We start from the raw sequence: 576,716 nt of genomic DNA, 5'->3' as shown, positions 1-576,716 counted from the left end.
AATAATAATTTATATCATGCAAGCAATATGCAATTTACATTACATTTTTATGAAATTATTTTTATCTTCGGTGCTACATTGACGGTTTCGCATCTAGCGCTGAAAGACGGTTTTGCTGTTGCAGACGAGATGCTGTCATGTTAACCTTCAAGAAGCTTCGATGTGATCACTGCTCAGTCAGTTTTCTTTTAATTCCTATTCTTGTACAGGTTTGGGAAAAATTTATATTAAAATGAACAAAAGTGGCTACCAGGCCGCAATGTATGTCATATGCTTTTGGAACGTTTGCTGAGCGACAGTGTTTTTTTATGTAAAGACTCCTTTCATGTGTGTAGTACGCTGACGACAGGCTGCTGCAGCATCTACCTTCTGCGTTCTTTCATTTCGGGGTTGCACTCATCACGAAATCCGCGAGAAACAGCGCGAAACTAGGCAAAAGCCGCCCGCCGCCGCTGAAGCAGACGCGGAGCGAACAGTGAGCAGGTCGCGCTCCTTGCGGCGGCGGAGAGCGTAACTGAAGGAGAAAAGTTCCCATTGTTCCCGCGGCGATTGAGAAGGCCGTAAGAAAGAGCGCGCGCTCTCCCTCGAGACCGGCCGTGCTAGACTCACGGCCGGTTGACAGTTGACAGCCGTGTGGTGCGGACGCGTGTTCCATCGCTCCTCCGATGGCACGTGGCTACCGGAAACGGACGGACTGGCGACAGCGGGAGTTTCCGAAGCGTCAAACAGATGAGTTCTTTCTTTTATTAACTTTATTTCGCTTTCAGCTAGTTAGATTAGGTGCAGCCTAAAGAATAGATTTCAGCTCTTTGTCCTAGCGGCCTGGTTTTTCGTGCTGGCAGCTAGGTTTTCTCGGCGTTCATTTTTTAACTATTGTGTTTAGATAAATAATTTTTTTCTAGGCTATTGGCTTTCGCAAAATTGATTTTATCGCGTATTTTTTTTTCCTAGCCGTTTCTTGTGTCTTCTTTTGACAGTTTGTATATTCTGAGAATTCGTAATAGATATAGTTCAGTCGATACATGCTTAAGATGTGCAATCAAAAGAAGGTAAAGTGTACTCAGTGTGAGGCGCAGGTTAATCTCAAGGAAACGCGTTTTGACTCTGTAGGTGAAGCGAAAGGCAGCGACGTTTTGTGTCGGTGTTGCGTGCTGAGTGCGCGCTTAGAAAGATTTGATCAAGAAAGGGGTAGTTTAGTGTCTCGTGTGAATGATTTAGAAAATGAAGTACGTTTGTTAAGGGCAGAGAATCATAAACTGCTTGGACAGCTTTCTCAAATGGAAGAAAAAAGGCCGACTTTATCCTTGGAACCAACGAGGACGAACATTCCAGTGCGGGCAACGTGGCAGGGACCAAAACTGGCATGGAAGGCATAAGAAACGTATGTCAGGCGGATCCGAACCGACACAGCTATTTAGAAGTAGCTACTAAGAAGCCGAAAAAAAAAAGAAAGACGTAAGGAAGAATGAAAATCCCAGAGAGTGACACAGATAACCGAAAGCAGGAGCCAACAGTTGGTTGAGAGAGAGAGAAGTCCCAGATGCTTATCGCCGGAGATTCTAACATGAGCAGGTGCAAGCGAGATATCTTGGAATGTGTAAAGGGTGATCAGTGAGTGTTAGTTGGAGCCTTCCCAGGGAGCACAATGAGGGCAGTGCTGAAAGAGAGTAAACATAGGCTGTTGAAAAATTCCGCAGAGCGCAGTATGGCGATAGCAGCCGCGGGGCTAAACGATGTCCTAAATGTAGACACTGCAGGAGTGGTGGAAAGTTTAGCTAAGGGAGTTGACGAGATCAGGGAGATAGCACAGCAGACGCAGATAGTTGTATGCACAGTACCAGAGGTGCTAGGATTGAACGGAAAGCTGGAAAAGGACGTGGTGACAGTTAACCAGGACATAAAAAAGTTAAGCCTGGAGATGCCTTTCGAAGTGGTTGAGGTAAACAGGGAGGTGCATAAAGCAGGTTTTGGTAGGGCTTTACAGCGAGATGGCATTCATTTAAACAGAAGGGTGGGAGCAGAGATCGGCTGGCACCTGGCAGGCAGCGCTGTAACTTTTTTAGGGGGTCCGCGAGGACTCCGTGCCCAGAGGTAGCTAGAAGTGAAGCAGAAGGGAGCGCAATAACGGAGGCTGAGCCACAAAAAATGGCAAGAGGTCGAGATGTAAAAGTACAAAAAAAGAAATTTACACTAGGATCAGCTACATAAACATGCAAGGAGGTAGAAAAAGAGCGAAATGGCTAGAGATAGAACAGCAGTTGAAGGATGACAAAATAGGTGTGTACGCCCTTTGCGAGACTCATCTCAGGGATCTATAAGATCCGCCGTTTATAGAAGGCTACGTCTGGGAAGGGTGCAACAAAACGAGAACGGAAAAAAAGGGTGGAGGGGTAGGTATGTTGATACACCAGGGAAAAAATTGGCAAAGAATTAAATCATCTTGTAAAGAACATATCTGGGTTTCAGGAACAGTTGCCGGCATAAGGACATGGCTAGGGGTAGTTTATTTAAGAACAGGACATCAATGCAGGTAAGAAAACAAGGATCTTATTGAATGTCTCAGTGACGATATAAGAAAGTTTGGAAACGGAGCCAATATTATTCTGCTGGGGGACTTGAACGGCCACATCGACGATCTGGATGGATACACGGATTGTACGGGAAGCTAATGCTAGATTTCTGCGAGAGACACGATCTAGTTATAGTAAATAAAGCAACAAAATGTGAAGGCCAAATCACGTGGGAATTCCGCAACAGGCAGACGACCTTTGACTACTGTCTAACGTCGCAGGAAATTTATAGAGGGGTCACAAAAATTAAAATAGACGAAGAAGGGGAATGTAGTCTGGGAAGTGATCATAAACGTATTATACTGCAGATGGGGCCCTTGATGAAAAGAGAAATGGAACTTAGACAAAACGTAAACGCAAAATTAAACGACGATCGCAGATAGCAGCAGACATAGACGAAGCAATAGAGAAAAGCCCCATGGAAGACTGGGATTATGAACAGGTAGAATTACTCATAAGGAGGAAAATTATGGAGGTTAAAGTAGCAAACGGCTGGAATGGAAAGAGGAAGCCACGGAGCTGGTGGAATAAGGAAATCAGGGAAGCTATTGAACAACGACGGGCTGCTTCAAGGGAACACCGAGTGGCAAAGAAAGCATAGGTATCTCAGGAGGGAATCGACCAAAAATGGGAATCATATCGACAGAAGAAACCTGAGGTACAGGCCCTCGTCCAATGTAAAATAAGGCATTCCACCGATCACTGGATGGCTGACATACACGATGCCTCACGAGGCCGAGCAAGAAAATTCTGGAACCATATAAGCTGGCTAGGGAAGAAGAATCAAACAAAGCAGGATGGGATTCAAGATAATGAGTGAAATTGTCTAAAGGGAGACAACGCAGTGAACTACTTTACATTAGTTATAGCCGAGTCATTTAAAAGCGACCATAGAGTAATCTCCGCAAATCAGGAAGCAACACAAGGTAGCAGAATACAAAGCAGCTTAGAACTGACCAATCTAAACTGGAAAAAGGCAGAAGAAAATATTCCTAAAACACATCTACAGGAATAGATGGAATTCCGATCAAGCTGATTAATGGACTCGGTCCAAAAAGTAAGGAGACGTTGTTAAAAGCTCTGGAAACAGTCATAACGAATAAGCAAATTCCGGACAGCTGGCGGCAGAGTAAAATGAATTTGATTTTAAAGGGAAAGGAGACAGGATGCACATAAAATCCTACAGGCCGATTACCATAACATCTATTATGTACAGGTTAGTCATGCAGGCGGTGAAATTAAAGGTGCAAGCATGGGTTGAAAGTAACAAGATACTCGGAGAACTTCAGAACGGCTTTAGAAATGGCAGGCGCTTAGATGATAGCCTGTTCGTGCTTACCCAATGCATCGAAATATCTAGAGGGGAAAATAGACCGTTGTATTTGGCCTTCCTGGACATAAACGGGGCGTACGGCAACGTATTCAGGGAACTTCTGTGGAACATATTAAAAGAAGAAGGCATCGGCTATGAGATAACAGAGCTCCTACAGGAAATATACCGGGATAACAAAGCAGAAATTACGTGGGAAGGGATAAGAAGTACGGAAGATGTCAAAGTATGCAAAGGATTAAGACAAGGCTGTCCTCTATCACCGCTGCTGTTCATGCTTTATATGATAAACATGGAACGGAGGATACAAGACAGTAACCTATGTTTTAACCTGTCATATAGATTAGGTGGAAAGGCGGTAGAGCAGCGCCTCCCGTGTTTTATGTATGCAGACGATATTATGCTGCTAGTTGAGAGTCTGAAGAATTGCAAACTCTAGTTAAGTATTGCAGAGACGAAGTGGACGCTCTAGGCTTCAGTTTTAGCGCAGTTAAGTCGGGTCTGATGATTTTCAAATGCTCAACTGATCAGGGTCTTAAAATACAAGGCCATGACAAATACCCAGAATCATCATCATCATCATCATCATCAGCCTGATTATACCCACTGCAGGGCGAAGGCCTCTCCCATATTTCTCCACTTAACCCGGTTCTGTGCTAGCTGCATCCACTTGACCCCTGCGAACTTTTTAATCTCATCCGCCCACCTAACTTTCTGCCTCCCCCTGCTACGCTTTCCTTCCCTTGGAATCCAGTTTGTTACCCTAAGCGACCATCGGTTATCCTCTCTTCGCACTACATGTCCTGCCCATGTCCATTTCTTCTTCTTAATTTCCACTAGAATGTCGGTAACTTGAGTTATTTCTCTGACCCACTCTGCACGCTTTCTATCTCTTAATGTTACCCCTACCATTTTTCGTTCCATAGCCCTCTGGGTTGTCCTCAACTTAAGTAGAACTCTCTTGCTTAGCCTCCACGTTTCAGCCCCATAGGTGAGTACAGGCAAGATGCAACTGTTGTATACTTTCCTCTTGAGCGATACTGGTAAGCTGCTAGTCATAATCTGCGAGTGCTTGCCAAATGCGGTCCATCCCAATCGTATTCTTCTTGTTATTTCCTTTTCGTGGTACGGATCTGCGGTTACTACCTGTCCTAAGTAGACATATTCGCCTACTACTTCCAGTATTTCGCTGCCTAATGTAAACTGCTGTTCCTTCCCGAGGCTGTTGAACATTACCTTAGTCTTCTGCATATTGATTTTCAAGCCTACCTTTCTACTTTTTCTGTCTAGGTCATCAATCATTATTTGCAGTTCATCCCCCGAGTTGCTTAGCAAGGCAATGTCATCAGCAAATCGCAGATTACTGAGGTATTCTCCATCTACCCTTATCCCTAACTGCTCCCATTCCAAGTCTCTGAATACTTCCTCTAAACAAGCTGTGAATAGTACTGGGGAGATTGTGTCTCCTTGCCTAACACCTTTCTTTATGGGAATTTTGTTGCTTTCTTTATGTAGAACTATGGTTGCTGTGCAGCCACTATATATATCTTCCAGCACTTTCACGTACGGCTCGTCTACCCCCTGATTTCCCAGAATACCCAGAATAGCAGAATATAAATATCTGGGGGTATGGGTAAACGAAGGATTGGCATACATTGGAAAGCATGAGCAATCACTTAAGGCCAAAGGGCGAAGGAATGCCGGGATAATGAAGCATAGGGCATTGTGGGGATACAACAGGTATGAGGTTTTGAGGGGTATTTGGGAAGGAATTATGGTGCCCGGACTTACTTTCGGAAATGCGGTTTCGTGCCTAAAATCAGAGGTACAGTCGGCATTAGAAATAAATCAGAGAGCCGTTGGACGATTAGCACTAGGTGCCCACGGCAAAACCACAAATGAGGCGGTATAGAGAGATATGGGCTGGGAATATTTGGAAGCACGGGAAGCTCAGAGTAAAATATTATATGAGGAACGCCTGAGGAAATTGGACAGTAACAGCTGGGCAGCTAAAGTATTTAAATACCGGTACTTAAAAAGCGTTGACTCACAATGGAGGAAGAGAACTAGGAACCTAACTAGTAAGTACGCTAGTCAGAAGGACGGAGAAATAAAGGGCATCAAGCAGCAGGTGAAAACACAGAAGTTAAAAATTGGATACATTCGATGGAGAAGAAGCAGAGTGCGGAATTATACCGAAGGTGGAAAATGCAGATCAGGAAGGAAGCTTTCTTTGATAACTCAAGAGGCAGTGCACTACTTTTTGAAGCTAGATCAGGGTGCCTTAGAACACGCAGCTACAAAAAGAAATTTAACAATGAAGATGACGCATGTGCTGTATGTGGAAACTCCAGTGAAACAATTGACCATATTATACTCGAATGTAATGGTATCCATCCGGAAGCTGATGGAGGCGCAGTAACTGTTCCTGAAGCTCTGGGGTTTAAAGATACCAGTGGCCGGGTGAATAAACCGGCGGTGGAAACTAGCAAAAAACGACTGGAAGATTGGTGGCTTAAAAGCAGAGAAGTGACATAAGGTTAGTAATGTAGAAACAAAAATTTAATAAATAGAATGATGGTTTAGTTAACCAATCTAAATCAATAAGTAAGATATAGGGAGAAAAATGAGCATGATAGCTACTGCTACCACCCCGTTTCAAAGGGGACGCTCCTATATTCCATCCATCCATCCATCGCTCCGCGTCAGCGGCAGCGGGTGGCTTTTGCCTGTTTCGCGCTGTCGCTGGCGGATGCGGTGGTGAGTGCAACCCCGAAATGAAAGAACACAGAAGGTAGATGCTGCGCGGCATGTCGTCAGCGTACTACGCACGTGAACGGAGTCTTTATATATTAAAACACTGTCGCTCAGCAAATGTTCGACAAGCGTGTGACAGGCATTGTGGCATGGTAGCCACTTTTGTCCATTTTAATACGAATTTTTCCCAAGCCTGTACAAGAATAGGAATAAAAAAAAACTGACTGAGCAGTGATCACATCGAAGCTTCTTGAAGGCTAACATGACAGCATCTCGTCTTCAACAGCAAAACCGTCTTTCAGCGCTAGATGCGAAACCATACATGTAACACCGAAGATGAAAATAATTTCATAAAAATGTAAAGTAAATTGCAAAATTTTTTCATGATATAAAGTATTAGTATAACGGTCAAAGTAAACGTTGTAGGGTTGTGTTGTAAATGTTATTAAAATTCATATATTAGCCAATGTATTGTGTTATAAACATTATTTTAATTTTGCAAATAAACTTTGTTTTGCTAAAATTTTTACGTCATTTTAGGCCTATTATGAAAACAATAAAAAATGGTTTGATATTCATGACACCACTTGTGCTGGAAGTGGTAAAAAGAGGCCACTAAATGATACAGATGAATGCAGTGAGTTACAAATGAGTTCACCTGCTATATCGAAAGTATGCAAGAAACTTCTAAAGCGTTAAAGAAGGACACTCTCACTGAAGACACATTTCAAGCCCAATATAGCGACCCATTGAGGCTCTCTTCGGGAAAGTAAGGCTAATGTGCGGAAGGGAATAACATATGCTAGATGCGAGGGCCGTAACAGCTAGCGGCACATGACTACATGGACGTTTCCTCTGAGAGCAAAATCAAGGCACCTTGCGTCGGTGCAAAAAAAAAATCATTTCTGCTATGCACAAATCAGTAACGGAAGTACTGAAGGAAGTGATGGTCTCTCCTGCCATCCCATTTCCCACTGTCACATATTCCGGTTTAGCGTACGTCGATGAATATATTGTTAATCAACTTGCTTAATTGTTGCGACGCTTGCGCTATTCGTCTTGAAACTAGCGAAGGAAGCAGCCCCATGTAAGCATACACTCTTCTACGAGGACGATATTCTAGTGGACTGCATTATTTGAAACCAGAGCTTGTCGCCCTATTGGACAAGCTTTGTTTTTGTTTTTTTTTTTTTGAAAAGCTACCGTACACCTACTACACAAAAATGTTCTCGAATCTGCTTAATTCTTTATGCCCATTTCCTTGATTAAAAGTAGTCGCGAGACGACATATACATCTGTCTTTCAACATTTGTTTTGAACGAAGCTGGAATAGCCCACTCCACTAGGCAAGTGAAATTTTACCAAATATGAGTAAATTTTTGTTCTTTACTCTGGATCTGAGACGCGTCATGAATTTTCGCCGGTGCCTCTTTTGATGTGAACGAAAACGGTAGCGGTTGACAGAATCTCCACCCAACAGTTCACCATGCAGTACCGTCAACTCGCTCTACACCTGCTTACCACATTCAAATGCACATTGCATAGCCTGGTAAATTTATTTTTGTACAAAACTTAAGGCCCGTTCACACTTGCGACTAGCAGCGGTCGCGCGACCGTTTTGGTCGAAAAGCGACAGTCGCAAATGGTCGCATCGGTCGAAAAGCGACTGCCGCGGGCCGATCGGGCACTGCTCGAATTTCTAGTCGCGCGACTACTAGTCGCAAACCACTTCTCCAATCAGCGAGGTCCCGGAGTACTAGATCGAGCACCTTCTCAATGCAATTAAAGAATACCCCTACCTTTTCAACAAACGGCATCCGGAATTCAAAGGCAGGGAGAAGGATATGGCCTCGGAGGAGATAGGAAAGATATTCGGAGGACTATACGGTAAGTACTATGAACTTTGGAGAAATGGGTTTTTCACGCAGGCGCAACATTTTATATTCACACCGTCTATTCGTCGTCGGCGTTCTCGCCTGAAAAAGCTGAAGTGTCTGGCAAGCGGCTGCTACCGACGTTCGCTGTCATCGCCCTGCAGCTTTCCTACTCCCAACTCGTTTTTCGAGAAGGCGACAGTCGCAAGTGTGAACATAGCTCCTCTCCTCTGGTCGAAAGTGTGAATAGACCTTTAGGGGGAAAAATGTTGAAGTGTACCCGAAGTTTCATTCGACCGTGCACGGCCGCACTGACGAAGGCGCGCTTGTGGGCGGATTGTTGACTGTATTTTATTCCTCGTACGCGATAAACGTTCGATGCTGATTACGGCCTTTGTATAAACCATAAGGGGCGAAATGTCATGGCCTGCCTGTAGCAACTGACGCGGACAGAGCTAAAAGCGAGCGCGCGTTTCCCTGGCGCGTGACCGGCTGTAGCGGAGGAGCAGCAGTGGGGCGGTGGCGACCCCGCGAAGGCGCGGCGGGCGGTGGAAACAGACCCCATTGGAGAGGCCGTTAGAAAAGAGAAGCGCGCTCCCCCTCGAGACCGGCCGTGCTAGACTAAGCTGGCCTCACCAGCGCCGACAGAGGGCACTACACTCCCACAAGCGCTTGGCTTCAGTGTACGTGTCGCTTCCGATAATGCAAAACAATTCAAAGAGGTGGCCAAGACCAAGTGCCGCTTGAGAGAGTGGGGGAAGCAAGTGCGACCAAAATAGTAGCTGAAATTGTTAACGTGTATCTATGTACTTGTAAGTGTTCGTGAGCAGTAGGCGAGTGAGCCAGGCCAGGATAACGTTCTAATGTAATATCCATCCGTTACAAAGGGGAAGGCCACAACATCCATCCGTCCATCTATGCTCGGCGTTCGGTGGCACCGCGCATGGAAAATACTTTTCTTATAGAAATATTCCTTGTAAGTTTTCAAATTTTTTCATTCCCATTTTATAAAACATTTGCGTATATTTGAGCAAAATATTAGCCCTTTAGATTGAGTAATTTTTAAAATACCAGCGATGTCTTACATTTCGTTGTTGCTGCAGGCTATGGTGGCTAGAAAGGTTAGGTGACGTGAGCGGGCCGAGAGCGCCGCTCCTACGTTTCATGCCTCGCGTAGGTGGCGCTGCTCTCAGCACTTCGATGCGTGCTCGGCTCGCGCTGGGGTAAACTTCGCTGCGGTTGCAGCGCAGTCATACCAACAAAATGTTAAAATTATTGTTACCACTTGAAATATTTTAACCAGGTAAGCAAAATAGGCAAGTCAGGAGTGACATCGACTGCTAATATGTTCTTTGGCACCATGAAAGCGGGAGATGCGGTTGTGCCGGTTGTTTTGCTTGTCGCGCTACTAAATTCTGCTTAAATGACGAAGTTTTGGTCTGAAGACGCATTACATACCCTTCCCGATGGGCACAGTGGTCGCAGTTATAAAGCTAATTATTTTGGTTTGGTATTGTGAGTTTTAAAAAGCCAAAGTGACTCGGGCTTAGGGGCGTTGCAGTCGAAGATTACAGAGAATGCAGATGACATGCGATTATTTAACGTGCGGTTACGTCACACAGTACGCAGGCAACGCAGGCACCATGCTAATTTGTATTCTTTGTTGTCTGCGAATTTCCGGTGCGTCTAAAGTGGGAAAGTGCAATTTTTAGCCAGATGATAGCCAGAACGTGCAACACGCGATGTGAAACGGTATTTAGGTACAGAAGGATTAAATTACAGTTTTATTCACAAAAACACTCATGGATAAGCAAAGTTGTGTTTATTGCACTTAAGGGCAAGAATAATATCACAATGTTGAGGTTGCTGTTGAAGGCCTCAAATATACATATAATACAGGTAGAATAAACACAATTTCCAGACATAACTGCTCTCAACCAAATAGCAAATTAAACAACCCACCTCAGTTTCAATAGTTTCATTCTCCATTGCCTTTCCTTTGGAAATGAATTCTGCGTCTTCAGGTGTAGTCTGCTAACAACATAGAACTTGATGACTTTGTTTGTCACAAGTGTAATATATCCGTGACAACCAACCAGCTGCAGTTTTGTCATTTGGAGAATGGATACCAAGTCAATAATTAGGCTGTCTCTTCGGATTTCACGCGCACTAAAACAGCGAGTAAAGGTGTTTTCATGGGGTGTCACAGGGGCGTTTAGATTGGTTGATGGAAACACAAGACCGCCTCTGTCAACTGCACTGGTAATTAACTAGAAGGCATGTTGGTTATGCATCTTGAGGTAACAGCGCGGAACGTGGACGGGAGCACAAGATTAGAAGACGACACAACGGGCGCTGACTTTCAACTGGTAATTAAGACACGCTGCATCTGGAGCAGTTCCGTTCTTGAGACTGAGGAGTTGTCTGCATCATTCTTCCCATTTTGTGCCAGCGGTGCATTTCTTCGCCACATATCCAGCGATATAAAATATCAGCCTTGAATCACTGGCCTGAGTGATGACAGATGTGTGTTCGATGCCACAGTCTTTGAGAACTTCATTTGCCTCACTCAGGTCTCCCACATAAGAAGCTGGTCATGGATGATGCTTTCACTATTTTTTTAGCAATTGACTGTTATTTTGCTGATAACGATGCTTTCATTATTTTTTTAGCAATTGACTGACCTTTTGCCTGACAACGGTGCTTTCATAAATATTTTTTTTAGCAATTGACTGGCCTTTTGCCTGACAACAATGCTTTCATTAATTTTTTTTACAATTGACTGGCCTTTTGCCTGACAATGATGCTTTCATTAAATTTTTTAGTAATTGATTGGCATTTTGCCTGACAACGGTGCTTTCATTAATTTGTTTTAGCAATTGACTGGCCTTCTGCTTGACAACGATGCTTTAATTTTTTTTTAGAATTGACTGGCCTTTTGCCTGACGATACTTTCATTACATTTTTTAGCACTTGACTGGCCTTTTGCCTGACAACGATGCTTTCATTAATATTTTTTACAATTGACTGGCCTTTTGCCTGACAACGATGCTCTCATTAATTTTTTTTAACCATTGACTGGCCTTTTGCCTGACAACAATGCTTTCATTAATTTTTTTAGTAATTGATTGGCATTTTGCCAGACAACGGTGCTTTCATTAATTTGTTTTAGCAATTGACTGGCCTTTTGCTTGACAACGATGCTTTAATTAATTTTTTTTTACAATTGACTGGCCTTTTGCTTGACAACGACACTTTCATTATCTTTTTTTAGCAGTTGACTGGCCTTTTGCCTGACAACGATGCTTTCATTAATATTTTTTACAACTGACTGGCCGTTTGCCTGACAACGATGCTTTCACTAATTTTTTTTTTTTGGAATTGACTGGCCTTTTGCCTGACAACAATGCTTTCATTACTTTTTAGCAATTGACTGGCCTATTGCCTGACAACGATGCTTTCATTAATTTTTTTGTTGAGCAATTGAAGGTAATTTTGCCGGACAACGGTTCTTTCACTTTTTTTTTAGCCGGGGGTTTCTAAACGCAAGAGAAACAGAAAAGTACGCACATGTACTACATACTCGCACTAGCACCTCAGCAAGAAAAACTATATAGGCACCAAACAAAACAGGATAAACTGAGCTAGGGCAAAGCTTATTGTAAAATAGCAGCACAGCTCAAGCAGCAAATTTTTACTTTTTTTTTACAATTGACTGGCCTTTTGCCTGACAACGATGTTTTCATTAATGTTTTTTAGCAATTGCATGGCCTTTTGCCTGACAACGATGCTTTTACAGATTTTGTTTAGGTGGGGGTTTCTAAACGCAAGAGAAACAGAAAAGTACGCACATGTACTACACACTCGCACTAGCACCTCAGCAAGAAAAACTATATAGGCACCAAACAAAACAGGATAAACTGAGCTAGGGCAAAGCTTATTGTAAAATAGCAGCACAGCTCAAGCAGCAAATTTTTACATTTTTTTTTACAATTGACTGGCCTTTTACCTGACAACGATGTTTTCATTAATGTTTTTTAGCAATTGAATGGCCTTTTGCCTGACAACGATGCTTTTACAGATTTTGTTTAGGTGGGGGTTTCTAAACGCAAGAGAAACAGAAAAGTACGCACATGTACTACACACTCGCACTAGCATCTCAGCAAGAAAAACTATATAGGCACCAAACAAAACAGGATAAACTGAGCTAGGGCAAAGCTTATTGTAAAATAGCAGCACAGCTCAAGCAGCAAATTTTTACATTTTTTTTGCAATTGACTGGCCTTTTGCCTGACAACGATGTTTTCATTAATGTTTTTTAGCAATTGAATGGCCTTTTGCCTGACAACGATGCTTTTACAGATTTTGTTTAGGTGGGGGTTTCTAAACGCAAGAGAAACAGAAAAGTACGCACATGTACTACACACTCGCACTAGCACCTCAGCAAGAAAAACTATACAGGCAACAAACAAAACAGGATAAACTGAGCTAGGACAAAGCTTATTGTAAAATAGCAGCACAGCTCAAGCAGCAAATTTTTACATTTTTTTTTACAATTGACTGGCCTTTTGCCTGACAACGATGTTTTCATTAATGTTTTTTAGCATTTGAATGGCCTTTTGCCTGACAACGATGCTTTTACAGATTTTGTTTAGGTGGGGGTTTCTAAACACAAGAGAAACAGAAAAGTACGCACATGTACTACACACTCGCACTAGCACCTCAGCAAGAAAAACTATATAGGCACCAAACAAAACAGGATAAACTGAGCTAGGGCAAAGCTTATTGTAAAATAGCAGCACAGCTCAAGCAGCAAATTTTTACATTTTTTTTTTACAATTGACTGGTCTTTTGCCTGACAACGATGTTTTCATTAATGTTTTTTAGCAATTGAATGGCCTTTTGCCTGACAACGATGCTTTTACAGATTTTGTTTAGGTGGGGGTTTCTAAACGCAAGAGAAACAGAAAACTACGCACATGTACTACACACTCGCACTAGCACCTCAGCAAGAAAAACTATATAGGCAACAAACAAAACAGGATAAACTGAGCTAGGACAAAGCTTATTGTAAAATAGCAGCACAGCTCAAGCAGCAAATTTTTACATTTTTTTTTTACAATTGACCGGCCTTTTGCCTGACAACGATGTTTTCATTAATGTTTTTTAGCAATTGAATGGCCTTTTGCCTGACAACGATGCTTTTACAGATTTTGTTTAGGTGGGGGTTTCTAAACGCAAGAGAAACAGAAAAGTACGCACATGTACTACACACTCGCACTAGCACCTCAGCAAGAAAAACTATATAGGCAACAAACAAAACAGGATAAACTGAGCTAGGACAAAGCTTATTGTAAAATAGCAGCACAGCTCAAGCAGCAAATTTTTACATTTTTTTTTTACAATTGACTGGCCTTTTGCCTGACAACGATGTTTTCATTAATGTTTTTTAGCAATTGAATGGCCTTTTGCCTGACAACGATGCTTTTACAGATTTTGTTTAGGTGGGGGTTTCTAAACGCAAGAGAAACAGAAAAGTACGCACATGTACTACACACTCGCACTAGCACCTCAGCAAGAAAAACTATATAGGCACCAAACAAAACAGGGTAAACTGAGCTAGGACAAAGCTTATTGTAAAATAGCAGCACAGCTCAAGCAGCAAATTTTTACATTTTTTTTTACAATTGACTGGCCTTTTGCCTGACAACGATGTTTTCATTAATGTTTTTTAGCAATTGAATGGCCTTTTGCCTGACAACGATGCTTTTACAGATTTTGTTTAGGTGGGGGTTTCTAAACGCAAGAGAAACAGAAAAGTACGCACATGTACTACACACTCGCACTAGCACCTCAGCAAGAAAAACTATATAGGCACCAAACAAAACAGGATAAACTGAGCTAGGGCAAAGCTTATTGTAAAATAGCAGCACAGCTCAAGCAGCAAATTTTTACATTTTTTTTTTACAATTGACTGGCCTTTTGCCTGACAACGATGTTTTCATTAATGTTTTTTAGCAATTGAATGGCCTTTTGCCTGACAACGATGCTTTTACAGATTTTGTTTAGGTGGGGGTTTCTAAACGCAAGAGAAACAGAAAAGTACGCACATGTACTACACACTCGTACTAGCACCTCAGCAAGAAAAACTATATAGGCAACAAACAAAACAGGATAAACTGAGCTAGGACAAAGCTTATTGTAAAATAGCAGCACAGCTCAAGCAGCAAATTTTTGCATTTTTTTTTACAATTGACTGGCCTTTTGCCTGACAACGATGTTTTCATTAATGTTTTTTAGCAATTGAATGGCCTTTTGCCTGACAACGATGCTTTTACAGATTTTGTTTAGGTGGGGGTTTCTAAATGCAAGAGAAACCGAAAAGTACGCACATGTACTACACACTCGCACTAGCACCTCAGCAAGAAAAACTATATAGGCAACAAACAAAACAGGATAAACTGAGCTAGGACAAAGCTTATTGTAAAATAGCAGCACAGCTCAAGCAGCAAATTTTTACATTTTTTTTTTACAATTGACTGGCCTTTTGCCTGACAACGATGTTTTCATTAATGTTTTTTAGCAATTGAATGGCCTTTTGCCTGACAACGATGCTTTTACAGATTTTGTTTAGGTGGGGGTTTCTAAACGCAAGAGAAACAGAAAAGTACGCACATGTACTACACACTCGCACTAGCACCTCAGCAAGAAAAACTATATAGGCAACAAACAAAACAGGATAAACTGAGCTAGGACAAAGCTTATTGTAAAATAGCAGCACAGCTCAAGCAGCAAATTTTTACATTTTTTTTTTACAATTGACCGGCCTTTTGCCTGACAACGATGTTTTCATTAATGTTTTTTAGCAATTGAATGGCCTTTTGCCTGACAACGATGCTTTTACAGATTTTGTTTAGGTGGGGGTTTCTAAACGCAAGAGAAACAGAAAAGTACGCACATGTACTACACACTCGCACTAGCACCTCAGCAAGAAAAACTATATAGGCAACAAACAAAACAGGATAAACTGAGCTAGGACAAAGCTTATTGTAAAATAGCAGCACAGCTCAAGCAGCAAATTTTTACATTTTTTTTTTACAATTGACTGGCCTTTTGCCTGACAACGATGTTTTCATTAATGTTTTTTAGCAATTGAATGGCCTTTTGCCTGACAACGATGCTTTTACAGATTTTGTTTAGGTGGGGGTTTCTAAACGCAAGAGAAACAGAAAAGTACGCACATGTACTACACACTCGCACTAGCACCTCAGCAAGAAAAACTATATAGGCACCAAACAAAACAGGATAAACTGAGCTAGGACAAAGCTTATTGTAAAATAGCAGCACAGCTCAAGCAGCAAATTTTTACATTTTTTTTTACAATTGACTGGCCTTTTGCCTGACAACGATGTTTTCATTAATGTTTTTTAGCAATTGAATGGCCTTTTGCCTGACAACGATGCTTTTACAGATTTTGTTTAGGTGGGGGTTTCTAAACGCAAGAGAAACAGAAAAGTACGCACATGTACTACACACTCGCACTAGCACCTCAGCAAGAAAAACTATATAGGCACCAAACAAAACAGGATAAACTGAGCTAGGGCAAAGCTTATTGTAAAATAGCAGCCCAGCTCAAGCAGCAAATTTTTACATTTTTTTTTTACAATTGACTGGCCTTTTGCCTGACAACGATGTTTTCATTAATGTTTTTTAGCAATTGAATGGCCTTTTGCCTGACAACGATGCTTTTACAGATTTTGTTTAGGTGGGGGTTTCTAAATGCAAGAGAAACAGAAAAGTACGCACATGTACTACACACTCGCACTAGCACCTCAGCAAGAAAAACTATATAGGCAACAAACAAAACAGGATAAACTGAGCTAGGACAAAGCTTATTGTAAAATAGCAGCACAGCTCAAGCAGCAAATTTTTACATTTTTTTTTACAATTGACTGGCCTTTTGCCTGACAACGATGTTTTCATTAATGTTTTTTAGCAATTGAATGGCCTTTTGCCTGACAACGATGCTTTTACAGATTTTGTTTAGGTGGGGGTTTCTAAACGCAAGAGAAACAGAAAAGTACGCACATGTACTACACACTCGCACTAGCACCTCAGCAAGAAAAACTATATAGGCAACAAACAAAACAGGATAAACTGAGCTAGGACAAAGCTTATTGTAAAATAGCAGCACAGCTCAAGCAGCAAATTTTTACATTTTTTTTTTACAATTGACTGGCCTTTTGCCTGACAACGATGTTTTCATTAATGTTTTTTAGCAATTGAATGGCCTTTTGCCTGACAACGATGCTTTTACAGATTTTGTTTAGGTGGGGGTTTCTAAACGCAAGAGAAACAGAAAAGTACGCACATGTACTACACACTCGCACTAGCACCTCAGCAAGAAAAACTATATAGGCACCAAACAAAACAGGATAAACTGAGCTAGGACAAAGCTTATTGTAAAATAGCAGCACAGCTCAAGCAGCAAATTTTTACATTTTTTTTTACAATTGACTGGCCTTTTGCCTGACAACGATGTTTTCATTAATGTTTTTTAGCAATTGAATGGCCTTTTGCCTGACAACGATGCTTTTACAGATTTTGTTTAGGTGGGGGTTTCTAAACGCAAGAGAAACAGAAAAGTACGCACATGTACTACACACTCGCACTAGCACCTCAGCAAGAAAAACTATATAGGCACCAAACAAAACAGGATAAACTGAGCTAGGGCAAAGCTTATTGTAAAATAGCAGCACAGCTCAAGCAGCAAATTTTTACATTTTTTTTTACAATTGACTGGCCTTTTGCCTGACAACGATGTTTTCATTAATGTTTTTTAGCAATTGAATGGCCTTTTGCCTGACAACGATGCTTTTACAGATTTTGTTTAGGTGGGGGTTTCTAAACGCAAGAGAAACAGAAAAGTACGCACATGTACTACACACTCGCACTAGCACCTCAGCAAGAAAAACTATACAGGCAACAAACAAAACAGGATAAACTGAGCTAGGACAAAGCTTATTGTAAAATAGCAGCACAGCTCAAGCAGCAAATTTTTACATTTTTTTTTACAATTGACTGGCCTTTTGCCTGACAACGATGTTTTCATTAATGTTTTTTAGCAATTGAATGGCCTTTTGCCTGACAACGATGCTTTTACAGATTTTGTTTAGGTGGGGGTTTCTAAACGCAAGAGAAACAGAAAAGTACGCACATGTACTACACACTCGCACTAGCACCTCAGCAAGAAAAACTATATAGGCACCAAACAAAACAGGATAAACTGAGCTAGGGCAAAGCTTATTGTAAAATAGCAGCACAGCTCAAGCAGCAAATTTTTACATTTTTTTTTACAATTGACTGGTCTTTTGCCTGACAACGATGTTTTCATTAATGTTTTTTAGCAATTGAATGGCCTTTTGCCTGACAACGATGCTTTTACAGATTTTGTTTAGGTGGGGGTTTCTAAACGCAAGAGAAACAGAAAAGTACGCACATGTACTACACACTCGCACTAGCACCTCAGCAAGAAAAACTATATAGGCAACAAACAAAACAGGATAAACTGAGCTAGGACAAAGCTTATTGTAAAATAGCAGCACAGCTCAAGCAGCAAATTTTTACATTTTTTTTTTACAATTGACCGGCCTTTTGCCTGACAACGATGTTTTCATTAATGTTTTTTAGCAATTGAATGGCCTTTTGCCTGACAACGATGCTTTTACAGATTTTGTTTAGGTGGGGGTTTCTAAACGCAAGAGAAACAGAAAAGTACGCACATGTACTACACACTCGCACTAGCACCTCAGCAAGAAAAACTATATAGGCAACAAACAAAACAGGATAAACTGAGCTAGGACAAAGCTTATTGTAAAATAGCAGCACAGCTCAAGCAGCAAATTTTTACATTTTTTTTTTACAATTGACTGGCCTTTTGCCTGACAACGATGTTTTCATTAATGTTTTTTAGCAATTGAATGGCCTTTTGCCTGACAACGATGCTTTTACAGATTTTGTTTAGGTGGGGGTTTCTAAACGCAAGAGAAACAGAAAAGTACGCACATGTACTACACACTCGCACTAGCACCTCAGCAAGAAAAACTATATAGGCACCAAACAAAACAGGATAAACTGAGCTAGGACAAAGCTTATTGTAAAATAGCAGCACAGCTCAAGCAGCAAATTTTTACATTTTTTTTTACAATTGACTGGCCTTTTGCCTGACAACGATGTTTTCATTAATGTTTTTTAGCAATTGAATGGCCTTTTGCCTGACAACGATGCTTTTACAGATTTTGTTTAGGTGGGGGTTTCTAAACGCAAGAGAAACAGAAAAGTACGCACATGTACTACACACTCGCACTAGCACCTCAGCAAGAAAAACTATATAGGCACCAAACAAAACAGGATAAACTGAGCTAGGGCAAAGCTTATTGTAAAATAGCAGCACAGCTCGAGCAGCATCTACAGGCAAACAAGAACGAACGCGCCGGCGTGCGCCGGAGAGAGTACATCGAAGAGCTGACAGCAGCGCCACAGCGGCGACCAGTGGCGGCGGCATGAACCGAAGGCGCGTTTTCTCCAAGCGGCGGAATGCGCGGTCGCGCCACCTCTCCCTTCTAGCCACCATACTGCAGGCTGCGCAAGCCATGTGCTAGGGAGATTTGTCTTCTTTTAGCATCTTTATTGCCTTGTCAACTTTTCAAAAGTGGTTCTCAAGTGTGCGCGACTTGATGTCGATCATTTTGCAGCTTATTTCAAGTCCAAAAATTTACTGTTTTGCTGCAACAGATGTTTGGTTTGGGCTAGTTGGTAGCAGTTTCTTGAAGACATAGCGCAAAAAAGACGGGGACAACACAGATGTAGACGGGACAGGCGCTAACTGACAACTTTATTTTCGAGGAAAACCGCAGCACAATTTATGTCAGAAATCACGTGACAATCAAGGGGCCTTATACTACGACCGAACACAGTTTAACAAAGGGCGGCCGACAATCTTGACCCGGAAAAACGATAAAAGAAACAAGGAGGAGGTACGGAAAGCATTATCAACAGATTTCATAAAAAAACTCATTGTGAACTTATTACAACATTGTGGCCAAGGGGCGGTGCCAACCACAGCAACGAGCCAGCCTAAAAGGGCCCAAAACAAGGGAAGTAAAAGCAGAGTGATAGGTCAAAACCAGAGAAAACGTGCTAGGCAAAAGTAGAGTCATAGCTAAAAACAGATAAAACGTGCGAAGCAAAAGCAGAGTCAAATCTAAAAGCAGACAATCTGTACGAAGCAAAAGCAGAGTCATGAACTAAAAAAACACCAAACGTGCGAAGCAAAAGCAGTCAAAAACGAAAGACAAAAAAAAAGTGCGAAGCAAAAGCGGAGTCATAAGCTAAGGCAGACGATCCGTGGGAAGCAACAGCAAGTCAAACTAAAATCAGACTCAGGAGTGCTGGGCTCCCCGCTAAAACAATGAAGTGCAAAACAAGAGTAATCAGGATGGGCGAGTGGAAGAACAATTATGATGAATGAGAAAATCAAGGGAGGGGAAGGAATAAAAGACATACTACAGACGATAACTCGTTTCATATCAGTCAATAACCGGTTGCTTGTAGTAATAAAGCAAAAAGGGATAAAACACCTACAGGTGGCCATCAAGGAATTCATATTTGCTTTCAAGAAGATTGATAGAAGGTACGCTGACGCAATCCTGACTGGCCTTTCTAATGAAGTATGCCTTACATGACTTCGCACTCAGTTTTTTCTTTGGCTGATCTTAAGAAATCTGTGCTATCTAAGAGCGGATAGCACGCGTTATTTGGATCTGTTTTACAAGCTTTACAATGTTCGGCAAGGTTAGTACCCAATTTGTTGCGTACGCATAGTCTGTGTTCTCTCGCCCTCTCGTTGAAACATCTTCCAGTTTGTCCGATGTACTGATTGGAATTCTCTACACGACATTCTCCTTGCATTCCGTGAACTTAGTTTGACGTTTCTTCGTGCATGCTACTTGCTCTTTCATCTTTCTAGTGCATACTTTCGACACTTTGCATGGTGCAGAGAAAATAATTTTGACATTACAATTTTTGAAGTTATGTGAAAACCTATGGACTGGCATCTTACTCTTGCTTACTTCGTTTCCCTGCTTACTACGTTGACTGTTTGAGGCTTTTAGGTTTTTCAGAAGGCTTTCACACACCGCTAAAATAACGTCAGGGGGGAAACATGCGTCTTGCAGGCGCCTGAATTGCTCACTCATGCTAGCCGCCATGTTGTGGCACCGTGAAGACAGGAAAACACGATGCCACGCTTCACAACCTTGGAGTGCGAGCTATCAAAACATAACAGGCGCTTTTTATCTAAAAACTGAATGAGGCCATTTGTAGGCGATTCCCATGCGAACTTTAAACCTGCACCGTGATCATAAAAGATGCTGAGCACCCCCTTGACAACATCACCTTGTCTAGCATGACATTTGTTAAAAATGATCAAAAAGTCATCAACGTATCTGACCTCTTTTTTAACTCGAAGGATTGAAAGGTTAGCTTGAATACGTTTGTCAACTGCAGATAAAAATATATCACACAGCACAGGAGCGACCGACGAACCGATGCAGATGCCTCTTTTCTTGATATAGAGTTGGTTGGTTGGTTGGTTGGTTTGTTTTTGGGGTTTACCGTCCAAAAACAACTTAGGCTATGAGAGATGCCGTAGTGGAGGACTCCGGAAATTTCGACCACCTGGGGTTCTTTAACGTGCACTGACATCGCACAGCACACGGACGCCTTGCTTTTAGCCTCCATCGAAAAGCTGCCGCCGAGGCCGGGATTCGATCCCGCGTCCTTGGGCACAGTGGTCGAGACCCCTAACCACTGCGCCACTGGAATTGTCCGTCTGAGCTAATAGCTGTTGAATCAAGGAAGTATTCTAGCAGAGAAAGGAAAGAATCGCTCCTGGTTCCTGCGCTGTTCTGGAATGCAACTTCCCCGCTTTCCGAGATCGAATCGCGGAGCACCGTGAGCAGATCTTCATGAGAAGCGGAGTAATAAAGGTCTTCTATGTCAACAAAGAAAAACACTCACTGCGCAGTACGAATTTTGTTCAAGAATGCCGACCATTTCTTTGGAACTTGGAATGATGAAGGGGTCTTCCAGCTTCAAGGTTTTAAGACACCGTTGCAGGTATGAACTCACTAGCTTTTGCCATGTGCCGTTCTCAGACACTGAAAGGGCATTCAGGTTTATGTGTTTTAGCGGTATACAGTACTTCTAAACATCCGCTCTTCGCTTTGTCCACTTCTCTCCTCAGGGTTTCAAGGCCTAGATCTTCCAGTAGCTGAATGGCTACTTGACTTTTAAAATTCTTCTCAATGGCGGTTATGGCTTTTTCATGAAACATGCCAGCTAGTAAGATCCCAGGCGCATCTTCACACTTTTAAGGATAACAAAATGAATCATGATCGAACCATACCATACCTGACCATTTACACCAGCGCCAGTTATAACTGCTTCTTTTGTCCCTTAAAAAATGCATGTCGGGTGTTATAGAAATTCGGACCAGATATGTCAGCATACGCTGTTGAAACTCTATCGATAATCATCGACATGTTTGAAGGCGCCGTGTTGACCACATGTTGAGCTCTTTTGGAATAGTGGACCATGTGTTTCTTAAGAGCTTTTCGAATACGCACCGCTGAAATGCTGTTGATTTCAGGCTCAACTGCTTCAGAAACTCTGCAAGTGATGTTTTTTTTATTTTCTGCTACCTTTCCACTCCTGAACAACAGAAAATAGTACACGACCATCGGTTTGCCAGGAGCAGACACGAGGTGAATTTCATTATTGCAAAAGTAGTACAGTATATCCCCTAGCTGCGATAAGTCACACACATTCTATGCTCTGCCCGACCAATCAACAATCCTGTCAGATCAATGCTGGTTAATGATAAGCAGAGTGAGGCGTAACAAAACAAAACAGATCTTGATCTTTTAAGCCGCATTATATTGCCTTGAGTGAGGCAAGGCTGCATACTGTCGCCCTGCCTATTTAACCTATATGCAGAGTGCATCATGAGGAAGGCTGGTCTGGACGAGTCTTCAGCTGGAGTGAAGATTGCTGGAAAACGTATCAACAACCTTAGATATGCGGATGATACCACTTTAATGGCAGAAAGTGAAGCGGAACTCAAGAGACTTCTGATGCGCGTACAAGAATAGAGTGAGAAGTTTGGGCTTAAACTGAACATTAAAAAGACAAAGATCATGGCGTCTTGCCCTATCAAGTCCTGGAGCATCAAGGGACAAGAAGTGGAAGCTGTGACAGATTTTCTCTTCTTGGGCTCCAAGATTACCTCGGAAGGAGACTGCAGCCATGAAATTAGGAGACGCCTGCTTCTGGGAAAGAGAGCAATGGTTAGCCTTGACCGCCTAGTAAAGGGCAGAGACATTAGTCTGCCAACCAAGATCCGTATAAGTCGTGCTATGGTCTTTCCAGTTGTGATGTATGGATGCGAGAGTTGGACTGTGAAAAAGGCTGACCGCCGAAGAATTGACGCGTTTGAATTGTGGTGCTGGCGAAGACTCTTGAGAGTTCCTTGGACTGCCAGAAGATCAAATCAGTCAATATTGTCGACCATAAACCCTGACTGCTCACTGGAGGGTCAAATTCTAAAGTTAAAGCTCAGCTACTTTGGTCATCTGATGAGAAGAGAGGAGTCGCTGGAGAAAGATTTGATGTTGGGAAAGGTTGAGGGTCGCCGGAGAAGGGGTAGGCAGCGAACGCGATGGTTAGATGGCATCCTCGAGGCACTGCAGATGAAGTTATGTGATGTTAGGAAGATAGTGAGAGACCGGAAAGCGTGGCGTGACATGGTCAATAGGGTCACGAAGAGTCGGACACGACTGAACGACTGAACTGAACTGATATTTACTCACTCATTAACCTACACTGACCTGACAAAATTGTTGATTGGTCGAGCAGAACAGAATGTGTTGACTGACCGCAGCAAGGATGTGTGCTGTGCTACTTTTGCATTAATGTAAACTACCTCGTGCCTGCTTCTGGCTAACCGTTGACCACACACCATTTTCTGTTGTTCCACAGCAGAAAGGGAACACTGAATTAAAATGCGCGTTAATGAGAAAGAAAAATAAGGATTGCATCTTTGATGAGCCCATAACATGAGCTGGGTTGTTTATTCGCTTTATTTCAATTCATGGGCATAGTATGACGCCAGCTGTTCTTTGTGTAAAACGCTGAAATAAACAATGGAAATCAAAATTAAGTTGCGGTATATACTAACCTAAACAGAAAGCAAAGGCATTTGTGCGCGGCTCCCCGTCACAGCTCAAAAAATTGTATTTCTTGTATAAAATAAGTTGTTACTGTCTTTCACTGCTTAGATGACATTGACCGCTGTCTCCACAACTCGGCAGCACTACCATATCGTTCATTTCTCCATGATAATCAATATATGCTGCCGCAAAAGATCCAATAGTGAATATAAATGGCAAAGCGCAGGTCACAAACATTACTACTCAGAAAATGTCAAGCAAAATTACAAACTATAGGCACTGAAATATATAGAAATAAAAAAAATACTGCAAAATTGATGGAGCTGCACAGATTCAGATAATCCACAATGTGTGACAGAGGCATATTATGATCTCGAGAATGTGTCCATCTCAGCGCGAGTATCGTATCGAAAGAGTGCCGAACAACCCATCAAAAACGGTCACCGGTTAAAAGAAAGAAACTTTCGCCACCCCAACTGACGTTCCATCTACCCCAGCGTCCGCGTTAAAGACAAGCCTCGTTCTCTCTCTCTTTCTCCCTCTTTTTTTCCGACGAGGCTGGCTTGCCTGCTAGAAATATTTACATGCGCGCTTCACCTTGTAGCACACACTGCACAAGACTGGCGCAAACACTAAAAGGAAAAAGCAACACTCACCAAAGTGCAGACGCTCCACCCGCGCCGGCTTTTCACCTTGAATCCAAAACGCCTGTTGAACGTCCTCCTCGAGCAGAAGCTGCCTCCCAACAGCCGAAGACTTCAATGCTTACGTTCGCGCTCCCATTTGGGCCAAACGATCTTCGTGATAATCACCAGCGAAGAACCTACATTCGCTCACAAGATGCGACAACGGTGGCGGGAAAACGTCAACTGAACTGGCCCACCGCCGCACTCGGCGTACCCGCGTCTGCGTGCAAAGAAAACGGGGCGCAGAAAAAGAGCTTCGGTGAAAAGGGGAAGCCGACCGCCGCGCGAGTCCGGCCGGCCATGCTGAAGCCAGTGGGGAGCCCCCTTTTTACCCCCAGCCGACAGGAAGTGACCCTCAACCCCTCCCGACATTCTGGCGCCGTCCGCGGGGCAAGAGGGGGAGGGGTAGGGACAGGAGCAAGGCGGCGGCCGAATGCGTGTTTGAAAACAAGAGTCGCCGAAAGAAGACACGTGCAATCCTGTTGTTTTTTTTTTTTCATACGCGAAAGTTTTTGCCATTCTTGTTAATTCCATAGCATCCGTGGGATCAATCCGTGATTATGAGAACCCCCAATTATTTTAGCAGAGTTTCCACTTTAAGAAAGGAAAGAAAACAAAAAATGACCGCAAAACTCTCCAAAGACGCACAGAGCGGTGGAGGATTTCAATACATGCACCTTATTTTGCGGCAATAAGCTACGGGAAAAAGCACCTAGGCTTGGGCAGAATGACTCTGAAGCATATAGTGAACTTTGCAACTGGCTTAAGAAAGCTCTGTCCTGCCCTACATAGTAATTTCAATCTAGGATCCTGTTTGTTAGTATGATGACTCACTGAACTTGTTTTATGATAAATATAAAATATGTCCTACCACTAAAGTTACCTTCTGCGACATACAGAAGCTGATCCATTACGGATTCTGATTGACATTCAAAGATGTATTTGCATTGTTAGTGGAGCCTTTGCCATCATTAATTTTTAGGGCATATTTTCACTGGTTGTTGCGAAGCCTCAGCTAGGTGTGCACCGTTAATTCTAAAAACTGTCCATGCACTTTTATACAACATGAGCGAGCACGCAACTGCATGCTGCTGTTATATTTCCCTTTCCAGAATCTGGCCAATAGTTGATTACAAGTAAGATCAAAAAGCATAACGAAATTGTTACATCATGTTCTTCTCATTGGTGCCTAAATCTACTTAAAAACATGGGTCAGCATGAACAGTATACGCTAATTCTTCGTGAATGTTGAAAATTGACAACAAAAAGCATACGGAAGCAATAGTACAGAAAGTCTATTGGGTAGACCACAATGAAAATTCTGTTGGCCCTGTAAAGATTGCACTCAGTTGGGGTTGAATGTCTATCGAAATTCTGTAGATTCAAAAGGTGGTCAATAGTCCGACAAAAGAGTTTCAAAACCCATTTTTGTAAGGCGTCCCTGCACTGTTCTTGCTTAAAAACAAATGTACCACAATCTCGAAAAGAAATGCAAATTAGGGGGCGGTTCTACAATATACTTTCCGTGCAGCCATAAGAGAAGAGTTACAGCGTAAGTCAGGTTCAAAAATACCGGATCTAAAAACACTCTTGAGATGATGACTTGCAGACACGAATAGAAAAGCGCTCAGTAATAATCACCTGCTTTATTGTCACACGTATGGCAGCAATGCATGGGAAACATGGTGAGAGGATAAGTGAACCATCACGTGACATCACAATAAATGCGAGCTTTTTTGGGAGCCAACAACGGTTGGCTAAAGCCCGTAGATGTTTATGCCGTCTTTATATAAACAATTAGTTGCGTCATAGCTAAGAAATCCTTCTCTCCAAAATGGCCAGCGAATTTGGTTTTCAGCGTCCCAAATCAACTCAGGCTGTGAGAGATGCCGTAGCGGAGGGCTTCAGGAATTTCGACCGCCTGGAGTTACTTGGCGTGCACTGTTCCTGTGGCATGAACGTCGGGCTGTCCCCACCTGGGAACGCTATTTTGACATCACTTCGCTGATGCCCTGGTGCGAAGTTTATATGAGAATTATCTCATGACACATTTTTAGGTTTTATGGAGCGCGTAAACGTTTGCTCCACCGATTGTTTGCATCTTCGGCTTTCAGGTTGCGCATGCCGAAATTCTGAGCTTTTGCCGCCACTTACTGCATCCCAAAAGAATTTGGCTCTCACCGTGCACCTTTATGTCTGGTTCTGTACCAGAGAGGTTATATAGTATAGCCCAAAGTAACCAGAACGAAGAAAGGAGCAAAGATATGCATACAGAACCGCCAACTGCTACCATAGATGGCCGCGTTATACAAGTGTGCACCCCTCTGCAATTTTTTACAACTAAAGATCTATATAATGGCCAAAACTGGAAAAGCCGGCCATTTTGTGAAGCCTGGTCGTTATCGTTGTGAGCCTAGCAATGTGTACTTTCGTGTTAAGCTAAAGTGCAGTCAGGGACCGCTATCCACCATGCTGCTCATAACCTTTGACCGTTGGTCAAACCCAAACTCAAAACACTGCGGGCCAAAATTCTAGTGACCAGCATAGAATTTAACGCGCTTTTTCGCGAGTTAACGCTGTAGCCACCGATGTAATTTTTTACCCTTATTGCTCACAAAAGCTTGGTATTCAGCTAGACTTCAGTTCAGTTCAGGCGTTCAGTCGTGTCCGACTCTTCGTGACCCTATTGACCATGTCACGCCACGCTTTCCGGTCTCTCACTATCTTCTTAACATCACATAGCTTCATCTGCAATGCCTCGAGGATGCCATCTAACCATCGCGTTCGCTGCCTACCCCTTCTCCGGCGACCCTCAACCTTTCCCAACATCAAATCTTTCTCCAGCGACTCCTCTCTTTTCATCAGATGACCAAAGTAGCTGAGCTTTAACTTTAGAATTTCACCTTCCAATGAGCAGTCAGGGTTTATGGTCGACAATATCGACTGATTTGCTAGACTAGTATGATTGAAATTAAAATTGCTAACTCGATAACGGCAAAAATAAATTATTCATCAAGGTATCGTCAGGTTTGGCCCATTCTTTTTCTGACGCAGTGCGCAAGGAGAACGAGGTGATGTTCCGCATTCCGACGCCCCCGTCAGGGCTGCTGCCTTCGCCGAGCTCGGCGGCCACAGCACTACCGGACAACGCTACAGCAGCCGGTCTCACGGACACCGGATGACGCTGTCTCCTACTGAGCCTAGCCTTTTCGCTGCCTGGGCCGGCAGGCTTAGGGGCCGCGGCCCTGGGCTCCATCTGCCGGGCAAGCCTCGCTGCCGTCCACGATTGGCGCTGATATGCCAACGGTTGCGGTGGCAGACTTTTCACAACTGGAAGAGGTCTATTATCGATGGGCCTGCTGTCGAAACAGAGTGCCAGAGATAGCGTGCTTACAGCAATGTTTTTTTTTTAATTTTCACATGGTGCTAGCTCGCTCAACTAGCCACTTTGATAACGCTCTTCCAATCCACTGAGAAGAAGTGCATTAGGGGTGCAGCCACGTTTGAGCTCTTTTAACAGCGACTCGGGTGAGTCCATAGTGGCAACCCATTTCAGCCGGAAAGACTTGCTCATAACTTCAGCAAGTGTACCGCCTAAGTATCGTTAGACATGCTGGACGTTCAGAACACAGGCGGTCTGAGGCGTTTGTCCGCCGTTTTTTTTTTTCGCATGTTGCCGTGAGAACAATCTTGCTGTCATGTCTAGAGGTAGTGAATGTAATACACTATTTCTTTCCTAGAGGCAAGCAGCGATGCCCTAGTGATAGTATGACAATGAGCGGTTTGAGCTTTGATACAACGTTCCACGAGTGCCAATCAACGAAAATCGAAAATTTCGCCAACAAAACAACTGCTGCCTATGGCGCTATAGGGGCAGTGTACCAGTCGTTACAGCCCGAGCGCAACATCATTCTGTTCATGCTAAGGTCATGGCGTACAAAGTTTACATGCATATCAAGCATTAAGTATGTCTTCATCTTTGTGATAGTTGGCGACTTCCTTTTCTCATAAGATGTCGAACACGTGACAACAAGCAGATGCTTCCTCTTGTGCACGTTTTTTCATGTAGAATTATCGGATGTGTAATATCATATATTTTGTGAGGTGGCATAGCACCGAATTTGGGCTCGGCTTGCGCGGGGGGCATTCCGCTAAACATTTTCAGCAAGAATAGTTTATGGCAAACGTTTGTGCCGAGGAAAGTGTATTACATAATAATATCTAGACATTTCATCACGACCTGTATTTGGTGGGCGTGGTAGTCTTCACGCCTTTGCATTCATATTGTGTCAAAGTGTGTATAATCCAGCAGTACTTTGCGATGTGTTGACTTATGTGCAGTTTTACTGAAGCATTAAGAATCTCTGGCAAGAAGCGAAGATTGCAATTTCAAGCTGTGGAGCGTTTGCGATCAGATCTACAGACAGTCAGTCGCACCAAATAAAATGATGCCTGAAGTGATGAATGCAAAACGTTAACGCTTATGCAAGGACGACCTTGTCATTCGTTGCATTTTCATTGTACAATAACTATCACAAACTGATAATCGAACCAACAAGTGCGTTACACAGTTGAGGATGATAAAAACTTTAAGGGCGCTTGGCCAGCAACTACAGCAGCCCTGTTTATATCAATCGGCGCCCCTTCTAATGAAGACAAGAGCCCAATCCAGGATAGCTGCCCCTATTCTGAGCGCGTGCGATGGTAGTAATTTCGCGCTTAAAAATTTCCTATTATATTTGGAGGGTGCGGCGCAAAGATAACTTTTTACAACAAAAACGGCGATTTTACGGTTCTTTTCATGTTTGTCTACTTTCAACATGAGACATCTGTTTGTAGTTGTTCTCAAGTAAGGAATTAGCAGCTCAGCTTTCTTCATGCATTCCAAATTTATTCGAAGCTTTACGCGACGAAAGTTGGAAGAAATATGCATTTTTACAAGGGGAACTATAAAACCCACAATGCGTGAATCATTAGGAGTGAAGCTATCAGAAAGGCCTTTTGATTTTCTCCAATTTAGGCAGGGAGGAAAGTAAGTTTGCACGATTACTGGCTAGCAGAACATCTTCGCAGAGTCTGAGCGCACTCGTGTAATTTACCAACACTGAACTATGGCCACAAGTTGCCCACGCTATTTGCAGCGAAACAAATAACCCTTATATCTCTATTCATTATCTTAGTAGCATTCAGTATCTTAGACAACAACCACTTAGTTTGCCCTAAGAATGCAAAATTTTTAGCTTCGGCACCACTCTGAGACTGATAAATTAATTGGGTTTAAAGTGTAACCGGTTGTGCATAGTGTGCATCAGATTAGCGTTTCAATGTTCTTAAAAAGAAGATACAGGCCAAGTTGAGATAGTGTGCATCAGGTTAACGTTTCAATGTTCTTAAAAAGAAGATACAGGCCAAGTTGAGATAGTGTGCATCAGGTTAACGTTTCAATGTTCTTAAAAAGAAGATACAAGCCGAGTTGAGATAGCGTGCATCAGGTTAACGTTTCAATGTTTTTAAAAAGAAGATACAAGCCGAGTTGAGATAGCGTGCATCAGGTTAACGTTTCAATGTTCTTAAAAAGAAGATACAAGCCAAGTTAAGCCTATAAAAAAAAAGACAACCGTTATAATAAACACATTACTTTCTTTTCCGAGCCCATTGGCTTTACACTGTATCGCTAAAAAACAGCGACTGAATTCACATATTTGCTCATTTCACTTCAATTCGCTTTGTTCGTAATATTCACAACGATCACACCAATCTTGGCTTTGTAGACAAAAGCAGTAAATGCTCCCAATATGTAATAACGCAGGTATGGTTGAAACCTTTTTTGTTAGTTATTTGCTGTTTTTCAACATAGCGAGACATCAGGATTATGGACGAAGGCAAGCAATAAAGTTAACACGGACGTGATCAATGAGATTGTCATGTTTTATTTAGATGAAATCATCGAAAAAACTTGACGCACAACTTTCCACGTGCTACATTGTTTCATTCAAACAAATCTTGACACTGCCTGGATATCGTTCATCAAACATGCATCCCTGCGCCAAATGGATTTCAGCAAACGCAACACTTCACCAAAATGCCTCAACAACTCGTATTCGCTCTGTACACGAGACGCGTCTATGGCTACCTTTATCCTCTTCAGAACTGCCTTCACAGTTCGAGATGCCTCTAAACTTCGAGGAAATATGCACAACAGCTATCAGTTGTCGTGCGAAACAAAAATATATAACACAAAACTAGCTGCGCAAAAAAAAAATTTCAGGGCGCACGTGGCCTCCCATGCGCGGAGAATTTGTAAGCATGCCAATCATCATAGTAAATTAGGTTGGACGACACGTTTTGGAGGAGGGCAATTAAGGAGCAAAGTTCTGAAACGAGAACGTAAATTTCTATATTGCCACAGGCGGCCACATTAAAATTAGGGACAGACACGAATTGTGGCCATTTCTGAAGAAATCAAATTTTACGGATAAAGAGAACCACATTTTGGGAAACACCAATAAAATTGTAAAGGAAACGACTGAATTGGCAAAGCGGTTGCACTTTATTTCGGTCGAATTGTGACATGGCGAACTTGGTGGTCACATTCGGGGGTTCTCCACCAAATGTTGAGCTATATTGAGTGGGCAATTAGTGTACAACCTGATGCTTGCATAGCCTACTCAGTGAAGACATCCATATTTACATGGCCCGCTTCCAAAGGCTGTTTCCAGGCCACCAAAAATTTGATTTCGTCTTGATTTACCCAAAATTAGTCGCCAGAATAATTTCAACATGACAATTAAGCCTAAAGCGAAGACATTCTCTTCCTAAAGCCATGGAGCACGACACCAATTCTCAGGCGATGCTTCCTCCGGTAGAGGGTGCTGGTTTTCTGAAGGCTTTTCTGCTTACCTTCGTGGACAACCAAACGACCCTTCGACCTGATGAACCGCTTAAAGATACCTTCGCCTTCAAGCGGTATTCACACGATGGACGCCGGATAAACTCTCCTGAACTGGCACGGGTGACGGACTCTTTCAAGCCGCATGCCGGCGGATGGGAACGGAGAAAGCCATTTCCGACAGTTTCTTTGCAAAGCAGCCAGTTCAGTGAAAAAAGCTCGCAAAATAAAATAAACAAATTCGTCCGAAAGGAGACGCCCGCGCAAGAATATTCAGATACAAAAGGCCGGGGTGGGGTAGGTCTTATTTCTTCGGACCCCACCGCGTGTTTTATTTTCCCTCTCAGGATCCCTCGGGGAGCATTTCTGCGCCTGCCGACTCAGAAGTTCCCCTCGCCGGCAGCCGAGAGCGACAAACCAGAAGCAGCGACACCCAGCAGCCTGTCCAAGGCGTGACGTGAGCACAGTCACCCTCGCTTAGAGATGTATTCCAGCACCCGTCTGAATACCACTTCAAACACGTCACCAGTATCGCGGCCTGGGCGCGCAGTATTTAACCTGCGCATCACGCCATGCCGCTGTGGCACGACGTCGATTAACACACGACTCCGTTAGTGGCTTTCCAGGTAATGTACTGCTGGGCTTCTGCTAGCTTCCAGACTATCCTGGCCAGCCTAAACATACTAGAATGACCTTTCATATCAAGGACCACCCCTTCGGAACCTTCGCATGGAAACAACAGCCTTCGTCACCAGTGAAGTGGCGAGCAGTATTTACCATGCAATATCATCACGCTGTGGCGCGACACCGACCTCTATACTATGCTTACTCCGGCAGTGTCTTTTCAGGTGCTCAATTGCTGGCTTTGTGCTGACACGTGCACTAGCCTGGACCCCTGTTCGGCTCCACACTAATGAACCCCACACTAATGAACAGCCACAACTTCGTGGACACACTAATGAACTTTATCGCTCAATAATACATTCGCCTCGAAACCACTGCCTTCATGTTCGTCACCAGTCACGTGGTTGGGCGAACAGTATTTAACCTGCGCAGCATTGTGGCACGACACCAATTCGCACGCGATACATCCTTACAACGGTAGTGGCTATCCATGTGTTGTACTGCTGGCTTTCTGCTGACACGTGCCCTTGCCTGGACCCCTGTTCGTCTCACAGACGTTCCAGCCTCAACTTTGTGGATGCCCTAATGATCCTCGTAGAACAGACTGTACCTGACGAGCCAAATTTAACGCTCAACGACACATTTATTTATTTATTTATTTATTTATTGCATACTGCCAGCCTGAATGTCAGGCTTTAGGCAGGAGTGGGGGGTACAGAAGAATACAATTCACGAGAATACATTCAGTCTTGCGAATGACGACAACGAAAGAAAAAGGCATATCACTTGGACAGAGCAAAAAGCACGAAAAACTATGACAATGTGAAATCTATCATGGAATGCACTCAGAAAAGAAGACAACACTCAACCACATTTGCAGGTAGGTCGTTCCAAGTACCGATAGTTTTAGGAAAAATGAGACTTTGAACACATTTGTTCTGCACAAAAAATCGCTCACTTTCTTAGAATGAAAAGAACGGGTTTGTCGTTGGGTAACTGAATGAAAGTATCTATGCCAAGCTGGTTGTGGTAGATCAAATAAAACATTTTTAATCTTTCTTTGTATCGTCTTGCCTGCAGGGTTTCTAAATTAGCTGTTTATAAGAGTGCTGTTGGGGATGTTTTCCAGCTATAACAATTGTATATGAACCTGACACATTTACGCTGGACATTTTCAAGTTTGGTGACATTGATCTTTGTGTGCGGATCCCAAACAACTGCCGCATGTTCTAAAACCGGTCTAATGAAAGATTTGTAGGCAAGAAGTCTGCTGGGGATTTAGCAAGGGTTCTCCTCAAATAGCTTTATTTACAGTGTACGTTATGTGGTCATTCCATTTTAAATCTGACGTGATTATAACTCCTAGATATTTTTAATTATTTACCCGAGATAACGTGTTGTTATCGATGTTGTAGCAGAACTTCAGCGGATTGACTTTTCGCGTCACAGTCATAGCTACTGTTTTCTTGTTGTTTATGCACATTTGCCAAGTTTTGCACCAGACCTGAATTTTACTAAAGGACGTATTTAACAGAGCTGATCAATCTGGCTGTAAATCTCGTGATAAAGTATACAATCATCGGCGAACAGGCGTATTTTAATCGATATGTCGGAAGCAATGGCGTTTATAAAAAGCAAAAAAAAGTAATGGTCCAAGGACGCAATCCTGAGGAATGCCGGACTCAACAGGCGTGGAATCCGAACTGATTCCGTCAATGGATACAGTCTGACGCCGGAATGAAAGATATGCCGCTAGCCATGAGAGCAATGAATCATATTTAAGGATAGGTTTCAATTTTAAAAGCAGTTTTTGATGGCAGACGCGATCAAACGCTTTCTCAAAATCTAGAAATATTATGTCTACTTGACTACCGCTATCTAATGCTGCTGCGAGATCATGGACAGTTTCTAGTAGTTGTGTTACCGTTGAATGTTTTCGACGGAAGCCATGCTGTCGGCTATCAATAATGCCGTTCTGCTCAGCAAAAGTAGAAATGTGTGCAAATATAATGTGTTCAAATGCCTTTATACAAGTACATAGCAAGAAAATGGGCCTATATGATGAAACAAGAAGCCGGTCCTCTGCTTTCGGTATCGGAGTAATTTTTGCATGTTTCCAATCGTTTGGAAGTTCTGCGCGTGACAATGATTTTTCAAATATCAGACATAAGTACTTAGCGGACCATTAAGCGTAACGGAAAAGAAAGGAAGCAGGAATGCCGTCAATCCCCGGCGACTTTTTAACATCTAGATTGAGCAGAAGTGTTAGTACTCCTTCTTCACTGATAGCTGGAATATTTATCGGAGGAATTTCGGCAAAAGCGTTGAACTGTGGAGTAATGCCATCGTCCTTGGTAAAAACAGAACTGAAATAAAGGTTTAAGGCATCAGCTACTTCCCCTTGATCCGTTACGACATTACCATTGATCAACAGATTCGAAACTGATTGCTTCTTTAGCGACAAGTGACGCCAAAACTTTTGCGGGGACTCGGTAAGAAACTGTTTTTGACGTACACTTTGATAATGGTCTTTGCTCATTTTTATTGCATTCTTCAGAAACAGACGCAGTTCTGATAAGTGGTGTGCGCCCGCAGGAGAAGGGCGCTGTAGATATTTCTTTCTTGCTTTTTTAACCTTTCGCCCTGCATGGGCTATTTCTTTTGTCATCCAAGGTTTAGAAGTGCGTTTTATGACCTTTCTCTGGGGAATGAAGTGCTTTATGTAGTGCTTAACTAGACCTTTGAAGAATAACCATAACACATCAACGGATATGCTACTACATTCATGTTTGGCAACAAAAGAAGAGAACGAATTGTCCAATGCATCAAGTACATTCACATCACTAGCACGAGAAAAATCGAGTACAACCGTTTCCCTCTGTTTCAGCTTAAAAACATTCTTCAATTTCAAGGTAAGAGACACTATTTTATGGTCAGAAATCCCTTCAAAAATATGCACACTTGGATTCATATGTATGACCTTCTCATTCACGAGAAATAAATCTAATGTCGACACACTTCCGCCGTGAACACGGGTAGGTAGTTTCACTAATTGCGTTAAATTGTGCATTCGAAGTACGTCAACAAAGAGTTCACCAGAATGAGAGCGCGCTTTTGGGAACTCATTAGCCCAATCGACATCCGGTACATTAAAGTCTCCTGACAAATGAATGCTGCAAGATTGGTTGCTATGTCTGCATAGAAATTCATTCAGGTTTTCAAAAAATGCAGGACTAGAGTTAGGAGGATGATAAAATCCACCAATTAGAAGATGGAAACCATCCAATACAATCTTGACGATGACGCACTCCATTCCAATAGGGTCAGGTAGTCTGGACGCACTCAAGCACTCCTTAAAAAGTATGGCTACTCCGCCACCTCGGGAATCTCTGTCGTTACGGTAAATTCCGTAACCTGCTGGAGTGATTTCAGCATCGCTTATATCTGGATGTAACCATGTTTATGTAATGACTATTATTTGCGGGCTATGGACCATAACAATACTTTCCAGATCTGTTATCTTGTTAACTATACTGCGTGCATTCACATTGAGGCAACAGACATGGTATCTTTTCAGACACGAGTGAAGTTTCAACGATAGGCACTATCTTCCTCTGGGCGCTGTCCCATTTAAACATTTTTTTGTCAATTCTAACTTTGTCGTAGATCAACTTTACCTTTCCTCCCTGCCTTCTAATATCAGCCGTGTTGTCCCATAAGCATTTTCTGATTTGCCTTGTGGCTGCCGAGAAGTCTTCGCTAACGGCTATATTCTTTTCCTTTTCTATCTTGTAGCAGTTTTGAATAACGTTCACTTTTTCTCGGTGATCAATAAGTTTAAGAATTACTGGTCTTGGCTTCCCTACTTTCTTTTTTCCTAGTCTGTGTATCCTTTCTAAAGAAGATACCTGTACGCCGAGTGTACTTTGAAACAAGTCATCCACCACATCTTCCATAAGTGATGAATACATTTCATCGGTGCGCTGAGGAATGCCAAACACAATGAGTTTATTTCGCCTACTTCTGTCTTCGAAATCAACTAACTTTTTTCCAGTGTTTTAATTGTATTTTCCATATCAGTGATCTTCATACCAACCTCCTTTACTATCGCTGCTGATTCTTCCACCTGTTTAATCTTTGCTTCGATTGTGTCCAGTCTTTCCTTAATACTTTTTTGACCATCCAAAAGTTTCAGCAGTAGCTCCTGATTGTTTGGTCCGGGATTAACCTCGACATCACCACAAAGCATCAGCAATTAAAGCAGAATATCCTGTGCGTATAGGTACACCGCACAAACACCATTGGGGCACGCCAGCAAGACCAGACAATGGTTGCTAGTTTTTATGGTGGAAGAATTATTACTGACCTGCACAAAAAGCAGGAACGGGTTTGTCATGGCCCACTGTATTCACCTGTAAACCAGTGCCTCCAACTTCGTCACCAGTCACGTGGCAAGCAGGTTTTCGCCTGCGCAGCAACACCATCCCGCTGTGGCAAGACACCGATTCCCGCACGAGGCTTACTCCAGCAGTGGCTTTCCTGGTGCTGGCTTTCAGCTGGCAGGTGCCCTTGTCTGGATCCCTCCTCGTCTCACAGAGCTTCAACTTCGTGGATACCTGTAGGACACGTTGTATCTTTGGCAGGAACTGACGAGCCATATTTAACTATCGACACCTTCGCCAGAAAGCCACTGCTTTCACCTACGTCACCGGACACGTGGCCTGGCCGTGCAGCATTTATTCTGCACAACAGAGCCATCCCGCTGTAGCAGGAAACCGATTCCCACATGATGCTTACTCCTCCAGTTTCTGCTTGCACGTGTCCTGCCAGATGTTTCTGCCCAGACTCAACTTCGTGGAAACGCGAACGATCCTTCGTAGCACAAACCGTACCTGACGAGCAAATTTTATCGGTCAACGGCGCCTTCGCGTGGAAGCCATCTCATTCAACTACATCCCCTGTCACGTGGCCTAAGCGAGCAGCAGCAACATCCCGCTATGACGGGCACCAATTCCCAGATGATGCTTTTATATATATACTCCGACAGTGGCATTCCAGGGGCTGTACTTCTGGCTTTCTGCTAGCACGTGCCATTGTTTGAACCTTGTTCGTCTCCCAGACAATCCTGCCCAGGCACAACTTCGCGGACGCACTAACGGAGTTCCCAGCACAGATTGCACCTGGCGAGCCAAATTTAAAGTTGAACGGCACCTTCGCCTGCAACCCACTGCCTTCAACTACGTCACCAGGCAAGTGGCCTAGGCGAGAGTATTTAGCCTACGCAGCAACGCCATCCCGCTGTGGCGCGAAACCGATTCCCACACTATGCTATCTCTAAACGTGGTTTTCTAGGTGCTGTCATCACCATCATCATCAGCCGTCTATACCCACTGCAGGCCGAAAGCTTCTGCCTCCAATTAACCCGGTTCTGTGGGAGCTGCGTCCACTTGCCTCCTGCGAACTTCTTAACCTCATCCGCCCACCTAAAATATTGCCTCCCGTGCTATGCTTTCGTTCCCTTGGAATCCAGTTTGTTGCCCAAAGCGACCATCGGTTATCCTCTCTCCGCACTAAATGCCCATCCTGCCCATGCCCATTTCTTCTTGATTTCCCCTAGTATGTCAGTAACAGGAGTTTATTCTGCGTCCCACTCTGCACGTTTTCTATCTCTTAATGTTACAACTACCATTTTTCGTTCCACAGCCCTCTGCGTTCTCAAATTAAATAGAACCCTCTCTATTAGCCTCTACGTGGCGGCCCCATAGGTGAGTACAGGTAAGATGGAACTGTTGTATACTTTCCTTTGAGCAGTACCGGTTAGCTGCTAATTATAATCTGCGAGTGCTTCCTAAATGCACTCCATCCCAATCTTATTCTCCTTGTTATTTCACTTTCATGGTCCAGTTCTGCGGTTACTACCTCTCCTAAGTAGACATATTTGCCAACTGCTTCCAGTGCTTCGCTACCTAATGTAAACTGCAGTTCTTTCCTTAGGCTGCTGAACATTACCTTCGTCTTCTGCATATTGATTTTCAAGCCCACCTTTCTACTTTTCCTGTCTAAGTCATCAACCATTATTCGCTGTTAATCTGAGCTACCAAGCAAGGCAATGTCATCAGCAAATCGCAGATTACTGAGGTACCCTTACCCCTAACTGCTCCCACTCCAAGTCTCTGAACACATCTAAGCATGCTGTGAATAGTACTGGGGAGATCTCGTCTCCTTGCCTAACACCTTTCTTTATAGAAATTTTGTTACTTTCTTTATGCAGAAAGGAATGCCATTAGCGCGAAAAAAGTAGGAAACGGACGAGGACAGAATACAAGACACGAAAAGAGCGCTTTACAGCGTCCGTTTCCAACTTGTTGCGCTAAAAGTAATCCTTTTCAACGATGAACCAATTCGCCGAGCAGAACCTTTATTGAACTTCACTATATATATATTCTAGAACTTTGACGTACGGCTCATCTACATCCTGATTTCGCAATGCTTCCATGGCCGCCGAGGTTTCTACTGAGTCAAATGCTTTCATGTAATCAGTGAAGGATATATGTATAATGGTGTTTATGACCTCTATGACCTGGCTGATGGTATGAAATACGATAATCGAGTACCCTTTCCGATAAAGCCTGCTTGATATTTTGCTTAGTTGCAGTCGTTTGGCTTGATTATATTAGAGATTATCTTGGTAAATAATCTATACGCAACAGACAGTAAGCTGATTTGTCTGCGATTTTTCAATCTTTAGCGTACCCTTTCTTATGAATTAAGATAACGTTTGCGTTTTACATGGTTTCGGTACCGTTGATTACATCAGGCATTGCTTATACAGGGTGTCTCACGGTTTCTTTCTACCGCCAATCTCGTTATTGTCCTGATTTCTTTGGCTACTGTAGATATCAGTATTGAATTCCTCGGCTTCTTCGACTATCTTTTCCATATTCGCGATCAAATTGCCGGCCTTCTCCCTTAGGGCATACATCTGATTTTTCCCTACGCCCAATTTCTTCTTCACTGCTTTAGGCCTTCCCACGTTCTTTCCAGCATCCTTACGTTTTAATTAACAACAATAATAATTGGTTCACAGAAAAGGAAAGGCGCTGTATCTGTCACACGTGCTCTGTGGACACCTGACCGCGCCAGAAAGGAAGGTGCGAGTGAAAGTGAGAAAGGGGAACCGTAGTGGAGGGCTACGGAGTAATTTCGACCACCTGGGGATCTTTACGTGCGCTTACATCTTGGTGCGCTGGTACTCCCCTGATGGGGCTGGGACAGGGGGGCCTGCCACAGAATTTTTGTCTGTTGCGGGCCGTCATTGCGGCCGCCACTGTTTCGGTGGTGGACAGTGGCTGCTGTTGCGGCGCTCGTCTTTCTCTCCCTGTCCCTTTTCTTCTCTATTTTCTCGTCTGTCTGCACGAGGCAGCGGAGGTGGCTCAGCTACAGAGCCAGTAGCAGGCCCGCGCACTTTGTTTTTCATCTTCTTACAGCCACAAAAATATCAACAGCTCACATCGCACAGCACACGGACGCCACTTCGTTCGCCTCCATCGAAACGCAGCCGCTGCGATCGGGATCGAACCCGGGAACTCCGGCCGGCAAAATGGTATATATCCTGGTATCGGCCAACTTCGAGCTTATTGTTTAACTTTGATATCTCTACCAATAATATCTAGTCTATTGGTTTGCAAGGTTTCATACTTTCACGTTTCTTAATCTAATATTTCATCTCCTTAGACAGCTTACCGCTATCAAATGCATATAGCTGTTTGTGCAATTCATTGGGAAAATGCACTGGAATGCAACCAGAAATATGTATTGTGAATTAGATTTAATTATTTAGCAATAAAGAGTTGTGAGCGGTACCAGGCTCACTGGAAGGCACAGTGGCGATGGAGTAGCATCTGTATTTAGGTCGCTGGTGAAATTTCCGAATGGTGGTGCCGGTATTGTCCAAGAAAATTAATGCAATGTTAGTAATGTAGAAACGAAAATTAAATACATAGAATGTGGTATAGTTAACTGATCTAAAACAATATTTAAGATATAGCGCAAAAAACGAACATGTTAGCAACTTCTACCACCCCGTTTCAAAGGGGACGCTCCTATATTCCATCCATCCATCCAACAGGGCAAGGGAAGGGAATGGTGGGGAGTTCCAGATGTCGCCTGAAAGTACTCAACTAGATGTCTCCTTCAGCCTCTACCGTGGTAGATTGCTCTGGGAATCCATCTGATGATGAGCACCTCTATTTCAGCGATGATAGTGTTGTCCTTGTAATATATATAGCAACTGCGGAAACAGAGAAAATCAAAACAAATATATATACTGTTAGCGCGGCTGCCCACTCGCAGTTATTGTGTGTCATAGCACCGTCGGAAAGATTTCAGCAGCAGCCTACCTATTACAACTTTGCAGGACGGGTAATATATGCTTAATAATTTTCTTTTGCAGCGAAGTTTCTAAGTTTATAGTCACACTACGAGGTTCTGTCTTTTTTGCGTTTTGTATTTATAAGTCAGCAGTGCACGGAACAATTATTGAGATATTGGAAGCTAGTTGTACAATATGAATCAAAGAAAGCACATTTCTTGAAAAAAAATAACAATTACCTCTTGCTCTGCAGAATAAAGTCATGCGAATTTAGTAAACATGTGGCAGGTTATATTCCTGCTTTATTTTCGCTAATGCAAAAAGCAGAGCGAGTCATATCGAACGTCGAGCAACCGCTGGCAAAGTTCGCAACGGAATTTACCATAAAGCACGGAGGTCCATGAATTATGGCGTGGTTTCATGGACAGCTCGACTGCTAAGAGGCATTGGACACCTGTTATGCTTTATAGAAGTGCTAATGGAAGGAACTAAGCGCTGATCAATAAAATAGTCTGTTATAAGCTGAAGTGGAGTATAAAAAGCATCACCTGCTACCGCTCCACACAACTTCAAAATGCCTAAATGCTTGCTTTCTTTCTCTCCATGCAAGCAAAGAGAAATGAAACCCTCATGCAGAAACGGATCAGCCTAAAAATCTCTGGCCATAAAAAAATCAAGTTTGAGCTAGGAGCATTTTATGCGTACATCAAATACTGATTGATCAAGAGTGCCAAGCATCACCGCTTATATGTACACTCTGAGTTTGATTAGAATAGTAAGAGTAATTTTCTTTTGCAAAACAGACGTGAAAACAAAGGTCGTACAGAACAGCTTTGAGGCTGGGAAATTCTCGCCACACTACAGCATTTTATTCCAGAAAACCATAATGTTCACTTAATAACATCTGCGCATTTTTGGAGCTGAATGCATCGTCAAGAATTCAAAGTAATAACAAACAATACTATTGTGTACAGCAAATAGAGCCCTAATTTTGGCATCAAAAGTGAAATCCTCCGAACTTAAGTCGGCTGAGGCTGAGCGAAAAGTGTCGACCATCGTTAGCGATTACCTTTACGGTAATGGCGTAAAAAAGAAAAACTACTCCATGTTAATATAGGAGCGCTTGCTTTTGTATGCGGCTCCACGGTGTGGAGCGTGGAGCACGAAAATTTAGTGGAAGAAAATATATATGAGGGTCTTCCCTGCGAAAATTTCAGCTATTTCAGCTTAAGAGCATAACTACGCGTACATGGAAACAAAAAGTTAGGATATGTTTAGGATCTCAAAAAAATAAAATAAAAATCTGTCCCAATCAGGCAAAGAGCTTGATAAAAAGCCAAACTAAATAGATAGAAGTGAGAATTTCAGCTGCTGAAATAATAAGTGAACTTTTTGGTAGCCTTGTAGACTAAGCAGGGATAAATTATTATTTTTTATTTCGTTCTGCAGCTCGCAAAACTTTATGCCATGAATGTGGGTACAAAATATAACTTTTGCAACAGAATATACCCACTCGGTAGCTAGTGCTGATGGAATGGAATGTAAAAATTGGGCTTAGAGAGGAAAGTCTCGGGTCGAAAAGGCACATCCGTCCATTTTTTTCGGTCGACCGCGGCGTGCACGAGTGCTGGCGCGGGGCACAGTGGGAGCGTGGGGATTGTTCATAGAAGATGAGAGGAGCAGTAAACCATCGAGCGAGGCAGGCGCGTTCCGTGAGCAGTAACGTGGACAAACGAGTGGGAGCCCGTGCTTCATTGCTTCATCACTCAACCGCTTAGGCGTTTCAAAATCTCATCAACAGGGAGGCGCTGCCATTGCAGCTCCTGCTGCGACCTCTGATCCGTTCAGGCCTCCTCAGTCTCCTCAGCTGCACCAGATGTTCCTAACTTCTGTTGCACCCTTCGACAACGTTGGCAGTGGCGGCTCAAGGCGAACATCGATCTAGAACTTGACTGAAGATAAAGCGCACGGGAAGACACACACAGGAGAAGAAGACACAGGACACGCGCTAACTCACATCTGGTTTATTTGCCGCAATAACAGCAAATATATGCTGAAAAGGGGTCATGCGCAGTACATAACAATCACATAAAGACAGAGAAAAAAATATAATGAATATTACAAAACATGATCAAGGAATATCCCAAAACCCGATCAAGAAAACTGATCTCTGCCTTCCAGAGCCGCACCGACGTATCGCTGACACACCTATCTCCCCTTTTCCCGATATGGAATGCCTCCAAAAGCTCACGCGCTATCTTATCACGGCCTCTGCCCAGAATCTTAATGTCAGCCAGTCGCGGCTCGCACGCAGTGCAATTCGCGCAATGCGCTGCCAAATTTGTCCCTCCACTCCTTAAAGCCCGCAAATGATCCCCTGCTCGATCATTAATACAGCGCCCGGTCTGGCCAATGTAGGCCTTCCCACAGGTCAGCGGGATCTCATATACGACCCCCATGCAGCAGTCGACAAACCGCTTAGCATGTTTTTTCTCACAACCGCTCGGTTTTCCAACACGCGAAATGCGTGAGCAAATCTCCGCCATCTTCTTCGGAGCGGAGAACACCACCGGCATGCCATGTCTGTTCGCCACTTTTTTTACGTGGTGCGCAACCTTATGCATATACGGTACCACAACAGGTTTAGCCGTATTTCTCACCGGAGCAGTTTTCTTCCCAAACATGGCTCGCTTGGTTTTCCGGAGCAGGGCTTCCGTCACCGACATAATGACCGCGCAGGGGTAACCAGCAGACAGCAACCGCTGTATTTGCCTATTAAAACTCGACTGCACAGCATGCGGGCACGACTTCGTGATGGCAGATCCTAAGCATTGGCTAGCGATAGCTCTTTTAACAGTTTTAGAATGTGCCGAAGAGTAGGGCAAATGTTGTTTCTGTGCCCGCGGAGCGTACAACCAACAAACATGAGCCATTCCCTAAAGTAATGTTAATATCTAAAAACTGCAATGAACCCTGGGAAGGAAGTTCATGAGTGAAAACCAGACCTCTCTCATTCTGCCGAAAGTTGTCGAAAATCCCACCCACCGCGTCAGTGTACGTCGAGTTTGGTAGCTTGTTAAGAACAATCAGAAAATCATCCACGTACCGAAATACCTTTAGCACACCTTTCCCATTAAAGCTCTGCTCAAGGGCGCGGTCAACAAAAGCTAAAAACACATTACAAAGAACCGGGGCAACACAAGAACCAATACATATCCCTTGTTTCTGGCGATAAAATCTGTTCTCAAAAGAGATAAACGTAACACCAATATAAAACTCAAGCACACGTATAAAATTATCCACTGTTAGACCACTAGAGTTCTGAAATTGCACAACCCCACTTTCTTCAATAGCATCTCTCACAGCAACGAACAGGGCAGCATGAGGCACCGAATAATATAAATCTTCCACGTCTACAGAGAATACATAGCCAATCGACGTATTTTCCTCGAGAAAGCTCACCACTTCATTTGAATTTTTCGTTAAAAAGGTGTCTTGAAACTGCAGTGAATTTAAATGCTTCTGAAGGTATTTGCTTAATATTTGCTGTCAAGTACCATTTTCACTAACAACAGACCAAAAAGGCAAATTCAGCTTATGTGTTTTAGCCGTAAAAAAAACACTGAGAGGGCATTGCACCTAGTACTAACAATATCATTTGCTAACCTGTCGAGAACCAAGTCTTTGCACAAGGCAGCCGCTTTACCCTTCACTCTAGTGGCGCTGGACTTTACTTCCTCGAAATTCTTGGCGATCGCATCTTGCGCTCTCTTGTGGTATTCCTCTTCAGTCAACACCACGAAGCCTCCTTCCTTGTCCGACTGAAGCAGTCGTAACTTATTGTGCTGGAAGAAGGATACAACCTTCCCCCACCCATCCTTGGAACGGCCCGCGGAGGTCCTAACAGTTTTCATCAGCGCGTCCACACCATCAAGTAGGCATTTTTCTTGGTATTCTCCTGCAGCCTTCGCAGCTATTGGCCGATGAAGCGCGAGCGATTCATGGCCCGGTACACTTGGTTCCTGACAAAATTTGGGACCCTTGCTTAAAATATTGGAAATGTCCACCGGCAACACCGCATCACCAACCACTGCCACATCAGTAGCCCGACGATCACAGCTCTGCCTGCCCTCAGTCGAATGCAAGGCTTGGTTCAAGGTCTGGGCCCAGAGGAATTCCGTCAGATTAGCCGCATGGCGTCTAGTGGCACGTAGCTTGATCTCGGCTAACCAACCAGGGTCTAACGCATAACACAGGGCTCGCAAATGGTCTTGACATCTTCGCACTTGTCGCCACAGCTCGGACTTCAACAATTTAAAAAAACTCATCAAAAAGTATCCAGGCGGTCTCCGAAAACCCAGAAAGGCACTCACGTCAATCGGAACAGACCCTTCCGAAGGCAGAAATCAATGAATCTTGCACGGCAGGTTAAGACGGCAATGAAGGAAACACACATGTTGACTTGTGACGGAGAATTAGAAGAACCACATATAAAAGAACCCTCATTGCTTGAAAAGTAGTTTAACAAAACTTGAAGTTGGGCTAGACGGTGCATTGTACCTTGACTGAAGATAAAGCGCACGGGAAGACACACACAAGAGAAGACACAGGAGAAGCGCTAACTCACATCTGGTTTATTTGCAGCAATAACAGCAAATATATGCTGAAAAGGGGTCATGCGCAGTACATAACAATCACATAAAGACAGAGAAAAAAATATAAGGAATATTACAAAACATGATCAAGGAATATCACAAAACCCGATCAAGAAAACTGATCTCTGCCTTCCAGAGCCGCACCGACGTATCGCTGACACACCTATCTCCCCTTTTCCCGATATGGAATGCCTCCAAAAGCTCACGCGCTATCTTATCACGGCCTCTGCCCAGAATCTTAATGTCAGCCAGTCGCGGCTCGCACGCAGTGCAGTTCGCGCAATGCTCTGCCAAATTTGTCCCTCCACTCCTTAAAGCCCACAAATCTAGAAGCTGAGGGAATCGGAGCTGTTACCCTCAGGGCCTCTCGTCGCGCCCTGACGGTTACCTCCAGAGACCCTGAGGACCTCGACCGTCGCAAGTCCGCCATCTCACGGATCGAGGCAACGCGGAACTCCGTGAACGTCCGAATCCCCAAGCAGCGGAATCCGCACGTTCGACCGACCGAGAGGAGCTCATCGCGGCACTCAATCATCGGAACCACGCTCTTCATCCGGACCCTTCTTCCTCTAAGGTCAGGCTCTCTTTTGCTCAGCGCTCCGGACAGTTTGCTCATGTTATTGAAACTGACCCACCCGCTTTTGCTCGTCTCTGTGCGGCGCGTCGTGTAACCATCGGTTGGACTTCCGCCGAAATCCGTGAGGACCTGCACGTCCCCTGCGCACTTTTTGTGCGCAGTATGGCCACTCTTTGAAGAAGTGCAAGCTCAAGAATGATCCTTCGAAGGTGTGTTGTACCCGTTGTGCGGGGTCACATGCCTTGGTGGCTTGCCCTCGCTCCGTCCGGGACCCCAACGTTAAGTGTGCCCCCTGTGCTGCCGCCGGTCGCCCGTCGAATCATCATGCAGGACATGAGTCATGCTCTGTTTTGCACGAACGTTCGGACAAAATCCGCGCTCGAACTCAGTATGGGCCTTAGCAGTCAGGTGGCCTCGCGTCCCTTACCCGTTCGCACCCCACACCGTAGCCCAAACATCGAACACATAGAAATCTGGCAATGGAACTGTAGGGGTTTCAGACGAAAACAGTTTTTGCTGAAACAATACCTCTGCACCCCCCTCATCAGACGTGACATTATCTGTTTGTAAGAGGTAGGAGCCGACAGGTCACCGACGCTAGACGGCTGCTACACTGTCCGCCAACCCCACATGCCGTGGCAATCATCGTCGCAAACGCCATTGCGGTAATCGAGCACTCCTTATCCGTACCGGACGTTGCGCACGTAGAGATAGAAACAGTGCCTAACAAACGGGGCCGAAAAACTGCATTCGTCGTCAACATGTACAAGCCGCCACGACCCGCAAAGGCCGACTTTACCAACCTCCTTTCCGAAACCACCCACCTGACGCAAGCAAATCAGCTTATCGTGGTCGGGGACTTCAACGCGCCCCACCGGGACTGGGGGTAACAGTCAAACTCAGCCAGAGGAGTGACAGTTGCGCGAGCAATAGAAGCCCTCGGCTTCGAACTCTCACCGACCCTCTATATCTCACAAAGGAAGGCAACAGCGTCACCCGTGACTCCTGCCCGGACCTCACCCTGATCAAGAACGTTGCTGAGGCTACATGGGACGAACCTAGAAGAAACCCTGGGAAGCGACCACTGCTTGCTAAGCGCATCCATGTCATCTACCAAAATCCGGAGGGATCTGGGCGCTGCCTACATCATCGATTGGCCCAAATTCCTGCAACGGATACGTCCCATCAGGTCCAATCCAATCCATACAGGACTGGAGCGAAGACATCAGACAAGCACACAAGAAAGCCACCGAAATAATAAAACGCACACTGGAAGCCCCAGAGGTAGACCGCCATCTTCTCAAGCTATGGCAGAAGCGCAGCCACCTTGTGAGGCGATGTACAAGACAACGCCTAAATAGATTTCTCCGTCTGCGGATTGCGCAGCTCACGGAGGAAGCCCAGACATACGCCACCAACCTAGCACAACAAAATTGGCAACAGTTTTACGAGTCATTGAGAGGAACGCTGGGAACGTCCCGTACTTGGGCAATTCTGCGGAACCTCATTGACCCCTCTAAATCAAAATCCACATCTACACTGTCCCTGCAGCGTATTGCTCACCTTTTTCCAGGGGACGACGCCACGCTGCTTCAGGCTCTTAATGACAAATACATCGGCAACAGCCCAGCTCCACCTTGTTCTTTGACCCACCAGGGCGAGGAAAATCCGGCCCTCGATGCTCCGATTTCTGAAGCCGAGGTGTATGCTGCAGTTCGGTCATGCACCCGCAACACGGCGGCGGGAACGGACAAGATCAGCAACGCCATGATCCGCAACTTCAGCAAGGCACAAATCAGAGACCTCACCAAGTATCTGAACGACTAGTGTGGGAGAAGAATGGAAGTCCCTCTTAGTGGAAGCGCTCGGAGATAATCGTAATTCCAAAACCAGGCAAGGAGCCGGTGGTCGAAACGCTGTGACCCATATCACTCACCTCGTGCCTGGGCAAGCTCTACGAGCGAGTCATCCATTCTCGACTTCAACACTACATAGAAGATAACATCCTCTTCAATCCCTCCATGATCGGCTTCAGATCGGGCCTGTCCACGCAAGGCGCTTTTCTCCTCAAGGAGAAGGTACTTTCCAACATTCCGAGAGGAGGCGAGCAGCTCATTATGGCGCTAGATCTAAAAGGCGCGTTTGATAACGTCTCTTACGAGGCAATCCTCTACGAGCTCAATAACCTAAACTGCGGTGAACGAGCCTTCCGATGCGTCAAGAATTTTTTTGTCCAACCAAACGGCAACGATAGGAATGGGTGACATGAGATCGGATCTTCAAGACATGCCAAACAAGGGCACGCCACAGCGATCGGTCATCTCCCCGCTCCTCTTCAACATCGCTATGATTAGAGTCGCAAGGGCTCTGCAACAGGTTTCGAACATTGAATACACCCTGTATGCTGATGACATTACTATCTGGACAACCACCGGCTCTCTAGGTCAGAAAGACGAAACACTTCAAGCAGCAGCAACCTGCGTGGAAACAGGCCTTTTGATGTGGGCTCCAATGCTCCCCAGATACATCTGAAGTCATCCGCATACGTGGGTACCACTATACATCACCAGGCAATCTTAGCATCCTCCTGCATGGGGTCCCAATCCGGGAAGTGCCACTCATACGAATCCTGGGTCTCTGGCTCCAAAGCGGCAGAAAAGTTGACCACGTGCTCCATCTCCTCAAGAATACAACACAGCAGATCTCTAAAATGATCCGCCGAGTGGCCAGAAACAGAAAAGGCATGCGGGAAGAAGACACGATCCGTCTGGTGCAGGCGCTGGTCATCAGGCGCCTCTCCTATGGACTACCTTACCTCACCCTGCTCCGAAGAAATATCAACAGAGTAAATGCAATGATACGTGCAGCTTACAGGAACGCGTTAGGCTTCCCACCATATACCTCCAACGTCAAATTGTAAGCTCTTGGACTGCACAACACATCTGAAGAGATTCAAGAGGCTGTCCTGTCCCAAAGGGAACGCCTTCTGTCAACTGAGACAGGCCGGCTCATTCTGGAGCGCGTTGGATATCCTTCGGACGTACAAGTTATCCAGTCAACGACTAACATTCCTGTTCCGTACCGGGCAAGAGTATATGTGGCTCCGTTCCCAAAGAACATTTCTCCAGTCCACAATGAAGGCAGAAGACACGCCCGAGGGAATTATCTTAAGCGTGCAGTGGAACGCAGTCCGAAAAGTGTCTATGTGGATGCCGCTCTATACGAGCATACATCGAACGCAGCAGCAGCCGTGGTGGTGGGCTCTTCGTACACAGAAGTCTCCAGCATGTCCATCCCGCACTGTACTATTACAGAAGCGGAAGTGGCAGCGATCGTGCTAACCATTACCTACGGAGACACGACCAATCGAGAGCTTCACGTAATCACCGACTCACAAGCGGCGTGTCGACTCCTTCTTGCAGGCAGAATACCTACAAAAATAGCTCGCTTCACAACTAACCCATTGTCTACAAACTCACTGCTCAAACATCAGATCACTTGGGTTCCGGGGCACTCTGGATTGGAAGGTAATAAGGTCGCGGATAGGCTAGCTCGAGGGCACACAAACCGAGCGGCCACCAATCCCGATCTAACCAGCATTCCTGTCCCAGCGACTTACGGCGGGCGACTTAAGTAACTACGAGAACAACGTAGGATTTATCCCCCTCCACACAAGGGACTAAATGCACAAGAAACGCGGGAATGGAGACAGCTCCAAACCAACACTTACCCTAACCTGCATCAATGCAACATAATGTTGCTAGAACAATACACAGACATATGCCCTCGGTGCAACGACCAGCCCACCGCCTACCACGTCACACGGGGGTGCACAGGCTCCAAACATCGACACATAAACATGCACCCATTCGGAGGCGCAGTGGGAGGCCACTTTGCTATGCTATGATCTAGAGACCCAGCGTAGGCTGGTAACTCAGGCAAGAGTGGCAGCCCAGGCCATTGGGGTCTTGAAAGGGAGACTCCACTCCACTGCCCCCCCCCCCCCCCTTTTTTTCTTTTTTTTTCCGTTTCTTTTTTTTCTTTTCGAAATAAAGTTTTCTCTCTCTCTCAAGATATAGAGGGGGGGGGGGGGCAGAGAAAGCAGAGGTGTCCATCGCGCGTTGGCGGCGAGAGCATTATTTGCAAGCAGTCCTTCCTAAGAATTGGCGCGAAGATTATTCGTGTTGCTTTCCACTGCATGCGTCTTGACGGATAGCTTCTGCTGGAGATGACCAGCCCAGCGCTCCAAGAACCGGGCAAGCTTCTTAATCAAACTGCGTCTACGAAGGAAATCATTATCATCATCATCATCAGCCTGACTGTACCCCCTGCAGGGCGAAGGCCTCAGCACATGCAAAAATATCCTCCCGTAGTAGACGAGCTCAGACATGCGCATGCGCGAGAGGAAAGAAGGTAGCCGAGGAGGATCTGTTTGTATTCTGGCGGATGTGACGTAAGGGATCGCCCATTCTTGTTTTTTTTTGTTTTTGCTTGCGTGTACTCTCGGACCCAGAAGCATTTTTTATCATGGACTCCGCAGCCGCAGGTGCTTTTTTTTTTTCCTTTAGAATTTTGGCGCGCAGTGGCAGAAGCAAGCGGGAGGCTTGTTCGCGCAGCGTTGTTTCAGATTGACCGGACTGGAATGTATTCTGCAGAATAGACTGGGCGGCGCCCATCCTAGCAGGTTTCTTCAGACTTTCGTAAGTGCTGCGAAAATGCAGCGCAAAACACGGCGGCATCCCGCACTTTCCTCGCCAACTTAGGAGAGCTTACAGCTTGTCTGGAAAGCTTTTCTGCATCGATGCGCTATTGCTAAGTGAGTCGGTGGCTTCGTAGAGGATCTACGCAGCTCTTTTCTGTGCGCCAGGAAGCAGTCCCTTCAATACCCATGCTTCGATCGGTCGCCTCCGTTTTGCTCCCGAATAGCCCTGTCTTAGCAAAAGCAACCATTTCTATTTTTTTTGTTTCAGTGTGTGCCGGAATAATCTTGCTGCACAGCGATTTTGGGATCTTGGCTACGTCGCTCATAGGCTCTCCTGCACCATGAATGCCTTGTGGCTCTTGAAAGGTGGGTACAAAATGCGTGCTGGCAAAACAGGTTGCTCCACAAGACCGCTACTATATGAAACCGAAGTGACCATATTTATGGAGCTGGCATTGGGCATGCATTTCGGTCAGCACCGTCACAGCCAAAGCAATAAAAAAGGGGGTGGAGGGGGGTGCCAGTACATATCTACCGGATTGTTCTAACCACTAGATAGGACGAACCCGCTCATACGACTACAGTTGTTTTATAACATTTTGATGATGTTAATGTTCACATTTTTGCATCAACTCTAGGTGAATTAAAATTATGTTTCTAGTTATGACTATATGTTGTCTTGAGTACCACACAAGGTAATTGCTGTTCATGGGCACGGTATATAAATAAGTGTTTCAATGTTCACCAGTAAATCTACTCAGTGACAGTGCTATCTCTGTGGCCATTATATAGATCCTTTTTGTATTCCTGATTAGAGCGGGTGAAATCGCTTCTTTCAGCTGTAGCGCGTTAACAAAACAAATGCTGGTGCATATTTTCCAGTAGCTGTCAAATACAGTGAGAGGGCATTCAGGTGCACAAGGTGGGACAAGGCTGGGCCAGTCTGTTCCATATGGAGCGCCCACGCAGGCCTGTCATGGTACGAAATAGATTTGTATAATCGCTCGAAGAGCTTTCCAGTAGCATGTTTTGATGGGCTAGCTGGCACACCGTTGCAGTGTGGTTTGGCTGTGCGAACAGGCCAAGGACGGAAGGAACGCGCATGGAAATGCCAAGTTTATTTTATCCATTGTTCATCTCCGTGCTTCTTCGGTTTACACTGCCAAATCATATTGTCAAGTGGTGGTGACTAGGGTCGATGACACAAATGAAGAGTCGGTGATTGCACTGAAGAAACTCTTTATTGGGCTGACTTGCGCCCGTAAAATAACTAAGCAACTCGGCGGCGGCGATAGCAACAAACGTGCTCGTCGATCGTCGAACAAAGAATGCCCGTCACACTCGTCAACGCTCAATTTAAAGGCTGCTCAGAACAATCTAGATAACGTCGCAAACTGCTACCAGCACAAACTGGAACATAGTAGAAAGACACACGAGTGGCCGGAATCTTCGAGACAGATCTCGGTGCGTCTTGCGCTACAACGGAAGTGATAAAGGTGCGACTCGCGGCATCGAGCATTAGCGAACAAAGAATACAGAACTGATATGCGATCCAGAATCAGAGTGATAAGGCCGTATGCCGGCGGCTGTTAAAAAGTAACAAATACAGTTTTGAAGGTTTCGCGGCAATATTTATTATCTTGCAAGCAGCAAATGCACTGCTGACACTAGGGGCAAATTTTATGTGCTTTTTATGGTTGTGGCCAATTTATTTTACTGATAGAACATTAAAAATTTCCATGTGAGTGCCAAGTGACAGCTACTAGCATTATACTTTCCTTCTGTGTTGCAGCATAATCATTCACGTCTTACCTTTCCCAGAAGCCGGCATTTATTGCATTGTTCTGATTTCCAGGCCCTTCCCTGTCTGGTGCGTGTGCTGAAACAGGAATCTCTTGGAGACAATTTGCAGCTTTTGTCCATCCTCTTGATTCCGTCTCCACATAGGTAATAGCCACCGCAATGGCTCAGGATTAGGGTGCTCAATTGTTAAACCCAAGGACACATGATGAAATCCTGGTTGCGGCAGTCCCCTTACAATGGAGGCGAAAAGCAATGCCGTGAACTGTGCGATGTTGGCACACATTTAAAGACAAGGTTGTTGAAATTTCTGGAGGCCTTCACTAAAGTATGAATTTATGTCCCATTAATATGGAAACACTCTGTCCGGGCAATGGACAGGGAGAAAATCCAATGAGGTCTTGAGAGCATATTTACCACGGTAGCAGAGGCGGATCCAGGTGCCTACTCTGTTGGGGGGGGGGGGGGGGGGGCAACATATTTGTAGTGCTTCCTGATATATATTTTTTTACATAGTGGCCATGCAGACCAGTTGGTGCAAACCTAACTTGCTGGACATGGACGTGGGAAGCCAAGGATATGGGAACTCAATACAAAGAAGTACATGGGACAACACTGTTTGGTCTAAGACCCATTTCCAAAGCATTTCACCCCAAAAGAGCCAAGCATCAGGTCAGGGAAAATCCTGTACCAGTTGGAAAACTGTTGGGTACCTGGAATCGAACCTGGTACCTCCCGAATGCGCAATAGACATTGTTCCTTATATTTCTTGTTCTTGTGTTCCCGTGTCTTTGGCTGGTCCAATATGTTAGATTTGTGTTTAGTACAATACCCCAAGAAAACAAAAATGACAAAATATTTTTGGTCAGTACATAATCAAATTGCCCACTGTTCTTTTAGGTTTCATGCCATTGTTTGTCTATAAAATATAATTCCATGAAATTTGTTGCCGCTCAACTAAATTTTGTGTAGAGCTAAACACAAAATTTCACCGATCCAGTTTGTTTTTGTGTGTGTGTGTGTGTGTGTGCGTATGTGTGTGCAGGTAAAGACTATCAAGACTATCAACATATTTGACAAAAGCTAAGTTTCAGAAATAAAAAGCACAACTATGAGGTTCCTGAAAATGTTCAGACAGCTCGTCCCAGTCTATATTATTTTCTTTTTAGAACATTGTGAGTGCGCTGAGCACTGATGTCTTCTTCCAATGAAATTTTTTTAGCTTGGTCAGTTCTCTCAAGACCAAACTTGTTATTATCCTTTAAGCTTATTCATCACGGAATGACACGAATGTGGTGTGTGAATCCACCCTAAGTGCTCTGTAAAAGGAGAGGCGAAAATGTACTGCATACACCAGCGCACCTTTGACCAAGGCCTTTCTGAATTCATGAACGTCATTAAGTTCTTTTTAGATCTTCCAAAGCCACGTTGAACACTATTAGAACGAGAACTTGAACAAAGACTACTACCCCACCAAGACATGATGGCCTTGCGACAGAGAATCTGCCTTACATTCAGGAGGTACCAGTTTCGGTCCTGGTGCTTGTGGATACAAGATTTCTCCCGGCCTTGTTCTCGGCTCTTCTGGGGTAAGATGCTTGGAAAGGGTATTCTAGTTCACTACAGGAAAAGGGTCATCAACCAAATTCGCGATTCGTTCCACCATTAGACAACCCTAAGTCCGCTTCGTGCAGCAGAAGCCCGTATGCAGTTCCTTTTTTTTTCTTTAATTCCTAAGCCATGAGCCCTGGTAAGCCAAGCACCAGGCTGGGCCGTAGCTTGTACACATTTGCCCACCACATTGCTGTAATGTGGAATGATGCTGAGATAAGGAAATAGTGAGCCGGCACAATTACTAACCATTCAAGAAAGACTACTGATTACTCACACTGTGGTTCATTAAAGGGATGCACTCAAGGGTGCAAGAGCTCAAATAAGATTTGTAGCGATTTTTGGAGGAGCAGAATTTTTGTTTTAGAGCAGTAAAATGCATATTTGGAGCAGCTCACAAGAAAAGAAAAATTTAATTCAAATTTTGGAGCTGTTAAACAGAGAAGAAACTTTACTTTTGGCACAAAAGAATGAAGAGGTGTGAATATCGGACTGTATGAATGTGATCCAAAGGAAATCTAGCAAAGGCCACCTATCACCGATGCTGCGTGTGTACTTATTTTTGTAAATAAGCTTTCTGTACTGCTAAGCATGCTATCACAAAAAAAAAAACAACTACGTGAGCCATAAGATTGAAGAAGCTAAATAAAAAGATAGAGAATATGCTTTTCTTTTCATTTACCGTGGTTTGACAATCTTAATCATAGGATCTTATGTTGCTTGCAAAATAAGGCTCAAAAAACAATGTTTTACTCTCTGCGAAATCCACAGCTTGTGTCGTGCGGGGGCAGCTCCAAAAGAGCTTAATTCGAAGCCGGTACTGCGATCAGCCTGTGTCCAGAAGCGAGCGCAGTCCAAAGAAAAAATGTTGATTAAAAAGCAAATACGGAAACAGACAAGAAGAAACGCCGATCAAAAGGCGAAATGGCAAATGCCGAAAGCAAGTTATAAGCAAAGAAAACTGACGAGCGAGGACATCTTCGGCTCGTGAATTATGCTTCTTGTGGACTGGCGGTGGTTTTGACACAATATTTTGATTAAGGAGAGGTGGACGATTATTAGGGTATGTATTTCATGCACAAAGCATACTTTATAGTATTTCAATGTTGCAGCACGCATAAATATTAATTTTGACAGTCTTGAGCTCCACTATGGCATTATGAAATTCAATAGCTAGGCTGCTGTGAGTTTCTCGACCTGCTGAAGTTCGAAATAAATTTCACATGTTCCACCTCCAGTTGTATTAGCACAAACACAGAAGCCATAACTGACGCACCTCCTAGACTATCTGATGATGGGAAAGTGAGTCTATCGACAAGACAGTATAAAAACAACCTTGCTGTACATGAATGGCGCAACAGGATATTGAAAACTTCCATGAGCCGCATAAAAAACTAGATACATCCAATAAAAGCATGCGGCACTTAAAACACAGTGTTGAAGTATTGCTCCAAAATCACTAGTACCACCATGGAAGCAATAGCAGTGGTGCTTTGTCACAAACAGCCCATCTGCGTTATGGGGTTCCTTCAGCGCACAGACAGTGACCGAACTGGAAAGCGGAGAAAGCACATGGATGCAGAGAAAAATATGAGTAGGCGTTAAAATGCCATGACGCCATCTCAAAATAAAACTAAAAGGCCAGTGACGCATGTTACAGAGTCTGTAGCATCGTGACTGGCCATATCACGGCCGCAGAAAGTTGACCCTGAGTATGGCAAACGTTTGCGGATAGTTGGGGCATTTTGGCACAGCTTGGCGCAGTAATATGTAGCCGTATCAAAATGTGCAATTAGTGCAGCAAGCCACTTATGCTCTGTGAGGCCTGGGAGAGGTCTGTTGTCTTTGCCTTCTTAACAGCTTGGAGCACGACATATTTTATTAACCCTATTCACAGTATGCCAACTCTTTTAATCTTTCAATTAATAACCTGGTAAGCAGATTTAGGGCGTGTCTCTGGCAGGCGCACCTCCTGCATATCCTTCAAAACCTTAGCATTCTCTCCACTGCTTTGTAGCTCCGTCCGATCGATGGCCTTCGTCCTGTGAAGCTCCCTAGAAACCAAATACTGAGATTGTTGCACTAAGTCTTTGCACTATGTGTGGGAAGTCACGTCACTCACACGAAAGAAAAAGTAAGGGGAACAAAGGACTCCTTCGCGGCATGACGGAGTTCTGTATTTTTTCTTCATTGTGCATGATCATCCTTTGTGGCATCGCTGTCAAACCTGCTTAAGTGCTTCCGCACAAACTTGGGTCGGGGAGACCACTGTTTCTACGAAGAAGCAGTTTGTTCACTGGCCCTTTTGCTACTCTTCACGACGTCTGTTATGGATGCCGCTATAGATTGGAATAAGTGAGCAAGCTGTCACAAGTGCTTGAAAGTCATACTATTAAGATGGCATGGCACGGAGAAGGCAGAAACATGCCCATCTGAGTACACTGCAGAGTGCGCATGAACAAACATGGATTTACCATGGCAGTTAGCATCAAATCAAATAAGGTCGGTAAATTTGATTCACGCAGACTATTCAATCAACTAACTATTCAGTTAGTACCTATAATAATGTTAGTCAGTCACACTGGACATAAACTTTCCATTGATATAAAAATTGTGGGCTCATCGGTCAAGTGCTGCTACGCATTAAAACATTGTGTCGGCAAACGTTATTTTCTGCTAAGAAACTTTTTTTTTTATTTACAAAGCTGTGATAACCCTCAAAAAAGCCTTTATGTTCATAATCAGCTAATGTTCATAACATGGCAGCCCACCAAGCCTGACTGCCGTTTTTAGCCAAAACAGGCAACCCTGGCATGAGATGTCACCACCCTAAGCTGGTCGTCGCGGCGCAACAGGTAGGCTCCTTATCCTCAGTTAAAGTCCCTTGATAAAGTATCAAGGGGCTTTATCCTCAGTGTGAATTCGGCGCCATCTATTAGCTTTGCGAGAAAGCGTCTGCCACCCCACATCGCCTCCGAGATCATCCCCACGCGCACGGGGGTGATCTCTGAGGCCATGCCTCCCGCCCTTCCTCGAAAACATCTCCTCGCCTTCGACTATCTTTTGAGCTGCTCTTTCAAAAGAGCGAGAATGAGCTGCAAATCACTGAGCCGCCACTCTTTTGGAGAGCCGCTGGTTCAGTGAGCCATCGGGAACATGAGCACCGTTTCTTTTGGAGTGCCGTTAGGAACCATTCTGCCAGAGTTAGGTTTTCTGCTTGCTGCGACTTCAGCGCCATCTTTTAGCAGTACGAGAAAGCAACTCCAGTGGGCAGGCACAGGTGGATTCAGGGCCTCAGGTCATCCTCATGAATAAAGGTTTATGAATGAATGAATGCACAGGTGGATTGGGCCGGCATATAAAGAAAAGAAAAAAGTCTGCTGTCTGCACAATCCTTCGCGCGTCGTCGGTCGGCTGCTTCGGCGCCGTGTCGAGGCTCCGCGCCGGCGACCTGGCAGCCGCAATGTGTGTGTATGCTTCGGGTGGTCCCCGCTGTTTTCGTGCGTCTTTTGTTTTGCTTTCAATGATTACTATGCATAGTTTTCTCAAGCTGCATTACAACAGGGCGAATGTGGAATGCATAGCCCCTTCCGCAGCCAGCCCAGCAGAAAAAATACCTGATTCAGTCACGAACAAACAGCACCGACTGCAGCGCGTCGTGTGCTCTAAACGGGAACAGATGCCTTGAGAAAATTAAAACCACACTTCACAGTATGAATGGCAAGCGATGCGGCTTGAAGTAGACAAAAATGAATGAATGAAGTACGGTCGGCGTATATATGTGGCGGCAAAAACAGGAAAATTGAACAAGTTTGGGTTAGGAGACTGGGCCAGAAACCTGTTGCCAGGAGTAAAGGAAGTAATTGGAGAAGCCGGGGGGCGAAGAGCTGTGGGCCTTGTGAAAAGCTCTCGCAAAGTTGATCAACAGGGTTATAAGAATATACGAAAAACCAATCAAGTAGAGAAAACATGGCGGGCGGGGGGGGGGGCAAATTTAGAAAGTGAAAAAGGACTAACGCGGACTCTAGCTAAAAAGCGCACACTGCATTAATAAAAAGTGACGCATTTACATTATAGTTCAGGTTTCCCCTGAATTCGCTGTTTCCGGGAACATAAGAGGGACCTCTAATCAGGTAATCTGCTCTCTCTATATTTATAATTCACTATCCATATCTGTCTACATCATCACTATCAATATTTATTAACACTCAGTCCACACGAGATTTGAAGCTAGAGATTGATGGCCCCAAGTATTTATTAAGGATAATTCTCAGTGTGGTGAATGATGGCCAATGTTATTCAGATATTTTGAAACGATAGGGTACCAAAAAAACGAAATCCTCTCTTGGGGAATGGGTGCACTTCCAATAAATATAATGGACTTAAAGAGAAAGAATCGCGTCTAAAAAAGTGCGGATTTTGCTGTTTACTGGGATTTTGTAGTCAATCATGAGGGGAGATAGGATGGACACAATATTTCCACGCTTTCGTTTAGTTTCGGGGGGTCGAACAGGTGCAGATCAGTGAACGAGAGAGAGGAAGAATCATCTTTCTCTCTCTCCAATAGACCACTGCGACTCAGGCTTAAGTGAGCCGGTGCACCCTTCAAATGAGCCGGCTCACTTCAGTGAGCTGAGCCGTTCTGAGCCCCTCACTAAAGTGAGCCGCTTTGCCTATCTCTAGGTCGTCGTCTCTTTAGCTCACTGTTCCTGAGTCTGCGTCGTTTGGATGGTAGTCATTGGAAGATACTTGGAAGGTGGAAGCCATTGGAAAGTGGCAAACCTGCCACACGGCGGCTGCGACGAGTTACTGGCGAATCCAGGATGTTTTCACCCAGCACCTCCACTAAATGTAGCGGATGAAATGGGTTTAATACAGGTGAACGTTTGAATAATGAAGGCTGATTGCAAACGGCCCAAAGCCCAGATCAGTCTGCACGCATCTCTCTCTTCCTCAAACTCCTCAGTGCGCACTTCCTCATTTGAAAGTAAAAATGGGGTATTGCACATATAAATCTCTCTGGCACCTATTGCACTGACTTATGATTTAGTCAGCAGACCGTAATGGTTGCGGAGCACTGCATTTTCAACCCTGTCAAAATGTAGAACACATGCAGTCGAACCCCCGCAATAAAAGAAAAAAACATTTTGCAAACGATCTTTTTTTGTTCCCGCGAGAATTTCACTCTTGCAAAAGTTGACAAATAAGTAAATATTAGCAATTAGCAAATAAGCTGTAAGTTGGGATGGCCCAAAAAGTGAGCATGAAAACGGCGAATTCACAACCACGTCGTAATATTGAAGGCGCGGTAAACTGCACGCAGGTAGTTCTCGTTATCTATATACTTATTGTTGGCTGTGTTCGCATACATCAATGATCGATGTATGCGAACACAGCCGGCAGGTCTCTCGTGACCTTAGCAATGAACTGCTGAAAAGTTTGAACTTGGTTGTGGAGTCCAAAGGGCGTCCACACATACTCGAACAGCCCAAACGCAGTTGTGATTGTTGTTTTAGATATACTGGCAAACACAGTGGGTATCTGGTGATGTGCCTAACCTGGTCCACTTTGATAAAAACGGTGCAGCCATTCAGATGTGATGTTAAATCTTGGATGTGAAGCATTGGATAGCTGTCGTGGAGATTGGAACATTCAACACTTTATAGTCACCGCATGGACGCCAGTCACTTGGATCTTTTTTAGATATGAGATGAAGTGACAAAGCCCATGTGCTGGATGATGGGTGTATAATGTCGAACTGCATCATGATTGAACTCCCGTTTAGCAGGTGACCACCGAACAAGTGGTGTAATCGTGCTGCTGGTGATGGTCGCACCATATGCTTTGGCGGCTGGGTGAGATTGCAACGCTTCGCCAGTTACTGAAATCACATCAGGATGTTCTCAAAGGAGGTGAAGGCATCAGCATACCGATGCCAGTGGGGACAAGGTTAGACTAGACGCCAGATATAGGTAGCCGAGTGAATCTGTCTGTCGGGCTGCATGCTGAATGAAGCCCAACTCAAAGTACGAAAGAAAATCTGCGCGGATGATTGGGTCAACGTCAGCGATGCCGAACACTCATCAAAAGTGTGGCAGGGTACCAAGTTCAGGGTGAGGGAGCGAAGTCTGTACGTCACTATGGTCGAAGAGATGGTAGCCCATTGCGATTGCCCCGCCAGCTAGGCATGATCGCCTTTTGTTGAAGTATCACACTGACCTCTTGTGGAAAACCAGTTTCCTCCCCATTCGCCGCGACCGGTCACCACCACTCCGGCGAGCGTCTTGGCAGCGCCGGCTGGGAGAGGAGGTAAATGCCTCCCCTTGGGGGAAGGAGAATCAACCATGGATGCGCCACCGAGACGTCTACGCGGGTTCCCGCGAGAAGACGAGAGGGAGCTTCTGGATCTAGCCGACATCGAGAGCGGTCGTCTCCCGCTGCCTCTCCCGGCAAATGCCGGGGGATAGCGGGCACGGAGTACGCTGCGCACACGGGAGGACCCGTCGTGCACGACCGCCCATCTTCTGGTTCCCAACGGCGAAGCGACCGGTAAATACCGCACGCTCTCGCCGCCTCCCGCGGCAAACGCCGTGGTATGGCTTCGTCCGAAGAATGCGGCGCGCACGGGAGATCCCGGCCGCCATATTCACGGCACGTTCAAATGTCCGCCGCCGAAGTCTCACCCCCATTTCCCAGACGGTGAGTCAAAAGTCCTTTTTACGTAGCCTTGCCCTTCCAAGGAAAACCTTGTTGATGTATAGCTAGCCGGCATGCTCTGTATTATTTGCAAGTGCAATAAATAGCATTCGAGTATTAACACTGTGTCGTCCCCGTCCTTTGTCCCTTTGTTTCCCTCCGCGGGTCGCTAGCGAGAACGTTGCACCTGCGGAGTAGGAGCGGGGCGGAAGACCGTCCCCCTTTAAACCCCCACAATGGCGCCTCAACGTGGTTCTCTCGTGCAGCACTTGAGCTAGTTACCCCTCCCTAGGGACAAAGGACGATAGTCAGTTCGCGGCGTGGAGTGCCTGCCCGTACTTTGAACATTAGGCCTGAACCGACATGGCTATGCTAGCAAAGCTAATATGCTTTCTTGACAGCGAGGTGAGAGGAGTTGTAGCGAGAAGAGATGGTCGTGCATGTATTTGTGTGTGTAGAGCATTTTTATTCGTGTGTGTGTGTGTGTGCGTGCGTTTGTGTGCCGAGACCTTCGAGAGGTGCAGCCACGAGGTCCGTACATGGAGCGCGAGACCGAGCCGGCCACGAGAACAGCACGCCGGAAGCGAGTGAGTGCCTCAGCCGGGACGTTGGCCCTACTTTTCTTGTATATAGTTGTAACTTGTAAATATTCCCTCTTCTGTCTCTTTGGCTCTGGGAGCCAGGTGCCGCAATCGGCTGACTGGTATTGCAGCCGTGATTTCCGGGAAGCACCGGGGCGCTCCGACAGCGCTGGACGCGGTGGGCGCCGTTCGCTCAGAAGTTGCCTTTGGATGGCAGCGAGCGAGTAGGACCACCCTGGGCTCTTTGGCGGAGACGCACATCCTCGCGGCGTTGCGTTCTAGCTATTTTCCTTAGCGCTAGAGCGAGTAGGCTTAAGGCTCTTTTTGGGAGCTGCCTGTCCTACATCGCAGGACAGTCTAACCGTGGCATACAGCATACGCAAATGCGTTTTGCTTGTTATATATTAACCTCGCTGTAGCCGAACATCTGGCTGAACTAGAGAAAGCTAACTTCGTTCAAATGAACTTGGTATTTTTGGGCTGAGAAGGCAAAGCGGAAATTTCGTGGAACCAGATTATCATGCCGGCAAACGAACCACGGATGCCCGTGCTTCGTTCGGATTAACGGAACGTAGTGCGGTGCCGGATAAAATTGTTTAGCACTCGCATTGGCCCGCATTTTACCAAATGGTCATTTTGCTCAATTTATTCAACCTTTTTGGAGATCCGGAGGGTTGTGCAGATATCACGTGAAGCCGCCTGGGCCTGCTGCCATTGTTTACGTTCCTGCCTGCTGCCCAGCGGCCGTGAGTCACCGAAGCTCGGAGTCTCACAGAACCAGTCCGGCTTGACGGGAGAGGATGCCAACCCCCACCTGCCAACAAAGGCGCGCCAGCGGTAACAACACCCTTTCGTCACTCTGGCGTCTGGGACCTGCCGATGGACAGCGGGGGAACCTTCACCTTGCTGCTCGTCCGATGGCACCAACGTTTGGATCACCCTGCTAAGCCTGGTGTTTACCCCGCGGACGGCATCTAAGGAGCAGCTCTTGACAACCATAGGTGAACATTTAAGGAGGGAGGGATGTGGAAAACCAGTTTCCTCCCCCTTCGCCGCGACCGGTCACCACCACCCCGGCGAGCATCGTGGCAGTGCCGGCTGGGAGAGGAGGTAAATACCTCCCCTTGGGGGAAGGAGAATCAACTATGGATGCGCCGAGACGAAGAGAGAGAGATTCTGGATCCAGCCGGCAACGAGAGCGGTCGTCTCCCGCCGCCTCTCCCTGCAAATGCCTGGGGATAGCTGGCACGAAGTACGCAGCGCACACGGGAGAACCCGTCGTGCACGACCGCCCATCTTCTGGTTCCCAACGGCGAAGCGACCGGTAAATACCGCACGCTCTCGCCGCCTCCCGCGGCAAACGCCGTGGTATGGCTTCGTCCGAAGAATGCGGCGCGCACGGGAGATCCCGGCCGCCATATTCACGGCGCGTGCAAATGTCCGCCGCCGAAGTCGCACCTCCATTTCCCAGCCGGTGAGTCAAAGGTCCTTCTTACGTAGCCTTGCTCTTCCAAGGAAAACCTTGTTGATGTATAGCTAGCCGGCATGCTCTGTATTATTTGCAAGTGCAATAAATAGCATTGGAGTATGAACTATGTGTCTTCCGCGTCCTTTGTCCCCTTTGTTCCCTCCGCGGGTCGCCAGCGAGGACGTTGCACCTGCGGAGTAGGAGCGGGGCGGAAGACCGTTCCCCCTTTAAACCCCCACACTCTGCACCATTGTTGACAAGGAACGGCGTACTACCGGTCTTGTCAGTTACCACAAAAGGTGGCCGCATTGGGGAGCCACGAGCTGCCATTAATGGTCTTGAGGGGATTTTCCAAACCAGATACGTGCACTTCATGGCAGGAAGTAGCAATTGCCAGTCATACCAGCAGTGTTTAGTTATGGCTCTTTGTGCGCAATGGAAAGTCGTGACTGGAATATGGTGAATGGTCTCTCGGGACCAGCTCCTGAGTGTGTCAACTGAGGTAGTAAGCTCATCAGTACAGGCCTAAAGGCAGGAAATTGCTGAGTCTGCCAGTGGTGAGACAACTGTACCTAGCTGGAAGGCCACCTCATGAACCGGTTGGTCAGCTCCATGGTTTTATCACTGGCCACTGGGAAGGCAAGATGCATATGCTTGGGCATCTACCAAGAGCTGAAGAAGAGTTCTCAAAGCAGCCGAACATGGGTGGTGAGTCCTCACCGAAGAGCTGCCAAATCCGGTGAAGCAGTTGTGAAGGGCGACAGTCGCCAAGGTCCACCAGTAAGGAGCTGCTGTAGGTGAGAGCATTCTTACGCCATAGTTCTCTCGGGTACTTTGGTATTGAGAGTTCTCTTGGGTACTTCGGTCTTGAGGTGCTGTTGAGGGAATCTCCCATGAGTTCATAAGAATATCCTACAGGTCACTGATCATGTAAGGATAGAGCTTAGATATGACATGATTTTACTAAATCATCTTGTGAGGTGATGCGGTCAGTAGAGATGTGCACGGGCGGCAATTCTGAGCCCGAGCTAGCTTGGAATCTGTGTTACAGACCCGAGTCTGGCATGGCAACGTGTTCAGACTTAAAGGGCCCACGAAGAGCTATTTACGAAAACTAGAAAACGCACTCTAGATATAGGTGTCCTATCAGCCCTCTTTGCAACGCGCAGATGTTTACGCTGGTGTCAGTAATACTGAAAATATTGGCGATTGAAAATGGCGCTCGACTTCTGCAAGCTTAACCCGACGCATGTCGTCACGGAAGAAAAAAAAATGAAAACAAGCTGCGACGGCACCCCACCATGTTGCATTCCGCCCTGGTCACTTGGGAGCATTCAGTGAGCGCGCACAACGAGCAAGCCCCGATGACATCATTTGGGAGGTTTGCGCGAGAGAACATATCGCCCTAATCAGTTGCGTGCTTTAACCAGGAGCACGTTTAAAAATTAGTTGAAACTTCGGCGGTGATGCAGGCGTTGCGAAACCAGGGGGCAGACGAGCCGTACGTGAAAGTGCTGGAAGATATGTGTAGTGGCTGCACAGCAACCATAGTTCTGCATAAAGAAAGTAACAAAATATTCATAAAGAAAGGTGTTAGGCAAGGAGACACGATCTCCCCAGTAATATTCACAGCTTACTTAGAGGAAGTATTCAGAGACTTGGAATGGGAGGAGTTAGGGATAAGGGTAGATGGAGAGTACCTCGATCAGTAATCTGCGATTTGCTGATGACATCGCCTTGCTAAGTAACTCGGGAGATGAACTGCAAATAATGATTGATACCCTAGACAGGAAAAGTAGAAAGGTAGGCTTAAAAATCAATATGCAGAAGACTAAGGTATTGTTCAACAATCTCGGGAAGGAACAGCAGTTTACGTTAGGTAGCGAAGCACTGGAGGTAGTAGGCGAATATGTCTACTTAGGACAGGTAGTAACCGCAGATCCGGACCATGAAAAGGAAATAACAAGAATAAGATTGGGATGGAGCGCATTTGGCAAGCACTCGCAGATTATGACTAGCAGCTTACCGGTATCTCTATAGAGGAAAGTATATAACAGTTGCATCCTACCTGTACTCACCTATGGGGCTGAAACGTGGAGGCTAACCAAGAGAGTTCTACTTAGGTTGAGGACAACCCAGAGGGCCATGGAACGAATAATGGTAGTGGTAACATTAAGAGATAGGAAGCATGCAGAGTGGGTTAGAGAAATAACTCAAGTTACTGACATTCTGGTCGAAAGTAAAAAGAAGAAATGGGCATAGGCAGGACATGTAGTGCGAAAAAATGATAACCGATAATCGCTTAGGGTAACAAATTGGATTCCAAGGGAAGGAAAGCGTAGCAGGGGGCGGCAGAAAGTTAGGCGGGCGAATGAGGTTAAAAAGTTCGCAGGGGTCAAGTGGATGCAGCTATCACAGAACCGGGTTAATTGGAGAAATATGGGAGAAGCCTTCGCCCTGCAGTGGGTATAGTCAGGTTGATGATGAGGATGATATCTCCACGTAGTGTTTAAATTTGACTCGAATACTCACAAAGACCATCTCTATGGATTTCGTGCACTAGAGTATTAGAGCAAATATCGTTTTAATGGCAGTTAAGGCTCTGGTCTGGCCCAGAATGATACAGAAAGAAATAATGTCCAAATAATGAGTTGACCTTAAAAGACCTTGAAATATTCAGTCGTCGCGTTTAAGATTTGAATTTGTAGAATATATAGAGACACAGCCCAGCATAGAATTATTTTTAATATTATTATGCACGAACAATTTATGCATTGATGAATGCTTAAGACATTTGTGGCACTCCTGGATTGTGAAACCAGCAACGCTTAAGTTCTTTTCCCTGCTGTAACTTGTGGCTGCAGTGAATAATGTGTTCTTAGCAAGAAAGGCAAGATTTGGGTACATGGTTTCTTCACTTCAGCAAAAGCACGCTGCCTCTTAACTCAGAGCAAGGGGTTGATTCTGTGGCCAATACTCGGTAAGCTTATCTTACTCACTGGGTGCCTTTCATGGAACCGACAAGGCCGTGGACCGCAGATGCTTTGACTAGGTGTTACGGCCCATTTCGACTGAGGCTTGTCAAGGCCTGGCACAACACAGACGTGGAAGATCTGACAACATACCGCGAATCTGGAAACTGATAACTAAACATCTGCCGAAGAGAAGAAAAAAAAGTCAAAATTCAATAGCCCAAAAGCAGCCCTTCAGCTTGGTCATTGACAGCTAGCAAAGATCTGTTCATGCCAGGGGTGTGTGGTGTAAAGGTGCATAAACATCTGTATAGAGAATTCAGACACTCTTGTGTGGAAAGGATGCTGCAAAACACTGCTGTATTGTGACTACTAGCACACCACAACCATATTCGTGCCTTTAAAAAAAGGTGTGAATACTCGGGATAGGTGTGTCCGGCCTGGCCCCGCCCAAGCTTGAGGCACAGCGCTTGTGAGCGGCCAGAGTACGAGCTTTTGGGCCAAACCGTGTCCGCGTACACCTCTAGCGGCGACGGCTGAATTGTGCTTTAATCTGGAGAAACTACACTTGCGGCTTCTGGGGTCAGAAGGGTGAAAGGCAAAGTTGCAATGATGAAACATTCTGCGAGAGTGAGGGCGGCTCTGTAGAGCGGGTGCCGGCTTCAGTCATCCTCTAGTCCTAGGTAATCAGTTGTGGATACGGTGCTCTAGGCCGCAAGGAAAATTAAGCTTCCCACACATTTTTAGGCATAACTAAACCACTGAGCTGTGGCAGCACGTGCCTCCGGCCCAGTGCATTCTTTGTTGTCCTCCTCTTGTGCAGCCGCACTTTAGGCACAGCCAAAGAAGGATGCTGCAAGGGTAGTTTTTCTAACCAATTGTTCCAGTTTGTTTTTTCTGATATTTTATGTTGAGCTTCTGTACTCTCTGTGAGCAGGGGGCGGCAGAAAGTTAGGTGGGCGGATGAGATTAAGAAGTTCGCAGGGGTCAAGTGGATGCAGCTAGCACAGAACCGGGTTAAGTGGAGAAATATGGGAGAGGCCTTCGCCCTGCAGTGGGTATAATCAGGCTGATGATGATGATGATGATGATGATGACTCTCTGTGAAATTTCCGGAACTAAGCGGAGAGTACTATAACTGTTGCAGCATTCAACACATTTTTTTATTACAGTTCTGTATTCTCTGCATGAACGAGATAAATTTATATATAAAAAAAGGAAATTAATACATAACTCCTCAGGGCTGTTTCTTGGACTAGTTAGTGGGGTTTACTCATTTTGGTGAGGCCTGAAGTGCAAAACAGACAGTGACGTGAAAGAGACACTGGACAAAGCGCTAACTTGCAAATGAATTTTATTTGGAGCGAATAAACATTGCCACGTGCCTAGCGCCGCGCGCCTGCCGTACTTCTCCATTGACCTCAGGAGTGCTTATTGGCAAATTGAAGTTGACGAGAGGGACCGTGAGAAAACTGCCTTCGTGACACGAGATGGGCTCTATGAATTCCGCGTCCTTAAATTCGGGCTCTGCTGTGATCCTGCCACCTTCCAGCGGATGATGGACACTGTGCTCACAGTCTTAAGTGGCAGACTTGCCTTCTTTATCTCGACAATGTGACAATCTTTTCGTCGACATTCACGGAACACCTGCGCCGCCTGATGACTGTTCTCGAAGCCGTCCGGTCTGCCAACCTTTCTCTCAAGCCTCAAAGTGCGACTTCGGGTTCACCGAATTGAAGTTTCTTGGGCACATCGTGAGTGCTGATGGCATCCGAGCTGACCCTGAGAAACTTGCTGCCGTTGCTGCCTTTCCCGTCCCTGCCCATATAAAAGCAGTCCGACGGTTTTTGGTGCTGTGCTCCTATTATCACCGCTTTATCAAAAACTTTGTACAGATGGCCAGCCCTCTGACACTCCTGACTCGAGATGATGCATCATTTTCCTGGGGCGCCGAGCAGCAGATGGCTTTCGACGAGTTACGACTCCGGCTCCAGTCACCCCCGATCCTGGCACATTTCGACGATGATGCGAGCAACGTCGGCCTTGGTGCCGTTCTAGTTCAGCACCAAGACAGGGTCGAGAAAGTAATTGCCTACGCCAGCCGTGCACTTTCCCGTGCTGAGTGCAACTATTCCACCACTGAAAAAGAATGTTTTGCGGTAGTATGGGCAGCTGCCAAGTTCCGCCCGTACCTTTATGGCCCACCGTTTCGTGTCATCACTGACCATCACTCGTTGTGTTGGCTGAAAAACCTAAAGGATCTCTGTGGCCGCTTAGCACGTTGGACATTGCGCCTGCAGGAGCTCAATTTCGACGTTATAAGTCCGGACGAAAGCACACCGATGCTGATAGCCTGTCCCGCGCGCCCGTCGACCCTCCTTCGTCAGATGCCACCGACGATGATAGCTTCCTTGGAGCAGTCACTACGTCCGACCTCGTTTCCAAACAGCGTGCCGACGCCGAGCTGCGACTGATAATCGACCATCTTGAAGGTGGGCACCCTACAATACCCCGGTATCTTGCTCGGGGGCTGTCTTCATATTGCCTCACAATGGGGTGCTTTATAAGAATTATACTTCGACTGCAAAAACATACCTGCTAGTCATACCGGCTGGTCTAAGGGACGAAATCTTCCTGGCCTGCCACGACGAACCAACTTCCAGTCATCTTGGCTTCACACGCACCCTAAACCGAGTCCGGCAGAACTTTTACTGGCCACATCTTTCTCCGAGCGTTAAACGTTACGTACAGACCTGTCGACATTGCCAGCGGCGAAAAAAACCCGCGCTCAAGCCATCCGGCATGTTAAAATCTATCAAGCCACCCCTCACATCGTTCGAGCATGTGGGCATGGACCTTTTAGGCCCATTTCCTTTATCCTCGAACGGACACAAGTGGATCGTAGTTGGCACAGACTACTTAACACGCTAAGCTGAAACGAAGGCCCTTGCCCGAGGTACTGCCGGCGACGTTGCTCGATTCTTTATGAACGACTTTTTACTGAGACACGGTGCACCGTCGACCATCATTACTGACCGAGGAAAGGCGTTCACAGCTCGGCTACTGCGGGACACCTTGACTCTCAGCCATACCGAGCATCGCACAACAACAGCGTATCACCCTCAGACAAATGGCCTAACGGAACGACTTTACAAAACCTTGGCGGACATGATCTCAATGTACATCGACGTTGAACACAAAATGTGGGACGAGATCCTGCCGTATGTCACCTTCGCTACAATACGGCGCCGCAGGAAACCACGAACTTTACGTCATTCCTTCTCGTATATGGCACGATGTTGGACGCGATGCTCCCGTGCGGGGATGAAGCGGTCGAACCCGATGCCGCCCATTTCGCGGAACAGGCTGAGCAAGCCCGTCAGCTGGCCCGCTTGCACATCAAGAAGCAGCTTGCCACCGAAGCTCGACAGGGAAGTCCACTACGGGGACCAAGTGTGGGTGTGGACCCCAGTGCGCCACAAAGGCTTGTGCGAGAAACTGCTCCACCGGTATTTCAGACCCCATAAAGTCCTGCGCCGCTTAAACAGCGTTAATTTCGAAGTTATTCCAGATGGAGCTGTGACCGTCAGTGTTCGGCGTCAGCGGCCTGAAATTGTGCACGTGGTGTGCTTAAAGCCGTACTTTTCGCGTGACTGAGCGCTGTGTCAACGTCGTGTTTCGTAACATTGACGCTTCCTGTAAGTGATACCTTGAGTTATGGTACAGTTCACCTCACACCTAATTTTTTTCTCCTCTCACCTTGTCATCGGGGCGATGCTTTTCTTTTACGGGAAGGGGAGGGGGGAGGGATAATGCCACGTGCCTAGCGGCGCGCGACTGCCGTGCTTGGTGCCGACGACGACGAAGTGGTGGTTGGCTCGAGAGGCGCACTGGTGCTGGACTCTGTTATCGGAACTAGAGGCCGACCTTATTCTCGGGTTCTCGTCTACGTGTACCTTCACGGCACCCTGTGGCGTGAGTCGTGACAATATATATAGAGGAGAGCACTAAAAAAAATAAGGCGAGGAACGTTTGATTCTTAAGAATGCAGCTGTATGCGTTAATTGGTACTTCATCAGTGACTCTCTCAGAAAACGAAATTGGATTCCTCGATGGTCATGGCATGAGCATGCGATGAGTCTCATCTTATTTTTATTTTTGTAGTGCTTTCCTCTCTATACGCTTCTGGGCTCCAAATAAAATTCATTTGCAAGTTAGCGCTGTGTGTCTCTCACGCCGCCCTCTTTTTTTTTGCGCTTCATGCTTCGCCAAAATGAGCATAACTCCTGTTGGCAGCCGCGCAGCTCAGCAGCCGTTCGAATTTTTTTCCAGACTTATGCTCCTAAGAACAGCCACCAGTGTGTGTTATGTCTACTGCCAAGTTCCTGCTGATATGGATTCCTTGAGTGGGGAACCATGTAGCATGAGCCATGTTATCTTTTTTATTATCAGAAAGGGTGCTGCCATGTCTCTTTCACAGAATTTAATGCTAGTGAAATTCTTGAACATTAAACAAATCTTCACAATACTGAGCTCACAAAAATGTTGAGGTGAGGGGCGGGGGGCCCGCTTAACACGCGAGATAATGGAGGCCTACCACGTGAGGAAAAAACTTAGGTTGTGTGTTAGTAAGCCACCAATTTATCTACATGAAAGTGAGATTGTGTGCCTGCATCCCACGTAGCATCACGTGTTTATTCTTTTTTCCATATATTGTGTTCCCTCTTTAATAAACTTTCAGTTGTGAATCAGCTCTCGTCTTGTGTTTCTTTGCTATCGTGTTCGTCTGTCGCGCTGTTTTTCCATTCAACACACATGGTTTTTCCCAAAAATGAGAGATAAGACAAGAAATTGTATAATATCATCATTGGGCAATTCAAAAGTAAAGTTCAAACCATGACCACTTTCTTTGAAAACCTTTAAAATATTAACGACTGAATAATTGAACCGATTGGAAGGGAGAACTAAATAATCATCAACGTAACGGAAAATATTCAATGATAGGCCATCTAGATTCTTTTGAATAGCTTTGTCTATTTGGCCAAGAAAAATGTCTGAAAGAACAGGCGCTACACGCGCCAGTTCTTTCTAAATATCAGTTGTGAGTAAGCGCTCGTGTGTGTATTCCTCATTTTGTCCTTGTCTTCTTTGCGCTTCGTTTCCTAACATGGTTCTAGGAATAGCAGGGAGGATTTACTAGTTGAGCTTGTAGAGCGCAATAACTTACGAATCATGAATACCTTCTTCAGCAAACGAAAGAACCGGAAATGGACATAGAAAAGTCCTAACGGGGCGACTAAAAATGAAATTGACTTCATACTGTGTTCAACCCCCGCCATTATGCAAGATGTAGAGGTAATCGGGAAAGTGCGATGCTGTGATCACATGATGGTGAGGTCCCAAATTAGCCTAATCTGAAGAAGGAACGCAACAGATTAGTAAAAAGGAAACCCATCAACGAATTAGCGGTGAGGGGCAGGGCAGAAGAGTTAAAACAGAAGCTTGGGCATGTTGGTAATCTATTGTGTAGAACAGCGCGAAAAAAAAACAAGACGAGCGCTGACTTTCAACTGACAAGTTTATTGCATGCCTTCATTCATATATATGAACACGTTCACACAATAAAAGAAACAAGAACAACTAAACAAACACCGGAAAGTGTAAGAATGCATTCGAACCATGTGTCATCCAGAATTTCACAATGCATCATTTTCTCGTGTTCATGAATCTTACTTCACGTTCCGATAAAGCTATAGACGGGCTGCTGATACAAGTTTCCTTTATCCTGTTGATTTCTTTTGCTTCTAAAATCTCCCGAACTGTCTGGTCATTATGCTGATTGATTATTTTTGCTTCCTCTAGAAATGGCTGGCAAGCGTCGCTTTTACAGTCCCTGCAGTGTATGCCCATACCAAAAACATTATTGTGATGCTCCATTAGTCTTTCGTTAATACAACGCCCCGTCTGTCCGATATAATGTTTTCCACAAGACAGTGGAACAGAGTATACAACCCCCTTCTGGCAAACCACATAAGGGTCTTTGTGGTTTATGGTACAGCCCTGACCTATGCCTCTCGTACCATTAACTTTTTTGCACATTTTCCGTAATTTATCGGGAGCCGAAAGGACAACTTTAACACCTGCCCGATTTCCTATACGTTTTAGTCTATGCGAGAGGTTATGAATATACGGAATGACCGCTATCTTTTCTTTCGTCCGCTGGTACGTGGATAAGCTCTCCAGGCGCGCCTAAGAAGATTTTATACTTGATAAAATAGTCTCCGCTACCGATACCAGCAGCTGCTTGGGATATCCTGCGTTTTGAAGCCGTCGAGTTTGATACATGAAGCTATCATTAATAAAATGGATGCATGATTTTCTTAAAGCATTAATATAGCATGATTTCACTACGCTACGTTTCACTAATTTCGAATGTGAAGATTCGAAGGAAAGCAACGGCTTGCTGGCGCGTGGCTCATATGTCCAACACGTGTGATTAGGCTCAATTTTTAGTTTAAGATCTAGAAACCTGATCATATTGTCCTGCGGCCATTCACTGGTTAATTTTAGTGGATTCAATACTTCGCGAAATTTTCTTTCTACATCTGACTTAACGGTTGCGAAGTTATCACTATCAGGGTCTAACAGGACTAAAAAATCATCTACATACCGAAAGCATCCTAAAACATTCGAGTCACCCAAAGTTCGTTTTAGCGTTCGATCTTTTTCCGCCAGTAATAGATTGCTTAACACAGGAGCTATGCATGACCCTATGCAAACCCCTTGTTTTTGCAGGTAGGTGTCACCGTCCCAAGTGGCGAAGGTAGACGTTAAATACATACGCAAAAATTCTAAGAAGCCCCCCACCGACAAACCTGTCTCATTCTGAAATGCTACCACCCCTGGCCTGTCTATGCAATCTTCTATGCACGAAAACAATTCCTCATGTGGCAGGGAATAGTAAAGATCTTTTACATCGAACGAACAAGCCATGACTGTTTTGTTTCTATGGGTTTCTAAAAATTGGATTACTTCTACTGAACTTTTAGTGTAGTACGGATCATCCAGGGTAAGCCTGTTTAGGATTCCTTTCAAATACGTTGATACACATTTTTGCTACGTACCATTTTCAGAGATAATAACTCTGAACGGACAATCTGGTTTGTGGGTTTTGGCACTAAAGAACAGCTGTAAACCCAGGCCCTTGCTTTTCTCGATAGATTTGCTTAGTGTTTCCAGATTAAGTTTTTTACAAAATTTTTTAGCTTCCGCTTTCACCTTCTTTAGAGAAATGTTTGTCGCAATACTAAATGAGGAGCGGACTGCTTCGTGGCCTTTAGTTACATACAGATGTGAAGGTAACACCATAAATCCCCCTTCCTTGTCGGCCGGGAGCAAGCACAAAGAATTCTGTCTTAAGTATGAAACAGTTTTCCCCACTGGAAGGGTGTTCACCGGACCTTGGTAGCGAAGCACGGCGTCAACTCCCTCGGAAACACACCGGTCACTCTCATCCTCAGGTGCCATTCTGGAGACTAGTCTGGCCATCCCTAGAAGTTAGGAAATATAGAAACGCATAGGAAATCGGGCAGGTGTGAAAGTTGTCCTTTCGGCTCCCGATAAATTAGGGAAAATGTGCAAAAAAGGTAATGGTACAAGAGGCATAGGTCAGGGCTGTACCATAAAACACAAAGACCCTTATGTGGTTTGCCAGAAGGGGGCTGTATACTCTGTTCCACTGTCTTGTGGAAAACATTATATCGGACAGACGGGGCGTTGTATTAACGAAAGACTAATGGAGCATCACATTAATGTTTTTGGTACGGTAAAAGAAACTATGGGCATACACTGCAGGGACTGTAAAAGCGACGCTTGCCAGCCATTTCTAGAGGAAGCAAAAATAATCAATCGGCATAATGACCAGACAGTTCGGGAGATTTTAGAAGCAAAAGAAATCAACAGGATAAAGGAAACTTGTATCAGCAGCCCGTCTATAGCTTTATCGGAACGTGAAGTAAGATTTATGAACACGAGAAAATGATGCGTTGTGAAATTCTGGATGACACATGGTTCCAATGCATTCTTACACTTTCCGGTGTTTGTTTAGTTGTTCTTGTTTCTTTTATTGTGTGAACGTGTTAATATATATGGATGCAGGCATGCAATAAACTTGTCAGTTGAAAGTGAGACCATCAACCCTGGGACCTCCATCGCCCAACTCACGTCATTCGGCAAGTACCTGGGATCATTCTGACTACTCATGTGCTGAACTTGATAGCTGTTTGGCTAAGAACCGACCATATATAGGTTCCAATGATGCCCGAGGCTCGCTAAGCCTTGCCACGGATCTCGATTGTGTTACCATGGCAACGGCACCGCCGCCGCCACGTGCCGTCGATGAATTTCCTGGAGAAACACGTGCCCACGCTGCCGAAGCACGCGCCAATGCCTCAGACGCCAGAGAAGAACGCGCTCATACCTCTGAAGATTTCGATGCGTCTGACTGGATTACCCCAAAGAGGAAAGGCAAACCAAAGATTCCGGCGACATATTTCTCAACGCTGAAAACTGTCGTAATCAGGGCACCAAGTACGCTCAATGTCTCCCAGGTTAAACCCTACGAAATTCTTCAAGAAATTTCCTCAGCAGCAGACTTGGCGCCACATGAGCGACAGGCTCTGACTCTAAAAATCAAATACCACCAGAATGTCATCCTTCTGAAGACCACCAACGAATTGACCGCCCGAAAGGTAGCAGCACTTTCCTCGTTATCGATCCGAACCAAAACTCATAACATCCAATCTTACATGACGGCCCCGGTGGCATCGTGCCGGGGCGTAATTCATGGAATCGAGAAAGGTCTTTCAGAAGCCGAACTTTTAGAAAGCCTTGAATCGTGGCATGCGACGGTCCTGTCCGCTCGTATGATGGGACAGACCGAGTCTGTATTAATAACTTTTGAAGGCACCCATGTACCTCGACAAATTCTGTTCCGCCGCGTCTTGTACAGATGCAAACCTGAAAGACCAAGTGCTTTGAAGTGCAGCAGGTGCCGTGAATATGGTCATCGGCTGCTGAACTGCCCTCACCCTCCGACATATCAACGCTGCCCCACCTGCTCAGCTCAGCTCAGCCAACAAGATGAACCACATCGTTGCTCCGCCTATTGCTTCCACTGCGGTGGAACCCACCCAACGTTTGACCTCACCTGCCCTGTACAGAAACAACAAGACCAAAAGAGCCACAAGGCTGCATATGACCGAAGGAAGAGTCTCAGGGAACAGCTGGAACCTTCTGTCCAAGAACAGAAAAAGCCATCTAATTCCCAGCGTCCCACTACAAAGCGACTATTGACTACACGACAAAAAATGTCTGGTCACCCTGGCAAGAAGAATACGCCACCCCATCATCCTCCGACTCGCGAGGACTTCCCCCCTCTGTCACATGCAAATCAAGAGACGGCACCACCCCCTCGGACCAATGTCTGGCATCAAGAAGTTCAAGAACTGCCAGCTGCCCCACGTCCGCTTCTCAAGCCAGCTACGCTCCCACCACCGGGTAAGCCGAGCCCGCCACTTCTCATTTCCCCTCCCAAACCTTTCTCTTATACATCTTCCGATTCCACACCAGTTATCACATCTGAGAATTATATGCGCCACATAAAAGATCGAAATGATCCTATTATCTGGTACCTTGCAGAAGAAATTTCCGCCATTCGCCAAGCATTCGAACTCATGCATACCCTCCTTAGCAATCTCCTGCAGGATGACGAACGCATGGATTTCCTAAATCATTCTCTTAAACGGCCCCGTCCATCTACATCCCCTGAAGCAACTGCTGCATCCTCTTCTGTCCCTCCCGAGAAGCGCGCTAACATAGCTTAAGAATGGCAGGGAACAATCACATACACATTGTACAGTGGAATAGCAGAAACCTGCGTACCAATCGAACACTCTTTATCCTATGGCTCCTGACTTTACCCTCGCAGCCCCACGTCATTCTCATTCAAGAATCGCGTGCTCTTAAAGGTATTCCGGGCTACCGTGCCTTGCATGCAGCGCATGACAGCGACTGTGCCCCATTAGTGAGCACTTATATTCGTCGGGACATCCGCTTTGAGGCCATTGAAGTCCCCAGTCGTCTTGAACGTCACCTTATTGCATTTACACTGTATTCTGATCATTTATTTCGCCCTTTATCCATTCTAAATTTTTATAACCCTCCTACAGAGTACACGCTTTTCAAACCGCTAATGCACTTTACTTCAAGATTGTTTCGAGACTCCGACTTCTTATAGGTGGGGATTTTAATGCCCCGCACGTTATCTGGGGTTACCCACACACCTTCCGACCTGGCCGTATACTCAACGACGCATTAAACGGAGCTCAATTAACTGTTTATAACACCCCAAACTCCATTACCCGGGAAGATTACAGGAACCAACAATCCACCATGCCAGACCTCACAGTGGGCCGCGGACTGCGAGCGGTCACCTGGCAAGTTACAGATGAAAAATTGCTCAGCGACCATTACATTATTAACATCACTGTCCCTAGCCGTACCCGTCCGCGTAAACATAAAATTTCCCACACAAACTGGAATACCTTTCGCACTATACGCGACACCTCTCATACTACTGGCGGTCTTCAGAGCTGGACAAAAGCACTCAAACATGCTCAGAAACAAGCTACGCAGGAGAGTTCCACTTCAGCCCCGTCAGATAATCCGGACCCTTACCTTGTACGCATCTGGAAGAGGCGGAAACGACTCTTGCGCACTCTTCGCACTCAGCCCAACAATGCTCGCCTCTCTGACCGAGTCACCGAATTGACGCGACAGGTTAAAGAACACTGCGTTACACTTGACACCAATGAATGGAACAAAATTTGTAACACCATTAACGGCACACTAAATCAGAAAAGAACCTGGCAGTTACTCAGAGAACTACTCGAGCCTCAACCGGCGCCTGTTCCCACTCTCGAGGAGCACTATTCTCAACTAGGCGCGGATGCCTTAACAGCCCAACTCCGCGATCTCTACATTCCTCCTCCCCTACCCAGCCTTTATACTCCGTACACTGGTGCTACAAATGTAGAACCCTTTGAGATCTCGACTGGGCGCTAGAACAGCTAAAGCGGAAGTCAGTCCCAGGTGAAGACCAGGTTACATACTCACTCATTCGAAATCTCTCTGACAAGGACAAAGAACATTTTCTGAGCATTATAAACTTACATTAGGAAGAAAGCACACTCCCAGCATCTTGGAAACAATCACTTATAACCCTACTTCCAAAGCCAGGCAAAAAACCTGCGCTTCAAAACCTCCGCCCAGTTTCTTTAACATCATGCCTGGGAAAAACCACGGAGCGGATGGTGCTCAATCGGCTCGAGACTCATCTTGAATCCATAGATTTCTTTCCCCCTCAACAAATTGGCTTCCGAAAAGGTGTGTCTACTCAGGACATATTTTTTCTCCTCATGCACGAATTTGACCCTCCGCCCACTTCCCAGATCCAAGCCATAGTAGCCCTTGATGTGCGAAAAGCTTTTGATAACCTTGCCCACGATCCTCTATTAAACATCCTTGCCTCTACTGGCTGTGGTCCAAAGATGTATGGCTACCTCACAGCCTTTCTCCGCGACCGTACGGCCAAGTTCCGTCTCCCCGATTCGATATCTGATCCTTTCCCCCTCACACGTGGTACTGCTCAGGGCGCTATTCTGTCACCCACCCTTTTTAACCTTGCAACGGCTCCCCTATCTCGTACTTTAGCGTCTATCCCAAACCTAAAATACACATTCTATGCAGACGACCTTACTCTTTGGTGCACTTCTGGGTCTCCTGGAGCAGTAGAGGAGACCCTACAGAAAGGTATCGATGCAGTCGTTAGTTACCTTGATAACGTAGGGCTATCTCCAGCACCTGAAAAATCCGAATTGCTGCTGATTGCAAAAACTCGCTATCAACGCCAACATAACCAGCTGATCAATCTCACAATGGCAGGTCACCCCATCCCTCGTGTATCATCCTGCCGGATCCTCGGACTTCATATCCATGAGTCAACCAATCAGGGCAATGTATCTACAACCGTTAAAGTTTGCAATCAGCTTACGCATCTAGTTCGCCGCATAGTCAATAAGCACGCCGGGCTACGCGAGGGTCAAGTCAGGCAGCTTGACCATGCATTAGCACTTAGCAAAATTTTATATACGATTCCTTACCTTACACTAACTTGTCGCCAAAGACATCAGATTGAGATTGCGCTTCACATATTGTACAAGGCCACCCTTAACGTCCCTGTACATACGTCCATGGAGCGCCTATACTCTACGGGGCTGTTCTTGCCCCTGGGAGACCTCATACAACAACATCGCGACCGGCAAATGGCACGTCTTTCTAGCACCAAACAAGGACATTGGATACCACAGCAGGTTGCACTCAAACCAATAGACCTCCCTATAATTACCCTTCCTTCTTCGCTCCCGGATAACCTAGAATAATCCCCATTCCAAAAAACGTTGCACCCGACACTAACACAGGCAGACATTCCGCTCGCGTTTCCAACCATGTTCACCCAACAGATTCCACGATCATCTACACAGATGCATCACGAACTAACGTCGGAGCGGCTGCTTACTCAGTTCAGAGCTGTAGCGATGTAGTGACGCATACCCTCGGTCCTTACATAGATCCTCCTCCTACAGCGACTCTCGAGACCCTACCAGTAGTTACCAGTCTTCAAGACCTCGCACAAGCACCCCCTAACCCTTCAGGATATACCATATACACTGATTCAATACAAGCTATACGCGCCATTCACACGGGTCGCATTCCTGAAGAACTACACGATGATCTACACAGAGCTCTTACCAAACTACGTCCCCACACTGTAACACTGAGGTGGATTCCTGGTCACGCTGGAATCCCAGGCAATGAGGTAGTGAATCGCCTCGCCCACGAACTTCAACACCGGGCGCCTGGGATTCCCTGGCCTTATCCACCAACGTGGGACACTACTCTTCACTACAAAAAAGAAATCAACGTTCACTACGACAACATTAGAGAAACTCTCCGTACACTTCCTCTTCCTGGTAAATCTCTCACTACCACGCAAATCCGCATTCTTAGACGCATACAACTAAATACACTGCTTACTCCTGCCCGATCTTTTTTATACAGAATCATACATTCCCCTGCATGGCCAAATTGCCCAGAACACTATGCAAACTTGGAGCATTGCATCTTTTCATGCCCTGTCGCCCTCCAATCTCCTCACTTTCCACACCCTCCTCCCGCAACGTGGCGGGCTTGGTTAGCCTCGGACCACCTGCAAGATCAGTTGGCCTTGGTGACCCTGGCCCAGGACATTCATAACGCTCAATGTAATGCGTTAAATAAAGTTGTTTCCTCCTCCTCCTCCTCCTCAGTTGAAAGTCAGCGCTCGTCTTGTTGTCTTCCTTCGTCCCTGTCGTTTTTTTTCGCGCTGTTCTACACAGCAGAGGAGTTCAGGATTTCGCTACAGAATAGATATTCAGCTCTAACCGAGGATGTCGACAATACCCTAGAAGCAATGAACAATAATTTCAGAGATATCATTACTGAGTGCCCTGTAGAAGTAAACGGTAGGATAGTTAGAGAGGATACCGGTAAGCTGTCTAAGGAGACGAAAGATTTTGTTAAGAAACGCCAGAGTACGAAAGCTTCCAATTCAACCGACCAGATAGAATTGGCCGTGATATCAAAGCTAATCAATAAGCGCAAGGTGGCCAATATAAGGAAGTATAACATGGAGAAAATCGAGCATGCTGTAAAGAACGGGGGAAGCCTTAAAGCGGTAAAGAAGCAATTGGGCATAGGCACAGACCAGATGCATGCGATAAGGGACAAGGCGGGCAACGTCATCACCAATATGGACAAGATAGTCAAAGTAGCCGAGGAGTTCATACTGATCTCTACAGCAGCCAAAGTAGTCAGGACCGTAACGAAATTGGCGGCAGGGAAAAACAGTCAGACGTTCCACCAGTCACGAAGGACGAGGTCAAGAAAGCATTAGAAACTATGAAAAGGGGGAAATCAGCTGGAGAGGATCAGATAACTACAGATTTGCTGAAGGACGGGGGGGATATCGTGCTAGAAAAACTGGCCACCCTGTATACGCAGTGCCTGGTGTCATCGACGGTACCGGAACCATGGAAGAATGCAAACATTATCCTCATTCACAAGAAAGGGGACTCTAAGGACCTTAAAAATTACAGACCAATCAGCTTACTGTCTGTTACGTATAAGGTATTTACTAAGGTAATCGCTAATAGAATCAGGACAACCTTAGACTGCAATCAAGCAAAGGATCAAGCAGGTTTTCGGAGACGGTACTCTACTATCGATCATATCCATGCCATCAACCAGGTGATAGAAAAATGCTCGGAATATAACCAGCCCTTATGCCTAGCATTCATTGATTACGAAAAAGCATTTGACTCAGTTGAAACCTCAGCGCTGATGCAGGCATTGTGAAATCAGGGGGTAGACGAGCTCTACGTGAAAGTGCTGGAAGATATATATAGTGGCTGCAGAGGAACCATAGTTCTGTATAAAGAAAGTAACACAATTCCCATAAAGAAAGGAGTTAGGCAAGGAGACACAATTTCCCAAGTACTATTCACAGCTTGCTTAGAGGAAGTGTTCAGAGACTTGGAATGAGAGCAGTTAGGGATAAGAGTAGATGGAGAATACCTCAGTAATCTGCTAGTTGCTGATGGCATTGCCTTGCTAAGCAACTCGGGGGATGAACTGCAAATAATGATTGATGACCTAGACAGGAAAAGTAGAAAGGTAGGCTTGAAAATGAATATGCAGAAGACTAAGGTAATGTTCAACAGCCTCGGGAAGGAACAGCAGTTTACACTAGGTAGCGAAGTACTAGAAGCAGTAGCTGAATATGTCTACTTAGAACAGTTAGTAACCGCAGATCCGGACCATGAAAAGGAAATAACAAGAAGAATAAGATTGGTATGGAGCGCATTTGGCAAGCACTCACAGATTATGACTAGCAGCGTACCGGTATTGCTCAAGAGGAAAGTATACAAGAGTTGCATCTTACCTGTACTCACCTATGGGGCTGAAGCGTGGAGGCTAACCAAGAGGGTTATACTTAAGTTGAGGACAACCCAGAGGGCTATGAAACGAAAAATGGTAGGGGTAACATTAAGAGATAGGAAGCGTGCAGAGTGGGCAGAGAAATAACTCAAGTTACCGACATTCTAGCGGACATTAAGAAGAAATGGACATGGACAGGACATGTAGTGCGAAGAGAGGATAAGCGATGGTCGCTTAGGGTAACAAACTGGATTCCATGGGAAGGAAGGCGTAGCAGAGGGCGGCAGAAAGTTAGGTGGGCGGATGAGGTTAAGAAGTTCGCAGGGTTCAAGTGGATGCAGCTAGCACAGAACCGGGTTAATTGGAGAAATATGGGAGAGGCCTTCGCCCTGCTGTGGGTATAGTCAAGTGATGATGATGATGACCCTCAAAGTTTGACTTCGTCAGATTTGGACCAAAACCGACGTTCAGGCTAATTCGGCTATCTCAAGCATCATGGTGACTTCTAAATTTAGTCCAGGCCACTCTCTGCTGAAGCTGGATTCAGTTCAGCATAGTCGAATAGAGTCGATTTTTTTATTGATAGGCCTACTGGACAGCACTCAGAATTTTGTTATGTCGCCAGTGAGATCATGGATGTAACAATACAATAAAACAAGGTGAGCGCTTGCCAAAGAACAGAGAACGCGTGCGATTAAAAAAATCATTGACACTGTCACGAGACGTGGTTACGTGGTTACATGGATGATGACAGTGTTTCACCGCAAGAGATCCCTTCAGTCGCTTTTATGCAATTTGAGCCAAATTAAAATAAATCCTCGATTCTTGGATATTCTAGTGCTCGGTCTGTACTAAATGAGGCATCATTTTTTTCATTTACACCATAATTTAATTTAGTACATATTGTTACATTTTGGTCCGTGTTTTGTCCCTATACAGGTCCGACGGGCAGATTCAAGTGCAAGGCCCTTAGTAACAATAGTGCAACCCTAGTGGCATGTAGCTGTGCACTGTGCACCGTCTGTTGAATATTCCGTATGCCGCCTCCGCTACTGCAGTCTTCACGGCACGACATCTGGGCCATCCCATTGACTCCGGGGGATGGACGTATACGCACTGGAATCGCCTGTTCTTCCCCGAGGGGTACGGCTGTGTGCGCGTGTCTTGTGTGTTGTGGTTGGTGGGTGGCGCGCGAGCGGGATGCTCGTGCTCCCTTCAAGGGGAAGAAAGACACTCAGCGTTTCCGGAGCAGGGCGGTTGTTCATTGAGACGCTCTCCAGCCAGTGTCATAGTGAGTGTAGTTTGGACTATTAAGCGTTATGTTGTTGTTCTAAATTTCTCCCTAACGTCATTCAATAACGAACACCGTCAGACATAAAGGGCCAGTTCTTGAAGGCCTTTTTGGTGTCCATGGGATCGAAGCATATGCTATAGTTCTGTGCGTTGCTGATAAATTCAGCCTAGCCCCACCATCCACTGGTTGCCCTAGTTAGATGAGTTGGTAGACAAACTGCCCCACATGAGCAACGGTCCAGGGTTCACTCGTTGGACTGTATGGCTGCACGTATGTGGGTGCTAAGAGTAATAAGCCTCTATTTGAAGTCTACTTTACTTTAAGTGTTTCCACTAAGTATACATTTGACTGATCCAGCAGCCAATGCGTGGTACTGCTTTCTTTGATACACGTCGCATAACTCGGCACTCTGCCCAAGACGAGCAGTGCACCTGCTGCTAATCTTATTGTTACGTATATGCCACCGAAAAGGACGACGATAGAAAATAGAGTGAGAGATGACGAAGATGAAGAAACCGTTGGGGCTTGCCTGAACACCTGCTGTGTTCTGCTCTGCTGTGCTGTGAACACTTGCTCATCACCTGCTGTTGTTTCCTGTGCTAGCCTTCTGCCCCGTATCATCTTGGTGGAGGTCAATCAAGGTCCCAGTACGCACCGATTAGCCCATTTACACTGCAAAAAGCTGGATTTGCGCAGCGGCCGCCACCTACCTGGGATCCCAACGACGCCACAAACAGCTACGATGACCTCTGAAGCAACCCCTACCACCACGGGAACATCGCCTCAGCCAGTGGTACTCACACAAATTCGCCACCCTCCCATATTTAATGGCGACGACCACCCAGACGTTGACGACTGGCTGGACGAATACGAGCGATGCAGCAGGAACAATCAATGGGACGCGACCATCATGCTGGACAATCTGATTTTCTATTTGGCGGGCACTGCTCGCACGTGGTTCCGAAATCACGAGGGAAATTTGCAAGCAAAAGCTTCACGACTTGTTCGGTAAGCCCATTGGACGGGCCCTCGCAGCTAAAACCGAACTTTCCTCTTGCGCCCAATCTACCACGGGGTCCTATCTTGCTTACATACAAGACGTGCTCGCGTTGTGTCGCAAGGCGAACAGCTCCATGCTGGAAAGTGAAAAGGTAGGGCACATCCTAAAGGGCATCGCAGATGACGCGTTCAACATCCTCTTCTGCATGGATTGCTCTACAGTCGAGTCGGTGCTTCAAGTTTGCCGAAGATTCGAGCAGGCTAAACAACGACGCCTGGTACACCGCTTTGAGCGCCTTCACAACACGGCAGCTACATCATCCTGCGATGATCTGGCTCCTCTGCAACAGCCTTCCCAGTCCACTACCATGACTCGGATCGTCAGGCGAGAACTCGAAGCCTTAGCTCCTGCACCACTCCCACCTCCACTGCCCGACACCGTGGCCATGATACAGGCTGTTGACCACCAGGAACTTGCCAAAGTCGGTCTTTAATCCAACCCCGTACCGCCCTCGTCACCATCGCATCCTGTTCCTGTAGTGGCGGCTGCAACCACTAGCCAAGCTAACGTCACTATGTTAGTCGCAATCCTGCAGAGTGGCGCACCTGAGAAGAAAGGCCAATTTGTTTTATTTGCTGTCGAGCCGGCCACACTTCACGATATTGCCGCACTCGTACCTTCCCCACCCCTCGTCCTTATTACAACGCTGACCGTCAGTACTACTACGAACCTCGACGCTTCCATGCCCAACCTGAACAACTCCGCCCCGCATATGATGGACCTGGAAACTTCCCTTCTCACCCAGATGAACCTCACACCGAAGCCGTCTCAAGGATCCGTCACTCCAGCCGATCTCCATCTCCGCGGTCTCGTCGATCCCGTTCACCGGTGCCTCCTCGCAACTCCTCCCCATCATACACCGGCACCTACTCGGGAAACTAGCGAGTGCAGCGCCCGGGAGTGACGCTGCATTACCGACCCGGACTGTCAACTCGGAACTGACCCTCGCACCCAGACGTAACCTCATTGAAATTTTTGTGGACGGAGTCTCAGTTTCTGCTCTCATTGACACTGGCGCCCACATTTCCGTCCTCAGTGCCTCGCTCCGTCAACGCCTCAACAAAGTCCTCACACCCGCTCCCTCATCTACCGTTCGTGTTGCTGATGGCAACCCAGCTACTGTGGTTGGTATGTGTACTGCGAGAATTACCATTGCCACGGCCGCTCGATGGAAGCGCACTAGGTGCGGCCTGCTACGTCGCCCGAAACCGGCGGGAGGCGCCTACTTCCAGTCGCCACCGCCGCGGCGCCACCGTTCGGGGACAGCCGCGCGCGGAGAGCTGCGCCTGGCTGCGCTTTGAAGGAGGCGTCGGTGTGGTAGAAGCCTTTTATTTTAAGGATATGAGAGCTCCGCTTCACAGAATTTGGTAACAAGAATTAGTATATACTGTCATGTCTAGTGTGACCATGTCAGCACTTAGCGCTTGCTCGGCAAGGATGTATACTGGGGTGTACCCCTAAAAACTTATAGTGACGCTGGTTCAAGGCCACTCGATTGGAGAGCTCGCATTACCGTGATGTTGCATTCGGATCCAGTTGTTCGTCACATTCAAATGTGACCTGGCTGTTAACAATTCGAAGCTGTTCAGCTGCCATGGTAGCCTAATGCATAACCAGTTAATTAACTATGCCGCGAATTCCGTGTGTCATTTTCATACAATTTACTAATTCCTGTATACAGCCAGCGCTATCCAATAAAAAAATGTCCTACTTTGAGCAACCTCTGTGAAAATGCGACATGTAACCAATCTTTCTATCTCATTATGACAAATTTTACGGTGGAAATATGAAGATGTTTATTAGGTTAAATCTAGATGATAACCTGGGATCTTCTACTCAGTTGGAGACCTTAAACTTTGTACGCCAGAACGCTATCCGTCATGGCTTCCCGCATTTTGCATGACCGGACAAAGTAAGCGCGCTTGATAGAGCCGGTCTGCCTCAAGCTGCTACGTATATGCGCCGAAAGTTTTCATTAATATTTTTATTGGCTGCTCGCAAACCCATACAATTTTGCTAGTTCGTAATTTTCCTAATGCCGAAAGTTGGGCGAGTTGGTTAACATTCATGATGGAAAATAGCGCGAAAGTACACGAAGGACGGAAGGAAATAAGACACGGACAAGCCCTAAATTTCACTAATTTAGCGCACTAATTTTCAATGGAAGAACGCGCATCGAGTGTTGCTGTTGTGAAACTCTTAGCTGTGATCACAAGAATGTTCACGCGTCAGAGCGCAACTGCAGCCGAGATTCAGCGAGCAGCCGAGTACGCTTATTTAATGGCCACACACAAAAAAAGGAAGAAAATTACCAATCGCAGACGGAAAACCTTTCTTGAGAGAGGTTTATGCCATAGCCATACAGATCGCTCCACTGTTGAGTTATTTCCAGCCCAGCTCGCTATCAATGGGTGCAGCAACTTAACGATATCTTGCATAGCGCCTTAGCATGGGCATGATCATTGTTTTTATAGATTAGCTGCAGGTACTGTGTACAGTGAGAAAACAATGATTAAACCAAAAGTTTACACAGCTTGCTACTTCACCGGACCTCTTCAGCCTTCATCATCCTGTAATTAAGGTGCTCGTAAGCTGACAAAGCTTGATTACTTCCTTTGCGGGGTACATCAAGCCTCCATTGTCCTTGGCTTTCATTAACCTGTAACTGTTCCAGCTGACTATATTTCCTGCAACAGGCACTTGCTCGACTGACATGTCGCCTCAAAACCATTACCAAATACCGCTTAAATTAAGCAACCACCTGGTAGTGAAAAAACTTGGGTTCTTAAGTCTCCTTGAGGAGCCTCGTTAGAGTGTCCGCACTTTGCTATCTGCATAATCACGTATCCCGTAATTGCTGCCTCTGTCGCATATCATTAGAATGCAGCCTTAAGTCACCGCATTATATGATATAGCACCCTACACATAGCTATATAAAGCCCCTCTTTACCGAAGCCGTACGAACGTGCCCTATAGGAGTATAGTGTGCCTGACTTGGGATCTAAGGGTCCCGCTTTCAATAATTCCCATTTCACCCTTACATCTTATTGTCTCTCTCTGGTTTGGCAGCTCCTGCCACATTGAGCATGTCATGTGTTCTCATTGCGCCAAAGGTGTCTGGCCGTATCACCAACTGAAGTGTCTCTTACCAGAGAGGTTTTTTTCCGACTTTAAGCCGACAGAGCGGGCGCCGGATTTTCTGTGGAACGCGGCTCTTCATTTTATCGCATCGGCTCAAACAGTCTCAACAGTATAAACAAATGCTGTATTCACAGGCTCCTTTACTTGCAAGGCCACTCATATTTGTGCAGCAAAATTTATAACATTGCATGTTTATATAAAAAAAATCTTCGTAGCTTTTTCTGATATGCCCTCGCAACATAACCTGCGAGAGAAGCTTCTGGTGCTATCTCATCGTGTTCATCTGCTTCACAACATATCGTAAAAATCCTAGTTCACTGGCCAACTCCCTGGGAACTAAATAGGTTCAACAACGTGACGGGAACACAGGAAATGAGGACGACAAAACTAGCGCGGTTGCGTCTTTTTCTCCTGTGTTCCTGTCACGTTGTTTGCACGGTTAACCTATAATTAATCACCAACAAGTCCAATCTGCTGTCCCTTGTAGCAAATTCAATGGCAGCTGATAGGGCATTATGTTTCAGCATCTGGACTTTTTAACCTCAGCGCCGCTTTCATTTCAGAGGAAGCGAGTGCATTTCCGCTCATCGCTGCTGTCTTTGCCTGAAGCGAGCTCAGCAGATAAAATTAAAGAGTCTCTTAGATGTCTCTTAAGCGTAGGACGGCGAAAGCCTACCCTTCTCCTATCATTTGCCTCTCATCGTTTGCCACAGTTCATTTTAAGTCGTCGTTTGACATATTGGTCGTTTCTCAGTCATGGTGAGTCTGCCTGCGTAGTCATTTTAGCCCTTATCGCTCATAACTAAGCAGGTTACTCATTTAGAATCAGCAGTGGTCATTACATGTCGTCGTTTCACATATTGGTCATTTCGTCATTATTAACCATTATTAGTCATTAGCATTAGTCATTACCTCTATCAATGTCTATTTATAACTTTTATTGATTACCTATCACCCTCAATCATTTTCATTCTTAATCTCCCTCCTTGCACGTCCGCTTTTGCTACTGGCACATCAGTGCACAGATGCGACGCACAGAAAACAGGCACAGCTTCTGCAAATAGATTTTCGCTCCATGAGCCTAGAACGGCTTTCGCCCTAAAAACAAACGCATCCGCTATCAACGTTAACGTGCTTGCACACGCGCACACAAAAAAGTTTGCGTTTACCACGCAGACGCGAGGCGAACACGCCCAGAAAGGAAGCAAACCGCGCGCTCAGAGTCGGCGACCCCGGCGGCGACGTGTCCCCGAACAGTGGCGCCCTCAGCAGAAATAGCGGGCGCAATTGTAAACTCCACAAGGACGCGCTTGCCCATTGACGGCGGCGCGACGCAGCAGGCCGCACCTAGTGCGCTTCCATCGAGCGGCCGTGCCATTGCCGACCGCCATATCCCTGTGCTATTTACAGTCCTCACCAGTTGCCTTCAGGACGTTATATTAGGACTCGACTTTTTAACTGCTCATTCCGTGCTCATTGACTGTTCGTCTGGACTGCTTCATCTGGACCTGCCACTGTGTCCTGACAAACAGGCCTCTGATACTTCAACGCTCCGTCTGCGCTCCTCAACATTTACTCGTCTGCCACCAGAAGCTGCAGTGTATGTGCCAATGTCGCCTTTCCCCTCGGTTTCTGATGGCGACTGCGTGGTTTGCCCCATCACCGACGTGACACTGGAGCGTAGGATCGCTCTCCCTCATAACATCATGCACGTAGAAAATAACAACGCTTATATTCCAGTCTTGAACTTCGGCCTTTTTGTGCACGTTCTTCCTGAGGGCATTACTCTCGCCGAACTGATCCCACTGTCTGACGTCACAGTTGCCGCTCTTTTACCTGACCTTACTGCTAAAGTGTCGACACGACCTGCATCGTCCCCACCTTCGGAGGCCCGCATATCAGGAATGGTTGCACCTAACTTGCGCCCTGACCGATCTACAGCACTTACGAGTCTTCTGACTTCGTACAGTGATATTTTCGATTTTGGTGACCGCCCTTTAGGACAAACGTCCCTCGTTACACATCGTATTGATACCGGAGACGCCCGGCCAATTCACAGAAGACCTTATCGAGTCGCCATTTCTGAACGACGCGTCATACAAGGTGAAGTGGACAAGATGTTAGAAAAAAACATTATAGAGCCTTCGAGCAGTCCCTGGGCGTCGCCTGTCGTGCTTGTTAAAAAGAAGGACGATACCTGGAGATTCTGCGTTGACTACCGACACCTCAACAAAATTACAAAGAAAGACGTTTACCCGCTCCCCAGGATAGATGATGCCCTCGACTGCTTGGACGGTGCCAGCTATTTCTCTTCCATTGATCTTCGTTCCGGTCATTAGCAGATCGCAGTCGACGAACGAGATCGAGAGAAGACTGCCTTCGTCACTCCCGATGGCCTGTATCAATTCAAGGTGATGCCTTTCGGCTTGTGTAATGCGCCCGCAACATTCGAGCGCATGATGGATTCTCTCCTGCGCGGCTTGAAATGGACGACGTGCTTGTGCTATCTCGATGACGTCATTGTATTTTCTTCTACATTCGAGAGCCATCTCCATCGCTTTGATACCATTCTTGGCGTCTTCCGAAGAGCTGGCCTTCAGCTGAACTCGAAGAAATGTAGCTTCGGCCGACGTGAACTCAAGGTGCTCGGTCACGTGGTCGACGCCCGTGGCGTTCAACCCGATCCAGACAAAATACGTGCTGTAAGTGCCTTTCCTACACCCCGTTGTACCAGTGACGTGCGTAGTTTTCTTGGGCTTTGCTCCTATTTTCGGCGGTTTGTACCAAACTTTGCGGACACGGCTCGTCCACTCACCAATCTTTTGAAGAACGACGCTCCATTTTGTTGGCACCAAGAACAATCCCAAGTATTTTCTGCGCTCATTGCAGCCCTCACCAACCCGCCCGTCCTGGCACACTTCAATCCCTCGGCATCAACGGAGGTACGCACCGACGCCAGTGGTCACGGTATTGGTGCCATACTCGCCCAACAGCAGATGGGACGCCCTCGCGTCATTGCTTATGCCAGTCGGCTCCTTTCAGCGGCGGCTGAGCGGAATTATTCGATCACAGAACGTGAGTGTTTAGCCCTCGTGTGGGCCATTACAAAATTTCGCCCTTACTTGTTTGGCCGCCCGGTCTCCGTCATCACCGACCACCACGCCGTATGTTGGCTTTCTACGCTGAAGGACCCTACTGGTCGCCTGGGCCGTTGGGCCCTCCGACTTCAGGAATACACTTTTTCTGTCGTCCACAAGTCTGGCCGTCTGCACGCTGACGCCGATTGCCTGTCCCGCAACCCGGTAGATCCGCCACCTGCGAGTGACTGCGACGATGACAAATATGTGTTGGCCGTCTCTGACCTTTCAAGCATTCGCCATGAGCAGCGCTTAGATCCCAAGCTTTGCAGCATTATTAATCGCCTCAGCATGGATCACCTTGATGCTACCCTTGCTATCTTTGTGCTCCACAACGGCACCTTATACCGACGAAATATGAGACCAGATGGCGCCGAGCTTCTGCTCGTAGTCCCCGAACACTTGCGTACCACCGTTCTTCAACAGCTGCATGACGCACCCACAGCGGGTCATCTTGACGTGTCTCGTACGTACGATAGCGTCCGCCGCCGCTTCTTTTGGCTAGGCCTCTATCGCTCTGTTCGTCGTTACGTGGCTTCTTGTGACTGGTGCCAGCGACGGAAGAAGCCCTCGGTTATGCCTGCTGGATCCCTGCAGCCGATCGACATCCCAGTAGACCCGTCTTCCCGAGTTGGCCTTGACCTTCTCGGGCCTTTCCCACTTTCTGCGTCGGGGAATAAATGGATTGCGGTGGCCACAGATTATACTACACGCTACGCTGTCACTCGAGCGATACCCACCAGCTGTGCAACTGACGCGGCTGCGTTTCTTCTCCGTGACGTCATCCTGCTCCATGGTGCTCCACACCAGCTGCTCACTGACCGTGGCCGTTGCTTTCTTGCTCAAGTAGTCGACGAAATTCTTCGGTACTGCTCCATTAAGCACTATTTTACCACCGCTTACCATCCACAAACGAACGGCCTCACCGAACGCCTCAACCGCACGCTCACGGACATGCTGTCAATGTATGTCTCGGATGATCACCGTGATTGGGATATCACATTGCCGTTTGTAACGTTCGCGTACAATTCCTCTGGTCACGACACAATGGGCTACTCACCGTTTTATCTTCTATACGGCCGCGACCTTCATCTTCCGTTTGACAGCGTACTGCCTCCCACCGCTAACGCCAGTTGCTACGTTCGTGACGCCATCTCCCGAGCTGACGCCGCCCGTGTTATTGCTCGTCGCCGACTGGCCTCCTCCCAAAATTCTCAAAAAAGACGCCATGATTCTCGCCACCGGGATGTCCACTACTCTCCGGGCTCTCTCGTCTTGCTCTGGACTCCCGCTCGTAAAGTTGGGCTGTGTGAGAAGCTCTTGCCACGCTACACAGGACCCTACCGTGTTTTACGGCCAGTCACTCCTGTGACATACGAGGTCGCCCCTGTACATCCGCCGCGACAGTCCTCTATGCCACGCACCGAGATTGTTCGTGTCGCCAGAATGAAGCCGTACTACCCCTGCAGTAGTTTGTCCTAGTGCGCACCGGGACTGTGCTTTTCGTGGCGGGGTAATGTTACGTATATGCCACCGAAGAGGACGACGATAGAAAATAGAGACAACGAAGCAGAAGAAACCGTTGAGCTTGCCTGAACACCTGCTGTGTTCTGCTCTGCTGTGAGCACTTGCTCATCACCTGCTGTGGTTTCCTGTGGTAGCCTTCTGCCCCGTATCAATATTGCTGTAACGCATGTAGCTCAGCCAGAATGTTCTCCTCAGTTAAGCAAACCAACCGTTTCCTAGTCAGAGAATTTCAACAATAAAAAAAAATTAGTGGACAACACACTTTGAAACAAAATTTTCTGCATTATTTCAATCAGTAAGCTACTATCATTTGCTTACCATGCATAAAACATTTTGTAGATTTTGAACTGTATACTTGCAAGATGAGTTGAAACGGTTCCGACTGATAACAGCTACAAGTGAATGGCAGCCATCCTTCCACCAGTGCTCTTGTTATCTGCAAAGAGCAGGGCTCCAGAAGTGAAAGCTGCATGGGCCACAATCTCCACACGAAGTCTTGTATCAAGGCATTTCTAGAACAAAAGAGTTTATTCTAGTAATGTTGATAGGCAGTTCATTGAAAGGTTTTGCAGACACAGCTGCTTCTAGCCAAGAAGGAGCTTCAGTTTCTTGAGGTGTATTACCATTTTGTTTTCGCTCATGAACGTGCCACAGAATACATATCTTTATCTGCCAATGGAACCCCCCCCCCCTTTTTTTTTGTGTACTTCGTTCTTTTCAAGGCTGAAGTAGTACAGGAAAGATAAGGGCTGCAAAACAGATTGATTCTTGTGGTAAAGTATGTGAAGTAAATGGAATAGGCTTCTGCCACAGCAAAAACCCTCCACCTAGTAAACAATCTATTTCACTCCGGCAATGTAGTTATATGAAAGCAATTGCGACCGCCTTTAGTGGCAGTAATATGTGTGGGTCTCGGAACGGTTAGGCGTACAGTACTACAGTTTGCAGCAGTTTGGAGTTTTATGGAGCAAACTTTTTGAACCCGCAAAACCGCAATATAAATTCGCCTCAAGCAACCTGGTGCGCTGTTCCCCTTCAAGTCAGCTGAACAGTGCAAAGAAAGATTGTTGGTAAGAGTGTGACATGGACACTCTATGACTAACGATTTTTTTTGCAGTTTTCCGAAGTACATAGGCAAAAATCTAGAACTAAAGACACGAATTAAAAACAAATACAACCCACAAAACAATCCGTGCTTTAGGTTGGGCACAGATGCAAAGAGCGAGGTGTCAAAGAACGCAAACTAAAGAAAACTAAGCGCTGTTAAAGCTGATCACACCATCGATCACTTCAAGTCTTGCGTGCACGTTTCTGTACGGTCCTGCAGTCTTTCAGATAATAACCGGCACTTTTTAAATCGGACACAATAAATTACTGAAGGACCCTACTGCTTTCTTGCTCAAGTAGTCGACGAAATTCTTCGGTACTGCTCCATTAAGCACTATTTTACCACCGCTTACCATCCACAAACGAACGGTGTAAGGTCCGGCGCGTTGCCGTTTGTATTTTTGAGCATCCTTGACTGGGAAGGAATGTCTCGGCGGGGTGCCGTGGTGCGAACTGCGCGTCTGGTCTGTTTTCAAACACTTCCTAGAAGGAGACCATTAGTTCAGGAATCAAGAGCGCAGGCTCCTCGTTCGGACCCCGCCACACGTGTCCCTTTGTTACGGGAGACGGGAGAGACCCTCCGCTTCCCTCGAGCCGGACCTCATTAACGCGGCCCCCCGTGGTCCCGTCGCCCGAGTGAGAACGGCCGGGGGCCATAAATCCAGCGAGAGGGGTCTGGCTTTCGTCCCGCTGCATAACGTGTAGCTTGCTAGTACACGACTGTCAGTAAGCGAAACGGTCGGACAGGCTGCGACGAGTGGCCCACATACGCGGGGAAGAGCTACAGTTACTGTGTTTTTATATTTTTACGTGTGGAAAGGGGCGCGCTCTCGGCTCACCTCTGGAGCGCGGGACGGGCCCCGAGTGTCTTTTGCTGGAGCTACTCCTTGCGTTAGGACGCTCGCGCTGGCGAGCGCCTGGAGTAGCTAGTGGTTGCATTGGAGCTGGGGCAAGAGGCGCCAGCTCAACTGCGGGGACGCGGAGTCCCTTGTCGCTCTGTTTAGCGGTCGGCGCGGCCGACCACGGCTAGTTTTCCTTTGTGAATATAACTCTTGTACCTCTCATTCTTTTGTATAAAGTTCTCCGGTTGTTTAACAAGTTGCTCCACCAACTTACTGGCTTGCTCCACCATCCAGTCACCCATCAACATCCGAACCAAAAAAACTTTACTGGCGCAGTCGCGACAGGATTGGTGTGCTGCAGCTCAACCGAGAGACAAGGTGCGTGAAGCATCGGGCGTCGTTACGCCGAAGACTACGAGCAGGTACAAGAGGGTGCGTCAAGCATCGGGCGTCAAGGCGCCAAAGACGAGGACGTCAACGAGCAGCGATACGAGCGACACAGAAGCTTGCAAGCGCAAGTGGACGCGTCCGTCGACGGACGCGAGCGGAGCCCTCGAGTAGCAACAACAGCGGACGACTTCAAGCGGCGCCACTTTGTCGGTCGACGCCATTCCAGTCCGAAAAGAGGACCCGGCGGGCAGCACAGAGTGAGTTCCCTGGTCCCTTTGTTTTCTTGGCGTTCACTGTTTGATGTGGCTGGTGTAGTTAATGCTGACCAGATTTAGGTATCTTAACCCCAACAAGGCACTGACAATGGATAGTGACGGTGACGGGGGAGACGGTGGCGACAAGGGCAGCACTGAGGCGCCGAGACCTCAGTGTGGCCGAAACATTGAAAAGGAGTTAGAGTTGTATGAAAAGAAGATAAGGGCTTTAGAGCTCCAGATGCAACTCATGCTGGCTAACGGGCAAAGTGCGGCGCCTTCGGAGAACGATCGTCTGAGGCAGTACGCCAAGCTACTCGCCGGCGCGTTCCCCAAATTACCAGCGGATGGCGAAGTGCCGGTCTGGTTTGAGTCGGTGGAATGCTCGCTCGAGGCTTACAGCGTTCCGAAGGAACACTGGGCGCAGCTCGTGTTCCCGATGCTGGCCGAGCGAGTGACCTACTTGTCAACTCGGTTCACCGCCGAGCAGCACCGGGACTACGACAAGCTGAAGGCGGTGGTCCTAGAGGAGCTAAAACTTTCAGCCGCTGAGTACAAAAGGCGGTTTTCTGGGGCCACCAAGCGCCGCGAAGAAACCTGGAAGGCATTTGTCACCCGCCTCCAGAGTTATCTAAATTTTTATTTAAAGTCTCGATGCGTGTCATCCTTCGATGAACTTGTAAGGCTATTGGTAGCCGATCAGCTCAAGGCGGGGCTCTCAGAGGAAGCCAACAAATATGTAAAGCTGCGCGAAGGAGAGAAGTGGCTGAATGCGGACGAGATAGCCGCGCTGCTACAAACATATGAGGAAGCCGCTGGAAAGGGCAGCGCTCAGAGGAAAGACGACAGCTTTAAATCCCCTGACACGCGTCCAAGGGCCAGAACCGATTCCGCACCTTTGCAGAATTCAGGGTCGGAGCGAGCAGAGAGAACTGGAGGCAGGACAGGAGGAGAAAGGAAAAGGCCATTGCGATCGAGTGGCTGTTTGCGATGCGGGAGCTGGAGACATTTTGTTGCGAATTGTCCATACAGTGGCGAGAACCCAGCCGACAAGCGAGATGATCCGCCACGCGAGGATAAGTTAACGGCACGCGTGTCGACCCACGATGAGCAAACCACGCGTCCTGCGCTCAGGGACATTAAACTCAGCTGTCGGGAAGCTGTTATCAGCGCCATGGTAGACACTGGCGCTGACATCACTGTCTTGCGTGAGAGCATGGTGCCTGAGGAGTTTGTAACCGCACAGGGGACAATCGATCTCATTTCTGCTTTCGGAGAGAGGGTAGAGGCGAAGCTGGCCATCGTCCCGTTGAGTTTGTATCGTGGTAATTCGTTAATCGAAGCCGGGGAATATTCAACATCGGTGAAGTGCGCGCTCACCGACAAGCTCACGCATACGGATTGCCTAATCTCCGCAGATGCCTGGGAACAGCTGCAGGACTCGGGCGAAATTGGCAGCGAGAGTCGCGTGCAGGCAGTGGTAACGGTGCCGACACCGGAGGAAATACCAGATGAATCTGGGCTAGATGCTGGCGCGGAGCCCGTCTTGGTGTCAGAGAATGAAATGCTGCCGGATCAGACAGTCGTCATTATTGCGGTGGAGAAATCACAAGATGACAACGTGATTACTGAGCGTAGCGGGGTGCAGAGGTTTCGGGAGGAGCAGCACGAGGATGAGACTCTGCGTCAGGCCTGGCAGAATGCTAGGCAAGAGAAGGCTGGCATGTCAATTGTAGAGGGAGTCTTGTATCATAGAGACCAGGTGTTAGGTCAGGGGGTGCAGCAGTTAGTACTGCCAAAATCCCGACGCGAGGCCGCACTGAGCCTGGCAGTTGATTCCTATTGGGACGGACACATTGGCTTTCGGAAAACTAAAGCTCGCCTAAAGTTAAGTTTCGATTGGCCGGGCATGGAGGCGGACATCCGCAAACACTGCGACAGCTGCCACAGTTGTAAAGTTCGGTCCGACGGCCGGCAAACCGACAGGGTACCGATAGCGCCTCCCCCACGCAAACAGACCTTGACAGGAGATATTGGGGAACCTGGGGAGCTAGCGGAGGCCCCCTATGACTACTTGAAAAACCTTAAACCGCAGCTCGAGATCACGGCCGACATCGCGGAGCTAAGGAGCAGCAAACAGCAAGAGGCGCACGCGTTTCACTACAACAGGCACGCGATGGTGAAAACCTTTCGTGAAGGTGAGGCGGTTCTCGTCTTTGATGACAAGAGACCAAGGAAATTGTACCCGAAGTGGCTCGAGCCGGCGGTAGTGAAAAAGAGATACCGCGAGCACTCGTACTATGTACAAATGAGTGACGGTCGCCGCATGCTAGTGCATGCAAATAAGTTATGTCCCTACATCGGCAGGGTAGACTCAGTGCGAGTCATATTTCAGGATGACAGCGACTTTGGTGAAGTCGAGTATACTCCGCAGGGGTATGTTCTCGATTTTGCAGATATCGCTCTGCCACTGACACGCCTAACGGGGAAAGGCTCACCGAATAAGATACCGTGGCCAGATGATGCGGACAAAGGCTTCAGCGCCTTAAAGAGGGCCCTATGCGAGGCTGTTTTGTTGACTACTCCGGACCCGCGAAAGCCGTATCTGCTTTTAACGGACGCGTCGGCAGTGGCTGCCGGTGCCTGTTTGGCGCAGTTTCTGACGACGACACGGAGGCGCCCATAGCCTTCGCCAGACACACGTCAGTTCTAATGCGATGGGCTGCAATCAAAAGGGAGGTTTACGCCGTAATATGGGCGGTAAAGAAATTTGAGACGTGGGTGTTTGCTGCCACCGTAACCGTTGTCACCGATAGCATCTTCTCTCATTCCTTGCGAGTAGTATGCCCCAAAGCGCGAAGCTTACTCGCAGATGCCTTGTCTGAAACCCCCAACGCTTGTTGGAACAGGCCACCGGCTGACATCCCGCAGTGACCGCTGGGGACAGTGGGCCAGGGAATGGTGCGCGAGCAACAAACTGGAATCATTGGATTCGAAGTGTGCACGCCAAAGCCAAACTCAGTAATCCTGTGGACCATCTGTGTGTGTGTATGTTTTTTTTCTCGCATCATGTGTTTGTGGATGTATGTGATGAAGGGTCGCGCAGCCGTGCTCACCGGCTTCCATAGCTGGCGTGAGCTGCAGGACTCAACCGCCACTTGCCGAACCTTTTTCTTGTTGTTTTGTCTCGGCTTATCTTTCAATAGATTACCCGAGTCTTGGGGGGAAGGTGTAAGGTCCGGCGCGTTGCCGTTTGTATTTTTGAGCATCCTTGACTGGGAAGGAATGTCTCGGCGGGGTGCCGTGGTGCGAACTGCGCGTCTGGTCTGTTTTCAAACACTTCCTAGAAGGAGACCATTAGTTCAGGAATCAAGAGCGCAGGCTCCTCGTTCGGACCCCGCCACACGTGTCCCTTTGTTACGGGAGACGGGAGAGACCCTCCGCTTCCCTCGAGCCGGACCTCATTAACGCGGCCCCCCGTGGTCCCGTCGCCCGAGTGAGAACGGCCGGGGGCCATAAATCCAGCGAGAGGGGTCTGGCTTTCGTCCCGCTGCATAACGTGTAGCTTGCTAGTACACGACTGTCAGTAAGCGAAACGGTCGGACAGGCTGCGACGAGTGGCCCACATACGCGGGGAAGAGCTACAGTTACTGTATTTTTATATTTTTACGTGTGGAAAGGGGCGCGCTCTCGGCTCACCTCTGGAGCGCGGGACGGGCCCCGAGTGTCTTTTGCTGGAGCTACTCCTTGCGTTAGGACGCTCGCGCTGGCGAGCGCCTGGAGTAGCTAGTGGTTGCATTGGAGCTGGGGCAAGAGGCGCCAGCTCGACTGCGGGGACGCGGAGTCCCTTGTCGCTCTGTTTAGCGGTCGGCGCGGCCGACCACGGCTAGTTTTCCTTTGTGAATATAACTCTTGTACCTCTCATTCTTTTGTATAAAGTTCTCCGGTTGTTTAACAAGTTGCTCCACCAACTTACTGGCTTGCTCCACCATCCAGTCACCCATCAACATCCGAACCAAAAAAACTTTACTAACGGCCTCACCGAACGCCTCAACCGCACGCTCACGGACATGCTGTCAATGTATGTCTCGGATGATCACCGTGATTGGGATATCACATTGCCGTTTGTAACGTTCGCGTACAATTCCTCTGGTCACGACACGATGGGCTACTCACCGTTTTATCTTCTATACGGCCGCAACCTTCATCTTCCGTTTGACAGCGTACTGCCTCCCACCGCTAACGCCAGTTGCTACGTTCGTGACGCCATCTCCCGAGCTGACGCCGCCCGTGTTATTGCTCGTCGCCGACTGGCCTCCTCCCAAAATTCTCAAAAAAGACGCCATGATTCTCGCCACCGGGATGTCCACTACTCTCCGGGCTCTCTCGTCTTGCTCTGGACTCCCGCTCGTAAAGTTGGGCTGTGTGAGAAGCTCTTGCCACGCTACACAGGACCCTACCGTGTTTTACGGCCAGTCACTCCTGTGACATACGAGGTCGCCCCTGTACATCCGCCGCGACAGTCCTCTATGCCACGCACCGAGATTGTTCGTGTCGCCAGAATGAAGCCGTACTACCTCTGCAGTAGTTTGTCCTAGTGCGCACCGGGACTGTGCTTTTCGTGGCGGGGTAATGTTACGTATATGCCACCGAAGAGGACGACGATAGAAAATAGAGACAACGAAGCAGAAGAAACCGTTGAGCTTGCCTGAACACCTGCTGTGTTCTGCTCTGCTGTGAGCACTTGCTCATCACCTGCTGTGGTTTCCTGTGGTAGCCTTCTGCCCCGTATCAATATTGCTGTAACGCATGTAGCTCAGCCAGAATGTTCTCCTCAGTTAAGCAAACCAACCGTTTCCTAGTCAGAGAATTTCAACAATAAAAAAAAATTAGTGGACAACACACTTTGAAACAAAATTTTCTGCATTATTTCAATCAGTAAGCTACTATCATTTGCTTACCATGCATAAAACATTTTGTAGATTTTGAACTGTATACTTGCAAGATGAGTTGAAACGGTTCCGACTGATAACAGCTACAAGTGAATGGCAGCCATCCTTCCACCAGTGCTCTTGTTATCTGCAAAGAGCAGGGCTCCAGAAGTGAAAGCTGCATGGGCCACAATCTCCACACGAAGTCTTGTATCAAGGCATTTCTAGAACAAAAGAGTTTATTCTAGTAATGTTGATAGGCAGTTCATTGAAAGGTTTTGCAGACACAGCTGCTTCTAGCCAAGAAGGAGCTTCAGTTTCTTGAGGTGTATTACCATTTTGTTTTCGCTCATGAACGTGCCACAGAATACATATCTTTATCTGCCAATGGAACCCCCCCCCCCCCCCCTTTTTTTTTGTGTACTTCGTTCTTTTCAAGGCTGAAGTAGTACAGGAAAGATAAGGGCTGCAAAACAGATTGATTCTTGTGGTAAAGTATGTGAAGTAAATGGAATAGGCTTCTGCCACAGCAAAAACCCTCCACCTAGTAAACAATCTATTTCACTCCGGCAATGTAGTTATATGAAAGCAATTGCGACCGCCTTTAGTGGCAGTAATATGTGTGGGTCTCGGAACGGTTAGGCGTACAGTACTACAGTTTGCAGCAGTTTGGAGTTTTATGGAGCAAACTTTTTGAACCCGCAAAACCGCAATATAAATTCGCCTCAAGCAACCTGGTGCGCTGTTCCCCTTCAAGTCAGCTGAACAGTGCAAAGAAAGATTGTTGGTAAGAGTGTGACATGGACACTCTATGACTAACGATTTTTTTTGCAGTTTTCCGAAGTACATAGGCAAAAATATAGAACTAAAGACACGAATTAAAAACAAATACAACCCACAAAACAATCCGTGCTTTAGGTTGGGCACAGATGCAAAGAGCGAGGTGTCAAAGAACGCAAACTAAAGAAAACTAAGCGCTGTTAAAGCTGATCACACCATCGATCACTTCAAGTCTTGCGTGCACGTTTCTGTACGGTCCTGCAGTCTTTCAGATAATAACCGGCACTTTTTAAATCGGAAACAATAAATTACTAACTTTCTTCTTGCCGATACATTCCGAACATGCGTTTAGTGCGCTCGCCCAAGTTCTGTACTTGCCCCCACGTATTCACATTATAAATGGCACTGAACCATTTTAACCTCGCAGAAGCCGCTGAAATCATTGTAGCCTCCTAAGCTCGTTTCCGATGCACGGACATTTCAAATAGGAGCGAACTTACCAAGATGAGGTGAATTGCGCGTATCGGTGGTCTCGGTTCGCCGACGTTGCAAGTGTACGACAACAATGTTTTAGCACAGCGTTTAAGGGTCTGGTTTCCGACTTATAAAAACTTGGAAAGCATATGACAACCACAGCGGTAAAGAGGAAATGTAGCAGCTGAAATGTGAATTTAATAGTTGGTTCGAACGTCTAGCGCTGCCAGTATTTCGGGCACAGCAGGGTCGAATTGCCAGCCGCAGGGCACAGCTTCACCGCGAGAGATGGGCGCCGGAGACAAGCGATGGTGATACCGCAGCGTTTTCTGTTCTTTGTCTTCCTTACACAGCATAATAACAGCACATATTTCTGCCTCTATGCTGCACGCACGGTGCCATGAAGAAAAATGCAAAAGCGAATGCAGTGCCTCTACTGGAAATTACAACTACACGGCAATTATCGATAACAAAAACAGAAAAGTTCCCTTCTGAATGACATCTAACAACATGACTTCAACATTTAGAACTGTACTCTTGATGAGAAAGCTTAGTTTGTTGCATCCTAAAGAGAAAAAAAAACATGATTCGTAAAAATTTGGTAAGTGCCGCCACCTGCACCGCTCGCAATTGCAGATTTGGTGGCCTATTTGAAATGCAATTTTAAACGAGCGCATGATGGCACAGATAGACCTCGCAAGTTGACAGATGACAGCCGTGTGGTGCGGACGCGTGTTCCATCGCTCCTCCGATTGCACGTGGCTTCCGGAAACGGACGGACTGGCGACAGCGGGAGCTTCCGAAGCGTCAAATAGATGAGTTCTTTCTTTTATTAACTTTATTTCGTTTTCAGCTAGTTAGGTTAGGTGCAGCCTAAAGAATAGATTTCAGCTCTTGGTCCTGGCGGCCTGGTTTTTCGTGCCGGCAGCTAGGTTTTCTTGGCGTTCGTTATTTACCTATCTTGTTTAGATAAATATTTTTTTTTTCTGGGCTATTGGCATTCGCAGAAATGGTTTTCAACGCGTGTTTGCTAGTCGTTTCTTGTGTCTTCTTTTGGCAATTTGTATATTCTGAGAATGCGTAATAGATATAGTTGATCAGTCGATACATGCTTAAGATGTGCAATCAAAAGAAGGTAAAGTGTACTCAGTGTGAGGCGCAGGTTAATCTCAAGGAAACGCGTTTTGACTCTGTAGGTGAATCGGAAGGCAGCGACTTTTTGCGTTGGTGTTGCGTACTGAGTGCGCGTCTAGATAGATTTGATCAAGAAAGGGGCAGTTTAGTGTCTCGTGTGGATGATTTAGAAAATAAAGTACGTTTGTTAAGAGCAGAAAATCAGAAACTGCTTGGACAGCTTACTCAAATTGAAAAAAAAAAGGGGGCCGACTTTATCCTTGGAACCAACGAGGACGAACATTCCAATGCGGGCCACGTGGCTGGGGCCAGCACTGGCATGGAAGGCATAAGCAAAGTAGGTCAGGCGGATCCGAACCGTCAGAGCTATTTAGAAGCAACTAAGACGCCGGAAAAAAAGAAAAAGTAAGGAAGAATGAAAATCCCAGAGATAAGGACACAGATAGCCGAAAGCAGGAGCCAACAGTTGGGAGAGGGATAGAGAAGGCCCTGCTTATCGCCGGAGATTCTAACATGAACAGGTGCAAGCGAGATACCTTGGAACGTGTAAGGGGTGATAAGAGAGTATTGGTTGGAGCCTTCCCAGGGAGAACAATGAGGGCAGTGCTAAAAGAGAGTAAAAATAGGCTGTTGAAGAATTCCGCAGAGCGCAGTATAGTAATAGTAGCCGCGAGGCTAAACGATGTCCTAAATGGTGACCCTGCAGGAGTGGTGGAAAGTTTAGCTAAGGCAGTTGACGAGATCAGGGAGATAGCACAGCAGACGCAGATAGTTGTATGCACAGCACCAGAGGTGCTAGGATTGAACGGAAAGATGGAAAAGGACATGGTGACAGTTAATCAGGACATAAGAGAGTTAAGCCCGGAGAAGCGTTTCGAAGTGGTTGAGGTAAACAGGGAGGTACATAAAGCAGATTTTGGTAGGGCTTTTCAGCGAAATGGCATTCATTTTAGCAAAAGGGTGGGAGCAGAGATCGGCTGGCGCCTGGCAGGCAGGGCTGTAGCTTTTTTAGGGGGTCCGCGAGGACTCCGTGCACAGAGGTAGTTAGAAGTGAAGCAGAAGAAAGTGTAATAATGGAGGCTGAGCCCTCAAAAACGGCAAAGAGTAGGTCGATAAAGAAAAGTACAAAAAAGAAATTTAACACTAGGATCAGCTACATAAACATGCAAGGAGGTAGAAAAAGAGCGAAACGGCTAGAGATAGAACAGTAGTTGAAGGATGACAAAATAGGTGTGTACGCTCTTTGCGAGACTCATCTCAGGGATCTAGAAGATCCGCCGTTTATAGAAGGCTACGTCTGGGAAGAGTGCAACAGAACGAGAACGAAAAAAAAAGGGTGGAGGAGTAGGTATGTTGATACACCAGGGAAAAAATTGGCAAAGAATTAAATCATCTTGTAAACATATCTGGGTTTCAGGAACAATTGCCAGCATAAGGACATGGCTAGGGGTAGTTTATTTAGGAACAGGACATTAATGCAGGCAAGAAAACAGGGATCTTGTTGAATGTCTCAGTGACGATATAAGCCAGTTTGAAAACGGGGCCAATATTATTCTACTGGGGGACATGAACGGCCACATCGACGATCTGTATGGATACACGGATTGTAACGGCAAGCTAATGCTAGATTTCTGTGAGCGACACGATCTAGTTATAGGAAATAGAGGCCAAATCACATGGGAATTCCGCAACAGGCAGACGACCATTGACTATTGTCTAATGTCGCAGGAAATATATAGCAAGGTCACAAAAATGGAAATAGACGAAGAAGGGGAGTGTAATCTGGGAAGTGATCAAAAATGTATTAGTCTGCAGATGGGGCCCTTGATGACAAGAGAAATGGAACTTAGACAAAATGTAAACGCAAAATTAAACGACAATCAAATAGCGCAGATAGCAGCAGACATAGACGAAGCAATAGAGAAAAGCCCCATGGAAGACTGGAAGACCATGAACAGGTAGAACTAAATTGGAAAATTGAGGAGGTTAAAGTAGCAAACCGCTGGAATTGAAAGAGGAAGCCACGGAGCTGGTGGAATAAGGAAATCAGGGAAGCTATTGAAAAACGACGGGCTGCTTCAAGGGAACACCGAATGGCAAAGAAAGCACTGGTATCTCAGGTGGAAATCGACCAAAAATGAGAATCATATCGACAAAAAAAAGCTTCAAGTGCAGGCCCTCGTCCAAAGTAAAATAAGACAGTCCACCGATCGCTGGATGGCTGATATACGCGATGCCTCTAGAGGCGGAGCAAGAAAATTCTGGAACCATATAAGCTGGCTAGGGAAGAAGAATCAAAGGAATCAGGATTGGATTCAAGATAATGAGGGAAATTGTTTAAAGGGAGATAACGCAGTGCACTACATTACATCAGTTATAGCCGAGTCATTTAAGAGCGACGATAGGGTAATCTCCGCAAATCAGGAAGCAACACAAGGTAGCAGAATACAAAGCAGCTTAGAACTGACCAATCTAAACTGGAAAAAGGCAGAAAAAAATATTCCTAAAACACATCTACAGGAATAGATGAAATTCCGATCAAGCTGATTAATGATCTCGGTCCAAAAAGTAAGGAAACGTTGTTAAAAGCTCTGGAAACAGTCATAAAGAATAAGCAAATTCCGGACAGCTGGCGGCAGAGTAAAATGAATTCGATTTGTAATGGTAAAGGAGACAGGATGCACATAAAATCCTACAGGCCGATTACTATAACATCTGTTATGTACAGGTTAGCCAGGCAGGCGGTGAAATTAAAGGTGCAAGCATGTGTTGAAAGTAACAAGATACTGGGAGAACTTCAGAACGGCTTTAGAAATGTAGGCGCTTAGATGATAGCCGGTTCGTGCTTACCCAATGCATCGAAATATCTAGAGTGGAAAATAGACCTCTGTATTTGGCCTTCCTGGACATAAACGGGGCGTACGACAACGTAAGCAGGGAACTCCTGTGGAATATATTAAAAGAAGAAGGTATCGGTTATGAGATAATAGAGTTCCTACAGGAAATATACCAGGATAACAAAGTAGAAATTACGTGGGAAGGGATAAGAAGCACGGATGATGTCAAAGTATACAAAGGATTAAGACAAGGCTGTCCTCTATCACCGGTGCTGTTCATGCTTTATATGATAAACCTGGAACGGAGGATACGAGACAGTAACCTAGGTTTTAACCTGTCATATAGATTAGGTGGAAAGGCGGTAGAGCAGCGCCTCCCCGGTTTGATGTATGCAGACGATATTGTGCTGCTAGCTGAGAGTCTGGAAGAATTGCAAACTGTAGTTAAGTATTGCGGAGACGAAGGGGATGCTCCAGGCTTCAGTTTCAGCGCAGTTAAGTCGGGTCTGATGATTTTCAACGGCTCAACTGATCAGGGTCTTAAAATACAAGGCCTTGAAATACCTAGAGTAGCAGAATATAAATATCTGGGGGTATGGGTAAACGAAGAATTGGCATACATTGGAAAGCATGAGCAATCACTTAAGGCCAAAGGGCGGAGGAATGCCGGGATAATGAAACATAAGGCATTGTGGGGATACAATATGTATGAGGTTTTGAGGGGTATTTGGAAAGGAATTATGGTGCCCGGACTTGCTTTCGGAAATGCGGTTTTGTGCCTAAAATCAGAGGTACAGTCGACATTAGAAATAAATCATAGATCCGTTGGGCGATTGGCACTAGGTGCCCACGGCAAAACTACAAATGAGGCGGTACAGGGAGATATGGGCTGGGCATCTTTCGAAGTACGGGAAGCTCAGAGTAAAATATTATATGAGGAACGCCTGACGAAATTGGACAGTAATAGATGGGCAGCTAAAGTATTTAAATACCTGTACCTAAAAAGCGTTGACTCACAATGGAGGAAAAGAACTAGGAAACTAACTAGTAAGTATGCTAGTCAGAAGGATGGAGAAATAAAGAGCTTTAAGCAACAGGTGAAAAAATACAGAAGGTAAACATTGGATAAATTTGGTGGAGAAGAAACAGAGTGCGGAATTATACCGAAAGTGGAAAATGCAGATCAGGAAGGAAGATTTCTTTGATAACTCAAGAGGCAGTGCCCTACTTTTTGAAGCTAGATCAGGGTGCCTTAGAACACGCAGTTACAAAAAGAAATTTAACAATGGAGATGACGCATGTGGTGTATGTGGAAACTCCAGTGAATCAATTGACCATATTATACTCGAATGTAATGGTATACATCCGGAAGTTGGTGCAGGCGCAATCACTGTTGCTGAAGCTCTGGGATTTAGAGATAAGAGTGGCCGGGTGAATAAACCGGCGGTGGAAACTAGCAAAAAACGACTGGATGATTGGTGGCTTAAAAGCAGAGAAGTGACATAATGTTAGTAATGTAGGAACAAAATTTAATAAATAGAATGCTGGTTTAGTTAACCATTCTGAATCAATAATTAAGATATAAGGAGAAAAATGAGCATGATAGCTACTGCTACCACCCCGCTTCAATATTCCATCAATCCAGGGCTGCTTTGCTCTATAGAGACATTTGACGCACTACATGCAGCAAGGCACATCCGCGCAGACCTGTGAGGAACCCAGTACAAGACATTTCCTTGCTCCTTTTTCTTCTCGCAAGCAATATTTCAAGCACAATTAGAAGTGACTGAAAAGTCCGATTACGAACCAACCTGATTGACATGTTGGAAAACGAGTGGCTGATTTGAGCCTGGCAGGTTTGTTGATGTGTTCAACTGACAGCAAGCAGCCTAACTACTGGCATCAACCAGAGCGCAACTCACCCGTGATTTTTTTTTTTTCACTTTCTACAGTGACTCAAGCTATACAGATATTTTATAAGTGCACTAAACAAAGCGGCCCAAGCATAGAAACAAGCGATAGTTTGTTTTGTCTCGCACTCATATTTTTTCCTTCATGCATGAGCGTTCACACACACTAGGAGGATAAAAATCCTGATATGAACGAGGAATGACCAATGATGCAGCATTTGTCCAAATAAAGGCACATAATGCTCTTGGTGAGCATATAGAAACTCTCAAATTGAAATAATCTTTTACTACAACTCTTCTTTTCTTCTGGGTGAAGTCAATGCTAATAAAATATGTTCGCAAAATATGGTCTGTAGTGCAAGAAACTTTCCTGGCATCAGCAGGACATCCGCAGCTATGCATCTAAAACTTGCCGCCACTGTGAGGAAGTAATATGAAATGCAGCAGTAAGATGCAATGGTTTGATCTAGCAACCTGTTCCGCCTCAAATGAGAATTCAGGGCACTCACCACGCTTAGTATTACAAGTTCCTTACTACCCATCCTGTTAGCCCCTGAATTTACATCTCCAAAATGATAGGGCATGCGCTGCACTTACCATATTTGCTAAATACGCACTCGGGCACAACAGAACACAGTGCCTTTCAGGTTTTGCAGGCATGTGCTATGTTCATCTGTAAAGAAATGTCTAAAAACGTGCGTGTCTATAGTTAGAAACAAACCCCTATTTGACAAAAACTGGGGTGACTAAAAAATGTTAGGAACTCACACAAACCGCATAGTTTTATGCTCGCAGAATAGCAGCTATGTTCTTCTACCAAACACATATATGCCCAACTGCTTATTTCTGTTATTTGAAACTGCTTTCCCAACGAAACCTTGGCGCTTCAGTAAAACGTGCCATCATGTCAAAAAAGAAAGAAATGAAGCACCATACAACACTTCCTGGCTGCACCATAGAACTGAGCAGTGTCCATTTTTATTTTTTTTTTGTAAAGTTGTTTTTCTATTTTAGATATGAATGGACCCCTTGCAAAAATCGTTAAGTAGGCTTTCCCACGCTGCTTCTTTCCCCAAACATGGCGTCACTGGCCGCCAGAAAAATGGCGATATAGACCTGAAATCGCATGTTGCTTTTGCACAGATGCATGTAGTGGTAATAGAGCAATTATGCGAGTATGTTCTGATGCATAAATGATATGAATTATGGCCATAATATAATGTTTCAATACATTGCTGTTCCGCCATTAGAGGGGAATGCAGCATAGAGGTGAAGCTGACTTAACATTTACGAAAGGGGTCTATTGGCTGCGCTATTCGAAGTGTGATATTATGTCCCCTCCTATCTTCGTCCAGGTTGGATCGATAGTATGTATAATTAATTAAAAAAATAAAAAATGAGGCTAGTGTGACTTGATGAAAATAATGCTCAGCACTTTCTGCACATTGGCAAGTACAAAACACTAGCCATGCAACAATGACTAGCATCTCACAACAAGCAGGTTTCCATGGATATTGTGTACGTTTTTATGTGGGGGTATCTTGCGCTTTTTTAGGTAGAAGAGAATGCAATAGTGTGCAACAGCAAATAAAAAAAATGCAAGAGCATAGCCGAACAGGTTTATCATCATAACCAGCCTGACTACGAACACTGCAGGATAAAAGTCTCCTTTATTGCTCTTGTAAGGAAGAATATTAGTATGCAGGGAGCTCAATGTCGGCAGCCACAGCCAGTTTGCTCAAAGTGGGAGACAAATCATCAATGTGCGTGGGAGAAGTTGTGATTAGGCATTAACGCAGATGATGATGATGATGATGGTGCCATGGTCAGAGAGAAAGTCAAAACCTGAAATGGTGTCACAGGAGCACGACGAGAGAACAAATTCTATGGTACATAATGAGCTGTGAAGGGTGACCCTGGCCGTGCAGTGGTCAAAGGCGAAAGACACTGCGCATCAAATAAGATAATGGTGTCCTCACTTTTATTAGCTTGTGCAGTTTCCTAGACATCACAGATACAGTAGCACCAGTATCAACAAGCAACGGCCCTCCACCACTTCAAGTACATTTGTAGTAACAATACGAGGCCCTACATATGTTGACATATTATCAGTTCTTGCCTCAGGCAGTACTAGTTTTCCTGGGGCAAAGGAGAAGTTGTAATTAGGCATTAACGCAGATGATGATGATGATGATGATGATGATATGGTCAGAGAGATAGTCGAAACCTGAAATGGTGTCACAGGAGCACGACGAGAGAACAAATTCTATGGTACATAATGAGCTGTGAAGGGTGACCCTGGCCGTGCAGTGGTCAAAGGCGAAGGACACTGCGCATCAAATAAGATAATGGTGTCCTCACTTTTATTAGCTTGTGCAGTTTCCTAGACATCACAGATACAGTAGCACCAGTATCAACAAGCAACGGCCCTCCACCACTTCAAGTACATTTGTAGTAACAATACGAGGCCCTACATATGTTGACATATTATCAGTTCTTGCCTCAGGCAGTACTAGTTTTCCTGGGGCAAAGGAGAAGTTGTAATTAGGCATTAACGCAGATGATGATGATGATGATGATGATGATGATGATATGGTCAGAGAGATAGTCGAAACCTGAAATGGTGTCACAGGAGCACGACGAGAGAACAAATTCTATGGTACATAATGAGCTGTGAAGGGTGACCCTGGCCGTGCAGTGGTCAAAGGCGAAAGACACTGCGTATCAAATAAGATAATGGTGTCCTAACTTTTATTAGCTTGTGCAGTTTCCTACACATCACAGATACAGTAGCACCAGTATCAACAAGCAACGGCCCTCCACCACTTCAAGTACATTTGTAATAACAATACGAGGCCCTACATATGTTGACATATTTGCAGTTCTTGCCTCAGGCAGTACTAGTTTTCCTGGGGCAAAGAGACAAAGGGGCAAAGGAGAAGTTGTAATTAGGCATTAACGCAGATGATGATGATGATGGTGCCATGGTCAGAGAGAAAGTCGAAACCTGAAATGGTGTCACAGGAGCACGACGAGAGAACAAATTCTATGGTACATAATGAGCTGTGAAGGGTGACCCTGGCCGTGCAGCGGTCAAAGGCGAAAGACACTGCGCATCAAATCAGATAATGGTGTCCTCACTTTTATTAGCTTGTGCAGTTTCCTACACATCACAGATACAGTAGCACCAGTATCAACAAGCAACGGCCCTCCACCACTTCAAGTACATTTGTAGGAACAATACGAGGCCCTACATATGTTGACATATTTGCAGTTCTTGCCTCAGGCAGTACTAGTTTTCCTGGGGCAAAGGTGCAGCAAAGAAACCGAGTGGCATTATGAGGATGGAGGATGGTGGCGAGCAGGGAGGTGGTGAGTGGAGGTGTCAAAGTTGTCTGCAGGACAGACGTGGCCGGGGCTCAGGAGGAGCTTAAAGGTAGGCACATCTGCAGGCGGCGACAGTGACGCACAATGTGACCAGAAACTGTGCACTGATAAATACATACTGAAGATTTTTTTCTTTTTTATCTCACTTCATGACCCACTTTCTTCTCACCCATGCTCTCCTCCCCACTCCTTCACACCTACTTTCTTTGCACCCACGTTCCCCTCCCCAGCTTTTCTTTTTTGAAAGCAAAAGCGTATTTAAACTCCTGCCAGTGATGATCGCTAAGCCCAGACGAAGACAAGTCCACTTGTCGAAACGTTGGCTCATCTTCGAACTGAGGCGTTTCCCATTTACCCTCGTTCAGTTCTTCTTCATACGGTGCAAACCATCTTCTTCCTTTCGTTCTACTTAAATAAGAAGGTTGTCATACGTGCGCCAGGAGTCCACGTGGGAATGAAGGCGGCAGGCTCAGTTGAAGACGGAACGGGATAAACATGTCTGACCAGATCTGACGTTGCCATACATGGGCGTTACCGCAGCAGGAACCTGCAGATGAAGGGATGGCAGCACTCCAGACACTTGCTCGCAAATCAGCCTGAAGGGTCACGGCTAGGCTAGATGGAGGTCCCCGAATGTCCTTAATTAGGAGCAGCTGTTATGCCACCTCCCAATTGCAGTTTTTAAATTGGTCCAGCAGCAAGCTGCTGACGGAACCTCTTTCTGCCTGTCCAATATATTTCTTTACACAATGCATTGTGGAAGGAAATATATTGGACAGACAGGAATATGCTGACGGAACTAAGATGGAAAGTGAAGGGCTGAACCAGAATGCGCTGCTTTGACTCTGGCAAAGCATGAATATATTGGCAACAGGCGGACAACGTCTGGACTGCGTCAGCCTCGACGTTGTTGAGAATGTACTTTATGCGATCCATCTCTGGATGGAGACTCCTACATGTGTACATAGATTCACAATGTCTTCAGTATAACTGGTGAAGGATCCTTGTAGCTGGGTTTAGAGCCACAAGTAATGTTCTGAACGCAGCTTTGGTATGCAAGGGCGGCCAAAGATCTAAGAAAATCTAAGAAAAAGCGCGTTTAAAAGCAGACTAGGTGGTGAAGTTTGCTTTGTGGTTTCTGCACTACAACCTGGCACTGCCTGTCACGTAAAACACCATGTTGTTCAGCTTCACAACGTCGTCTACCTGGTTGTGGACGCTCAACCGCTCGTAAGAGGCAAGCCAATCCTATGTACCTTGGTCACTGAACCCATTGAAAATGGCCAGGTCCAATTATCGACATCAAAGTCCCTACATGCCTATCTTCCTGTTTAGCCAGATGTGGGAACCTAATCCTTGAAAACATCTCATTCACACACTTCATTTTCTGCTGCCCCTTGCTACACGAAGTCAAGAATGTAGCGCAAAAATAAAGAACAATGGACGAAAAAGGACACATAAGACGATTCACTAGCGCTAGTCAGTCGTTTTATATGTTCTTCTTTGTCCGTTGTTCTTTATTTTTGCGCTTAATTCTTGACTTCATGAATCATCAACTAGCCCGGCAGCACTCTACACAAACTAACATGAATAAATTAGAGAAAGTTCTAAAGAGGGCGGCACAATACATATATAACAATTACCGGCGTATATCAGTAACACACCTTTTAATTAAAGCTGGCCTTCCGACAATACCTGAGCGAAATCGTTGTGCACGACTTAAATGTCTGTACCAATTAATTAAAAAATACTGCAGATCAGAACTCACCGATTTGCTTGTATTTTTGTCCGGATACGCAACCCGACAACGACACCAGCTAACTTTAACTCCTTTTCGCGTTCGAAATAACTGCTTTAAATACTCATTCCTTCCACGAACTATTTTCGATTGGAATAACCTCACTAACAATGAAGTGCTGCAGCCATCACTGATGTTGTTTCTGCAACATATCACCTAGTTTCTTTTTATTGCATTTGTTATTTCACGGCTGTGTTGTATATGTTTGGTTCCATCCTTAATTGTGCAGAAGAGCTTCAACTTGCACTGTAATTATTGTTTATTTTTGCCTGTTTTGTTAAACTGCTTAGTTTGTATTCCCACCCTGCTAAAATCCCAACACTAGGATTGCAGTATATATAAATAAATAAATAAATAAATAAATAAATAAATAAATAAATAAATAAATAAATAAATAAATAAATAAATAAATAAATAAATAAATAAAAAGCTCGGAAATGTTAAAGATGCATCTGTCCTGCACCTAAATATGCGCTCGGTTATTAATACAATAGGTGACATACATGAATGTTTCGGATAGTTTTCTTTCAAATACAACTCAGGTAGCACACTTAACCGGCCCGATATAGCAAATATGCTGACAACACCCGGCCCTAGGGCGACACATTGTTGCCAGTATGTTTCTAATATTGGCTGTGCCATTTTATAATAGGTTACAACGGGTCATGTATGCCATTGCTTGCTGACATTGGTACTGTAGAAACCAGTGGTAACTATTGTCCAGCTATACGTGTGGCTCGCGAATATTTCGCATATGCCGGTGTGAGCTCGGCAAAAAAGTATGAGATCGATCTGTCTTCCAACATTTCACATACGTTGGTATGCGTTGGCAAATATTGATCGCTCGTCTAGATTGGAACGCGAACATTTGATATACGTTGGTGTAGTTTGCAAATATTGTTTGCTCATCTGGATATGACTGCCAACATCTGATATACATTTATATATGCTGGCTAATGTTGTTCGCTCATCAAGATCGCGCTGCCAACATGAGGTATATCTTATTATATATTGATTAACTTTATCTGGTTATATAGCCAGACTGCTAGCGAGAGTTTGTCAACATTTTCCCCTTAGACTGCCAACACCTCACGTATTTCGGAATGCACTTGTTGACAACACTGTTGGTTAAGATATGGCTTTTAGGAATTAGATTTTCCTCTTCGGTATTCCAAATGGGCGTTTACAGCTTTTCGGTAAACAATAAGCATTGAACTTGTTCATGTGTTATGCAACGAGGCGTACACAAATTGCAGAAATAATTCCCGTCCGCCTTATCTGAGACCGGTTCGTGAACATTCAGGCAACATTAGCTACCGGGAAAACTAGAAGCAGTCGCATCACTAGGCTACCGATTGCACTTTCAGTGCGGTTTTTGAGACATACGCCCCGGACTTTACCATTATATTCATGCACACAAGACAGACACTCCATAAAAACATCCTTGACGATGCGGACGTTTTTTCAAATTTGGCATCCAAAAGCGAAAGGTATGACAGTGACACACGGAATGTCGTAAAACATCTCATCACAGCTGATGCGGTTTAGACGGCCATCGTGACACGCATGAATACAAGAACCTAAATTGAATATTTAGAGCTGAATCTCTGGTAACACAAGCGCTCTAGAAAACTTCTATGGAATTGGAGCTACCCAGAAATCTGACAGTTTCATACCAATTATGAGAGTGTGAATATTTTATTACTGCATCGTATTGGGCTTACAACAGCAAAATACTCTTATTTTTCTGTCCGCCTGTTCTCATAGCGTACCTACGAAACAGCTCTGATGTACTTGCGATCATTTATTCTTAAAAAATCTGCAAAATGTTAGATGAGTCTCGCCAAACTATTTCACTCATTGATTTGTATATTGTTTTATGCTCGAAACCACAGCAGCATGCATTTTACGACGCACTTTTCAAGAATGGCGCTGGACCACACACGGAAAAAAATAACACAATGGACGTAGTTCAAAACAGAAGGAAAGATGACAATGGGAAAGTGTTTTTTCTAAAATTTAAGACAAGCATCCCTGCACACAATAAAAACTTTATGTAGAAGGAGGACACGCTGGTGTGATTAGCGCCGCCAGTTCGTCTCGAACAAGCACACACGTGAAGTCACTCTGATTAAATCCAGCAGTAGCATTTCAGCTGCATATTGTTACGACCGTGCATCATCCGCACTTGCGCGCTCTATTGTTCGCCTGTAGGCATGGATAAGTGCTGTGGATATGTGGTGTTGGTACAATGGCTCTAAGTGAGCCTGTTTCCAGGAATCCTGTTTTGTAAGCCTGTTTTGCTTTGTGGACACCCTGCAAATGCCAAATTGACCCTGTCAAGAGAACGTCTAGAAAAACACAAAGAAATGTCCCCCTGCGGGAGATAGCCGGAAGTGCTTTCGTTCAATTGTTCACCCTTCCCGTCGAGAAGCGCTATGGTCAAGTAAGGAATGCCTATTGTCCAAACGAGGCGACAGAGTGACACGTCCGCTGACGTACAGGACAAGAAAGGAGCAAGATGATTACGGCCATTAGAGGATTTCCTGGGAATGCCGGACAAGAAAGGAGCATGACGCATACGGCCATTAAATGATTTCCCGGGAAAGCAGGAAAGATTTGCAATTGTCGAAAGGGTACAATGCTGGGAGCCGTATGCGGCGCGCACGTGTGCTTGGGTTTCTGAGAAGGAAACCCACTTGTCAGAACCAGCCTATGGTTTCTTTGCTGAAGAATAGAAATGTACCTCCTCTCCTCGCCGTTCCCAAGCTTTTCCCGCCAACAAGTGATCACGCCTAACGAATTAATGCCGGACCAGTCAGTGCCTCACGACCATCAGTGCAGTGATGTGTTCGATTGGATGCCGCTATCTGAGGGGCGTGCCCTGGAACTGATTGGTCAGCATCTTCAGAGGGGGGGGGGGGGGGGGGGGCTGGACATAGGGGGTTTTAAGGACAGTGCAGAGCCCGAAAAAAGGGCTCTGAGCCCTGGGTAAACGGCTCATCCAGTCGCTTCTCGCTATGAACTCTTAACGCTTGCCATTTTGCTGATGTACCCTTCTTTTTCGTGTAAATAATCTTGTAAATAAGTTTCTCAAAGTGCCATTAAACCTGCTTGTACATATTTCACCAACTTCGAAGATTCAATCCTACTTCAACCCCGAGTCTCTGCACGCTACCAAGTGAAGGCCGGGTCGACGTAGCCCCAGCGTCACGACAATATCATAAAGAGAAGCGACGCCATGGTTCTTTCCGGGCACATTTCGCTGCGCGCTATACCGCTTTTTTTCTTTAGCTTACAAGAAATACAAATTACAAATATTGCTAGCCATATCCATATAACTGGGCTGGACACATGATCAAAATTCAGCATATATGTTTATATTTCATCATCATCATCAGCCTGATTATACCCACTGCAGGGCGAAGGCCTCTCCCATATTTCTCCACATAACCCAGTTCTGTGCTAGCTGCATCCACTCGACCCCGCGAACTTCTTAATCTCATCCGTCCAACTAACTTTCTGCCGCCCCCTGCTATGCTTTCCTTCCCTTGGAATCCCGTTTGGTACCCTCAGCGACCATCGGTTATCCTCTCTTCGCAATACATGTCTTGCTCATGTCCATTTCTTCTTCTTATATTCCACTAGACTGTCGGTAACGAGTTACTTCTCTGACCCACTCTGCATGCTTTCTATCTCTTAATGTTACCCCTACCATTTTTCGTTCCATAGCCATCTGGGTTGTTCTCAACTTAAGCAGAACTCTCTTGGTTAGCCTCTACGTTCCAGCCCCATAGGTGAGTACAGGCAAGATGCAACTGTTGCATACCTTCCTTATGAGCGATACCGGTAAGCTGCTAGTCATAATCTGCGAGTGCTTGCCAAATGCGCTCCATCCCAATCTTATTCTTCTTGTTATTTTATTTTCATGGTTCGGATCTGTGGCTACTACCTGTCCTAAGTACACATATTCGCCTTCTACTTCCAGTATTTCGCTACGTAATGTAAACTGCTGTTAATTCCCGAGGCTGTTGAACATTACCTTAGTCTTTTGCATATTGATTTTCAAGTCTACCTTTCTACGTTTCCTGTCTAGGTCATCAATCATTATCTGCAGTTCATCCCCCGAGTTGCTTAGCAAGGCAATGTCATCAGCAAATCGCCCATTACTGAGGTATTCTCCATCTACCCTTATCCCTAACTGCTCCCATTCCAAGTCTCTGAATACTTCCGCTAAACAAGCTGTGAATAGTACTGGGGAGATTGTGTCTCCTTGCCTAACACATTTCTTTATGGGAATTTTGTTACTTTCTTTATGCAGAACAATGGTTGCTGTGCAGCCACTCTATATATCTTCCAGCACATTGGCGTACGGCTCGTCTACTCCCTGATTTCGCAATGGCTGCATCACCGCCGAGGTGTCAACTGAGTCAAATGGTTTTTCGTAATCATTGAATGCTATGTATAAGGGATGGTTATATTCCGAGCATTTTTCTATCATCTGATTGATATTATGTATATGATCAATGGTAGAGTACCGTTTCCGAAACCCTGCTTGTTCCTTTGCTTGATTGCAGTCTAAGGTTTTCCTGATTCTATTAGCGATTGCCTTAGGAAATACCTTATACGTAACAGACAGTAAGCTGATTGGTCTGTAATTTTTATGGTCCTTAGAGTCCCCTTTCTTGTGAATGAGGATAATGTTTGCATTCTTCCATGGTTCCGGTACCGTCGATGACACCAGGCACTGCGTGTACAGGGTGGCCAGTTTTTCTAGCACGATATCCCCCCCCCCCCCGTCCTTCAGCAAATCTGTAGTTATCTGATCCTCTCCAGCTGATTTCCCCCTTCTCATGTTTTCAGTGCTTTCTTGACCTCGTCCTTCCTCACTGGTGGAACGTCTGACTGTTTTTCCCTACCGCCAATCTCATTACGGTCCTGACTACTTTGGCTACTGTAGAGATCTGTATAGAACTCCTCGGCTACTTTGACAATCTTGTCCATATTAGTGATTACGTTGCCCGCCTTGTCCCTTATCGCATAAATCTGGTTTTTGCCTAAGCCCAATTTCTTCTTTACCGCTTTAAGGCTTCCCCCGTTCTTTACAGCATGCTCAATTTTCTCCATGTTATACTTCCTTATATCGGCCACCTTGCGCTTATTGATTAGCTTTGATATCTCGGTCAATTCGATCTGGTCTGTTGGATTTGAAGCTTTTATACTCTGGCGTTTCTTAATCAAATCTTTCGTCTGCTTAGACAGCTTACCGGTATCCTCTCTAACTATCCTACCGCCTACTTCTACCGCGCACTCAGCAATGATATCTCTGAAATTATTTTTCCTTGCCTCTAGGGTAATGTCGCCATCCTCAGAGCTGAATACCTATTCTGTAGCGAGATCCTGAACTCTTCTGCCCTCCTCCTCACCGCTAATTCGTTGATGGATTTCTTTCTTACTAATCTGTTGCGTTCCTTCTTCAGATTTAGGTTAATTCGGGACCTCATCATCCTGTGGTCACTGCATCGCACTTTCCCGATTACCGCTACATCTTGCATAATGGCGGCGGTTGAACACATTATGAAGTCGATTTCATTTTTAGTCTGTCCGTTAGGACTTTTCCATGTCCATTTCCGGTTCTTCCGTTTGCTGAAGAAGGTATTCATGATTCGTAAGTTATTGCGCTCTGCAAACTCAACTATTAACTCCCCCCCTGCTATTCCTAGAACCAATGCCATAGTCACCTACAGCCTTGTCTCCTGCTTGCTTTTTCCCTACCTTGGCATTGATGTCGCCCATTAGTATAGTATACTGCGTCTTTACTTTTCGCATTGCCGATTCTACATCTTCATAGAAGCTTTCAACTGCCTGGTCATCATTACTACATGTAGGTGCATAGGGCTGTACAACCTTCAGTTTATACCGCTTATTAAGCCTAATTACGATGCCTGCAACCCTCTCATTAATACTATAGGTGTAGTAATCCCGATCGCCATCAGCTCGCGCGCCAACCCGAAGAGGTAGACGAAGTGGAGCCGGAGCCTTGTTGGCACTGCACTGTTGATTCAAGCGCTACCCCCGTCGCTTTGGTTTGCGGACGTTGCTTACGGCCTTGGTGCTCCAATAAACACCTTACACTTGGTGGAGGTGTCTCGGTCGTCGCCCCAGTCCTCCTCGCATATTTCACCCTGGAACTTCGGAACCGCACGCTACCGCCTTTGGTCACAACCATGCAAGGACGCTCCCAGCTAACCATCGGCGCCCGTCCCTGCTACTCCTGCCACCATCTTCTGTCCCGGGGCACAACGCCCCCGTGACCCACCTTTCTTCAGTGGTACCGACGATCATGATGTTGACGACTGGCTGGCCTCTTTCGAGCGCGTCAGCACTTACAACCGCTGGGACGATTCCATAAAACTGAACAACGTCCTCTTCTACCTCACGGACGTGGCGAATCTGAGGTTTCGAAAAAACGAAGCCGATCTTCCGACGTGGTCTGTCTTCAAGAAGAACTTCGCGGATGTCTTCGGCCGTCCTTCGGTACGTAAACTCCGCGCCGAATAGCGCCTCCATGCATGGCTTCAACTTCCCGAGGAAACGTTTACCAGCTACATTGAGTACGTGGTTGACCTCTGCAAGCGGGACAATCCGTCCATGCCCGAGCCCGAAAGAGTCACACATCTTCTAAAAGGTGTCACTGATGATGCGTACTATATGATGTCGGCCAGTGACCCTACTTCCGTATCCGACATTATAACCCTGTGCCAGAGGTTTGACGAGCTACGAAAGCAACGCGCTTCTACGCGGCGTGCTGCCGCACCTGCCGGCATTGCTGGCTTGGCACTCTACGCCGTCTGCAGGACAGTCTCAATTTATGCAGAATATCCAAGACTTCATCCGCGAAGAAGTTGCACGACAGCTGTCCCTCCTCCATCCAGTTCAGCCGACCGTCTGCACTTCGCAATTAGCGCCGGCCAACGCGCTATCCATCTCGCCGGCTATCCGCCAAGTTATCGAGGAGAAAGTCGCCGAAGCGCTGCTTTCTAGTGTTCCCATCGCTCCTGTGCAAGCCCCACTCACTTACGGTCAACTAACCGCTGGAACGCGTGGTCCGCTTCCTACATCGTCTTACCAGAACGGCCCTACATTTTATGCTCCACCTCGTTTCATGGCCCCTCAGTCTCCAATCCCTCGACCGCGACGCCTCATTACGAACCCATGGCGAACCGCCGACAATCGCCCAATTTGCTATGCTTACGGGCTCCCGGGTCACGTCGCTCGCCTTTGCCGTCAGCGCCCGCTTCATCCTGAGAACACAGTCCGTAAGCACCACTACGATCCCGAGCCGCCCTTGAGCAATGTCTCTTCTGGATCGTCTCCACCTCGGGCTCAGTACTCGACACGCCGTTCGCCTTCGCCTCGCCGACGTTCCATTTCGCCAATGCTCCGGCGACAGGGCCCTACGCAAGGGGAAAACTAAATGCCGCAGTTCCGGAGGCAAGAACTGCGCGTTTGACGAACTCGTTAAGTCCTCCGCCTTCTCCCGCCAACGTCATTGAAGTGTTCGTAGAAGGTTTTCCCGTTCTTGCGCTGGTGGATACAGGTGCTGCCGTTTTCGTAATTAGTGACGCCCTTCGCCGCAAAATTTGCAAGTTTATGATGCCGCTTTCTGCCTTTTCGCTTCGTACGGCCAGTTCAGAGCGCATCACCCCTGTGGCAGCTTGCACGGTACGAGTTTTCATCAGACATTACGTATCTCGTCGAGATGGTGCTTTATGAGTAGTTAGAGCGCCCGTCTCGGCTGCGGGAGGTGGTTAGTTCGAAACCCACCGCCGGACACCCACCGGTAAAAAGCGTCCCCCGGCCTGGCGCTCGGCTTTTCCAGGGGTGTGCGTTTGGGAGAAGCTCCGTAAACTCCGCTGCGCGCCCCTCCTCCGCAGTGGGCCCAAACCCAGTTTCGAACCTCGCAGCCTGCAAAGGTGGTTCTGTTTGTCTTTCAAAGGTACTTCCTTTGACCCTCACCTGAAGTTCTCCCTTAGAGCCTCAGCTGCAGCAGTCCTGAAAAAAAAACGAAAAAAAAAGGCCACATAATGGGCTGTTGCCGCGCAAGGCGGACTTATTGTTGTCCGATGGCGGAACGAATCACTGCCACATCGGCGCAACTATTTGGGCCGTGACCCCTTTTCCCAAGCATTTCACCCCAGAAGAGCCGAGCACCAGGCCGGGGGAAAGCTTGTACCCATTTTAAAAACCGGTGGGTAACCGGCGGCACCAGGGATCGAACCCGGTACCTCCCGAATGCGAGGCGGATGCTCTACCACAAGGCCACCGCTTCGGTAAAAAAAAGGGCCACATAATGGGCTGTTGCCGCGCAAGGCGGACTTATTGTTGTCCGATGGCGGAACGAATCACTGCCACATCGGCGCAACTATTTGGGCCGTGACCCCATTTCCCAAGCATTTCACCCCAGAAGAGCCGAGCACCAGGCCGGGGGAAAGCTGTACCCATTTAAAAACCGGTGGGTAACCGGCGGCACCAGGGATCGAACCCGGTACCTCCCGAATGCGAGGCGGATGCTCTACCACAAGGCCATCCTCTTTTTTTTTCTTTATTGCCTGTTTTGAGTTCACATCAATTCAAAAAAGATCCACAATAATGGTAAAACTCGCAACAACCAGACTTCGGCTGTCACGAAAGGTTTAAAATTTTTTGAGGACAGCCAGTTCATCGAGCACACTGATCCAGTCAGGTGGATCAGAAAGCACCCGATACGTTTCTCTAAGGAGCAGCACACTCTTGATAAAGTTCTCGCGTACAGAACGCGTGTTGACATCTGCATGTTGCACTTGCATCCTTGTTTTCCACAGGCTGTGGAGGCCCAAGACCATGACTAAATCCAAAGGAATACCCTCACTTTCGACTGGAAGGAACCGTATGCCATACGGATCTAACGGAAGGTCTTTCTTTAGTGTTCTCTGGAGAACATCCCAGTGAAAGACTGGGTCCCAGCAATCCAGAAAGACGTGCTCGATTGTCTCTGGTTTTTTGCAAAGGAGACAGTCTGTTGTCCAGGGAACGAATAAGCCTCTTTCATGTAACCAGGTTTTAACAGGTAATGTGTTGGAATGTAGCTTAAAGAAGAACGTTTTAACTGAAGGCCTAACTGGCATCTTTTTCACACGCTTTAAGACATCCTGTCCGGGGCCTCCACGGTGTGGTGCACGGTAAATCGGCGATCACCACAAGGCCATCCTCGGCTACGACGTTCTGTCGACTCACAGTGCTGTGATTGATTGTGCCCGTGCTGAAGTTGAGCTTTCCCCTGTGTGTAATGTTTCCCTGTGTGACCCGCCTGTGCGCCCTGCTAAACTCCTTGTAGCTGCAGACACCGACATTCCTCCCTTTTCTTCTGTTCTCGTTCCCCTTATTTCGACAGCTGCCCTCCCTTGTCCTGTTCTCTTTACGCCCAAACTCGCCTCCGCCCACCATAACCGCCTCCTTCTTCCTTTCGCCGTTCTAACGGTTTCTGATGGCAGCTGTGTCATCTACGCTTCCAACCCTTTTCCCCGCCCAACGGCTCTTCTTCGCGGGGAGTGCCTCGGCTACATTGAAGAGCTGGACCCTGATCGCACTTGCATGTTCTCCGAACCTGAAGTTTTTTCTCACGTCGCTGCTCTGACGTCTTGTGCTGCTACGAGTGATGAGCTTCCTGTCGACGCCCTTCATCGAGCTATCGCAACCGACCTTCCGTCCGCCCACCGGGACCAAATAGTCGCCCTCCTTCAGCGCTTCAGTGCATCTTTTGACGTGTCTCAGCCTTCCTTGGGCCGCGCCTTGACCGTTTCTCTTGCAATCGACACTGGTCCTCATGCTCCCCTGCGGCAACGACCATATCGCTTGTCGCCCACTCAGCGCCGCGTCATTCGTGACAATGTCGCCGATATGCTTCAACGGGGCATCATACGACCATCTCATAGCCCTTGGGCCTCCCCCGTAGTGTTGGTGACGAAGAAAGATTGCACGATCTGCTTCTGTGTGGACTACCGGCGTCTGAATAAGATAACCCGCAAAGATGTTTACCCACTACCACGAATTGACGACGCGCTAGATTTTTTGCAAGGAGCGGAGTTCTTTTCGTCGCTGGATTTGCGCTCTGGCTATTGGCAAGTACCGATGGCTCCACTGACCGCCCAAAAACAGCCTTCATGACTCCCGATGGCTTGTATGAGTTCAATGTGATGCCGTTCGGACTGTGCAACGCCCCCGCCAGCTTCGAGAGAATGATGGATAACATTCTCAGTGGGCTCAAATGGGAAACGAAGTCTTTGTTATCTAGATGACATTGTCGTTTTCTCGAAAGATTTCCCTTCCCAAATTCTGCGCCTTCAGCGTGTCCTTACGTGCCTTACTGAAGCCGGCCTACAGCTCAACTTGAAGAAATGTCACTTTGCCGCTACTAAGCTCACAATACTTGGTCATGTCATATCCAAGGATGGCGTTACCGGATCCTACCAAACTTCGTGCCGTCGCAGACTTCCCCAAGCCCACAACCTTGAAAGAACTTCGCAGTTTTATCGGTCTATGTTCGTATTTCTGCCGTTTTATCTGCAACTTCGCCAGTATCATCGCCCCTTTAACGCAACTTTTCGCCGGAGGCCCGAACCTCTCCTCTTGGTCACCAGCCTGGGATGCTGCGTTCAGTACGCTACGCCGTCTACTGGTCTCTCCCCCTATACTCCGCCATTTTGACCCTGCCTGCTCGACCGAAATACACACTGATGCAAGCGGCGTAGGTCTGGGCGCTGTTCTTGCTCAACGGAAACCTGGATATTCAGAGTATGTCGTCGCGTACGCTAGTCGTACCCTCACGAAAGCGGAATCGAACTATTCTGTGACCGAAAAGGAGTGTCTGGCCATCATATGGGCCATTACTAAGTTTCGTCCTTATATTTACGGTCGCCCATTCTACGTTGTTACCGACCACTATCCTCCCTCAAAGACTCCTCCGGCCGCCTCGCCCGCTGGGCGTTATGTCTTCAGGAGTACGATATTCACATCATCTATCGATCTGAACGCAAGCACACCGACGCTGATGCCCTTTCCTGTCCACCGCTTCCTAACGACTCGATGGCTGGCTTCGTTTGTGCCTGCGATATGTCGCCGCTCAACATTACCAACATAAAATCTGAGCAGCAGAAAGATCCATGGATATCCTCCCTCTTAACATTCCTGCCCGTAGAGCTGTCTCCGTCACGTGCACTTCGTCGTCAGGCCTACCACTTCGCCACTCGTGATGGAGTTTTATACCGCCGCAATTACCATCCTACAGGGCGAAAGTGGCTTCTCGTGATTCCGCGACATCTCTGGGCTGAAATCTGCGCCTCTTTCCACGCCGATCCCCAATGCGGCCATGCAGGTGTCATGAAAACCTATTCTCGACTGCGTATTAGATATTACTGGCGCGGCATGTACCGCTTCATTCGTCAGTACATCCGATCCTGTACCGCCTGCCAACGTCGCAAGAATCCATCCTCTCAGCCAGCCGCTCCGTTGCAGCCATTGCCTTGCCCCAGCCGCCCTTTTGACCGTGTCGGTATCGATCTGTATGGCCCGCTTCCGACCACGTCGGCTAACAACCGCTGGGTCATCGTAACCGTTGACCACCTAACCCGTTACGTGGAAACTTCGGCCTTGCAGTCTGCCACCGCACGGTATGTTGCTTCGTTCATTCTGCATCGCCTCGTTCTTCGTCACGGCGCACCGAAAGAATTGATCAGTGACCGCGGATGTGCGTTTCTTTCCCACACTGTCGAAGCCCTCCTCAAACAGTGCCAGGTCATTCACCGGAGCACCACAGCGTATCACCCCCCAAACGAACGGCATGACTGAGCGATTTAATCGCACTCTTAGTGACATGCTAGCCATGTACGTTGATAGCGCTCACATTAATTGGGACCAAGTGCTGCCTTTCGTAACGTACGCCTACAATACGGCTACGCAGACTACGACTGGGTTCTCCCCCTTCTTTCTTTTATATGGTCGTGAACCCACGTCCACCCCTGCCCTACCACCCCGACGCTTCAGAGACCACTCTATAGTCTGAAGCGCACACATTTGTCGAAGAATGCCGACAATTAGCGCGCTCCTTCACAACGGAGAACCAGGCTCAACAAAAGCATAACCGGGACCCTACAAATCAGCGCCTTCATATCCCTCAGGTGTCCTCGTTTGGCTCTGGGTGCCTTCCTCTGCACCCGGCCTCTCATCCAAACGCCTATCGCGCTATCATGGACCTTACCGCATTCTCGAGCAATCTCCTCCCGTCAATTACGTAGTAGAGCCCTTGAACCCATCTCCAGATCATCGTCGCCGCGGCCGAGAAACTGTACATGTCGACCGCCTCAAGCCGTATTATGATCATCCTACTCTTTCCTCACCATGAGTCGCCAGGATGGCTCCTTTTCCGCCGGGGCGTATTGTAGTAATCCCGATCGCCATCAGCTCGCGCGCCAACCCGAAGAGGTAGACGAAGTGGAGCCGGAGCCTTGTTGGCACTGCACTGTTGATTCGAATGCTACACCCGTCGCTTTGGTTTGCGGATGTTGCTTACGGTCTTGGTGCTGCAATAAACACCTTACATAGAATTCATCTATGTTACCCGCTATATACTTATTGACAAGAAAACCTACACCTAGTTGTCACCTCTCTGGAAAACTTCGATAACACAGTACATGCCCGTCCTTCAGTACAGTATATGCTTCATTCGGCCTCCTAACCTCACTAAGCCCTATGGCATCCCTTTTCATGCCCTCTAGTTCCTCAACAGCACTGCTAAACTAGCTTCACTAGCTAGGGTTCTAGCATTAAACGTTGTCAGGGTCAGTTTCCTATGGCGGCCTGTCCAGCGGAGCCAGGCATTCTTAGCACCCCTGCTGCGTCACAGGTCTGACCACCGCCGTGGTCAGCTGTTCCGCAGCAGCTGGTGACTGAGGGCCGGGGTTTTATGGAGCTTATCATAGGAGGTTGCGGCCAATTACTGCACCAGGGTGGCCAACTCCTGTTCTGGTGAGGGAGTGCGTTGCCGGAGGTGTTCACCGGCATCAGGTCGCACCCCAAACCTGTTTTATGCAATTCCATCGACACGTGAATTATTTTTTTTTCATCCGGTGGAGAATTGCGCAGCACCGTGGTTTGAACCTCGGTCCTCTTGCATGCGAGGTGGATGTTCTACCGCTACGCCACCGCTGCACCCTACATATACCAAACACTAATCATTCAGTGTAGCAGTGGAAGAAAGTGCACGGCACGCTTTAACACAATTCAAAAGTGACCACTTTAAGGCCACCTATGTGAACTAAACTGCTGTGAAGCAGTATATTTTTGCAACGATACCGCAACAAATGGATAAGCTTATCTAGCCAAAGGATTCCCCTACCCTACACAGTCATGCTTGCTGGTCCCAGTGAATAGGAAGATCATTGTTTTGTTTGTGGCCCTTTTCTAATTTTAATTGCTAATTTAAAGTTTTGCTAGATTGCTAAACTTTAATCTAATTTTTAATTGCTCATTGCTTCAGCCAAGAGCGCAGATAAGGATAAGCCCATTCGCGGGAATTATATCAGAGAACTTATTTCTCATTTATTTATGCCTCACAAGTTCGCGGAAGTTATATCTGAGCGCATGTTTTTTTTTTTCATTCTTTTAAGGCTCATAAGTTCGCAGAAATTATTCTGAGTGCAAATGCTTCTAAGTTAACTGAATGCGCTCTACACCGGTGGTGTAACAGCTTCTCAAGGTCTACAATTATTTTGTTAAATATATTTTCTTCGCAAAAAACAAGCAAAGAGGGTTCTACTTAAGTTGAGGACAACGAAGAGAGCTATGGAAAGAAGGTGGGTTGCAGAAACCTAGAAATCAGCTTCTTTGCAGAGTAAAAACCCCTTCACCATGGCAGCCAAACCTGTTTTGGGGGCAGAAGTTGGGTGCAGCGCAGAATACATCTATGTCCCGCCTAATGTCATGCACAAACCTGTTGAGCAGAATTCCTTCACTATTGAGAGCCTGGAGGGGGTAGGGGCGGGGGAGGCGTTATGAATGGCACTCACAAACGGAGGGGTTCTCAATCCCATAATTGCGATAACAAGAAGATGTGTGCAGGAAATGGGCGTGGCCATTATTGCCACATTAGACGTCTCCTGCACTGCACCTAATTTCTGCCCCCAAAACAGGTTTGGCCGCCATGGTGATGGGGTTTTTGCTCTGCAGAGATGCTGACTTCCTAGGTTTCTGCAACCCACCTATAACGTTAAGAGATACGAACGCGCTGAGTAGGTAGGAGAAATAGCTCAAGTCACTGATATTCTAATGGAAATCATGGGCAGGACACGTAGCGCAAAGAAAGGATAACCGATGGTCGCTTAGGGCAACAAACTGGATTGCAAGGGAAGGAAAGCGTAGCAGGGGGGGGCAGAAAATTAGATGGGCGGATGAGGTTAAGAAATTCACAGGGGTCAAGTGGATGCAACTCGCACAGGACCGGAATAATTGGACGAAACGCGCAATCACGTGACACAAAAGTACCGTAGAGCTACGTCACTTCTGCGTGTCCTGTCGATGTTTTCTTTTTGTCTTGTTTTTTTCTTTAATTCTATTGGGGTAGTGAGAAAAGCGCTTGACCGTCGGAGCGCGGCCAAGGCCCATTGGCGCGGCTTCGAGCTGGAGAAGGGAGAGCCTCTAGCCGTCCGCACCAAGAAGGATATAAAAAAACTGCTAGAGTGGAAGTCCCCTATACCGACCAATGGGCTGGGGTGAAGCCTGCGACCATCTTGTGGTGGGCAAGAATTGGCCTGCCAAGTGCTTGGAAGCGCTGTTCGCGGGCGTTGCCAGTGTGTTTCAAGTGCTTAAAGGATTTTTAAGTTCTAATGCAATGCTGTGGACTACCAGCTGAGCAAATCTTAATTAATTGCAAATCTTAATTGAACATGGTGAATAATTTACTGCTAATTAACTTTAGATTTTACACATCATCGAGTCATATGTTGTTAGATAGCATATGCCGAGTATAAGTGCACTGACTTGATTTATTCCTAATTAATTATGCTAATTAGATAATTGTCCATATTGTTAAAATACATGCATTGGCTACAAGTCATATATCGTTGGATACCTTATGCCAAGTAAAAGTGCTCTAGACTAACTGCACGTCTTAATAAATTACCGCTAATTAGTCAATTGTGATTAAGCCTAAATTGAATGCCATCCTTTCAAGTCATATATCGTGGTGTACCTTATAATCAGTACAGTTGTACTAAACTAATAACACTGCAATTAGCAGTAATTAATTAGAGCAGTTTGCGGCAAATAATTAAAACGTGCAGCTAGTCCACTTCTGTTGGACTTGGCATAACCTATCCAACATTGTACGACTTGTAGCTGTAGCATTTATTTTAATATTTATTCACAATTTCGCAATTATCTGTAATTAATTAGCGCAAAATGCTACTAATATGCTCAGGAACCATTTATGACGCCATACACCAACATTATTCCAAGCGGCGTTGCCATGCAGTAAAGAAATATCCGTAAAGAGGCCGCGCGCTTGACTATGGCTGCTGCCGTGAATGTGGCCGCCTGTATGTTTTCCGCTCCCAAGATGGCGGCACGCTGGCGTCACTTTTTGGACGTCACCGCCACTCCAGAAGTTTTTATATATCCTCCTTGGTCCGCACTCAACAGCACGCACGCTTTCTTCTGTAGTTGTTTTCCCCTATTAGTGGGGAAAGGTTGAAAAGAGGGGCGGGCAGGCTAGCCAAAGTAAACAGCCTGGTTTCAAACGAGTGACGGCTTGGAGCTGCCCTCGGCAAAGCAGTGTGCAGGCTTGCTTCCTTTCTTCCTTTTTTTTTCCCCTAGCTGCGAATTATGGGAGAATGTTTTTGCAGACGTAGCCTGCACGTCCCGTACGCGTATCTCGCGGAGTCTTTTTCTTTTTTTTTTTCCTTGCAAGGGGAACCGCTCGCGGCAGTTTGTTTTGTCCACGCCATGGCTCCTCCTCCAACACAGTCTTCTCCCCTCCCCCATGGCTCCAAGCAGTGCTGACATGACTATGGGCAGCAGAAAAATAGAATTTTCCTCCCATTGGGGGAACGAGTGAGCACAGATTCTGTGCGTTCGCAGTCTTTTGCTTTCGTTCTCTTTCTTCAGGTGGTCTGGCGGGGTTAGAGCTGGTATTCGAAGCGACGCAGGGATTTCGAGTCGCGAGTCTGCTTCTTCGCAGCATGCTGCAGGGATATATATATATAGAATATATATATATATATATATATATATATATATATATATATATATATATATATATATATATATATGCAGATCAATCAAGGGGAAATGAGGGTGCTCGTTATAATGCATGAAGGAAAGAAGCCAACAGTCGGCGAGGCCAAGGAAAGCGTTGGGGATGGTAATTTATGTCTTTTTTTTTTTAATGTTTACTTGGATAATCCCAGAAATTAGTAATGTAATCTATTTAAGGGGAAAGATAATTAGACACAAAGTAGAAGAAAAAACAACGTGCCGATGGTGGGATCCGAACCCACGACCTCCGAATAACGCGTCCGGTGCTCTTCCAACTGAGCTACATCGGCCGCTGTCCCCCCTGCTACTTTCTTGGGTATTTATGTTGTCTGTATACGAACCTTGAGAGTGTTCACCAGCGCCACCCTCAGCCATAGCGGCGGACGTGGGACGTCCTTTGTTACCGCCAGCGTCACGTAGAACGTGATCAAGAGCGAGAGCGAAAGCTGTGCTAGAACCCTCTTACGCTACCTATGGCTTCAAGACTGCCAGAACCGAGACCCCCTTAAGCTACAAGCAGATCAATCAAGGGGAAATGAGGGTGCTCGTTATAATACATGAAGGAAAGAAGCCAACAGTCGGCGAGGCCAAGGAAAGCGTTGGGGATGGTAATTTATGTCTTTTTTTTTTTAATGTTTACTTGGATAATCCCAGAAATTAGTAATGTAATCTATTTAAGGGGAAAGATAATTAGACACAAAGTAGAAGAAAAAACAACGTGCCGATGGTGGGATCCGAACCCACGACCTCCGAATAACGCGTCCGGTGCTCTTCCAACTGAGCTACATCGGCCGCTGTCCCCCCTGCTACTTTCTTGGGTATATATATATATATATATATATATATATATGTGTGTGTGTGTGTGTGTGTGTGTGTGTGTGTGTGTGTGTGTGTGTGTGTGTGTGTGTGTGTGTGTGTGTGTGTGTGTGTGTGTGTGTGTGTGTGTGTGTGTGTGTGTGTAGTGACGGAAAATGTGTTGTCCATAAGTACCGTCTTGTATAATTTCACAGCTCAATTCCAAACATCAACGTTTACACGCAAGATGCCCTCATGCAGTTATTTGCTTTTTGGCACTACAGAACTGCATGTTTGTGGGCGCGCGTCTGTGCAAATATCTCATATGCAGGTACACACACACACACACACACACACACACACACACACACACACACACATATATATATATATATATATATATATATATATATATATATATATATATATATATATATTGACACGCGCCTTCGTAGAACGTCGACGGAAGATGAAGAAGAGCGGTCGGGTAGGTGACGAAGAAAGAAGAGCAAGGGCAGAGGAACGTTTGTACGCTTCGCCGCAGTCCTGTTTGTACCGATCCCTGTAAATAAACCCCCCGTGCGTACAAAGCACGTAACATCTTGGTGAGAGGTGCTTGGGTAGCGACCACGGAGCGTTTCATCTACCGAAGAAGCCGTAGACTTGCTGGCCTACCACCAATGCCATCAGACATGGCTGAAGACGGCAGTACCGAGCAGCCAGGACCATCCACGGCGAACAACTGACCCCATTATCGAGAGCCGCGTACTTTTTCCGGAAAACCTGAGGAGGACGTTGATGAGTGGCTGAAGCACTACGAAAGAGTGAGTAAATACAATCTCTGGACCGCCGCTACTAAGCTGGCTAATGTGGTGTTCTTCCTTGCCGCCGCTGCCTTTGACTGGTTCGATAATCACGAGGATTCATTAAGTACATGGGCTATCTTTACAAGCGAAATCAAGAAAAATTTTGGGGATGAACCTGCAAAGAAGAAGCGCGCTGAACAAACTTTGTTTCACCGGGCGCAAGTACCCGGAGAAACTTGTACTGCATATATCGAAGCCATCTTAAAGCTATGCAAACTCGTCATCCCCACTATGCTTGAAGAAGACAAAGTCGGTCACCTCCTCAAAGGAATAGCGGAAGACGTTTATAATTTTCTTATTAGCAAAGAGAACCTGAGCACCACCGCTGATGTTATAAAGCATTGTAGAACATTCGAGGCTCTGAAGCTGCGACGAATTACACCTAAATTCGGAAGACTGGCCATTGTCACCTCTGTAGCCAGTGTTGAAGCCTGTCCTTCAGTTTCCATGGCTGATAAGATACGAGAGATTGTACGCGAGGAATTGTCAAGATCTAGGAACGCCATCTGTAGTGAAGAATATGTGCGGCAGAGTTGTGCACCGCAGGCAAATGTTGCAACCCTGTCCACTCCGTGGGTTCAACCTAGCGGCGCTTCGCATATGGACGATCAGCGCAGCTGTACTCAACGTTATGACCACCAGCCGATGGAAAAGAGGCCCGCCTACTCTGAAAATGTGGTTCGTCAGCAGCGAGAGCCTCACTACAGCCAACGTCGCGACTTTGTTAGTGAGGACTCTTATGCTGATCGCTGGCGCCCTCAACCTGTGTGCTGCAGGTGTGGCATTGCGGGGCATATCGCTAGATACTGCCGCCGTCATTTTCCAACTGTTCAAGATTACCGACCCCACGCGAACATTCACGGACGGCTGCACACCGAACAACAGCGATCCCCGACTATGCCTACTGGGGACTCACACCATTCAACATATTTGCGGAATTCATCTCCTGCATCTGATCGTAGTGTGACGCCGCCACCCCAGCGCACGCGCAGGTCACCTTCCCCTCGACGTCGTTCTATCCCTCCGCCTCAGGGAAACTAGGGGGCACGGCCGATGGAGGTAAGGCCGCCGGCGAGTCGGTGACGTCCATACCTCTGCCCGTGTTTATGTTAAAGAACAAATTGGAAATGTTTGTTGATGGTGTGAAAACAATGGCTCTTGTGGACACTGGTGCTACAGTATCTGTTATGAGTTTGAGTTTTAAGAACCGTTTAGGTCGAAAAGTAATGTTCAGTGGTGACCGTGCAGTGTTATTCCGTGGTGTCGGTGGTGAACCTTTAGTTCCTCTTGGTGTGTGTGCTTCGGATGTTGTTATTGGCGGCCTCAAGTTTAGAGTAGAATTTGCAGTACTGCCTCGGTCTACGCATGATGTGATTCTTGGGATTGATTTTCTGCAAGAGTGTGGTGCAACTTTAGACTGTGGTACGGGAGAGATTGCTTTGAATCCTTCACTACTTTCGGTTCTTGTGGATGACTCGACACCTGAATTTGGAGCATTTGCTGTGGAAGAAGACACAATTGTGCCAGCGTTATATCCAGCATTCGTGCGGGTTTTCTCTATTCGGAACCAGTGCGAATCTTTTGAGGCTATAGTAGAACCTACGAGATTCACCTGCTCTAAGAAGAGTATCCTTGTGCCTCGTTGCGTCATTCCCGTGACTAGAGGCCGCACTGAGCTATGGACCGTGAACCACTCCGAAGAGCCAACTGTGTTGCCTCGGGGCCTAAAACTCGCCCGTTTCGAGGAAGGCATATCCGGTTCCGTCGCGGCGTTAAACAGCTCTGTCACTGAGCAGCAGGTGCGACCAGGCATGGAGACCCAGGTTACGGCTAGGATTAGTAAGTCTCTTTCTACAACTGAGCGTCGTATTCTAGTGGAACTACTATGAAACACGTGACAGAGTTCGACTTTGCCAAGGATGACTCAATGCCACTGCCTACCAGTCGTATTCATCACACGATCAACACTGGGTCCGCCCCTCCAATACGTCAGAAGCCCTATCGAGTCTCAGCAACTGAACGTAAGGTAATAGATGAGCAAGTTCAAGACATGCTAAAGTGCGGCATTATTCGAGAGTCCTGTAGTCCTTGGGCAGCTCCAGTTATCCTTGTTAGAAAGATGTCACATGGAGGTTTTGTGTTGACTGCCGCCGTTTAAATTCAGTCACGAAGAAAGATGTCTACCCGCTTCCACGCATAGATGACGCAATTGACTGTCTGCACTCAGCTTCATACTTTTCTTCTATTGACTTGAGATTCGATTACTGGCAAATCCCCATTCACATTGCAGATAAAGAAAAAACGGCATTCGTAACACCAGACGGACTTTGCGAATTCAACGTTATGCCTTTTGGATTATGTAATGCACCTGCCACATTCGAGCGGTTCATGGATACAATTCTACGTGGACTAAAGTGGCAAATTTGTTTATGTTATTTGGACGACGTAGTAATTTTTGGCAAAACATTTAGTGAGCACAACAGCCGTCTGGATATCGTACTTAATTGCATGGAACGAGCTGGTCTTGTATTGAATGCAAAGAAATGTCATTTTGGCGATCGTGAAACAATTGTCCTCGGTCACTTAGTTGACAAAGAAGGTGTTCGACCAGATCCCAAGAAAATTGAAGCCGTCGAAAGTTTTACCGTGCCCAAATCAGTAAAAGAGCTGCAGAGCTTTTTGGGGCTATGCTCGTACTTTCGACGCTTTATACCAAGGTTTGCAGACATCGCTTACCCACTTACGAGTCTACTGCAGAAAGATACACCGTTCAATTGGACCAGCGAATGTGACTCAGCTTTCCGTCATCTGAAGTTTCTTTTGACCTCGGGCCCAAACCTCCGCCACTTCTGCCCATCAGCTCCAATTGAAGTACACACTGACGCAAGTGGTATCGGTATCGGCGCTGTATACTTATACAACGCCATGGACGCGATCAGCACCTGATAGCGTATGCCAGCCGCTCGTTGAGTAAATGTGAAAGAAATTACACGGTTACGGAGCAAGAATGTCTAGCCGTTGTTTTCGCTGTACAGCGCTTTCGTTCCTATCTGTACGGGAATGCTTTCACGATTGTGACCGACCACCATTCCCTTTGCTGGCTCGTGAGTCTTCGTGACCCCTGTGGGCGGCTCGCTCGATGAGCTTTACGCCTACAAGAGTTTAATTTTACTGTGGTGCATAAAAGCGGCCATAAATACTCAGATTCTGACTGTCTTTTGCGTTTGCCGCTTCAAACGACTGATAATGACTCAGACAATTTTGATGAATATTTGGCTCCAATTTCACAAACCTTCCCCGATCTCCGAGTTTTCCGAACCGAGCAACGCAAAGACAAAACATTAACTTCACTGTTTGATTCCGCCAACGATCCTATGAAGAACACATTTAGCATTCGTGAAGGAGCGCTTTACAAGAAATATTCCGCCTCTGGGGGAGCACGTATGCTTCTTGTCGTTCCGGAAAGCCTACGTATCACAGTTCTAGAAATGACGCATGATGACGCCACGTCTGGTCACCTGGGAGTGGCCCGAACACTTCACCGCACACACCAGCGATTTTACTGGCCGAAGATGCGTTCAACGATCAAGCGATATGTAGCCAGCTGTGTTCAATGCCAGTGCTTTAAGCTGTCGACTTTAAGCCTTAGGAGAGTTTCAAATTGGGCTAGTTGGTGGTTGTTATTCCTGTGCATTGTTGCGCTTACTGGGACACAATCGGAGACGACACAGAACAGATGTGCGCAAACTATCAACTGCAGGTTTATTTCTGAGTGCATGTATGTATAGGCATTATCAAAACAAAAAACAAAATTAAAAACAAAAAACAAAATTCCGCGATCACATCGTCAAGGCAACATATCTTTTAACGTTCTGTCCAGCATTAAAGAACATGCCTTATCCTTCTGACTTGGCTGCTTGTTATTATATTTCCAAAAATTCTTTTTCTTGATTAGAAAGCTCGATAGAAGGTACGCTTACACATGGCCCTTCTTTTCCTGATTGTATGCAGTATGCTTCCCACAGTTCTCTGATTAGTTACTGCTCAGTTCAAGGGAGAAACTAATCAGAGAACTGTGGCAAGCATACTGCATACAATCAGGAAAAGAAGGGCTATGTGTAAGCGTACCTTCTATCGAGCTTTCTAATCAAGAAAAAGAATTTTTGGAAATATAATAACAAGCAGCCAAGTCAGAAGGATAAGGCATGTTCTTTAATGCTGGACAGAACGTTAAAAGATGTGTTGCCTTGACGATGTGATCGCGGAATTTTGTTTTTTGTTTTGATAATGCCTATACATACATGCACTCAGAAATAAACCTGCAGTTGATAGTTTGCGCACATCTGTTCTGTGTCGTCTCCGATTGTGTCCCAGTAAGCGCAAAAATGCACAGGACTTTAAGCCCACATGGAAAACTGCAGCCAGTCACACCTCCAACAGCCCCGTTTGAGGAAGTTGGCATTGACCTTCTTGGACCTTTCCCACGGTCCTCTAAAGGAAACCGATGGGTTCTTGTGTGCGTTGATTATTTAACCCGCTACTGTGAGACAGCCGCGGTACCATCGCTACTGCGTCTGAAGTATCACATTTCTTTGAAGTAAAATGTGATGTTGGGCTAGTCGGTTCATGTCGTAAGGAAATACAAAGCTGCGCAAAAAAGACGGGACAAGAAGAACAGAGAGGCACACACGAAGCGCAGAACTTCCAACTGAATTTATTTTTAAGAATCAAGGCACTTATAAAGGCGCTAAACAAGATAATACAAGGATCAAGACGCAAAAACTGCGTAGGTCAGGAACACCGCGTACACGAGTGGTTTAGGGCTCATGAGAAGGAATGATATGGCCATCTAAGAACTGTATCTCCTTGTTTGAAAGTGATCAAGAAGGTGAGCTGACGCAACTCCCGCCCTTTTTGGAAATTAAAAAGGCCTCGATAACTTCTCTTTCTGTTTTTGTTCTTGCTTTTGATAGGAATTTTGTCCGCTCGAGGTAAGGCACACAGCTTTTGCTGTCGCAGCTCTTGCAATGTATGGGTAGGTTACTGCCCGTGCCTGTACGCAGGGATCGTCTGTGCTCCAGGGCGCGCTCATTGAAACAACGTCCAGTTTGTCCTATGTAGGACCGCCCGCACGATAGTGGTATCTCATAGATGACACCTGAGATGCATTTGGTGAACTTGTACAGGTGGTTGATCTTGCATGTGTTCGGATCCCTTTTTTTCTTTTTGTTTTGTCAACAGTGCAAAGACTTTTTTCAGTTTGCAGGGCGCCGAAAAAATAACACGGATCCCATACCTTTGTGCTATCTTCTTGATGTTAAGGGAAAGGTATTGAATATATGGCATAACAAAAGGCAGTTTTTCGACGGAGCGTTGCTCTTTTTTCCCGGAAGTTTTTAGCCTTTGCAGCAGGCTTTCGCAAGTGCTGAGAATAAAATGATGAGGGTAGCCAGCAGACAAAAGTCGCTCAATCTGACATTGAAAACTAGATGACATGGAATGTTCACAAGACTTCTGTAGAGCAGCAAGACAACTAGACATAATGATGCCACGTTTCACTAGTTTTGAGTGTGCACTCTTGTAAGGCAATAAACTTTTGTTAGATCTTGGGTTATACGCCCAACAAACGTGGTTATCAGAGAACTGTAAGTTTAGGTCTAAAAACTGGATGTGGTTGTCCGTTGTCAATTCGTGAGTGAAATTCAAACCTTGACCCTCAGAGGAGAAGGTGTTAAGAATATTAGTGACAACACTGTCAGGGTCATTATTTAAAGACTTATCTAAAATCAATAAAAAGTCGTCGACATAGCGGAACACATGTAAAACAGGTTGCTTTGAAAGCTGTTTCGGCAAGCGTCTGTCTAAAAAAGCCATAAAAATGTCACACAACACAGGCGCAACAGAGGAGCCGATGCAAATCCCAGATTTCTGGACGCAAAAGCGCTAATCGTGAAAGGTGGCTGTGGATCCTAAATAAAACATCAAACCGCTCGTGTACGCGGTGTTCCTGACCTACGCAGTTTTTTCGTCTTGATCCTTGTATTATCTTGTTTAGCGCCTTTATAAGTGCCTTGATTCTTAAAAATAAATTCAGTTGGAAGTTCAGCGCTTCCTGCGTGCCTCTCTGTTTTCTTGTCCCGTCTTTTTTGCGCAGTTTTGTATTTCCTTACGACATGAACCGACTAGCCCAACATCACATTTTACTTCAGTACATCCCTTCTACCCTGGGCCCTACTTTATGTATCAAGAACAAGGAACAAGCTGCAATCGCCTACGTGAACCAGATCGCCCTGTCAACGTGCCAGTCAAGATTCTTGAGCTACTGCCTCATGCGAAAGCTTGTACCTCCTGACATCCAGAGGCTTTTCGGCGTCCCGGGCCCCTCTTGGGGGCATGCTCGCAGAATTTGTAAAATAATGAAATCGGAAGCTTGGAGGAGAGTGAGACACTACACGGACTGGCTGAAGGTTGTCGTCTCCGAAGGCGCCGATGAATGGCTCGCGGCGAGGCGTCTGCAAGACTACCTACGGCTTTCAGCGCAAACCACGGAGTTTCTTTGGCGAAGAACGCTGCTCACCCCTCCGGCCACACAACGAACGTCCACGTCGGGGAGTGCTGTAACAGTCCTTGGAGATGTGAACCTCCCGCGGGCTGTTAAAGAGACGCTGCAAAAGGGGCCGAAGTTCTGCTTCGAACCCCCGACTGGCCGTTCGGAGCTTCTGGCTACTGTGCGGCGCGTTGGGTCGCTCGCCTCTGATCAGTCCAGGGAACGCGCCATGAGTGACACTGTGGACTGCCTTCTACGGAATGTAAGTCACCTTTCTTCTGTGAAGGCCCCGGTCAAGGAAACAGCTTCCTATCTTAAGAAAAACGGACTCTCCATTATAGAGGCGGACAAAGAGGGCGGCTTCGTTGTCATGCCGCAAGGCATGTTTGAAGAAAAGGCCCGAGAAGCTGTTGCCAAGAACTTCGAACCGGTTGATTTCCGCGCCAAAGTCCAAAAGAAAAAAGCTGTCAAGCTGCTGAAGAAGATGAATCTAGACGCGGTTGCAAATTCGGTCTCCAAAGCCGATAGAGATTCCTTTGCAAATTTTCTTTACTGGCAAAACACACAAGCTGGATTGCCCGCTTCGTGCCATTATTTCAGAGCGAAACACCTGGCAGCATGCCGTAGGTTCTTTCCTGAAGATCCACCTAAACCATGTTTTGGGACACGATCCGTACCTTATCCGCAGCTCTAAGGACCTGGTGCGGGCTCTGGAGAAGGGAATGCCCTCTGCTTCTACGGCTTTTTCTGTGGACGTAGAGGACCTTTTCTATTCGATTCCACACGAAGGGTTGTTTAAAGCTGTAAGAGAAAGTGTTGAGGAGCACGGCGAAATTGCTTCTAATAATACAGCTGGCATTAACACAGAGCATTTTTTGGAACTTTTGATGTTTTATTTAGGATCCACAGCCACCTTTCACGATGGGCGCTTTTGCGTCCAGAAATCTGGGATTTGCATCGGCTCCTCTGTTGCGCCTGTGTTGTGTGACATTTTTATGGCTTTTTTAGACAGACGCTTGCAGAAACAACTTTCAAAGCAACCTGTTTTACATGTGTTCCGCTATGTCGACGACTTTTTATTGAATTTAGATAAGTCTTTAAATAATGACCCTGACAGTGTTGTCACTAATATTCTTAACACCTTCTTCTCTGAGGGTCAAGGTTTGGATTTCACTCACGAATTGACAACGGACAACCACATCCAGTTTTTAGACCTAAACTTACAGTTCTCTGATAACCACGTTTGTTGGGCGTGTAACCCAAGATCTAACAAAAGTTTATTGCCTTACAAGAGTGCACACTCAAAACTAGTGAAACGTGGCATCATTATGTCTAGTTGTCTTGCTGCTCTACAGAAGTCTTGTGAACATTCCATGTCATCTAGTTTTCAGTGTCAGATTGAGCGACTTTTGTCTGCTGGCTACCCTCATCATTTTATTCTCAGCACTTGCGAAAGCCTGCTGCAAAGGCTAAAAACTTCGAGGAAAAAAAAGAGCAACGCTCCGTCGAAAAACCGCCTTTTGTTATGCCATATATTCAATGCCTTTCCCTTAACATCAAGAAGATAGCACAAAGGTATGGGATCCGCGTTATTTTTTTGGCGCCCTGCAAACTGAAAAAAGTCTGTTCACTGTTGACAAAACAAAAAGAAAAAAGGGATCCGAACACATGCAAGATCAACCACCTGTACAAGTTCACCAAATGCATCTCAGGTGTCATCTATGAGATACCACTATCGTGCGGGCGGTCCTACATAGGACAAACTGGACGTTGTTTCAATGAGCGCGCCCTGGAGCACAGACGATCCCTGTGTACAGGCACGGGCAGTAACCTACCCATACATTGCAAGAGCTGCGACAGCAAAAGCTGTGTGCCTTACCTCGAGTGGACAAAATTCCTATCAAAAGCAAGAACAAAAACAGAAAGAGAAGTTATCGAGGCCTTTTTAATTTCCAAAAAGGGCGGGAGTTGCGTCAGCTCACCTTCTTTATCACTTTCAAACAAGGAGATACAGTTCTTAGATGGCCATATCATTCCTTCTCATCAGCCCTAAATCACTCGTGTACGCGGTGTTCCTGACCTACGCAGTTTTTGCGTCTTGATCCTTGTATTATCTTGTTTAGCGCCTTTATAAGTGCCTTGATTCTTAAAAATAAATTCAGTTTGAAGTTCTGCGCTTCGTGTGTGCCTCTCTGTTCTTCTTGTCCCGTCTTTTTTGCGCAGTTTTGTATTTCCTTACCACATTTCTTTCTTCGACTCGTCATTCTTCGGCACGGCCCTCCTGCAGTCATCATTAGTGACCGTGGACGCCAATTCACAGCGGACATTGTCCAAGAACTTCTTCGCCTCAGCGCCTCCAGTTTTCGCCACTCCACGCCATATCATCCCCAAACGAACGGTGTGGTAGAACGAACTAATAGGACGCTTACCACCATGTTGGCTATATACGTCGCTGCAGACCATAAGGACTGGGATGGCGTTCTACCGTTCATTACGCATGCATATAACAGCGCAACATGAGACAAGAGGCTACAGTCCCTTCTACCTTCTCTATGCTCGCACGCCTCGCTGTGCCCTCGACACCGTACTATAGTGCTCTAGAAGATTGGGCAGTGTGTCGACCGCGCCGCGAAATGCATGGGAGCGAGGGGCCGCTTTTACGATGACGGAGGCGCCGCAGCGCAGAGGGCGCCACCAGCAACTGGTGTGTCAGCCGTCTGGGCGCCCGCGTATGCGCGCTGTGCGGCGGGGCGGATACCGCGCGGACTGTGTACGTTCTTGTTTGCTTGTGCGTCGTCTCGAGCTGTTCGCGACAAGATTTTACAAATACGCCGGTTAACGGTGCTCAGTACTGTTAGCAATCACCTAATTTATTTTCCATTTTGGCCGTCGGCAACACCTCGGGGAAGTAACATGACAGGAGTTGCAGCAGGACTTTTTGACGGGTTAGTTGGTACATGATCTTGATTCTTATAGCGCTGACGAAACACCGCAGGAAGAAAGACACAAAAGGACAGAAGCGCTTCTGTCCTTTTGTGTCTTTCTTCCTGTGGTGTTTCTTCAGCGCTATAAGAATCAAGACAGGAGTTGGCTCCGAAGAAAACAGCTTGGAGAGGGCCGGCGTACGACTCGCACAGCACGCTTCACTCGCCGTACAGCTTGCTTTAGCATTCCTAAAGCACCTAATTCACGTCCAGAAATGTAGTCGTTTTGAAAAGAGGGCAGTGTGAAAGCAGGATGTATGAAGAAGCGAAACATACAACACGTGCGTTCGAGCACTGACTAAAACTGGTCACAGTAGCCCCATTATCAAAACAGTCCAAAATGGTATATTCCGTTGTTTCAAGCGCAGACTATGCCGACTACAGTAAGTCACTGAAGCCACAAGAGAAGTCGGCATTCAGTTGGAATGAATTAAATGTGGACTACCCCGCATGGAGGTAGAGATGACCTAATTGTTCAAGAAAATGTTTGCATTCTAGGGTACGCAAGCCACCGGTAATATATGCAAGTCATTGCCTCCAGAAGATCGCTCTAGTCCTGTTTTATGTACATACAAAATAAAAAAAAACGAAAGGCTTTGAAAAAGAAATAACGACAGAAAATAGAGGACGCAGAGGCTATAGGGTATACGCTTATTCGCTTCCGCTAGATCATCCTTCTGCGAAAGAGAGGTTGTGAGGCCGGCACGGTTGCTCACCACGAACAAAAGTAGCGCTATAGGTTCGAAGCTAGGTCGCAATTTACTCAAAAATTTGGCTCGATGCACTGTCCTCTTTGCACTGCTTTGCACTTCAGATTTTGCGACTTTCTGTAAAATGTGAAGGTTCAAAACGTTTACCTACTTGGAGCACAAGAAAAGCTCCCACTTGAAGCAATGAAATTTATAGTGTTTTCGCGGCTTCGCTCTTTGCGAAGTAAGCGAATCACGACAAGAGTTCCCAAAGGGAAAATAATTAAATTCCCTTGGAAGTATTTCACGTGTAATATCAACCTTGTTAACAATTATAGTCTGGTTAGTAATGCAAAGAGCACCCGCGGCAAAAAGCCCGATTATATATAGTCCGGTAAGCAGTAGTTGCAAGTATATCCAGTCGATTACTCATATTTCATACACACACTCAAAGAATAAACACGTATTATGTCCGCATTTGATTTCGGCATTATTTTAATTGCTTGCGTGTTCGTCATCTTGTGTTCATCTTTTTCGCATTTTTCCGCTTTCTCTCGGTGCGCGCCAAGAACTGCATCATACCTGCCAATTCGACGCGCAATTATCAGTGCTTTTATTTTTGTTTGTTTGCTCTGTACCATTTGCTGCCAGTAAAGCGTCCGCACTCAAGTGCCCACTATGAACGTATTACGTATGTGACAGGTTTAATTTTTGACATTTTATTTGAAGTAATGCCGTAGCTGCACTTAACTTTTTTTTTTCATCTAAACAGCTGGCTCCCCCTTTGGTTAGTGGCACGCAAACAAATGCCCGTGATATACGTATATGTTAATCACGAACAAAGAATAAATGCTTGAGTCGCGTATACCTTGTTTATTTTTTTTTTGCCGGTAAATACCACAGTGCTTTATATTAGTACGGTAGTGAATAAATGTGTTTTGCTCGCACACTATTTGTTTTTTATATAAGCGGTGATTAGGGCACATAAAGAACACCGATTAAAGAGATATATTACAGATGACTGACGATTTAAGATAAACGTTGTTATGTATGAATAAGCGCAAACTGCAAAATGTAAGCAGGTGTTCGTAAATATGGTTTGTAAAAAATAAGTGTTCCTAAGGAGGCCTTACGAAGCACAAGCTTCGATTCGCATGTACACTGTTTTTCTCCGCGTGTTAATAGCGCTCCTGGGCAATAGCCTTTATTCCCTTACGGGAAAAACGAATGCAAAACACCACGCTTCGTTGCAAACATTAAGTAGAAATTGCTCATCTGGACGATTTGTAACTGTCCGCAGGAAGAAATGTTGAGAGTTTCAGATAGCGATTCAAACATAGCGCGCTGCTCTGAAGGACTACCCAAGCGTGCACAATGTCTCCAGATAGACGTAAAAGAACGGCAGGGATCAGTTTAAGCACCTGGAATAAGTCGCCTCTTTATTAATTATCACACTAATTGCGTAGCGTCTGAAAATCGCTTCAAAGAGAACCGCACCGCTCCTCTGTACCCCCGCTATCCCGCGGCCGCTACGCGCCGAGCGGCGAACGTGGCACCCTTGTTGCACGTCGCGCCCTCTCGCGGGAGTCGGTTCTTGTCATCGCAAAAGCGGCCCGCTCTCCGGCGCCGGTCGTCACACTGCCCAATATTCTAGAGCACTATAACCGTACTGCCATTTTTCATTCATGACGAACCTTCTCTTGCTACCACACTCTGCAGAGCTGAAGAAGCCCGCCAGCTGGCCAGAGTTCGAATTTTATCTTCACAAGAACGTTCTAAGAACCGCTACGACGCCCGACACCAACAAGTTTCCTATGCTCCTGGTGACTATGTGTGGTTGTGGACACCTCTCCGTAAGCGTGGTCTTTATCAAAAACTGCTGTCACACTACATCGGACCGTTTGTTGTGTTAGAACGCATCAATGACCCGAATTACGTCATAGCACGCATAATGGCGAATGGTCCACGGTCACAGCAGTCGCAGGTAGTGCATGTAGCCCGCCTCAAGCGATTTCATTCGAGAGGATCTCTGTAACTCTCCCCACGGGCTTCGTCTGCGAGGAGGGAAATGTCACGCGCCTTCGTAGAACGTCGACGGAAGATGAAGAAGAGCGGTCGGGTAGATCGGTGAAGAAGAAAGAAGAGCAAGGGCAGAGGAACGTTTGTACGCTTCGCCGCAGTCCTGTTTGTACCGATCCCTGTAAATAAACCCCCCGTGCGTACAAAGCACGTAACAATATATATTGTTACGCCGCGTAGCGGCGCATGAGAAGCAACAGAAAGACAAGAAGAAGTAGGGGAAGCGAGCCGCGCGCACACTGATCTGGGTTTTCTGAGTCGTCTGCGTCCGTCCTTCATACAACGATCACCTGTATTAAAACCATTTCTTCCTTTACATTTGGTGCTAGGCGATGGGTAAAAACGTTCTGGATCCGCCAGTACCTCGTCGCTGCTGTCGTGTAGCAGGTTTGCCACCTTTACCTCCTCAACAGTACACTTCAATGGCTACCACCCGCACGACGCAGACTCATGAACAGCGTCCTGAAGAGACGACGACCTTTCCCCACCAGCGAGAGCCGCGTACGTTCCACGGTGATGACGTTGAAGAATGACTCCGACATTATGAAAGATGCAGCAAGTACAACCGCTGGAATTCAATCGCACGTCTGTACAATGTTGTTTTCTTCCTCGCTGGCACGGCTCTGACGTGGTTTGATAACCACGAAGAAATCCTAACGACCTGGGACCGATTCGTTGAAGAAATTACGAAGTCCGTTGGGGATACCCTTGCTATGAAGGAACGCGCTGAGCATCAACTTTCCCAGAGAGCCCAGCTTCCCGGTGAAACATGCACACGTTACATCGAGGAAATATTGAAACTTTGTCGCATTGTAAACCGGCAGATGTCAGAAGAAGACAAGGCAGGGCACCTTCTCAAGGGGATTGCTGAGGATGTGTACAACTTCCTTATTTCGCGGGACATCCTTGCCACAGTTCAGTTCAGTTCAGTCGTTCAGTCGTGTCCGACTCTTCGTGACCCTATTGACCATGTCACGCCACGCTTTCCGGTCTCTCACTATCTTCCTAACATCACATAACTTCATCTGCAGTGCCTCGAGGATGCCATCTAACTATTGCGTTCGCTGCCTACCCCTTTTCCGCAACCCTCAACCTTTCCCAACATCAAATCTTTCTCCGGCGACTCCTCTCTTCTCATCAGATGACCAAAGTAGCTGAGCTTTAACTTTAGAATTTGACCCTCCAATGAGCAGTCAGGGTTTATGGTCGACAATATTGACTTATTTGATCTTCTGGCAGTCCAAGGAACTCTCAAAAGTCTTCGCCAGCACCACAATTCAAACGCGTCAATTCTTCGGCGGTCAGCCTTTTTCACAGTCCAACTCTCGCATCCATACATCACAACTGGAAAGACCATACCACGAGTTATACGGATCTTGGTTGGCAGACTAATGTCTCTGCTCTTTACTAGGCGGTCAAGGCTAACCATTGCTCTCTTTCCCAGAAGCAGGCGTCTCCTAATTTCATGGCTGCAGTCTCCTTCCGAGGTAATCTTGGAGCCCAAGATTACTCACAGTAGCAGATGTCATCAAGCAGTGCCGGGCATTTGAGGCGTTAAAGGCACGTCGGATAGCACCCAAATTTGGCCGTCTTTCTAATGTCACAACTGTTGCCGGTAGCGACATTCCGGAGGCTGCAGACATCGCTTCTATAATCAGGAGCATTATACGCGAGGAGCTGGATATTCAGCCGCAACGTATAAATTTCGATGTACCTTACCACCGGACATCGAGGTCCGTATCATCATGGGAACAACGCACGCCATGGGCTGCACAAAATAACTGCGAACCAGCTTACAACAACGGCGTGGAGCGGACCCTGCAACCAACATCGCACCCTTATTTCCAGCAGCGTCCAGCCCATCCGGATGAAGTGCCTTGTGGTGCTCCTCGTCGCGCTTCTGTCGCCCCATCTCGGCCTCCAAGGGATCCTGAAGTGAACTACCAGAGCCGCCAGCCACCTGTATGTTACGGCTGTGGGGGCAGCGGACATATATTTCGCTTTTGCCCGCATCGTCAAATTTCCCGACCCGCTGTCCAACGACCACCATGCTTCACTAATGGTGCCCAGTGGGAGCAGCAGACACCCGGTACCTTCTAACAGCCCTCTTCGCCTCAACGCCATGCACAGAATGACTCCCCTGTGTCCGATCACAACATCACTCCCCCGCCGCAGCGACAACCCCGTTCACCATCCCCACGTCGCCACTTTATTTCTCCACCGCTGGGAAACTAGGTGGTGCGACCGATGGAGGTAAGGTCGCCGGACGGTCAATTTCACGCATAACCTCTGCCTATCGTCATGCTAAAGAACAAAGTGTCAGTGGGTTGTCGTGACGCTGGGACTAAGTCGACCCGGCCTTCACTTGGTAGCGTGCAGAGACTCGGGGTTGATGAAGGATTGAATCTTCGAAGTTGGTGAAATATATACAAGCAGGTTTAATGGCACTTTGAGAAAACTTATTTACATGATTATTTACATGAAAAAGAAGGGTATATTAACAAAATGGCACGCGTAAAGAGTTCATAGCGAGAAGCGTCTTGGATGAGCCGTTTACCCAGGGCTCAGAGCGACATTTCGTGCTCTGCAGCATCCTTAAAACCCCCTATGTCCAGCCCCTCTCTGAAGATGCTGACCAACCAAATCCAGGGCACGCCCCTCAGATATCGGCATCCAATCGAACACATCACTGCACTGATGGTCTGAAGCACTGACTGGCCCGGCATTGTTTCGTTGGGCCTGGTCACTTGTTGGCGGGAAAAGCTTGGGAACGGCGAGGAGGTACATTTCTATTCTTCAGCCAAGAATCGATAGGCTGGTTCCGGCAAGTGGATTTACTTCTCAGAAACCCAAGTGCACGTGCGCGCCGCATACGGCTCCCAGCATTGTCCCTTTCCAACAATTGCAAATCTTTCCTGCATTCCCAGGAAATCCTCTAATGGCCGTAATCACCTTGCTCCTTTCTTGTCCTGTACGTCAGCGGACGTGTCACTCTGTCGCTTCCTTTGGACAATAGGCATTCCTTACTTGACCATAGCGCTTCTCGACGGGAAGGGTGAACAATTGAAAGAAAGCACTTCCGGCTATTTCCCGCAGGGGGACATTTCTTTGTGTTTTTCTAGACGTTCTCTTGACAGGGTCAATTTGGCATTTGCAGGGTGTCCACAAAGCAAAACAGGCTTACAAAACAGGATTCCTGGAAACAGGCTCAGTTAGAGCCATTGTACCAACACCACATATCCACAGCACTTATCCATGCCCACAGGCGAACAATAGAGCGCGCAAGTGCGGATGATGCACGGTCGTAACAGCCTCCTCCCCCGCCAGAAGAGTCTCGGAGGGCAGCAGTCGCAGCTGTTGCATGAAGAGACGACTTAATGGCCTGCACATGAACGCTTGAAGCTCGCTGTTGCTTGTCGCGTTGTCTTGATTGTCGTAGGCCAAATTGCTCGAGCTGTCTGAAACTCAACCACATGTCGAAGCAAGCACTCGGCTCCCGTCTGAAGAGACCAGGTTAAAAGAAAACTGCCTTTGTTGTTCGAGAAAAGCCCACTCTCAAGACGTTCAGGACCCACGTATTCCTAGAAAACCAAACGTGCTGCTTTACATAGTCACACATATACAAGCGCACGAAAAAAAATAACCTGATTATCAATTTGGATACATGGTGAGGAACATCTCGGACCGCTTAGAAAGAGCGGCTAAGCGCGTCCGCATTCCCATTTAACTTCCCCTTTTTGTATCTTATTTCAAAATTGTACTGCTGTAAAATCAAGCTCCACCTAAGAAGGCGACTGTTCTTCGATGTCGCAGTTTGCAGCCAAGCCAGGGGACAATGGTCCGTCTCTACGGTGAATTTGGCCCCTCCAAGATAGCACTGCAATTTTTGAATGGCCCATATAATGCAAGCGCACTCTTTCTCTGACGCGCAATAAGCCCTCTCTCTAGAACTCAGTTTTCTGCTCAGGTAGAGCACGGGGTGCTCATTACCGTCGTCATCTCTCTGGCAGAGAACAGCACCTAACCCTCGATCACTGGCATCACACTGGACCGTGAATTCTCGGCCATAGTCTGGAGCTCGCAATACCGGACGGCTAATCAGCACAGCCTTCAGGTTTACGAAGGAGGCTTCCTTTTGTTCGTCCCAGAGTACATTTGTCGGTTCTGTCTTGCGGAGAGCGTCGGTCAGAGGGCTGGCCAAAGCTGAATAGTTAGGGATGTAGTGATTCTAGTACCCAGTCAGACCCAGGAATGCTCGAATTTTCGTCTTCGTGCTCGGCCGCGGGTAGTCTGCTACCGCAGAAATCTTAATCTCGCTGGGTTTCCTGAAACCTTGACCTACATTATGACCCAAGTAGTCCACGGTCGCCCTTGCCAAGCAACATTTCTCGGCCTTTACGGTTAGTCCAGCTTGACGCAAAAGGCTCAGTACGGCTCTTAGATGTACCATATGGTCCGCCCATGAGTCGGAAAAAACCGCAATGTCGTCTAAATAAGGCACCGCGAATGTTTCACACCCCTTTAAAACCCTATCCATGAGTCGGGAAAAACAAAATGGAGCATTTTTAAGCCCGAAACTCATCATTGTTGGCTGGTAGCTGCCCGTCGGAGTGACGAAAGCCGCGTATCTGCTGGCGCGTTCAGTGAGCGGTACTTGCCAGTATCCTCGAGTAAGGTCCAGCGTAGTCACATATGCCGCTCTACTGACCTGTTCTACTCTCTCCTCAATATTCGGAATAGGATACACTTGATCCCTGGTGAGAGAATTTAGCTTTCGGTAGTCTACCACAGGCCTAGGGTCTGTACCTGGAGCTTCTGCTAATATCATAGGCGAAGCATAATCGCTTTCCGATGGTTTTATTACTCCCAATTCCAGCATGCGAGTTACTTCCCTATCCAGAATTTTTCTTTGCCTTGGAGAAAATCGGTAGCACCTTGATCGCACTGGCACGTCTGAAGTCAGCTCAATATCTTGCTCAGTCAAATCAGTCCTGCCTGGCCTGTCCACGAAGCAGGCTTCAAACTCTGTTATTAGCTCGCCCAGATCGCACAGCTGAGATTTCTTTAGTTCTCCTATCTGCTCCGTCTTTTTGAGAAGCTCCTGTATCGTGGGATCATTGGCTTGCTCCATAGCTAACTCCTCTCGGGTTCCACTTACAAGTCTCGTGAGATTACTAGACACTGGCGGCAAGAGGTTACTCTCAAGAACGTCCTCCTTCCGTGTCTTATCAAGCTCACTTTCATGTTGACTTATCTGAAATGCCTCGCTCTCAAAGTTTTCTGACCCGCTATCTTCCACATCGACCACTGTTTTAACTGCCGTTTCCTCCGCTGTGGATTTTTCTGGAATGAGCAGTGTAGCTAGTTCTCGCGCCTTTGAACGTGTTAGGGCTTGCACAACTCTGTCTCCGAAAAGGATGCCCTTCTTTCGCAGTAGCATGTCCGATTTGTTGGAGAACAAATACGGATAGCACTTAGGAAGCTTTCCTGAAACGGCAGCCTCGGTTGTTAACTTGCCGAAAGGGCCCTCGATGACCACGTTCGCGATTGGCAAGCACACACTCTGTTCCTCCACTACCTGGCGGATCCATGCACACTGTCCTGTATAGTCGGAAGGCGACACATACGCCGGATGGACAACATCCACCGTTGCGGCCGAATCGCGCAGTACCTTGCAAGGCTTCCCGTTGACTACTAGGTTATGCAGATAGGGTTCCAAAAGCTGCATATTTTCATCGCAGTCACTGACATACGAGAAAGCAATCTTTTCTTTCCGGCAGTTGACGGCAATGTGACCCTGCTCATTACACCTAAAGCAAGCTTGCAAGCAAGCAAGCAAGCAAGCCCCAAGCTTGTTCTTTGTGTTCTGCGCGTTGGTCACTTCCCCACTTTTCTCACTGCCGTCCTTTCTAGGGCGTTTGCCTGAAGAAGCCTTCCTTTCTTCGTCTGCAAATCTAGCAAAGTGCCTTTTCTGACGGTTATTCACCCTCAACTTGGGATTGCGGGGCCTATCCACTGCTGGGTTGCTGAATTGTCGGCGAGAAGCATACTCCTCAATGAGTTCGGCAGCTTCAGTTGCCGACTTAATGGCGCCTCGGTCCTGTAACCAATTTCTTTCTTTTTCTGGGAGGCAGTTATAAAACTGCTCCAAAAGAATTCGCTCGACTACAGCGTCCCTATCACTGTAGGAATGAGTGCTCTTTAGCCACTCGCCCAAATTAACTCTTAAATTGTATAGGAATTCAGGGTAACTCTCGTCCCTGGACTTAGTAGCGTTCCGAAAACGTTGTCTGAACGCCTCGGCGCTAAGCCTATACTTTCTCAGAAGGCAAGCTTTGACCTTCTCGTAGTTGTCCGCGTCCTCCTTGCTTAGCCGCGCGACAACCTCCGCTGCCTCGCAGGGCAGAACCGTCAATAATCTCTGAGACCAAGTGTCTCGCTGGAAGGAGAGTTTTTCGCAGGTTCGCTCAAAGTTAGCCAGATACAGACCGATATCCCCTGATATCACATATGGCTGCATGTACTTTGACATCTTGAAATCTGCCTCCTTGTTGAGAAGGGGTACCGCTAGCTGGGGACAATTGCCCGACCTCTTGCTCAACTCTAGTTCTAATTTCCGGAGCTCAATTTCTAGCTCCAGCCTTTTTGCTTCTCTTTCAATTTCACGCTTCTTTTCCTCTTTTTCCCTCTCAAGTTCACGCGCCTTTTCCTCTTTTTCCCTCTGAAGTTCGCGAGCCTTTTCCTCTTTTTCCCGCTCTTTCTGCTGTCTGAGCTGTTCCTTTTTTTGACCAATGAGGTTCCATGCTTCACTGAGCTCCTCATCATCGGTTCCCAGATCAGTGATTGCCTTTATAATCAAGGGTTTTCGTGCCAAACCACTTGTATCAATTCCCAATTCCTCACACAATTGCAACAGTTCCGGTTTCTGCAGCTTTTGTAGGTCCATGATCGCTCCGAGTGTCGGCTACTTCCAAAACAATAGTGCAAACTACCAAACCTAAAGGCGTTTCAACACTTTTTACCAGTTCTAAAATCTAACCCTGTTCTAGAACCTGGTCCACATCAGAAGAAAAGCCAAGCACTCACCCACACATGCAATCGATGTTCCGAGCTGCTTTCTTGTTGGCCGATGGTTGCTCCTGCTTGTTGCTTGAGATGCCACCTCCGATCACACGATGTTGTGGCTTGTAGCTTCAGATCCACCTCTAATCACCAGATGTTGTGGCTTGTAGATTCAGATCCCACCGCTGCCACCAGTTGTCGTGACGCTGGGACTAAGTCGACCCGGCCTTCACTTGGTAGCGTGCAGACTCGGGGTTGAAGAAGGATTGAATCTTCGAAGTCGGTGAAATATATACAAGCAGGTTTAATGGCACTTTGAGAAAACTTATTTACATGATTATTTACATGAAAAAGAAGGGTATATTAACAAAATGGCAAGCGTAAAGAGTTCATAGCGAGAAGCGTCTTGGATGAGCCGTTTACCCAGGGCTCAGAGCGACATTTCGTGCTCTGCAGCGTCCTTAAAACCCTCTATGTCCAGCCCCTCTCTGAAGATGCTGACCAACCAAATCCAGGGCACGCCCCTCAGATATCGGCATCCAATCGAACACATCACTGCACTGATGGTCTGAAGCACTGACTGGCCCGGCATTGTTTCGTTGGGCCTGGTCACTTGTTGGCGGGAAAAGCTTGGGAACGGCGAGGAGGTACATTTCTATTCTTCAGCCAAGAATCGATAGGCTGGTTCCGGCAAGTGGATTTACTTCTCAGAAACCCAAGTGCACGTGCGGCCGCATACGGCTCCCAGCATTGTCCCTTTCCAACAATTGCAAATCTTTCCTGCATTCCCAGGAAATCATTTAATGGCCGTATGCGTCATGCTCCTTTCTTGTCCTGCACGTCAGCGGACGTGTCACTCTGTCGTCTCCTTTGTACAGTAGGCATTCCTCACTGGACGATAGGGCTTCTCGACGGGAAGGGTGAACAATTGAACGAAAGCACTTCCGGCTATTTCCCGCAGGGGGACATTTCTTCGTGTTTTTCTAGACGTTCTCTTGACAGGGTCAATTTGGCATTTGCAGGGTGTCCACAAAGCAAAACAGGCTTACAAAACAGGATTCCTGGAAACAGGCTCACTTAGAGCCATTGTACCAACACCACATATCCACAGCACTTATCCATGCCCACAGGCGAACAATAGAGCGCGCAAGTGCGGATGATGCACGGTCGTAATAGTGTGTAGACAATGTTAAAAGGGATGCTTCGGTTGACGCTGGTGCCGCTGTGTCAGTTATGAGCCTTTCTTTTAAGAACCGCCTTCGACAGAAAGTTATGCTTGTGTGGGACAAAAACTCTACGTTTTGTGGAGCTGGGGGTGAAACGTTAGTTCCGGTTGGCCGGTGCACTGTTTCAGTTGTCATTGGTGACGAGTGCTATAGGACAGAATTCGTTGTATTCAGACGTGCCACGCATGACGTTATCTTGGGTGCTGACTTTTTGCGCGAGTGTGGTGCGACTTTAGACTTTAGTGCCGGTGAAATTTATTTGCAGCCGAACATTATCCGCGCATTAGTAGATAACACGTCTCAGAGTCATCAAGGAAGATAAAGCCCTGAAGGAAGATGTGCTGCTGCCTGCAATGACGGCGACGTTTCACCCCGTGAAGTGATCTGAATCCTTCAGGGGTAAGCATTCAATAGTCGTCGAGCCAGATGTCTCGAATGGAGCGACAAAAAATATTTTGGTACCACGCTCCGGTCGTGGAGGCGGAGGATGGTCGCGCATACCTCTGGGCTGTGAACGTGTCAGAAGAGCCTGTCCGTCTTCCTTCTGGTTTGACACTCGCGAGATTTGAGAATTATGTGACTCATACCGTTGGAATTATTTCCGATTGCACAGGAGCCGCGAAAGACAAGACTGAATATTGTGCTGAGTGTGAGGGCATGGTCAACAAATCGCTCCCATCTAGTGAACGTCGTATGCTGCAAGACATTTTGACAGCGCATGCCCAAGTGTTCGACTTTTCCTCGAACGGATCGGGTAGCCATTTCCCAGCTTCTCGGCTACAGCCCAAAATTAACACAGGAAACGCACCCCCTATTCGCCAAAAACCTTACAGAGTCTGCTGCACAAAGGAATCATCCAAGAATCTTCCAGTCCATGGGCCGCACCTGTGATCCTAGTGCGAAAAAAAAAGACAATTCTTGGCGATTTTGTGTACCGTCGTTTGAATGCGGTAACAAAGAAAGACGTATACCCATTACCTCGCATTGATGACGCTGTCGATTGTCTGCATTCGGCGTCATATTTCTCCTCTGTTGATTTGCGATCTGGCTATTGGCAAATTCCTCTACACCCATCCGACCGTGAGAAAACTGCTTCTGTAACACCAGATGGTTTATACGAATTTAATGTAATGCCCTTTGGATTATGCAACGCTCCCGCGACGTTTGAGCGATTTATGGACACTATTCTTCGTGGTCTCAAATGGGAAATATGCATGTGTTACCTTGATGACGTTATATTTGGAAAGACCATCCAAGAGCACAATGAGAGGCTCCATAATTTTCTTGAATGCATTGGCAAAGCGGGCCTCATTTTGAACTCGAAGAAGTGCCATTTTGGAGAGCGACAAACTTTAGTTCTTGGGTTCCTCGTCAACGAGGATGGTATCAGACCGGATCCACAGAAGATTGCTGCAGTACGCGACTTCAAAACTCCACGCACCCTGAAAAGTCTTCGGAGCTTTCTTGGCCTCTCTTCTTATTTTCGTCGCCTCATTGCTGGTTTTGCGCAACTTGCCCACCCCCTTACTTCTCTACTGCACAAGGATTCGCAATTTGTGTGGACCCCAGAGTGCGAATCCTCTTTCAATCTGCTCAAGTCTTCCCTAACTTCAGCACCACTGCTGCTCCACTTCGACCTTTCTGCTGTGACGGAGGTTCACACTGACGCCAGTGGTATCGGTCTTGGGGCGGTGCTTGCGCAGCTGCATAGTGGGGATGAGAACGTTGTTGCATATGCCAGCCGCACGTTGACAAAATTGAACGGAACTACACAGTTGCCGAATTGGAGTGCCTTGCAGTTGTTTTCGCTGTGCACAAGTTTCGACCATACATATATGGACGCTACTTCACCATAGTTACTGACCACCGTTCGCTATGCTGGCTCATCGGACTTCGCGATCCATCTGGTCGTCTGGCGCGCTGGGCATTGCGCCTACAATAATACAACTTTGGTGTCGCGTACAAGAGTGGACTTCATCACAGTGATGTAGACTGCTTGTCACGGCACCTATTGCTGACTGCTGTTAGCGATGAAGATGGCTTCGACGGGTGTTTAGCCTCAATCGCGTCGACGTTTCCTAGTATGGCGACCTTTACGCGAGAACAACGCAACGACCGGTCACTACAACCTCTTATACAAGAGGCAGAAGGAAGAGCAGTGTCAACGCAGTTTACTATTGAAGACGGTGTTTTGTTCAAGAACTACTCAGATGACGGTGCTTCCCTCCTTTTGGTCGTCCCAAAAAGTCTCCGTGCACAAGTTTTGCATGCCATGCACGATGACATTACCTCTGGACATCTAGGCATCTGTCGTACCCTGCACCGAATTCGCCAGAATTTTTATTGGCCACAAATTTAAAAGATAACCAAGCAATATGTTGCGACGTGTCAACAATGCAAGCGACTTCAGGCACGCACCACCACGCTGGCCGGACCTTTACAACCCGTCACGCCACCTACCTCACCTTTTGAAAAGATTGGAATTGACCTGCTCGGTCCATTTCCAAAGACTGTAGAGGGCTGCCGCTGGGTTATCGTCTGCGTTGACTATCTTGCCAGATATGCGGAGACCGCTGCTTTCGCTACCGCAAAGGTTGCTGATGTTTCGTCGTTTCTTTTGCGTTCCGTTATTCTTCACCATGGCGCACCCCGTGTTATTATAAGTGATCGTGGTCGGCAATTCACTGCTGGTGTCGTGGAAGAAATGCTCCGACTTTGTGGTTCACACTACCGACACTCGACCCCGTATCAACCGCAGACCAACGGTCTCACCGAGCGCACCAGCCACACCTTGACAACCATGCTGTCCATGTACGTCTCGTCTGACCATCGCAACTGGGATGCAGTGCTACCGTATGTGACGTACGCTTATAACACTGCAAATTATCAGGTTACCGGCTATTATCCTTTCTATTTACTCTATGCAAGAACTCCCCACGTTTTCCTTGACACCATCTTCCCATTTTGCCCCAACGACGATGCATCTGTTTCCCAGAAATTATGCCGTGCCGAAGAAGCCCGTCGTATAGCCCGTTTACGCACACTGGCTTCTCAAAGCCGCTCGAAAGAATACTACGATCTGCATCATCGTGCAGTTACTTACTCCCCTGGAGACTACGTCTGGCTTTGTACGCCCATTCGCAAGCGAGGACTATATGAGAAGTTTCTCTGCAAGTACGATGACCCTTCGTCGTGTTGGACCAACTGAATTACGTGAATTACGTTATCGCCAAAATCACGACGGATAACCGCCGATCCCGCAAGACACAAGTTGTTCCCGTGGCTCGCCTGAAGCGCTGCCATCTTCGATCTGCCTAATTTTCTCGAGGACGAGAATCGTTTGACCGGGGGGAATTGTTACGCCACGTAGCGGCGCATGAGAAGCAACAGAAAGAGAAGAAGAAGCAGGGGAAGCGAGCCACGCACAGACTGATCTGGGTTTTCTGAGCCGTGTGCGTCCGTCCTTCATACAACGTTCACCTGTATTAAAACCATTTCATCCGTTACAATATATATATACAGCAAATCTTCAGCACTCCCTCCGCTATAGTGCTCCCCTCTGCTGCCGCTCAGGCCAAACCAGCCCATACCTCAAGGGAGGATATTCTTGCAGGTCGTGAACGCGAAATCACGTGACAGAAAATTGACGTAGAGCTACGTTACTTCTGTGTGTCCTGACGATGTTTTTTTTTTATTCTACTGGGGCAGTGAGAAAAGCGCTTGGCCGTTGGAGCGCGGCTTCGAGCTGGCGGAGGGAGACCACCTAGCCGTCCGCAATCAACAGCACGAACGCTTCTGTATTTTTCCCCTATTAGTGGGGAGAAGTTGAAAGGCGGGGCGGGTAAAGCACCTCAATAAAGGGGCTTTAGGGGCGAGCAGGCTAGCCAACGTAGACAGTGTGGTTTCAAACGAGTCACTGCTTGGAGCTCCCCTCGGTAAAGCAGTATGCACGCTTGCTTCCTCTCTTCTGGTTATGCTTGAGCGTTAGCGAAGGGAGTGCTGAAGATTTTTTGTGCCGTTTACTTGGCTCAATCAGCTGGTTTTGCACCTTAAACGTTACGCCTGAATTATGTACATACAACAACTATAATTTTATTATATTGTTACGGTGAAATAGAAAAGGGATGTTCATTTACAGTGATATGGCAGTGGGGCAGCGTTGGTGCCCCCAGGCACCAACGCTTCTTCCTCTTCTTCTCTCAGACCAGCACAATTCTTCCTCAACGTCAGTGGCGTGACATTTCCCCCCTACTCAGCCTAAGCCCTCTGGGCGTGTTCGTGAGTCGTACGAGGCTGACATGGCTTCAAGCGGGCAACATGACATAGTTCGGTTTTGGCAGACCGACGACCCGATGCTGTCAGGCGGGCTATTGCATAAGTTAAATCGCTGATGCGTTTGACAACCACATATGGGCCGTCACGTGGGCCAAGAGTTTTTGATGTAGGCCACGGCGCCGAATTGGACGCCACAGCCAGACTAAATCACCTAAAGAGTACGTGACCCGCCGGTGACTGGCATCGTATCGCACTTTAGAACGTTCTTGTGAAGCACCAGACCGTAATCGGGCGATTCTCCGAGCTTCTTCGGCGAGACAGCGGGTCTCAGCCAGGCAAGGGTCTTCACGGCTTGTGAAGGGCAGGATAGTATCCAGGGCGTAGCGTGGCGGTCTGGCATAGAGCAGGAAAAATGGACTGTACCCAGTCGTCTCATGCGTGGTGGTATTAAACGCATACGTGATGAAGGGTAGTATGGTGTCCCAGTTCTTATGCCCTGCGTCCACATACATGGCTAGCATGTTGATAAGCGTTCTGTTGACGCGCTCAGTCAAGCCATTTTTCTGGGGATGGTATGGCGTCGAGTGTCGGAAAGTTACGGCGCATAAACGCATCAGCTCTTCAACAACATCAGCAGTGAATTGTCGGCCCCGATCTGTGATGACAATTCGTGGCGGCCCGTGTCATAAGATGACTGAGTGCAGCAAGAAAAGCGACACCTGATGCGCCGTAGCAGATGTAAGAGCGGCGGTTTCACAGTAACGTGTGAGATAGTACACGCAGATTACAATCCAGCGATTTCCATCCACGGACTTCGGAAACGGACCTACGAGGTCAATGCCTACTTGATCAAACGGAGCTGTCGGGGTGTTCACAGGGTGCAGCAAGCCAGATGGAGTTGCAGTTGGACGTTTGTGGCGTTGACATCGCTTGCAACTGGCAACGTATTGTTCAATCGTCGAGCGCATTCTGGGCCAGTAAAATCTTTGTTGAGCACGGTGGAGTGCTCGAACCGATCGGGTGCGACTGAGTCTGTGATGAGTAATCAGTTTAGGCGCTTGTTGGGACGCAAAGTGATGTTTGAATATTACCGTGCTTCAACGTTTTGTGGCGTGAGTGGAGAGGCGTTGCGGCCACTGGGTGTGTGTAGTGCGCAAGTGACTGTGCGTGGTGCAATTTTTCAAGCCGAATTCGTAGTCTTACCCCGCACCTCCACCTAGTTGTTACGGTGAAATAGAAAAGGGGTGTTTATTTACAGTGATATGGCAGTGGGATAAGGTGAAGCCTACTAGCCCCCAGGCACCAACACTTTTTCCTCTTCTTCTCCCAGACCAGCACAATTCTTCCTCGTCGTCAGTGGCGCGACTATATGTAGTGACGAATCCGTAAGCTAAGTAACATCTTGTATAATTTCATAGCCTAAAAACATAAACGTTCGCGCGCAAGATGCTCTCATGCAGTTAGTTATTTGCCTTTTGCCACTACAAAACGTCATGTTTGTGGGCGCGTGTCCCAGATAACACACCAACTCCCAGGGACGTGCCGTTTAAATCCCTACCTCTCACATCCTAACAGGGTAATCCACAGGACGTCCCTGTGAGCTCCATTCTGGGCGATGTTCAAACCTCCAAAGAAGGATCTCCATGGGACGTTCCATTTACTTGTCCTTTTATAATACCATGCTAAATACATTCCGGGGCAGTTGTAAGAGATCATGAACCCTGTGGCACGAAAGCGAGCGAACAAGAACTACACAAATTCGCTTGAAATGTCAAAAACAAAACATGCTGGTCATCAGTATATTTCAGAAGCGCTTTGAGTCTATGTTGGGGGGTTGCAACTGATTGTTCATTGTGGTTTTTGAGAGCATATGAGCAGCGAATGTATAAGCTCTAACTGCAATTGTTTATGCATGGGATGTGGCTCCTTTGGAAAATATATAAAGGAGGTCACGAAATATGCTGCATTACATGCAGCCTACCATAATATGAGAGATAAGGTTCAATGTGAATCTTGTTCGCAAAAAAGGGCACATGCAATTGCAACAGTTAAACGTGGCGGCACCCAACTAGCACGTGGCGCCCGACTTTATCGAAGAATAACAATCAGCTCTAACTAATGGCTTTATTTTTATGTCGACAAAGAAATAAAGAGGCTCAACTAGGAGAATGGAGCATGTGACCTTGGTTAATTGTACTGCTAATATATATATATATATATATATATATATATATATATATATATATATATATATATATATATATATATATATATATATATATATATATATATATACATATATATATATATATATATATATATATATATATATATATAACTATTCAAAAGGTTATTTTATATAGCTTTGCACATATGCGCTCTATTGCATGCCCATATCAGGACACCCTTGTTGTGGAGTATATATAGAAGTGCTTGAGAAGTGCGGTGATCTCAAAATTGTGACTCCTGTATTCTTTGTAAAATGTGAGTACGTGCGTCAGTTCTGTGTGTGTAATTTGTCAAGAACCTCAAAGTTTCCCCTGTGTGTTTATTATGCGTTGTATGCGACACCCGGAATATAGGCATATGCAGAGAACGTGTATAGTAGAGACTGTAGTGCTCCACGCCCCCGAATATTGCTTTGCACATTGGTTACGTATACTGTTTTTAGCGAAATATTAATAAATATGTTTTGAATCGTAAGTTCAACACAAAATAACTATAACTAGAAATGTTGAGACTTGTCAACTACACCATAGTGGCCTTTCCCGTTGAAATTCAACTCTGCCTCCAATTCTTCCCGTAATCATCCCTGCCCTAATTGTCCCAATACAAATTAAAGATATGACAACTTGAGTCTGCTCATAACACCAACATGAGCTGAGATTTATTTTGAGAACTGGAAACAAACAATGTTTGGAAGACAACATATAATTTCATGCTACTTACGAGGCCTCTGCAAGACAGGGCCTAGAATAACAAGAAGAGGAAAATCTCCTAAACAATGTCCCAATATGCTCCTAAAATACCCCGAACATGTCCCACCTCGGTATTGTTTGGAACGTCCTGAGCAAGTTACTTCTTGTTTCATTTGGGATGTTTGGGGATTTTAGTGGGATTTCTCCGGACTTCCCTAAGACATCCGACTCTCTCATATGCGGTATACCTGGGATGTCCCTGGTACTTATGTGTGTTGTCTGGGGTGTATGCAAATAACTCATGCGCAGGTACTCAATATATTTGCGGCCCCGCATAAGGTCAGTACTCTTGCACGTTTTCATTGTAGTGAGGAAGCAAACTCACAATCCGTACAGCGCGCTGCGAATAAATCGAAGTCCCTGCATCGCTTAGAATACCAGCTCAAAACCCGCCAGACCACCTGAAGAAAGAGAAGGAAAGCAAAAGGCTGCGAACGCACAGAATCTGCACTCACTCATTCCCCCGGGGTAGGAAAATTTTGTTTTTCTGCTGCCCATAGTCATGTCAGCGCTGCTTGGGGCCGTGGGGGAGGGGAGAAGACTGTTGGAGGAGAAGCCATGGCGTGGACAAAAAAAAACTGCCGCGAGCGCTTCCTCTCGCAAGGGAAAAAAAAAACAAAAACAAAAAGACTCCGCGAGATACTTGTACGTGACGTGTAGGCTACGTGACCCATGTGTCACGTGATTGCGCATCGACGACCTGCAAAAACATTCTCCCCTCCGACGTCGCGTCGGCGCAGTATGGCTAGGGTCCCTAGAAATATTGCTAGTCTGTCGTCCGCCGGCCGCGGCGGGGGCTGCCGCTGAATGATCGCCGCGGTGGCGCTGCGGTGAACTGGAGTGCGCCAGTGCTGACGGAGCAGACGACGCGCGCGCCCGTGCCCTTCGAAATGCATTCGCTGCATGCTCATTGTGAGGTGCCATGTACATGCGATGCCGCTCTTTAGTCTTTGATTTCAGTTTAGTCGTAATATTGAATTTGCAGCCGAGTTGTTGGCATAACCACGGATGCGACTTTTTTTTCGTGAGCGAAGTTTTGCGCGCATGCCCCTGAGCCGATGTAGAAACGAAGCTGCTTTTTATACCCTATTATCCTGCTGAAGCTACCGCCGTGCCGTATTGTAATGAAGACATCTGAGGATTTTGTGCAAACAATTGCGCTTGCATGGAGAACTATACTAGACGCACATTCTAGGCTCCAAGGACATGTGTGCGAGCAACAGAGCGCTGTTGCCGGCGTTTTCATTCACGCTATAGTTTCATCTTAATTAACATTTCTTTTTGGGCGAGTTGGTTCATTTTTGGAAAACTTTGAAAGAGCGCAAACACACACGACCACTAAGGACAAGAGACGAGACGCTCTTTCAAAGTTTTCATCTTAACTTCTTCGGACGTTTAGCTAATTTGTAACACGTATGTAGAACTAAAACTTTCGGATGCATGCACAATTAAAGCACGCAAGATGGGAACCCGAACCCTTCAAATCGCACCGCGCTTCAGGCAAACTGCTGATAGGCATTCTTTGGTACTTAAGAAGCCTAGTAGCCACTCATCAGAATATGCCATCACTTTTGTTGACTTCCGTTTTGCAACCTCTAAAACATATTTTAACAGCCAGCTGTTAGTTGAGAGGAAGGGCACTAACACTTCTTTCAAACTCTGTCCTTGAAGGTGTTCATTTTCATTTTTCATTTCACCGAGAGCTTTTACCAGCTTTGCCACCTTGTCTTTCGTACGACAAACTGCTCGAGACATAGAAGTCTGTTTCTTAATTTTTTCTTCTTCTTGACAGGGTGTTCCGAGTTAACTTTCGCAAGTACTTGCAGGCTATATGCATGTTGCATCAGAAATAATGGTACAGTTCGTCGCAAATTAAGCAACGCCCATTGTAGGTGGGAAAGGTCTTGGTAATAGGCTTCAATCCGCTGCCAGGACACAAGCTGAGTTTCGCAATGTCCTGAATAAGATTAGTTACCTCTTCTGTCGACTTTACAGCTATCTCCTTTACTTTGTTTCCTCGAATGCACACAGCAGCATTCATGGCAGCTTCACCACTGTGATGGAACAGAACTCGCCGATGGCAATTGCCTCCGGAGATTCGTCCTCGCTTGAGTGGCACTATGCGAATGTTCATTGTTCAACATCAGAAAGATCGGCATTTGTCCCCAGTGGCGGTGGCATGCAGCTTTCTGCATTCCTGGAGCAAGCTCACGTCACACGATCCACCACCGCTGTATTCTTCAACTGGCTCCACTAATGCTTCAGGATCAGTGCACTTTTTTTGTTTCTCTGCAGGTCTCCCTGCTGGCTGTTTTTGCTCGTACAAGTTGCGCTCCTTTCTCTTGAGAGGCAGGGGTTTCAACAAGTATTTTGGAGTGTCAGGAAACAGCGTTGAGATGGCATCCTTCGTGAGTTGCGTAACATCCCGTGGAATCTCAATTACATTTACCTGTCTTAAAACTTCGCTCAATAAAGCAGGGTTTGAAGTGTCGCTCACAAACGTCGACACTAGCTTATTCGTGTTACAGTAATGTAGGGGCAACCCCGATCCGGATCATCCGATATTTATATATACCGATATTTACATCAACGTCCAGGATTTCCTGTCTGCAACTCACAAAATAATGAGGAAGATATTCACCACTTGTGGGTTTGCCCGCCACTGAAGCCGACAATATCGGCACCTGACAGCAGTGGGCCTTTCACCGAGCAACCCATCTTCGTACATTGCTTGCACGCAAGGGCCTTATCATCGTTCTCTCTTGAATTTTATTAGGACACAGCCAGTCTATTTTCTTTCATTTATTACGCCTTTTAATTTTCGTTTTGCATATTCCTTTAAGTCCTAGCTGAGACAATAAACAATGTTATTGCCTTTGCAGCCGCGCTTGATGTTGCGCTCCCACTCTTGCCTCTTCCCTGCGTCTTTCGGTGTCCTGAAGAGAGAACATTTCACCTTGCACGAGCGCTCCGGTCTTGCACCCGGGCAAGAAACACGTGCTATCACGCTTACCCCGTTTTCTGGACATGACGCGATCACATATCCATAAAAAAGGCACACTTGCACACATGCTAGCTAATTTGCGCGCATTCCGGCTCGCGAGCGAATAAAAGTGCACGTGGTGCACGAGCCTTGTCACGGCACCAACGGATCAGCGCGGCGCAGATTCGCAGTACGGTACAACCGCCACAGCACCACGTACACAACGCGACCACGCTCCGAATGCGTACAGCGCCCCCTGCGCTTTCATCCGGGAAGCGGCCAACCGGTTCCATAGGGAACCCCGCTCGGACAGCAGACTAGCAAATACTTCTAGGGACTCTAGTAGGGCAGTGGGTAGGGTGCCTACAGTGGGTGTAATGTCTCTTAGTTTACTGGCGTGGTTTTGCTGCAGCGGAGGTAGTGCGGACTCAACATTAAACCATTCAACTGCAAAAGTCCGACGTTCGATTCGTGCGTACCGAGCAAATTTGCGATGTCTGCATCAACGATCTGCCATCTGCCGTCGTCTCTCAGGTAAGCCATTGGTCATTGCTGTTGTTTTTTGACATAGTGTGCCAAGTGCAGCGGTAGGTGAGCGGCTGTATAGGTGCGCATATTCGGTGTCCATTTTTGTCCACGAAATCAATGCGAGAGGTGTCATTCAGCAGTGAATTAAACTAAACAGCATCCTGTTTTTTGTTTTTGAGCTTGCAGATATGACAGATCGAAATTAGTGTGCAATTTGTCAATTACTTATATCTCTGTGGCATGCATGCCGCCTTTTAGCTTTGGAAAGCAATCTGGAAACGGTGCGTGTTCAGAACATGTATCGATAAGCAGTGTAGCAAAATCGCTTTGGAAGGAATGCAATTTTTGCCAACAAAGCTTTGAGCAAATACATTTTCTTTCTATCAGGAACTTGCGGCAGCGCTGCACGACAACGTAGGAACTAGGTGTAATGTGTCAGCTTGTTTACATTTCAGCGGTCTGCTTATCTGCTTTTAAGATGATTAGCATTAGCAGCATTTGTTGTTTTAGTGGTTATTTTATTATATATACAAAAGGAGGGAAAAATATGTTTGCAAAACCCCTGTATCTGCTATCTGATATTCGAAGCACCTGAACTGAGGCGACGGAATTAAAGGGATAGCGAGGAAGGGGTAGAGGAAATCAAAGAGGTGAACGATAGGGAGAAAGGAAAGGGTAGGTAAAATTAAAAAGAAATATATACACTATGACACAATATACAGTAGTTTGCTTGAGGCACAGAGTAGGGAATGCAGCGAGGTGCCAAAATGTGGCCAGGAAGGTACATGGTTAATTTAAACAGCGCAAACAGGAAGACATAGGACAAGATAAAAGAATGCCGCAGTACAAGCGCTGACTCACAACTCAGCCTAAGCCTTTACTCCAAGGCCCAGATAAAAACAAATATGACGAAAACGAAGCAATCACGTGAAACAACCCCTGGGTTCACCTGCTACACAAAATGTCATTCAAATAGACATCTCTTTGGTTGAAAGAGCAAGTTGCTAACACACTTATTGTCCCTTGAAATAAAATGTGCTTCAACTATCTCTCTCGTCAACTTTTCTTTGTGGCAATACAAAATCCTAACCTGGTCAAACAAGGGAGTACACTTCTTCTTCTCCTTCTTTATTGTTTCACAGGAATGGCAATGTGTTACCAAAAAAAGGACGTGTGTTATCAGAAAGGACAAAAGGAGAAAAGAGAAAGGTCGCTTAGATGGTCCCTAAGCGACCATCGGTTATCCTTTCTTCGCACAACATGTCCTGCCCATGCCCATTTCTTCTTAATTTACACTGGAATATCGGTAACTTGAGTTATTTCTCTGACCCGCTCTGCACGCTTTCTATCTCTTAATGTTACCCCTACCATTTTTCGTTCCATAGCCCTCTGGGTTGTCCTCAACTTAAGTAGAACTCTCTTGGTTAGCCTCCACGTTTCAGCCCCATAGGTGAGTACAGGTAAGATGCAACTGTTGTATACTTTCCTCTTGAGCGATACTGGTAAGCTGCTAGTCAAAATCTGCGAGTGCTTGCCAAATGCGCTCCATCCCAATCTTATTCTTCTTGTTATTTCATTTTCATGATCCGGATCTGCGGTTGCTACCTGTCCTAAGTAGACATATTCGACTAGTACTTCCAGTACATCGCTACCAAATGTAAACTTCTGTTTCTTCCCGAGGCTGTTGAACGTTTCCTTATTCTTCTGCATATTGATTTTCAAGCCTACCTTTCTACTTTTCCCGTCTAGGTCATCCCTCATTATTTGCAGTTCATTCCACGCGTTGCTTAGCAAGGCAATGTCATCAGCAAATCGCAGATTACTGAGGTACCCTTATCCCTAACTGCTCCCATTTCAAGTCTCTGAACACATCTAAGCAAGCTGTGAATAGTACTGGGGAGATTGTGTCTTCTTGCCTAACACCTTTCTTTGTGGGAATTTTGTTACTTTCTTTATGCAGAACTATGATTGCTGTGCAGCCTCTATACATATGTTCCAGCGCTTTCACGTACGGCTCGTTGCAGCGGTGGCGTTACGGTAGAACATCCGCCTCGCATGCAAGAGGACTGGGGTTCAAATCCCGGTCCCGCGCAATTCTCCACCGGATTAAAAAAAAACGCGTGTGGATGGAATTGCATAAACAGGTTTAGGGTGCGACCTGATGCCGGTGAACACCTCAGTCAACGCACTCCCTCACCAGAACATGAGTTGGCCACCCTGGTGCAGCAATTGGCCGCAACGTCTCATAATAAGCTCCAAGAAACCCCGGCCCTCAGTCACCAGCGGCTGCGGAACAACTGACCACGGTGGCGGTCAGACCTGTGACGCAGCAGGGGGTGCTAAGAATTCCTATAGCTCCGCTGAACAGGCCGCCATTGGAAACTGACCCTGGCAATATTTAACGCTAGAACCCTAGCTAGTGAAGCTAGCTTAGTAGTGCTGTTAGAGGAACTATAGAGAATGAAATGGGATGTAATAGGGCTTAGTGAGGTTAGGAGGCCGAATGAGGCATATACTGTACTGAAGGATGGGCATGTACTGTGTTATCGAGGTTTACCGGAGAGCCGACTACTAGGAGTAAGTTTCTTTGTCAATAAGTATTTGGCGGGCAATATAGATGAATTCTATAGTATTAATGAGAAGGTGGCAGGCATCGTAATTAGGCCTAATAATCGCTGTAAACTGAAGGCTCTACAGCCCTATGCACCTACATGTAGTTATGATGACCAGGCAGTTGAAAGCTTCTACGAAGATGTAGAATCGGCAATGCGAAAAGTAAAGACGCAGTATACTGTACTAATGGGCGACTTCAATGCTAAGGTAGGGAAAAAGCAGGCAGGAGACCAGGCAGTAGGTGACTATGGCATTGGTTCTAGGAATAGCAGGGGGGAGTAACTAGTTGAGTTTGCAGAGCGCAATAGCGTAAGAATCATAAATACCTTCATCAGCAAACGGAAGAGCCAGAAATGGATATGAAAAGTCCTATTGGTGAGACTAAAATTTTTCCACACTATAAGCTTGTGCTAATATCGTATATGCAATGCTTCTTGGCAGAGCACACACTTCATTTCAGTGTTTACATGTGTCTGTGTCATTCTTTGTTTTTACTGTCAGCAGTCTTGGAGACGCAGCCGCTCGTTTATTCAGGACAACTGTCGCATCTTGGCTCCCTACATGTACAGTGATATAGCCTCCATTATACACTAAAAAAGGGGGCTATGACAGTACCTGTACCTGAATATATGTGCAATATATTCAGTGTTTTCATTCTATTTTTCAGTGCATGAGTATTGTTTCTGCTATGGATAGCAATTTGTTAAGTGACTGAAAAACATTTATAGCAATAATTAAAACATATCAGTGTCAATCTGTGAGGCCCCATTGTGGCCAGTGTCATTGGTATCGTCTGAACATGCCACACCCTATACCCAATGAATTACCTGTATTGTCATTCCACCAAACTGAAAGTAAACCTGGGTTGGAATACCCACTTATGCACTATAATACCCCAGCACTCAACCCAACACTACGTCTCGTAACTGCCACTTATTGGCTGATTACCGCACCGAGCTACTCCAGCACTTACTGTTAAGACTGCACACCCATATTTTTTTACTTATTTATTTATTTATTTCAAGTACCCTAAGGTCCTTTGCGGGCATTAAATAAGGGAAGGGGAGGGGGATTCATCAAATAAACACAAGTAATTTACAATACAAGCAAATAAAAAGGTGTAAGCAGATATAGGTGCACAAAAAACCATGAAAAATTTATGCAGTGACATCTCGATGCTTAAATTAGCATCACCTTATGGTATAGACATCCGCTCACTTGTCTTTGTCCATGGCTTAGGCTTGCAACCTCCGACTGCCTTCACACCCCTGTCGTGCATGGCGTGAGTGTCGTAGATAAAAACCAGTGCCCTTCAATGTTCTGACTTCACCCAGTATTATTGAGCACTAGACTGGCTTGCGCATTTTGCGCCGCCCTAGCTTAAGCATCTGTTGCGAAATTAAATATTAGCAGCCACATTCTCCTGATGTTCGACATCAGTATACAGAACAACAGAATGATGATGGGAAATCGTATTTCCAGAGATACAACACAAATAGAGTTTTAGGCCTCAGGAAAGCTTTAGATAAATATTTAACTTGATCTCAAACAGTTCAGGCCTGCCATAGTCAAGCCCCCACTTCGCTAAAAAAAGAAAAGCAAACAAACAGCAACTGCACTCTAAAATGCAAATGCATATGGATACATTGACGTCATTTGAGAGGCTACACATTTCAGATGCATGCGACGCAATTGTGTGCAGCCACTGTCACTTCCTTGATACTACATGTCCAGAACTGTGCCTCCTCATTGTGCCTTACGTTCCCTATTCCTCTGAACTGTTTCAAAGCTTTCTCCTTGTCAGCGGCTTGTGTCACCTTCTTCTCACGCTTACAGCCACTTTTGCCCTTGCATGCAACATGCTTGATTCCGTGATCTTGAAAAGGCTATAACAAGTTCCTGCATGCATATGGAACCAAATTTGTAAATATGTTGTAAGGCACAATGCTTTGGTGTTGGTTTATAGCTACATGTCTGGGTGAGTTCTGTTATGTCTTATTTTCTTTTTTTTTTGCCCTACTGTTATATGTGGAGAGCTCTGCTGTCATATTCCTGTATTGGTTTTTCCATAACCACTTCTCTGTATGTCATACGACCCGAGATGCTTGGGGCATTAAACCCCATTAAACAAGTTACTAAACAACCGTCTCTTGGCACTAGGCTGATTTCTTTTATTCCACAATTTTTTGATGCCACGAAAGCATGCTGTCGTCAGTCTCTCCTTCCTCCATCCTTTTGATCGCCTTGGGGTTATTTCTTTCCCTGTATCATATGAGGGGAACACTCTCCTATGTATACATACATCCGCAACCGTGCGATACCCGCTTATTGCAACATTCTTAGCAAAACGTATTCACTACAGCTTAAATGTGGTGTTGTCATTATATCATAAGCAGAACAGGCATCTCGGCACCCCTGCTCCTGACCTGAAGCTCCGGCTTCTACACGGCCTACCCCGACGTGAAGCAACTTTTCTGTGCCGCCTATGGGTTGGTGTAGCGTTCACAAATTTTCATTAGTTTGTGATAGGTATGGCTAATAGCCCTGCATGTGGGTCTGACGAGACTATAGACCACATTATTTGCGAGTGCACCTCATACAGTGCGGAAAGACTGTCTCTGCCCTGCACTGGAGCGTCTATATGGACACCCGCTGCAATTGCCTGCGGTGAAGACCTCCCAGGCACTGCTCTGCTTCATGAAAACCACGGGCCTGATCGGTAGACTGTGATTTTGCTGCGATGCGACGCGATATGGCTGTGATGTGACAGTACTGACTTCATATTTCTGTAACTTTCTTTTACCCGTCACTTTTATATCCACTTACCCCGTCCCCGCAGTGCAGAGTAGCAAACCGGTTTCGTCTTTGGTTAACCTCCCTGCCTTTGCTCCTCTTCCAACACCCGAACTCGCCTGTGCAATGAACTTAAACCTGAAGTTGCAAACCAAGATGAGGTGAAAAGCAACATAAAGTACTGCAGTTGATGGTCAAGACTTTATAGAGACTCCAGTTTTACAGTTTGATTCAACGGCAAGCATCCGATGGATGTTTGCTAAGCAGCACGCACGGTGCGGATGTTCTTGATTGCATACAGCTTCCAATTGTATTAAACGGTCACCACATAGAAACGAAAGAATGCGTCATTTCAAGCATTTAGTCGAGTATCGAGCACACTGTGATATGTTCATGTTCTCCTTCTTTCCCCTGGCGGTCCGCGAATGGAATGGTTTAGCCGATGAAGTGGTTAATTGTTTATCACTAGATGGGTTCAGTCCACGGCTGGCAATTGTTCCTTGAGCACCCTATACATGTGTAGCCTGACCTCTGTACAAATATAGTGAAGCATTTGTATTCAGTGTCATTATATTTTATCATATCCTTCTTTTCCATTTCTTGTTCCAGACTGCCATATAGAATTATATAAAAATTAGACAAGTATGGATTGTCAGTTCTCCTGTCATTTGCTGTTTCTATATTATGCCCAAAACCTGCAACAGCCTCCAAAAGGAAGCTAGCAGTATGTATGAAATAAAATAAACCAGTTTAGAAAGCTTGTGCCTTTCCTTGCTTTTTGGACGGAACACAAGTTCTCGGGCCATACAGGATCTGCAACAGCTACGGAGAGTCACACGGACAAGCTAGGCGTTGCCCGATCAGTTCATGTTTCATTGTCAGCATATTTTATGTATATACTAAAAGGTACCTTTTTTTTGTCACTGTGGCCAAGGCCAGACAGGAAAGGGAAGATGATGGACCATGGTCCTCTTGCCTTATGGAAGGCCAGGGGACGGGTGAAAGGGATAAATTGAAGAGAGAGTGTAAGGTCACTAAGGATGAGTTGGCTCCTTTTCCACAGCTAGGGAACAGTGGCCTGTCTTACCTTTTCTGCCTAGCCTTGGCCATACTGCCCTAACAAGTTGTCTCAGAGCGTAATTGAACTCGAAAATGACAATTATTGGGATTTATTTTTATGGCGTAAAATCTTTTCGTAGCCAAATTGAACCTCTCTTTCGCGCCTGGCGTCTGCCTATATAACTCGTGGAATTTGCGCCTAATTTAAGCAAAAAACGCTACCCTTCTGCGCAAATTGAACTTTCAAAATTCGTGGTCATTATCAGCATTATCGTTTTTGTAAAGTCTCGCGCCATCTGTCGTGTACTTACACCAAAAAGAGAGAAAAACATTCAAGATGACTGCCTCCATGTTTTGCGCTGGGACGCGTAAGTGACCGTCGTTTTTGAAGATTTCTTGTCCTGAATATTTACCCATAACAAAATTTCACGGTCCTCGCTAATATAGAACGCGTCCCGCATCCAAGGTGCTGCTTTTTTTTTTTTTTTTTTGCAGGTAAGGAAATAAGACGTAAAAGGGCCGCCGCACGTCCCCGCGATGGCGCGATTGTTCGCGCTATAGGAGATGTTGCGTTTTGTAGCGCCGGTTGTTTTGTGCTTTATGAAAGTATATCTTTGTGCTTAGGTTCAGAAGTGTGCACCAAGGAACGGATGACGCCGGGACTGAGAAGGTTGAATCAGGACAGAAAATGTAGGCTTTTCTCTCGCTGTCCAAACTCGATTCTGATCTGCTTACCGCTGTTTTTGTCCCAATTCCATCGATTTTAATATAATTTATTAACCGTTTTTTCTTGCCCGGCACATTGATGACCACTTCGGCTACGTAGGGCCCATCGCGCGGTATTCGAGGGAACTGCTCCTGATAGTAGAGTATGCCACCACGGTAGGGGAGGAAGGTTTCTCCTTCGACTACTACTCATGTCTGCTCCCCTCGCTCTGTTGACGACATTCGAAACGGCACCGCATTTTCATTTACCTCTTGGAATGAAAAATTCAAGCGGTTTAACTACTACCTAGGCACATTTTGTGCGACTTATATGCTTCTGAGTGTTCTTTGCTAGAAGCTCTCCGGCACCGATGCTTGCTGCTAGTGCTAGTGGAACGGTAGAAGTGGTGGCGTTCACGGTTTGCATTGCTTGAAAGCAATTTGTCTAGTGAACACTTCGCAATCTTGTGTCAGCAATACGGCTATTTAATGCAGCAAAAGAGGAAAGTACTAATGCCTTTGCCATGAGGCGAGCCCAAGACTACAATTTTAATGCACCATTAGCCCTTTTTTAAGGATGGAATCTAGTGGTTGCATAGCGTTTGACCCAACAGTCAGACAGACGACTCCACAGGCTGAGGATATTTAGCCAACCATTTCCTTGCCTGTCCTGTGTACGTACATATCCTCTCTCCATTTTGCAATGTTGGTAATTTCCTACACCAGAATAAAGCATCTAGTGTTCTAACCTGTGAACCGTTTAACAACTCCTATTCTAGACCTGCTCAGCACGAGTGCGAATACTTTTTTGTGGATAGTGCACCAATCAGGCCAGCAGAATACTTTACTGCCAAATAGTGTCATAAGCTTGAGCTTATTGAAGGCACTGTGCAGCTGAAGAAAGGCCATTTAGCAATCTCCATTCCTTGCAACTTTCAGGTTCTAGGGTGTTTCCGAAATAAAAATTTATTGAAGAACCCTGGCTAGTTTTGCATGCATTGCTTCAGGCTTGGTTGCGGGCTAGAGTGCAGCATTTTAAATGATGCACATTAGCCATTTTGCAAGCTTGCACTGCAATAATTTGCACAATGCTAAAGAATTACCATATATTGCCGATTATAAGTCGACTCCCCAACTCGCGACCCCCTTTGGGCAAAAAAAAAAAGTTATACTCCGAATTTAGGTCTACGCTGCCGCACTCTGCGGTCCTAGCTCGCCCAAAAAGTATTTCAGAAGGCCGAGTCATAAAGAAACATTTATTCGTTCACGAGACATCTGTGGTCGCTTGTGAGCGATCATCGTACTGCTGTCGCTGGTCGTCGGAAGCGGTGCCGATATGCCGCACGTGGAGAACGCCGCAGAGACCATGTCTGTTGGTAGCCCAGGCATCATTGAGCCACTTCGCCCAAAGAAGCTCGCTTCAGTTGGCGTCTTTGGGTTTTCCTGCTGGAACCACTCACCGATGCGGTCTTTGAATGCTTTGTTCAACGCCACATCCAGTGGCTGAAGAATAGGTGTCAATCCGCCCGGAATGATGACTAGGTCGCATCCCGCGTCCGCCTTTTTCACACGGCCGCAGAAAGAGTCCAGGATGAGCATGCTGCGGGGCTTCAGCAGTGCCCCCGGACGCCTGCACCACACGAGACGAAACCATTCGAGGACCATTTCATCATTAAAAAATCCCTTCTCATTCACCCGCACGATAACTGTTGGCGGGAAATTTTCCTTCGTCGGGATCGTCTTCCTCTTGAACAGAAGGAATGGTTCCCATCTGGCGTACAGCATAACATGACCGTGAAACGGTTGTGCGTTCTCCCCGTTGTCAGCAGGCGGACCTGGCGCTCCCCTTTTGCGGGCACGGTCCTATTGCTAGGCATATCAAACCAGACTGGACCTCAGTAGCAGGGTACAAGTGAACATGGCTGAAAACAGATCCACGGCATGAAACCGCCGTAAATTCAGGTGCAGAAACATTTTCTACAAAATTTTGCCTTGCAAACAAGCAACATTTGTGCACAATCTGTACTGTGTGCAAGGAGGTTGCAGTCAAAAAGCTGGTTAAAACGAAGGTTGGTCACCGTTGCCTATCTGCCCAAGCAAGAATGAATGTGCTGCCCGCAGGTCACTCACGTAGCGCAAAAAGTCGCTCCGTTTTTCTTCGTACGCTTCGGGCAATCTTTGGCATACAGTCGTTCGTCACCTTAGGCTTAGTCCGTTCCTCTTCATGAAATTCGTCCCCCATTTCTTAGACACTTTAAACTCGGTACGCGGGATGCACATCTCCTCCGCGACAGCGCGTGCCTTTGTTTCAATGTCATTGTCGCAAACACTCAGGCTCTTGCTTCTCTGGTCGTGAACCCAATCTGGAACCGCCTCCTCAACTGCATGCAGGGTATTGTCCGTACTTCAGTCCGCGAAAGGAACGGCGTGTAGCAGCACACGCAAAAAGCTTACTTGTTTGTTTTCTCCAGCCTCTCACGCACTTTTCTGAGACAGCCAACTTCCTCCCTTTTCCGACTCGGCGTAAAGGATGATTTGTCGCTTGAAAGCAGCGCTGTACTGTTGCCGAGGTTGCGGCGGCATCTTGCAAGGCATCCGTCGAGTGACACAAATCACATACACCGCTCTTAGCTGTCGGCTAGAGTCCAGGTGGCGTGACGAGAACAAATGGCGAAATGCACACAACGTTGCACAGCACGCGAAAATGCTTCTTGGCTCATGTGACTGTTTTGGATTTGTTGGTTTTGTAGCTGTCCCATTTGTATCAAACATTGCCAGCCCGCCCGGCTTTGGCCGTTTTTCGGTAGAACGCCCACGGTTTGTCGATCACAAGTTGTTATCGCATTAAAACAAACCTCTTGTGCAAATCTCGATTAAAAATTTTTTTTTAAGCAGATCCACTTTCGAATTGTGTCTGACAACTTTTATGGAATTACGAGCGCACGGGGTGTGATATTATCCGCGACTCAGTCGAAATTACTTTTGACCCCGCATATAAGCCGACCTTAAGACTCCGCATATAGTCGACCCCGATTATAAGTCGACCCCCCAACTTTTGGAAGACATTTTAAAAAAAAAAAGGTCGACTTATACGCGGCAATATACGGTAGGTGTACGTAAAGAAGGGGATTTGTCTTGTACACCCTTTTAATGCTAAACAGCCCAAAAGCTTGAAGCATGCAATAAAAATGGATTTCTCACAGCAAAGCGAGGTGCGAAAGTTTTGATTTTCGGTATTCAGATGGACAGCTTATGCACAACAGCTGTGCAGGAAACCTGGATTTCAGGTTTGGCGAAAAAAATTTCGGCTTGGTACATATCTTTGAATGAAGCTGAGCTTTGGACTTTTCAAAATGCATCATTTCATTTTTTACATGTGCCGCTTAGTGGTCAAGCTTTACCTTAGTTTTGAAAAGAGGTGCCGGCTTTACTGCAGCCTCCTTGCACACAGCGCAGGTTGCGCACAAATGTTGCTTGATTGCAAGGCAAAATTTTGTAGAAAATGTTTCTTCACCTGACCTTATGCCTACAGGTACACCATCTGCGAAAACTTTTCAAGCCGTGGATCTGTTTTCAGCCATGTTCACTTGTACCCTGCTACTGAGGATCAGTGATGAGAGCTTGATTGCTGATCCCAAGGATACAGGTTTACTCTCAGCCGCTGTGGCAGCTGATGGAGGTGAAATGCAAGGCGGCTTTTTACTGTGCGATGTCAGTGCGCATAAAAATCCCCACATGGTCAGAATTTTCTGGAGCTGTCCACTACAGCATCCCTCATAGCCAATGTCGCTTTCGGACATTAAACCCCATAAACCGAACAGCGCACTTGTCAACAGAACACTACCTATGCAGCTCAAAAGTGTATCGCGATGTCTGTCGCGCTAAGGATAGAGGCAACTACATGGTTGCAGGAACAAGAAGGGTTTATTAGCACGCGATGAAGGGGGGCGGGGCAGTAGCAGTGCCAAGCGTACAGTTTGCGGTAGCACTGATAAGACTGCGCTGACACGATAAGGCAGACAGCGCATATGCCCGATACAAAAAGCAGGCCCTGTGGCTGCAGACGGTCACCAAAATGTACATGTGAAATTAATTACAAAATAAAGTACAACCCCTTTGTGCAAGTTACATAAAGCATTGCAATCCAAGGCAAGCACAGATGATGGAGGTAGGTGCAGCCTATGTTGTCTAGTTATCAAAAGGCAGTATTTCTGTGTATACCAGCAAAGTATATGAGATTTTATTTCCAGGCTACAGGAGGGCCACAGTTTTAGCCACTTGGGAACCTTTATTGTGCACTAATAACACTCATGCATATCATATGGGCATTTTCGCATATTGTCTCTATTGAAGCTGCATCACTTTTCTAGGTAAAAGTGAATATTCTGGTTTCTCATCAGAAATCATTGTGAAAATGTTCACAATCTTTCAAACGTCTCTGAAAAGCTTAACTAGACTAAATACACACAGCTTTCCGCATCCAAAAAACTATATGCTGGCTTAGTCCTTTAGCTCAGAGCTTCATTTGTCATTGGCAATTGTGCCAGTATTGCCAGTGACAAGTCGCACTTGTATGACCTGCTGTTTACATTGCTTGCACTGCCAGAGACAAGTAATAGATTTGGAAAATCCATTGATTGCATTTTCAACTCTACAGAAAAAAATGCGCATTTCAGTCATTAGCACACATTTTTGGCATGACAAAAGTCATTTTATTATAGTGCGCCCCACACAAAGAGTGCCGGTAGCGGTGATACCTCAAAAAAAAGAGCTCCTTCTATAAGACAGCAGCTTCGCTGACAATCTAGAATTTGTACCTAACAGTTACTCTGACCCCGTTTGCGACGTGCATACACTGGTAAAAAAACAATGGCGAAGTGACAGCATGCTTTACTAATGAAGGAAACTTTTTAGAATTAGAATGGCATGAAAAACATTACGACTAAATCTGGCGACGTTAGTATGTTTTTCGAGAGGTAATTTGACGGTTACGGAGTTAACGTGAAGCAATACTTCACATAATTAGCATCAAATAAATGCTGTGTATCTTGGGAACCATCATTAACAATGTCATGCATGTGAGCCATCACATGTTTGAGTTCATTAAACATACAAAATACGTAGGCACCTTTTATTCAGATAGCATGTTTATAGAAAATCAAAACCACCATGGCAATGTCAGAAGCAGCTTAGGCATATAGGCACAGCATATTTTGAACATAATGTGGAGCAGGTTCCTTAGCCCTCATATTTTTCAAAGTCCGCTAACAAGCAGATGTGCATTTGAAAAAACCTGCATGGTATGCAGATCAGTTCAGTTCAGTCGTTTAGTCGTGTCCGACTCTTCGTGACCCTATCGACCATGTCACGCCACGCTTTCCGGTCTCTCACTATATCCCCCTAACATCACATAACTTCATCTGCAGTGCCTCGAGGATGCCATCTAACCATCGCGTTCGCTGCCTACCCCTTCGCCGGCGACCCTCAACCTTTCCCAACATCAAATCTTTCTCCAGCGGCTCCTCTCTTCTCATCAGATGACCAAAGTAGCTGAGCTTTAACTTTAGAATTTGACCCTCCAATGAGCAGTCAGGGTTTATGGTCGACAATATCGACTGTTTTGATCTTCTGGCAGTCCAAGGAACTCTCAAGAGTCTTCGCCAGCACCACAATTCAAACGCGTCAATTCTGCGGCGGTCAGCCTTTTTCACAGTCCAACTCTCGCATCCATACATCACAACTGGAAAGACCATAGCACGAGTTATACGGATCTTGGTTGGCAGACTAATGTCTCTGCCCTTTACTAGGCGGTCAAGGCTAGCCATTGCTCTCTTTCCCAGAAGCAGGCGTCTCCTAATTTCATGGCTGCAGTCTCCTTCCGAGGTAATCTTGGCGCCCAAGAACAGAAAATCTGTCACAGCTTCCACTTCTTGTCCATTGATGCTCCAGGACTTGACAGGGCAAGACGCAATGATCTTTGTCTTTTTAATGTTTTTAATGTTGTTTTTTAAGTATGCAGATGCAATTTCTAAATTACTGAGGAGAATTCTGATGCTATTCTTTGTAGTAACTACAGTTTTTACCTTGATACACTGCGCATATCCTGCCGCTGTAGAATAAATAGTGACGGTCATACTTTATACTGCTTTGTAATTTTCAGTTACACTGAACGCCTGAACTGTCAGGCGTTCAGTCGTGTCCGACTCTTCGTGACCCTATGGACCATGTCACGCCACGCTTTCCGGTCTCTCACTATCTTCTTAACATCACATAACTTCATCTGCAGTGCCTCGAGGATGCCATCTAACCATCGCGTTCGCTGCCTACCCCTTCTCCGGCGACCCTCAACCTTTCCCAACATCAAATCTTTCTCCAGCGACTCCTCTCTTCTCATCAGATGACCAAAGTAGCTGAGCTTTAACTTTAGAATTTGACCCTCCAATGAGCAGTCAGGGTTTATGGTCGACAATATCGACTGATTTGATCTTCTGGCAGTCCAAGGAACTCTCAAGAGTCTTCGCCAGCACCACAATTCAAACGCGTCAATTCTTCGGCGGTCAGCCTTTTTCACAGTCCAACTCTCGCATCCATACATCACAACTGGAAAGACCATAGCACGAGTTATACGGATCTTGGTTGGCAGACTAATGTCTCTGCTCTTTACTAGGCGGTCAAGGCTAACCATTGCTCTCTTTCCCAGAAGTAGGCGTCTCCTAATTTCATGGCTGCCGTCTCCTTCCGAGGTAATCTTGGAGCCCAAGAAGAGAAAATCTGTCACAGCTTCCACTTCTTGTCCATTGATGCTCCAGGACTTGATAGGGCAAGACGCCATGATCTTTGTCTTTTTAATGTTCAGTTTAAGCCCAAACTTCTCACTCTCTTCTTGTACGCGCATCAGAAGTCTCTTGAGTTCCACTTCACTTTCTGCCATTAAAGTGGTATCATCCGCATATCTAAGGTTGTTGATACGTTTTCCAGCAATCTTCACTCCAGCTGAAGACTCGTCCAGACCGGCCTTCCTCATGGTGCACTCTGCATATAGGTTAAATAGGCAGGGCGACAGCATGCAGCCTTGCCTCACTCCTTTCTCAATTGGAAACCAATCAGTAAGACCATGCCCAGTTCTGACTGTGGCCTCTTGCCCTTCATACAGGTTCCTGAGTAGACAGATGAGGTGAATTGGAACTCGCATCTCTTGGAGAGCTTGCCACAATCTGCTGTGATCTACGCAGTCAAACGCTTTCGCATAATCAATAAAGCAGAAGTAAATGGGTTTCTGGAACTCTCTTACTTTTTCCATGATCCAGCGAAGGTTGGCAATTTGATCTCTAGTTCCTCTGCCCTTGCGAAACCCAGCTTGCACGTCCGGAAGCTCCCGATCCACATACTACTGCAGCCTACCTTGGAGGATTTTCAACATCACCTTGCTAGCGTGCGAAATAAGCGCGATCGTGCGGTAGTTGGAACAATCTTTGGCACTGCCTTTCTTTGGAATGGGGATGTAAACTGACCTCCTCCAATCCTGTGGCCACTGCAGGGTTGTCCAAATCTTCTGACATAATGTATGCAGAGTGTTAACAGCGTCGTGGTTGAGGTTTTGAAGCAACTCAGCTGGAATACCATCAATTCCGCTAGATTTGTTCTTAGCAAGGCTGGCTAAGGCCCATTCAACTTCACTCTTCAGGATGCCCGGCTCGAGATCAGTAATCACAACCCTCTTATGTTGGGTTTGCACATCCGGGTCCTTCTTGTACAGTTCTTCTGTGTATTCCTGCCACCTCTTCTTTATCTCTGAGGCTTCAGTGAGGTCCTTGCCTCGTTTGTCCTTTATCACGCCCAGCTTGGCACAGAAGCTTCCTTTGATATCTTTGATTGTCTTATACAGAGCTCTTGTGTTCCTTAATTTTACATCTAACAAAATCCCCCTTCACCTTTCTCACTGTAATGCAATAGCAAGGACACTTAGCCATTCCTGGTGTTGGATGCTTTGGCCGCCACTAACAAAATGAGCCACCTCACAGATTTCCATATGGTCCTTCCAGGCTTTGAACTCTGCAAAAAAAAAAACAAAACAGATTTTCCAAGTTTTCAAAAGTGAGTCTGAAAACAAGACAGCAAGAAACAAACCTCTTGTAAGCTGGAATATACAAAAAAGTACAGGTGTTGCCAACACCAGCGTAATACCCAGAAATGTGGCGCAACAAACACAAACACATGCGAAGAGACACAACACACGCGCACCAGCCTGTAGCGCAGCAAAACCCCCTTCTTTGTCCGTTTGAAGTAATCGAATATTATTCCTTTCAAAAAACGTCACCACTTCTGCAGTACATTCCTTCCAAGACGTCCTCAGGATACCATCCAGTAAGCATCGGTCCCGATCTTTATCTGCTATCTTTCTGTTCAAAGACAGAAGCTCACAAGCTGGAATCTTGGGCGGTACACTATATTACGGGCCCTTCTTTAGGGTATCAGCAACTTTTTCTGGAATAGAGATATCCCCCAAAACAAACAGCTGTCTAGGCTTTGCATTATGCCTTTTCATTTTTCTTGGCAACAAAGCCACATAACGTAGCCACAAAAACTCTGTTGTCTGGGTCACTAGACGCTATGTCTCCTTCAATTTTCTTTCCGCAACCCACGCAGGGTGTAATGCGTAACATATAACACGAATTCAGTCCATAAAAATCCGAATTTGCTTTCTGTGCTTAAAAAAAGGTGCTCCATAAAAACACCTTTTTTTTAAGGAGAAAAGATCGGATTCGGTGAGTTCGTATGTTTTTTTTTTATTTATTTATTCAAGACAATAATACAGAACTTTTGTCTTAGGGGGCCCCGCCGGGGTAGTGCAGTGGTAAGACGCCCGACTACTGTCCGGAGCCCCCGAGTTCGAACCCGACCACGGCGGTTGCATTTCGATGGAGGCGAAACGAGTGGCGTCCGTGTGGTGTGAGATGTCAGCGCACGTTAAAGATCCCCAGGTGGTCGAAATTACTCCGTAACCCTCCACTACGGCGCCCCTTTCTCTCTTTCCACTTTCACTCCCACCTTCATCCCTTCCCTTACGGCGCGGTTCAGGTGTCCACAGAGCAAGTGTAACAGATACTGCGCCTTTCTCTTCCTGTAAACCAATTATTGTCTTAGGGGGACGTGACTAAAGGCAGGGAAAAAACTGCCTGACTAGGTCACGCCACCCTGAGGCAAGCAGCGATCTACACTCAAGCACAGGTCGAAGACAGATAAAATTTGTTCTTTTACAGGACAGAAGTTTCTACATGCACACAAATGTTGAGTAAACAAGTTTACAGCCAACCGACATGGATATGAAAACACACTAAAGAAAAAACATACATATATAAAGGAGGAAAAAAAATTACGGCACTATGAGAGCAGATTTGTCACTTATAAAACGGTATTATTCCTTTAAGAACAATGATTTCATCTTTTTCTTAAAATTTTTAGTGAACGGAAGTCGGTTAATAGATCCAGAATGATTGGATAGCAGTTCAATGAATCCGGTATCTGGTAGCTTAATCTTTGATATCCCTAGTTGGTCCGGGGCTTTACTATAAAGTTTTTTCTTAAATCATATGCACTTGTTTTTTCGTGGTATTTTGTTCGAAAGCCTGTTTTATCGAACCGGTATTGGCGAAAGACTTCAAGACTTAGTCTGTATGTATATAGCTTACGAACTTCGAGTATTCCATACAATTTAAAGTAGGGCGCACAACTATCGGACAACTCCGAGTTACCGATAGCACGTATTGCTCTTTTTTGCATTGATAATAGGGCATTTGTATTTGTTTTAGTCGTGGTTTGTCACACAAGAAGCAATAGCTAAGGCTTGAATGTATAAGAGAGTAATACACCTGTCCTTTCAGGGCAACTGGAAGATAACTTCTTAGCCTATTTAAGATCCCTATGGCTGGAGCAAGAGCGGTTTTGAGTGCATCGATGTGCGCATTCCATAGTAAATTTTCGTGAAAAGTAACACCTAGGAATTTGGTAGCAGAAGTCTGTTCTATATTTACTCCTTGAAATTCCAAAGAGGTAATTTGTGTGCATTATTGTACCTTTAGAGCGGAATACAACATACTTCGTCTTCTTTATATTCAGTTGGAGGCGGTTACTTTGTAGCCATGTCGTCAAGCCTTGCATCCAATCGTTTGCCTTACTAAGCAATGTATCTCAATCAGGTCCCAAAAAAAACTTATTACTATCATCTGCGTATAAAACTAAGCACCCGGTATATTAACAATATCGTTAATGTATATCAGGAATAAAACTGGCCCGAGTATGGACCCTTGTGGTACTCCGTAGGATACATTGCTAGTGTCAGAACATACACCATTGATTTGAGTATACTGCGCGCGGGACATTAAATAGCTACTAAGGAGGGTTAAAGCTTTACCTCGGATTCCATAATGTGGAAGTTTTCTTAAGAGTATATCATGCTGTACGCTATCGAACGCTTTCCTGAAGTAGAGGAATATACCCAGAGTGAATGATTTATTTTCGATATTGTGCACAATTTCTTCCTTAATTCCAAGTAGTGCTGTTTCTGGACTTTTTTTTTTGAAAGCCAAACTGTTCCCCTGCTATGATATTTTGCGAGGTAAGAAATCCAACAAGCCTTTTGTTAACGATATGTTCGGCTATTTTGGCAAATATTGAGAGCACAGAAATCGGCCTATAGTTATTTAGGTCATCAAATGGGAGCCTCCCTTATGAATAGCCGTGGCACGAGCCAGTTTCATTTTGGCAGGGAAAACTCCCGCATAAATTATAAGATTGCAGATTTGTGCAATGGGAGCGCTCACTATTTGACTCACTGCCTTAAAGGGAGGCTTCACCGGTTTTAGAATTTGATGCGCTTCAGAGGGTCGAATCTGCAGGGTTTGTATGTTAAGTATACGAAATATTTTGGCTTTCGAAATAGTGACGTAATCATCGATTAAATTTGCTACCGCGTTCAGGCTTCTCCGCAGTGCACAGCGCTGGAGGGGGGATGTCAGTAGCAGACGACAGGCGGTAGTGACGTCAAGGACGGCGTCTACCTCTCTTCCGCTTCTATTGCCCGAGCAGGCCGTGCATCACCTGTCGCTTGCAGGCTACGCAGTGCAACCTTTTTCTTGTCTCGCGCTTGTTTTCTTCTTGCGAACGTTATCGCAAGCTTTTTATTTATTTATTTATTTATTTGTTTATTTATTTATTTATTTATTTATTTATTTATTTATTTATTTATTTATTTATTTATTTATTTATTTATTTATTTATTTATTTATTTATTTATTTATTTATTTATTATTTACATTGCCCCTCGGAGTGGTAAATACACAAAAAATGAAGAGAGTACAGTATGTACATGAATGTCAAATAGCACCTGAGTATACAATGTTAGCTAGAGCTACGCGGAACTGCTCATGGTTAGTAATGCCAACAATTTCTGCGGGAAGGTGGTTCCAGTCTCGTGAGGTTCGCGGTAGGAAAGATAGCGTGAAGCATTTCGTTTTACATGATAAAATTCCAACTTTGTGTTGATGGTCAATGCGATGGGATACATAAATTGGACGGGGAATGAGGCGATCACGAAGAGCGGGATGATGGTACAACTTGTGGAACAGGGTTATGCGGAAAACTTTTTCTGCGCGATGTCAGTAGAGGGAGGCACAAATTAGTCTTCATGGCTGTTATACTGGCTGTTCGGTTGTAGTTAGCAAGAATAAAACGTACAGAGTTATTTTGGACCATCTCGAGATCAGTAATTCAGTTCACATGAGTAGGGTCCCATACCGGTGAAGCATACTCGAGTTTCGATCTTAATAACGTTTTGTATAGTATCAGTTTCAAGTGAGAAGGAAGATTATAAAAGTTGCGACGTTAGTAGCCTAGCATGCGATTAGCGTTTTTAATTATGTTCTCGGTATGGAGGGACCAGTCGAGGTTACTAGTAATGTGGACGCCGAGGTATTTGTATGACGGAACTGATTCCAAGGAAATGTTATCGAGGTAGTAGTGGGGTGGGGAGGAAGTTTTTCTAGATACGCGCATGACTTTGCATTTGTTAATATTTGGCTGCATTAGCCAATCCTTGCGCCATTTACCAATAGCAGAAAGGTCTGACTGAAGTAAGGTAATGTCGTTAGCATAGGTTATTTCTCTATAAATGACACAATCATCGGCGAAAAGGTGAATTTGAGAATTTACAAGAGAGGCAAGATCGTTAATGTAAATCAGAAACAAAAGAGGACCAAGAACGGAACCTTGTGGAACTCCAGAACACACCTCAGTAAAGCTAGAATTATAACCATTAGCAGAGACAAATTGTGAGCGATTAAGTAAAAAACATTCAATCCATTTCAATAAGTTACAGTCAATGTTCAGATTTGATAGTTTCTGAAGTAGTAGTTTGTGACAGACCTTGTCGAACGCTTTAGAAAAATCTAAGAATATGCAGTCAGCTAGTGATGAGATGTCTAGAATCTGATGCAGAGTATGTGTAAATGATATTGCATCTTGCACCGTTCTTCACGAAAAGAACGACCATGCCGTGGTTCTGCGCAGCCTATGGCGGAACGAACACTGGCGGCCGAGAGGATGTCGCGTTTCATAAATTCCCAAAGGAGCGCAAGCTATCGGCGCTTTGGGTTGCCGCGGTCAAGAGGAAGGATTTCAAGCCTACAAAATCGTCGGTGATCTGCTCAGATCATTTTCGCGACAGTGACTATCACCAAAGCTTGTCGTTGATGCGATCTTTTGGGATACCGATCAAATCTGCGCGATTGAAAACCGGTGCTGTGCCTTCTGTCTTCGCACACAAGAGCACCTCTCCGCCGCCAAGAGCTGCTTTCGTAAAAAGAAGAAAACTCGAGGTAAGAGGTCCAATACATCATATTGCTCTTCTGTTCTGTTTGTGTTTTTGTTGTGGGTGGCCGGGCAGATGAATACACAGGTGAAAGTAAAACTATTCAGCATTGGCGCCCGCTGACGCGGCTGGAAAACTGTGAGAGAGTGGTACTTTTTTTTTTCATGTTTAGGCTATCGGTGCGATCCGGAAAGAGTCATCACACTGCTGAATCGATGAATGGAAAGGCAGCCCTTATTTGCTCATGAAAAGTTTTGTTCAGGAAAACGAGCAGTTTTGGACCTCTATACATTTTGCACTTGGCGATCCGATTCTGCTTGCACATGCCAAGTATGAACCTTTTAAAATGAAAGTCAGAAACCTATGTCATAAAAGAGAACGCACATCCTAAACTCGCCTCTGCTTTGTTAAATTAAGTTTCTTATGTCATGTTTATGTCTTATGCCATTTTCTTATTTTCAGGTTAGTGATGTTAAGTTCGTGTTCGGCAGGTAGAGAAGCAGAAGACGATGATCTGATGATGGTCAGGAGGAGATATATATTTACAGAAAGAAATTAGATCATCGTCTTCTGCTTCTCTACTTGCCGAACACGAACTTAACATCACTGGCGCAGTACGACAGGGTTCGGCACCCTACCACAAAGAAGCAAGCAACAAGGCCTCGGGCAGCAGCAGCGGCAGCCAAAGGACGACTGCAAGCTACCTGCCGAGGACGACCAGCCAAGGCGTGACTCCCGGGCTGTGTGCTACTACCCGCAGCGACGCTGGTGACGGGTGAGTGGGATTTCTTGCGTCTGGTCGAGGTTGGCTTTGCTTGTGCTAGGGAAAGTGAGGTACTAGGCAGTAAGGACGCCAGATATGATTGAAAGCAAGGCTTAGGCATATCCCCTGACGGAGGAAGAGCGTCTGGTAATTCGGCAACTTGAATTGGATTTTGAGCGAAAAAAAAAACAGGAAATTCTGAGAGAGGAAGAGAGATTGATGAGAGCGCTGATACGTGAGCATGCCGGCGGCGGAAAGGCTAAAACTTGGTCCGAAGCAACGGAGCAGCAACAGTTAGACCTTGGCCCCGTGGCAGAAAGCATTAGTGCAGTTGAGAGCTGCCCCTCCCGGCATTCGACGAATGCAGATAGCCTGGACGAGCGAAGCGTTGCTAGCTCAGGGCAGGGAGCGGCGGAAACTGCTAGTGCAGCCCCACAGGCGCAGCTAGAGGAGCTAGCGTTAGGGGGCGAGACGAACTACCCGAGAAGTGTCGTGGCGCGATTGGAAATGTGCGAAAAAACGGACGAGCCGTTAGCAGGATTGGAGCAACGACAGTTAGACGTTGGCCCCGTGACAGATAGCACTTGTTTAGTTGAGAGCTGCCCCTCCCGGCATTCGACGAATGCAGATAACCAGGACGAGCAAAGAGTTGCTAGCACAGAGCAGGGAGCGGAGGAAACTGATAGTGCAACCCCGCAGGCGCAGCTAGAGGAGCTACCGTTAGGCGGCGAAACAAACTGCCCGAGCAGTCTCGTGGTGCGGATAGAAATTCGCGAAGATGCTGACGAGCCCTTGTCAGTATCAGCTATGGCTAAGTCTTGTGAGTCCGTTCGAAACGCCGTCGACACGGAGCTAACCCAAATGAACGAGGACCAGCGGAAGTTACTATCTGAAGACTTAGCATATCGCTCGGTGCAGCATAGCGACAATCGGCCGTCGGAGCCCGACAGCAGCGGCGCGGATTCCGCGCAAAGAAATTTCACTTCCGAAGTGCGAGCTGATCAGCCGACGGAGTGCGCCCCGTGTGTTAATCTACGCGCAACAGGTGTCGAGGCTGAGCTTACGGGGAGGGCGCCCGCTCCGTTTGAAACAGAGGGTGCAGTAACGGATTCTGGCCAGTTCGATATCTCTGGTCAAGAGAGCGAACGCGCCAAGCTACAGCAGAGTAGTGGCGAGGAGCACGCAGGTGGACCTCTCAAAGTTCACGCAAGCATGACAGCAATACAAGTGGAGGCCGCCAGAGGTAAGGTGCGGTGACGTGCCAGTTGTAACCAACAATTTGACAGTGAGAGGATCTCAAGAGGGCCGCGAGAGGTGACAACGGTGCACCGCAGGCGCTGAAAGCTCCTAATGCACGACAACGCGAGCGCCGAGGCGCGCACGAGATCGTACCGGCTTCGAATGATAGCAGCGGGCGCCTGCCCAACTCACTTCGTCAGCGCAGGAAACTGCATGGGCTAGCCTCGTCATCTTGCGCAAAGTACAGAGACGAAGAAAGCCTCACTGTCCAATTTTGTATCTGGCTATTTGGCATAGCCATGCTAGCCTCACCAGGCGCGAAGGTTCCTGCTCACCCAACGGGTGGCGTGCACGGAACTGTTTGGCAACACCAAGCAGTGGTGTAGGGACAGTTGCATGACGGAGCGGGAACTGTGCAGTGGCGTGAGTGTTCCCGTCACCCGCCGTGTTATGTGATGTGTGACGCGTGCTACAGCCGTGCGCCACGGAGGAGTGCTTTTGTGCTGACACTCGGGCTATGGCGAACTCTGTGTAGCCTACACGCGCTCTTGTATTGCATTTTTTTTTTTCGTATGTCTTTACATGTGCCTCATGTATAGCAAATTATAGGGCACACTGCTGTGCGCAATGCAGGATGTGGCGGACTGCCATGAAGAACTTTCGTGTCTTCAGTGCCGTTGTTTGTATTGGTTTTATTTCCCGACTTCGAGTGTACGGTTTTTCCTCAGTGGGGACGGATTTAGGTGCGCTGTTGCCTGGCGAAATGGTCGCCTGAGGGGGAATGTTGCGGCCTGTGTTTTTGTTTTGTGTAAATGAGCGGATTCCAAGCTCATTTACCCTCTTAGGAGGGACGTGCAAGGCCGCAGTGAAAAGCGACTCGCACGTGGAGTCGAGATCGAGGCTCCGTGCTTAGCACGAACTTAACATCACTACGCGCCAGTGATGTTAAGTTCGTGTTCGGCAGGTAGAGAAGCAGAAGACGATGATCTGATGATGGTCAGGGGGAGATATATATTTACAGAAAGAAATTAGTTTACATTGGCACGCTGTAAATTACAGTAACAAGTCACACAGACAACTGTAACTTAAAACAAAACAGACTCTCACACAGAGAAGTCACTCTACAAGCCCTTACTTTTCTACCGAGCCTTTCGGTTAAAGCCTAGGGACTGTAAATACGTGCTAAGCGCGGAGCCTCGATCTCGACTCCACGTGCGAGTCGCTTTTCACTGCGGCCTTACAAGGTTCTTGGAGAGCTCCTGGGAATTCAACTATCCCAATTAAGAAAAGAAATCGGGGCAGCATGATGTCTGTGGTCGAAGTCGCTATGTTAAGCGCAGCTAAATGAAGTGTGCTAAACTCGCGACATGGCAGCGCGTGACTAGCGATAGCTGTCCTAGCGTTTCGGTATTTTTACCGGTGTTCTAAATGGGATTACGCGCGCGCAGCAAGGTAGCGGCCTGGCTTCTCGTCGATACCGCGCTCCCGCGTTAATTTGCTAAATCCCCCCAGAATAAAATGTATACGTACTCGAGGTTGCGGGTGCTGAGAGCGTGACTTTTGCTGCTCTTGCTGACATATAAATGACTAAATTCACGCAACAAAACTGGGGCGACGGCTCGTCTGGATTAGTTCATTTGTTTACAATCGTCACATCAAGCGCATTGACGTGACACTGCTTCGTTCAAGTATGGTAGGAGATTTAGGGCACGAGTAACGCTGATATGTTCGATTGAGAGCGGATCACAGGCGCACACAGCAGTGCAGCGCAGCGGTACGTACCAGTGTGAATTTCCCATGCGGGAAAAGGTTAGCGCTGTCTCCTCGCTCGTCATGTCGCCGCTGCCTCCAGTGTCACCTTGTTCCGAAGCCGCCGCTGGTTCGAACAAGTACGGCTCAATATCATATTCCCCTGAGCAGCGTGATCGTTGCATGTTCAGCAGCATACGTCCACAGAAAAGCACGTGCGTGCATGTACAATCGCTTGGACCGCCGCTACCACTAAATGGCACGCCGTCATTGACGTCACGGCGCGCTTGACCAGTCACAGGCAAGAGCGCCACTTTCAAAACGCCCCACGGCGTTGGTGCACGTTTTTCTGATTAAAAAGTAGTTTGCGGTCACTTATGACAAAATTTAACATCGTATTCGTGTTCAGGGGGTCGTAAACTGTATATATGTATTCCGAACTCTTTCTTTTTAAAAAGTGATGCAGCTGCCCTTTAAGTGGTTTCGCTATGACTTCATCACTGCCAGAAGCGCACCCGTCCTTTAATGACATTATATCTTGAATTCCCTATGATCTGTGGGGGATAAATAGAGAGTATTCTGATTGTTTGAATGGATAAAATGCTCGCAAGGTACAGCAGAAGATCTATCGATCGCATCATTAGGAGGAAAATGTTCGTTGAATAAGTTTGCTATCTCTACTTCTGATAGATCAGCGTTCTGAAATTTCATTTTGTTTCTTCATTCTTGTAGATTATTTCTCTCACAGTTTGCCATACCTGATGCGTATTGCCATCCATTTGCACAAATTTATTCGTATAGTATACACGTTTTGCTTTTTTCAAATCTGAATTTAGCAGATTACGTACCCTCTTAAATGCACGGAAATCATGTTCATCTCTTGTTACCAAAAATGTTTGAAAGAGTCTGATTTTTTGTTTAATTCTTTCGAACATGCGCACTTTTTTGTGCCTTTTACGGGGCTTGAGGGGAAAACATGTCACATAGGCAGATACAAAGCGTGAAACAAAAACATCGCTAGCAGCACTGGAGTCCGATAACTCTAATACTCTAACATTCATCATCATGTCCCTAAATTTGTTTACATAGTGCTCAGAGTAGTCTCTGATTAGTATTTCGTTTTCTGGGGAGAATCGGTGCTCGTAGGGTAACACACACATTATTGGTAAGTGGTCGCTTGGACTGCAGACCAGTGTACCCGATTCTACTGTTTCGGGAGGAAAGCTTGTGATGCACAAGTCAAGAATGCTTTGTGAAGTTGGTGTTATTCTAGTTGGCACAGTGATTACATTAGAGCAACCATAGGACTCATATAGCTCTTGGAACCGTAAGCAAGCTTGGTTTTCAGGTGAAGCGTTTAGATTGAAATCCCCTACCAGAACATTTCAAATTTGGATTTAACGCCCAGTTCAAGTATCTTTTCAGTAAATTGCATGAAATCGTCTAGTGAGCCACAAGGAGGGCGATACATAACAGAGAAAATTGTTACAGCACTTTACAGTTAAACATTCGATACTGTCATTAATAATCCTGAACTGCGGATGTACCTTATAGTTAAGCTTTGAACGGATGTATATAGCGATACCACCACCGCGCTTTCTAGGCCGACACAGAGACATCATATCCGGAAAGTAAGAAACACTCATCATCACAGGAAAACCAAGTCTCCGTAAAACAAACGATGTCATAAGAATGACCAGGTTCGGACAAAAAATAAATTGCTTCGTTATATTTCTTGCGTAAACTTCTGGCGTTAAGGTGGAAGAGGGAAAGTTTAGATGGATGTTTCATTGCGGGAGAAAATAATTAGGGGAACAACAAAAAGGCATGTCAAGACAGTCAGCATGCAATGGTCGTCAAGATCCTGTGCCGTACGAATGACAACGGCATTATCACCGCTCTTCTTCCGAACTAGCACTTTTCCACTCGCATGCCATACAAATGTGTATCCTGCGTTTTTCGCCCAATCCTTTGCTGCAGATAACAGGGGGGGGGGGGGAATTCTGTAACGCTCTCAATTTCACTCTCAAGTTGTAGAGCGTGACGTCAAATTGGCGCGGCTTTCACGTGACCTTAAGACGTCAATCGTGACGGATTACGAAATCGACCAGTGACTCGGCCAGTGACTCGTACGCCGCCCCTGAGGTCCCCGTTCCGCGGTCGTGCCTGCTGCTACACATTTGTCGCAACGCTAGCCGAGGCCGAAGAGGGACCGTCTCCTAAGTTTTTGTGAAACGGCGCAGTTAATACGCAGTAAATAAAATTAATAAATATTTATTCTGCTGAGGAACTGTATTTACAACTAACTAACATGAAGCATAAGGAGATACGTTTTAGGCTTCGCAATTAAATTTGCTCCTCAGTAACTTTTTGTCTCCGCGAGGGCACGCTGACGGTGTTAGAGTGCACATGGCGGCTTGCCAGAAAACAGCTGATTCCTCGGCTAGTTGCTATTTTCCGTGCGTCGCCTGAAATCGAGGTCGTCTGCGGATGTCGTGAGCAGCTGGAAAAATTCGATTGAAAACAACGAAGGCTACGAACCTGCAGTGATCAGCGTGGGGAAAGCGTTTGGCACGAAAATCGACTAAGTGATCAGCTTACTGAAGAGTGTCAGCGTTGTCAAACTGCTTACTATCGATGGCAAGAGCGACGAGTGGGAGGTGTGTGGTCTGCTGTTCTGTTTGTTTAAAAGCAAATACAAGAAGATAATGAAGGCTACACTACTGTGTCTGCCGACAGAGGAAAGTTTGCACTTGCAGTAAGGCAGATGGCAGCTACTATGCCAGAGCTGGCAATTGCAGTGCGGGAAACGAGATCCGACACACGACCCTCCACTACGGACTCCTCGTGCAAGCCACGGTGACAGTCACTCCTGTGCATCGCAGCCAGTTGACTTCGGCCACATCGGACTCCGTTCCTGATATTCCGTTGATGCTTTGATGTTGACTGTTCAGTCTCTATAAGGTACATAAACTGTGATGTTAATGCTTCCTTTGGTGTGTTCAGAGAAAGAAAATACTTTATTCAGAAATTTATTATAGTGACCGAGGAGAGGACGAGCTTGTTCAACAGGTCTGGACAGGGATGTGTAGTATGTTGTATTTCGCGCAGCAGGCAGTGTGTGTTAGTGGCACATTGCTGGAACGTTGTCAGTGTCTGTTCATGTTGCACGGTATCCCCCCCCCCCCCTTTTCGACGGGAAAGGCAAACACATGACGCAAGTTTGGTGTGCGATGCCGGAGGCGAGCTGGTGAATCTGCTTAATTTCCGTAGTCTTAATATAAGCAAGGGGCCCACCAGTGAGGTGTGCAGATTACCTCGAAGGCGAAGAATATGTGTTAGTTTTGAAGTGCCATCATGGAGGCTGTGTAGTGTTTCAAAAAGATGTTCATTTTACACACATTCCTCATTCTATTACCTTTCCATGTTGGGTGCATTATGTACAAACCATTTCAATGTAAAGGCCAGTTTGCGCGAAAGATCCTTTTTCTGATTATTTGTTGAAAACGACTTGGAAAATAAATTCCAAGGTCAAAAGTAGGTGACAATTATGTAAAGGTGTACTTATCACATGTTTATGGTGTATGCAAGAGCGCTGAACAAGGGTTGAGGGGGAGCCTCAGCTTGCAAGCCGAGCCCACATTTCGATTTTGGCTTGCAAACCAAGGTTCCTCCTCAAGCCTTGTTTAGTGCTGTTTTGTATTGAGTAGCCATGTTATTTCTCTCGTTCTACCATGTTTATGGTGTAAAACATTTTTGAATGGCTACCTCTACTGTCTTCAAGCTGCTCAGCAGTCCGCTTGAAGTTTTACACGTTTTATTAGTGCACATAACATCTGTTCACACATTGCCTTAACAATGCATGTGTGATGCTTAGTTATTTTATTGTCACTAGAATTTTGTAATCATTCAGCAATCATTGTGGGCACTGCAGCCTAGTATTTGTACACCATTCTCCTAACAGCTGTTACAGTATTTAGCACTGCGAGCAAGATCTCTAGTAGTATACCATCCAGCTGGCATTTTTACCTCTATGTAAGCGTTTTGCACACTGCACCATGCATACAGTACCTATTTGTATAAATAGCTTCAATATGTTGAAAGGGAGCGGCTTCTTTGAGCCCAATAATTATTCTGCAATATACATGTCAATTTTGTATGGATTGTACATCAAGGTAAGTGTGCTGGTATGTATGATGTCTCTTTCTCAATAAAAACACTCGAGTGAAATACAGCGGCCAAGAAATAAGTGCTTCTACTGAGTATATGTGGCAGTAAAAAATCTTTGGTGCCATTTTCTGATTCCAATAAGCGTCAGGACATGTGTTACCTTGCTGTAACGCTACGCTTTTCGGTTTAAACATGTTTACCACACAGCTAGTGACCACAGCTAACTGTGCCAGGCTGCAAGGTGATAGCAGAGAAGGGACAGCAAGTTGGGTCTGGGATGACTTGGCATTGGTGTAAGCAGCCAAGACTCCAGTGGGTAGTCACTGTCTCCTGCATAACCAAACAATGACATCCACTTAAGTCCACCTTTTGCATGTTCTAGTAAACAAGTCAAGTCATCTTTATTTATTTCAACATCATAAGGATGCTAGGGGCGCAGCCAAAAAGCCTATTAATGGCTTGACGAGGGGCTGCGCCCCTTACAAAAACTTGGTAACTTCGGCGTATGAGTTGACTATGCAATGAAATATAATTTTAACAGAAACAACAGGGCGAAAGGGCACTTTCATATAATGTTTAACAAAATACTGTAGGAAAGGTGACATACGATTGCGGCAAGGAATACAATACCAACTAGCCCACAGTGAGGTGGTAATAATAATAGGAATGTTGGCAACGTGTCACAGGGCTATTCAAGCAAGCATAATTGTAAGGACAGCCTTGTAGCTTCACAGTGATATAAACAAAAATGTGTTAAGATTACCTGCACAACACAAACGCTACGGTTTCTTAGGCAGTAAAGAGATTTCAAACATTGAATATTTGGTTGCTGCTTCCATAACACTAAATTTGTACTTTAACAAGCATTCATATGCATAATAGCAAAAGGTAAAAGACTTGCGCAAAAAGTAGATGAAGAAAGAGACGTGACAACAAGACAGAGCGCAAACTTCCAACTGGTTTTATTTAGGAAACGGTACCTACTTATATAGACAAGTGAAATCATATCATATCGATCAAGAGTAAACACGTGAGCACACAACCAGCGAAGATCATCTACCAAGCAGGGCAAAAATGACTTAAATCTCATCAGATTATCACTGAGGCCAAAAAAATTGTTTGCAGTGTAAGAAGGCTGAATGATGTATGCAAGGTATACCAGCAAACGCAGACAGATACACACACATGCAAGACTGCGCGCGCGCAAACAACACACACACACGCACACACAGAGATACACACACAAACAGACAAGCACACGTAAAATCGTAACAGCACATTTCTATGGCTAAGCCAAGTCAGACCTAAAAACAAAGTAAAACAGGCAGTCGCAAACTAAAACCGATAAAACAGCCAAATGGCTGAAAACCTAAGTGAATAAAATCAATTTTCTAGGCAAAAGCCGCGTCAGTCATAAAAATCATCAACAAACAAGAAGCAGTGTAGCAGCAAGTAACACAGCAATCAACAACAATTCTCCTTGTTTGTTGTTGATTTTTATGACTGACGCGGCTTTTGCCTAGAAAATTGATTTTATTCACTTAGGTTTTCAGCCATTTGGCTGTTTTATCGGTTTTAGTTTGCGACTGCCTGTTTTACTTTATTTTAGGTCTGACTTGGCTTAGCCATAGAAATGTGCTGTTACGATTTTACGTGTGCTTGTCTGTTTGTGTGTGTATCTCTGTGTGTGCGTGTGTGTGTGTGTGTGTGTGTGTTGTTTGCGCGCGCGCAGTCTTGCATGTGTGTGTATCTGTCTGCGTTTGCTGGTATACCTTGCATACATCATTCAGCCTTCTTACACTGCAAACAATTTTTTTGGCCTCAGTGATAATCTCATGAGATTTAAGTCATTTTTGCCCTGCTTGGTAGATGATCTTCGCTGGTTGTGTGCTCACGTGTTTACTCTTGATCGATATGATATGATTTCCCTTGTCTATATAAGTAGGTACCGTTTCCTAAATAAAACCAGTTGGAAGTTTGCGCTCTGTCTTGTTGTCACGTCTCTTTCTTCATCTACTTTTTGCGCAAGTCTTTTACCTTTTGCTAATATGAACCAACTCGCCCAGAAGAAAGTACTTATTGAATTCATATGCATAACTAGCCCGTCTTATGCATGCAGCTTCAGCGAATTCAGACAATCTATCACTCGCCGGAATACAAGTCACTTTCTCTGTAAGGCTCGTAATCCAACCAAAAGGTCTCGTTATCACACAACACTCTTCTAGTTCTTGCTGAAACGAATAGAAGCAGGCGCTTTTTGCAGCGTACTCACACTCTCGAGTAGCGAACGTGTCGTAGGGAGGGAGCGTAACGAATGGGGGCAAGGCACTACAATCCCTAGTCCCTTCGTCCTGTATTTTGAGGTATATACGGCTATGAACTTTCATCAGGTCTCGCTGGGTAATCTCGAAGAAAAGAGAACTTTCTTCTGTTCGTTTCTTAGCATTGCGAGAGGGGGAACGAGTCATTTTGGTTAGAAAACAGGACTTGCAGAGAAGCCAACTTACAGCAAGTGGTCGATTGTACATATCAATGCATATAATCAAGGTCGTTCGATAACCGACGTGGGTATTTCACAGCTTACCCAAGAAAAAGTCGCAGGCGTTCAGCAGGCCCGTTGTTTGGAGGCCTTGGATCCCCCGGGGCAGCGAGGGTCAAACGTGCGTATGTTCGCGTCGCAGATCTGTAATAAAATAGGCACAATACAAGTTTACAATGACGTTCCGAACACACGCAGTCAAAACCAAAATCTACTCACTACTGTGATGTTCATAACGTAGAACCCCTTACCTAGCTACTTCTTTCCATATCGCACCGCGGCGCCTTGACGACAATCAGCGTTCCGCCCGATGGCTTCCGCTATCAGCGCACGCACCATGGCGGAAGTAGAATGGTGGCGAAGGCTGGGCCCAAAAGCGGTTCAGCGGCACCGCAGCATAGCCACAGGTCGGGGGCTCAGATTAAGACATTCTGCTACTACAAATTAAAAAGTATCAATCAACATAAAAAGAATAGACATTTTGATAACTTCGTTTGTGCATGAGGTAAGGTATTTTATGAATACATTCTTAAATAAAAAAAAAAAACAATCTTGCAACACACTTATCACCCCAACCCCGTGTTTCTGCATCGGGTCAGGAGGCGCTGCCAGAGGTAACCAAGGCAACGGAGATAGCGAGGCTGACGAAGCACGAAACGGTTTCTTATCACTTTCTGCATGCTGCTGGTCTGCTGTGGTGCGGGTCTTGGTGCGCCCTGGGGGGGAATTCTATAACGCTCTCAATACAAAACCAGTCTCAAACCGCTCAACTTGCCCTGCTCCTATTGGTCGGCGGCCATATTGAAATTTTGCGTCATCGCTGATCTCACCGGTGACTGTGGGTACGTCATCAACAAGACTAAAGTGGTGACGTTGCCCATGAGCTGAATATTGACTGAAATTGTGAGCGAAACGAGGTAACCCCAAAACCAGTCAACTGAGTAGAGCGAAAATGGCGGCAGTCTATTTCGCCATACGCCGGCTGAGACAGTTGGGCCATCGCGAGCACCGGCGTCGGAAAGTGCACGAAGACGCGTTTGAATTGCCGGACGATCAGTTTCGACGACTGTTTCGATTAGAGAAGAATACTGCTGTGTGGTTGTGCGACGAACTTGCTGATGAACTAGGAGGATTGCGAGCGAGCGCGGTGTCAGTGCGGCGGCAGGTGTTGTGCGCATTGCGTTTTTTGCTACCGGCGGTTTTCAAGCAGCCATCGGCAACGAGGTCTACATTGGGCTGTCCCAGCCACAAGTTAGCCGTTGTGTGCATCGGGTGGCGGAGGCGATAGTGAAGATTGGCACTGAGCGCGGCTGGGTGGGATTCCCCCCAGGTAACGCAAAACATTGCCTAAACGTTGCCTGTATGTATGAACTTCCACACAACGTTATGTGACAAAATCTCACATTGCTGCGACGTTGCAAGACATACGTTGCCCTGACGTTTAGAGATCACGTCATCATAACGTTTATAGGCATACACAGCACTGACGTTGGGTGTACACATCTCACCAACGTTTTGATAACATTGCTATTGCAACATTTATAAACAGGCTGAGTTAGATATTACTGGCGAAGCTAATAAAGCTGCAAAAGTGAAATGCGAAATTCCTGGTTGGACAAGAATATATTCTCAAGTGATAAATGGCAGCTTTATAACATGGAAACAATTTTAGATAGTAATTATTTTCCAACAAATCATCAGATCACAAGGTCAAAAATATCACAAACTATACTTTTATTAATTTACAATACTGTTGAGAGCCCAACAGACAGTGAAAATTATATCATGGACATGAGTGCAAACAAACACCGTGTTGTGGGAATGGTTTTGTCATTGTCAGAGAGTACCAAGCAAAGGTATGGTTTTTACAATGGGAGCGCACAAAAAATAGCATCTGCATTTTTCTTGACCGGTAAGCACGCACATTTTGTACCAATTTCATTGATGCTCCACGTATTCAGACCCCGTGAAAGTCCTCGGGCTCTGTAAACACCTATGTCAACAGACCACAGCGTTGCATCATAAAAATTAAAGTTACTAACATCGGCATAGTGCTGCCTGCAAATAAGGACGTCACCTTCAGCTGCTATAAAATTTCTTATTAGGACAAAATTTCCACCCGTTATCCTCACACAGCTGTCTCTCGGCTTTGTAGAAAACACTTTTTTGCCAATCGTAGTCTTACTGAATCGCTGCCCCCGGAATGTTTCAGGGACTGGTCCATTTATGTGAATATTGTACAGCTTGATGGCATCACTTCTAGGAGTCACTGGTTGCTTGAACTGCTTTAGTTCAGCTGCTCGCATAAAAATTTGTTCCGTAGGAAGGGCATGGCCTCTGGCCAGTCTCTTCAGCTTTCCTAGAAAAGCTTCAAAAGAAAAGGCTGAAAATAGGGCAATGTGGCAAAACCATCGCACATCATCTTCCAGATGCGAGAGGCTATGTATGCTAACATTTTAGATGCCACTGCCATAAAGCTTACCTGCCTCTGTAACGAAGCTAAGCAGCAGCTGCTCAGCATATTCACACAAAGTCATACAAAGATCGAGTGAGGCCAGTATTGTGATGGTACAACTTAGCTTCAAAAAGTACGTGTAAAATGGATGAGCAAGGTGTTGCTTCAGAACAATGGGGCCAAAGTAAACAAGAAAGTTTCTATACTCGGATGCCTTCCAAAATTCTAGAACACGCAGGGTCCTTGGAATGCGCTGAAGCTCCTGTGGAGTGTTGACAGCCAAAGTCACTAAGTTCTCAGAAATGGCCCTACGTGCACTCAAAGGCAGCATTGACGCTGATGGGGCAGTTGATGTCCAATACTGCACTAGAAGTCTTTTCATAACTCTTAAGCAAACCAAACGCATATAGTCTAGTGGGAACCAGTCCGATGCCCAGCTTGAGCAATGGTGATGTGCAATTGTGATGATCAGGCTGTGTCATGTTGGTGAAGTTTTCACCTGTACGCGGAGGGGCCAACACATCAGGAAATATAACTTTCCTATGCTCTACAGAGTACATGCCTTTTTGCATGTACTTTTCACATGCATAGTATGCTGCATGTCTCTTGGTACATTTAAGGAATGCCCGCGCAGGGATGTCGCAAACAAATGCATGAACAATCACTAGGGAACACAGCTTCACCATGGTGCAGTCCAAGCTCTAAAAGTGAACACACTCGGGTTTTGAGTCCCCCATGTAGAGAGCTGCAAGGAAAGGTTCATTTCGCGAGCTTTCTTCGGCCCGCACAACCACAGGCCAGAACTGTTTCGACGAACTCCTAGATAAGGGCGTGCACCATCGACGTTCATCGTCAGGGAAATCACTGAAGCGCTCACTGATATGGCTCCACTTTCTAGTTGCTGAATGAGGTTTCCAGCGACGCCAAAAAAGCAGTAAGTGCCACTTCCCATGCTGGTGACTACTGGCATGAGGCGTCCGCAGCAGTGTTCTGGCATCAAAAGGGAGGTCTGGGTGGTGCGGCTGCAGAATTTTCAGAAGCTTAGTGATGTGGGCGGCAAAAATGTTATCTACAGCCCATGAACGAAGTGGGTCGTGCAAAGCCGGAGCTAAATCCACCTCACTCTCGCTTGACGAAAAATCGCGGAGCTCACTGCTGCATGAATACTGCTGTAGAATTTGTTCTTGAGACTCGGCAACTTCGCCAGTTGGCGGTGGATCAACGGGGCACAATAGAGAAACCAATTCTTCATCGTCATTGCTATAACTAGCACTGGACTCACTGCTGTGAAACACCACCCTCTCAAAATGTTCCTCGGCAGTAGCTAAGTTTCAGCTTGTAAGGGACTGCTGTACAGTAGGGCTATCAGATTGGCAAAGTGCTGCTATTTTGGTTGCCCTGCGTCAGAATTTCTGTCTTCTTCCAACATCAATGATACACCACTATGTCCTCTCCATCGCTGGTAGACACAGCTTTACTTGCAAACACTTGGGTACGCATCATGGTGCACTGAAGGTCATCGACGAATGAGCAGTATGATCACTTGCTTCAGCTACGCACAAGTATTGGGGTTATAACAGCGCAAAGCTGATACAACATGATAAGGCGTGTTCAGGAGAAAAAGCCACTTTTCCGCACTGCTACACAAGCATTATGTGAACACAGTAGCAGTAGGTCGTGATGTGAACGCACACTGGCTGGGCTTGAGCTTGGCTCGACTACACCTCGTTTGTGTGCCATACATTGCGTGTCTTGGCCAACGAAAGCGTTTATGTAATAAATAACCATAAATAAACAATTTTTTTTGCAAATAAAAGAACTTTCACGCAGTAAATTACTAAGCTTAAACATTAGCATAAATTAATAAATATTTATTTCATATTATTTTGCTGCATTCAGGCGGCACCACATTCAATATGGCGGGACAAAAGAAACACGACGACATGGCTCTTGTGGGGCTTTATGGAGCTTTTTCGCACGTTATGCCTTGTCTTGCCACTTGCCTGTGCTCGTGCATTTTGACTTTGAGTGCCTTCGTGCCGACTTCGCAGCCGCATTTCACGTGCGAATTCAATCTTCCGACTGCATGCACTGTTCATCGCTCACAGGTGAGTTGCTATTGCTTTGGTGACCTCCCTTTTAGCTTGTAGGCATATCTCAGACTGCCGCATCTGGAACCACATTGGATGCGCCACGCGTTTTCTGTTTATTCCTTGCTGCTTTGTTAATCATGAATTTCTTTGTCATTAACGACTGGCCATGCATTTTCGCAGCAGAACAGTGCTGCGCTGCCCCGCATCACAGATGTTTAGCAGAGCTGCTTGTGTTCTGATAAGGAGACAAATGCTGAAATTATTTTGCCTCTTTGGCGGTGTGGTCACCGTGACAGTGTCACGCTAACGCCTAAGTTGTCACGCCCATGGCAAGAGCCGCATCATTAGGTCTGTGTGACCGATTAGTGTCATTAATGGTTTGCTCGAAGTGTGACTGAAAATTCGTCTAGTTTGATAGCCCACAGGCCGCCGGTTGGGGCCACCAGCCAGCCATCTCGCTAACGTGCTCAGTGTATGTGTGCGCCCTTTGCCATTCCGGTTTAGCATTTTGGCGCTGTGTGTGTGTGTGTGTGTGTGTGTGTGTGTGTGTGTGTGTGTGTGTGTGTGTGTGTGTGTGTGTGTGTGTGTGTGTGTGTGTGTGTGTGTGTGTGTGTGTGTGTGTGTGTGTGTGTGTGTGTGTGTGTGTGTGTGTGTGTGTGTGTGTGTGTGTGTGTGTGTGTGTGTGCGTGTGTGTGTGTGTGTGTGTGTGTGTCATCTGCGTGGACTGAAAATAGTTGGAAGTTAAGTATGCTGAAATTCTTCGCCACGACTGTGTTGCGCTGTTTTTACTTTAGAAATCAGCAGTAAACTTTTTGTTGATGAAAATTTCTAGCACATGCCAAGTAGGAGATAGTGTTTGCAGCGATTTAATTTCCTGAAACGCCAGCAGTAAGTGTGCAAAGAAAACTAGTTTCAATGACATGCATCTCGCTCAGCTGCTGGCAAAATACACACTGACCATAAATTGACCCTCATTGATTGGAAACTTGAGCAGTGAAGTGCAACTCAGTAGTGTCTCTTCAACAGAGGCACTTAGAAAATAATGCCTTTGGCTTGGCACTAGTGCTTGTTGTTATGCTAACTGCGCTATATTCTCGCAGGATGTTCTACATCGTCGAATTCAGCAGTGCGGACGGAGTTGCTGCTGTCCCCAAAATTCTGGGTGCAGAATGGGGAAACATTATGGCCGCCATACCGAACCCCGTCTCGTTGCCCAAGCGCTATAAAAGACTGCGAGGAGCCTGGAGAAGAATGGATTGCACACAAATGCCGAATCTTAGGCGAGGCTAGTACGTCATTTTTTTTTTTGTCACAAGATAGTATTGTGATTATAGGGTACTGTTGGAGCTTTAGGTTCTTGGTTGCGGCAGTGTACAAAGGCAACGATGCACATAAGTTAAGCACTGCCAGAGGGGAGAAATTTTGAGCCAAAATGGTGAAATAATCACACATCATCTTAATTTAATGACTCTTATCAGTAATCGTGTTTGTTGCTCATTGACTCAAGGTTCCTGTTATAGTGATATTGTTATGCTCTTATTCCAATAATATTGTTGCTAAGCAGTTGTGAACGTTGCCTTTTCACGGGTCTGCTTACTATTTTCATTGTTTCCCTTTAGCCGTGTCATTCAATCTTTCTACACTGAACTCTTTTTTTGCAGCAATATATGCTGACACAAAAAGAAGAGAGAAGAAAGCTGAACAGGTGTCAGATTTGACAACTGATGAGGAACGGCTGACAAAAAGGCCAAGAAAGCCCACCAAGAAGGCGTTGTATGGAAGTATGAGTCCAGTTTTGCTGCTAAAATGTTTTTGCCTGATATGTTTACACTTTCTATATTAATCATGCATATTCCATTTGCTTTGCTGCTATATTTGTGAATGTTACTTTAGCAAGCCACTGTTGAAATAACTGAATTGAAACATTTTTAACTGCAGTGTCGGATGAAGACGGCAGCAACGTCCCAACAAAAAAAAAAAAAAAGGAAACAGAAGGCTCTTTTTGTTTGTGAGGAAAGTGAAAGCGATGAAAGCTGTGATAATCATCGCCTACCATCTACAGTTCCTACACAACAAGCCAAGCAGCTACCATTTGTTGGCCGTCCTCCACCGAGACCAGCACAAGTATCAGTGAGCCCAGCAGCACAAGCAGAAAGCGGCATCCAAGGTAAAAACTTGCCTTGTGCCTGTAGTGGGTGTTGTAAGCAACATTTTACTGTGCAGTGCACATTATAGCTCTATATTTGTGGTTTTATTCTGGCACATATATATATTTGGCTAGTTTTTAAATTCTGGCCAGCAGTCCATTTTTGCTGCTGCGTTCTAATGTATTTTCTAATTTTTTTTTCTTTTGCTCATTTCAGGGCTTCTGAAGAACGTTGTGCAAATGGTGTGGATTCATTGAGTCGTACAGTAGATTGAGATGCACAATTCAATATATGCATAAGCGTGTTCACAGTTCATAACAGAAGTAATGGGTTTTGTTAATTTGTAGTAAATATCAGTGTCTAGGTTTACTGCCCTAAGTCTGTGATATTGTTTTGTTTGCGCAGTGGCCCTCCGGCAGTCTTGCCTGTTGGGCAAGGAAGTGGACATGAGACATGACATTGGCGACCATTTTCGCCACGTACCAGCACGCCGCAAAAAACGGTAGGTCTGTTATGCTGTGTACGGAAGCTGGACTATCATTTAGTCTACTTGTGCATCAAGCTGTGCAAAAACTGGACTTGTCACAGTCACTTAGCTTTCCAGCATATCATATGGAACAGCATAGGCAAAACCTATGGGACATAAAAGTAAACTTCTAGGATATAGTGTAAGGCCATCAATGTTGCATCAGCTGTAATTTTGATGGTTTTAAAAGCGGAAATTCAGTGGGTGTCCTGGTGTTCTTTATTTTTGTACTATCTGTCCAATAAATATTGGCATATTGGCACGCTCCACACACAAGTAATTCTGGTCCTGCAAATTTAGTTTTAGATGTCTGATTACTTTGTAAGTGCTGTCTTGAATTTTGGCTGAATAATAATCTTTTTTTGTGTGTTTTTGTTCTTTTAATTTAGTGGCCTAATTCATGGAATGGATGACCTGGCAGCTATGTGATTGCTCGTCTCTTCATGGAATTGCTGACTCAACAGATGTACAATCATGCCAAATAAATTGTGTAAATGATCTCACATGTGCACCTGACGTAATTTTTGCACTGGTTGTGTCATTCAAGTGACCGGTCAGCAGTCAGCAGACCACGATTACTGCGTAACTGCCTTTTGGTCGGTGCCTTGTCGACATATAAGCGTACATTAGTCACTTCGGGAAGGCAGAACGCACTCATGCACGATTCATCAGCTATGGCTGTACCTTGTCTAGTAGGAACAGATGGTGCGGGTTATGTAGCTTTTGCCTAGAAGCTCCTTGAGGAAGGTACCGCATGCATTGTTTAGGATACGTTAAAGTAATGTACAGGCAACGTTTCTTTCATCATTTTTTGTTGGTATAACGTTGAAATAACATAACGTCAACGTTTTCAGAACGTTGTAGAAACATTAGTGCATAACGTTATCTGGTGATCAAAAATAGTGACATTAGCAACAATCAGGCAACGTTGCTCTCTGACATTTGTGGCCATTCAGATAACGTTCCAGTGACATTTTGCGTTACCTGGGCCACAAGGCCCCCAAGAGAAGGCGGCGGCGAAAGAGGGCTACCTTCGCCTTGGCAGTATCCCCGGCGTCGTTGGGTGTGTTGACGGCACGCTCGTTGCCATCGCGGCGCCGCGGGGTAATGCTGGTCACAAGGCAGCTTTCTGGAGCCGCAAGGGCTACTACGCTGTGAACGCCATGATTGTGAGTATCCTACTACTTTGTTATTGACCGCAATTTGACAGCGGATGTTCACAAGTAATATTGTGGCTTACCTGTTTTCTCTCAGGTCTGCGATGCCAACATGCGTATCCTCGCCATCGACACACGCTGCCCCGGCTCGTGCCACGACGCTTTTGTGTGGCGGTATGGCTGGCTCCACCAGGACATTGAAGATGGCCTGCTGGACGGAGGGGAATTTCTCCTCGGTAAGCAGTAACAACCATTATCGGCCATTAGGTTACACCTGTACATCGAGCCAAATCACTGTGCACCGGCCGTAATGTACTACGGGTACGTGAATGACTCGTGGTAGTAATGAAGGCTCGTTATAGTAGAATACACTCGCCTCGTGTATTTTGCCTTCTTTGCTTTTGTTACTGCAGCATGAACACACACATAGCGTACAAAACATTGTTGAAATGCATGTTAATCACTTACCGAGAAATCTAGACAACAGACCTGTGTGCGGCGCTTATGTTGAGTATGAAATACCAAACTATTCACAATAGTAGTGTAACGTTTGGTTCCCGCATGGAACAGGGGAATGCGAGCAAGCCAACTGCCGCACACACCCCAGTGACAAATGTAATTTATTCTCGGCCGGCATCCAGACATAGGGCAGTGTCGGTGTCTGTTGATGTCTTGACACAACTATGACAGAAAGAAGTTCCTACGCTTACATTACTGTGGGTCTCGTTTAAACTTGGCAGCCAGGCATTGCTTCCATGTCCTTAAATGTCATGGTTGACATAGCCTGGCTTTGGGCTACTTAGTAAGAACCTGAATAATTAAGGCATGCTGAGAGCATGGCTAACTAAGCTACTTTGTTATGCAGGAGACAGCGGCTACCCGCTAGAGCCATGGCTGCTCACCCCAGTGGCAGGTCACCCAAGCGCAACCTCGGCAGAGGGCATGTACAATGCTGCACACGCTTCTATGCGATCTGTGGTGGAGCGCTGCATTGGCGTGCTCAAGAGCCGCTTCCGGTGCCTGCAAAGGTACCGGACGCTCCATTACCAGCCGGAGCGTGCAGCCTTCATCATTGGAGCGTGTGTCGCACTGCACAACCTCTGCCTGGGGGCCCCCCTGCCAGCAGACGAGGACGCCACTGGGTACGACAGCAATGGTCGGCCGCTACCCGATGGTTACCTGCCAGGACCTGGCGCCCGGCTGACCTACGTGCAGGGGCAAGCTGTGAGAAGAGACATCATAGAACTATTCCGAAGGCCACAGCACCACCGTCGGCAGCTTCGGCGTCTCCAACAGCGAGCCATACCCATGTAGACCACTGGACCATCTTTGCGTGCCTGCTAGCTTCTGAAGCAAATGCTCACACCAGCTACCACTGCACTGACAACGCACTCATTTGCAAGCCTCCCAGTTCATAAGCAAGTTTTTCACACAGCCACACAGCAGTATCCTTCTCTAATCGAAACAGTCGTCGAAACTGGTCGTCCGGCAATTCAAACACGTCTTCGTGCACTCTCCGACGCCGATGCTCGCGATGACCCACCTGGCTCGCCAGCCGTGTGTTCTACGATGTGTGCACATGGATGCGTGTGTGTGTGTCCATGCCAAGTTTATGGATAAAACAGTTACAAAAGGGCAGCAGATGTTTGTAACACTCATTTTAATCAAAGTACCGATGAAGCATTTCATAGAGCTTCACTGTACTGCAGTACAAATTTATTTTATCGCAGCATTTATGACCACATATGTCATACGACGACACCGGAAACAAATTACAAAGATCCTCTGTCATGCAGAAACATAAAAAAAAATATGACAAGACTAAACCCAATATAATATTTAGGACAGCTTGAGGCAGTGTTATAGAAATTTTATAACTCATACATATTGAAATGTGGTATTCGAACATTCAATATGTTTACCTCATTTCATTACATATCTCTGTGTTAAGGGAAGTTGAGTGCGGTTCAGCACTGTACATGTCCATACACACTTTCTAAAACCTACATACCCTGTTTCCACGCAGCAGAGAGGAACTCCCCTCGAATGCTGTGCTAAGTAGCGTCCTTTAACAAAGAAATCGTCTTCATTAGGTTTTCATTGTCTACAATAGATTTCGTAAAGCTTGAAAACCTGCACAAAGTATAAAATGTGTAAATATCACAGATAAAGACATCAATATGCTGTCATGTGACAAAGTTTTCGTGAATGGTAAACAGCATAGCAATTCAATGATATTGCTGCTAAACAATGCATAACATATGACGAGTTGTAGTGCGCAGTCAGTGTAGCGTGGTTAGAAGTCATCAGTTATACAAATGAGTAAACATCACAGATAGTATGTGAGTAGATGCTATCACGAGAAAGCAAAGCATATAACATAGCCATGAACATTGGTATGCACTACACAGAACGCCCCATTGACGTGGCTAAGCAGCTACATTCGCTTGCATAGCTGGTGGACCCCTGTCCATTCGTGGTCGTTTTTGATACAGGCAAAACAAGAAAGACGCTTGTTCACTCTGTGACGTCAGGACACGCTGAAGAAGAGCTTGGTACAAAAATACTCCACAGTTAAAAATGACGACATGCCAAGGAAGTAAGCATGGAGTACACAGCAAACATTCTGCATCCCGCAGAAAAGGAAAAGAAAACACTGCAGACCTTGTGCACTCCACACAGGGGGAAAACAACTGTGTACACCTTCTGTGTCCTGCAGAGCAAACAAGAAACAATATAAATACGACATGCTCCTTGCAGGAGAAAGCCAAAACAAAACTGTTCTTCCACGGTAGTGCAGTGCTGACGGAGCTTGTCCGCTGCGGCCAAGCATGTGGGATCAAATGCCCTTCTTGATGGAGGCGAAAAACAAGACGGCAGTGTGCTGTGCGATGTGAGTGCACGTTAAAGAACCCCAGCTGGTCGAAATTACTTCGTAGCCCTCCACTACGGCGCTTATTATTGCACAAATTGCTGTGAGACGTTAAACACCACAAACCAAACAGAAAAACTTCACGTTAAACAGAGGGAAAAAATTACTACTAAAAAAACACACCTTGAGTGCACTCCAAAAGGGGGAAAAAAAACAATAAATAAAAACTACACAACAAATTAGGCTGGTGGCTGCGGCTGGTTGCGCAGCAGCACGAGGACGGACGTCATAAGCTGAACGAGTAATTCGTTCTGGCGTATGACATCCGCCCTCCATTCCCGCACAGCAGCCTCGACGTCTCGAATGGCGGCCCCGATGTCCTGCATGTCGGAGCTGAGCCCCTGAACTGCAGCGAGCAGGCGTCCCCGGTCAGCAGCTGCAGCAGCTTCGTTCTGCATGTAAAGGGTGCTTTTCTTGCAAACTTCTACATTAAGTATATATGCAGGAATCACTTCACTTTCACATTTATAAATATTACATACACTAACTACATCACGTTCGACAAGACACAGTCATAAAGAGGTAAGCTATGGTGTGGAACGGAGAATGCACTTGTGTTACAGTGCATACAGCAAGTAGCTTATGACAGGTGAAATTTGGTAGGCTCAGTCCAAACTTACCTCTTGGACCTGTGCATAAAACGCCGCCTGCTGCTGGTTCTGCGTCTCTTGAGCGACACGCGAGAGCCGCGTCTCCAGCAGCAGTTCGTGCACCTCGTCCAGCTGCTGCTGCCTGGATGGTTGCCTGCTTGCTTGAGATGGCGGACGAGACCCAGCGGGTGCACCAGGTGGAGGGACGGAAGGGCCAGGCACCTATGAAAGCAAAAAAGGCTGAATGTAGACTCACCATACGATGCAGTACGCTGTGCAAGAAAGTGGTGAAATTCCTATAGGACTTATTAATGTAATGATTATTAATGTACACAGGCGCATTACCACATAGAAGGACTCATAGTAAGCTATATGACGATTGAAAAATTGCTGCAGTATATGCAATGTAGGACATTAAGCAAATCATAAGGAGACATCACTGGCCTTGTAGCAAGATTAACAAAAAATTTCAAAAAACATGCCATAACGGCAAACATGAATAGAACTGTTGTCACCAATGTGAAATGATTGCTTCAGTATGGATGTTCTTGCAAATACTATTATTTCCAAGCATTTCGCAAACCATGCACCCTGGAGCCTCTATATTAGCAGACAAACTCACACTCTGTGTAGCTTCAGCTGCTGCTTCCGCCTCTTCTCCCACCTCTATCTCTGCTCCTATGGTAACGTCTTGAGGATTCGGCTCTGAGTAGGGCTCAAGGAGCTCCTCCTCAGACAGCAGTGCCTCGGAACTGTCATCTGCATTAAGTAATCAGTGGCGACACAGGTGTTTAGTGGATAATTTCAGTAAAGTACATACTGTTCCATGGTAAAGAGAATGTCTAGTCTGTACTAAGGAATAATACAGACAGAAGAGACACCAACAAAAATTTAGGAACACATGCAGAACTTCAGGTTACTTTTGCAGTAATTACAATATGCAATATGCATCCATACAAAAAAACTGAACATGAAGAAGATGCCCAACCGGACATTGGTGCACATTAACTCGTGCCAACGTGTATTCAAACTAAACTATATACACACAGATGAACTTATATCTGGTACAGGAGCAAACCCACACTGTAATAGAGTGTAAAAAAATAATAGTAATACTCATAAAAAAATGCACATCAAGACTGCGCGACCTCTCACTATTCTGATGTGTTGCTGTGTATGAGTGGTATTGCTATTTGTTTACACAGTCCACAAAGCAGCAGAGGGTACGAAACACTACACTAGGATGAGGTCAGTAGTACACACAAGTTCCCAAGTATACGTCAAACATCAAACGGTTAAATAGTCCACCTACCGCCAGGCGAACTTGTCTCAGCAGGCAGGCCGCTCGTCCCTGGCTGGCTGCCTACCGACATACGAGGTGGTGGCCGAGGCTGCTTCTGCAAGAAAGAATGGCGCCGCAGGCGCTAACATGAAGGTCATCCTGTGGGTGTTACACAGCGCATTACTCAAGTATCAGCAAGCAGTAAACTTTTCACTTGTCAGAAACGGCACTATGGCTATCAAGTACAGCAGTGACACATCTCTGTTATGCAGAGTTATTTATTTATGCTTGACATACCTCTTTATAGAGATATGTATAGATGTGCATAGGATATCACTGACTTGACTTTCCCAATTGGGAATGTTTCCTTTGGACCAATTAGAACCAATGGGAAGGCCAATTTGTTTTCACTCCCAATTTGGAAGCCCAATTACCTTCGTGACTCCAAACTGGGAGTGAATTATGGGCATCCCTATTGGGAGTGAAGAAACCAACTGGGGATCCCAAGTGCAATTGAAGAAATCTATTGGGGTTCCCAATTGGGAGTGAATAAACCAGTTGGATTGAACACGATCCATTGGACAAACCATTTGGAATTGGCAGAACCAATTTAATCTGACTGGTCGTCCCAATTAAACCTCCATTTTTATTTATTTATTTATTTTTTTTAATATATAAATGGCAGTTTACGCACCTGCTTCCGAAACATTGTTGGTCCAGTGCCTGTCGCACTGACGACGCCGACCAGCGACAGCACACGGCCGCCCAGGCCCGGGAGCTCGCCGCCACCGGTGCCACTGCAATAGAATACGCAAAAGAAAGTTAAGCGGCACACACACTCACAGAGCGATGTTGACAGGCTCACCCGCACGCTTGACGGAGCCGTGCCGCCTCAGATCGTCGCCGGCTCGCCAGCACGTGCCAGGTGTGTCGCCACTGGTCCGGTGTCTTAACAACCGGACCCTCGTTGTTCAGAGCAGTGGCGATCACCTCCCATAGCTCGCGCCGGTGAGCCGCCGTCAAACTTGGCGTCAGCTCAGATGCTGCGCGCGCCAACGCCGGCTGCTGCTCCAGCATCTCCACAAGCATCTCTTCCTGCTTGTATGACATGCGTGGCTTCTTCTTTGCACTCGCCATTTCGAATGATAATAATATAAAACGGATTTTCCCTGGTCGATATTTTCATAGCGACCAGGGAATTTCTTTATACAGTCGAGGAATAGTAGGGAATCTCCACCTCTCGTTCAGTTTACCCAATGTGCACCGCATATACATGCGGGTTCAGCGCAGCGCAACAAATTACAGCACATATTAAGAACTAGACGTCTGCTCGTCCTTCTTCCCGCGATCTTTATCCTAGTAAAATGTAGTAAAATGTGATGTTGGGCTAGTCGGTTCATGTCGTAAGGAAATACAAAACTGCGCAAAAAAGACGGGACAAGAAGAACAGAGAGGCACACACGACACATGTATTTCCTTTATCCTAGCAAACCTGTAATTTATGTGCCTCAACTGCATACGAAGACGATCATGCAGCCAGAGAACTTTACCTTTTCCTGCATTATGTGCTTGCCGGTCATATTGTGTTTCCCATAGAAAAGTAAACATAATCCCAAACTGCGCGACAGTCGAGTGTCAACCGTTCACCGCTAATACCATTGATGGTAAGCGCCGAACGACAACACGCACTTACCTTAGCATGCTATTTCCGTTGAGTTTCAGCCCAAAGCTACTTGCAAGTTGACCGATACAGGCCCACTGCCTTCACTGCCTTCACTGCCTTCAATCTAATTCCTGCGGCTAGAAACGGCATCCGCGCAGGACCTCGATTTTAGACGAAACGTGAAAAGAAACAACCAGCCGGAGAATCAGCTGTTTTCTACCATGCCGCCATGTGCACTCTTTGACACCGTCAGCGTGCCCTCGCGGAGACAAAAAGTTACTGAAGAGCAAATTTAATTGCGAAGCTTAAAACGTATCTCCTTATGCTTCATGTTAGTTAGTTGTAAATACAGTTCCTCAGCAGAATAAATATTTATTAATTTTATTTACTGCGTATTAACTGCGCCGTTTCAAAAAAACTTAGGAGACGGTCCCTCGTCGGCCTCGGCTAGCGTTGCGACAAATGTGTAGCAGTAGGCACGACCGCGGAACGGAGACCTCAGGGGCGGAGTCATGCTACGAGTCACTGGCAATTGGTCGATTCCGTAATCCGTCACGATCGACGTCTAAAGGTCACGTGAAAGCCGCGTCAATTTGACGTCACGCTCTACAACTTGAGAGCGAAATTGAGAGCGTTATAGAATTCCCCCCCTGGAAAGCGTAATTTAGTTCGCAAGTCTGAAAATGTCCCTTTTGCGAAGATTTCAACGTCCTTGCTGGTCGCTGCTCTGTCGCCGTTTGGTGAGATTTAATATCCTCTGCAGCCGAGTTTTTTTGGTTTCGTCCCCTTCGTCGTGCGGGCAGTGCGAAGTCTTTTTTGCAGCATTGTATTGCGCTTAGCGTTTTACCGCAAGATGAGCCCGCACAAAGTGAGAAAGCGATGCTGTGTGGCACGTTGCGACAGCTTGGACTCAACCGTCGGTGTCTTACCGCTTCCCGGCTGTGTTTCACCGGTGAGCAGATCTGGAGGTTGCACACAGACTCAATGTATGCTCTAATGCTCCTGTAGTAAGCACGTTTGTTGATGCTAAAGCTGTCCGGACTGGGGCAACCTTGAAACTGCCTTGAAAACTGCTGTATACTTTCTGCCGAAGAATTTAAATTTGAAGAGTGATCCCAGTGCTCTATGCTCCACGTATGTTTTGATGCACCTACAAATTCATGACATTTTGTATTTCAATTGCAGCTGTCATAGCTTTGCATGCATGTTTCTTATCTGGTGATGTTTTGTGGCAGGCATTTCAAGCCTTTTCCATGCCTCGGTTGTGATCATTGAGATGATTAGCCCGCTTAAACAGCGCTACTGTCTGTGCTGTCTGCGACATGCATTTTCTATTATTGTGCTTTTTGCTGTATTTGCTTGTTTGATGCAATAAACCATGAATATAAAAACCATAATTGTTCACTTGGTACACTCTGTTGCGAACTGGGCACGACTGCCCCGTTGCACCAGTGTTGCTGGACCGCACCTTACTGTGCTGAGGGACAAAGTAAATGGCCAAAGTACTTGCATGACTTGCAGCATTATTTGTATTATGAATTTGCATGCGTGGTCTCTATTTGGAAGTGTTGCTGCCTTTCTATGCCGCCACCTTTGCAAACCACTTTCATTTTGCTGGAGCAACTCCTTATAAAAAAGGGCGTAAATAACAGAAACTCGAGTTCTTTTAGATGGCAAAGGTTGGCGCGCGCTGAAAGGCAACAACCTTCAAAAGATGCAGGCTCGTCAATGCAACGCGGCGTTTTTTTTAAACTTCTTTATAATTCGCGCCAAAGTGAATGTATGCGTGACGTCATTCGACGTCATGGCCCCCCAATTTTTATTGGTCGCTGGAGCCCATGAGCCGCCATGTTTTGTACGTATGGGCGTCTATGGAGCCTTCGCTACCATAGTACATATACCTTGCACGCACCTGCTGATCGATGCCTATGCGATGCAAACGATGTTACGTTCCCGACGCAAGTTGGCAGCCCCCGATAGCAAAAAAGCGCGGTGCGCATGCAGCCGCAGTGACTGCGCACTCGCCCGTCAGCCCCCGTTCGTAGATGTTCGTCGGCAATCGCCGCACAGTAACTCCACTTTCTGCTGGTTTCCGAGTTGAACAGAGTTGGAACAACTAGTCCGGTACGTCAAACGCGTCTTCGTGCTCCCTCCTAAGCCGTGGATCGCACCGACACAACTGTCACACAGCCAGCGCATCGCTAGGAACACAGCCGCCATTATCGCTCTACTCAAGTTGACTGGTTTTGGGGTTACCTCGTTTCGCTCACAATTTCAGTCAATATTCAACGCATGGGCAACGTCACCACTTTAGTCTTGTTGATGACGTAACCGCAGTCACCGCTGAGATCAGTGATGACGCAAAACTTCAATATGGCCGCCGACCAATAGGAGCGGGGCAAGTTGAGCGGTTTGAGACTGGTTTTGTATTGACAGCGTTACAGAATTCCCCCTGGCAGGTCGCGAGAATGCCGCGTCATATTTTCGGACATGAACGTCTCTCCGGGTTCATTCTTGAAAGCATGTCGCTTTGCCCACCAGGCATCGCGAAGCTCATGACTGGCGAAGCGGGCAATGATGCCCCGTGTTTTGCCTGGTAGTGCGGTGATATCTTGCTGCGTCAGAGGCTGAATTTCAAGTTCAGGCGTAACTCGTTGACCTTCTCTAGCAAGTTCTCATTCTGAGCTTCTAGAATGCCGTGAAATTCAAGGTTGAAGCGACGGCTACGCCACTCCAGGTTATCAACATCTTGCTTTATCTGTGGCAGTTCGCTGGACGAATCAGCCTTTTCTATCCTATCGACCCGCTTGACCAGTTTTTTTGTCGTTTTTCTTGGTTTCGAAGACGGTCACTAAATTAATCGAACTTGTCTGACAGGAACCTCACGCGAGAGTCAAGTTCATCTACCATCTTTGGCCGGTTTAGGAGAGAATCGAGTTTAGCTTCAATTGCTAACAGGTGCGTTGCTAAGGCGCTCTCCGTGCTTGCTTTTGAGTCCTCATCATTACGCGGGCCCTTCCTGCATCGGTCACACTTCCAGAATTTTTTAAACGAGTCACGTTTGGCCTGCCATATTTCATCACTTATAACAGAACACGCACCCAGATGAAGGTCAAATATACGCGGAACGCTGTCGGGAATAGAAAATCGGCATGCACAACAACGCGCCATCGGCAAAGCCTGTACAGAAACGATCAAGGAAAAATTAGCAACTTTGGCAGCAGCGGCATACAGACGGTAACGGAACAGAATGCTGATAATTTCAAACCAACCTGTAAATACACAGAATAGAGGCTCAGAAACCACACTTGAGGGTCGATGCCGCCGCTGCCAAATGAAGAACGACGCCCCTCGGGACGCTTGGCTGTCACAATTGGCGCAGCTGCAACGGCGATGGGTATTCCTGAATTTGCCAAGCGGTCACGGTGAAAAAACTTGTTGGGTTGAAATTGAACGGAATGAAAATTCGGTGCGGGCTGCCCGGAGCTCTACACTTGTCCCTCAGTTTCCAGGGCACCGGGTCGGAGAAAACTGTGAATACACAGAAGAGAGGCTCAGAAACCACACTTGAGGGTCGATGCCGCCGCTGCCAAATGAAGAACGACGCCCCTCGGGACGCTTGGCTGTCACAATTGGCGCAGCTGCAACGGCGATGGGTATTCCTGAATTTGCCAAGCGGTCACGGTGAAAAAACTTGTTGGGTTGAAATTGAACGGAATGAAAATTCGGTGCGGGCTGCCCGGAGCTCTACACTTGTCCCTCAGTTTCCAGGGCACCGGGTCGGAGAAAACTGTGAATACACACAAGAGAGGCTCAGAAACCACACTTGAGGGTCGATGCCGCCGCTGCCAAATGGAGAACGACGCCCCTCGGGACGCTTGGCTGTCACAATTGGCGCAGCTGCAACGGCGATGGGTATTCCTGAATTTGCCAAGCGGTCACGGTGAAAAAACTTGTTGGGTTGAAATTGAACGGAATGAAAATTCGGTGCGGGCTGCCCGGAGCTCTACACTTGTCCCTCAGTTTCCAGGGCACCGGGTCGGAGAAAACTGTGAATACACACAAGAGAGGCTCAGAAACCACACTTGAGGGTCGATGCCGCCGCTGCCAAATGAAGAACGACGCCCCTCGGGACGCTTGGCTGTCACAATTGGCGCAGCTGCAACGGCGATGGGTATTCCTGAATTTGCCAAGCGGTCACGGTGAAAAAACTTGTTGGGTTGAAATTGAACGGAATGAAAATTCGGTGCGGGCTGCCCGGAGCTCTACACTTGTCCCTCAGTTTCCAGGGCACCGGGTCGGAGAAAACTGTGAATACACAGAAGAGAGGCTCAGAAACCACACTTGAGGGTCGATGCCGCCGCTGCCAAATGAAGAACGACGCCCCTCGGGACGCTTGGCTGTCACAATTGGCGCAGCTGCAACGGCGATGGGTATTCCTGAATTTGCCAAGCGGTCACGGTGAAAAAACTTGTTGGGTTGAAATTGAACGGAATGAAAATTCGGTGCGGGCTGCCCGGAGCTCTACACTTGTCCCTCAGTTTCCAGGGCACCGGGTCGGAGAAAACTGTGAATACACAGAAGAGGCTCAGAAACCACACTTGAGGGTCGATGCCGCCGCTGCCAAATGAAGAACGACGCCCCTCGCGACGCTTGGCTGTCACAATTGGCGCAGCTGCAACGGCGATGGGTATTCCTGAATTTGCCAAGCGGTCACGGGGAAAAAACTTGTTGGGTTGAAATTGAACGGAATGAAAATTCGGTGCGGGCTGCCCGGAGCTCTACACTTGTCCCTCAGTTTCCAGGGCACCGGGTCGGAGAAAACTGTGAATACACAGAAGAGAGGCTCAGAAACCACACTTGAGGGTCGATGCCGCCGCTGCCAAATGAAGAACGACGCCCCTCGGGACGCTTGGCTGTCACAATTGGCGCAGCTGCAACGGCGATGGGTATTCCTGAATTTGCCAAGCGGTCACGGTGAAAAAACTTGTTGGGTTGAAATTGAACGGAATGAAAATTCGGTGCGGGCTGCCCGGAGCTCTACACTTGTCCCTCAGTTTCCAGGGCACCGGGTCGGAGAAAACTGTGAATACACACAAGAGAGGCTCAGAAACCACACTTGAGGGTCGATGCCGCCGCTGCCAAATGAAGAACGACGCCCCTCGGGACGCTTGGCTGTCACAATTGGCGCAGCTGCAACGGCGATGGGTATTCCTGAATTTGCCAAGCGGTCACGGTGAAAAAACTTGTTGGGTTGAAATTGAACGGAATGAAAATTCGGTGCGGGCTGCCCGGAGCTCTACACTTGTCCCTCAGTTTCCAGGGCACCGGGTCGGAGAAAACTGTGAATACACAGAAGAGAGGCTCAGAAACCACACTTGAGGGTCGATGCCGCCGCTGCCAAATGAAGAACGACGCCCCTCGGGACGCTTGGCTGTCACAATTGGCGCAGCTGCAACGGCGATGGGTATTCCTGAATTTGCCAAGCGGTCACGGTGAAAAAACTTGTTGGGTTGAAATTGAACGGAATGAAAATTCGGTGCGGGCTGCCCGGAGCTCTACACTTGTCCCTCAGTTTCCAGGGCACCGGGTCGGAGAAAACTGTGAATACACACAAGAGAGGCTCAGAAACCACACTTGAGGGTCGATGCCGCCGCTGCCAAATGAAGAACGACGCCCCTCGGGACGCTTGGCTGTCACAATTGGCGCAGCTGCAACGGCGATGGGTATTCCTGAATTTGCCAAGCGGTCACGGTGAAAAAACTTGTTGGGTTGAAATTGAACGGAATGAAAATTCGGTGCGGGCTGCCCGGAGCTCTACACTTGTCCCTCAGTTTCCAGGGCACCGGGTCGGAGAAAACTGTGAATACACAGAAGAGAGGCTCAGAAACCACACTTGAGGGTCGATGCCGCCGCTGCCAAATGAAGAACGACGCCCCTCGGGACGCTTGGCTGTCACAATTGGCGCAGCTGCAACGGCGATGGGTATTCCTGAATTTGCCAAGCGGTCACGGTGAAAAAACTTGTTGGGTTGAAATTGAACGGAATGAAAATTCGGTGCGGGCTGCCCGGAGCTCTACACTTGTCCCTCAGTTTCCAGGGCACCGGGTCGGAGAAAACTGTGAATACACACAAGAGAGGCTCAGAAACCACACTTGAGGGTCGATGCCGCCGCTGCCAAATGAAGAACGACGCCCCTCGGGACGCTTGGCTGTCACAATTGGCGCAGCTGCAACGGCGATGGGTATTCCTGAATTTGCCAAGCGGTCACGGTGAAAAAACTTGTTGGGTTGAAATTGAACGGAATGAAAATTCGGTGCGGGCTGCCCGGAGCTCTACACTTGTCCCTCAGTTTCCAGGGCACCGGGTCGGAGAAAACTGTGAATACACAGAAGAGAGGCTCAGAAACCACACTTGAGGGTCGATGCCGCCGCTGCCAAATGAAGAACGACGCCCCTCGGGACGCTTGGCTGTCACAATTGGCGCAGCTGCAACGGCGATGGGTATTCCTGAATTTGCCAAGCGGTCACGGTGAAAAAACTTGTTGGGTTGAAATTGAACGGAATGAAAATTCGGTGCGGGCTGCCCGGAGCTCTACACTTGTCCCTCAGTTTCCAGGGCACCGGGTCGGAGAAAACTGTGAATACACACAAGAGAGGCTCAGAAACCACACTTGAGGGTCGATGCCGCCGCTGCCAAATGAAGAACGACGCCCCTCGGGACGCTTGGCTGTCACAATTGGCGCAGCTGCAACGGCGATGGGTATTCCTGAATTTGCCAAGCGGTCATGGTGAAAAAACTTGTTGGGTTGAAATTGAACGGAATGAAAATTCGGCGCGGGCTGCCCGGAGCTCTACACTTGTCCCTCAGTTTCCAGGGCACCGGGTCGGAGAAAACTGTGAATACACAGAAGAGAGGCTCAGAAACCACACTTGAGGGTCGATGCCGCCGCTGCCAAATGAAGAACGACGCCCCTCGGGACGCTTGGCTGTCACAATTGGCGCAGCTGCAACGGCGATGGGTATTCCTGAATTTGCCAAGCGGTCACGGTGAAAAAACTTGTTGGGTTGAAATTGAACGGAATGAAAATTCGGTGCGGGCTGCCCGGAGCTCTACACTTGTCCCTCAGTTTCCAGGGCACCGGGTCGGAGAAAACTGTGAATACACAGAAGAGAGGCTCAGAAACCACACTTGAGGGTCGATGCCGCCGCTGCCAAATGAAGAACGACGCCCCTCGGGACGCTTGGCTGTCACAATTGGCGCAGCTGCAACGGCGATGGGTATTCCTGAATTTGCCAAGCGGTCACGGTGGAAAAACTTGTTGGGTTGAAATTGAACGGAATGAAAATTCGGTGTGGGCTGCCCGGAGCTCTACACTTGTCCCTCAGTTTCCAGGGCACCGGGTCGGAGAAAACTGTGAATACACAGAAGAGAGGCTCAGAAACCACACTTGAGGGTCGATGCCGCCGCTGCCAAATGAAGAACGACGCCCCTCGGGACGCTTGGCTGTCACAATTGGCGCAGCTGCAACGGCGATGGGTATTCCTGAATTTGCCAAGCGGTCACGGTGAAAAAACTTGTTGGGTTGAAATTGAACGGAATGAAAATTCGGTGCGGGCTGCCCGGAGCTCTACACTTGTCCCTCAGTTTCCAGGGCACCGGGTCGGAGAAAACTGTGAATACACACAAGAGAGGCTCAGAAACCACACTTGAGGGTCGATGCCGCCGCTGCCAAATGAAGAACGACGCCCCTCGGGACGCTTGGCTGTCACAATTGGCGCAGCTGCAACGGCGATGGGTATTCCTGAATTTGCCAAGCGGTCACGGTGAAAAAACTTGTTGGGTTGAAATTGAACGGAATGAAAATTCGGTGCGGGCTGCCCGGAGCTCTACACTTGTCCCTCAGTTTCCAGGGCACCGGGTCGGAGAAAACTGTGAATACACACAAGAGAGGCTCAGAAACCACACTTGAGGGTCGATGCCGCCGCTGCCAAATGAAGAACGACGCCCCTCGGGACGCTTGGCTGTCACGATTGGCGCAGCTGCAACGGCGATGGGTATTCCTGAATTTGCCAAGCGGTCACGGTGAAAAAACTTGTTGGGTTGAAATTGAACGGAATGAAAATTCGGTGCGGGCTGCCCGGAGCTCTACACTTGTCCCTCAGTTTCCAGGGCACCGGGTCGGAGAAAACTGTGAATACACAGAAGAGAGGCTCAGAAACCACACTTGAGGGTCGATGCCGCCGCTGCCAAATGAAGAACGACGCCCCTCGGGACGCTTGGCTGTCACAATTGGCGCAGCTGCAACGGCGATGGGTATTCCTGAATTTGCCAAGCGGTCACGGTGAAAAAACTTGTTGGGTTGAAATTGAACGGAATGAAAATTCGGTGCGGGCTGCCCGGAGCTCTACACTTGTCCCTCAGTTTCCAGGGCACCGGGTCGGAGAAAACTGTGAATACACACAAGAGAGGCTCAGAAACCACACTTGAGGGTCGATGCCGCCGCTGCCAAATGAAGAACGACGCCCCTCGGGACGCTTGGCTGTCACAATTGGCGCAGCTGCAACGGCGATGGGTATTCCTGAATTTGCCAAGCGGTCACGGTGAAAAAACTTGTTGGGTTGAAATTGAACGGAATGAAAATTCGGTGCGGGCTGCCCGGAGCTCTACACTTGTCCCTCAGTTTCCAGGGCACCGGGTCGGAGAAAACTGTGAATACACAGAAGAGAGGCTCAGAAACCACACTTGAGGGTCGATGCCGCCGCTGCCAAATGAAGAACGACGCCCCTCGGGACGCTTGGCTGTCACAATTGGCGCAGCTGCAACGGCGATGGGTATTCCTGAATTTGCCAAGCGGTCACGGTGAAAAAACTTGTTGGGTTGAAATTGAACGGAATGAAAATTCGGTGCGGGCTGCCCGGAGCTCTACACTTGTCCCTCAGTTTCCAGGGCACCGGGTCGGAGAAAACTGTGAATACACACAAGAGAGGCTCAGAAACCACACTTGAGGGTCGATGCCGCCGCTGCCAAATGAAGAACGACGCCCCTCGGGACGCTTGGCTGTCACAATTGGCGCAGCTGCAACGGCGATGGGTATTCCGGAATTTGCCAAGCGGTCACGGTGAAAAAACTTGTTGGGTTGAAATTGAACGGTATGAAAATTCGGTGCGGGCTGCCCAGAGCTCTACACTTGTCCCTCAGTTTCCAGGGCACCGGGTCGGAGAAAACTGTGAATACACAGAAGAGAGGCTCAGAAACCACACTTGAGGGTCGATGCCGCCGCTGCCAAATGAAGAACGACGCCCCTCGGGACGCTTGGCTGTCACAATTGGCGCAGCTGCAACGGCGATGGGTATTCCGGAATTTGCCAAGCGGTCACGGTGAAAAAACTTGTTGGGTTGAAATTGAAGGGTATGAAAATTCGGTGCGGGCTGCCCGGAGCTCTACACTTGTCCCTCAGTTTCCAGGGCACCGGGTCGGAGAAAACTGTGAATACACAGAAGAGAGGCTCAGAAACCACACTTGAGGGTCGATGCCGCCGCTGCCAAATGAAGAACGACGCCCCTCGGGACGCTTGGCTGTCACAATTGGCGCAGCTGCAACGGCGATAGGTATTCCAGAATTTGCCAAGCGGTCACGGTGAAAAAACTTGTTGGGTTGAAATTGAACGGTATGAAAATTCGGTGCGGGCTGCCCGGAGCTCTACACTTGTCCCTCAGTTTCCAGGGCACCGGTTTGGAGAAAACTGTGAATACACAGAAGAGAGGCTCAGAAACCACACTTGAGGGTCGATGCCGCCGCTGCCAAATGAAGAACGACGCCCCTCGGGACGCTTGGCTGTCACAATTGGCGCAGCTGCAACGGCGATGGGTATTCCTGAATTTGCCAAGCGGTCACGGTGAAAAAACTTGTTGGGTTGAAATTGAACGGAATGAAAATTCGGTGCGGGCTGCCCGGAGCTCTACACTTGTCCCTCAGTTTCCAGGGCACCGGGTCGGAGAAAACTGTGAATACACAGAAGAGAGGCTCAGAAACCACACTTGAGGGTCGATGCCGCCGCTGCCAAATGAAGAACGACGCCCCTCGGGACGCTTGGCTGTCACAATTGGCGCAGCTGCAACGGCGATGGGTATTCCTGAATTTGCCAAGCGGTCACGGTGAAAAAACTTGTTGGGTTGAAATTGAACGGAATGAAAATTCGGTGCGGGCTGCCCGGAGCTCTACACTTGTCCCTCAGTTTCCAGGGCACCGGGTCGGAGAAAACTGTGAATACACACAAGAGAGGCTCAGAAACCACACTTGAGGGTCGATGCCGCCGCTGCCAAATGAAGAACGACGCCCCTCGGGACGCTTGGCTGTCACAATTGGCGCAGCTGCAACGGCGATGGGTATTCCTGAATTTGCCAAGCGGTCATGGTGAAAAAACTTGTTGGGTTGAAATTGAACGGAATGAAAATTCGGTGCGGGCTGCCCGGAGCTCTACACTTGTCCCTCAGTTTCCAGGGCACCGGGTCGGAGAAAACTGTGAATACACAGAAGAGAGGCTCAGAAACCACACTTGAGGGTCGATGCCGCCGCTGCCAAATGAAGAACGACGCCCCTCGGGACGCTTGGCTGTCACAATTGGCGCAGCTGCAACGGCGATGGGTATTCCTGAATTTGCCAAGCGGTCACGGTGAAAAAACTTGTTGGGTTGAAATTGAACGGAATGAAAATTCGGTGCGGGCTGCCCGGAGCTCTACACTTGTCCCTCAGTTTCCAGGGCACCGGGTCGGAGAAAACTGTGAATACACAGAAGAGAGGCTCAGAAACCACACTTGAGGGTCGATGCCGCCGCTGCCAAATGAAGAACGACGCCCCTCGGGACGCTTGGCTGTCACAATTGGCGCAGCTGCAACGGCGATGGGTATTCCTGAATTTGCCAAGCGGTCACGGTGGAAAAACTTGTTGGGTTGAAATTGAACGGAATGAAAATTCGGTGTGGGCTGCCCGGAGCTCTACACTTGTCCCTCAGTTTCCAGGGCACCGGGTCGGAGAAAACTGTGAATACACAGAAGAGAGGCTCAGAAACCACACTTGAGGGTCGATGCCGCCGCTGCCAAATGAAGAACGACGCCCCTCGGGACGCTTGGCTGTCACAATTGGCGCAGCTGCAACGGCGATGGGTATTCCTGAATTTGCCAAGCGGTCACGGTGAAAAAACTTGTTGGGTTGAAATTGAACGGAATGAAAATTCGGTGCGGGCTGCCCGGAGCTCTACACTTGTCCCTCAGTTTCCAGGGCACCGGGTCGGAGAAAACTGTGAATACACACAAGAGAGGCTCAGAAACCACACTTGAGGGTCGATGCCGCCGCTGCCAAATGAAGAACGACGCCCCTCGGGACGCTTGGCTGTCACAATTGGCGCAGCTGCAACGGCGATGGGTATTCCTGAATTTGCCAAGCGGTCACGGTGAAAAAACTTGTTGGGTTGAAATTGAACGGAATGAAAATTCGGTGCGGGCTGCCCGGAGCTCTACACTTGTCCCTCAGTTTCCAGGGCACCGGGTCGGAGAAAACTGTGAATACACACAAGAGAGGCTCAGAAACCACACTTGAGGGTCGATGCCGCCGCTGCCAAATGAAGAACGACGCCCCTCGGGACGCTTGGCTGTCACGATTGGCGCAGCTGCAACGGCGATGGGTATTCCTGAATTTGCCAAGCGGTCACGGTGAAAAAACTTGTTGGGTTGAAATTGAACGGAATGAAAATTCGGTGCGGGCTGCCCGGAGCTCTACACTTGTCCCTCAGTTTCCAGGGCACCGGGTCGGAGAAAACTGTGAATACACAGAAGAGAGGCTCAGAAACCACACTTGAGGGTCGATGCCGCCGCTGCCAAATGAAGAACGACGCCCCTCGGGACGCTTGGCTGTCACAATTGGCGCAGCTGCAACGGCGATGGGTATTCCTGAATTTGCCAAGCGGTCACGGTGAAAAAACTTGTTGGGTTGAAATTGAACGGAATGAAAATTCGGTGCGGGCTGCCCGGAGCTCTACACTTGTCCCTCAGTTTCCAGGGCACCGGGTCGGAGAAAACTGTGAATACACACAAGAGAGGCTCAGAAACCACACTTGAGGGTCGATGCCGCCGCTGCCAAATGAAGAACGACGCCCCTCGGGACGCTTGGCTGTCACAATTGGCGCAGCTGCAACGGCGATGGGTATTCCTGAATTTGCCAAGCGGTCACGGTGAAAAAACTTGTTGGGTTGAAATTGAACGGAATGAAAATTCGGTGCGGGCTGCCCGGAGCTCTACACTTGTCCCTCAGTTTCCAGGGCACCGGGTCGGAGAAAACTGTGAATACACAGAAGAGAGGCTCAGAAACCACACTTGAGGGTCGATGCCGCCGCTGCCAAATGAAGAACGACGCCCCTCGGGACGCTTGGCTGTCACAATTGGCGCAGCTGCAACGGCGATGGGTATTCCTGAATTTGCCAAGCGGTCACGGTGAAAAAACTTGTTGGGTTGAAATTGAACGGAATGAAAATTCGGTGCGGGCTGCCCGGAGCTCTACACTTGTCCCTCAGTTTCCAGGGCACCGGGTCGGAGAAAACTGTGAATACACACAAGAGAGGCTCAGAAACCACACTTGAGGGTCGATGCCGCCGCTGCCAAATGAAGAACGACGCCCCTCGGGACGCTTGGCTGTCACAATTGGCGCAGCTGCAACGGCGATGGGTATTCCGGAATTTGCCAAGCGGTCACGGTGAAAAAACTTGTTGGGTTGAAATTGAACGGTATGAAAATTCGGTGCGGGCTGCCCAGAGCTCTACACTTGTCCCTCAGTTTCCAGGGCACCGGGTCGGAGAAAACTGTGAATACACAGAAGAGAGGCTCAGAAACCACACTTGAGGGTCGATGCCGCCGCTGCCAAATGAAGAACGACGCCCCTCGGGACGCTTGGCTGTCACAATTGGCGCAGCTGCAACGGCGATGGGTATTCCGGAATTTGCCAAGCGGTCACGGTGAAAAAACTTGTTGGGTTGAAATTGAAGGGTATGAAAATTCGGTGCGGGCTGCCCGGAGCTCTACACTTGTCCCTCAGTTTCCAGGGCACCGGGTCGGAGAAAACTGTGAATACACAGAAGAGAGGCTCAGAAACCACACTTGAGGGTCGATGCCGCCGCTGCCAAATGAAGAACGACGCCCCTCGGGACGCTTGGCTGTCACAATTGGCGCAGCTGCAACGGCGATAGGTATTCCAGAATTTGCCAAGCGGTCACGGTGAAAAAACTTGTTGGGTTGAAATTGAACGGTATGAAAATTCGGTGCGGGCTGCCCGGAGCTCTACACTTGTCCCTCAGTTTCCAGGGCACCGGGTCGGAGAAAACTGTGAATACACAGAAGAGAGGCTCAGAAACCACACTTGAGGGTCGATGCCGCCGCTGCCAAATGAAGAACGACGCCGCTCAGGACGCTTGGCTGTCACAATTGGCGCAGCTGCAACGGCGATGGGTATTCCGGAATTTGCCAAGCGGTCACGGTGAAAAAACTTGTTGGGTTGAAATTGAACGGTATGAAAATTCGGTGCGGGCTGCCCGGAGCTCTACACTTGTCCCTCAGTTTCCAGGGCACCGGGTCGGAGAAAACTGTGAATACACAGAAGAGAGGCTCAGAAACCACACTTGAGGGTCGATGCCGCCGCTGCCAAATGAAGAACGACGCCCCTCGGGACGCTTGGCTGTCACAATTGGCGCAGCTGCAACGGCGATGGGTATTCCGGAATTTGCCAAGCGGTCACGGTGAAAAAACTTGTTGGGTTGAAATTGAACGGTATGAAAATTCGGTGCGGGCTGCCCGGAGCTCTACACTTGTCCCTCAGTTTCCAGGGCACCGGGTCGGAGAAAACTGTGAATACACAGAAGAGAGGCTCAGAAACCACACTTGAGGGTCGATGCCGCCGCTGCCAAATGAAGAACGACGCCCCTCGGGACGCTTGGCTGTCACAATTGGCGCAGCTGCAACGGCGATGGGTATTCCTGAATTTGCCAAGCGGTCACGGTGAAAAAACTTGTTGGGTTGAAATTGAACGGTATGAAAATTCGGTGCGGGCTGCCCGGAGCTCTACACTTGTCCCTCAGTTTCCAGGGCACCGGGTCGGAGAAAACTGTGAATACACAGAAGAGAGGCTCAGAAACCACACTTGAGGGTCGATGCCGCCGCTGCCAAATGAAGAACGACGCCCCTCGGGACGCTTGGCTGTCACAATTGGCGCAGCTGCAACGGCGATGGGTATTCCAGAATTTGCCAAGCGGTCACGGTGAAAAAACTTGTTGGGTTGAAATTGAAGGGTATGAAAATTCGGTGCGGGCTGCCCGGAGCTCTACACTTGTCCCTCAGTTTCCAGGGCACCGGGTCGGAGAAAACTGTGAATACACAGAAGAGAAGGCTCAGAAAACAACCTTTAGGGTCGATGCCGCCGCTGCCAAATGAAGAACGACGCCCCTCGGGACGCTTGGCTGTCACAATTGGCGCAGCTGCAACGGCGATGGGTATTCCGGAATTTGCCGAGCGGTCACGGTGAAAAAACTTGTTGGGTTGAAATTGAACGGTATGAAAATTCGGTGCGGGCTGCCCGGAGCTCTACACTTGTCCCTCAGTTTCCAGGGCACCGGGTCGGAGAAAACTGTGAATACACAGAAGAGAGGCTCAGAAGCCACACTTGAGGGTCGATGCCGCCGCTGCCAAATGAAGAACGACGCCCCTCGGGACGCTTGGCTGTCACAATTGGCGCAGCTGCAACGGCGATGGGTATTCCGGAATTTGCCAAGCGGTCACGGTGAAAAAACTTGTTGGGTTGAAATTGAACGGTATGAAAATTCGGTGCGGGCTCCCCAGAGCTCTACACTTGTCCCTCAGTTTCCAGGGCACCGGGTCGGAGAAAACTGTGAATACACAGAAGAGAGGCTCAGAAACCACACTTGAGGGTCGATGCCGCCGCTGCCAAATGAAGAACGACGCCCCTCGGGACGCTTGGCTGTCACAATTGGCGCAGCTGCAACGGCGATGGGTATTCCGGAATTTGCCAAGCGGTCACGGTGAAAAAACTTGTTGGGTTGAAATTGAACGGTATGAAAATTCGGTGCTGGCTGCCCGGAGCTCTACACTTGTCCCTCAGTTTCCAGGGCACCGGGTCGGAGAAAACTGTAAATACACAGAAGAGAGGCTCAGAAACCACACTTGAGGGTCGATGCCGCCGCTGCCAATTTCGTTCGTGTCGCGTTTTCGCTGCCCCGCAATCCAGCCAACGCAGCGATCTCTATTGCCTTTTCGAAGCGGATTTTTTCTATAAGATCCGCACTGCGAAGATGTCCAGGCACGCGAAGCAAGTTATTGCAAACGTGTATGCTCGGAATAGAGCCCGTTTTCGCAGAAACCACTCGGCCACGAAACGAGCGCGTAGTGATACGCTTCTTTTTCCTTTCTTGCGGACTACTTGCTTAGCTTTCGCTGCGTTGCACCTGATGTTTGAAAAGGAGTATAGAAATGGTACCTCATGCCCTCGTGCACAGCAAGCCTGACAGCTGACTCTGCGACATCCTTAGCAATGGCCCGCATTGACTTCCATGGGTTATCACTCACAATGACTTGCAGCCTCTGAAGAAAATCAGGTGGTCTGACCGCTGACAGTGCTTTTTCTTTTCGCCACAGATAACACGTCACCATCACAGCACATCAGTTCTGTCCGCACCTTATTAACGAAAGACTTCGCTACATTCAGATAGTTGGCAATTTCCAAGTCGCTGTGGCGCGCGGCCAGTGCGATGAGGACTGCATGGCGTTTCATTTCCTGTTTCAACTTGTACGCTTCCATTTTCCAACAAACTGCGCAGCAAAAATGATAAGGGGTCAACAAACAAGACGCTGCATGCCTATATACATATGCTGAGCCTGCTGGTGTCTATGGCGATAAGGTGTCATCATCATCATCATCAGCCTGATTATACCCACTGCAGGGCGAAGGCCTCTCCCATATCTCTCCACTTAACCCGGTTCTGTGCTAGCTGCATCCACTTGACCCCTGCGAACTTCTTAATCTCATCCGCCCACCTAACTTTCTGCCGCCCCCTGCTACGCTTTCCTTCCCTTGGAATCCAGTTTGTTATCCTCAGCGACCATCGGTTATCCTCTTTTCGCACTACATAACCTGCCCATGTCCATTTGTTCTTCTTAATTTCCACTAGAATGTCGTTAACATGAGTTATTTCTCTGACCTGCTCTGCACGCTTTCTATCTCTTAATGTTACCCCTACCATTTTTCGTTCCATAGCCCTCTGGGTTGTCCTCAACTTAAGTAGAACTCTCTCGGTTAGCCTCCACGTTTCAGCCCCATAGGTGAGTACAGGCAAGATGCAACTGTTGTATACTTTCCTCTTGAGCGATACCGGTAAGCTGCTAGTCATAATCTGCGAGTGCTTGCCAAATGCGCTCCATCCCAATCTTATTCTTCTTGTTATTTCCTTTTCATGGTCCGGATCTGCGGTTACTACCTGTCCTAAGTAGATATATTCGCCTACTACTTCCAGTATTTCGCTACCTAATGTAAACTCCTGTTCCTTCCCGAGGCTGTTGAACATTACCTTAGTCTTCTGCATATTGATTTTCAAGCCTACCTGTCTACTTTTCCTGTCTAGGTCATCAATCATTAATTGCAGTTCATCTCCCGAGTTGCTTAGCAAGGCAATGTCATCAGCAAATCGCAGATTACTGAGGTATTCTCCATCTACCCTTATCCCTAACTGCTCCCATTCCAAGTCTCTGAATACTTCCTCTAAACAAGCTGTAAATAGTACTGGGGAGATTGTGTCTCCTTGCCTAACACCTTTCTTTATGGGAATTTTGTTACTTTCTTTATGCAGAACTATGGTTGCTGTGCAGCCACTATATATATCTTCCAGCACTTTCACGTACGGCTCGTCTACCCCCTGCTTTCGCAATGCCTGCATCACCGCCGAGGTTTCAACTGAGTCAAATGCTTTTTCGTAATCAATGAATGCTATGTATAAGGGCTGGTTATATTCCGAGCATTTTTCTATCACCTGATTGATGGTATGGATATGATCGATAGTAGAGTACCGTTTCCGAAACCCTGCTTGATCCTTTGCTTGATTGCAGTCTAAGGTTGTCCTGATTCTATTAGCGATTACCTTAGTAAATACCTTATACGTAACAGACGGTAAGCTGATTGGTCTGTAATTTTTAAGGTCCTTAGAGTCCCCTTTCTTGTGAATGAGGATAATGTTTGCATTCTTCTATGCTTCCGGTACCGTCGATGACACCAGGCACTGCGTATACAGGGTGGCCAGTTTTTCTAGCACGATATCCCCCCCCCCCCCCCCCGTCCTTCAGCAAATCTGTAGTTATCTGATCCTCTCCAGCTGATTTCCCCCTTTTCATAGTTTCTAGTGCTTTCTTGACCTCGTCCTTCGTCACTGGTGGAACGTCTGACTGTTTTTCCCTACCGCCAATCTCATTACGGTCCTGACTACTTTGGCTACTGTAGAGATCTGTATAGAACTCCTCGGCTACTTTGACTATCTTATCCATATTAGTGATGACGTTGCCCGCCTTGTCCCTTATCGCATACATCTGGTTTTTGCCTATGCCCAATTTCTTCTTTACCGCTTTAAGGCATCCCCCGTTCTTTACAGCATGCTCAATTTTCTCCATGTTATACTTCCTTATATCGGCCACCTTGCGCTTATTTATTAGCTTTGATATCTCGGCCAATTCGATCTGGTCTGTTGGATTGGAAGCTTTCATACCCTGCTGTTTCTTAACCAAATCTTTCGTCTCCTCAAACAGCTTACCGGTATCCTCTCTAACTATCCTACCGCCTACTTCTACCGCGCACTCAGTAAAGATATTTCTGAAATTATTGTTCCTTGCCTCTAGGGTAATGTCGCCATCCTCAGTTAGAGCTGAATACCTATTCTGTAGCCAGATCCTGAACTCTTCTGCCCTCCCCCTCACCGCTAATTCGTTGATGGGTTTCTTTCTTACTAATCTATTGCGTTCCTTCTTAGATTTAGGCTAATTCGGGACCTCACCATCCTGTGGTCACTACATCGAACTTTCCCGATTACCTCTACATCCTGCACAATGGCGGGGGTTGAACACATTATGAAGTCGATTTCATTTTTAGTCTCTCCGTTAGGACTTTTCCATGTCCATGTTCGGTTCTTCCGTTTGCTGAAGAAGGTATTCATGATTCGTAAGTTATTGCGCTCTGCAAACTCAACTAGTAACTCCCCCCTGCTATTCCTAGAACCAATGCCATAGTCACCTACTGCCTTGCCTCCTGCCTGTTTTTTCCCTACCTTGGCATTGAAGTCGCCCATTAGTACAGTATACTGCGTCTTTACTTTTCGCATTGCCGATTCTACATCTTCATAGAAGCTTTCAACTGCCTGGTCATCATAACTACATGTAGGTGCATAGGCCTGTACAACCTTCAGTTTATACCGCTTATTAAGCCTACTTACGATGCCTGCCACCCTCTCATTAATACTATAGAATTCACCTATATTACCCGCTATATACTTATTGACAAGGAAACCTACTCCTAGTTGTCGCCCCTCTGGTAAACCTCGATTACACAGTACCTGCCCATCCCTCAGTACAGTATATGCCTCATTCGACCTCCTAACCTCACTAAGCCCTATGACATCCCATTTCATGCCCTCTAGTTCCTCAAACAGCACTGCTAAACTAGCTTCACTAGCTAGAGTTCTAGCATTAAACGTAGCCAGGGTCAGTTTCCAATGGCGGCCTGTCCAGCGGAGCCAGGCTTTCTTAGCACCCCCTGCTGCGTCACAGGTCTGACCGCCGCCGTGGTCAGTTGTTCCGCAGCCGCTGGTGACTGAGGGCCGGGGTTTTATGGAGCTTATCATAGGAGGTTGCGGCCAATTACTGCACCAGGGTGGCCAACTCCTGTTCTGGTGAGGGAGGGCGTTGCCGGAGGTGTTCACCGGCATCAGGTCACACCCCAAACCTGTATATGCAATTCCATCGACAGGCGGATTTTTTTTTTTTGTCATCCGGTAGAGAATTGCGCGGCACCGGGATTTGAACCCCGGTCCTCTTGCATGCGAGGCGGATGTTCTACCGCTACGCCACCGCTGCACCTCTCCACCGACACCGATGTGGTCACTACACCTTATCGGTGTAGTGACCTCAAATACCTCGTGCACCCAGTAATAAAACATAACAGAAGTGGTTCTGCTCTAGCCAATACAAACTGCTCTGGTTGCTATTCAACCATGGTTTCAACTCCACTAAGAAATGCCCTGTTGGCTTTTTATTTATTTTTCGTCTCAGTAGCGACATTCACAAGTTTGTTAGAAACGATGCCACCCTTTGACAAACAAGCAAAAAATTCCGAGTGATATTTCTGCTGATGATGTTTTATAGTTTTGGCTGCTTCTAGCACCTTGGTACTAGGCTGGCTACATTCACGATATCGCGGCGATTTTTGTTTTACTTAAGTTCGTGTAGTGTCACTTTTTCCGGAGTTGGGAATCGCTAGTTGCGGTGCCACGTCACATCACGATGGCACTTTGCAATCGTGCAAAAGCAGTTCGCAAATATAAGAAAGTTGCGATGTGTGTTCGGTGTGTGGTGGTCCATCAATGAAATGCAGTATGTATATGAAAGCGATAATAGCTAAAGGATATACATTTCATTTCTGCGCATTTTACCTGTAGGATGCATAGGTCGAAGTAAGCTCTGGTTAGAAAAATACCCTGCTTATAAGGGCCTTTGATATTGGAGATAAAACCTGCTCCCCGGTGCGCGTACCTTAAAAAAGGGTTTTAACTGTAGATGTAAGATTTGCAAAAAGAGTCTCCAGGAGGTTGAGAAGTGGTACACCCCGGGAAAGAAGGGCGCAGTGACACACAGTGTCCCATGTCTCTCCACGCAGGGCCGTATAGTTTCGCTGTGTAACACCAACTAGCCCAAAGCGCCACCTTAGTAAACTTAGATTTACACCCGTTATAAGAAGCCAAATTAAAGTTTATAAAAATATTTACGCAGTCAATGATGCTGAAAGCAGGGATACCGGGTGTTTGGAGAAGCATCTTTAGTGAAGGCAATGAGGGCGGCTAACGGACCAATCTCAAAAATCATTCAGGGGAGCTCCATGTTGCCGCTAAGATTCTATAACTGCTTTCGCCTGCCTTTGCTGCGGCTGAGTGACCTAGCAGTTTTATCGACGTAATGCTAGTACGAGTTTCGTGTCCGGAACTTATCTGATATGAACCAACCATCACGGATAGCTGCGCTCTTCACGAATTTTGTGACGGGAGTGAGGCGCTCCGGTACAAGCTGAGGAAACAACGTTTTGTTAGACAACGTCTCTCGGTTTGTGCACGCTGAGCGTTCGTGAAATGAGCGGCCAGCAGTGAAGAAAGAACCTTCTGTGGTGGAAACACGATCTTTAAGTTTAATTACTCAGGTCCCGGAATTGCCGACCGATCAGAGTAAGGATAATCCCCCCATAGACACCACCACCACTGCTCTCGCAAAAAGCTGCTAAGAGCACCAGTAGGATTATTTCTTGGTTCTTTACATAGTTGTCAAACAGATGCATGTATCATTGCTTGAGTTCGATTGTTCAATTTTAATTTAACTGCCCCAACGAAACATAAGCATGTAAACTTAATTCAGTATTCCCGTACGACAGACATTACGTCGTTACTCTGTTCCGCTGAAACAAAACATGTCGTGTGTTTAAAATATAAGCAGCACTTTTCATAACTCCAGTGGTGTGTAGTCTTAATTTTACAATACAAAGTTCTTCTGAAGTTAACCGCAATGCTGCGTGGTGCTAGAAGTAACTTTTGCACTATGTCGCCTAGTGCCGTCCACGGGTCCCTCGGTTGAGGGAAAAGTAGGGAAGCAACTGGGGTTGGAGTACAAATGTCTTTCCTTCCGAGCGCGCAGTCTTTCTTCCCTTTTTCTGTGTTTGCGAGCATCTCATCCCTGCCGAGTCTGTCTGCAAATGTTCCGGCCTTGAGCGCGAGAAGCATCCAACAAAGGGGCCGAACAGAAAAAAAAATAGACGAAAACCTGCGAGCAGCGTTTCTGAACGTACGCTCGCTGGCAAGTGCTAGTTTGTTTTCTCGCGGATCCTAACTGTTGGGCGTAAGCCTGGTGGTTCAGTAAAACACGTTGTTGGGCTAGTTGGTGCATTGCATGAAGTAAGACTAAGTAAGCCTCTTTCTTTCTGTGTCGATTTTTCCTGTGTGCGTCTTCTTGGCCGGTTAGTCTTACTTCAAGCCTGGTGGGATGAGGGTTAGTGTTTTCGTAGTTTTACTTTTGTCCTTTTTTCTAAAGTGGAGTCCCACACTTCAGCGGGTTCAGAGTGGACAGTGAATTGAAGTAGGATGGACAGTTGGGCGAGTCGGTACAATTGCATAGTGGGTGGAACAGCGCGAAAAGACGAAACACAAGAAGAGACGCACAACAGACGAGCGCTGACTCGCAACTAATTTTTTATTAGGAAGAAAGCGGATTCTTATACAAAAAAAATATGTCACATGATGTTGCAAAGAACGAAACCCTTGACCAAGCAAAATTCAAGAGATATCTTCTTCCTTCAACAGCCACGTGGAAAGCACCTATCAAGCAAGACCAAACATACAAGCCCCACCCCATCCTCCCCAAGGGCCCGTTTTACAAATGATAAATTATCACCAAACATTATCCAGAAAAGAAACCTCTTTTTCGATAAGCACCAATGAAGGCTGGCTGACACACTGCGACTGCTTCTTGCTGATGTAATATGCCTCAGTAATTTCTCTCGAGGACCTCACTGAGGACCTCACTGAAGCCTCAGAGATAAAGAGGAGGTGGCAGGAATACACAGAAGAACTGTACAAGAAGGACCCGAATGTACAAACCCAACATAAGACGGTTGGGATTACTGATCTCGAGCCGGGCATCCTGAAGAGTGAAGTTGAATGGGCCTTAGCCAGCCTTGCTAAGAATAAAGCTAACGGAATTGATGGCATTCCAGCTGAGTTGCTTCAAAACCTCAACCATGACGCTGTTAACATTCTGCATACATTATGTCAAAATATTTGGACAACCCTGCGGTGGCCACAGGATTGGAGGAGGTCAGTTTACATCCCCATTCCAAAGAAAGGCAGTGCCAAAGATTGTTCCAACTACCGCACAATCGCGCTTATTTCGCATGCTAGCAAGGTGATGTTGAAATTCATCCAAGGTAGGCTGCAGCAGTATGTGGATCGGGAGCTTCCGAACGTGCAAACTGGGTTTCGCAAGGACAGAGGAACTAGAGACCAAATTGCCAACCTTCGCTGGATCATGGAAAAAGTAAGAGAGTTCCAGAAACCCATCTACTTCTGCTTTATTGATTATGCGAAAGCGTTTGACTGCGTTGATCACAGCAAATTGTGGCAAGCTCTCCAAGAGATGGGAGCTCCAATTGACCTCATCTGTCTCCTCAGGAACCTGTATGAAGGGCAAGAGGCCACAGTCAGAACTGGGCATGGTCTTACTGATTGGTTTCCAATTGAGAAAGGAGTGAGGCAAGGCTGCATGCTGTCGCCCTGCCTATTTAACCTATATGCAGAGTGCACCATGAGGAAGGCCGGTCTGGACGAGTCTTCAGCTGGAGTGAAGATTGCTGGAAAACGTATCAACAACCTTAGATATGCGGATGATACCACTTTAATGGCAGAAAGTGAAATGGAACTCAAGAGACTTCTGATGCGCGTACAAGAAGAGAGTGAGAAATTTGGGCTTAAACTGAACATTAAAAAGAAAAAGATCATGGCGTCTTGCCCTTTCAAGTCCTGGAGCATCAATGGACAAGAAGTGGAAGCTGTGACAGATTTTCTCTTCTTGGGCTCGAAGATTACCTTGGAAGGAGACTGCAGCCATGTAATTAGGAGACGCCTGCTTCTGGGAAAGAGAGCAATGGTTAGCCTTGACCGCCTAGTAAAGAGCAGAGACATTAGTCTGCCAACCAAGATCCGTATAACTCGTGCTATGGTCTTTCCAGTTGTGATGTATGGATGCGAGAGTTGGACTGTGAAAAAGGCTGACCACCGAAGAATTGACGCGTTTGAATTGTGGTGCTGGCGAAGACTCTTGAGAGTTCCTTGGACTGCCAGAAGATCAAATCAGTCGATATTGTCGACCATAAACCCTTACTGCTCATTGGAGGGTCAAATTCTAAAGTTAAAGCTCCGCTACTTTGGTCATCTGATGAGAAGAGAGGAGTCGCTGGAGAAAGATTTGATGTTGGGAAAGGTTGAGGGTCGCCGGCGAAGGGGTAGGCAGCGAACGCGATGGTTAGATGGCATCCTCGAGGCACTGCAGATGAAGTTATGTGATGTTAGGAAGATAGTGAGAAACCGGAAAACGTGGCGTGACATGGTCCATAGGGTCACGAAGAGTCGGACACGACTGAACGACTGAACTGAACTGAATTTCTCTCGTAGTAAATTTGTCCCTATGGCGAAACAAAATCTGTTTTTGAAACGAAGGGGCGACAACTTTTGTTTTTTTGCTTTCTTTCTTTCCCACAAGCCCTACAATGATCTTTCAAGTGAGAATATCGTATGTCCGACAGCGAATTGAGGTGTTCACGCAGACGAATATTTATGCACCGACTCATTTGACCTATGTATACCTTATTGCATGACAGTGGAATTTCGTAGACGACAGCGCAGGCGCAATCTACTTATCTCGACCTATGCGAAACCTGGCATTCAAACGGGTTATTCTTCTTTAGCTTTTCCTGGCGGTTCCTGATAGCGCAGCAGAGCCCGCCTAACTTATGCGGCGCCTAAGTCTTTTCGGGCTGTTCCACCCACTATGCACGGTGAATTGACTTCTATTTTCATTATTTAGAATCTTGTTTGAATATTGTTTGTTATGGCTGTCAATGGTCTCAGTGCCTGTTTGCCTCAGGGTTTGCGCACGTGCTCCGGGGTATGTATTGCGTTCTGGGCGAGGTTGGTGCAATAGCTGTACTGCGTGGCCGAGAACGATTCCGTCACATATATATCGTAGCGCCGACGAACTGTTCTTGAGCTTTGAAGTTGGTCACCTTTCATGAGCTTCTGGCTTTGTGCGAGTCCGACAGTATACAAGCTTGAATTTGGCTTTGCAAGTACGAGTTGGAATGCTATGTTCTTGGTTTCGATGCACAGGGTCCTATTTTGAGTAATTGCTGTCGTGTTATCATTATATTGGCAACGTTGTAAAGCTTAAAGTGATGTAAAGCGTAGTGTTTTCTGAACGTTAGTCGAAGTAAATGTCAAGCGGGTGTCATCGAGAACGGGAATATAGGCAAGGCGGCAAAGCTCATTGTTGCATCTAGTGTAGTGAGTGTTGTGCTGCCTTTAACGAATCTTAGTGTTCCCGTAGACTGTGATGTGATGCGATTGATTAGATTGGGCGAGACACTGATGAAGCGAGCCTGTTAAGCCGCCATGTTTTCCATAGTGGCCAACAGTATGGTAACATTCGGCTAGATGCCGATTACAAACACTACACTATCCTCCTTGGGGAAAGTTAAATGGATGTGCACACACTGTCACAGACCACTGTAGAAAGGCCTCTCACTGGCAAACAATCACAAAATCAGGTCTCAAAGTCAGAAAGATGACGTGGAGTTTTCTGTTCCTCTGTGGATAGCCCCGTGTTGGAGAACTTTGGTGCAATGCAGGTGGTGTAGGTGGGTGCAATATAAGAGGTGCAGGCTGGTTCACTACAGGTGGTGGATATATGATGTCATCGCGGTCGAGTGGTGTTGTGGCTGAAGCTTGTTTGAGTCCAGAGACATCCTTGAAAAAAACTTGAGTTGCGCGTTATTACTCTTTTTTCTCTCGATGCCTTGATTTGTGATCCATGAATGCTTACAATAATATAAAGGTCTGTATCATAGTATGGAGTGAACTTGTCGCGTCTCTCTTGCTTGCACGGGACTCGTTGATCGATAGAGAAGCGATGTAGTTGAGTATGTCTTCGTGTGTCAGCATGATGTTTGTTGTATGCCTTTTTCTCGAACGCGGTTGTTTTCAACCTTGTTAAGTCTTCACTGTGCGAAGGAGCTTCAGGGTAGCACGGCAGAAGATTCCTCATTGGTCTGCCAAACAGCAGTTCATATGGTGATCTTCCTTTTGTAAGGTGTTTGGAAGATCTGTATGACATTAGGAAAGTGTCAAGCTCTACTTTCCAATATGTGTTCTCAAGCTGACTTGTGTGAACATGCTTTTTCATTGTTCTCATGAACCGTTCAGCTTCACCATTAGCTTGAGGCCACAAAGGTGTGATTCGATGGTGTCGAAATCCTAACTCTTTCGAGAGTGACGCAAACTCTCTGCCTTGAAATGGTGGTCCATTGTCAGTTTTTATCTCTGCAGGGATTCCGAACTGGCAAAACACTCGTCGCAGCAAGGGGAGCACATTGTTCGCACTCGTGGATTGTGTGACTTGTACTACTGGGTATCGCGAGAAGTGATCTATTACCACCATAGCGTACTTTCCATCTGAGAACGGACCGCAAAAGTCAACCGAAACTTCCTCCCAGGGACCATTGGGTGGTTCAGTGATGGCAAGTGGTCCTTGCTTTGCTTGGGGAACGACTGCTTGACATGGTAGGCAGATTTTAATCAAAGTGTGTACTAGTTTCTCCATTCCTGGAAACCAAACTTTTTATCTCAGCATTTGTTTTGTTTTGACAATCCCTTGACCGTTGTGGGCGAGCAGCGCTGCTTGCTTCTGCAGGCTAGTGGGAAGAACTAGGCGCATTCCTCGAAGGATCATGCCCTCAGGTGTTGTTGTTAGTTCAGTCTTTATGGGGGCAAACGGCTTCAGTTCAACTGAGACCAAGCTGCTAGGTGTGGGGTGCTGGATAGCACTGACAAGTAATTGTAGCTGCTGGTCTGCTTTAGTTTCTTCAGCAACTTCTTGAACTGAGAAGGCATTTGGGATGCTGTGGCACTGGATGAAGTTACGTACTTGTTGGGTACTTTGTCGATGCAGGCATGTATATTCATCGCAGGAACCGGATGCCTGGAAAGGTAATCGGAAGGGTTGCTACTTCCTGCAGTGTGCTGTACATCAAACTTGTACTGTTGAATGCGTAGAACGAGGCGCAGATGGTGATAACCTTGGGTTTCCCAGTATGCTCACTAAAGGCTTGTGATCAGTCAGCAAAAGAAAGTGAATTCCACAAAGATAAAGGCAAAAGTATTCCACTGCCCATAGAGCTGCGAGCATTTCACGTTCTATTTGGGAATAGCGGCTTTCAACAGGTGTGAGCGCTCTACTAGCATAGGCTATCACTGCAATGTGTTCACTGACACGTTGTGGGAGGATAGCACCCAGTCCATGTGGACTTGCATCTACTACCAGTTCTGTCGGCTTGGATGGGTCAAAGTAAGCAAGGGTAGATGCATCAGACATAGCTTGCTTTAAGCTCTCAAAAGCATTCTGCTGTCGTTCTGTCCACTCCCATGCAACGTAATGGCTGTGTGAGGTCGGCTAGATTTCTTAGGAATCTGCCTGAATAGTTGATCATGCCTAGCAGGCTCTTTACTTCTTGCGGTGACTCTGGTGTTTTGATTTGTAGGAAGGCTGCTACCTTCTTGGGATCAGGACGAACACCGTCAGCTGAGAAAATAAGTTCAAAGATGTTCAGTTCTCGTTGATGAAAGTGACTTTTTTTTTCCGTTGAGTGTCAGTTCAGCTTCTTGGAGTCGCTGCAGAACTGCTTTCAATGAGGCGTCATGCTCCGGTTTTGTTTGTCCAAAAACAAGGATGTCGTCACTAGCATTCAAGACATTGGGGATGCCATTGAGCACTTGGCGGATGGTGTTTTGAAAGATTTCAGTCGCACTGCTGATGCCAAAGGTGAGACGTTTGTAGCGAAACAAGCCAACATGTGTCAAGAAAGTTGTGAGCTGCCTTGAAAAAGTGTCGAGTTCCAACTGGTGATATCCCTTCTTTAGGTCAAGGTTGGAGAATACTGTTGCTCCATTAAGGCAACAATGATGTCACTAAACTATCAGACACAAATGTCGTTCACGTTGAATGGCACTGTTCACAACGCGCATGTCAATGCAGATTCGAATTTCATGAGGCTGATGTGGTTTGGGCACAATAACCACAGGGGACACCCACGGTGTAGGTCCGATGGCTGGCTCTATGATGTCTTCTGACAGGAGGCGTTCAAGTTCTTTTTTTCTGTGGCATCAAATAAGGCAAACGGAATACGTCTGTGTGGTTGTGCAATTGGTGGGACTGAGCCGTTCACAAAAAGGTGGATGTGCTGGTTTTTGTGTTTTCCATCTCCACTAAACAATTTGGGGAATGCTTCCACAACTGATTTGTCACCTGGATTGTCTGAAACTTAATACGTGATCTGGACAAGCCCCAGGTTGGTTGCTGCTGTGAAGCTTAAGAGTAGTGCACAGTTTAATGGAATGACAAAAATGTCTTCTTCGGTGCACTTATCTTTGTATCTCATTGTAACAGAAACTTTGTCCAAAAGTTCAGGTGGAGACGCTGATTAGTATGGGAACACTCTGATGAATGTTTCTTGGAGATTCACATTTAGGCGACAACTCTTGAAGTCATATTCGCCAACAATTGACACTGTAGCACCCGTGTCGATTACGAAAGTGACTGGACCATTGTTGAGAGTGACAATAGCCTTTGGAGATGAACTGCTTGTCATGGCAACAAAAACGTACTCGTCGTTGCTTGGACTGGTGTCACAGATGGCTGCAGGCTCTCTAGTACTTGAACTCTTCTTACTGCAGACTAACTGTGTGTCTGAGTCATTGTCACAGTCCACTGCGTGTACTGTTCTCCTGGCTGAGCGACAGAATCGTGCAAAATGACCAACCTTGTTACATGCCTTGCAAGTCTTGCCTCATGCAGCACAACTGGATCGACCGCCCTGGTGAGGCCACTTGCCGCCACAGTTGCGACAATCTGCTGACGAGACACAAGGTCGCTGCGGTGTGTAGGCCTGCCGTGGCATTTGTCGTTCATTTCTTGGGTGTTGGCCATGGTGTTGTCCTTCCTTGTGTACTGCGAACACAGCCGCATTGTTATTGACGTGCTTAAAAAAGGGTATGTATGACCGACTAGCCCAACAACGTGGTCTCTTAAGTTATTGACGTGCTTTTCGATTTCGGACACATCCCGTTCGACCTCCTCGAGCATTCTTCCTTGCTCTCTTAAGTTATTGACGTGCTTTACGATTTCGGACACATCCTGTTCGACCTCCTCGAGCATTCTTCCTGGCTTAAGTAAGCCCGGTAACGTGAGGAAATGAAGCATGGCATACTTTCAAAGGCGAGACGACGTTGTGGCGAGAATGATTTGGTTCTTGACTTCAGAGTCGACGTTTTCGAAGTTATAGTGGCGAGAAAGCTGCCGGAGGCGCGCGTAGAAGGCGTCCAGTTACTCACCAACGTTTTGCTAAGTTTGACGAAATTTACAGATAGTAAATGTTGAGTTCACTCGCGGCGCAAAACATGCATTCAGTTTCGCTCGAGCGGCATCGTATTCTGGCGTCGATGTACTTTGCGTAGTTTGGGTCGCGCTTGTAGCTGTCGCACCTTGCGCAGCACTCTCGGGGAGCGAGCGATATATGTCGTAGACTTCTTCACCGACATAGTGCAGGAGGAGCACTTTTTTGCGTGCATCTGCCAAGATATCGCAAGCTAAAAGAAAGTTTTCGAACCTTTCTATCCACTTCGTCCATTTGTGACCAATATTGTTGTCGTCGGTAGAGCGCAGGTTAAAACTTGGCAAGGCAGCGAGCACATGTGCCATGGCTACGATTGCCGGTAGCCGCTTGTTGCTGATGAGTGATTGAACGGACTGACTCTTGATGTATTCACATGAGATAATCGAGCACTTCTGACACCATCTTATTGTTCCCGGAGACTGTGATGGGGTCCGATTGATTAGATTGGGCGAGACACTGATGAAGCCAGCCTGTTAGTTAAGCTGCCATGTTTTATTCCATAGGGGCCAACAGAGTGGTAACATTCGGCTAGATGCCGATTGCAAACACTACAGTCTTGAACCGTGGTTTAACTTGAGAGTCTAGATTGTTGAAGCAGGACAGCTCGATCCTATATTGAAATGGGTCGCACTTCATGTTAAATAAATGCGGCGCGCGATAACTGTAAATTAGCATCTTTCGCAGTATCTGCATTCCGCGTTCGGTAGCTGCCCGTACGGTTCATTCATTGTGTGTTTGTGTGCACAGTTACCATTGCGATTATAAAATATAATTGAAGATACATGTATCGTGAAAGATATAACAGATACATCTTCACTGCGGAAGTGGAGCGCAGTCCTTTGCAGTTACCCCGTTACCCCGGCCGCTAGTGCTGTTTCCAACTGCTGCCGCTATGTCAAACGGATAGTATACGGTTTGCTGGTGAGGTCAAACATACCACAAATAGCACCAAGGTGTCGAATAGCTTTCACAACCACCGCGAAACAGCACTTTTACACTGCCGCACCGCAGCATCAACCCGCACAGCACAGCCCAAGATGGCGTCAAGAGGAGCCGGAGCGGACGTTCCCAGTTTGGCTCATACGAAGCACCACCATCAAACTAAGATGGCTGCACCCAGGCATCGAAACTAAAAAGGTCTATAGCATGCAGTACCTAAAACAGTAAATGCTGCACAACTTCATTTGCAGACAAAGCACCTATATCTTGACAAAGTGGTGGCAGAGTTGGATGATCGATTTAAAGCTCTTTCTCAAAGATGAGTTGGGGTGGTGGGAGGTTGCGGTTGCATTGGCACCGCACCGAAACTGGCACAACGCCTGCAGCGTCCTCAACGCCGCAACTGTTACCACCGCGAAAGAGGTTGCCATCGCGTTCGCCCTGACTGACCCCTCCACCAAAGTAGTCGTTAGCGATTCCCAACAGGCAATTCGTAACTTCGATGCAGGTCGTATATCCCGACAGGCGCACACTATCCTCCGATCTCTCCCCTTACCGTCTACACCTCGTCTTCTCATATGGGCCCCAGCTCATGAGGCGCTCAGCGGGAACGCACAGGCGCATGCTCTAGCCCGAGAACTCAGCTACCGGGCGGAGCACCCTCCTCAGCCTGCCGCTTCCTCTGACACTCCCCACGGCACTCATTCACGCCTTGTTACATACACGGACATCCTCCAGCATTATCGGCTCGAACGGTGTCTATACCCCCCTGCACACCGGGAACTATCCCGGCGCGAGGCCGTCAATTGGCGCAAAATACAAACAGAAACCTTTCCCAACCCATGGCTATATAGCAAAATTTTCCCAAATCTTATTGCACCTAGCTGCAAACACTGCTCACAACCGGCCACATTCATTCACATAGAGTGGACATGTATACGACACAACGCAGACAATACAGCTACAAGGGATGCGTGGGAGTCCCTCCTGCGTACCACCGAGCTCGCCCAACAGCGCCAGCTCATTTTGCGCGCATTGGAGGCCGCAGAGTCCCAAGGGATCCCTGCTGACCTTCTCTAAGCAGTTCAACCAGTATTTTGGCTGGTTCCTCTTCTTTGGGAGTAAATAAAGAGTTTATCATCATCATCATCAAAGATGAGTGTGGCCACAGTGTGTAACGCTATTGAGCACAAACTCGTAAAATCAAATGAGCTCAGAATATCAGTAGACAGGCCCCAGAATTTAAAAAAAAGAGTATGGTAGGGGAATGTGTCTGAGGTTCGGGGTTTTCATTGCAGGAAGAAAATAAAAGGGCTGATGCTAAACTGCCCTGGTAGATTTTATGCCGAGCTCTGCATTAAATCAAAAGCGATTTTAGAAGCCGCAGAACATATCTTGTCCTCTTGAAGCGAAGAGATTTCTTTATTCTACTGAGGAACCTCTCAAGCCTTAAAGTATGTATTCCGAAGCTTAAATCCATCTACGAAAAGCTGTCTGATAGACCACATTTCATCGAAATTCCTTGGCTGAGGAGACACCTCAAATTAAAGTGGCAAGCATTGGACTCAAAGAGGCCAACAGTTGGGCAGCATTGGAGTTCCCCGGATTGAGATTTTCTAGAGCCTCTCCCCAGCCTGCAGCTATTCCTAATATAGTGGTGTCTGTTGTATCCTGTGAGAGGGGGAGGTTGCATCCTGTGAGGAGGAGGACCTATGACGCTTTCAGATCTTGCATTATCATCTCTCGAAGGTGAGCTGGCAGAAAACATTGATTCTGATGAACCGAGTAGCAGCTTTGAAGCCTTAAAGACCGGAAAATGAAAATTTTGGCATTTTGGGTTGTAGTGATTCCCACTTTTTTACACAAGCGATTTCTTTATTGATTAATGAATCGATCGAGGCGTATGCTTATTTCGTTTCTGCAGCAGACTTAATTATGCGCTCGTCCCTCTGCAAACTGTTTTTTACAACGTAGTCGTTCAAGGCCTTAATTATGACTGCTTGTTTGTTTTTGTAACTTCAGTTCTTTTCTGTGTGTTCGAGTTGTCCTTTCGCTCTTAGCATGCTTACATCTCAAATGGCATTTCTATGCCATATTTGCATGTAAACGCTAAGTCTAACATTCTAGCTGGTTCATATTTACTTTATTCTTTGTCACTGTGGCCGATGTAAGTGCAGTTGTCTTGTGCGTGTTCAAAGCTTTCAACAGTCCTTATGAAGAGTTTGTGGAAGCATAAAAAATATGAACTGCAATACAGCACATTGGCCAGTTCTCGAGGTTTTTGCTGGCACTGCGCTATGCTTGACGTAAACGAAATATTTCACAATGGCACCATGTTATAATCCTGGTCGCATTTGCCAATTTGCCACTTTTTAGTTACTGTGCGTGTTACCAATCATTTCTACATGCTCAAAGTTTGCAATTCTTGTGGTTTTAAATGCACTTTTATTTGTGTGGTCCCAATCTAGACATTCATCTGTCAAAAATCTCTATTTCGTTCTTCACAAATGCGCCTTTCTCAAGAAAAGAAAAAATATAGCATGCCCCTCGTAATATAGCTTATTATCAGTTGTGGGGTATGCTTGTTAGGTTGAAGTCTTAAAAAGAAATTAAGGAAAAAAATGCCTCGGCTTGCACCATATTGTGCGATATGAAAATCAAACTTTTCCCATCGAAGAAAGCCTTGAGGACAAAGTAGGTGATGGTATTGCGCTCAGGTGTGTGGGGTGCCCCGCGTTACTGCGCCGCATTTCGCAGACCTACGCCATTGGGGTTAGAAATGGAGGGCTTTACAGAGGAACGAATACAACCTGTCATGAAGACTGGAAATGCCTTATCTGCACTTGTGCCCTCGTTTTTGTGTTCTTTCTGAGTTTAAACCATCAACAAGGCTCGCATGCACCGGGTACCTTATATTGATCCCAATTGGGGATCCATTGTTATCCAACTGGTATGAACTGGAAGTTTGTTCCTTCAACCAGTTACACCAGTTAGGATTTTCGCCTGGGTTGTTTCAAAGTAATTTAGAAATGTTGTCAGTGTTGTTCAAGTTACTGCCTATGAAGCAACACAATTTTACAAAAAAACAATGGTTGTGAGCAGCCTCATGAATTTATTTTTTCATTTTGAAAATGTTTCAAGCTACAATAATTGCCATGTCGCTTTGCATAAAAGAAGCTATAGCTTTCTTGCAGGAATGGTTTTAGAGTGTGCTAAAGAAAGAAAGATGGAATTGTGACATATGGCCTATGCATGATGTTTTTGTGCCGCACATGAAGTGAAAAATTATCTCTGATAGTTAACGGCTTTGCAATCAGTGGATTAGTTATGCAGTGTTGCATGACAGACCACCGAAGGACCGATACATCCTACAAACGACTAAAAATGAGAAAACATGACGATGAAGCTGAAGGCCCATGATCTGCCAGGAAACAATGGGGTGGCTCTGAGAAGGACTTTTATATTGGCAGTAGTAAGGATGGCAGTCCTCTGCTTTGTGGCTCTTCACTTCGCAGTAACAACACTGGTGTATACTGCACTAAAAGCTACTGTAGTTTTGCCCATGCTGTCAGTTATTCTGAGAGCTGCGGCGGTGAGCATCAGCCAGTGCTCTAAGTTTCAAGTGTTCATTTGTAAAAGATGTGTTCTAGATCCTGCTAAAGAGTCTTGTATTATCCAATTGGGTTTCCAGAAATTACGCTTTCTCTAGAAGCCCTCATTCCATTTAGGCATCTTTTCATTATTTCCAATTAGAATTTTCAGTCCTAATTGAATTTCCATAATCAAATGTCTTCCAGTTTCCAGATGACCTCCCAGCTGGAATAAGTACTTAGACCCAACTGCATAGTTTTAACTCTCTGTAAACAAGCAATTTATTTTTATTATGGGCTGCTAAGTTATGGTCATCTTACAGGTTAGAATTGTTATTCCTAATGAACATCCAACCTGAATGGACAATTGTTATGCATGGTGAAACTGGAATTCAAACTACATTTCAATGATGCATTGTGTGTGTGCTGGCTAAGATGTTAAAGGAAGCTGGTACATTTCGCTCCCTAGTAAAAATACACCCAAACATGTTAGATTTCAATAGGATTTGCAGTTAAAAATTTTGCAATTAATTTCAAAGTCCAATCTGGAGTCAATGATTTCAATTCGAGCATATTAGATAGTCTTGAGAGCTAAATTAAATGTTTCAGAAAGCAACTCATGCACTTAGGTCCTGGATCCATTTACAAAGGAGCAGCAGACGTTAGCTGCAGAGTAAGATAAAAAAAGTTACACATTATTTTTAAAAAGTGCAAGAATTAGAGACCATGTGTCTAGAAGATCTATTAATGCGAAACTATTACTTCGCTATGTTCACAGATTTCTGTCCGCAGACCGCGTCCGCACACCGCATCCGCAGAACGTGTCTGCAAAATCATGTCCGCAGCAGTTGTGAGTAATTGAGAAGTGGCAGAGGTTAATGAGTGGTGTCAATCGATGGAGGGTGACGTAATGTTGAAGCAGCATCCGTTCTTTTGCATTGCTCCAATGCAGATTCTGCAGCGCTCTTTAACTTTTGTAACATTTCTGATTTTACAACCCTAAAAAGTATTCATAGCTGTTTTAAGAATTTCAGGAATACCTGTTTAAGTTCATTCAGTGAGACCATTAGATCTTGTTTTATTGATTGCAGGTTACACCAAGTGTGAAAGTGCGGGAGAGACCAGAGGTCGGAGTTTTGAGTTAAAAACGGAGTGGCTCTAAATTGCAGCAGTGCCATCGAGTAAAGAAAGCTTTTACTGTCCTGCCAAGAAAAATAGGAAACATGCAACAAATGGCACTCATAGTTAAAGATAATTATACTGTATTCTGCAAGGGGGCGTCATGTCATGAACCGGCGGTCAATATCGGTTATGTATGAAACACACATTTAATTTACTGAGAATTATCATTTTATTGATATTTGCTCTTGTGGTGCTTGCCCACATAAAACTGCAATACCTTATTTGTGGGGACTTGCATAATTAAAGGCAAGGACAATACCACATCAAAGTAAAGATCACGCATTGAAGAAATCTTTTTTTTTATTTGCAGTGTTGTTTATATGAATTTCCTATCTCAAATGAAAAACATTCACACTAAGATTTATGCGAGTTTCTACAAGGTCACTATTTTTATTATAGATCGGTAGCCATCTCTTACATCATTTTCTTATTTCAGACTCAAAACAAAATAGTTTTTCTGTGTTTATTTCTTCATGAAATTGGACCAGGAAAACGATTTTTCAAGTAAATAATTTCAATGTAAAACAGTCTCATTGAGATCAAAGCCAGTAATAAACACACCATTATCAGCATACATAATGAGCTGAACACTGTTGTCAATATGAATTATGTCATTTATGTACAAATTCAGCAAACGTGTGCCTAATACTCTTCATTGAGGTACTAAACAAAATATATGAAGGATGATTTGTTTTTGTTATTGTTCACCTGATTCCTTGAATGGGACTTGATTCAATTATTTCCAATACCTTTTCGAGTGCTGGTCATTCAAAAAATTATCTCTACGAACGTGTGCTCCATGCTCGAGCAGATTTCATAGAGTTCCCCGATAGAATATTAAGCTTTTATATTAGCATTGCATGACATGTTAATTAGATGTGAAGCATGTTTGTTTGATGTTCACAAATGCATGCCATTTCCTTAATTTCGACTCCCTTAATTGTACAAAATGTTGGCACAGAGCTGAACTGTTGTCATTTAATTGGACTCCAAATTGTTGACTGGAGGCCAATATCCAAGTTGGAAATGGTCATTTCCGATTTTGATTTGGCCTCAACTGTTTTGTTAAACTTGGAACAAAGCCATACTGCCGCGGTGCAATCCATCGCTACGTACGTGGCTCGCCTAGAGCAGCTCTTTAGACACAGGGACCTATGACAATTTTTATTTAAGAAACAGCCAACAAAAGTGAACTGAAAACATGGCAACCGCTCACACCATACATGGTTACTATACAAAGGCACACTGCACTTGAACCTTGTCTAGGACGCCTAGCGCGTCTGATGCTTTCGTAAAAGAAAAAGAAAAAAAAAAAGAAAAACACGGCGTTGCACATGGCATCGAATCCAGGTCCGTATACTTCTGCCTTTTCCCGTGCTCTCGAGTTAAGTAATCCTTGGATGGTGACTATAACCTTCGAAATGTGATGCATTTATAAAAAAAATACACAGCGGCACAAAGCCGCGGTGTATATTGTAGCCTATCGCGAGGCCTAAAGTTTGTCGTCACTGCAGCACTGGAGAGAACGACGCTGGCCACGTGCTAGCTATGGAATGCACGAGGTAAGTGAGAATTAAGCAGTACAGTACTTTATGAAGCAAAATTCAAGACGATTATGCAGTTGCATATAAAATGTCGATACTTCCATTAACATCGCTGAACAAAGCCGCACCACACTGAGAATACTCTAGCTGTTAACCCTGTTGTATGGACTTAGCGTTCGTCGCGGCAGCAGAGTGACGCTTGCCACGTGTTCTGCAGCTGCTGCACGAAGACTCGGAAGAATGCGAGAGGGAAGCAGGTAATAAGCACTGTAGCACTTTATTAAATCAAATTTGACACGATTACGCATGCGTGTATTTACGTATAGCCTGGTAAAGCGCGCAAGTTATTTTGGTGGCCGCGGCGATTGATACGAAGCCACGTGCAACATAGAGAGGGAAGAGGAGTACGGGCTGCAGGAAGCATTAGGGCGGCCCTGAAAAGGGCCGTTTGGATGCGCAGCAACGTGATGGCGTGGCGAACACAACGCCCTGCACTCGTCCGTGGCCCGTCAACAGTGGTGCACTACGTCGTACACAGTGCCTGCTGCCCTGGATGCTGTAGCGATGCTTCCACTGTAGACATTTACGAGGGTTGCGGCGATGATCTTGGAGAGCTGATCGATGCCGCGATCCCTGACATAGGCTGCTGCGTACAAAGAAAATCCTCGTCCTCTTCGCAGCATACAGGAAACGGTGCTGTAAAAGAGTAGAAAAAAGTTGCATTATGAACATAGCGATTTGATGAATGCGCAACATATTACAAAACCTTCGACAAAGAAATCTGCGTTCTTGTACCTCAATCAGGGTTGAGAATGCGCACGGCAGACGTGCGCCTCAGCATAGCAGTCAGGCAGCGGTTAGTTGCCGACGGCGGATGTTTCGTGGAAGTCTCCATAGCCGTGGCCGATTTTTTTTTTTTTTTTTTTGAACACGAGGAGCGTCCATGCCACGAGCTGCTGCTGCACGAGGTCCTGGAAGCACGTGGGGAGAGACAAGCGACACAGCACTTATAAATAAGCAAAATGCGAGACAATTTTGCGCAATTTATACTTACCTTGACGGTGCTTGCGATCTCCCGCAGGTCGTCGCCATTATCAACGTCATTCCGCCCAACGTACAACTCGGATTGGCGTGCCGAAAGCGCATTCTCGTAAACGCGCAGAACCGCCATCGTCGAGCACCTCGGTGACCGAACGCGCCGCAGCAACGCAGCAGCGAGATCCACGAACCGAATGCCGGAATCGCGCGCGTTTCCAGAGCAGGCGGGCACCTAGCGATTCCCTAGAGCCTCTAGGGACAAAAAAAAAACAAGCAAACCAGTTTTAAACTACGTCACGTCCGGTTAAGCATCGAGCCAGACGCAAAAAACGTCATGCCAGGCCGCGGCGTGTCCACCAATCAGCGTTTCCAGCCGAGCTAACCGCGGACACTCGGCGAAAACTGGCCCCAGGAAATGACGCGCGACAATGTTGCGCTGCCGCCGATTGATGGATGGCGGCACCAGCGTGGACATGCGCGGACGCGCGCGCAACGGCACTCGCTGCAGCGGTAGCCCGCCGGAGCATACGACAGAAAGTTGTCGAAGAGAGCGAGCGGTTTTACGCTCGTGCCTCGCCGCGCTTGTGCGGCACAGACCGCATATTTTAACGCGGTAGCGTTACGGAGCTCGTGTCGCAGAAAAGCCGGTGTCGTCGGCGGCGTTGGCCGTGAGCGATAAATCCCGGCATGCACTTCATAAATAAAAAGCAACTTTCAAGATGGGCTGGGTGGGAATCGAACCAGGGTCTCCGGAGTGTGAGACGGAGACGCTACCACTCAGCCACGAGTTCTTTTTCTTTTTTTCTTCATTGCCTGACTTCAGCACAATACACAAAACCACTTACAGGGCACAATGAGCATTCATTAATACAACAATCATCCACGTGGGTTGTGGCGTCGTCTTGCTAAAATTCTCTTAGGGTCACTAATGGCTCCAATCTTCCGAGCCACTCGGGAGCTTGAGGAGCAAGTTTCTGAATTTCAATATATCTATTCATGGATTCCCGAAAATAGATCCGTGCTGGCCGTGCGTCAGGATCGCAATGGTATCCTGCCATTCTCGAGCGCCAAATACAGTGGAGGGCCATTAGCATAATAAGGTCAAATGGCACCCCATCCTCATTCTCTGCTGGCAAGTACCTAATACCATGCGAGTCTAATGGAAATTCCTTTTTTAAAGTCCTTTGTAAAATGTCCCAAAAGTACACCCCTTCCCAACAATGCAGGAAAACGTGGTCTATAGTTTCTGGCTGTTTCGATGCTTGAAAGAGGTACAAAAGCGCTTCTAGTGAATGCGGTGTTGCCTTAGAAACGTGCCGTAGAACGTTATACTGCGGTGTATATCGGTAATTATGAGCATGTTACTTACAGAAGTCGCAGTTACACGAATACCGAAGTACGTTTCCGCTACATTTCTTCTGCGCTCTGCGCACATGCAACCCATCTTGCGGCAAACACAGAAGAACCCCTCCTCACAATGTGCGGCGCTGCCCCGACACGTGGCACGCCACCTGACGTTTCGCCGTGCACCCTCACGGGTTGTAGAATCAAGCGTCTTTCCTTTCTTTAGATCACTATCTTCGCTTACCCGCTTCTTCCCTTCGGGCCGCGCGGGTACCGGTGCGAGGATGCCCCAATACCCTTGCGTTTAATAAGTTTTCTCGACGAGGGGCAATAACGCTATCGCGTTCCACTCTTGAAGGCGAAGCTTAAGCGTCCTCCAAATTTTTTTATCTCTCGTGGGCTGCTACGCGGAACAACTGTGGTTTGGAACGACGGCAAGGTGAGCAACGTTTTTTACTGAACTACGCTGCATTTCAAGCAGTTTACGCTTACCAACGCAGCTCGTGAACAGGCGCGCCGAATGTTCAGGCGCAGTTCGTGACGCTCCTGCCGTTTCCAACCGCGGCGAGGTTTAATATGTTGTGTTCCTGCGAAACTGAGCTGCATTTCGAACAGTTTATCTCAGCACACTGGACAAAGTGGCATGTGAAGGCACCAAGGCACGCCGTTGCGCCAACATGGCCTATTAGCCGGCCGGTGCGGCCAGGCCTACGCGGTTTGCCGAACGGCTAGTTTTCCTAAGTGTCACGTTTAACAGGGCGACGGTAAGGCGAGCAATGTTGCATTCTTGACTTTCTTGTCAAACTGCGCAGTATTTCAGACAGTTTAGCTCAGTACGGCGACGACTGCGCTTCACAAAGTCGCGCGTGAAGGGCAAGATAACAGGCATGACAAGGCGTGCTGGCCGCAGTGACGTGCCATGGCGTGAGGCGGTTTTTTTATTTTAATTTTTTTCATTTTTATTGCCTTTATTTTCATAAACATACAATTTATGGGGGATTTAAGGAAAAAGTTGCACACGGCAACTTGGCGGGCCTTAAACCCAGTCTGAGGGCAGCGGCAGCGGACACAGCACTGATTCAGGAAAAACAAAAGAAACAATACATAATAAAAAAAAAATAAGAAATAAGAGGTTTTGCGAGGTGTCGCGTTTAACAGGGCAACCAGTGAGAAATGTTTCATTCTTGTCGATAACTGCGAGGCATTTCGGGCAATTTAGCTCAGCACGGCGGTCTGCGCTTCACAAAGTCGCGTATGAAGGGCAAGCCAACGTGGCGTACTCGCTGGCCGCGGTGAGGCCAGGCCGCGGTTTTGCCAACCGCTAGTTTTGCGTGCTGTCGCGTTGCATTTAACGGGACAACGTTAAAGTGAGAACTGTTTTATTACGCTCCAAGCTTCATTGCTTCAGCTGTTCAGTGCCCTTGAGGAATATTGTTAGTTTAGTGGCTGTTATTTCACTCACTGTAGAAATGCATTTTCAGACAGGTTCGCTTAGCCTGCATTTCCTGTCCTCTACGTTGCAAAGTAGCTTTTGTATCAATTTTACAAATGACAGCTTTTCTGTTCTGGAGCATAACTACTGTTCACCAAGTCTTCAGTACGCACCCACATGCACAGATGTGTGCGCGGTGCAGTGACCTTACATTTCATTGCAGCCTTCTGCATCATGTTCATTCTTTTTCCAACAGCACTGCATGGACCCACGGGCTGCAGCCGAAGCACGGCAGATGCGACGAGTGAACGGTGTGGCCTTCCCCCAATCGTCAGTACTCCTCTCTGCCCTGAACAATACAAGTTACCCTTGCTAAGGTAGCCGCGACTGGGACTGTGTAGTTTATGTATAATGCCTGTTTTGTTACATATCATTTGCCATAATTCGGAAATTTGCCATAATTCTCTATTTTGTCTCTACCTATGTGCTGTTTCTCGCTTTGTGTATTTTTATTTTTCTGTATTTTGCACATCGCCTAATGTGTGCCAAGTTTTGTCAATGCATCCGTCTACATCTGTTGCGTCTCTTGTGTGTTTTATATGCAGCAAAATAAATGTTCATTTCACAAAGCACTTGGCGTCTTTTCTGCAATACTGTTTTGCAAAGGCAGTGGCGCAGCTTCGTTGATTGCTAGTTTAGAGAACTGGGAATCTATTTTTCATGTTGTTATGCATGCTGAAAATAAATAGAAACGCTAATAGACCATACCATGTAAAACCAAAATAATGCGCCAAAAGGGCAGGGAAGGAGGAGGAGGAGGTAAACTTTATTTGAAGAAGAGGTTGTAGGCGCGGGGTGGGTTGACGTTCCCGTCCCCGCGGTGGGCTCCTCTTCTAGGCCGGACGCCAGGTGGCCGACCGACGATGTCGTTCGGCGACCTCTTCAGCCCGCTCCGTGACTCGGAGTTGAACCTCCGGGTCGGAGCTGAGCAGCGCGGCCTCCTACTGAGATTGGGTAGAGAGCTGCAAACTCTGTGATGGCTTGTCTTGATTACATGAGTATAGGATGTGTGGTGTCTCTGCCTTTTGATGTCCACAGAGAGAACAGACAGGGCTGAACTGCTCTGGGAACCATATGGAGTACATGTACGGATTAAAGAAAGTGTCTGTTTGAAGCTGCCGCCAGGTGACTTGTTGTGTTTTACTTAGAGATCGATGTGGTTCTGGGAAGATTTGTCTTTCTTTCTTGAAGGGGGTAGTAATTTCTTTGTAGGTTGTCATCCGCTCCCTGGCCAACCTGAGCTCAGGGCAGCGCACCTCCCGGTTAACTACGAATCCTCGGGCAAATTGGTGCGCTGCCTCGTTCCCAGGATGGTCCGAATGGGCAGGGACCCAGATCAATGTGATAAGGCGGGTATGGGAGATTTTTTGTAAGATTTTGATGGCTGCGGAGTGGGCCCTTCCTTTTGCAAAATTTCGAATTGCGGTTTTAGAGTCGCTAAGGATGTATTTGGCAGTGGTGGAGGTAGTGGCTCAAGCTATGGCAGCCTCTTCGGCCTCCTCCGGAAATTTTGTTTTATTGATTGTCGCCGATGCGAGGGGAGAACCTCGATGATCGACAACTGCCAGGGAAAAGGCATCTCTGTCCGCATGTTCTGCCACGTCCACGTGCGCCGTGTCTTTCTGTGCTGAAAATCTTTCGTGTAATTTTTGTGCCCTAGCTACGGTGGCTAGAATGGCCACCGTAGAATTCTAGCCACCGTACCCTAGCCCTTCTGCTGTCCGTATCGTATTCTGGATGGATGTTTTTAGGCAGAGGACGGACAATTAATTGCTCGCGCACATGTCTTGGAATCGGCAAAGTGTGGGCCCGGCTCCCTTCATATTGTATTCCTGCCTTTTTTAGGATGAAACGTCCCGTTTCAGTGCTTGATAATCGTTCGTATTGTGCGGTGAGGTGTGCTTCCATCATTTCCGCTAAGGTGTTATGAATTCCTAACTTTAGTAGTGTTTCATTTGGGATATGACGAGGGAGGTTAAGCGCAATTTTATAGGACTGCCTAATTAGTGAATCCAGGTCGTCTCTTTCTCTAACTGTGAGGGTGACGTATGGTGTAGAGTAGATAACTCTGCTAAGAACGAAGGCTTCTACTAGTTTCCTGGTCTCAGCTTCTTTAACTCCTCCACGCCTATTCGCGATTCGTCTGAGGAGGAGGGAAATTTGGTTGACGGTGTTTTTCAGTTTCTTAATTAGTGTGTCGTTTTTTTGGTTTGACTGTATGAGCATTCCCAAGATTCTTAGTGTTTCCACTTCTTGGATGGCTGCACCTTCCGCGTAGATTTTGATCGCAGGCGCTTTATTCTTTCTTTGACGCTTTGGGTGTAGAATGAGTAATTCAGATTTCTGGGGGGAACACGCGAGTCCCGCTGCTTGCGCCTCCTCTACGACTACGTCTACCGCTTGTTGTAGCGTATCTTGTATCGTGCCAATACTCCCCTTGGTGGTCCAAAGGGTGATATCGTCCGCGTACAAAAAGTGTTCTAGGTCTGGGATTCTTGCGAGTTCGTGTGCCATTTTGATTAGGGTTATACTGAATAAAAAGGGGGAGAGGACCGATCCTTGCGGAGTTCCTCTATCTCCTAAAGTGAAGGTGTCGGATTTGATAGTGCCAATTTGAATTTTAGCCGTCCTATCGGAGAGGAAGTCCTTGATGTAGTTAAACGTTCTTGCGCCTACATTCAGCAGTGAAAGAGATTCTAGGATTGCTTTGTGTTTAACATTATCAAAGGCTTTGGTTAAATCTAGGGCTAGGATTGCCCTGGTACTCATTTCTTGCTCATGAGATAGAACTTTGTTTGCTAGTCTTAGCATCGTATCTTGGGTTGATAAATGTGGTCTAAAGCCGACCATATTGTTTGGATATAAATTCTCTTTTTGCATGTGGGACTGGAGTCTGTCTAGTATGACGTGCTCTATCAGTTTTCCTATGCAAGAAGTCAGCGAAATAGGTCTGAGGTTTTCGAGCGCGAGCTTTTTGCCAGGTTTTGGGATGAATTTAACGATGGCATGTTTCCAAGACGCTGGGAGTTTTCCCTCCCTCCAACACTCGTTCGCAAAGTCAGCGAGGGCTGTGATAGAAGCGTCGTCTAGATTTCTGAGTGTCTTATTGTTAATGCCGTCCTCTCCTGGGGCGGATGTTGTACGTACCTTAAAGAGGGCTGCTCTTATTTCCGCCATTGTTATGTCAGCATCCAGGATGGAGTTACGCTCTCCTTTATAATCGGGCAGGGACTTCGTCTCACGGGTTGTGCAGAAGTATTTCTGCGCAGCGCGTGCTAGCATTCAAATCGCGCGCCTTTTTCAGCAAGACCGGAAGCAGTTGCCGCCGGCCGCTTGGTGCGCTACAGTCAAATGGGCCGCTGGGCCCTATGGGTACAGTGCTCTAGAAGTCCGAGCCGGGGAACAATAGAGGAGCGAGGTCGCCGCCGCGATGAAAGCGCGCGTGACACCCAGGGGGCGCTGCCAGTAACAGGTGTGCCAAGGGGTGCGGTGCGCCGAGCCGAGCCAAGGTCAATGTACAACTGGTCGCGCAACTCGGAAGAAAACGCGTGCAGCTGCCTACTGCCAGCGGCATCAACTCGATGATGAGGGCTCCTGCGAACTGTGAGGCAAATTACTAACGCACAGAAAATAAGATCTGCCAGAACTCCAAAGAACTAGAAAGTAAACATAATATTCGCGCTCAGGAATGAATGCAGTTTTTCTTTCTTGCGTAAGAAAAAACGTGTCACGTTTTTAATAATATTTTAACTTGTTTCTAACGGCCTCTCTCGGCCACTTATTATCCGCTGCGTAGTTGCCCAAAGCTCAGATAAGCTTTTTTTCATCCGCGTAATGGGTGTGTCGTCGGCTGCGGTTCAACGTTCATCGTTGCGTGCTGCGTACAGAGTGGGTTATCTGTAACAAACAGTCAGTATTTCATTCTGCTGGTTTTGGTAGAGCTTTACTGCAAGGCGAAGACTGTCTGTGCTCGATGAGAAACTGATTGCCGCTGCATGTGCGCATTTCCGGACGATGGGACAATGCTGCGTTACAGCTCGGCGGCTCGGCTCGGCCTCCCAGGCACGTCGCAAAAGTGGTGGCTTGTTTTACGGATACACGTCTGCATGAGCGGCGTATCGCTGCATGTTTTAATTGAGCGGTGAAGGTGAGATTTTATTGCCCCCAAGAAGCGTGTCGCATTGCTCAAAGCCTTCCGTTCCGCTCCCCTTGCTGCGTGTTTTGCTTACTGCGTCGTATTACCGCACCAACGTTCGCTGAACGTGCTTTAGCTGTTATTACAGTGATGTTCCTATTGTCAATGGGATCTTTCTCATGAACATGTTAAATGCTTAAGTTGTAAATTTGTAACCTCACATTGACTCCTTTCAGTGGCAAATGAAGCGCGAGTAAAATATGGGAATCATGAACAGGGCAAGATTTATTGGAGCGAAGCTATATCGTAGATATTTTCACTTCTCAGACGCATTAACTTCTAAATACTAGCAATCCCAATTTGAATTGCTTACCTAAGCTCTTACAGGTTGGCGTTCTAGCGCTAGCGTTAGTTATTCCGTTCGTTTGTTTTTGTTCTTTGACGCTGATATGTATACTTTGTTAGCAAGATCTTTTACCCTTTTATAATCTCACCGCGTCTCGTTTGGAGACCTACGCTCAGGTCATTTTGTTATCACGAGGATTTCATGAAGACCGTGACGAATGAGCGGTGGTCGCTCTCCTACACTTAGATTTCATTGTCGTGAAGCGTCTATGTAAGTAATCGTGAATTAATAAAGCCTGGCTTTCTGTGCAGCGCAGCTTCACTCATTTATGCCCTTAGTGAAATGCCTCAAGCCATGTTGTTCTGTCCATGTGCTTGCCGAATTCACTTGAAGGCCCTTGTTCACAAACGTGCCCGAAGAAATAAGCCCCAGAATGCGTTTACATGACGCGCGACGAAAGGCTAGGCTAACGACGACGGAGGCAGAACGATGCTATGATAAGGTGGTTAGATGCCGTAACATTTCAGTTAACGTAAAACTTGACAGTAGAAATCAAATCCATGTCAAGTAAAGTTGGCTGAACAGTTACGGTGTCCATTTTTCTGCCTTATCCGAGCATCGTTCTGCCTCCGTCGTTGTTGGCCTTGTTTTTCGTTCATAAGTTAAAAGACAATCAAATTCCCCGCCAAAAGTACATCACTGTGACGTCACAAGCAACGTCACGTGTTTGTTGTGCCACACAGTTCGCAGGGGGCGCTGGGAAACTAAAGCCTCGCTCAGAGTCGACACGCAGGCTTCTATGGGAGTTACGCTACCATTTGTTCTTCTACCATGGCCGAGCTCCATTCGCTTGCAAATACGAGCGCAGACCGTCTTCGCGCTTTTATTTGAGGAATTCGTGTTTCGTTGTTCTGCATGTTCTTCGCCGTTTGTTGCGCTTTCTTGGTGTGTTGTTGAAACCTCGTCTGTGCTCTCCACTTGGAACATCTAAGCAATGCGTGCACGACGACGGAAAGACGACGCGACACAAGGGACAGTGCCGGGCTGCAACAGCGGTTACAGCTTGTGCAAGGAAGTTCCTCTCTCTTCCGTGTATCCATCGACGCCGATCGCTGTGATTTGATCACAGAACATCAAGAAAGCAGACAGAGGGCTGAAAGAAGCAAACGTTGTGTGCGAGCGCCATTTTGAACAAGTTTTAATTCAGCGCACGTATAAAACAATCAGCGGTGAACTAGAGTAGAGGCCGGTCACATATACTTACTGATGACGCCGTTCCAACCATATTTCCGGACGCACCAAAATATGTTTCAAAGTCGCTGCCAAAGAAAATGAAAGTCGGGAACATCTGTGAACAGACAATTCATGCAGCGAAGCGGAGACGGTGTTTACAAGCTAGCTCATGAAGAGCAGCCGACATCTGACGGCGACAGTCCCGAGGAGCCCAACAGGGGAGATTCTGCCAAGGAAAACGAATGTGCCGTCTTTACCAAAAGTAACTAGGCTGCATGTTTTGCTTCTCACTTGTATTAAAATCCAATGAGGATTTCCACTTTATCAAAAACTAGTTAAGAAGTGAGGACAGGTGCTCCTTTACATTTGAGATTTAGAGCTTCAGAAGTTTAGTATGAATCCACTACTACATGGCTGAAAGGCAGATCCTGCAGCCTGGTTACCAAAACACCCGAAATGGAAACACGAGATGCACTCATAACACACGCGAAGTGCGACCTAAGTGTATTTAGCTCGTCTAATAGCGCGCACCGCACCAATATTACAGTGAAATATTCTAGTTCACTGTACCAATATCGTCGCTGGCATTGCAGCGCCATACAGCCGCGCAGACCATGGAACAATGCATTATGGTTGAAATGTTAAAATTCTTAAGCAAGTAGGCGATCACCAAGCATTAAATGTCGAATTAAGTGCACCACGCAGTGCAGGTACGATGAGCCGACGCTCACGGCAGCGCAGCCAGCGGACGGCTCGCTGCGCACACCTGTTACACGAAGCGCCCCCTGGCCTATGGCGCAGCAGTCATCGCAAAAAGAGCCCATGTTCCGCCCTCGCTGCCCAATATTCTAGAGCACTGTACTATGGGAGTGTCCGCTCTTTACCAATCTCTTTCTCTATGACGCTTCTCCGGGAGACACCGGCATGGGCGACCGTGCCAAGCAGAGCGAAAACGGGCGCCATCACCTGATGTATAAATAAACAGTTTTTCTTGTTATACCGGCTACATCTACCACATGGTGGCAGCAGCGGAATAACCAACGCAGTGTGACACCCAGAAGGACAGCGAGCCCAACGTAAGCGACCGCAGCGTCATGCCAGACACTCGCGGCGCGAACGAAGAGCGCGCGAGCGGCACTCCGAGAATGACGTTCAACCCGCTCGCCGTGGAACTGCCGACAAAGCTCGATTTCCGCAAGCCCTAACCCAAGCATCCTTGGCCGACCATTTACGTGTGGCCGACGTTCGGAAAATGGTCGGGAGCCTACTTAGTCGGCTAGTAAACCACGGCAAGCGGTCGGCCCGGAGGTAGCCGCTAGCCATTTCGGCAAGTAGTTCGCAGCGGGCTTTGGCCCGACTTTTTGGCCGAACTAAATGCCGGGCACGGCGCCAGGTTAATGGCAAGAGTGCGGCAATGCGTCGGCCCGACTGTTGAGGCGGTACATTGAAAAAAGGTTATGAAGAGCATATGACTGCTACTTTTTTTTTTAAATTTGCCTGTTACTCGGCTTTGGTTTTTCGCGATGTTATGTAATTTGCGCTTAGTATGGAACAAAATGATACATGCTATTTATTGTAAATGTTTTGTTACATTAATTAATGCTATTGTTTGTTTAACTTGTCGCTCACATTTTTAGTGAACCTTATAGCTGTTAGTAAAATTATTTACCGAGTTCTGATAAACAGCACGCCACAAGGTGACCGCGATTTCATGTGTAGATCATGTCATTATACATTATACTGTTTGCTTATTACGAAGCGCAGCTGTAGGTGATGTAACATCAGTTATATTTTTGGCGCACAAGCTCCCGTACACCCCATTTAGCCCGTATCACTCACTGAAATTCGCTATATGGCAGCTGGGCACTTGAGTAGACGCAACTTCGCATTGTAAGGGAGGAGAAGGCTATTGTGTAAAATAAAAGAAGCGGACAGAAGAGAAAAAGCACACGGGGGGCAGAAATTATGCGTAGGGCACTGGCAAGCCTTGGCCGCGGCGAACGCTCCAGCAGGCAAGCAGAGACAAATTCTAAAAACACTACTTCGCAGCAGGAGAAGAGAAATGCGTACACGGAGGGAGACTCGGACGAAACAAAACCGACCTCACGCTCGGACGTTTCGAAGGAAGGGCGGAAAAGAGGGGGAAAATGGGAAGGGCGGGGCAACTGTGTCACCCCCGCAGCTCGAAAGTTGGTGGCGAGCGTTCCTGACTGGGCGAGAGAAGAAATGTATACACGCCGACTTTGAAGAGAGCATGCAGTTTTGTGGTATTTGTATACTATTTTTGAAGGAGCTCTTTTCGAACAAAGTTGTCTTACGATCAAATACATGAAGAAAAAAAAACGAAGGAAAATGATTATTGTCCAGGTTATTAATCGCATACTGTTTTTCTCAAAACAGTCTGGTAAAGCTAAGAGCAGCGAGAAAACAGGCCAGCGTCCTTGTCATTTGGTTTTGTTTCTTTGCGTGTGGCCCATTCATCCTCTTTTACGACCTGCCGGGGTGGGACGGGCGGCTCTTTTCATTTTTTTTTTTTTCGGAAGTCGGAAGGGCGCATTTTCGCAGCGAGCGGTCCGATTCTACACCGGAAACTAACCCCCTCTCCTCCCCCGCTTCTTGTCAACAGTTCTTGGAAGACTCGGCAGCTTGTGCTCGTGGGTGCGTGCGTGCTTTCAAGTTCGTTGCAGAAGTGTAGAGCGCGACCAAGAGACGATCTCGAGCGCGCGAGGACGCTGTACGTGCGAACGAAATGTTGGAAATGCAAGCGCGTTTTCCAAAGTTGCGCGTTATTAGTTAAAATTACAAGACAGTCAACTTTGTTACCTTCAATAACTAGGCGCTGGACAACCAGACCTCTCTTTCATTCGCATTTATATATTGTCAGGACAAGTGACTGTAATAGTTTTCAACCGCTGTATCCTTTCAGTAACTCCGCCAAGCCATCCTGAAGTAACGCGCTCCTCCGGCGCGTTTGGACAAAAAAAAATCGAAGATGCTCCGCTTTTTCTGTTTTTCTGTTTGTTTGTTTTTTCCTTTTTTCTTTTTGCTCAATAATGGGAGTGTGGTTTCATAGGAACGATACAGTTGATTTTTATTTATTTTATTAGTATTTCGCTTTTGTTTTACAGATTGTTTTGAATTATGGCTTCTATATTTTCTTGCTTGTTACTGTCCACTCCTGGTCCGCGAGAGACATATTTTCTCAACGCATCCTGCATATCAATATGAGTTTGAGACCCCTATGTTATACAGAGTGATTGAAAATTAATAATATTTATTGAGAGCTACACGAGGTACGCGCAATAAAAGAAGCTAATTGAAAAGAATTCTTTCCTGAAGCAGCTGCCGCAATTTCGGGTTTTTGTTGTGGCTTCAGACTAATAATATGGAGAACTTTTAGTTTTAAGGCGTGAACATGTATCGGAAGGGATTAAAGCGAATTATCTGTCGTACGTACTAAGCCGAGAGATCGCTTGTAGAATAGCCCTGCATGTGGAAGGAATGCTGCATAGGTCCAGAAACTTAAGACTTCTGCTTGAAAAGTACCGGGATAAGAGAGTAGAAACGATCATGACGTCATAGGCGTGAACTTCAACCATTTACTTAGCAGGGAACCAAAGAAATCTTATTGATAAACATGGAAATAGCAAAGCACACTGGGACAATAAATAATGTTTCAGTAAAACAGCAAACAGTACCGAACATATAAGGTAGCGGCAAGAAATATATAATGCAGTGAGTTTCTGGTCACACGTTGTATATCAATAATGCGCAGCTGCAACAGGACTCCCTCGGGAGCTCTGACCACCTAACAAATTTCCAGACAGTCGATTGCTCGATCCTTTGTGCTCACACATATACGCGTGAGCCGCAGGCTTGCGTCTTTCAAGACAAGAACCGAGTTCAAATCACTTCGATGTACAAGTGACCTTCCTGAGTTTGATGTGCCGCGTCAACAACCTCCGGATAAAGCTTTGCTCTCCAAGAGCTAACAGATGGCTATATCTAGGTGAGACGCACTAGCATGAGGAACAGTAGACAACGGGGTCACCGAAAGAATACGATCGACCGCGTTCCTATTCTGCCAAATGATCAATCCCACGGACTTCACTACACGTTGTTCGAACGCTTCGCGCGGCCTTCCACTGTGCGACGAAAAAGCTCACGGCGCTAGGCAGCGGAATGTCCAAGCTGCGACACAGTCCTTAAGGACACGTGTGTGAGACTCGACCTGACCAAAGTTGATACAGTGCAGATCAATATGCCAGCTGTAAAGCCTGTTTAATTTGGTGGGGATCGAATACGCCACACTCAGTGCGCCACCGAAAGTCTCTTACAGCATGCGGGAGATTGGGTGCAACAGGCGTCTCCCACTTCGCATACCTTTGGCACATATGTGTAGGGGCGCAGAATAGCAGAGCGCTTCGCAGAGATTAGATACTGCTATGGCTATCCATGCTCCGTCTACGAACATCTCCTCTAACTATGCGAACACGTGCGCCTGCTTCCCCTGACCATGCACTACAAATATCTGCCTTCTACTTCCAAGCCAGTATAAAAGTTAAGGCCGCCCAGCGTAACCTATGTGATCCACTAACTCGGATACCCAATAGCGCACAACAAAGGGCATAATGAAGACAAGGCGGAACCCAAATAGGCGCCACCACCTAGCTATAGTGAAAATATAATCAAAGTAGATTGACTTTGCAAGAGGAATACACAAGAAAACACGTGCTAAGCCATGCAGGGTCGTATCATTGGGAGGCTGGATCAATAAACAATCAAGGAACACAGATGTGGGAAAGTTGGCACCTGTGTGCACTAGGCTTTATCAGAAGTATCGCGCATACGTTAATTAGCTATAACTTTAGGATGAACAAGATGTCCGAGATTATTGAGTTAATATCTATCCCTAGTGTGACTATTGTGACTCATGCACGTACGCACGCACGCACTTACGCACGTCTGCAGTCGCACAGAGTAAATTGTTCCACGACCTTACACAGTGGTACGATGGAATAGTTAATAATAATTGAAAGAAGGAAATAAAAATTAGGGGGACGCTCAAGCTTCCCCTTAACGTTTGACGGGATACAACGCCTTCTCATTCTTCTCTCTATCTCTCTATTTCGGTGGACAACCGCAGTTAATTGCAAATTGGTTATAGGAAAGTAAAGGCGCAGCATCTGTCACAGATCCCGGTGGGAACCTGGACCGCATCTGCATATTTACTACCACATTCCGAATATTTCAGACAAAACTCGACGATACTCAAGCGAAAACCGGGTTAGCGAGGTGGCTTTTGGACCAAATGAGCTGTAGCGCTTCGCATATATACATATATGCTGCACTCTCGATAGACGAAACTCGGGTATATTGCCGACATGAGGGTAAATGGAACAGCTTGGGACAAATATTTGCCCGCCTCAGCTAAAACACGGGGATTAGGAAAGCTTTATTCCTGATATATCAATATGCCGAGGCCGACTGTGTTTATCCAGAACACAAATGTGGTCCTGATAGTTTTCAAATAAAAATGAAAGGCACGCAAAGAGCCGATCGCCCGGACGATTCGCCTGTCGAACGTAACTTCCTGCGAACACAAGCATTGTGCAAAAAGTAACATTTGGTTCTTTTGAGAAAATTCAAAGGGATTGCGTTTTGAGAATCCCGCGCAACATGACGAGGATCGATCGGCTCCTGCACCAGTGGCGGTCTACATTGTTAAATTCTTCAACGTCAGCCTCACACGCAGAAATATGGTATGAAATGCCAGAATATATATAAAGTTCCTCGAATCCCCTTTTCCCCAGCCGCGTATTCACTGCTGCTATAATATATCATTAAATAACATTGTCCATATCAAAGTAAAGTCTCCTGCAATACCGCAGGTTTCCCCTCTACATTCCATGAGGCAGTCGGCTTAGCAGGAGAAAAGTGGAAAATTCGTATCATTGAAACAGCTATTTTTATGCAACATTGAGTTATACCGCGTGCATGATATATATTGACACTATATCATTTGAGCCTGCTGATAGAAATATACATTGCGCAACAGGAGGTGAAATTAACTGTTATTTATACATATTTTGAAATAACGCTTTAACCGCGCGCTAATTGAGCCGCGGCGGGTATGGTACACTCTGTGGTTGATCGCGAGTTGTCATGAACTTATGCTTGAATTTGTGAACTGGTAGGCGCTGATTGTCTGTTTGAAGCATACTTAGTATTAAGTGCCTAAGATTTGCGCGGTAACTGCTATGAACCTACGAATGTAATTGTCCATTTTTTTTATGGTTAAATGGTAACCTCTGAATTTAAACAACCTCATCATAAAGTTAACCTATAACATAACTCTAAGCAAACCCACGGTAAACCGAAGAGATCACGTGCCTTTAAGGTTTATATGTTAACCGTCAATTACTTTTGCCAGTGCCCTCGAAACCTATCAATCCTAAACGCCCTTAAATTCGTTTCGCAGCCTCCGTGAGTTTACATTTCGTACGGGGTCAAGAAAAGAGGCGGTGAGCTTTTATGAGCTTTCATCCGGATCCGGTGCACTTCGCCCTGCGACCTTCTACTGATTTTCATGCATCCCTAGAACAAATGGACAAAATATATTTTTGTCAGAAACTTGCAGCAGTTACTATGTGATTCAATCGTTATTTACCAGCTTGAGCTCGAAGTCACGGGCTTTAGTCGAGCTGCAGAAGCCGCATTATGATGGAAACCAAACGCGAAAACGGAAATGTGGTTTGCGATTAATATGACAGCCCGAGGGACTCTAAATAACCCACGTACTGCTTTGGGAAGTATAAATCCGCATGGACTATGTAATCTCTGCAAAAGCACTCATAATATACAGTGTTCTGCAACTTAACCGTCTTGGAAAAGTTTCCAAGACGGTTCCGATAAAGTTACTGAACACTATATACGTAGCCAGGTCTTGCTGTTTTGGCTAAATGAAGCTGCAGGTGTTCTACTGCCCCACACTTGGTTTATGTGGAAGATATTCGGTTAAAAGAACATTACATACATTCACTCCAAGCCATATTTTTTTCATGCAAAGAACTACAGCCGCTGGTATCAGGACGGGGGTTCTACAGAAGCCGTAGAAAAAAGAAAAGAAAAGAAAAGAAACTACCTCGACGCTTCTTGAACGACGAGGGAGGGGGGGGGGGGGGGAGGGGGAGTACGTGAAAAAGAAAGAAAACTGCTTCTCGCTGCGCGGGACCCGCTGCCCCCCATCGGCCCATCTCTTTTCCTTGCGGCAAAGCGGAAAGAACCACGGGGAGGCGAAAGGCATCGAGGCACCCTACCGCGGGGGGCGACAGGAATGCCGAAGCAGAGAGAGATAGCGCGAAAAAAAAAAAAAAAGAATTGCATGCACCGCACACAGGGAGATTCTCGCTGCTTTTTGCAGCTTCTCTCCCCCCCTCCTCCCTTCTTGAGGTCACATGTCCAAATGGCGGGAAAACACATCCCGCGCGAGCTAAGATGCGCGGCCGCGGCGTCACTCAGTCGACGGCCAGCCTCCGTGTGGGCGCGATGCGTACTGCCTAATCTTATCGTCCGCTTTTATTTCGCGCAAATTCAATCTGTCTCAACCTCCTGGTGCAGTCAGCGTTTGAAAAGAACAGCCCATATATGCAGCTGATGATTGCAGCCGCTTGTACAGATTCTTCGTGCCGAAGTTCACCAAAACATGCGTAAGTACATGATCTTTCGGTCTTGATCAGAGGAGCTTTTTGCTAGATTCGATATTATACTGAACATAATAATGTATTGTTTTGGAGCATATGTTCGTCTTGTTATATACCCCTTGCATCTTTCTTCATATATATATATAATTGGTGTGGGCGCTGATCGCGCAGGAAGACTTGCTGAGCCGTTTGGAAACAAGGCTGCGGCTGGCTGCGGTGGCAGAATTGGCTCATTTTGCAGTCTGGGTCCTTCGGTATCTCCTGCCCCAAAATGCTCGCCTTTTAACATGGAGGGACACTCACTATACCGATCAGGTAAGTCCAATTAGCACATATTTTGTTCGATACGACAATATACTGCAACTGTTTCTGGAGCGCGTATATATATGCGCATCTTGTTACTACGTGCATTTTTTTTTTTTTTTTTTTTATAATCGATGTGTGCGCATTTCGCTCTGATTGCGCAGGAAGACGTGCTGAGCCGACTTGGAAACGATGCTGTGGCGGTGGAATTAGCTCTTTTCGCTGCAGTCCGAGGTCCGATCTCCTCTGCCCCAAAACGCCCGTCTTTCACTTCATATCGAAGTGCATGCACTGACATGTATACCCATCAGGTAAGTCAAATTAGCGCTGATTTTCTTCTATACGATAATGAACTGCAACTAATTATGTATTGTTTTGAGACTTATGCGCATCTTGTTACTGTAAATGCATATTTTGTTATTGGTATGCGCGCCTTGCGCTGATCGTGCAGGGAGGCGATATCAGCTGATCTGGAAACTGGCTGCGACAGTGGAAGCTCGTTTCGCCGAAGCCCGAAGTCCTTGGTCTCCTCTACACTAAAACGCTGGCCTTTCACTTCTTTATGGCGGTGCACTTGCCGGACAGGTATTAGCGCTGATTTTGTTTGAAAAATTCGATTATCCGACTCACATCGATGGGACGCATGCAACCCAGTTAAATGTCAAATGCTATCACTGATATAAATATTGCAGCACCCCTCGCCATAGGAGCGATCAGAAGCTGTACAAGCATCATCGCTGCTGCCAAGCAAGCTCGTGCCAGGACTGAGTACAATGTTTATGCCGTGTTTATTATTATTATTATTATTATTTTTTTTTTTTTGCTGCTGTAATGATGTCTATACGTGAAAATTGATGATTGAGTGATGCGGTATGCTGGCAAGGTAAGTGAGCCAGTGCGTTCATTTTGTGGATTTTGGAATTATATATGTGATGCACACAGATCTGAGCCGTTTCACATTGATTTTGCTCTGTGCGCTTGCTTTCTGGGCAAGCAGTTGTATTTTCATCGTGCGGATTATTTCCTGGTGCTTACATGCTCATGAGGTGTTCAGCTAACCTGTTTCAAGCTTTAAAAATTTACAACGGGTTCTATAAGCTTCTAAGAGTTGGGGTCTAAATAGCCGAATTTTTAAAATAATGCTCGGTTGTTAAATAACGAAAATAAATCAGATGACTTATCGTTAAATATCCGGTCGCTTTTGCTGTAAAAGTTCCATCTAGTTTGAGAAAATTAAGCTGTATTCTACGGAATAAACTTATTGTAGGTTTCATGTAAATATCGCGGAAACTGTTTGTTCAGCCGCGTTGGAATCCCTCATACGCGCTCTATGACAAGCGCGGACACTTGGTTTTGCTAGAATTATTAAATTGCAGCATTAGCATTCAAGAACGCGCTTCGGGAGGATAAGGTTTGACTGCGCTACGGTTTCAAATTGCAACATCATGACTCCAGCAAAACGAAGTGATCGCGCCTTTCTCGCGGATTCACGGATCCTGATTACCTATTGCGGCTTTGCGCTAATGCGTTTTCAGTAGGGTCGCATGAAGTCAAGCGCATAAAATATATTGATGTGATAGTGCAGTTGGTGGCAGTGAGCAGACATTATTTTTTCTACCTTTCACCCTATATTTGCCTGCAATGTAAAAGTCTAGGCGAAAAGGAAATATTTCATTAAAACACTTGTCTTCGTACAGCTGACCAAGATGGAACCTGCCGCAGATCCGACCAGTCGCAGACATCAAGTGATCGACAGGCTGCCAAAAGAAGGAGACCAAGCCTCAAGCCCATCTTCCATATGTGGCACACGCGCAGTCATATATCCACGCTTATTAAAAAGCAAATCGCGAGCTTTTTCTGAACGCTGTTGACAAATAAATTTTTCACCAAATACTGCAGCTTTTGTTTCTTCATGGCATCAGAAAAGCTACTGCTTTTCTTGATGCATTTGTATGTGCTACCCCGTTATATATGCATGGCCCACGATATATTAAATGCATGGCATGATACCTGCACGAGGGGCGATGCCGGCCACTAACCGGCGTTGGGAAGCAACCGGCCGACGTATGGTCTTTCGTCAGCAAAATGCTAGGGCAGACGAGCGGCCGACCATTCAGTAACGCTGGCAGACGGCAGGCCCACGTGCGGCAGGTGGTCGGTCACGTCGGGCCAAAAGGCTGGGCCGTAGTCGATTGCCTAAAATCGGCCAACGTTAGGTCAGTGTCAATCCCCGACGCCGGCCCTCATTCGGGTGCCGAAGGTCGGCCGGCCACTTTTTGGTCGGCGAGAAAGGTCGGCCCTATCTTTTGCCACACACTTTTTTTTGCTTGGGAAGATTGGACACGATGGCACCACCGCAGGTGGGAACGCTACCGACTCATCTCCGGTCTGACAGGACAGGACGACACGACGCAAATCAACACATTGCTCTACGACATGGGCGAAAAAGCGGAGGACGTGCTCGCTGCTTTGAAACTGACAGACGAACAGATGGCATCATACTCCGACGTGGTGAGTGCTTTTGAAAAGCATTTCCTACCTCGAAAGAATGTCATCTATGAGAGAGCGCGATTTAACTCTCGGAAACAAGAGCAACATGAAAACGTCGACGCATTTAATTGCGACTGAACTGTTCAAGATGGCCGAAAGATGCGATTACGGAACTCTCAAAGACGAACTGATTCGGGACAGGCTCGTGGTCGGCTTGCGAGACGTAAAACTCAGCGAGAGCCTGCAGCTTGACGCAGAACTCACTCTTGAAAACGCAATCACAGCTGCCCGCAATTCAGAGAGCGTGAAACTTCAACACAAGGAAATACGCTCCATTGAACAGCCAGCTCTCGACATGGGAGAAGTTCGCGGCCAGACAATTGCGTCAAAACTTGCCGGAACGAAGTGAAGGGGCCTTTCAAGTCGCGCCCTCAACGTACACACAAGACGGGAGACGAACGCTGCAAGTGGTGTGGTGGTGTGCGTGACCACACGAAGACACAGTGTTCTGCGATAGACAAGACGTGCAACCAGTGTGGGAAAAAAAGCCACTACGCCCGCATCTGCATGTCTAAGCCGAAGGAAGAGACCTCTAGTATCCGACAACGACCAAAAGAATTCGGAGAGCTATATCTAGGCGAAATCAAAGTGGGAGTGAACACGCCGTGGAGGATTACTGCTACCGTGAACAACTTGCCTTTTACCTTCAAGGTCGACACCGGCGCGGATGTGACTGCAATATCGCACACGATTAGTACGACAGAACCGTCATGGGACCCATCAAGTCAACGCAACAGCTGTTGATAGGCCCAGGCCAGACAGCGATAGCCACTGTTGGCTACATCGATGCAACAGTTACCTGGCGCAACACTGAAGTCCAAGAAGCAGTCTTCATCATCAAAGGATTAAAAGAACCGCTGCTCAGTCGACCAGCTAAAGAATCACTTGGGATTCTACAGCGCCCTCTTGAGCTAGACAAAACCCTCGCACAATCAACTGATGTCCCCAACTTCTTGGCGTCATACCCAAAGCTAACGTCTGGGCATGGAGTCATGAAGAATGAGTACCGCATCAAAGTCAAAAAGGATGCTGAGCCATACGCAGTCAGTTATCCTAGGCGCGTGCCTCTTCCACTGCTTCCACTTGTGAAGAAAGAACTAGAAAGGATGGAAGACTTGGAAGTCATCCAGAAGATCGAGCGAGCAACCGAGTGGTGTTTTCCAATGGTTGTCGCACGAAAAAAGAACAATGAGCTGCGCATCTGCATGGACTATGGTCAACACAACCAACAAATAATACGCGAACGTGTGCTCATGCCTACGGTGGACGAGTGTCTTGCAAAATTAGCAGGTGCAACAGTTTTCAGCCGCCTAGATGCACGAGCGGGCTACTGGCAGGTTCCACTGTCCAAGGACTCTCGCGAATACACAACCTTCATCACACCAGTTGGCAGGTTCCAGTTCCTGAGGCTTCCCTTCGGAATCTCCACAGCGCCAGAGTTCTACCAACGAGAAATGCTCCGTGTGCTTGAAGGGCTAGATAGTGTGAGTTGTCTACAAGATGACATCATTGTCTCAGGGAAGACAACTGAGGAACACGACACCAACCTACTGCTGGTGCTGAGGAAGCTGGAAGATGCAGGTGTTACCCTCAACATCGACAAGTGCACCTTTCGACAAACAGAAGTAACATTCTTAAAACACATCGTAAACTCAACAGGAGTCAGTGCCGACCTGGAAAAGGTCAGGGCCATAGTCCAGCTCGACCCACCATGTGATGTGTCAGAAGTCAGGTCTTTGTTGGGCTCTGCAAACCACCTAGCGAAATTTCTTCCAGAGCTAGCAGACTTTACGAAGCCTCTCAGAGACTTGCTCCACCAAGACGCCGACTGGCACAGGGGCCCAGCTCAGTAGCAGAGTTTTGACAAACTCAAGCAAGCTTTAAGCAGGACGCCGATTCTTACTCACTACGATGCTCAGTCGCCTCACACAGTGTCTGTGGATGCTTCCGCATACGGTCTTGGGGCTGTACTTCTACAGCAGTCGCACGAAAAGCTCCTACCTGTGGAATATGCATCACGCTCCCTTACGAATACAGAACAAAGATATGCCCAAATCGAAAAGGAGGCACTGGCAATCACATGGGCTTACGAACATTTCCGCAAATACCTGCTGGGATCAACCTTTCATGTGGAAACGGACCGCAAGCCGTTAATACCGCTGCTGACGACTAAACGACTTGACGAGCTGAGTCCTCGCCTTCAACGTTCCAGGATGCGCCTTTTGGAGTACGACTACACCATGTCCCACACTCCCGGCAAGAAGCTGTACACAGCTAACTTTCTTTTCCGGAAGCCATCTGGGAAACCAGCAGACAAAGAAAGAACTCTCGAGAGTGCAGTGCGCGAGTTTGAGGAATTAGCACTTGAACAGCTCCCTGCTTCAAACCAAATGCTGGACAGAATCAGGGCAAGCATTCAGTCAGATGAAACACTTTCCAGGGTGGCTACCTTCTGCACTACATCATGGCCAACTGTGCATGGACTGTCACCTGACCTGAAAAGGTACGTCGAGGTGGCTAGTGAGCAGGGTAGATGTGTAGGCCAGTTGGCGAGACATAAGGACCGCCCTGTGTTGTCTCCAGCCTCCATCCTGTGTCTGCTGCGGTTTTATTTTCCTTATGGCTAGTGAGATTTCGCTCGTTGATAGTCCGCTATTCAAAGGCGACAGAATAATCATCCCGCCAACATCAGAGTAGAGGTTCTGGAAAAACTCCATGCAGGCCACTTGGCTAAAATGAGGTGCCGAGCGAGGGCAAGAGAATGCATATGGTGGCCAGGCATAGGCAAGCACATTGAAGACTACGTGGAAAAGTGTCCAACTTGCAGAGAGCACAGAAAGCCAGAAACAGAACCCATGCTTCTAACCCCATTGCCAGCACACCCTTGAGACACATTCGGCATGGATCTCTTCACGCTGGAGGGGAAAGAGTATATTGTAGTAGTTGACTACTACTCCCGATTTTTTGAGCTAGAACAGTTGCTGAGGACAGCTACAAATAACATAGCCCTAGTCTTAGGGCCAATGTTTGCACGGTATGGTGTTCCACGGACAATACGCACAGGCAACGAGGCGCAGTTCACTTCCACAGAGTTCAAAGAACTAGTGCATCACTGGGGAGCCTCACACACAACCTCAAGCCCTTACTACCCGCAGAGCATCGGTATGGCTGAGAGGGCTGTGCAGACAGCAAAGCAGCTTTTGAGGAATTCCAACATACACGAAGCGCTGCTTACCTACAGGGCCACACCCAGCGTGGAAGGGTTTTCACCAGGAGAACTCTTAATGAGTCGTCGTCTGAACACCACAGTACCAACCACTTCGAAGCTGCTAGCCCCGAAGTGGGACGACAGCGAATTCGGACAAAATAATGAAGTCTACAGAGCTCGTGCAAAAAGGTCATACGACACCCGGCACAAGGTACGGAGCCGAGAGCGCTTACCATCAGGCACAGCGGTGCGCATCCTCGCTGGAGCTGCATCACACGGCGTGGTAACACAGCCAACATCAGAACCAAGGTCCTACGTTGTACAAACCGACAAAGGACAAGCAAGACGTATAGCAAGACACCTGCAACCATTGCAGGACACGAACACCACAAGAAGTGGACGTGTTTGTAAGCAACCAGAACGCCTGGACCTGTGAGATCAAACCTTTAAAAAAAGGGGGGTGTTGTGGGGATGGATGGATGGATGGATGGAATATAGGAGCGTCCCCTTTGAAACGGGGTGGTAGCAGTAGCTATCATGCTCATTTTTCTCCCTATATCTTAATTATTGATTTAGAATGGTTAACTAAACCATCATTCTATTTATTAAATGTTGTTCCTACATTACTAACATTATGTCACTTCTCTGCTTTTAAGCCACCAATCTTCCAGTCGTTTTTTGCTAGTTTCCACCGCCGGTTTATTCACCCGGCCACTGTTATCTCTATACCCCAGAGCTTAAGGAACAGTGATTGCGCCTGCACCAACTTCCGGATGGATACCATTACATTCGAGTATAATATGGGCAATTGTTTCACTGGAGTTTCCACATACAGCACATGCGTCATCTCCATTGTTAAATTTCTTTTTGTAGCTGCGTGTTCTAAGGCACCCTGAACTAGCTTCAAAAAGTAGGGCACTGCCTCTTGAGTTATCAAAGAAATCTTCCTTCCTGATCTGCATTTTCCACTTTCGGTATAATTCCACACTCTGTTTCTTTTCCATCAAATTTATCCAATTTTTACCTTCTGTGTTTTTCACCTGTTGCCTAATGCTCTTTATTTCTCCGTCCTTGTTACTAGCACACTTACTAGTTAGTTTCCTAGTTCTTTTCCTCCATTGTGAGTCAACGCTTTTTAGGTACAGGTATTTAAATACTTTAGCGGCCATCTGTTACTGTCCAATTTCCTCAGGCGTTCCTCATATAATATTTTACTCTGAGCTTCCCGCACATCGAAAGATGCCCAGCCCATATCTCCCTGTACCGCCTCATTTGTAGTTTTGCCGTAGGCACGTAGTGCTAATCGTCCAACGGATCTCTGATTTGTTTCTAATGTCGACTGTACCTCTTAATTTAGGCACAAAACCGCATTTCCGAAAGTGTGTCCGGGCACCATAATTCCTTTCCAAATACCCCTCAAAACCTCATACCTATTGTATCCCCACAATGCTTTATGCTTCATTATCCCGGCATTCCTTCGCCCTTTGGCCTTAAGTGATTGCTCATGCTTTCCAATGTATGCCAATCCTTCGTTTACCCATACCCCCAGATATTTTATATTCTGCTACTCTAGGTATTTCAAGGCCTTGTATTTTAAGACCCTGATCAGTTGAGCCGTTGAAAATCATCAGACCCGACTTAACTGCGCTGAAACTGAAGCCTAGAGCGTCCTCTTCGTCTCCGCAATACTTAACTAGAGTTTGCAATTCTTCCAGACTCTCAGCTAGCAGCACAATATCGTCTGCATACATCAAACCGGGGAGGCGCTGCTCTACCGCCTTTCCACCTAATCTATATGACAGGTTAAAACCTAGATTACTGTCTTGCATCCTCCGTTCCAGGTGTATCATATAAAGCATGAACAGCACCGGTGACAGAGGACAGCCTTGTTTTAATCCTTTGCATACTTTGACATCCTCCGTACATCTTATCCCTTCCCACGTAATTTCTACTTTGTTATCCCGGTATATTTCCTGTAGGAACTCTATTATCTCATAACCGATACCTTTTTCTTTTAATATGTTCCACAGGAGTTCCCTGCTTACGTTGTCGTACGCCCGTTCATGTCCAGGAAGGCCAAATACAAAGGTCTATTTTCCACTCTAGATATTTCGATTCATTGGGTAAGCACGAACAGACTATCATCTAAGCGCCTACCATTTCTAAAGCCGTTCTGAAGTTCTCCGAGTATCTTGTTACTTTCAACCCATGCTTGCACCTTTAATTTCACCGCCTGCATGGCTAACCTGTACACAACAGATGTTATGGTAATCGAGGATTTTATGTGCATCCTGTCTCCTTTCCCTTTATGAGCGCCTCCTTTGTTTGTAACCATGGTGTTGACCTATATGCATGAATGAGCAGCCGTGATGGTAGGTACCCGTCTGTTGCAGAAGTTTGTAGCCCAACGCGCCGGGCGGAGGAGCAGTATCGCTCCCGAGAGGCGGCGCTGCCTGATGACGCAGCTATAAAGAGTGAGGAGGCTTGTTCTCTTCCCCTCATCGCGCGGCTGAGAGCAAAGATGTGCGATATCAACCGCGGGATGAGGGGAAGAGAACAAGCCACCTCACTCTTTATAGCTGCGTCACGAGGCCGCGGGCGCAGCGCCGCCTCTCGTGAGCGATACTACTCCTCCGCCTGGCACGTTGGGCTGCAAACTTCTGCAACAGACGGTACATCGCGCGCCCCTTGTCGAACACAACCAGCATTCCATTGAACGCATCAGAATTGACCGGCGCTCTGTAATACATTTACAGGAAAGGAAAGGAATCCCGCTATCATCCTCACGGTAGACCAGGGGAATTTATGACTACTGTTTCAGTTAGTTGGCTGGGGATCGAGGTTCCATTTCCGATGAAGGCTTCTCGAAAGAGTGACAGCATCTGCTGACAACGATAAGGCATTAAAGGCAAGTGAGACGTATATAAGCGATGAATGAAATGAAAAGGAGCTGCAAAGTAACAAGTTTCCTTACCATTCTCCTGTAGCATATGAAGGTCCCTTGTGTTGCCTCCGAAAAGTGTCCTCAGTGCAAGCTTTCTTCATGTGGAGACTATGATTTGGCCTCGGCAGTTTAAGCAGGTACCCTTGAGACTCGGAGGACTGTCACGCACATTACTCAATAAAATAAATTCTGGATAAAGAAGGATACCTAGCTTCTCCAAAACTTGCTTAATGCCCATGTGTCCTCTATTGAACCAAAGCAGCACGGCAACCCACCGACATGTGGTACAGCAGCTTTAAGCTAATGACTGACAGTTTCTGGAGTGGCGGTGCATCATTTGGGCACAGAAAAACTGCTGGAGGACTCGCGACATGCAAAAAGGTCTTTCTACCAGCCTGCAACGAGACAAAATTGATAGACGCTGTGTTTGAAACTCGTAGCCCATCATAAAAGCAGCTCAGTTCTGCCTATTGGTTTGTTGCGTCACTTGCTCACATCTCAAATTTTTATCCCTTCTAGTCGACATTCGAGGCTGGGGTTAATGGATATGCACCCTTTTAAAACATGCACCTATAGTACAAATAAAGCCTGCCCTGGTTAGACTAACCAATGTGCGTGTGCATCTTAAACATTACTTGGTGAGCAGCAGCAGTGAACTCTGCCACGCAAGTTGATGAAATCCTGAATGCAGCACGAAAACAGGTTCACAACGCCCACCCAACCTCTATGCATTCCTTAATAAGCAGGAATAATTTTGGGGTGTAAAAATTTTATTCACAGGAACTTTATACAAAAAGTGGCAAAATATCTTTGCACGAGCAGCTGCACTGAAAAAGCGAGAGCCGTACAAAATATCAAAGCGTGCCAATAAAAAATATATATAAAATAAAATGCAGCTGGCATGGTTGATGATCCACAAAACATACCATACACCATCCAAGCAATGCAGCAATTGCATTATGCTGTTCGAAATTCCATTGACATATTTTTTACCTTCATGCGAAACTTGGTAATATATAGATGCTGCACTGCAAACCATTGCGACCCTACACTGTGACATGTTCTCGCAAAAGCTGTGGGCCAAGAGAGCATTGCACAATATTCGCTGGGCATCAAAGAAACTGCCCTTTGTTGCAATTTAAATTCAGGAGTACAATTAGAAGGCACTACAAGACTACCATTATACTGGTTCATTTACAAGTTTGAAGTCATATCAGCAGGGCATGACAAACGTGCATAAAAAGCATCCTACGATCCCAATTTAAAAGTCAGAAGAGGTTATGAATATTACACGCAGCTATTCCCTACCGCCTAAATGTTGATTTTAAAAACTTTTTCACACTTGAAGGCGTGCGGGAAGTCTTGTGCTCCTTTTTTGGCTTCTGCGGAGTCTTGCTGCCTGGCGTTGGCTGAAAGTGAAAACGGCAACACCATGGAATCAATTGGGCCATAAGAATATACAGGCAAGAATAATAAAGTTGGAGTTCTGCAATAGAGCTCATTCGCTTTGAAAAATAGAAATAATTCCATAAAGTAAAAGGCCGCAAGGGCTCGGTGGTACAAGTGTGTTAGAGGGGGGTTTGGCCATAGTAGTAAATGTACTGCGTAGTAAGTCATGAGCCAAGACACTGTTGGACTTTTCAATTATTTATTTACCAGCTCATTTACACCAAGAAAGGCCACTGCGGCCAAGTTTTCAGCAATTTCAACCATGCTGGAAGAGCTGTACGGCACCAGTTTATGGAGTTTAACGACCCAAAGCAACTCAGGCTATGAAACGCCACAGTGAAGGACTCCAAACATTTCAACCGCCTGGGGCTCTTTACCATGCACTGACATTGCACACTACACATGTACCTTGCAGTTGAGTATTGACACTCACTGCTGCTATACTGCTGCCATGATGGAGAGAGTGCCGGTCTACAATGGGGACAGCTTGCAGTGACTATGCAGCCAGGACTACATAAGCAGGATTTTCATCATGGTGTTACTACGCCAAGTAGTTCTGACATATTCGGCCTGAGTTATGGCTTAAGTTTTGCCTTTACTCACAATAGTTTTGAGCCATCAACTACACTGAAATGTGTTCCTTCACAACACTCAAGGCGTAAGTGAATTTTGCAGTTAGTAAATATTCCTCACTATATACATTGTTGAAGCAAGTGCATTGTGAAAGTGGACAGAAGTTCGTGGATAGATGCTGCAGACATATACGCTTTGCAGGATTCCTGACAGATGGCACAGCCCTCTGCATTTGCATGGTGTATTGTACTGATGTCGTAATTGTCTACATTGATGTTGTACTGGTTAGTATCATAGTATTATCTTGATGCAATAATAATGCAAATAATTCTGTATTGGTATGACATTCCAAAACACAATACATGAAATTTCTGAAGGAATTATACCATAGCGCGACAGCACCATCTACACTGCTTGATGCAAAATATACACTGGAAGAGCCGCTGCGGATGTCAGACAGGTAGAGCCACAATCACCAATTATATTCACAGTTTCTGAAGGTATGGTATTATCCCTTGTTTTCCAGGTCACAACGATTGTACAATAAGAGGGCATAAAGTTACGGTGAGGATTAAGAGAGGCCTCAGCCTGTGCCGCTAAGTAGAGTGGCGCAGTATAAAAGGACAAAGTTAATGACACTTCAAGAAGAGGATGAGAATAAAGAGAAATCAACCTGAGCCATTATAGCAGGATTGATAGGAAAGAAAATCCAGGAGCAAAAGGAGATTGTCGAATCCCGGAGCTACCGGGAAGAGTTTGCTTGTACCTTCCCTTTCTTCAGCTTGCCATGGTCTGTTGGAGGGAGCATAGTGGTTCCTACCAGAGAGCCCTCACTGCTCTGACGGATCACAGCCGAGTTTGTGTAACTTAACAGGCCCGTTTAAGCGCTGCGCCACTAGTAGACTGAACCCTCGCTTTCCTCAGTCGGCATCTAATGTTGTCCTAGCAAAGACCCCGCCCATTAACGGAACCTTACCAAACCTATCCCTGTTTCTTGCCTTAAATACAACACCTTGTCACAAGAAAGGAAGCTTTCATCTATTTGCCACAACACTGCTGCGGAGTGAAACAGTGCATTTAGGCATTGTACCTTTTGGCTGCACAGCCACAGAAAGTAGCGGTAATTGTTGCAATATATTTTGAGGAGGACATACTGGTCGCAACTTGTGTAGGCCAACATGATGATACCACTCTTGGCAACCAGGGCAGCGGGGATAGGTTTGTAGGGTACACATAGAAAGAGTTGCCTACGAACAAGTACAGTATAAGCGCCAACTGCAGCAGCACAGGGGAAAGGCTGTGCAGTGGTATGGCACCTGCAGCAAAATTATTTGTTTCATTCTGGTGTTTCAAGCCGTTTTATCTCTGTGTTGTACAGTTGAACCCCGCAATAGTAAACTTGGATATTGTTACAAGTGCAAATCACGCACCAGTGGGCAACACCACTCCGGAATCGATGACCACCACTTAGCCACTCAACTACACATTCAACGTCGTCTTCGTCAACCCACCCCAGACACTTCGTTTTTCACTTGCTGAATGCAGCATGGTACATCATATAACATTACCCCTGCCGTAAAAGCACAGTTTCGGTGCGTTCTAGGTAAATGGAGCAAGGTGTGAATAATGCGGCTTTGGGCGTGTCACATGCACAATGTCGGAAGTTCATGATGCAGAAGACTTCGTGTTCAGAGGTTCGATTTCATATGTGACGTCGGTGACTCGGTGCAAGATATGGTAGGAGCCTGTGTAGAGTGGTAGAAGTTTTTCGCACAAGCCCACCGGCGGGGTGGGAGCCAGAGCAGAACGAGAGCCTGGAGCATACTGGTGACTGTTATAACAGGATTGCTGGGAGCCTTGGGAGGCAAAGAGCCTGCCACAAGCAATGTTGCGAGCATCATTAGCAGGTAGCGATGTATCAAAGGGGAGTAATGGGTGTCAGCCAAAGAGCAGATAAAGGGAAAGTAGCCAGCGGTATCATCACAAGAAGAGTTATAGGCGAATGTTATGATAGATAATGTTTATTTGAGTGTGCCTCAACAGCCAAGTGGCCTAAAGGAGCGCACACTAGGTCAGATACATCAGAACACTTAATAACATTTAAAACCAGGCATGAAAACAACAGTTAGGCAAATATGTCCGTGTCAATAAACGTTTTGTTATACAAGCTTTGTATACGAGTCATTGGACAGTTGATGTGCAAATCTGGATAAAATGTGTCAGAACATTTTGCAGCCTTAGCATGCGGCACACGAAAATTCAGTGACATCAGTAAGGCCTCACAGTTAATGAAACCACGCACAATTTTTTGCAAAAACTGCATGTCACGTATGAGTCGCCTGTCGCCAAGAGTACACATTTTGAGGTCTGCCAAGAGAGAATCGTAGTCGTAGAAACGGCGGCGTCCAATATATCTGTCATAAAAGATGCGTATGAACTTACGCTGGACATTTTCAATTTTTGCACAATAGGTGGCAGATAAGTTATTCCAGGCCACTGACGCGAACTCAAGACGCGGTCTCACAAGGGCACAGTATAGAGTGCGTAGACATTCGTGCCGTTGAAATTTTTTTGTTAGTCTAGAGATAAGACCAATATGTCTCAATGCGCGTAACACAATTGAATTTACATGCAATCTAAAATTAAGCCTTGAATCAACAACAACACCAAGGTCTCGTACATGGGCCACACGAGAAATATGATCCGACAAAAGTGTATAATCAAACACAACTGCGTCGCGTTTCCTAGTTAGAGACAAGACGGAAGTTTTCTTAATATTCAACTTTAAGCGATTCAACAAACACCATTTCTCGACGTTGTTAATGTCAGCTTGCAATTGGCGGCTGTCCTCAATATCTTCAATATTACGGAATAATTTGAAATCATCTGTGAAGAGCAAAATTCTCGAGTCCTTGACATGTAACGGCAAATCATTAACAAACACTAAAAACAACAGCAGTCCTAAGTTGGAACCTTGAGGCACTCCCGAAGATGATAGAAATTCGTTGGACACACAGCCGGAAAATCGGACCATGTTACGGCGGCTGCCAAGGTAGCTTTTGAGCCACCTACAGTACATGGGGCAAAGTCCGTATCTTTCCATCTTCATCAGAAGTACCTCATGGGAAACCGTATCGAAAGCTTTAGTCATGTCAAAGTAGATTGTGTCTACCTGACCGCGATTAAATAAATGTGGGCCAGTATAATCAAGAAAGCTGCATAAATTCGTTTCCACAGATCGACCTTTTAAAAACCCGTGCTGCAGAATTGAGATCTTCTGCTTGAAGTATGAGCCCATGCGTTTGTACATAACCATTTCAAAAACTTTCGCAAAAGAACAAATCAGTGACACAGGTCAAAAGTTGTTCACATCACAAGCATCGCCAGACTTGAATACAGGAACAACTACTGACAATTTCCAATGACAAGAAAAAACACCAGTTCGCAATGATAAGTTGAACAAACGTGCTAAAACAGGGCCAAAAATGTCAGCGCATCCTTTGATTACGAAGCTAGGAATTTCATCAACTCCAGTTGAAAGTTTTGGCTTAAGTTTCTGAATCGCCAAAAGAACCTCATGCTCGGTAACATTATCATAATAAGCCAAACAGTCAGCGCTGTCTTCAGAAGTGATAAGAGCTGGTGCGTTATCATGGCGCACAAAACAAGAGATGAAGTGATCAGCAAAAGCTTGGCACACATCTTGAGGTTTAAAACAGATACCATCGCGTGTCTTTATCACAGCAGCACTAACCTTATCATTTCGTTGCTTGCGCACAAAATCCCAAAAACTGTTTGGTTCCTTTTTGAAGTTCTGTTCAAGAAGTTTGTGGTACTCGGCTTCATCACGTGCAATCAGTTTTTTCACAATTTTTCTGCACAATAAATATCTTTGGTACCAATACTCACTTTCTGATTTCACGTAGAGTTTATGATACTTCTGTTTTTTCTTCAAGTAATGCCTCAAATCGCGCGAGAACCAGCAAGGAAATCTACACTTCTTCGATTTACAGCGTGGTATACATGTTTTGGTATACATACAAGATGCAGCGGTGGCGTAGCGGCAGAACATCCGCCTCGCATGCAAGAGGACCGGGGTTCAAATCCCGGTGCCGCGCAATTCTCCACCGGATTAAAAAAAAAAAAAATCCGCGTGTCGATGGAATTGCATAAACAGGTTTGGGGTGCGACCTGATGCCGGTGAACACCTTCGGCAACGCACTCCCTCACCAGAACAGGAGTTGGCCACCCTGGTGCAGTAATTGGCCGCAACCTCTCATGATAAGCTCCATAAAACCCCGGCCCTCAGTCACCAGCGGCTGCGGAACAACTGACCACGGCGGCGGTCAGACCTGTGACGCAGCAGGGGGTGCTAAGAAAGCCTGGCTCCGCTGGACAGGCCGCCATTGGACACTGACCCTGGCAACGTTTAATGCTAGAACCCTAGCTAGTGAAGCTAGTTTAGCAGTGCTGTTAGAGGAACTAGAGGGCATGAAATGGGATGTCATAGGGCTTAGTGAGGTTAGGAGGCCAAATGAGGCATATACTGTACTGAAGGATGGGCATGTACTGTGTTATCGAGGTTTACCAGAGAGGCGACAACTAGGAGTAGGTTTCCTTGTCAATAAGTATATAGCGGGTAATATAGATGAATTCTATAGTATTAATGAGAGGGTTGCAGGCATCGTAATTAGGCTTAATAAGCGGTATAAACTGAAGGTTGTGCAGGCCTATGCACCTACATGTAGTTATGATGACCAGGCAGTTGAAAGCTTCTACGAAGATGTAGAATCGGCAATGCGAAAAGTAAAGACGCAATATACTGTACTAATGGGCGACTTCAATGCCAAGATAGGGAAAAAGCAAGCAGGAGACAAGGCAGTCGGTGACTATGGCATTGGTTCTAGGAATAGCAGGGGGGAGTTACTAGTTGAGTTTGCAGAGCGCAATAACTTACGAATCATGAATACCTTCTTCAGCAAACGAAAGAACCGGAAATGGACATGGAAAAGTCCGAACGGGGAGACTAAAAATGAAATAGACTTCATAATGTGTTCAACCCCCGCCATTATGCAAGATGTAGAGGTAATCGGGAAAGTGAGATGCAGTGACCACAGGATGGTGAGGTCCCGAATTAGCCTAAATCTGAAGAAGGAACGCAACAGATTAGTAAGAAAGAAACCCATCAACGAATTAGCGGGGAGGGGGAGGGCAGAAGAGTTCAGGATCTCGCTACAGAATAGGTATTCATCTCTAACTGAGGATGGCGACATTACCCTTGAGGCAAGGAACAATAGTTTCAGAAATATCATTACTGAGTGCGCGGTAGAAGTAGGCGGTAGGAAAGTTAGAGAGGATACCGGTAAGCTGTCTAAGGAGACGAAAGATTTGATTAAGAAACGCCAGAGAATGAAAGCTTCCAATCCAACAGACCGGATCGAATTGGCCGAGATATCAAAGCTAATCAATAAGCGCAAGGTGGCCGATATAAGGAAGTATAACATGGAGAAAATTGAGCATGCTGTAAAGAACGGGGGAAGCCTTAAAGCGGTAAAGAAGAAATTGGGCATAGGCAAAAACCAGATGTATGCAATAAGGGACAAGGCGGGCAACGTCATCACGAATATGGATAAGATAGTCAAAGTTGCCGAGGAATTCTATACAAATCTCTACAGTAGCCAAAGTAGTCAGGACCGTAATGAGATTGGCGGTAGGGAAAAACATTCAGACGTTCCACCAGTGACGAAGGACGAGGTCAAGAAAGCATTAGAAACTATGAAAAGGGGGAAATCAGCTGGAGAGGATCAGATAACTACGGATTTGCTAAAGGACGGGGGGGATATCGTGTTAGAAAAACTGGCCACCTTGTATACGCAGTGCCTGGTGTCATCGACGGTACCGGAACCATGGAAAAATGCAAACATTATCCTCATTCATAAGAAAGGGGACTCTAAGGACCTTAAAAATTACAGACCAATCAGCTTACTGTCTGTTACGTATAAGGTATTTACTAAAGTAATCGCTAATAGAATCAGAACAACCTTAGACTTCAATCAATCAAAGGATCAAGCAGGGTTTCGGAAACGGTACTCTACTATCGATCATATCCATACCGTCAATCAGGTGATAGAAAAATGCTCGGAATATAACCAGCCCTTATACATAGCATTCATTGATTACGAAAAAGCATTTGACTCAGTTGAAACCTCGGCGGTGATGCAGGCATTGCGAACTCAGGGGGTAGACGAGCCGTACGTGAAAGTGCTGGAAGATATATACAGTGGCTGCACAGCAACCATAGTTCTGCATAAAGAAAGTAACAAAATTCCCATAAAGAAAGGTGTTAGGCAAGGAGACACAATCTCCCCAGTACTATTCACAGCTTGCTTAGAGGAAATATTCAGAGACTTGGAATGGGAGCAGTTAGGGATAAGGGTAGATGGAGAATACCTCAGTAATCTGCGATTTGCTGATGACATTGCCTTGCTAAGCAACTCGGGAGATGAACTACAAATAATGATTGATGACCTAGACAGGAAAAGTAGAAAGATAGGCTTGAAAATCAATATGCAGAAGACTAAGGTAATGTTCAACAGCCTCGGGAAGGAACAGCAGTTTACATTAGGTAGCGAAGTACTGGAAGTAGTAAGCGAATATGTCTACTTAGGACAGGTAGTAACCGCAGATCCGGACCATGAAAAGGAAATAACAAGAAGAATAAGATTGGGATGGAGCGCATTTGGCAGGCACTCGCAGATTATGTCTAGCAGCTTACCGGTATCGCTAAAGAGGAAAGTATATAACAGTTGCATCTTACCTGTACTCACCTATGGCGCTGAAACGTGGAGGCTAACCAAGAGAGTTCTACTTAGGTTGAGGACAACCCAGAGGGCTATGGAACGAAAAATGGTAGGGGTAACATTAAGAGATAGGAAGCGTGCAGAGTGGGTCAGAGAAATAACTCAAGTTACCGACATTCTAGTGGAAATTAAGAAGAAGAAATGGACATGGGCAGGACATGTAGTGCGAAGAGAGGATAACCGATGGTCGCTTAGGGTAACAAACTGGATTCCAAGGGAAGGAAAGCGCAGCAGGGGGCGGCAGAAAGTTAGGTGGGCGGATGAGATTAAGAAGTTCGCAGGGGTCAAGTGGATGCAGCTAGCACAGAACCGGGTTAAGTGGAGAAATATGGGAGAGGCCTTCGCCCTGCAGTGGGTATAGTCAGGCTGATGATGATGATGATGATGATACATGTTTTCATTATACCCTGTACAACTGATGTAAGTAGCTCGACGCCTGTGTTTACATCATCAATCTCAAGCAATTCAGACCAGTCGTAGGCCTGAAGATCATTGTACAGCTTCAGGTAATTGCCATACGCGTATCTAAATTTTTCTGGCACCATCTCACGCACTGGACGAAAAGACAAAAAGAACGACAAGGTAAACGGGCAATGATATTTGTCTATCAGAACAAGAGGATCGCGCACCGCTTGCAAGCCGAAAAGAGGCACATTAGATAGAATTAGGTCTAAAATGTTTCCAGCACAGTTCTTCATTGCATTGCATTGATGTAAACCATGGAAATTACTAAAATCAATTAAACATTCGGCTTTTTCTCAAGTTGCTGTGCAGTCACTAGTGACCAAACCAGTGGACCAATCGACCTTAGGAAGATTAAAGTCTCCGTAAATGTGAACCTTGTATTTCGAAAAATCGATTTTTTCCCCAATATCTAAGAAATGATCGGTAAAAACGTTAGGAGCAGAATTTGGTGGAAAGTAGTAACAGCCAACTAGATAGTGCGATTTGTCACACGTTGGAATTTCCAACCACACACATTCTTCGTATGTCTCCAGGTCTGGTCTCCTAAATGCATTTAGCAAAGAACGGCAGGCTATCAGAACTCCGCCCCAGTATTTAATCTTGTCAGAATAGACCCTGTCGGCCCTGAAGACAGCATACTCATCTGTGAAATAAGACGCACTTGAACATGATGAGTTTAGCCACGTTTCTGTCAGGCATATAATGTCATACTCACATTCGTATGCATTCGCGAAGAGAGCTTCCGTTTTAGTTCGCAGCCCTCTCGTGTTTTGGTAATACAGCTTAATTTCCTGTGCCATTTTCGGATGTAGCTAGAGCACCATTAGGGTCTTCGAAGCGCCGTGAGGACCACAGCTTTCCATAGAAAGGGCGAAATACACAACCATCAGGCCACACTTCCGGATTGTTCACAAGCTCAAATAAATGCTCATCCAGAGAAACGTGAAATGAGCAATATGTATCGTACTTCGTTTTGAGTTTCGTGCAAGTAACAACTTTGTCACCTATTGTATTCGCCAAAAGTTCCTGTATGTCCGACGCCGTTGTTGTCGGGTCCAGGCGAGAAACAAATAAGCTTTTCTTCGCCAGTAGTTTGGGCGCTACTTTAAGCATGGATTGCTTAGATGTGCCAAACGTTGCTCGAGGCCGAGAAGGTTGGCTCACCGCTTTCAACGGGCGTGGCAGATGAGTACTCCGGTCCTGAGCAGGAGGCTTCGGAGGAGGGGCCGACATTCCAGCGGGAAGATTTACCGCCACAGCTGAAGCGTAGTTGCGAGATTCCGAGCAGTCAGAATTCGAACACTCACACTGGCTGGCGGTACGAACAGATGCACTCAGGCCACTCAAAGATTCCCGCAGGAGCGCGTTTTCCGCACGAAGCCGTCGCACCTCATCCGTCAATGCATCCATTCGACTAGCCATTTCCCGTAGCATTAAAATAACACTCGAGGAAGCACTGACGGAATCTGAATCTTGAAAAACCAGGGAAGAGCGTTGCGCTTCGGGGGGCGTTTCCGTGTTGCTAGTTCCGCAGATAAGCCCCTCTGCCGAAGGATCACGCCGCTTCACGCAATGAACACATTTGTACTTGCTGGCCCCAGATTCCATTAGGATGTTGTATTCCTCGGCCTGTATGTTGATGCATTTGCAGTGAAAACGCTGTTTGCAAGACGCGCACGGCAAAAATTGCTGCCTACCACGAATGGGCTGGGAGCAGCGCGCACATGCATCCGCATCGGCCGCCATAATGCCCCAATCCCGATGGTTGCCGGAGACGTACATTGATAACCTATCTGTGAGCGTACGGTTGAGGCGTTCTGTGAGGCTGTTGGTCTGAGGATGATAGACGGTGGTAAATGTTTGTGGCGGACGGTGCACAAACGGAGTAGCTCGTCAACCACTCTGGAGAGGAAGCAGCGACCACAATCTGTGAGTAGCTCATGAGGGGCACTGTGTTGTAGTATCACGTCGTAGAGGGGGACATCAGCAACATCTGTAGCGCAGCTAGTCGGGATTGCACTGGTAATAGCGTAACGCGTAGCATAATCAGTCGCGACGGTAATCCATTTGTTGTCTGAGGCAGAGACTGGGAAGTGTCCAAGCAAATCGACACCAACATGAAAAAACGGGTCATTCGGGATGGAGGCTGGCTGCAGGTGTCCAGATGGCAATACGGATGTTTTTTTTCAACGCTGGCACAGCTCACATGCGGCCGCATAATGCTGGACTGAGCGATAGAGACTCGGCCAGTAAAAACGTTGGCGCATGCTGTCATACGTGCGGGACACGCCAAGATGTCCAGCGGTGGGAGCATCATGAAATTGATCCAGGATGGTGGAGTGCAGATGTTTCGGAATGACGAGTAAGAGCTCAGCGCCATCAGGTTGCATATTGCGGCGGTATAGTGCGTCTCTTTGAAGAACGAACATGGCGAGGGCAGGATGAGACTGGCCGGTAGTCAGAAAGTTGATGATAGACCGGAGCGCAGAGCCCAAGCGTTGTTCGTTGGCCATGTTAATAAAGGCAGGATGCATGCGCCAATGTCACAGTCCGTAGAGCTAGGAAGATCGACAGGGTGGCAGGACAAGCAGTCTGCATCTTGGTGTAGTCAGAAAGTTGATGATAGACCGGAGCGCAGAGCCCAAGCGTTGTTCGTTGGCCATGTTAATAAAGGCAGGATGCATGCGCCAATGTCACAGTCCGTAGAGCTAGGAAGATCGACAGGGTGGCAGGACAAGCAGTCTGCATCTTGGTGAAGCCGACCAGACTTATAAACCACGGAAGAGGTGTATTCTTGCCACCTTAACGTCCAGTAGGGTCTTTGAGTGAAGAAAGCCAGCACAAGGCATGGTGGTTCGTGATAACAATAAAGGGTCACCCAAACAAATAAGGGCGGAATTTCGCAATAGCCCAAACAAGAGCTAGGCACTCCATTTCTGTGATAGAGTAATTTTGTTCTGTCGTAGATAGTGGGCGGCTGGCATACACAATTACTCTAGTGTGGCCGTGGTATCGCTGAGCGAGGATAGCTCCAATGCCGTGACCACTTGCATCAGTGCGGAGTTCGGTAGGGCAGGGTAACAAGGTTAAAATGGGCCAAGAGGATTGGTGAGAGCAGCGATAAGTTCGAAGAAAGCAGCAGCTTGGTCAGGGCCCCAAAAGAAAGGTGCATCTTTTTTCAGTAGGGTGGTGAGAGGGCGAGCAAGGGCTACGAAGTTCTGGACGAAATGATAGAAATACAAACACAAACCGAGAAAACTCCGATCACTAGATCAATGTGGCGAGGGAAAAGTACGAATGGTGCGGATCTTATCGGGGTCAGGCAGAACACCAGTAGCATTCACTAGGTGGCAAAGAACTTTGATTTCCCGATGGCCGAAAATGCATTTCTTGGAGTTGAGTTGAAGGCCAGCACGGCGGAATAGCTCGAGAATGGTAGAAAGGCGAGAGAGGTGGCTGTCAAAAGTGGACGAGAAAACAATGACGTCGTCTAAGTAACACTGACAAGTCACCCAAGTGGATGACAAGTGGATGACAAGTCATCCACTTGAAGCCGCGCAGCAATGAGTCCGTCATCAGTTCGAAAGTTGCAGGGGCATTACATAGGCCAAAAGGCATGACTTTAAATTGGTAGAGGCCGTCAGGAGTGATAAATGCCATTTTTTCTGGTCAACTTGTTGAGGTGGTGATAGTCGATGCAGAATCTCCAGCTCCTATTTTTCTTCCTTGCTAGTACAACAGGTGACGCCCAGGGACTGTTCGAAGGCTCAATGATGTCGGCCAGTATCTTGTTGACTTCATGTTGAATCACCTGGCGCTCGGAAAGAGATACGATATGGTCGCTTGTGAATAGGAGCAGCGACTGCATTTCTTGGAGTTGAGTTGAAGGGCCGGCGTGGCAGAATAGCTAGAGAATGGTAGAAAGGAGAGAGAGGTGGCTGTCAAAAGTGGACGATAAAACAATGACATCGTCTAAGTAACACAGACAAGTCGTCCGCTTGAAGCCATGCAGCAACAAGTCTGTCATCCGTTCGAAAGTTGCAGGGGCGATACATAGGCCAAAAGGCATGACTTTAAATTGGTAGAGGCCGTCAGGAGTGATACATGCCGTTTTTTTCTGGTCAACTTCACTCTCGCAGGCTCCTCAAATCCCAAGGCAGCTGACAACGTTCGGATCTCGGAGGTCGTCAAAATCGCTGGACAGTCGAAAACCACGTAGCTGATTGTTTCTGCCGACGCTCCACAGATGGCGCAAGTTTGCCTGTTGCGCAGAGGGAGTTGTGTATGAAGTGAGTTTCACATGCGGGAAGACCTACATAAACCAAACGGGAAGGTGCCTAAATACCCGCTTACGTGACCACAACACTTCATTGAAGGGCGCCCCATCCTCAAATCTTGCTCTGCGTTGCAGAAACTGTCCGCTTAACAACCAACTGAATTGTTCTGAAAAGTCATGGGTTCCCCTTTTTAATGAAACCAAAATTCTGAACAAACACAAAGATAAACTAACAAGAGAAATCAGTGAAGCGTTTCATATTCATAAAAATCATGACTCGTGCGCGAGCACCCCTTCTGTACCTGGTTCATGACAGTGAATTAATATATCTTGATTCAAAAGACTGAGTTATCTGTTTGGCGGTTCGAGTTGCACATGCACTCTTGGTTGCGAAAAGAGTATATTTTGTGTGTTTCTTTCTAATAAACTGCAGTTGATAGACAGCGCAGGTGTTGTATTCTTCCTTGTCCTTTCGTCTCCGCGCTGTACCTGCGTACCTGCGCTCAGAAGCTTAGCCTACAGGCCTCCACTCCGTGTTGCAGAAAAAGTGCTGCACCCAATGCAAAGGAGTCAGTGACAGCTTTATAGGTAGAGATGGATCAAAAATAGCAAGTACAGAAGCTTGCGTCAGCATTTAATTTAGATCAGCCCACTCGACGTCGTGTGCTTAAGAATGCTTGCTAAATTTGGCAAGTACTTGCTGAAATAGTTAACTGTAGCTAGTCTCTGGCTCTACCAGTTCTGGGTTTGATGCCCCTTATTCTGCCTCCAAGGGAGTCTACTTGTTTAGCGCCCAGTTAAGTGTGAGGCCAAGGCCTTGTAAAGACTTCCCTGGTGCTCTTCCCATGAGGAACCCCAGTACAAAATGTTGTCGATGTAGATGCGTACGCCAGGTAGCCCATCGAAAATTTTAGTCGTTGTTCTTTGAAATATTTCTGGAGCCGATGCAATGCTGAAGGGTAGCAGCCTTACAGGGGCACAGTGACGTTCGTCAGGCCGCTAATTCCAGCTGACCTCTAGGTTCTTTGCACCGTGCCGATGTCAGTTCAAAAAGAATTACAAAAATCGGCGCACGGAAACAAGTTATTCGGTTTATAAAATTCTAAAAATACAAGAAAAAAAGAACAGTGCGTCTGAGCTGGTGTGAAAGGGAGCCCCTCTCCCACTTCACTCACCCAGCGCCCGACTTAGGCAGAACCTATGAGAAACTCAGCTTTCTGCTGACATGTCGGAAGCTATCCACCATGGTTGCCTGTCCAACTCAACCTTTAGCTGCGCTTTTTGGTAGCTTCGTTACCATGGTAACAGCAACCACGTGTGTTGCATGACTGCTGAGGTGTCTGATCTCACATTCCAGCCCTTCAACAAGGTTGATGACTGGGCACGTTGGTATGGGTTCATACTTAACCAGCTAAAAGTCGAGACACAGCAAAGAGCCTGTGACACAGGCCCAGCCTTGTCCTGTCCTCCTCTTTGCTGTGTCTCGTCTTTTGGCTGGTTAAGTATGATTCCAGCCCTTGTTTACGCTGATGATTTTGCTATTATGGCGAAACTCGCCGGAATGCCATTTTGGCATTCCTCTGGTGTTTATCGCTGGTGCTGCCGTGGATCACTCGAGCGCTACCTGTGTAAAAGTTCGAGAACGAGAATGCGAAAGCGGACACGAAGGAGTGGCGTACAGGAGCTAAGGCAAAGCATATCACATACATGTACAGGGCCAGCAAGGAAGTCATCTGCCGGGAACAACTATATGACAACTCCCTGGGCAGTGGGCAGCTGGCGGAGGCCCGCTGTGGAGTGCTGTGGACTCTGCTGTGGCCAGCGTGCTTCATAAGCAATCTCAACATAACTTGCGCCATCTGTGGAGCGTCGGCAGAAACTATCAGCCACATGATTTTCGACTGTCGAGCGATTTTGCCAACCTCCAAGATCCGAACGTTGTCAGCTGCCTTAGCATTTGAGGAGCCCGCGGGAGTGAAGCTATCTTTACAAGCACTTCAAGAACAAACGCGGAACTAAAACACCTTTTATTTATTTTCTGCACAGTAAATTGAAGAACACACGATTGTAAAATCTAATATGCGTGCTTGACCAATCAGAGAAGCAGATCCCAAGCAAAAAGGAAACGTCATATCCGTTAACGAACTTCACAGTCGTGTGTCGCTCACATCAGTGCCAAAACACTGATTATAAAACTGGATTAAAATATTACGTGGTACGATTTCGCCGTTATGATTGGGCTTTGGGACATCGGGAAGGTGTAAAGAACCTACAGGTCAGCTGGAATTTAGCTGTCTGGCGAACGTCACGGCGCCCCTTTAAGAACTGGTAATGACCAAATGGGCTGCTAAATGTGCATATCTGCGAGGACGTTTCGTCAAGGGGGATTTGGTGGAATCCACTGTAGGCATCAAGCATGTTAAAATACTTCACTCCCACAAGTTCGCTTTCAATCTCCTCCCTACGCGGGAGTTGAAAGTGTTCCCTCTTCAAAGCCTCAACCATTTTTCTGGGATCCATGCAAACATCAAGTTGGCTGTTCTTCTTTTGCGTAATAACAAATGGGCTTACTCAGTCAGATGGCTCTCGCACCTTGGCAATAATGCCTCCAGCTTCGAGACGATCCAGTTCCTCTTTAGCCATGATCAAATCACATGGGGTATCTGACACGCATGCTCAGCAACTGGACGAGCGCCATCTTGAAGCATCATGCTGTACTGTCTAATGCCCGTAAACAACTTGGGATACAGCCGGCAAATGCACTCGGACAAGTCCTCGTCTTTGTTGACTGCTCTGATCCTATTGACAAGACCAGACTGCGCGCAAGCTTGCAGTCCCAAGATCGCCGGACGACCCTTCCACGAGCTGAGTGTCAGTGGCAATCCGAACTGGGAGGCATACCTTTCCCATATGCACTATTTCATTCCCGCCATAGCTGCATAGTACTGCCCTGGCTGGCTGTGGCTGCAGCTTCGTTGTCAGAGCTTCAAACAAACTGTGAGGCATCAGGTTGGCATGCACGCCAGTATCGACTTTCAGCGGTACTTCCCGTCCTGAAATATGAGTCGCTACCGCCCAGTCGCGCCAATCAGCTCCACTCGCTTTCTTGCATGCTGTAGATATGTGCAGCACTGTAAAGTCATCGTCGTCCTATGCTCGGCTATTTCTTTACCGTCGGCTGTTCTTGCTTTGGAGGAAACTGCGAAATTATTCCGTCTTCCGCACCTACCACATTTTTTTCATACACTGGACACTGGCGAGGCCCACGCAAGCAGTTGCTGATGCTTGCTTCTCTTTTGCGCCCTGGCATCGGCACTCTTGTCTTCACTATACGCTTTGCTTTGTGCTCAATTTTCTTGGCCTATTCGACAGCAGTGGTGAGCGTCCTTTTTGGCTAGAAGCTTTTCCCTTAGTGCCTTACTAGATGTTTCGTACACCATTTGGTCATGCAGCAAAAATTCTCGGAGGGGATCAAAATTGCAGCTCTTAGACTTCAGTTGCAGGTCGCGATAGAAGTGCTCGAAAGGCTCACTTTTGGCTTGTGTGTGGCTCCAGAGCACGTAGCGCTAGAATGTTTCATTGCTCTGAGGGAGGCGGCAGTAGGCCTCAAATGCTTGCACCAGCTTGTCGTAGTCATTCTTTTTTCAACGTCGATGGCCTCTTGACCGGCGAAGTGAACCAAGATGGCGGCTTTCTGGGTATTGCTATGCTGCTTTCTAGGTTTTGGAGACTTCGTGGTGACGAAGTACAATTCTACTCACTGTTAAACCCTTTGACGGTTTTTTGCTGTACGGGTACTGCGCTAAACGCATAGCGCTTAAAATAATTTGACACTGGGGATGAGTTGTTTTTTTCGGAATATTCGAGTCAAAGGGTTAAACCGAACCCAGTTGTCTGCCACATTATCCCCGAAACATAGCGGCTCTGGAGGTGGAGGCTCGGTTATTTCTCAGCGTGGGAGCTTGCCCCTTCTGACACCATGTATTAAACAAGACCGACACGTTCAGTGACTGAGGAAAGACTAATGTTTTATTGACCCCACACCAGAAGTGCCCGAGTACGCTGCCAGAAAAGTTGGGGTGTGCTGTACAGTTTTAGCGAATACCGATACAATCATATCTGCCACAGCGCACATAATTTCCGTGGGCACAACTGTTACATGCAATTCAGATTCGGGGAGGCCTATGTCAACGATCGCTGGGAGCGTGTATGGGCCTGGTGCGCTGCAGCTTTGGCCGTACATGTGGCACCATCTGGGAGGCGCCGTCGAGAAAGGCGGCTGTCTGGATCCGCAGCCGTGGGTAGCGCTTACGCTGTGTTCCGAATTGTTCCTGGTTCCCCGTAAGAATAAAAAAATAAACGCCGACTGAAACAAGAGCCTCTACTTACTGTTGTCTTTATGGTAATTTCCAACCTGATATTGCACCCATTGCTTTTCGTTTCGGGTGCGCATTTCCCATGTTCGTTTGTTTTTGTTTTTTCAGGACTGCACGCTAGGTTTCTTTCAAGCATGCGCACGACCGATCGCTTGGTTGTATCGAGCGCGCGGCATGCAAAAAACAAAAAAACAGGGCAGTGTTTTGTCTTTTTTTTTTTTTTTTTTTTTCCTGGACTCAGCTGAAGCCCTAAGAGTTGTACTATTCGTGCATGCTTGGAACCAGTGCTCGGCACGTCTTCGGACACGGCCTGTGTGTTGTAGAGAGCTCGCAATCTTCCTGCCCAGTGGGATGTTTTTTTTTTTTTTAATGACTTCGTAATGATAGTTTCCAGCTGTTCTCGGCGCTCGTTTTTGGGAAGACTAGCCTGAAGAAATACGACATCGAGAGCGAAGCACATTGCAGGAGTGCGCGCTATTGCCATGCGTTCACGGCTCTCCGCAAAGAGAAAACCTCCTTTAAGACTTACAGCTTGATTTACTGCTGTGTTTATGGGTGCCTTAATAGTTATCAAAAAACCGCCGGGAAGCAACCGAAAATCAAAGTGTTTTCGGTTTCCTTCGAAATCATACGAGAGCGATGCGACTCATCGTTAACAGTGGCCCCTGAACTTGCAGATGCAACTGGCCTCGGTGATATTGCGTGGGTTAATTTGCCAAAAACTACATAAAAAAAAAAAAAAACGAATTACATATGTGGTGAAGAGACGCCGAAAGGGCCGAATAAAACTAACCTCCAAGCTGACGTCGTAGAAGGCGCGAATTTTCCAAAGATATCCGAGGGCCCCTCTGCACTGTGAAGTTCCTCGTGCACTCCATACACGTGCTGGCTTCGTACAGTTTCTGACCGCGCACCAAGCAGTTATTCTTAAATTATGTCTCAACATTCTAGGATCGCCACCTCAGAACAGCACGCGCTGCAGAGCTTGCTCAGCTATGCCTGTTTTTCTGCGCACTGCACTGTAACAAGTCACCTCTCGTTTCGACGCACCGAGTAGAAATAAAAACTACGGCAGAACTGGCAAGTGGCGAAAAAGCACGTGCACACATGGCTTGGCGCCTTAGGGCACATCGCCAGATACAACCTGGGCTCGTCCTGTCCTGCGAAAGAGCTTGCTCTTTTTTTTTTTTTGAAGAGCGATTCCATTGACTGACGGTGCCCAGCTGTACTCGGCTCTCGGTTCGGGGGACTCGAACATATGCTGTCTACACATGCACTGCCAAAGCCAGTGGTGTGCATTGCACACTGGCTTAGTCTTGTTTTATTTATCTACTTACTTTCAAACTGCCAAATTGCGCGGATTCCAAATTCCTACTTCAAAAAGAAAAAAAAAAAAAAACCGAAGAGCCGCCGGCAGAAGCGATCGCGCGCCGGCGATTCGCTGCGCCCCAAGCGCCGGCAGCCTTCTACCAGACGACATGAACAAGTAGCGGCTGTCTTTGCTTTGCTTTTGATTTATTTTTCAACGCAAACACATGGTACACATGTCTCTTACGTGCGCATGTGGCACGAGGCAGGAAATGGCCGAAGAAAGTTTCGTTCTAACAAGTTTGCTGTCGAGAAGCGTAGACTTCGCGTTTACTCCGCCGCCCCTCTCCGACGAGCAGACGTACCACATACGGGTGCGCCGGCGGGAGGTGGCGCCACTTGTTCCGGAGCAGTGGCGCCTCCATACCAGCGCACTAGGCCCATAGAAGAAGCAGGGCAGACACCAGGACGCCACTCACTGTGTTTATTACCAGACTGTCCCTGGCTGTCGATGTCCCAACATGACGATCAGTTTCTATCTCGCACGCTCCTGCTTCCAATCCTCGTCTTCCTCCTCGTTGTTGTTTGCAGATTCTTGCCAGAATCTGCAGCACACTCCGCGCCCTGAGGTAGCTCAAAGTTTGAACGGTGTCACCTCAGTGGCCTCAGATGACCACCATACGACTGATGAATGGGGTCCAAGATGCTGTCGTAAGAGCTGCATATACCGAAAGTTCATTGTGCTCGTCCAGCATCTTCTTCAGTCGTGGTCCCCTTAGTGATCCTAACTGTTTGAGATATTACATTCATCGCTGATCTGATTGATCGTCATCATAGCCATGAGTCCTTGTTAATACTGCACAATGTCCAGAGGGTTCGTTTCTGTTGAACGGAGACCAGCGCACCGCCCCTTCTTGTATCAGCTGTGACAACACTTGCACTGTTTCTAGGGGCCGTCTCTAGGGGGGTTCACTTAGCTGTTCAGTGTTTCCTGGAAGAATGACAGTCTTGATGCACAAAACACTGATGGTTTCACGCAGTTCGTGCTGTACGTCTAGATTGAGGCTCACTTCGTAAAGCTCCAGCTCGCTCTCAGTCATCTTGATTCCCGCCGTGTAGGGCGTGATATACTCAATGTGGAACAGCTGGCGCAACATAAACTGGGCATAGGACTTCAACGCCATCTGCTGGTTGGAGCCTTTCTCCCCGGCATGAAGGTCTTATTTTGGTTTATTCCCACTACACTGCAGCATAATCGTCATTATCTTGTTCATCTCAACACTGACACATCTTACAAGTCTGACATAACACAACAATCTAACACAAGTCTTTCCACAGTGTTCTTTTTCTGAGCACTGGCATTTCTTTTTTCCTATGCTTGTGAAAGAGTGGCCACCAATTTTTCAAGCTGTTCGAAGATTCGTTGACTGTCTTCACCAACTCTGCATGCTGCAGAAGTGCTTGCAGCATTTCAAGACTCAGTTTTCGTGCTTGTGTAATAGCATCGTAGACCATCTGTTCTGTTTTCACCTCGGCATCTTTCGTGCGATCTACAGAAGTAGGCATGTCAACTAGAATGACTGCTGCGGGATCTTTCTCTCGCAGATACTTAACAGAAGCTGCACTGTGAAGCTCTTCGACAGAGACTGAGTTTCTATGCTGTTCACTGTCTCTATTTTTTTCAGGGCCACTGTATGCGCTTCCATCGTTTTCTTTTGGCTGCTTCGGGGGGCCTCAAATAAAGTCACTATATCTCATAAGCTCCTCCTTGCCAGTCTCGTACCCCCACAGGCCGATCAAGTCTATTTGTTTTGATGGTCGCTCCGTGTGCATGTTGCCTGGCGCACGATCCACATGTTGCGCTCTTTCGCAATCTTTCGTTGGAGGTTCGAAAACTGTCTTGTTTTCAAACAATACAGAAGCCTCTGCTCGCTTTTCAACGTTCGTAATTGGCTCGATGCTTTGTTTAATCTGGAACCACACCATCTGGATCGGTCCCTGATTGCAATACATCTCACCAAAGGTCTTTCCCACAGTACAACAGGCGCTCCTGGGTGACTGCTGACATCGCTCTGGGCCCACTTAGAATAATCACTCTTACCAATCACTCTCCACGATGTTTCGGTGTGCTGGGTCTTTAGAGCTGACTCGGGAAAAGGAAAGTCAGGCAGTGGTGTGACTGCATTGGAACTTCCGACTTGTGTCTCTTTAAGTACAATGAGGGAATCGTCGGTCGAATCGAAAGGTGATTTGGCAAACAGCGATTCAGGCTTTGAAGGGCTTCTGTAGACTGCAGCTAGAAGACGCTGGGCAGTTGAAGTCTGGAACGACTCTAAGTATTTCTTCGTGCCGCTACATAAATTCTCCCTAAGCCACGTCACTCCTTTGAAGCTTTCCTTGCACCTTTGTACATGTCCAGAGAATGACTTCTGAATGGACGCGTTGTTTTCATGCCGTGCGCTGCACTTTCCCGTTACGTTCAATCCAGCTGCTTCTTTCCTATAGGATGCGGCTGCTGCAGGGAGCTCCACTACTGTCTTCATGAAACAAAGGGGCAACAATAGTAGGCCCCTTAATGCCCTCGATGTGATGGCAGAGGAGAGTCAATGTCTGTGAGGTAGTTTTCTCATACTGTAGTGCAGCTGTGGTGTCTTCAGCGCAAACATCACCTCTAAAAGCCTGCAGCTTCTCATTCAGTGTGCGCAAGCAGTCGTTGCATACTTCTATTCTCACGTGAAGAAGCTTTAGTGCAAGAATAGGTCTGTTCCATTCAGCTGCACTCTTTGCACCAGTTCCGTGTGCAGCACCAGTTCCAGCAGTTCAGGTGCAGCATCGGCAAGGTATCGGCACCAGCTACTTACAAACGAATGGTAGAGTGCAGGCCGGGCCGTCTGTTAGCCTTGGCGTCGCCAACAAGGTGCGGCCAGCTGTGTGCAACATCGCGTCAGCCGACGCCAACGTTCCGGTTAACTTGTTGGATTTTCAAATAGCACATACAAGACAATGAAGTTTTGACATTATCCAGCCACGATGCTTTAAGCCTGTGCTTTGTAATAAACGGCAATTGTCAACGAGAACACGATCGAGTTCCCCAAGGTATCGGCTACGCATACTAAAGAAGTAGACACACGCATGCGGCGTGATGCATGCTGATTATATATTTCAATCATGAACATGTGCGCTTTGATCGCCGGCTACCGCAAAAGGTGCATATATATGCATTTGCACAAGACGTACTTAATGCAATGTGGTATATACTTGAAAATCTTCATGTTTCTTTATTCATTCATGAATATGTGATGCATATATGTACAAAAGCCGACCGCATATGTGGTCGGCTATCTGTGAATTATATTGCCACTCACATCAACCGGTGCCAAAATGCCGAATAAGATCAATTTTGAAACAGCACATTGCAATGAAGCGTTGACACGAACCAGCCTCGATCGATGCATGTGTATGCGCACCATGCGGCAGCTGGCACAAAGCGCAAACAAACTTCGATCATGATTGAAGTCAGCATGAACCATTACACATGCACGTGCTTACTTGGTAGACATGGTTTGAAGTATGCGTCGTTTCTTTGGCAAGCACAGGCACCATTCTCGTTGATGAGTGGAATAAGGGTCGCTTCACTGTTTATCACAACACGCAAGCCATCGTCGCGCAAGCTGTCATCTGCTTTCATGCGGCGGCTGCAGCTGCACCAGTTCGGCACTGACCGCTGAGGAGGTGCAAAGTTTTGCTGAACTTTTCGTGAACTCGACCTGCACTTTTTGAAACAAACGGCGTGGTGCAGAGGGCGCCATCTTGCATCGCTGAAACGAGTGGTGAAGTGCAGCACCACGTGAACCAGTTCACGTAGTGCAGGTGAAATGAATGGACCAAATTTTTTACTGTGTGGCGGTGGCGTAGCGGTGGAACATCCCCCTCGCATGCAAGAGGACCGCTGTTCAAATCCTGATGCCCCGCAATTCTCCAGGGGATAAAAAAAAAAAATCCGCGTGTCGAAGGAATTGCATAAAAACGGCTTGGGGTGCGACCTGATGCCGGCGAACACCTCCGGCAACGCACTCCCTCACCAGAACAGGAGTTGGCCACCCTGTTACAGTAATTGGCCGCAACCTCTCATGATAAGCTCCACAAAACCCCGGCCCTCAGTTACCAGCGGCTGCGGAACAACTGACCACGGTGGCGGTCAGACCTGTGACGCAGCAAGGGGTGCTAAGAATTCCTGGCTCCACTGGACAGGCCGCCATTGGAAACTGACCCTGGTAACGTTTAACACTAGAAACCTAGATAGTGAAGCTAGTTTAGCAGTGCTGTTAGAGGAACTAGAGGGTATGAAATGGGATATCATAGGGCTTAGTGAGGTTAGGAGGCCGAATGAGGCATATACTGTACTGAAGGATGGGCATGTACTGTGTTATCGAGGTTTACTATGAGAGGCGACAACTAGAAGTAGGTTTCCTTGTCAATAAGTATATAGCGGGTAATATAGATGGATTCTATAGTATTAATGAGAGGGTGGTAGGCATCGTAATTAGGCTTAATAAGCGGTATAAACTTAAGGTTGTACAGGCCTATGCACCTACATATAGTTATGATGACCAGGCAGTTGAAAGCTTTTACAAAGATGTAGAATCGACAATGCGAAAAGTAAAGACATAGTATACTGTACTAATGGGCGACTTCAATGCCAATGTAGGGAAAAAGCAGGCAGGAGACCAGGCAGTAGGTGACTATGGCATTGGTTCTGGAAATAGCAGGGGGGAGTTACTAGTTCAGTTTGCAGAGCGCAATAACTTACGAATCATGAATACCTTCTTCAGCAAACGGAAGAACCGGAAATGGACATGGAAAAGTCCTAACGGGGAGACTAAAAATGAAATTGACTTCATAATGTGTTCAACCCCCGCCATTATGCAAGATGTAGAGGTAATCGGAAAAGTGTGATGCAGTGACCACAGGATGGTGAGGTCCCGAATTAGCCTAAATCTGAAGAAGGAACGCAACAGATTAGTAAGAAAGAAACCCATCAACGAATTAGCGGTGAGTGGGAGGGCAGAAGAGTTCAGGATCTCGCTACAGAATAGGTATACAGCTCTAACCGAGGATGGCGACATTACCCTAGAAGCAATGAACAATAATTTCAGAGAAATCATTACATAGTGCACGGCAGAAGTAGGCGGTAGGATAGTTAGCATACCGGTAAGCTGTCTAAGGAGACGAAAGATTTGATTAAGAAACGCCAGAGTATGAAAGCTTCCAATCCAACAGACCAGATCGAATTGGCCGAGATATCAAAGCTAATCAATAAGCGCAAGGTGGCCGATATAAGGAAGTATAACATGAAGAAAATTGAGCATGCTGTAAAGAACGGAGGAAGACTTAAAGCGGTAAAGAAGAAATTGGGCGTAGGCAAAAACCAGATGTATGCGATAAGGGACAAGGCGGGCAACGCCATCACAAATATGGACAAGCTCGTCAAAGTAGCCGAGGAGTTCTATACAGATCTCTACAGTAGCCAAAGTAGTCAGGACCGTACCGTAATGAGATTGGTGGTAGGGAAAAACAGTCAGACGTTCCACCAGTGACGAAGGACGAGGTCACGAAAGCACTAGAAACTATGAAAAGGGGGAAATCAGCTGGAGAGGATCAGATAACTACACATTTGCTGAAGGACGGGGGGGATATTGTGCTAGAAAAACTGGCCACCCTGTATACGCAGTGTCTGGTGTCATCGACGGTACCGGAACCATGGAAGAATGCAAACATTATCTTCATTCATAAGAAAGGGGACTCTAAGGACCTTAAAAATTACAGACCAATCAGCTTACTGTCTGTTACCTATAAGGTATTTACTAAGGTAATCGCTCATAGAATCAGGACAACCTTAGACTGCAATCAAGCAAAGGATCAAGCAGGCTTTTCGTAAACAGTACTCTACTATCGATCATATCCATACCATCAATCAGGTGATAGAAAAATGCTCAGAATATAAGCATCCCTTATACATAGCATTCACTGATTACGAAAAAGCATTTGACCCAGTCGAAACCTCGGCGGTGATGCAGGCATTGCGAAATCAGGGGGTAGACGAGCCGTACGTGAAAGTGCTGGAAGATATACATAGTGGCTGCATAGCAACCATAGTTCTGCATAAAGAAAGTAACAAAATTCTCATAAAGAAAGGTGTTAGGCAAGGAGACACATTCTCCCCAGTACTATTCACAGCTTGCTTAGAGGAAGTATTCAGAGACTTGTAATGGGAGCAGTTAGGGATCAGGGTAGATGGAGAATACCTCTGTAATCTGCTGTTTGCTGATGACATTGCCTTGCTAAGCAACTCGGGGGATGAACTGCAAAAAATGATTGATGACCTAGATAGGAAAAGTAGAAAGGTAGGCTTGAAAATCAATATGCAGAAGACTAAGGTAACGTTCAACAGCCTCGGGAAGGAACAGCAGTTTACATTAGGTAGCGAAATACTGGAAGTAGTAGGCGAATATGTCTACTTAGGACAGGTAGTAACCGCAGATCCGGACCATGAAAAAACAAGAAGAATAGGATTGGGATGGAGCGCATTTGGCAAGCACTGGCAGATTATGACTAGCAGCTTACCGGTATCGCTCAAGAGGAAAGTATACAACAGTTGCATCTTACCTGTACTCAGCTATGGGGCTGAAACGTGGAGGCTAACCAAGAGAGTTCTACTTAAGTTGAGGACAACCCAGAGGGCTATGGAACGAAAAATGATAGGGGTAACATTAAGAGATAGGAAGCGTGCAGGGTAGGTCAGAGAAATAACTCAAGTTACCGACATTCTAGTGGAAATTAAGAAGAAATGGACATGGGCAGGGCATGTAGTGTGAAGAGAGGATAACCGATGGTCGCTTAGGGTAACAAACTAGATTCCAAGGGAAGGAAAGCGTAGCAGGGGGCGGCAGAAAGTTAGGCGGGCGGATGAGATTAAGAAGTTCGCAGGGGTCAAGTGGATGCAGCTAGCACAGAACCGGGTTAAGTGGAGAAATACGGGAGAGGCCTTCGCCCTGCAGTGGTTAGAGTCAGGCTGATGATGATGATGATGATTTACTGCGTTGGAATTTAAAAGTTCTCTGCCTCATTGCCTCATATAAGAGCCGGGTCAGAAAAGTGCTTTGGACGACGTGTTTCCTTTCGAAGTGTCTCAATGCAGCCCTCTTCTCATTGTCCGGTGGGGTTCGATGGCGGAGCTCCTGGTATTTTCCTAGAGGGTCGTTGGCATTCCTCTTGCAAACTCCAGGAAGGATCGCTGGAGGAGCTCACATTACCCTCCCGGGTTTCAGCACCAAATATGTAGAAGCAGGAGGGCAGACACCAAGACGCCTCTGGCTACATTTAATACAAGACTGTCCCTGGCTGTCGATGTCTCGATGTGATCCCCCATTCGAATTATCCGCGCTTCTAGTTCAATTATCCAAATTTCTAAATTATCAGGAATTTAAATGCCACGTGCCTAGCGCCGCGCGACAGCCGTGTTTGGCGCCGACGACGACGAAGCGGTTGTTGTTGGCACGAGCGGCGCGCGCTGGTGCTGGACTCTGTGTTCTGAACGACAAGCGACCTTATTCTCTGGTCCTCGGCTACGTGAACTTGCATGGCTCCCTGTGACTTCAGTCGTGACACTGGTGGAGGTGCTGGGTAGCAGGGCTGGGCGGCGTGTGACATCAGCATAAGTCATCCGCTGGGTGAGGCCCGGGGGTGGTGGTGGAACGACTGGTGGTGTACTTGTCGGTGGCGTGAGTGCGTTCTGGACCTCCTAACGGATGATGCTGGCCAGGGATGCCGCGCCAGGAGTAAATGATCCATGAAGTTGCTGGAGCTCCTCGCGAACCACGGTGCGAATGAGGTCGCGAAGGGAGCTCATATCTGCCCCGGGATTGTAGTCGGTTCGGTCAGACGGCGGTAGTGTGGAGATGGAATTCAGCGGCCGAGCGTACTGGCTGCATCTCTGCTGTAGCAGTTTCTCCATGATCACAGCTTCAGACAGAAACGCCGCGACGGTGGTGGGCGGGTTCCCCACGAGGCCGGAAAAAAGCTGTTCTTTGACGCCGTGCATCAGGTGCCGCACCTTCTTCTCCTCACTCATGGACGGGTCGGCGCGGTGGCAAAGGCGCATGACGTCTTCAACGTACATTGCGACCCCTTCGTTCTGACGCTGAAGTCGAGAGGTCAGGGCACGCTCGGCATTCTCTCGGCGGTCACTGTTGCAGCAGATGGCTTTCGACGAGTTACAATGCCGGCTCCAGTCACCCCCGATCCTGGCACATTTTGACGATGATGCCGACACAGAGTTACACACGGATGCGAGCAACGTCGGCCTTGGTGCCGTTCTAGTTCAGCACCAAGACGGGGTCGAGAAAGTAATTGCCTACGCCAGCCGTGCTGAGTGTAACTATTCCACCACTGAAAAAGAATGTTTGGCGGTAGTATGGGCCGCTGCCAAGTTCCGCCCGTACCTTTATGGCCGACCGTTTCGTGTCATCACTGACCATCACTCTTTGTGTTGGCTGAAAAACTTAAAGGATCCTTGTGGCCGCTCAGCACGTTGGGCATTGCGCCTGCAGGAGTTCAATTTCGATGTTATTTATAAGTCTGGCCGGAAGCACACCGATGCTGATAGCCTGTCCCGCGCGCCCGTCGGCCCTCCTTCGTCAGATGCCACCGACGACGATAGCTTCCTCGGAGCAGTCACTACGTCCGATCTCGCCTCCAAACAGCGTGCCGACGACGAGCTGCGACTGATTATTGACCATCTTGAAGGTGGGCATCCTACAATACCCCGGTATCTTGCTTCGGGACGACGAACCAACTTCAGGACATCTTGGCTTTACACGCACCCTAAACCGAGTCCGGCAGAACTATTACTGGCCACATCTTTCTCCGAGCGTTAGACGTTACGTACAGACTTGTCGACAATGCCAGCGGCGAAAAAAATCCATGCTCAAGCCATCCGGTATGTTACAATCTATTGAACCACCCCTCACACCCTTCGAGCAAGTGGGCATAGACCTTTTAGGCCCATTTCCTTTATCCTCAAACAGACACAAGTGGATCGTAGTCGCCACAGACTACTTGACATGCTACGCTGAAACGAAGGCCCTTGCCCGAGGTACTGCCGGCGAAGTTGCTCGATTCTTTATGAACGATATTGTGCTCAGACACGGTGCACCGTAGACCATCATTACTGACCGGGGAAAGGCGTTTACAGCTCGGCTACTGCGGGACACCTTAACTCTCAGCCATACCGAGCATCGCACAACAACAGCGTATCACCCTCAGACAAATGGATTAACGGAACGACTAAACAAAACTTTGGCGGACATGATCTCAATGCACATCGACGTCAAACATAAAATGTGGGACGAGATCCTGCCGTATGTCACCTTCGCCTACAATACGGTGCCGCAGGAAACCACGAAGTTTACGCCGTTCCGTCTCGTATATGGCAGAGAGGCCCGCACGATGTTGGACGCGATGCTCCCGTGCGGGGAAGAAGCGGTCGAACCCGATGCCGCCCATTTCACAGAACAGGCCGAGCAAGCCCGTCAGCTGGCCCGCTTGCACATCAAGGAGCAGCATGCTTCTCACGCTCGACACTATAACCTCCGGCGCAGGGAAGTCCACTACGAACCAGGGGACCAAGTGTGGGTGTGGACCCCCGTGCGCCACAAAGGCTTGAGCGAGAAACTACTCCACCGCTATTTCGGACCCTATAAAGTCCTGCGCCGCTTCAACAGCGTAAATTACGAAGTCATTCCAGATGGAACTGTGACCGTCAGTGCTCGACGCCAGCGGCCTGAAATTGTGCATGTGGTGCGCTTAAAGCCGTACTTTTCGTGTGACTGAGCGCTTCCTGCAAGTGAAACCTTGCGTTATTGTACAGTTCACCTCACGCCTAATTTTTTTTTTTACTTTCTCCTCTCACCTTGTCATAGGGACGATGTTTTCTTTCACGGCGGGGAATAATGCCACGTGCCTAGCGCCGCGCGACAGCCGTGTTTGGCGCCGCCGACGACGAAGCGGTTGTTGTTGGCACGAGCGGCGCGCTGGTGCTGGACTGTGTTCGGAACGACAAGCGACCTTATTCTCTGGTCCTCGGCTACGTGAACTTGCACGGCTCCCTGTGACTTCAGTCGTGACAATATAACTAAATTTGTACTCAAAGATTACCACATCATTTATACAGATAAGAAAAAAACAAATATCGAGACCAAAACAGACCCCTAGGAAGTCTGGACTCCTGAAAGAACATGAGTTGGTTTAACTCTTTTGACCAAAGCATGCTGCGCTCAGAGACGAATGATTTCTGAACTGAGCAAGTATATTCACTATGGTATCCGAACTATTCATTTTATTTCTGAAGCATTCAATGCATACTTTACATTATTACAAAAGGAAGTGACGTGCACACGCACATTTCTGTGACCTACGGTCAAAGGTACCAGTAGAAATTTTCCATAATAGTCACTCATGCAATGACTTGTCGCGAAGGCTAAATCCTCAAGAAAACAAAACAAAAGAGGAAAAGCGAACACACCAATTTAATAAGAAAACTCAGCCAAAGCCGAGTAAACAAATGTAAACAACCAAAGTGGCTATGATGATTGCATTGCAAAAGTGATGGTGCACTAAACGTAAAATTAAAAAGGTGTCATATATATCTGAGGCAATAATTGACAAGGCACAACGCTGATAGGATGAGGGAACAAAAGAAATTGAAAATTTCAAAGGGATCGTTGGTGGTGGCATGTACAGCATTGGGCTTAAGTCAGGTGGAATATATATTGATCCAGAGATGAACAAAATTTCTTCTTTCCAAAGGGATACAATGGCGTGCTACAATTCAGTTTGCTTATTGATTACAAGTTATGGCTGCATCAAGTATTTCGCGAATAAGATGGTTTTCTATTTGCCGTTATACTTGTGTTTGTAAAGGTTGGAGGGCGGCAGCTGCAGTGTATACTTTCAGGACAGTGAATGGTCAAGTCACCAAATATTTTTTCTCTCATTGTGAATAGGCTTCTGCAGTCTTTTGCTGACACAAGTGCCCTGTCTCCCCGACGTATTCTTTGCAGCTAAGAAAAAGATTTAAAATATACGACTCCCAATGGTGCATATGAAACAACGGGTGATCGATACGCCTTACTGCACATTCATGCATTATTTAGGCTGGTTTGTCCATGCGTCGATAAAATCTAAATAGACGGTGACAAGCACAAAATATAACTCTCGATCTCTGTACAGTCATTATCAGAATGTTGAACGTGATGAACGTCAGAACTAAAGGCTAGTTTTTTGCTTGATATCTTGCATTCGGTGAGGTTCGATTTCATTTAACAATTTCTCGGCTTCTTAATGACTGGGAAATACTATCTGGTCCAGCAACATATGCAGCAGATACATGATAATTTAAGTATTATCAAGGCGTGAGGAACTATAGCGAGGTAACCGGCAACGGACTACCTCACAAACGGTGATCATAGAACCCATTTGTTTTTCCGTCAGGTGTTATAATCTAGTGTTGGGAGAAACAATGTTCTGTTTTTGACATATTTTCACTCTGATAATTGCGTCTTTTTCGGTTGTATGAACGTGTATGGCCAAAAAATATATATTCTGTTCGACAAATTTCGGCGGCTGGAAACAGAAAACGGCAAGTTAACAGAGAGGCATTAGGGAGTTTTAGAATAGCGGAACCCAAGGATTGGGGCCCCCAAGAAAATAGCATGCCGTGGTGCAACTTTCGAGCCAACCGGAGAGTTTTAGAATAGGGTTTTACCGACGCAGCGGAGCGGGGCTTGCGTTTGTCGATTGCAGCGCCGAGACGGTAAACCGTGAAAGCATAGAAATATATAAAAGCCAACCAATGCTATTTTATTAAAGCGAAACTGCTGTCATTGTACAAAGCTATCTTAAAAATACCAGTTATATAAACTCTTTTCTTCAGACAAGACGAAATCGGCCAATCTTTACCAATCCAGGCTGAGCCGGGAAACCTCATTTGAACCTTCCGCGCTTTCAGACGCCTGGTCCCCATAGCAACTAAACGAGGCGAACTCGCTAAGCCTAGCGGCTCGGTAAATCCGGAAGCAATCAGGAAATATGGGGCGTTTTATCGCTTATATTTGGTGGTGCAGGCATCATGAGACATAACACAAGCTTCGTTGGCCTTTCGTTTGCCTTGAACGCGTGACACCACGGAGCGGTAACGACGAATGTGTGCCGAGGCGAGCGGCCGCCGCTTGGCCGGACGCCGCCATTTTCCCCGACCCTATCCGGCGATAGGGTCCACGCTATTTCGCCGAGATAGGGTGACCGTCGTCCGCTGACCCAAAAACCCAAGGCCCGCTTGGGTTCTGCGCATGCGCACTCGCGCCCCGCTATTACCCTATCCCCCTAACCGATAGGGTCCCCCTATTCTAAAACTCCCTATTATGCCTTTCTGCCCTCTAAGTTGGATTCCTTCTTGGTGGATTTTTTTATAGCTGTGAAGTTCGCTGAACTTTCGGATGCGGTATTTGGTCTCCCGCACAGAGTGGTTGGTGCGAGGTAACAATCAGTGTGCACCTGTCCCCGGTCACGGGGATTACCAAATTGGTGGGACCACGGATGCACGACGGAGGCTCGCTTGTGCTGAAGAGCACGCAATCCCCTCTCATCTTGCATTCCTACCAGAGACGTCTTTCCAGCGCACAACTTCAGGCAGCGTTCACAGTGTTGAATGCCATTTCTGTGGCCAGTGGACCTTTTTTTTTTAGGGCTATTGTGCGGAAGCAGGTGTACAGTGGCTGACCAGTGTGCAATGAGGCACCAATGGTCGTTTGGGCTGCAGGTGCAAGCATTTCACCCCTCAACTTTCTTCTTTTTCTTTTTTTGTTTCACCAAGAGCCTTCAGCGATTGCTCCTGCGGCATACGTTGGTCCCTAGGGTATGCACGTGTGCGGAAAAGAAAGCGTAAGGGAGAGCAGAGGTTCGGAATGCAGTGACGTCAATGCTGTTCGTATGTGTGCTTAGGACCTCTCCTTTCTCAAGTTTTTGATTAACATCCTTTCCCCAGTCTTTGATTAGCTGACGGAAATTTTATCTTCCTTTCCCTAATTGTCGATTGGTGAGAAGTTTTGTCTTTTTGATTGCCGTCCCCGCCAAGGGCGGAGACAGAGGGCTTAAAAGTAAGCGCTCTGGTTGAAACCAGGGCCGATTTTGTCTGATCAACGGGTCAGTCATGTAAATAGTTTTCTCCTTGCTTGTTTCTGCTTGATTTATTTATGTGTAAATAAATAGTTAAGCTTTTTTTTCTGCTGCTGAGTAATGTGAATGTTTGTGAGTCCGAACCATCAATCCTTCAAGAAGCCCAGATTTCATCATCAAGTGTTCCTCACATCGCCACATGAAGGGGAAACTCAATTCAGCCATATTCAAGGAAGATCCTGCCACAGGCGCACACAGTCCAGTTGGAAAGGCCATTTCAGGCCCGGACATCGAAGTTCTGCTGACGGCTGGCCTGAAGGTTGATTACGACTTCGTCGGCAGCACGGCGCATCAGAAGCAAATTCTTCGGATGCCGGCGTTGAGGAGACAAGTGATATGCAAGAATTCAAGCGGAATTATTTGACGCCACCTTTAGGTAAGCAGGTTCATCATATTTTGTTTGATTTTATAGGCGCAAAGTTACATATTTAATTTAGGCTCACCTCTATGGCGCTGTGATGCATGATTGACAATGCGTTAAAAATGCAGGCTTGTAAGCAGTCGCCTTGACCAAGCTAGGAAGTCGGTTTTATTTTTGGGGCCATTTCACTGACTACTTGGCGATAATTATACTCTTTAGTAACTTTCGCGTGTTCCTGCTTAACGATTAATCTGGCCTGCGAGATTTAAAATTTGCAAGTGGCTGAGCGCTCCTGAGTAGTAGCGTTAACTTATAACCTAGAAAGCGTTCAGTGGCATAAGGTTGCACAGTGAATAAAGAGGTCACTATTGGTTCGGATATCAGCGCAGGCATCTAATTTTGCTATAGAATCATGACAGTACAACATACGCGCAATTTGGACAGCAGTAATCTATTCTGGTCGCAAGCTTTTGCCCCACCCTGATCCTAACAAAACGGTCAGGCCATCAATATGACCGGTGGCCTGCTTTCCTCGGTTTCGTTAACGACCTCCTTAAGTTATGGGGAGTTTGGTCAAAACATGACACGGGATCATAGTCACATTTGCATTTTTTGTACATCGTGGTATTTATTTGACGCCCCAAAAGACGAAACTAAACGAAACTAAAGTCTAATTACGGTGCTCGCCACCCTCTCATTAATACTATACAGTTCCTCTATATTACCAGCTATATCCTTGTTGATAAGGAAACCTACTCCTAGTTCTCGTCTCTCCGGTAAACCTCGATAACAAAGTACATGCTCGTCTTTCAGTACAGTATATGCCTCGTTCGGCCTCCTAACCTCATTGAGCCCTATAACATCCCATTTAATACCCTCTAGTTCCTCTAACAGTACTGCTAAACTAGCCTCACCAGCCAGGGTTCTAGTGTTAAACGTTGCCAGGGTCAGTTTCCAATGATGGCCTATACAGAGCCAGACATTCTTGGCACCCTTCGCTGCGTCACCGGCCTGACCGCCTCTGTGGTTAGTTGCCCCACAGCCGCTGGGGACTGAGGGCCAGGGGCTTGAAAGTTTCAAGGCTTACTGAAGTGCACTTCAAGTTACATTATTAAAAATGTGCAAAAGGAGGTCCCAAAGTTAGCCTGCCAGGGAGACCTCCTGTCAGAAAGAACATAGTATACATAAGCTCAACAGCAAAGTGACAATGCGGGGAAAAGTAATACAGGTTTACACAATGATTATATTTCTTACACAATTTGTAATGAATGAAATCTTACAACAGAAATGTGATGAGGACACTATAATTTATTTCATTAAGATATAAAATACAAGGACATCAAAAGGCAAGTTAATGAAACAAACAGCAACAAAGTGATAATAAGGGTGAGCAGGAAAAAAAAGTATAATATATTGTAACAGTCCTGAAGAAGATGACGCTTACAGCACAAGTGAAGGAGAAAGACGTTGGAAAAGACTCGTGCCGGACGCGCTGCCGTTGACCAGCTGAGCTCCCTGCCCTATCGTCCTGTTGTTCAGCGCTACGACATCTTACCCCCATCGTAACAATATACAATTTTACAAGCGCAAGAAGAATAAGAAACCAAAAAATAAAAAAAAAAGTTAACGCTCAGAAAATATGATGGTTAAAAACAAATGATTTTTCAATGACTTTTGAAATGGTGCTGAATTGAGAGATGATTTTGCTGAGGAAGGTAATGAATTCCAAAAAGAGATAGCAGAGAAGTCGCCTGTTTTCCATAATTAGTGGAGATTATTGGTAGAAGCAAGTTATTATTGTCAGCAAATCTTGCATTATTTGAATTGTATAAACATGTCAAAGAAAAACTATCTAGAATGATATCATTATTGTGGGCACGAAAAATAAGCATTCCTAGTTTATGGTTCAGTTGTAGGGGTAAAGGAAGAATGCAAGAAGTTGCACAGCATGGTTCTGCAAAAGGCAGAACCCCAAGATGGTAAACAATACGCAAGGTGAGTGTGTATAAAAGAGCAATACAGTGAGTGGATGAAGTAATGGCAAATTTCAATTAGTATGCATATACCAAAGACCATTTTCGATGTAAGAAACGTGAAATTTTAAATGCTTGTCAAAAATAATGCCAAGAAAGGTGGCTAAGTTAGAAGGATAGAAAGCGTATGTGTTTAGGCAGAGGTAAGGTGCGGATGCAAGTTGCCTATTGCGAGAGAGTGAAAAAAATTCGTTTTGCTCGTATTTATTCTCAAATGATTGTATCGGCATCAGATATTCACATTTGTTAATTCAACGTTGAGTTTCTTTGGTTAGATTGGTGACGTCATGATGATCAGGTAGAAAAATTATGTGATCCGTATAGAGAATGCAATGTTAAGGCTGCAGGATAAATCATTAAGATATATATGTATGGAAAAGCAAGGGGCCGAGTATTCATCCTTGTGGAAAGCCTGGAGTAATAATTCTTGGACCAGATAAACTGTTTGCAAATTCAACTCTGTCGGAGAGGTTGCTGCGCGTGAGGGCTGAGACTCGAGCATTAGGCTTCAAGAAAAGGATGTCATCAAGAGCTTTAGTTAAGTCAATAAGAAGAGCGCCTACAAAAAGTCTTTTGTGTATATAAAACTTAGCAAAATCAGTGAATGCAATTAAGACTAATTCAGTTGAATAATTAGATCTAAAACCAAACTGACAAGATGATAGTAAATTGAATTTCTGAAGGTATGCAGTCGGGTGAATGACTATTAGTTTCTCAATTAACTTTCTGAAGAACGGCAATATAGTTATTGGGCGGTAGTTAGAAATTACTTGTTCGCCACCTTTTTTAAGAACAGGAACCACTGTTCCCTGCTTAAGCTCAGTTTGCAAATAACCTGTTTTAAATATAATGTTTACGAGTTGAGTTGTGCTAGAACGTGAGATTTCTTCAGAAATGATCTTGATTTTCGCGGGAAAAATGTCGTCTAGCCCAGCTCCAGTATTTGTTAACTCTTTTAGTGTTTTAAAGACCTCAGCTCCTGATGTAGGGTAGAGAAAAAAGGAATGGGAACAGCGATGAATGTGTGCCAAGAGCTGGCTGGAATCTGAGATGAAAAACTAACGTTAAAAGTATTAGCTTTGTCGAGGGGATTTAAATATGTAAAAACGCCACCATTAGGTGTGCTGGGAATGAGATCTGAGCTAGTTTGATTAAGAGATTCTTTGATTAGTTGCCAGTTCTTACAATGAGTTGTTGCTATTACTAATTATTTAAGCTTGGTAGTATTTCCGTTTTGCATCTTTGAGTATCGCAGAAAGTGTTTTAGAGTAAGCTTTAAAACATCCTTTAAGGTTGATGTTGAAGGGCTGCTGCTTAACTTTCTTTCTTAGGTTATTTTTCTTGCGAACTGAGCCTAAAAGACCACTGGTCATCCAAGGATTTCCAGCCACAAAATATCCCTTTTGAGTCGAAAGAACTGTTGTGCATTCATTAGGAATATTGATGATTAGATTAGAAAAATTTCTGTACGCTGTTTTAGCGCAATTATCATTCAGGATAATGCTCCATTCAGTGTTCTGTATTATGTTGCTAAATTTGCTGTAATCAAATAAGTGTTTTTTTGTATATTCTGGTCTCCTTTGGTAATTACTGTTCAGAAAAAGAAACATGGGGTAGTGATCTCAAAATCTAAGATCCCTACAGTTTGAGGAGAGCTAATATTAGTTACTATGTGATCGATAAGCATACTAGAACTGAGCGGGTCGCAACACATTTGTAGTGTCAATAAAGTTTCTAATCCATGACCTATAAAGCAGTTGCAGTAATCTGAACAGGAAGGAACCCTATGGTCAATAATATTAATGTTCATATCTTCTACAATAATGATGTTTTTGTTTTCACAATTGAGGCATGTGAGAATGTTATTTAGCTCGAGAAAGAATTCAGTGTATGATGATGATGGCGGGCGGTAGATTGATCCAATTACAGTGCACTCTCTTCAAACGGAACCTCAAGGAACCAGGAAAATATGTTCCGTTTATCAGGAGTTTCGTTTAGGAAAGAATAGATTTTGTATAGGCAGACCACTCCCACACGCCTCTGTTTGCATATGTCCGGCTATCCTGCAGATACTTTGTTTGCAGCTGCAGAGCTTGGTACAAAAGAAAAACAGCACTAGAAAGCAACATAAGCAATATCAGAGTCTCTCAATACTTTTTTTCTGGTCACGAAATTCCTCCGTAACGCTATGGGAGAGGTTCATATACCGCCCACGCCTGCCACGCCACACCGCCACTGGGCACTAAAGGGCACCGTTGAGGAGCTCAGCTGGCTCGCCGCTCTCGCGACTGATCAGAAAGCATCGTCGCTGGTACGAATTTCGACGTCTCGTTTTATGCTGTGCGTTAACAACATGTAACTCGTGTGCATGGAACCATGCCGAACACCTGCTGCGTACCAGGATGTCGTTCTGGCTACAAAGGTGCGACCGAGAAGGTCTCGTTGTTTCGCTTCCCTGCTGACAAGGAGCTGTCGGAAAAATGGAAGCGTGCAACACCCCGAGAAGAGACTGGGGACTTCACTTTCCATTCAAAATATGAGCGTGTTTGTGAAAAGCACTTTCACACTGCAGACATCATTCGTGTCGAGGAATTTACTGTGAACAGCGACGCGGTATCCCTACATCGGGGGAGGCCAGCGCTCCGGCCTGACGCTGTCCCAAAGATTTTTGAAAGCCTTCCAAGCTTCTTGACAAAGCCAAAAGCATGTAGGCGGTCGCCAGTAGCTCGGAAGCAGGTGAAACGACGTAGTGAGTCATCATGTTCCAGCCTGCCGACTCAAGATACTGCCAAGAGAGAGAGAGAGAGTAAACTTTAATTGGTTAACGGAATAGCGTGGGTGGTTTCTTCAGTCCAGGATACCATTGGCCTGGGCTGTCTCCCGGGCCCTGGTGAGCAGGCTGCGCTGCTCAGAAATACCCGTGTGGGCCAGCTCTGCCTCCCACTCCGCTTGGCTGAGCGCTCGAGCTTTATATTTCTCTAATTGCTCTTTGCAGTTCCATATCATGTGAAGGATGTCCGAGACTTCACCGCAAGCAGTGCATGTGTTATTTTTGATTTTTTCGGGCCAGATTTTGTGGTACTTTGCTAGGTTTGGGAATGTGCTAGCCTGTATGTTCCTTCAGGTTATTGCCTCCTGTCTGCTGAGGTCTTTGTGCGGTTCTGCGTATCGTTTTCTTTCTAACTTGAAGTATTGTATTAGTTCCCCATATATGAGAGGGGTTGAAGGCTCTGGGGCAGCTGACGCAGGTGCCCGGTAAGTATGCCCTTGGGCTATCCAGTCGGCAGCCTCGTTGCTGTCGATTCCCTCGTGTGCCGGTATCTATATGATTGTGTGCTTCATGTTGCCCGTCTTTTTCCTGCTCCATTATTCGGTGTGCCTGTTTGCATACGCGCCCCAGGAGGAAGGCACGACAGGCCTTTTGGGATCGCTGAGTATATGTGTTTTCTACCTTGGCTGCTGGCGTGTTTAACTGCAAGAGTGATTGCAACTTCCTCTGCATCTTCTATGTAGTTGATCGATGAGCTGGTCACCTCTCTTCCGGTGTGGTCAACTTCCGGTGGTGTGGCTACCGCCGCTTTTCTCCCCAGATATGGACTGGCATCTACATAGAGTATGTCGCTATTGTTTCTGACGACGTTGTTTTGTATGTGGCGACTTCTCGCTTTTCGTCTTTCGCTGTTGTGTAGAGGGTCCATGTTTTTGGGAATTGGAAGGACCTGGTATTCATCTCTGCTTTCGAGAATGAGTGTTTCGCTTAGGGGGTTAGTTTTCTCGTCGATGGGTCGTCCCATGATGTTCAGTAGGTGTCTACCAGTCCGACTTTGTTCTAGCCTGCGTTCTTGGCAGACCAGGATTGCTTCTTTGTGTTCTTCGTAGGTGGCCGAGATGCCCATCGCCATAACAACCTCATTCGATGCATGACTTGGTAATCTGAGTGCTAGTTTATGAGCTTTCCGAAACTGCGCATCAACTTTCTGTGATTCCGTTCTGGTGACGTTGTGGTACGGGAGGCTATAGGTCCAGCGGGGGACTATCATCGCCGTTACTATTCTGACTGCGTCCTTCTCCTTTAACCCTCCGTTCCTGTTTGCTATTCTTCGAATCATGCCACAGACCTGACTGGTTGCCAGAGTTATTAGCTTGATTGTGTGCATTCTTTCCCCTTGGCTCTGTAGCCACATACCTAGTATCCTCAAGGTTTTTACTTCTCTGATTTCTTGGTTTTGAAGTCGGATTTGAATCGGCTCTGCCTTGAAGTTTTTCTTGTGGATTCTAATGAACTCGGTTTTTTCAGGGGCGCATTGCATGCCGTTTCTTCTTGCCATTTCTTTAATACCATCCAGGGCTCTTTGCAATTTGTATTCCTTTTCTCCCGCTGATCCTGTCGTCGTTTACACTGTAATGTCGTCGGCGTAGAGTGCATGACGAATTCCAGGTATGCTTTCCAATTTCCTCGATATCGGCACCATGGCCAGATTAAAGAGAAGGGGCGAGATGATAGATCCCTGCAGGATTCCTTTCCCGGCAGTTTCTCTTTCGTTGGTCCTGATACCACTGACACTTATCGTTGCGGTCCGGATGCTGAGAAAGTCCCGGATGTAATTGTACGTTCTCTCCCCGCACCCGGTTTCCGATATGCTATCGAGAATTGCTTTGTGGCTGATGTTGTCAAAGGCACCTTTTAGGTCCACCGCGAGGAGCATACCTTGGTTTTTAGCTGATATTCTGTCCAAGATGTCATGCTTGATTTGAAGCATTACATCCTGTGTTGACAGATTCTTCCTGAAGCCGAACATCGAGTTTGGCAGTAGTTTTTACGCCCGTATTCACAAACGCGCCTCGACTCGACGCTCCACCTCCACTCGTTGGAGCGGAGAATACAGCCGCTACTCCACTCCAGGTCCGATTTGGATTCATGAACGCCCCTCGGCGTTTCCTCCTACAAGTTCTCCTCGAGAATACCTCCTCCACTCGGAGCAGCGCAAGTGGCATATGGGGACGAGATTAAGATGAACTTTCGGCCCGAAAACTGCGTGCTGAACTGTATAACATGCTCAGTTTTTCATGTCAAGTCTTCTAAACAACTTTCGCAACCGACCTCGACGTTAACAGCATAGTGTAACTTGTTTTGTGGGCTGGATGAAAAGGGCGGCTGTGAAAAATGGCTGAAAATGTTTTCGCATCTGGCAACAGTCGCTGCTGGTGACGTCAGCTTCGAGAAATGGTGTGAATACTTCGGTTTATTTTTTGGTGTGAGACCTACGCTCGGCCTTTGCCGCTTTGCCTTTTTTTATTGCCAGGCTTTGACAGACGCGTTTTTTTTTTATTGACAGGCTTGACCGACTTTGTTTTTTTACCATGCTTTTTTTTATTGCCGGGCGTCAAAATACATTGCAGGAAAAAAAAAAGTACAAGCCGCGAACTCCTACTGCTCCTACGAGCATGGCCTGCTCGGAGGCGAGCTAAACATTCCCTGCTTCGCAGCGCATTGCAGCTCATGCACGCTGAATTCGACCCTTCAGAAGAAAATGCCGCGTGCGGTTTCCAAAGAAGTAGGGAGCCCTAATTGAAAACGTGCTTGAAAAGCCATGCTCTTCGTCGGCCGCGAATATCCCTCCGTAAAAGAGGAGCACACCAACGCGCTCGACAGCGCCGCGCCGGCCGCGCGTCCGAAGACGTACTACGTACCCTCGGGCGACGGGCAAGCCATTTATGTCCACACAGTCCCACCGCGCCTCCGGTGCTCGCCAGCTTACTGGATACAACACGCTGTTCCCCAACAAGTTCGGCGCCGTCTGTGGAAGCGCGCGGGGCGAGCCACGGAAAGTGCGCCGCCGCAGCTCGACTCCGGCCGCGGGCGAGCTCACCATTTGGCCAAATCGCGCCTCAACTCTGCACTCGGTGGGCTCCGAAAAGGTTATCCATTTATCCAGTTACGACTTATTGAAATGTGCCCAAGCCACACACGCGCAATGCGACGATGCGACGATCAAACACAGACGTCGGTGGCTGATCACAGTTATCCATGTTCGGCGTGAGCGGAGGGACGGCCGGAGGCTAGCCATGACCACATTCGTAAAACGATAGCGTGCCAGAAGTCCCGGGTCACTGTCACTCTCAGCTGATGCTTTAGCGAAAGGTTCGGTGCATCCTTGTCGTATCTTCTTTCGTGAAACTTTTTGGTATACCGGTAGAACGAATTCCACACAGCGAGCGAGCGATGCGATGTCGGCCATGTTTACAAGCGGAGTGGCGGTCGAGGAGCGGCCAAGGTAGCATCGTCGCAGACTCGAGATTCTCGAGAAAACTCGTTTTCTCCGCCACTGGAGGAGCGATTCGAGTGGAGATTGCTTTGTGAAACGAAAAACAGGCTTCGAGGGCCGCTTGGAGTAGAAGTTCGAGTGAAGACGTGTTTGTGAATACGGCTGTTAGTCTTCCAGGTAGTCTGTGAGTCGGCTATTGATTCTTTCGAGCCATTTTCCTATGCAAGATGTAAGCGAGATAGGGCGTAAGTTGTCCAGGCCTAGCTTCTTCCCAGGTTTGGGAATAGTTATAATTTCCCCATGTTTCCATTCTTTCGGTAGATTTCCGCTAGACCAGATTTCATTAAAGAACTTCGTTATTTCCTCCATTTTCTGCTCGCTAAGGTTTCTAATGACCGCGTTGCTAACTTGGTCTTTGCCAGGTGCAGTGTTTTTGACAAAGGATCTAGCCGCTGCGTATACTTCTGCTACTGTAATGTCCGCGTCCAGCTTTGGGTTGGGTATTGCTGCGTATTTCTGATCGATGTTGACTGTTCCGTCTGGCTCTCCGATGTACCTATTCCAGATCTGATCCGAGATTTCAAAGTCTGTCGATTGGTTCAGGTGAAGCACCCTCTCTATTGCCTTGCCATTTTCATTCCTGCTTTGACTTGGGTCAATTAGGTGTCTAATTAGTTTCCAACTCTTAGCATTGCCTAGATTTCCGTTGAGGTCATTACAGATTTGGTTCCAGTTGTTCCTGGCCACCGTCTGCGCGTAGCTCTGAATTTTGTCGTTGAGCTTTGCGATCCGAATTTTGTGTTTCCTGTTATGTCTTTGGTTTTTCCATCGTTTGGTCAGCCCTCTTCACGCGTCCCATAGGTTGAGTAGGTGTCGGTCTACTTCCTGTACGTGGTCCTGGGCTGATATCGTTTGTGTGTTTTTTATGTTTGGCTCGAATCTGATCTGTCCAGTGGGTTAGGTTTTCTGGAATTTGTTTTTCCAGGTCTTTTCTGAACTTATGCCAGTCCGTTACTTTGAATTTCCTTAGTGCACTGTGCAGCCTTCCTGCGTTCACCAGTGTCTCGCATATGAAGTGGTCACTCCCGAAGTTGAGGTTCATGTTGGTCCACTTCGCTTCTATTTCTTCGGTTACGTATGCGAGGTCTGGGCACGTATCTCTGTTTACGCTGTTGCCCTGTCGCGTCGGGGTGCCGCAGTTGGTTAGCAACTTCAGGTTGGCCCTTTCCGTTGCTTTTAGTAGGAGAGTTCTTTTCGCGGTATTTTGTCGGGATCCCCATGTCTGATGTGGCGCGTTGAAGTCCCCTGCTATAACTAGCCTATTCTTTCCTGCAATCTTCCGAGTCTGTTCAATGATTGATCCGAAATCCGTTTCCCAGCCCATTATACTTTGTGACACGGGCAGAGGCTCTTTATTTTTCTTTCCTTTTGCATGCCTCAGCATAATATATGTCCCTTGGAGGGCTGTATATATTGAGTATAAATAGGCTTTTATCCTTTCTTTTTCTGGGAAGGACGTCTACTAATATGTGCTCTGCGTCTTGCGTTAACTTGTCGTGCTTGATCGCTGTGACTGTTTTGCTCGTGAGTGTGGCCACTCGTGTCTGGTTTTCCTCGACATGCGAGTCGTATCTTGGTATCTTTGGAGTAATTAAGGTTTTCTGAGGCTTTTGGCTGCTGCCCAATATATGCAAGCTGAAGTCTTTCTTGTTCCTGAAACCTCTACAGTTCCACTGCCAGATACGGCACGTGTCTCTCCTCCTGGTGGCTACGCTATTAGTGGTGTGAGCCATGTTGGTCTTCCGTTCTCGTTGTTCTGGCTTTGTTCTTATTGTTTGGTATGCTTTCTTGCGACCTTTCTCTTTTGGTTGCTGCGTTAGGTTTGTGGGGGCCCACGCCACATATCTCTAGCGCCCATGGCGCGCCGCGCTTTCAACGGCCGCGCCACCTTCCCAAGGCTCCTTGCGCGCTGCCGGTTTCCCTCTCCCCGCTCGTTCGGGGATAACCGGTCCCGCGCGAGGGGTCTATAAAGGAAGGCTCGTGCCGCCGTCTGGCCTTCTTGGTTCCTGGCTCGTCGCTCCTACTTCTCCCCTGGCTCTCTCCACGAGAACGACCCGCAGCCACCCGGACGACGACCCCGGACGGCCTCGACGACCCCCGCGCGTAACGTGAGATAAAGAATGTTTGTTACACGGCCCACTGTGTGTTTTGTCGTGCGCATGCCTCGGCCAGAGGAATCGCCCACAGGTTGTAGCATTCGATCTTCTTCTATCTTCGTCAAACGTTGCCCAAGCTTCTCCAGAACCACGATTATATCATTCAGCTTAGCCTCAATTGCTGCGTGTCTCGCGTCGTGTACTGTGGCTACGTTGATCAATTTTTCGTCCTGCATTTTAACTCATATTTCGAGTTTCTCGTCTACCGTTTTGAAATCTTCCGTGCGCTGGACTTCTGTTTTCTACCTCCATCTGTGTGCTTGAGTTTAGTTTTTCTTGCTCAATTTTCCTCATTAAATCTTCGAATCTGCCTCTAATTTGTGCGTCCTGTCTGATCTTAACTATTGCCTCATCAAGAGATTTTTTGTATTTCTCAGCCAAACTAGAGGCATCAGTGGGAGATGCCTGATCCTGCACCTGCGGATGATGGCATTGACGGTAAGCTTTGCTTGTAGCCTTATTTTTTATTTGCTTATTGTATCTGCAAATCTAGCTTTTTGTCACTAGTGCGAAGTTCGAGAGGAGTATTTTTAGCAGTAGCACTTAACAGCGACAGTGATCAGGACTGGACCTCGAACGAGGCCTGCCAAACAGAACAAGTTGTCGGCTGCGCAAATTGTGTTGAAGTGCAGTTATTGAAGCGCCAGCTTCGTGCCGCAAAGCAGCAGCTTGAGTGCAGCCAGAAAAAGGTGGCGAGGTCGAAAGTCGAGGTTAAAAAGCTCAAGAGGCTTCACCAGAACGTTGAGAAGCTCTCGGAGCGCGGAAAGCTGGTACTGGATCAGAGCGTGATGAAGGCAAATGCAAAGTCTGCGAGAGCTGTTCGGCAAGTATAAAAAAATGCACGATGCGCAGTAAATATCGAAGAAGACTCCTCCTTTTTACTAGTTTGTGTTACTGTTCGGACATAGAAGGAATAATTAATATGCATAACCTGTATTCTATCAATCTTCGGCCTGTCAGATTTCAGTCAAGCTTGGCAAATGTGCCTTCTTTCAATGTAATATGACATCTTTTTTATTATTACTTGCATTCATCATTGACCATAATAGTGTATGTTATCAAAAAATACTGCACTCTCCTAATTAAATGATGATTTAGACTGAGGCACTTGTTTGCATTCTGTATCCCTGTTGTGTTAGCCTCTTTCTTTACCATATGCCCCTTCGAATGTATAAATAATACTTTTGTAGCAAAATAAAGTAATGAATTCTTGGTAATATAATTACAAAACTTAGGAATGCTGATGTTTCCTGTGTACTTTACTTTCCTCTTCTAGACTGCCAGTCTAGACTTATGCACATGTTTTACAATCATGCTTGCAAAACCCTCATGGGGCTGAGAAATAGGAGACATAAAAGGCTTTGGTGCCTTGTATTGCAGTTCTTAATGTAGATGTCAAACGTATGTGCTAAAATTACTCTAACGCGGGCAGTGCAACATTCTGAAGGAAAATTTGCATGTTTTGCACGCCACTTGGCTGGTTGCCTTTACTTGATTGCATTGTGTATTCCACGCGGGCAAGTGCATTGGGCAAAATTTCTTAGTGTCTGGCTTCACAACAAGTCTATAAATGTGAAATAATTCTCCAGCCTTTATGTGTGAGATTGCATTCTTTGCTCTAATTTTGGTGATGGGCTCTTGCTTATTATCGTGGTTTATAAAGAGCACATGTCATGGCATATACATGCATTCAGCCTCTCTGCTTGATTTCCTGAATGCATTTGAATCTTGCACGTATGTATATTTGATAGCATGATCATGAATGTAAAATGCACTGCAACCTTTCTCCACCAGGTATCAGAAGGAATGGCTTTATGGCTGCCTACTGTTGAAAATTACGTCAACTGCTGCCTATACTTTCCTTCATGAAAATGAGTTTCTGCCTTTGCCAAACCTACGTACCCTCTACTCATATATGAAGAACTTAAAGGCCAACTTCGGGTTTGATGCTAGCCTGTTCACTCTGCTAAAAGAGAAGCTGCAAGAAGTCCCGGAGAGAGAACGACGAGGTTCGACATTATTTTTCATAATTCATGCTCTGTATGTGCCTTTCTCATTTTTTCTTCTTTTCTTCTTCTTCTCTTATAAAAATATTTTCCTTTGCAGATGTACTCATGTTTGACGAGATGAGTGTGCAAAAAAGCCTGCATGTTAGAGAATCTGACATGAAAGTTTTGGGGAAAGTGAACTTTGGGGAGCACACCAGGCAGGGGGACCATGAAAAAGATGCTGACCATGTGTTAATGTTTCTGTTTCGGCCTTTTCTTGGTGGACGGTCGCAAACAGTTGGAACATTCTGTGCGTCTAGTGCTGCTCTTGGCTCTATTATTGCAAAGCTACTCTTTAGTGCATTGTGCCCCTGTCAAATTCTGGTAATGTTGTTGACGCAGTGACATGCGACAATTGCACGAGCAACCGCTCCAGCTTGAGGTCCCTAGGTAATTATCAGGCATTGCATTAATTTCATCTGTATGAAAGCTTGTTAAATTTACTGTAAAACCAGATTCTCTCATGAAACTTGTGTGCTTCTTGTAGGCGTAACTGGTGCAATGAAACAACCATCAACCATTCAGTGCGTCAGTTCTGGAATATGCGACTGTCGCTTGGTTTCCTCACACGAAATGTCTTATAAGTAAATTAGAATCCATCCAAAGAAAGGCAGTTAGGTTTGTGTTTAACAGGTACAGGTATACTGACTCACCGACTCAACTACTAATTGACGCCGGTATTCTCACTCTGGAAATTAGAGCCAAACTTGCACGTCTTAAGCTGCTTTATCAATTGCTGCATAACCAACTTAATCTTGATAAAACGAAGTACATCACGACCTCAGAGGCGAGACCAACTAGGCATAAACATAGCCAAACACTAAAAGAATATTCTTTCCACACTGACTGCCCGAAATATTCCTTTTTCCTCCTTGCAGTAAGAGAGTGGAATAACCTTCATCATCACATCACTAATAGTACATCACTAGATACTTTTGCAAAACTTGTTGAAAATCACCTCCTGTCATTATCACATATTCCAAATGTCATCCTAAATAGTTGACTTCATGTTTAGTGCTACATTTTTCGTTCATATTGTTTCTGTGTGATGCTATGTGGGTCATGCCTAACCTATTAGTGTGATCATGTTTGCCAGGCGTCAGCGATCTTGTTGTATAACAGTGATCTTCCCTGTATAACTGTATAATGAAGTGTGACACTGTATTCCCATCGTTTCACCTTTTAAGTTCCTTTTAAGACTACGCACTCTGCATCTGACATTTTTAGCCATGTAGTCCTTTTCACCCTGATATGCTTTGTACTAAATGCCCTTCCTGTTAAAATCCCCAGTGGATTGACAGTATGTCTAAATAAATAAATAAATAAATAAACATCATTGCAGCATCCTTGTGGCTCATCAAAAGTGATACACTTCATCATTGATCCACCGCACATAATGAAGTGCATCAGAAACAATTTGCAGAAAGTTGGAAAGTTTCTGGTAAGGGAAAACATTGTTTATGCAGTCTCGACAGGCACAGATTATGTTTTCACCAGGAATTCTTTCCCAATTTCATAGCTGCCACAAGGACAAGAGGTATTCCACTCTTGGATTACGACGAGCAACAGGCTGGAATCCGGGCTGTACCAAAGCTGACAAAAGCACACATACACCCAAATCAGAAAATGAGTGTCAAACTTGCAGTTCAAGTGAAAATTCTTAATGCACATTTTATGAATAATATGTAGTGTTGCTGCTTGTTTCTGAACAGTGCTGGGTGATTTGTTTCTTTCCAGCTGTTCAGTGCATCCACTGCCACAGCAACGGAATTTTACAGTAAGCATGACACCTGCAAGAAGCTACAGCAACATCAGACTTCACCAGGAGAATGAACATTCTCGAAGGCCAGAGCACGTCCAGCACAATGAGGCTGAACACATAGCTGTAAGGGAAATGCTTTCTCCTTTGCTTTGTTTTTGAGCCTACACATGTTTATCTTCCAGGTTTTGAAAGAGATAGCTGCTGAAAATTCATACAAAAGCTTCCAAAACAGAGACAGGCTCTTCGAATAACCTTTCTCAGCACTATTTCACTCGTTGAGAGCCTCTTGTCATCTGAGTTTTCGCTATGTATTGGTGGGAAAGTTTGGACAGGACCCTTTGGAGGTAATTAAGATTGTTACCATACTTTTGTCTTGTATCTTGTACCAGTAATAAAAATTTAATCTTCCAGAGATTCTTCGGTATCGTGCGGCATGTTGCTGGTGATGGAGGGCAGCCAACAGTCCAGCAGTCTTTGTTCATCTATCGAATGCTTTCAGTAAACACCAACCAGCAAAGCGAGCGTCAGTCAGTGAAGATAGGCCACAACTGCTTCTCAAGACCTAGAGCTCTGCTGCTAACCATGTGAGCAGTGCTATATTTCAAAAGTGCACATTAATATTGAACCTGCAGTTTTGGGCTCTCATCACAATGTTCAGCACAACCATTTTGTAGCCCTGTTGTGGATGTAGAAACCAGCTGGACGATAGTGCTCTTATAAAAACTGTTAATCAAAATTTTTATTTTGTCGAGTTTGTCGCTCTTGTAGAAGGGTCGAGTGGGGTTTTTCTGTACTCTGCTATAAATGGGCAATAATATATTATCACGCTATTAGTCTTTGAGTGCCTTCAGAGTGTGCCATGTGACTAGCTGGTGAAGGGATGTAGATAGGTAAATTACTGATGAAAGTGTAACTGAAATAAAGGTGTTGTGGATGCAAATGCAATCTACAAAAAATAGTAACCTTGCTAATCATTTTAGTAAAATTAGTACCATTTTCGAATAATGGTAGTAATAATTCTTGGACTTCTCTATAATCAGCACTGCATCATGAAAAAAAAATCCAATTTAAATTTCAGGCTGACTCCTTGGCCGTTCTTCTGGACGACGAGCTTTTCGAGCCTGGTGATTTTACACTTGATGCCCCGGTTGCCCATCACCAGAACTCCCCAAAAGAGGGTATACTGGACTAGCTCGCAGGTTATGTTGCTAAAACATTTTCAACACTGAGCTGCTCCAGTTGTGTGGAAACACTGAAAAGTGTCCAACAGAACAATTCTTGCCTGATACCTTGCAAGATCTAAAGGATATCTTCAAGTTCCCTCAAACCAGCTAATGTCTCTGCTCAAAATTGTGGAAGACCACATCGAATCATTTACAGTGGACAGAATTGCTTGTACTAATGAGAAGGTTCTGCTTGACAGCCATACTGCCTTAGCTGCTGTCAGATGTAATTCTCACTTTGTGAGCACAACAGCAGAAGTGGTGCATTTCTTCCTGAGGACACGCATTTTTTCACAAGGGAAAAGAATAAACAGATGCGGGCCACTGGGCGTGCCGTATGTCCAGCAGAAGCTGGCGTCTTAAGCTGAACAGTGAAAGAAGATACTTCACAATCATCCACTAAATTGCATTCATTGCATTTTTCGTTAACCTTACCCTGCGCCAGCTGGGGACCACACTATGCCAGTCTACTGTATATTCTGTTCACCTGAATCTCTGCTAAATTTTATTTGGTATCTACTCTTCAGTAAAACATTTTGTTCTTGTTCAGTTGCTCCTCCTGATTCCTCTGTTTATGTCTTGGTTTTTGCCTATGCATTCTTTTTTGACAAGCACACAAAAGTTTGTAGAATTATGCGCGTGCCGATGTAACTGTTGTGATCACATGTCAGTATATACCTTTTTAGAAGGCACAACACTTTGTCCAACTTCACACATGCCTTGCTTTCGATGCATTCTGTTGTATTGGTTTATCCTTCATCACACTCAATGTATATGGCCTGTTTGCATAAGCTCTTTGTACTCCCGCTTTGGCTGCTAAAAGAAGGCCGCCCTAGCAGTGTTTGTTCTTCAGTTGATGCAGCTCCTTATTCTGTTTCTTCTAATTACCACTAATAATCTAAACTGCGAATTGAAATGTCTAAATCTTATCCTAACACTTTTTAGCCCCTATGTTTTGGTGTCATAACTTAGTGCCAGCACCAATTGTCATCTTCCTCTTGGGAAATTACTTCAAATGGAGACTACCTGCTAAACATTCTGTAGCACATTCTTGTTTGACTATTTTATTGTTATGGTCAGGGATTCCTGCACATGAATATTTTTTTTTATATGCCAGTGCACTGAACGTTACTCTGATTCTTGCGTAGTCAACCAAGACAGGCTGCTTTTTTTGCACTGATATACATGAATGGTCTAATGGCTTGTATTTACAAGCTCTACTCAAGACACTCTATTGTTTCCCTGCATTGCCACGTCCTGTTGCAACAGTTACATTTCACTGATCTCTAGCTACATATGTGTGCCCTCATTCTTTATGAAACTTGCGTCTTGAATATTTCATCGTATAAGCACTTAGCAACAATTTCTTTCCGCTGTATGTACAATATGCGTTGGTGTTTAAATAGATGCTTTCTGAGAAGCATTTTGCGGGTTGCTTGTTTTCAAAATTTGTACAGAAACCTGCCTAATGCCAGCTGTATAATGATATTTTCCAGTCTTTGCATATTAAACAAGGCTATTTGTTAACACCTATTTTGTAATTTTCTTTTCATTTTTGGAAGATTGATTGTCATTGTGCAAAAATATGTAGAGAATGTTTGCAGTTTTTGATGGTGCAAACATTTAAAATAACATTAAATTTTTGAACTGCGCATTATGAAGAGCTCTCGGAATAGGATGGGTGAGCGGTAAATTAGAACCTAAGAGTTTTCCAATGGCACCTACTGTGGTAATCATTGAGAGCTACCAACAATTCGTCTTAGGCATGCAAGAAAAATAAACTTCAGACACATCGAATGATGAGCCGCTGACCGCATGAGGTGTGCGGCTTACAACAGCTGCTTACAACAAAAATGCACTGTTACAACAGCTTACAAGGAGCCTACGTTGCTGAAGGTGGGACGCCAACAATTACAAACTTCAAATACAGGCTAGTTAAATATAACGATAAGGGGTATGAAATATTAGACTAACGACAACAATAAGCGCTTAGAAGACGTTAGGTTACAAAACAATTGAAAGGAAGGAGCACTGAACAAGGGTAGAGAGAGGAAGCCTCAGTTCGCAGGCCGAGCCAACGTTTCGAGGAGTGGACCTGTCTTCGTCTGGAGAAGTCCACTTGTTGAAACGTTGGCTCAACCTGTGAACTGAGGCTTCCCCCCTCTACCCTTGTTTAGTTCTCCTTCCTACCATGTAAGCCACCTTCTTCCTCTCTTTCTACCTGAATCCAAAACAATTGAAAGTGAGGCATGTAGGGAGGAAGAGAAAAAAGGGAGGTATAGAGAGAGAGGAAGCGAGTGCTTAACTGCATGCAGGGATGTCGATATCGGGTACGTCCGAAGGAGGGTAGAGCTGCAGGTAGGTCATTACGGAGCCGATTCAGTGTCGATGGCGTTGGAAGGTTCAAAAGTTTGATGTTGGCTACTCGCAGGGACTCAGAGTAACGATTGTTGACGTAGTAAGTTCTGATGGAAGTCCCAAATGCTAGCTGATCACATTCTTGCCTGAAACACGCTCACGTCCGCACGCATCGACTAGCCCAAGCGCTCTGCCTGGCCTTGTGGTTCCGCTGTCGCCGTGAACTTGTACTCTCACGGGCAGCGCCCAAAAATTATTTCCATGCAGCCTTACAATACGCATAAAGCAGTCATTCCCCTCGTCCCTGCATCCTCGGCTTTCCGGCGACGCAAGCACTGAAGGACGCTGACGAGGCCGTCTACCTATCTTCCGACGACCGGCGCCGGTTCGTCCCGGAAAGCAGGGGAAACCGTGAAGGTCCTGAATTGAGTGATAACAAAAGGAGCTCAGCTGGCTCAGCTTACATCTTACACAACGTAAACAGCGATATCTGTTTGTACACAGCTAGTAAACAGCCGTAGCGTCGAGGAGACTCTGGCTGAGGTGCAGCCGTCGCCATCAGTGCATTCCTGGAAAAACATCGCGCACACTTGCGCAGTGCAGAATCTTGTGCTATTATCCTTAAGCATTCGTTTCTTGAATTCATGACATAGGCGCAAAACAAGCGGCCGAAAAAAGCTTCAAGCAGAGATCAAAATCAACGCCACGGGATCCGTAGCAGACACGCGCCGCGGCTGTGGGCGGGCTGAAGAGAAAACGGCGGCGTTTGTTGGTTGGCAAGTACAGCGGAACACCGCGACGACATGCAGGCCGATGCGCACCCGACAGCTCCGATCTTGACGACGTGGTGGCACCGGTGACACTGTAGCCTGACATCGGCACGCCGCTAACCATAACCATAGAGCGACAAGGGCAAAAAAAGCACAGAAAATGTGTTTGCTGACGATCTGCCAACCGATATCGGGTGACGAAGATCTGTGACTGCGCCTTAGCGCAGCGATCACGCGCTACATGTTCAACACGGACTGCGGTGGCATTTTCGCTTGCGTGCTGCAAGTTTTGCGATCAGAGAGAACAGTGTGTAGGCAAGAAACAAGCAAACGGTGCTGCGGCTCGTTTAGTGGAGCCAGAGTGGAGCTATAAGTGTGCCGCAATGTTATAAATTTCATTCATAGCAGGTTCTATGCTGTGCAGTTAGTTTCACGCTTGGCGTCTGCTCCGGTGAGGCATACGCGTATATCATTAGCGTTGTCGTCTCTCGTGCAATTGCCTAATTGGGAGCACATACTTACGTCACCTAATACGACAATCACGAGACAATTTGAACCTTTAGGGGCAAATAAACCTCGAAATATGACTGTCGCCAGCAGCTCCGGAAGCGGAGGCATGCCCTTCAGTGCCCAACTGCGCCTGTAGCGGCCAGCTCTGATCCAATATGAAACTTTGGAGGGAGTTTCGTGACCAGTAAAAAAGTATGACGCAAGGTAAACTGGATGTCGTCAAGCGAGAAATGGACAGATTGAACATTGATATCTTGGGTATCAGCGAGCTCAAGTGGACCGGAATGGGAGAATTTAACTCCGAACAGAAGAATGGGCAAAGCAGTGCTAGGGTACAACCCCCAAAACGACCGAATGATTTCACTTCGGATCCAAGGTCACCCTTTCAACATAACAGTTATCCAAGTCTATGCACCGACCACTATTTTATGCGGACCTGAAATGCCTTTTAGACCGCTCTCCATCATCAGATGTCATTTTTCTCATAGGAGACTGGAATGCTAAAGTGGGGAGTGAAGAAATATCCGGAATTACAGGCAAGTTCAGTCTTGGTGAGCCAAATGAAGCTGGGCAGAGGCTAGTAGAGTTTTGTCAAGAAAACAACCTGACCATAGCGAATACTTATTTTCAACAGCACAAGAGGCGCCTGTACACATGGACTTCACCGGACGGTCCGTACAGGAATCAGATCGATTATATTTTTTGCCAGCAAAGATGGAGAAGCGCTATACAAGCAGTAAAAACAAGACCTGGGGCCGATTCTGGCACCGATCATCAGCTTATTGTTGCCAAAATTAAGCCTTGATTCAGGAAAACACAGAAAACTAGAAGGCCTTTCAGGTATGATCTGGATCAAATTCCATCAGAATATGCTGTGGAAGTGAGAAATCGATTTCAAGAATTCGTGATATAATACATGAAGTTGCTACTAAGGTAGTTCCAAAGCAAAAGAAATGCAAGAAAGCAAACTGGTTATCTGAAGAGGCTTTGCAAATAGCTGAGGAAAGGAGGATGGCAAATGTTATGGGGGAAAGAGAAAGATACAAGGCTCTCAATGCGGATTTTCAGAAAATAGCAAGGAGAGATAAGAATGCCTTCCTGAACATACATTGCCAAGCAGTTGAGGACAACAGCCAATTAAGGAACACAAGAGCTCTGTATAAGACAATCAAAGATATCAAAGAAAGCTTCTGTGCTAAGCTGGGCGTGATAAAGGACAAACGAGGCAAGGACCTCACTGAAGCCTCAGAGATAAAGAAGAGGTGGCAGGAATACACAGAAGAACTGCACAAGAAGGACCTGAATGTGCAAACCCAACATAAGACGGTTGTGATTACTGATCTCGAGCCGGGCATCCTGAAGAGTGAAGTTGAATGGGCCTTAGCCAGCCTTGCTAAGAACAAAGCTAGCGGAATTGATGGCATTCCAGCTGAGTTGCTTCAAAACCTCAACCATGACGCTGTTAACATTCTGCATACACTATGTCAGAAGATTTGGACAACCCTGCAGTGGCCACAGGATTGGAGGAGGTCAGTTTACATCTCCATTCCAAAGAAAGGCAGTGCCAAAGATTGTTCCAACTACCGCACGATCGCGCTTATTTCGCATGCTAGCAAGGTAATGTTGAAAATCCTCCAAGGTAGGCTGCAGCAGTATGTGGATCGGGAGCTTCCGGATGTGCAAGCTGGGTTTCGCAAGAGCACAGGAACTAGAGACCAAATTGCCAACCTTCGCTGGACCATGGAAAAAGCAAGAGAGTTCCAGAAACCCATCTACTTCTGCTTTAATTGATTATGCAAAAGCGTTTGACTGCGTTGATCACAGCAGATTGCGGCAAGCTCTCCAAGAGATGGGAGTTCCAATTCACCTCATCTGTCTCCTCAAGAACCTGTATGAAGGGCAAGAGGCCACAGTCAGAACTGGACATGGTCTTACTGATTGGTTTCCGAATGAGAAAGGAGTGAGGCAAGGCTGCATACTGTCGCCCTGCCTATTTAACCTATATGCAGAGTGCATCATGAGGAAGGCCGGTCTGGACGAGTCTTCAGCTGGAGTGAAGATTGCTGGAAAATGTATCAACAACTTTAGATATGCAAATGATACCACTTTAATGGCAGAAAGTGAAGTGGAACGCAAGAGATTTCAGATGCGCGTACAAGAAGAGAGTGAGAAGTTTGGGCTTAAACTGAACATTAAAAAGACAAAGATCATGGCGTCTTGCCGTATCAACAAGTCCTGGAGCATCAAGGGACAAGAAGTGGAAGCTGTGATAGATTTTCTCTTCTGGAGCTCCAAGATTACCCCGGAAGGAGACGCAGCCATGAAATTAGGAGACGCTTGCTTCTGGGAAAGAGAGCCATGGTTAACCTTGACCGTCTAGTAAAGAAGAGAGACATTAGTCTGCCAACCAAGATCCGTATAACTCGTGCTATGGTCTGTCCAGTTGTGATGTATGGATGCGAGGGTTGGACTCTGATGAGGGCTGACCGCCGAAGAATTGACGCGTTTGAATTGTGGTGCTGGCGAAGACTCTTGAGAGTTCCTTGGACTGCCAGAAGATCAAATCAGTCAATATTGTCAACCATAAACCCTGACTGCTCATTGGAGGGTCAAATTCTAAAGTTAAAGCTCAGCTACTCTGGTCATCTGATGAGAAGAGAGAAGTCGCTGGAGAAAGATTTGATGTTGGAAAAGGTTGAGGGTCACCGGAGAAGGGGGTAGGCAGCGAACGCGATGGTTAGATGGCATCCTCGAGGCACTGCAGATGAAGTTATGTGATGTTAGGAAGATAGTGAGAGACCGGAAAACGTGGCGTGACATGGTCCATAGGGTCACGAAGAGTCGGACCCGACTGAACGACTGAACTGAACAGAAAAAAGTGTTGAGGGACTCTGGCAACATCAAAGGCTGAAAGAAAGTTGCAACAAGATTCAATGTAAACATGCTCTTCATTACACCAAGTAAGCTCTCGAAAATTTGTCCAATGATGGTGAAAAAGAAGTCATACTGTGCTATCAAACAACAACTACCCGGTGAACTACCAAGGTAGTTTACAGTAGTTCACTCACTGTAACCATAGGACACTGTTTTAATGAGAGCCAAGGAGCACTACGGTAGAGGATGCATCTTGGCGCTCACTGCAGACACTGTAAATGTAAATCCATTTTTCCAAAAGTTTCTTGGGTTGAAAGAGATTGAAAGAGGTTATTGAGGCGTATCACATTAGAAAAGCATCTCATCATTGTTTCCGCATGACAATGAAATGGTTTTTTTGGACAAACACATTTGACTACTACATAGCGGTAATGGTGCTGTACTTAAGCATGGGTTTTTCCAAATAAAATTTAGTTGGAAGTGCAGCATTCATCCTGTTGTGCATATTTCTTCTTGTCCTCGTTTTTTCAAGCTGCAAATGTTTTACAAGATGGATCAATACCAACTGGCCCAAACATTGGTGTTGATCTTGATTTTTATAGCCCTGAAGAAACACCGCAGAAAGAGAGACAGAAAAGGACAAAAGAATGTGTCTCTCTTCCTGTGGTGTTTCTTCAGCGCTATAAAAATCAAGATCATGTACCAACTAACCCGTCAAAGTTGCTGAACTCAAATCATAGTTCGAAAAGTCGACCCATGACTGCTTGATTCATCCAAAAATTCACACCCGAAAGGACTGAATCGCACAACTGATGCCATTTACTTCATGTGGCCTCACACAAAGTCGACACCCTTTTTCACAACGAGAGCTGCCAGGACGCCTAAAACCAAACTTTTTCCTGCGCCACCGCCTGCCAAGAAAAACGTAAACCCAAAAGTTTAGTTACAAATGTATTGACTAGATAGTGGTATGTGTTCCAATATTCGAAATTATGAGCTTGATGGCGCGCACAAAATCGGTGAATTTTTAGACTTTCCTATGGAGTGGTCTGGAAAGAGTAAATTAATGCAAAAGCATTGCGAGCTTATCACGCCTCCAGGAGGATTTGCCCGACACTACCTTAGTGGACCTCAGCCATACTAAGGCACATGTGTACGGCATTTTTACCTAGGTTAAGTGAAGGAGCAGAGCAGATGGGACTTGATGACGATGACAATGTCCACTAGATAGCGCAAGAGTGTGTTGCAGTTTTAAATGAGGCCGGGGAAGCTGATCTGTCCTTTCTTTTGCCGTGGGTTCTAAACCCAGTTGCAGCAATGCTTTCCTCCATTCCACGCCACTCATGAGCATTCTCTGCTCTCGACAACGCTCACATGCGCATTCTCTTGCTATCACATGATAATCATTAAAAGATGCTATTACAAATTCCTTGACGTGCAATCCAGCTTTTTTGGGGGGCCCGATATACATTGTAATTCACTTATAACAACACCAGATATAACGATGTGTCACTTGTAACAATCGAATTCCTGGGATTTATCCCATCTTACCATTGCCCCTATGTAAAAATCAACCATATATAGCGATCGATTATTAGAGGCATATTGGATAGCTTGCTGGCCGCCTGGAAAATGTTTAGCTCCAATACTTGTCTAAATGTTTGATAAAAAAATAAGATGCTAAAAAAAGAATGATTAAAGCTCAACATAGGTGCCGAAAATGGAGTGGCGTGGAAAAATTCACAAGGGGAACTGCACGCGGTTAGGAAATGAGCGCTATCATCGTCATCGCAATTGCTGTCTCTCGCCACACAAAGGGTGCGGCCGTATCGCCATTGCCAGATTGTGCACCCGTGGAAAATGGCGCCGACTGAGATGACAGGTGTAGCTCTCGACGTCAAACAGTAGATTCATCGGGACTTCCAACGGTGTTTTAAGGCTGGAAATCCACAAAAAAATATGGGCAATCTACGATTCTAGTAAAAGGAAAGATTCACAGCACGAAAATATAGACACACAGGACAGGCGCTATTTGCTAGCGCTGTGAATCTTTCCTTTTATGAGTAATGCACCAACTAGCCCAGCAATTAGTTTTACTCGACTACGATTCTAATGACCGTTGCTGACGGGTTTCATGCTTGCAAAAGGACTGCCACAAGCATACGTGCTACTCACAGCAAACTGTAAAGCTTCAGCTGCCGCTCAAGAGAGTGCGATTTCTGACTAAGCATGCTTAAGTTACTTGATGGCTATTTATGTATACTGCAATAAAGTGCTTAGTGCTCTTTACGATTAGTCACACTGTTCGACCCAATTCACTTATCGCTAGTAAGTAGGCAAGCCTACATGCATGGGAAAATATATATAACTTTTCCAGTTCTCAACATCGTTACAAGACTCCTTCCCATGCATCGTTGCAGGCGAGGATTATGGCACAGTTAGATGGTACCCTGTGAAGGACAAAGTTGTTGGTTTTAATGTGTTTATGCTAAAGTGGGGCACCTTTCTTTGAATCAGCAGAGAAAATATTCTGCATGAAGCAGGACAGAAATACTTACTGAATCATTTCTGAGGGGAAACAAAAAGAGGGCCTTTGTGTGAAACAAGTTGACAGATTTCAGCTTCACACACTGAATTTGATATCGATTCGATATTGATACACTTATAGCATGCATTAATTTACGCAGCTATTAATAACAGGAGCCCCTCTCACTCAATTTTTGGGATTCAAACTGAACAAGCATCGCATTATAATATGCAATAACAAACTCATTGGTATCATGTGAAGGACAAAAGGGAGTCCATCCCACAGACGATGAGTGCACTCACCCAGATGGAGGCCCCTTCATCACAGCTGGGGGGCCGCTTACGCTTGGACGAGTCTTCTGCCTGGCCCAGCACCGGTGGGTACACAAACCCACTGTCGCCCTTAAGGGGCGTCGCAGGGATGCTGCACTGCTGAGTCTCCACCGGGTAGCAGGACTTGAGGTGTGTGGGCACCATAGAGTTTCGCCGGTACAGCTCGCTGTAGCGGCCCATTGGGTCCTCCTCTGGGGGCTTCAGGTCAGCAAGGTTAGTCTCGGAGAAGACGTCTTGCTCCTCATCACAGGAAAAGCGACTCTCTGCGCAGAGTGTTTATGCCATTTGCTGCAGCTTTGGTACAACCTAACTTGCAATGAATTTTACACACACATGAGTGCAAAAGCAGAAGTGACGTTTCACGCAAAACTATAGTGCAGAGCGTGGGAGGCATTGCTTTGCAGTTTGTTTGCCACATAATCTTGGCAATCATCTGAGACAACACTGCTATACAGCACCCACATTTGCATAAACTAAATAACCAGGTGAGCACATCATTCTGGATCAATTTTCAGATTTCAAGTTGAATGTTCTCAGTCATCAGTGATCCAAGGTTATGAAAATAGCCGACTCTGAATCTCATCCTCGGGGCCTGATAATAAGTTGAAACTTTTTAAAGAAATAAATGTGCGGTCACTTTACCAAAAATTTTCAGCAGCCTCTTGAATGTGGTGAACTGAGAAGGTGGTCCTTTTATACAAATCAGGAAAGGAGCCCATTTCCATGATTCATAGCTGCACAACATGGCTGGTCTCAATGCAACAAGGCCTCATTCTTCAGAGAATACGCCATGACGACTGAACGCTAACCAAGGCAACAATTAAGGGTCCACACAAGGGTCTCCCACATTAGTCTCATTTGTTGAGCTTAATTAAGCTACTACAGTCGCCGATCGTTTATTTCCAACTCGGCGGGAGATGGTCCGAGTAATCTAACAGTCGGAAAAATCAGTGAGGTGGAAAAAATCGCTTTTCTGTGAAAAATCAGCTTTACAAATCCCGAACTTTGCCGCTCCCCAAGTTTCTTTTATAAGTCAATAACAGGGAATTATCGCATAGCACGATCCGCTACTATGATCAGCTTCCAAGCGCCACCCGTGTGCCGTGCCAGTGCGATCTGATATGGTGGACACGGCCACCAATGCAGGGATGCTGACTGAAGCATGTACTCGCACAAAGTGGTCACCACATGCACAGTGGTGCCCCGCAGGAGCGGATCGTGCTGTGACCACTGTAATACTCCAGTTGGAATATCTCTGCCTGTCCACGACACTTCAAGTGAAGCGCAGGTCATGCCGCGCAAAGAGGTATAATCGCAATAGCATTCAGTGTCCGTTTCCATGGTTAACGACAGTACCAAAGACTGCGAGGTGACAGGAAAAGCGTTACTATAAACAAATGTTTATTATGGTTCAGTGCATATATATGCGCTTCAGTATCACAAGAGGAAAGAAGGTAAAAGAAACTAGTACAAATTCACATGCTACCTATGCTAAGAAATTGGTTTTTGTTAGAGCCACAGACAGTTTGCTGACGCATTCATCCCCTGGCCATGCTATCAGCGCTATAATCTCCCTAGTCAGACCAGTGCGGTGGCGATACAAAACAATTGTTTGGTCGAACAAAGGTCACACTTTTTACAATGGGCAGCGAACTATGGCAATGTTGCTGACTTCATTAGATTGCTCGTGCAGCCAGACGTTCGGGCATCTACCAGTTTGGCCAATATACCGTCTACCACATGCAAACGGGTCTTTGTACACAACTTCCTTCTGGCAAGGTACCAAGGGTGCATGCCAGTTTTCGCGTATGCATGAGACAATGTAGCTTACAAAGGCTCATAAGCTTCTTTAGCACTGTAAACAAATTAAGATAGTGCCAGAACCCATGCACGTAGGGGAGCACAGCTATCTTGTTCATCATCATCATCATCATCATCAGCCTGATTATACCCACTGCAGGGCGAAGGCCTCTCCCATATTTCTCCACTTAACCCGGTTCTGTGCTAGCTGCATCCACTTGACCCCTGCGAACTTCTTAATCTCATCCGCCCACCTAACTTTCTGCCGCCCCCTGCTACGCTTTCCTTCCCTTGGAATCCAGTTTGTTACCCTCAGCGACCATCGGTTATCCTCTCTTCGCCCTACATGTCCTGCCCATGTCCATTTCTTCTTCTTAATTTCCACTAGAATGTCGGTAACTTGAGTTATTTCTCTGACCCACTCTGCACGCTTTCTATCTCTTAATGTTACCCCTACCATTTTTCGTTCCATAGCCCTCTGGGTTGTCCTCAACTTAAGTAGAACTCTCTTGGTTAGCCTCCACGTTTCAGCCCCATAGGTGAGTACAGGCAAGATGCAACTGTTGTATACTTTCCTCTTGAGCGATACCGGTAAGCTGCTAGTCATAATCTGCGAGTGCTTGCCAAATGCGCACCATCCCAATCTTATTCTTCTTGTTATTTCCTTTTCATGGTCCGGATCTGCGGTTACTACCTGTCCTAAGTAGACATATTCGCCTACTACTTCCAGTATTTCGCTACCTAATGTAAACTGCTGTTCCTTCCCGAGGCTGTTGAACATTACCTTAGTCTTCTGCATATTGATTTTCAAGCCTACCTTTCTACTTTTTCTATCTAGGTCATCAATCATTATTTGCAGTTCATCCCCCGAGTTGCTTAGCAAGGCAATGTCATCAGCAAATCGCAAATCGCTATCTTGTTATCTTGTATTTATTTTTCTTTTCTCCTATTGTCTGCTGTCTGCTCGTCACTCAGGCTGGCCTCAGATTTCCGTTTGCGAGGCAAGGCCTCAGAGCCAGAAACGGTCACATGCCTAGGGTAACCTCCAAACGAGCCATCTGCGATCACAGACTCTCTTCAATGATTTGTTGGAATGACTTGCTTATTGCACTCGACAAGAAGGACAGCACGATATTCTTCTTAACTATCTTGGAGTGTGACAAACTGTACAGCAGGGGAAGCTTGTTGGCCCTTGGCTCGTACACCCAACACGATTGATTTTTAAAATACAACTGCAAATTTGAAAACCTAATGCCTTTCTGCTCAGGCGATTCAGTGGTGAATGTGAGCGGTTTAAAACATGCATAAGCAAAGGCTAATATCCGCGAGACAAAAGGGTCTCCGAGAGCAAAAAACTCGTCCAAATGACTGCTGACAAACGGAAGATGAAAAAGCAAGTAGCATGCACGAAGAAACATCAAACTAAGTTCACGGAATGCAAGGAAAATGTCGTGTACAGGATTCCAATCAGTTGCGGGCTCCAGTACATCGGACAAACTGGAAGATGTTTCAATGAGAGGGTGAGAGAACACAGACTATGCGTACGCAACAAATCGGGTACTAACCTTGCCGAACATTGTAAAGCTTGTAAAACAGATCCAAATAACGCATGTTATCCGCTCTTAGATAGCACAGATTTCTTTTTTTTTTTTTAAGATCAGCCAAAGAAAAAACTGAGCGCGAAGTCATGGAGGCATACTTCATTAGAAAGGCCGGTCAGGACTGCGTCAGCGTACCTTCTATCAACCTTCTTGAAAGCGAACTTGAATTCCTTGATGGCCACATGTAGGTGTTATTACCCTTTTTGCTTCATTACCCCAAGCAACCGGGTGCTGACTGATATGAAACGAGTTATCGTCTGTGGAATTTCTTTTATTCCTTCCCGGTTTCTGGTGTGTTTTACTCTCTTGATTTTCTCATTCTTCATAACTGTTCTTCCACTCGCCCATCCTGATTATTCTTGTTTAGCACTTCAATGTTTTAGCGGGGAGCCTTCTACACTCCCGAGTCTGATTTTAGTTTTGACTCTGCTTTTGCTTCCCATGGATCGTCTGCTTTAGCTTATGACTCCGCTTTTGCTTCGCACGTTTCATATTGTCACGGACAACAGGGCTAGACGTGACTAAGACGACGGGACGAAGCTGAACCAGCAGGCAAAGTTCTGCGCATAGCACGCGAGACAACTTCGGCGTCCTTTTCTTCCAGCTGCCACCTGAGAACATCAGGGACACCAGGTGGCATTACTCCCCCTCCTAAAAAAAACGAACGCACAGACTGGGCACGAGCGATGGGCGATGCAAGTCAGTACAGAAAACGAATATAAAACGGAGGCGGTGCCCTACACAACTAAACGAGTGCATAGTACATTGCACATTACTGCGTGAAATACGGTTTCATGCGGACAACGTGCACCACCTCGGAGCGTGGTTGCCGACGCGAGGTCTGCACAGTACCCGCTGGAAGGACTTCGTATGTCACTCCTGTGATACGGCACAGAACCTTGTAAGGTCCAAAGTATCGCGACATCAGTTTTTCAGACAAGCCAAGCCGGCGCACCGGTGTCCACACCCAAACTTGCTCTCCTGGTTGGTATGCGACGTGTAGATGACGGAGGTTGTAGCGACGCGTATCCTTTCCCTGCTGTTGCTGAATGTGGATGCGGGCAAGTTGACGTGCTTCCTCGGCGCGCTGAGCAAACTGCTCAGCGTTTGGGATGAGAGGATTATCCGTGCAGCACGGAAGCATGGCATCTAACATCGTCTGAACGTCGCGTCCAGAGAGCAGGCGAAATGGCGTAAAACGCGTAGTCTCTTGGATGGCAGTGTTGTAGGCATATGTGACGTACGGGAGAATCTCGTCCCAGGTCTTGTGCTGCGAGTCTATGTACATTGCAATCATGTCGATGATCGTTTTATTGAGTCTCTCCGTGAGGCCATTCGTCTGTGGGTGATAAGCAGTGGTTTTGCGATGGCTCGTGTGACTCAGCAAAAATACGTCGTGCATAAGTTGTGCCGTAAACGCCATGCCTCGATCGGTGATTACTTGAGATGGTGCGCCATGGCGCAACACGATCTGCTGCATAAAAAACTGGGCAATCTCAGATGACGTGCCACGCTTCACCGCCTTGGTTTCAGCATATTGTGTGAGATAGTCGGTCGCGACTATAATCCACTTGTTACCGACCGATGTCAGCGGAAATGGGCCCAGTAGGTCGATGCCGATTTGGTCAAACGGTGTTCGGGGAGGCGCAATAGGTTGGAGCAAACCCGCTGGCTTGAGAGGTGGCGCCTTTCGACGTTGGCACTCACGACAGCCTCTGACGTAGCGATGAACGGCGTCAGCGAGTTTAGGCCAATAATAAGCTTGACGAACTCGGGCGAGTGTGCGTGCAAAGCCCAAGTGACCAGAGGTGGGCTCATCATGGCAAGCAAAAAGGATATCGGCACGGAGGTCGGCTGGCACTACGAGGAGGAACGCTCGGTCAACAGTGCTGGAGTTCTGTTTGTATAGAACGCCATTCCGGACACAGAAAGCAGACAGGTTCCGAGCAAATTGCCGAGGGATGTCAGCAGCGCGACCCTGCAGATGGTCAATGACAGGTCGAAGGTCCGGGTCAGCTCGCTGTCGGGTCATTATGTCTGAAGCATTCATCAGTCCAAGAAAACCGCTCTCATCGTCCGTGCTCTCATCGACTAAACCGACGGGTGCGCGCGACAGCATCTTCGTGCTTCTGGCCAGATTTATACACAATGGTGTACTCAAATTCTTGGAGGCGAAGACTCCATCGTGCTAGGCGCCCCGATGGGTCGCGGAGGTTAGCCAGCCAGCACAAGGAATGATGATCGGTGACAACTTTAAACTGGCGGCCGTAGAGGTAAGGCCTAAATTTCATGGTTGCCCACACAACCGCAAGGCATTCCTTTTCCGTAGTGGAGTAGTTTGTCTCGGCGTGGGAGAGCGTGCGGCTGGCATACGCTATTACCTTTTCGACGCCAGCTTGGTGTTGAACGAGTACAGCGCCAAGGCCGATATTGCTGGCGTCGGTGTGGACTTCAGTGTCAGCGTCTTCATGAAAGTGCGCAAGAACAGGGCTTGTTTGCAGTCGGCTGCACAGCTCCGCAAAAGCCTCTTGTTGCTCGGCGTCCCACACGAACTGTGTATCATCGCGCGTGAGGCGAGTCAGGGGGGCGGCAACTTTAGAAAAATCGGCGATGAAGCGGCGGTAGTACGTGCAGAGACCCAGGAAGCGTTTCAAACTTCTCTTGTTTGCAGGAACGGGAAATCTGGCGACAGCAGAAGTCTTGTCGGGGTCTGGCCTAACGCCTGCGGCACTCACAAGGTGACCAAGAAACTTCAACTCTTTGTAGCCAAAGTGGCACTTCTCGGGCTTGAGCGTCAAGTCAGCTGACCGGAGGGCATCTAATACTGCGCGCAGGCGTTCGAGGTGTTCTTCAAAGGTTTCAGAGAATACGACAACATCGTCGAGATAGACTAAGCAGATTTGCCATTTGAGGCCGGCGAGGACGGTGTCCATCATGCGCTGAAAAGTAGCCGGCGCTGAACATAGGCCAAAAGGCAGCACTTTGAACTCGTACAGTCCATCTGGGGTGACAAAAGCTGTTTTTTCGCGGTCCCGCTCATCGACCTCAATCTGCCAGTACCCACTCTTCAGGTCAATGGAGGAGAAGTACTGGGCGCGACGAAGCTTGTCCAGCGAATCGTCGATACGGGGCAGCGGGTAGACGTCTTTTTTAGTGATGGCATTCAACTTTCGATAATCGACACAGAAGCGAAGGGTCCCATCTTTTTTCTTTACAGCACGACAGGGGATGACCACGGGCTGTTGGATGGTTGTATGACACCATCACAAAGCATCTCCTGAACTTGTGTCTGAATCGCTTCACGTTCCGTCGTTGAGATACGGTACGGCTGCTGGCGGATAGGGCGGGCGTCGTCAGGAGTAATGATGCGGTGCTTCACGAGAGGCGTTTGCCGTACTTTCGATGTGGACGCAAAACAAGTGCTGAACTCTAGTAGGAGGGCACATAGCTCACGATTCTGTGTGTCCGAGAGATCCGGACTAATGTCAAGACGGTCAAGTGGGGGCTGCACAGTGCTAACAGCCCCAAACGTAAAGCATTCAGAAACATCCGCTAAGGAGTCAGCAAACGCGATGGCAGTAGCACGAAAAAGATTGCGGGGTTCGTTGGTGAAGTTAGTCACCAGGAGATCAGACCGGCCATCGCGGAGGTGGATGAGGCTGCGCGCTGTACAGATGCCGTGGGTGAGCAAAAGTGACTGGTTGCCTTCCGCGACCGCATGCCCGTCACGCAGTTCGTCGCAAGTAACAGTCACAAAAACACTGGCGCGTGGCGGAATCGAAACGCTCTCGGCGGAAATTCGAAGGGCGGCGCGACATTGGAGATTCTTGGCGTCAGTATCAGCAGCTTTCTCGGTTGAAAATGTCACTGTGCGCTTCCGGAGATCGATAATAGCTCCATACTCCCGGAGAAAATCAACCCCAAGGATAACGTCACGGGAGCAGTCAGGTATAACGAGGCAGCTTACAATAAACGTGGAGCTGCGAATTTGAACTCGTGCCGTGCACAGGCCACTAGGAGTTACGACATGTCCGCCAGCAGTGCGAATCTGCGTGCCCGACCATGGTGTCATGACTTTTTTTAGAAGCGCTGCTAGCTTCCCGCTTATAATCGAAAAATCCGCGCCAGTGTCCACCAATGCGCTAACCTTATGGCCGTCGAGAAGCACGGGTATGTCCAGCGAGAGTCGATGTTTATGCGTAAGAACTGTCGTCGGTGCCGTAAAATCCAGATCGCTCACAGGTCTCCTTGTCAGGGGGTCTTCGTTACGTCGATTGCAAGCGGCCTCGCCCCCGGAGGTCGCTGTCTTTAGTTTTCCCGGTGGGGACTTGGCGAGCGTCGCTGCGCCGTCCAGGAGGACCCGGGCTGCGGCGATGGTCGGCGTGGGGACGTGGATCGTGACTGCCGCTGAGAAGTTGGCGCCATGCGCTGCTGCGCTAAGTAGTCTTCAATCTCTCGGGGTCTTTGGCCTATTGGAGGGCGACGCATGTCGATGGGAAATCCGTGAAGACCAAGGTGTCGATAGGGGCACTGGCGATAGAGATGACCTGGCTCCCCGCAATGGAAGCACAGGCGCTGGCGATTTGGGGCGCGCCACAGGTCCGCTTTCCGCTGGGGTGGTCGTCGGTTGTCGACAAATGGCTCAGTGTGTGCGGAATACAGTGAGCCTTGATCAGGTGGCGGTAATGGCGCCGAAGCAGGGGCAGGGCGTCGCGCCATATCTGCATAAGTTGGACGCAGGTACTCCGTGGGGAAAGGTTGTGGATCAGCGGACGCTACCGAGGGCTTCAACACTTGAAGCTCTTCGCGGACAATACTAGCTACAGAGCCGACCATCGGCTGTGGAGCACCGAAAAGCTTCTGGAGCTCTTCGCGTACAACTGAGCGGATGATGTCGCGTAGGTTCGGGCTAGCCCCGAAGGCCGAAAACGGCTCCACAACCGAAGCGGCGACCACTGGCCTGTCGTAAGTTGTAGACCGCTGCTGGAGCATCCTCTCTATTGTGACAGCCTCCGAAAGAAACTCGGCAACCGTCCTTGGTGGATTACGCATGAGGCCAGCGAACAGTTGCTCTTTAATACCGTGCATAAGGTGGCGCACCTTTTTGTCTTCGGTCATGGCCGGGTCAGAACGTCGGAAGAGCCGGGTCATGTCCTCCACATACATGGTCACAGTCTCATTTGGCATCTGTATACGAGACTGTAGAGCCCTTTCTGCGCGTTCTCGCCGATCCGCGCTGGTATAGGTTTCACGAATTCGGCGGCAGAACTCACACCATGATGTTAGGGCGTCTTCTCGGTTTCGATCCTAGTACATGTCTCGTACACCCCCGCATATCCAGCACCTCCACCAAAATATGTCACGGACAACAGGGCTAGACGTGACTAAGACAACGGGACGAAGCTGAACCAGCAGGCAAAGTTCTGCGCACAGCACGCGAGACATTCGGCGTCCTTTTCTTCCAGGTGCCACCTGAGAACATCAGGGACACCAGGTGGCAATATGTCTTTAGTTTTTTGACTCCGCTTTTGCTTTGCGCGTTTGGTCTGTTTTTAGTTCATGACTCTGCTTTTGGTTCGCACGTTTTATCCATTTTTAGTTATGACTCAGCTTTTGCTTTGCACGTTTTATCCATTCATTTAATCATTTATTCATCCTTCATCTCATACCCTACTGATGCCCTGAGGCAATAAATATCGACTAAAAGAAAAAAAAAAATCTGTTTTTAGTTATGACCCTGCTTTTGCCTCGCACGTTTTTTCTGGCTTTGACCTATGACTCTTTTACTTCCCTTGTTTTGGGCCCTTTTAGGCTCGCTCGTTGCTGTGGTTCGGTTCTTTAGCACCGCCCCTTGGCCACGATGTTGTTCGCGCCCTCTCTGTTGTAATAAGTTCACAATGAGTTTTATATAATCTATTGATAATGCTTTCTGGCCCTCCTCCTTGTTTCTTTTATGGTTTTTCCGGGTCAAGATTGTCGGCCGCCCTTTGTTAAACTGTATTTGGTCGTAGTATAAGGCCCCTTGATTGTCACGCGAGTTTTGACATAAATTGTGCTGCGGTTTTCCTCGAAAATAAAGTTGTCAGTTAGTGCCTGTCCTGTCTACATCTGTGTTAGTTGTCCCCGCCTTTTTTGCGCTATGTCTTCAAGGGTCAATAAAAACAGAAGTATCTAAAAGAATTACTAAAAAATCATCAACATAACAAAACACTTAAAATCCAAAGATCTTTCAGCTGCTCACAAAGAACCTTATCACAATGAGCCAGAAGCAAATCACTTAAAATAGGTGCAATGCAAGACCCAATTCCACGTAAATGCTATTGTTGTGCTACCTTTGTTACCTGACTTGCATCGCACCGATTTTAAGTGATTTGTTTTTTGTGGAGTAGTGCGAACCAAATAAGGTACAGAACAAAGTAGACGACATGGGCACTTTCTAACAACTGAAGGTTTATTTGAAACCACCAAAAAGAAACTGCACAACCCTAAAAACAATAACTCAAGGATTAGGCTGCAAAGAAAGGCACTTATAAATAAAGCCTATCTTATTATTGTGTAGAGCAACGGATGGTTTCGCCCCACGCGTGTCCGGGTTCTTAGCTATACATACGTAAGCTTCTCAAATCTCCCTGCCTATCTGGTTATTGCTGTAATATTGGATTGTTGTGTAATGCAAGTCAGGCAGGCAAGATTCATCTTTAAAATTATTGCAATCACTTGTTTCTGGCTTGTTGTGACAAAGTTCTTTGTGAGCAGTTGAAAGATCTTGGTTTTAAAAGTGTTGTTATAATGATGATTTTTTAATTCTTTTAGATACTTCTGTTTTTATTGACCCGTTTGTCAGCAGTCATTCAGACGAGTTTTTTGCTTTCGCAGACCCTATTGTCTCGCGGATATCAGCCTCTCCTTATGCATGCTTTAAGTCACTCACATTCACCACTGAATCGCCTGAGTAGAAAAGCATTAGGTTTTCAAATTTGCAGTTGTATTTTAAAAATCAATCCTGTTGGGTGTACGAGCCAAGGGCCAACAAGCTTCCCCTGCTGTACAGTTTGTCGCACTCCAAGATAGTTAAGAAGAATATCATGCTGTCCTTCTTGTCGAGTGCAATAAGCAAGTCATACCAAAACACCAATGAAGAGAGTTTTTGATTGCAGATAGCTCTTTTGGAGGTTACCCTAGGCATGCGACTATTTCCAGCGCTGAGGACCTGCATCGCAAGCAAAAATTTGAGGCTAGCCTGAGTGACGAGCAGACAGTAGAAAATAGGAGAAAAGAAGAAGAAAGACAAGGTAACGTGAAGATAGCTGTGCTCCTCTACGTGCATGGGTTCTCGCACAATCTTAAGAAGGTGCGGCAATGGTGCAGAGTTTTGTTTACAGCACCAAAGAAGCTTATGAGCCTTTGTAAGCTACATTGTGCCATGCGTACGCGAAAACTGGCATGCACTATCAAACACAGTGATCCCTTGGTACCTTGCCAGAAAGAAGTTGTGTACAAAGTCCCGCTTTCATGCGGTAGGCACTATATTGTCCAAACTAGTAGATGCCCGATTGTCTGGTTGCAAGAGCACTCTAATAAAGTCAGCAGCATTGCCATAGATGGACAGTTAGCTGTCCACTGTGAAAGTCTAACCATGAGACACCATGCTATCCTTTGTTTTAACAAAAGAATTGCTTTGTATTGCCACCGCACCGGCCTGACTGATGCATCAGCAAACTGTCTGTGGCTCTATCAAATACCGAACTGGACTTGTTAGCATATGTGACATAGTTTCTGTTCCCTTGTGATACTGATGTGCATATATACGCTCCGGAACCGCAGTAGACATTTGTTGATAGTAGCGCTTGTCCCGCCCTCACCTCATTCTGTGTCGTTTTCTTGCGCTTTGCTTTGTGTGCGAATAACTGATACACTTATGCCCAAGTTTTCTTCAGCAACTATGAAATTGTGTGCTTGATATATGGTATTTACTTCCTGCCTGTTATCGTCCACCTGATGGCTGTCTCAGCCAATTTTTTACTGGTTATTGGACTTTATTAACCTACTGGCAGATGGAGTTTCATTTCTGCCAGTGGATGCACAAGCGCCACTCGCAAACCAACAAACCAGTTCTTTCCTTTTTTTCTTGCTACGAGATTAGTGACCACCTACCAATTTTATTCAGAGACAAAACAACCCTCATATATTTCAAAACATGACTAGCCCAAGTCCTTCAAAGAACCCACTGCTAATACGAAATTGCACAATGTTAAGTTTGATGATTCACAAAATTCATTTTCTGAGCAGTTCATTTGCAAAGCACACTCTCCAAATAAGAAACATGCTCAAAAGGATAACACCACAATTACTGCGCAAGACAGAAGAAAAAAAAAGAATTTCAAAGGCTTTTCTTGAAACTTGCGCAAGACCTATTCACAAAGCAATTACGAGGATCCAAGAATCTATTATCATGTAAAGTTTGAATCTTGTTCTGAGGACTCAAGTAAGACACGGACACTAATACTGCGCAAAAGCTATAATTTTCCAACTACGTTGATGGCAGGAATGGACATGTGTGAAGCCTTTGTAGAGCACCGTGAGAAAACACGATCAGTCAATGTGGGCTCAACCAAGGTTTTTTGTTTTTCTACCTCTGAGTACCAACCGTGTAACCCGACACACTCATCATCGTCCAGAGAGGGCGCTGCTACGCCTTCAATATTATTTCTTCTTGTTGAGCAGAACATTCAATGTAATTCACATGTTGTGGAATATACAGATATTTCTCATTATTCACAACCAATGTGCAAGAACCCAGCTACATGCAGTGCAGATTTCTCCACTTTTATGGCTATGAAAAACAGCAGATGGCGTGATGTCAGTGATATACATATACAGCAGTTGAAGGATGACAAAATAGGTGTGTGCGCTCTTTGCGAGACTCATCTCAGGGATCTAGAAGATCCGCCGTTTATAGAAGGCTACGTCTGGGAAGGGTGCAACAGAACGAGAACGGAAAAAAAGGGTGGAGGGGTAGGTATGTTGATACACCAGGGAACACATTGGCAGAGAATTAAATCATCTTGTAAAGAACATATCTGGGTTTCAGGAACCATTACCGGCATAAGGACATGGCTAGGGGTAGTTTATTTAGGAACAGGACATCAATGCAGGCAAGAAAACAAGGATCTTGTTGAATATCTCAGTGACGATATAAGCCAGTTTGGAAACGGGGCCAATATTAATCTGCTGGGGGACATGAACGGCCACATCGACGATCTGGATGGATACACGGATTGTAACGGGAAACTAATGCTAGAATTCTGCGAGCGACACGATCTAGTTACAGTAAATAGAGAAACAAAATGTGAAGGCCAAATCACGTGGGAATTCCGCAACAGGCAGACGACCATTGACTATTCTCTAACGTCGCAGGAAATTTATAGCAAGGTCACAAAAATGGAAATAGACTAAGAAGGGGAGTGTAGTCTGGGAAGTGATCATAAACGTATTAGTCTGCAGATGGGGCCCTTGATGAAAAGAGAAATGGAACTTAGACAAAACGTAAACGCAAAATTAAACGACGATCAAATAGCGCAGATAGCAGCAGACATAGAGGAAGCAATAGAGAAAAGCCCAATGGAAGACTGGGATTATGAACAGGTCGAACTACTCATAAGGAGGAAAATTCAGGAGGTTAAAGTAGCAAACCGCTGGAATGGAAAGAGGAAGCCACGGAACTGGTGGAATAAGGAAACCAGGGAAGCTATTGAACAACGACGGGCTGCTTCAAGGGAACACCGAATGGCAAAGAAAGCACAGGTTTTTCAGGAGGAAATCGACCAAAAATGGGAATTATATCGACAAAAGAAACTTCAAGTGCAGGCCCTCGTCCAAAGTAAAATAAGACAGTCCACCGATCGCTGGATGGCTGATAAACACGATGCCTCTAGAGGCGGAGCAAGAAAATTCTGGAACCATATAAGCTGGCTAGGGAAGAAGAATCAAAGAAAGCAAGATAGGATTCAAGATAATGAGGGAAATTGTTTAAAGGGAGACAACGCAGTGAACAACATTAGATCAGTTATAGCCGAGTCATTTAGGAGCGACAATAGGGTAATCTCCGCAAATCAGGAAGCAACACGAGGTAGCAGAATACAAAGCACCTTAGAACTGACCAATCTAAACTGGAAAAAGGCAGAAAAAAATATTCCTAAAAACACATCTACAGGAATAGATGGCATTCTGATCAAGCTGATTAAGGAACTCGGTCCAAAAAGTAAGGAAACGTTGTTAAAAGCTCTGGAAACAGTCATAACGAATAAGCAAATTCTGGACAGCTGGCGGCAGAGTAAATCGAATTTGATTTATAAAGGGAAAGGAGACAGGATGCACATAAAATCCTACAGGCCTATTACCATAACATCTGTAATGTACAGGTTAGTCATGCAGGCGGTGAAATTAAAGGTGCAAGCATGGGTTGAAAGTTACAAGATACTCGGAGAACTTCAGAACGGCTTTAGAAATGGTAGGTGCTTAGATGATAGCCTGTTCGTGCTTACCCAATGCATCGAAATATCTAGAGTGGAAAATAGACCTTTGTATTTGGCCTTCCTGGACATAAACGGGGCGTACGACAACGTAAGCAGGGAACTCCTGTGGAACATATTAAAAGAAGAAGGTATCGGTTATGAGATAATAGAGTTCTTACAGGAAATATACCGGGATAACAAAGTAGAAATTACGTGGGAAGGGATAAGAAGTACGGAGAATGTCAAAGTACGCAAAGGATTAAGACAAGGCTGTCCTCTATCACCGGTGCTGTTCATGCTTTATATGATACACCTGGAATGGAGGATACAAGACAGTAACCTAGGTTTTAACCTGTCATATAGATTAGGTGGAAAGGCGGTAGAGCAGCGCCTCCCCGGTTTGATGTATGCAGAAGATATTGTGCTGCTAGCTGAGAGTCTGGAAGAATTGCAAACTCTAGTTAAGTATTGTGGAAACGAAGGGGACGCTCTAGGCTTCAGTTTCAGCGCAGTTAAGTCGGGTCTGATGATTTTCAACGGCTCAACTGATCAGGGTCTTAAAATACAAGGCCTTGAAATACCTAGAGTAGCAGAATATTGTAGCATGTGCAACAGCAGCCGCTAGGCGGCTGCTCATCGAGAGTCTCGTGCACGGACGCGAAGAAGTGCCCCGTTGTGTTCGAGAAGAAGCTGAAGTTAGTTGCCGTCTCTCGGTGCTCCGACCCTGCTCTTCTGCGCCTGCTAGCTCAACCCCTCATTAAAACCCAACCTTCTGGTTACGGGCCTAAACGGCTACGTGACACTGGTGGAGGTGAGGCCTTGTTCTACATGTCTCGGGCCTCTCGCAGCCGCTCATCGAGTCCCAACCGGCTTCCGCTCGTATCTACACCCGTTCATCGCTGCAACCGTCGCCTCCGGGGTCTGGCGCCGGAATTCGCTCCTCTACCTGAACCGACGCCAGCTGACCAGCAGTTAGAGACTTCTGCAATGGCCCAGGCAAGTGAGCATCAGTTGCTGCTTCAGCAGCCTCGTACGCCCCCCAGTTTCCATGGCGGTACTGGGGAAGATGTCGACGACTGGATCGACCAGTTCGAGCGAGTTGCGCAATTTAATCAGTGGAACCCGGCTCAGAAGCTGCGCAATGTGTATTTCGAGCTTGAAGACTGTGCTAAAACGTGGTATGAGAATAGGGGGGCCAGTCTTCAAAACTGGGATTCCTTTCGCCAGCAGCTGCGGGAAACCTTTGCCAACCACGACCGCCGTGATCGCGCACGCCGCCTCCTAGAATCTCGTGTGCAACTACCTAACGAAAGTGTGGCCATGTTCGCCGAGGACGTGACGCGTCTTTGCCGACGGGCTGATCCCGACATGACGGAATCAGCGAAGTTGCGCCACCTGATGCAGGGCGTAAAAGAACCCCTCTTCGCTGGTCTGGTTCGGAGTCCACCTCAAACCGTCGCGGACTTCATCAATGAAGCTACCCTCATTGAGCGAGCCCTGCAGCAAAGATACCGGCGCACGGAGTCTACCTGTGGTCAGCCCTTCAGCAGTGTGGCCACATTGAACAGGTCCACTGACGATCACTCTCTGCGTGAGCTGATTCGCGAGGTAGTTCGCGAGGAGCTCCTCAAGTTCAATCTTGGATCGCCTAACCCGACTGCCGTGGCTGTCACCGAAGCCGTGCGGGAAGAAATACGTCAGACATTGTCACCGCCTGAGTCACTGTCGGAGCCACGTTCTATGAACTACGCAGCGGCTCTTCGTCGGCCTGCAGTGTCTCCTGCGCAACAGCTTCGTTTCGAAGCACAGCCGCCGCCCACTTTGCAGCCACCGTTCTACCAACCGTCCTACCAGCCGCCATCCCAGCAGAGCCTCGTCATGCAGCCGTCCGCTCCTCAGCCACTGTTCTACCAGCTGCCATCCCAGCAGAGCCCCCTCATGCAGCAGCCGGTTCGGAAGGCAGATGTCTGGCGCACTTCTCGCCAACGGCCGCTGTGCTACCACTGCGGAGAACCCGGCCACTTGTACCGTCGTTGTCCATACCGGGAACTCGGTCTTCGTGGTTTTGCTCGTGATTCCCCGTGTCCCCGGGTCGGCGAACGCCCTCCAGAAATCGCAGAATATCTGGCAACCCGTGCAACCTCTTCGAGCGACAGTACACAGTCTTCTCCCGTGCGCTCCTCGTCACCCGGCCGCCGTGAGTTTAATCATGTGCCGAGGCGCCGGTCACCAAGCCCACACCGGGGAAACTGAAGGCGGCGACCTCAGGGGGGCAGGTTGCTGACGAACGGAATCGATGTCCCGAAGACCCTCCCGTGACGACTCAGCCCGATGCTGTGACTACGATGCCTCCGCCGCCCCGTGAACCCGAAACTCCCAGTCAACTTCAAGCCGATCACGTTGTTAGCGCCGACCTTTCCGTTCTCGTCGACGGACACCCAGTAACCGCTTTGGTAGATACCGGAGCAGACTTTTCAATAATAAGCAAGAATTTCGCAGATCGGCTCTCCAAGGTTAAAACTGAATGGCTGGGGCCGCAAATTCGTACTGCTGGCGGTCACCTTATGACGCCGATCGGACGATGCACTGCCCGAGTAACCATCGCTGATTCAGCCTTTGTAGCCGTTTTTGTTATACTGCCGCACTGCTGCAAGGATCTCATACTCGGCATGGACTTTTTACGTGAGCATGGAGCCATTATTAATGTTCCTCGCCGAACTGTCACGTTTTCGACGCCTGCAAGGACGACCGCTGACTCCGAACGACGCCACGCACCTTTACGCATCGTTGACGCGGATGTATCTATGCCGCCACGTTCGTCTGCTCTCGTCACAGTCAGGTGCGACGACCAGTCCTGTGCTGCCGGCGTCGCCGAACAGAACACAGAGCTTCTGTTGCATCATGGAGTCTGTGTTGCACGCGGTATAGTTTATCTGACTAATGGTCTAGCTCACGTGCTGATTACGAACTTCGGAAACGAACGGCAATGCATCGCTAAAGGCACCACGGTAGCCTACTTTGAAGGTGTCGCAGAAGCAGCCCACGACTGCTTTGTTTTCGAGACCAACACGTCTGCCAGCCAAACGCCCAACTTCGACCCTGATGTGAATCCCGCTCTATCACCGGCAGAGAAGGAAAGACTCGTCGGGCTACTCTTTCAGTTCCAAGACTGCTTCTCATCCGCCTCCGCGGTTAAACAGACGCCCTTGACCAAGCACCGCATAATAACCGACGACCGCACCCGACCAGTCCGACAGAACCCCTACCGAGTGTCACCGCGGGAACGCGAAGTCATTGCTCAACAGGTCGACGAGATGTTAAATGACGGTGTCATCCAGCCATCGAGGAGTCCCTGGGCTTCGCCTGTTGTCCTCGTTAAGAAGAAAGACAGAAGTTCAAGGTTCTGTGTGGACTACCGTAAGCTCAATCAGGTCCCAAAAAAAGACGTCTACCCGCTGCCACGCATTGATGACTCATTAGACCGGCTGCGCCACGCGCGCTACTTTTCATCGCTTGATCTTAAGAGCGGTTACTGGCAGATCGAAGTCGATGAACGTGATCGCGAGAAGACAGCGTTTGTCACGCCCGATGGACTTTATGAATTCAAAGTCCTATCTTTCGGATTGTGCTCCGCTCCAGCGACATTTCAGCGAATGATGGACGCAGTTCTATCTGGTCTTAAATGGCAGATGTGTCTAGTCTACCTGGACGACGTTGTTGTGTTTTCACCAGCGTTCGAGGAACACCTCCAACGTCTCTCCGCTGTGCTACGGGCTATCAGATCTGCCGGCCTCACGTTAAAACCACAAAAGTGTCACTTTGGCTATGAAGAGCTCCTGTTCTTGGGCCACGTCGTCAGCCATCGAGGAGTTCGTCCCGATCCCGCTAAAACAGCCGTCACCAAATTCCCTACTGCATGTATCAAGAAGACAGTTCGCCGTTTCTTGGGCCTCTGCGTCTATTACCGCAGATTTATTGAAAACTTTTCGCGCATTGCCGCTCCGTTGACACGTCTCACCCGGGATGATGTCACCTTCACCTGGACGGACGAAGAGCAAAAGGCATTCGACGAGTTACGGCACCGCTTGCGGACAACACCTGTGCTTGCCCATTTCGATGCGAATGCCGAGACTCTGGTCCACACAGATGCCAGCAACGTGGGTCTAGGCGCTGTACTCGTCCAGTGGCAAGACGGTGCCGAGCGAGTTATCGCATACGCCAGCCGGACTTTGTCCCGTGCCGAATCGAACTATTCCACCACCGAAAAAGAATGTCTGGCTGTTGTATGGGCGGTGATGAAATTTCGACCCTATCTTTATGGCCGGCACTTCCGGGTTGTGAGTGACCATCACTCTTTGTGCTGGTTAACGAACTTGCGAGACCCCTCCGGACGCCTTGCACGATGGAGTTTACGACTACAAGAGTTCGACATGACCATCGTGTATAAGTCTGGACGTCAGCACAACGACGCCGATTGCTTGTCCCGTTCACCTGTCGAGGCTGCGCGGGAAGACGAAGAACCAGACTTCCCCCTTATCGCAGCCGTCGACGCGCTCACTGTTTCGCAGCAGCAACGTGACGACCCGGCTCTCGCACCACTTATCAATTTTCTGGAAGCGCGCTCTACAGAAGTTCCCCGTCTCTTCGCCAGAACGCATTCATCGTTTTGCATGCGAAACAATGTCTTATACAAGATCAACTTCGCTCCGACTGGAAGAGATTACCTCCTCGTCGTACCAGGGTCTCTTCGCGAAGAAATCTTACAGGCATGTCATGACGAGCCCACCGCGGGTCACCTGGGGTATGCTCGAACTCTGGCCCGAATTAAAAACAGTTATTACTGGCCAAACCTTGCGGCCGGCGTACGACATTACGTGAGGACATGCCATGATTGCCAGCGACGGAAAACACCACCTGTGAAACCGGCCGGTTTACTGCATCCTGTTCAAGTGCCAAGATACCCATTCGAACAAGTGGGCATGGATCTGTTGGGTCCTTTTCCAATTTCTGATTCGGGCAACAGGTGGATAATTGTCGCTACAGATTACCTCACGCGTTACGCTGAAACGAAGGCTCTCCAGCGCGGTACAGCAATCGAGGCAGCGAAATTTTTCATCGAACGCATCGTCCTGAGGCACGGCGCCCCGACAGTTATAATAACAGACCGAGGCACTGCTTTCACTGCCAAGCTACTGGAATCTGTCATGCAACTAAGCGGCACTACCCATCGCAGGTCAACCGCCTACCATCCACAAACTAATGGCTTAACAGAACGTCTGAACAAAACTCTCGTCGACATGATGTCCATGTACGTGGATGCTGAACATCGGTCGTGGGATAACGTCCTGCCGTACGTCACTTTTGCGTACAACACGGCGCAGCAGGAAACAACGCAAATGACGCCGTTCTCCTTATTGTATGGTCGCGAAGTTTCGACAATGCTCGAAGCCATGTTGCCCCACGACGGCCGTGACCTCGAAGTTGGCGCCGACGAGTTCACTCAACGCGCAGAAGAAGCGCGACAGCTGGCGAGGGCACGCATCCGGAACCAGCAAGGTCGAGACGCCCAGCGCCACCGTGTAGTGACTTTCCAACCGGGCGATAGAGTGTGGCTTTGGACTCCGATTCGACGTCGGGGACTATCCGAAAAACTTCTGAAGCAGTACTTTGGCCCATACAAAGTGCTCCGTCAGCTGAGCGACGTCACGTACGAAGTGCTTCCGGACGGCTTTTCTTCTACTCGTCGCCAGCAGAAATCCGAGGATGTCCATGTCGTGCGCATGAAGCCGTACTTTTCGCGAGGAAACTAGCGCACCGCCTACCGCATGTTTCTTGCTTTATTTTTTGTTATCTCTGCTTTCGAATTCATCAAGTTGACATTTATTTTTTTTAGAGAGGGGGGTAATGTAGCGTGTGCAACAGCAGCCGCTAGGCGGCTGCTCATCGAGAGTCTCGTGCACGGACGCGAAGAAGTGCCCCGTTGTGTTCGAGAAGAAGCTGAAGTTAGTTGCCGTCTCTCGGTGCTCCGACCCTGCTCTTCTGCGCCTGCTAGCTCAACCCCAAATTAAAACCCAACCTTCTGGTTACGGGCCTAAACGGCTACGTGACAATATAAATATTTGGGGGTATGGGTAAACGAAGGATTGGCATACATTGGAAAGCATGAGCAATCACTTAAGGCCAAAGGGCGAAGGAATGCCGGGATAATGAAGCATAAGGCATTGTGGGGATACAATAGGTATGAGGTTTTGAGGGGTATTTGGAAAGGAATTATGGTGCCCGGACTTACTTTCGGAAATGCAGTTTTGTGCCTAAAATCAGAGGTACAGTCGACATTAGAAACAAATCAGAGATCCGTTGGACGATTAGCACTAGGTGCCCACGGCAAAACTACAAATGCGGCGGTACAGGGAGATATGGGCTGGGCATCTTTCGAAGTACGGGAAGCTCAGAGTAAAATATTATATGAGGAACGCCTGAGGAAATTGGACAGTAACAGATGGGCAGCTAAAGTATTTAAATACCTGTACCTAAAAAGCGTTGACTCACAATGGAGGAAATGAACTAGGAAACTAACAAGTAAGTATGCTAGTAACAAGGACGGAGAAATAAAGAGCATTAGACGACAGGTGAAAAACACATTGGTAAAAATTGGATAAATTCGATGGAAAAGAAACAGAGTGTGGAATTATACTGAAAGTGGAAAATGCAGATCAGGAAGGAAGCTTTCTTTGATAACTCAGGAGGCAGTGCTCTACTTTTTGAAGCTAGATCAGGGTGCCTTAGAACACGAAGCTACAAAAAGAAGTTTAACAATGGAGATGACGCATGTGCTGTATGTGAAAACTCCAGTGAAACAATTGACCATATTATACTCGAATGCAATGGTATCCATCCGGAAGTTGATGCAGGCACAATCACTGTTCCTGAAGCTCTGGGGTTTAGAGATAACAGTGGCCGGGTGAATAAACCGGCGGTGGAAACTGGCAAAAAACGGCTGGAAGATTGGTGGCTTAAAAGCAGAGAAGTGACATAATGTTGGTAATGTAGGAGCAAAATTTAATAAATAGAATGATAGTTTAGTTAACCATTCTAAATCAATAATTAAGATATATGGAGAAAGATGAGAATGATAGCTACTGCTACCACCCCGTTTCAAAGGGGACGCTCCTATATTCCATCCATCCATCCATCCATGCACATAGGAAGCCTACATGTTGCGCCACGCCGCCCGCCTTAGGGTGGTGCCATCCTTCGAAGGGGCACTTGCCGCCACCGGCTAAAGACCAGTGTTGCCAGATGCGCTAGCAGCACCATTTTGGTCCCCAACTGAACTGGCGAAGCCGGGCGCTCCGCATGAAGGAGAGCGTTGACGCTCGTACATTGCGGCGGTCTGATTTTTTCTTCGCTGCTATCTGCACGAAATATTTACGCACTGCGGTGAATATTAAACTATGCATTTTATACAGCCCATTCGGTAGAAAAGCCGTCGGCATAGTAGCAACAGTAGTAGTTGTAGTAGTCTGAACCATCCGCTGGAAATAATCGGGGCCTGCAAAAAAAACCGTATCAAGGTAATTTGTGGTTCTAGTGATTGATTGATGTATAATAGGTGATGACCAGTTAATAAATTGTAATTATTTATGAATTAAAAAAAAGGGAAACAAATGAAAGATGGGGTTCAAAGATGTCAAAATGCTAAGAATGTAAAGCCAATGCTTTATGTTATGAAGGGTGCCAACTTGATCACTTACTCAACGGCAATAATTCAAAGGAAATGAAAAATGGGGAAGAGGGGGTTCAAAGGTGTCAAAATGCTCAGAATGTAAAGCCAATGCTTGATGATGCTAAATAAGAAAATTTAGAGCACTTGTAGTGAACTACACGAGGATATACGAAGACAAGGAGGAAGTAGGCGAGAATACTACGAAGACGAGGATAAAGACGACAAAGTGCCGCTGCGCTGCTCGAGCTCGCTTGTGGAAGGCCTAGACTGGCTGTGCTCTTGTGTGGTTCTTTGTGCAACTTGGAGAGGGCTATTATCCCTGTTAAAGGACAGAAACACCCCCTTTCACTTGGTGGAGGTCCGGATTTCCTGCCGTCCTGGAGCTTCGAAGCCGCACACTCCCGACACAAGCAATGACCGACGCTACCACCCCCAGTCCAACCAGCCCACCTTCTCTCTGACCTGGACGCCTCCGAGACCTACCGCAGCAACTACATTGATGCTCTGCAGTCCGATCCGACGCCTGATTCGTTGCCAGACGACTTCTTCCGAACCGCCATCGATGACGCTCTTCCTTCCACCTACCGGACTCAGCTTGTGGCCCTTTTACAGACATTTCGCTTCGCCTTCGACGCCGCCCACACACCTCTCGGCCGTACTTCCACAGTCGCGCATCACATTCAGACCGGCTCTAACTCGCCTTTTCGACAGCGCCCCTATCGTGTGTCAGCGGCAGAGCGTCGCGTGATCAATGAGCAAGTTGAGGACATGCTACAACGTGGTGTAATCCGTCCATCACAAAGCCCCTGGTCTTCACCAGTGGTGCTAGTGAAAAAGAAAGATGGCTCGTTTCGCTTTTGTATCGACTACCGGCGCCTCAACAAGATTACCCACAAGGACAATTACCCCCTTCCGCGTATAGACGACGCTCTTGATTGCCTCCAAGGTGCCGAGTACTTTTCATCTCTTGATTTACGTTCAGGTTACTGGCAAGTACCAATGGCCGCCTGTGACAGAGAGAAGACCGCATTTGTGACGCCGGATGGCCTCTATGAATTTAATGTGATGCCCTTCGGTCTGTGCAATGCGCCCGCCACATTCGAAAGGATGATGGATAACATCTTGCGGAAGTTCAAGTGGCACATCTGCCTCTGCTACTTGGACGACATTGTTGTCTTTTCCACCGACTTCGCTACGCACCTAGAGCGCTTGCGGCAAGTTTTGGTTTGCCTTACTGACGCCGGCCTGCAACTGAATCTCAAGAAGTGCCACTTCGGTGCCAGGGAGTTGACTATTTTGGGGCACATCGTCTCTAAGGAAGGTGTTCGCCCTGATCCGGCCAAGCTGCGCGCAGTGGCGGAGTTTCCTAAGCCGGTTTCGCTCAAGCAACTTCGAAGCTTCATAGGTCTATGCTCCTATTTTCGGCGCTTCGTGCAGAATTTTGCTTCAATAATTGCACCCCTGACGAAACTACTCGGAGGAAACAATGACTTAACTGCGTGGTCGGTCGAGTGCGACGAAGCGTTCAACGCATTGCGCCGTCTTTTGACTTCGCCACCAATCCTTCGCCACTACGACCCGACAGCACCCACCGAGGTCCATACTGATGCGAGTGGCGTGGGCCTCGGAGCTGTCTTGGCACAACGGAAAAACGGTTTTCACGAATACGTCGTCGCGTACGCGAGTCGTGTCCTCTCTAAAGCCGAATGCAACTACTCAGTTACGGAAAAGGAGTGTTTGGCAATTGTGTGGGCATTGACGAAATTCCGACCCTACCTTTATGGTCGCCAGTTTGACGTCGTCACGGACCACCACGCGTTATGTTGGCTGTCCTCTCTTAAAGACCCGTCCGGCCGCCTCGCACGATGGGCTCTCCGCCTACAGGAATTTGACATCCGCGTTATATATCGCTCTGGCCGTAAACACATGGACGCCGACGCACTGTCTCGTTCTCCCCTCTCCAACGAACCTGCTTGCTCTACGGCGGCTGATCCCGTCCTCTCCTCTCTAACCATCGCTGACATGCCTGCGGAGCAGCGCAAAGACCCGTGGCTCGCCTCTCTTATCGACGTCGTGTCCACTTCTAACGCTGCTGCACCTTCTCGGGCTTTACGCCGTCAAGCACCACACTTTGCCCTACGAGATGGTCTTCTCTACCGCCGCAATTATATGACTGATGGTCGACGATGGCTTCTCGTCATTCCTCGCCATTTACGACATGAAATTTGCGCCTCTTTCCATGCCGACCCTCAGTGTGCCCATCCTGGTGTCGTCAAGACGTTTCAAAGAATCTCTCAACGCTACTATTGGCGCGGCATGTACGGTTATATTCGCAAATACGTCCGCTCCTGCATCGCCTGTCAGCGCCGGAAGTCATCCACACCTCGTGCTTCTGGCCCCTTACAACCACTTCCATGCCCGGCCCGGCCTTTTGACCGCATTGGCGTTGACCTTTACGGGCCACTTCCCTGCACGGTTTCTGGGAACCGGTGGATTATCGTCGGCATCGACCACCTCACCCGGTATGCCGAGACCGCCGCTTTACCCGCCGCTACTGCCCGTGAAGTTGCCCTGTTCTTACTCCATCATTTTGTTCTTCGCCACGGCGCACCGCGAGAGCTGCTAAGTGACCGAGGACGCGTCTTCCTATCCAACGTCGTTGAAGCTCTACTGGCCGAATGTCGCGTCATACATCGGACCACAACGGCCTACCACCCTCAAACTAACGGGCTGACTGAGCGCTTCAATCGTACTCTCGGAAATATGCTGACGATGTACGTTGCCGCCGATCAGACGAACTGGGACGCTGTTCTTCCTTTCGTGACATACGCTTACAACACCGCCACGCAGTCAACTACTGGATTTAGCCCTTTTTTCCTCCTTTATGGGCGTGAGGCGTCGTCCACGATGGACACTATTTTACCATATCGTCCTGACTCCTCCGAGTGTACTCTCCTTTCAGACGTTGCCAAACATGCGGAGGAATGTCGCCAGTTGGCCCGCTGTTTTACATCGGAATCTCAAGGCCGCCAAAAGCATCACCACGACAAAGATGAGACGCCACACGTTTTTCCTGCAGGATCCCTTGTTTGGCTTTGGGTTCCCGGCACCCCACCGGGACTGTCATCAAAATTTCGAACCGAGTATCACGGCCCCTACCGCATTATCCGTCAAACCTCGCCTGTGAATTACATCGTGGAGCCACTCACTACCTCTTCGGACATGCGTCATCGCGGCCGCGAAACTGTGCACGTGAGCCGCCTTAAAACGTACTACGATCCGCTCCTCTTGCCCTCACCATAGGTCGCCAGGATGGCTCCACCTCGCCCCGGGGGAAATTGTAGTGAACTACACGAGGATATACGAAGACAAGGAGGAAGTAGGCGAGAATACTACGAAGACGAGGATAAAGACGACAAAGTGCCGCTGCGCTGCTCGAGCTCGCTTGTGGAAGGCCTAGACTGGCTGTGCTCTTGTGTGGTTCTTTGTGCAACTTGGAGAGGGCTATTATCCCTGTTAAAGGACAGAAACACCCCCTTTCACACTAATTAATGAATTAAATATTTGAATTAACAAAGATGAGACATCAAAAAAGGGGTTTCAATGGTGTGAAAATGCTCATAATGATAAACCAATGCTTGATGAGGCTAATTAAGAAAGTTTCGACTTTGTAATTTAACAATTACGTAATTGAACTAATTGGAAAAATGGAAACTTGGAAAAGGGGGTTAAAAGGTGTGGAAGTGCTCCGAAAAAAAAGCCAACGCTTAGTGAGGCTATTATAAGAAACATTATTATATTTAACTGATCATTAAGGATTGAAATATTTTCAAAATGAAAATAAGTGAATGGGGTTTAAAAGGTGTCAAAATGCACAGAATGAAAATCAGTTGCTTCATGATGCTGATTAATAAATGTACAGTGTGTAACTGATCAATTAATCAAAATACTTTGAAAAATAGAAACTTGGAAAAAGGAGGTTTAAAGGAGTCAAATTGCTCAGAATGGAGAGCCAATATTTCCTGATGCTAAGTATCGATGCAGAAAAAATAAAAACGAAAAATGCACTCAACGATTTTTATAAGTTACAATTCACTGTTTGGGCGGTTATAGACAAAGGCAGACAATGAGCATACTGCAATCATACTCGATATAAGATACCCCGTGATATTACTTGGTATAGCCAAAACTACAAATGTTAACCACAATGAACTAATTAATGGCTAATAACTAAGACCCAAAATTAGTGTACTGGAATATGCCCCGTAAAAACTATCCTGTGATATATGACTTGACGTAACTTAAAGTTCTAGCATTAATCAAAACTAACTAGTTAACAGTTCTTAATTTAAGCCACTAATTAGTGTACTACAAACATAATTGCTATAAGCTGTCCAAAGATATATAACTTCATGCTATAGCCTGAAGTTCAATATTTATGCAGTTATTTAAATAACAGCAATTAGCAAAACCGGCAATCCGCCTTTTGCACGAGCTTCTTGCGCATGCGCGAAGTCGTAGCGGCAACCGATGAAAAGACGTTGGACGGCGTCGACGGCATTTCTCGGCGCCGCCAGTGCACGGGGGCTGGCGGCACCGGGCGGCACAGTGACCGTCATAGGCTTGGCAAAGCGATGCCAACCACATCTGCCGTGTACAGTTGCCACTCTCGAGGCGTGCCGGGATGCAAGACGCGTTTTGTTAGGTTTCCTTCGGCGAGCCGCGACCTGCAACGGCCTGAAGCTTGGATTAGGGCAACCAAGCGTCAAGACGTGAATGGGCGACCTTGGCAGCCGACTGCGTGCTCTCGACTGTGCGAAAAACACTTCGTTACAGGTATGTATGCATCTAAAGGAAATGTGCATGATGAAAAGTATCTACTGGAGTTTGCACCAAGCCTCTAACCCACCAGTGATAGCCGCAATGAGCATTTGTTCGCGCGTGTTTGCTTTATGTGCGACGGAGCCTCATGGCGATGTATTGTGTTGTTTGTTTTCTTTATGTGTGAAGAGGCCGGGTAACGCAGATATCACAGGTAGCTGTGTGCGCTAGACCGCAATATTTAGCATCTTTTATCGCGACTGCCGCCTAACTAAAAAGAAAGAAAAAATTGGGCATTTGTTTTGATGCACCGCCATTTGCGAGCCGAGTGGTTGAGCTGGTCATGAGGCTCGCGAACGGCAGTGCATTACAACCAACACCGTATTTTTTTTCTTGTTAGTCAGGTGGCAGTCACGATAAAACATGCTAAATATTACGGCCTAGTGCACATAGCCGCCTGTGATATCTGAGCTACCTACCCTTTCGTACATAAAAGAAACGACAAAATACACTGCCATCAGGCCCCGGCACAACTAAAGCAAAAACGCACCGAAGAAATCTTCATCGCAGATATCTCTGGTGCGTTACAGGCTGGGTGCAAACTCCAGTAGGTACTTTTCATCATGCATATTTCCTTTAGATGCATACATACCTGTAGTACCTGTGCTTTTGCCGCTCGGATCATAAGACGCATATGACACTCTTGTACGATCTTCATTCTTATAGCGCTGACGAAACACCACAGGAAGAACGACACAAAAGGACAGAAACGCTTCAGTCCTTTTGTGTCGTTCTTCCTGTGGTGTTTCGTCAGCGCTATAAGAATCAAGATCATGTACCAACTAACCCGTCAAAAAGTCCTACTTGTACGATGCGCAGAATTTTTTTACCTTACAGGCTCGCCTTCGTGCTCGCCAAAGCATTCAAACTTTGTTCCTTCGGTGTACGCAATCAGATGCACTTCGTTAGAAAGCTTGATAATCGCCGTCTTCGTCCAACTGTTTGTAACAGCAAGGAAACCGCCCGGCACAAATAAGTCTCCTGGACGGTTCATGCTCGTTCACTCGCAGAGTGGATCGCTCTGGACGTAGAACAGCGTTGGTTCCTGACCGAGATGCACATCCGCTATGTAGCAGATGCACATGTGTCACCGAGTCGTTGATTCCGCAGAAATCGCGGCGGAGGCAGAATGGTTGTTGATCCTTTCACAACAGAATGGCCATTCTCTGTGCACCGAGAACCTCTCACAGGAGGCGATTCCACCTAGCTCTGCAGCATCAACAAACCTCTGGCTGCTTTGCCCTTTGAGATCCCCCCCCTCTCTCTCTCTGCCTCCGCGCTCTCCTGTCTGTCGTGAACCTGTACGCTGAGAGCGTCTCATTCTGTCACGTCGAACACGGCCCGCGCTACACGCTCTTACAATACGAAGATATTATATGCGTGCGTTATGAGTGAATTGTGAAAACGCTGTAACATTCCCCCATACTGCATGAACATACAATCACTGTCGCTACTTTCCACCCCGAGGGAAAAAAGGGAAAGCTTTCGCTTTCTATCTGTGTTGGCGTGGCCATTTCCTATGGTGCACTTTCGCGTTGTCTGCTACACTGCCGTCCAATGTGTTTCTTGCCCGCTCCCGCATGATGGCGCCACATCCTCCCCCAAAAGGCGGATTAATGCATTGAGTTCGTGCCACATAAAAACTATTATGTGATATATGACTTGACATTGTATCCTTAAGTTCAAGTGTTAATCATATTTATCTAATTAATGATAATTAACAAAGACCAGTAATTAGTGTATTGCAATTTTTATGGATGGAAGTTATCCTGTGATATATGACTTGGCGTAGCCTAAATTTCAAGTGTTAATCGCAATTATCTAATTAACAGTGATTAACTAACATTACCTAAACTAAAGTTCAAATGTTAATAACTATTAACTAGTTAAAGTTCTTAACTAAACTGGCAATTGGTGCAGTGCAAACATGCTCTGTATAACTATCTAATGATATGACTTGGTGCTACTGGCAAGAAGTTCAATTTTTAAGCATAATTAATTAATTAATGGCAAGTAATTAGCAATTGCAAATAGTCAAGTGCAATTATTGTCGATGCAAGGTATCTAACGATATATTACTTGATATTGCAGCGCAAAGCTCATTTTTATTCACAATTACCTAATTATATATTGTACCAACAATAATTTTATTGCTATTATACTTGACATAAGCTTTCAATTTATATAGCAGTCGTGGCATTTGTAGTTGGAATAAAACACCACATAGTGGCCTTGGACACTATCTATACATAGGTACACGATGCTCAATAACCGAGTAATGATACACATTGAAACAATGCATCGGCTAACCATACTTTCTACTAAGGAATATCATTTTGGTTTGATTACCAAACTGTTATCCCCGAAAAATCCACATAATGCTCTTTATCAGTTACGTAATTTGGCCAATTTCTCCTCTTAGCTCACTCTGGTTCTACATATACAAAGCGTGCCACTCCTAGGCTAGGGACCAAAATGGCGGCCCACCAAGCTTGATGGCCGTTTTTGGCCAAAATCGGCAATCCTGACAGGAGATGTCACCACTCTAAGCCGGGCGCCGCGGCGAAACATGTAGGCTCCCTAGATATACAGATTAAACCTGTGGTGCCTGTGACCGATATTTTAGCTCCCATGCTGATTGATAACTTTCACCTTTTAGATTGTTCTCCCAGCGCATGCAAAGGGTCACTGCTCTTCTGAAGGAAGATGACGTCAAAATGAAACTACAGACCAGTGCCCATTTCACCAATATTTTCAAAAGGGCTTGCAAATGTAATTTATAAACAAACGTCTTCTTTTTGGAGAGCTATTAATCTAATGTCAAATTCCATTACAGAAGAGCTCGCGTTACTACAACTAAAGACATTTTACAGAGCTTTGGCAAGAGAAGTTGTACTGGGTGTATTTGTCAATTAAATCATAGCTGGCTTCTAAATACGCTAGAGAAATATGGTTTCCAGGGACCCGCTCAATCATTACCTACCTCACATACTGCACACAGTATGTTACCATAAATTACTTTTGATCTTCAGTTTGACCTCGTGTTCTTCATTGCACTATTTGGAGAATTCTTCTTTAACTTGTGACATTCTGGCTTCAAGGTATTCATTAAGGTCATCACTAATAGAATCACGGTAACCTTGGACTTTAGTCAACCAAAGGGAGATACTATACTGTCGATCAGGTGATAGAAACATGCTCAAAATATAACCAGCCACTATACATAGCATTCATTGATTACCAAAAAGCATTTGACTCAGTAGAAACCTCGGCGGTCATGCAGGCATCGCGAAATCAGGGTGTAGAGCATATGTGAAAGTACTGCAAGATATAGACAGTGGTTTCACAGCAGCCATAGTTGTGCATAAAGAAAATGTTAAAATCCCCATAAGGAAAACCATTAGGCAAGGAGACACGATTTCCCCAGTACTATTCACAGCTTGCTTAGAGGAAGTATTCAGACTTAGAATAGGAGCAGTTAGGGATAAGGGTAGATGGACAATACCTCAGTAATCTACGATTTGCTCATGACACTGCCTTGCTAAGTAACTCTCAGGATGAACTGCAAAGAATGATTGATGGCCTAGACAGGAAAAGCAGAAAGATAGGAATAAAAATGAATATGCATAATATAACATATTAATATGCATTAATATGCATATGTTCAACAGCCTCGGCAAGGAACAGCGAATACGTCTTCTAACGGCAGGTGGTAACCACAGATCTGGACCATGAAAGGGACTTAACTAGAAGAATAAGATTGGGATGGAGCGCATTTGGCAAGCACTCTCAGATTATGACTAGCAGCTACCGGTTTCGCTCAAGAGGAAAGAATGCAACAGTTGCATCTTACCTGTACTCACCTATGGGGCTGAAACGTGGAGGCTAACCAAGAGATTTCTAGTCAAGTTGAGAATAATGCAGAGGATTATGGAAAGAAAAATGGTAGGGGTAACGTTAAGAGATATGAAGTGCGCAGAGTGGGCCAGAGAAATAACTCGAGTTAATGACATTCCTGTGGAAATCAAGAAGAAATGAGCATGGGCAGAAGACGTAGTGCGAAGTGATGATAACCGATGGTCGCTTAGGGTAACAAACTGGATTCCAAGGGAAGGAAAGCGTAGCAGGGGACGGCAGAAAGTTAGGTGGGCGGGTGAGGTTAAGAAGTTCGCAGGGGTCAAGTGGATGCCGCTAGTACAGGACCAGGTCGATTGGATGAATATGGGAGAGGCCTTCGCCCCGCAGTGGGTATAGTGAGGCTGATTATGATGATGAATAAAACCAAAGCGCATTTTTTAAAATCATTCTTTACCCCAGAAACCGGTATAAAGTTCTTCCTCAATGCTCACTGAGCCTTTTCTGTGTACATTGGTTCAGGAAGCACAACAAAGGATCCTTCTTCGTCAGATTCCAGCAGGCACAGGGGCGAATAAGCTAAGAAGTCTACCAATGATGTCATCCTATTGGCTGCACGCCGCCTACCTGATGACAGTTCGGAAACTTGGACGAATGCCTGGGTGCAACATAGCTCAACGTTCTCAAGAACCTTCAGAGAAACACCTTTCGCCAAGGACACCTTCTCGGTGGGAGAAAGGAATGGTTCGAGGCAGAACTTTGGGCCAAGCTGCAAAATCCTGTTCATATGTTCCGGGAGGCGAACATCCCCTCCCGTCACAGGTCTCTTCCTCGGAAGATGAGGAAACACAGAAGACGACAGGAGCTCTGTTGCTTCATTCGCCGTTTTTCTCCTGAAGTGTCTTCTTTGTTGATATACGTCCCTTGGCTACGGAAGGCAGTCTTGAAAGAAGCAGTATTGAGGTTGCAGAAAACCAAAAAGCATGTCTGTTTGGTGCGCCAAGCAGCTATCCGAGCCTTGACGATGCACAGGGGACAGGGGAGACAGGGGAGAAAAAAGGACAGGGGAGAAAAAAAGAGCCCGATACACTAGGAATATACAGCAGTAAGGTAGAAAGTTGGGCCAGTTGGTACAGAAACATGATTGAAATAATGCACTACGCTAAAAAAGACAACTTAATAGCCTAGCATTGTCACAACAGTTTTTCGGTACGTTGATGATTACCTGGTATTTGCAGGAGGGGCCACCACCGAAAATGTTGCTAATGTGTCCGATTTCCAATTTATATGCGAGCTACCCTAGAACAATACATTGCAGTTTGTTTTATTAAGTTGTTATTTGAAAGCTCGCATACTTGTTGGCACTATCACCTGAGGTTACAAAAAGTTTCATTGCTGTTTACATCAAGGCACTCTAAAATTGTAAAAACTGGTATAGTAATGGCATGCCTTCGAGCAGCATTACTCTAAGGCACCACGTGCTACCACTTAGCTGATCATAGTACCGCTCAACAGGTTAAAAAAACTGGTTCCAGCTCGGTATCCCATGTCGGTGATAGCTTCAGTTCCTCAAAAATTACTAAAATATGGGAAATCTAACTTTAAAGCTGCTCAATGTAACTATTCATGTGATGCAAAGAAGGTTTCTGTCATCCCTTATAAGCACCAAATGTCTCATAACAAAGAGAGTGTCTCATCGTTATGGGATTAGAGTGTTTTTTTCTGCACCCTTAAAACTGGCCAGATTATATGCCCACGTGTACAGCGAAAAATAGATTTGTCTCAAAATATTACCCCATTCGTGTGTAATATTAAGCACAGATCGCTGTGCGTGTGTCCTTCTCGCGTGTATGTTGGCCAGATGTATAAATGTACGCCTGAAGGAACATTTGGAGGCCGTATCATCACACGTGGCTGGACATTGCAGGAAATGCAATGAAGGAAAAAATAAGAAAGATGAACAAGGCTGCCACAGTAAAACCTCGTTCAGACTGGAGACGGGCCGAGGCTGCCGCAGAAAATAGTTTTCGGCGCAACGGTGAAACACTGGCAGAGTGGGTAAAGCCTAATTGGCGCCATGACCGCCGCAGCGGCTGGTAGCGCCAAAGGATAGGGGCTGGCGGCCATGGCTGCCTGCTTCTCTACCGCGCAACCTCTGAAACTCTCGACTAAATGCTCGTTAATTCAAATCCTGTTAATTCAGAAATACAGATAAGCACTGTCGGTGTGGTCCCAGCCAACGCTCATGAAAAGCAATGTCGAAGGGGCTCGCTTTTTTGAGTCGTCCATTCTTCCAGGCATCAGTCATCAACGAACGTACGCGGTCATCGTTCGCTTCAAAAGGCGTTTGCTGCTACCGCGCGTTCTAATAACTGAGTGGCAGTAGACGATCCCAATCGCCCATGGCATGATAAAGCAAATGTACTGAAAACCACGCCTGCAGAGCTGGACAAGTGCTGGCACTCAAGTTCACTTCCCCCTTTGTTAGAGCTAACGTCAAAAGGTAAACGCACCGTGATGTTATCGCAGCGTAGCATCTTTGCGCATTGCCAAGAAATTAATCGCAGACCATGACGGCGCGCAACAATGGACGCGCTAACTACCGACGCCTTCCTTTTTTTTTTTTTCAAATTCTTAGGCAAAACTCGCAGGTGGGTGGCTTCACTATGCGAGTAAATTCGGTAAATTTACCGTAATGCAAATGTTTCTTCTCAGTTCTTTTTAGACCCTTCGATAATTCGAACATCGGCTAATTTAAACTTTCTCTAGTCCCATGAAGTTCGAATTCATCATCATCATCAGCCAGACTAACCCACTGCAGGGCGAAGGCCTCTCCCATATTTCTCCACTTAACCCGGTTCTGTGTTAGCTGCATCTACTTAACCCCTGCGAACTTCTTAACCTCATCCGCCCACCTAACTTTCTGCCACCCCTTGCTACGCTTTCCTTCCCTTGGAATCTAGTTTGTTACCCTAAGCGACCATCGGTTATCCTCTCTTCACACTACATGTCCTGCCCATGTCCATTTCTTCTTCTTAATTTCCACTAGGATGTCGGTAACTTGAGTTATTTCTCTGACCCACACTGCACGCTTCCTATCTCTTAATGTTACCCCTACCATACTTCGTTCCATAGCCCTCTGAGTTGTCATCAACTTAAAGGTCCCCTGAAAGGGGTCACAAAGAAGGGTAAACAACGCCATAACACTGATAGTTATTGAACCACCCATCATTCTCTCGTAAAAATTTTCGATCTAGCTTCTGCAACACTAGAGATATCGGCGATTAAAAATGACCCTTCCAATTTTCCCTCTCAACTCGTACGCCGAAGGGAGCCATAAAAAAACAAACAAAGAATACAAGCAAGTTCAAAGCTCCGCCCAGACATGCGTCACTTCGACGAACTTCCGGTTGCCGCGCGCTCGCTCGCTGGCGCACTGGCATACTCGCGCCAACCCGTCCTCGCTCGCACATGCCTGAGGAGTTCGCCAGTTCGCGTAGCGACGGTTAGTGTAACCGCGAACCCGTGGTTATTGGTGCAACAAACCATGGTTGCACCACTAACCGCGGTTACCGCAAACCGAGCTTGACGACCTCGGTTTGCGTCGTGAACCGAGGTTATGACGGCGTCTGTTGACGGAAGCTACTCGTCGGCGCCCGAGTGCGCGAAACGTACGAGCGGGTCTGCTTCACAAAGTTATTCATTTTCCCACTGTATCACGCTTAAAGATCGATGTATAGATTATGGTGCCGCCCGACGTCTTCGATTACGGCTGACAGCGCAGCGACTGCGTACTGAAGCCTTGTCGTGCCTACAGTATCGTTTGAACGGCTTGTTGCTGAGCAGGACGTCAAAAAATACGCGGCCTTAGCTATGAAAGTACACGAGTTTGCAACGCTTGCAGCACGGGATGCCGAGAGCAGGCTGAGGTACACGGTCGTCCACTTCTACCTTGAACACCGTTCTGCGTGGCCAGCGCTCCGCGGAGCGCCTCTCGCGGGTGCCTGGGGAACGAGCGCGCAAGCGCAGTCACAGCTGTAGGTGGGGCCTCTGCTGCGTCGTCTGCTTAAGCGGCGGCTCCGCCAAGGCGCGCTTGCTGGGCGGTAAACCATACTTTGCTCTTGCTATGCACACGAAAATCGAGAGTTCGGGACGGTTCCCGAGAAGCGCAGCAACTGCGCTTGGTTCTGTGCAGCACGTGGTATATCGGTGGCAGTTGCTTCTTGCGTTTCTTTTTTTTTATGCACTCGCAAAAGTAAAGGCTGTCACGGGCAAAACTTGCTCGATGCCTGAGCCAAGTCTCTAAGCTACAATGACATTCCACGACTTAGCTGCGCAGCTGCTTCAAGCCGAGCAGCCAGAATATGCTCAGCTCTTTTCCGGAGTCGCCGAATACATGAAAGTGTACGGTATCAATCGTGCTATCTTGCCCTAAACGCTTTGTCATCCGCAATTTGCAGCGGTATGATTTTTTTTCCGTCGTTGCACGATAGCGTGGCTTAATATGTTCTGTAGTCCTTCATTCCTTTCTTCTCTCACGACTGAAGCACAATGCCGAAAGTGCCGGAAGATGAGAGAAGACGTATTGTGGATTTATGTTTAACGTGCGAGCGCGGCGAACGACGGCGCCGTGCCTGACCGTCCCTAGTCGTCGCTAGGCCTACATTGTTTTGCTTCAAAGCCGCGGCGGTCAACGCTTTGGAACCTGATCAACGCTGTCGTAAATCGTCTACTTATGAAACTGCCTTATAGTGATTCCTATCCTGCCAGAGTAAAATAATTATAGGATTAACTCTGCCGACGCATTAATCGCACAGCTAGTACGAGCAGATCGGATCAGCCGAAATGCACCAGCGGCAGCTGGCTTGAGCAGAAACTAGCATGTATCACGGCTATCGCTCTTACCAGCAATTTGCTGCTGGTCAGCGATCCTCACGAGGGCTTCATACTTGATATTCGGCTCAGTATTCCAGACGTCAACAAGTTTTAGCACGCTTTATTTCGGACATCGGTGCTAACGATCCGCCATGTCGTTCACGAACGGTATGCGGGAGGAGGGGCCTTGGTGCTGCCATCGTGCGGTGCTTGACCGTGCTGTTGACGCCTCGTCGGACAACACTCCGATACTCCTGAAACCACGTTATATAAATAAGATATTTGTAAATGCAGCTTCGTTCTGCCGATCCCTGCGTCGCTTCGGTTGTTGCACTTAATGGGCAATGGCCACCTAACCGATAAGGGCGGCGAGCTGTGTAACAGCCCACACAGAGTTCGAGCAGCGCACGTGCAGACGACTTTCGCAGCTACCGGAAGTGTGTCCGTGGCGTCATGGTTGCAGTGACCGCAGCGAATACCAGCTTCTAGCAAGCCTTGCCAGTCAACTGACCCGTGATGTCACGGGTCAAGGAAATAGTTCCATGCGACACCGCCAAGCGACATTCTCTCTGCCCGCGAATTTAAAAAAACGCTGTTTTTTTAAATTAATAAAAAATCGCTGGCTTTGTTCCAAGGAGTTATACTTTGCGTTAATGCTCAAAAGGATGTGTTCTACACACTGAACACGTTTATCAGTGGCTTCTTGGGGGCCGTTTCCGTGGACCTTTAAGTAGAACCCTCTTGGTTAGCCTTCACGTTTCAGCCCTATAGGTGAGTACAGGTAAGATGCAACCGTTGTATACTTTCCTTTTGAGCGATACCAGTAAGCTGCTAGTCATAATCTGTGAGTGCTTGCCAAATGCGCTCCATCCAAATCTTATTCTTGTTATTTCCCTTTCATGGTCCGGATCTGCGGTTACTACCTGTCCTAAGCAGACATATTCACTTACTACTTCCAGTACTTCGCTACCTAATGCAAACTGCTGTTCCTTCCCAAGGCTGTTGAACATTACCTTAGTCTTCTGCATATTGATTTTCAAGCCTACCTTTCTACTTTTCCTCTCTACGTCAGTTCAGTTCAGTCGTGTCCGACTCTCCGTGACCCTATGGACCATGTCACGCCACGCTTTCCTGTCTCTCACTATCTTCCTAACATCCCATAACTTCATCTGCAGTGCCTCGAGGATGCCATCTAACCATCGCGTTCGCTGCCTACCTTTCTCTGGCGGCCCTCAACCTTTCCCAACATCAAATCTTTCTCCAGCGACTCCTCTCTTTTCTTCAGATGACCAAAGTAGCAGAGCTTTAACTTTAGAATTTGACCCTCCAATGAGCAGTCAGGGTTTATGGTCGACAATATCAACTGATTTGATCTTCTGGCAGTCCAAGGAACTCTCACGAGTCTTCGCCAGCACCACAATTCAAACGCGTCAATTCTTCGGCGGTCAGCCTTTTTCACAGTCCAACTCTCGAATCCATACATCACAACCGGAAAGACCATAGCACAAGTTATACGGATCTTGGTTGGCAGACTAATGTCTCTGCTCTTTACTAAGCCGTCAAGGCTAACCATTGCTCTCTTTCCCAGAAGCAGGCGTCTCCTAATTTTATGGCTGCAGTCTCCTTCCGAGGTAACCTTGGAGCCCAAGAAGAAAAAATCTGTCACAGCTTCCACTTCTTGTCCATTGATGCGTCAGGACTTGATAGGGCAAGATGCCATGATCTTTGTCTTTTTAATGTTCAGTTTAAGCCCAAACTTCTCACTCTCTTCTTGTACGCGCATCAGAAGTCCCTTGAGTTCCACTTCACTTTCTGCCATTAAAGTGCTATCATCCGCATATCTAAGGTTGTTGATACGTTTTCCAGCAATCTTCACTCCAGCTGAACACTCGTCCAGACCGGCCTTCCTCATGATGCACTCTGCATATAGGTTCAATAGGCAGGGCGACAGTATGCAGCCTTGCCTCACTCCTTTCTCAATCGGAAACCAATCAGTAAGATCATGCCCAGTTCTCACTGTGGCCTCTTGTCCTTCATACAGGTTCCTGAGGAGACAGATGAGGTGAATTGGAACTCCCATCTCTTGGAGAGCTTGCCACAATCTGCTATGATCTACGCAAACGCTTTCGCGTAACCAATAAAGCAGAAGTAGATGGGTTTCTGGAACTCTCTTGCTTTTTCCATGATCCAGCGAAGGTTGGCAATTTGGTCTCTAGTTCCTCTGCCCTTGCGAAACCCAACTTGCACGTCCGGATGCTCCCGATCCACATACTGCTGCAGCCTACCCTGGAGGATTTTCAACGTCACCTTGCTAGCATGCGAAATAAGCGCGATCGTGCGGTAGTTGGAACAATCTTTGGCACTGCCTTTCTTTGGAATGGGGATGTAAACTGACCTCCTCCAATCCTGTGGCCACTGCAGGGTTGTCCAAATCTTCTGACATAATGTATGCAGAATGTTAACAGCGTCATGGTTGAGGTTTTGAAGCAACTCAGCTGGAATGCCATCAATTCCGCTAGCTTTGTTCTTAGCAAGGCTGGATAAGGCCCATTCAACTTCACTCTTCAGGATGCCCGGCTCGAGATCAGTAATCACAACCGTCTTATGTTGGGTTTGCACATTCGGGTCCTTCTTGTGCAGTTCTTCTGTGTATTCCTGCCACCTCTTCTTTATCTCTGAGGCTTCAGTGAGGTCCTTGCCTCGTTTGTCCTTTATCACGCCCAGCTTAGCACAGAAGCTTCCTTTGATATCTTTGATTGTCTTATACAGAGCTCTTGTGTTCCTTAATTGGCTGTTGTCCTCAACTGCTTGGCAATGTATGTTCAGGAAGGCATTCTTATCTCTCCTTGCTATTTTCTGAAAATCCGCATTGAGAACCTTGTATCTTTCTCTTTCCCCATAACTTTTGCAATCCTCCTTTCCTCAGCTATTTGCAAAGCCTCTTCAGATAACCAGTTTGCTTTCTTGCATTTCTTTTGCTTTGGAACTACCTTAGTAGCAACTTCTTGTATTATATCACGAACATCAGTCCACATCTCTTCGGGCTCTCCATCTTCTAGATCTAATTCTCGAAATCGATTCCTCACTTCCACAGCATATTCTAATGGAATTTGATCCAGATCATACCTGAAAGGCCTTCTAGTTTTCTGCGTTTTCCTCAATCGAAGCTTAATTTTGGCAACAAGAAGCTGATGATAGGTGCCGCAATCGGCCCCAGGCCTTGTTTTTACTGCTTGAATAGCGCTTCTCCATCTCTGCCGGCAAATAATATAATCGATCTGATTCCTGTACAGACCGTCCGGTGAAGTCCATGTGTACAGGCGCCTCTTGTGCTGTTGAAAATGAGTATTCGTTATGGTCAGGTTGTTTTCTTGACAAAACTCTATTAGCCTCTGCCCAGCTTCATTTGGCTCGCCAAGACCGAACCTGCCTGTAATTCCGGATATTTCTTCACTCGCCACCTTAGCATTCCAGTCTCCAATGAGAAAAAGGACGTCTGATGATGGAGTGCGGTCTATAAGGCATTGCTGGTCAGCATAAAATCTCTCATTGTCAGCTTCTTCAGCAGTAGTGGTTGGTGCATAGACTTGGATAACTGTTATGTTGAAGGGATGACCTTGGATCCGAAGTGAAATCATTCGGTCGTTTTTAGGGTTGTACCCTAGCACTGCTTTGCCGATTCTTCTGTTTACTATGAGAGCGACCCCATTCTTTATCCTGGATTCGTGCCCACAATAAAAGACATAATGGTAGCCGGAATTAAATTCTCCCATTCCGGTCCACTTGAGCTCGCTGATACCCAAGATATCAATGTTCAATCTGTCCATTTCTCGCTTGACGACATCCAGTTTACCTTGCGTCATAGACCTTACATTCCATGTTGCTATGAGATATATCTCCTTGCAACATCGGACTTTCCGGTCGCTTCCCGACACATCCACAACTGAGCGTCCTTTTGGCTTTAGCCCAGCCGCTTCATTCGTCCTGGAGCTACTAGGAATCGCCCTTTGTTCATCCCCAGTAACACGTGGGACGCCTTCCAACCTGGGGGGCTCATCTTCCGGCGCCATATCATTAATGGTATTGTGACTGGCCATAGGGTTTTCTTGGCAGGAAATACTGGAGTGGGTTGCCATTACCTTCTCCAGTGAATCACATTTTGTCAGAACTCTCTGCCGTGACCTGTCTATCTTGGGTCACGGCAGGCTGTTGTTAGGTTGGTGGAATACACTACCGTTTTACCGATGTTTCGTATGCATTGCCGGTTCTGCCCCTTGTAACGTTTCCGCGTGTGTGCTGTCATCTGTGGGAAGTGCTGTGTACTATCGCAGTCTACGCTCTTCATTAACCCTTTCGCTGTCACGAACGTACCGGTACGTTTTTGCGCTGCCCCCCTGTCACTGACCTACTGGTATGGTCTCTATCATGCATTCAAAACTTCGCGCCTGAGCACGAAGCTGGCGTGCTTGGACTGGCTGCACCATCTGTCAAACCTTTCTACAAGTTCGTATTTTTTGCCCAGCGCTGTGTTAGTACATATATGTTGAAGAGTATGAAGCGATCGCTCCCATGCCCACCCCCTTCTTTGCTGGGAGGAGCGGTTGCTCCGTGCGCGCTACCCTATTGCGCTAAGCGGTCATGCAGCGTTTTGCAGCGCGCGCATGCACTTACGAGTTCAAGGGTTGTTCTGACATCTGCCGGAGGTTTGCAGGTTTTCATTTTTAATCTGTTGGCGTGTCTGCTATGAAGCGCCAAGGTCAGGGGCGCGCGCCGTTGCCTCTCTATAGGTAGACACATGACTCAATCGCTGCTTTCACTCTTTCTCGCCGCGCCCTTGCTTACGGCTAGCAGCAGCAAAGGAAGTTGTTTTAGCCTCTTTCCATCTCCCTCTGTCATCTTGATTTCACAACGTGCCATTTCTTTTTGAGCGGGCCACCGAAAGTGCGCTCTCCGTGCGCACGGTTACTTTCGGATGGCAGACTGCGCGGGACCTTCGCCTGCGGGCTGGAGCGATGGCTCTTCTGACTCTAAAGAAGTATCGAGCAGTGTTCTTTTTCTAATATTATCCTCATTTATCTAATGTATAGTCAGGCTGATGATGATGATGGTGTTAACACCTGCAGAACACTCAAATGCGGACGTGTGTGTGCGGACCAGACAGGACACTGCGTCAGTGAACGTGCAGGAGAGCATCAGCGTTTTATTACAAATAGGGAAGGAGCAAATTTGCCTGCTTGTTGCATTGCATGAGTCGGTTGTGAGCCAGTGTTTACAAGCACTCGATTTCTAGGCAGGAGCAATGACAAAGTAGCCCGTGAAATTTTAGATGCGTATCATATTAAGAAAAAAGGCGATAATAGTGACACTTCTGTTCCCTTGCACAATTTGAAAAGGAATGTTTTGAGCGGCTTTAGGTGATTTCGCACAGGTTGTGATTAGCGCTCTCATTCTTCCTGCCCCTCCGTTTTTGTAGGCATGCGTGTACACTGCCTATAAATGCAGGCTTAAACGAATAAACTTTGCGCTCTTTCTGCCTACCTGTGTTTATTTTTCCTGTATGTGTCCTTCTGTGCGCAACTTGTTTCTACAATAGCATGCACCAACTCGCCCAACAAGAATTTTTTCTAAAGATCACTGAAATGTGCATATTCCATTGACTATGTTGTTTGTATAGCAATCATAATCAAAAATAAATTGCTATGCTCGTTCCTTGAAACCAATCCAACACTGGGTGTGCGTCACAGCCAGAAACACCCGACAGCGAAAAGGTTAATGTGCAAGGCTGGGTTTCTTATACTGCTGCTCTTATTATGAGGAGACATCGAACTTAACCCGGGCCCTGATAATGTTATCCTACAACAGCGGCTGGATGGCCAGACTGAGATTAAGCAGAAATTGAGCTCCATTGAGGAATACCAGGCTGAAAACAAGGCTGCTATGCTGACTCTTACTACGCGCTTGACAAATCTTGAGCAGCAGATTGGCCGACTTGAAGAGCTGAAGAGCTCTGTAGTGGAATGTCTTGAAACAAATCTGCTGCAACAAGATGAGCAGCAGAAACTAAGGACCAAAATCGATGACGTTGAAAACTGAAGTCGGCGTTGCAGTTTACTTTTTCTTTGGCATCCAAGATACAGATAAGCCTCATGCAACAAGTAAAACTGACGTAAATGCATATAGTCTACTAAATTCGAAAGGGCTCACCGTATTGGAAAATTTAGCCCAAGTAAACAGCGGCTGGTCATATTGAATTTCATTCCTTATAAAAAAAGTTAGGAGTACTTACTATAGCAAGAAAACTAAAGGATACTGGCCTCAGTATATCGAAAGATTTTGCAGAAAAATGTTGGAAAGAAATGGAAAATTCTCAGGGATTACGCGACGACCATTTGTGGCGAATCTGACTGCCCTGTAATTAAATATGATACTTGCTTGAATGATGAAAAGAATAATGAAAAGTATGTTTACGATGAAATCCAACGCCAAGTGAAGCATGTGATGTGACAAAAAGTTGATAATTCGAGGATATCGATACTGTTAGTTAACTGCCGTTGCATCAAGAATAAAACTGAAGATTTTTAAGGTCTTGTTGAACTGACAGAACCTACCATCGTTCTTGGATGAGAGTCGTGGCTGCATGGTGACATTGCCGATAATGAAGTGTTTCCAAGTAATTATTGCAGTTATAGGAAGTACCGCGATACACACGGTGGTGGTGTTTTCATCTTGGTTAATTAAACAGTTTGTTCGCAGATGTTAGAGCATGCAAGGCCCTGTGGTTATAAGTACAGTTAGGTAATGGTAAATCTTTGGTTGTATGTTCATTTTGTCGACCACCGGGAAGCACACCTAAAATTTTAAGCGAGTTTGTAAAAGCTGTGGAAACTGTTGACGAATATTATATAGCTATAGGAGGAGACTTAACCTACCCAAAACTGATTGGTCACAGTCGGGGAGGTTCACAAGTAATGGTAGCAAAGCAACGCAACAAATGCTAAATTTATGCACCTCTTTCGCTTTGACACAAACCTTGACCAAGCGTGAAAATCACATTCTAGACCTTTGCTCAACCAATATTCCGGAAGCTGTGCAGGCACCTGTTTTCTTACCGGGCATTAGCGACCACTCATCTATCCTGAAATGAAGATGCAGTACGCCACAGTCGGTTAAAGTGGGCAGCGTCGGATATACAGCTACAGTAAGGTCTTTGATGTTTCTACCGCTCTCGAATCCCACTTTAATGTGCATAGAAGAAGCAGGGCAGACACCAGGACCGCCTCTGAATACGTTTATTCCACTGGCTGTCTCTGGCTATCAATGTGCCAACATGGCGATCAGTCTCCTATCTCACGCGCGCTCCCGCTTCCAATCCTCGTCTTCCTTCTCACAGTTCTGTTTGCAGATTCCTATTTCGAATCTGCAACAATGTGTTTGAAACGTTATCTTAAACAACAAAGGCAGGTATTCAAAGAAAAAGTTTTTGAGCTGCGAGATAAGCATGTCCCTAGTTGGATCTTGACGTCACTACAAAGCAAAACTATTTGCATGCTTACAAATAAAAGGCAGGCTGCGTACAAGGCACATAAGAATGATCCTTCAGTGCACAATAGTGAAAAGCTAAAATACATGACAGATGAGTTGAAGACAGCGGCTAAGCAACTCTTTTTCTTCTTTTCATTTACGGTTAAAAGGCAGTTCATGAAAAGGAATGCAAATAATCAGATATCGATCCCACTTCTTGATCATGAAGGAGCACATGTCACCGATAGCTCTGATAAAGTCCAGTGTTTTAAGAATTTCTTTTCTTCTGTGTTTACTGTTCCTTCTAGCACTTGTCATGACTATTTCAATTATGGTTCAGCAGAGGTTGAATCCATGCAATCCATAGAGTTTGACGAAAAGGGAACTGAATTCCTGCTTAGAGGGCTGAATGCTAGCAGTACTCCTGATCCGGATAACCTGCCATCTGCCCTTTTTCGTTTCTGTGCGCGCGAGTTCTCCAAATATTTGCGTATCCTTTATGTAAAGTCCTTGGATGAAAGTGCACTTCTATATAAATGAAAATTAGTCATCATCATCAGCCTGACTATACCCACTACAGGGCGAAGGCCTCTCCCGTATTTCTCCAAATAACCCAGCTCTGTGCTAGCTGCATCCACTTGACCCCTGCGAACTTCTTGACTTCATCCGCCCCCCTAATTTCCTGCCGCCCCCTGCTACACTTTCCTTCCCTTGGAATCCAGTCTGTTACCCTCAGCGACCATCGGTAATCCTCTCTTCGCACTACATGTCCTGCCCATGTCCATTTCTTCTTCTTAATTTCTACTAGAATGTTGGTAACTTGAGTTATTTCTCTGACCCACTCTGCACGCTTTCTATTTCTTAATGTTACCCCTACCATTTTTCGTTCCATAGCCCTCTGGGTTGTCCTCAACTTAAGTAGAACTCTCTTGGTTAGCCTCCACGTTTCAGTCCCATAGGTGAGTACAGGCAAGATGCAACTGTTATATACTTTCCTCTTGAGCGATACCGGCAAGCTGCTAGTCATAATCTGCGAGTGCTTGCCAAATGCGCTCCATCAGAGATATTGCCACCTGACGGTTCGAGGTAGCGGTTGAACGACGAAGAAGTTGGAGACTCTCGCGCGCTTCGGCTAGCTAGGACTGTGAACTCTTGAGCTTGTGTCTTCGTGTTACCGTTTCTCGGGAACCTCTGTCTTGACTGTGTGTATCTGCCCCTGTTGCCGATACCCATAAATCCCTGTTTTCGTGACAGTTTTGGTGGAGGTGCTGGGTAATTGTCCTCTCAATGTCGCACACCCCTCCGCGAACCAACGACACCGAGCTTTTGCCTGTGGACACACCAGTTCATCGTGTCAGCCGGAGGAACCTGGGCCTTCCTCCCGATCACGGGCCCTTGGAGTCCACTTCAACAACGAGCCTCCGGCCAGCCACGCAAAGCACTACGTCGGTCATGCAAGGTACTCCTGTTTACGTTCAAAACCCCCGAGTGCCGAAATCGTTCCATGGCACTGCGCATGAAGACGTTGAGGATTGGCTAACTCAATTCGAACGAGTCGCATCTTTTAATCAGTGGGACGACAACTTAAAGCTAAGGAACGCCATTTTCTGCCTGGAAGACCATGCTTTGACATGGTATGAGAACCGAGAAGGCACAATAACATCATGGCCTCAGTTCCGCCGTCTTATCGTAGAGGCGTGTGTCAAGCTTGAATATGCGCGAAAGAGCAGAACGTGCTCTACAATCTCGAAAACAGATGCCAAATGAGTCCGTCATGATGTATGTTGAGGACATGACGAAACTATTTCGACGTGTGGATCCCAACATGTCTGAAGAGAGAAAGCTGCGCCACCTCATGCATGGGGTTAAAGAACAGCTTTTTGCTGGTCTTGTACGTAGCCCACCAACTACAGTTACCTCATTTTTAACAGAGGCGGTCACCATGGAAAAGATCCTACACCAGCGCCGATCGGCGGTCTACGACAGCCCAATCCTCGCTACGACTGCTGCCGAGCCTCTTACAGCTGCTGTAAGCAATACTGAACAGCTCCGAGATCTTATTCGTGCAATTGTACGCGAGGAACTGCAGAAGGTTTGTGGCACGTTCCAACCCAGGGACGATTCTCTCGCACATATGATCCGCGAAGAGATTCAGCAAGTCATGCAGCCATCTCTGCATGTTGCTGAAGCTCAAAGTACCCCTGTTCCTGATTATTCTTGTCCGAATTACGCTGGCATTCTCCGACGCCCAGTTCCCATCCAAGCTCCGTTGTCTACGTTACCACCAACCCAGTGCATGCCCGTCCAGCAGCCAACGCAATACATTCCTGTACAGCCGCCAACGCGGTACGTGCGGCCACCGCGATCAAACATTCGACGAACGGATGTCTGGCAGGCCCCTCGGAGCCGCCGCCTTTGCTACCACTGTGGGGAACCTGGTCACATTTTCCGGTGGTGCCCTTATCGGGAACTCGGACCGGAGGGTTTTTGCACCAACGCACCTAGACGCACGTTCGGACAACTACCTCGTGACATTGGAGACAACCTCGCACAAGAGAGCCTCCGGATGGCGCGCCGACAATCCAGGTCTCCATCCCCACGTCGGCAAACCGCTTCAACAACTGGTAACTTCCCGCGAGCACCGCCTGGTCGCTCGCCAAGCCCCCACCGGAAAAACTGAGTAGAGCGACCTCCGGGGGCGGGGCCGCTAAATGTCAGCACAAAGAAGTCCCCCCAATGAGAACAGATATGGATTTTGGAGCAGAAACTACAGCATTTGGTTCACGAGACCGGCTATCGCTGGACATCCCTGTGTGCATCGATGGTCATAATGTCAGCGCTTTAGTGGATACCGGAGCAGACTTTTCGATTTTGAGTGGAAACTGGCAGCGACCCTTAGGAAGGTTATGACACCATGGTGTAGCACGCAAATACGCACGGCTGCGGGGCATGTAATTACTCCTATTAGACAGTGCATGGCCAGAATCCAGACTCGTACGTCTTCGTTGTCAGCTGCGTCGTTCTCCGGGAATGTTCTCGTGATTTGATTCTCGGTGTGGATTTCCTGCGGGAATATGGCGCCATCATCGATCTCCGACAGCGAACGGTCTCGTTCTCAACGGAGAAAGCGGCTGCCAGCCCCACCGATGGCCAACGTATGTGCGCCCTACGGGTTTCAGCCGAGTGTGTTTCAGTGCCTCCCCGCTCCAGCATGTTTGTGAGTGTTGTGTGCGACGGGCTTCGTGACGGGCCGATAATAGCTGAAAGCAACCGTTCGCTTTTATTTTCTCATGGCATCTGTGCAGCTCGAAGCTTAATTATTCTCAGCAATGGTCACTCTGAGCTTCTCGTCACGAACTTCACGAATGAATCTCGCCACCTCTATCGCTCTACTGCCATCGCTTTCGGCGAACTGTTAAAGCAAGTTTCTGAATGTTTTGCGTCTGACATTATTGATACTCCCAGTGTTCTAGACCACATCGATGTTAGCAGTGACCTTTCTTTCTGTCAACAACGTGCCCTGCGTGCCTTACTGCTGGAGTACGCCCCGTGCTTTGCCTCATCATCGAAAGTCCGGCAAACTTCTATCGCCAAGCATTGCATCTTAACGTCTGACGATGCCCGACCTATTCGACAGCAGCCGTACCGTATTTCGGCCAAAGAACGTGAGGCAATTCGGACACAAGTCCAGGAAATGCTTAATGATGATGTTATTCAGCCGTCTAAAAGTCCGTGGTCGTCACCAGTCGTGTTGGTTAAGAAAAAGGATGGCACGCTGCGTTTTTGCGTTGATTACAGGAAACTGAATGACATCACAAAAAAAGATGTATATCCGTTGCCCCGTATCGACGATTCACTCGACAGACTTCGCAACGCCAAGTTCTTTTCCTCCATTGATTTAAAAAGTGGTTATTGGCAGATAGAAGTGGATGAGCACGATCGGGAAAAGACTGCCTTTGTGACACCCGATGGCTTATATGAATTTAAAGTATTGCCTTTCGGTCTGTGTTCGGCGCCAGCGACATTCCAGAGAATGATGGACACCGTACTTGCTGGTCTTAAATGGCAAACCTGTTTGGTTTATTTAGACGACGTCATCGTGTTTTCAGAAACGTTTGACCAGAACCTTAAGCGGCTGCGAACGGTATTGGACGCTCTTCGCTCGGCCGATATCACACTCAAACCGGAAAAATGTCACTTTGGATATCAGCAGCTAAAATTTCTCGGTCATGTGGTTAGCGCTGACGATGTTCGGCCTGACCCTGATAAAACAGCCGCTGTAGCCAATTTTCCCATCCCTACCACGAAGAAAGCAGTCCGACGTTTCTTGGGCCTGTGCGCGTACTATCGCCGTTTCATTGCCGATTTTGCCAAGATTGCAGAACCTTTGACGCGCCTGACACGTGATGACGTCCCGTATGTCCGGTCTTCCAAGCAGCAGGAGGCATTCACCGAGCTGCGCCAACGGCTGCACAACCCTCCCGTTCTTGCACACTTCGATGAGGACACCGCCACCGAAATTCACACCGACGCCAGCAATGTCGGTCTGGGTGCTGTTCTGGTCCAGCATCAGCAAGGTGAGGAAAAAGTGATCGCTTATGCCAGCCACACCCTTTCTCGGGCAGAATCAAACTATTCAACTTCTGAAAAGGAGTGTCTCGCCGTCGTTTGGGCCACAATGTAATTCTGACCTTACCTCTACGGCCGAAAATTTAAAGTTGTGACAGACCATCATGCTTTGTGTTGGCTAGCTACTCTTCGAGATCCATCAGGACGTCTTGCACGGTGGAGCCTTCGTATGCAGGAGTTTGATTACTCTATCGTTTATAAATCCGGACGTAAACATGAAGATGCTGACACACTGTCTCGATCACCCGTGGAATTGGCCCATGACAGTACAGACGAAGACGCCCATTTTCTTGGCATTATCAGTTCCTCTGATTTAAAGGCCCGGCAACGGGCTGACCCAGACCTCAAAACTGTGATCGATCATCTGGAGGGTTTCGATTCTACAGTATCTCGACTGTTTGCTAAGAACTTGTTATCCTTCTGTACGCGCAACGGAATCCTCTACAAGAAAAGCGCCGGCAACAGTGACCGAGCCTATCTTCTAGTCATCCCTGCAGATCTCCGCGATGAAATCCTTCATGCTTGCCATGATGAACCCACCGCTGGACACTTGGGCTTTGCACGCACTCTTACCAGAGTGCGCCAGGCCTATTACTGGCCCAAACTTACCGCCACCGTTCATCATATGTTAGAGGTTGCCGCGAGTGCCAGCGACGCAAGACACCGCCATTGAAGCCAGCGGGTTTCCTGCAGCCTATTCCCCCACCGCTAGTACCATTCGACCAAATTGGTATGGACTTTCTTGGCCCTTTTCCTCTATCGTGAGCTGGCAATAAGTGGATTATCGTGGCTACAGATTATCTGACACGTTACGCGGAAACTATGGCGGTGCCACGTGCAACATCCTCCGAAGTGGCACAATTTTTCATGACGCAGATTGTCCTCTGCCATGGCGCCCCTTCATACGTCATCACTGATCGTGGCAAGGCATTTACAGCGCGTCTTCTTGAAGAAGTTTTCCAACTAAGCCAGACACATCACCGAAAGACTACTGCTTACCATCCTCAGTCTAATGGCCTTACTGAGCAACTAAACAAAACAATAGCGGACATGCTCGCCATGTATGTCGATGTCCGGCATAAAACATGGGACGAGATACTGCCTTATGTCACATTTGCATATAACACGGCCGTCCAAGAAACAACTCGATTCACTTTGTTACGCCTAGTATACAGACGCGATGTACAGACCATGCTCGATGCTATGCTGCCATGTGCGGCTGACGACCAGCTGCTTACCGCTGACGCAGAAGAATTCACCAACTACGCTGAGGAAGCTCGCCAACTCGCCCGTAATCACATTACAAAACAGCAAGCAACAGATGCACGCCGATATAACGACCGCCATCGCTATGTCGTGTTCCAGCCTGGTGACAAAGTCTGGGTGTGGACACTTGTCCGGCGCCCAAGCCTGTCAGAAAAACTTCTCAATCGTTACTTCGGACCCTACAGAGTGTTGCGTCGCCTCTCAGAAGTTACGTACGAGGTTATTCCAGACGGAACTGTACCGAGTTCTAGTCGTCAGTGCTCGTCTGACCTGGTGCATGTGCTTCACATGAAGCCGTATTTTACCCGCTGAAAGTCGTATTTGCCATCCGGAGCAGTTTTTTTTCTGTGAGCTTGAGGTTTTTTTTTTTTCGAGGGGGGGAGGGTATAATGCCACCTGACGGCTCGAGGTAGCGCTTGAACGACGAAGAAGTTGGAGACTCTCGCGCGCTTCGGCTAGCTAGGACTGTGAACTCTTGAGCTTGTATCTTCGTGTTACCGTTTCTCGGGAACCTCTGTCTTGACTGTGTGTATCTGCCCCTGTTGCAGATACCCATAAATCCCTGTCTTCGTGACAATATCATTACTGAGTGTGCAGTAGAAGTAGGCGGTAAGATAGTTAGAGAGGATACCGGTAAGCTGTCTAAGGAGACGAAAGATTTGATTAAGAAACGCCAGAGTATGAAAGCTTCCAATCCAACTGACCAGATCGAATTGGCCGAGATATCAAAGCTAATCAATAAGCGCAAGGTGGCCGATATAAGGAAGTATAACATGGAGAAAATTGAGCATGCTGTAAAGAACGGGGGAAGCATTAAAGCGGCAAAGAAGAAATTGGGCATAGGCAAAAACCAGATGTATGCGATAAGGGAAAAGGCTGGCAACATCATCACTAATATGGAAAAGATAGTCAAAGTAGCCGAGGAGTTCTATACAGATCTCTACAGTAGCCAAAGTAGTCGGGACCGTAATGAGATTCACGGTAGGAAAAAACAGTCAGACGTTCCACCAGTGACGAAGGACGAGGTCAAGAAAGCACTAGAAACTATGAAAAGGGGGAAATCAGCTGGAGAGGATCAGATAACTACAGATTTGCTGAAGGACGGGGGGGATATCGTGCTAGAAAAACTGGCCACCCTGTATACGCAGTGCCTGGTGTCATCGACGGTACCGGAACCATGGAAGAATGCAAACATTATCATCATTCACAAGAAAGGGGACTCTAAGGACCTTAAAAATTACAGACCAATCAGCTTACTGTCTGTTACGTATAAGGTATTTACTAAGGTAATCGCTAATAGAATCAGGACAACCTTAGACTGCAATCAAGCAAAGGATCAAGCAGGGTTTCGGAAACGGTACTCTACTATCGATCATATCCATACCATCAATAAGGTGATAGAAAAATGCTCGGAATATAACCAGCCCTTATACATAGCATTCATTGATTACGAAAAAGGATTTGACTCAGTTGAAACCTTGGCGGTGATGCAGGCATTACGAAATTGGGGGGTAGACGAGCCGTACGTGAAAGTGCTGGAAGATATATATAGCGGCTGCACAGCGAACATAGTTCTGCATAAGGAAAGTAACAAAATTCCCATAAAGAAAGGTGTTAGGCAAGGAGACACAATCTCCCCAGTACTATTCACAGCTTGTTTAGAGGAAGTATTCAGAGACATGGAATGGGAGCAGTTAGGGATAAGGGTAGATGGAGAATACCTCAGTAATCTGCGATTTGCTGATGACATTGCCTTGCTAAGCAACTCGGGGGATGAACTGCAAATAATGATTGATGACCAAGACAGGAAAAGTAGAAAGGTAGGCTTGAAAATCAATATGCAGAAGACTAAGGTAATGTTCAACAGCCTCGGGAAGGAACAGCAGTTTACATTAGGTAGCGAAATACTGGAAGTAGTAGGCGAATATGTCTATGTAGGACAGATAGTAACCGCAGATCCAGACCACGAAAAGGAAATAACAAGAAGAACAAGATTGGGATCTGGTTTTTGCCTATGCCCAATTTCTTCTTTACCGCTTTAAGTCTTCCCCCGCTCTTTACAGTATGCTCAATTTTCTCCGTGTTATACTTAATTATATCGGCCACCTTGCGCTTATTGATTAGCTTTGATATCTCGGCTAACTTTATTTGGTCTGTTTGATTGGAAGCTTTCATACTCTGGCGTTTCTTAATCAAATCTTTCGTCTCCTTAACAGCTTACCGGTATCCTCTCTAACTATCCTGCCACCTACTTCTGCAGTGAACTCAGTAATGATATCTCTGAAATTATTGTTCATTGCTTCTAGGGTAATGTCGCCATCCTCGATTAGAGCTGAATACCTATTCTGTAGCGATATCCTGAACTCTTCTGCCCTCCCCTCACCGCTAATTCGTTGATGGGTTTCTTACTAATCTGTTGCGTTCCTTCTTCAGATTTCGGCTAATTCGGGACCTCACCATACTGTTGTCACTGCATCGCACTTTCCCTCTACATCTTCCATAATGGCGGGGGTTCATTTCATTTTTAGTCTTCGCGTTAGGACTTCTCCATGTCCATTTCCGGTTCTTCCATTTGCTGACTGGAAACTCAACTAGTAACTCCCCCTTGCTATTCCTAGAACCAATGCCATAGTCACCTACTGCCTTGTCTCCTGCCTGCTTTTTCCCTACCTTGGCATTGAAGTCGCCCATTAGTACAGTATACTGCGTCTTTACTTTTCGCATTGCCGATTCTACATCTTCGTAGAAGCTTTGAACTGCCTGGTCATCATAACTACATGTAGGTGCATAGGCCTGTACAACCTTCAGTTTATACCACTTATTAAGCCTAATTACGATGCCTGCCACCCTCTCATTAATACTATAGAATTCATCTATATTACCCGCTATATACTTATTGACAAGGAAACCTACTCCTAGTTCTCGCCTTTCCGGTAAATCTCGATAACACAGTACATGCCCATCCTTCAGTACAGTATATGTCTCATTCGGCCTCCTAACCTCACTAAGCCCTATGACATCCCATTTCATACCCTCTAGTTTCTCTAAGAGCAGTGCTAAACTAGCTTCACTAGCTAGGGTTCTAGCGTTAAACGGTGCCAGGGTCAGTTTCCTATGGCGGCCTGTCCAGCAGAGCCAGGAATTCTTAGCCCCCCTGCTGCGTCACAGGTCTGACCGCCGCCGTGGTCACTTGTTTCACAGCCGCTGGTGACTGAGGGCCGGGGGTTTTATGGAACTAATCGTGAGTGGTTGCGGCCGATTACTGCACCAGGGTGGCCAATTCCTGTTCTGGTGAGGGAGTGCGTTGCCAGAGGTGTTTATGCAATTCCATCGACACGCAGATTTTTTTTTTGTCCGGTGGAGAATTGCACGGCACCAGGATTTGAACCCGTCCTCTTGCACGCAAGGCGGATGTTCTACCGCTACGCCACCGCTGCACTGTGTTCAACTATAGCCCTCGTAATGTCGTGGCTAACTATCGTCCGATCTCTTTGACAAGCACGTCCTGTAAAGTTCTAGAGCATGTGTTTTTTACCAGTATGATTAGCCATATGAATATGTATTCTTTACTAAATAATCAGCAGCATGGTTTTTGCAAAAGGTTTTTCTTGTGTAACTCAGTTGACAGAATTAATTCACAATCTGACAAGGGCACTTGATAAAGAGTTTTCCATTAATTGCATCTTTTTAGATTTTAAGAAAGCATTTGAAATTGCTTCTCATTCTCCTCTGCTGCAGAAATTGTCTTGGTACAGCACTGATAAGAAAATTAAAAAATGTATGAGAAAACAAAGGGTAGCAATCAATGGTAAGCTGCATACTGTACCATCTGGTGTAACTCAAGGGTCAGTGCTTGAACTGTTGTTATTTTTTATCTTTATGAATGACATCTGCTCTGGCACTGCTTCTAGTTTGCGGATGATATAAAGTTATTTGCTGTTCAAATGACTACAGCAAGACTGCTGATTGGAGAAAAAAATGGAGGATGTGCAATAATCTGTATATATGTGCGTCACAAAAAAGAAAAAAAACCCATGATTTGTTTTATCAAATCGATAGAATTCATATTTAATTGGTATTCAAATACAACTACTTGGGCGTATACAACACTTCCAATATGAGTTGGCGACGTCATATTGATTACGCGACTGGAAAAGCTTGCCGCGTTCTTGGTTTTCTCAGGCGTGACACAAAACAATTTCCTCCAGACATCAAAGAATTACTTTTCAATGCTAACGTCCATTCAGTATTAGAGTATGCATGTTCAGTGTGGGACCCTTGGCCTAAGGTAGACATAGATAAACTGGATAGGGTACAAAGTCTTGGAGTGCGATATGTGTTTGATAATTACAGCAGACACTTCAGTGTTTCAGGTGCCAAAGACTCTTTTGAATGGCACTCTCTAAAAAACGCCGATATACACTGCACCTAAAATTTTTCCATTGTATTTATCACAGGAAGGCTGGCATTAACCGTGACTTGAATATTCATGCTCCAAACTGTTTCGTTACGGCTTGACTCTCCATTAAAGGTCAAGACTGTGGCTCAGAGGGCTATGGGACAAAACATTATGAGATAGGAAGCGTGCAGAGTGGGTCAGAGAAATAACTCAAGTTACTGACATTCTAGTAGAAATTAAGAAGAAGAAATGGACATGGGCAGGACTTGTAGTGCGAAGAGAGGATAACCAATGGTCGCTTAGGGTAACAAACTGGATTCCAAGGGAAGAAAAGCGTAGCAGGGGGCGGCAGAAAGTTAGGCGGGCGGATAAGATTAAGAAGTTCGCAGGGGTCAAGTGGATGCAGCTATCACAGAACCGGGTTAATTGGAGAAATATGGGTATTGGGTATAGTGATGCTGATGATGACGATGAAATTGGCTGTAAAACTGATACATAGAAGCTTTCATTTTTTCCAAGATCGATCAGAGACTGGAATAGGCTGGCCTAAGAAGTAGTTCCAATTACGTCCTGCAAATCTTTTGCTGCTACTCTTTAAATAAGCTATACATGAGATGTATAGCTTGTCACCTTTGCATTGTTTTTCTTTTTTTTCTGCATATTTGCAACACACATGATGTTAAGCATATTCAGTCGATTGCTCATATTTGGTAACATACACTCAAAGAATAAACATGCATTAGTGTCCGCATCTGAATTCAGCCTGATATTAAATGCTTGCGTATTAGGCGCTTGTTTACTTTTTCACATTTTCTCTCGGTGCACTCCAGGAACTGCATCATACTTGCCAAGAAGATGCGCAATTGTAAGTGCTTTTTTTTCTGTTGCTCCACTTGATGCTAGTAAAGCATCCACCCTCAAGTGCCCATAGTTGAACGTATTGCCTCGTATGTCTAATTTTTCTTGTTTTATCTGAAGCACTGCCCTAGCTGAACTTGGTGGCATGTAGACAAATGTCTGCAATTAATATCTTTGTTAATCACTTATAAAAAATAAATCCTCGAGTGGCGTATATATACATTCTTTTTCTTTTTGCTGGTAACTTCCACGGTGACTTAAATTAGTATGGTTATGAGTACATATGTTTTGCTCGCACACTGTATTTGTCATTTGTATAAGCGGTGATTAGGGCACAGAAAGAACACCAAATATATATTACAGATTACTGAGGATTTAAGATAAATGTTATGTATTGATAAGCGCAAGCTGCAAAAAAAAAAAGGTGTTCATAAAGAGCACTCACAAAGTGCAAGCTTTGATTTGAATGCATACTGCTTTTCTGCGCATGTAATTCCTTCAATAGAATTAAATTACCACTCATCGGCAGCAGCCTTTATACCCTTATGGAAAAACAAGCTTCGTTGAAAACAATGCATACAAACCTCTCATCTGGACGATTTCTGGCTGTCCGCAAGAAGAAATGTTTAAAGTGTTTCAAATAAAATTTCAAACAGAGCGCTGCTCCCAAGGAATACTCTAGCGTGTACGGAGTCTCTGGAGAGATATAAATGAATTCCAGGGATAAGTTTATGCACCTGGAATATGTAGCTTCTTTATCAACTATTTCACCAATTGCACAGCGTGTGAGAATAGCTCCAAAAAGCACCGCGCTGCTCTTCTGTACCCCCGCTATTCCCGCAGCCGCTACAAGCCGAGTGGTGAACGTGGCACCCCTGTTGCACGTCACACCCTCTCGTGAAAGTCGGTGGCTGGCATCGGAAAAGCGGCCCGCTCTTCGGCGCACACTGCCCAATCTTCTAGAGCACTATAGCTCGGCGGTTTGGCATTTCAGAGAAGAGTAGCTGTTAGCATGCAACCATTCAGAATTGTCTGGCCAGCAGTCGTCTTTACTACTGAACGTTTAGGGTGAGATCGTAGCTCCGGTGATGTAAATATGTGCGCTTCTACACTTTTTTCTTGTTTTAATTTTTTTTTTTCACTTCACAGTAAGAGGGTTGACCTATATTCCCACCCAGCCTATAATACGGTTTATACAGCAGTTGGTGGGCATTTCCAGCTGACCTCTGTAGCTTTTTGCATGCACCTATGGGAAAATAAAAGCTCGCTTATGTCTTCTGAACTTATCTAGAATAGTGCTCGTGCCATATTCTATTAAGCTACGGGTGTCAATACCCTGGAAAGAAATGTTTTTGCTCGTGTCTTTTCGACACAACACATGTAGTTTTTCGTCTCTCAGAGGCCAGCTCAGTCTAGAACACACTTATGGCAAGTTGGATATGTGCAGCAAATGGAATCACCTTTCAGCTGACAATCATTATGTTCTTTTCATAAAGCTTATTACTCAATCGATGACATCAAGGTTTTTCTTTACTCTTCATAAATGTGATGAATTACAATATGCGGTTTTGTTTCTTCACGGTAGCCTGTGGCCCGTCGGGGCACTTGACCTTGAGCCACCGCCGCGCTTGACAGATGGCTTGTCGTCGCCATGGCAACGATGCTGCAACGCGATAACATTTGCTCGCTTTCTCCATTCCCACCCTTGCACTCGCTCCGCGGCGGTTCCGCGGGGTTGGGGTTTGGGGGGGGGGGGATGTGTGCTCCATGGGCAGAGGAGAGAGGAGACGCTTCGTGGATATAAGCGCACTTCACCTTGGTGGAATCAGCCCCCCATGACATTTGAATTCATGTTACCTCTATACCACGGGCAGGAGCTGCCAACTCGGGTCGCTCCTTTCATATTAAAATCAACCTGCCAGAAGCGCTTCCATTCTCATTACCCCTATGACAAGCTTGGTTGAAGCGTCTTTATAAGTGGGCTGGTAGCTTACGCTCTCACGTCATACCCTTAAAGGATGAGAGTCCCCAATAATGTAGCACCTTACACTAATAGGGCGTGATAGGGGAATAATGTAGCAGGCAAAAGAAGGTTTCGCCGTTGCTTTCGCAATTCAACTAGGGTTAACTAGAGCTAAACCACAATACATGTTTTTGTCTTTCCACAGCTGTGCCACATCAGTCCGCATTTTCAATATGTTCATCCTCGGCAGGACTATACCTCTGCCATATTCCTCCAATTACCTGTGCCAGCTGTATCCACTTGACCCATGAAATGCTCACTCTTTTACTCTCTGCATTTTTATTCTAGTGTGTTTGTTGCTAATAGATTATAGTACTTTGTAATGGCTTGTTATTTATTCTAACTCTGGTGCATTTTGGTTACTAGCACTGCCTTTTTTTTGTTATCTGTGTACTGCTTTCTACTTTTCTAGCAAGATTTCTTAAATACTAGTCTCATTACTAGTAACATGCCTCAATTTACTGCACTTGCCTCTACATGCTCACTTTCTTTGCCTGTAATATGCTTGTTAAAGCCCTATTTTTCTTTGCAATGCTCTGGCAATTAATGACAACAATTATGTATCATTCTAAAAGAATAAAAGCATCTTTTGCAAACTAGGAAAAATTGAGATCACTGCTCGCCGGAGTGGTGCAGTGGTAAGACGCCCGACTACTGTGCCGGAGCTCCCGGGTTCCATGTGCTGTGCGATGTCAGCGCACGTTAAAGATCCCCAGGTGGTCGAAATTACTCCGTAGCCCTCACCTTTCTCTCTTTACACTTTCACTCCCACCTTCCTTCCTTCCCTTACGGCGCGGTTCAGGTGTCCACAGAGCAAGTGTGACCGATACTGCGCCTTTCCCTTCCTGTGAACGAAATCAGCTGTTCTAAACTACTTACCCGAGAAGATGCTCGAGTCGAGAGCAGCAGCCTGTGTCAGTGTTCCAGACCTCGATTCCCTGAAATATGTGAGGACAAAAGAAAGGTTTTGCCCCCATCAAACCCAGCTCTGCACCTAAGGTAGCAGTAGAAGTAATTGTTGAGCAATGCAATTTGCAGCGTGATGAAAATATATCTCGCTTTGCCCCACCTACTGTACCCTCCGTCCACTACAGGCCTAAGACAGAGTTTTTCATTGTAACAAGGCAGTAGCGTCTATGAATCGCAAGTTCACTTACACCATCTAAATAATTCATCATTAATTTTTGTCTCTTGCAGTTTCGGTTTCAGCCGCCAACAATGGCTGTAACGCCACTGACATGCTGAGGTCACGCAAGACATGTAAAAACTGCTTACTCATTTCCAGTGTATTTTACCATTTGGACGATTTCCTCTTTTTTGCTGGAGGCTAAGTGCGGGAAGACAGAAAAACGAAAACACTGAAAACAAGACAGGACACAGCGCTTAGCCTCCAGCAAAATCCATGCACCAACAGGCCTGTAAGAATGTTCTGACGATTTTATCACTTGGATAATAACTAGCACAAATTAAAAAGTACAAAGCAGCGACCATATTGAAGCCTTACGTGACCTTAGAACATCAATGACATCACACCTGGCAGTTTGAAGCAGAGGGGAAAAAAAAATAATTATCTTCCACTTCATACTTCGTAACGTGCTGCATACTATGCCACAGGCATAATAAGCAACAAAATTTTGGTGTGTGTCTACTCGTTCAACTGGATGAGCTCAGAAGGTTTGAAGAATTAATTTCTTTGAATGAGATAACATAATAAGGCGGAAACTTGGGCGAGTTGGAAAGCATTTGAACTCATCTTTTCTAGCGCTTCTTTAACGCACAAGGGACATCAGATGAAGGAGGAACACATAAGAACAGGACGGACGCTAGTCTTCAACTGTCGTTTAATGAAGCAACATGTCATATATGAAGACTAGCGTCCGTTCTTATGTGTTCCTCCTTCATCTAACGTCCCTTGTGTGTTAAAGAAGCGCTAGAAAAGATGAGAGATAACATAACCTTCGATTTAGAAAGGTAATGCAAGAAAAGAACTGCAACACAAGGACAAGGCACGCTCTTTTCTTGCATTGAATTATGAGCCCTACTAACTGCAATGGCAGCAAGCATCCAAGTAGTCTCTAAGAGACGTGAGAAAGAAGAGCCCAAACAAGAGGTGAGCTTTCTTCGAAAGCACTAAAACAACAATAGACGGAGCAGAAACAGACAGGGACAAGCGCTATCGAAAAATGTCAAACCTGCCCTTCTGAAGAGATGAACACTACGAGAAACCATCTGGGCTGTGATGCCGTGGCAGGTGCATCAACACCACCATTGCTAGCTTCAAAAATGAGCCCAGATTTCAAATCGAAAAATCAATATGGCCAGCTTAATGAGGGCCACTCTCCGAAATCAACCCCACAAACAGCCCAGAAGCTCAACGAAGCAAGCAAGAAAGATCTCAACTAGCAACTATCATTAGCAATAGGCACAAAGTGCAGGTACAAAAAAATCTATGCATGCTGAAGGACATACTACGCCAAGGGTTGAGATTGTGGCCAGCTACTATATAAGCACTGCTCTGCCAATGTGGAGAAAGAAAGCACCTCATCCATGGAGGAAGGAAAGAACTTAGGAGAGGCCCTGATGTCATTTTTTTTAAGCCGGCGCGGCCGCGCCTTGACCAGATGTGTCGTCGTCTCTCCTCCTCCTTTACCCTCCGCATTCTCTTTCTCCGCGACGCTCACATACCTAGGGCCCTTAGCAATGCTGTTGCTAGTGGCCCGAGTTTTCATAGCAACAGCGTCGCCGTTGTTAATGGCCCGACTTGGCTAACCCTAAATTTTAACGTCACTTCCGCACACTTTCTCCAATGCATTGGGAATGGCAAGGGCTTCTCCTAAGTTGTTTCGTTCCTCCATGATCTCATCCACTCTTCATTAGACTGCTCTGCACAGCTCCCACAGAAAGAGAAACACAAGGCTCTCACTCTTTAAGCACAGCTGCATGTGTAATGAGGCCAATCTGCCGCTGCTTGCAGAAGTGCTACACAGAAGGTGTTACAGTTTCCATGACTAACACCAAAGTAACTCAAAAATATTTGGCAACAGCAAATGCATGATGTATATGCTTTCTAACATCCCCAGAGAAATCCTCCACATTACAATGGGTGCCTGCAAAGAATTGTTTTTGTGGTTGCATTGAACCTCCCGCCGATCTGTCACCATGTTGCACCCAGGACAGGAAATATGTATCAGGTTCCAAACGTGACCTTGCAGAGTGCTTGAAGGTTGCTTCCAAGACCATATTTAATGAACTCCCCGCTAAACCAACAATCAAGTGCCTATGTGATAGCTGAAAGCACAGAAACAGTTACCAGTGCACAGTCTCCTGTCCATTACCAGTGCATCGCAGCATGGTATAAAAAGCACTGACTGCAAAGAGTGCCACACGAAAAACGACGGTGTGAAATACAGAATGTGGGGCGTTTGCCCTCTCCTCTAGCTTAAACTGCGTGTTACTCTAACCAGACAGAAAAGTTTCTTGTTCAGGACGTTTTCCATGAGGCACAGCGAAAAAGAGAGAGAGAATTAAAAATGCATCACACACGCAGCGACGGGAATATTTAATGCACAGGGTATAGACCTTATGCAAAATTGCTGCCATCTATCGGACGTTCAGCAAACCGCGCTTACGGCTGCTGCCGTCGCGTTAGCTGCATCTGCTTTGTGCTGTGATTTCCATGTATTTGTTCACATTCAAAGCAAAAAATGACGGAATAATAGACGATTGACTTCTACACGCTGCCTTCATTCCAATTTTACTTCATGAAGAGATACTGCACTGCCAAAACTTCTTGCGAATGGTGGTAACAGCGTAACTACAAATGACAAGACCTTCGTTGTTGCTCCGGGGCATTCCTTGATAGGCTACTCAAATACGCGTCCATGAAAGTGCCAAACATATTGATATTGATTCCGGATGTAAAACATGTCTCCGATGTCATTACGCCTGCACGAAAATGCTTAATGTTGTTTTTTTTTTCTTGTTTTGTTTTTTTTAGTATAGGGCTGATGCCTAATAAACACTGTGCTCTGATGAACCTTTACAGCTCCCAGTGAAGCGCGCGCACTACTGTTCCCATCCTCTGTCTGAACGTTAAGCAGCTAATGTATCTCGTTAGTGTGTAATGAACCATATAGCAGATCCCATATTCTATATATTACTGGCTAAAACCCCCAACCACGTGAATTTGGCGGCGAAACGCGACCGGCCAGTGACGTGATTCCGTGCGCGCTGATCCTCCTCAGATATGTAGCTCCTGTTGCAGTCACATCGTGGTTCTATTTTGTGAAAATCAATATATAGCAGATACTGCTGCCTGCGAAGTCCCATAACTGAGGCCTGCTTTATACCCAGACACAATGTCAAGCTCCTATGTGGGCGCGTATTCGAGCAGTGCTTTGTGCAATGCGCAGTTTTTGCAGCAAAACCTCTCTCCTCTCCAATACCGCATTTTTCTTTATCTTTCCGTAATTCTTGACGGAAGTTTTTCGTTGCCCATGTCAGGGATGAGCTCAGTAGTGAAACGGGGGGGGGGGGAACGAGGTTTAATGGCTTTCTTTTCTTGTGAAGATATTGAATGAAAAAACTAATCGCGCTGAGTTCTCATGCAATATTCGACACTAGCGACCTTCTTCACGAAATCGTTTTGCGAAAAAGTAGTGAACGTATACAGGCTGGCTGTCTAATGTTAAATGGCGGTTTTCTTTCTATAGCTGCCGAACATATTTTGCAAAGTCCGAATTTATGGGGCGTCCAGTCATTTGACACTTGAAAGAACACAAATGTTTTCTGTGCGAAGCTGTGATGCATGGGACTTTTTTTTTTTTTTTGTCATATTGCAAAACAACAAACATTATTTGCCAGCAGCAATTCAGGGAAGTAGTAGAATGTACCAAGCAATGGGCATACAGAAAATGTGATGCATACATGTATAGGGCTGGGTAGTTTTAGAGAAAATAAAGCTGGAAGACATGTGTGCGCTCATTATTTCTACTAATGCGATAGCCGCAGTACCAAACCTCACTGCGAAGCGTGGTAAGGCTCGCTACAAACAATATTGCTCTGTGGATAGTGTTAAATGGTTAACAGTTCCAATCCCTACCTCATTACAGTGTGTTCATGGCGCGCCATGAAGGTTAAATGAAGAAACAGCATTATTCAGTGATATGGATGGGAGAAAAGAAAACTGGCGTGGTCCAAATTAAGGTGTAACTTTTTTTCGATGCACCTCACACAAATCACAGAAAAAAATCTCGCACTAACAAAAAAAAAGCAAACAGCGCGGTGATCGCCATCACTATAGCAACAACAATCATGCGAACTCGCAACAGACGAGAGCAGCTAAAGGGTAGGGGCAGTTGCTATCACGTATATACTCCGAGTCATTTCTTTTGCAAGTCGTGTTCTGGAGACACATCTCTGCAACTGAAGCCTGGACGTAGACTATATTCAATTCATCGATAAATTGAATGCGTAAAAATGTTACAATGTTGCGCTGGAATTTAAGAGAGCAGTCTGGCGCTTTCGAAGTGCCGAAATCTGTTCTATCTGGATACTTGGACATATACATAGGGGCGAAATCTGTTCAGCTTGTATATATTAAACCTTAAAAGCTGAGATGATTGGCGCAACAAGGAAATCAGGAACACTCTTGCACATCTTTTATGCGAAAAGGCGATGCACAGTCCGTCTACAGGCAAATTTAACACAACGTGGGCGATATATTTTGTCTGCCTCAGCCCCAGGTACTGATTTGCAATCTTCCAATGCACGCTAAATAAGATATTTTACAATTCAGGCGCGCCGTTGGTTGAAAGTGCGCCTAGCGCGACAACCACGTGACAGCAGATTAACACAAGACTCAAAAAAAGAAAGAAAGCTCAAGGGATGTAACTTGCTGCTTTTTTTCTTCTACACCCTTATTTTAATTTTGCGTACAACAAGGGGCACAACAGTATGACGATATTATCAGTAACAACGAGCATTAATGCAGCCGGCTGCGCAACCCCCTATGCCGCTTACCGCTCCTCAATGCAGCTACCCTTAAACATGGCAGAAACGCTTGCGGCGGCCGATAGATGGCATTTTTGCATAGGGTTTACAACGTGGAGTGCAGCTTCACAGCGCTAACCCTGTGTGTTCACACCATGCACACATCTCAGGAGAGAGACTTCCGCTGCTCAGTTAACATCCTTGCCTGTTCTAAGAACACTAAAGAGGTGGACAGGAAATGAATGCGATGAAAATTGAAGGAAAATGTGGCCAAGTATGGTCAAATTAATAAGGGTTGTACAGAGTAAAACGTTTAATGAAACGTTCAGTTGAGCGAGTTGGTTCACCTTTCAAAAGGGATACATTTAGCGCGAAACAAGTAGGAAACGGATGAGGACAGAACACAAGAAATTGTTTCGTCTCTTGTGTTCTGTCCTCGTCCGTTTCCTACTTGTTTCGCGCTAAAAGTACCCCTTTTCAGAGTAAAACGTAGTTACCGCATTTACTCGCATAATGCTCGCACTTTTTTTTGCGGAAAATTGATGCTAAGTTGGGGGTGCGATAATTATGCGGGGAAAATTTTCGAGTAAATGTTTTGGAGCGCTAAAAGCAAATTTAAATAGGTGCGAATCGGAATTCTAAAGCCAGCTATTGTAAATACGTATAATCAAAACAATACTTTCAAGCAGAACTTACCCTTGTTATAAAAGTACAGGGTTGCAAAAAGCACAAATTGCTAAAGCACCTTATTTACCGCACGAAGCCTCATCATTACTGCCCACGTTTCGTGGTATAATGCTCACAGCAGACCATACAGTTCCACTCTTGACCAGAGACTTGATCAGAGTCCGTATCGGCACTTCAATCGCCGTCTCCAGTAGCGCACTACGCAGAACTTGTTGAAGCCGAAGTGCCTGCTGGCAGCGCGGTTGCTATGCTGCAGTCCGCACTCGAAAGCTTTCAGCTTAAAAGCAATTGTATAACTTGCGTACCACCCCACCGCGATGCGGCACCAATAACAAGGTAGACGGTCGAACAAAGCAAGTAACACAAACAGAACGAAGGAACAATGACAACGAGACGTGGAGACACCTCGCAAAATGGCGACGACTGCAAACATTATGGAAAAAAAAAAAAGAGCATAACCGATGATCCACCCGAGCACGCTATCGCCGCCTGGCAGCGCGTGCACAAAACGAGGCTACCTAGGTTCAGTAGCTCCAAAGATAGCGCTTGTTACTACTAGCAAACAGCAGGGTCGGAGCAGAGATCGGCTGATGCCTGGCAGGCAGGGCTGTAGCTTTTTCGGCGGTCCGCAACGGCTCCGTGCACAGAGGTAGTTAGAAGTGAAGCAGAAGAAAGCGTAATAACGGAGTCTGAGCCCCAAAAAATGGCAAGAAGGAGGTCGAGAAAGAAAAGTACAAAAAAGAAATTTAACACTACGATCAGCTACATAAATATGCAAGGAGGTAGAAAAAGAGCGAAATGGCTAAATATAGAACAGCAGTTGAAGGATGATAAAATAGGTGTGTACGCTCTTTGCGAGACTCATCTCGGGGATCTAGAAGATCCGCCGTTTATAGAAGGCTACGCCTGGGAAGGGTGCAACAGAACGAGAACGGAAAAAAAGGGTGGAAGGGTAGGTATGTTGATACACCTGGGAACAAATTGGCAAAGAATTAAATCATCTTGTAAAAAACATATCTGGGCATCAGGAACAATTGCCGGCATAAGGATATGGCTAGGGGTAGTTTATTTAGGAACAGGACACCAATGCAGGTAAGAAAACAAGGATCTTGTTGAATGTCTCAGTGACGATATTAGCCAGTTTGGAGATGGGGCCTGGGGGACATGAACGGCCACATCGACGATCTGGATTGATACACAGATTGTAACGGGAAGCTAATGCTAGATTTCTGCGAGCGACACGACCTAGTTATAGTAAATAAAGAAACAAAATGCGAAGGCCAAATCACGTGGGAATTCCGCAACAGGCAGACGACCATTGACTACTGTCTAATGTCGCAGGGAATTTATTACAAGGTCACAAAAATGGAAATAGACTAAGAAGGGGAGTGTAGTCTGGAAAGTGATCATAAACGTATTAGTCTGCACATGGGGTCCTTGATGAAAAGAGAACTGGAACTTAGACAAAAGGTAAACGCAAAATTAAATTACGATCGAATAGCACAGAGAGCAGCAGACATAGAGGAAGCAAAGAGAAAAGCCCCACGAAAGACTGAGATTATGAACAGGTAGAACTACTCATCAGGAGGAAAATTAAGGAGGTTAAAGTAGCAAACCGCTGAAATGGAAAGAGGAAGCCACGGAGCTGGTGGAATAAGGAAATCAGGGAAGCCATTGAACAATGACGGGCTGCTTCAAGGGAACACCGAGCGGCAAAGAAAGCACAGGTACAGTCGAACCCGGTTATATTGAACCCGGATATATAGAGTTTTGGTTATATCAAACTCACGAAATATCCCCTTGAAAATCCCAGGTAAAAGTATAGGAAAGCCGCGTCATGTATCGAACTCAATTTCACCGGTCGTTCCATATATCGAACTCCGCACCACGCACTGGAAAGTGTACCTTCCCCAAAGACAATCGCATCACCCTTGGCCTTTTGACGCGTGACGTTTTCAAGCCACGCGCCGAAGGATTGAGGGGACAGTTCAGCGACGGCTGGTCTGGGCAGCGCCGCGCCCATTCCCCAAAAGCACGCGCGCATCTGCAGTTATCTTTTCCCGCGCGCCAACACATGACGTTTGCAAGACATGTGCGTGGGTGTGCCCATTCTTTTGCCGAGCTATCTCTTTCCTTCAGCACGCGCTACGCATGCGTCAAGCCAGCTCAGGCCGTTTTCAGACAGAGGTTGGACGCTTTCTCCAGCGTGTGTTGCGAACCTCTGCGTGCGGCGGCGCGGCGGCGGACATGGCTATGGCGCCAGCGGATGTTAAGAAGCGGCAGCTCTCTCTCTGTTTTTTTTTTTGTTTTTGTTTTTTACGAGAGTCATTTTTTCTTATCATTGTGCTGTACGCACGGCGTAGCGCAAGATATGGCGGCTGCGGACGTTAAGAAGCGGCAAGGTTTTTTTTTTTTTTTGCGCGGATGTTTATTTTATTTTTTATCGTTTATCCTTGCATGTACGAATCAACGAAAGCATGCGGTCAGCTGCTGCGATCATGACGCCCGCCCCAAGCGCGGCGTGATAAATCGAACCAGGCTTGTGCAATCAAGCCTTCACGGGCACTCTGCCAAGTTCGCTCCCCGCCACCGGAGGAGCTATAAAAAGATAAACGCGCCCCGACGTTATCGCTGCCCAGCATCTTGGCACGCTGCCAATGAGCTGTGGATGAGACGACCGAAACGGACTCACGCGCCCCATCGACATGCAAGCGAAAATACTCGCGATTTCTGTCGCCGCGGCGACACAGAAACCTTGTTTTGAGCTGCCGCGGTGGCTTGAGCGGTGAGAGAGACGCAGTTCCAACAAGTTTAAAAATTTTTGCTCTGTCGCTGCCGCTTGTCGCTGAGATCGCTCAGTCGCTTGCATGTGAGCGAGCTGGCCTTAACGCATTTTTTTTTTTTTTCAAATTCTCGGGTGCAAAAGTGGAGGGTGGGTACATTATGAGAGTGGGTTGATTACGCGACAAATACGGTATCGTTTTTTCGCATCGTAAGTGCCGTCACAAGCCGATTTCTGTATATCGAATTATTGTTATATCGAACTATTTTGCGATCCCCTTCGAGTTCGATATATCCGGGTTCGACTGTATCTCAGGGGGAAATCGACCAAAAATGGGAAGCATATCGACAAAAGAAACTTCAGGTGCAGGCCCTTGTTCAAAGTAAAATAAAGCAGTCCACCGATCGCTGGATGGCTGACATACACTATGCCTCTAGAGGCGTAGCAAGAAAATTCTGGAACCATATAGGCTGGCTAGGTAAAAAGAATCAAAGAAAGCAGAACCGGATTCAATATAACAAGGGAAATTGTTTAAAGGGAGACAACGCAGTGAACTGCATTACATCAGTTAGAGCCGAGTCATTTAAGAGCGATGATAGAGTAATCTCCGCAAATCACGAAGCAACATAAGATAGCAGAATACAAAGCAGCTTAGAACTGACCAATCTAAACTGGGAAAAGGCAAAAAAAATTTTTTTCCTAACACATCTACAGGAATAGATGGAATTCCGATCAAGCTGATTAATGAACTTGGTCCAAGAAGTAAGGAAACATTGTTAAAAGCTTTGGAAACAGTCATAACGAATAAGCAAATTCCAGACAGCTGGCGGCAGAGTAAAATGAATTTGATTTATAAAGGGAAAGAAGAAAGGATACACATAAAATCCTACAGGCCGATTACCATAACATCTGTTATGTACAGGTTAGCCATGCAGGCGGTGAAATTAAAGGTGCAAGCATGGGTAGAAAGTAACAAGAGACTCGGAGAACTTGAGAATGGCTTTAGAAATGGTAGGCGTTTAGATGATAGCCTGTTTGTGCTTACCCAATGCATCGAAATATCTAGAGTGGAAAATAGACCTTTGTATTTGGCCTTCCTGGACATAAACGGGGCGTACGACAAGGTAAGCAGGGAACCCCTGTGGAACATATTAAAAGAAGAAGGTATCGGTTATGAGATAATAGAGTTCATACAGGAAATATACCAAGATAACAAAGTAGAAATTACATGGGAAGGAATAAGAAGTACGGAGGATGTCAAAGTATGCAAAGGTTAAGACAAGGCTTTATCACCGGTGCTGTTCATGCTTTATATGATTAACCTGGAACGGAGGATACGAGACAGTAACCTAGGTTTTAACCAGTCATATAGATTAGGTGGAAAGGCGGTAGAGCAGCGCCTCCCCGGTTTGATGTGTGCAGACGATATTGTGCTGCTAGCTGAGAGTCTGGAAGAATTGCAAATCCTAGTTAAGTATTGCGGAGACGAAGGGGACGCTCTAGGCTTCAGTTTTAGCGCAGTTAAGTCGGGTCTGATGATTTTCAACGGCTCAACTGATCAGGGTCTTAAAATACAAGGCCATGAAATACCCAGAGTAGCAGAATATAAATATCTCAGGGTATGGGTAAACGAAGGATTGGCATATATTGAAAAGCATGAGCAATCACTTAAGGCCAAAGGGCGAAGGAATGCCGGGATAATGAAGCATAAGGCATTGTGGGGATACAATAGGTATGAGGTTTTGAGGGGTATTTGGAAAGGAATTATGGTGCCCGGACTTACGTGCCTAAAATCAGAGGTACAGTCAACATTAGAAACAAATCAGAGATCCATTGGACGATTAGCACTAGGTGCCCACGGCAAAACTACAAATGAGGCGGTACAGGGAGATATGGGTTGGGCATCTTTCGAAGTGCGGGAAGCTCAGAGTAAAATATTATATGAGGAACGCCTGAGGAAATTGGACAGTAACAGATGGGCAGCTAAAGTATTTAAATACCTGTACCTAAAAAGCGTTGACTCACAATGGAGGAAATGAACTAGGAAACTAACAAGTAAGTATGCTAGTAGCAAGGACGGAGAAATAAAGAGCATTAGACGACAGGTGAAAAACACATTGGTAAAAATTGGATAAATTCGATGGAAAAGAAACAGAGTGTGGAATTATACTGAAAGTGGAAAATGCAGATCAGGAAGGAAGCTTTCTTTGATAACTCAGGAGGCAGTGCCCTACTTTTCGAAGCTAGATCAGGGTGCCTTTGAACACGCAGCTACAAAAAAAATTGATCAATGAAGATGACGTATGTGCTGTATGTAGAAACTCCAGTGAAACAATTGACCATATTATACTCGAATGTAATGGTATCCATCCGGAAGTTGATGCAGGCGCAATCACTGTTCCTGAAGCTCTGGGGTTTAGAGATACCAGTGGCCGGGTGAATAAACCGGCGGTGGAAGCTGGCAAAAAACGACTGTAAGATTGGTAGCTTAAAATCAGAAAAGTGACATAATGTTAGTAATGTAGAAACAAAAATTCAATAAATAGAACGATGGTATAGTAAACCAATCTAAAACAATAATTAAGATATAGGGAGAAAAATGAGCATGATAGCTACTGCTACCACCCCATTTCAAAGGGGACGCTCCTGTATTTCATCCATCCATCCATCCCAGATGACTCTCAGGGTGGTAATATTACTGGTGCGATGATTATGTGAGGGAAAAAAATTCAGATTTTTGACGCATTACGCGACTGCGAACATTAAGCGTGTAAATACAGTAGGTGTAACCAATATGCCCACAGCACGTTACAGATTATAGCACAAGCAATGTGTGCCACTGCTAATGGGCAGTAGAAAATTTAAATACCTTACTTGTCATGAGCCACAACATTTTAGAGAGTTATTCATAGCCCAAAGAAAGTGGCTGTGAGAAACAGTAATAACAGTGGATTGGACCTGGCTATCAGGTTACGCAGGGCCAGCAAAAAGGCACAGGAGGGATGACATGTGCCCAACTCCAGCAAAAAGAATTTATTTTGAGCAAAGGGTACGAAAAATTTACCCACGCTCCGACATAAAAGAGAAGAAAGGAAAGTTTTCCAAGATGTACCGAAAATTACAGACATAGTTCTATGAAAGGAGATAAGAATTTTTTTAAGGCAGATTCCAGCAAAAACGAAAGTGTACAGAATGTGGGCCGGCACAAGGGGAGATGGCCAGAGCAGAGGACTCACCGGCGGTAGTTTCTGGCCACTGGCACTGCAAGTCAAGGCAAAAAGACAACTGTTGGATATACACTGCCAAAAGAAATATGAAACAAACACTGAAATCCTGACAAAAGGTGGCTCCTATAACAACCATTTGCATTCTTTTAGTCAAGGCAACAAAACCCATGGTCTCTGAAGGTGTCTCCAGATAAGTGCTAAAAAGATCCATCGAACAAACATTGCGTCCAAGCCCATCATCACCTTTGAACTGGTCCATGCTCGATAGTGACTGCCTAGCAGAGCAGGGCTGTCTCTGGGACCACAGGCTCTCAAGGCTCGGGGTCGAATAGACCGACAGGTTGGAAGTTCGGTCTGCTCTGTTGTGCTCTCGCAACTTGGCATCGCAGAAGCTCACCTGGGCCTGGAGCGAGCGCTTCTGCACAGTGGCACACATCACCCATTCAGTGTATCTGATGGCATCAAGGCCATTCATTTCCAGGTCAAAATTTCAAAGCTGAGCAACAACTGCTGCTGAACAAGCATGCAAGCCAGGCGAGTTTCCTCCACGCACCTCAGTGGCCAGCCTGTCTCGCTCCTGCGTGATGGCCGCCAGCTGCACACCCTGCTCGGCCAGCTGACTCTTGAGTGCAGCTATGTCTTTGCCAGAATGCGCAATGCCCTCCTTCATCTCAGCCAAGTGCCTGGTGAGGCTGGGGGGAAACAGGGAGGGCCATTACACCCTCCTCGCACAGAAAAGGCTGTTACTTACGCAGTCTCGCGCCGCTCACGTAGAGCTCGCTCATGGTGATACTTGTCTTTCCAGGCGGCAACCTCGTCCTTGAGTGCGGCCTCTGCCCTCTTCAGGTCGTTCATCTTCTCAGTGTAGGTTGCATTGGTGGAGACCATGGCGGCCTGAAACCGCCTCTTGGACCCTTCGTTGAGTGACTGCAACGAAGGAAAGCATACTCAAATTTCTGCCATCAAATATCTGCAGATTTACTATGTGTCCCACAATAAAATATTCTCATACTGCAATGTTTCATGTCCACATTATCAGTTACAACAACTGAAGTCAGTACTAAGACAGCTTCAAGCAGAAAAAAATCTAAGCAAGGGATTCTAATGGAAATGCAAGCATCAAAAGCAGACTGAAAACGTGTTTCACATAGCCCTTTCACCCCTTGGTTCACTGTGCCCATGGAAGAGAGCCCCCAGATGGTGCAATGGCAGTGCTTGTTGAAAGGTGGCTAATATTATCAAGAGCCCTTTGAGGGGATACTCTGTTGTTGAGGCATTCAGTTTTGAATAGAACTGCCATTACTCAGCCATTCAGTGTCTACGTTAGGCATAAAAAAAAGGAAAGCATCAGATGGTTGTCTAAAGTTCATCGGCCGGCAGGTTGTTGCAAGTTGTATGGAGTGTTATGGCATACAGACCAGAGTATGGAGGGTAAATTTAATGCCGCCATTTTGAGAGCGCTGTAGCACCTCTAATGGCACCACAGCGAAACAACGGCTCTGGACTGCCAAACTAGGCGGCCACGAATATACGTCGCGCTTCTACATTCAGAAATCAGAGGCGCGACCCAACAAGGACTTTATCGTCAATAACTCTCTGTCACGGAGCAAGTGTTTCTGACTGCGTGCACGTAAAATCGTCTCAAGTTCATTTAAGCATCACAACTGTCTTGCACAGCTCACGATGGCCCAAACACATCCAGAAGTGAAGTGAATGGTATCTTTCTATGCAAAGCTACTGCTGCTGTGACTTTTCCGATTCAGTATGTAAAATATTACACCTTCATACGATGTCTGCAAATATCTTATGAGGTGCAGGCTGTTACAATGCCTCAACTGCGATTAAACAAGTCACATTTGCACTGACGTCTCCATTCTTCCTTGAGCAGAGAAGGAATTAGCATTAATCAATGCCGGATCATCTATTCCAACAAAGATCAGGGAGATTGCTGAGGCCACAGAAATTCTTAGATGTGGCTGGGCATGTGTGAGTACCCCGTCATTATTCTTAATTGATAAAAAATTGAACTTTCTGGATGGAGGAATGGTACGATAGTAGCAGTTGGGATGCAGCACGTGTGGAGTCACTCGTTATCCATTCGTCTAATATAATCGCACTTGAAATTTGTGCCTTTGTGTGTCCCCTTTCTTGTCCCCATGTGTTGTTCCATAAGCTATGTACAACCACCTCTCCCAAAACGCAACAATGCTGGACTTTCTTTAAGGTTGTTTATGTGAAGGAATGCAAGTTGTCAAATGTGATAGCACCTAAAAATTTGTTTCCTGTTTCACTGGTAGTATGGTTTGGTCAACAAAGCAAAGCGCAAAAAACGACAGAGGAAGAGGCGAGGACAGGACATGCGCTACCAGAGAACAGAGTAGAAAGGCCCAAGGTAGTAGAAATGCACTTCAGAAGGGAAAATATTTGCCGTGTTGGTTCATCGTCAACGAAGCAAAGCGCAAAAAACGACAGAGGAAGAGGCGAGGACAGGACATGCGCTACCAGAGAAAAGAGTAGAAAGGCCCAAGGTAGTAGAAATGCACATCAGAAGGGAAAATATTTGCCGTGTTGGTTCATCGTCAACGAAGCAAAGCGCAAAAAACGACAGAGGAAGAGGTGAGGACAGGACATGCGCTACCAGAGAACAGAGTAGAAAGGCCCAAGGTAGTAGAAATGCACTTCAGAAGGGAAAATATTTAAGTTAAGTTAAATTGGTTCACAGGAAGGGAAAGGCGCAGTAACTGCCGTGTTGGTTCATCGTCAACGAAGCAAAGCGCAAAAAACGACAGAGGAAGAGGCGAGGACAGGACATGCGCTACCAGAGAAAAGAGTAGAAAGGCCCAAGGTAGTAGAAATGCACATCAGAAGGGAAAATATTTGCCGTGTTGGTTCATCGTCAACGAAGCAAAGCGCAAAAAACGACAGAGGAAGAGGCGAGGACAGGACATGCGCTACCAGAGAACAGAGTAGATAGGCCCAAGGTACTAGAAATGCACTTCAGAAGGGAAAATATTTGGCCCTGTTGGTTCATCGTCAACGAAGCAAAGCGCAAAAAACGACAGGAAGAGGCGAGGACAGGATATGCGCTACCGGAGAACAGAGTAGATAGGCCCAAGGTAGTAGAAATGCACTTCAGAAGGGAAAATATTTGGCCCTGTTGGTTCATCGTCAACGAAGCAAAGCGCAAAAAACGACAGGAAGAGGCGAGGACAGGATAGGCGCTACCAGAGAACAGAGTAGATAGGCCCAAGGTAGTAGAAATGCACTTCAGAAGGGAAAATATTTGGCCGTGTTGGTTCATCGTCTACGAAGCAAAGCGCAAAAAACGACAGAGGAAGAGGCGAGGACAGGACATGCGCTACTAGAGAACACAGTAGATAGGCCCAAGGTAGTAGAAATGCACTTCAGAAGGGAAAATATCTGGCCGTGTTGGTTCATCGTCAACGAAGCAAAGCGCTAAAAACGACAGAGGAAGAGGCGAGGACAGGACATGCGCTACCAGAGAACAGAGTAGATAGGCCCAAGGTACTAGAAATGCACTTCAGAAGGGAAAATATTTGGGCGTGTTGGTTCATCGTCAACGAAGCAAAGCGCGAAAAACTACAGAGGAAGAGGCGAGGACCGGACATGCGCTACCAGAGAGCAGAGTAGATAGGCCCAAGGTAGTAGAAACGCACTTCAGAAGGGAAAATATTTGGCAGTGTTGGTTCATCGTCAACGAAGCAAAGCGCAAAAAACGACAGAGGAAGAGGCGAGGACAGGATATGCGCTACCGGAGAACAGAGTAGATAGGCCCAAGGTAGTAGAAATGCACTTCAGAAGGGAAAATATTTGGCCCTGTTGGTTCATCGTCAACGAAGCAAAGCGCAAAAAACGACAGGAAGAGGCGAGGACAGGATAGGCGCTACCAGAGAACAGAGTAGATAGGCCCAAGGTAGTAGAAATGCACTTCAGAAGGGAAAATATTTGGCCGTGTTGGTTCATCGTCAACGAAGCAAAGCGCAAAAAACGACAGAGGAAGAGGCGAGGACAGGACATGCGCTACCAGGGAACACAGTAGATAGGCCCAAGGTAGTAGAAATGCACTTCAGAAGGGAAAATATCTGGCCGTGTTGGTTCATCGTCAACGAAGCAAAGCGCTAAAAACGACAGAGGAAGAGGCGAGGACAGGACATGCGCTACCAGAGAACAGAGTAGATAGGCCCAAGGTACTAGAAATGCACTTCAGAAGGGAAAATATTTGGGCGTGTTGGTTCATCGTCAACGAAGCAAAGCGCAAAAAACGACACAGGAAGAGGCGAGGACAGGAAGTGCGCTACCAGAGAACAAAGTAGATAGGCCCAAGGTACTAGAAATGCACTTCTAAAGGGAAAATATTTGGGCATGTTGGTTCATTGTAAACAAAGCAAAGCGCAAAAAACGACAGAGGAAGAGGCGAGGACAGGACATGCGCTACCAGAGAACTAGCAAGGTCAATGTACAACTGGTCGCGCAACTTGGAAGAAAACGCGTGCAGCCGCCTACTGCCAGCGGCATCAACTAGATGATGAGGGCTCCTGCGAACTGTGAGGCAAATTACTAGCACACAGAAAATAAGATCTGCCAGAATTCCAAAGAACTAGAAAGCAAACATAATATTCGCGCTCAGGAATGAATGCAGTTTTTGTTTCTTGCGTAAGAAAAAACGTGTCACATTTTTAATAATATTTTAACTTGTTTCTAACGGCCTCTCTCGGCCACTTATTATCCGCTGCGTAGTTGCCCAAAGCTCAGAAATGGCTCAGACCAAAGCTTTTTTTCATACGCGGGTGGGTGCGTTATCGGCCCCGGTTCAACGTTCATCGTTGCGCGCTGTGTACAGAGTGGGTTATCTGTAACAAACAGTCAGTATTTCATTCTGCTGGTTGTGGTAGAGCTTTACAGCAAGGCGAAGACTGCGTGTGCTCGATGAGAAACTGATTGCAGCTGCATGTGCGCATTTCCGGACGATGGGACAATGCTGCGTCACAGCTCGGCGGCTCGGTTCGGCCTTCCAGGCACGTCGCAAAAGTGGTGGCTTGTTTTACGGATACACGTCTGCATGAGCGGCGTATCGCTGCATGTTTTAATTGAGCGGTGAAAGTGAGATTTTATTGCCCCCAAGACGCGTGTCGCATTGCTCAAAGCCTTCCGTTCCGCTCCCTATGCTGCGTGTTTTGCTTACTGCGTCGTATTACCGCACCAACGTTCGCTGAACGTGCTTTAGCTGTTATTACAGTGATGTTCCTATTGTCAATGGGATCTTTCTCATGAACATGTTAAATGCTTAAGTTGTAAATTTGTAACCTCACATTGACTCCTTTCAGTGGCAAATGAAGCGCGAGTAAAATATGGGAATCATGAACAGGGCGAGATTTATTGGAGCGAAGCTATATCGTAGATATTTTCACTTCTCAGACGCAATAACTTCTAAATACTAGCAATCCGAATTTGAATTGCTTACCTAAGCTCTTACAGTTTGGCGTTCTAGTGCTAGCGTTAGTTATTCCGTTCATTTGTTTTTCTTGTTCTTTGACGCTGATATGTACTTTGTTAGCAAGATCTTTTACCCTTTTATAATCTCACCGCGTCTCGTTTGGAGACCTACGCTGAGGTCATTTTGTTATCACGAGGATTTCATGAAGACCGTGACAAATGAGCGGTGGTCGCTCTCCTACACTTATTTTTCATTGTCGTGAAGCGTCTATGTAAGTAATCGTGAATTAATAAAGCCATGGCTTTCTATGCAGCACAGCTTCACTCATTTATGCCCTTAGTGAAATGCCTCAAGCCATGTGGTTCTATCCATGTGCTTGCCGAATTCACTTGAAGGCCCTTGTTCACAAACGTGCCCGAAGAAATAAGCCCCAGAATGCGTTTACATGACGCGCGACGAAAGACTAGGCTAACGACGACGGAGGCAGAACGATGCTGTGATAAGGTGGTTAAAGATGCCGTAACATTTCAGTTAACGTAAAACGACAGTAGAAATCCATGTCAAGTAAAGTTGACTGAACAGTTACGGTGTCCATTTTTCTGCCTTATCCGAGCATCGTTCTGTCTCCGTCGTTGTTGGCCTTGTTTTTCGTTCATAAGTAAAAAGACAATCAAATTCCCCGCCAAAAGTACGGCACTGTGACGTCACAAGCAACGTCACGTGTTTGTTGTGCCTCACAGTTCGCAGGGGGCGCTGGGAAACTAAAGCCTCGCTCAGAGTCGACACGCAGGCCTTTATGGGAGTTACGCTACCATTTGTTCTTCTACCATGGAACAAGTAGATAGGCCCAAGGTAGAAAAATGCACTTCAGAAGCGAAAATATTTGGCTGTGTTGGTTCATCGTCAACGAAGCAAAGCGCAAAAAACGACAGAGGAAGAGGCGATGACAGGACATGCGCTACCAGAGAACAGAGTAGATAGGCCCAAGGTAGTAGAAATGCACTTCAGAAGGGAAAATATTTGGCCGTGTTGGTTCATCGTCAACGAAGCAATGCGCAAAAAACGACAGAGGAAGGGGCGAGGACAGGACATGCGCTACTAGAGAACAGAGTAGATAGGCCGAAGGTACTAGAAATGCACTTCTGAAGGGAAAATATTTGGGCGTGTTGGTTCATCGTCAACAAAGCAAAGCGCAAAAAACGACAGAGGAAGAGGCGAGGACAGGACATGCGCTACCAGAGAACAGAGTAGATAGGCCCAAGGTAGTAGAAATGCACTTCTGAAGGGAAAATACTTGGGCGTGTTGGTTCATCGTCAACAAAGCAAAGCGCAAAAAACGACAGAGGAAGAGGCGAGGACAGGACATGCGCTACCAGAGAACAGAGTAGATAGGCCGAAGGTACTAGAAATGCACTTCTGAAGGGAAAATATTTGGGCGTGTTGGTTCATCGTCAACAAAGCAAAGCGCAAAAAACGACAGAGGAAGAGGCGAGGACAGGACATGCGCTACCAGAGAACAGAGTAGATAGGCCCAAGGTACTAGAAATGCACTTCTAAAGGGAAAATATTTGGGCGTGTTGGTTCATTGTCAACAAAGCAAAGCGCAAAAAACGACAGAGGAAGAGGCGAGGACAGGACATGCGCTACCAGAGAACAGAGTAGATAGGCCCAAGGTACTAGAAATGCACTTCTAAAGGGAAAATATTTGGGCGTGTTGGTTCATTGTCAACAAAGCAAAGCGCAAAAAACGACAGAGGAAGAGGCGAGGACAGGACATGCGCTACCAGAGAACAGAGTAGATAGTAGCGAGACTGTAGCGCAAAGCAGACAGGACACACGAGAAGAACGAACAACAAGAGCGCTAGTTTCCAACAATCTTTATTTCAGACATGCAGCACATTTATATGCCAAAGATAGGAAATCACTTGTGCTGACAGTATCACCGCCGGAGAAAAGAGAGTTCTTTATCGCATAAACTAATAGACGAAGTGCTAACACAAGTCTCTCCGCAAGCATTTATCTTCTCAGCTTCAATTATCATTCGCGTGGTCATGTCAAAATTTCTTGCTAGCACAACTGTTTGTTCCAGGCAGGCTCGGATCTACAGGCAGTACCTCGAGGCTCAGATACTCTCAAACGGTGAAGGGCACACCGCTTGGCAAACTCTCCGAGATTACCAGCGACTGACAGCCCAAGCTACTGAATTCATCTGGACTCAGCATCTGTTAAAGCTTCGGACTGAACTTTCCAGCCAACCGAAAGCAACTCGGAGCGCTGTGCACACGTTGGAGGCCTTAGATCTACCAGTCGACGTGACCAATTGTTCTCTCATTGGGGCCTAAATTTGATGTGGAACCGAAGCCGTCAGCACCGCAGCTGCTTTCCATGGTTCGTCAAGTGTCACAACATGCTACGCAACTAGAACAACACCGGTGTATATCTGAAGGAGTCGACGTGCTGCTGCACTCTAAGCCGGGTTCTTCTAAGCTACCTCTCAAGCGCGTCGAGAACTACATACGTGAGCATGGACTTTCCGTGCTTCCATCGGACAAAGAAGGTGGTTTTGCCGTTTCCTCTTTTGACCTATACTCTTCTAAGGCCAATGAGGCTGTGTCATTTGTTTTTGACTTGCGTGAGGATGTCGCTATACTAAAAGTCAAAGCCAAAGCTAAGAAGATGTGCAACCAGTTCAACCTCAGTAGGCTTGCCAAGGCAATAGCAGAGTCAAAGAAAGATTTCTTAGACGTTTTCTTCAGCGTTAAAACCCATAAACCTGAACACCCGTTCAGGGTTATCATATCTGAAACTGGGACTTGGCAGAAAACTGTTTCCCTATATTTGCAAGAAAAGTTAAACCTGTTAAGAAATGACGACCCTTTCAGTGTTAAGAATTCTGACGAAATCATAGTTTGTCCGAGACGTGCCTGGTGGAAACATTAATGCATTTTCTGTTGACATAAAGGATTTGTATTACTCGTTGCCAAATGACAAGGTACTCTGCTGTGTTGAGGAGTGCATTGAAGATTTCGGGTGTGTTGCTTTTCAAAACACAGCGGGTGTATCAGTGGGTAGCTTCCTTGAACTTTTAGCATTTTACTTGAAATCAACGTTCATTAACTGGAAAGGTAAACCATACCTTCAGAAGGACGGTATATGCATCGGTTCATGTCTGGCGCCCGTTTTAAGCAACATGTTTTTATCTAAACTTGACAAGACTGTTATCAGTCGCCTTGATGGTTTGGACGTGTTGCAAATCTTTAGATTTGTTGACGATTTCTTAATTCTTGTTAACAGTGACTCTGGCTCATTAGAGTCAAAGGCCATTAACATTTTGACCGTCATGAAGGAATGTTTTGACCCACTGGTTTTAACCACTGAATTGCCAGTAAATGACACTATCAGGTTTTTAGACCTCATCTTCACCTTCCACCCTAATCGCATTTGCTGAGCCTACCAGCCTCGCAGTAATAAACCTGTACTGCCGTATCATTCCGCACATTCAAAACTCGTAAAAAGAGCCATCGTCAGCATGTGTTTCCAGAACTCTCTGAAAAAGTCGTGTACCCATAAGATAACTGAAAGTTTTAAAGAGCGATCCACAAGGTTGACTAATGCTGGGTACATTGCCGATTTCCAGGTATCTGTCGCCGAGAAACTTCTGAGAAAATTCAATAGTAATCAGTGTCAACAGCCTCCGTTGTCCGATGGAAGAAAACGCTTTGTTATGCCGTATATGCACAGAATTTCACATAATCTAAAGAGAATTGGACGTAGGGCAAACACAACTGTCGTATTTTCAGCTCCAAAAAAACTCGCTTCCTTGTGCAAGATTGGCAAATCAAACAGTAACGGAGCACGAGCTTGCACGACTCGTCATCTGAAGCCTTACGTCAGTTGCATTGAAGGTGTTGTGTACAAGATACCTTTATCATGCGGTGGCCACTACATTGGACAGACAGGACGGTGCCTAAATCAGCGATTAATGGAACACGCACGTAATGTCAAGAATGGGAAGGGTAGTTCTCTTGTTGATCATATTCTTTCTTGTGAATCGAAAACTTCCAAACCGTACTTGGAACAAAGAGTTGTGCTAGCAAGAAATTTTGGCATGACCACGCGAATGATAATTGAAGCTGAGAAGATAAATGCTTGCGGAGAGACTTGTGTTAGCACTCCATCTATTAGTTTATGCGATAAAGAACTCTCTTTTCTCCGGCGGTGATACTTTCAGCACAAGCGATTTACTATCTTTGGCGTATAAATGTGCTGCATGTCTGAAATAAAGATTGTTGGAAGTTAGCGCTCGTGTTGTTCGTTCTTCTCGTGAGTCCTGTCTGCTTTGCGCTACAGTCTCGCTATGTTCACGCACCAACAAGCCCAAAAAGCCACCCTTTAGAGTAGATAGGCCCAAGGTACTAGAAATGCACTTCTAAAGGGAAAACATTTGGGCGTGTTGGTTCAGCGTCAACAAAGCAAAGCACAAAAAACGACAGAGGAAGAGGCGAGGACCGGACACGCGCTACCAGAAAACAGAGTAGGTAGGCCCAAGGTACTAGAAATGCACTTCTGAAGGGAAAATATTTGGGCATGTTGGTTCATCGTCAACAAAGCAAAGCGCAAAAAACGACAAAGGAAGAGGCGAGGACAGGACATGCGCTACCAGAGAACAGAGTAGATAGGCCCAAGGTACTAGAAATGCACTTCTGAAGGGAAAATATTTGGGCGTGTTGGTTCATCGTCAACAAAGCAAAGCACAAAAAACGACAAAGGAAGAGGCGAGGACAGGACATGCGCTACCAGAGAACAGAGTAGATAGGCCCAAGGTACTAGAAATGCACTTCAGAAGGCAAAATATTTGGGCGTGTTGGTTCATCGTCAACGAAGCAAAGCGCAAAAAATGACAGAGGAAGAGGCGAGGACAGGACATGCGCTACCAGAGGACAGAGTAGATAGGCCCAAGGTACTAGAAATGCACTTTATAAAGGGAAAATATTTGGGCGTGTTGGTTCATCGTCAGCAAAGCAAAGCGCAAAGAACGATAGAGGAAGAGGCGAGGACAGGAGATGCGCTACCAGAGAACAGAGTAGATAGGCCCAAGGTAGTAGAAATGCACTTCTGAAGGGAAAATATTTGGGCATGTTGGTTCATCGTCAACAAAGCAAAGCGCAAAAAACGACAGAGGAAGAGGCGAGGACAGGACATGCGCTACCAGAGAACAGAGTAGATAGGCCCAAGGTAGTAGAAATGCACCTCTGAAGGGAAAATATTTGGGCATGTTGGTTCATAGTCAACAAAGCAAAGCACAAAAAACGACAGAGGAAGAGGCGAGGACAGCACATGCGCTACCAGAGAACAGAGTAGATAGGCCCAAGGTAGTAGAAATGCACTTCTGAAGGGAAAATATTTGGGCATGTTGGTTCATAGTCAACAAAGCAAAGCACAAAAAACGACAGAGGATGAGGCGAGGAAAGGACATGCGCTACCAGAGAACAGAGTAGATAGGCCCAAGGTACTAGAAATGCACTTCTGAAGGCAAAATATTTGGGCTTGTTGGTTCACCGTCAACGAAGCAAAGCGCAAAAAACGACAAAGAAAGAGGCAAGGACAGGACATGCGCTACCAGAGAACAGAGTAGATAGGCCCAAGGTACTAGAAATGCACCTCTGAAGGCAAAATATTTGGGCGTGTTGGTTCATCGTCAACGAAGCAAAGTGCAAAAAACGACAGAGGAAGTCAACGAAGTAAAGCGCAAAAAACGACAGAGGAAGAGGCGAGGACAGGACATGCGCTACCAGAGAACAGAGTAGATAGGCCCAAGGTACTAGAAATGCACTTCTGAAGGCAAAATATTTGGGCGTGTTGGTTCATCGTCAACGAAGCAAAGCGCAAAATACGACAAAGGAAGAGGCAAGGACAGGACATGCACTACCAGAGAAACAGTAGATAGGCCCAAGGTAGTAGAAATGCACTTCAGAAGGGAAAATATTTGGGCGTGTTGGTTTATTGTCAACAAAGCAAAGCGCAAAGAACGATAGAGAAAGAGGCGAGGACAGGACATGCGCTACCAGAGAGCAGAGTAGATAGGCTCGAGGTAGTAGAAATGCACTTCTGAAGGGAAAATATTTGGGCATGTTGGTTCATAGTCAACAAAGCAAAGCACATAAAACGACAGAGGAAGAGGCGAGCACAGGACATGCGCTACCAGAGAACAGAGTAGATAGGCCCAAGGTAGTACAAATGCACTTCTGAAGGGAAAATATTTGGCCGTGTTGGTTCATCGTCAGCGAAGCAAAGCGCAAAAAACGACAGAGTAAGAGGCGAGGAGAGGACATGCGCTACCAGAGAACAGAGTAGATAGGCCCAAGGTAGTAGAAATGCACTTTTGAAGGGAAAATATTTGGGCATGTTGGTTCATAGTCAACAAAGCAAAGCACAAAAAACGACAGAGGAAGAGGCGAGGACAGGACATGGGCTACCAGAGAACAGAGTAGATAGGCCCAAGGTACTAGAAATGCACTTCTGAAGGGAAAATGTTTGGGCGTGTTGGTTCATAGTCAACGAAGCAAAGCGCAAAAAACGACAGAGAAAGAGGCGAGGACAGGAAATGCGCTACCAGAGAACAGAGTAGATAGGCCCAAGGTAGTAGAAATGCACTTCAGAAGGGAAAATATTTGGGCGTGTTGGTTTATTGTCAACAAAGCAAAGCGCAAAGAACGATAGAGGAAGAGGCGAGGACAGGACATGCGCTACCAGAGAGCAGAGTAGATAGGCTCGAGGTAGTAGAAATGCACTTCAGAAGGGAAAATATTTGGCCGTGTTGGTTCCTCGTCAGTGAAGCAAAGCGCAAAAAACGACAGAGGAAGAGGCGAGGACAGGACATGCGCTACCAGAGAACAGAATAGATAGGCCCAAGGTAGCAGAAATGCACTTCAGAAGGGAAAATATTTGGCCGTGTTGGTTCATCGTCAACGAAGCAATGCGCAAAAAACGACAGAAGAGGCGAGGACAGGACATGCTCTACCAGAGAACAGAGTAGATATGCCCAAGGTAGTAGAAATGCACTTCAGAAGGGAAAACATTTGGCCATGTTGGTTCATCATCAACAAAGCAAAGCGCTAAAAACGCAGAGGAAGAGGCGAGGACAGGACATGCGCTACCAGAGAACAGAGTAGATAGACCCAAGGTAGTAGAAATGCACTTCAGAAGGGAAAATATTTGGCCGTGTTGGTTCATCGTCAATGAATCAAAGCGCAAAAAACGACAGAGGAAGAGGCGAGGACAGGACATGCGCTACCAGAGAACAAAGAGTAGATAGGCCCAAGGTAGTAGAAATGCACTTCAGAAGGGAAAATATTTGGCCGTGTTGGTTCATCGTCAATGAATGAAAGCGCAAAAAACGACAGAGGAAGAGGCGAGGACAGGACATGTGCTACCAGAGAACAAAGAGTAGATAGGCCCAAGGTAGTAGAAATGCACTTCAGAAGGGAAAATATTTGGCCATGTTGGTTCATCGTCAACAAAGCAAAGCGCAAAAAACGACAGAGGAAGAGGCGAGGGCAGGACATGCGCTACCAGAAAACAAAGAGTAGATAGGCCCAAGGTACTTAAAATGCACTTCTGGAAAATATTTGGACGTGTTGGTTCATCTTCAACAAAGCAAAGCGGAAAAAACGACAAAGGACGAGGCGAGGACAGGATAAGCGCATGTCCTGTTCTCCCCTCGTCCTCTGTCGTTTTTTGCACTTTGCTTTGTTGGCGATGAACCAACACGCCCAAACATCTTCCCTTCTGAAGGTAGGTTTGGTTCAGGTATAACGTGGGATTGATCTGCAAGTCTCACCTCTACGAGAACACAATGGCTACTGTTTTTTTGAGGGGAAAACTAGTTCATTGCTGTTTGCCCACAGCAGGTCTTCTATATCTACATACATTTGCATGTCATCTACATTAACTTTGGGCTTACTTTAGTAAGCAAATTCCTTTTTACTATAAAGAGTGTTGTGCTAAGGATGAAGCCCTGTGGTATGCCATTTTCTAATGTGAAAGTCATGAAGAAAACTGTCTAAACAGACTGGGAATGTACGGTTAGTCAGGAAGTTGTTCAGGCAGTCAAGCATCCTGCCATGGATACATAGGTCTGTTAGGTCGCAGAGGAATTTTCACGTGGTGTCTTAGGCTTTCTCCAGGTCGAAGACCTTGATTCAGTGTTGCCTGTGGCTGAACACCTCCTGTATTGTGTCTTTGAGATGGACAAGATAATCAGCTGAATGTATGTTTTTTTAAGCCATATTGGTGTGTATTCAGAAGTTGTCGGGTTTCAAGAATAAAGGTGAGTTGGATGTTTTCAGTACTTTCGAAGGGTTTTTCGATACCTGGTTTCAGAAAGGGTACTATTACAGCCTTTTTCCACCCTTCTGGTATTTTGCCATTCATATATTATTAAAGAATTTCAACAATGCCTCTAGGGCAGCCCGCAAGAGAATGGCAAGTATTGCACAGTGCAATTGTAAGGACCTGGTGCTGTCTTTTTTTTTTTTTACCAGCGAATAAGACTTTAGTTCATGTACAGTACCAGACTGATTTATCGAACTCGAATAATTTGGACTTGCACTGTATTTTGGTCGCAAACAACCCCCTTTGCACCACCGTGAAAGCTAGGCAAAGCTGAGTATTTGGATGGACTAGCTTGGCTCTATTCATTGATGCCCTTTGAGGCAGTGGCAATACAGTCAAAGCCAGTTATAATGAACAGCTTGATTTAATGCGATTTGTTCGATATACGAAGTATTTCACTCTAACCAAAACCGTTTATAATGAACTTGAGCATCAAACTCATTATAAAACAGTTGACCCAAACCGCATTAACAAATAAAAAATCCTGCCATTTAGCATGGATAACCTACTCCAGAAGACAGTTATTCAAGAACTTTTTGCTGGGCTAATTGGTGCAACATTTCAAAAAAAGGAAGAAGCGCTAACAAGACATTCACATGAAAGGGGACACAGACAAGCACTTACTGACAACTGTCACTTTGCTTGAATGCCCGTATGATTCTTTGATCAAGCGGCTTTATTACCGTTGTGGCGTTTGGTGGCAGAGTTTTATGTTTTTGAGTGCGACGCCGCAATAGTAAGCGAAGCAGTTGTAGAGAAGGAGGCAAATCTTACGCCAATGACAAGCGGTCGCAACTTTACGGACCCATCCATGTTCGTAGTGAGAACAGTGACTCGGGTTTTATTCATTTTGCCTCCATGGCACTTCTCACTTTGAGCATCAATGTCCTAGTTGGCAGTAGCTGCTAAAACAAAGTCTTGTCTGCACTAAAAATGTTGCATGGCTCGTGCCTCTCCTTCACATCATGCCATATGTCCTACACCCACTTCTGGGCTCTTCTGCATCCACGGCGTGGCTCTCAATTGCTAACTCTGTGATATAGTAGCGATCGTTAAACCTTTGGAGCCAACCACTTCAAGCCATAAATCCCTCGACATCCAGGATGCAGGCGAAACAATGCCTTCTGTTAAAGGTCAACTCCGGTGATTTTTCCATCATTCTGTGTTTTTGGTTGAATTACATTCCTTGGCACGTCCTGACTCGAACACAAAAAAACGTTTTTTGAAATTCCAATTAGAAGTATTTTTAAAGAGAAAAAACAGCAAATCGAAACCGAAACTGCTTTTACGGCCAGAAACGACGTCCCAGGTGACGAAATGGTGGCGTCACACTCAGTATTAGAGAAACACTCGTACGTGCGTTGGATGGTGAAAATAAAGTATGGAAATCATGAAGCATTGCATAAAATGTCTGAGGTAGTTCAATATAAGCCTCACAATTTCATAATCATGCGGGAAGTGGACAGTAATGCCGGTATACTGTTTGTGACGACAGAAACTCAGTGTTGACGGCAGAAATAGTCTCATCTTAAGCCATGAAAACAGCATATTTTAAAGTCGTGTTGCGCGCGAACGGATTACCGTACGGCGCTCAAATTTTATAGAATGCGTCAGGATGGAGAGGAGAATCTACAGTAAAATTTTTATTAGAATATTCGAATGTCAAAAAACCCCCGGAGTTGCCCTTTAAGCATGGGACTGGAGAGAGTGGTAGATTTTGTGCGCAGACGTCCAAAAACCACTGGCACTGTCAAACCCATCAAACAACATTGAAGTGCCATGAAAATAGCATTGTTATAACCGGGTTGGGCCGAAAAACAAAATACACATTTAATGAAGATGAGGTAGTTTACACTTGTTTTGTAGTGGGAAGAAACCCGTAAGCGTTGTCTGTTTCACGGCAATCTGGCCGACATCTTTCTGCAAGGCATCCAACTGCTGAACATAGTGCAGTGGAAGGTTCTAGGCAAAAACAAAGCCTCGCAGGGAGTATCATTCTCAAAGCCCCCTGGTGAGACGCAACCTGCACAGGTTCCAGTTTATCGTCGTCGTTGCTTCTTTCATAGTCTTCTGCGCCAGTGACTGATGCAACGATAGCATCGTCTGTCAGCTCTTCAAGGACTTCTGTTGCAACTGTATCGTCGGCATGTAAAAATTCCTCAAGTTCCTCAAGCTTTGCTGTCACAACCACTTACTGTGGGCCAAAGTCATCGCTGTGTGGGTAGGAGCTTCGCAACTTTCGGTGTCACAGGCATCTCCAGCAAAGCCTGCCTTCCTGAAGCAATTCATGATGATGGAAGAGCTTACTTCTGGCCATGCTCTAAAAATGAACTGCACTGCCATCAGGAGCGAGATATCGAAGTCTGGTGCCGGTCGGCGTTCTCGGACAGAAATGTCGAGGTTCGTAATAAGGGAGTAATTGCTCACTGACATCCACCCAAGCGCAGCCATGCGGCTATAAAGGAAAGCGGGTTCGATCCCCAGATCAGGATGAATTTTTCTTTAACTGTGAAGTTTCTGAGAAAGCTGTATAGCTTTCTTTTGTAGCTGTATGGCTGCGCTTGGGTAGATGGCAATGAGTAATTACTCCCTTATTATAAATTTACTCCACCTTGGGAGAGTAGATATCCGACCAATGTCGAGCCTGCTCAAAACATATCAGCGTGCCTTGAAGCAAGTACTCATGCCGGCATCCATAGGCTGCAGTTTTGTTGGGTGGGAGGAAAAAAACTTCTACATGCGAGAGCTTCTGAGCTGTTTGGTGCGCAGTGCAATTATCGAGCACCAATACCACCTCCTTGCCTTCATCCGTTGATCAAACTCAAACCAGCCCCTCGCGGGAAAACTTTGCACATCACCGATGCTTTCCTGTTATGACTGTAGCGAGCTAGGGTCCTCGGAGCACCACGAAAACAGCAGGAATTCTTGGATTCTCCTATGACCAAGTTGGGGCACTTCTCGCTGTCGTCCTGTTGGCACACTATAAAATGGTCACTCAATTTTCTTTGCTTGCTGCCCTTATAGGAATCGCCTCTGACAGTGCGCATATTTGATGGTAATATCTGGAAAAACAGCCCAGTTTTGTCCCCATTGTGTAAGTCCCGGTCCGCATGTGCTTCTCGGATGCAGGGCAGTGTTTCCTCAAGCCACTTCTGCCAGCGTCAACATCAAGTGACCCTGCCTCACCCATTACTGCCTTGTAAACGATTCCATGTCTCTCCTTGAACCACTGAATCCAATCACCACCAGGCAGGAAATCAGTGTAGTGCAGGAGGTATGCGAAGTGCTTCCCCTTCTCCGCTAAAATCGGGCCACTAATAGCAGGTTCGCTGCATAGGCATTTAAGAACCACTGGTTATGTTCTATGTTTTTGTAGGCCCCAGTCCAATCCTTTTCCAGCCATCATCCATTGAACGGGCAGCACTGGCATCACTGTCGTTCTCAGTCTTAAGCGCGTTACAGATGATTGATGATTAAGGGGCACGGCACCATGACTGCCATAAATATCTTGCCGCTACAGATTTTGCAGGCCACATCGTTATGTGGTGCCTACTATTTCTCGGATCCTGCTGCTTCACCGCCATCTAGTGCCGCTGAGCGACCTTCGTTCTCGTCGACTTCTTGGCCTAACCTAGTATTTTCACCTGGCAACGGGGATCTACATCGACTATCTCCAACATCGACGAAGCATATAAAAACAAGCTCGGAACCGCCCACCTCGGAAACGGCACCGTGACCACCACGGAAATCTTACTGCCACAGAATTTGCAGGTTAGTTATTTACAAGGTGCTACCTGGGTAAAGAGCAGCGATACGATGAAATGTATATTGTGCTTGCCATCTTGTCTTTATTCGTTCTTTTGTGGTATGTTACTCTCACTGTCGAGTGGCGTTGAAAGCAATCCCGGGCCTATGAACGCCACCGAAAGGGAAACATTGGATACCCTCTTGCTGACTGTGCAAAGAATTGAAGCTGGCCAAGCCACAATCCTTGATGAAATCAAAGGTATTAGGGAAAGGCAGGAAGCTACAGATTAAGTAAAACAGCTGACGGAGTGGTCGCACTTGAAATAGCGTTAACCTTACTTGATAGACCAGATAGTTCTCTAGCTGGCAATGCCATGCAAGGCATTTCTTCCCAGCTTTCTAATATTTACTCAAGATGTGATGATGCTGAGAATAGATTGCGTAGAAATAACTTGCTTTTCTTTGGCATCAATGATGTAGAAGATGAAAGCTGGGCAGATTCAGAAAAAAAAATTATTGTGTTTTGTTCAGAGCACCCAGAATTATCAGTAGTTGCCTACCAGTTTGAAAGGGTTCATAGAATAAGGCAAATTCAAATCTGATAGGCACAGACCAATCATAGCCAAGATGACATTACCCTGTTTTGGATCTATACTATGCTCCTATCATGTATTTGCTGTGTACCGCGTCCGACGTACCGTTGCACTGGACTATTACTTCTGTATGTTCATTTTTTTATATGCCCCCCTCACCCAATACTTTTCGAGGCCTGTGAGGCACAAATAAATAAATAAATAGATACTCTCGGTTGCGTCAGGCCATACTTGTGCACCAAGTTGCACAGCTTTATGCTGCCCTTGTGCTCAAACAATGTTCTACAATACTTCTACACATACAGTACTTCTAGCAGTATTGCCGTTCGCTTCCTCGTCTGCGCCGGTTCTGTCGCACTTCCTGAAGGAAGATTCTCCATTGCTGTTCATGGGAAATCCAGGGCCAGCAAGATCGTGGTAATGATGATAGCACACTAGAGGACCCACGCTAGAAAGACACGTGAACAAACTCAGCTGCATGTCTGGCACAAAACATGTGCAACCTGAACAAAGCAAACAGGGGAGGATAGTGAAGCGCACTACTGTCAGTGCACCCTCAGAATGGAATACTCCACCGTACAGAGGCAGAGAGGACGTGAGTTACCAAGGCCACGGGCGAGGGGGAGCGCTCAAAGCTCTCCCTCAGAATGGCTGCGCCTAGCAGCGCCTTCCCTCCTTCATGCTCCGTCCGTGACGCTCACTGTGTCCTTTTTGTTTGTATTATTGCCGCTGCATTGGCGTACGCAGGCGCTTTTGTGGTTGCATTTCCGCATTTTTGTTGACATTCAGTGACCATATTTGAATGTTATAACCAATAATGTAATATGACACCATTGTAATAAGTGGTTTATTTTACCATAGAACACATCTACGAGAGAGTCGTCGAGCTCAAAACTAGTTATTCATAAAATGCAGGTCACTGCGTGAAGAAGTATGCATAAGTGAACTACAACCTTCAAGGAAACTCATTTCTGTGTGAAGCAAGTGAAGCTCAGAGGCTGGTTTTTTTCCTCAACAAGAGAATTTCCTGCAGGAGCATTCGTCTTGTTTAGTCTTTTGCTAAACTGGCGATTATGATTACTGATCGGCACTTTAATACTTACTGTCAAAAGTGGACTAAACAGTCTCCTAAAGTAATCCCGAGCCTTATACATTTTTACAAACTCAAATCTGTTTCACAAATGACAATTCCTCGCTTGCACAATAGATGTTCCAGCGAACTGCCCTGTCAGCCCTCCCTTCATAGGCCTTCCTTTAAAGGTGTAATGGAGCCCTTCCCGGGTTCCTGAGAGGAACATAATTACACAGTCGAACCTGAATAATTCGAATTTTCATTATATTGAACTCTCGGAATATACACTAGAAAATTTCATGTAAGAGTATAGGAAAGCAGCGTCTTATACCGAACTGCAATTTCATCGGCCATTCGATACATTGAACTCCGCACCATGCACTGGAGAGTGCACCTTCCTCAAAGACGATCACATCACCTCGGCCGTTTGCCGCGTGACGTTTTCGAGCCATGTGCCGAAAGAAAGAGAAGGAACCAGTTCGGCGATGGCTGGTCTAGAGCAGAGGCGTGCCTTTTCCTCAAAGGTGTGCGCATCTGCAGTGATCGTTTGTCACGCGGCAGCATGGAACGTTTGCAAATGTGCATGAAGGAACAAGAGGGAACCGGTTTGGCAGCTGTCGGTACAGAGCAGATGCAGCCAATGCAGCTGTAATGTTGGGAAAAGAGGAAACAATGCAATGTAGTGAAGCACAAGGATGAGCTCATTCTTTCCTTCCTCGATAGGTGTGCGGAAGGAGAAAAAAATTCTGCTGAGCTCTCCCCTTCTTCCCTCTTTTCCGGTCTTCGTTTGCAGCAGCACACACTACATATGCACCGGCAAGCCAGCTCAGCACGTGGCAGACAGAGCGTCAATGTATGTTGTGAACCCTGTGTGCGCGGCAGCACACGATCATGACGCAGACTTTGTTCACTTCAAACGGCATTTACTGCTATCACCCCTTCCAACCATTTAGTGGCAGTGGACGCCGCCCGCCCCAAGCATGATCAATCGAACCAGGCTTGTGCAATGAAGCCATCACAGGCACTCTGCCAAGTTCACTTCTTGCCATTACAGGAGCTAATGTCAAAAGGTAAACATGCCCTGACGGTATCGCTGCACAGCATCTTGGCATGCTGCCAAAAAATGAGCTGCGGCCTGCAATGGCGCGAAAGGGAGAGATGCGCCACCCATTAACATTTTTTTATTTTCTGCGCCAAAAGTGGAGGTGGGCACATTATTCGAGTGGACTGATTACACGACAAATACAGTACCATTTTTTATGATCGCAAGCAACGTCTTAAGCAGATTTCTGTATATCAAATTAGCTAACTATTTTACAATCCCCTTAGAGTTCGATATATCCGGGTTTGATTAATAGGCATTTCACTCTCAATCAATATTTATGGCTTGTTTGGCTACATGTACATTCAAGATTTTTTTTCCTTTTTATTGTGGGGAGGGGGGAAGGAACTGCAGAGAAGTGCATAGCCATGTGACCAAGTCAGGAAGTCCCAAAGTAAAAACTCAAGCCTACTTTAGCACTCAAGCACTAGAGGAAGCCCTAAGCCAACAGAAAATGTGTTTCCTCACGACTGATACAAAATGAGAACTGCAAAATATTTAAAAAAAAGCGGGTGCAGAAGAACCAAAGCACCCACCTTGAGTTCGTACTTCAAACCTTGGTTCTTGTTCTCGAGTATGCCGCACTTGAGGCGCAGCTCCTCTTGCTTGGCAGTCGCTTTCCGCAGCTCATTGGTATGGTTTGCAAGGTCCAGCTCGAGTCGTTCCTTTTCCACCCTAAGTTGTGTGACTTGAGCAGCCACCTCTGCAGCAACGCTCTCTCGGGCGTCCAACGTCAGCCTCATCTGCTCCAGCTCCTGCCGCAGCCGTACGTTCTCTGCAGTGAGCTCATCAATCTGTTGCTGAAGAGATTCCTTGTTAGCATCACGCTCTTTGACGCACTCATAGTAGTCATCCTCTGCTTTCTTCTGCAGCTCCAGCTGGCTGTTGAGCTTCACCTCCAGGTCCCCAATGCGGTCCTCCAAGACCTGGTTCCGGTGCTTGAGATGCTCGTCTTCCAACAGCTTGGACCGTACTGCCTCCACCTCATGCTCGCGAAGCTTTTCACTTGTGTTGGACAGCACAGTCTTCAGGCTTGTGCAGTCCTGCTGCAGCTGCTCAATAACGCCGGTCAGATAAGACCGGTCCCGCTCACCGACTTCGAACTTCTGCTTCATGTCCTCCATGCTACGGTTGGTGGCAACACAGGCCTCATTGAGAGATCGCAATGTGTTCTCTGCTGTGCCAAGCGACGAATGCAGGAGCTGCTTTTCGAGGTTGAGCCTTGTGATCCCCTCCTGAAGCACGGAGACCTCCTGCCTCAATGACACCACCTGAGCATTGGCCTCGTGGAGCCGAGCCTGCACAGCCTGCAGCTGATCCTTACACGCAGCTGTAAGAGAGTCCAAGCTGGCATTGCTCGTCCTTAGCGCTTGTGCACACTCCTCAGAGGCAGCAAGTTCTGCCTTGACTGCAGAAACCTCGTCCGTAAGGGCAGTACAGGCAGCAGTCTTCTCAGACAGCTTCCATTCGGCAGTTCGCTTTTCTGCAATTGCAGCATCGAGGCTGCCCCTGATCTCTTCAAGATGGATGCGAAGCTCGGAGTTTCTGTCAGCCGCTTGTTTGATGCTGGTTTCGAGGCACCTTTTTTCAATACCGGCTTCCTGTATAGCAGCCTTCAATGCCAGATTTTCATCAGAAAGCCTTTCATTCAAGGAAGACTGCTCGGCATATTTCTGTTCCAAATGATGTGCATTCTCCCTTTCTTGTTCCAAGTGAGCCTCCAGTGTTTTCTTTTCTGCAGCCCAATCCTGGATGCACTGCTCAAGTCGGCCACACTCCTCAGCATTCCTGGCACACAGCTCCCCGTGAGCTTGAGTGAGTGCAACAAGCTGGCTGCCAAGTCGTGCATTCTCATCACAAAGCACGTTCAGGTCAGACTCGAGGATGATCATTTTCTCGAGCAGTGCCTGCTTCTCCTCCCCCAGCTTGCGGGCAGTGTTAGCCTGCTGACTCACAAGGTCCAACTGTGCTCGTGCTTCTTCCATCATCAGCACAGCTGCATTTTTCCCTTCCACAGCTGCTTTCAGCTGGCTCTCCCGTTCACCCAGCTCAGCCTCAAGCTCAGAGCAGCGGGTGCCCACATGACGCTGGGATGCCTCCAGTTCTTGCACACGTGCCTCAAGTTGCTCTGCTCTCAGTGACTGATCATGCAGCTTCACCAAAACCTGGCTCGATGCCTCTTCCAGAGAATGTATCACTTGCTGACTCCGAGACAGCTCTTCACAGTGCCTCTCTTTCTCTGCAGTCTCCTTACACAGCTTGTTCTGAATTTCTTCCCTCTCTGCCTCTGACGAGCGCAAGGCTTCATTAAGCTGCTCATTGGACTTGAGAAGCTCGTTGTTTGAGGCTTCAAAGCTGGTGGATTTTGCTTCCAGAGTGGCCATCAACTGGTCTTTAGCGATAAGCTGTGCAGCGTGGTCCGACTCTAGCTTGGCAGCTGCCACCTTCAATGCCTGCAACTCTGCCTCCAGGTCGGCGCAGCGCTGGCCGAGTCCTGACACCTCTGCAGAGAGGCTGACATTTGCCTGCTCCAGCTGGACGATGGTGGCCTTCAGCGCATTGTTGTCCGTCTGCAGCTTTGCAGTGACAGCCTCGAGCTCATTCTGCAAAGTGGGGACAAACAGATTAATCAAACAACGCTACTGGTATGACTCCAGGGGTGCTATAGAGGAGAGCTGCAGATTAGTTTAGGTAAAATCCCTGAAGCTAAATGAAGTGCCGTCTCTTCCTCCAGTCTTGTAGAGAATTCCATGCTCATTGTAAAGCACAGCACTTTCAACAAGTCATTCATGTCTTATGCATGTCCTTCGTAAGACATTCGTAGGTAATTTCTTTCAGCATCCCCAACAGTGGCACAAATATTTATCCTTGCCAATGACTTAAATTATTCAGGGACATGTGCCACTTAAAACTAACAAATCCATACAGAGTATGTGACAAGATTAGTGATGAGCTCACTTCACGGAGACTATGGTGTTGCACTCAAGTCAGCATGGCAACCTTCCAATCCTAAACAACCGCTTGCTTTCATGTGTGCTGCACTCCAAATGTATTGACCTCAAAAGAAAAATGTGGCTTCGCAGAAGAAGAACACAACAAGCAAGGGGAGCTCGCTCAGGGAATGCGTAGGGGAAGAAGCACATTAGACGGCACTCCAGCAAAATGCATTTGCCATAGCCTAGATATGCAGAGAAGGTCACTCACCTCAAGGCAAAATGCCAACATTTAAAACATTGTAGCTGCTTGGCTGTGGACAAGAATACCCCAGCACTGCCAATACCGAGGGATGGAACGCGCTCGAGCATTCTGGGGCAGCTTTGGAGCTACAAAACGAAAGCTTTAAGGCATTCTAATTGTGTTTTGGAGCATGTTTCTATAGTCCAAATGTATTCCCAATGCACAAAAAGTCAGATTCCTACAGGCGCATCTGTTTCACTACTCAGCCAACCTCAGGATATGGCACCTCTTCCCTCATGTGCTGCAAAAATAAGGATGAAATTTTTCCATACAGATGAGAATTCTGTTTGGGGTGATGTATGCCACCACATTCAGACAGCGCTTAGCATGGATAGGTACAAACTTTTTTGTTTTTTTAAGGTTTTGGCAAAGTCCTCCCAGGAGCCTTTTTGGCTCCTGCATTCAAATGTAAAAATTGCCGCAGATCATTGAATCCATGCAAACTTAATGACCACACCTGCTGACTGCATTGCAGCTACAAAACGTTCCCTGCGAGCTGCCGCTACTGAGGCTGCAGTCTGCCACCAGGTGCTACATTGATTTTTGACATGTATAGCCGCCGGCCGATTTTCTAGACTTGCCCGATTATTCGGACTCTGCCAGGGCACCATCCCGCACTCAATTCGCAATTTCCACATGCGGCTACCTCTGAAACTGCCCAGAGGGTGGTAGCGGTGGCGATGCTGGACTTGATGCTGCTTGTCGCATCATGTACTGGTTTTCTCCTTCCATTCCATTGCGACACAGGTTAGTATAACGCCCACGCAGATTAACAGAAAATGCCAAGTTTAAATGTCGCGCAGCACTCTGTGTAACCAAAGACAACATGAACCTGTAGAGAAAAGTCTGATATTAAAATTAAAAACATGCAAGAAGGGAACCAAGTATTCTGTAACTGAAGATTTTTCTAAAAGGATTCGTATTCAAAGCAAAGCAGCAATGGAGCTAGTTGGTTTACCATTTCAAGAATTTTCGCGCTACGATATACACAGATACACAAGAAAGCAGGAACCACGTACACAGGACAAGCGCGCACTGACAACTAAGGTTTATTGATAACAGCGTTGCATTTAAACCAGTCCAGCAGGAACCACGTACACAGGACAAGCGCGCACTGACAACTAAGGTTTATTGATAACAGCGTTGCATTTAAACCAGTCCACACGCACTCTGTGATACAAGAAATCTCGCAAACTCACTGAACAGGCAGTGTCATATCCCTACGCACCTAAGCTCCTTTATTATCTTTATCTCATTAGTTAGCATGACTGATGGCGTGCTTACGCACTTGTCTTCTCCAGCTTCCCATATCTGAAACGCTCCTATTATTTCTCTTCCTTTTCTTTCTTTCGAACAGCCTTCAAATTCTGGCTTGCATTTGTGTTTTGCGCAATGGGGTGCGAGGTTTCCAGGGCTATTGATTTTACCTATATCATTACACTGTTCCTTTAACCTCGTGTTCAAACACCTGCCTGTCTGGCATATGTATCTCATTCCGCATGATAAGGGAATGTTATACACAATGCCTGTATCACACTCAACAAATCTTTCTTTGTGCGCAATTTCGCATGTGGTGACTCTGAGGACGTCATTGCATTCTTGAAAGAAAGCCCCCCGGATATCTGTGTGTCTGTTGAAATTAGAGATATGTACTTTAGTATTCCGGTCGCAGCAGCCTTAACTGCTGTGGAAGAATGTATTCATCAGTTTGCTGCCATCAAGTTCCAGAATGAGTCCTGTATTAGTGTCTGGTTTTCTAAACTTGCTGGAAAAATACCTTAGTTCATTAGTTGTAAAGTTCGGTTCAAAATGGTACATACAAAAGAGTGGTATTAGCATAAGTTTTTGCATTGCGCCGGTCATTTCTGATATTTACATGGCAAAAGGGAATCGGACTTTAAAATCTAGTTTGGCACATTTTGTTTACTGCAGGCGTTTAGATTTGTAGATGATTTCTTGCTCTGCTTCCCTGTTGTGAAAGCAAATTGCCTAACCATGGTAACATTCCTGAAGCACTTTTTTGAAGCGCTAGGCCGAATGGTACTCTAAATATTTGTCTGTCCTTTATAATAAGTGTCTGAATGAGTCTTCAATACCGTACAACTGGGGAACTGCCCAAATCAAATCAATACACAAAACAGGCGACAGGTCACGTGTTCAAAGTTACCTGCAAAATTCTCGAACACATAATTCATAAGCATTTAATCAGAAACACAATGTCATTTCAAAAGCACAGCATGGGTTCAGACAGGGTTACTCTACAACCACTTAGTTCAAGCTAGACATAATTTTTCCAAAACAATAAATGATGGGAAACAAACACAATTCTTATGGATTTTTTATGAAACACAATTTTATGGAACAATAAATTAGTTCACAAATTAGAGTCCTTAATAAAAAATAAAATGCTTGCTTGGATCTTGACTTTCTTAAGAAACCAACATCAATTCGTTTCACTAAAATACCGATCTTCTGATGCCATACCTGTTGATTCTGGTGTTCCCCAGGGTCCGTACTAGGCCCTCTACTCATCTTACTTTTCATAAACGACATTGTCGACAATACTTCTGTTCCTCTTAGACTGTATGCAGATCACTGCGTGCTCTACAACAGTATTAACACTGTCCAGGACCAAATTATATTAAATAACGAGTTTTAAAAAGTAATATCATGATGCAAAAAATGGCAAATAATTAACTAAAAAAGACAGTATTCATGCAAATCACCCAGAAAAAAAAGGCCCCTTTTGTTCTCGTACTGCACTAACAACATCACTCTCTCAGAAGTAATGCATTACAAACACCTCAGTCTCTGGATTACTACAGTCGAACCCGGATATATCGAATTTTGGTTATATCGAACTCACGGAATATCCCCTTGAAAATCCCATGTAAAAGTACAGGAAAGCCGCGTCATATATTGAACTCAATTTCACCCGTCGCTTGATATATTGAACTCCGCACTACGCACTGGAAAGGGTGCCTTCCCCAAAGACGATCGCATCACCCTCGGCCGTTTGCCGCGTGACGTTTTCAAGCCACGCGCGGAGGGAATGAGAGGGGACAGTTCGGCTAGGGTAGCGCCGCGCCCATAGGGAACCAAAGCTGGAGTTTGCTCCGCGACGCCAGCGCTCGGTTTCCAGCGGAGCGGAGAGGAACTACAAAACCTACGCGCATCCGCGCCCGCGCTGCGCGCGGCTGTCTGCGGAGTCTGCGCAGCCTGCTCGCTCGGGAGCGCGTGCTACGTTCAGCCGCGCGTGCACGCGGAGCGGGAGAAGGAGTGAGGACGAGGGGAGTTGGTGGCGCGTCTTCGCGCGCAAAGCCGGCGCTCTTTGCCAGTGGGATTTCTTAATTTTGCTTTCTTCTGTGCCCCGGCTGACATAGAGGCTGGCTGGAGGCATGTTTTTTATCGGTGCTTTCGAAAGCAAGAAATTATGATTAATTGATCGCCGGACATTGTTTTCAAAGAGCGCTTGTTGGCAGGCTCAGACATAAAAAAAAAAATGAACGCGAATTCGCTACTTGAAGGCGGGAGGCAAACGACAGGTATCTTGAAGGACTTGAGGGGGCACCTCTTGATGCCTCTATCCATGTTCACAGAATGAAGGGTCCAGCCTTCTGGTTGAGAATAACCGATGGGCTTGTACACAGCGACGAGTGCTCCTTTGTGACTGGTCACTTAAAGGGGCCTATTCAGCTCTTTGGGGACAAACGTTTTAGGCAGTGCTGCCGGCGCCGTGGGGCCTGTTTTCGGCGCGTTTAGGATGCGTTCCCTACAAAGGCACAAAGCATGCCGCCTTACCCTTTGGGTCCTGCCGACACCGGCCAGGGGAAGTTCGCTGCTGCGGCGCTGCCGTTCGAAATCAATGACCTATCTACCTTTAACGATGAGGGGTTCCTAACGACTTGGGTCATTCCCCAGAAGTCGAGGCATGCCATTTTTGCGGCAGTTTCCTCTCCACGAGACGAACAGCGAGGAAATGTCTGACGACTTTCCATGCAGATGGGGACATCTTTCCACGGAAACCTTTGTCTTCTTAATTCCACTGTTACGCTGCGCAATTCCTAGTTCAGTTATCTCCTATAGCGAACGCGCAGTTTTGAGCTCCCGAAGCAGGATTACGTATGAGGATAGAATGATTGACGTAAAGTGATCGCATTAATGACGAATATCCGTTTCTTGAGGCCGACTCGGTTCCACGATGGCTGCTTCGGCACCGCCAGTTAGAGAAGTACGACACACGAACGGTACGAGATTCCCCCCCCCCCCAAAAAAAAAAAAAAGAAAGAAAAGAAAGGAAGGCCCACAACCATCCCGTTACCGTTTCCACACAAGCTTCGCGAAAAAAGTGCGCCGTCATTATTTTCCTTCTAGTTCTTTTCTTTCTTTCTTCTTCCCCCCTCATTGTTAGAGCGCGACGGTGGCCACAATGCGGCCGGAGGAGGAGAGAAACAACCGAGCGCGCGCGCGCAAACACGTGCTGGAGAGCAGTGCGGAGCAGACGACAGCATGCTTTTCTATGCGGCGGCTAGCAGACTACGCGGCCGGGCTGCGCGTAGATTTTGACGGGGTCTCCATGGAGGGCGCTGACGCACAGAGCGGCGCAGCGCCCCCTGGCCCAGGTTTTCTCCCCTATTCCGCAAAGGCGCGCGCATCTGCGGTTACGCAGTTATCGTTTCCCGCGCGCCAGTACGTGCGTGACGTTTGCAAGCCATGTGCGTGAATGAACTAGAGAGAACCAGTGGAAACGAGAGGGGAAAAACGCGATAGAGCGAAGCGCAAGGGTATGACCATTCTTTCGCCGAGCTATCTCTCTCCTTCCTCTTTCGCGGCCTTCGTTCGCAGTAGCACGCGCTACGCATGCGCCCGTTTTCAAACAGAACGTCGGACGCTTTCTCCAGCATTTGTTGCGAACCCTCTGCGCGAGGCGGCTGACGTGTCTATGGCGCTTGCGGAAGTTAAGAAGCTATCGTTGTGCTGTACGCACGGCGTAGCTTAAGATATGGCGTTACGAAGCGGTTCTTTTTTTTTTTTTTTTGCGGGAGTCGTTTATCCGTGCATGTATGAATCAACGAAAGCACGCGGTCAGCTGCGATCATGACACCGGCTTTTAGCATTTTTCGCTTCAAACAGCATTTGCAGCTACTTTATCACGCTTTCCAATGATTTTGTGGCAGTAGACCGCCCGTCCCAAGCGCGGCGTGATAAATCGAACCAGGCTAGTGCAATCAAGCCATCACGGGCACTCTGCCAAGTTCGCTCCCCGCCGCAGCAGGAGCTATCAAAAGATAAAGGGACGTTATCGCTGCGCAGCATCTTGGCACGCTGCCAAGAAATGAGCTGTGGATGAGACGACCGAAACGGAGTGCGACATGCTAGCGATAACGCTGGTTATTTCTGCCGTGGCGACACAGAAACCTTGTTTTCAGCTGCTGCGGTGGCTCGTACCGCTACCGCAGAGGGACGCAGTTCCAACAAGTTGGAAATTTTTTACTCTGTCGCTGCCGCTCGTCGCTGAGATTGCTTAATCGCTTGCATGTGAGCGAGCTGGCCTTAACGCTTTTTTTTTTTTTTTCAAAATTCTCGAGTGCAAAAGTGGAGGGTGGGTTCATTATGCGAGTGTGTTGATTACGCGACAAATACAGTATCGTTTTTTCGCATCGTAAGTGCCGTCCCAAGCTGACTTCTGTATATCGAACTATTTCGCGATCCCCTTCGATATATCCGGGTTCGACTTTAATAACTTATGGACAAAGCACTTCGACACTGTGACAGCTAGCGCCCTCCGTAAACTGCCTTTTTTTTTAAACAATCTTTAAAATCAACCGTACGATCTCTTGCATACAACGCTTGAATATGCCGTCATAATTTGGGACCCGTTCACCGCATCGAACGCCGACAAACTAGAACGCATCCAACGGAAAGCAGCAAGATTTTTATTAAATAAATACGGCCGTAGCTCAATTACAGAATTGCTTCAACAATGTGGTTTTCTGTCAATAAGTAAGAGACGTCGCACTTGTAGGTAAAGGTTCTTTCAGTTAATAACAGGACATTCCAACATTGACACATCTGGTATTTTCACTTTCTCGACAGGTTACCAAACGAGACAATATGAAAAAACAATAACACCTCTAAACTCAATAGTTAATTCCTTCAAGTACTCTTACTTCCCTCGCACCATAGTTGACTGGAACAACCTTACCAACGACGCAGTCACGCAGAAATCATTAAGACCATTTGAAGAGCACCTGAAGTAATTCACCAATATTGTTCTGCCTTTCTGTATGTTCATTTGTGTGTATGTACCCACCCTGCTAAGGTCTTGAACAAAGACTTCAGTATGCATAAACAAATAATAATAAAAATAAAAACCTGCATACATAATTTTCCTCAACAAGGTAAATTCAAGGAGTGGAGTTGCTAATCTCTGTGTTGGCAAATCGGTTATACACCTCATGAACATTTAGAGCAGCGTGAAAAGAAAAAGCGCAAAGAATATGCAAACAAGCTGCTTGTTTTTGTGCCTGCACTACTTCAGACTTGCCGCTTAATCAAGGTTAGCATCGAAAAAACTTCAGACATAGACTGTGACAGCTGAATGGGAAACAGCGCAACAGACAAACACCAAAAACAAGGACAACCGGACAAGCGACGACTCGTAACTGAAAGTTTATTCAATGAAGAAACAAATTATGAAAAAGTGACCGCCCTATCAACAAGTAAGATGAAGGTATGTAAGATAAAGGCATGCAATCTCACTTTCATGTAGAAAAAAAGGGTGGTTTGCTAATGCACAATCTTGTTTATCAAGGAAGGATAACAAGATTGGTAGTCACTGCCTAGGTCAATGAGATTAGCAGATTAGATAGCGTCCAACATATTTGCACCTAACCTTTAACCTTTTGTTATGCACAAGACATTGAGATTTTATACACTACACCTTCAGCACATGGCATATACTTAGCTCCATGCTTACCCTAGATGTTATTTCAAGTTCTTTTAGGTGATCAGCCTTTCTTTCCAAAATAGCAAAAACATTTTCAAGTTTCTTAGGTACAGAAAAAAACAACCGCTATCTTTTTGCCACAATCTTAAAATTGTGTGACAGGCAGTGTACATAAGGGAAAGCAGCGAACTTTTTTCTTTCCTTCGCCTTTTCCGCACAAGGCACCAAAGAGTCAAATAACTTGGACACTAACATTATCTACTAATCATCATTATTTATTTATTTATTTATTTATCTTTGCAGTTTATAGCAAAATACAGTTTTGCCGTGAGACCGAGGCTAAAGGCGACGTTCCAGTCACCTGACTGGATCTTCGGCACCCCTATCTATGATCATTATAATCACCACAGCAGCCGCACTATACCCACTGCAGGGCGAAGGCCTCTGCCATACTCCTCCACTTAACCCGGTCTTGGGCTAGCTGCATCCACTTGACCCTTGCGAACTTCTTAACCTCATCCGCCCACCTACCCTTCTGCCGCCCCGTTACGCTTTCTTTCCCCAGGAATCCAATTTGTTAACCTTAGCGACCATCGGTTATCCTTTCTTCGTACTAAGTCCTGCCCATGCCCATTTCTTCTTCATGATTTCCACTAGACTGTTAGTAACTTGCGTTACTTCTCGGACCCACTCTGAGCGCTTCCTACCTTTTAACGTTACACCGACCAGATTTCGTTCCATAGCCCTCTGCGTTGTCCTCAACTTAAGAGTTAGCCTCCACGTTTCAGCGCCATAGGTGAGGCTTGTCTACAATGTACGTCAATGAAAAACGATGCTTAACTATGCTGCTTCAAAAGAGCCGCCAACTAGTCACACCACCTTTTGGGCAGCCATTATGGACTTCCAGAGGCACCCTGTATAGGCTACTAAAATTTCGTAAGCTTGAAACTTTTCTCGTTCAATTTTCCAGGCTTTCTCAAGTTACTTCTCTGACCGACTCTGCGCGCTTCTATCTCTTAATGATAAACCTACCATTTTTCGTTCCATAGCCCTCTGCGTTGTCCTCAACTTAAGAGTTAGCCTCCACGTTTCAGCGCCATAGGTGAGGCTTGTCTACAATGTATGTCAATGAAAAACGATGCTTAACTATGCTGCTTCAAAAGAGCCGCCAACTAGTCACACCACCTTTTGGGCAGCCATGTTGGACTTCCAGTGGCACCCTGTATAGGCTACTAAAATTTCGTAAGCTTGAAACTTTTCTCGTTCAATTTTCCAGGCTTTCTCAAGTTACTTCTCTGACCGACTCTGCGCGCTTCTATCTCTTATGATAAACCTACCATTTTTCGTTCCATAGCCCTCGGCGTTGTCCTCAACTTAAGAGTTAGCCTCCACGTTTCAGCGCCATAGGTGAGGCTTGTCTACAATGTATGTCAATGAAAAACGATGCTTAACTATGCTGCTTCAAAAGAGCCGCCAACTAGTCGCACCACCTTTTGGGCAGCCATGTTGGACTTCCAGTGGCACCCTGTATAGGCTACTAAAATTTCGTAAGCTTGAAACTTTTCTCGTTCAATTTTCCAGGCTTTCTCAAGTTACTTCTCTGACCGACTCTGCGCGCTTCTATCTCTTAATGATAAACCTACCATTTTTCGTTCCATAGCCCTCGGCGTTGTCCTCAACTTAAGAGTTAGCCTCCACGTTTCAGCGCCATAGGTGAGGCTTGTCTACAATGTATGTCAATGAAAAACGATGCTTAACTATGCTGCTCCAAAAGAGCCGCCAACTAGCCACACCACCTTTCGGGCAGCCATTATGGACTTCCAGAGGCACCCTGTATAGGCTACTAAAATTTCGTAAGCTTGAAACTTTTCTCATTCAATTTTCCAGGCTTTCTCAAGTTACTTCTCTGACCCACTCTGCGCGCTTCTTATCTCTAAATGATATACCTACCATTTTTCGTTCCATAGCCCTCTGCGTTGTCCTCAACTTAAGAGTTAGCCTCCACATTTCAGCGCCATAGGTGAGGCTTGTCTACAATGTATGTCAATGAAAAACGATGCTTAACTATGCTGCTCCAAAAGAGCCGCCAACTAGTCACACCACCTTTCGGGCAGCCATGTTGGACTTCCAGTGGCACCCTGTATAGGCTACTAAAATTTCGTAAGCTTGAAACTTTTCTCGTTCAATTTTCCAGGCTTTCTCAAGTTACTTCTCTGACCGACTCTGCGCGCTTCTTATCTCTTAATGATACACCTACCATTTTTCGTTCCATAGCCCTCGGCATTGTCCTCAACTTAAGAGTTAGCCTCCACGTTTCAGCGCCATAGGTGAGGCTTGTCTACAATTTAGGTCAATGAAAAACGATGCTTAACTATGCTGCTCCAAAAGAGCCGCCAACTAGTCACACCACCTTTTGGGCAGCCATGTTGGACTTCCAGTGGCACCCTGTATAGGCTACTAAAATTTCGTAAGCGTGAAACCTTTCTCGTTCAATTTTCCAGGCTTTCTCAAGTTACTTCTCTGACCGACTCTGCGCGCTTTTTATCTCTTAATGATACACCTACCATTTTTTGTTCCATAGCCCTCTGCGTTGTCCTCAACCTAAGAGTTAGCCTCCACATTTCAGCGCCATAGGTGAGGCTTGTCTACAATGTAGGTCAATGAAAAACGATGCTTTACTATGCTGCTCCGAAAGAGCCGCCAACTAGTCACACCACCTTTTGGGCAGCCATGTTGGACTTCCAGTGGCACCCTGTATAGGCTACTAAAATTTCGTAAGCGTGAAACCTTTCTCGTTCAATTTTCCAGGCTTTCTCAAGTTACTTCTCTGACCGACTCTGCGCGCTTCTTATCTCTTAATGATACACCTACCATTTTTCGTTCCATAGCCCTTTGCGTTGTCCTCAACTTAGGAGTTAGCCTCCACATTTCAGCGCCATAGGTGAGGCTTGTCTACAATGTAGGTCAATGAAAAACGATGCTTTACTATGCTGCTCCAAAAGAGCCGCCAACTAGTCACACCACCTTTTGGGCAGCCATGTTGGACTTCCAGTGGCACCCTGTATAGGCTACTAAAATTTCGTAAGCGTGAAACCTTTCTCGTTCAATTTTCGAGGCTTTCTCAAGTTACTTCTCTGACCGACTCTGCGCGCTTCTTATCTCTTAATGATACACCTACCATTTTTCGTTCCATAGCCCTCGGCATTGTCCTCAACTTAAGAGTTAGCCTCCACGTTTCAGCGCCATAGGTGAGGCTTGTCTACAATGTATGTCAATGAAAAACGATGCTTTACTATGCTGCTTCAAAAGAGCCGCCAACTAGTCAAACCACCTTTTGGGCAGCCATGTTGGACTTCCAGTGGCACCCTGTATAGGCTACTAAAATTTCGTAAGCTTGAAACTTTTCTCGTTCAATTTTCCAGGCTTTCTCAAGTTACTTCTCTGACCGACTCTGCGCGCTTCTTATCTCTTAATAATACACCTACCATTTTTCGTTCCATAGCCCTTTGCGTTGTCCTCAACTTAGGAGTTAGCCTCCACGTTTCAGCGCCATAGGTGAGGCTTGTCTACAATGTATGTCAATGAAAAATGATGCTTTACTATGCTGCTCCAAAAGAGCCGCCAACTAGTCACACCACCTTTTGGGCAGCCATGTTGGACTTCCAGTGGCACCCTGTATAGGCTACTAAAATTTCGTAAGCGTGAAACCTTTCTCGTTCAATTTTCCAGGCTTTCTCAAGTTACTTCTCTGACCGACTCTGCGCGCTTCTTATCTCTTAATGATACACCTACCATTTTTCGTTCCATAGCCCTCTGCGTTGTCCTCAACCTAAGAGTTAGCCTCCACATTTCAGCGCCATAGGTGAGGCTTGTCTACAATGTAGGTCAATGAAAAACGATGCTTAACTATGCTGCTCCAAAAGAGCTGCCAACTAGTCACACCACCTTTTGGGCAGCCATGTTGGACTTCCAGTGGCACCCTGTATAGGCTACCAAAAATTTCGTAAGCTTGAAACCTTTTTCGTTCAATTTTCCAGGCTTTCTCAAGTTACTTCTCTGACCCACTCTGCGCGCTTCCTATCTCTTAATGTTACACCTACCATTTTTTGTTCCATAGACCTCTGTGTTGTCCTCAACTTAAGAGTTAGCCTCCAGGTTTCAGCGCCATAGGTGAGGCATGTTCAGAATGTACGTCAATGAACAGGGGGAAGGTTTGAACCAGTTGGTTCGACATAGTTGTGGGAGAAAAGGAACCGCAACACAAACAGGATGAAGACAAGAATTGGACAGGATGAGCAGTAATTAACAACTGATGTTTAGTGGAAAACAATCGTAGCAGCAAAAGGGAGGTCTGCATGTCATATGCACGAAAAAAAGCAAAAGGAAAAAGGTAACAAGCAAAGATGATCTGTCGTCGAAGGTAGGCGAGATAACCACTTGCATACAACAGAAGTGCAAAAACACGGGCGTCACATGTTGATCAAAAACTAGGTCTCTGTCTAAAAGAGCCACAGATGGCTCACTTACACACGTGTTGAGCCCAAGTCTGCGCATATGCACCAGTTCCAAAATCTCCCTTTGCAGTCTAGTTTTACCTCTCCCGATAATGGTGGCTTTGTTCAGAAAGGAGTAGCAATAATGGCATTCTCGGCAGTGTTTTGGAAGATTGGCCCCATTTTCGTGTTTCAGAGACCAGTAATGCTGCCGCAGCCTCTCATTCATAGATTGGCCCGTCTGCCCAACGTAAACTCCGCCGCCCTGCAGCGGGAACTTATAACCTCTGTATACATGGACTCGACAGCACCGGGTCGAGTCAGCGAGGTCACCATTACTCAACACGGTTGGTGTCTACATGAACTCTCTTTCTAGCGAGTAAGAATCGCAGTGGCACATAGTGTCGAAATCCGAAGTTATTGTGAAAGTTTCTTACTCGTATTTGATTCCATTGCCTTTTACTATCGAGAAATTTGATTATCTTTTATCGTTGATGAGACCTAAAAAGCATTCAACTTTGCTGACGCTCCTCGCTGCTCCAGAGGCTTTTCGATTCCAGAGTTCCCGATAACTAGACTCCCTGGCTCAACAGCGTCTACGTGCTTCTAGACAAGGGGTCAAGCGAGTTAACTTACCCCCTGCAAGCAAGTTAACGCGACCCGCTCTGTCGCCTACTTTACTTGACCCGACTGCATATACACGAGCCCGACAAATGGTTTTTTTACTCGACAGGCTTACTCGACCCGACTCCGTCGAGTTCATGTATACAGGGCTATACACCACTTCGGTGGCACAGCGCACATACCCGTATTCGTGCTTAGTTGTACACGTGACCCTGTGCTGACCATCTGCCACGCACTTACAGAACTGTGACAACTTTCAGGGGGCTGAAAGAGCAAGTCAAATGCCCTGTTTACCCTCTTCAAGTTATGGGCCATTTTGTACACATAGGGCACGACTTAAAGGGGGGCTTTTTAAGGAGGAATTACCGGCTCTTTCCGATGCATTTTGTGCCTCAGCCTCCACATCAATGATTCCGCCACTGCCTGAAGAATGGCCAGTGGAAACCCTCCACTGCCGCAACTAATTCACTTCACCCTGAAAACTCTCAGCTGCTATGTGTTCACTAGACGTCAAAAGGCTCACCTCATACATGTCATGGCTATGCCTTTCTTAATTAGTTTCGAGTGTCAGGAAGAAAAGGGCAAAAGGACCTTCTCAGAATGTGGCACATATGACCAGCGGATATGGTCATTCACAGTAAAAAACAGTTGCAAATCTAAAAACTGGATACTCGATCCTTGCTGCCTTTCAAGGGTGAAGTTTTAACAGCTCCCTATGACTGTGTCACAACACGCTGAGTGGTCAACATTAGGAAGAACTAAAAAATTGTCCATATATCTGAACACTTTCCTAACACCAAGATTGGCGGCATCTAGCTGGAACTGGAGCTGGCAGTCAAAGTTAGCCAGGAAAATTTCACGCAATACAGGCACCAAACACGATCCTTCAAAATTGACAAGTGTTGAACTGAGGTAGCACCTCAATAGCTCTAAAAAATTATCTCAGGACACGCCGCACCGGTGTGCATCTTGGCACGCATCTTGGCACGCTGCCAAGAAATGAGCTGTGGATGCGACGATTGAAACGGAGTGGCGCGTGGCATCGAAATGCAAGCGAAAACGCTCGTGATTTCTGCCGCGGCGACACAGAAACCTTGTACTGAGCTGTCGCGGTGGCTCGAGCGGCGAGAGGGACGCAGTTCCATGAAGTTGGAAATTTTTCGCTCTGTCAGTGCCGCTCGTCGCTGAGATCGCTCAATCGCTTGCCTGGGAGCAAGCTGGCCTTAACGCTTTTTTTTTTTTTCATATTCTCGGGTGCAAAAGTAGAGGGTGGGTTCATTATGGGAGTGGGTTGATTACGCGACAAACACGGTATTGATTTTCGCATCGTAAGTGTCATCACAAGCCGATTTCTGTATATTGAATTATCGATATATCTAACTATTTCGCAATCCCCTTCGAGTTCGATATATCCGGGTTCGACTGTATGTGCAACAGCTCCAGAAATCCACTTACATCTACACCTGAGGAAGGCGACAGCTCCTGCCTTATTAAGGGGGACCCAGGTCTTTGCAGCCGAAAATTGGTCGGAAAATCAAATTTTCAATCTTGTCGTTTTCACGATTCTGAGATATTTCCGCAGTTTTGTTGAAAAATACCGCCTAATTTGCGCATTACAGCATTCCAAAGACGAGAATCTGCACGCGTGGCCCTTTAAACTGAGGTCAAATTGCACCGAATTTCGATCTCCCGCAGTTCGAGAAATACGCGATCCGCAGGCATAATCTTGTTGTCGTTCGAAAGATCCCAATTCAGGCCATTCCTATATCTCGATTGGTGACCATGAGCGAGCCCACCGAAGTGCAAAACAAAAGAACAAAATCGCGTGAAACGCGCCCTGCTATTCGACTCCCACCGCACGTGAGCAAAATGGCGAGCTTTGGTTGGCTGGCGGCATCCACTGCTCGCGGTCCGGTGCCATTTTGAAAAGGTTTCTCCTTTAGGCCTAGTCGGCCTAGCGCCGTTTCCTCATCGTAACCACAATGCAAAATGCGCAATGTTAAGGTTCACGCTTCGTTATTAGCCTAAAAAAAAGTAGCGAGAGGAGATAAACGTGCCGGTGACGCTGCATCGCCGCCTCTGGTTATCTGCAATCAATGACGAAGCGTCGACGCTCCGCGTAGAGTCCGCGATGGCCTGGTAACGGCGCAGCATAGCCGGTCGTGCCCAGAGCGACAGCGAGGAGCGGCACGATCTGCCGCGTACGGAATCGTGATGGTGCAGATGAGCAAGTGCAGCTTTCAACGCTGGGATAGATCGTCCTGTGAGGCAGTGCCGCGACCAGCCGCAGCGGCAGTTGCAAAGCAGCGTCCCGCAACACGCGAAATATAGAAAAGATTGCGCGGAATCCCAAATTTTGTCGAAATAAACTTTCCTAGCGCGCGTCCTCCTCAACTCAACAAATACATCATAGCGCTAAGCCAATGAGAAGCTCCCGTTGCCGGAGCCTGCTGAGCCAAAGTTGACCGAGCTCGGTGTATTTTAGAGGTTCTAATCGTGCCCTATTCTACGCTCACACAGGGTTTTTTAATATGGCGGACGCCTAGGTTCCTCCGTGGCTAGGCACTATATCCGTGGGTTCCAGCGTCGCTGTGCTGCTATAGTGAACTAGAATATAGTCGCTACTGTTAAAACATGGTTACATTGTGGGCTTTGAGCCTTACGCCGACGCAACTTTTCGGGTGCCAGGTCGGCGAAGATGGAGCCTGGGAGCGACCGGTACAGTAACACTTGTGTCGAGAGGCCGCGGTAACCGCGGCACAACTCCGGCTAGCAGAAGCCCCGACCGTCAGTCTCCCGATCCCAGCCGTTTCGGAACTACGCATTGGTATGTATGTCCGAGTCTTGCAGCTAGCCTACGTTCGACCATTGCGAGAGTGCGCAATCGCTAACCGAAGCTTTCGAACAGGTGCAGCTGCGGGCGATGCGTGCCGATGCCGACTGCTCTTGAGAGCATCTGGCGAGATCCCGGCGGCGACTACGTAGTTGAAGCAGCCGTCTGGGTGTTACAGATCATCCGCATGTACTCCAAATGCTTCTTGATCATGGACTGCTAGTCGAGAAAACAAGGTAAGAACCTTGAGCGAAAGGCAACATAACTTGAACAAGCGGCCACCTGTTTTTCATTTTCTCGAGCAAGAAATGCTGTAATGAAATCTATTACGGAAGGCAGTGTTAATAAAAGAAAGCTTCCCCTTTAACGTTACTTACTTGCGATCATCTACAATGGCTACAGTGTCGATATTGCGCCACGTTAGCGCGAACACAACATCGCTGGTTTTCATATTTTTCTTGTTTTCGTAGAAGGTGCGCATGAGCATGACGTTTCACCGTGAAAATTACTGGTTTTCTTAATTCCATGCACGAGTAAATGAGAAAACACGCATCATCTGATAGTGTGAACTTGCTAAATGGAAAGGGCATGCACATTGATGTAAAATAATGGCAAAAAAAAAAAAAAACGCTCATCTGATAGTGTGAACTTGCTAAATGGAAAGGGCATGCACATTGATGTAAAGTAACGGCAAAAAAAAAAAAAAATAAAAAACGCTATCCGGACACATTTGCTTGTTTTATTAGCCAGGTATGACCTTCAGCAAGTGTAGCACTACAAAACATGAATACATAAGGAATGCCACAAGAAATGCAGTAAATAAGTACAAAAGCAATCTCATTTCGGAGGACTCTGTGCTAAGTGAAATTGCCTGTCTCCTGCAGAAGCCATGGAAAAATGCACTAAAAAACGACACAGCAGAGAAAAACACACAGAGCAGGACTGGCTTCTGCAGACGATCACAAACTAGCCCTACAACTCTTGTTATAGCCTGTCCCCACTTGCTGCCAGAACAATCACCATACCAGCACTCAAAGTTTTATTTGCTAGTTTTTTTTTTACCCACTTGCATTAGGTGAGTGTTGTATAGTGTGCAAATATAATTAAAAAAATTGTCTGACTTCACTGATACTGTCATCAACACCTCCACACAGTAAACCTCTCCAAAATGCTTTGACACTGACATTTTACATGTGCTGAAATGTGACAACCAGAAAAAAAAAAACAAAGACGTTCTTCCAGAGGCCAGTACACCGAGACTTCCACAGCTTGAGTAAGTGTTGGAAATTTTACAGTTAGCAAATGAAGTTATAGAGTAGTTTTGCGGCACTTGCAGAAAGTTTGGCACATGGCGTGTTGTGGGAAAACAACTGAGAGCTGTTGACAGAAGTGCACTTGTAGTTTATGGCTCCTTCGAATAGAATGACTCCATGCACAGAGCTGCTTAATGCATAAGTCGCATACTTAACACCTTCGTGCTATGCGGATGATATCAGCGTGGACATTGACATCGGCCGCAACACTAGTTTACAGGATATAAGACCCTGGTTTTCAGGTTTTGTCAGTCAAAAGCTGCATTGCCTTCAGGCATTATTTTGCTGCAGTAGCAAATTGTGATTGCACTGGAGTTCTAATATTGGGTGGGTCTCATTCTCTCTCAATCACCTGCAGCAGAATTCAAAGTTTGCCATACTTCCAGGGAGAATGAATTGACAGTGAAAGTTAAACTGTACAGCTTCTGTTAGACGGGAATTAATTGTACAGATGCATGAATAACTTTCAAATTTGTAAAAGACCTAAACCATATTTTCATCTTGCTATGCTGAAAAGTGAATATTGCTTTTTCTCTTGTCAACAGGAGGCGCCGATACATCTGCTACAGCCAGCTTGCACACTGGCTTTCGGGATGCCTCGGCAGACATCACAGTAAAGTCCTCCCTATTTGGGATGCAAGCCAAATAAGGGAAAGGTTTCCATCTGACAGTTACACTGGTTTCCAGTTTGCACAAGGTTTGTAGAGTCATCACCTTATTCATTCTGAAAAAAGCCGGAAAACATGAGAAGAGAGAATTGCAGGACAGCTGGACTAATAACTGGAATTTTACTAAAGGATAGAGGCAAAAGAAGACTTGCACAGAGATGCACATGTAAAAAGGCCCCAAAAGACTGTTGCCTGATTTCTTAGCCACACACACGTCCTTAGCCTTTGCAGTATAGGGTGCGTTCCAATTCTTAGACGTCTAGCAAGACTGCTTCGTAGACGTCTACAGGTTCGCGTATTGGAACGCGTCTACCTGTTTACGCCTAGCGTCACCTCGCGGCATAAAGGTTGAACTAAACCGTTTTAAGAACTATTATAACGTTGTTTTCTTTAAAGATTTACGACAATACAGGTGAGAATCACGTTTTTAACGGTTCGCCGATTTTTTGCAGCAACAATATTACATGTGTAATCGCCACAACGTAGATAGACTATTAATAGGTTAACTTGTAGCAGACCGACTTCTCACGCAATGAGTCCTATCACGAATTGACGGAAGAGAACGTTAGTCTGTTTTTCCTTTTTATTACTGATGCTGAAGTGTACATGCTTCTCAGATGTCTCATTCACACAGCTGTAAGAATGAAAACATGCAAAATACTGTAAACTTGAGGGGATTACGGACGAAAGGTGATAACCGGCTACAGCAAACGAAAAACTGTGCCGTTACACCTGTTGTCTGTAGTCACTAGACGAGGAAACCAAAGACAACTCGTTTTAATAATGTACAGCCACAAAAAAAATCTATGCGCAACAAGTCGGCATCGTCAGGCGAGTTCGTTCTTCCGAGATTAACGTCTGAAAATCCGCAGAAGAGTTTGCCACAGCTACTACAGCAAGATAGAAACACACACGTGCGCCGTACAGCAGCCGTCCTGACTCCCGGCGAGGTGCCCAGAAAGCGACGAGTTCGTCGATAACATCACGACTGAAGAAACTCGTCAAGTTAAAAAAGAAGACAAACAGCATTCAACGCACGCTTTCCTTTTAAGCGCGGTAAAACAATCTGCAGTGCTATGAATCTTACGACCATAAAGACAGCTAAATTAGCCTCTAGCTAGCGCATACATTGACGTAACAACTCACGTTTGAAAGATCGTTCATATGCATATACGCCGGCGTTCGCAAAGAGCACGACCACCGTACAACTACTGCAACAACCGCACGCACGACTCGCTCAGCGCGAAACGCGCTCTGTCCGCCATGTTTAGACAGCAAAGTAGTCTGCATCGATGTTGACTTCGGCGAAGCCGTCTTCGAGAGACTGCTTCGAGAGAATTGGAACGCATCCCAAGATGGCGGCTGCTCGCGTAGCCGTCTAAGTAGACGTCTACGAGGGGGTATTGGAACGCACTCATAGTGTGCCTTTGGATTTGGATCTGTGGCTTCCCTTTTATAACGAGTGGTTCTTGACCATAAGGAATTTGCTTTTTTTAGATGATTTTTTAGACCCTTTCTGCTTTCCACGCTTTCACTGCTTTGAGGGTTTTTCGAGCACGTGCATTTCTGTGCGAATCTTCTTTTGCCTCTTTCCTTCAGTAACATTTCAGTTGTAAACTTTGTCTTGTGCTCCTCTCACGTGTTTCGTCTTCTGGTTGGTTTTAAGATGAATCAGTACCAACTCATCCAGTTGTTAGTCTTGTTGATATCACTAGCCTGACTGCACCCACTGCTGGGCAAATGCCTCTCCCATATCCATCCGAATAACCCGATCCTGTGCCAGGTGCATGATTCTCGCAAACTTCCTAATTTCAACTGCTTGCCCGAGTTTCTGGCACCCCCTGCTACACTTTCCTTCCCTTGGAATCTAAAAGACATATATAGGCTCACTTAGAATGAATTTTGTGTACTCACTCCCTTCCTTTACCTTTGACGGGTAGAATTTTTCTTTTTTTGGAACTGACCACAGATACATCATAATGGGGGAGGCATCATAATAGATGCCTCTCCCATATCCATTCAAATAACACAATGCTGCATTCATATGATCCCCGCAGACTTCCTAATCTCATCTGTCTGCCCGAATTTCTGCCGCCCCCTGCTATGCTTGCCTTCCCTTGGAATCTGCAAGATATATAGGCTCACTTAGAATGAATTTTGTGTACTCACTCCCTTCGTTTACCTTTGACAGGTAGAATTTTTCTTTTTTTGGAACTGACCACAGATACATCATAATGGGGGAGGCATCATAATAGATGCCTCTCCCATATCCATTCAAATAACACAATCCTCTGTCAGCTGCATTCATATGATCCCCGCAGACTTCCTAATCTCATCTGTCTGCCCGAATTTCTGCCGCCCCCTGCTATGCTTGCCTTCCCTTGGAATCTACAAGACATATATAGGCTCACTTAGAATGAATTTTGTGTACTCACTCCCTTCGTTTACCTTTGATGGGTGGAATTTTTTTTAGCACTGACCGCAAATGCATCATAATTGTGCAGTTGTGTATATACCTGCTTGTATAGATGCCTCTCCCATATCTATCCAAATAACCCGATCCTCTGTCAGCTGCATCCATCTGATCCCCGCAATCTTTTTAATCTCACCTGCCTGCCTGAGTTTCTGCTGCCCCCTGCCTTACTTGCCTTCCCTTGGAATCTACAAGATATATATAGGCTCACTTAGAATGAATTTTGTGTACTCAATCTCTAACTATACCTTTGTCGGATGCATTTTTTTTTTATTTAGCACTGACCTCAACGCATCATGATTGTGAAGCTGTATATACACATTTGTATATTTAGGAGAGAGGAAGATAGCGAAGGAGCATGAATAAAAGATGTCTTGCTCTAGGTCAACTTCCTTCTAGCCTAAAAATTTGTATGCACTGATGAACCTGCGGCCAACAAATAAATTATTTTGAAAGCAGCATGTCTCTCTTTAACACTCATTTGGTAACATTAGATAATGCCCAAATGTACTACAAAGTGGTGGTCCTTGTGGCACTGACAAACCTAGATTTTCTAGTTGCCGCGTTCACCTTTACACGGCCTCGAAAAATAGTGGCTCATGGGGAATAGAAAAATTAAACGGTTTTCTGCAAAAGCTGCTTTGAAAGGTGGTCACTGTTTGCAGCATTTTGCAGTCTCATTCAGAAGCAAGCCAACATAATATGCAATCTGTAGACATGCATACAATAATATGTGCCTTATACCTTGAAATGTACCAGACTTTAACCAGTCATAAAACAGTGTGCTGAAGAGGTATGTATAGTAAAGCCCCCTTCGTTGATTATACCTATAGTTTGCAGGGAAACATCTGCACTAGAACCTGCATGACGTTGAGTTAATTGGCCTGCTGGTTGAATATGCCACCAAAATGCTGGTAATACAATGAACTTCGTCTGTGCTGGGGTCAAGTCTGGAAATATAAAGTTGGGATGATTTAATTGTGAAATCTTTTGCTGCTGAATTCACTGCAGGCTAGAATGTAACAGGATTAAAGGGCAGCTGTAGACGTAAGGGCAGCCCACATTGTCACGGCATCTTATGCGTTCTAGTGCACAAATCTACATACCATGCAATGTTTTGCTAGTAAACAATGTAACCACAGATTTGCGAAGCTCCAAGAATGCTACACTGATGCTGTCTGAGTAGCTGCTTGTGTCGCTGAATATTGTGAAAGCCTTTTGATGGAACGAAAACTGCTTGGTGAATACTTATGCAGAGTGAGGTTGGTCAGGAGAGCAGGTGATATGTTCAGTTCAGTTCAGTTCAGTTCAGTCGTGTCCGACTCTTCGTGACCCTATTGACCATGTCACGCCACGCTTTCCGGTCTCTCACTATCTTCCTAACATCACATAACTTCATCTGCAGTGCCTCGAGGATGCCATCTAACCATCGCGTTCGCTGCCTACCCCTTCTCCGGCGACCCTCAACCTTTCCCAACATCAAATCTTTCTCCAGCGATATGAGGTGATATTGCGAATTGCGAAGGTGATATGTACACCTTCGCAATTTAACCATACAAGCACAGACTGTATGATACTCATACAAATTGAAAATTATAAGGGAAGCAATTGAACTGAAGACTTCGCGGTTCGACAGTCCAAACTTCTGCTACGTGCTTTGGGCTGTGTGTGCTAGCCCGCTTGCAATCTGATCGCCCGAGGCAGGAAAATGGTACACACCCATATGAGCACCACTGCCAGTACTCTTTAACATGTACAGGGTCCTTCAAAATATGTGCGAACACGGCGAAGCGTTCGCACATATTCGCATATATTCGAAGCGTTCGCATGCGCACATAGCGTGCGCATGCGCCACATTGTTTCGATGCGCGACCGCGCCGGATGCGCTGACGCTCACGGAGCGCGGGCACGCTTCGCCGTGTTCGCACATATTTTGAAGGACCCTGTACATAGAAGTGCAGGTGCTTGGCATAAACCTTGGCTGCCGCAATGCACCTCAAACAATGGAATGTTAGCCAGAATAGCAGGTTGGGCTTGTTGGTTTTCCATCCTGAGGTAACAACGCAAAATGTGGACGGGAGCACAAGACGAGAAGACGATGAGACATTGTGTCGTCTTGTCGTCTTGTGCTCCCATCCACATTTTGCGCTGTTACTTCAGAATGTCACATGCCTGCCCAATATCTACATAATTGTCACACGAACCACTTTGTGTGTATTTACGACTACTTGCACAACACCGTTGCCACCCACTGATGACGAACAGCTGAACAGCAGTTTTTCACGTACACTCCGCTGCCATTAATTACAAATGCTATCACGCTACGACTTCCCATACCACCCCACCCAACCTCTGTGTGTAATGACTCAACCTTTGGTGCGTTTGCATGTTCTCGGGATACTGAAGAAATCCATGGTACCAATTAGTAGATTCAAGCAACTTAATCTGACATACATCTGGTGAGAATATTACAACTCTATCCATGTATACACAGATCTGTATCACCACAAGCGTCACCTACAATTGTGGTGATGCCGGTCAGAACATGACTCATTTTTTTTTTTTAGGGCATAATTCTCCACAAACCGCTGCTGAGCTTGTGGCCCCTTGGTAAGAGGCTTTCCACTCTGTGGGAAACCACTTCATAAGTGGTGTGCATTCACACTTTCAAAGCCTGCATTACAAATTTTTGGAAGTTTTCAACACCACACCCTTACCAGCCTTTGGCCTTTGGCACTACACATCACTGAGTTCCTTATATCTAATTGTGCTCAAGGCCACAAGGTAGTGCTTTAGTGGATCCATACCCACTTGCCAATTATATGCTATTATGCATGCTTTCTCCATAGACTGCATCTAAATGTGGTTTCACACACAAATATTTATACTTAATTGGACAGGCGGACTGCCCAGAATGTTCCACATGTGACATTATGGAGACTGTGGAGTGTGCACTAGTGGTGTGTCCCGGTATATGCGTGCAAAACAATAACTCGAGTTACTTCTTTCAAGTGTTTTGGCAACAGGCCTCTCTCAGAGGACTTATTGGCCGGTTGGCCAGAAATGGAAAGCTCTACAGGCAGTGCAGGCTTTCTGCTGCTTCTTGCATGACACAGGACTTGACTCGTGACTGTGGTGCAAGTTACTATTCTTATATATATTTTAATCAAGTCACGACCCTCCTTGTTCTTCTCTTTCTCTTTTCCTGTACAGAGTAGCAGGTCAGATATTAAACTTTTAAGCCAATCTACTCGCCTTTCCAATCAATAACACTTGCGTGAATGCATTTCTCCTGGATGGTTGATCTGGGAATCACACCATCGTAATGCAAGGACATGGGGCGTATGAGCTTTTGAGGTGAACAATTTTTACCCTAGAAATGTCTTTTAAATGATGTGAAGGATTCTGAGCTCTGCTCAACATGATCCTCCTCTTTGGAGTCTTCATCAGGTTCTATGGGACTAGATGAGTGCTGTGGAAAGAACGTGATCAAAGTGGAACCAAGGGGCCTGTTCTGGGTGGTACGACATGCTGGTAGGGGCACCTGTTGTGCTGGCCTCACGGTATCGTTCAAAATTAAAAAATAATCCAAAATGCGCATATTACTGCTATGAGGGCAGTCTGGCAGGAAACAATCAAATAGAACTGGTGGCTTCTGCGAGTCGAGTAGTTCTCAAATAGGCATATCTGTAAGGCTACAAATCGCAACTACTTTTACTGTCTTTATCACGCGACCTACACTTTTTTTGCCAATGCACTGGGCCAGCGGTTTTGCGTCGGTACGACGCATCGTTTGAGGTGAGCTTTCTTCATTTCCGGTCCATGCCGAGGCTTCGAATGACGCCGAGGTTCATTTAGGACTTCCAGTAGAAAGTAGTACGAACACATGAATCCAATCGATGTGCCAAAACTTGTGAAAGCGAACGTTACTTCCACTCGGAGAAGCCGTGCTGCAATCTCGCGACGCACACGGTTGGCATAGCGAGCACTCTAACCCGTACAACACGCCTAAACCCAGAACCTAACGTTGTCAGGAAAAATAGGCGAAATCTGAGCACTGTAGACGTTGTAGGAAGTATGCTTCCTTCTCTTTTTTTGAGAAAAGTTACGAAAGAGGCGTCGGGAAGGTGGGGGAGCAAAGCTGCGACAACGCGTTGGGTGAAAGGGCCACCCAAGTACATTGTACCTACTTTTTTTTTTTTTTCTGTTTCCGGCTTTCCGTGTAGTGCCATATATAGTTCAGGTCATCCAGCCGAAATAAAGGAAGCGAAGCTCGACACGCTATTCTCAATGATGCAGCGCGGAGGCGAGCAATTAATATACGAGTACGCGCCGCGGCGCCCGCTCCTGAAACACTCCACCCACCACTCGGATTGAACACACTTGTCGATTTCCTTGACCTGAAAACCGTATTTACATCGTATCTTTAATGACGCCAAGAATAAAAAAAAAAAAGTTTACAGCAGCGGCCGCACAACCAAGTTGTACCGGTGGTGTGAAACTGCTCAAGACGTTGTGCTCCATCACGAATGCAAAAAAAAAGAAAAAAAAAAAATTGGAACCATTGTCATTTGGAGTATCCGGCGGAGCGAGGTATAGTTGTCACCTCTCGCTCTGTACCAGAGCGCAGCGAGAAGCAGACACCCCCCCTCCTCCTCCGCCGCCGCCGACCGCGCGTCACGTGACAGTAACGAGGGATTGCCCTGGTTGATTGTTGAAGAAATGCGTTTGCGTGAGCGAATAATTGATATACTATATACAGTCGAACCTCGATATATCGAACATGGATATATCGAATTATTGATTATATCGAACACTTTCTATATCACACGGAAAATCGCATGCATTTTTAATTTTTTATTGCGAACGGTGTCGGTTGCCAAATGGATAAATCGAACTCCGCCACCCCAAACCATGTGCACTCTGTTGACAGGAGGCGAGCTTTCCCTCAACGCCCTCGAAGATAGCGGCGGCGCGATGAGCGTTCCCGACTGCTGCGCACGATCGCTGCATACATCGGTCGCGCCGAGGGCGCCATTTGAACATAGCAGCGTATGCACGCTTGGCCGGGCTAGGGTGGCTAGCCTGGTTTGTCAACGACTAACCGCGTCTCGGCGCCGCCACTTGTGCTGCGCCAGTCGTTGTTACCGTGTGTGGCCTAGGCAGCCTAGGTGGCCTAGGCCTGTCACGGCGTGGTCGGTGTTGTGATGGCCGCAAACGCGAAGAAGCGGACGACCCCGACATTTGCTGCGAAATTGGAAGTGATCCGTCGCGTTGAAAATGGTGAAAAAAAGTCAAGCGTCGCCGAAGCTTTCAGCATACCGAGGAGCACTTTGAGCACTCTGCTGAAAAACAAGAGTGACATAAAGGCCAAGGCGGAACAAAACCAGCACTCAGGCGCGCGGCGGGTGCGCAAAGCTGCCTTTGAAGACATTGAGAAGGCGCTGCACAAATGGTTCATCGACGCAAGGGCCCGGAATATTCCTGTATCGGGACTGATGATACAACAGAAGGCCAAGAACTTTGCGTTCATTCTCGGTGCCGAGAACTTCAATGCCAGCAGCGGTTGGCTGCAACGTTTTAAGGCCCGCTTTAACATTGTCGGGAAGACAGTCTCGGGGGAAAGTGAGGACGCCAATGAAGGCGAGATCAAGAAGTGGCTTGAAGAAGAGTGGCCTAAGATTCTCGTGAAGTATGAGCCCAATCAGATATTCAATGCTGACGAGACGGGCCTGTTATGGCAAATGCTTCCGCGACAAACGCTCGACACGCGCGGAGACAAGTGCCACGGCGGCAAGCAAGGCAAGGCTCGTATTTCAGTTCTGTTGGCTGCGAATATGGACGGCAGCACGAAGCTGCGGCCGCTTGTCATAGGCAAGTTCCAAACCCCGAGATGCATGTGCAACTGCCCCAGTGTTCCGGTGACATACGCATGGAACAAGAAATCGTGGATGACTCGGGAGATATTCCAAAAATGGTTGAAGGCATGGGACTCGGAGCTGGCGCGTCAAGGCCGGACGGTTTGCCTCATCGTTGACGATTGCACAGCACACCACACTGATGTCCAGCTGAGCAACATTGAAATTAAGTTTTTGCCGCCGAACACGACGTCGAAGCTGCAACCATTGGACCAGGGCATTATTCGCGCTTTCAAATCCATTTATAAACGTCGGCTGATCGACATTTTGCTTCTCAAGCTGCGGATGGGCCAAGAGCTAAAGATAGACCTTTTGGGTGCCATTCAAATGCTGAAAGCCTCGTGGGACAGCGTCAAGCAGTCGACAGTAGTTCACTGCTTTCAGCATGCGGGTTTTGTAAGCCGCATTGAAGAAGCTTCCGAGCAAGCAACTGAAGAATCAGCGTTGGACGACGGCACAGAGGAAGAATGCCAGCTCGAAGAAACCTGGAGCCAGTTGGAGCGCTTTGTCGGTGCTGAGTCACACAGCATGTGCATTGATGACTTCGTTGGTGGTGATGACAGCACCGGAACAGTGGCGGAGTTGACAGATGTAGAGATTGCGGCAGAAGTTACTGCTGAGCGGCCAAACGAAGACGCTGCCGAGGTTGATCCCGTAAGCGCTGCCCCGCTCCCGACTGCAACTGAGGCTGTAGCTGCTTTGGACCTTGTACGCCGCTACTGCGGCGCAATAGAAGGCGCTGGACTATAGCTTGTGGACCGTTTAGACTACGTTGAGGACGCCGTGGTTAAGCACGCAGTTGCCAATTTGAAGCAAGCTACGCTGCTACAGTACTTTAAGCCAAAGGAATAAATACTTTGTTTGAAACTTCAAGTGAGTATTTATTGCGCCACTGTGCCACGATTGGTTCATTGATTGATTTGTACTAGTTTTTGACGCGTTTTCTACGTGATTTTGTATATCGAATTCCGGCTATATCGAACTATTTTGCAATCACCGCGCTGTTCGATATATCGAGGTTCGACTGTATTTATTTGCTAACTTTAACAGGAACCTATTATTTTATGGGAAATAATGATTATATCTGCGTTTCCAAACGGCTAAACATGACGTAGGCGAGTACTTCTAATTCCGGCCTACAGGGTCGCATGGTTGCTTCAGGAACGCAAAAATGCTGTGATTTTAGAATGGTATTATTAAGTGCAGAAGCAATATTTCGACGAGATATTTTGGAATCGGCATGCCTAATGTTTACTGAAGCAAGGAAAATTGCAACTGGGCAGCTACATTTTCATTTCACGACCCCTTTAATTTTAAAAATGGCATTTTTTGAAATTCGCGGGCTGCTCGGTTCTCGAGAGGTTGTGCGATTTGGAACTATTCTGCCTTGGGTAGTCACAACTACCGAGAGCAACAGGCCACGACAGGCTGCCACTGGCTGCAGCCGCGACAGCCACTACATCACGGATGGGTATGAATATGTGCAATTATCAGCGAGGAAGAATACATTATGGTTATGCCCGTGTTGAGGGCTGTTTCGACAGCCAAATCACTCTATTTAATTGTTTATTTATTTATTCAAGTACCTACATATCGCCCTGGTGGGCATTACAGTAGGGGGGACGAGGCAAAAGATAGGAACACTTATAAGCACCGAAGTTGGAAATTGAAACAGTACCAGCATCAAATACATTGTCTTGATGGCCATTACAATAAGGAATGTGGTAGGATAGGCAACTACTTCTATGCATGAAAGTAAAAAAGAATACAAGCAACATATGCGGGCAAACAATAGTTGCACCAAAGTAATAAACAAACACACGCAGCAAACACGGGCAATCAAACAGTGGATATATACAAATGGGGAAAAAAATGAAGAAAGCTATTTATGATGACTAAGCGCATCGACAAACCTTGCACGATCAGCAGTTTCTATAATGTCAGGATGCAGCCGGTTCCATTTACTAATAGTGTATGGAAAAAAAGACTTCTTATAAGCAGATGTGCGGCCAAATCCGAAGAAGACGGAAGCGGCGGTGGTGTGCGCGCCTTTGTTTGCGGTCTCGCGAAATACTAGCACTTCACGAAATCGCCTCATGCCCGAGGGTCGAGCACATGACCAATAATACGAGTACAAACGCGAATTAGCATGCTTCACTCTCGTAGTATTCCTTAAAGGGGTCATCCAATGTCTAAAATGGGGTCGAGAGATAGGTACTCCCTCACAAGTCAATTCACCGCAGCGTCATTAACACCAGAGATATCGGCGATTAAAAATGGTGCTCCTCCTCGCTCCCCTCAACTCAACACTCGGAGACACCAGAAAAAAAACGAAAACAGCTTGGGAACTCCGCCCACAAAGAGTCATCGGGTGACGCTCGGTTCTCAGACTTCCGGTCGCCGCGCCTGTTTTCCCCGAGCGGCGCTCGTGCATTCACGGTCTCTGCCTTTCCCATCCCATCTGCATTTGCATAGCTTTCAACCTTGTCTGCTGTCTTTCTCGGCCGCCGGTTTCTTCAGTTTCTTGACCTCTCGAAATTGTGTGCGACAGCAGCCCGAACGACTCAGGTCGTTCACGAGCGCATACCTGCAGGTGGGAAGCTGCTGTCCACACATACCAGCGGCCGCCGCGGAGGGAGCACTTTCCTTCATATCCCTGTCCCATTCAGCACAAATAAGCGTGCACTCCTGCCGAGCACGGCTTTCTACAAGATCGCTTTCTTCTCTCGCGCTGCCTGGGTCAGTCTCTTTGGTACCGTCTCCTGCGGTTTGACCAACGGCGGCCAGTGACCCCTCACGGAGTTGACGCGATATCATCGACTCTGCATGGATGCTGGCAGACAATCGAGCATGCGAGTTGCCCGCGTGCAAACATATGTCGTCGCTTTTATTCCAGAGCTGCTTTCATTATGGTCGGCGAGAGGCATCTCTTGTGCATAACGAATGGAATGTATACACGTACGCATCACCGACGAGAGCACGGACTGATGATCGCTACAGAGTTTGAATATCGAATGACAGGTGAGCACGAATTATTCGTCCGCGAATCTTAAAATTGAGATTAACAAAAAGGATACTGTAGTGTTCTTTTATTTTTTGACATTCCTTTCGCACATCGTTTCGAAAGTGCCAATGCGTAACGTGCACGCGTGTTTTATCTCGTGTACGCATTGTCCGAGCCACAATCAACGGCGCAAAACATCAGCAAAGCAGCTCGGCACATTCAGTTCGGCAGCGCAGGTTGTCACTGCAAGCGGCTACGCTATAGACGTAGCGAAGCAGGCGATTCCAAAACGCCGTCCGCCATGGCTTCGACGCAAATAAACAAGGCCTAGCGAAGACCAGAGAGCAGCGCATGATCGGAGTGCCATCGGCCGCAGTGCCCGCGGACGGCATCTCTGCGGTAACCTGGCGGCATCCGGTGCTGCACATGAGTGGTGCGAATTTGTGTACTTTTGCGATGAATCTGAGGACAGACCTTTTTTGACGCATGTTTCATTTACATGAAGGTTGATACTGCCTTTTTAATCGGTACGGTGTTCAATCAGACCAGCTCGTGCTCTTTTCGCACTGCTGCACCAACGCGCACTTTCAGTCGGACGCACATCGTTTAGGAAGTGCCAATGCGTAATCTGCACGCGTGTTTCATCTCGTGTATGCATCGGCCAAGCCAGAAACAACGGCGCAAAACATGAGCAAAGTAGCTCCCCACATGCAGTTCGGAAGCGCAGGTTGTCACCGCTTTCCAAAGCTAGACGCAAGAATCGTGCACAGGAGCACACGAGTGACTACACTAGAGACGCAGCGAAGCGGACGATTCTAAAACGCCATCCGCCGTGGCTGTGATGCAAAAGAAACAAGGCCTAGCGACGAGCAGGGAGCAGCGCACGACCGGAGTGCCATCGGCCGCAGCGCCCGCCCCTGGCGGCATCCGGTAGTGCACTTAAAGCAGTGCAAATTTGTGTACTTTCGCGATGAAGCTGAGGGTAGACCTTTTTTTTGACACACGTTCCATTTAATTATCAACACGCCGCACAAATGGTCGATGCGGCAAAGACGAGATGGAACACGGGACTACAGTACGCTGCTGCACCGTTGGTCGGTACATGAAGGTTGATGCTGCCTATTTAATCGGTACGGTGTTAAATCAGACCAGCTGGTGCTCTTTTCGCACTCCTGCTCCGACATGCACTTTCAGTCGGACGCCACCACCCTTTCGGTTAACATCGCGAACCGAAGTGCTAAGCTCGGGTTCACGCATGCATTGCAGCACTTGAGCAGACGGCTTTCGCAGCTACCGGAAGTCTGTCCGTGACGTAGTGGCCATCGCGGCTGAAGCCAATGGCAGCCTGTCGTGGCCTGTCACTCTCGTGACTTGTGACGTAGGTAATCACGGCAGAATAATCCCAAATCTCGCCGCCACGCGAAAATGGCGCAGCCCGCGAGTTTCAAAAAACGCTGCTTTTAAAAATTAATAATAAATAATAATAATTCTACACATTAAAAACGTCTGTCAGTGACCTTTCTAGCCATTTCATACCCCCTTTAACATGTGTGCCCAACAACTGTAGGCGCGGTATATCGATTGTGCACACGAGTGCATGCACTCTTGAATTTTCCCGCTTGGAAGGAGGCAGAAGCGCTGCGGATTGGCTCAGTATCTTTGCGACTTGAAGTCATGTTGCAAAAAATCGGTCAGCAAGCTACTCTCTCAAACTACCTGAAACGGGCCGCTGACGACTCGTGCGGGTCTCCCCTTCCGTGACGAATCGTGTCGCCCGACCTCCGCGAATTGCCAGTGTGAACCAGCCTTAAATCACTCTTAACTGTTGGAGCATGCGGCAGTGCAGTGCCCGTCATTGTTTGTATGTACAGTCGAACCCGGTTATATTGAACCCGGATATATCGAATTTTGGTTATATCGAAGTCTTGGAATATCCCCTTGAAAATCCCATGTAAAAGTATAGGAAAGCCGCGTCATACATCGAACTCAATTTCACCGGTCGTTCGATATATCGAACTCCGCACCACACACTAGAAAGTGTGCCTTCCCCAAAGATTATCGCATCACCCTTGGCCGTTTGCCGCGTACCGTTTTCAAGCCACGTGCGGAAGGAATGAGAGGGGACAGTTCGGCGACGGCTGGTCTGGGCAGCGCCGCGCCCATTCCTCAAAGGCGCGCGCATCTGCAGTTATCGTTTTCCGCGCGCCAACACATGACGTTTGCAAGCCATGTGCATGGGTGTGCCCATCCTTTTGCCGAGCTATCTCTCTCCTTCAGCACGCGCAACGCATGCGCCAAGCCAGCACAGCCCGTTTTCAGACAGGCATCGACGCTTTTTCCAGCGTGTGTTGCGAACTCTCTGCGCGCGGCGGCTGAGGTGGCTATGGTGCCTGCGGACGTTAAAAAGCGGCAGCTCTCGCTGTTTTTTTTTTTGCAAGTCACCCTTTCTTATCGTGCTGTTCGGACGTTAAGAAGCGGAAGTTTTTTTTTTCTTTTTTTCTTTTTTTTTTTTTTTTTTTGCAGTCAGCTGCTGCGATCATGATGCCCGCCCCAAGCGCGGCTTGATAAATCGAACCAGGCTTGTGCAATCAAGCCATCTAACGGCAGAGCGAGGTCTAACGGCAGAGCGACACAGTTCCAACAAGTTTGAAATTTTTCACTCTGTCGCTGCCGCTCATCGCTGAGATTGCTCAATCGCTTGCATGTGAGCGCGCTGGCTTTAACGCTTTTTTTTTTTTTTTTCAAATTCTTGGTGCAAAAGTGCAGGGTGGGTTCATTATGCAAGTGGGTTGATTACGCGACATCGTTTTTTGGCATCATAAGTGCCATCACAAGCCGATTTTTGTATATCGAACTATTTCGCAATCCCCTTCGAGTTGATATATCCTGGTTCAACTGCACATGTGCAGGATTAAAACAAAATGGCACACGCAGGTGTCAGACCTTTTTTAAGCAAGAATCATCCTTACTGTGACGGGCGTAAACTCATAAAGCACAATGACGCCACGAAGTGCGAGCAACGCTTCAGCACAGTTTGGAAGCGCAGACGACGACAGGCGTGAACAGTGTCCCTACGGTTGTGCCCAGGAGAACTTACCTGGCCACTGTGCCCACGCACTTGGGCAACCGCTTTTCTTTCACCCATGGCTTGGTGGGGTATCCAACACATGTGTGAGTATCCTCAAAAGAGGGCAGCCTTTACGATCTTGGAGCAACCCAAGGCATGTGATGTCACTTGGGTTTCATCTCAAATGCAGGTTTATTAGAGAAATTTACTCTGATGCAAACGATTTTCCTGACCGTTTTAGGAACCAGTTGTTTCTGGCCACCTGAAGGCCAAATTAATGAGAGTTTAGTCTATCTCAAGATTCGAAAATTCTCGGGGTATATTCGGTAATCTGAGTATTTGGAAAACTATCAATTTTTCATACTAAATAACAAACACATTCAAAGTCATAAATTACAAACATTCATACACCTCTACTCTTATGGTACAAAGGCATCCAAACAGCACTCTGACAGCTCAGGTTAGCGACATATGTTGTGGGTTCCTAAGAGACCAGTGAAATCAAGAAGCAAAATTTACACGCAGTACTAGAATAATTCGCAGCATACGTAATTCGCAGCATAAAGAAAGTAACAAAATTCCCATAAAGAGAGGTGTTAGGCAAGGAGACACAATCTCCCCAGTACTATTCACAGCTTGTTTAGAGGAAGTATTCAGAGACTTGGAATGGGAGCAGATAGGGATAAGGGTAGATGGAGAATACCTCAGTAATCTGCGATTTGCTGATGACATTGCCTTGCTAAGCAACTCGGGGGATGAACTGCAAATAATGATTGATGACCTAGACAGGAAAAGTAGAAAGGTAGGCTTGAAAATCAATATGCAGAAGACTAAGGTAATGTTCAACAGCCTCGGGAAGGAACAGCAGTTTACATTAGGTAGCGAAATACTGGAAGTAGTAGGCGAATATGTCTACTTAGGACAGGTAGTAACCGCAGACCCGGACCACGAAAAGGAAATAACAAGAAGAATACGATTGGGATGGAGCGCATTTGGCAAGCACTCGCAGATTATGACTAGCAGCTTACCGGTATCGCTCAAGAGGAAAGTATACAACAGTTGCATCTTGCCTGTGCTCACCTATGGGGCTGAAACGTGGAGGCTAACCAAGAGAGTTCTACTTAAGTTGAGGACAACCCAGAGGGCTATGGAACGAAAAATGGTAGGGGTAACATTAAGAGATAGAAAGCGTGCAGAGTGGGTCAGAGAAATAACTCAAGTTACCGACATTCTAGTAGAAATTAAGAAGAAGAAATGGACATGGGCAGGACATGTAGTGCGAAGAGAGGATAACCGATGGTCGCTGAGGGTAACAAACTGGATTCCAAGGGAAGGAAAGCGTAGCAGGGGGCGGCAGAAAGTTAGGTGGGCGGATGAGATTAAGAAGTTCGCAGGGGTCAAGTGGATGCAGCTAGCACAGAACCGGGTTAAGTGGAGAAATGTGGGAGAGGCCTTCGCCCTGCAGTGGGTATAATCAGGCTGATGATGATGATACGTAATGAGCTTTTTGAAATGTTTAAACAAACCATGCGCGACCAGATTGCAACAAATAAACAAAAAAACACTGTGAGGCTGCCAGTACCTGAACGTGGGCCACCTCTTGCTGAAGCCCAGCGTTGGCCTCCTGCAGCTCAACCATGCGGAGCTCCTGGTAGCAGTTTATGGGGGGCTCCCCTGGGGACTTGCAGGGGGACGTCACCGGGCTGGAGAAGGACTGCCGTCCGCGCATCGCGGAGTACATGCCCACAGTGATCTCCAAGTCCCGCGCCTTTTCAGCCAGCTCTGCCGAGAGTTCCGCATTGCGCTCCTCCGCCGCACTCAGCCTGGAGGCCATTTCCGAGATATTTGCTGCTAGGTTCTCCCTCAGAACCTGCCACTCCTGCTGGAGGCCAGAGAGCCGTTCATTCTGCAATAACACATCATTGTTATCGGCCTTGAAAACAGTTCTCTGCAGCATCCAGCAGGGACCTCCAGCCGGCAAAGAATATTTTAACACAAACTAATCCTGCAACAATTCTTCCACCTTTGACTCACAGTTAAGAGGTGCAAGCAAAAAATTTTGACCTCTGCATTTATTCCAATGCCACATTTGGATCACTTTTCTAGTACAGATGTAAGTGGGGCTATCTGGCATGAAATGTCCCACACAAATTACGCATGCTGCACTTTTAAGACAGGTTTTAAAAATGTAAAGTGTGTAAAACAAGTTCTATGTAGGACCTATTATTATGTCGCACACAATATTATGTCACCCTCTATCGATTGACACCACTCATTAACCTCTACCACTTCTCAATTACTCACAACTACTGCGAACACGTTCTGTGGACACGGACTGTGGACATGGTATGCAGACGCGGTCTGTGGACAGAAATGTGTGGACATAGCGCAGTAATGCTTTTGCATTAAAAAATTAGCGTTTCAATGGAATTGCATAAAACAGGTTTGAGGTCCGACCTGATGCCGGTGGCCACCTCCGGCAGCGTACTCCCTCACCAGAGCAGGAGTTGGCCACTCTGGTGCAGTGATTGGCCGATACCTCAGACGATTAGTCCTACAAAACCCCCGCCCTCAATCACCAGCGGCTGCGCAACAACTGACCACGGGGGGTGCTAAAAATATCAGGCTCCGCTGGACAGCCTGCCATTGCAAACTGACCCTGGCAACGTTTAACGTTAGAACCCTAGCTTGTGAAATAGTTTAACAGTGCTGTTAGAGGAACTAGAGGGTATGAAATGGGATGTCATTGGGCTTAGTGAAGTTAGAAGGCCGAATGAGGCATATATTGTACTTAAGGACGGGCACGTATTGTGCTATTGAGGTTTACCAGAGAGGCGAGAACTAGGAGTAAGTTTCCTTGCCCATACGTATTTAGCTGATAATATAGACGAATTCTATAGCATTAATGAGAGAGTGGCGAGCATCATAATTAGGCTTAATAAGCACTATAAACTGAAGATTGTAAAGGCCTACGAACCCACATGTAGGCAGTCGAAAGCTTCTACGAAGATGTAGAATCGGCAATGGGGAAAGTAAAGACGCAGTATAAGGGGCGAATTCAATGCCAAGGTAGGCAAAAAGAAAGTTGGATACCAGGCAGTCAGCAACTATGGCACTGGGTCAAGGAATAGCAAAGACGAGTTATTAGTTGAGAACTTACAAATGATGACCACCTTCCTCAGCAAACTGAAGAACCAGAAGTGGTCACGGCAAAGCCCAATGGGGAGACAAAGAATCAAATGGACTTCATACATCGTTCTAACCACAGATTTGTGTAGTATGTAAAGGTAAGTGGATAGGTTCGATGCAGAGACCTGAGAATAATAAGGTTTCAAATTAATCTGGATTTGATGAGGGAACAGAACTGATGAGCGAGGAAGAAGTCCATTAACGAATTAGCGGTAAGGGGAAAAGTAGAAAAATTCAGGCTCTCGCTGCAGAACTAAGAGAGGAAGCAGAGCTTAGCCTAGAAGCAATGAACAATAATTTCCGAGACATCATTACTGAGTAGGATAGATAGGGAAGACACCAGTACATAAGATTTGATTAAACCTAACGGACCAAACAGCAGCACGGTGCAAGATATAAACTAGGCTGTGGAGGAGTTTTCTCTCCGTGTTGTTGACTGTCAGCGGAAGTGGAGGTGACGTGCCATATGTCGGCCGTGCAGCACTTTGAGAATACATGCTGACCGACAAACTTTCAGGACAAAGCAGAAGCAACGTTTGAAATCATAAGGCTGTCAGTGCACAACTGCATTGCCTGCCCAACAGCAAAGGCTTCACTTCTTGCGAACTTCAAGAGCTACATTGCAGCGTTCATGAGCAAGGCTGCTGAAACAGCAATTGGAAGACAGCAAGGAGGAGATGATGAAATTGAAAGATGAGGATATTGTAGAGAAACTGCAGGATTTTGATTATAGTAAACTAGACTACTTTTTAGTGGCGCGAACGACGACGCTCGGGCACGCCGTTCTTTATTGACGCCGCCGGATGGCGCCACTGCAACATCTACTAGTCGACTTTTCAATGCTTTCTTGCAATAGTGCGACATAGTACCGATGCTTTTGTGCGCCTATTCAGTAAACGTGGAGATTTTTCCCCTCTGCCGACATATGTGGACCTCCACCCATGATAGAAGCCGTTTCATTCGACATTATTCGGGTTTTCACCATTGCACTAGGATGAAAGCGCTCTTATTTCGCTGGCGTCTGCTACAGCTCATGCGGGGCGAGTTATCGCGCACCGTAAATCATTACGGTACATTCATTTGCACGGGATAGGTATGCTTCTGAGCCCTGCAGAGCCCGCTTTATTACAGAGCCAACTCAACTGTTAGCAGAGCGGCCAGGCATCTCTACAACCACGCCGCAGTAACTTTCCTTCAGCCAATAATGATGATTATATTACACTGCGCTATTCGGTATCCACTGGTAACCAGGAGTGCTCATTTTAGCTTGATATCTGCTTAGCGTTAGGAAATTTGCCAACTGGTAAAGTGAGGAGCAGCCTCAGGCTGTTATATATATATACATATATATATTGACAAAGTGGTCATGAAAAAAACAAATCCCTACGCTTTGAAACGAATCATCCAGCGATATTCTGTGGCGTCACCATCATTCTCTGTTCACAGCAACAATATCTGTTATAAATCATCGCTGTAAGCCAGGTGCTAAAATCTTTTCATCATCTCATACATAACATATATGCCAAACATACATACATGAGGAGGGCAGAGCAGTTTTGTTTAGGTACTTCACAAGGCTTCTCCACTGCTATTTTATTTTATTTGAGCGCATATAGGACAAAAGCCATCAACAATGAGTTGTTTTGTGAAATTATTGACTACACAAACAGTCCTATGAGCATCCATTTGCCCATCTTCAGGTGCTTTGAATCTTGACATTGCGCTGGTTAATGCATTTTGTGAAAAAGTGCATGCGGGTATACTTAAGCAGTGATTTCAGCTGCACCAATCTGACAGTGGTCAGAGCACCCAAGTTAGCAGGTTTGCTTGGCCAATAGCATACTGAGTACAAGCTGTCTGCATTTAGGCTGAAGCGGGTTGTAAACACATTCTCAAGGTAAGCCACAAACTGGTATCACTTGAAGGGTACAAAAGGCCTCTGTTGTCCTTAAAATTAGTAAAATTAGCCAAGTTTAATACATGTGACTTATCTTTTTCTTTTCAAAAAAAAAAAAAGATTAAAGCTTTTATCACAGTTAGTTCGAGGTAGGATTTGAGGTAGGATAGAGAGACCACAATTGTATACAGCTGCCAGCCAACTGGCTCACCCCAGGCAATTTTTAATTTTGAAGTTAAGTAATTAGTAATTATTTTTTCTAATTGACTAACTGTTGCCTTTAGACAATAACTGGGTTTGCAGAATTTGAGAGTGCCTTCTAAAACCTCCATTCCATTTATTTCCGATAAAGAAAGCCTCATCGTTTTTCCAAGCTCTAAAGAAAGCCCGCGAAATACAAAAATTATCAGCCTGTATAGCGCTGAGACTGGGCTGTTGAGTCACGGCTGCAGCTAATTTCTGTCACTCAAACCATGCACGGCTGGGAACACCACAATATCGTAGCGCATGAATGCGTCAGTGACGTGATTTATTATTTTTTTTCGCGGGCTTTCTATAGAGGTGGGAAAAACTATGCACGTGAGGTTTTCTTTATCGGGAATAAATTAAATGGGGGTTTCAGAAAGTCCTCCCCAACTTTGCACATCACATTTATTTGAAAGCAATACTTAGTAAATTAGAATTGCAAAATGAAAAATTGCCTGCACCGTTTTTTTTTTTATCGATATTTATTGTCTTGGGACATCAGTAGGGTGCGATATGAAGAATGAATAAATTATTAAATAAATGTGCCAGCTAGAGATCCAAGGACATACCATGACTACGCGGAATTGAATTTAATTTAATCTGAGCTGTCTGCTTTATTGAGTCAGTGGTAGTATTCGAGACCACGCAAACAGTCAAAGCTTTTTGCCCCAAAGTCTTCCTTTTGTTCAGACCTGGTGCGCCAGGTGGCTGTCAGCAAGTGGTTTCTCTGGCCTATCTCAAATGGTTTATTTTTGACACTTGGCTGAAGTTAGCTTGGAAACACGGTATAAAATATGTCGGCTATCGTTTGGTGCCACAGGCTTAATAGCAAGAATCTGCACTGAGCACAACTCTCCGCAACATCAATATTGCCCACATCCAGCCTTGGCTTCATGGGTTGGACGGTAATATATGCCGGACAGCCCAGCAAGAGTGTATAGGCACCGCATCAGGTGCCAGTGATGGCTTTTCATGCGGTATATCCTCAGTTCTGTCGATCATATATGCGTAGTCACGCAGCAGGATGAGATGCAGCTCGAAATGATGCTCACACACTGCCGATGTTTCTGCGAGAGGCCTCTCCTGCCTTCACAAGCTTCGTTTCCACTTTGTGCGATGTTTGTTGTCCCTCAGAGCAGCAAACAAAGGTGACTGGAGCACCCGGTTAGCCGCGCTTCAGCATCTCGGAGCAAAACAGTGCGAGTTGGTTTTTTTCCTGGCCATTTCGAACTGTGCATGGTGCTTTTGAAGAGCTGAGATGTCTTAGTTGCTGTGATGGAAGGCAGAACTGAAAGTTCGAAGGCAAAATCGCAAGAATGTGCAGACTGCACGGCGCACCAAGCCTTGACTTCCCTCTGTGGACGTGCACACGGTCTTAGTAAACGTAACTGCAGCGCCACCAGCGGCGGTCAGTGGCGTCCGGCGTGCAAGAGCACAGCCGGTCTCGAGGGAGAGCGCGCGCTCTTTCTTACAGCCTTCTCAATCGCCACGGGAACAATGGGAACTTTTCTCCTTGAGTTACGCTCTCCGCTGCCGCAAGGGGCGCGACCTGCTCACTGTTCGCTCCGCATCTGCTTCAGTGGCAGCGGGTGGCTTTTGCATGGTTTCGCGCTGTCGCTCGCTTGTTTCATGGTGAGTGCAGCCCCGAAATGAAGGAACACGGAAGATAGATACTACAGCAGCATGCTGTCAGCGTACTAAACACGTGAACCGAGTCTTTATATAAAAACACTGTCGCTCAGTAAATGTTCAACAAGCATATCACATGCATTGCGGCATGGTAGCTACTTTTGTCCATTTTAATCAGAATTTTTCCCAAGCCTGCACAAGAATAACAAAAAACAAAACTGAACGAGCAGTGATCACATCGAGGCTTCTTCAAGGCTAACATGACAGCAACTCATCTGCAACAGCAAAACTGTCTTTCAGCGCTAGATGTGAAACTATCTATATATAGCACCGAAGATGAAAATAACTTTATAAAAATGTAATGTAAGTTGGATAGTGCTTGCATGATATATAGTATTAGTATAACAGTCAAAGTAAAGACTGCAAAGTTGAATTTTCAGTGTTATTATAATTTATATGTTAGCATATGTGTTGTAGTTAAACATTTTATTTTGCAAATGAATGCTGTTTTAATGAAACTTTACACGATATTATGCTTAATATGAAAACAATAAAAAAATGGTTTGATATTCATGACACCAATTGTGCTGGAAGCGGTAAAAAGAGGCTAACAAATGACGCAGCTGGTGATACTCGATTGCAGTGGCTGACAAATGAGTTCCCTTGCAATATCGAAAGCATCCAAGAAACTTCTAAAGAAGGAAACTTTCACTGCAGAAACATTTCAAGAAATGCTGTTCATCACGAGTCTAGTGTACAAGTGGTAGAATAACTCCTGGGGAAAGGTGCCGGCTCCGTCCTCACCAGGAAACTCAATAGTGGCCCCATTGAGGCTCTCTTAGGGAAAGTAAGACAAATGTGCGGAGAGAACGACATGCTAAATGCGAGGGCCGTATGTACACTCTTCTATGAGGATAAGAATTCTAGTGGACTGCATTATCCGAAACCAGAGCTTATGGCCCTATTGGACAAGGTTTTTTTAAAAAAAACTCGTGCATTTACCACACAAAAATGCTTGCAAGGTACTTCAAATCCTGATTTGATTGAAGCAGCGCAATTGAGAATTCGCCATTGCTGAGTGACCCTGAAGGAATTAACAGCAGCCTAAAGGTCAGCTTCTTTGATATGTGAAAAATTTATCAGAATCCTTCTTGTCAATTATGCCAAGAAAGTGAGACAGGAATTACAGGCCAGCTCCCTATATGAACAAACCGGCCAGGAAGATTGAGACTGAATTTTCTAGCTGCAGGTCACGTTTTGGTGAATTTTTTTATTGTTTGCCGTACTTTTCAATTAGGCATAACTGTTAATGCCCATTTTCTTGATTAAAAGTTGTTGTTTATTCATGTATTAAACCGACTACGTCTGTTATACACGTACGTGCGTCAGTCGCGAGACTAGTCATATACATATTCTGTCTTTCAACCGACTGATTTGTTTTGAACGAAGCTAGAACAGCTCACTCCACTAGGCAACTGCAATTTTAACTATATGCGTAAATTTTGTTCCCTACTCTGAATCTGAGACGCACCATGAATTTTCACCGGTGCCTCTTTTGTTCTAAACGAAAACAGAAGCGGTTGACAGAATCTCCAGCAAACAGTTTGCCATGCACTCACGTCAGGTCGCGCTGCACTTGCATTTCGGCTTTCGAAAGAACACTGCATAGCCTGATAAATTTACTTCTGTACAAAAGTTAGGGGCAAAAAATGTCCAAGTAAGTGTACCAGCTTCATTCGACTGTGCTCGGCCGCCCTGACGAAGGCGCGTGAGCGGTGTTGACTATATTTTATTCCTCGTACACGATAAATATTAGGCGCTGATTACGGCGTCTTTGTATAAACCATAAGGGGTGCAACTGAGGCGGGCGGAGCGAAAAGCGAGTGCGCGTTTCCCTTGCGCGTGAACAGCAGAAGCGCAGCAGTGGGGCGGTGGAAACAGACCCCATTGGTGAGGCCGTAAGAGAAGTGCGCTTTCCCTCGAGAGGCGCCCATTTCCCTTCCGTTCGCGTCACTGGAAAGTATTCTAGTTCACTATACTCTTGATGCACCACCAGCACAGCTGCTTCTCTTCAAAGAATGTATTTCTGCTGCCAAGTGCACAAAAAAAAACAATAGGAGATATACAGATGACTGGCTATTACTGTGCTTGCTGCTCCACATACGAAGCCCTGCTACGTATTCCTTTTTGCGAAGCAATAGCATATTGCCCTTTCCTTTTGTGTCCACAATTAGGAAATATATCAGCATGGTTGGACTCAAATGTGGATTTGATGAAGACTTCTCCAAGAAAACAGAATTTCAAAGAAGAGGAATGCTAATTTTAGATGAAATACATGTGAGAAAAGAGATGGCCGTTCACTCTCAGACGACGACATACAGTGGTCTTGTTGATCACGGAGACCAAAGTGTTCAAAGCCATGAGCTGGCAGACCATGGTCTTGTCTTTGCATTTTCTCCTTTCGGGGAAAGCTACTTGCAGCCTGTAGCTGTATTTGCATCAAAAGGACCAACGAAAGGCACACTTCTAGCTCAGCTACTTCTCCAGTGCATTGTGCACTTAGAGAATGATGGGGCGGAATGGGAGAATTTAACTCCGGCGACCATTATGTCTTTTATTGTGGGCACGAATCCCAGAGAAGGAATGGGGTCGCTCTCATAGTAAACAGAAGAATGGGCAAAGCAGTGCTAGGGTACAACCCCAAAAACGACCGAACGATTTCACTTCGAATCCAATGTCACCCTTTCAACATAACAGTTATCCCAGTCTATGCAACGACCACTACTGCTGAAGAAGCTGACGTTAAGAGGTTTTATGCGGACCTACAATGCCTTTTAGACCGCACCTCAACATCAGACGTCGTTTTTCTCATAGGAGACTGGAATGCTAAGGTCGGGAGTGAAGAATATCCGGAATTATAGGCAAGTTCGGTCTTGGTGAGCCAAATGAAGCTGGGCAGAGGCTAGTAGAGTTCTGTCAAGAAAACAACCTGACCATAGCGAATACTCATTTTCAACAGCACAAGAGGCGCCTGTACACATGGATTTCACCGGATGGTCTGTACAGGAATCAGATCGATTATATTATTTACCGGCAGACATGGAGAAGCGCTATACAAGCAGTAAAAACAAGGCCTGGGGCCGATTGTGGCACCGATCATCAGCTTCTTGTTGCCAAAATTAAGCTTCAATTGAGGAAAACTCAGAAAACTAGAAGGCCTTTCAGGTATGATCTGGATCAAATTCCATTAGAATATGCTGTAGTCGAGGGTCCGACGGCATACCGTCTGGTCAGGAATCATGGTTTGTTGATCGATTCACTGGTCACTGACCATGGTCAATTTTAAAACAAATGACGTTTCGGGAGCGCTACGGCTCCCTTGTTCACAATGAACAACCGGCCGGACGTCCCGGGCTTTTTGTAGCAGTTAGTACTGTTCTTAGAGAAGTGAGGAATCGATTTCAAGAATTAGATCTAGAAGACAGAGAGCCCAAAGAGATGTGGACGGATGTTCGTGATATAATACAAGAAGTTGCTACTAAGGTAGTTCCAAAGCAAAAGAAATGCAAGAAAGCAAACTGGTTATCTGAAGAGGCTTTGAAAATAGCTGAGGAAAAGAGGATGGCAAAAGTTATGGGGGAAAGAGAAAGATACAAGGTTCTCAATGCGGATTTTCAGAAAATAGCAAGGAGAGATAAGAATGCCTTCCTGAACATACATTGCCAAGCAGTTGAGGACAACAGCCAATTAAGGAACACAAGAGCTCTATATAAGACAATCAAAGATATCAAAGGAAGCTTCTGTGCTAAGCTGGGCGTGATAAAGGACAAACGAGGCAAGGACCTCACTGAAGCCTCAGAGATAAAGAAGAGGTGGCAGGAATACACAGAAGAACTGTACAAGAAAGACCAGAATGTGCAAACCCAACATAAGACGGTTGTGATTACTGATCTCGAGCCGGGCATCCAGAAGAGTGAAGTTGAATGGGCCTTAGCCAGCCTTGCTAAGAACAAAGCTAGCGGAATTGATGGCATTCCAGCTGAGTTGCTTCAAAACCTCAACCATGACGCTGTTAACATTCTGCATACATTATGTCAGAAAATTTGGACAACCCTGCAGTGGCCTCAGGATTGGAGGAGGTCAGTTTACATCCCCATTCCAAAGAAAGGCAGTGCCAAAGATTGTTCCAACTACCGCACGATCGCGCTTATTTCGCATGCTAGCAAGGTGATGTTAAAAATTCTCCAAGGTAGGCTGCAGCAGTATGTGGATCGGGAGCTTCCAGACGTGCAAGCTGGATTTCGCAAGGGCAGAGGAACTAGAGACCAAATTGCTAACCTTCGCTGGATCATGGAAAAAGCAAGAGAGTTCCAGCGAAAGCGTTTGACTGCGTAGATCACAGCAGATTGTGGCAAGCTCTCCAAGAGATGGGAGTTCCAATTCACCTCATCTGTCTCCTCAGGAACCTGTATGAAGGGCAAGAGGCCACAGTCAGAACTGGGCATGCATGGTCTTACTGATTGGTTTCCGATCGAGAAAGGAGTGAGGCAAGGCTGCATACTGTCACCCTGCCTATTTAACCTATATGCAGAGTGCATCATGAGGAAGGCCGGCCTGGACGAGCCTTCAGCTGGAGTGAAGATTGCTGGAAAACGTATCAAGAACCTTAGATATGCGGATGATACCACATTAATGGCAGAAAGTGAAGTGGAACTCAAGAGACTTCTGATGCGCGTACAAGAAGAGAGTGACAAGTTTGGGCTTAAACTGAACATTAAAAAGACAAAGATCATGGCGTCTTGCCCCATCAAGTCCTGGAGCATCAATGAACAAGAAGTGGAAGCCGTGACAGATTTTCTGTTCTTGGGCTCCAAGATTACCTCGGAAGGAGACTGCAGCCTTGAAATTAGGAGACGCCTGCTTCTGGGAAAAAGAGCAAAGGTTAGCCTTGACCACCTAGTAAAGAGCAGAGACATTAGTCTGCCAACCAAGATCCGTATAACCCGTGCTATGGTCTTTCCAGTTGTGATGTATGGATGCGAGAGTTGGACTGTGAAAAAGGCTGACCGCCGAAGGATTGACGCGTTTGAATTGTGGTGCTGGCGGAGACTCTTGAGAGTTCCTTGGCCTGCCAGAAGATCAAATCAGTCGATATTGTCGACCATAAACCCTGACTGCTCATTGGAGGGTCAAATTCTAAAGTTAAAGCTCAGCTACTTTGGTCATCTGATGAGGAGAGGAGTCGCTGGAGAAAGATTTGATGTTGGGAAAGGTTGAGGGTCGCCGGAGAAGGGGTAGGCAGCGAACGCGATGGTTAGATGGCATCCTCGAGGCGCTGCAGATGAAGTTATGTGATGTTAGGAAGATAGTGAGAGACCGGAAAGCGTGGCGTGACATGGTCCATAGGGTCACGAAGAGCCGGACACGACTGAACGACTGAACTGACTGACTGATACGGGCAGCAGTCCGAATGGTCGTCTTCCAAGAGTTGAAAGCAGTATGCTCATGCAGCTCTCATAGAGTAAGCGCGATCGCTTGCACTGCAGAGAACTGCCACCGCACCCACGCATTCACCCAGCGTCTCTCTCGACAACAGTGCGGCAGCACAAGGCTCTCCTCTCGTGCAGTGCTCTGGGAGAAAGAGTAATATCGCTCTGTCGTCTGCTATGCTCTCCCGTTGTGTGAATGCTGGCTGCGGACGAACGGACCGCGCGACAAAGTCACATGACCGGTCCATCGTGTGAATCGACCTTAAGGGGCCGAGTGGAGTGGCCGCATGGGAGTTTGTTGGAGTAGAAGACAGCGGGCAACGAAAAAGGGCTTCAGCATAGAGGTGTTTTCTGCCTGATTTGTACGTGATGGTGAAGGTATACTCTTGTAGACGTAGCACCCAGCGACCGAGCCGACCTGATAAGTTCTTTAATGATGACAGCCAACAGAGCGCATGATGGTCGGTGACAATTGTGAAGTGCCGGCCATACAAATAGGGTCGAAATTTTTGGACAGACCAAGCAATGGCAAGGCATTCTTGTTCTGTAATGCTGTAGTTAAGCTCAGCTGCTATGAGAACGGCTAGCTTATGCCACAACCTGCTCTTCAGACGCAGCATTGCATCACAAAAGAACGGCACCGATGCCACTGGCGTCCGTATGAAGAACGATGGGAGCTGTCGCATCAAAATGTCGAAGCACAGGAGTTCAAGTGAGTGCTTGCTTGAGGGATTGGAAGGCCTGTTCACATTCTTTGGACCACAAGAAAAGCGCGTCAGACTTCAGGAAGTTGGGCAAAGGGGCTGCAATAGAAGCAATGTTTCAGATAAAACGTCGGAAGTATGACGCCAACCCAAGGAAGCTGCGCAGTTCTTTCTGGCATTTGGGCTGAGGAAAATGATTTACAGCTGCAATTTTGTGAAGATCGGGCTGTATGCCCGCCTTGCTAACAACATGGCCGAGGACTTTGGTGGTTTTTGCTGGCGAAGTGTCATTTTTTAGTGTTGAACTGGAGACCAGCTCGTGCCAGACATGTGAGAACTGTGAGATGGTGCAAGTGCTGGACAAAATCCAAAGAAAAGATAATATCGTCCAGATAACACAAGCACGTCTTCCATTTCATGCCTCGAAGCAGCTCAAAGATGGCTGGAGCATTACATAACCCAAAAGTCATTACAATAAATTCATAAAGACCATCGGGAGTAGCAAATGCTGTCTTGTCCTTGTCAGATTCGTACATGGAAATTTGCCAATATCCCAAGCACAAGTTGAGACTTGAGAATTACTCAGCTCCTTAAAGGCAGTCAAGTGCATCATCAATGCGTGGCAGCGGGTAAACATCTTTGTGGGTTATCTTGTTAAGGGCCCGATAATCCACGCAGATGAGAACAACAGGAGAGGACCAGGGTGTGATGTTTTGCACAAGCATGTCGGCAACTTGGTCCTCTTGCGTTCTGATGGGCGATATGGGCAATGGTTGATCCCTCAGTCTCTATGCGGTGGGAGGTGACACAAGTTCGGCCTAAATTTGAGGTACACACATCAAAAGAGTCTTCGTGCTTTAAATAGACAGTGAGCAACACCGCCGACTCTTCAGAAGTTAGGTCAGTGCTGATGGTTGCCGCGAGTGCAGAGGAAGGAGCGAAGGCGGGAACGGAGCTCCAGGGGAAACAGTAGACAGGTTTAAAGCGAGAGGCTTGATATATTAAGGGCACCTCCCACTTGTGAGCCACCACTTGAACAAACGTCTTTATTCCAGCCAGAATCTGGGACTCTGCGCGTAATCTTCTGAATACCGGTGAATGACGAAGATTCTGCGTACGTGGAGGTGAAAGAGATGAAAGCTGTGGCACCGTGCTCACAATATCATTTATATCTTTTATATTTATATCACATTTTCATTGATATAAAGTCGAACCCGGTTATATCGAACCCGGATATATCGAATTTTGGTTATATCGAACTCACGGAATATCCCCTTGAAAATCCCATGTAAAAGTATAGGAAAGCCGTGTCATATATCGAAGTCAATTTCACCGGCCGTTCGATATATAGAACTTCGCACCATGTACTGAAAAGTGTGCCTTCCCCAAAGACGATCGCACCACCCTTGGCCGTTTGCCGCGTGACGTTTTCAAGCCACGCGCGGAAGGAATGAGGGGACAGTTCGGCGATGGCTGGTCTGGGCAGCGCCGCACCCATTCCCCAAAGGCGCGCACATGTGCAGTTATTGTTTCCCGCGTGTCAACACATGACGTTTTGCAAGCCATGTGCGTGGGTGTGCCCATTCTTCTGCCAAGCTCTCTCCTTCAGCACGCGCTACGCATGTGCCAAGCCACCTCAGTCAGTTTTCGGACAGACGTCGGACGCTTTCTCCAGCGTGTGTTGCGAACCCTCCGCATGCGGCGGCGCACCAGCTGACGTGGCTATGGTGCCTGCGGGTGTTAAGAAGCGGCAGCTCTTTGTTCGTTTTGTTTTTTTGCAAGAGTCATCTTTCTTATCGTTGTGCTGTACGCGCGGCGTAGCGTAAGATATGGCAGATGCGGACATTAAGAAGCAGCAGGTTTTTCTTTTTTTTTTTTTTCTTGCATGTATGAATCAACGAAAGCACGATGTCAGCTGCAGTGATCTTGACGCCCGCCCCAAGCGCGGCGTGATAAATCGAACCAGGCTTGTGCAATCAAGCCATCACGGGCACTCTGCCAAGTTCTCTCCCCGCCACCGCAGGAGCTATCAAAAAATAAACGCGCCCTGACGTTATCGCTGCACAACATCTTGGCACGCTGCCAAGAAATGAGCTGTGGATGCGACGACCGAAACGGAGTGACGCGCGCCATCGGCATGCAAGCGAAAACGCTCGCGATTTTTTGCCGCAGCGACACAGAAACCTTGTATTGAGCTGCCGCGGTGGCTCGAGCGGCGAGCGGGACGCAGTTCCAACAAGTTGGAAATTTTTCGCTCTGTCGCTGCCGCTCGTCGCTGAGATCGCTCAATCGCTTGCATGTGAGCGAGCTGGCCTTAACGCATTTTTTTTTTTTTTTTTAAATTCTCTGTTGCTAAAGGGGAGGGTGGGTTCATTATGTGAGTGGGTTGATTACGCAACAAATACGGTATCGTTTTTTCACATCGTAAGTGCCATCACAAGCTGATTTCTGTATATCGAATTATCGATATATCGAACTATTTCGCGATCCCCTTCGAGTTCGATATATCAGGGTTTGAGTCGAGCCCACTTATAACGGCCCCATTTAAGACGAACTTTCGCTTATAACGAACGAGACCGGAGCGACCGCCAAAATATACATTACTTCAATGGCACAAGATCGCACGTATAACGAACATCCATGAGCGCTGCCGATCGTTTACAGCGAACGGACGGCGTAAACGCGGCGCCCCGATACGAGATAACGATGGGCTCCCATCCCTTTTAGTCTGTTTTCGCAATTCTCCTCGCAAGCGAGCTACCCTTTGCTCGCAGACGCGCGCTACCTACGAGTGTCGGCGCGTGGTGTGGCCTCCAAGGCCACGCTGCCGCCCCTCCTCGCAACTCCGCTCCCCTCTTCTCTCGCCATTCCCTCGTCTTCGCCTGTCTCCACGGCGCCAGCCGCCGGCATAGTCTTCGAAGTTTCGTCGTTTCGTTTCCTGGCTGCTCCATTGAGCGGCCGTGCCAGGGGCGCGGGGCGCCAGGAGGCAGGCCTCTCCATACGCTAGTGGTTGTACTGTTTGCATGGGCAGACTGAATGCGCAGCGGCGCAGTACGGCGGTGACGGTTCGTGGCCTCCGAGATTTGCGGAGGAAATCTCGGAGGCCATGGGCGGTTGAAAGCAACTACGGTAGGAGCCAGCAGGTGGCAGCACTGACGCTCAGGGATGCCTCTCATTGGTCTCCCCGCTGCATACCTTGCCCCGCTGTGTGTCCGATCCGTTCCATTCCTTAGGCACTTCCTTGCTTGCCTCGCGTGATTGTCGCAAGTGCGCACGTGCTCCGTCAGTTGTGGCGCTTTGTTGTCATTTTCGTGTGTGTAGTGTGAGCGCTTCGTCTGTCGGGCCTGAGTCGTATAATTCGGGATGGCGGACGGGAATTGCCTGCCTCCAGCGGTCACGAAACGAAAAGCACTGGACATGGCAACGAAGCGAGCAATTGTGACGGAACTGTCTCAAGGTGCTAAAAATTGCGAGCTGGTGAAGAAGTACAACGTGTCGAAATCAACCATCTCGACAATTCTGAAGAATAAGGAAAAGATCGCCAGCTCCGACGCCAACACAGCGGACAGAAAGCGCCTGCGGAAGGCCACCTATGCGGACGTAGAGGATGCGCTGCTGAAGTGGTTCATCGACGCACGGGCTCGCAACATTCCGATAAGTGGACCAATGATATCAGAAGGGAAAAAGTTTGGGCGTGTTGGTTCATCGGCAATACAGCGAAGCGCTTAAAATCACAAAGGACGAGGAGGGAACAGGACAATAGCGCACTTTCAACAAATGTTTATTGCGGTTGCGGAGCATATATATATACACTTCAGAATCACAAAGAAAGAAGGAAAAACATCTGCACGTGCCGCCTAAGCTAAGAAATCCAGCTCAGTTTTTGATAGAGCCACCGACGGTTTGCTGACGCAATCATCCCCTGATCGTGCTATCTGCGATGCTTCCACAATCTCCCTAGTTAGGCTGGTACGGTGGCGATACAAAGCAATAGTTTTGTCGAACAAAGGCTGGCAAGGTGTCTCCCTGTCACACTTTTTGCAATGCGCAGCTAGCTGTCCATCTATGGCAATATTGCCGACCTTTTTAGAGTGCTCTTGCAGCCGAACGTTCAGACATCTTCCAGTTTGGCCAATGTAGTGTCTACCACACGAAAGCGGGATCTTGTACGCAACATCCTTCTGGCAAGATACCAAGGGATCCCTATGTTTGATATTGCATGCTGGTTTTTGCGTACGTGTAGGACAACTTAACCTACAAAGGCTCATCAGCTTCTTTGGTGCCGAAAACAAAACTTTTACTCCGGATCGCTGCCCAACTTTCTTCAGATTGTGCGAAAAACCATGCACGTACGGAATGACAGCTACCTTCTCTTTATCACGTCTTTCTTTTCTATTTTCTGCTGTCTGCTCGTTACTCAGGCTCGCCTCTGATTTCCGTTTGCGATTCAGGGCCTCCGCTACAGAAACTATCACGTGCCTGGGGTAATCTGCCGCCTCCAATCAAGCCACCTGTGAGCTAAGACTCTCATCAACGGTGTGTTGGCATGACTTTCTGATAGCACTCGACAAGAAGGACAGCACGATATTCCTCTTGACCAGCTTAGAATGCGACAAACTATACGGTAGGGGAGGCTTGTTGGCCCTTGGCTCATACACCCAACACGCGTGATCTTTAAAATACAATCGTAAATCCAAAAACCTAATGCTGTTCTGCTCAAGCAATTTGGTGGTGAATGTGAGTGGTTTAAAACATGCATGAAAAGATGCTAAAATCCGCGAGACAATAGGGTCTCCGAGAGCAATAAACTCTTCCGAATGACTGCTGTCAAACGGGTCAATGAAAACAGAAGTATCCAACAAAATTAAAAAATCATCAACATAACGAGACACTTTTAAAATCTTAAGATCATCAAGCCGCTCAAAAAGAGCCTTGTCACAACAAGCCAAAAATAATTCACTTAAAATCGGTGCGATACAAGAACCAATGCAAACACCCTGCTTTTGCAGGTAAATGCTTTTGTCAAAGGTAACAAAAGTAGACGTCAGGTAACAAGATAAAAGCTCTAAAAAACCACTCACACACCACAGTCGTTCTGAAAGTCTACCGCGCCGTACTCGTCAATTACTGCCTCGACGCAGGACAACAGGCCATCGTGTGGCAATGAATAAAACAAATCTTTTATATCCACTGAAAAAGCGGTTAGAGCGTTGTTGTCGCATGACCTAAGGTAATCTATTAATACAGCAGAGTCCCTCGTCGCAAACGGGTCGTCCACGTCGAGCCTTTTAAGACTCACTTGCAAGAAGTCAGCAACACACTTCTGCCACGTACCCGATTCGGACACGATTACGGGAAAAGGGCATTCCACTTTATGAGTCTTAGCTGAGAAAAACATTTGAAGAGAGTCATAATCGCTGCTCTCAATCTTCTTAACGACACTTAACAGGCTGAGCTGTTCGCACAGTTTCTTAGCACGTGACTTTACTCTTTTCAAAGAAACATTCCGGTGTGGCTTAAATACAGATAGCACTGCTTTACTACAGAACAGCTCTTGCACAGCAAATCCGCCTTCCTTGTCAGCAGGCAGAGACCAAGTTCCTTGAGAGACGTAGCCGCGTGCTCCAGCCGCATGTCAGGTCGCTCCTGTCTGCACCTTGCAACCACCTTCAACCCTTGGGATACACAGGATGCACTCTCGTCCAACGTCGCCCTCCTTGCCACTTCCCGGACACTGGTGAGAAGTCCTGCGGCGTCTTGCCTCGGTGGTACGGCGAACTTGGGGCCGAGCGGCGGAGTCCTGGAGACATCATCCGGGACGTCGACGTCCCCTAACGTGTGAATGCCTTGACCACATGCCGATACCTTGCGAGGCACCAGAAGGCGGAGGCCCTCCAAAACACGGAGCCAGAAGGTTTCCGTGGCCAGGTTGAGCAACCTTGACACCTGGCGCCATTTCCATCGGGCTCGTCCGAGGTTACCGTCACTGAAGACACTTGAGAACAAGTAGTCACAATAGAACCGAGCCTGCCCCCGCCATTCAGCCCGGATAATCTTGCACAGCCGACCAACATGGTTAACCGACGGAGGCAAGCCACCACGGACATAGACGGACAGTTAGCTGCGCATTGCAAAAAGTGTGACAGCCTTGCCAGCCTTTGTTCGACAAAACTATCGCTTTGTATTGCCACCGTACCAGCCTAACTAGGGAGATTGTGGAAGCATCGCAGATAGCACGATCAGGGGATGATTGCGTCAGCAAACCGTCAGTGGCTCTATCAAAAGCTGAGCTGGATTTCTTAGCTTAGGCGGCACGTGCAGATGTTTTTCCTTCTTTTTTTGCGATTCTGAAGTGTATATATATATGCTCCGCAACCGCAATAAACATTTGTTGAAAGTGCGCTATTGTCCTGTTCCCTCCTGACGTCCTTTGTGATTTTGAGCGCTTCGCTGTATGGACCAATGATGCTGGGCAAAGCCAAAGACTTCGCATTCCTACTAGATTTTCCCGATTTCTGCCCAGGCAATGGCTGGCTACATCGGTTCAAAGTGCGGCATGGGATTGTTTTTAAATCGATTGTCGGTGAGGCGCGTTCGGTAAGTGACCAGGACGTTGCCAATTGGCTTGCAACAAACCGAGCCATTATTGCAAGCTATGCGGAGCAGGATGTGTATAACGCAGATGAAACTGCATTATTTTATCAGATGCTTCCAGACAAGACGCACTCCATGAAAGGGGAGTCATGCGCTGGCGGTAAACACAGTAAAGTGCGCGTTACAGTTTTTCGGTGCACTAATATGAATGGCAGTGACCGGCGCATGCCGTTTGTAATCAAAAAATCCAAGAAGCCACGTTGCTTTCGGAATCATGTACCCGTGCGCTACAGGCACAATACTAAGTCCTGGATGACACGGGATTTATTCGCAGAGTGGCTGGGCGAGTTTGACCGCGACATGCAGAGGCAAAGCAGGCGCGTGCTGCTGTTGCGTGACAATTGCTCAGCGCACCACGTGCAAACGTCTCTGACGGCAGTGACTGTACTTTTCCTGCCGCCCAATACCACTTCTAAAGTGCAGCCTCTTGATTTGGGCATAATACACTCCTTTAAGGCATCGTATAGGCGCCGCATTGTGCAGCGCTTGCTCATCGCCGTTGACCGTCCGGCCGCTAACTTGCCGTTCCGAGTTTCATTGTATTCAGCCCTTGAGGTGGTGAAGGCGGCCTGGGCGGAGGTGACGACCGCTTGCGTGCGAAACTGTTTCCGCAAGGCCGGCTTCGTCGACGCAGTACCGGACGTCGGGCCTGATGCCTCCGGTGATGATGATTCCGGCGGCGATTTGTGGCAGCGCGTCGTCGACTCTGACATGGGAGGCCCTGGCATTGGTTGCCAGGATTTTATTTCTGCGGATGAAGACGCGGATATTGCGGAACCGTGCACGGACGAAGCCATCGTTTCTGAAGTGCGGGCCGAGAGCGATGCGGAAGAACCAGATGAAGATGAAATGTCTGAGCCAGCACCCGTAAGCACATCTGTAGCAATGGGCTATATAGAGGGCCTCAGACAACTTGTCTATGCCAAGGGACTCGGCGAAGAGCACGCTAGTGCTTTAAATAAACTGGAGACCGCCCTCATCGCATCTGCACTGCAGAAACAGACGAGCATCACAGACTTTTTTGCTAAGAAATAAATTTCGTGTTTTGACCGCCAACTTTTTTTTTTTCTCTTTTTTAGTTTGTGGTCCAGTTACTACGAAATTCGGGATATAAAGAACAGACGCCGCGTGACGCTCAGGTTCGGGCTCGACTGTATATACCCTTTATATTTTGTTCACATGTTGGCTGTTTGTGGAAAGCTTAGCAGGACAACAAAATGGGCTATGGCTTTTTAAATGGGTTAATATTTCCTAAGAAGTGTGGTCAAAGTCGAGACATTTTGAATTTCTTTTTTATTTCTCTGTTCCGTTTTTAAGCAACGTAGTATAGACCTTTACATCAGGCGAGAAAGTTGTCGAAACGCCTCCTCTCTGGACTGTTGCAAGCCAGTTTCTCTGCCGCCTCCACCGTGTTGACGTCAGGCGAACACAACAGCCCAGCGAACAATATGGTGACACCCAGGAGGCCCTCGTTGCAAAGGTCTAAACACCTTCTCTGAATCTTTAGAATGCATCATGGCCTAATAACTCATTAATAAAGAAAGTGTGAGCCTAGATGTCAGCCATTCCAACAAAATGAACGGCATTTAAATCCATGTATCCATTGCTGCCCCATAGTATCCACAAGCAAAGTGATAAGCTCAAAACAAACTTTTGAGAAAACAAGCCTAAAAGTTCTCAACTAGCATACATCGCCTATGTATATTACACTGTCCATGCATTTATGCAACACTTATAACTTGTTTTTCGGTGAAATATTTCAGTAAAACGCAAAATGTATGCTGTAGGTGCAGAAAATGCAAAATCAAAATTTTGTTTTTACTATTTTTGTGTTCTGATCCTCACTTCTCCCCCTAAGTTGAGGACAACGCAAAGGGCTATGGAACGAAAAATGGTAGGGGTAACATTAAAAGATAGGAGGCATGCAGAGTGGGTCAGAGAAATAACTCAAGTTCTAATAGAAATCAAGAAGAAGGGAAGAAAAGCGTAGCGGTAGAAGGTTAGGTGGACGGATGAGGCAGGAGTCAAGTGGATGCACAGGTAATTGGAGGAATATGGGAGTTACCCCAGTGTAACTGCTTGCAATGATGCTGAAATGAGCTTGCAGCCATTAAACATGTGCTGACAGAAGGGCCAAAACAACTACCAACCGGGCAAATTTCCATGCTGACATACCTTATTACACACTATCCCAAGAAATATAATTTGCCAGAACATTCTTGCAGGCTAGTTGGTGCATGGATTTTGCTGGATGCTAAGCGCGGGAAGACAGGACAACAGGAACACAGAGAGCTTCCTTTCTTGTTTTCAGTGTTCCTGTTGTCTTCCCGCGCTTAACCTCCAGCAATATCCAATATCAAAGGGAAGTCCGGTCAAGATAAAAAGGCCATTCTTGCAAAGCGACCTCCAATGGCAAGCCAATCTTTCTCACCAATAAATGCGCCTTTTGCTGCCTGCAAATGCTGCACCAGGAAATCACAGGAGTTGTCCTCGGTGGACCACATGACCCTCACAAAGATGCTGAATGACAAGTGCAGCCAGTCTTTCAAATATTGTCAAGGGCTCACCTTTCACTCAGATGCAATATGCATATTTTCACAAGGAAAGCATGGCTAGTAATATGCCAGAGCTATTTTAAAGTAAGCACTCAACTAAATCTCACTGAATATAAAAAGAAGCTCCAGACAAACGGTGCCAGTTGACGAAATGCAAAGAAACGCATTCATGCAGTGCAGAATGAAAGTGGCAGGGCCACAATTTTCATCAGAACCTAAGAACTATGCACCTTAGGTCGGCGTGGCCAAGAAAGAAGCCAGCCCATGAACAGTGCATTTTGGGTTCCACAGGTGCTGCTCAGGTCCACAAGCAGTTTTGCCAATGCCAGTAAGGACATCACTCTTTGCCACTCAGTCGGACACAAGAGCAATCATTATCAAATTCTTCTTACTTAGTAGCTACTGCTGGCATAGAAAATTGTGCTCATGGATGAAAAAAATTTTTATACAATACCTCTCTTCACTAGGGGTTTGTAAACAATTTTGATTTGATCATGTCTGCTATTTGGTTTGTATTAAAAAAAACTCCGGGTCTTGCTTAATAGAGAATCACCGCAGTTTCACTGCATTTGACCAAAAAATTCAAACTTTGGTTTCATCTGAAATGCAAGCAAACAGTTGGCCCATTCGATAGCTCATTCTTTTTCTGGTCCCTTGAGAGTTTACTTCATTTAGCCCACACCCAGTTTCATGCAGGCCCATCCTGTACAGCTATGCAGAATCCCATGCTGGATTTTCATACTGGATTTTCCAGTGAGGTATGTGCTTCTGTGCAATTCTAGGAAATACCATATGCATTCCGAAATAAACAACAGTGGCTACTTTTATTTTTTTTTCCCCTCGATCAAATACTCGATATACGAATGCATTATATTTTTCAACCATATCTGTATTCAAAAATTTTAATATTTGCACACACCTACTCTTTACATAGCTGTGTTTTGTGGGAAAGCCTTATTTTCAACTATCTTCTCGCAATAATTTTTGAAATTAGCTTAAGATATTATATAGCAACCAATTTTCATTATTCGCATTTGCTTTTAGCCGAAAAAAGTGTTATTTGCACAACTTTAATAAATTTGCCCTTTTTTTTGGTCATGGTTCACAGAAGATCTGATCTGATAGTCAAAAAATAGTTCAACCACACAATGGATGAGCTGAAAAAAAACTTGCCTCACTTTGGAGTGCAATGTTGTGACGAATAACGGTGTCATAATCCTCGCGCACTTTCTCCAGGGAACTTGCCTTGTCCTCCATGAACTTTTTCTGTGCCTGCAGCCTGTGAAGAGGGAACTCTTTTTAAAGTACCACATGAAAACGGCAACTCCCCTCATCACCTGATACGTACAGAGCTTTAATCAAGCCATTGCCCATTTTCCTGGTGTCGCACAACCCATCTTTAGGAGGACAACTACCACTTTTGAAGCTCAAACAACCTGCTACACACATTCATTATTATATGGTACAAACCATGTTTTAACCTATGATCATGCCTAGGGGAAGGTTGCATTCCCACCTCAAAGGCCACTGTTGGCAGCACCTGCGGCCCCACGTCAGCCTAAGGAATGCAGATTTTTTGCTCAGACAACAATTTTCTGAAGGCCTTAAGCCGCGTTCTGACTATGTGCGCAAAGCACATATCGTTCGTAAGGGTCGTAAGCGTAAGCGCAAAAAGCGTAATGTGTCTCTTCAGACTGCTGACGCATTGGGTGTAAGATGCGTAACGTCCTCAGCCTGCGTGGGCGTAAATGTCGGAGGACCTGCCACTTTTACAACTAGCACAGATACGTCTGTTACGCGCCACCAATGCGCAGAGCCGTTTCGGTTTTCCATGAGGCTTCCGGTCCTCCCAAATTTCGCGCGCAAACCAGCTAGTAGGCGACATCATCCAACGCTTCTACTCTGCTTCAGTGTCTCGACTCAGCAGTGTTATTGGTGTTGTGTCAGTGATTGTGTCTGTCCGCAGCTTGATCATGTGCAGTGCGAAATCTTCTTCGCTCATCAGCCTCTCATAAAAAAAGTTCGGCTGTGGCCGGCTCTCTACTACCAGTAGCTGAAATCGCACAGAGAGAAGGCAAAACGATGCCTGACTGCAAATTGCCAGTGCGCTGAGTCAAAGCAGTAAGTGGTTTTTCATCCCTTTTTTCATATGCGAACAAGCTCTCAAGAAGCAAATGCTTCCTCTAGTTTAGAAAAGTGAGGTTATGGAGGCGGAGGATGCCCGCTTCATCCCAGTGCATTCTGGCAGCCCATCGGCTCCACTGACAAGTGACGGATCAGTTGGCCTGCAGCGAAAGGCCGATGCGGGGCGACGTTGCGGTCGGGCCGCAGAACGGAGTTGGCGCAGACTCATCGAAGTTTTAAAGAAGCTCACCGTAAAAAAGAAAAAGAAAACAGTGTCTTCTGAGGGGGGATGAGGTTTCACGGGCATTTCCGTGTCTGCCGCGCGCCCCGGCTCATTGTTAGGAGTCAGCAGTACGACCTTTGAGTCGTCACCCCGGCTTGTCTCCAAGATCGCTCCGGGGCACTGGTAAGATCACAAGCAGGGATTCAGGCGGACTGCACACTGAAACTACGTGCGAACTGAGGTTGTTGAAAAAAATAAAATATGCTGCTTTGCTTCTTTGACCGAGTGTTGCGGGGTGGTGGCATCAGATGGTTGCAAAATGAGTATTGAGGAAGCGCGAGGACGGAAGCTGGTGTACAAGACCACTGTGGGACCATGCGGACAGGCATGAGCTATCGAAGATTTGACAAACCCTTATTCTTCTATTATCTGTCGTCTACGTAAGTTGAGCGCACAGACGACGATAAGCTCATTTTGAGCTTGAAGAGCCCCGACCTCCGCTATCAGCCGCTTGCTATGTTGACAGCGGTGATTGGCCGGTCGTAAAGAATGTATCTTACCAAACGGCCCAGAGTGGACACGCGCGGTCGCAAGCTACGTAAACGGGAGTTCCAGCCGCTACGCGCACTGCCATAAATACGATACTTATGACTGATGCGTAAAAAAAACAGTTTAAGAGGAATACTATTGCTGTTTTTTTGAAAAAGAGCAGGCATACACTTCATCGTCACACAACAAAGTGGCTTGAGAGATGACCTGATTTTGCCAACCCAGACAAGTCATTTCGTCAAAACATTGGCTACTTTTGTTGAGAAAGCGTCTGAAATACACCGTGACCAGCATTGAAATTACACGCAGTAAGACATAGCTGCCGCCCAAGAAAAAAGAAAAGCCTACTTCTCTAGAGTATCCTGCAGACTGGCGATGGCAAGGCTCTTCTCGGAGGACTCTGCCCGGAGGTCCTGGATGCACTCCTTCATACCCTTCATCTGCTGGTCTGCAAGTGATCAAAGCACTTGCACCTTTCATAATTGCATACAATTTTATCCGATGCTTCTCCGACACATCCCTGACAAAGCAGCACGTTTAAAACAACACATGCCGCACCAAACAGAATGCTTGCTTGATAACTGAAGGTTTTGACAGGTTCAAATGTGGACCACTTTTATGCACGAATGGAGTTTGCATCATATTTCTGCTCTTTATCTTATTTGATCCAACGTCTCTGCTGATAAATTCCCAAGCGCCTTCAGGAACTCGAAGGTAGCGATTGGCACCTTCAAGTATGCTTTTGTTTGATCTAGCATGCACAAAAGGGCTCAATGTACCAGCTTGTTTTCATAGCATTCCTCTCTCCACTAGTGATTCAAAAGGAGGTGCTGTCACTCAATCGCTTGTGGCCCATATTATGGTCGCTTGCAATCTATTATGCTTCATTGAAAATTCTATCTGTATTAAGCCCAGTGTAAACAGTGTTGGTACTCATTCCCACTCTCAGCTAGCAAAGACCCCTGAGGAGTTTTGGCTCAAAACTTAACCCCGAGATGCCTAGGCATCCAAAAAGGACCATGGTGACTACTGCATTGCAGAGACGTAGAAACAGATTCACTATGAAGGGAATGTTTGCAAAATGATTGAATTAGGTTATTTCTCAATGCTCATTGGCACAAAGCCGGGAGCAGAAAAATTCTGCATAGAATTTCACTAGTTGGCCGTTCTTTGCACGAATGTGGCGACATTTCAACCTGAAAATTACTACTTGCACAAGTCCACCAAGGTAAACAGCTCTGTATGAAATGAGAATAGGTGCCTCACCCTTGTGCTTGACCGCTTCCTTGAGCTGAAGGGCCTCCTGCTGCAGTTCAGCGTTGGTCTGCTCCTCATCCTTCAGGTGCTCGCGCAGCATCTTGAGCTCCTGTAGCTGGTACGCAGGCTGAAACACCACAAGGGGCAAACACAACTATCCCTTTGACCAAGCAACAGGCATGCAATATATTGTAACATGTTTTTGCAACAGAGCAAAACACATCAGGCTGCTTCTCCATCCTTGTTCTTCTTCAGACATGGGTTTGTTCCTACTTCCCTCCCGAGGGAAGCCAAATCCCCTGTTGCGGTCCACATCTGCAGCCACTCACTCGTACCTGCTTTGATCAGTCTTTGCAATCAGTCCCCCGAGTTCCCTAGAAAGGCAATGCCATAAGCAATGGCTTCTCCAGCCTCAAGCTACGAGTGCCAAGTACATAATTCCGCTCATCTTTTTCTACTGAAAAACTGTCCGAGCATCCATGCAGCAGCAGAAACAAGTATCTGATTTCTTTACTTCTTTACCAATTTTATTTATTGTCTTAGCTGTAAGCATGACTGCATCTGCACCACATACACATGCTGGGACCAGCAATGATTAACACTGCATGAAAGCCGTACAGCCCCACAGTCACAGCTAAGAGCACCAGTCGAAAGTTGGATAAGAAGGACAGCGCGTAGGCCCCAATTTCAAGCATCCATTTTGGCAATGCGGGGTCATTTCCTAAGTACAGAAAAGACTTTTGATTTGAAACTGTTCCAACTATTTGCATAAGCCCATTAATTATGCAGTTTCTGCTTGCACTGCAAATGCAATTTGCTGCCACAGTTGTGCCTATTACAAATCTACAGCCAACCAACAGAATAGGGAGCTTTAGAATAGGGGGACCCAAGGCTTGGGGCCCCCAGGGAAATAGCGCGCGGCAGCACAATGTGCTAGCCGAGCGGCGAGTTTTAGAATAGGGGCTTTCCCGACCCAGCGGAGCCGGGCTTGCGTTTGTCGACTGCAGCACCACGATGGTAGCCAAAGAAAAGCATTTTAATATATAAAAGCCAACAACACTATCTTATTCATCAAAAAGTACTATTATTGTGCAAAAACTATCTTAAGACAACCGGTTAAATAAACCGTTTTCGTCAGACAAGACGAAATCGGCCATTTGTCAATCCAGGCCGGGACCGGGAAACCTCATTTGAACCTTCCGCGCTTTCCGCCGTCTGGTCCCCATGGCAACCAATGGAGGCGAACTTGCTAAGCCTAGCAGCTCGGTAAATCCGGAAGCAATCTGAAAATATAGTGCGTTTTATCGCTAAAATTTGGTTGTGCGGGCATCATGAGACATAGCATAAGCTTCGTTGGCCTTTCGTTTTTCATGAACACGTGACACCATGAAGCGGTGACGACGAATGTGTGCTGAGGCGAGCAGCCGCCGCTTGGCCGAACGCCGCCATGTTGCCGTAACCCAAGCGACCCAACAGCGGCTTGGGGCGAACGCTATTTCCGAAAAATAGGGGCCGCCCCTAGCATTAACCCAAGACCCCAAGCGCGCCTTACGTTCTGTGCATTTCGACGCCCCAAGCTCCTTGGGGGCCCCCTTTCTAAAACTCTCTAATCTCACAAAATGTTAGCTCAGCTCAGACAGACAGAGCTTGTCAACCCTTATGGCAAATTGAGAGGGAAGCTTCACAAAAGTCACATTCACAAGTCATAACATAACCTTCAAATACCAGCACAACTTTCACAAGGGATTTCAACTCGCCTGTTTTACTAATGACTTGTTTGCATATATGGCAACCAAGTTTACATTTTTCTCAAGCATTCCTCACCACAGGCTACTAGTGAAACTAAAACATTCAAGCATGGATGGACTCGGTTCAAGTACTAGTCATTGCAGCTCCCCTTCCGCAAGGGAGTGTGTGCTTGGCCCTTTGCTAATCTATATTAATTCTTCGGAGCAGTAGCGCAAAAAGCCTTTTTGCGCTATTGTTCCAAAGTATGAACCAACAAGCCCAAATTTCAACGTTGCTCAACTATATTAATGATCTGCCTCATCCAGACTATTTTTCGACGACAGTGATTTACGGTAAAATTTCTACTGACACAGACCATCAAGGTTTGCAATCAGACCTAAATGACCCTAAATCATGCTCCAGGCCTTTCACACACTCGTCTTATCTTATAGATGCCTAGGAATAAATTTCCATTCTGATCTAACATGGCATCAGCTACGCTTGCATCTGCTAACCGCACATTTGGAATCTTCAAACAGACCAAAAGCATGTTAAAAAACTCACATGCATCACATCATACACAGTCGAGCCAGGTGTACGCAACATTGAACCCCTGCAAAGCCGTGCTGCTCGTTTCATTTTTTTAGACTATTCCCAGTACTCCAGTGTCAAACTTTAGAAAGGCCCACGGATCACCCTTTCATAAACTTTATCACCATTGACTTTTTTCAGTCACCATTAGTCATTTTTCCTCATTCAACTCATTATGCGACATTTATGCCCAGAACCACAGTCAAGTGGAACAACCTCCAGTCTGATATTGCCACTGAAGTTCGTGCAATTTTACAGAATGCTGCATAGATTGCGATGTCTGATTCTGTGCTGGTCTAACATCAATGCCTTTCTGTCGACATTTTTTACACTTTTTCTCATTATTTTGCCTTATTTTGCTTCCTACTTGCTTTTATTTACTTTGTCTCTTTTTTTGTTTTGCTTTGATTTCACTTCAAATATTGGTGCTTGCATATTCTGTGGTGTTGTTTACCCTTTTTTGCTGCCTTTCTCACAACATGTTATTATTGTGCTTCGTATAAGAGCTGTGCATGGCTTGGGCCAGGCCAGGGTATATATGTCCCGGGCGGACCAGGCCGGACGCCCCGATTCCGAGCATAAATTTTGTGAAAGCACGAACATGGCCTTGGTGCAATAGCTGTCAAGAATACACAGCATTTTCTCCCATCTTCCGCATATAAGAGCTTCACAGTTCGCTCCTGGTGTCAACCCACTTTTCCTTTGCAGCTGTGATCTTCGCAAGCCACCAATGAAAGGGCCGCTTGTTGCTCCTGGCCTCGATATGTTCAAGCAGGACATAGCTCAAAGCACTTTCCACTTGCTTCTCACACCGTGAGCCCATTCCTTGTTAAAAAAATTGCAGTCACGTTAGAGCATTAAACAAACTTCAGCCCTCCTGGATTCATCATCCAGGAGCTCTGCAAATGCTTCAAGCCTTTGCATAACTTTTTTTTTCATATTGAAATGATAATTTCATAGGCAAAGGGCTCAACTTTCTAGCATAGGGCCCGGGCCAGGCTCAGGCTCAAAACTTGGGCACTGCACACCTCTACTTCGTGTGCCCCCCATTTAAGGTTTACAAATAAACCAACAAATAAAATATGTGCGAAAGATAAGCACCGAAGAAGGCAAAAGGGCTTTGGCAATACATTGCAAGGTGCAAGTAGCTAAAAATAATAATTCTCTGTCCACAGGAGCAAGTCTTGCAGAGTAAACGGGTGCCAGAAGATTTACAGCCAGTGACTCATCAGCCGTACTATGCCCACTGCAGGGTGAAGGCCTCTCCCATATTACTCCAGTTAATGTGCGAACAGCTTTCACTCAACCACTGCAAAATTCTTAACCTCATCCGCCCACCTAATTTTCTGTCGTCCCCTGCTGCGCTTTCCTTCCCTTGGAATCTAATTTGTTACACTAAGCGACCATCGCTTATCCCCACTTCACACTACATACCCTGCCCATTTCTTCTTTTTCATTTCCACTAGAATGTCGGTAACTTGAGTTATTTCTCTGACCCACTCTGCATGCTTCCTATCTCTTAACATTACCCCTACCACTTTTCGTTCCATAGCCCTCTGGGTTGTCCTCAACTTAAGTAGAACTTTCTTGGTTAGCCTCCACGTTTCAGCCCCATAGGTGAGTACAGGTAAGATGCAACTGTTGTATACTTTCCCCTTGAGTGATACCGTTAAGATGCTAGTAATAATCTGCGAGCGCTTGCCAAATGCGCTCCATCCCAACTTCATTCTCCTGGTTATTTCCCTTTTATGGTCCGGATCTGCGGTTACCAAGATGGTTTTAGGCAGGCATTTGGAAGTTGTGGAGCAGTTAGCTTTCAATATAATGTGAGTGGGTCCTAAATGATAGAACAAGAGAAAGAAGATGGCTACACGCTATGAAAGAGCAGTGAACAAGATTAGATGGGGGGGAAGCCTCAGTTCACAAGCCGAGCAAATGTTTCGATAAAGGTTTGTCGAAACGCTGAGGAGCCCTCTCAACCCTTGTTCCGTGCTTGAAGGACCATCTAGCACCAGTGTCTGGCCTTCCAGATACAGAACAACTCTGTTCATTGCAAGTCTTTATGGTATACTCCCCGGCATGCCAAGGAACTAGGCTTACCAGGCGTTGCAGCTGCTGTGGTGACGGGCTTAACCGCTTCAGGGGAGACCGCACAGTTGGAGATGGTGTGTAGCGAACTCCTTTGCGGCGCTTTGATCGCTGAGGTGCACTGGGGGGGCTCTCTTCTTCGATGCCTGCTGAATTGAGCGGGGTTACAGGCATGGTGGGTTCAAGCAAGATTACATCTAAATGAAAAACTTTGCAGGGTGGCAAAAAACATCCGAACATTGTTAAAACAAAATCCATGAGCAAGGACAACTCATTTGTGCAAATTTATCTCGGCCACACACCACCTGTATATGCTCACCGGCAATGCATGATGCACAACAAAGCCGATGTGTGCTCTTTCAATAAAAATGTATATTTTGCATCAGGTTATGCTGCTCAACTGGCCACTACACAAAGATCACCAGGATTCTCCCCATCTTTTAGGCTTCAAGTTCGGGACAACTTTCTGTGGCCAGCTTCAGACCCTGCAGCGCATATTTCAGGATGATGTTACGCCTACTCATATTTTTCTCTTTTCAACCGGTCTGAGGATGCTTGACCACATCTGCAGAAGTATTCTCAAACTGCAACGTCAGTAGGCACCTTTTGCAGACCATGTACCATGCTGCCGTTACCGGAGTACCATGATCCCATGCATTTCCATTGCGGACACGATCGGTCTCTACGCGTAGCAGCTCACCTTGAAGACAGGGACCAATCAGTGCAAGAGCACTAGGAGGGGTCCCGGTAATGCAGACTGCTTCGAAATGAAAGGGCCCACACTTGCAATTTTGCAGCGAATCCTGGACACTCCTGACAATGTGCACTTGACCAACCTGTACCGTTGTCCCTTGGCTTCTACCTCAAATGTATAGGCACCCTGCGCGACATGCACGTCACTCACAGCGGTGAACTGTCAGGAAGGCTGGAGCAGACGACGGCGCCCGCAGTGCTGTGTGCGTAGTCACGAGCGAGCTCTGTGCTACTTTATCGATCACAAATGGCACATAAAAACAGCTGGGCACACTGCTTTGCTGTAAGCTGCAGCAATTGAAGCCCCTCAATGAACTAAAAGCAGTGCTATCTCTTCCTCGACACTCCTCGCATTACCTACGCAGTGCGCAGCTATCAGACGCTCTCCAAAGGTCCTTTGGAAAGCGTCTGGCCGCAGTCGTGGCCGAGTGGTTTGGGCGCCCGTCTCGGCTGCGGGAGGTGGTCAGTTCGAAACCCGCTGCCGGACACCCACCGGTAAAATTGGGTACAAGCGTCCCCCGGCCTGGCGCCCGGCTCTTTCAGGGGTGTGCGTTTGGAAGAGGCTCTGCTAACCCTGGGTGGTCTCAGCAGAGCATATCAGCTTGCATTTTCTCCGCAGTGTGTTCACGTTAAAGTATTGCACTCGCTGCTAATACATCAATGCAGAATGTCGAAAGGGATTTTGCGCTAAAATAGATTCAGCTGTCTTACACCGTACGTACGCGTTGGTTCCACTCGCCTTCACCTCTGTGCATTCGTCACCCGTTGGCCAAACTGCGCGGCATGCTTTAGGCAGCAGAGGGGAACAATTTAGCAACAGTCTGCGCATGATTTCTTTGCAGTTTGAGTGCCTTGTGAGCTGTTGGTAAACTTGAGAAGCTGCAGATCACCGCTTGCATGCTTGGCTGGTGAAATCGAAAACTAGCAAAGCACGAAAGATGTGGTGTTATCTCTAAGAGCCGTCACTGCTTCGTTAAATGCGGCGACACACTCAAAACACACAGTTAGCTTACACTCACGACAAGGACAACGCGAGGAAACATGGCTAAGTCACTAAATAGCAAGGACTTCATTCTATACCTAACCGAGATCTAACGCGAAAACTAAAAAATGATGCGCAAGCATGTGGAACTTGGCAGGGCGAAAAAATGAATGATTCCTACACAGTGTGTGGTGCCATACTTAACTCACAACGCCATGACCATGGTGTTGAGTCCACCCGGCCGATTCGGTGAAACCTTCCTTCGCGCTGCATCTCGATTAGATTCTAAGGAACCGTTTGCCATCATTGCTCATGTGTGCTGCACCCAAAAGCACGGCATTTCGACCAAAGCAATTTAAAAAAAGAGGCGCGAGCCGTAGCAAAACACATGGCGAAGTGCGCCGCATGCATTGTTTGGCACTGCTGGAAAGGAGGAAGCCAATATAAAACGCAAGAAAAAAGCGCATGGAAGCATGTGACGGCGCTCGGCCAGTGGGAGGGTCGAATTCCAAAGGAAAACACCGGAGAGGAAGCGGAAAAAAACAGCGCGAAGGAAGAAGTGAAGAAAGTGGTTTCTTCACTTTCATCTCAGTTTGTTCACGCTATCTATTAGGATAATGTATCACCAACTCGCCTGCTTAACTGTCCTGTTAGCCTTCACATGTTGGCGCTATATTTAGTTTTTTAAGGGACTTTAGCAGCAATGCATACATGAATTCGCCTGATGGAGCAAAATTTTACGGTTTCCCAAAGCGGCATTGGGGACGGAACGCCGGCAGCGTTGCATTTGCCTTGAAAAGCAAGTTTGAGCTCCATTTTTTTTACCAAGTAGCCACTTGTCTTAAAATGTGGGATCTGCCATGCATACTGCACATTTTTCAAAAAAAAAAAACAAAAAGGGAAAAAGCGCTAACGACACATTCACATGAAAGAAGACACGGACAAGCGCTCACCGTTCTATTGACATGCCGGCTGCATTCTGGAAACGCGCAACACCTTTCTTTTCAATACAAGACTTAACAGCTATGAACAGCTCTTTGTGTGGAATAGCATAAAAAAGACCTTTAACATCTACTGAGAAAAAACTACCTACAGTTCCACAGGACTGTAGAAGACCTATTACATCAGTGGAGTTTTTAGTAGCAAAAGGATCCTCTACTTCTAGCGAGTTCAGGTGTTTCAAGAGAAATTGGCTTATATGTCGTTGCCAAGACTCGCGCTCACTAACAATACAACGAAACAGAACTTCTTTATGAGTCTTGGCCGTGAAAAAGATGCTTAGCGTATTTTCCTTGCACTTGCTTATAGCATTCACTATCTCATCCAGTTCCAGGTTTGTACAGATGGAGACTGCCCGAGACTTTACTTTTGCTGGCTTGAGACTTGTTGGAAAGAAATTCTTTTCAACAGCACGGCAGGCCTTTTCTTTGTAGATGCCTGGCGAGACCACCACGAAGCCTCCTTCCTATCGGCTTGCATTAGCCACAGACCGCTTTCCTTGAAAAAAGTGACGACGGTGTTGATCTTAGATCGGCTGCCTGTGGCTCTCTTCAGAACTGTTCTTGACAGAGCGTCTACACCGTCCAGCAGGCATCTCTCACAGTCTTCAGGCAACGCCTTCCCCTCAACGCTCCTATTCAAAGATAGAAGCTCATGGGCCACATTCGCAGGTTCGAGGCTGAACTTCGGTCCCTTCGAAAGAACCTTGCTAACTTCGTCAGGGATTTTAGCTTGCCCAAAAACTTTCACTTCCCTGCTGCGTTCCTTCGTTTTGGGGGTCTTAGGTGTGTTGTTCAACATGTGACACCACCAGAACTCCACAGCCTGAGCTGCAAGCTTCCTGTATGCTTGAAACTTCTTCTTGGCGATCCATTCAAGGTCTTGGTTGTGAGATGCGACACGCAAACAGTCAAAGAAGAACCGCACTTGTCTCCACAGTTCTGATCATACAATCCTCCACACCCGCTTAATGTAGCCGCAGGAAGGCCGAACAGCGCCGAACAGAGCGATGACCTCACCTGGGATCAGTCCATTCTTGAGGCAGAACGATACGTGTCTGGCTCGGCAGGTTGACCATATGATATTGGTGACAAGCGCAGCCAGATGTGCCGTAGGAGATGAAACACATAAAGAAGAGCCCACTGTATAAGAAAGGTATTCAAGAAGGACTTTTTGTTGGGCTAGTTGGTGCAGCATCTTTTTTCAAAAAAAAAAGGAAAAAGCGCTAACGACACATTCACATGAAAGAAGACACGGACAAGCGCTCACCGTTCTATTGACATGCCGGCTGCATTCTGGAAATGCACAACACCTTTCTTTTCAATACAAGGTGAAGTTATCGCTCTGTTTGGCGCTGTTCGGCCTTCCTACAGCCACGTTAAGCGGGTGTGTAGGATTGTACTGATTGTACTGATCAGAACTGTGGAGAAAAGTGCGGTTCTTCTTTGACTATTTGCGTGTCGCATGTCATAACCAAGACCCTGAATGGATCACCGAGAAGAAGTTTCGAGCATACAGGAAGCTTGCAGCTCAGGCTGTGGAGTTCTGGTGGTGTCACATGTTGAACAACACACCTAGGACCCCCAAAACGAAGGAACGCAGCAGGGAAGTGAAAGTTTTTGGGCAAGCTAAAATCCCTGACGAAGTTAGCAAGGTTCTTTCGAAGGGACTGAAGTTCAGCCTCGAACCTGCGAATGTGGCCCATGAGCTTCTATCTTTGAATAGGAGCGTTGCGGGAAAGGCGTCACCTGAAGACCGCGAGAGATGCCTGCTGGACGGAGTAGACGCTCTGTCAAGAACAGTTCCGAAGAGAGCCACAGGCAGCCGATCTAAGATCAACCCCGTCGTCACATTTTTCAAGGAAAGCGGTCTGCGGCTAATGCAAGCCGATAAGGAAGCAGACTTCGTGGTGGTCCCGCCAGGCATCTACAAAGAAAAGGCCTGCCGTGCTGTTGAAAAGAATTTCGCTCCAAAATGTCTCAAGCCAGCAAAAGTAAAGTCTCGGGCAGTCTCCATCTGTACAAACCTGGAACTGGATAAGATAGCGAATGCTATAAGCAAATGCAAGGAAAATACGCTAAGCATCTTTTTCACGGCCAAGACTCATAAAGAAGAAGTTCCGTTTCGTTGTATTGTTAGTGAGCGAGAGTCTTGGCAACGACATATAAGCCAATTTCTCTTAAAACACCTGAACTCACTTGAAGTAGAGGATCCCTTTGCTACTAAAAACTCCACTGATGTAATAGGTCTTCTACAGTCCTGTGGAACTGTAGGTAGTTTTTTCTCAGTAGATGTTAAAGGTCTTTTTTATGCTATTCCACACAAAGAGCTGTTCATAGCTGTTAAGTCTTGTATTGAAAAGAAAGGTGTTGCGCGTTTCCAGAATGCAGCCGGCATGCAAACGGTGAGCGCTTGTCAGTGTCTTCTTTCATGTGAATGTGTTGTTAGCGCTTTGTCCTTTTTTTTTTTTTGAAAAATGCTGCACCAACTAGCCCAACAAAAAGTCCTTGAATACTGCACATACATGACATTGGACAAAGGCACATCGTTCATTGCATGCGCACAGCAAAGCAATTGGTTTTTATTTTTCCCTCTGCAGCCAAGATGGCACAGTTAGTTATACAGTTGAACCCCGTTATAAGAGGCACGGATGTAAGAGACAATCGGGTATAAGAGACACTCTTCACCCACTTGGTTGGTTGCCCTATCTCTCCCATTAATTCGACCTCTTTTGTAACAGACATCGGACATAGAAGGCAATTGGCTATAAAGGACAAGTTATCCTTGCATTCTGGTCAACAATCTCACTTGTAGCAGACATTTTAACCTTCGATGCAGTGCCATCGGTCGCTAATCGCAGTTGCGCCCATTGTGGAAGCAAAGGGGGATGATAGAAGTGCGCAGTCACTATTTATTATAACTTCAGCAAAGCCAGAGTGGGTCGGTCAGCTATAAAATACCGACGAGAAGCCCCTGCAATGGGAATGCAACATAGGAAAGCACTTCAAACTTACCGCCAAGGGTACCAGTGCGACCGCACGTGCGGGCGTCTGCCCGAGGCAGCAATACCAGGAGCGTGAGGTGGGCCCTCTCGTTCGCACAGCTCCCAATCAAGAATCACAGGTGTCCTATCCCTACTAAAAGTACCTACTTTGAAATAAGGGCTGATCAGAAAATAAAAACATGGTACCCTGCTTATAAGAGACCTCTCATATAAGAGACAAAAACTGCTCTCCCGTACGTGTCTTTTATAAAGGGGTTCAACTGTATTGGGTTTTATGGCGCAGTAGCAACTACGGCTATGCTGCGCCAAACACAGTTAAATTATAATGACATAGGTAAAACAGCTTCTTATAGTTTGTTTAAAATGGTGGCATCTTTGAGGTACTTAAATATCTGTGCAGAATCGACAAGTGCTTGTTCACCTAAAATGAGCATGGGCTGTAATGGGATGCGTTCCTTGTAAAATAACGTCAAATATTTTTCCCTCAGATCTTCAAGTTCTGTACATGAAATTAAAAGGTGGTTTACTGTTAGTTCATCACCACACCTTTCACAGAGTGGTTTCTCTAGTTCTGTCAGCAAGAAATTGTGAGCGAGGTAGGTGTGTCCGACGCATAAGAGACATAAAATTACTTTTTTTTTAAAACATTCCTGATGGTTACAGTATTTCCATTCAGATAAAAAGGGCATCACAGAACACAGTTTGTTGTTAACGTGTTTGTTCCATGTATGTAGCTTGCCATTTACCTCTCAATTTAGTATAGGCAAGCGTCATGTTTGTCAACACAGGTGGCACTGCGATCGGCAGCGACATGGGGTGTAGGCCAAACGCATGCCTACACTGCGCTAAGCGACGCTGCCTCCGAAAGCAGTTCGCGCGTGCGAATATCCTGAGGCATAAGCTTTGCTTGTGCGTAGGAATAGTTTGGTTTATGCCTGGATTGTAGTCCAGCACCTTATCAGCCGATTAATGCTGGAATTGCGTGGCGAAGAGCGCTGCATTGACTTCCTTCTCCGTGGCCTCAACAGCGCGTAGCTACGGTACGTAGGCTACTGCAGTGAGTGATTAAGTTAAATAAAAACAAGAAAATGTAATGTACAAGAAAGACTGGGGCTATTCCTAGCGCATGCAAGGAAGACAACAACATGAATGAAGAAGTGTTTTTCACGACTCTTTTGACTGGTTTTCTGCTGCTTCAAGCATTTTCACTCTAAGGAACAATATTATCGGGAACTATTGGCCTCGAGATCGAGCAGATTCGCCACCTTGCGGCTCAGCGGCGAAACCTACTCAGTGTGGATGCATTTTCGCGTCGCGTGCCAGCCCGCAGTGATTTACGCGCGCGCATGCGGCGTGTACAGGAGTGTTTTTGTTTGTTTCGCGGTTCCTGTGCGCTTTTGCTTACCTATATACTTCTTGCAAAATAAATATGAACAGTCTATAACCCCACGCTTCAGTACAAAAAAAAAATACTTGTCCGTATCGAGTATGTCATGCTTGGATAAGGACATCATCCATCGCGGTCTTCGGCGCTTGAGATCCTTTGACACGCAATGTTTCAAACGAAGTGGTACTGTCGTTAGCTCCGTGTCAAAGCAAAACAGGTCGCTGCCGTCAATAAAAGTTAATGCAAACACTCAGAAATATTCCCGTTTCTATTTGGAATACAGCAGCTACTAAAACATATGCCACCGCAGACTGCTTCATATAGCAGAATGCAGTTTGAACAGACCACTCTATGCCTACTATGCCATCTGTATGCACGATAAAGTTGTGTGCGTACTTTTCTTTTTTTGCTTTTAAACCACTCTCGCAGTGTCTGAATGGTAAGGGCGCTCGACTGCTGATTTCGAGAACAGGGGATTCAATCACGACATGACCGTTTCGAAAGGCGCTCCTCTGCACAATAAACAATCCCACATGGTAAATGTGGTGTTATTAATGAAGAAAAAAAAAAAATGACTCCAAAACCAGCCTCTGCAATCATAGCCGATGCCGCTTTCATGCGTTAAACCCGGACCAATATGCATTTATTTTCTTTTCCTTTGTTGTTGAAGGCTTCTGTGCATCCATAAAAGCTTTAGTGAGCACATTTTGCTTCAGAGAAATGCTCGAATGTTTGGGAAACATATTCCCTGCACCTAATTGTTACACTAAATATTGCATAATACACCTCGATTAATGTACTTTCCTGGTAGCCTATTATAATGATTATAATCCCTTTTCCTCCAAGTGCTGTCTTCCGAGCAAACTAGTCGTTTCAGACAAGGGGAGTAAAACAGCTTCATGCGGGCTTACATATCAGAATAAATACATTTTTATAGTCGCATGATAAGATTACCTCCATTTCTTTCGGAATAGTTTTATATCCGGCACCTGTTATGGAAGCAACCCTAATATTTTACTTTTAGTCACTGCTAAATAATTAGTGATAAAAAAATTTTCAATTGCTTCCCAGAACATGACAGTGCCCATGCGCAGTTTATAACGATGTCTTTGCAGCGAGTAATTCATAGCTCGCACTTTAACGTTACTGAAAATTAATTGCTGATTATTGTAAATTCTGTCAAGTGTGTAAAAGTTCTCTCACACGGTGAAATTTATTGGCAATGCAAAACAAAATAATTTACACTACTAATTTACCATTATAAACATCACACACATCAGAAATCCCTTATACTTTTCTCGGTTTCAGGAAATCGTTTACAGTTAGTGGCGCATGCAGTAATACGCTATCACATTCTATGACAGTGGCCGCAAAAAGCATCTAAGCAAATTCAATCCACTCAGCGCTGTACAGGTGAACAATCAGCTTTCCTGTGCGGCGAGGTTTCCTGTACAGTGTCGGCGTGATCTCATTTTTGGGGAATACTTGTGAGTGGTTGTTTGGGCCAGAGTTGATGTGCTCTCAGTCTAAAGCAACTCGCCATGCAGTACGCTGCTAGTGCTACATTAACCTGCTTAATCCTCGAGTCAAATACAATATAATGAACCAGGCTTTCTCGATTCAATCTAAAGTACTGCAGGTCACAGCACGAACCTTTTATCTGCGTTGGCTTGACACTAAATTTGCCGGTCTCACTCGCATGAGACACATGCAAACTGTTTAAAAGTCGATAAGAAAAATAAAGCTGTCATTAGGTAGGCCCAAGTATTAGGCGCGTGAGCGCGGTACAGCGCAAGAAACGTGCAAAGTAAATCTAGAAGTCTGGTGGTTGCGTGCTTTGATTTCCTAAAATCCGCGCTTCTTCTGCTGCACTGGCGAAATCCTTGAATTTTTTTCTGCAATATTGCAGAAATACTGCCGAAGACAGGTTTTCATCGCCAACAAACCCGCTGTAAACTCGGAAGCAGACCTACGCAGCTCGTGTTTCTGTGAGCGCCGCCGGCTGCCGATCCACACTACCGGAGCGACGGTGGCGCCATCTCTAGGTCGATCTCGCGGCGAATATATACTGAACTAGAAATTACATTTCTAGCTCACTTTACCGGCGCAAATTAAGTTATAAAATTTCATAGTTAATAAAAACTCAATTTTTTTTGTTTTGTAACATGTTCGCCTAGTGCACTGCCAACTTGTTTTGGCCTGCTCGATAAAAAAAATGTTTGACGTCTGTCTCATCTTACAGACATAGCCAAGGTCATTCACAGGTTAATATATACATGAAGGCCCGTAAAAATGCTCTCATTTTGTTTTCTTTATTCTCGATCTAGGAGCGACGCATGAGTGCAGATGCAGATCGCTTGCAGCGAAATTTGCGCGATCTGCTGAAGTTTTTGAGTATACTTGGAAATTTTTTATTCGAATGCACGTTATCTTATTATGCTTATTTCACACCCCTCACAGCCGATTCCACTTTGGGACATTAAACTCCATGTACCATATATATACTTATTATATCCTGCTCGGTTAGAGCTATAGGTTGTACGTGGATACTTAATTTGTTTGTCAGGATCTTGATGACCTTCAAAAAGAAAATTTAAGAATATGAGAAATAATGCTGCGAGACTGCCATACGCACACGAATACGCACACGAATATAGTGTCTAAACTTTTTATGGCTTGATATAATATATCAAAACGGGCACGAGCTGCAGGCGTTTGTTCTTGCACTATTCGTCGTGCCGCTGAAAAGCAATCACGACAATTAAGGGTTGCAAATGAACTCATCTAGTTGCAATGCAAAAATGCAACGCACGTTAGCCGCAAAGGCAGTCCGTCACCAAAAAAATGTCGCACTCAACGCCGCTGCCCTTTGCTCTCATCTTTATCCGACCGCAGGAAACATGATAAAACAAGAGCCATTTTGTTTTTTGTGCAATCAACCGCACCACAGCTTGCAGAAATATCGGGAATTATGCCAGAAAACACAACAAGCGCAGCACCTCCAATGCAGACGGCTCGGACTTTTGCCTACACCACGAAAGTCACTGCTGTCACCAGCGCCGCCGCATCTCCACTGACGTCACGGGCTGGCGCTTGTCTATAAATTAGCTTAAGCAATCCTTATGTGGCATGCTCACTTGTCTTATTTGACCAAATTGGGCTCTCTCATTGCCCTCGATTCCAACATGGCTGGGAATCCAGCAGAACTTTATGCTATGATTCGAGCTGTGGTTTTACCTATGTTATGTATAGGAGTTGGAATTTTTAGGTATTTACTTTCAAGGAATTCGGCTGAATTTTTTCGGTGTTTATTTGGAAACACAAGTTCCTTTTTTTTTTCGGTTAATACTATTTTCTGCTGATTAAATACCGCTGTTTTTTTTTCGGTGAGATAAGAGGCATCTGCCTACAGTTAAATGTGACATAGTGTTCATTTTCTTTTTTTCTTGCATATTGTTTTATGCATTTTTATTTAAAGGGACACTGCTGCACTTTTTGAAAATATTGGGCTTTCAGCAGAAACCCACATTTTTCTTGCTGTGAAGTCGAATATCAGATTGAAATTAGGCACAAAAAAAGCAGAAATAGCCTTTTTTCAGCACAAATGTGCAGCCCGCGCTACGGGGCTGATCGCAGGTGGCACAGCCGCCTGTGATTGGTCAAGACGTCGCGTGACGACATTTTGAGGGCCGGGGAAGCTGCCGATGCGGCTCATTCGCTGCGTGATCGCAGCTCTCTGCGATTTTGTCAATGTCATTATGGCACGCAATTTCAACTCAAATGACTACTGGTATTTTCACCACATGTATCCGTACCAGATGTGCCTACAAACAATGCATGAAAACTTGCTTTGGTTAGAGTATAAAACATTTTGAAAAGTAGTGTGTGTCATTATTAGCAGAAACTTACATGGCCCTCAGCGAAACCTCGGCGCGCATATTCCTGGGAAGGAAGGGCAGCCAACTACCTCCGCCCTGCCCGAAAGGTCACTGCTGTGAAAAATGGACCCAAGGCTTGGTGTACCAAATCCTGCTCTGAGTGCCAGGCATTGAGAAAACGAAGAGTTTTATAGAAAGGGTGATGCAGTACACAGCTGCCCCCAGACAAATTAATAATAAGTGAACAGCGGTTGCCGAGCTCTGCGATGCATGCAAGAAATTGATGGAATGTGCTGGAGACCAAGTCAAACGCACGCAGGAAGCTGCTTGAGTCATGGGACATTTAGCAGACTAGTTCAATAATGGCAGCGTTTGGGCGAGTTGGTTAGACATGCTAAACCTGGAAAGCGCATAAGAAACAACGGACAACAGCAAGAGACAGACAGGTTTAACATAGCAGACTAGAGAACCTTTCATTTTTATTGTACGCTCCCAATACACGTTCAGTGAATTGACGGCTGACATATGTTGAAAGCCAAGCTGCCACTCCGCTGCACCCACGAAGAAACTATGTTCCGAAATGTACTTTTTTATTGTTTTCATTTCTAATTTAACTTGCATCCGCAAGCAAGACAGGACTATGTAAAATTACGAGGCAACGATGGGTACAAAATCACAAGGCCACATATATGAATATAGCTTCGATGATTGCTTGCTTGGACGCATCGAAGGAAACCTCGCTCAATGCACTCCATACCTGAATGCACCCATACTGAGCTGAGCGGTACATGCCTTATCTTCTAATATTGCTCCCGTGGTTCCACGAACATATCAGGCACGTGGCCTGCTGGAAAGGATCTCGAAAAGCCGTCACAACCTAGCTGCAACATAACAGTGGGCTCTTTTTAATCATCTGCTCGTTTGCAAAGATATCAGCGCATGCTGCTGATAAGTTGTCCGATGTTAACGCAGAAGCCATTGCGGAAAAAAAAAATTTAAAACGAGACACGTGAATATAACCATGCGCCGATGCTTTCTGCTCGTACCATCGCGAAATTTCACTCCTTGAACAGATCGAAATCAACACTAAACACAAAGGTTCTCAAAGTACAAGCATTACCTCCCTTTTTAATAAACGTGGTTCTAGGAAATGGTAACTGGCATGACTCTTTTGCGCAAGCAAATAGAAGGAACCACTTCATGGTTGCCTTTTAGACAAAGCCCTATAGAAATCGCATTAGGAACAAGCTGCATGTGACTTCGAGTGAAATGTTTCCTCTAATTTATCTCTCTTCTGAACAGCGCCGCATTGTGCTGCGAGCTTTTGACACGATGGAAGATGGCATCATCCACAGCTGTTTGTGCATTTGTATCAGGTGCACAACACTGAGTTGACGTGTTTTGTACGTCTGCAATCCATGCAAGACGAGGATCCCTCTGTTGGCTCTGTATGACTCGGCTCCTCAGTGACGTCACGATGGACAAGAAAGATTTTTCTCTCCACTTTCCTCCTCTGTAGCAGTCGCGGGGGGCACGGGAGATTTGAATTGCGTGCTATAAGTCAGCGATTGCGCATCTGTTTTATGCACAACAAAAAAAAGTTACTGATCAACAAATAATCTACTTAAAAATCTATAGTATTGGCACATTTAAAAACCACTGCAGTGTCTCTTATGTATAGTTTGTCACATTACAGCTAAGCTCATGGAAGAAAATACTATTGTCATGATGAAAATTAGAGTAATGACAAAATGCATATGTAAAACAAATTTCCACGTTAGACAAAGGAGTAACTGAATTATTATTCATTACAATCAAATTTTTGCATAAGTCAAAGCAATTGAAAAACAAATGCGCTTCTTTCGGCTTGTGTCTGAGAAGTGTCACGTGGCAAGAAACGTGTGGGCTTCGCGATTTCATTTGCGCTGCTGGTCTGTCCTCCAAGTGCCCCTCCTTGGACGCTTGATATGTTTATGAGTGTCGGGAAGAACGCCTGCCATTTGTTCCCCGTTCGTGAGACCATGAACAATGTCTCAACCGCTGTGCTTAAACCAATGGTTTGGTTTGTGGCGTTTTACGTCCCAAAGCAACTCAGGCTATGAGAGACGACCGTAGTGAAGGACTCCGGAAATTTCGACCACCTGGGGTTCTTTAACGTGCACTGACATCGCACAGCACACGAGCGCCTTGCTTTTGCCTCCATCGAAAAGCTGCCGCCGAGGCCGGGACTCGATCCCGCGTCCTTGGGAACAGTAGTCGAACGCCGTAACCACTGCGCCGCCCTGGCGGGGTTTGCTTAAACCAATTATGCCCAATCATGCCCCTGGATTGAACACTGTTGTAAAGTGTGCAAAGAAAGGTACTGACTTTTCTCGGTTTAATTCCAACCTTTAAAAATGCTTACGGCGTACGGTTCAAACCAGAGTCCCCCCTAGTTATGTATTGTGCTTCCTAATGTAGGTTCTTTGTTGTAAGGCTGTAAGTAGGCTTAGAGAATCAGTGTAGATGACACTATTTTTGATTTTCTTTTTGACTACTACGGCAGTCGTTTTTACCGACTCCTTGAACTCCTCCTCCTACATGCATTTCAGTGGTGTTTTACTTTTCTGCACATGTGTCAGTCTCATACTGCAGGGAAGCTGTACCATGGCGGTAGAGGGTCATTTCTTGGTGCAGTTATCTTCCAAAATGCAATATCAGCGGCCTGATAGAATGTGGTTGTTACGGAATAAAGTTGGGAATTTGGTGACATTGGCGTAGCAGAGATTTTTATTGACGTTCTGCGATCCTCTAGTGGAAGTCTACATAGAGACTGGCTACGGGGGATGCTCGAGATGATAGGCGTAGACCGAGAATATGAACAGGATCGAGTTGTTTCAAGTAGGAGGGTCTTGCTGAGCCATATGCTATACAACCATAATCTAGCTTGCAACGAACCACAGAGCAATAGGTTTGCAAAAGACACGCTCAATCAGACCCCCAACGTTTCTGTGAGAGCACCTTTAGGACATTAAGGGTTCGGGCAGCAATTTTTTTTAGGTTGTTTATATGGGTAGAAATTAGGTTTTTTTTGTCAAATATAACGCCTAAAAATTTGTGTTGTTTCACTGGCAGCATGGTGTGGTTCAGGTGCAGCATGGGATCAATCTGTAAGCCTCGTCTTAGAACACAACAGCTACTGTCTTTTGTGGCGAAAACTTACATCCATTCCTGTCTGCCCAAGCAACTGGTTTATTTTGAGTCATCTGTATTAGTCTCCCACATGTAGGTATGCTGGAAAAAGTGCTTGTTATCCGTAGGTCATCTACATAAATGGAATACATTCAGATTACTTGAGCTAAGAAATTCATCTTGACTATAAAAAAAAAGTTGTGCTCAGAATGCACCCCTAGGGCATGCCGTTCTCTTGAATAAAAGTGCTGGAGAGGGAAGTCAAAGAGGATGCCGAACCTCCACATGGTATTGCAGGCCATGTTGAAGCAACATTCAGATACAATGCTGTTTGTGGATGTGTGTTCTCTAGGCAGAAACGATGTTCAATTGTAGAAGAGGCCACATTAATGTGTATCCAGCAGCTGTCGAGATTTAAGGACAAAAATGAGCCTTACGTTCACTATGCTTTCATACAATTTTGCGATGCAACTGGTAAGGGCTATTGGTCTATAACTACTAGGACTTGTTTTCCGGGTTTCATAAATGGCACTATTTTGGCTGTTTTCCATGTTTACGGTATTTTCCCAGTTATCCATATTTGATTAAAGAATACTAAGAGTGCCTCTACGGCAGGCTGAGAGAGATGAGCTAGCATCGCCTAGTGTACATAGTCCGGACCTCATTTTGCCTGAGCTGGGACCGCAGTATGTTGGTTGTATTGATTAAGCACACTATCTGATAGGACAAAATCTTCAATTGCCTGGCCTTTAGACTCCGTCCAATCACTACCCCAAAAAGGAAAGTGGGCATTAAAATCCCCAATTACAACATAGGGTTCAGGTAGTCTGTTAAAGAGGAGTCTTGCACTGTTAGTGGAAGATGTAGTTGGATGTAAATTGAGCATACTGTTATGGTTTTGTACTTATACATTAACCGCAATGGCTTTAAATTTGGTGTTGAGCTTTATTTCTCGAGCTGAGGTGCCAATCTGAGTGATAATTGCCACACCACCCAAGTCTATTTGTCTGCTCTCTGTCACAGCGAAAGATGTTATGATGTTTAAAAATGTTTGTGTTTATAGGGACAACGTTTATTTCTTGTATGCATCAGGCTATTGGTGTCATTGATCCTAGTGTGTCTTTAATGTCACTGCAGTTGTTCAGTAGGCCTCTACAGTTCCACTGTACTAGGAAAGCCATGTTTGTGTGTTTGGATGGGAATTATTTATCGTCAGGGGGTCTTTCCCTATTTATTGCGAGAGTTGGACCAGCTCTGTGCCGAGGCTAGTGTCCATCACCTCACTCGAGGGAAGACCGCGGAGAGGCAGTCTGTTTGTAGGCCTCCCCCACGGTGTAAGAAGTAGCTTAGGTGAGAGGGCGGCGGCGCGGGGCGCACGGCGGAAAGGCTCTGCTTCTAGAGAGCGCCTACAGATGGCGCGAGCAACTGCGCCTCTTTGGCCCGGCCTCCCGCACGCCCCGTCAATGCGAACACTGCGCCCCGCTCATGGTGCAAGAAGCACTTTGCTGAGGGCATCGGCATTTTCCGTTTTAACACAGTGCTTTCAAAGAACTTGGAGCTGTTTGTGCTTAATATGAGGTCTGCTCGTTTAACCCTGTTCATACTTAGTTGTGGGGTGCAGACAGAGTCCGACGCCCTGATTATAAACCGCAGTAAGAAAGAAATCTGGCCGAGGAACGGTTTGGTTCAGTTTTGCGGTTTTGCGGGAGGCTGGATATAAATCATTACCTTTCCTTAGCAACAAAAGCCGAGGCCTGAGCAATTCGTTCGTATTGACAGGATGTTATAGGGTTATGGAACAGCTACTGTTGCGGCCGTGCTTGCTGTCACAATCGCGTAATAATACAAGCTAACAGCGTCTTTTTTTTTTTTTTCATTACGCATGTAGTATTTTAATCAACCTTATTTGGCGTCGCTAGCTAAAAAGCCACCGGCATTATTTCTTTGCTATTCCCCGCATATGTAGCATAGCATCGCATCAAAACACTTTTTTCACGTCATTTATTTACTGAATTTTAGAATTTTCAGGCAAGAAAGCATGTAATACAAAACGTCAATACAAATAACATGCTCGATAAAAGAAGCGAATGAAACGCGAATAACCGAGAAAAGGCATGTTCAGTTCGTTGAAGCGGTCCTGCTTAGACATGTCTTGGCTCATGCTTGTTCTTCAGTTGCAGTACTGACGCATGCGTAGGCATATGTAGCAACTTGGCAAGTATTTCTTCTTTGTGCGTACCACAAGGAAGTGGAAATTCTCTAGCACAGAATCAGTAGTTTTGTCGTCTGTCATCTGCGTACTTAGCGAACCTTTCCTCAGTGTATTTGAACAAGTCAAAGAGGTGCATATTTGGATGCGTGAGCCAGCCCCTGCTTTTTGCAGTTCACGAGATCGGCTTCGGGCACATTTGCGAGATCTTTCTGTCCTTCAAGAGCACCCTTGCAAACGGAGCAGGTTGTAACATTGCCAAGTTTTCTTGACAAAAACCCTGTAACGTAGTAGACAATGCAGTTGCATCTGTGTCAGGGTCGTCGAAATCGAAGACATCGTCGCACTCCCAGTTTCCATCATCGATGAGCCCGTCAAGTCTTTGCTTCAGTTCATGCAACTTTCCCACATGTTGCGCAGCTGAGCCCTTATATATTTCTCTAATGTCAGCCAAAGTCACAACAGCTGCTTGCCTTTTATCAAGCACCGTACAATTCCAAACTCCGGCGGTTTTACCAAAGAATATAAGCTGAGCATGCGGTACAGCTGTAGGAAGGTGAGAAACGTCGGGTGCTCATTCTCCCCACCAGCTTGCCTGATTATGCCAAAGAAGCGCTCCAGCGGGTCTTGGTTCATCTTTGCCGTCAATACATACTTGAAGCCGCAGTTCTTCAGCAGGTGAATTGACAGCTCCCGCACAGATTGCAATGTTACGCGTAGGCCTTCGGCAGTTGACTGCGTAGAAAGAGGTCCTTGTGGATTTCACCGCTCACGACCTGTTGCTCCTACGAGTCCAGCCACTCGGATGCAGATTCCAGGACACCAAAATCCTTGCACTCCAGTTTTAAACCTTCTGCCGGAAAGCGCCGGTTTAAAGCGTCAAACAAGTCATTTAAAAGAAGCGTGAATTTGACCGTCGGCTCCACATTGGTTAGACGAGGCGCACCTCTCTTTGCATAAAAAAGAATTCCTTTAACCACAGAGTTGCTGAATATCTGCGTAGCAAGCTTTACCCTCATCCTGAGCATCTTGGAAGGGTTTATGCGGCTGTATGTTATTTTGGGACATACTTTGAGCTCTGTTTTGTTCTTGCTGTCTGCAACGAACAAGGCATCATAGCAGGACCACCTTATCAGCTTCCCGTCTCTTTTGAGAACCTTCTTGTCTAGTAGCCTGTTTCTGATGCACTTGAAAAGATGAGGTGTATCAGACAGTACGTACACATTTCTAGAACTGTCAACTGGGTGCTCAAAAGAATTACGAACGTGACCCAGAGAACCAGTGATACCGAGCTGCTTCCACATTGCCCGGTTGGTGGAAGCACCGTCACACACTACTCCGTCGACGAACAAGCCGGCGTTTTCTAGGTGTATGATACATTGGATCAGGAGTTGAGAAAGCAGCGTCCCCTTAGTTGGTCCTTTCGACGCAAATACGGCTACTGGCTGTAAGTATGTTTCACCAAACGGTGCAAAAGCAAAGACGAGGCCATGATCTGCGATTTCATTGCTTTGATTATTTTTTTCTCCATGATCAACAAGACCGGTGTACGTCATTGTCTGCGAGTTGACGGCCACTTGTTTTCTTAATTGAATTTCGTTCAAGATAAGGATTCCCCTCCGCTGGAAAGCGGTCTTTGCGGCAACCTTTATCTTGAGGGCTTTGAAGAAGTTCTCATCAAAACCGCACTTCTGGCCAACCATGCTAATATATTTTCTCACGGTGGTGACGCACGGCAAAGGCAATATGTCATTGTTCCGTAAAAAAGAGTAGGCGGCCGGGCTCCGTATATGCAGCAAGAGGCACAACAGGATCCAGTCGTCCGTGTACCGTCTGCTTGATTTTGATGCGCACTTAGCCGCTGCTATACATTCTTCTAACAAAAGCAGCTGTGCTGGCGGTATATCAAGTCCCTTCAGTTTCTCCTTGATATCTTGTTCCTGCAAATCTGTTAGCTGCTTCATCGCCGCCTGCAACTGCCCCAGTAGAAGCTTGTTGCGCTTTGCCAGTCGTGCTCCTGAACGCTGAAGGGCTGACCTTGCACGTCGCAAAGCAGAAAGCTTCTGTTGCTGGCCCCACCGACAACCTGAAACGCTTGAAAGGTATTTGCTGCTTGGCTCGGGCAGCTCAGCGATCAGCATGTATCCTTAGGGTGTCAGCAAGGCCAGAACGACAGATGGCACCCAGGGATGTCACCAAAAGGCATTTGTTGTGTCTCCAGTTTTTTTGAGAGTCCACAAAAGCACATTCAGGGGACACATCAGGGAAGTCCTTCAAACTAGGTCCTCCCCCACAGACATCTGTGTTGTCAACAACTTTCAGCATGGTTTGAACTTCAAGGGGTGACGTGGCGACGGGACTTATGCCCACTGCAGTAGGGTCGATCAACTTGTCAAATATGTAGACTTGCACGGTCATGTCGCTTTTGATGTGCACCGCCTTCCTGTTAAACAGTACCAACGATCCGTCACTGGTCCTATGCGCTACCGCGGCGTCAATAAACACGACGTCCCTCACTCCTGCTACATTGATGAGATGCGCTGCCCAAGAAGGCTGTGGTAGGCTAATGCAAGATACTCCACTGAAAAGCTTCTCGAACGATGAGTGAGATGAGTCATTCTCACTGGATTTTGCAACACAAGCGTTGTCGTCAGAAGATGTTTCCATACTGTCCGCTGGAAAAACAGCTATGTTGCTAGTTGACATCAGGGTGCTGCTGCTGTCACTGTTCCGGTCACTCACAGAAACAGCCACAGGAAGTGCTAGCCGTTTCACATGCTTTCGAGGGCTTTTGATCTTTTTCGAGAGGTAGCTTGGAGCGCCTTCGAAAAGTGATGGCACAGGGTCTTTTGAAAGGCCCGCTCTTCTTGATCCAGGCATCAACACATGACCGTCGATTTCCGCAGACCATGTCTTCAGGATAAAATGAGAAGCGAAATGCTTTTCACAAACACGGTCCGTCCTTTGGAGTATGCGGTCTTTACGAGGTATAGCCCGTCTCCATGCTTCAAGTCTTGCTTCATTGTTTGGCGGCTTGAAAAGCGAGTACTTTTCTTTGCAAGACTTGTAACCAGTGTTGCAAAACGGTACGAAGCACTTTCCCATCATGCAGGCTCATGAAACAGTCCGAAGGTTCAGACGTACCTGATGGCCAAGTGAAAAATGTGTTGAGAAAACACGGTGGGCAGCAACCATGTGGCCACGCTGCACGTGGCAGCAACACAGCGGTAACCAGCCGATGATGTAGGCGCGCGCGGGGGTCTCAGCGGGCGCTAAAGCCCCTTGATACTTTGAAAGTTACGCCAACGATTGAACTTTGCCGCCGCCGCGCTACCTCCTCGCCTCCTCCTCGCCCCTTGCGCGCCCCTTCGCTGAAGGCCGGCTCTCCGCCCGATTTCCTGAGCGACGATTGGTCTCCCTGCCGTTGCCCTTGGAAACCAACGCGCATCCGGCGTTTTCCTTGTTTTCTTTTTCCTTCGCACCATTTTTCTCCTATTCTCGGCAAGCGAATATTGCGCGCTGTGCTTTTATTGCAGCGTGCGAGCTCTATGCCGTGTTGTTGCGCGTACAACTGCAGCAAGCGGCCTGAAGATGGTTATGCGGTATTCATGATATCTCAAGGAAAGCGTGACGGCTTGCGCACGAGTCAATGGATTCACAAGATTAGTCGAAAGACGTTTATTCCTAGAAAGAACATAGTTGTTTGCGACGTAAGGTGCCTTTGTTACTGCCCGTAATAACGCGTCACCTGACGCTGCGTTTTTTATTCCTGCTTGCTCCTGGATATTTTTGCGGCGGCAACATGTTCATTGTATAAAAATAAGGTTGTCCTCTGCAGCATGCTGAATATTCTGCGAGGCTCCAAGGCTCCGTCATTTAACACGCTTCGACTTCTGTACAGTCAGAAATAGGGCGCTATAATCTGATTTTTGCTGTCAGAGATAACTGGAAAATTACAGTCTCTCGATTGCATTTGTCGCGATTATGCTAGAATCCCTGGCCTCATTCACTAAAAATCAAAATTCGGGCTTGTAGAGGTGCTAGCCTTTCCAGCTCGTACTTTTCAATTCTTGAATGTGTCTTGCCATGCTCCGACGCATGCGTGGGTTAAAAAGTATGCGTTCGTTTTATCAGGGATACGGCCAATGGGCAGGAGGTGTTCACATGATCACACACGCTTCACTTTGACCATGACTATTAGGCGTTGGCAGGTTACCTTCGCTTTGAAAGCTGGAGCTCTAAAAGCGCGATTCCGCGTATTCATTTATTGCGAGAAAAGTTTTCCCATCGATGTCAAATCAGCCGGAATCATTGCATCAATTTTCTGTATTTACGAAACTTAAACAATCAATAATGATTATAGTTATGATGTAAAAAAAATAGGGGAACATTTTACGAGCAACAACACTGTAACATATTTCTCATTTCAATTGTATGCAAGATTTTTTTTTTCACCTAGCCTGAGTGATTAGCTCATCGCTCTATGTTCTAGCTACATTTCACTGAAGGCCAGTTTGAGCCGCCAATATTACACGAACTCGAAAAAAAAAAAAAACAGGCCAAACGCAGTTCTATCAATTTTCTCTCACCGACCTGTCCTGAAGTAAAGGAAGCCTCCTCGACAGACATAAACCTCGCGCTGATAGTAGTCAGTTATTTCTGTGGCTTGCTCTTTTTCCACCTCCGTTTATGAGAAAACAAGAAAGTATAAGAATTAAAAGTCAATGTATAGTTGTCTCGTCAGATATTATGAGATAATAGAGATATGGCTGACAACGTAAGTCAATAAAAATTGAAGTATATCATTGGGTCATGGGACGGCATCAGATTAAATAGTGATGGTTATGAATAGTGATAGGTAATGATGGTGACTGTTATGGATAATAGTAAATTATAGTAATAGGCCCGGATAGTGAGGTGATAGTGTTTGTTGCGGATAGTGACAGTGGCATTAGTGATAGGATAGTGGCATTAGTAGATATAGTGATAGATAGGATAGCGATAGTTAATAAATTGGCAGTTATATGCTTTCTCATTTCCGCACGTTGAAGGCCTATGTGCACCCTGTAATTTTTTTATTTTATTTTTGCGTTCAATGAAATCAAGCTCTTTTACATAGCGCATGAGGCCACAGCATGCTTGCCCCAGAACTTCAGTGTGTCGGCAATAGGGCCCACCACTTCTCCCAGTGTACCCTGCTGTCTTTTAACCACACGCGAAGTCAGTGAGTGGCCGCGTACTCATAAAATTATTTAATTCCTCCATCATCATATCAAGACTGCCTGGCTAACCTGTTCCTTGCCTCGAAGCAGCAAGGAACAGCTCAAAATTTGGTTTTATACGAAATTAACTAATTAACGCAGATTATCGTGGATCGCTAACTAGCACAGTGCCATTACACTTGGCCTAAGCTTTCCAACGGTATACGGTTCAATGTTGCAGATAAAATTTAGATTTTAATTACAATTTACTAAATATCAATTAATTTGGCCCAGTAATTGATCAAAATACATGTACAATTAACCAATAATCCAATCTCATGGTTGATCACGTGACATACACTATGCTTAGACAGATAGCTTGACAGTAGCGAAATAGACTAAGTCCTGCTTTGACCTTCTCTGATCTTGAAGTTCAAAGCACCAGCCTGGATTGTTTTCCGAAGTTTTACCGCGGTGACAGATTTCACGCTCTAAAAAAAACACAAAGTCAGAGGCAGTACTAGATTAGGTGCACAAAGTAAAACCTTATCATGTGACTTAAAAAGTGTCTGTAGCACAGAACTCGCCTGAAAGCTTTGTTTATCAGTATTCCCCATTCAAACAGTTCTAAGAAGAAACCAATCAATTCGTGAACTTTACTTTCGGCATTCTCAATGCTTTTCTCGCAATTTTTCAAAAATTTTGTGCACTCCTGGAGCGCAGACCTGGCCCAAAAGATCGCGCTTCACTCACTGCTGCGGCCGGCCGGCGGGCGTCAAGGAGAAAAAGCGTGTCGTGCGCAGCGCTCGCCGCCGCCGCGTGAGGAGAATCGAGGAGGAAAGCGCGACGCGGAGGAGAGTGTCGCTACTTTCAAATTATCAAGGGACTTTAGCGGGCGCAAGTTGCTAGCGCCCTCTCTTGACGCCTTCTCCTCCGCTTCGCGCCCAGCCCGCGCCGTTCAGTCACCTAAGCTACTTCTTACAACCGTGGCCTCCCATACTCGAAGCTTGGTGGCTCCTGACGTCAGGAGGCTGATGGCAGGTCAACATGCAACTTGCATAACCTCTGCCTGCGGTGTGGAAGGCCAGGGCCAACTACTCCTAGCCTGTTGCAGTGCGGCAAAGTCCATATTTGGGGTGAGAGATGTCTTTGTAAGGAAAAGTCTTTGGTGCGCTTCTTTATACCAAATATTTTCTTTTGTTTTCAGGGTAATAACTTCTCAATATTCCAAAAGTTTTCCAAGATGAGCATGATCTAGAGTAGGCAGGGTGGTCCCCTTGGCAGTTGGGGCAGTGTGGGTTCGCCACACAGTTTTCAGAAGTATGTTCTTTCGAAGCATATTTAGGACAGGTCTGGTGAACGCGGCAAGTTTGTGAACCATGACCGAATTTCTGGAAGTTGAAACAACACCGGGGGTTAGGAATGTATGGTCGGACACAGATCTTCTCGTATCCTACTTCAATAAACTCAAGAAAAAGTTGGCTAGAGGCTAATGTGAGCATCAAGTGCTTTATTTCCTTATCGTCTTTCCCGATTTTTATTCTGTGGGCATCAGCGACATTCTTTTTGGTCTTCTTGCTCAGTTCTTGCTCAGAATTTCTTGCTCAGTGAGAAGGAGGAGGTCACATTCAGAGATTACACCACGTGCGTGGTAAGCAGTGATGGTAACAGCGGTGTTTCTAAATGTCGTTGAGTTATAATATTGTTCACTGTCATGGAGGAGTAGATCACCATTAGTCAGTTATGTTACATTGTAGCCAGAACCTAGAATGGCAATCTTAGGAAGGACGAAATCATTTTTTTTTTCTGATTCCTCACTGTGTACGACGGAATGATTGTTTTGGTTTCTGAAGCAATTCAGAGGTGACATCGGTCCACCATCTTTTTGTTTAGGCAATCACAGTTGGTTTAGTTATAAAAAAGTGTATTGTTCGGCTGCGGTGCCACCCACCCACCACGGAGCCCAACTAGGGGACAGTCCTGCCCACCGTAACTATAACCCAATATAGTGTAACTCAAGGTAGTTACCCACACAAGATTAACCCTCGCCGCCTGGAAGTAGGAAGAAACAGTGAGGATAGGAAAGTGAAATATGAAGGGGAGGATAGGAAAAGGCGACTGCCGATTTCCGCTGGGTGAGTCAGTCCGGGTGTGCCGTCTATGGGAAGCGTGTGCTGCCAAGAGGCCGTAAAGGCACTCAGCGTAGCCTCAACCATTAGGATCACCCCAGACACGCCATGGGTGGGTTCTCGGTGTTCATGGTGTCGCACAGTACACCACACTAACACCTGCTTTAACGGATGTGCCCCCAATCCAAGATTCGTGGGAAATGCAATGTAGAAGGGCATCCTTCCTGCAACCCAGGTATTTTTCCCTCAGCATGCAAAGGTGGTTCTTCCAGTTGCTATCCTTGTCACAATGTAGTAGTAATTTGGCCCGGTTGTTACATTGCATAAAGCTAGCAATGCAAGAGTCAGGAAGCTAAGAAGCCAGCAGATGAATATATTTGCTACCTTTAATTTGATGTTTGCACAATGCACCTCATCGCACGATATTATCTCCTGGCCTGCTTCAAAAAAGCTTCGTTTATGCCTCGAAAGAATTTTTCCCCCATTAACAGCTCCAAATCCTTCCTCTACAATCAGCGACACAACATCCCTGCGGCGGACACCTATAGGTGCTCATTAGATAAAACTGTTCAGATGTTGGCAATTTTTTGGGCGATAACTTTCGGATAACATTTTTTGTCAAGACTCAATTAATGAGATTTTTTTACGCTGGCAATGTGGCCTGGTTTCATAATTAAAGGCCCACAGAAGCGGTCACCAAGAAGCCACTGATAAATGGGTCCAGTGTGTAGAATGAATCCTTTTCAGCATTAACCCAAAGTATAACTCCTTGGAACAAAGCCAGCGATTTATTATTCATTTTTAAAAACAGCATTTTTTGAAATTCGCAGGCAGAGAGAGTGTCGCATGGAACTATTTCCTTAACCCGTGACGTCACGGGTGAGTTGACAGGCAAGGCTTGCTAGAAGATGCCATTCACTGCAGCCACTACAGCCATGACGTCACGGACACACTTCCGGTAGCTGCGAAAGTCGTCTGCTCGTGCGCTGCTCGAACTCTCTGTGGACTGTTGTTACACAGCTCGCCACCCTTATCGGTTAGGCGGCCATTGCCCATCAAGTACAACCGAAGCGACGCAGTGATCGGCGGAACGAAGCTGCATTTACAAATATCTTATTTATATAACGTGGTTTCAGGAGTACCGGAGTGTCGCCGACGAGGCGTCAACAGCACGGTCAAGCACCGCACGATGGCAGCACCTCCTCGACTGTCGTAAACACCGCCGCTGTGGCCCCTCTTCCCGCATACCGTACGCGAATGACACGACGGTTCGTTAGCTCCGATGTCCAAAATAAAGCGTGCTAAAATTTGCTGGCGTCTGGAATACTGAGCCGAATATCAAGTATGAAGCCCTCGTGAGGATCGCTGACCAGCAGCAAATTGCTGGTAAGAGCGATAGTCGTGATACAAGCAAGTTTCTGCTCAAGCCAGCTGCCGCTGGTGCATTTCGGCTCATCCGATTTGCTCGTACTAGCTCTGCGATTAATGCGTCGCCAGACTTAATCCCATGATTATTTTACTATGGCAGGATAGGATTCACAATAAGGCAGTGTCATAAGTAGACGATTTACGACAGCGTTGATGAGTTCCACAGCGCCGACCGCCACGGCTTCGAAGCGAAACAACTTAGGCCTAGCGACGACTAGGGACGGTCACGCACGGCGCCGTCGTTTGCCGCGCTCGCGCGCCCCATCCCGCGGTAATTGTGTAACGTACTTCAGCCTGCTCGCGGCATCCCATGCTGCAAGTGTTGCAAACTCGTGTACTTTCATAGCTAAGGCCGCGCATTTTTTGACATTCTGCTCAGCAACAAGCCGTTCAAACGATACTGCAGGCAAGACAAGGCTTCAGTACACAATCGCTGCGCTGTCGGCCGTAATCGAAGGCATCAGGCGGCACCATATTCTATACATCGAAGAACGGAAATCTGAGCTAGTTGGTGCATTGCAAGATCAAAAAACAGCGCGGCTACTTGGGACAAACAGAGAAGGGAGAATAACGGACAAGCGCTGACTAACAACTGAAGTTTATTCGAAAAAAAGCACAGGTAATATACACTTTTTTTCTTCAAGAACCAGGACGCATGCGCTCCCAAACAAGCATCAGTCTAATCATGGGAATCCAAATATACAATCTCAGTGTCATGCAGAAGCACCGATGGCGTGCTCACGCAACTATCCCCTTTTTTATGGATGTGATAGGCTTCCGATAACTCCCTGGTTAGTTGATCCTTATGCCTGTAGATTACATTAGTGTTGTTAAAAAGAGGTGTGCATAGTTTTTTATCAGGATATCTCTGATCATTATTTAAAGGGCAGTCCCTGTAGTGCAGGGCAAGGTTCGAAGATGGGGCATTTTTCAAAGATGCCTTATGTTGGCGTAGCCGGGTGTTGATACATTTACCTGTTTGGCCTATATACCTCCTTCCGCAAGAAAATTCTATGTCATACACCACGCCTTCAGCACATGGTACGAACTTAACCTGGTGATTTATTTTACACGACCTCCTCTCGCTTTTTTGTTGATTCTTCATTCTTCTGTCTACTATGGCACATATCTTGGCAAGTTTTTTGGGGGCTGAAAATACTACATCAACACCATATCTTGATCCTATGTTCCTTAACCTATGCGACAACCGGTGTACGTACGGGATGACTGCATACTTCTTTCTACTGCCCTGCTCCTGTGGTTGAGATCTATCTACCGACTTAAGTTTTCTTAAAATTTTTTTACAGGCAAGTGAGATTACCTGATCCGGATATGCCGCCAATCTTAATCTGTCAATCTGCTGTCCAAAACTACTAATCATTTCATGCTCACACGATTTTGAAAGGGCAGACCCCAAGCACGCGACAGCTATACCACATTTTACCAATTTTGAGTGGTAGGTCTGTGGCTTGGAAGGTCTGTGTCTCGCCAGGCCAAAAAAAAAAAAAAAAAAAAAAAAAAAAAAAAAAAAAAAAGAAGAGCAGCCGAGGTGCATGGTTGAGTGTGTGGAGGCTATGAAGGGGACTGAGGGGGGGCATGTGAAGGGGTACAGCTTTGCCCCGCTGGTGAATTTCCTGTCATCTGAAGATTTGAGGCTATTGGTTTCCGATAAGGAAGGTCATTTTGTTGTTGTGCCAGGGAATATTTTCACAGAAAAAGCAGGGGCTGCCGTCGCAAAAAACTTCAAAAAAGTCCGACTTAACATTACTAGGCAAAAAAGTGAAGCTTTGAGGTTATTACAGGAAATGAATTTGGAACGCCTTCGGGAGTCTGTTAACAAGTCAGAGAAAAACTGTTTAGAAATTTTCTTTTCTGCCAAAACCCACAAGCCGGAAATTCCTTTCAGATGCATAGTTACGGAACGCGCCTCCTGGCAACACTCCGTATCGGGTTTCTTGCAGAAATGTTTGGACACGCTTGTAGTTGATGACCCTTTTCTGGTTTCTAATTCAGTGGCCATTGTAGAGTATTTGCAGTGTCATAACCCTGGTTCAAGTGGAATGTTCAGCATTGACGTCCAAGATTTGTTTTATTCTCTTCCTCAGGATAGGCTCCTGCAGTATGTTAGAAATTGTATAACGATTGATAATGATGAAGAAGAGTTTATTTCGGCTTGTGGGGTGTCTGTTGAATCTTTTTTGGAACTGTTAATGTTTTATTTGCAGTCGACTTTTGTGGAATGGGAGGGTGCACTGTATGCTCAAAAAGCGGGGGTGTGCATTGGTTCAAAAGTAGCACCCGTACTAAGTAATATTTTTCTTTGCTATGTGGATAGGGCAATAAAAAGTAGCTTGGGGGCAGGTGTAAAACAGGTTTTTAGGTATGTTGATGATTATTTAATTTTTGTGCAGGGGGACTTAATGGGGCAGGTTGGTGAAATTTTGAGGGTCTTTGATAGTTGCGGGCAGGGTTTGAAGTTTACTTTTGAGGTACCGAGCGCCAAGGAGTTGCAATTTTTAGATTTAAGGTTAGTATTAAAGTTAGATCATGTATGCTGGGCTTTCCGGCAGCGTTCGGAGAAGCCGTTACTTAGTTACAAATCAGCCCACTCAAAATTGGTAAAATGTGGTATAGCTGTCGCGTGCTTGGGGTCTGCCCTTTCAAAATCGTGTGAGCATGAAATGATTAGTAGTTTTGGACAGCAGATTGACAGATTAAGATTGGCGGCATATCCGGATCAGGTAATCTCACTTGCCTGTAAAAAAAAAAAATTTTAAGAAAACTTAAGTCGGTAGATAGATCTCAACCACAGGAGCAGGGCAGTAGAAAGAAGTATGCAGTCATCCCGTACGTACACCGGTTGTCGCATAGGTTAAGGAACATAGGATCAAGATATGGTGTTGATGTAGTATTTTCAGCCCCCAAAAAACTTGCCAAGATATGTGCCATAGTAGACAGAAGAATGAAGAATCAACAAAAAAGCGAGAGGAGGTCGTGTAAAATAAATCACCAGGTTAAGTTCGTACCATGTGCTGAAGGCGTGGTGTATGACATAGAATTTTCTTGCGGAAGGAGGTATATAGGCCAAACAGGTAAATGTATCAACACCCGGCTACGCCAACATAAGGCATCTTTGAAAAATGCCCCATCTTCGAACCTTGCCCTGCACTACAGGGACTGCCCTTTAAATAATGATCAGAGATATCCTGATAAAAAACTATGCACACCTCTTTTTAACAACACTAATGTAATCTACAGGCATAAGGATCAACTAACCAGGGAGTTATCGGAAGCCTATCACATCCATAAAAAAGGGGATAGTTGCGTGAGCACGCCATCGGTGCTTCTGCATGACACTGAGATTGTATATTTGGATTCCCATGATTAGACTGATGCTTGTTTGGGAGCGCATGCGTCCTGGTTCTTGAAGAAAAAAAGTGTATATTACCTGTGCTTTTTTTCGAATAAACTTCAGTTGTTAGTCAGCGCTTGTCCGTTATTCTCCCTTCTCTGTTTGTCCCAAGTAGCCGCGCTGTTTTTTGATCTTGCTATACATCGATTTTTAAAAGTGATACAGTGGGCAAATGAGTAACTTTGTGAAGCAGACCCGCTCGTATGTTTCGCGCACTCGGGCGTCGACGAGTAACCTAGGTTGCCTAGGTCGCCAAGCTCAGTTTACGATAACCGCGGTTAGTGGTGTAACCATGGTTTGGTCCACCGTGTAACATGGGCTAACCACGGGTTCGCGTAACCGTCGCTGCGCGAACTGGCGAACTCCTCAGGCAGGCGTGTACTAGCGAGGACGGGTTGACTGGGGTTGACGCAAGTACGCCAGCAAGCGAGCGTGCGTCAACCAGAAGTTCGTCGAAGTGATGTCTGGGTGGAGCTTTGAACTTGCCTGCATTCTTATTTTTTTTTTACTCTCTTCGGCGTACGAGTTGAGAGGGAAAATTGGAAGGGTCATTTTTAATCGCAGATACCTCTGGTGTTGCAGAAGCTAGATCGAAAATTTTTGCTGGAGAATGATGGGTGGTTCAATATCTATCAGTGTTATGGCATTGTTTACCCTTCTTGGTGACCCATTTCTGTGGACCTTTAAATATACATGTTTTTGAAAAGGTGCATTTGTGCAATATTACCAACCATTTTTCATCATGGCATGGTGCCACTGAAGATCTGGCAAACGTTGATGTCAACAAACAATTTGGAGTCATTTTTCTCTCTCAACTGATGTGCCCTCATCGCTCAAATGTCTCACCAGGAGTGACTAGTTCGCAATAGCACAAAAATAAAATAAATTTCGAGCAAGTAGGCTCGCATCCAGAGGGGAATACCTTCCACGCATTCCAGCAGTGTGCCGAGGACGTCGTCCCCAAGCTCCACAATCTCCATGAGGTCCTTGATGTGTTGCTGGGCAGCAGAGTCAATGCTGACCTTGCCTGTGGGGACCAGCGCAGACAGGGCCAGCACAGTGGCCACCGCCAGGTCAGCATCACTCCTGGCACCATGTGTGAGAAAATGCGCCGGCAGGAAGCCGTGCACACCTGGGGAAGATAAGCACAAGTGGATTCCTGAATGGCCCCAGTAAACATTTCACCTTGGGATTCAATCCTGCGTCCTTGAGTTCATCCTAACTAATTACACTAACAGGAACGCACCTCCTGCGTGCCATACGACAAAGGTGGCCCTGAATGTTTTCTGGCAACAAACGCCTTCTGCAAGCTCATATTTTCTCCAACTGTTCGGGAAGAAATTCAGGCTGCGTAAATCATGAGCACCACCTGCGTATTTTAGAAGAACAATTCCTCAAGTGCTTTGCTGAACATGCATGCGATCACTCACAGCTGCCTCCTGGCCAGAACTGTTCCTATTAACATTGAACAATGTTAATAGGAACAGTTCTCAATAGAACCATTTGACCAGATACGAGACTGTTGCTTTAGCCCAAAGAGGTCACTGAAATGCTGCAACGTTCTCAAGACTATTCTGCCTGTCACTGATAGAACACACATGCATTCTCGCCATCATGCAGCTATCCAAGAATCAAGAGGGAACACAGTAGTGGGAACAGTTCAGCGAGGCAAAAACACATGTTATGTTCCTGCTGCTAGCATGATTTGGTTTAGTTGGTCATAAGCAACTCACTTAGGCTATGTGCAGTTCTGTAACATGCACCATCATCGCACAGCACACGGGAAAAACGGCTGCCAGGATTCAATCCCATATTCTTTAGCACAATAGTCAAGCACCCTAACCACTGCACCATCTCAATGCTAGCGTGACTAGAGACTGTCATTCCCACAGATCCTACGAGCACTTAAATTAGCGATCGGGTAGAAATAATTACGTTGTGCAGTGTTTTACTGCCACCAACAATGTGCCAACATACTGTCTTGAAAGAAACACGCACATTAGAAAAGGCGGAAAACTTGAGAGAAACAACTGTGAGCCCCGAAAATACCTACACGTGAGCTGCCCTGTCAAGCTTTTAGAAATCCAAGCGCAGAAACATTTTTCTTGACTTGATAGTGAGTTGCTTTAAGATAACTGATTTGTAAGTGCTCTGAAAAATAAATTAATTGAAAAAGGCAGCTATTGGTAATGGTGACATGTGCTGCCTTACCACTGTGATAGCCTTCCATGACTGAAAGTGAACGACTGCATGGCTGCAGGATCAAAGCCTTTACCACGTTTCGTGACTCTCAATGATATAGACACCTATCATATTCACTACGGCACTCAATAGGAGAGTATCTTTGTTTTACTCTTGAGCAGCATAAAACGACAGAACCATTTTGCAGTTAATAGGTGTTCACCTGTTGACTGCAAACGGCTATTTTTTTACACGCTCAGGCATTCAAAACTTGCTCAATATACTCCAGCAATGCCTAGAAGGCAAACCACAACCTACGGGAGAGTTCAGTAAAGCAGTAAAAATAAAAAGAATGCAATGAGACAATTGTTATTGAAATTCTTATTGTGGTTTACCATATGCAGTCAGATGCGCCTGGACAAACTGTGCCCATATAAAAGGTTTTCTCCCCCTCGTCATACCCTGCCAGATTAAAAAGAAAGTAAATGTTGCAAACCTCAGTAACCTCTTGATGATTTCAACGGCCACAAAAGCTCTCTTGTGAAATTATGACCCAGCACAGAAACCTGACTAGAGATTGTTGAGATTTACTACGCTGTAGCAACACAGAACTTACCGCAGAGGATCTTCTCAATGACGGCAAATGCCTGGCCAGGGTCTACATTTTCAGGGCTCACTGAGGGATCCCTGGAGAGCAAAAGGGCTCCATTAAAGACTCTGCAGTGGAGGATGCACTGACATCGGATAGCCTTGCTTTCGCCTAAAGGTGGCCACCATGACTGGGATTCGATCCCATATCCATGGGTGAAACCTTCTTGAGAATTTAGTATCTTACAAGATCTGCTATGATTCCTCCTGGCAACCAGTGCTGGAAGAGAGGCAACATTTCTTCCTAAAAGTGTCTAGCTTCAGACTGACTTATGAAGCAATTGTACTGAAATGAATAAGAGCAATAAACACACAATGAATGTTCCAGAGAGGCATGCATTGCACTGGTATGTCCACATATATATATTTATTTTATTTATTCAGGTTACCCCTAAAGGCCCTCCAAAGGAGGGTATTACATAGTGGGGGGGATACAATTGTAAAAAAACACGATGCAATTAGCAACAAATACAATAAGAACCGTTATATAAATGTGCTCACAGTGAATTCAAGGATAATTCACACACAGGAAAAAGGTGATAAGGGATGATCTGCTAAATGTCCCTAAGCTGCCCAATATTTTTGCCCCTTTCTACAGACGCAGTTGCATCCATGCGCCCAGCACAAGCTTTCTGTGGCCCCATCACGGTGTCATCAGGTCTTGAACCATGGAGTAGTTTGTTTTGCCCAGATGGACTGATGCAACGCCAAGGTGGTGTGGTGTCTTGAATGAGAATGCCTCAACCGTGCATATTATGCACAATGCTAGTTTAAAAAAAAATATAGGGTAACTGACCAAGTGAAAGTGTATGGCATTTCAGAAGCCCTACGGCTTTCTTGTTCACAATGGGGAAAACAGACAGAAAGCATGCGTTTATAGCTTCTTCAAAATGCATCATAATGTTCTTGAGTAATCAGATGGCAGATTCCCTTGCGTCCAATTTAATGTGCCATGAGTGGTCTGAATCATCAAAGACTCTAGATACAACCCTCTAGACGCAATCTGTTCATTACCGTAAGCTACTCCAGCTATCTACGGGCTGCCGAAAGTTCATAAGGAAGGGGTTTTGTTGCGTCCCATTGTGGATTTTACAAGGTCACCACTGCAAAGTTTGTCTCGCTACATGCACAAGATTTTATTGCCATTAGTTGGCAAGACCGAGACGCACATAAGGAACACAATACGCACATAAGGAACACAATGGACTTTATTAATAAAGTGAAAAAGTCGCACTTGAAGTGATGGTCTCCTTCGATGCTTGATCCCTTTTCATGAGCATTCCGGTTAACCTGGTGGTGGAAACCTGCAAGCTTCATTTGAACGAGGACTCATCTCTTGAAGAGCGCACACTTTTCGAGGTACCCGCTTCTTTCTTTTTTTTTTTTTGTCTCTCAAATACCTGTTTCTCGTACGGTGGCTATTATTATCAACAGACCTTCGGCACAGCCGTGGAAGCAGCAATTTCAGTGACGGCAGCAAATCTGACAATGGAAGCCATCGAGACAAAAGCCCTGGAAACATTCGAGCCACGGCCTAAATTATTTGTCAGGTATGTGGATGATTGTTTCTACATCTTAAAGAAACAACACGTCCAGCATTTCTTGAACCACCTCAATGGTATAGAAGCCTCAATTAATTTCACCGTAGAAGAGGAGGTGAATAACTGTATCTCGTTTCTCAACACTCGTGTGACGCAAAAACCCATGAGCCTGGATTCGTTATCTTGCCTTTTATTCTATCCACCCAATGGCAGACAAGCGATCTGTCGTCCGCTCCTTAATCAGAAGAGCAATAAACACATGCTGCAATCCCTAAAGGGGATTTGACAAGAAATGGTTATCCAAGAAGCTTTGTGGCAAACACAAAAAAGAAACTTCTACAGCCACCTTCTGATGTTTCTGATGCCTCTAAGCCAAAACGTGGAAGCATCCCTTACATCCCACAGATCAGTGAAGCGCTTGGTCGGGTATTTCAAAAGTATGGCGCGCAAGTTGCCCACGTTCCAACGAGCAAACTTAGACACGAGCTCGTCAATGTGAAAGACCCCCTTTCCCTTAAGAGATATCCCGAGGTCGTGTACAAGAGTCCGTGCGCAGTTATGTCGGAAAATCAGGAAACTGGTGCAAACGGATACAGCAGCACAAAAATGATGTGGCAAAAGGACACAGTGCTACTAACGCTCTGGCCGAACACGTGCAAGACACTGGACACGCCATCAACTGGGACAATGCCTGTGTGTTTGCCAGAGAATGGATTGCGTCTAAGCGGTTGCATTATCTAGAGTCTTTGATGATTCAGACTACTCATGGTACACTAAACCGACACAAGAGAATCTGCCATCTGATTACTGAAGATCATTAAAATGCATTTTGAAGAAGCTATAAACGCATGCTTTCTGTCTCGTTTCCCCATTGTGAATAAGGAAGCCATAGGGCTTCCAAAACGTCATTACGTTCTCATTAAACTTCGACTTGGTCAGTGACCCTATATTTTTCTTTATGCCACTACCTGATGTTTCATCGAACTCTTGATTACAATGCTAGTTACAGCTTATTGCGCAAAAAGTACCACCATGGTTATGTCTATTGATCTGTACATAACTTCACGGGCAAGAACAAGATACCATATTTTCCAGTGTATAAGACGTGGTTTTTTGACAAAATTTTCAGTAGTGCGTCCTATACAATGGTGCGTCTTGTGTGAGTTTCTTTTTTTTTTTTTCATTTTGTGCAATGTTTATAGGCAAACTTTATCGTGAAATGGTAATCGTAGTGATCCCTGCGATTACAATATTTACAGTCATTATAGTGTTTTAGAATAGTACAACCGTCTCACTGGCAGAATGCCAAAAGGTGGTAGCGTCCATGCTCCTCAACCTTTCCACGCTGCCATGACAAGCCAGATCGAGCCAACTCTTTTCCAGTTACGATTTACAGCACCGTTTGGTGGCTATTGCATGTGTGTTTTCTTTCTGCATGTGCTTTGCCGCGTGCGTCAGAGTGCTTGTGCGCAGCAACGATCGGGACAGTAATTATGAGCGCAAAGAGGATACCTGAGCTCCGTCGCGAGACGTACCAAGATTAAGCTTTTCAAGGCTTTGAGTAATAATAAAGTGTTCTCGCTCTCAATTAGCGAGAGTTTTTTTCTGCATAATTGTTGCATCTTTTTTTTTCTTTCGCACACGCACGTAACAAATTTTCTTTCAAGCACATAGCACACAATAGTCAAGGCCTATTGCCCTAACCTGAATAAATTGAGGTGCATCTTATACAAGGGTGCATCTTATATGCCAATTTTTTTGTTGAAAGCCTCTATATATGAGGGGTGCATCTTAAAAAAAGGTGAGTCTTATAAACCGGAAAACACCGGAAACGGCAGAGAATTCTGTCTGGCGAGGGGAAAGCATAGTCGAAGAAAACATACATTGGTTGCAACCACGCCACAATCTTGGGCAAAAAAATCTATCTTCATGACTGCTTCTGGAGTCCTTCTACAGACAAACCACTAAAAATGTATTAACTGAACGAAGGACAGATATCTATGCTTGCTTGTAAGCGGCCGTCCATTGTTATCACCTCAGCCGCCATCAAAGTGCTCATCATTACGAAAACGTTCTCAGCGGGTGCAGCTTCTCGAGGCGTACAATGCAAAAGCACAGTACCAAAAGGACTCCAATGAAATGTTTGTTTTACATTTAAAAAGCTTATTAGAGTGATTTGATTGACAGCATGCCTATTAGGTGTGAAAAATTGGTTGCAGTCGTTGCACTCATTTGCATTTAATGCGTTCATTATCTTTCAAACTTTCTGGCTGCAATATATACAATGATGGAAATAGAATGCACATTAATGAGACATTTCTTTTGCACAAATACACAGTGGCAATATTGAAAAAAGAAGTTAGGGAAGCACAAAATTTGCTCGACGGGAATAAAAAAATTGAATTCACGAGATAATAACTCTCGAAAAGGTTAATAAAATATTTTCTAGAACATAAAAGATTTTAAATACTTCAGACTTGCCAGAAAAATTTTAAAACTATAACACGAACGAGTTTTAGGAATTTTTGTAGTGAAAGCTACACTGGTCACAATCTTACGACTTCGCTGTGGCAGTGCTCCAAGGAGGCACAGAGCCGTTGCCTAGTAACCGCCACAGCTGGCCGACGCCGCACACTTGCCGCGCCATCTGGCAATCAGAAGCAACCAGAAGAAGATGTCTCATCTTTAACACAACAACAACATAGCTAGACAACCAGACTAACCTGGACTTGCAATCAAGATTAAGATGGCATAGCCGAGCTAAGCCACTGCTAATCTTATGCTGAGCCGGTCTCTTCATAAAAGAAAAAAAATCATCTGCACTGGGAACTGAACCTCCATCCCTCGGATCCCCAACAGAGCGTTTTAACCAACTACGCACACCACGCCTTAGATTGTAAGTAGTGCATCTTAAAGAGCCACTGTCCACCCTCTGGTCAAAAATATTTTCTTCCCCCGTGACTCAGGCTTCACCCCCAGAACGCAAGGCCGAAAAAACGTTTTTGAAAAGGGTAACTAATAATGCAGTTACAGCCACCACAATCACCCGAATCTGTCGTGTTTCTCTCCTCTCGTTCCCTCACAAAGGTTTTTCACTCTCCTGCCCGGTCGTCTAGCCTCCGCAAGCCAAAACCCCCTTCCTCCTCCCCGTTTGAAGGGAGGTGGCACTCTGCGTGCGAATATCAGAATAAATGTTTTGCAGAAATCCGCAGAGTCGAGCACAGTTTCTTCGTAGTGCGAGGCAAGCACGCAACCACACCGCCACAGAACCGCATTGCTTCTCTCCGAATAAAGGTGGGCCTAATGTATGCATTGCCTTATGACTGTCAGATAATGCTTAGGTATGCCATTAGGAAGAACCTAATTATGAAGGTAATAGTTAACCGAGTAGAAAAGAACATTTCGCCTTGCTTACCTGCGATGCGCACTCACTGCAAAATTCTTTCGATCGTACGGTGCTGCTGACACAGATGGCACGAGCCAATTTAACCCTTTCACTGTCGGGCGCTTCTAGCCATGATGCCCCCCCAGTGTCGGCTTGGTTTCAGGGAACGAGCATAGTGATTTATTTTTTATTATGATTGCTATACAAATAACATAGTCAACGGAATATGCACATTTCAGTATTCTGCAGGTGCTGTTAATTAACATCATCATCATCATCATCATCATCATCATCATTATCATCATCATCAGCAGCCTGATTATACCCACTGCAGGGCGAAGGCCTCTCCCATATCTCTCCACTTAACCCGGTTCTGTGCTAGCTGCATCCACTTGACCCCTGCGAACTTCTTAATCTCATCGCCCACCTAACTTTCTGCCGCCCCCTGCTACGCTTTCCTTCCCTTGGAATCCAGTTTGTTGCCCTCAGCGACCATCGGTTATCCTCTCTTCGCACTACATGTCCTGCCCATGCCCATTTCTTCTTCTTAATTTCCACTAGAATGTCGTTAACTTGAGTTATTTCTCTGACCCACTCTGCACGCTTTCTATCTCTTAATGTTACCCCTACCATTTTTCGTTCCATAGCCCTCTGGGTTGTCCTCAACTTAAGTAGAACTCTCTTGGTTAGCCTCCACGTTTCAGCCCCATAGGTGAGTACAGGCAAGATGCAACTGTTGTATACTTTCCTCTTGAGCGATACCGGTAAGCTGCTAGTCATAATCTGCGAGTGCTTGCCAAATGCGCTCCATCCCAATCTTATTCTTCTTGTTATTTCCTTTTCATGATCCGGATCTGCGGTTACTACCTGTCCTAAGCAGACATATTCGCCTACTACTTCCAGTATTTCGCTACCTAATGTAAACTCCTGTTCCTTCCCGAGGCTGTTGAACATTACCTTAGTCTTCTGCATATTGATTTTCAAGCCTACCTTTATACTTTTCCTGTCTAGGTCATCAATCATTATTTGCAGTTCATCTCCCGAGTTGCTTAGCAAGGCAATGTCATCAGCAAATCGCAGATTACTGAGGTATTCTCCATCTACCCTTATCCCTAACTGCTCCCATTCCAAGCCTCTGAATACTTCCTCTAAACAAGCTGTGAATAGTACTGGGGAGATTGTGTCTCCTTGCCTAACACCTTTCTTTATGGGAATTTTGTTGCTTTCTTTATGTAGAACTATGGTTGCTGTGCAGCCACTATATATATCTTCCAGCACTTTCACGTACGGCTCGTCTACCCCCTGATTTCGCAATGCCTGCATCACCGCCGAGGTTTCAACTGAGTCAAATGCTTTTTCGTAATCAATGAATGCTATGTATAAGGGCTGGTTATATTCCGAGCATTTTTCTATCACCTGATTGATGGTATGGATATGATCGATAGTAGAGTACCGTTTCCGAAACCCTGCTTGATCCTTTGCTTGATTGCAGTCTAAGGTTGTCCTGATTCTATTTGCGATTACCTTAGTAAATACCTTATACGTAACAGACAGCAAGCTGATTGGTCTGTAATTTTTAAGGTCCTTAGAGTCCCCTTTCTTGTGAATGAGGATAATGTTTGCATTCTTCCATGCTTCCGGTACCGTCGATGACACCAGGCACTGCGTATACAGGGTGGCCAGTTTTTCTAGCACGATATCCCCCCCGTCCTTCAACAAATCTGTAGTTATCTGATCCTCTCCAGCTGATTTCCCCCTTTTCATAGTTTCTAGTGCTTTCTTGACCTCGTCCTTCGTCACTGGTGGAACGTCTGACTGTTTTTCCCTACCGCCAATCTCACTACGGTCCTGACTACTTTGGCTACTGTAGAGATCTGTATAGAACTCCTCGGCTACTTTGACTATCTTGTCCATATTAGTGATGACGTTGCCCGCCTTGTCCCTTATCGCATACATCTGGTTTTTGCCTATGCCCAATTTCTTCTTTACCGCTTTAAGGCTTCCCCCGTTCTTTACAGCATGCTCAATTTTCTCCATGTTATACTTCCTTATATCGGCCACCTTGCGCTTATTGATTAGCTTTGATATCTCGGCCAATTCGATCTGGTCTATTGGATTGGAAGCTTTCATACTCTGCCGTTTCTTAATCAAATCTTTCGTCTCCTTAGACAGCTTACCCTTACAGCTTACAGCTTAGACAGATCTAACTATCCTACCGCCTACTTCTACCGCGCACTCAGTAATAATATCTCTGAAATTATTGTTCCTTGCCTCTAGGGTAACGTCGCCATCCTCAGTTAGAGCTGAATACCTATTCTGTAGCGAGATCCTGAACTCTTCTGCCCTCCCCCTCATCGCTAATTCGTTGATGGGTTTCTTTCTTACTAATCTATTGCGTTCCTTCTTCAGATTTAGGCTAATTCGGGACCTCACCATCCTGTGGTCACTACATCGAACTTTCCCGATTACCTCTACATCCTGCACAATGGCGGGGGTTGAACACATTATGAAGTCGATTTCATTTTTAGTCTCTCCGTTAGGACTTTTCCATGTCCATTTTCGGTTCTTCCGTTTGCTGAAGAAGGAATTCATGATTCGTAAGTTATTGCGCTCTGCAAACTCAACTAGTAACTCCCCCCTGCTATTCCTAGAACCAATGCCATAGTCACCTACTGCCTTGTCTCCTGCCTGTTTTTTCCCTACCTTGGCATTGAAGTCGCCCATTAGTACAGTATACTGCGTCTTTACTTTTCGCATTGCCGATTCTACATCTTCATAGAAGCTTTCAACTGCCTGGTCATCATAACTACATGTAGGTGCATAGGCCTGTACAACCTTCAGTTTATACCGCTTATTAAGCCTAATTACGATGCCTGCAACCCTCTCATTAATGCTATAGAATTCATCTATATTACCCGCTATATACTTATTGACAAGGAAACCTACTCCTAGTTGTCGCCTCTCTGGTAAACCTCGATAACACAGTACATGCCCATCCTTCAGTACAGTATATGCCTCATTCGGCCTCCTAACCTCACTAAGCCCTATGACATCCCATTTCATGCCCTCTAGTTCCTCTAACAGCACTGCTAAACTAGCTTCACTAGCTAGGGTTCTAGCATTAAACGTTGCCAGGGTCAATTTCCAATGGCGGCCTGTCCAGCGGAGCCAGGCTTTCTTAGCACCCCCTGCTGCGTCACAGGTCTGACCGCCGCCGTGGTCAGTTGTTCCGCAGCCGCTGGTGACTGAGGGCCGGGGTTTTATGGAGCTTATCATAGGAGGTTGTGGCCAATTACTGCACCAGGGTGGCCAACTCCTGTTCTGGTGAGGGAGTGCGTTGCCGGAGGTGTTCACCGGCATCAGGTCGCACCCCAAACTTGTATATGCAATTCCATCGACACGCGGATTTTTTATTTTTTTTCATCCGGTGGAGAATTGCGCGGCACCGGGATTTGAGCCTCGGTCCTCTTGCATGCGAGGCGGATGTTCTACCGCTACGCCACCGCTGCTCCTCATTTATAATCAGCCTGATTATAAATTAGATAAATGAGGATAATATAAGAAAAAACTGCTCGATACTTCTTGAGAGATCGAATCCGAGCTAGACTCGTATTTATACTCAAAAGAGCCATCGCTCCAGTCCGCAGTCGAAGGTCCCGTGCAGTCAGCCATCCGAAAGTAACCGCACGCAGCAAAGGCGCACTTTTGGTGGCCCGCACAACGGAGATAAATGGCACGTTGTGAAGTCAAGATGAAAGAGGGAGATGGAGAAAGGAGAGGGATGGAGGAGAGGGAGAAAGAGGCTAAAGCAACCTCCTTTGTTGCTGCTAGCTGCAAGCAAGGGAGCAGCAAGAGAGAACGAAAGCAGCGATCAAGTCATGTGTCGACCTATCGGAGAGGCGATGGCGTGAGCCTCTGAATGTAACGCGTCATAGCAGACATGCCAACAGGATAAAAATAAAAACCTGCAATCCAGCGGCAGATGGCAGAGAACCCCTTCAACCCGTAACCGCACGCACGTACCGTGAAACGCGCACCGCATGATCACTGAGCATGGTAGAGTAGTGCGCGCCCCCCAGAACAGAAGGTGGCGGGGGTGGGCATGGTTGCTCCATACTCTTCAGAATATATGTACCAACACAAAGCGGGGCAAAAATATGAAATTGTAGAAAGATTTGACAAGATGGCGCAGCCTGTCCAAGTGCTCTAGCTTCACGCTCAGGCGCGAAGTTTTGAATGCATCATAGAGAATGTACCGGTACATCAGTGACACTGTGTGGGGGAAGCGCAAAAACATACTGGTATGTTCGTGACAGCGAGAGGGTTAAAGGCTTATACATCCAACCATCATCTTCAAAGCATTGGGGTTTAAACACTGTCATGTTGAACTCTTACTCTTAAAGACGAAGCTTTTTTCTTTCTACTCTTTCTTTTTTCTCTTTTGGTTCTTTTTCGTTTGTTAATTCCCACGTTTTTTGCACAATTTATACATAAATTTTTTAGCTCTAATTAAATAATTACTCCACATCAACAAAACTGCACATTTTTTCACCCTCATTCATTTGTTCATCAGTCCATTTCTAGACAGTTAAGGTGTGACACCCTCTGCAGACCCACACTTAGCCAATAGGTGAGAAAGCCATCTCTTATTATGGACAAATTTTACACCAACACGCCTTTTTGCTCACATGTTTGCAACTTATAGCCAGGATAATGCATGTTAGGACATTCTGACAGTAGAATATTTATTTTAGCATTGTTTTTTGGTCAAAAGTTGCAGTTCTGCAGTGGGTAGCACTTTAGCCAATGATGCTTATGGTGAATTCCAATCGCAGGGCTGGAGCACTTCCAGAGCAACGTTTGCTGCTCTTTTCGGAGCAACTGTGTTCCAAATGCAGATCTGGAACACGGATCGCGTCTTTCAAGCACAGATAGGGAGCCAAGGTCGCTCTGTGGAGCAGTCAAAAGTGCTCCGTCGAAATCAGCTGGAGTTTTGCCTGATGTACGCCTTCAGCGGCGCTCTTCATTTTCGCTCGCTTGTCGTCTCGGCCGCGCAGGCTCTGCCCTCCGTGCTTTTTAGCAGATCATCAGTACTTGCCGCCATTTTTGATGCAAATTCCTGTTGTGAACTAGTGCTCTTTCTTGGGGAGAGCATCCTCATTTCAAAGGGCGACAGCAAAACTGTCTGCACGTGCTTCGATTTCGTAAACTTCAAGCCATTCAATTACTGCTATGCTTTGGGCGGCTAAAAATGGTGCACTGCGACTGTTTTATTCGAAAAACTGCCGAGGAACTCTTACCGTGTGCAGCCGCGTTTGACTGTGCGACCATGAATGAAATTATCGCGTAGATTGTTGATGTCAACATCTCAAGAACCAGCAGGAGCAACTTAGATACATTACAGGTTTGAAAACAGACAATATGGCCCGTCTGCGCAAGGAATGACGGGTTTTTCCTCAGTCAGTTCGCGAGCGCCACCTATTTGCTCCGGCCGGAGCACAAGTGTTTGAAACACAGAGTCTGAACACATGCTCTCCGCCGGATTCGGGCGCTCTGTCTGTGATTGGAATTCACCATTAGAGTGCCCATAGTGGCTGAAGTGGTCTTCAGGAAACTCCACGCAAACTACCATAGATGGCGACCCCAGCTATGGATCGAGAGACCCGCAGGGATCCGAAAGGCTATGTCTTAAGGAATGAGGGCCTTGAAAACTTTATTTGTAAGCATATCTTGTTGCAACTTAGTATGCAAGTGCAGAATAGAATGCCGATTTCAAATATGCATCTAGACTTCAAATGTCCGTTTTTTACAGGCCATTATGGTAATTTCTCATTAAGAAAGTTAAGGAACATGCACACATTTCAAAAGATCCACCACACATGCTAAAGCTGAGGGAATTCATGCAAATAAAAATACCAGAGTTGGCAGTAATAAGCCAAAATTTAGTATACAGTCGTGCCTCGTCAATCAGTACAATTGACCTTTTTATAGTAGACATTGTCTCCCCCGTCATTTCTGCTGGTACTATTGCTTGTGACCTTAGTGACCACTGTGCAGTTTTCGTATCCGTGCCACATGGCTGCTCACCAAGTTACGCACAACCAAATAGTTTTGCTTATCAATGTATAACTGATGTGACACTTGCCCGATTTCGCAAATCTGTACGCGTTGCAGATTGGAACTGTGTTTTTGCCTGTTCTTCCGTTGATGAATCTTATGAGCTCTTTTTAAGTACTTTGAAAGACATTTACAATAGGTGTTTTCCCTGGAAAACAAAGAAATCAAACACGAAACTCCGTAAACCTTGGGTGACTCCAACACACGTCAAAATGATGAAACATAAGTCTAGGCTCTTCAAACGCTTTATGTCCACTCGGAACCCTGATCACCTTACAGCTTTCAAAAAACACCGCAACAAGTTAACCAACGAACTGCGAAGATCTAAATATGCCTATCAATCACGTATCCTCACTAGCAGGGAAGGTCCGAAAGCATTCTGGAAACTTTTAAATGAATCGTTTCTAAACAAGAACAAAAATACGCACTTAGGTCAGCTTGTGATCAATGGCTTGCCCTATTCCCGCTCTTTGCTGGCAGAAAAAATCAATGACTTCTTCACAAGCTTTAGACCGAGTGGTTCCGCGGTCGAAGCCCTTCGGTATCTCCAAAATACAGGTTTAGAGACTTTTGTGTTTCATTTAACGACCAGCGAGGAAGTTTTTAGCGTTATAATGAACCTAAAAGCTACAAGTTGCACCGATTTCGATGGCTTCCAAATTAAACCAGTTAAATTTGTTTCGGATCTCTTAGCACCATGCTTAAGCTACGTCAGGAATTTTTCCTGCACGAATGAAATATGCAAACGTAACTGTTATTTTCAAAGGAGGCGATAGAAATAAGATGACCAACTATAGGCCAATTTCTATTCTCCCTGTTTTTTCAAAGGCTCTTGAAAAAGTAATGCTCAAGAGAATCGATGGGTTCTTTTCTAAACATGCCTTAATAAATGCCAGTCAGTTTGGATTTCGAAAGGGCAAGTCCACGGAATCTGCTTTACTCTTGCAAAAGGAAATTATTTTAAATAATATCGAAGCTAAAAGTTTGACCCTTGGTATTTTCATCGACTTTACCAAAGCTTTCGACCTTCTTAATCATGAAATACTACTCTGTAAACTTGAAAGCTATGGTGTCCGTGGTCTTTCCCTCCAACTCTTTCTTTCTTATTTAAACATGCGCCAGCAGGTCGTTTCGGTCGATAATCACAAGTCTAGCTCCCTTCTCATTGAATGTGGTGTCCGCAAAGTAGCCTTCTTGGACCGTTCCTCTTTAATGTATATGCTAACGACCTTCCGAGCATAGCTTATCATACAAGTTGTATTCAGTACGCTGACGACACAAGCTTGTTTCTTAGGGGATCTTCTGCCGATGAACTAATCAATAGTGCAAATCTGGTTCTTTGTGCTCTCCACAAATGGTCCACAGCTAATGGTTTGGTAGTTAACTCTAACAAGACCAAAGCAGTCTTTTTTCGTCCCCTTAGCCAGGATATTACAGTAAACAGTACTCTGCATCTAGAAAATAACATTATTGAAATTGTAGACAAGTTCAAATCACTCGGTGTTGTATTCGACTCTCGCATGAGGTGGTCTGACCATATAATGTATATTGAAAGCAAGCTCACTAGATCTGTTGGTTTCCTCTCGAGACTGAGCAACGAATTTTTCCCAAAGCATAAGCTCCTTATTTATCACGCTTTAATTCAATCGCACATAAACTACTGTCACCTCGTTTGGGGTACAACATCCAAAACAAATCTAAACATCATACTCGGTCTCCAAAAGAAGGCAATTAGACTGATCGCTGGTTTCCGAAACATTATTTCCGAAATATAGGATTCATCGTGTGCATGCCATGTTTGAGTATCGTTTACTTCACTACCTTAAATTGTCACCTATATGCTTAACTGACTTCTTGAAGAAACCCTTTCACACCAGAAGTAAACAAATATGGGACGTTCCTCGAACGAGGACGTTATACGGTAACCAGAGCCTTCGTTTTACTTTACCATGCATATTAAATCATTATAGCATACACAACCCAAACATCTTTACCGCATCAATTAAGGACTTTAAGCTATATTTTATCAATTCCGCACTGTCTCTCTGTACTTTCCGTTCCTTGCCTTAAACATTATTAAAAAAATAGTCACTTCATTTTCATTATGTTTTACCATATTTCGTGCATACTGTTACACTATTGTGCGTCGTTAATTTACTGTGCTGTATTTTAACTTGCTGTTTCATTTGTATATATGTGCTCTTTCTGTGCTTCATAATTTTCATGTTATATATGTATATCTTCGCCTTAACGTCACACGTCCTGTTGCTCTGTCATTACTGGGCCTCGGGCATCTCTCAAGCTATCGCTGTAGCTTTTCGCCCGAGGCCCATTTCCTGTATATTACTGGAAATAAATTTTTCAATATGGACACTTTGGTTTTCGACCAAAACTGTCCATAAAGCGAGTCATCCATAATAACGAGTCATGAATAAAAACAAAGGATTTTGTTGAGAAAAAAGAATTGTAATTAATGACTGCTTTTGTACATAACGGTGTGCACTGGACTCAATTTCACAGAACACCGGCAAGTTTGAGTGCATTATCCTTGTAATTATTGTCTTCGAAAAATTGTAGCGCAGTCTGAAGCGACTCACGTACCATGACACCCCTGATGGTAGGCTTTGTGTTGGTCGAAGTTTCGAGCATCAGCGTCCGATTTTCTGCTCACCACCACTTCCAAAATGACCTCGTCACTGAGCAAAGTAGCCGCTAAGTAGCTAAGTTCCTGAGGCGAGGAACAAGCTGAGCTGTCGATACTAGTCCCTCAAGGCTTGGATTGACTGAGATGGCTTTTGCCGCTTGTATTCACAGATTTCTTCACGCCTACGTTCAGCTCTGTTCTTTTGCATTTAACTCCCGCCATGCCAAAAGCCAGACTCAAGTTGAGGGTTACAGGCTCCTGATGCTTTGCACTTTTTACCTTGTTAACCTTTCTGCCTTTCCGTTCTTCTGATTCTTTTTTTGCCTTGTACTGCTTCCGTAAGGAAGCAAGGGAGTCAAGTTGGCAAGCTGCTATGCAGAAAGCGTAGCAGGGGGCGGCAGAAAGTTAGGTGGGCGGATGAGATTAAGAAGTTCGCAGGGGTCAAGTGGATGCAGCTAGCACAGAACCGGGTTAAGTGGAGAAATATGGGAGAGGCCTTCGCCCTGCAGTGGGTATAATCAGGCTGATGATGATGATGATTATGATGATGATGATATGCAGAGGGCTATCGAACATCCCATCTTCTTGGCGCCGTTTCTATGTGTTCCTATAAAACAAACTCTGCAAGCTGAAGTGCAGTTTAGAACGACGACTAGCTGACTACAAAGAGCTCAGACCTTGTCAAGGCCGCATCGTTGACTCAAAGCGAAGCCGACATGCGGACCGCCTGGTGTGCAGAATGTGGCAGTGCGGCAGCGCAACAGGGACGAAAAACAGGAGCATGAGAAAGAAGTGCACCCAGGACGGGACGCCCGGTCCCGGTTGCGTCGTATTCAGAAATGTGGCGCAACAAACACAAACAAGGAAAAGGACTTACGTTTATCAAAGTGTGGAAAGTGTGCTTTCTATTTTTAAGCTACAAGGAAAAGGACTTACGTTTACTCATGAGCTACCGGTGGACAACAAATTGCAGTTTCTTGATTTAAATATGAAAATTTGTAATGGGGAAGTGTGTTGGAAGTATTTTCCCAGGGCTAAAAAAGAGCTACTTCCATATGGATCAGCCCATTCAAAGACTGTTAAAAGAGGGATAGCTTCCCTTTGTTTGGAGTCGGCCTTGTTAAAATCATGTGTACATATGGCAAAGGAAAGCTTCAATAATCAATTACAAAGACTTGAGGTGGCTGGTTTCCCGGTTATGATTATATGTGGGGTGGCAGAGTCTCTGCTTCAGAAAATGAAAGGGAAAAAAAGAATGGCAGATATGTTGAGAAATAAACGACCACAAGTGATCCCCTATATACATAGTGTTGCACACTGCCTGAAAAAGGTGGCAAGTAGGTTTGAGGTGCCAGTTGTGTTTTCTGCCCCCAAAAAACTGGGTGGGTTATGTGCATTAATAAGGAGGAAAAAGAAAGGACAATGCGATAAGAAGCATGTAAAGAGTTTTAATGGATGTCGGGTGGGAGTGATTTATGAGGTTCCTCTGACGTGCGGTAAAGTATGTATAGGGCAAACTGGAAAATGTATCAATGATAGAATGAGGGAACACGAGAAGTCCATAGAAAATGGCAAGGGGTCAAATTTACCCCTGCACTGTCAGAAGTGCAAGTGTGAGCCGTTGTTTAGCAGGCTTAACATTTTAGGAAAGAGTCGGGATAAGATGGCGCGCGAAATTTTAGAGGCGTACTGGATACAGAAGAAGACAGATGTATTAGTGAAGCTTCGTTGAGTTTACGTAGAAAAGAATTTACTTTTATTGAGCAATCCTCCTGAGTAATGCAAAGAACGAGATTATTATCGGGCCTCAAGCTGTTATTCTTGGCCTAAAGCTGTTATTCTTGGACTCCTCTTACGTTTTGGGGCCATGGTAGTTTAAAGAATCTTTTTCCCTCAAGTACATGGGCTTCGTGGCTTCGTAGACGTTGGCAGGTTTAAGTTTTTCAATACATAGGGACTACACAAGTTATGTGGTGTGGATGGACATGTCCTACTGTATATGTGTGGCGGTGGTTTTTAGTGTATGACTATGTGACTATGTGGTGATATTTGCTTGTACAGCGTGGTACGAGTTACTGGACAAAGCAGAGGTGTGGAGTAACAAGACAGTGTAGAATTTGTGACTGCCATGTTTGGACTGCCATGTTATGGTCTGCGAGGAAGAAAGTGCCACTATCCCCTTGGCAAAGAAGAGGAAGAAGAGAAGAAGAGGAAAATGAGATTGGTGACTGCCATGTTTGGATGATGTTTATGGTCTGCGAGGAAGAAAGTGCCACTATCCCCTTGGCAAAGAAGAGGAAGATGAGATGTACCTGAGTGTAGAAGAGGAGGAGTGGTGAAGAGGAAGTGTTTTCAGATTCTTATTACAGTTGGTAGTGTGCGCGTGTGTTGTGTATCTTCTCTTGTGTTTGTGTTTGTTGCGCCACATTTCTGAATACGATGCAGCACCAACTAGCCCCTCAAGCCGTTATTTTGAGTTTCCCAGTTGCGTGTTCGTACGTTGCCTTTCTTTTGTCGCTCTACTTTGTGAGTGTGTCGTAACTCTCACCGAAAAGCATTAACGGCTTCATGGAACTCACATTGTGCTTTGGGAAAGAAAACTTCAGTTTCCACCGCCACTGTAGGCACTTGTCTTTCTTCCTGCAATTTTTCTTTCATACGCTTCTACCGGCCTCTCTGTACACGTTCAGCAGAATTTATTGCAACCACATGTTGCTGTTTTCCCCGACTGTGGCGGCACTTCCGCTGCACCCAGAAATCTCCTGGTTCCCCCCTTTCGGGGTCTTTCTTACGCTGATTCTGAGTTTGCTGTGTACGTTCGTCTCCGCTCTTGCGCTCCCCTCCCCCCCACTAAAACGGCGACACGCCCGCTTTGGTTCTTTGCAACCCCACAGGACTCGCTCAGGCATCCCGCCGTATCGGCTGTCGCGTAGGTTTGCGGGTGGCGCCCTCTGCTTTTTTTCTAGCACTGTCCATATTAATGAGACAAAAATACTGGGTCCAAGTGGGCCGTGTGCATTCTTCCCCGTCCAGACAGCGAGTTCCCATATTAACGAGGCATAAATACAATGAAAAGGTTTCGTCCCCAGAAAAACTGTCCATAATTCGGGTCGTCCATATTAACGGGGGTCATTAACGGGGCACAACTGTAATCGCTAATATACCATAATTGAGAAAAAAGAAAGGTTTAGGATGTGCGCGGGACCTTTTGAAATGTCTGCATGTTACTAAAAGAATTAATTAGAAATTAGAAATTACATTTAATTATAAATTACATAATAGCCTGTAAGAAGTGACCTAATTAGAATAGTTATATTACTGTTACTATTACTCACCTATGGGGCTGAAACGTGGAGGCTAACCAAGAAGGTTCTACTTAAGTTGAGGACAATGCAGAGGGCTATGGAACAAAAAATGGTAGGGGTAACATTAAGAGATAGGAAGCGTGCAGAGTGGGTCAGAGAAATAACTCAAGTTACTGACATTCTAGTGAAACTCAAGAAGAAGAAATGGGCATGGGCAGGACATACAGTGCGAAGAGAGGATAACCGATGTTGCAAAGCAAACTAGCGCACTTCAAAACAAAGACACAGGAAGGGAACGACAACACAGCGCTGTGTTGTCGTTCCCTTCCTGTGTCTTTGTTTTGAAGTGCGCTAGTTTGCTTTCCAAGATGATTTACCAACTAGCCCATTCTTCCACCTTTGCGGATAACCGATGGTCGGTTAGGGTAACAAACTGGATTCCAAGAGAAGGAAAGCATAGCAGGGGGTGGCAGAAAGTTAGGGGGACGGCTGAGGTTAAGAAGTTCGCACGGGTCAAGTGGATGCAGCTAGCACAGAACCGGGTTAATTAGAGAAATATGGGAGAGGCCTTCGCCCTGCAGTGGGTATAGTCAGGCTGGTGATGATGATGATATTACTGTTATCTCCTCCTCAAGATGATATCTTTAAAATCTAAATGCATATTTGAAATCAGCATTCTATTTTGCATTTCCAAGCTAAATTTTCAACAAGATATGTTGAAAAATAAAATGAAGTTTTCAACACCCCCTTAAAGCATTTTTCCTTATTTTGGGGTTGTATGCGTTCTTCAACCACAGACAAGACAACTAAAGCAAGCGGGAAGCCACCCGAGCCAAAGGATGACCCACCAGTGTAAATGGACCATTTGCCGAGCACCCAGTGTCATCTAGATTCACAGCTGGCTATTGCAGTAATTTCAGTGAGGACTTTGCCAATTTGTATCCGTGTGACATCCATCACATCCTGATAACAGTGACCATGCAACCATCCCTATTAGGCTGCCATATACATTTTTACAGCAGGCAGAGAACAATGGTGGACACCAGTTGATGGGACGCCTTCTCTTGGCATCACTGCAAAAACCAGACTGCTTGACATCCAAGGCTCACTGCTAGCATTATTGCAGCTGCCAAAAGAAACTATGAAGATTGTCCGGATATCCTCAATGAGGAAAGTTACATACCACGTCTCACTTTGATATTGCAAATAAAAGCTCAAAGCTGGCTCCTTTTAATACATAAAAGAGTTACCTCATTAGAAGGATTCAAATAGTTTGCAATATCTTAACAGTGACTCCTGCTCAATGGCTAAGGTAAATACCACTTAAATTTTCACGGTTATAGGAACATTAAAATGCCTCGCGAGGAACAGTTTGGAATGAGCGAGATGCTCTTAAAAGACTTTCCAAAGAAATGCAGCACAAGTAACAGTGCAGCATCTAGCTTTGTGCCCTTTTCTCCCTGAACATTTTTGTCACATACTCGATTAGATACCCCTGTCACTTTTTGTTTTTCATAACGTTCGCTTATTGCGATTTCGGTGAACAGTGTTTTACCTAAGTCTGTATCTGCAGAGCAGAATGGCTTTGTCATTTTTCGAATTGATTTTTCTAGAAATGTATACTTGTGGCTGCAAGTTCTTTAATTACATGCATTCGTATTGACCTTGTTTACGACTGGCAGTATCAATAAACAAATCTGGACAACACCATATCTTGCTTGCGATTGGTGCAGGTGCTTTTGTTATGTGGTTTCTCTTTACATATTCCTTCTGTTCGTCCAAAATAAAAATAGTTGAGAGTCTGCACATGTGGTTCATCTCTGTTGTAGTGCTCAATATCTGCTTTTCCATGTACAGCTGCGCTCCTTGTGAACATTTATTTCACTCAATGTGCAAATGCAACGGGGTATTTCAGCGAAGGCTCAGACATATTTCTACTTTGACCTGTGAGGTCGGAGGCATATCCGTCCAGCCAGTCCAATCATGGCCATTCCAAAACTGGGCGCAAGAGTAGCTCTCATTTCAGAAGCACTGCTTTCGAAATATGATAGGTCGAGAATTGCTTCGGCCTGCACGAGATTAGACATACCATCAGAATGCTTAGCCAGGCTTAGTGTCGCAAATTCCTGCCAGTTGAAATGATGTGTACTTGTTACTTAAAAAGTTTCATGTTCGCACCGTGTTACAAAGCTGATGTTACTATAATGTTTGCATACAAACATGTCCGGTGCTGCTTGAACAAACTCTGTAAAGAAGTTTGTGCAAATATGCAATGGCCCGCATCCAACAAGGGCTGCTGGTCCAATTCCTCATGCCAAAACAGCGGGGCTTGCAAATGCGTCAATAGCTATAAACAACACTCTTGAATGTCGCTCTCAGGATGGTAAGATAAGACCACTTCACTGTGCCACATACAGAAAGAGACAAAAGCCACTCACAGAGGGGAAACAAGGTTCAGCAGCTGCAGGCCATCTTGCAAGTCTGAGATGGCATGCATCTGGATGTTGTAGTAGGATAGCTGCAAGAGAGAATTGTGGGGTTAAGCCAACGTGTCACAAACAGCTCCACCACGCATGCCTGCAACTCTTTAGCCATTTATACAACAACAGGACCCGTGTTCAAATATACCAGCTAAGAGACGTATAAATAAGTTTTGCACGCTCAATGCTATCCAACTCTTGAGCAAATCACCCAGTGCATCATAGGGCTGCTTGATGCGCTTTACAGGTGTGGAAGAACAGTTTGGAACATGTTTAACTTTTACCCTTTGTCAACTGCATCGCAATAAGACAATCTTCACATCTAAATGCTCTTATGTACCAAGAAGGAAGCACCATTAATATCAATGGACACACACCATGAATATCAATGGTTCAGTTCAGTTCAGGCGTTCAGTCGTGTCCGACTCTTCGTGACCCTATGGACCATGTCACGCCACGCTTTCCGGTCTCTCACTATCTTCTTAACATCACATAGCTTCCTCTGCAATGCCTCGAGAATGCCATCTAACCATCGCGTTCGCTGCCTACCCCTTCCCCGGCGACCCTCAACCTTTCCCAACATCAAATCTTTCTCCAGCGACTCCTCTCTTCTCATCAGATGACCAAAGTAGCTGAGCTTTAACTTTAGAATTTGACCCTCCAATGAGCAGTCAGGGTTTATGGTCGACAATATCGACTGATTTGATCTTCTGGCAGTCCAAGGAACTCTTAAGAGTCTTCGCCAGCACCACAATTCAAACGCGTCAATTCTTCGGCGGTCAGCCTTTTTCACAGTCCAACTCTCGCATCCATACATCACAACTGGAAAGACCATAGCACGGGTTATACGGAGCTTGGTTGGCAGACTAATGTCTCTGCTCTATACTAGGCGGTCAAGGCTAACCATTGTTCTCTTTCCCAGAAGCAGGCGTCTCCTAATTTCATGGCTGCAGTCTCCTTCCGAGGTAATCTTGGCGCCCAAGAACAGAAAATCTGTCACAGCTTCCAGTTCTTGTCCATTGATGCTCCAGGACTTGATAGGGCAAGACGCCATGATCTTCGTCTTTTTAATGTTCAGTTTAAGCCCAAACTTCTCACTCTCTTCTTGTACGCGCATCAGAAGTCTCTTGAGTTCCACTTCACTTTCTGCCATTAAAGTGGTATCATCCGCATATCTAAGGTTGTTGATACGTTTTCCAGCAACCTTCACTCCAGCTGAAGACTCGTCCAGACCGGCCTTCCTCATGATGCACTCTGCATATAGGTTAAATAGGCAGGGCGACAGTATGCAGCCTTGCCTCACCCCTTTCTCAATCGGAAACCAATCAGTAAGACCATGCCCAGTTCTGACTGTGGCCTCTTGCCCTTCATAAAGGTTCCTGAGGAGACAGATGAGGTGAATTGGAACTCCCATCTCTTGGAGAGCTTGCCACAATCTGCTGTGATCTACGCAGTCAAACGCTTTCGCATAATCAATAAAGCATAAGTAAATGGGTTTCTGGAACTCTCTTGCTTTTTCCATGATCCAGCGAAGGTTGGCAATTTGGTCTCTAGTTCCTCTGCCCTTGCGAAACCCAGCTTGCACGTCCGGAAGCTCCCGATCCACATACTGCTGCAGCCTACCTTGCAGGATTTTTAACATCACCTTGGTTGGTTTGTGGGGTTTAACGTCCCAAAGCGACTAAGGCTATGAGAGACGCCGTAGTGGAGGACTTCGGAAATTTCGACCACCTGGGGTTCTTTAACGTGCACTGACATCGCACAGCACACGGACGCCACTCCGTTTCGCCTCCATCGAAACGCAGCCGCCGAGGTCGGGTTCGAACCCGGGTACTCTGGCACAGTAGTCGGGCGTCTTACCACTGCACCCCCCCGGTGGGGCGAACAGCACCTTGCTAGCATGCGAAATAAGCGCGATCGTGCGGTAGTTGGAACAATCTTTGGCACTGCCTTTCTTTGGAATGGGGATGTAAACTGACCTCCTCCAATCCTGTGGCCACTGCAGGGTTGTCCAAATCTTTTGACATAATGTATGCAGTGTGTTATCAGCGTCGTGGTTGAGGTTTTGAAGCAACTCAGCTGGAATACCATCAATTCCGCTAGCTTTGTTCTTAGCAAGGCTGGCTAAGGCCCATTCAACTTCACTCTTCAGGATGCCCGGCTCGAGATCAGTAATCACAACCGTCCTATGTTGGGTTTGCACATCCGGGTCCTTCTTGTACAGTTCTTCTGTGTATTTCTGCCACCTCTTCTTTATCTCTGAGGCTTCAGTGAGTTCCTTGCCTCGTTTGTCCTTTATCACGCCCAGCTTAGCACAGAAGCTTCCTTTGATATCTTTGATTGTCTTATACAGATGTCCTCAACTGCTTGACACTGTATGTTCAGGAAGGCATTCTTATCTCTCCTTGCTATTTTCTGAAAATCTGCATTGAGAACCTTGTATCTTTCTCTTTCCCCCATACCTTTTGCCATCCTCCTTTCCTCAGCTATTTGCAAAGCCTCTTCAGATAACCAGTTTGCTTTTTTGCATTTCTTTTGCTTTGGAACTACCTTAGTAGCAACTTCTTGTATTATATCACGAACATCAGTCCACATCTCTTCGGGCTCTTTGTCTTCTAGATCTAATTCTTGAAATCGATTCCTCACTTCCACAGCATATTCTAATGGAATCTGATCCAGATCATACCTGAAAGGCCTTCTAGTTTTCTGCGTTTTCCTCAATCGAAGCTTAATTTTGGCAACAAGAAGCTGATGATCGGTGCCACAATCGGCCCCAGGCCTTGTTTTTACTGCTTGTATAGCGCTTCTCCATCTCTGCCGGCAAATAATATAATCGATCTGATTCCTGTACAGACCATCCGGTGAAATCCATGTGTACAGGCGCCTCTTGTGCTGTTGAAAATGAGTATTCGCTATGGTCAGGTTGTTTTCTTGACAGAACTCTACTAGCCTCTGCCCAGCTTCATTTGGCTCACCAAGACCGAACTTGCCTGTAATTCCGGATATTTCTTCACTCCCGACCTTAGCATTCCAGTCTCCTATGAGAAAAACGACGTCTGATGATGGGGTGCGGTCTAAAAGGCATTGTAGGTCCGCATAAAATCTCTCAACGTCAGCTTCTTCAGCAGCAGTGGTCGGTGCATAGACTTGAATAACTGTTATGTTGAAAGGGTGACCTTGGATCACCCTTTCAGCGAGCTCAAGTGGACCGGAATGGGAGAATTTAACTCCGGCGACCATTACGTTTTTTATTGTGGGCACGAATCCAAGAGAAGGAATGGGGTCGCTCTCATAGTAAACATAGTAAACAGAAGAATATCAATGGACACGCACCAAATTCAGTCTTAACAATTAACATGCTTTTAATGGTACACACTTAGCTCAAATTCTGCTTTCATTGAAAAACAGCCACCGTGACCGGCAATTAAGCACTCAACTACCATAGCATCAAATCAAACGCATGACTAATGGCGAATTCCAATCGCAGAACTGGAGCAGCGCGCACGCTCCATCACAGAACGCCTCAATCCGGCGGAGAGCACGCTCCCAGACTCTGCGTTTCGAATACTCTTGCTCTGGCCGGAGCAAGTAGGTGGCGCTCGCGAGCAAACGGAGACGGAGAAAGTACCCATCATTCCTTGCACTTGCCCGCGCTTTTCGTGCGCTCGCGTCGTCTGCTTTGCAAGCCTGCAGCCTTTCTTCCCTTTGATATGGAGGTTACACCAGCCGTTTACGCAATTATATCCTCCTTGCTCGAAGAGCCGAGCCCGGACACACACGGTAAGACTCCTTCAGCCCTTTCTTTAATATGGAAGAAAACTTCGGTTCACGTACCGAATGTTTGCAGTCTTCCAGAGCTGAGCTGTAACGTGCGCGGCTTTGAGTTTACACGGACGATGGACATATAAATAGTTGATTCTTGATTCTTCGACAGATGAGTCAGAACTGCTGCTCTCCGACTCGCTGTCCTCAAGCAAAGCGAGCGCAAGAGCGCGACGCGAATCACCATCCATGGCGGCGGCAAATACTGATCGTCTGCTATGGAGCGGCGCGGCGAGCCACCGGAAATGAATGCGCTAGCTAGCCCATGCGCAAGCGTCGCTCGGAAAGTCACGTCACGCAAACTTCCGGTCGGTTCCCCCGATTTCGGCGGAGCAGTTTTGACTGCTCCGCGGAGCGATCCTTGCTCGGCAATTGCTCCCGTTCTGCGTTTGGAAGACGCGATCCGTGTTCCGGATCTGCGTTTGGAAGACAATTGCTCCGAAAGGAGCAGAAAACATTGCTCTGGAAGTGCTCCTGCTCTGCGATTGGAATTCACCATAAACCTTGAACAGCATAATGACATCTCAAATTAAATTATTCATTATACTGCCTCTTGGCAGTCAGAGTGGTTAAAATGTTGTTGAAACCATGCCGAGTTGCATTTTAATGGCAGGGGAACGAGGCACATGATTGAGATACAAAATGCACAGAAAGAAAATCCACCTAGACGGCAAAGAAATATGAAACATCGTTACAAGAAACACAGATACGGTATCCCTGCCATTACAAAAGATTCAATAGATGACAACAACTTGGTTCCGCTTGGCAACATTTCTAGGCATTGGCTTTAACTTGTGGCATTACAATTGCCTTACAGTGCTTCACCCTCGTTTTTATATACTATTCGTTAAATTGCTAGTAAGTGTGAAAATGGATTCTGACATGTTTGTTGATAATATTGTAACGGTGCATTTCTAGCTTTGGGAGCCCAGCTAAGGTCAGAGATATTGTAAGAGTTGTAGATCAATCTTTCTTTTGCACCCCTTTCTAGGTGTGAGTGGCCATCATACGCGCACATTTAGAGGCATTCATGCACCAGTGGCCAAAAGATATAACACAGGGCAGTTCTGGTACACAATGCAGTCATCAGCAAAGAACCGGCAATGTACAGAGGAATTCAAAGACAGATCCTTTATATAAATCAGAAAAAGAAGTGTGCCAAGGTACTCTGGATAATACAGGGGCAGATGAATTCGAGTTTGCTACGTAGACATACTGTTGATCGGACAAATATGAATCAAGCTGGCTCAAAATTTGTTCATTTTGTGGTATACTTTTAACTTTAGTATTAGACTTTTGTGACAAACCCAATCAAACGCCTTTTTGAAGTCGAAGAAAAGTATATCGATTTTTCCACCCAAAAAAGTGATAGGATCATTGGTAGTGACCAGGGATAGGCCACGCCAAACTGTCCCTCAGAAAAGGAAATTATTATTCTCCAGAAAGATGCTTAAAAATGAAATGTTCCATCACCTTGCTAGCGGTGCAGAGGAGCGAAATAGGCCTGTAGTTGTTTACACTAGTCATATCTCTGGACTTGTGAATGGAGATGACCTTAGCCGTTTTTCCAGTCATTGGGAATGGTAGCTTGTTCCAGACTTTCATTGAGTACTAATAAGAGACATTTAGAGCACTATTCCGCATGCCTAAATAGGAAGTTGTTAGGAATGTTGTCTGGACCAGTAGACGTTTTTATGTCTAAGTGACGAAAAAATTCCTTGTTCAGTAATAAAGAGGCTCGGCAGCTCATATCTGGGGCAAAAGAATTCCGGTCTAAGATTGTCATCATGCAAAAATAGCTACGGCGGCCGCGGACGCAAAAAACGTTTTATTCTTGCCGTTGGGCTGAACGTATGCTATGGCGGCTGCGGAGGTTAAGAAGCGGCAATTTTTTTTTTTTTCTTTTGCGAGAGTTGTTCTTGTCGGGCTGAATGTGTGGCGCAGCATAAGCTATGGCGCAGTTTTTTTTTTTTTTTTTTTTACGGGAGTCGTTTATTCTTGCATCTATGAATCAACGAAGGCACGCGGTCGGCTGCGGTCATGCCACCGGCTTTTAGCACTGTTCACTCCAAACGGCATTTGCAGCTGTCACGCTTGGCAATGATTTTGTAGCAGTGGACTACGCCCGCCCCACCCCAAGCGCGGGACGATAAATCGAACCATGGCTTGTGCAATCAAGCCACCACACGGGCACTCTGCCAAGTTCGCTCCCTGCTACCACAGGATCTACGAAAAGTGTAGTTAAAAGGTAAACACGTCGTGGCGTTATCGCTGCGCAGCATCTGGCACGCTGCCAATAATAAATGAGCTGTGGATGAGACGACCGAAACGGAGGAACGCGCCACCGAACGCTTTTTTTTTTTTTTAATTCTTGGGGGCGAAATTGGGATTGGGTTCATTATGCGAGTGGGTTGACTGCGCGACAAATACCATATTTTTCACAATCACAAGCGGCTTCTCAAGCCACTTTCTGTATATTGAATTATCGATATATCAAACTATTTCGCGATCCCCTTCGAGTTTGATATATCTGGGTTTGACTGTATATCCTGAATAACCCATGGACTGTGGCAAGGTGCTTTCTTGTACTTTATGGGAATGTATTTGCGAATGCAGCCTTGTACTGCGCTCTTAAAATGCATCCATAAATCGCTGAAGGTGTCCTGATTATGTTTATTCAAGAAAGAATGAGAGAGGGCATGTACTAGAGAGAGTGATTTTAATTTGGCGACTTAATTCAAACCCCAACCTACATTTTTTCTTGAGTCGCCAAATGGTTGTGCTGCTGAACAAGTGAAAGTTTCCGCACATGGGATAGTCGCATGCATCCGCAATAATAACAGGCCCCTTTGCCAAGTAGGGCCCAATTTCAGCAAACTTAAATGTCTGCAGGACTAACTCAAAAGCTTCGTAATTATAAACAATGTGTGCACAAATTAAAACAGAGGCCATACGCGCCAATGTTTATGCCATTCCCAATATTCCATATATGTTGCCCAAAACCATTGAAAGCTTTGTCATTTTCAACAGCCACCTCCATGCAGCCTTATCGCTCATTGTCGAACACAATAATCTTGTCCATGCTCGTGAGATGCGGCTTTATCGCTTTCTTTGTAGCGCAAGATGCACCAAGGTACTTCCGCAGTGATCGCAGCAATGTACAACTATTCCTGTATCATTCCAGACTTTCCTTGTGCCGGTTATCAAGATCGTTTCTCGCAGACTTTACATTGAATGCTGCTGAATTCTGTGGGCATTTTTAGTTAAGCACTTTGCTGTTATTGTCGCTGCTGAGTTGCTTAGTTCTTTTGCAGCCCAATTAAGAGTTAGTTCAAGTGTCTTCGTTTGTGGTTACCAGACGTAACAATATGAAGAGAACATGATTAGACAACGGTCACTGGATGTGCCATGCATTCCAACAAGGGTGACGAGCGGGTTCATACCAACTCCTTCTGGTCCCAAAGTAAGAGTCACCGTAGGCTCCGAAAATTTTAACCACCTGGGGTTCTTTAATGTGCATTGAGATCGCCTTGTTTTTCGCCTCCATCAAACAGTGGCCAGCATTCAATCCTGCATTCCTGGGCACAGTAGTCGAGCGCCCACCAGCCGAAAAACAGATGTTCTGTTTTTTGGCTGGTTTCAAGATGTGACACACGACATTGGTTTACAGCTTGTTTCCCAATGCATGCCATCCACCCAGAACATTTCCTGCAATGAGGCATGCAGACTCGAGCATTTTGGAGCATTTGAATTGTGTTCCGGAGCACGTTTCTAAGGTTAAACACCTTTGATAATTACAATTTTCTGATTCCTTTTATTGCAGATTCAATGCCTTTCCAACTCATCTCTGACAAGGTATACAATATAACACAGGAACTTGGAACAGACTGGCAACAAACGTAACGCTTGCTGGTGCGCTTTACAACTGAACATGTAGTCTGACCTACCTATTTTGACTTGATAGATTCAATGTCCAGTCCAGCAATACTGATCACGAGTTCAGATTAACGGGCATGACATTTCCGCTCCCTATCTTGTGAATATCTATTTTACTTTATTTATTTAGAATACACCTCAAAGCAGGCTATTACATGATCCTTTTAGATCCTATGCCTGGACTGAAAAATTCCTGAGTACATAGATATTTCGTCTGCCAAAAAGGCACCTTCAAATCCAAATAATGTGCCTTGAAAAGCTTGGTGCTAGTGCCGCTCCCGTGCTTTCTGCCTACTGTGGGATCGCAGTCGATTACAGCACGACCTCGATCGTCTTGTCCGTTTGTAACAATGGCGGAGGTCAACAGGAGTGGATGCAGGCTCGAGCATTTTGGAACAGCTTTGGGATATAGATAGATGGCATTGAAGGGCAGCCTGTCCATCCTACAGCTTTTTTACTTCACTGCCTCCTGCCAATAGTTCATCATTCTTTGCTTGAGCAATGCTGGTGCTCATTTTTATTATTTTGGCAATAGAGCCCGTATGCCTTTCCAACACTATTGAGAAGCTCCCTATTGACTGACAGCTTTGGCGCACCAACCCATAACGCTTCAAGTATGGTTTTGTCTGCCGTAGGCCTGGCAAGCTTGTCACTGACAAAGAGGCTGGTGAAGTACCTGTTTGTTTTCACAGCAGAACCATTAAAATAACTCATGCATTTTTGAAGTCGGACAAGTTTCCTTAACGGTTCACAGTAGTTTGCCTTCGCTTACTGATCTCTCTTCTCTCCACCGGCGATTCAAAAGACAAAGGAGGTGCTACATCACGTGCACAGTGCATTTCTTTGCAATTATCTCCAATCGCTGGTGGCTCATACTAAATTTACTTGCGAACAAATATTTATTATGCTCCATGCTTTCTTCCCTTACAAAAATTTCATTTGCATTATATCTTTGCCATTGGTGCAATGACATTTGATGGCAGAACATAAAACAGCCAGTTTGGAGCAGTTTTGGAACAATATTGCATTTTGGAGCAGGATGGAGCAGGGAAAGCAGTTTGAGCAGAATGGAGCAGCACTTCCACCCCTGCATGCAAATAGCAGACAAAAAGAATAACCAGGCACTGCATAAACTACCTCCTATAGCAAAAGAAAAACGTTAAAATTTATGGTAAATTCATGAAACATTTTAACACTTGTGAATACAACTGCCAAAAGAATATCCTAGCTGGTTTAAGGAACAAACTCCTAATTCATACCAGTTGGCTAACAATTGATTACAACTGGGATCAAATGTGAATTTGTTCCTTAAACCTGTTAAGGATTTTCACCTGGGAGGCTATAATCCTTGGCTGAGCCCGATGCTTAAAGTTAGTGCCAGAAAATTATTACTTAGCAGTCAAAAAACTGCACCCTGTAGCCTTCTCCTTGGCCATGACATTGTGCTTGTCATGGAAACATGGCTTTGTGACATTATGCCTAGCTCAAATGGTAGGACTTGAGGAATGGTGGCATCACGACCATAATCATTACCTACATATTAAACCCTAGTTGGGGTTCACATGCGATTATACCTGTAAGAAGGTTGTTGTAACATTGCTCAAAAGCCCTTCGTAGCAGCTATACTTATCATGGTGGGCATGGGAACAACACTATCATGCGGCTGACAGGCTCCTCTAAACGCTCCAGTAATGCGTTCCTTGTTGTGTTCCCATGCATCATGTGCATGAATGTTTCTGCATGATGAAACTGATGCTTTCTGGGGATGTCGAGCTGAATCCTGGGCCGAACAAAAATACAGCTGTGAAGAATTCCCAGCCAGTTCAGGACAGTGGCAACGAAGCGGTTTTAGCCCTGCTTCATGATCTTAGGACCTGCTCAGCTAAAATTGAAGAAGGACAGGAGCATATATTTGTTTCACTGCAAGACCTCACAGCCAATCAAAACAAATTGAGCTGGAAGAATGCAGACCTTTCGACTCTCCTTAATTCTATTGAAGATAAGCTGGAGCTGCTGGACGGAGTTCGTGACGACTTGGCGACGGTGAAAGAAAATTCTGAAAGAGCACTGAGTGAAAATGAGAAGCTTAAAATCCGTTTAAACGATTTAGAAGATAGGTCTTGCAGGGCAAATCTGTTGTTTTCAATGTTACAGACACATCTACTGAATCATGGGATGAATCAGAGAAAAAGGTGCGGCAAAATGTTAAAGAAGAAATGTCTAACTTTAGCCAAAATGGACATTGAGCGCGCTCATAGAATTGGTACGGCTGGACCTCAGAAAACACGACCAATAATTGTCAAATTTTCAAATCATAAGATCAGGGAACGAATTTTCGGTGCAAAAGCAAAACTAAAAGATTGAGATGTCACGATCAGTGAAGATTTTCCTCAGGCCACTAGGCATGCGCAAAAAAACTTGTTGAATTTGCAAAGCACACTGAGCCTGAAGAATCATTCAGCCTCCGCTACAACAAGCTGATACTTAAGAAAAGGTGTTATGCCGACTCTTAAGAAAAAGTGTTATATGTACTGTCTTATAAATGATAGTGTCCGGGAAAAATTCAACACGTGTTGTAGCCAACTCCGGTTCTCCTTCTGCAAGATAGCTAGACAAAAATGAGCACCAATCTGCGCAAACACTTCGCAACATTTCTGTCCTTTTCACTAATATGCGAAGTGTTCTTTGTCATCGCAACAGCTTATCCTGCACCGCCGATACCATGGGAGCTGACATTATCATACTAACAGAGATGTGGCTAAATGAATCTGCGCACGATTGTGAAATATTTTCTTCGCAAAAGTTATCGTGTATATTGTGACCGCCCTCCGGGCCACGACAGCGCCACTTTAATCACTGTATCTGAGAATATAGAATGCTTTGAAGTTAACCTTGATACTACTCTGGAGTTCATTTGTGTATAGATCAAAATTAACAACAAAGCTATCCTTTGTGCCTTTTACCACCCATCATCTACTAACGTTGGCTTTTGTAATGCCCTCCATGACATTCTTAACATAATTCAAACAAGGTTTCCTGATCGCCCTATTTTTCTTTTCGGTGACTTCAATTTTCCTGCAATTAACTGGTCAGACACTCATTTAGAGAGTGATGGATCATCAGAATCAACAAGTTTTTTGGCACTTTGCTCCACCTCTTCAATAATGCAAGTAGTCACGCAGCCGACAAGGGTGCCAGCTACAAGTTCAAACATATTAGACCTTTTGCTAACTAGTACTCCAGACCTTGTTTCCGACGTAAGCTACTTGCCAGGTTTAAGCGATCATTGCCTAATCCTCATCGCGTTAAGCTTGCCTTCTAACGAAATGCCAAATAAAACTAAAATCATTTATGAATATGCTAGATAACTTTCTCATAAAGTTTGATCAAAGATCTATTAATGAAAACTGGTTAAGAACAAGTTGCATGTTCCTCAAAGAATCATCACAACTAATTGCAGGTCACCATGGTTCACCCTGTCATTAAAACTCCTTGCTAACAAAAAAAAAGACGGCTATATACCAGAGCACAGCTGTCGGGAAAACCGGAACATTGGACAGCACTGAGAGCTGCGGCTGAAACCTACTAGAATGTGTTGAAAGAAGCTAAGGAACGATATTTTAACTTTACATTACCATCACTTTTATTAACCGATCCAAAAAAGTTCTGGAATGTTGTCAACGGATCAGATCAACCATCAGCATCTCTTCTCGATGCGCAATCGAATTCTGTCCCTATTAGCAACAGTGCCCATGTACTTAATGAAGTTTTTGCCAAGGCATTTTCTCATCTTCCACATCACTACCAGATTTCGATGGTGATATCACTATTCCAATGGATCCCATCCATTTCCATTTTGAACAGATACGTATCATAGATCACATTAAACTAGACTCTTCTTGCGGTCCAGATAATATAAGCAGTACAATTCTGAAAAACACTAAAGTATATTCTGCCATAATATTATCAAATTTATTATAGCAATCCTTACAAGACGGTGAACTCCCAGATGACTAGAAATTGGGTAAGTTGGTTCCACTCCACAAATCGGGCGACAAGCACAATTCACTCAACTATCGACCAATATCATTAACCAGTATTCCTTCCAAGAAAATGGAGCACGTCATCCTGTCTCACCTTGCGAACTTTCTTCAGTCGTCTTCTTTTTTCAACTGTGCACAACATGGCTCTTGTGAAACACCTTACGAGCAATATTAACTTCATACTTGATCGTGGCAATGAGGCTGACTGTATTTTAGACATATAACTTGCGAGTACGCTTTTGCAGGCCAGTTGGTGCATAAGCATTCCGAGTTGTTAGTAAGCGCTTGTCCTGTCTACTTCGTTCCTTTTATGTCGTGTTTTTTGTGCAAAAAAATAACTTCCACAAAGCATTTGACACAGTATCGCATAACTTCTATACAAATTAAGTAAACTCAATATTGACCGCAATGTACTGAAATGGATCGAAAGCAATTTTGTCTAACCGGTCGCAATATATACATGCTTTAACCCATTATTGATTTCTGTGACCGCAAGGTTCTGTCATCGGTCCTTTGATATTCCTTGTATATATTAACGACCTGCCTACAATGTAACATCTTCAGTAGGACTCTTTGCGGACGATTGTGTTGTTTACTGAGAAAAAAATATTGACGTTGCATTACTCCAGGCAGACCTAACCACTGTCTCTTACTGGTGCTCACAATGCACTTTTCCCGTTGCGAAAATTCAAATCCCGTTGCTTACACTATTTCTACTTCCTTGCCGACACCCGTGCAATCTTATAAATATCTCGGCGTCATTTTAACACCAGATCTGACTTGCAAATAACACATCAGCTCTATCATAGCTTCCGCTAACCACATGCTTCGTTACCTTAAAGGGACACTGCAGCACTTTTTACAAAAGTTGGGCTTCCAGTAGAAAGCCATAGTTTTTCATGCTGTGAACTCGAATATCAGATTGAAATTAGGCAGAAGAAAGCAGAAATAGCCTTTTTTTTTTTTCAGCAGAAAAATGCAGCCCGTGCGACGGGGCTCACCGCGGGTCGCGCCGCCGCCCGTGATTGGCCAAGACGTCGCGTGACGACATTCTGAGGACCGGGGAAGCTGCTGGTGCGGCTCCTTCGCTGCGCTGGGTTGATCGCAGCTCTCTGCGGCTTTGTGAATGTCATTATGGCATGCCATTTTCACACGAATGACCATCGGGATTTTTACCGCATGTATCCGTACCAGATACGCCCACAAACGATACAGCACTTACGTTGTGGGGTGCGTAGATTTGGCATGAAAACTTGCTTTGGTTACAGTGAGGCATTTTGAAATGTAGTGTGTATCATTATTAGCAGAAACTACAAGCGCAGCGAACAATGCCCTAGCCGACTACCTCCGTCTGAGGCCTCTCGCCCCGCCCGAAAGGTCATTGTTGTGAAAAATGAACCCAAAGCTTGGTGTACCAAATTCTGCTTTGAATGCCAGTCGTGGTACCTTTGGGAAACGAAGAATTTTATGGAAGGGGTGAAGCAGTACACAGCTGCCACCAGACAATGAACAATAAACGGTTGCAGAGAGACCAAGCCAAATGCGCGCAGAATGCTACTTGTCATACGACATTTAGCAGATGTTGAAAGCCCTTCCTTTTTATCGCACTGTCACAATACACGTTTATAGAATTGACGGCTGACATATGTTGAAAGCCAAGCTGCAGTTCCTCCGCACCCAGACCTCCATGAGAAAACAGTGTTCCAAAATGTGTTTTCTTACAAGAGCTTCGTCGTTTTCATTTCCAACTTAATGTGCATCCCCAAACAAGACACGACTATGTAAAATGATGAGGCAGCAACGGGTGCAAAATCACAAGGCCATGTATGAACAACTTCGATGATTGATTGCTTGGATGCACCGAAGGAAACCTCGCTCTTTGCGCTCCTTACCTAAATGCGCCTCTACCCAGCTGAGCGGTACACTCCTTATCTTCTAATTGCTCCCGTAAGGGTTCCACGAACATATCAGGCACGTGCCGTGCTTGAAAAGATCTCGCAGTCTTCACAACCTAGCTTCGACACAGCAGTGGACTCTTCTTATCTTCTGCTAGTTCGCAAAAATTATCAGCGCGTGATACTGATGAGTTGTCCATGTTTAGCACAGAAGCCGTTCCGCGAAGCTTTTGCACAAAAAAAAAAAGAACCTGAACATGCAAATACAACCATGCACCGATGCTGTCTGATCGTCCCACCAAGAGATTGCAGTTCATGAACGGATCGCAGATGACTGTCCCGACTGTTTTGTACAAGAAAGCAGAAGGAACCGCGTCATGGTTCAGCCATGCCTTTTTGTCATAGCCCTATAGAAATCGCATTAGGAACAAACTGCATGCAGTAACAATTACGAAAAAGCTTCGAGTAGAATGTTTCCTTTGGTTGGCTTGAATGTATCTCTCTTCTCAGCAACGCCGCATTGCGCCGCGAGCTTTTATACAATGGAATATTACATCGTCGCATCCACAGCTGTTCGCGCATCCGAACACATGCAGAGCTGTGTTGTATCAGGTGCACAACACTAAGTTGACGTGTTTTGTACGTCCGCAACGCACGCAGAATGAAGAACAGTGCACGCCAAAAACATCCTCTGTTGGCTCTGAATGCCTCCGGCTCCTCACGGTGACGTCACGACTGACGGAGAAGAGAGGTTTCTCCCTCCGCTTTCCTCCTCTGTAGCAGTCGCGCAGGGCGCGGAAAATTTGAATTGCGCGCTTTCAGTCAGCGATTACGCAGGTGTTTTATGCATAATCAAAAAAATAACTTTACAGGCATGATCAACAAATAATCTACTTCAAAATACTATAGTATTGGTACATTTGAAAATCACTGCAGTGTCCCTTTAAACGCAATTTTTACTTAGCACCAGCTCCTGCCAAGCTTCTGTATAAGTCACTTGTCCACTCAATCTAGAATATGCTAACTCTGTATGGGATCCTTTCACTAAACGCTTATTGACACCTTAGAAAGTGTGCAAAATAGAGAAGCGCGTTTTACTGCACGTAACTATGATCATTCTTCCAGCACCACAGAAATCAAAAATAGCTTGTCATTAACCCCTCTTGCTCTGCGCAGAAGAGTGTCTATTTTTTTTAATTTACATGAATTCCACTTTTAAAGACGCATTGATCACTCGTCCCGCATCGATCACTCAAGGGAAGTTGGCGTTCCTCGTTGCCGTACAACATTCTGCATAAATTTGTTCATACCAAAAACATCATCGGAGTGAAACCACTTACCTCGAGATATTGTAGCTGCAAGTGACGCTGATAAGTTTAAGACGAAATTATTATTATATTACGGTCTACGATAGCCTCATCTGTTTCATTTCTTTTCGAATATTGTGTATTTAGCTCTGTTCCTTTTTTGTGTGTATTGGTTTGAGCAACGAACTGGGTACGATGGCAGAAGGCTATAAATGATATCCTTCTGCCATCATAACTCGTCTGCAACGGCAAAGCTGTCGTTCAGCGCTAGATGAGAAACAATCCAGGTTGCACCGAAGATTAAAATAGCTTTATAACGCTATAATGTAAGTTGCATATTGCTTGCATAACAAAGTATAGTATAGCCGTCAAAATAATGCTGTAAGGTTGAGTTTTAATGTTATAATTTATAAATAGCAAATGGCTCATGTCTTAAACATTATTTTAATTTTGAAAATAAACTTTCTTTTCATGAAATTTTTACATGATATGATTATTTCATGAAAAGATAGCAAATCTATTTCAAGAACTAATTCCTAGCACCCTTTTCTTTCTTTTTCTAGTATAAATTTGAACTAACAGTTCAATATCTGTGCCTTGGAGAGCAAGCAAGTTTGGTGTTTATTACACATTCCCCACTATCACTCAAGGGACACTCCTCAATTATGGAGGCTTGTCCCTATGCTATTTATGCAGAGGTGAGTCATGCTGCATTCTGGAGTTGTATACCGCCACCAGTGGTAGGCTGCCTGCTTGTTCCGTTTTCAATACATATTAGATACATGTTGTTCAAAACGTTTATTTGTAGCACTACTATGGCGCTAGAAAGAACAACATTAGGAACACCGAAATAAAGTTCGACCAAAACTAGAATTGAAGAGTACTGCATTATTTTGGGCACTACCTTAACCTAGCTGGAGAAGAAAAAAATTCAATTACAGTCGTGTCTCATTAATATGGACAGTTTTGTTCCAGATTAAATTTGTCTTTGAATCGAGTCGTCCGTAATAACGAGTCACGAAGAAAAAATCTTCAGATATCACACCATGATTACAATCTGCATGTTTCTGTGCATTATAGGGGTTCAATGAGGTTGAATATAGACAATATTTTTGCAGCTCCAATCTCATCATCCTCGTTTGTCATTATGCCTGAAATAGCATGGTTCACCTTCACTCGCCTGGTTATCTATGCTTATTTTCCTTGATTAAAAGTTGTTACCATGCATTAAACCGATCTGTCATACATGTGCATCAGTCGCGACCCTACATATAGATCTCCAGTCTTTCAACCGACTGATTTATTTTGAACAAAGCTAGAACAGCCCACTCCACTAGACAACTGAAATTTTAACTTTATGCATAATTTTTGTTCTTTACTCTGAATCTGAGACACGCCATGAATTTTCGCCGATGCCTCTTTTTCTCTAAATGAAAACGGTAGTGGTTAACAGACTCTCCACCCAACAGTTAGCCATGCACTCGCATCAAGTCGCGCTACACATGCTTACAGCTTTCAAAGGCACACTGCATATCCTGGTACACTTATTTTTGTACAGAATTCAGGGGCGAAAATTGTTGAGGTAAGTGTGCCTGAAGTTTCATTCGACTGTGCTCTGCCGCACTGTCGAAAACATGCGGTTTATTGACTGCATTTTATTCCTCATACACTATAAATCTTAGCCGCTGATTACGGCATCGTTGTATAACCCATAAGGGGGGAAATGTCAGGACCTGCCTGTTGCAATTGGTGCGGGTGGAGCGAAAAGTGAGCGCGCATAGCCACTGCGCGTGAACGGCGGTAGCAGAGGCGCAGCAGTGGGGCGGTGGCGACCCCACCGAAGCGCAGCGGCAGGTGGAAACAGACCCCATTGGCGAGGCCGTAAGAGAACCAAACCACGCTCTTCTTCGAGATCAGCCGTGGTACGAGTTGCCTTTTTTTTTTATCAGTTTGATTTTATATTTTTGTACCACTCCCCTCAATGATGCCCTGGGGGCCGTAAGTGTATCGGAAATAAATATAGGCCACCTAATGCTAACATTTGGATTTTGGAATCATTGTAAGTCTTTCTTGGTAAACACAGAAAATGATACCGTTATCTTGTACAGAGACTTTAATCTACCCGTGATAAACTAGGACGAACTTTGTTCTAGGCCTTGATGTCTATTCGCCGCGAGATCGACCTAGAGGTAGCGCCACCGTCGCTCCAATAGCGGGGATCGGCCACCGGTGGCGCTCGCAGAAACGCACACGGCGTACCTCTGCTTCCCAGTTTATGGCGGGTTTGTTGGCAATGAAAACGTGTCTTAGGCAATGCATTAGCGATTTACTGTTTAGAGTGTTCTAATATTGCAGAAAAAGATCCGTGGATTTTGCCAATGCAGAAAAAAAGGCATGCACGGATATTAGGAAAACAAGGCATGCGACCACCCGTCTTTTAGATTTACTGGCATCGCTTTGCACGCTTTTTGCGTTGTACGGTGCTCACAGGCCTGATACTTGGGCCTGCAAATAACATCTTATCGCCTTTTCAACAGCATGCACGTGTCCTATACGAGTGAGACAGACAAATTTAGTGTCAAGCCCGTGGAAATACAAGGTTTATGCTCTGACCTGCAGTACTTTAAAATGAATCGAGGCAGCCTGGTTCATTATATCGTACTTGACTCGAGGATTAATCAGGTTGAATGTAGCACCGACAGCGTACTGCGCGGCAGGTTGCCATAGACTGAGTGGACATCAACTTTGGCTAGACAACCAGGCACAAGAATTCCCAAAAATTAGATTACTGTACAGGAAACCTCGCCGCACAGGAAAGCTCACGTATAGAATGGTGAGTGGATCGAGTTTGCCGAGCTCACAACAAGGCGGACGCTTCTTGCGACAGTTGTATGATTTCCTAACACAGAGGGAAGTATAAGGAATTTCTTATGTGTGTGTTTTTGTAAATGAAAAATTAGTAGTGTAATTTTATTTCTTCAATGACAATAAATTTTACCATGTGACAGAACTTATACACACTTCACTTGACAAAATTTAGGACTATCAGCGATTAATACTAACGAGTGGAAGGTACTAACGAATCAGCAGCTGTGAAAACATGGTAAAAATTGCGCTTGGTGGCTGCCATGTTATAGTGTTCTAGAAATGAGAAGTGTGCCGTCTGTCGCCGGCGAGCTGGTCGTTTCAGCGATGACAGGAGAGAGGGCGCTATATGCAGGAGGAGCACATGAGCGCTGAGCAGACAGCTGGGTGAACTGCCTCCGTCACCGCTCGTTCTTTGGACCCCGAAGGTACGCAACAATAAAAAGTGTCGCTTTAGCTCCCACACGCTTGTCTAAATGTATTAAACCGATACTGTGCATGAATAAATGAACTATTTCCCTATAAAAGCGGCCGTCGTCGGGGAACTTATGCATAAGCGGCGAGACACATACATCCGAGGCCTCTTCTCCCACAGAAATGGCTTGGGGAGAATCAGATGTTGAAAAAACTGTGCTGTCATAATTTCGATCTGCTGGTAATCCAAGAACATACCATGACTATGCGGGATTGTGTTGAAGACTGCTTTTCTGGTGTCGAGTCAGATACAGGTTGCCGATGAAATGACAATCAACAGTAAGAAATTTCCTGAACGTATTCGGTACTTTATTTCTCAAACGTTAACGGGAGGTCCAATGATGAATGTTTAACATATATTTATGATCACATAAATTTTTATTATCGAACGCACTGGTTTATTCGGGCTAGACTGCGGTCCCCCACCGACACTCGCGTGGACTTTTTGAAAAACCAATGGAGGGTGTTTTAGGCTAGGCTAGCATACTTTATTTGTTTGCACCACATGTAAATACAGATATGTGAAAATTGCTTGGAGACAGAAATCATGTCAGGGCTGTTGAATACTTATCTGGGTGTGGGCGTATACATATAAACAGGTAGTTGTATAAAAAATATGAAACAGATTAGCGAGCTCATACAAATGCACCAAACCACACAGCAGACGACTTCAAAAACCAGCAGGGTAAACAACTCGCGACTTAGGTGAATATAAATAAACAGCTCAAAATATGGTGAAATGCTACTGAATTATATGAAAATGTTACTGAACTACGAGTATGTGAATGAACGAAGCTGCAACATTTAAAAGCACATAAGACGCGGAGAAAGTCATTAAATTGAGCCATCAAACACAATTATTGGCACCACCTCTCCTTCAGGTGCTTTATCTGCTCTGCTTTAGAGCTCTGCTCTTGGTTTAGTGACCACATAAAAATGGAATCACAACTGGACGTAGAACTTCAGTATGCAAAGTGTCCTTTCTCTATCATGGGTAGGACAGCCAGGCTCGGGAACCTCTGCGCTTTGAAAAAACACCGCAAAATCACTGATGCTGCTTGCGTTAATCATAATTCTTGAACAAAAAAACAAAATGTGACTCTTCCAGCGTGTTTATGAGCTTTGCAAGCTCCGCAGACGGATAGAGAAGACCTCTGTGGTCCAAGTTTGAGATGAATTTATTTTCTTCGTTTTGTGCGCGCATGATTTGCTCGAAATGAAATACAAGTACTGCATTTTGATTTGTGCTTGAACTTTCAAGCCACATATACTGCAATATAAGCTTCGACCTAGAACTGAGCCTACAGTGACGTACTTATGATCATCTGGAGGAAGATCATTCAATGCAGCTTCGATGTTCTCGAACCTTCCCTTGTGAACCAAGCGGTCGAGCTCATCAATTGGAAAGGGCGCGCAGTAAGCAAAAAACAAAACAAAAAGGAGTTCAGTATTGAAGGGCACAGGAGCCAAAGGAGACAGACTGGAACTGTGACTGCGCTACCTGCAGACACGCGTTACCTCCTTGACCAACCATCAACAACATATCAAGAAGCAATGCGATGCAACGAAATTAACGCAGGACACGAGCTGCAGAAGCAGACGCCCTGAGCCTTCCCTCAGCGGCGTGCACGCTTCTGATGCGCTCCTGCGACTGGCAGCGCCACCTACGCTTTTCGTCGCTCCGGCGACCACCTCGCTTCCATTGCCGCGCGATGAAGATGGCACACTTCTCAATTCTAGAACACTATAGTCATGTTCTGGCAAGAAATTTTGAAGGCTGACGATTTCTTTATCATTGTAATTATTGGGGCAGTTTTGTCGTTTACTTCCAAAACACTTGCTGGATATAAAACTATCCTGAAAGAAATGGAGTTCATCTTATCATTTGACTATAAATATGTATTTGTTCTCAACTAAACACAGATGATTAAGCCCGTGGCAAGCTATTTTAATCCCCTTGTCAAAAACAACCAGTTTGCTCAAAAGACAGCATAGACGAAAAGGGGTTCTAATGATTATAATGGGCTACAAGTGTACATTATTATGTAATATTTATGTAACAGGTGCGGCGAAGATTTGTTTCGCGAACGTTCAAGCATTTTTCTAAAGCAAAATGTACTCATTACCCCTGTTACAGATGCGCAGGATCCTTCAAACGAAAAAAAAAAAAATGAAATGCATATATGGGTTTAACGCGCCACGAGACATTGGCTATGCGACGGATGATTAGAGGTGGGCCTCAGTGTTGTTCGCCCCCATTCTCAAAATCAACAGTCTAGCGTTCTACCACTGAGACACCACAACAAAGGTTATAACAGCAAAAACGAAAAAAAAAAAAGAAAAAGAAAAAAAAAGTACTCTGACAACTCTTGGCTCGTTCAAACTGGATTTTGCTATGCAGCAGTCTACAGTCGCATGTTTCAGTAGTTGTAGTATTCTAAACAGAAACGGGAATATACAATTTTTGAGCATTTGCATTAAGTTGTATTGACGGCAGAAACCTCTTTTGCTTTGACACGGCACCTAACGACAGCAGAGCTGCGGTTGAGACACTGCTTGAGAATCTCAGAAGCCGAAGACCGCGACTGATGTCCTTTCCAGCGTGACATACACGCACGCACGTAAATCACTGTGGACTGGCATGTGACGCGAACACGGATCCACACTGAGTAGGGTTCGCCTCTATGCTGCTAGGTGGCTCGATATTGAGGCCGTCTGAACTGGAGCGCTGCACAGGCTTGATTTTTTGGCCCACCGTTTGAAGCCCGAGCTTGGCCCCACACTCACATGAACCAAGTCAGTCTGCGCAGGCGTATTAAAAATGTACTGCTTAACATAAAAATAAATCAAGATGAAAGCAAAACCTTCTCGGTAGAGAAGGGCACAATTATAGTCTTGGTTAAGGAAGTTTTAATCAGAGCTCTCATGCACAATTGATGTTTAAAAGCTATAGACTACAGGCATTATGATTCCTTATTAGGAATTAGTTATTGAGGCAAAATATATTATTGTGCAACAATACTCTTGTGTTGCTACGTTTGATGATCTGCACGCAATTTGCAAGTCGTCTACGTAAACAGAGTACATAATGGACTTCGGTATTATTTTTGCCAAAGAGTTCATTTTTACTATAAAAAGCGTGGCACTTAATATGCACCCGTGAGGCACACAATTGTCTTGCGTGAAAATTTTAGAAAGGGTCGAACCGAGACATACTTGAAATGACCGCCCTAACAAAAAGTCCCCCAGACATTTTAGCATTCTGCTGCACCAAGTTCTCCTAACGCAGGGTCACCTTTACGTACAACAGCAAGGCAGTGCTGTTTATGTTCAAAGGCTTCTCGAACTGTATTTTCAAGGCGGACAAGGTGATCAGTAGTGGAACATGTTTTCCTGAAACCACTCTGGTGAATGTCAAGTAGTTTTCAGGATTCAAGAACAAACATTAACCTTGTACTCAGAATACTTTTGAAACACTTTGCAAGACAGCTTGTCAGGGATATTGGCCTGTAACTGCCTGGGGAGTTTGGTGACTTCCCAGGCTTCAACAGAGGCTATCTTCCAGGTCTCAGGAATTTTCCCAGATATCCAGATTTTATTAGAGTTTTAACAATGCTTTTACTGAGGCTGCAGCTAAATAAGCTAACATCTCATAGTGGACTTCACCGGGCCCTGGTGCAATGTGTTTGCCGGCTAAAAGCACTCTGTTTAATCCTTCCAGTGTAATTAAAGCATTAAAAGGTTCTTTAGTGCTACCAGACATTGGAAGTGTGTTTTTCGGCTGTTGATTTCTACTTGAAAAAAGAATCCGTATAGTGTGTAGAACTTGCAGCAGAATGTTCTCAGATTTTGTGTGTCAGGAGTTGTAAAAAGTGGAATTGATTTGATTTGATTTGTGGGGTTTAACGTCCCAAAGCGACTCTGGCTATGAGACGGCGTAGTGGAGGACTCCGGAAATTTCGACCACCTGGGGTTCTTTAACGTGCACTGACATCGCACAGTACACGAGCGCCTTGCTTTTCGCCTCCATCGAAAAGCCGGGATTCGATCCCGCGTCCTTGGGAACAGTAGTCGAGCGCCATAACGACTGCGCCACCCCGGCAGGGCAAAAGTGGAATTGTAAAGAGGGAGTATTTTCCATCCAGTTTATGTACTTTCTCCCATATGCTTTTTGATGTAACAGAGCTCTTAATAGAGGACACATACTTCTGCCACGATTGTTTCTCAATCGTGCGGCGGATATACCATACTTTAGCTTTCTTGAATTTTATGAGGTTTTCATGTGTTGGGAAACGCCAAAAAATTCCCCATGCTTTATTTTGTTCCTTTTTTGCTTCTTGCATGTACCAAGCATTATGTCCAGGGAATGGCTAGATGAGCAGCGTCAATAATACATGCTGTGATTATTTAATTTTGCTTGTCCACATAAAGCTTGTCAGAATAAATTTTTTCTAGGGCAGCCTTTTCATGAAAAAGCCCCCAGTTGGCCAAATCTAGCTTCCAATGTTGCGGTTTTGTTAATGTGATTGATGGTGATGACGTTAGACTGATAATGACAGGTAAATGATCGCTCCCATAGGAGTTGTCAAGAACGTCCCATTTAAAATCTGTAAAAAAACTTGAACAAAAAGACAAATCAAGGCAGCTCATTTTGCCAGTGCTTGGAGTGCAATATGTGGGTTTGCCCGTATTTAGCAAGCAGACATTGTTGCAGAGAATAAAATCTTCTAAAAACTGACCTCTGACGTCCGTTACTTCACTTCCCCAAGAGGAAGAATGAGCATTAAAATTTTCTACCAAAATATATGGCTCAGGCAGTTGCATTAAAATTCTTTGTAAATCATGAACTGTAATAGTTAAACGAGATTTGATGTATAAAGAACATATTGTTATGGTTTTAAAATGCGCCATGGGGACTGCAACAACTTCAAAGAGGTTTTAGGTTGACTGCTCGAGTTGCAACGCCACCTTGGACCACGATAGCAGCGCCTCCAGAGAGCGTTTGAATTCTGTCAACCACAACAAAAGACTTTATACTTTTAGAGGAAGTTTTTGTTCTGTGGTCCGAGATTAGTCTCCTGAAAGCACAATGCGAACGGGGAAAATGAATTTAAAATGTCAGTTATATCAGTGTAGTTACGTAAAAGTCCGCGACAGTTCCAGTGAACTAGGAACGGCATGGTCACAAATTAGTTGGGGATAGGGTTGAAAACCTAGGTTGTTGGGTCTTTTGGCACTTTGGCACTTTGGGTTGTTGGGTCTTTTGGCATATTGGCACTTTGTTCCTTTTTTTACGGAGAGAGCTTTGCCGCCACTGCTGCAGGGGCGAGGTGCCCATAACATCTTCAGATGTGCTGAATGTTTGTTCAGAAGGCACAGGTACACTTGTTTTTGACCTTGCCCCTTGGGACAAGGCCTTTAGGCCCGCTGACCTGGAGGTCGGCATGGCCTGTTTTCGGGGTGGTGGAGCACACCAGCTGCTTCCACCAGGGGCTCGGATGGCACCGCCCCGAGCTCACTGTGTGTGGCCTCGATAGGTGCCGAAGACCCCCGTGGTGCCGCACCCTGCAGCGCCACAGCGGAGTATAATGGGTTTTGAATCACGCGCTTCAGTGGATGTGATATTTCCTTTTACCTTGAGAGTGATGTTTTCCACACATGGCAGCTACACGAGTAAGCAGGAAGGTTGCCACGGCAAACATCCGTGGGGTCAGGAAGGTTGCCACGGCAAACATCCGTGGGGTGTGCTGCAACAAGTGAGTTGGCCTTGGCAACTTTATGCGCCATGGCCATACTTTTGGCCTTTTGCGCCAGTTTTCTGCGCATGCGCGAAGTCGTAGCAGCGACCGATGGAAACACATTGGACGGCGTCGACGGAGTTTCTCGGCGCCACCAGTGCACGCGGGCTGGCGGCACGGTGACCGTCACAGGCTTGGCAAAGCGATGCCAACCACATCTGCCGCGTACGGTTGCCACTCTCTAGGCGTGCCAGGATGCAAGAAAAAAATGAGCGTTTCTTGTGATGCACCGCCGTTCATGAGGCTCGTGAACGGCAGTGCATTACAGCAAACGACGTATTTTTTTTCTTGTTAGTCAGGTGGCAGTCACGATAAAACATGCTAAATATTACGGCCTAGCGCACACAGCCCCCTGTGATATCTGAGCTACCTGGCCCTTTCGCACATAAAGAAAAGAAACGACAAAATACATCGCCTTCAGGCTCCAGCACAACTAAAGCAAACACGCACCGAAGAAATCCTCATTGTAGCTATCACTGGTGCGTTAAAGGCTGGGTGCAAACTCCAGTAGGTACTTTTCATCATGCATATTTCCTTTAGATGCATACATACCTGCAGTATCTGTGTTTTTGCCGCTCGGAGCATATGACACTTGAAATCTTGCACGACGCACAGAATACTTTTTTTTTACCTTACAGGCTCGCCTTCGTGCTCGCCTACGCATTCGGATTTTGTTCCTGCAATGTACGCAATCAGATGCACTTCGTTAGGGAGCTTGATAATCGTCATCTTCGTCCAACCGTTTGAAACGGCAAGAAAACCACCCGGCACAAATGAGTCTCCTGGAAGGTTCATGCTCGTTCACTCACAGAGTAGATCGCTCTGGACGTAGAACAGCGTTGGTTCCTGACAGAGATGCGCATCCCATATTGTAGGAGATGCGCATGTGTCACCAAGTCGTTGATTCCGCAGAAATCGCAGCGGAGGCACAAAGGTTGTGGATCCTTTCACAACAGAATGACCATTCTCTGTGCACCGAGAACCTTTTCACCACTGCGACCACATCCATTCTGAGGGCAGAAACCAGCTACAGCGCTGAATCATCAATTGCCAGAAAAATGCCGTGCGTTTCCTGCAGGTGTGCATTCCGGCCGGGACAATGCCCTTTTCAGGGGGTGTGTATAAATGCCTCTCTGCCAAGCTTCGTAGATGAAATACTATAGCTTTTAGATGACGCGATGAGGAAGCGATGCCCATTGCACCACGCCGGCATTGTGCTCGGTAACTCAAGACACCCTGCGCATATGCGCTGCTCAAGTCACAGGAGACGATTCCACCTAGCTTTGCAGCATCAACAAACCCCTGGCTGCTTTGCCCTTTCAGATCACAACTCTCTCTCTCTGCCTCTGTGCTCTTCTGTGTGTCGTGAACCTGCACGCTGAGAACGTCTCATTCTTTTACAGTCGAACACGCTCTTACAATACGAAGGCAGTATATGCATGCGTTATGAGTGGATTGTGAAAACGCTGTAACATTCTCCCATACTGCGTGAACATGATATACTGCAATCACTGCTACTACTTTCCTTTGCTTCTACCTGCGTTGGCGTGGCCATTTCGTATGGTGCGCTCTCACGTCATCTGCTACACTGCCATCCAATGTGTTTCTCGCCCGCTCCCGCATGATGGCACCACATCCTCCCACAAAAGGTGGATTGAAGCAGCATCTTGGGTTCGGAATGTAAGGTGTCTTTGTCTCCCTTTACTTTGTGTTTCGTCCCGTTCATTGCACTGTTTTATTTCAACACGTACTGATCTAAGGAATAAAATTACGACATCTAAACCTCAACATTAAGTCGCAATGTTTTCTCAAAACCGTGCAAAAAAAGTTTTGAATGCAGCTAATTGACAAAGAACTGCAGGGCGCAGTCATGCAAATGTATTTGCTTTATTTCTTTATATTGTTTTTATTTAGTTTCCTTAGACAAGGTTTGTTATTTACATGTTTGCAGGACACAGTAGTGGTTAGCATGCTCAGGTGGGACACAGAAGGATGGGATTTTTAAGGCGAAAGCCTTCACAGTGAATATTTCACCTCTGGGAGATGTGTCAGCGAGTTGTCGCAGTAGGCTCTGAAGTCAACATAATTTCCCCGGTAAGCATGTCGCAATTGGTTCGGATGACGAAGCCAGAGAAAAAAAAGTAATGAAATTATAACGAGTACACAACAAACACGCAAGAGATAGGAAGAAGTGAAGGCTCTTAAGCAAAGAATCCCGTCATTATTTTTTCTCTGTCCAGACATTCTGGTGACGTCACTCGTGAGACAAATGCTTTTACATTATATCCAGTGTATTACCAGTGCATATTTTGTTTTGATATTTTTACATGCTGACAATCTTCACCTGGAATTCCTATGCACCAGATACGAGCTGCCAATCTCCATTACAAAAGAAGGCATTTTTTGTCACTGGTAAACTTGGACATAAAGTCTGGACAACATACCACAAAAAATTCCTATTTAGGCATGCATAATCATGTTCCAAATGCCTGTTGATAATATTGTTACGTGGTGACAAGCAAAGAGACGGCACAACATGGCGACAGGATGAACGATGATTTAATGTCTGGCCTAGCGCGAGGGCTCCTCTCGCGCCACTGCCGCACTTCTTCGCAACACTTCCCGGGGCCACAGAGCGATCGTCCCGATCGTTTCATTGAAATCGATCGTGACATGATGGTGTAGATGTTCAAGAAAAGATAGAAGAGAATAATGCGCTTGCCACCATGATGACGAACACGATGATGCTTGGGTTATCCGCCTCCCCTGGAGCTGTTCAACCATCCATCATCAAAGCCCATGGGACCGATGGCTCGAGGTCGCGACGAGCGGCTGGGCGGGGGTTGCGTGTACATATCAGGTTCCTTTGGGTCCTTCATGTCGGGTCTGGTTGGTCTGTCTGTTCTTGTCTTCAGATCCGGGCTGGGGGCTGGGCGGTGGTAGTTGGTCGGGTCTGGGCAGGAAGGGCTGGGGTGAAGCTGCTCGACGATGTCCCAGGGCTCTCGGCCAATGGTCCCGGCTTACAGATGGCGTCGATGCTCCAAGGCGAGGATGGGGATGACGTACGCCACACCTCCAACCAAAATGTTACGTGGTGACAAGCAGAGAGATGGCACAACATAGCGACAGGATGAACGATGATTTAATGTCTGGCCTAGCGCAAGGGCTCCTCTCGTGCAACTGCCGATCTTCTTCGCAACAATATATTCAACGAGAGTGCTACCATTCACAAGTCCACAGATAAGGCTCAACTACAGGCCTCGTGTGCAAAGCGAGTAATGTTATTTTTAAACGTGAAAGCACCTTTCTGGAAAATTTCTTTTCTGCACGGTTTTCGACATGGCCTATCCACGGTTACACAACTGCTACACACTACCAATGAGCATTGGACGAACAAATTGATATACTGTTCCTAGACTTGAAAAGGCGTTTGATTGGGTTTGTCAAAATATGCAAGTTTAAAAGTGTTCTCGGCTTGCTTGATTCTTACTTTTCCAATCAAAAACTAAGTCTGCATAGGAAACTTCTTTCCTATGCAGACTTAGTTTTCTGTTCTGTCCTTTGATGTCTTCCTTTTACAATTCATCTAAATGAGGGAATCCTTTGTACAATGCTGCATCTTTGCCGATGACTGCATTTTGCATCAGAAATAAGACTGCCTATGTACCAGCAACTGGTGCCAATCCTGGCCTAAATGTGCTCATATGATGGTCACAAGAAACCACAACTAATAATGTAGGTAAGTTGGCAATTTTAAATATACCTAAACCATAATGAATATCTCGACATTCTGAAGTTGATTATATTAAGGCATTTATAGGCTCATCAGTGTTTGCAGGATCTGTGCGTTCGCAATATTCCGCAGGATATCAGCAGGGTTCTCTTTAAGAAAAAAACATCCACTAGGAATCCTCTGATCACCAGCCAATGAGAAACATGTCTTGGTTCTCTCCTGCTGTCTCTATAGCAACAACGTCTTTAGCCCAATCTCCAGGAGGGCACACGCCATCTGCCACCAGCTATGAACACCAAGCGCCACAACAAGCACGCCATTACCGCCGAGCGAAGCTGTTCGCCTCGAATCTGGCACAAAAGAAGCACTGATCGGCATAAGTAAACACTGCAATGGAATAAGCCACAAAGACTTTTGAATCGCTCTTAAGTGCCTCAAGAATTTTCGAGATCACTGAAAAAGCGATGGTTATTGAAACACTGCATGGAGCCCTGCGCAGCCTTATCAACGTTTAAAAGGCCATTCTTGATTACCCTGACATGTTGTGGTGATTTTACACCAAAAAAAAAAAAAAAAAAAACATTGAAGGAGGACGCGTTCAGATTCATCTAACCTTTATGCTGGACTAGGTCTTCATTCATCTTGACTTAGAGGTGTCCTGTGCTGTCACTATTTATTATTTTGTTAGTGCACTTCAAGTCATCTGTAACTCTTACGGTATATCTGTTCCAGACATTAGAACACGAGCTGAGCTTTAACACTAGAAATGCACCATAAACTACATCACCAACAGATGATGCACAAATCACGTCAACAACTATGCAAAAATCAAATTTCATACACGAATTTCAACAAATACAGAAAAGCACTAAAAGACGCAACAGATGGGCTAGTTGGTAGCAGTTTCTTGAAAAAGACGGAGACAACACAGATGTAGATAGCGCCTGTCCTTTGCGCTATGTCTTCAAGACACCACAAGACAGTTGTAATGCTGCAGGTTAAAACTAATGCATACCACTCTTCATTCTTTCCTTAGAACTATAGCAGGGTGGCACAACGGCCATGACACCTTATCTATGATGCAAAAAGTATTTCTTTGTAGTAATACTTTATTTTGCTCAGCTTCGAATCTTGGATTCTTTGTTGACTGCAAGCATTCTCCCATGGCTGATAAACAAGCGTGTGAAAGGGAGAAACGTTCCTCGTGTGCATAATGCTACCTAAACCGAGTTGGCTCGTGAGAAGTGGACATTCAAAAACAGCGTCTCTAGACGAGGAAGAACCATTGGAGAACTCACCCATTGCAGGATGGCTGCCTCCTTCTCCCTGTTAAGCATCACAGGTGCACGCAGACCACCGGCTATGAGCGAATCTAACCGTCAGGAACGGCCATCGGTCGGGGAACAATCGTTTTTTAAACACGCGCAACAGCAATATGCGAGGCATGCGAGGGAAAAGGGAAATAGCATATGTAGCATCTGATTGGTCACCCAAGATTGCCGTCAATGGCGATGAACTGGCTGAGTGCCATTCCGCGTGTTTTAGGGGTTTCGGTTTTGAAACTGCATAAAATAGACCAACTAATGTATCAGCAAGCGTCTCTTTATTAGGCAGATGGACAGAGTCTATACAATATTAACTACGAGGCGATGAAAAGGCTGCAAATACTTATGCGGGGACCACTTGGGGGACCATAGATTATTTTTTTTTTTTTTGCGAAGTTTATTGCCTCAGGGCATAAGAGGAGTGTCATGATGGATGAGGGATGTGGTCAAATAAATGAAAAAAGGTTGGCTGATGCAATGAAGTCGAGGAGTGAACGATGATGCGGTCCCAGTGTCCAAGCAGCATATGACTCCGGATTATGGGGGGAGAGGCCAGCTGCCACCAGGTGCCGTATCCGCGTTGGCTTCAACGCTGGGCAATCCCACAGTAGGTGATGGATGTCTGCTTCTATATTTTTAGACTTGCAGATGGGGCACCCAGGGTGTGGATATAAATACCGAAATTGTGGCCACTTTCGGATCACTGCTGGTGTTAGGGCCACCCCAACTCTAATCCTCCGAAGCGCCACCTCCTCTGCACGGGTTAGACCGCGGGGGAGGCTTACCGTACACGGAGGTATAAGAGCACGTGTACGGCGCCGGAGGTGCTCCTTTCTTGTTAAAAGCAGGGTGGCATTGTCTAATTTTATGAGGTTTGGCGATGTCGATGTCGAGTTTGATATGTGGGTTGCAGCATCCACTTGGCTTTGAGCACTTAAAAGGTCACGCGGGGTCCATTCAATACGAATTGGATTTGGTATGCGAGCCGCTAGACTGTGTATGTTCTGGCAGATTTCCGGGCTACTACTAACTCGTCTAAGTAGCTTTGTCACCTGGAGGGCATCTGTACGTATGATAATACGGGCCGTGGGAAGCATGGGAATGGCGGTAACAGAGCGAAGCGCCTCTTGCACTGCAAGCAGTTCCGCACAAAAGGAAGATGGAGGTTCCGGTAATTGAAATGTTGCCGTCTTACACTTTACACTCCGTATGATAATACGGGCCGTGGGAAGCATGGGAATGGCGGTAACAGAGCGAAGCGCCTCTTGCACTGCAAGCAGTTCCGCACAAAAGGAAGATGGAGGTTCCGGTAATTGAAATGTTGCCGTCTTACACTCCGCTATCTTATGGGCGGAGCCATGACGAGTCACGCCCGTGGCAGCAGCCGTCCCCACAGAAGCGTTTAGGCGGTTTAGGTATATGTAGTGCTTAGAATATACTGGCTAGTGTGCCGAGGGCATGGTAGAACAAATGGTAGCGTAACTCCCATAGAAGCCTGAGTGTCGACTCTGAGCGAGGCTTTAGTTTCCCAGCGCCCCCTGCGAACTGTGAGGCACAACAAACACGTGACGTTACTTGTGACGTCACAGGGACGTGATTTTGGCGGAGAATTTGATCGTCTTTTTACTTGTAAACGAAAAACAAGGCCAACGACGACGGAGGCAGAACGATGCTCAGATAAGGCAGAAAAATGGACACCGTAACTGTTCAGCCAACTTGACATAGATTTCTACAGTCAAGTTTTACGTTAACTGAAATGTTACGGCATCTTTAACCACCTTATCATAGCATCGTTCTGCCTCCGTCGTCGTTAGCCTAGTCTTTCGTCGCGCGTCATGTAAACGCATTCTCGGGCTTCGGCAAGCACATGGATAGAATCACATGGCTTGAGGCATTTCACTAAGGGCATAAATGAGTGAAGCTGTGCTGCATAGAAAGCCAGGCTTTATTAATTCACGATTACTTGCATGGACGATTCACGACAATGAAATCTTTAAGTGTAGGAAAGCGACCACCGCTCATTCGTCACGGTCTTCATGAAATCCTCGTGATATCAAAATGACCTCAGCGTAGGTCTCCAAACGAGACGCGGTGAGATTATAAAAGGGTAAAAAATCTTGCTAACAAAGAACAACAAAAACAAACGAACGGAATAACTAACGCTAGCGCTAGAACGCCAACCTATAAGAGCTTAGGTAAGCAATTCAAATTGGGATTACTAGTATCTAGAAGTTAATGCGGCTGAGAAGTCAAAATATCTACGATATAGCTTTTCTCCAATAAATCTCGCCCTGTTCACGATTCCCATATTTTACTCGCGCTTCATTTGCCACTGAGAGGAGTCAATGTGAGATTACAAATTTACAACTTAAGCATTTAACATGTTCATGAGAAAGATCCCATTGACAATATGAACATCACTGTAATAACAGCTAAATCACGTTCAGCGAACGTTGGTGCGGTAATACGACGCAGTAAGCAAAACACGCAGCAAAGGGAGCGGAACGGAAGGCTTTGAGCAATGCGACACGCATCTTGGGGGCAATAAAATCTCACCTTCACCGTTCAATTAAAACATGCAGCGATACGCCGCTCATGCAGACGTGTATCCGTAAAACAATTAAGCCACCACTTTTGCGACATGCCTGGGAGGCCGAGCCGAACCGCCGAGCTGTGAAGCAGCATTGTCCCATCGTCCGAAAATGCGCACATGCAGCGGCAATCAGTTTCTCATCGAGCACACACAGTATTCGCCTTGCTGTAAAGCTCTACCACAACCAGCATAATAAAATACTGACTGTTTGTTACAGATAACCCACTCTGTACGCAGCGCGCAACGATGAACGTTGTTGTTGTTGTTGTTGTTGTTGAAAACTTTTATTGTCCAACAGAGAAGGACCACACCGCCTGGGCCGCTCTGTCTCACCCCCCTGTAAGGGGGAGGGGACTTCGCGGCCCAGCCGCACGGGATGGTCGCATTAGATGCTGGCCGGTTTGGTTTCGCCGGCGGCCTCTGCTGCCAGTTGGACGGCGGTGAGTTGGAGCTCAGGGTCCGAGCTTCGCAATAAGGTTTCCCAGGCTTCCCTACTGCTAATGTTTTGCGCCCTGCCTAGGGAGTAAGCGCACTCCCAAATTATATGGTCGAGGGTTCCTCTCGCCCCACACTTTTTACATTTATCGTCCTTCCTCGCAGTCCGATCGGATATGTTTATTTAGTACTGGGTTTGGGTATACTCCAGTCTGCAGGCGTCTCCACGCCATTGCCTGACCTCTATTTAACGCCATGTTTGGTGGGGGGAAACGCCTCCGGCATTGCCTGCAGTGTTCTGTAATGTCTTGATACGAAATTAATCGCCCTTCTCTATTATGTTCTGCCTGAGCCGAGCCATCCTGTACAGCTCGGAGGTAGAGATCTCGAGCTGCACTGTGGGCTGCCTCGTTACCGCTGACAGATTCATGCGCCGGGGTCCAGATGATGTTGATCGTCCTATCAATCACTCCTTGTGTTAAAATTTTGGTGGTGAGGGGGTTTACCCTCCCGCTACTGAAATTTTGGATTGCAGTTTTACTGTCGCTAATAATATATCTAGCTTTGGTGCCAACGCAAGCGATCGCTATCGCAGCTTCCTCCGCTATCTCGGTTTCGTTGAACCGGGGCCGATGACGCACCCATCCCGCGGATGAAAAAAGCCATGTCTGAGCTTTGGGCAACTACGCAGCGGATAATAAGTGGCCGAGAGAGGCCGCTAGAAACAAGTTAAAATATTATTAAAAATGTGACACGTTTTTTTCTTACGCAAGAAACAAAAACTGCATTCATTCCTGAGTGAGAATATTATGTTTACTTTCTAGTTCTTTGGAGTTCTGGCAGATCTTATTTTCTGTGCGCTAGTAAATTTCGCCTCACAGTTCGCAGGAGCCCGGACAGAAGTGTTTAGGGGTAGCTCGGCTGGAAACGCTGATTGGTGGACACGCCGCGGCTATGCCGCGGCCTGGCGTGACGTTTTTTGCGTCGGGCTCGATTCTTAACCAGACATGACGTAGTCAAAAACTGGGTTTGCTTGTTTTTTTTCGTCCCTAGACGCTCTAGGGAAGCGCTAGGTGCCCCCCGCTCTGGCAACGCGCGCGATTCCGGCATTCGGTTCGTGGATCTCGCTGCTGCATGGCACCGGCGCGTTCGGTCACCGAGGTGCTGGACGATGGCGGGCCTGCGCGTTTACGTGAATGCGCTTTCAGCACGCCGATCCGTGCTTTACGTTGGGCGGAATGACGTTGATAATGGCGACGACATGCGGGAGATCGCAAGCACCGTCAAGGTAAGTATAGATTGCGCAAAATTGTCTCGCATTTTGCTTATTTATAAGTGCTGTGTCGCTTGTCTCTCCCCACGTGCTTCCAGGACCTCGTGCAGCAGCAGCTGGCATGAACGCTTCTCGTGTTCAAAAAAAAAAAAATCGGCCACGGCTATGGAGACCTCCACGAAAACATCCGCCGTCGGCAACTAACCGCTGCCTGACTACTATGCTGAGGCGAAGGTCGGCCGTGCGCATTTTCAACCCTGATTGAGGTACAACAACGCAGATTTCTTTGTCGAAGGTTTTGTAATATGTTGCGCATTCATCAAATCGCTATGTTCATAATGCAACTTTTTTTTACTCTTTTACAGCACCGTTTCCTGTATGCTGCGAAGAGGCCGAGGATTTTCTTTGTACGCAGCAGCCCATGTCAGGGATCGCGGCATCGATCAGCTCTCAAAGATCATCGCGGCAACCCTCGTAAATGTCTACAGTGGAAGCATCGCTACAGCATCCAGGGCAGCATATATAACCAGGCACTGTGTACGACGTAATGCACCACTGTTGACGGTGCACGGCAAAGGGCCACGGACGAGTGCAGGGCGTTGTGTTCGCCACGCCGTCACGTCGCTGCGCATCCAAACGGCCCTTTTCAGGGCCGCCCCAATGTTTCCTGGCAGACCGCAGACCTGCACATCCCGTACTCCTCTTCCCTCTCTACGTTGCACGTGGCTTCGTATCAATCGCCGCGGCCACCAAAATAACTTGCGCGCTAGGCCTCTTTACCAGGCTATACGTAAATACACGCATGCATAATCGTGTCAAATTTGATTTAATAAAGTGCTACAGTGCTTATTACCCGCTTCCCTCACGCATTCTTCCGAGTCTTCGTGCAGCAGCTGCAGAACACGTGGCAAGCGTCACTCTGCTGCCGCGACGAACGCTAAGTCCATACAACAGGGTTAACAGCTAGAGTATTCTCAGTGTGGTGCGGCTTTGCTCAGCGATGTTAATGAAAGTATCGACATTTTATATAACAACTGCATAATCGTATTGAATATTGCTTCATAAAGTACTGTACTGCTTAATTCTCACTTACCTCGTGCATTCCACAGCTGCTGCAGCTAGCATGTGGCCAGCGTCGTTCTCTCCAGTGCTGCAGCGACGACAAACTATAGGCCTCGCGATAGGCTACGATATACACCGCGGCTCTGTGCCGCTGTGTATTTTTTTTTTATAAATGCATCACATTTCGAAGGTTATAGTCGCCATCCAAGGGTCACTTAACTCGAGAACACGGGAAAAGGCAGAAAAGTGTACGCACCTGGATTCGATGCCATGTACAACGCCGGTCTTGTTTTTTTTTTTTTTTTTTTTTTTTAACGAAAGCATCCTACGCGCTATGCGTCCTAGACAAGGTTCAAGTGCAGTGTGCCTTTGTATAGTAACCATGTATGGGGTGAGCGGATGCCATGTTTTCAGTTCACTTTTGTTGGCTGTTTCTTAAATAAAAATTGTCATTGGTCTCTGTGTCCGTCACTGTCTAAAAAGCTGCTCTAGCCGAACCACGTACGTAGCGATGGATTGCACCGCGGCAGTATGGCTTTGTTCCAAGTTTAACAAAACAGTTGAGGCCAAATCAAAATCGGAAATGACCATTTCCAACTTGGATATAGGCCCCCAGTCAACAATTTGGAGTCCAATTCAATGGCAACACTTCAGCTCTGTGCCAACATTTCGTACAATTAAGGCAGTCGAAACTATGGAAAGGACATGCATTTGTGAACATCAAGCATGCTTCACATCCAATTAACATGTCATGCAATGCTAATATAAACGCTCAATATTCTATCGGGGAGCTCTATGAAATCTGCTAGAGCATGGAGCACACGTTCGTAGAGATTTTTTTTTAATTACCAGCACTCGCAAAGGTATTGGAAATAATTGAATCAAGTCCCATTCAAGGAATCAGATGAACAGTAACAAAAACAAATCATCCTTTATATATTTTGTTTAGTACCTCAATGAAGAGTATTAGGCACACTTTTGCTGAATTTGTACATAAATGACAATTCATATTGACAACAGTGTTCAGCTCATCATGTATGCTGATTATAGTGTGTTTATTACTGGCTTTGATCTCAATGAGACTGTTTTACATTGAAATTATTTACTTGAAAAATCGTTTGCTTGGTCCAATTTCATGAAGAAATAAACACAGAAAAACTGTTTTGTTTTGAGTCTGAAATAAAAAAAATGATGTAAGAGATGGCTACCGATCTATAATAAAAATATTGACCTTGTAGAAACTCGCATAAGTCTTAGTGTGAATTTTTTTTCATTTGAGATAGGAAATTCATATAAACAACACTGCAAATAAAAAAAAAAGATTTCTTCAGTGAGTGGGCTTTACCTTGATGTGGTACTGTCATTGCCTTTAATTATGCAAGTCCCCACAGATAAGGTATTGCAGTTTTATGTGGGCAAGCACCACAAGAGCAAATATCAATAAAATGGTAATTCTCAGTAAATTAAATGTGTGTTTCTTACATAACCGATATTGACAGCCGGTTTACGACATGACACCTCCGTGCAGAATACAGTATAATTATCTTTAACTATGAATGCCACTTGTTGCATGTTTCCTATTTTTCTTAGCAGGACAGTAAAAGCTTTCTTTACTCGATGGCACTGCTTCAATTTAGAGCCACTCCGTTTTTAACTCAAAACTCCAACCTCTGGTTTCTCCCGCACTTTCACACTTGGTGCAACCTGCAATCAATAAAACACAATCTAATGGTCTCACTGAATGAACTTAAACAGGTATTCCTGAAATTGTGAAAACAGCTGTGAATACACTTTTTAGGATTGTAAAATCAGAAATGTTGCAAAGTTAAAGAGCACTGCAGAATCTGCATTGGAGCAATGCAAAAGAACGGATGCTGCTGCAACATTACATCACCCTCCATCGATTGACACCACTCATTACACCTCCACCACTTCTCAATTACAACTGCTGCGGACATGATTTTGCAGACACGTTCTGCGGATGCGGTGTGCGGACGCGGTGTGCGGACAGAAATCTGTGAAATCTGTGCGTTTGCCAGCGCTGTGTTAATGTGTTTTATGTTATCACTTATACTACTTGAGAATTCATTTAGTATTCTATCAGTGTGTTGTGTTACCTTGCTAACAAGTTTCCTTATATCTTCTTTGCATGTGTTATTGTATGTAGTTGTATCCCCCCTACAATAATGCCTCATGGGCGCTGTAGGTACTTACAATAAATAAATGAATAAACATAGCGAAGTAATACTTTCGCATTAATAGATCTTCTAGACATAGGGTCTCTAATTCTTGCACTTTTTTTAAATAATGTGTAAATTTTTTTATCCTACTCAGCAGCTAATGTCTGCTGCTCCTTTGTAAATGGGTCCAGGACCTAAGTGCATGAGTTGCTCTCTGAAACATTTAATTTAGCTCTCGAGACTATCTAATATGCTCGAATTGAAATCATTGGCTCCAGATTGGACTTTGAAATTAGTTGCAAAATTTTTAACTGCAAAGCCTATTGAAATCTAATATGTTTGGGTGTATTTTTACTAGGGAGCGAAATGCACCAGCTTCCTTTAACATCTTAGCCAGCACACACACAATGCATCATTGAAATGTAGTTTGAATTCCAGTTTCACCATGCATAACAATTGTCGATTCAGTTTGGGTGTTCATTAGGAATATCAATTCTAACCCGTAAGATGACCATAACTTAGCAGCCCATAATAAAAATAAATTGCTTCTTTACAGAGAGTTAAAACTATGCAGTTGGGACTAAGTACTTAATCCAGCTGGGAGGTCACCTGGAAACTGGAAGACATTTGATTATGGAAATTCAATTAGAGCTGAAAATTCTAATTGGAAAGAATGAAAAGATGCCTAAATGGAATGAGGGCTTCTAGAGAAAGTGTAAATTCTGGAAACTCAATTGGATAATACAAGACTCTTTAGCAGGATCTAGAACACATCTTTTACAAATGAACACTTGAAACTTAGAGCACTGGCTGATGCTCACCGCCGCAGCTCTCAGAATAACTGACAGCATGGTCAAAGCTACAGTAGGTGTTAGTGCAGTATACACCAGTGTTGTCACTGCGAAGTGAAGAGCCGCAAAGCAGAGGACTGCCATCCTTACTACTGCCAATATAAAAGTCCTTCTCAGAGCCACCCCATTGTTTCCTGGCAGATCATGGGCCTTCAACTTTATTGTCATGTTTTCTCATTTTTAGTCTTTTGTAGGATGTATTGGGCCATCGGTGGTCTGTCATGCAACACTGCATGACTAATCCACTGAGTGCAAAGCTGTTAACCAACAGAGATATCTTTTCACTTCATGTGCGGCACACAAACATCATGCATAAAAGAGCACATATGTCACTATTCCATCTTTCTTTACACTTTCTTTCTTTAGCACACTCTAAAACCATTCCTGTAAAAAGCTATAGCTTCTTTTATGCAAAGTGACACGGCAATTATTGTAGCTTGAAACATTTTCAAAACGAAAAAATAAATGCATGAGGCGGCTCACAACCATTGTTTTTTTTGTAAAACTGTGTTGCTTCATAGGCAGTAACTTGAACAACACTGACATTTCTACATTACTTTGAAACAACCCAGGCAAAAATCCTAACTGATGTAAATGGTTTAAGGAACAAACTTCCAGTTCATACCAGTTGGATAACAATGGATCCCCAACTGGAATTCAACTGGGATCAACGTTCATGCGTATAAGGTACCCGTTGCATGCGAGCCTTGCTACCTGTTGATGGTTTATAACTCAGAAAGAACACAAAAACGAGGGCACAAGTGCAGATAATTGGCGCATGTTTGCAGTCTCCATGACCGGTTGTATTCGTTCCTCTGTATCCCATGAAAGCACTCCATTTCTAACCCCCAATGGCGTAGGTCTGCGACATCCGGTGCAATAACGTGGAGCAACCCCCCCCCCCCCCCCCCTCTTCTTCATGAACACACCTGAGCGCAATACCATCAACTACTTTGTCGTCAAGGCTTTCTTCGATTGGGGAAGTTCGTTTTTCGTATCGCACAACATGGTGCAAGCCGAGGCATTTTTTTTTCATTCATTTCTTAACGTAACAAGCATACCCCACAACTGATAATAAGCTATATTACGAGGGGCATATGTCATATTTTTTTCTTTTCTTAAGAAAGGTGCATTTGTGAAGAACTAAGTAGAGGTTTTTGACAGATGAATTTCTAGATTGGGACCACTCAAATAAAAGGGCATATAAAAACCACAAGAATTGCAAACTTTGAGCATGTAGAAATACTTGGTAACACGCACAGTAACTAAAAAGTGGCAAACTGGCAGATGCGACCAGGATTATAACACGGTGCCATTGTGAACAATTTCGTTTACATCAGGCATAGCGCAGTGCCAGCAAAAGCCTTGAGAACTGGCCAATGTGCTGTATTGCAGTTCATATTGCCGCGAAACCTGCAAAACAGTATTTGTTGTTTTTTAACAGCCGCCGGCATACAGGCTTATCACTCTGATTCTGGACCGCGTATCAGTTCTGTAATCTTTGTTACTGCTCGATGTCGCGAGTCACACCTTTATCAGTTTTGTCGTAGCGCAAGACGCACCGAGATCTGTCTGGAAGGTTCCGGCCACTCGGGTGTCTTTCCACAATGTTCCAGCCCGTGCTGGTAGCTGTTTGCGACGTTATCTAGATTGTTCTGTGCAGCCTTTAAATTGAGCGTTGCCGAGTGTGACGGGCATTCTTTGTCCGACGAACGACGAGCACTTTTGTTTCTATCGCCGCCGCCGAGTTGCTTAGTTCTTTTGCGGGCGCAAGTCAGCCCAAATAAACAGTTTCTTTAGCGCAATCATCGACCCTTCAATTGTGTCGTCGACCTTGTCACCACTACCCCAAGCAAAAAAAAGTGTGTGGCAAAAGGTAGGGCCGACCTTTCTCGCCGACCAAAAAGTGGCCGGCCGACCTTCGGCACCCGAATGAGGGCCGGCGTCGGGGATTGACACTGACCTAACGTCGGCCGATTTTCGGCAATCGACGACGGCCCGACCTTTTGGCCCGACGTGATCGACCACCTGCCGCACGTGGGCCTGCCGTCTGCCAGCGTTACTGAATGGTCGGCCGCTCGTCTGCCCTAGCATTTTGCTGACGAAATACCGTACGTCGGCCGGTGGCTTCCCGACGCCGGTTAGTGGCCGGCATCGCCCCTCGTGCAGGTATCATGCCATGCATTTAATATATCGTGGCCCATGCATATATAACGGGGTAGCACATACAAATGCATCAAGAAAAGCAGTAGCTTTTCTGATGCCATGAAGAAACGAAAGCTGCAGTATTTGGTGAAAAATTTATTTGTCAACAGCGTTCAGAAAAAGCTCGCGATTTGCTTTTTAATAAGCGTGGATATATATATGACTGCGCGTGTGCCACATATGGAAGATGGGCTTGAGGCTTGGTCTCCTTCTTTTGGCAGCCTGTCGATCACTTGATGTCTGCGACTGGTCGGATCTGCGGCAGGTTCCATCTTGGTCAGCTGTATGAAGAAAGGTGTTTTAATTAAATATTTCCTTTGCGCCTAGACTTTTACATTGCAGGCAAATATAGGGTGAAAAGGTAGAAAAAATAATGTCTGCTCACTGCCACCAACTGCACTATCACATCAATATATTTTATGCGCTTGACTTCATGCGACCCTACTGAAAACGCATTAGCGCAAAGCCGCATTAGGTAATCAGGATTCGTGAATCCGCGAGAAAGGCGCGATCACGTTGTTTTGCTGGAGTCATGATGTTGCAATTTGCAACCGTAGCGCACTCAAACCTTATCCTCCCGAAGCGCGTTCTTGCATGCTACAATTTAATAATTCTAGCAAAACCAAGTGTCCGCGCTTGTCATAGAGCGCGTATGAGGGATTCCAACGCGGCAGAACAAACAGTTTCCGCGATATTTACATGAAACCTACAATAAGTTTATTCCGTAAAATACAGCTTAATTTTCTCAAACTAGATGGAACTTTTACAGCAAAAACGACCGGATATTTAACGATAAGTCATCCGATTTATTTTCGTTATTTAACAACCGAGCATTATTTTAAAAATTGCCTCATCAGCCAAGACGGCTATTTAGACAGCCCAACTCTTAGAAGCTTATAGAACCCGTTCTAAATTTTTAAAGCTTGAAACAAGTTAGCTGAACACCTCATGAGCATGTAAGCACCAGGAAATAATCCGCACGATGAAAATACAACTGCTTGCCCAGAAAGCAAGCGCACAGAGCAAAAATCAATGTGAAACGGCTCAGATCTATGTGCATCACATATATAATTCCAAAATCCACAAATGAACGCACTGGCTCACTTACCTTGCCAGCATACCGCATCACTCAATCATCAATTTTCACGTATATACATCATTACAGCAGCAAAAAAATAATAATAATAATAAACACGGCATAAATTTTGTACTCAGTCCTGGCACGAGCTTGCTTGGCAGTAGCGATGATGCTAGTACAGCTTCTGATCGCTCCTATGGCGAGGGGTGCTGCAATATTTATATCAGTGATAGCATTTGACATTTAACTGGGTTGCATGCGTCCCATCGATGTGAGTCGGATAATCGAATTTTCCGAACAAAATCAGCGCTAATACCTGTCCGGCAAGTGCACCGCCATGAAGAAGCGAAAGACCAGCGTTTTAGTGTAGAGGAGACCAAGGACTTCGGGCTTCGGCGAAACGAGCTTCCACTGTCGAAGCCAGTTTCCAGATCAGCTGATATCGCCTCCCTGCACGATCAGCGCAAGGCGCGCACAATTACAAAATATGCATTTACAGTAACAAGATGCGCATAAGTCTCAAAACAATACATAATTAGTTGCAGTACATTATCGTATAGAAGAAAATCAGCGATAATTTGACTTACATGGTCGGTATACATGTCAGTGCATGCACTTCGATGTGAAGAAGTGAAAGACGGGCGTTTTGGGGCAGAGGAGATCGGACCTCGGACTGCAGCGAAAAGAGCTAATTCCACCGCCGCAGCATCGTTTCCAAGTCGGCTCAGCACGTCTTCCTACGCAATCAGAGCGAAATGCGCACACATCGATTATGAAAAAAAAAAAAAAAATGTACGTAGTAATAAGATGCGCATATATATACGCGCTCCAGAAACAGTTGCAGTATATTGTCGTATCGAACAAAATATGTGCTAATTGGACTTACCTGATCAGTATAGTGAGTGTCCCTCCATATTAAAAGGCGAGCATTTTGGGACAGGAGATACCCAAGGACCCAGACTGCAGCAAAGTGAGCCAATTCTGCCACCGCAGCCAGCCGCAGCCTTGTTTCCAAACGGCTCAGCAAGTCTTCCTGCGCGATCAGCGCCCACACCAATTATATATATATATATATATATATATATATATATATATATATATATATATATATATATATATATATATATATATATATGAAGAAAGATGCAAGGAGTATATAACAAGACGAACATATGCTCCAAAACAATACATTATTATGTTCAGTATAATATCGAATCTAGCAAAAAGCTCCTCTGATCAAGACCGAAAGATCATGTACTTACGCATGTTTTGGTGAACTTCGGCACGAAGAATCTGTACAGAGCGGCTGCAATAATCAGCTGCATATATGGGCTGTTCTTTTCAAACGCTGACTGCTGCAAGAGGTTGAGACAGATTGAATTTGCGCGAAATAAAAGCGGACGATAAAATTAGGCAGTAGGCATCGCGCGCGCCCACACGGACTCACGGAGGCTGGCCGTCGACTGAGTGGCGCCGCGCATCTTAGCTCGCGCGGGATGTGTTTTCCCGCCTTTTGGCCACGTGACCTCAAGAAGGGAGGAGGGGGGGGGGGGTTGAGAAGCTGTTAAAGCAGGGAGAATCTCCCTGTGTGCGGTGCACGCAATTCTTTTTTTTTTTTTTTCGCTATTTCTCTCTGCTTCGGCATTCCGGTCGCCCCCCGCAGGAGGGGGGGGGGGGGGGGTAGAGAAGCTGTTAAAGCAGGGAGAATCTCCCTGTGTGCGGTGCACGCAATTCTTTTTTTTTTTTTTTCGCTATTTCTCTCTGCTTCGGCATTCCGGTCGCCCCCCGCGGTAGGGTGCCTCGATGCCTTTCGCCTCCCCGTGGTTCTTTCGGCTTTGCCGCAGGGAGAAGAGATGGACCGATGGGGGGCAGCGGGTCCCGCGCAGCGAGAAGCAGTTTTCTTTCTTTTTCACGCCCCCCCCCCCCCCCTCCCTCGTCGTTCAAGAAGCGTCGAGGTAGTTTCTTTTCTTTTCTTTTCCTTTTTCTACGGCTTCTGTAGAGCCCTCGTCTTGATACCAGCGGCTGTAGTTCCTTGCATGAAAAAAAATATGGCTTGGAGTGAATGTATGTAATGTTCTTTTAACCGAATATCTTCCACATAAACCAAGTGTGGGGCAGTAGAACACCTGCAGCTTCATTTCCAAGACGGTTAAGTTGCAGAACACTGTATATTATGAGTGCTTTTGCAGAGATTACATAGTCCATGCGGATTTATACTTCCCAAAGCAGTATGTGGGTTATTTAGAGTCCCTCGGGCTGTCATATTAATCGCAAACCACATTTCCGTTTTCGCGTTTGGTTTCCATCATAATGCGGCTTCTGCAGCTCGACTAAAGCCCGTGACCTCGAGCTCAAGCTGGTAAATACCGATTGAACCACATAGTAACTGCTGCAAGTTTCTGACAAAAATATATTTTGTCCATTTGTTTTAGGGATGCATGAAAATCAGTAGAAGGTCGCAGGGCAAAGTGCACCGGATCCGGATGAAAGCTCATAAAAGCTCACCGCCTCTTTTCTTGACCCCGTACGAAATGTAAACTCACGGAGGCTGCGAAACGAATTTAAGGGCGTTTAGGATTGATAGGTTTCGAGGGCACTGGCAAAAGTAATTGACGGTTGACATATAAACCTTAAAGGCACGTGATCTCTTCGGTTTACCGTGGGTTTGCTTAGGGTTACGTTATAGGTTAACTTTATGATGAGGTTGTTTAAATTCAGAGGTTACCATTTAACCATAAAAAAAAATGGACAATTACATTCGTAGGTTCATCGCAGTTACCGCGCAAATCTATGGCACTTAATACTATGTATGCTTCAAACAGACAATCAGCGCCTACCAGTTCACAAATTCAAGCATAAGTTCATGACAACTCGCGATCAACTACAGAGTGTCATACCCGCCGCGGCTCAATTAGCGCGCGGTTAAAGCTTTATTTCAAAATATGTATAAATAACAGTTAATTTCACCTTCTGTTGCGCAATGCATAATTCTATCAGCAGGCTCAAATGATATAGTGTCAATATATATCATGCACGCGGTATAACTCAATGTTGCATAAAAATAGCTGTTTCAATGATACGAATTTTCCACTTTTCTCCTGCTAAGCCGACTGCCTCATGAAACGTAGAGGGGAAACCTGCTGTATTGCAGGAGACTTTACTTTGATATGCACAATGTTATTTAATGATATAATATAGCAGCAGTGAATACGCGGCTGGGGAAAAGGGGATTCGAGGAACTTTATATACATTCTGGCATTTCATACCATATTTCTGCGTGTGAGGCTGACGTTGAAGAATTTAACAATGTAGACCGCCACTGGTGCAGGAGCCGATCGATCCTCGTCATGTTGCGCGGGATTCTCAAAACGCAATCCCTTTGAATTTTCTCAAAAGAACCAAAGGTTACTTCTTGCACAATGCTTGTGTTCGCAGGAAGTATACGTTCGACAGGCGAATCGTCCGGGCGATCGGCTCTTTGCGTGCCTTTCATTTTTATTTGAAAACTATCAGGACCACATTTGTGTTCTGGATAAAGACAGTCAGCCTCGGCATATTGATATATAAGGAATAAAGCTTTCCTAATCCCCGTGTTTTAACTGAGGCGGGCAAATATTTGTCCCAAGCTGTTCCATTTACCCTCATGTCGGCAATATACTCGAGTTTCGTCTATCGAGAGTGCAGCATATATGTATATATGCGAAGCGTTACAGCTCATTTGGTCCAAAAGCCACATCGTTAACCCGGTTTTCGCTTGAGTATCGTCGGGTTTTGTCTGAAATATTCGGAATGTGGTAGTAAATATGGAGATGCGGTCCAGGTTCCCACCGGGATCTGTGACAGATGCTGCGTCTTTACTTTCCTATAACCAATTTACAATTAACTGCGGTTGTCCACCGAAATAGAGAGATAGAGAGAAGAATGAGAAGGCGTTGTATCCCGTCGAATGTTAAGGGGAAGCTTGAGCGTCCCCCTAATTTTTATTTCCTTCTTTCAAATATTATTAACTATTCCATCGTACTACTGTGTAAGGTCGTGGAACAATTTACTCTGTGCGACTGCAGACGTGCGTACGTGCATGCGTCACACACGGCTTCGTGCCGATGTCGGGATAGACTATTAACTCAATAATCTCGGACATCTTGTTCATCCTAAAGTTATAGCTAATTAACGTATGCGCGAAACTTCTGATAAAGCCTAGTGCACACAGGTGCCAACTTTCCCACATCTGTGTCCCTTGATTGTTTATTGATCCAGCCTCCCAATGATACGACCCTGCATGGCTTATCACGTGTTTTCTTGTGGATTCCTCTTGCAAAGTCAATCTACTTTGATTATATTTTCACTATAGCTAGGTGGTGGCGCCTATCTGGGTTCCGCCTTGTCTTCATTATGCCCTTTGTTGTGCGCTATTGGGTATCCGAGTTAGTGGATCACATAGGTTAAGTTGGGCGGCCTTAACTTTTATACTGGCTTGGAAGTAGAAGGCAGATGCTTGTAGTGCATGGTCAGGGGAAGCAAGCGCACGTGTTCGCATAGTTAGAGGAGATGTTTGTAGACGGAGCATGGATAGCCATAGCAGTATCTAATCTCTGCGAAGCGCTCTGCTATTCTGCGCCCCTATACATATGTGCCAAACGTATGCGAAGTGGGAGACGCCTGTTGCACCCAATCTCCCGCATGCTCTAAGAGACTTTCGGTGGCGCACTGAGTGTGGCGTATTCGATCCCCACCAAATTAAGACAGGCTTTACAGCTGGCATATTGATCCGCATAGTATCAACTTTGGTCAGGTCGAGTCTCATACACGTGTCCTTAAGGACTGCGTCGCAGCTTGGACATTCCGCTGCCTAGCGCCGTGAGCTTTTTCGTCGCACAGTGGAAGGCCGCGCGAAGCGTTCGAACAACGTATAGTGAAGTCCGTGGGATTGATCATTTGGCAGAATAGGAACGCGGTCGATCGTATTCTTTCGGTGACCCCGTTGTCTACTGTTCCCCATGCTAGTGCGTCTCACCTAGATATAGCCAGCTGTTAGTTCTTGGAGAGCAGAGCTTTATCCGGAGGTTGTTGACGCGGCACATCCACCTCAGGAAGGTCACTTGTACATCGAAGTGATTTGAACTCGGTTCTTGTCTTGAAAGACGCAAGCCTGCGGCTCACGCGTATATGTGTGAGCACAAAGGATCGAGCAATCGACTGTCTGGAAATTTGTTAGGGGGTCAGAGCTCCCGAGGGAGTC

The 576,716-nt window shown here is 46.2% G+C and overlaps 2 protein-coding genes, 3 long non-coding RNA genes and 2 pseudogenes across 9 annotated transcripts; 4 read left to right on the top strand and 3 right to left on the bottom strand.

Moving 5' to 3' along the window:
- Positions 1–43,250: 43,250 nt before the first annotated feature.
- Positions 43,251–45,599, bottom strand: LOC146187537 (uncharacterized; annotated as a pseudogene).
- Positions 45,600–194,786: 149,187 nt separating this feature from the next.
- LOC146187536 (uncharacterized) lies at positions 194,787–198,172 on the top strand. Its single transcript, XM_084607742.1, has 6 exons — positions 194,787–194,969; positions 196,055–196,243; positions 196,616–196,735; positions 196,893–197,121; positions 197,507–197,603; positions 198,017–198,172. Exons 3-6 carry the CDS (start codon positions 196,730–196,732, stop codon positions 198,054–198,056), a joined length of 372 nt encoding a protein of 123 aa, XP_084463868.1. The 5' UTR covers positions 194,787–194,969; positions 196,055–196,243; positions 196,616–196,729; the 3' UTR covers positions 198,057–198,172.
- Positions 198,173–257,844: 59,672 nt separating this feature from the next.
- On the top strand, positions 257,845–260,557 carry LOC146187535 (uncharacterized). The gene is made up of 5 exons (XR_014708266.1): positions 257,845–258,369; positions 258,535–258,678; positions 258,831–258,977; positions 259,118–259,251; positions 260,364–260,557. It is a non-coding gene; the product is annotated as an uncharacterized LOC146187535 (long non-coding RNA).
- Positions 260,558–268,126: 7,569 nt separating this feature from the next.
- On the bottom strand, positions 268,127–559,948 carry LOC146187532 (uncharacterized). 4 transcript variants are annotated; one of them, XM_084607738.1, is made up of 18 exons: positions 559,774–559,948; positions 530,561–530,640; positions 511,099–511,169; positions 509,224–509,433; positions 483,502–483,624; positions 479,761–479,894; positions 475,351–475,468; positions 474,433–474,532; positions 472,362–472,467; positions 450,408–450,731; positions 414,783–416,849; positions 394,635–394,810; positions 394,437–394,575; positions 394,127–394,301; positions 393,893–393,917; positions 382,076–382,134; positions 325,219–325,511; positions 268,127–268,777 (listed from the first exon to the last, which is right to left on the bottom strand). In XM_084607738.1, exons 1-18 carry the CDS (start codon positions 559,810–559,812, stop codon positions 268,673–268,675), a joined length of 4,344 nt encoding a protein of 1,447 aa, XP_084463864.1. In that variant the 5' UTR covers positions 559,813–559,948; the 3' UTR covers positions 268,127–268,672. The 4 variants fall into 4 exon arrangements, with proteins under 4 accessions (XP_084463864.1, XP_084463866.1, XP_084463867.1 ...); XM_084607739.1 differs by lacking the exon at positions 268,127–268,777 and adding an exon at positions 322,818–324,328; XM_084607740.1 differs by lacking the exon at positions 483,502–483,624 and having other exon boundaries at positions 479,761–479,897; positions 559,774–559,947.
- On the top strand, positions 312,740–314,555 carry LOC146187534 (uncharacterized). Its single transcript, XR_014708264.1, has 3 exons — positions 312,740–312,853; positions 314,235–314,333; positions 314,412–314,555. It is a non-coding gene; the product is annotated as an uncharacterized LOC146187534 (long non-coding RNA).
- On the top strand, positions 314,676–316,851 carry LOC146187533 (uncharacterized; annotated as a pseudogene). The gene is made up of 4 exons (XR_014707948.1): positions 314,676–314,777; positions 314,869–314,998; positions 315,066–315,238; positions 315,733–316,851. The product of XR_014707948.1 is annotated as an uncharacterized LOC146187533 (transcript).
- Positions 559,949–570,487: 10,539 nt separating the features above from the next.
- On the bottom strand, positions 570,488–572,488 carry LOC146187531 (uncharacterized). The gene is made up of 4 exons (XR_014707936.1): positions 572,364–572,488; positions 572,065–572,214; positions 571,794–571,927; positions 570,488–570,680 (listed from the first exon to the last, which is right to left on the bottom strand). It is a non-coding gene; the product is annotated as an uncharacterized LOC146187531 (long non-coding RNA).
- Between the last annotated feature and the right edge of the window lie 4,228 nt (positions 572,489–576,716).

The sequence above is a fragment of the Amblyomma maculatum genome, chromosome 6, assembly GCF_055883805.1.
Source record: "Amblyomma maculatum isolate TAMU_Amacu chromosome 6, ASM5588380v1, whole genome shotgun sequence".
NCBI lineage: Eukaryota > Metazoa > Arthropoda > Arachnida > Ixodida > Ixodidae > Amblyomma > Amblyomma maculatum.
The sequence above is the reverse complement of the archived record's forward strand: the minus strand, read 5'-3'. Positions and strand labels throughout refer to the sequence as shown.

What these genes read in the sequence shown, in the direction of transcription:
- LOC146187536 (XM_084607742.1), top strand. An exon ending in AGCAGAAAGCGGCATCCAAG is followed by an intron (nt 197,122 to 197,506) that starts GTAAAAACTTGC and finishes TTGTTTGCGCAG; the next exon opens with TGGCCCTCCGGCAGTCTTGC. An exon ending in CCAGCACGCCGCAAAAAACG is followed by an intron (nt 197,604 to 198,016) that starts GTAGGTCTGTTA and finishes CTTTTAATTTAG; the next exon opens with TGGCCTAATTCATGGAATGG.
- LOC146187532 (XM_084607738.1), bottom strand. Translation starts at nt 559,812, where the DNA reads ATGCTTAACAGGGAGAAGGAGGCAGCCATCCTGCAATGG. An exon ending in CAAGAATGGACTGATCCCAG is followed by an intron (nt 479,895 to 483,501) that starts GTGAGGTCATCG and finishes TCAATTCAGCAG; the next exon opens with GCATCGAAGAAGAGAGCCCC. An exon ending in AAGAGGTGGCCCACGTTCAG is followed by an intron (nt 416,850 to 450,407) that starts GTACTGGCAGCC and finishes CCCACTTTGCAG; the next exon opens with AATGAGCTCGAGGCTGTCAC.